This window comes from Balaenoptera physalus (genome assembly GCF_965194825.1).
Source record: "Balaenoptera physalus genome assembly, chromosome: 21".
Taxonomy (NCBI): Eukaryota; Metazoa; Chordata; class Mammalia; order Artiodactyla; family Balaenopteridae; genus Balaenoptera; species Balaenoptera physalus.
The window spans coordinates 22,815,993-23,353,050 of NC_138902.1; the positions used below are offsets into that span (position 1 = coordinate 22,815,993).

The following is a 537,058-nucleotide window of genomic DNA, read 5'->3' on the forward strand; positions in this document are numbered from 1 at the left end:
TTTTAAAATACATTCAAAGACAGAGTCTGGAGGAAGATCCCCCAGAGTATTAACATCTCTGAATGACAAAATTACTGGTGTTGTTATTTTCCCTGTGATGCTGTCCTGTGTTTTCCAATCTTTGTATGTGTTGTGTTTGTAAGTAAAAGAGTTATTTTTATTTTTAACATGATAATTGAGGGGTATGCATAAAAGTCCATAGAAAAGACTCAGAAGGTGGTGGAGTAAGAGATCAATCTTTGTTTTCTTTTTTATACTTTCTTTGCATTTTCTAATTGTTTTGCAATGAAACTGCATTCCATTTCCCATCAGAAAAAAAAAAAAAACAGTTTTTAAAATGCGTCCTCAATGGATTATGGAGAAATGTTTTGTTTTCACAGCTAAGATGAAACAGGGTGGGAGGGGGAGGGATTTTCTCAGTGATTTGTTAGCTCTGGTTCATTAGAGATCCACCTCAAGCCCAATGCTGTCAAAATTATTTAGTAAGCATTTATTAAATAGTTAGGACTGTGCAAGAGTTCATTTGCTTCATTCATTCATTCACAAATATTTTTATAACTATGTTTGTCTGTCCTGAAGAAACTTTCTGTCTTGCTGAGAATATAGACAAGTTAACAAACTATTACAGTCCTTCCTCAATATCCACGGGGGCTTAGTTCCAGGATCGCCCCCCTGCCCCATGCCATACCAAAATCTCAGGATGCTGAAGTGCCCTATATAAAATGGTGCAGGGACTTCCCTGGCAGTCCAGCGGTTAAGACTCTGTGCTTCCACTGCTGGGGCCATAGGTTCAATCCCTGGTTGGGGAACTAAGATCCTGCATGCCATGCAGCATGGCCGAAAAAGCAATTAAATAAACAAACAAACAAACAAACAAATAAATAACGGCGCAGCACAGTTTGTGCTCTGTATCTGAGGGTTCTGCATCCACAGATTTGGATCTGCAGTTGGTTGAATCTGAGGATGCAGAACTAGAGGATACAGAGAGCCAACTGTATAGTACAGCAGTGGTTCTTAAAATTTAACATGCATCAGGTTCATCTGGGGGTGCTTCTTAAACCATAGATTGCTGGGCTCTATCTTCAGACTTTCTGAGTCGGTCAGTCTGATCCCAGATGATATTCGTGCTGCTGACCTGGGCCTTCACCCTTGGAGGACCGCTGCATTATAAATGCTTGAAAGAGAGATAGTAGGTAGGGTGTTCTGGGAGCTCTGAGTTGCAACTCCATCAGATGGTGCGTCCCTACTGAAAGCTTTGAAAGAGGGGACGGGGGAAAAGGGAGAGGACAGGCTCACAAGGCAGGATTTGCAATCAGTCCATGGAATCCTTGAAGCCTTACCGGGTAGATCTCTAGCCCACCATGCTGCCTCTTTCTGGATCTGACAACAGCCATTAACTCCTTTCCTGCTACTCTCTGGGACAGAATTCTCCCAATTCCATTTCTCTCCTACCTCCTCCCAAATCATTTTCCAGGCTCCAATGAAATCAGATATTCTACCTCTTCCAAAAAGGATAGGCTTCCACCTGTATGTAGGTGGCTAAAAATTGGCCTCAAAATAAAAAGGATCCCAAAGTACTAAAACTGTGTTGAAGCCATGATGTAGGCTGAATGTTTGTGTCTCCCCAAAATACATGTGTTGAAACCTAACCCCAAATGTGATGGTATTAGGAGGTGGGGGCCAATGGGAATTGATTAGATCATAAGGGTAGAGCCCTCATGAATGGGATTAGTGCCCTTATAAAGAGTCCCCAGAGAGTGCCTTTGCTCCTTCTGCCACATGAGGACCCAGTGAGAAGATGACCTGGTCTATGAACCAGGAAGCCAACCATCATAAGACATGGAATCTACCAATACCTTGACCTTGGACTGCTAAGCCTCCAGAACTGTAAGAAATACATTTCTATTTTATATAAGCCACCCAGTCGATGGTATTTTGTTATAGCAGCCTGAACGGACTAAGGCACACCATTAGACACATGAAAGCATAAACTCGCCACTAGTGAGACAGATCACTAAAATTCAAGCCCTTTAAGAAGGAGGCTTTGATAATAATATGAGCGCAATTAGGGCCTGCAGAGACTCTTCTGGGCATGGGAGGAAGACAAGGACCGACACCCACAACACTGGAAATGCTAATAAAACTGACCATGTTGGGTAAAGCCTTTGCTGAGGATGCAGTGACCCTGTGTAGTGATTCTGTTTTATAAGTGCAAAATGTAGCCAATGGTTTATCCAAGCCTGTGATCATAAAATGTTACAAAGCCTTCCTATATTATTAAAATAGTAAGGCCACTTATAAAATACTTTATGGATGAAGGTCAAAAAGATGATTACAGTGTTCCCTGGGTAGAAGTTCAGCTATATACTGGCTAAAAGTCAAACAGAAATGTCACAAGCTTCATTTTCTGTACCCACGAACATTGTATTTTGTCAACTGGGACAGAGTTTAAATGTACCAGGACAGCTAACTCTTTAAAAGGATCCATAGAGCATACAGTTTTGCAGTAGTATACATACTCTCTAATTTATATCTTATATAAACTTGAAGTTTTACATATTGGGTGTCAGGGGTTATATCTGCAAAACGGAACGTCTGTAAGAGAGTCACTATGTCATTACCTCATTTTTTTTCTTGAACAAATGTGTGTTTAAGGACCAAAGATAAGAACAGCATAGAGAGGGGAAAATTTGGAGTCAAATTCATGCAGGTGAAATGATTTGTAGATCTCTCTTTTAACCTGGTGAATATTACTACCCACTTGTTCTTGTTGTTTCTTTCCCTTTCCTTGTCTTGCAGCTGATCTGATTTCTATTCCTCTATATCTTAGGATACTACTTAGGGCACTGAGAATACCATCCGTGAGAACGTTTTCCCCCAAATGCTTCATTTTACATTTTACCTCCAGATAGGTTACAGGTAGAGTTGATTTAAGCTCTTGTTTGTACATTAATTCAGGGCATCAGAGTTTCATGATCCTCTTTTAAAAGTGCTTATCTTGCATGTAAGAACTAGCCTGATGAGCAAAAGATGAGGTGGAAATTATTATACCTAGTTTACAGATAGGAAAACCAGGACAATATAAATAAAAATCTTTGTTTTGAAATGGCATTTGTTCTTTAGAAATACCACCAAAATGGTCCTGGAAATATGTTTTACTACTTGTCAGAAAAAAAAAAAAAAAAAAAGATTTTTTTTTTTTTTTAGTACACACCTAAATAAATTCCAAAGAGGAATAAGGAGGTTAAACGTAAAAACTAAAATTAAACAAACACTGGGAAAACAGTGAATATTTACTTGATTTCAGAATAGGGTTGGATTTTCTAAGAGCCATAAAGGAAATCACCACATTTGATTATTATGTATATCTTTTAAAAGTTCTGTCCATCTAAAAATACCATAGACAAAATAAGAAAGTGAAAGACAAATTTAAAGAAATATTTGCAACATACATGAAGAGATGGTATACAATGAAAAGAAATTGTAAAAATCAATTAAATTTAGCAAAATGATTGAACAACCTGGACAATTCACAAAAGGAGAAATGCCAATAGCAAATACACATATGAAAATGTTGGACTACATTATTTATGAAATGCACATTAGAACAATCTTATGATTGTGCATACCCAACTAGCAAAGATTTTTAAAGATGCAAAATTCCTGCTAATGAGTGTGGTGAAGTGGATATACACATATACAGCTGTCCCTTGGCATCCTCGGGGAATTGGTTCCAGTACCCCTGCCATACCAAAATCCGCAGATGCTCAAGTCCCTTATATAAAACGGTGCAGTATAGTCTGCTCTCCGTATCTGCAGATTCTGCATCCACAGATATGGAGGGCCAACTGTACTATATAAAGTATAAGACCTTGTGGGCAATTGGCAGTAAGTATTAAGTGCCTATTAACCTTTTTTTCCCCTGGTCCCCTTGGCCTTGTATCTTTTTGGTTTTACAATTTTATTGGGGTATGATTGATATACCATAAACTGCACATATTTTAAGTGAACAGTTTGAAAAGTTTGATACACATATACACCCATAAAACTATCATCACAATCAAGCAAATGACCCCCAAATGTTTCTTTGTGCCCCTTTATAATCTATTCCTCTTTCCATCTCCATCCCCAAGTAAATGCTGCTGTGCTTTCTGTCACCATAGATTAATTTACTTTTTTTAGAATTTCATATACATTAAATAATACAGTACATCCTTTTTCTGGTCGCTGCTTATTCACTCAACATAATGATTGTGAGATTTATCCATGTTGTTGCATGTATCTAATTAATTCCTTTTTTTTTGCTGAGTAATATTCTATTTATGGATATAACCATAATATATTCATTCACCTGTCAACTGGCATAAAATTGTCCATTATCTTTTTCTAGACATTTATTCTAAGGAAATAATAAGAGATTTGTTCAAAGATTTACATATAGGGATATATATTACAGCATTATTTACATTATCAAAAAAATTAGAGGCTATGTCCAACAATAAGAAATAAATCAAGCAATTATAATCAATCCATTCAAAGAAAATGCAGCATTTAAAAACCACATTTTCAAAGAATTTTTAATCAACACAGGAAAAGTCTTCATATGTAATGTTAACTTTTAAAAAAGGGATAAAAAATTCATTATCTTAATTTTGTAAACTTAAATCATTGAAGTACTATTAGAAAGCAGGGGTGAATTCTATTATAACATGTATATGAGGAATGTTTTCTAAGATTGAAAATCCAGAAGCAAAAAATAAAAAAGAAAAGAAAGAAAATGAAAAGATTGATAAAAATCGTTTGATAAAAATCTTTTGCCAAGGAAATGAATAAAATCAAAATACACCTGATAAACTGGGAGAAAGGGGACTTCCTGGCAGTCCAGTGGTTAAGACCCCACACTTTCACTGCAGGGGCGCTGGTTCAACCCCTGGTCAGGGAACTAAGATCCCACATGCCGTGTGGTGCAGCCAGAAAAAAACCCCAAAAAAACAAATGAAAAAACCTGAGAGAAAATATTTGCAATATTTATCACAGATAAATGGATAATGTCCCTAATACATAAAGAACTCTTTAAAATTAAGGGAAGGAAGACCAAAAACTATATAGAAAAGGATACTAACATAGTTAATAATAAAAAAAAAAATCTAAAAATAGCCTAAACATGTGAAAAATGTTCAACCCCACTCAATTAGGGAAATGCAAATTACAACTTCACTGAGATGCCATTTCTCACTTATCAGATTGGTGACAACTAAAAAGCATGGCAACACATTCTATTAAAGAAATTGTGGGAAATAGATATTCTCATACCTTGCTGGTGGGAATGGAAACTGGTACACCACCTTTGGAGGGGATTTTGGCAATATCTAATAATTGCACATCTATTTAAAACTACTTTTTGATGAAACAATTCCACTTCTAAGAATTTACCCTGAAGATAGAACTCCAGCAAAATGAAAATACATATGCATATATTTATCGCAGAATTGTTTGTAATTTCAAAGTATTGGAAATAACCTAAATGCCTGTACATAAGAAGTTGAATCAACTATGGTATATTTATACAGTGGAGTACCTTGCACCTGTGAAAAAGAATGAGGGTCTCTCTGAACTGAGAGTGTCCAAGACACACTGTTAAATAGGAAAAAAAAAAATCAGTGTGCAAATGAATATCATACATTATTTTTTGTGTAACAAAAAAGTGGGGGAAATAAGAAAATATACTCGTATCTGCTTATTTTTGCAAAAGGAATCCCAGAAGGATAGACTAGAAATAATTGAGATTGGTAACCTTCAGGGCAGATGGATGGGAACAGGGTAGAATGGATGAAGGAAGTGACACTTTTTAAAGTAAGCTTTTTGTACAGTTTTGATTTTTAGAACCACATTTGTTTCACATACTCAGTGAATAAGTAAACAAATGCATTAATTAATAATCAGAATCAATGAGGATATGGAATAAAAACTGCAAATAGAATTATGAAGAGAAGCAAATAATCCTAATAGTAATTAAAATAACCACCATACAGAAAGAGAGCTTGGGGAACCAATCAAGTAATTTTTGAACACAGTTGTCTGATTTTATACCCTTAGGCTAAAGACAAAAACTATAAACAATTATTGTAGTTAGTAAGTTTGTTTTTCACAGTGGTGTACGCTAGCAATTCTGAAATGACTTTATGTATATTCTTGGATTGAGCAAATAAAGGGATCCAGGTTTTCACTATCAGAGAAGGGAACTACAAATACACAAAGCGCGAGGCTAGGATGCGCCCTGTGGTGTTGAATTGGAATTGAAGCTGTTAGCATAAACATAAGGTTTTAAATATAGAAATATAGAAATCAATATGAACCTCAGGACACACACATATATCCCTGCTCTGTTTGCCGAGAATGTTGGAGAGCAATGACATCCCAGTAACAATGAATGCATTTAGTGCCCAGATCTGGTGTCTAATATCATCCTCCACTAAAAGGAACTACCTTCCTTGGAGAACTGGCTAGTTCCAGGGCTGGTGGAGCATCTTGCTATGCAAATAAGGGTGTGCTCAAAGGATGATGGGGACTTGTCAAAAGAGCTATATTGAAGGGGCTCCCCCTGACCACCTGTGGGACAATCCGGGCATCAAAATAAATCAAGACAGCAACAGATTATAAATCAGACTCAAATGAGAATCTATGAATATCTTATATCTTATAGTATTTATATCTTACACTGATATGAATAAGTGGATAAATAAATAAGTGGGGAGGAAAGAAAGTGATCCCTTATAGTAGAACACAAACTAACAATGAGGGATGGTGGAATTAGAAAATCGCTATTTGGTAACCATCATAATAATATTAGATTCAGGCAAGAATCATCAAGGATGGTAAAAAAAAAAAAAAAAAAAAAGTAGGTAAAAATTGGAAGATTAATAGGATTGTTACATAGTATTAAAGTTACCTCCCCACAAGATAGTTTTTAATTACAAAGGGCAAAATGGTATCATTTATGGTAGAGCATGTTGGTAGATACCACCTTAACTGACTGACCAAGGTTAACATCACCAGGATGTGTCAAAACCACAACATGTGCCCTTGACAAGATGCCTGGAGGAGAACTCCACCTTGCTTCCGTGTATTCCTGCCAAAGATATGTGGCATGAAACTAATCATGAGGAAGCATTGACAAACCCAAACCTCTCTCACAGAGTAACTGGCCTGTACTCTTCAAAGATGTCAAAGCCAGACAAGAAAAGCTGAAGAACCACCCAGATGAAAGGATGCCAAAGAGACTAAATGCTGTAAGTGATACGGGGTTGGATCCTGGATGAGAACTTTTTTTTTCTTTTGCTAAAAGAGCAATAAGGAGACAACTGGTGAAATGAAATAAATTCTGTAGATTGAATAATACAATAGTATCATTGCTAATTTTCTGATTCTGTTAAACCTAGTATGGGTATCTATAAGACTGGTCTTGTTTTTAGGGAATACATGCAGACACTTTTTAGGGGGCATTAGTTTGCACTGTGCCATTAGATGGTGCAAAAAATATATATATACATATGAGAGAGAGGGGAAGCAAATGTGATAAAATGTTAATATTTGGGGAATCTGGGTGAAGAGCATTTTGGAATTCTTTATACTATTTTTATAACTTTTCTGTAAACCTGAAACTATTTCAAAATAAATGGTAGAGATAGTGAGAAAAAAAAAGAAAAAATATCTTCTTTCTCAACCTCTCTCTCCCTCTCTCCTCTGTCTCTTTGTCTCTCTGACTCTATCTCTCCACAAACCCACACACAGAAACATGTCTGAAGGAAATGTAGCAAAACTGTTAATAGTGTTTATAACCAGATGGTGGGACATTATGTTTAGAATTAATCTTCTTGCAAAGGCAGCAAAGGCAAAAATAAACAAGCGGAACTATATCAATTAAAAAGCTTCTGCACAAAAGGAAACCAAATGAATGGGAAACAGTAAAATGAAAATATCACCTTATCAAATGGGAGAAAAAATTTACAAATCATATATCTGATAAGGGATTATCCAAAATGTCTAAAGAACTCATAAAACTCAATAGCAAAAAAAAATCTGATTAAAAATTGGGCAGAGGGTCTGAACAGACATTTTTTCAAAGACGACATACAGATGGCCAACAAGTATGTGAAAAGTGCTCAACATCGCTAATTACTAGAGAAATGCAAATCAAAATCACGAGATACCACCTCACACCTGTCAGAATGGCCATCATCAAAAAGATAAGAAATAACAAGTGTTGGCAAGACGTGGAGAAAGAGTAACCCTTGTGTACTGTTGGTGGGAATGTAAATTGGTGTAGCCTTTATGGAAAACAGTATGGAGGTTCCTCAAAAAATTAAAAACAGGGCTACTATATGATCCAGCAATTCCACTTGTGGGTATTTATCCAAAGAAAACAAAAACACTAACTGGAGAAGATACATGCACCCCTATGTTCACTGCAGCGTTATTTACAATAGCCAAGATATGGAAGCAACCTCACTGTTCACTGATGGATGGATGGATAAGAAAATGTGTTATACACACTTGTGTGTGTGTATATATATATATATATATATATATATATGCATGCAATAGAACACTATTTAGCCTTTAAAGAAGAAGGAAATCCTGCCATTTGTGACAACATGGATGGACCTTGAGGGCATTATACAAAGTGGAATAAGTCCCACAAAGAAAGAGACATACTGTATGTTCTCACTTAAATGTAGAATCTAAACAAACAAAAAAAAACCCCCAAAAATCAAACGTATAAAAACAGAGAGTAGGGGGGATTAACCAAGATGGCGGAGTAGAAGGACGTGCTCTCACTCCTTCTTGCGAGAGCACCAGAATCAAAACTGGCTGCTGGACAATCATTGACAGGAAGAACCTGGACTTCACCAAGGAGGATACCCCACATCCAAGGACAGAGGAGAAGCCACAGTGAGACGGTAGGAGGGGCGCAATCAGAGTAAAATCAAATCCCATAACTGCTGGGTGGGTGACTCACAGACTGGCGAACATTTATACCACAGAAGTCCACCCACTGGAGTGAAGGTTCTGAGCCCCACGTCAGGCTTCCCAACCTGGGGGTCCGGCTACGGGAGAAGGAATTCCTAGAGAATCAGACTTTGAAGCCTAGTGGGAATTGATTTCAGGACTTTGACAGGACTGGGGGAAACAGAGACCCCACTCTTGGAGGGCACACACAAAGTAATGTGTGCATCGGGACCCAGGGGAAGGAGCAGTGACCCTGGGGGAGACTGAACCAGACCTACCTGCTGGTGTTGGGGGGTCTCCTGCAGAGGCGAGTGGTGGCTCTGTTTCACCGGGGGGATAAGGACACTGGCAGCCGAGGTTCTGGGAAGTTCTCCTTGCCGTGAGCCCTCCCAGAGTCTGCCATTAACCCCACCAAAGAGCACGGGTAGGCTCCAGCGTTGGGTTGCCTCAGGCAAAACAACCAACAGGGAGGGAACCCAGCCCCACCCATCAACAGTCAAGTGGATTAAGGTTTTACTGAGCTCTGACCGCCACAGCAACAGTCAGCTCTACCCACCACCAGAGCCTCCCATCAAGCCTCTTAGATAGCCTCAACCACCAGAGGGCAGAGAGCAGAAGCAAGAAAAACTACAATCCTGCAGCCTGCGGACCAAAAACCACAGTTACAGAAAGATAGAGAAGATGAAAAGGCAGAGGGCTATATACCAGATGAAGGAACAAGAAAAAACCCCAGAAAAACAACTAACTGAAGTGGAGATAGGCAACCTTCCAGAGAAAGAATTCAGAATAATGATAGTGAAGACAATCCAGGACCTCGGAATAAGAATGGAGGCAAAGATTGAGAAGATGCAAGAAATGATTAACAAAGACCTAGAAGAATTAAAGAACAAACAAACAGAGATGACCAATACAATAACTGAAATGAAAACTACACTAGAAGGAATCAATAGCAGAATAACTGAGGCAGAAGAACGGATAAGTGACCTGGAAGACACAATGGTGGAATTCACTGCTGCGGAACAGACTAAAGAAAAAAGAATGAAAAGAAATGAAGACAGCCTAAGAGACCTCTGAGACAACATTAAACGCAACAACATTCGCATTATAGGGGTCTCAGAAGGAGAAGAGAGAGAGAAAGGATCAGAGAAAATATTTGAAGAGATTATAGTCGAAAACTTCCCTAACATGGGAAAGGAGATAGCCACCCAAGTCCAGGAAGCGCAGAGAGTCCCATACAGAATAAACCCAAGGAGAAACACGCCGAGACACATAGTAATCAAAGTGGCAAAAATTAAAGACAAAGAAAAATTATTGAAAGCAGCAAGGGAAAAACGACAAATAACATACAAGGGAACTCCCATAAGGTTAACAGCTGATTTCTCAGCAGAAACTCTGCAAGCCAGAAGGGAGTGGCATGATATACTTAAAGTGATGAAAGGGAAGAACCTACAACCAAGATTACTCTACCCGGCAAGGATCTCATTTAGATTTGATGGAGAAATCAAAAGCTTTACAGACAAGCAAAAGCTAAGAGAATTCAGCACCACCAAACCAGCTCTACAACAAATGCTAAAGGAACTTCTCTAAGTGGGAAACACAAGAGAAGAAAAGGACCTACAAAAACAAACCCAAAACAATTAAGAAAATGGTCATAGGAGCATACATATCGATAATTACCTTAAACGTGAATGGATTAAACGCCCCAACCAAAAGACATAGACTGGCTGAATGGATACAAAAACAGGACCCATATATATGCTGTCTACAAGAGACCCACTTTAGACCTAGGGACACATACAGACTGAAAGTTAGGGGATGGAAAAAGATATTCCATGCAAATGGAAATCAAAAGAAAGCTGGAGTAGCTATACTCATATCAGATAAAATAGACTTTAAAATAAAGAATGTTACAAGAGACAAGGAAGGACACTACATAATGATCCAGGGATCAATCCAAGAAGAAGATATAACAATTATAAATATATATGCACCCAACATAGGAGCACCTCAATACATAAGGCAACTGCTAACAGCTATAAAAGAGGAAATCGACAGTAACACAATAATAGTGGGGGACTTTAACACTTCACTTACACCAATGGACAGATCATCCAAAATGAAAATAAATAAGGAAACAGAAGCTTTAAATGACACAATAGACCAGATAGATTTAATTGATATATATAGGACATTCCATCCAAAAACAGCAGATTACACATTCTTCTCAAGTGCGCACGGAACATTCTCCAGGATAGATCACATCTTGGGTCACAAATCAAGCCTCAGTAAATTTAAGAAAATTGAAATCATACCAAGCATCTTTTCTGACCACAACACTATGAGATTAGAAATGAATTACAGGGAAAAAAACGTAAAAAAGACAAACACATGGAGGCTAAACAATACGTTACTAAATAACCAAAAGATCACTGAAGAAATCAAAGAGGAAATCAAAAAATACCTAGAGACAAATGACAATGAAAACACGACGACCCAAAACCTATGGGATGCAGCAAAAGCGGTTCTAAGAGGGAAGTTTATAGCTATACAAGCCTACCTAAAGAAACAAGAAAAATCTCAAGTAAACAATCTAACCTTACACCTAAAGAAACTAGAGAAAGAAGAACAAAGAAAACCCAAAGTTAGCAGAAGGAAAGAAATCATAAAGATCAGAGCAGAAATAAATGAGATAGAAACAAAGAAAACAATAGCAAAGATCAATAAAACTAAAAGTTGGTTCTTTGAGAAGATAAACAAAATTGATAAGCCATTAGCCAGACTCATCAAGAAAAAGAGGGAGAGGACTCAAATCAATAAAATCAGAAATGAAAAAGGAGAAGTTACAACAGACACTGCAGAAATACAAAACATCCTAAGAGACTACTATAAGCAACTTTATGCCAATAAAATGGACAACCTGGAAGAAATGGACAAATTCTTAGAAAGGTATAACCTTCCAAGACTGAATCAGGAAGAAACAGAAAATATGAACAGACCAATCACAAGTAATGAAATTGAAACTGTGATTAAAAATCTTCCAACAAACAAAAGTCCAGGACCAGATGGCTTCACAGGTGAATTCTATCAAACATTTAGAGAAGAGCTAACACCCATCCTTCTCAAACTCTTCCAAAAAATTGCAGAGGAAGGAACACTCCCAAACTCATTCTATGAGGCCACCATCACCCTGATACCAAAACCAGACAAAGACACTACAAAAAAAGAAAATTACAGACCAATATCACTGATGAATATAGATGCAAAAATCCTCAACAAAATACTAGCAAACAGAATCCAACAACACATTAAAAGGATCATACACCACGATCAAGTGGGATTTATCCCAGGGATGCAAGGATTCTTCAATATACGCAAATCAATCAATGTGATACACCATATTAACAAATTGAAGAATAAAAACCATATGATCATCTCAATAGATGCAGAAAAAGCTTTTGACAAAATTCAACACCCATTTCTGATAAAAACTCTCCAGAAAGTGGGCATAGAGGGAACCTACCTCAACATAATAAAGGCCATATATGACAAACCCAGAGCAAACATCATTCTCAATGGTGAAAAACTGAAAGCATTTCCTCTAAGATCAGGAACGAGACAAGGATGTCCACTCTCACCACTATTATTCAACATAGTTCTGGAAGTCCTAGCCACGGCAATCAGAGAAGAAAAAGAAATAAAAGGAATACAAATTGGAAAAGAGGAAGTAAAACTGTCACTGTTTGCGGATGACATGATACTATACATAGAGAATCCTAAAACTGCCACCAGAAAACTGCTAGAGCTAATTAATGAATATGGTAAAGTTGCAGGATACAAAATTAATGCACAGAAATCTCTTGCATTCCTATACACTAATGATGAAAAATCTGAAAGAGAAATTATGGAAACACTCCCATTTACCATTGCAACAAAAAGAATAAAATACCTAGGAATAAACCTACCTAGGGAGACAAAAGACCTGTATGCAGAAAACTATAAGACACTGATGAAAGAAATTAAAGATGATACCAACAGATGGAGAGATATACCATGTTCTTGGATTGGAAGAATCAACATTGTGAAAATGAGTATACTACCCAAAGCAATCTACAGATTCAATGCAATCCCTATCAAATTACCAATGGCATTTTTTATGGAGCTAGAACAAATCATCTTAAAATTTGTATGGAGACACAAAAGACCCCGAATAGCCAAAGCAGTCTTGACGCAAAAAAATGGAGCTGGAGGAATCAGACTCCCTGACTTCAGACTATACTACAAAGCTACAGTAATCAAGACAATATGGTACTGGCACAAAAACAGAAACATAGATCAATGGAACAAGATAGAAAGCCCAGAGATTAACCCACGCACCTATGGTCAACTAATCTATGACAAAGGAGGCAAAGATATACAATGGAGAAAAGACAGTCTCTTCAATAAGTGGTGCTGGGAAAACTGGACAGCTACATGTAAAAGAATGAAATTAGAATACTCCCTAACACCATACACAAAAATAAACTCAAAATGGATTAGAGACCTAAATATAAGACTGGACACTATAAAACTCTTAGAGGAAAACATAGGAAGAACACTCTTTGACATAAATCACAGCAAGATCTTTTTTGATCCACCTCCTAGAGTAATGGAAATAAAAACAAAAATAAACAAGTGGGACCTCATGAAACTTCAAAGCTTTTGCACAGCAAAGGAAACCATAAACAAGACGAAAAGACAACCCTCAGAATGGGAGAAAATATTTGCAAATGAATCAACGGACAAAGGATTAATTTCCAAAATATATAAACAGCTCATTCAGCTCAATATCAAAGAAACAAACACCCCAATCCAAAAATGGGCAGAAGACCTAAATAGACATTTCTCCAAAGAAGACATACAGACGGCCACGAAGCACATGAAAAGCTGCTCAACATCACTAATTATTAGAGAAATGCAAATCAAAACTACAATGAGGTATCACCTCACTCCTGTTAGAATGAGGATCATCAGAAAATCTACAAACAACAAATGCTGGAGAGGGTGTGGAGAAAAGGGAACCCTCTTGCACTGTTGGTGGGAATGTAAATTGATACAGCCACTCTGGAGAACAATATGGAGGTTCCTTAAAAAACTAAAAATAGAATTACCATATGACCCAGCAATCCCACTACTGGGCATATACCCAGAGAAAACCGTAATTCAAAAAGACACATGCACCCGAATGTTCATTGCAGCACTATTTACAATAGCCAGGTCATGGAAGCAACCTAAATGCCCATCAACAGACGAATGGATAAAGAAGTTGTGGTACATATATACAATGGAATATTACTCAGCCATAAAAAGGAATGAAATTGAGTCATTTGTTGAGACGTGGATGGATCTAGAGACTGTCATACAGAGTGAAGTAAGTCAGAAAGAGAAAAACAAATATCATATATTAATGCATGTATGTGGAACCTAGAAAAATGGTACAGATGAGCCAGTTTGCAGGGCAGAAGTTGAGACACAGATGTAGAGAATGGACATATGGACACCAAGGGGGGAAAACTGCGGTGAGGTGGGGATGGTGGTGTGCTGAATTGGGCGATTGGGATTGACATGTATACACTGATATGTATAAAATTGATGCCTAATAAGAAACTGCAGTATAAAAAAACAAACAAAACAACTAATACTAAACTTTCATTGGGTTATTTGTATGGAAATATGTTAATATAAATGTTTCAGACATTACATGAAATTCCTAAAAATCTTATATTTGTATTTGTATGGAAATATGTGTGGAAATATGTTAATATAAATGTTTCAGACATTACATGAAATTTCTAAAAATCTTATATTTGTATTTGTATGGAAATATGTATGGAAATATGTTAATATAAATGTTTCAGACATTACATGAAATTTCTAAAAATCTTATATGTTCTGGTATAATGTTATAAGTAATAATCCTAGTTATTACTTTAAAATGTATATCTCAGAAATAACTAATTTTCTTGTCAACTGCATTATTATGAACTTTCATCAAATCTTTTACCGTGGTCATTTTTAAGTCTTTTGTCATTTACAGACAGTTCTGGGTGTACTCTGATGATTTTGCAAATATGTTCCTATAAAAGGGTTTCATCTTCAAGAAATTCATGGAAAAGACTCTGACAAGTACAGGTTTCTGGTAACTGACTGTACTGCTGAACTGAATGAATAAGCATTTTCAGAACTCTGATGAAAAACTGATGAACTCATAAAAGTGCTAACAAAAGATCAAGATGAAAAAAAACAATTAATTACATGGGACTGAGTGAACTGATGAGGATGAGTATAATTTTTGTGACTTTCTGTCTGAATTAAAAAAAAAAAAAATCCCACAAGGACTCAGAGGCAAAGAATATACAAATCAATTTTCACTGCAAAGTAAAGGAGCTGTTACAGTGGAGGATTACTGGACTGAATGTCAATATTATGACATAGTATGAGTGTGTTTCATGTTTGGTAATTGCAATCATTGTTGTTTTTGTTGTGGTCATCCATGTACGATGCTTGGTGTCAGTCTATTTATCTCTTGTAAAAATAAAATACAGTGTGTGTGTGTGTGAAAAAAAAAAAAAAAAAAACAGAGAGTAAAAATAAAATACAGTGTGTGTGTGTGAAAAAAACCCAAAAAAACCAAAAAACAGAGAGTAGAATGGTGATTGCCAAGGGCTAAGGGGTGGGGGAGATGGGGAGATGTTGGTCAAAGGGTCTAAACTTCCGGTTATAAGGTGAATAAGTTCCAGGGATCTAATGTACAGCATGGTGATGATAATAAACAATACTGTATTGTATACTTGAAAGTTGTTAAGAGAATAGATCTTAAATGTTCTCACCATAATGACAACAACAAAAAGGTAATTATGTGAGGTGAAGGTCACTTAACTAACCTAATTGTGGTAAGCATTTTGCAATATATACTTGTATCAAATCATTATGTCATACACCTTAAACGTACACAACGTTCCATGTCAATTATATCTCAATACTGGGGCAATAAAAATAATAATAAAACAAAATTAATCTTTTTTATGCTTTTATGTTTACACATATTCAACCATTAGTATGTATTTATTCTCATAATATACATACATTTGCAATTTCAAAAAGCGTTAGCAAGGGCTATGGCCCTTGATCTGTCCTGATGGCACCTTGTCAGTGTCAGTTGTCTTGTCCATATCACTACTCTCCCAACTAGTGGTTACACCCATCTGGGCTCTGCCAGCAGCTGTAGCAGTGCCAAAATAGTCCTCAATGGGATCATGATAGTAAGACAGCTGTAGTCTCTAATGACTTGAAGTGTCACATGTTTTTCCCCTGAGGCCATGACTATACCATATGACAGAAGAAATTCTAAAAATGGCAACATGCATACTCTTTGGTGCAGAAACACTCTGTCACTTTCTGGTGGAAGAAGAGTTCCAGAGTGATGAACTTGTAGTTTGTCTGCACTGTTAACATGTCACTGATTGTTTTTTAAGCAAATTATTATTTATTACAGACTGATAGAACATGCCATCTCAATCTTTGGGTGCCTTGGAAAATCCAAATTCTTTCCCTGTTACAGTTGTAAAAATAATTTTTAAAACGGCACTTCTCACAGTGTTGGGCATACATAAAAGCAAAGAAATGTTCCTCAGATGAGTTAATCAAAAAATGAATCAAAAAGGTGTGAGTGACTGGTGTGATTCTGTAGTCCGGGTTTTAAAGTTTGGATTATGCAATAGGTTTGACAGTTTCTGACCAATTTATTTAACAGTTTTCCAGTTTCTGCCAGTTGGAGGTGACTTTAGTGGGTCACTGCGTTTTCCTCCAGCTTCAGGCAGGAAAGTGTCAACATGTCAGCATCTCAGAGGGTTAGGCTGTGCGCCAACATTCTGCAAAACTTCCAGAGGGAGCTTTCACAACTTTATGCCAAAAGACAGCCTAAATCTTATATCACTGAAAATTCAGTCCTAACAGATCAAACTCTTCATTTCACAAAGCTGGGTCTTTGATTTGTGATTTCAGAGAGAGTCATGTGTTCAGTTATTCTAGATTCTTCTCATTCCCTTCTGTCACTATGAGATCATTCTCTGAATTTATTCTCAAAGGCTGCCACCATTCAAATATGGAGACAAATCTTAACCCCTCATTAGAAGAATTAGACGTGGATTTTCTATTAACCCAATTTCTGAGCAACCTCTCAGTTTGACTCAACCCAAGATATATTCTTGTGTAAGATGGTGTGCTCTTCGGGAAAACCCAACTTATTTGCTGATTATTTACAAAATATTTAAGAAACCAAGACAGTCTTTAGAACGAAAACTTGGAAATTTCAAATTAACTTTCTAAATATTAAAAAGGAAATGTATGACAGTAAACATTTATTATTCTGTCTTGAAATCTGGCATTGTGTTTAGTCTCTTTCCAGGAAATAAATGTAAATCATGAGTGAAATGAAACGTAAAAACCTAACAAGATTGGAAAATGGCTTTAGGGTCTTCGAATTCAAATGTGTCTCTGCTCTTTGCATCAACATTCCTTCTCTCATGAGTATTCATAATCCCATTGCCTTTCAGCAAACATAACAGCCAGTACGTATTATAGAACTATTTAAGGTGACTTATATGTTTTGACTCATTTAATCCTTACGATAATCTTATGAAGAAGGTACTATTATATTCCTTTTACAGATAAATAGGCACTGAGAGTCAACTGCCTAAAGTATACAGCTAATCAATGGCAGAGCACAGATTCAAAGCCTTGATCCTGACTATAGAGTGTAAGTTTTCAGCTACTGCATTTTGTCATGTCTGAATTATTATTAGAGGCAAATTGTAATTCCAACTCCTCTCCCTTGCCTCCCGGCACAATATATGGGTGATTACCCCTTTTCTTATCCATTGGTATTTGGTAAATGTTTAACAACCAGCCCTCTGAAGAGCTGATGTGTAGCATTTACCAGTTTCCACGGCCAAGTTCCAAGTGGATAATTTCAAATTACCAAGAGATGCGTAATATAATCCCATTATACAGTATTTTTATTATAAAGATACAATATAACCTCAAAGAGCACAAAGATAGTAAAATGTCATAAAATAATTAGATAACAATGAGTTTTAGTATTTAATACCTCTGGGGTTTTTTAATTTATTTATTTATTTTATTTATTTACTTTTGTCTGTGTTGGGTCTTCGTTGCTGCGTGCGGGCTTTCTCTAGTTGCAGCGAGCGGGGGCTACTCTTTGTTGTTGTGTGCGGATTTCTCATTGTGGTGGCTTCTCTTGTTGCGGAGCACAGGCTTTAGGTGCGCGGACTCAGTAGTTGTGGCACACGGACTCAGTAGTTGTGGCTCTCGGGCTCTAGAGCACAGGCTCAGTAGCTGTGGTGCATGGGCTTAGTGGCTCCGCAGCATGTGGGATCTTCCAGGACCAGGGATTGAACCCCTGTCCCCTGCATTGGCAGGCGGATTCTTAACCACTGCACCACCAGGGAAGCCCTGTTACTTTTGTTTTACTATAATCTACTTAATTGTATATTTATATGATCTAATTCTAATTAAAAAAATATTTTTAATTCCTGAAAATTTAGCAATTGGCTCTCAAGAGCCAGTTCTATCTATCAGATAATATATTTTCTGGAAGTACTTTTTAGTGGAAAATTGGGAGAAGGGTGAAATTAAGGTATTGGGCTACAATCTCAACGGTGTCTTAACTCTAAGCCCTCCTCCAGATTTCTGGGGTTACCAAACTCTTCTTTGTGGAGAACAGCCCAAGGGGTAGGTTTGCCCTGGCCTGCTGAGAGTTTTGCGGTCTGCTGCGCCACCTGGTGGTTGCAGCTTGCAATTGCTGTATTCCCTGCGGCTGACTTCAGGGCACTTCTCAGATGGGGAACATTCTTTACCCTCTAGCATTTTCAGCTACTAAATTAGGCTTCCAGTGAGTAATTTGACTGTTTTAGTTTACAATCTCCTATTCTAAGACCTTTAAGATAAACTCCCAGGAGTGGGTCAAAGGCCACCTGACATTAGGAGGATTTTTGTTCTCCACTGGGACTACCACCCCAACTCCAGAGTAGCAGGGAGGGTCTCCAGCCTTGTCTTATAAATGTTAATCAGAATATCCAATGTCCTAACACATATCCCAAAGTTCTTGTCACTATTCTCTACCAGGCTTACAGGGTTCTCAACAAATAGATCTTTAAGCATTCCATCCTGATACCTCACAGTTCCCGAAACTGAAGGCGTAACCCTATCCTCTATCCCATAATCCCTGCTCTTGCCATCATGGACCCTATCTCATTACATAATTTTAAGATAATAAAAATACAGAGTGAGACAGAAACGATTTGAAGGCTACCTTGTAGTTGTGCTAATCCACATCACGAATCTCTTTAGTGTAATTGATTCTAATGTAACTGAGCCCTGACCCTACATGGGGGGCAGGTGTTGTCAACCATTCTTCCCATCTTCTTCACTTTTGTATCTCCTACTTGGGTACTAATTCATTCACACAACTAAGGTCTATCAGGCACAAGCATGTGCTGGTCCCTTGGCTGGGAGATGTGGACCAAAGAAGAGTAAGACCCAGACGCAGACCCTGCACTTGAGGGCTCCTCAGGGTTGTGGTGCCGGCAAAGGAATGTATTTGGAAGCCTCAGCCAAGCAGCATTCCGTGGGTGCCAGTGACCAGAGCAATCAAGCCGAAGCAGAAGGACTGGGGACAGCTTCCTGGAGGAGCACCTAAGCTGATCGTGAGGTGTGAGCAGACTTTGGACGGAGGGAGAAGACAGGGAAAGATGAGTCAAGGCATGAAATCACAGACTGGAGGATTTCCAGCAGAATCAGCAGGGCTCGTTGGCCAGAGGAGAGCATGTTCACGAGGCAGAAATAATGAGCGATGACTCTGGAAACCAGGCTGGGGACAGCTCTTAATGGTCTCAATTACCATGCGGGAAATGTGGACTTCATGCAATTGGCAATAAAATGTGAGCCTTTCAGTGTTTTTAAGCAAAGGAGAGAATCAGATCCACGATTCAAGAAGTTATCTGTCTGAACTTTGTTGGGCACATGTGCCAAATGTGGGTTTATTTTCTACCTGGGGACATGGGGCAATTCAAGCTCCTCGTCTAAAAATGGTAAGGACGTGGACATTTTTAGCAAGGGATAAAGAGTGTTGCTCGTTATACTAGTCACTTCTGGAAAGTCCTGTCCTGTGGAATGAACAGCTATTCACCAATAAAAGAGAAGGAAAAGGTGATGTGAGCAAAGGGAAAGCAAAAATACTAAAAAGAAAAATTATCCAAATTAAAAAGAAGGAGGAGATGGAGATAGAGGAAGAGATGAGGGGGAGGGGGAAGGGGAGGGAAGGGTAGCTGGGGAGCGGGACCTGGGGACAGGGAGGTTCTCCCCACAGCCAAGGTGGGAGACGACAGGGCTTGAACTTGGGCAGCAGGAATGGAAAAAGGGATCTGCAGAAGAACTGATGGGTTATACTGCTGTGGAGCTTGGGGAGCTGGAAAATTCAAAAAGATTCAGAGAGCATTCCTAGAAAGTGACTTGGTAAAATACCCACAAGAACAAGATTTAAATGTTCTTACCCATTGATCTTGTATCAATAATTTTACTTCTAGGAGTTTATCCCAAAATAATCACAAATGAGCATAAAATGTGTGTAAAAGATGCTTATCACAGTATTGGTATAGCAGAAAATAACTAGAAACAACCAGAGGAGATATATACATTTTGATACATCTAGAAAAGGGATAAATTTTTAAAATCATGTTTATCAAGGAAGTTTAATGACATGGTTAAATGCTTTTGATAGATACAATCATGTTAAGTAAAAAAAAATCTGGATTCACAGTGTATGGTATGATTCCAAATTTGTAAAGAAACTCCATATGTATAGAAAAAGAAAAGAAACGCAAGAAAATGTTAACTGTGGCTATCTCGGAATTGTAAGATTATGGACCAATTCTTCTTTATACTTTACCAAGCTTTCTACAGTTTTGTATAATTAACCTATATTATTCTAATAAACAAAAAATAATAACTGTCATAAAATATAAAAAGGAAATAACTGAACTTTCTGGCCTAAGTTACTTATAGAAAGTCTTGACAAAGATTTAGATTTGAATAGAGCTTGTTACAAAGGCACAGAGAATTACATTTTTACAAAATGAAGTAAAATTTCAGAATCAGTAAAAATGAGAATATCCTTCTTTTAATTATTAAGCTAAACATGGCTGTGATTAAACTTGACATTAACTTATGAGCTTCTGGCAGTTAGGGCACAGAGGAAAAACGGGACCAGCACAATTTTTATTGTGATAACTGGGTCTCATACCAGACCAGCAAGGGAAATACAATATTTCTAAGCACTGCTTTCTAAATTAAAATCTTTAACAGGCTTACAATAGGGGAAACTGAGTGATACAGACAACAACAAGAACTATGATATTTTAATAAATGGATACAATAGTGCCAGCAGATATCTGTTTGTGATGTTTATAAAATCCTAGGACGTAAGGTGAAACCTCAGTAAAGACAGTTATGGGCAAAATATGTAGCTAAGTACGTACCCTCCTGATACTTCAGCTAGATCCAAAAATATAGAAACTAGATTGCCTAGAGAGCATTTCTCAAACTTTACTGTGCTTAGGAAACACATACGTTGCTTGATAAACAAAGAGCTTCCTAGGTCCCTCTTCCTAAAGATTTCAGTTCAACTGGTTCAGAGCAGCGTCTAGGAATCTTCATACGAAATATATTAAATAAACACCCAGATCATATTTGACACAGGTGGTCCAGGAACCCCATTTAGAGAAACATCCACTTAGAGGTGGATAGTTTCCAAGTCCCTTTGGCATCTTGCCTAAATAGCCCTTTTCTTAGCAGGCTGTACTCTTAGCAAGAACCTGTAGTCCTGGAATTCAGAATCAATAGTTTTTACACTGGGGGAAGCAGAGCCTTGAGGTTACACATACACTTCGCAAGGTATCTTGTCAGAGGGTTCTCAGGGCATTTGTTTATAGGGGAGTACCCTTCCTTTGTACTTTTTTCTAAAATCCGTCTGCAGTGGTGGTGCGCGGCCACCAGGGGGCTTCTCTTCCCAACCAGCCTTCTCCACCCCGCCCCCAAGTCTACTCATTGCCTTGGAGTATAAAAACCTCTGGGAGGACCAGCAAAAGATCAGTTTTATATAAAGGACTCTAATGCCCGGGTAACAGATGCTTTTGCAAGTCAGGAGCAAAGTGAAAGAGGATCTAATTGATTTGTCAGCTGATAGATGATTGGAAATAACTTTTATGATATACCAAGAGCTACAGAGTGATCTATCACTCCAAAGGAATGGAAAGACTTGAATAACATTGCAGTAACAACATACCTTCTATTTCACTTATTTATATGAATAACGTTTCTCATCACTTAGATCTTCCATAAGAAAAAATAGGAAGAAGCTGGATGCTGAACCTGGACTAATTTGAACTAACTTTAATCTATGGATACATGAACTTAGCAATAAAAGCCACATTCATTTAATTAAATGATGTACTTGCAATGCAATTTCACTTATGTTTAATATTTATCATAATTTGAAAAATATTTAGATTATTTTGGTTAAAATTATGTACCACTAGCTATAATCAATCCAAAAGAGAAATTTTTAATACTTAGAGGTCTTTGACCATAGAAAACAAAAATTAAAATTTCTGTGTGGGTACATATATTTTTGTGGCCAAGAAATATGAAGCACAGTTGAAAGAAGACTTTTGAGCTTAAATCAAGATGGCACAGTAGAAGGAAGTGGAGTTCACCTCCTCCTACAAATACATCAAAAATACATCTCTGTGTGGAACAATTCTCACAGAACACCTACCGAACACTGGCAGAAGACCTCAGACTTCTGAAGGGGCAAGAAGGATCTCCATATAACCGGGTAGGACAAAAGGAAAAAAACAAAAAAAGAGAGAAAGGAATCGAGATGGGACCCTCGCCCTTGGGAGGGAGCTGCGAAAGAGCAAAGGTTCCTGCGCCCTGGGGAGCGCCCTCACCAGTGGGGAGATCAGCCAGGATGGAGGGGGAGCTTTGGAGCCACAGAGGAGAGCACGGCAACCGGTTTGCAGAGAGACCTGCACAGACAGTCTGTGCCACCACCCTGCACTCCTCAGAATGAGATGCGCATCCACCGGTGCAGGCAGGGGTCTGGGTGCTGAAGCTCCGGCTTTGGAGGTCAGACCTGGGGAGAGGGCTGGCACTGGCTGCACGGAGACAGCCTGGAGGGGCTGGAGTGTGGTGCGGCTGCAATCGAGGGGACATGCAGAGGGAACCCAGGCCTGCTGTGAGGAGAAGTGCCATTGCTGGAGGGCGTGTGAAGCGAGGGGTGGGGCCCTCCTTGCAGCCTCTTTCTCCACTCACATGATCTCAGCCAACAGGGCACTGCCTCCACAGGCTACTGCTGGTTCCGAGAGCGGAAGCAAGCAGCCGACTTCACCACCACTGTGGTTCCGGAGCGGGCACCAGCCTCCGCCATCTGCACGCCCCCTATCAAAGGGTAACGGCCAGCACACACTGAGGAGAGAGGCGACAGGCAACCATACCAAAAACAGCTCTCGCACCAAAAATATTAAACCCACACAAGCTACACAGGGACGTTCTCACTTAAAGACAGCCCTCCAAGACCACAGTAGATACTCATTTCTCCTAAACTCACAGAGTAAGAGAAATATAAGTAAAATGAAGAAGCAGGGGAATCACTCCCAGTTAAAAGACCAAGAGAATTCCCCTGAAAGAACAAACAATGAAAAAGACCTCTTCAGTCTAATAGACACCAAACTCAAAAAGGAGATAATGAAGATACTGAAGGAATTCAGAAAGGTTATTGACAGAAATGCAGATTACTGTAAAAAGGAACTAGAAATTATATGGAAGAGCCAAGAAGAATTAGAAAATTTATTTGCAGAGATGAAAGCTGAACTAAAGGCAATGATAGCAAAATGAATAATGCAGAAGAATGAATAAGTGACCTGGAAGATAGAATAATGGAAATCACCCAATTAGAACAGCAGACAGAAACCCAAATGAAAAAAAAAAGAAAGCAATATAAGAGACCTGTGGGATAATATAATGCAGGCCTACCTATGCATAGTAGGGATTCCAGAAGGGAATGAAAGAGGAAAAGGGATTGAAAACGTATTTGAAGAAATTATGGCTGAAAACTTCCCAAACAAGATGAAACCAAACAGACCTACACCAAGATGTATTATAATTAAAATGGCAAAAGTTAAAGAGAGGCTTCTAAAGGCAGCAAGAGAAAAACAAAGAGTTAATTACAAGGGAACTCCCATAATGCTATCAGTTGATTTCTCTACAGAAACACTGCAGGCCAGAAGGGAGTGGCAAGATATGTTCAAAGTCCTGAAAGGGGAAAACCTGCAACCTAGGATACTCTACTCAGCAAGATTATCATTTAGAATAGAAGGAGAGATAAAGAATTTCTCAGACAAGCAAAAACTGAAAGAATACAGCAATACTAAACCTATCCTAAAAGAAATACTGAAAGGTCTTCTCTAAATAGAAAGGAAGCAAGAAGCTATAGGAAAGAGAAAATCAATCAGAAAGAAAATCACTTAAATAAGCCAGTATACAGATTAAATTCTTTTAAAAAATTTTTTGTGAAAGCAATGAAAACCACAATGAACAGCAAAAGGATAAACATGAAGATGTAAAAGAGGACATCAAAATCATAAAATGTGGGGGAGGAGAGTTAAAAAAAAGTGTAGATTCATTTTTTTGTTTTAGAATGCATTGGAGCCTACATGACTATCAGTCTAAAGCAAGCAGATATAGGAAAGGGCTAACATATTTGAAAAACAGGGTAACCACAAGTCAAAAACACACAATGGATTCACAAAAACCAAAAAGAGAACACAAGCATAAAAGGAAATCATCAAACCACTAAAGGAAAAATAAAAAGAAAGGAACAAAGAAGAAATGCAGAATCAACTAGAACACAAGGTTTAAAATGGCAATAAATACTTATCTATCAATAATTACCTTATATGTCAATGGGCTAAATGCTCCAATCAAAAGACAGAGAGTGGCAGATTGGATTAAAAAACCAAGAGCCTACGATATACTGCCTACAAGAGACTCACTTTAGGGCAAAGGCCACACATAGATTGAAATTGAGAGGATTGAAAAAGATATTTCGTTCAAACAGAAATGACAAAATACTCACATCAGGGTCGCAACTCATATCAGACAAAATAGACTTTAAAACAAAAGCCATAAAGAAAGATAAAGAAGGACACTATATGATAAAAGGATCAATACAAGAAGAGGCTATTACTCTCCTCAACATATATGCACCTAATATAGAAGCACCCAAATACATGAAACAAAAACAAACAGACATAAATGGAGAAATTAATGGGAATACCATAATAGTAGGAGACTTTAAAACCCCACTCACATCAAAGGACAGATCTTCTAGACAGAAAATCAATAAGGCAACAGAGATCCTAAATGAGACAACAGAACAGTAGACTTGATATTTTCAGGACATCACATCCAAGAAAACCAGAATACATATTCTTTTCAAGTTCACAGGGAACATTCTCTAGGAATGACCACACACTAGGGCACAAAATGAGCCTCAACAAATTTAAGAGTACAGAAATTGTTTCAAGCATCTTTTCTGACCACAACAGCATGAAACTAGAAATTAACCACAGAAAAAGAAATGAGAAAAAAATGATTACATGGAGACTAAACAACATGCTACTAAAAAGCCAATAGGTAAAAGACAAAATCAAAGAGGAAGTTTAAAAAATACCTTGAGACAAATGACAATGAAAACACAACCATACAAAATCTATGGATGCAGAAAAAGCAGTTCTTACACAGAAATTCATAGCAATAGAGGTCTTCCTCAAAAAAACAGGAAAAATCTCAAATAAACAACCTAACCTACCACCTAAAAGAATTAGAAAAAGAACAAACAAACCCTAAAGTCAGCAAAAGGAAGGAAATAATAAAAATCAAAGAGGAAATAGATAAAATAGAGATTTTTAAAAATAGAAAAAAAATCAACAAAACCAAGAGCTGGTTCTTTGGAAGGGTAAACAAAGATGACAAACCCTGGGCCAGGCTCACGAAGAAGAAAAGAGACAGAACCCAAATAAACAAAATAAGAAATGAAAAAGGAGACTCTGTAACCAACATCTCAGAGACAAAAAAAAAAAAAAAAAAAAAGAATATTATGAACAATTATATGCCAAATTTGACAACCTAGAAGAAATGGACAAGCTTCTAGAAACATACAGCCCACCAAAACTGAATCAAGAAGAAATAGATAATTTGAACAGACTGATCACTAGAAGTGAAATAGAATCTGTAAAAAAAATAAAAAATAACAAAAAAAAAACTCCCTACAAACAGAAGTCCAGGACCAGATGGCTTCACAGGTGAATTCTACCAAACATATAAAGAAGAACTTATGTCAATCCTTCTCAAACTCTTCCAAAAGATTTAAGAGGAGGGAACACTCCCAAAGACATTCTATGAAGCCACCATCACCTTGAGACCAAAACCAGACGAAGACACAACCAAAAAAGAAAATTACAGGCCAACAACTTTGATGAATATAGATGCAAAAATCCTCAACAAAATATTAGCAAACCGAATCCAACAACACATAAAAAAAAATCATACACTACGAACAAGTTGGATTCATCCCAAGTTCACAAGGATGGTTCAGCATATGCAAATCAGTATGATAAACCACATCAAGAAAAGACAAAAACCACATGATCATCTCAATAGATGCAGAAAAATCATCTGATAAAATTCAACATCCATACATGATAAAAACTCTTACCACAGTGGGTATAGAGGGAACATATCTCAACATAATAAAAGCTATTTATGACAAACCCATAGCCAATATAATACTCAATGGTGAAAAGCTGAAAGCCTTCCCACTAAAATCTGGAGCAAGACAAGGATGACCACTCTCACCACTTCTATTCAACATAGTATTGGAAGTCCCAGCCACAGCATCAGACAAGAAAAAGAAATAAAGGTATCCAAATTGGAAAGGAAGAGGTAAAATTGTCATTATACACAGATGACATGGTACTATATATAGAAAACCCTAAAGACTCCACACAAAATTACTAGAACTGATAAACGAATTCAACAAGGTAGAAGGATACAAGATTAACATATAGAAATAGGTTGCATTTCTTTACACTAACAATGAAATACCAGAAAGGGAATGTAAAAAACATACCTTTTAAAATCACATAAAAAATCTTATGGATGAACCTGACCAAAGAGGTGAAAGACTTAAATGCTGAAAACTATAAAACATGAATAGAGGAAATCAAAGATGATTCAAACAAATGGAAAGATACCCATGCTCTTGGATTGAAAGAATATTGTTAAAATGTCCATACTACCCAAAGCAAACTACAGATTTAATGTGATCCTTGTCAAATTATCCATGACATGTGTCCAGAACTAGAACAAATAATCCTAAAACTTACATGGAACCATAAAAGACCCAGAATGGCCAAAGCAATCCTGAGGGAAAAGAACAAAGCACACGGCATAACTCTCCCAGACTCAGACAATATTACAAAGCTAGAGTAACCAAAACAGCATGATATTGGTACAAAAACAGACATATGGATCAATGGAACACAATAGAGAGACCAGAAATAAGCCCACACACCTACGGTCAATCAATCTTCAGCAAAGGAGGCAAGAATATACAATGGGAAAAAGACAGTCTCTTCTGCAAGGAGTGTTGGGAAAGTTGGACAGCCACATGTAAATCAATGAAGTGAGAACACACCCTCACACCATCCACAAAAATAAATTCAAAATGCCTTAAAGACTTAAACATAAGACATGACACTGGAAAAACACATTCACAGAAAGACAGACAAGATGAAAAGGCAGAGGTCTATGTACCAGATGAAGGAACTAGATAAAACCCCAGAAAAACAACTAAATGAAGTGGAGATACGCAACCTTCCAGAAAAAGAATTCAGAATAATGATAGTGAAGATGATCCAGGACCTCGGGAAAAGAACGGAGGCAAAGATGGAGAAGATACAAGAAATGTTTCACAAAGATCTAGAAGAATTAAAGAACAAACAAACAGAGATGAACAATACAATAACTGAAATGAAAAATAAACTAGAAGGAATCAATAGCAGAATAACTGAGGCAGAAGAACGGATAAGTGACCTGGAAGACAGAATGGTGGATTTAACTGCTGCGGAACAGAATAAAGAAAAAAGAATGAAAAGAAATGCAGACAGCCTAGAGACCTCTGAGACAACATTAAACGCAACAACATTCACATTATAGGGGTCTCAGAAGGAGAAGAGAGAGAGAAAGGACCAGAGAAAATATTTGAAGAGATTATAGTCGAAAACTTCCCTAACATGGGAAAGGAAATAGCCACCCAAGTCCAGGAAGCACAGAGAGTCCCATACAGGATAAACCCAAGGAGGAACATGCAGAGACACATAGTAATCAAATTGGCAAAAATTAAAGACAAAGAAAATTATTGAAAGCAGCAAGGGAAAAACGACAGATAACATACAAGGGAACTTCCATAAGGTTAACAGCTGATTTTTCAGCAGAAACTCTACAAGCCAGAAGGGAGTGGCATGACATATTTAAAGTGATGAAAGGGAAGGACCTACAGCCAAGATTACTCTACCCAGCAAGGATCTCATTCAAATTCGATGGAGAAATCAAAAGCTTTACAGAAAAGCAAAAGCTAAGACAATTCAGCACCACCAAACCAGCTCTACAACAAATGCTAAAGGAACTTCTCTAAGTGGGAAACACAAGAGAAGAAAAGGACCTACAAAAACAAACACAAAACAATTAAGAAAATGGTAACAGGAACATACATATCGATAATTACCTTAAACGTGAACGGATTAAATGCTCCAACCAAAAGACACAGGCTTGCTGAATGGATACAAAAACAAGACCCATATATATGCTGTCTACAAGAGACCCACTTCAGACCTAGGGACACATACAGACTGAAAGTGAGGGGATGGAAAAAGATATTCCAGGCAAATGGAAATCAGAACAAAGCTGGAGTAGCAATACTCATATCGGATAAAATAGACTTTAAAATATTTAACAAGAAACAAGGAAGGACACTACATAATGTTCAAGGGATCAATCCAAGAAGATATAACAATTATAAATATATATGCACCCGTCATAGGAGCACCTCAATACATAAGGCAACTGCTAACAGCTATAAAAGAGGAAATTGACAGTAACACAATTTATGTGTTATGACAGCAACACATAATAGTGGGGGACTTTAACACCTCACTTACACCAATGGACAGATCATCCAAAAAGAAAATTAATAAGGAAGCACAAGCTTTAAATGACACAATAGACCAGAGAGATTTAATTTATATTTATAGGACATTCCATCCAAAAACAGCAGATTACACTTTCTTCTCAAGTGCACACAGAACATTCTCCAGGATAGATCACAACTTGGGTCACAAATCAAGCCTTGGTAAATTTAAGAAAACTGAAATCATAACAAGCATCTTTTCTGACCACAACAGTATGAAATTAGAAATCAATTACAGAGAAAAAGACGTAAAAAACACAAACAAATGGAGGCTAAACAATATATTACTAAATAACCAAGAGACCACTGAAGAAATCAAAGAGGAAATCAAAAAATACCTAGACGCAAATGACAATGAACACACGATGATCCAAAACCTATGGGATGCAGCAAAAGCAGTTCTACGAGGGAAGTTTATAGCTATACAAGCCTACCTCAAGAAACAAGAAAAATCTCAAATAAACAATCTAACCTTACACCTAAAGGAACTAGAGAGAAGAACAAACAAAACTCAAAGTTAGCAGAAAGAAAGAAATCATAAAAATTAGAGCAGAAATAAATGAAATAGAAACAAAGAAAACAATAGCAAAGATCAATAAAACTAAAAGCTGGTTCTTTGAGAAGATAAAATTGATAAACCATTAGCCAGACTCATCAAGAAAATGAGGGAGAGGACTCAAATCAATAAAATTAGAAATGAAAAAGGAGAAGTTACAACAGAAACCGCAGAAATACAAAGCATCCTAAGAGACTACTACAAGCAACTTTATGCCAATAAAATGGACAACCTGGAAGAAATGGACAAATTCTTAGAAAGGTATAACCTTCCAAGACTGAACCAGGAAGAAATAGAAAATATGAACAGACCAATCACAAGTAATGAAATTGAAACTATGATTAAAAATCTTCCAACAAAGAAAAGTCCAGGACCAGATGGCTTCACAGGTGAATTCAATCAAACATTTAGAGAAGAGCTAACACCCATCCTTCTCAAACTCTTCCAAAAGACTGCAGAGGAAGGAACACTCCCAAACTCATTCTACGAGGCCACAATCACCCTGATACCAAAACCAGACAAAGATACTACAAAATAAGAAAATTACAGACCAATATCACTGATGAATATAGATGCAAAAATCCTCAACAAAATACTAGCAAACAGAATCCAACAACACATTAAAAGGATCATACACCATGATCAAGTGGGATTTATCCCAGTGGTGCAAGGATTCTTCAATATATGCAAATCAATGTGATACACCATATTAACAAATTGAAGAAAAAAACCATATGATCATCTCAATAGATGCAGAAAAAGCTTTTGAGAAAATTCAACATCGATTTATGATAAAAACTCTCCAGAAAGCGGGCATAGAGGGAACCTACCTCAACATAATAAAGGCCATACATGACAAACCCACAGCAAACATCATTCTCAATGGTGAAAAACTGAAAGCATGTCCTCTAAGATCAGGAACAAGACAAGGATGTCCACTCTCACCACTATTATTCAACATAGTTTTGGAAGTCCTAGCCACGGCAATCAGAGAAGAAAAACAAATAAAATGAATACAAATTGGAAAAGAAGAAATCAAATTGTAACTGTTTGCAGATGACATGATACTGTACATAGAGAATCCTAAAGATGCCACCAGAAAACTACTAGAGCTAATCAATGAATTTGGTAAAGTTGCAGGATACAAAATTAATGCACAGAAATCTCTTGCATTCCTATACGCTAATGACGAAAAATCTGAAAGAGAAATTACGGAAACACTCCCATTTACCATTGCAACAAAAAGAATAAAATACCTAGGAATAAACCTACCTAGGGACACAAAAGACCTGTATGCAGAAAACTATAAGACACTGATGAAAGAAATTAAAGATGATACCAACAGATGGAGAGATATACCATGTTCTTGGATTGGAAGAATCAACATTGTGAAAATGACTACACTACCCAAAGCAATCTACAGATTCAATGAAATCCCTATCAAATTACTAATGGCATTTTTTACGGAACTAGAACAAATCATCTTAAAATTTGTATGGAGACACAAAAGACCCTGAATAGCCAAAGCAGTCTTGAGGGAAAAAAACGGAGCTGGAGGAATCAGACTCCCTGACTTCAGACTATACTACAAAGCTACAGTAATCAAGACAATATGGTACTGGCACAAAAACAGAAACATAGATCAATGGAACAAGATAGAAAGCCCAGAGATAAACCCACGCACCTATGGTCAACTAATCTATGACAAAGGAGGCAAGGATACACAATGGAGAAAAGACAGTCTCTTCAATAAGTGGTGCTCGCAAGACTGGACAGCTACATGTAAAAGAATGAAATTAGAACACTCCCTAACACCATACACAAAAATAAACTCAAAATGGATTAGAAACTTAAATGTAAGACCGGACACTACAAAACTCTTAGAGGAAAACATAGGAAGAACACTCTTTGACATAAATCACAGCAAGATCTTTTTTGATCCACCTCCTAGAGTAGTGGAAATAAAAACAAAAATAAACAAATGGGACCTAATGAAACTTCAAAGCTTTTGCACAGCAAAGGAAACCATAAACAAGACGAAAAGACAACCCTGAGAATGGGAGAAAATATTTGCAAACGAATTGACGGACAAAGGATTAATCTCCAAAATATGTAAACAGCTCATGCAGCTCAATATTAAGAAAACAACCCAATCCAAAAATGGGCAGAAGACCTAAATAGACATTTCTCCAAAGAAAACATACAGATGGCAAGAAGCACATGAAAAGCTTCTCAACATCACTAATTATTAGAGAAATGCAAATCAAAACTACAATGAGGTATCACCTCACACCAGTTAGAATGGGCATCATCAGAAAATCTACAAACAACAAATGCTGGAGAGGGTGTGGAGCAAAGGGAACCCTCTTGCACTGTTGGTGGGAATGTAAATTGATACAGCCACTATGGAGAACAGTATGGAGGTTCCTTAAAAAACTAAAAATAGAATTACCATATGACCCAGCAATCCCACCACTGGGCATATACCCAGAGAAAGCCATAATTCAAAAAGACACATGCACCCCAATGTTCATTACAGCACTGTTTACAATAGCCAGGTCATGGAAGCAACCTAAATGCCCATCATTAGACGAAAGGAAAAGAAGATGTGGTACATATATACAATGGAATATTACTCAGCCATAAAAAGGAACGAAATTGGGTCATTTGCAGAGACGTGGATGGATCTAGAGACTGTCATACAGAGTGAAGTAAGTCAGAAAGAGAAAAACAAATATCGTATATTAACGCATATATGTGGAACTTAGAAAAATGGTACAGATGAACCGGTTTGCAGGGCAGAAACTGAGACACAGGTGTAGAGAACAAACGTATGGACACCAAGGGGGGAAAGCAGAGGGGGGTGGGGAGGGGGTGTGATGAATTGGGAGATTGAGGTTGACATGTATACACTGATGTGTATAACATGGATGACTAATAAGAACCTGCTGTATAAAAAAATAAAATTCAAAAATTTTAAAAAATAAATAAAAATGCAAAAAAAAAAAAAAAAAGACATGACACTATAAAACTCCTAGAAGAGAACATAGGAAAAACATTCTCTGACATAAATTATACCAATGTTTTCTTAGGTCCATCTCCCGAGGCTATAGAAATATCAATAAAAGCAAAGATAAACAAATGAGACTTAATCAAACTTACAACCTTTTGCACAGCAAAGGAAACCATAAACAAAACGAAAAGACAGCCTACAGACTGGGAGAAAATATTTGCATACATTTCCAAAATATACAAACAGCTCATACAACTCAACAACAAAGAAACAACCTAATCGAAAAATGGGCAGAAGAACTAAATAGACATTTCTTCAAGGAAGACATACAGATGGTCAACAAGCACATGAAAAGATGCTCAACATTGCTAATTATTAGAGAAATGCAAATCAAAACTACAATGAGGCACCACCTCACACCAGTCAGAATGGCCATCATTAAAAAGCCCACAAATAACAAATACTGGAGAGGGTGTGCAGAAAAGGGAACCCTCCTACAATGTTGGTGGGAATGTAAGTTGGTGCAACCCATATGGAGAACAGTATGGAGGTTCCTCAAAAAACTAAAAATAGAATTGCTGTGTGATCCAGCAATCCCACTCCTGGGCATATATCTGGGCAAAACTATAATTCAAAAAGATACATGCACCTGAATGTTCATAGCAACACTACAACAGCCAAGACATGGAAGCAACCTAAATGTCCCTCAACAGATGAGTGGATAATGAAGATGTGGTATGTACTTACAATGGAATACTACTCAGCCATAAAAAAGAATAAAATAATGCCATTTGCAGCAACATGGATAGAACTAAAGATAATCATATTAAGTGAAGTAAGTCAGAAAGAGATAGACAAATACCATATGAAATCACTTATATGTGGAATCTAAAATATGACACAAATGAACTACGTACAAAACAGAAATGGACTCACAGACAGAGAACAGACTTGTGGTTGCCAAGGGAGAAGGGGGTAGGGGAGGGATGGATTGGGAGTTTGGGGTTAGCGGATGTAAGCTATTATATAGAGAATGGATAGACAACAAGGTCCTACTCTATAGCACAGGGAACTATATTTAATACCTTGTGATAGACCATAATGGAAAAGAATATTTAAAAAAGAATATATATATATATATGTATAACTGAATCACTTTGCTGTATAGCAGAAATTAACACAACATTGTAAATCAACTATACTTCAATTTAAAAAAAGCATTACCAAAGGATAAAATTCTGGTAGAAATGAAACGATGTCAAGGAGAAAAGAAATAATGACAAATATCTTAGAGTTCACGTGTATATCTTTAAAATGGATGCTGATGGCTATTAAATCTCTATAGTATTTGGATTCTACTGAATAGATTAGAAATAAAACTATTACCAGTATTTTAATGTCAATATTTTCAAATACATCACAAATGACATCTTGTGTAGCTATTTAAATGTGATGAAAAATATTGATATCAACTTAACCAAGTGCAAGAAGTGTGTAGGTTGTACCCAATTCTATGAGTAAAAAAGTTTGAGGATCACTCTTTGATCAGTGCAGCTCTAGCATTTCTCTATGGGAGGGGCTTGGATACAGCCTTGAGGGTGGGGTAGGGGATGTGGCTGAAAACTGCATTTATTTGCATAAGAAATTTATTGTTTTTATATTGCATATTACAGATCACAAAAAACAGTAAAGTTTTCTGGTAGCTGCTTTTATTCTTTTAATTCACATCTTACAAAAGGCTGAAAAGGCATCACTTGTCCATATCCCAAGAATATCATTAATAATTTTATTGTGGATATGTGAGGACTGGAAGATGATTAAGTCTGTTTGAAAGGAGATTTACTAGGAGAATTTTTCTCATGAAGCTTCTACTGATTCATTCCAACAAATGAGCATAGGCTTGAGGGAGCGTGCAGCTTTCTCACTGAAACATGACATAGTTCTTTGTTGAAACACTTCTCACGTATCCGTAATCAGCTGCTCATCCTCCTAGAACTACCTCAGTAACCCTCCATAGATCAGCTGATTTGGAGCAGCAGAATTTCTCCAGCTACACAGTAGGAGGGATCAGCCACAAAATGTGCCCCTAAATCACTGAATAAGCTAATGCCCTGTATGGTTATTTGATAGATACTGATTGGTTTTAGAGAAATCTGTAGGGTGTTGGAAATGTGTGATTAGAATTTAAGGGAGAAGTTGTGGCTCGAGATTTCAGATTCATCCACAGAAAGATCACAGATAGTTGGACATTATATGTATCTGCTCTGCCTAAGGCATGCTGACTACAGAACCTTTAGCCAGTACTGAAAAAGCATTAAAGCAAAATAAAACAACACAAAATAAAAGGAACATCAATAATAAAAACTTACTGTAATCCCATCACTCAAAGGCAGCCACCATGAATATTTTATGATATTTTCTTCTATTTGTCTATATTTTTTAATATTTGAGATCATAGACTATCTGGGTTTGTGATGTGGTCTCAAACCAACACAGCTTGAGAACCACCCAAGAAACTGAGATGGAATCAGCGCAGGGGTGGACAGTGGGGAGACAGCAGAGAACAAGCACCCAGAGATATTACTCAGGGCTCCCTAGGCACTGCCTTGACCTTCTACATGGAAGAGGAGGGGGGCTTGTGGGCGGTAAGTCAGGTTCAAGAACAAGGAAAGATCAAATTTCGTAAGTATTTCTTCCAATGGAAGCACATAGATGATCAGTGTATGTTATTCTGGCTTGATGACACAAACCTGAGTATAAGAGGGCAGTGGTTCTGCAAGGATTTAGCTGTTTTCTCAACTCTGACGGCTCCCACGTGGACAGAGGGTGACACCAGCCCCTTCAGAACTTCTGGGAAGTCAAGGACCAGGACACACCTCTCACGGTCTAGCACCTGCTGGGAGCCACCTCGTTTCTGTTCATTTCTCTCTTTTTGGTGAATTAAATTGGGAAATATAGCAGGTGTGTGGGTGTGCCTGTATGTATGTGTGTAGGATGCCACTTCCTACCGACCTGAAATTCTCCATAAACACAGCAACATTATATCATGAACACTGTCCCAGGACAAAACAACCACCACCACCACTCAGTCTATTCATACACACAATATTCTGTTTCATGGATACGCCATACTTTTTCTCTAATGCAGTATTGTATATACTAAGTTTCTAAATATTATTACTGTTAAGTGCCCCATGATTCAACATTTAGAAAATCTTTCTACAAGTCTTATATATTCATTCAAAAACTATTTATTGATATCTACTAAGTGTAAGTCACTGGCCTGGGTACTTTAGCGGGTCCAAGGATGAAAACACGCCGCCCCAGAGTTTAGAACTTACATGGAAATTAGTACTCTATTGATGGAAGCTGTTTTATTTTACCTTAATGAGGACGCTGGGAGATGGGCTAGGTGGGTGTTACTTCTCCATTGTTTTTTTAGGTGGGAACACGGGGGTGCAGAGGTTATGACACTTGCCCAAGTAACAGAAACTGTCTTTAGTATAGGCTGACACTTGATGGGTAGTTTGGTTGGGTCTTAATTTCTGGGTTGAAAAAAAATCACTTTCAGAATTTTAAAGGCATTGTTCCATTGTTTTCTTGCTACTAGGGTTACCGTTCAGAAGTCTGATACCATTTGGATTCCTTTTTATTATCTGTGTCCTGGTTAATCTGGAAATGTTTAGATATTTCTTTTTATCTCCACCTCTGAAGTTTAGGAGGATGTGTCATGTGAACCTTTATTTATTGTCATGGGCAGGCAGTGGGTCCAGAATCTGTAGAACTATGTTTTTACTGTAGGGAAGTTTTCTTCTATCTTTGATAATTTCTTTGCACTGTTTTCTACACTTTTTTGCACTCTCTTCTTCATCCTCTCCTTTTGGAATTCTGATACTTTTGCTGTGGCATCTACTACAATGATCTAATTTACTTACCTTTCGTCTCCTGTTTTTTTTTAAATTTTATTTATTTTTTATACAGCAGGTTATTAGTTATCCGTTTTATACATAGTAGTGTATACATGTCAATCCCAATCTCCCAATTAATCCCACCACCACCCACTCCCCCTGCCACTTTCCCCCGTTGGTGTCCATACGTTTGTTCTCTACATCTGTGTCTCTATTTCTGCCCTGCAAATTGGTTCATCTGTACCATTTTTCTAGGTTCCACATACATGCATTAATATACGATATTTGTTTTTCTCTTTGACTTACTTCACTCTGTATGACAGTCTCTAGATCCATCCACGTCTCAACAAATAACCCAATTTTGTTCCTTTTTATGGCTGAGTAATATTCCATTGTATATATGTACCACATCTTCTTTATCTTTTCGTCTGTTGATGGGCATTTAGGTTGCTTCCATGACCTGGCAATTGTAAATAGTGCTGCAATGAACATTGGGGTGCATGTGTCTTTTTGAATTATGGCTTTCTCTGGGTATATGCCCAGTGGTGGGATTGCTGGGTCATATGGTAATTCTATTTTTAGTTTTTTAAGGAACCTCCATACTGTTCTCCTTAGTGGCTGTATCAATTTACATTCCCACCAACAGTGCAAGAGGGTTCCCTTTGCTCCACGCCCTCTCCAGCATTTGTTGTTTGTAGATTTTCTGATGATGCCCATTGTAACTGGTGTGAGGTGATACCTCATTGTAGTTTTGATTTGCATTTCTCTAATAATTAGTGATGTTGAGCAGCTTTTCATGTGCTTCTTGGCCATCTGTATGTTTTCTTTGGAGAAATGTCTATTTAGGTCTTCTGCCCGTTTTTGGATTGGGTTGTTTTCTTAATATTGAGCTGCATGATCTGTTTACATATTTTGGAGATTAATCCTTTGTCCGTCGATTCGTTTGCAAATATTTTCTCCCATTCTGAGGGTTGTCTTTTCGTCTTGTTTATGGTTTCCTTTGTTGTGCAAAAGCTTTGAAGTTTCATTAGGTCCCATTTGTTTATTTTTGTTTTTATTTCCACTACTCTAGGAGGTGGATCAAAAGATCTTGCTGTGATTTATGTCAAAGAGTGCTCTTCCTATGTTTTCCTCTAAGAGTTTTATAGTGTCTGGTCTGACATTTAGGTCTCTAATCCATTTTGAGTTTATTTTTGTGTATGGTGTTAGGGAGTGTTCTAATTTCATTCTTTTACATGTAGCTGTCCAGTTTCCCCAGCACCACTTATTGAAGAGACTGTCTTTTCTCCACTGTATATCCTTGCCTCCTTTGTCATAGATTAGTTGACCATAAGTGCGTGGGTTTATCTCTGGGCTTTCTGTCTTGTTCCATTGATCTATATTTCTGTTTTTGTGCCAGTACCATATTGTCTTGATTACTGTAGCTTTGTAGTGTAGTCTGAAGTCAGGGAGTCTGATTCCTCAAGCTCCATTTTTTTCCCACAAGACTGCTTTGGCTATTCAGGGTCTTTTGTGTCTCCATACAAATTTTAAGATTTTTTGTTCTACTTCCGTAAAAAATGCCATTGGTAATTTGACTGGGATTGGATTGAATCTGTAGATTGCTTTGGGTAGTGTAGTCATTTTCACAGTATTGATTCTTCCAATCCAAGAACATGGTATATCTCTCCATTTGTTGGTATCATCTTTAATTTCTTTCATCAGTGTCTTATAGTTTTCTGCATACAGGTCTTTTGTGTCCCTAGGTAGGTTTATTCCTAGGTATTTTATTCTTTTTGTTGCAATGGTGAATGGGACTGTTTCCTTAATTTCTCTTTCTGATCTTTTGTTGTAGGTGTATAGGAATGCAAGGGATTTCTGTGCATTAATTTTGTATCCTGCAACTTTACCAAATTCATTGATTAGCTCTAGTAGTTTTAAAAAAACATCTGGGAGGTTTTTTTTTTCAACTTTACTTTCAACACTTTCCCTGATTAAAAAAAATATATTGGCTATCAGATTTTTAACTTCCAAAGCTTTTCTTGTTCTGTTCTTTTAAAAGACATACTCTTCTTGTTTCACGTATGCATATTTGCTTATTTCTCTGAGCGTATTTGTTTCTATGGAATTTTCTTCTGCTCCCTGCGTTGTCTCTGTTTCTTCCAAACACATGGTTTCCATTTGTTCGTTTTGGTCTCTTTTACTTTACTTTTGTTTTAGACCATCTCCTCAAATATCTGTCAAGTTGTGCCTGGCCATTTATGAGTGAGGTGTATTTCTGAGCTGACTGTAAGTTGTGTGTCTTATGAGACTAGTGTCTGGCAGGCTTTACTGTAGCATGACTGGGAAGGGACCTCACTGGTTCACTGGGCAACATCTCAATGTTAATATCCCCCAGAGGAGGATGCATGTCCCCATTTCTTGCCAGAAGGGTGTACGTCTGGCTGTAGATGTATGGAGCTGGGCAGAGGAAAGGGCTGGGTGGGTGAGTTTTCATGGCTCCATTTATAGACCTTTCACATAGTTCTTCTACCTTTTGATCTGCCATTCTCATTCCACCCCCATTGGAGAGGTTTTGATAACTACCTCTAAAGAAACTTGTGGCTGTTCTTAGGGTTTCTTAATAACCTATTAAGATACCAACCTAAGCCTGTCTGCAGCACTGCCCTTTATTCCCTCATAATCCTGTGACTCAGAGGGAAAGCTGCTGATTCTGTGGCCACATATCAGGGAGCTAAGAGTTACAGCTCAATTAATATTTACACTCTGAGTTACTTAAATTTTAGTCATGATATACAAAAAAAAAAATCAGTAAAATGAACATCTTACCGACAACAGATCAAACACTTGTCCGTATAAACTGTCAACAGCAATTATTTATAACTGATAAAATAGAAAGTCTCATGTCACTAGAAAGACAAATTTGTGTAGAAATCTTTTTCAGTGACACTGTCAAGTATTGGCAAATACAACTAGCCTAGCATCTCCTGGCCATTGAAATGAAAGTTTGAAATGATGGTCATTTATGGCGTTTTACTGCATTTAGTTTCCTGAAACTGAGGCTCCAAGTGGTAAAATAATTTGATCATTCTCCCCAATTAAACCTTACAGACTTGACAATACAGATTATTTTTTAAGTTGGGCATCTCTGCAGCAATTACACCAGATCTCTTTGTGTTTTGAGGAATGGTTGCCTAAGTTGAATTTCCAGGCTGGGAAAATTGTGTGGTCCCAGGATTACTGACCCTGTGGTCATCTCAGAGCCTGGCAAAGGAAGATGTTCCTTCTGTGAGTTAATCATCCCACTGCTTTCCCCGACATGTACATATATGCCTGAAATTCCTAGAGGGAATACTCACCATATTCTTGGAGTCTTCATATTTGTATTCACTGTGCAATTTGCAACATATACCGTATTTAAGGGACCTTTTGGCAAGTCTGAAAAGTAGCATTTTTCTGGGCAAAGTGCTGTGCCCAGACTGGGCCTGCAGGTGGCAGCAGAAACTCAGGCATGGAAAAAAGCCAGCCCACAAAGGCTTCTCGGGAACTGTGGACCCTCTGTTTGCTTATAGTGACTTGCACAAAAGGACCTGGAAGCTTTAGCAGCTATAATTTTAGTGGATTTAACACACCATTTGAAGCCATCCTGTCTGTTCTTCAGCGTGAATGGAGATACCTGAGATCACTAGCACAAACTCCAAAGAATCATGTATTCATGGTTAAGTTAAAAAAAAAAAAACTCAGAATGTCCTTCTTAGCAATAGGGCGTTATTTAGGCTCAGTTGGACATTTAATGAGTGATAGCTTCCAAATTATGGCCTGTGACAGCCATTATTCATGTTACTTCTGCTGGAACACACTCTCCCCGTTTGACTGGGTTGCTAAGGAAACAACGCAGACACTCCAAGGGGTAGGCAAGAGACAGGGGGCATAAAATGACTCCTCATCACTTGTAAACCCATGGCTCTCCTACAGCCGATATCACAGTTGCTGCTGTTGTATCTCATTTCATCTGATATTATTTGGTTTGCATATGCCTGATTTATTTTTACCCATCCTTTAATTCTTAAAATTTCTGTTCGGCTTTACAGTTTGTGTCTTTTAAGGAATTTGCCTATTTTATCCAAGACATGTCTGGAGGTGGGGATGGTCTCTAGTGACCCCTTCCTCCCTTCACTCCCGATGTTGGTCATTTGTGTCCTCTCTTTTATTCTTGGTGAGTCTGGCTAGAGTTTTTATCATTTATTTGGTTGAGCTTTTCAAAGAACCAGCTTTGAGTTTCACTGATTTTTCTCTATTATTTTTTCTATTTTCCATTTAATTGATTTATGATCTTATCTTTATTATACATATAGCATATATATTGTTTGTGCTTTTTTGCATTATGCATTATAATTTCTTGCATTTGCATAATTTAAAATATACATTTTACAAGAATATATATGCTTGTCACAAACTTTTGTATTCTTAGTTTCTCTCCCCTCTCTCATTAGCTCTTAGATTTAATTTTTCCTTTTTTTTTTTTTTTTTTAGAGCATTGTGGATTTTCCGTAGTAATGAAACAAGGGTGGTCCATGTTCAAGAATTCAAAAGTGTAAAAATATCCTTTTTCTGCCCTCACATTTGAATATTATGCTTCTGGACAAGATTCACGGATCACAGTTCTTTTGTAATCAAAAGTCTGCAAATGGAAAGTTTGGTACTAGCCTATATTCTCTTCTTACGCAAGTACCTGTTTTTCCTATCTGAATGTTGTATTTTCTCCATCCTTGGGGTTTGGAAATTTAAGTGACGTATAGCCATGTATATCTGTTCCAATTAATTTTACTTGGGTATTGGTGAGCATTTGCTAATAGAAACAGTCTTTCTTCAGCTCAGAAAAATTTTCTTATATAGTTATGTGAACATTAATTTTTCTTCATCCAGTGCTTTTTCTCCCTCTAACACTCATTTTTCGTTTAATAAAATCCCAGGCCAGGTCCATCCCTATCTCTTTATTTGTATCTTCTATTTCCTTGTATTTTGTTCAACGTTCTATTTCTTCCATTTCTTCTCCCCAAATTCCAGTTCAGTTCTAGGCCAGGTCTACTGTGTGTCTCATGTCCTCTATGGAATTTCTAAATTTGTAAATCAGTTTTTGAATTTCTGAAAGCCTTCTTTTTGCTCCAGTGACATCTCCTGGGAGATCTTTTTATGCTTTTATTAAAGTTCTCTTGTCTTGTCTGCTAGCAGAACCTCAACAGAAACAAACCTATTCCCTTTAGCCAGCCTGCTCACCCCTCCTCACCAGCTGCCTCTTCCTGGGGGGTTCCCTCAGCCCCACAGAAATCAGGCTGTTGAAAAACCATGGCAAATGGTGAACTGGCAGGAAGTGGTGAATGAGACGGCAAGTTCGTTTTATGGTGGATGGGGGGTGTAGCTTATTGTTTATAGGATGGGAAGAGATGCAGGTTTGGGGGGAGGGGCTCAGGGGAGAGAGGGAAAGTCTCTGATGAGCACAGGCTGCAAACAATTCATCCCTCAATGTGATGCAGGGTCTTCATTCTCTTCAAAGAACATGGGCAGCAAACATCAAGAGTGCCAGAAATATCCTTTAGAGTCTTCAACTGGGCTCCCTCAGATGCCCCGGCATCAGCATCCTGTATCATCTGGAGTCTCAGTCGAAGAGGCAAATGTACCCCACTAGCCTGCACTTTCCGCTCTCCACCTAGCGAGCCCAACAGTGAGTCTCTGCACCTGTCCTTTCTCTGCAGCATTCAATTCTCAGATGCACCCAGGAATCCCTCTAGATACCTACGCACCAACCTTACTTGGGAGTTTAATGTAGAATCTCATGCCCCACCTCAGATCTACTGACAAGAAATGTTCATAATAACAAGATACCCACATAATGTGTCTGTACCTTAAAGCATAAAAAACATGCCCTGGGCCACTGCCCCCAGCCACAGACACTTGCTGGCATGTCACACTTATCCTGGCTGTTGAGTGGCCCTAGCAAGGAGGTGGTAGGATGCAGGGTCCAGAAACACATGCTTAACCTGACATTTTCTCAGAATCCTTTCGTTATAGATTTTCAAGTGTGTTTTTAGATGTTTGTAACAATATAGTTTTAGACTTATAGAATGCATAAGTTTAAAAAGACCTGAAAGAGGACCAGCTTCCACCATCTGACTGTGTAAATGAACACATAGGCTAAGAAGCTTAATAAATATCATAGAACTAATAAGCATCAGGGCAAGAAAAGAATTTCTAGAACACTGCTTTCTTTCTTCATTTCACTGCCCACATCTTACTGAGCAATAATTTTTGTAGTTGTTCTATAAACAAACAAGTACTAGTCTTCAAATATAACTGGGACAAAGCTAAACCAGAACCAAATCAAAACAACAAAAACCACCACAACAAAAAAAAAAAAGAAAGAAAGAAAGAAAGAAAAAGAAGGGAAGGGGAGGGGAGGGAGGAAGAAAAAACATCTGGTAAATGAAGTATGAAGCCACACTTTCAAAGTCAGATAGCTAATAAACTAATAAAATCAGATAGCTGTATCTTTCCCTTGGTCATGATCTGGCAGTATTTGGTAAAAAGCAGAGAAAGAAAATTGCTGAGTAAACCAAGATCTATCTTTCATTAGGTGAAAAGGTATATAAGAGTTCTTGTAGCCTTACCAGAGAGTAGCCTGCTGCAGAGAAATGAATGGCTCCCCAACACTTTGATCACAGACACTGAAGGTACACCCGTGGAGAAAGGCGTGTGGGAGGGACTGAGGGCAGAGCCTGGGTGGGACCAATGGGCGTAAGGAGGAGGGGCAGAGGTGAGAGACAGCAGGTACCACAGATGGGATTACAGCTCCTGGCGAACACCTGACCGAAGGAGCAAGGCAAAGGTTAGCACAGTACAGAGGAAAGTCACTAACTGCTGTCTTTCTTGTTAGAAACTTAATGTGTGAACAGAACACGCAGACATTGACCCCAATCCTTTGGCTGCGGCTCTGAAGTCTTTGTACCACTGGTGGTCCCTGCTGGTGATCCACGCTGACATTTGCCACTATTCTTTTTTAAGATGAAGAATAATAACACAATAAGTGAAACAACAGTGAGGTCCATACTATTTTTTCCTGCTCTTTGACTTCGAGATCTTCTACTCGGAATCTCAGGTTGAGTCCCTGGGGTACACTCTTTGGAGAAACAGCAAAAGGAGTTAGGACGACTCATTTTTAACAGTGACAACAACATTTTAAAGGCTATTTAGAAATGAAAAGTACATTTTAAATTGAAATCATAAGTGACACAAATTTGGGCAAGAAGTGAAATCAAATGGATGCATGGAATGGAGACTCCCCAAGAAACATGGTTAAATCAAGAAGCAGGGTGTCACTTAGGATGGGACAAGGATAGCAGTTTTAAAATGTTTCACGCCACACCAGAGTATATTAGCAATCTGTTAATCAGATGGCCCAGATGGACACCAGCAAGGGAGGCTTGGAAAAGGTGATTCTCTGGTATTTATACTCAAACAGATGGGTTCTTCCAAAGTAATTCAGTTTGCCACATTGCCAAATCAACAGCTATGAAAATTAACACAGATTGGACTTGCTGCATAAATGGTCCTCTGTAGCAGGCTTCTTTTTTCCTTCAAATTGCTGCTTAAATTTCACCTCTTTCTTGAAATCTTTTCAGGCTAATATCTCCTGGCATGTCATCATTTAACATTTCTTCCTTCTGGCTGTTTGATACGCAAATGGACACCCACACAATTCTCTGCTATCCAGCCCGACAGAGGATAAGGTGTTAGTGAATCAACTTGCTGATGGAGATTCACTATGCTTAAACATACATGAATTAGCAAATTCTATAGTTAGAAAATAAAATGTACCTAACACCAAATAAATCATTTTAGCATCAATTTTTAAAGTATTAAGCTTCATCACAATTTACCCTATCATTTTATTATTAATTGCACATTTTCGAACTTCTGCCAGCACCCAGCATTCACAATGGTCACAGTATTTATTAGATTACTGTTTATACGTATATACTGTGCTAACTACACACTCATGTTCTCATGAGTCAATGGGGGGGTATATTCCATTAACCACGCTATATTTCTTTAGTACAAATTTATATTTATGACCAAGTGGGATGGATTTATCCCGGGAATGCGAGGATGGTTGTAGTGTGAACGCCTGACAATTAGCTTTTTTTTTTATTGTACTATAAGCGCCTGACATTAAGCTTTTGATTGCCAAGCATCCACTTGGAAGGCTGCTATCTCGAATGAACATATTGCCAGATACATAACTACACAAAGAGCCAGGCTACTCCACGCACGCAGTTCCCCTTTTTAGAAAGCTCTAGGTGACTTAAATAACTGACCACTTGAGTGACTCTACTTTTCCGTTCCTGCGCTTTAATTCCTGCTCTTATATTTAAAATTCACCAATAAAGGATGAACCCTCAAGACCGTGGGCACCCCACTGTCAACCTCAATAAAGGCAGAACCCCAGATCCACATTCGCTGTCTCTACCACGACCTCGCTGTGCCTCCAGGACCCGTGCGTAATAAACCTTGTCTTCTCAAAGTTCTCTCTCTTGTGGTTGTTGCTGAGGTGCATCCTTCCATCGTAATAAACCCACAAGGGCCGTCCAGCCCCACACTGGCTCTGGTCCGGGAAACGCCTGCGGGGGCTGCCTCGGTAGTACAGCCCAGTGGGTGCCCCAGGCACGTCGAGCCCAGAGCACCACTATTAATAGGCTGAGACCGACCCAAAACATTGGTTTAACATCTGAAAGTAGATCAATATAATGCACCATATTAACAAAGGATCAAAATCACATGATCATCTCAACAGACGCAGAAAAAGCATTTAACAGAATCTAACTCCCCTTCACGATAAAAATACTGAACAAACTAAGCATAGAAGGAACTTGCTCCATCTGTTAAGGGGCGTCTTGGAAACCCCACAGTGAATACCTCATGTAATGGACAAAGACTGACTGCTTTCCCGCAAGATCAGGAATATTACTGGCTCCAAATTCCAAGTCCCACGGGGGACGGATCAGCCAAGCCTGGGTTACATGCCTGCTCCCTATTGGGCCGGGGAGCACAGAGGAATGCTCTGTCCATGGGCATTGGTGGGAGATGGGGACTGGCCCCCAGCAAGACACCCCACGACAGGGAGGAGGTAATTCTCCACGAGGAGATTCAGGTGCTCTTGGGAAGGGCCCAGATCCCAAACGGCTGAAAAAAAAAAACCCTAACAAAGTACTGTTTTATAGTACTATTTAGGTCTTCTCACTCCAACTGGCGTGTTCTTTGTTTGCCATTTCACAATATTTCAATATATCTTTGATAATTCAAAATATATTTTGAGGTCCTAATTATGAACATTAATGTTATTAAAGACTCTATGGCTAGTGGATTTTGAAATAAAAGTTGTTGCCGGTTCTTGCCTCCAGACCATTTCTTTCCTGGCAGATCCCGTTTATGGTGGCTCTACCCTTCTCCTGGGGTGAGAGGGAAGCCTGCAGTGTGTGTGGTTTTTTGTCTTCAGCTGCTGGACCACTGCCCCATCTAATTAGAACCCTAGCTATAATAACCCCAGCTGGGTCCCCTCTTTACCTCTTGACAGCTCAGCCTGGACCTAGTTGGGCTCTTTGTACGCCCACTTGGACGTGGCTTTAGAATGCCAGGTTATCAACTGGAATTGCTCTGCCTTGGCCACGCTGCAGCCCTCCTGATTCTCTCCTTTCTTCCTCCTCCCCTAGGCTCAGTTAGCGTCTCCTTCCCAAGATGCTATGGAAAAGACAGCCAAGGCGTCGTCTTTAAACCACTGCTCGTGGGAAGTTTTGAGGAGGCATCCAAGTAGTCCTCCTGGAAGGCTATGGATTTACTTTAATGATGTTTCCATAACATAAGGTGTTTATATTTTGTTTTTTGGACTCCGAAAATTTTCTGCAGGACCAATTTATAAGTCACGTAAGGAAAGAAATTCCACTATGTTATAACTATACCTTGAATACTAACTGTTCTTAGGAAAATGTGAATTTGATTAGGTCCCCTCCCTGCTAAGAATGGTCCCAAAGGTTCCCAAGAACTTTCCTTGGTTTGGCCCATCAGGTACTTCATGCCCTGGGTGGGATCTGCCCAGCTTCAATGCCGGCCATCACCCCATGAGAACCTTCACTCCAGTGATTCTGCACCGACAGCAAGTTCTCACAACATGCCTCCAGGCCTTGGTGTTTTTCTATTCTGTCTGCCTGGAATGTTCTTCATATGGATAACATATCTTTCAAAAATTGGCTCAATGTCATGCACTCTGTGAAGCCTGCCCAATCAGCCTATCCCAGGCCCATGTCTGCTTCCTCCTCTTTGCTTTCACAGAATGTCCGTACATCCCTCCGTCACATGTATCACACCGCACTGCAGTGATGCGGATGGGAAGTTGTAGGGCATGTATCTTAAATTATTTTGAATCTCCAGTGCTCAGTGCTCCATAAAGTTACGGAAGTGCCTACCGCATAGGGAGCAGAGTGGTGTACTTAACATTTTTTTCTTTAAATCAACAAGAGCTGAGAGTGAGTGCAGATTTATTATTACTCATGATGGTCATGAGACTTTGAAGAATTAGTTTCAAATCAACTGAATTCATAAAGCATCTTTTAGTTTTCATAACAACACTTATTTTCCAGATCTGATCAGAAAGTTTAGGCATTAAATTTAAAAGTCAGAATTAAGGGAAAAAACCTCAACAGCAGATCACTGACAGCAGTTCAACTCAATTTAACATCTGTTGTGTATATCCTATATGCAAGACACTGGTTACTAAGATATTGGTTCACTTTCACTAGACACTGAACTTCAGAAAAACAGTGAAATATAAATTTTCAGAATGAAAATACTTTAGGTTTTTCTGCATAAATAGATTCCCAACTCTAAGTGTCCAGCATTGCAAATTACATTACATAATTCTTCTGTCTTGTTTTGTTTATACAAGTTGAAATTTTGGGATATGACCAGAAATGCAAATGTATTGTTAGCATATGTACAAAAATAGGAGAACAAATATAAATTTTTTCTAGGCAGAATCCTGAACATGCCAAAAAAAAAAAAAAATTACCTACTAGAACTCTAGAGGCCCAGGGGCTGAAGTCTAGATTTTGGTTTTATACACAGTTCAAATTCAGAATGGCATCCATTCATCTTATGACACAGCTGTATTAGTCCAGGTTCTCCAGAGAAACAGACCCAACGGGATATATCCAGGCTTATAAGAGGTGATTTATTATAGGAGTTGGCTCACATGATTATGGGGGCCCAGATAAGCTATGATATGCCATCCACAAGCTGGAGAACCAGGAAAGCCAGTGGTATGATTCAGTCCAAGTATGAAGGCCTGAAAACTGGGGGCCTGCTGGTACAAGTGCTGGAGTCCAAATGCACAAGAACCAGGGGCTCTGGTTTTGGAGGGCAGGAGAAGATAGACATTCCTGCTCAAGGAGAGCAAGATCATTCACCCTTCCTCTGTCTTTTTGTTCTATGGGGGCCCTATATGGATTGCATTATGCCCACCCACATTGGTGATGACCGATCTTTACTCAATCTACTGACTCAAATGCAAATCTCTTCCGGAAACACGCTCGTGGACACACACAGAAATAATGTTTTCCCAGCTACCTGGGCATCCCTTAGCCCAGTCAAATGGACATATAAAATTAACCATCACAATTGGTTCAGGAAGCCCCAATAGCAGACTGCAAGATGCACCTTGTTGGGCCAAACCAAAGGTCAGTTAAGCGTTTGTACCAGCTTTTTTAGCTGTTACAGAAGGAAGCTGTCCTCAGCGGGAAGAGAACAGTTGGCTCCTCTGTTTAGAAGTCATTCACTCACACAACAACCATTGATTCTTTGTCTATCATATAGCAAAAATGTGCTAGATGCTGGAGCTCAAAGATTATTAAGACAAGGTTCTTGTCTTGAATCTCAAGGGTATTAGGGAACAGAAATGTAAAGAGATGAATACTGTACAATAACATCAGAAGCTGTGGTTAGCATGACCCCATAAAAACTGCCTGGCTGTTTAATAAAGTCTTCCAATGTTTTGAGTATATTGCTTATCAGGTAATCAAAGAAATGTTTACATAATTCAGGTCTTCATATCTCAAAACATATATATTTTATTAATATTTATAGAAATATATCTAATATATTACACTTAATATTAATAAAATCTGGTAAGATTTTGTAGTTTTAATATACATCATGTACCCTTTTTATTCTAAGTATTTTATAGGTTTTGTTATTTCTAAAAGTTTTTTGCTTTTCCATTTCAACTGCTTTTTTGCTAGCATAGAGAAAAAGATACTGTTATATTGTTTACAGGCATGTTAGCCAATTCCCTTATTTCTGTATAACTTAGTGTTTATTAAGTTTTTTGGATATAGTGACATAGAAAAGAAAGAAAATATTTTATTTATAAAATACATTTTATTATACACTGCTTATTTTGTTTCCTTGCCTTGCTGCATTAGCTAGGATCTCCAAGACAATGTAGAATAATTATGAAAGCAGTGTTTTAGCATTTCATTGTTTACCATGATGCTTGCTGTTGCTTTCATTTAGTTCTTAGACTATCTATGAAGATTTCTCTGTTCCTATTTTACTTATACTCGTAAAAAATTAGGAATGGCTGAATTTCACTGAAGGTTTTGAGCATATATTACAAATCATGTGGATAATGTAGTATTAATCCCTGAATTTTTAAGGTAACTAATTTTACTAATAAACTTCTTAATGTTGAATCAACTTTGCATTACCAGAATAAACCCTACTTGTTATTCAGTATTATATTTTTTTTAAGTATCTAATATAATTTACTTTAGACTTTTGTCTCCATTTTCATGTGTAATATTTGTCTACTATGAAGTACTAAAATTATGCTAATTTCATAAGACAAACTGGAGTTATTTTCAGTTTTTTCCTCTGAGCTGTAATAGTCTTAATAGCTTCCAAATTATTTATCCTTTAAAGGTGAGCTGGAACTCAGGTTAAAAAAAAAAAATCACCTGAGTCTAATACTTAAAAAAAAAAAAAAAAAAAAAGCATCTATTTAAGTATAGCTTACAATGCCCTCATTTTACATGAATAGTTCAATGAGTTTCAGCAAATCAACATGCAATCACCATTCCATGAAAGACGCAAAATATTTCCATCAACTCCAAAAGTTTCCTTGTATACTTTTTCAGTCAATCCCACCAGCCTCAGGCAACCACTGGTCTAAATTCTAAAACTATAGCTTAGTTTTGCCTGTTCTAGACCTTCATATAAATAGAATCATACAATATATACTCTTTTGTGTTTATCTTTTTTGCGTAACACAAATGTTTTTGAGATTCATCCACATTATTGGACCTATCAGTAGTCTGTTCTTTTTTATTGTTGAATAGTATTCTGTTGTATGGCTGTACCCCACACATTGTTGATCTACTCATCTTCTGATGAACATCTGTGTTATTACAGTTTGGGGCTAGAATGAGTAAAGCTGCTATAAAATTAGTGTAAACGTCTTTTATGGACACATTCATTTCTCTAGGTTAAATCTCTACAAGAGGGATTGCTAGGTCATATATTAAGTAGATGTCTAATTTTATAGGAAACAAACTTTTTTTCTAAACTTGTTGTTCTACTTCCCCTACTTATCAGCAATGGATGAGAGTTCCAGTTGCTTCACATCCTGCCTAACACTTCATACTATCAATTTTTTAAAAAACATTTTAGCTTTTCTAAGTGCTTGTAAGCTATATCTATCTGTGGTTCTAATTTGTAGTTCCCTGACAACTACAGATGCAGAAATCTCTTTATGTATTTTATTGCCCACCCATATCTACTTTTATGAAGTGGCTCTTCAAATCTTTAACCATTTTAAAAATGTGGTCATTTGGTTTCTTATTATTGAGTTGTAAGGTTTCTTTATATATTCAGGATATGAGAACTTTTTGAGATGGTCTATGGATACCAGTGAGTCCATAAGGTCAATTATTTTCAAAATAATACCAAACTATTATGCACCCTTTTTTTGTGTGTGCTGACATTTGCACTGATGGTAAAAAACAAACAAAAAAGTAAAGGCTGGTAAAACCACTGACTCCTTTGTGTGAATCAAGGTGGTGGCACCAACCTGTACTAGTGGTCATTTTACCCTTTACCGCCACACACTTGTAATTTTATTGGGTTGGCCAAAAAGTTCGTTCGGTTTTAAGTAAGAATGAGACATTTTTCATTTTCACCAAGAACTTTATCAAACATATGCATTAACTGAACGAACTTTTTGGCCAACCCAATAAAATATGCCTGTTTCACTTAAGAATGTATTTGATGATACAATCAAATAGTAAAAATTATTAATTTTATTAAATTTTAACCCTGAGGTGCATGGCTTTTTAATACTATCTGTTACTACATGGGAAGTTTGCATAAGCCCTTCTGCTGAATGCCAAAGTTTGAGGAGGAAAAAACTTGTGCAGTTGTCCAAGTTGCAAGCATACCTAGACACTCTTTTCCCAGAATATCATTTTTACTGGAAAGAATGACTGATAGACATCTGGTTATTCAGACTCTAGTGCTTGGCAGACATGTTCCTCAAAAATGAACAGTGTGTATGTATCATTTCAAGGAAAATGACTGTGTTTGTTCCCAATGATAGAATTTGAGCTTCCAAGGTAAAATTAGAATCCATCATCATGAGCTTGATAGCTTCCCAATAGTTAAAATCGTTTCTGATGACATTTGTAGTGACGTTAACAAGTACGATTTTTTAAACATTGTATAATAGAAGGTGTCAACATTTGGAATATCAGCATAACTTAATGAACCAATATTTTCCAGATGAGCCACACCTGAGGTTACAGTTTTGTATGGGCAGAAGATCCACTCAAAGTACAAGACAGGCCAACGGATTTTAATAAGGACAGCATGAAATGCTCATTGATATGGTTTCAGGTTCCACATTACAGCTAACCTTTAAGAAATTATCATTTCTTGGGCTTCCGTGGTGGCGCAGTGGTTAAGAATCCGCCTGCCAATGCAGGGGACGCGGGTTCGAGCCCCAGTCCGGGAAGATCCCACATGCCACGGAGCAACTAAGCCTGTGTGCCACAACTACTGAGCCTGCGCTCTAAAGCACGTGAGCCGCAACTACTGAAGCCCGTGCGCCTAGAGCCCGTGCTCCGCAACAAGAAAAGCCATCACAAGAGAAGCCATTGCAATGAGAAGTCTGTGCACCTCAACAAAGAGTAGCCCCTGCTCGCCACAACTAGAGAAAGCCTGCCCTCAGCAACAAAGATCCAACGCAGCCAAAAATAAATAAATAAAATAAATAATTTTTTTAAAAAAAAGGAAATTAGGCTTCCCTGGTGGCGCAGTGGTTGAGAGTCTGCCTGCTAATGCAGGGGACACGGGTTCGAGCCCTGGTCTGGGAGGATCCCACATGCTGCGGAGCAACTAGGCCCGTGAGCCACAACTACTGAGCCTGCACGTCTGGAGCCTGTGCTCCGCAACAAGAGAGGCCGCGATAGTGAGAGGCCCGCGCATCGCGATGAAGAGTGGCCCCCGCTTGCCTCAACTGGAGAAAGCCCTCGCACAGAAAACGAAGAAAACAAAAAAAAAAAAAAAAAAAAAAAAGGAAATTATCATTTCTTAAATGTTGGCATTGGTATCTGTATTAATTTCAAAGGGCTGACGTAAACAACCCACAAACTGGGTGGCTTAGAAGAACATAAATGTATTACGTCACAGTTCTGGAAGCCAGAAGTCTGAAATTAAGGTGTTAGCAGGTACATGCTCTCTCTGAAGGCTCTAGAGGAAGAATCCTTCCCTGCCTCTTCCAGCTTCTGGGGCCCCAGATGTTCCTTGGCTTGTGCAGCATGATTCCCATCTGTGCCTCCGACTTCACGTAACATTCTGCCTGTGTCTTTTTCTCTTCACGTGTTTTCCTTCTCTATATGTCTGTGTCCGAATTTCCCTCTTATAAGGACACCAGTCATACTGGATTAGGATCCACTCTAATGCCCTCATCTGAACTTGATTAAATCTGTGTAGAGCCTATTTCCAAGTAAGGTCAACTTTCTGAGGTCCTGGGAGTTAGAACTTCAACATATCCTTTTTGCGGGGAGCACTACTGAACGCATAACAGTATCAAAGAAAAATATTTACAGTGACCTGGAAAGGCTAGTGAGATACTTCCGTGGCCAACACATATCTGTGTGAGGCCAGTTTTTCTCCATATACTGCAATCGAAACAACATCGTAACAGATTGAATGCAAAACCACATGAGAATACAGCTGCCTTCTATTAATCTCATTAAAGAGATTTGCAAAAATGTAAAATACCGCCACCGTTCTCATTAACATTTTTGTATTTTGGAAAATGTGATTATTTTTCATAAAAATACATCATTTATGTTAACATGTATACATTTATTATTATATTGACTGAATTAAATCGTGTTTAAAATTCTGTTTTAATTTATGATATAGCAAATATTGATAGGTACAGGTAAATATTGATAAACAAAACCTCTTTGGTTGGGGGGGGTCCTTAATAATTTTATGAGAGTAGTCTTTACTAAAGGCTAGTGGCCTTGTAGGCATCTACAGAATGTTCCAGGTGTTCCATAACTGCTCCAAATGTCTTTGAACTCTGTCAAGGTCAGGAGTTGTTCTGCTTATAGCTAACTCTTCAGCAGTTATTCTTCATCTGTACCCGTGGAGTCTCACTCCGTACATGTCCAGCTTAGAATTCAGCAAATGAACCCCTCTGCAGAAACTCTTTTTCTGTGTAGCGCCCTGTTCTCCAGCACTCCGCCCCACACGACCCAGCTGCTTCAGGCTCCCTGGACTCTCATCTGTCCCTCTGTCCCCTGAGACCACTGTGTTCCCCCTCCCTTTCCAGGTTTGGTAAATGCCTCCAGGTAGAATGCTTTTTCAACCTAGGTGTTTGGAAGATAGAGCACAACGTAGATTACTTTCATCATTAGGCCTACTGTTCTGCTTTTTTGTCAAACTGCACATACCACTGCCCCCCTGAACCGTTACTGGAACGCAAGCTCTACGAGGGAACGTAGTTTCATTCGTTTTGCTCCCTGTGGTGTCCTCAGTGCCTCGAACAGTGCTTGGAACAGAGAAGGTGTTTTGATAATTTGCTAAATGAATTCAAGGAAGGTGTGAATTTTAATGCTTGTCATTATATGACCTGGATTAAAACATTTGACAAGGAGAATATAATAATTTAGAGATAAATAAAAATCTTATTTATATTACTTATTATTTCTATCACCTGTGTCTGGGGCTTCCTCAGATGGTATGCGTTGAGAGCTGATGCTGGCTGTTTATAACAACAATGAAGCTGCTAGTTCTGTGTCTATATGATCTTGTTTAGTTGAGATTTGAACACAGGTCTATGGTACTGCAGTCCCAGGTACCTTACCACTAGCTTCAATGCTTTCTTGAGGACCAGTGAGGAAAACTGGTCTATATTCTTATACCTCTGAGTTACTCTGTGTCACTGAACATCATTAAGCAGCTCAAACAGTCTGGTTCCAAAGCAGCAACATTTCAGCAGAAATCAATACATCTAGATTTCTGTTAAAAACAGAAGGGTCCTTTTAATTGGATTATGCAATCAGAGCATACAGTGACTTTAAAGAAAGTTCCAGAGCATATGGCATTCTGAAGTCTTCAAAGTGTGGTTTGATGGGACCAGCAGTGAACATGAAGAGGAGGTAAGATTTAAAAGAAAGCTGTTGGAGTACTGTGTTGCAAATAAAATCTAAGAAGGCACTTGGCAACTCACTTTTCTATTTTTTTCCTGCTGTTTTCTTGCTGCCTTTCATTCCCAGACACTATAAGTGTTCCTTGCCAGTTTCCATTCTAAATTCAAACTCCATCATGTTCTCTCCAAGAATCTGACACTTATTTCTCTTGGTAGACTGGAAAGAAGGAATGTCACAGCTTAGCTAAGTAAGGGAGTGAGAGGGTGGTCTGTGCCTCCCTGGAAGGTGTCACATGGTCTCATTTTTATCCACAGTCTAATCCCTAAATGGCAGCATGTGGGTAAAATGAGCTCTAAATTCTTCCAGTCCTGTAAGTCTACCATCCTACAGGGATTATGTTCGACTCTAATTCATACCCATTAAATCTGATACACGTCTATGTCCAATTGCTCATTAAGGCATTCCCCTCCTGGCTGTGACACAGGCTGAAAGGGGAAGAGTGTTGTTTAGGGCTTTTGTTACTCTGCATTTACAGCGTGCTCATCACCAGCCAACGAGGACTGCAATCTCAGTGCTGTCATTACAGACCCGGGGTCAAGACGGCCTATACTGCCCAAGTGGGAGCACAGGAGGCAGCGAGGGGTCCATCAGGACAGGAGCCCAGGGGTTTGAGTCACAGTGATGCCCTCAGTTTGGGGCTATCAAGCCCTTGCTTTTCAAAGCGAGGCAACAAAGGCTTCACCTAAGAGTCTGTTAGAATCTCAGGCTCCTCCCCACACCTGCGGGACCAGAGTCTGCATATTCAGGAGGTTTCCAGGTGTTTTGTGGACACACAAAAATCGCAACAACAACAACAAAAAAACTTAGGAATAAGCCTGAACAAGGAGGTGAAAGTCCTTATATGTTCACAACTATAAAACATTAATAAAGGAAACCAAAGGTGATCCAAATAAATGGAAAGATATCCCATGCGCTTGGCTCGAAAGAGTTAATATTGTTAAAATGGCCATACTAACTAAAGCAATCTACAGATTTAATGTGATCCCTATCAAATTACCCATGACGTTTTCACAGAACTAGGATAATCCTAAAACTTATATGAAACCATAAAGGACCCAGAATTGCCAAAGCAATCCTGAGGGAAAAGAACAAAGCAGAAGACAAACCCTCCCAGACTTCAGACAATACTACAAAGCTACAGTCATATAGAAAACAGTGTGGTATTGGCACAACAACAGGCATATGGATCAACGGAACGAAATAGGGAGCCCAGAAATGAACCCACATACCTACAGTCAATTAATCTTCGACAAAGGAGGTAAGAATATACAATGTGAAAAAGTCTCTTAAGCAAGGGGTGTTGGGAAAGTTGGACAGCCACACATAAATCAATGAAGTGAGAACACACCCTCACACCATGCACAAAAAGAAACTCAAAATGCCTTAAAGACTTAAACATAAGACATGACACCATAAAACTCCTAGGAGAGAACATAGGCAAAACATTCTCCGACATAAATTGACATAAATTTTATTAGGTCAGTCTCCCCAGGCAATAAAAATAAAAGCAAAGATAAACATTGGAACCTAATCAAACTTACAAGCTTTTGCATAGCAAAGGAAACCATAAACAAAATGAAAAGACAACATACAGACTGTGAGAAAATATGTGCAAACAATGGGACCAACAAGGGCTTAATTTCGAAAATATACAAGCAGATTATACAACTCAACAAAAACAACAAAAACCAAACAGCCTAATCGAAAAATGGGCAGAAGAACTAAATAGATATTTCTCCAAAGAAGACAAACAGATGGCCAACGGGCACATGAAAAGATGCTCAACATCCCTAATTATTAGAGAAATGCAAATCAAAACTACAATGAGGTATCACCTCACACCAGTCAGAATGGCCATCATTAAAAAGTCCACAAATAACAAATGCAGTGTGGAGAAAAGGTTACCCTCCTACACTGTCGGTGGGAACGTAAGTTGGTGCAGCCACTATGGAAAACAGTATGGAGGTTCCTCAAAGAACTAAAATAGAGTTGCCATATGATCCATCAATCCCACTCCTGAGCATATATCCTGATAAAACTACAATTCAAAAAGATACACGCAACCCCTACTATGTTCATAGCAGCACTATTCACAATAGCCAAGACATGGAAGCAACCTAAATGTCCATTGACAGATGAATGGATAAAGAAGATGAGGTACATACATACAATGGAATATTACTCAGCCATAAAAAACCAAAATAATGCCGTTTGTGTAACCCAGCAGGACCCTACGGGGCCTTTCCAGAACAAACCCCCACCCCATGTCCAGACTTTTGTCTGTAGAAAAATGTTAGTCAAAGAGCGTATTTAATCAGAGAAGTGAGAAAATGCAGAGAGAAAGGAAAACAGTCAAGTAAGACAAAATAATAATAGTTTAGCCATTAAACAAAGTCAAGTTCCTCCTCAAGGGCTATAGATCCTATTCTGAGCCACATCCTTTAAGTTGTTTTGCAGCTACTGAAACCCCCCGCCAGGTGGGAGAAGTTAACTGTATGCTGCCCACAAGCACTTAAACCCCAGACCAGTTGGAACCAGGTTGATGATGTTGATCCTGATTACCTCACCACCAACCAATCAGAAGAATGTCCAGGAGCTGATCGCACACCCCACAACGACCCTCCCTCATCCTGTCTTTAAAACTCTTTCCCTGAAAGCCTTCAGGGAGTTTGGGTCTTTTAAGCACTAGCTGCTCTTGACTCCTTGCTTGGCCCTGCAACAAACGCTTGGTCCTTCACCACAACCAGGTGTCAGTAAATAGTAGATGGGCTTTACTGCCCCCAGCTAGCAGACCCAAGTTTGGTTCAGTAACATTTGCAGCACTGTGGATGGAACTAGAGCTTATCACACTAAATGAAATAAATCAGAAAGACAAATACCATATGATATTACTTACATGTGGAATCTAAAATATCACACAAATGAACTTATCTAGGAAACAGAAACAGTCCCACATAGAGACTTGTGATTGCTAAGGTGGAGAGGGGTAAGGGAGGGATGGAGTGGGAGTTTGGGGTTAGCAGATGCAAACTATTATGTATAATGGATAACAACAAGGTCCTACTGTAGAGCACAGAGAACTATATTCAATATCCTCTGATAAACCATAATTGAAAAGGATATAAAAATGTATATATAACTGAATCACTTTGCTGTACAGCAGAAATCAACACAACACTGTAAATCAACTATGCTTCAATTTAAAAAACAAGTTTGAGAAGCTTTAAGTATTGTCGACCGTCCCTACCTTAAGTGTGGCAAGGGCTTTGAGTCAGCTGAGCGTCTGCTGTCCCACTGCAGGAGGGGCGCCAGGTCCCAGGCCCCAGGCACTCATGGCCGCTGAGCACCCCCAGAGGAGAGGCATGCGAGGCACCCCAGCTTCGTCTACAGCCCCGCTCCTTCCCGGCAGCTCTTCTCTGGAATCTGCAGAGGCCAACTCCCCGCGCAACCCGCCCACCGGCGCCGGCTTTCCCCGTGCGCGGCGGGAGCGCGACTTAAAGCCGCCCGGGCAGCCCGTGCGCTCCGCCCGCCCGCGGCGGCCTCGCGCAGCGCGCCTCGCGCCCGGGTCCCCGCGCTGTCTCCTCGCGGCCATGGGACTCCGGTCGCTCCTTCGGCTCCTGCCGCCCCTGCTGGCCGCGCTGGGCGGCCTCGGGGGCTTCGCGACAGGTGAGTGGGGCCCGCGGGTGGGGCGCCCCGGGAGGCACTGCATCCCGCTCTGCTGGCTGCGGGGCGCGGGGCTGCCCGGCTGCCGGGCGGGCGCGGAGGAGAGCTTGGGGCGCCCTCGCTGGGTGTGCGCGGCGTATCCCCCGTCCTGCGGTGACCTTTTGTCTGGGAGGGCGAAGCTAGAATGTCTGGAGGGGCCACCTGCTTCTCAGCCCTTTACTCCTTAACAAGCCTGCCTGGTGGGTGGGCTCAGCGGATGGATTGGATGTCTTTTCCTCTCTGGCCCTTAGGCCGGTGGGAAAGGAAGCTCGTTCCGCACCTGAGTGTAGGGCGCACGCTCCCTTCTAGGTTCTTCCTTTTCCCAACATCCAAGGGAGTGGAATTGGCTTTCTAGCCCTGGTCTCTGATGGGCCCGCCGCCCAGGTTTAACCAGGCAGCAAATTTAGCCTCTTGGAGGCCCGGGACCTTGGGAAGAGGTGCTTCCCTCCAGAAACAGCCCGGGGGGAAACGGAGCTTGGGCCCAGGTGCGGTTAGCAAGCAACTTCCAGCGGCGCTTGTTAATACCACTCAGGTGTAGGCGGACCCCAAGGCAGAGGAGAGCTGAGTCGGGGTTCCAGGGTGACTAAGACACCCTGAGTTCCCATAGGGTTGGTGGCTGGTGACCTGGGCAGGTGCAGGAGGTGCCCAGTGTTTGTCAAACGACCTGGCCTGCAGAATTGCCCGTCTCTCCTGACAGGTGCTCCCAATTGGCCCTCATGGATGGAGGCAGATTTTAAATCATTTTTTAACTTATGCAGACACTTGGTTGGTCAAGGCACTGTTAACTGGTTAGAAGGAGATGTCACTTAGTCTCTTGAGTTGTTTGCCCTCCAGGAGGGATTCTGAGCCTCAGGGATTTTGCCTAACCTGGTGGGGCGTCTCTGCAGCAGGAAGCCCTTGCCCTGGGTGGTCTGTTTGCTCCACCCCGGAAACAGGATTTAAAGTTACTTGCCTTTTTCACTAAGCAGTGTTCGCCCAGGCCTTCTGGTATGAAGACATCTTTGTGATGTCTGTTGTAGAACAGCCCATGATCTACTTTGTATATTGTACACAATATACTTTGTATATTGACAGACTATGAGAAAGCTACCATGAACTTAATATGTAAATAGATTAATAAGTACATTTTTTATTTATTCACAGCAAGCATCTACCTAAATTTGAAAAGTAATGTTTGAGACCCATCTACAGACGGTGTTCAGAATCCATGTGCACACTGGGTCTCCAGACTGAGAATCACCAGGGCAAATAGTGTTCCAGGTGGGACTCGCCTAGCAGTGTGAGTCTTTGAGGGTTGACTGCAGCCCTAACTGGGATCCTTCTGGAAGGATCTGCTAGAAGAGGTAGCAAAAGACCTAACACTTTGGGAGCATTTATTTGGTGGGTATTGTGCCCAATGACTTTGTACTCTTTTAATCCTTGCATTTTCCTCTTAGAACCACTTATTTACTAGCCTCACTTTACAGACAAGAAAAACTGAGGTCCAGAGGGAGGCAGTAACCCTCCCGAGGTGATGTTGTTAGTACGTGGTCTAACCAAAACTCCAACCTAGTAAGTAGCCTGACGACTGAGCCTGAGATCCCATCTTAGGGGTTGCTGACCTCACCTGCTCTCAATTGAATGGTTTTGGTCAAGTCAAGTGGGATTGCCCGGACGGTATGTGAGTAGCTGGCAAAGTTGTTAGCTATTCATTAATAACCAGTACCTCCTGCATCTTTCATTTATAATGCAATTTAGAAGCCAGCCTTTTAAAATCAAACATTGAGAAACTATGCTAAAAGCACTGTCTTAGAGGGATGCAAGTAAGACTGAGGTCTGGTTCCTTACCAAAGAAGGTGTAGTCTGTGCGGTGGGCTTCCACTGTCAACTCCCATCACATAGCTTTGCACACGACTTTCCATCCCATGTGCATACATTGTCCCTGGGGTAGGGTCTTCACTGCGTCTTACAGAGACTTCTGCCAAATGGGACATGTGGCTTATGTTTTCTTGGAACCAAGGATTGGCTTTTTCTCTTTGAAAGTTAGGACAAAATAGTAAACTAAGTACAACCAGGCCTTCTCTGAGCACCACATCCATAACAGGCTTATTTTTGACCATTAATCAATCAGGGTTGAGAAACACAAGTTCATGATTTGAATAAAACTGATAATATAAATCAGTGTCCTGCAAATAACTGAAAACTTAAATATTTTTAACCAGGCTATTAGAGGTATTCTTATAAAGATGGTATATAGGACCCCAAACGGTAACTTCATTTGAAGCTGTATCGACCCATGTCTAAAAGGAAACTAAAGTCAAGTGCTTTGAGCCTAGACCTCTAAACTTGCAACGCTTCATACTCTGAGTCTGTAAGACCGAATCAGGCCTGGAAGAATAGTTGTATCTTTGTAAGCACAAGTGTGAGTCTGAGCCATTCTGACAAGACAACGGGGAGGCGAATGGCAGCTCTCCAGCAGCAACTCCACAGCACCAGAATGGCCCCCGGGGTCGTCACTGGAGAACCTGCACGGGTTTTCAGGGTGCTGAAGCCCCTAGCGTTCTCCTCGATAATAGCTGAAGGAAGGTCTTCCAAAGAGAACAGTGACTGCAGCTTACATGAGAAGGTCTCCTGGACCCAAGGAATCCAGGAACTCTGATGGCTTTGCTTCTTGGTCCTTCATTGCAGATGAAATACAGTGTCAGATGACAAGGCAAGCGGCGTGTGGTGGGAGATGCATTCCTGTGGCCTGGCTCTGCAACGGAGAGCAGGAGTGCCCGGATGGGGCGGACGAGCAGTGTGGTGAGTGGTCTCACGGCTGTGTCCCGTTGTGTAGCATGCACTCACCCACACCTGGCCCTTATTGCCGTGTGCCTGGTTGACAGGTCTCACGGCTCCCACCCTCTCCGGGGGTGTTCGGAGATGCGGGGTGCTCTGCGTCGCCGCAGGCTTGCGGTGGGGAAGGCCGGCCGTGTTTCTTTAATTGTTGGCAGCACTGTCGTCCAAACAAGTGTGGAGGGCGAGTTGGGGTGGAAAAATCCAGCAAAAGTCTGGCTCCTCATCTTAAACTCAGACCTAAACATCTATGACGGTGTTACTCAAACTGGAATAACACAAGGATTCCTTTATAGGAAATCCCTGCAGCCCCCAGTGCACACAATTACTTTCATATACAATAAACTAGTTCAACTCTTATGTGCTTAGAGATTTTATACGACTGAAAAAAATAGCTTTCAAACTGGGGACAAAAACTATAAAGCCAACAGAAATCAGCCACTTGGTAAATATCTTCCTGAAATAAAGTTGTAGTAATTCTCTGTGCTAAGAGAGCTCAAAACCCCAGAAGGGAGGCCAGAGCACCTGTATGTGAGGAAGGCCTCTCACCAGGTGCCTTGCCTCCCTGCGCAGTGAACGTGGGCGGGAACGCTCCTCATTAAAAGAGGAGCCCCCCGCCCTTGGTGAGTGGTACCCCTCACGCACGTTCCTGGGGCGATCACTTACTGTGACTGCCTTAACGCGAAACCGTGGCTATCAAAATGTGTGCTGTTACAGGTGACAGTAAAATTTCAGACTTGCAGGAATGCCTTGTGCTCGGACCCCATACACTTCAGCCCAGCTCCCCAAGTTTACTAGCTTCAGCCAGTAGGCAGACTTCGGTGGAAATAACTGAACGTCTTATTAAACCCCAAACCCCAGTTCCCAGGTTGCCATAGATCTTAATCATCTCAAACACCAAAGGAATTCAGAGAAGTGAACTCATAAAACTGGACTAATACACGGGGGCCACTAGCCACACGTGAGGATTTAAATTTATTTAAATGAATACAATTTAAAAATTTAGTTTGTGTATCATACTAGCCACATTTCACGTGCTCAGTAGCCACGTGTGACTGGTGGCTGCCATTTGGGACAGCATAGATGTAAAAGGCTTCCCTTGTCACAGAAGGTCTTAGTGGACAACGGTGTTCTAGAATAATGGGAGGAGATGTTTATCGATATGCTAGGTGATTGGCCCTAAGGTAGGGGTACTGAGTGATATTGTCAGAAGTAATGTGAAAAGGACGGGCAAGTTTAGGGTTGACTCCAGCGGCAAATCAGGAATTAATTATTCTTTTGCTAATGAAAGTACTTAATATGACATCCAAATTTAAAAGCTGCTAGTGCCCTGACAAACACCTCTTCCTTTCTGCCTCTTCTTGGACACCGCCACTGCCCGCAGAGGAAGTATGTCACGGACACCCACAGGCCTGGCAGTGTGATGACGGGAGATGTATTTCCATTCGCTGGCTTTGTGATGGTGTCAGTGACTGCTTGGATGGCTCTGATGAGGTTAACTGTGGTACGTACGTACAACGTATTTTTACCTTCAGTGACACTCTCTGTTTATTAGCTGCTTTGACTAACATCAACAGTATTAAGTGAAACAAGCCCGTCACTAAATAGCCTTATGCCATACATGCTAAACCCAGACGTTAAATTGTCTCTGGTATTATGGGTAACTGTTTTCACTCACTTCTCCATTTTCCAAAACTACTTAAAATTAAGAAGATTATTAGCTTTATTGACTTAAACAAAACCTATTTGGGGTGAAACTTCAGAATACAAAGTTGTGGCCACCTCTCCGATGGCTCCCATCCTTTCTGTTCTTGGTTTTCTATGGATTAAATTCATGAGCAAACCACAAATCCCTAAATAAACAAGGCCGTGGTACAGGGGTTCTACCTCACCAAGCCAACTCCTGCCTTTTAGAGCGAATGACGGCGTGTCCAGACCCAAAAATCCAGTGTCCAGGAGAGCCTCAGTGCCGTGATGCCTGGGAACCCTGTGATGTAGAGGAGGACTGTGGAGGTGGGTTCGGGGAAGCGCACTGCCCCCGGCACCGGTGCCTGGCTGGGCAGTGGCAGTGCAGGAACGAGGTGTGTGTCCCGGACCGCTGGCGGTGTGACGGCTTCGACCACTGTGGGGACTCCTCAGACGAGGAGGGCTGTGGTGAGTCTTGCCCCTCGCCCCACCTTTTGTTAAAGGGAAGGTTGGACCATGTGGGCTGCTTTCTGCAAGTCGTGTTTTAATTCCTATGACTGAGACTGCCATCCTGTATCTAAACACGGGATGTTTCCTAGCAATAACCAAGATTGTCTTATCCATGGAAACGTAAAGCAGTGCTTAAATAGTAACTCTGCAATGGACACTCTACGCATTGGCTAGAATGTTTCCACTATTCAAGTCTGGCCAACGCACAGAACACCTGAGCACCAGTATCCGAAGGAAGTCTCCTAACAGATGCCTACATCCTTCTGTAGTGAATATGGAAGGGGAACATTCCTCACTAAAAAAAGAAAGCCCCCCCCCCAAAACTTGGTGAATGCTACATTCCTTTTTTTACCCTCAGTACACAATGTAGTGGAACCTCCAACTTTTTGGTGAACCACAATTCCATTCACTCTTTCTTCCCAGAGTTAAATTTGCAATATCAAATGTGTTCAGATTCTAACATTTTAATGATAATTTATAACCTGGTTTCTTAAGAGACTACTTCTATCAGGGCTAGTGTTATCGGACTTAAATACGATTTCAATTAGAACTATTTAATACTAGTTCAGTTCAATTTTAATACGATTTCAATCTAGTGCCCTGATGTCTTAACATAGTTGCTATCAAGTCTTAAGTCCCAGTTCCTGATTACTCTGCTTAAAAAGATAACTTCCTTTCCTACCTAGACTTGCCTTGGGTTATGGAAATATTGCTACCTTCCTGGCCCACTATAAGAGTTGTCTATTTTCACCACCACCCCAAGTATTAATGAAAGGAATGCTTAACTTCCCACACAGCTTCCTGTCCAGAAGGCATGGTTGGATGTGATGAGGGGAAATGCATCCTAGAATCCCTGATGTGCGATGGGGACGCGGACTGTACAGATGGTACCGATGAACCCACTACATGTGGTAAGAAATCAATTGCTTGGCTCAACATGGGAGAGGGAGAATAAATGAAATAACTCAGGGCCTTAGTTAACATGGGGGTCTACTCTCTGAAACAACACTTGGGCTCAAACTCCTCCAGAAGCAATTATCCTTCAGTGATGGGTCCCTTACATTTTGCAAGTTCCAGCCCTTGGCTTTGGTCTCCTGAATGTGAGCAAATATTACCTGAGCTGTAAAAACTGAGGGCCATTCTCATGTTGTAGCTTTACGGACATAGACTAGCTAAAGCCCTCAAACTCCATGGCTCCTAAAATTCTGGAATAAGGAACATAAACTTTGCCACAAAGAAGCAAATCATTTGTTCAAGACAAAAAGGTAGGTTCTCTAAGGATTTAACCGAAGAAGGACCGAGGAAGACCCTCCTGGTGAGGAGGAGGCCTCTGAGCGGGCAGCTCTGACTTCTAAACCCTTGCGCTTCTCACTGTGAAAGCCACTGTCGCTTCCAGCTGGGGCAGAGGGAGAGTGGGTATCTGTCCCCAGTCATCTGGTCGTCTGTCTCTTATTTCCCCCCAAATCTGGTCTTAGACATTATGATGAAAGCTCTTTAGTACTGTTAAAGGCCGCGAAAGAAGCTTTTCATGAAGGCGACACAGTAAGAGATACTAAAAGCATAAACAATGGGACACAAACTACAGGTTTCTGGTCCTGTATAGATAATTCATTGGGATTAGAAAATTATTATATCACTTCCTGAGCTAAGAGTACCAGCTGTCCATAAATTCTAGAGAAAATAGAAAAGAGGTCGCTGGTTCCTCCACGGGTGAACAATACACAAACACTTGAAATGGTCCAGACCGTTCTCCTTTCCCCTGCTCCAGGATTCCTAACTTTCCCTCTTCTCTGGTCTTCCCCCAAAGCCTCCAGTTTCCTAGGTAAGAGGGCAGGGTCAAAAGTTATCTTTAACCAGCCATCTACTCCTTACACAAGTGTGGAGGGTTGTAACAGTGTGGTTTATAAAACGTTTGCTCTTTACCATGTTCAACTGTAGTGACCACTGTCCTGTCTCTACCAGGGAAAAACTGCTCTCTGGCCAACGGGGGCTGTGAGGGGCAGTGCAGGGACACAGCCTGGGGTGTCCAGTGTTCATGTGGAACCGGATGGCGATTACAGCCGGATGGTTGGAGCTGTGGAGGTCAGAATTCATTAGGCTCATCTTTACAACTTTTTATTGCAGTAACATAAAATTTACCATTTTAATCATTTTTAAGCGTGCAATTTGATGTACATTCACAGTTTTGTGCAACCATCACACTATCTATTTCCAGAACTTTTTCATCATCCTCAACAAAAACTCTGTACTCATTAAGCACAATAACTCTGTCCCCCACTCCCTGGTGAACTTTATCAACTTTCTGCCTATGAATTTACCTGTTCTAGTACTGCATATAAGTGGAGTCATACAGTGTTTGTCATTTTGTGTCTGGCTAACTTCACTTGGCCTATCTTTAAGGTGCATTCGTTTTGTAGCATATATCAGAATTTCCTTCCTTTTTTAAGGCCAAATAATATTCCTTGTATGTATACAGTTTGCTCTTTGTATATGCAGGTTCCACATTGGCAGATTCAACCAACTGCAGATTGAAGATACTGGGGTGTGTGTGTGGGATTCTAGAAAGTTCCAAAAAGCAAAACTTGAATTTGCTGCATGCTAGCAACTATTGTATTTACATTGTATTAGGGATTCCAGGTAATCTAGAGATGATTGAAAGTATATGGGAGCATGTGCATAGGTTATATGCCAATACCACACCATTTTATATAAGGGACTTGAGCATCCATGGATTTTGGTATCCACAGGGGGTCCTGAAACCAATCCCCTGTGGATACCGAGGGATGACTGTAATCATATTCTGTTTATCCATGCATATGTTGATGCACACTTGGGTCGTTTCCACCCTTTGGCTATCGTGGACAATGCTGCTATGCGCACTGGTGTGCGAGTGTCTGTTTCAGCCCTGCTTTCAGTACTCTTGGGCATATACCAGAAGGGGAACTGCTATGTCACATGGTAAATTCTATGTGTAACTTTTTGAGAAACCATCACACTGTTTTCTGCAGCGGCTGTGCCATTTGACATTCCCACTAGCAATGCACACGGGTTCTGATTTCTCCACATCCTTGCCACTCATTCTGAATTAGGCTCTGGCTGGCTTGACAAGGGGCTTGTCCCCAAGAATGTTGCTAGGGTAACAGAAATAAGTATTCTGTAGCAGCCACACATCTAGGGTCCCTGTATTGACGGTTCTGCTGAAATACATTCGCGTTTGTGGGAATTCTACGGAGGCAGGGACTTTCTGTCCCAGCACCACACAGTGATCTCCACCTAATACATGTTCCATGAGTATCTGAAAAGTGGCCCAAAAGAACAAAAATACTTGAGATTGTTCCTTGTTCTTCCCTAATTTCCGACTGTCTATCATCAGATGTGGACGAGTGCTCTATGGCATACAGTCCCTGTGGCCAGCTGTGTCATAACACACCAGGGTCTTACTCCTGTGGGTGTATTCGAGGTTACCAGCTCCACAATGGCACCGACTGTCGAGTTACAGGTGAGTTTCAATACCAGAAGCAAAGCCTAGCTCCTGCTCTATTCTTAGCAGCATTTATAGGTACGAGTGATATAGATGATTCACTTCAAGGTCTGGTATTAGAGGTGATTCTACTCTTTCCATAAGGAAGCTGCTATCAATATTATAACATTAGTTGATCAGTTTTGAGTGTCAGTTCCTACTACGTGTCTTTAAAATGATTTAGTTTCTCTGCAGGATCTACAGCTAGGTGCTCCAGAGACCCAATCGATGATCTTAACTTGTCCTGTGCTGCTTTCACAATGGGACACTTAATTTGGCTGCTGTATACAAGGCATGCAGAGGACCTCTGTCTAGGGGAGAAGGGCTTAATCTGAAATCAGGCAGAAAAGTTCCAAAGATTCATTTCAGTGTGCTGGAGTTCAGAGGAGGAATTGAGGCTTCACGTGGCCAGCCAGGTCTCCTCTAGATCCACCTTAGTCCAGACCTCAGGGATAAGTAGGTTTTGGCATGGGCCATGAGCCAACATCTTTAGTTAAGGAGAATGGTGTGAAAGAAAGTTTCATAGCCACATGCCACTCCTTCTACTTCTATTGCAGATGATGCTATTAAAATTCTTATCGCAGGAGATAGAGAACTTGGTGTACTGGATCGAAGAACAGGCATCTATGAGACTCTGGTACCTATAAAATCAAGGCCTACTTCTGTTGCATATGATCTGGAGAGAAGTATGTACTTCTGGGTGGATGAAGTCTTAAATATGTTTGTTCTTGGGAAGCCGAACTCTGTTCCTCTCTATCCAGGTATCTTTCTGAATACTAAGAGCCCTAGCTTCTTCAAGCTACTTGAACATAATGTAAGAAGCATATGTGTTCATCTGGACATCTTCTGTGACTCACTTGTCATGAATCATGAGAGTACATAAAATCTTGATTTGAGATAAGTCTGTGTAGTTTGGTTCTACAGGAGCTTTGTGGAGCGTAACCTGAGATGAGATTGCTGTCAGGCAGTACTGGAAGTATGGGGGTGTGGGCTCTGGCCAAGGTTAGTCTCAGCCCCATAACTAGGTGTGTGACCCTGAGCAAGCTGTTAACTCCTTTGAGCCACCGTGTATAAGAGGAAGGTCATAGCACTTGTCTCACTGGGTTGGTGTGAGGATTATGTTGGACAGTGCAGGGGAAGCAGTGCTTCGCATAGTCCTGGGCACACAGAAATCCTCTGACAGCAGTTAAGAGGTAGCATTCATTAACAGTTCCCCGGAGACTTCTATAATGAATATTGTCCCAAACTGAGGTCACATTCTCCTGGATTTCTCGGTTGTGCTTCTACTGAGGTCTTTCTGTTTCCTTGCTGTCCACTGTATATTGGAAATACCTCACACAGCTGTGGCTCTCATTCATCCCTTGTGTTGCCTTATTGTATGGCCTGAAATCAGAAGATGTAGAAAAATTTTGTCTGAGTCTCTTTTTTCAAGGTAAGGTGGATATAGAGGAATAGAGAAACATAATATTGTCTCCTGTATCCCCAGAACTTAAAGCAATCAACAGTATCTCTTTGGACTGGTTCACGGGACAGTTGTATTGGGCTAGCAGCTTTGCCAGGGTCATCTGTGCTGGTTTAAGTGATGGCAGAGGCTACGTCAAAATCCTGGAAAAGGATCTTGTGCCAGAGCAGCTAATAGTGTTTCCTGCAAAGAAGTAAGTAGCGCTTCTTTTGGAATATATCCAAAATCATTGGTTATCTTAGATATTTAAATTGATAAGAGAGCACGTCAACCTTCTCAACCTAGGTCTCATTTGCTCCAAAAAATTCTTAATTTTGAAGTTTAAATTGAACACCATAGAGCCAAACTTTTCAAAGTCTACTGAGTCTGAGAGCAGCTTTCTTAGCAGTGCAATGATATGAGGTCTGTGCAAGAGACCAGGGGAGCCTGGCTGGTCAGAGTCGTATATACACTCCTGAGGGGATTCTCTAACACTTGTGCCTTTGCCTTTCTCAGGTACCTGTACTGGGTAAATAGAGGAGGGAAAGGCCTGAGGACTATTGAAACGGCAGGGATGGATGGCTCTGATAGGAAGGTGCTGGCAGTGGTGAACATGGAGGAACCCTCAGGGCTGACACTAGACCACGTGGCTGGCAGGCTCTACTGGATCAGTGCATATAAAGAGGTACTGCGATGGGTCAGGAAAAGGTAAACCCATTTAGTAGGGGCTTGGTATGACTGTGGGTAAGTACAGAGTTCTCTTATGTCTTGCATCGTCTTAGTAAAATATCTCTGGCCATGAAAACCGAGAAGAGCACAGAATCTTCAAGTAGAACCAGACTGTATCAACGTAGGTTGGGAGACTTAGTGTGACTTTCTTAAACTCTCTACAGTCAAACTCAGCACCGGAATTTCCTGGTAGTCTAGGTCATGTTCTGTGTGGTACCTGGGATACAAAACATTTTACGATGGCAGACCTCGTCCTTGCAAGTATGCAGTTACTTAAGTACTTCAGTGTCTTGTACTCACATTTCTAGGCCTTCATATTACAGTTCATGCTTTCTCATTTTTGGAACCATCAAACTAAAAGACCAGTAGGACATGGGGGCTGAAAGCATAGGTTTGGAAGTTGTAGTTTTAAGCCTATTTCTTCCAGCTGTGGTTTCTGGCTACTTAGGGTACCTCTTTGAGCTCCCATTGCCCTCTCTGAAAAGAGAGAATGCCTACCTCAGAAGATGGTTGGGGAATGTAGTGGAGGGATTTGGTACACTGTCTGGATGCAGACACTAAGTTATAGTAGCTACTTGTACAACATACGTGACTCCAGTTTATATAAGAAACAGCCCAATCCATTGGCTTTGACGTTAGCCTCTGTGGATCCCAAGATAAGTTCATCTCTATCAAGTTGATATCAGATTAAGATGTTTAATCAGTGTCCAAGAAACTGAGGTGCGCTAAGGTGGTCAGCCGCTCTTGCTAACACTGCCCTGCCCTCATAAGACCCTCTCACCCTTCAGTCCATAGAGACGGTGAACGTGGATGGAGCTGGGAGGCACACCTTCCCCAAGGTCTTCTTGGAAGGTGAAGATCCAGTGGGACTGGCTGTATTTGAGAACTCTTTCTTCTGGACAAATAAACTACAGCTGTTTCATGCTTCACCCCACAACCCAAAGGAGAGGGTGGTGCTGCTAAATGCTTCCATATCTGCCTTCTCGGTGTTCCACAAATCCCAGCAGCCTAAGAGTAAGTTATTGCTTGCTTTCAAAATGCTCATGAACCAGAATGCATACTGAACGGAAACCCCCTAATTTACTCCCTCCGTCTGTTGGAACTTGCTATTTGGGGGGAAATGTTCTGGGTATCATTCCAGACCTATCCAGGACTTCTGAGTAAGATGAACGGAATGAAAATATCTGCTGGGAAACTCATTCCAGGCATGTACCTGGCTCTTGTCTAATGTAGCAACCAGAATTTTAATACACAAAACTTCTGAGATACATAAAACGGGGAATATGCTGTTCACAGAAGGGCTAGAATAGCTTCCTCACTGACACGTCAATTGATAACAGAAGATGGAACCAAGCCCAACATCCTGTTTATAGGAGGAAGTCAAATGTTCATTGATTAGGAGTTAAAAGCTTGTTAATCTGAAATTGTATGTCAGCTTCAGCTCAGATAATGCTTCTTCAGTGGGTCCAAGAAACTAACCAAAGTGGAGAGCCTAGAACCACTATTTACTTCCTATCAGCAAATTAGACAGTCATTTTGTCTTAACTCCAAGGGGGAAGGTGCTGTTGGTTGAAGCTTTCTTGGCCCAAGCTTCATATAGAGATGTCATTGTCACTGTCTGAAAGACACGGGGTCCCAGGAGTTCAAGGTCAGCCTGCCTAACCTAGAGGGTAACAAGTATATTGGGATCCTCTTAAAGCAAAAATGCCTTAACTCCCCTTGAGTCTTAGGTTTTGAACTAGTTTGGATAAATACATCTGAAATTGTATCCAACCTAATTGTATCTGTTTTTATTTTAAAACAGACAGATACCCAGCATGTGTTCCAGGTTCTTGCAGCCACTTATGTCTCCTGTCCCCCGTCCATCCCAAGGGCTATAAGTGTGTTTGTCCAGAGGGGATGTTTCTTTTACCTTCGGGCACATGTAGTGGTAAGTACGCTGGGTGAAATGGGTTTGGCTTAAGAAGGCACATTCCATGGTAGGTCTGGAAATAATGTAGCTTCTGTTTTTGGATCAATCGCTTTTGACCTGACAACCTACTTTGATAATGACAGTTTTGTTATCAAAAGATCTTGATTAGTTTTTTATTGTGCTAAAATATACATGACAAAAGGTACCATTTTAACTATTTTTCAGTGTAGTGTTCAGTGGCATTAAGTATGTTCACATTTTTGTGCGACCATCACCAGACCTTTTTCATCTTCCCAAACTGAAATTCTATTCCTGTTAAACAATAACCCCTCATTCCCCTCTCCCCCCAGGCCCTGGCAACCACCGTTCTACTTCCTGTCTCTATGAATTTGACTGCCCTAGGGACCTCATATAAGTAAAATGGTACAATATTTGTCCTTTTGCGACTGGCTTATTTCACTTTGCATAATGTCTTCAAAGTTCATCCATGTTGTAACATGTATCAGAATTTCCTTTTTAAGGTGGATTCCATTGTGTGTAGATACTACAGTCTGTTTATCCATTCATCCATCAATGGATATTTGGGTTTTGTTAGCTTTAAAAGAAGAAAAAATAGCTTATACCACTCAGTTTTACATGAAAGATTAATGACTTAGTATAAGAAAGAAACCCTCTACAGTCTTACGACTGTTGTGTATTCTGACTCATGTTTGTAGGCAGAGCGTCTGCATTAACGTAATTCCTCATGCTGCTGTTCCGTCTTTTGAAGTGGTAAAGCCTGCATAATCCGTTGAATATCACTGTCCAAATGTCTTGACTTCTTTTCTATAGAACATTGAGGTTTTAAGAAGAATAAATGCTGTGAATGTGTTCATGTTCTAACCACCTTTGAAGAATGCAATTCACAGTGGGTAGCCATGAAACGTGATTATGGTGTAATAAGCCATTGTGCCAAACTCAAGACTTAGCTTAAAATGTTAACATGATATATACAGTTAAATTCCCAGGTAACTTTTCTTTACATCGGCAGTAGAGTTTAAAATTCTTCGTATTGAGACTTGTGTGCTACAGGCAAGAATTTGATGACATTACTGAATTAAATGGTGCAGCCGTGCAGCCCTAATCCTCAGGATTCTGTGTTAACCTTTCAGCAGAAATTTAAAAGACTTGGTGCCTTGGGAAAGCTGAACAATGCTTTCATTTGCCCAAATGACTCCCTTCTCTAAGGAAGCCAGGGCATTCATGGTGAATACCTGCTTCAGAAGCAAACTCTGTAAGATCCCTTTCTAGGGGAACCTCAGCTTGAGAGAGGGGCATTGCTCCAGAGGGGAGTATGGGGCTTCTCTGACAAATGGTCAAACAGGACATCTCTCCTTTTTCCTTGGTAGAGTTAAAACTAGTGTTTTCCTCTGGCAAACGTCTCTACTTGTTGAAAGTTGGTTTTATGGGAACTGCTATAGAGAGAAGCCTAGTGCAAGAGCATCCAAGGAACATCTATTTACTGGATATTGACTGGAAAAGAAACCTCGTCTACTGGACAAATACCCAGGGCCATCTGTTCTGCTCAACTGGCTATTCAGGGGAAAAGCAAGAGATTTGGACAGAGCGTACAGGTAAGTTGGGGTGGCTATTATTTTGGATTTTTTTCCTTTATTTTCTGGCTCTAAATTTAAGTAGGGCCAAGCCCCCCGCACCAGAAGACCCTACCTGTCCCTGATCTGAATCAACCTTAATACCAAAGAGTGGTTTTTAACTGATTTAAATATTAAGTGTCTCTGATTTACCCTTGTTCTTATGAAGGGTATGCAGACTCTTAAAAGGCTTCCATGATTTGGAAAATCCTAGGTTTTTAAAATTCTATTTTTCTGGCATTAAGTCTAGATAGGATGGAAACGGACCTTAAATACTTCAACTTTGCATTGCAGATTTTTCTTACACTAATTTAGAAGCAATTTGCAATGCAGATTTCAGAGAGAACTAGCAAGATATTTTCTTAATATGATAATATATACTTTCTCTCCCCTCCCACACTCCTACATGGCATACCCCACCCTTAGCTCCCTGTACTCAGTCTAAATGCAAATATCTATTTTATAAAAGAAAACTGAGACTTGAGTTCCAGGGTGAGTAATCTGATTTCTGAATGCCTGTGCCATGGGTGCTTTACTACAGGAAGTGCTGTATTGGAATCCATGTTCCCGAGACATCCTTCAGAGCAGCAGACTCTACCCAGAGCCCTGTGGGCAAGAGCAAAGCCTGGCACATAGGAGCTTTCAGTACCTGACTGAAAGAACTTTTGGGAGAAACTGAAATGGGCAGTGATCTTGCAGTACATCTGATGGCTGTCTAGGAAACCCTGATCATGGATTTCCTCCTGTTTAATTCAAATGCTACCTACCCCCACTGGCTAATCTTTGATAATTGGTTTCTATGTTATAATTATACCAAGGATTTGTAAGAGACTGACAATTTCATTTAAGCTGGCTCCGTGGTGAATATTGAGTCTCTGTAGTAGGTGACCCTGAAATAACAGAAAAAAATATAGATTTTGCTCTCTGTCCCTGGTTACAGGCACAGAGCTTCTAAGACCTTTGTAATTTCCTAAGCGATGGGAGCATCTGACACAGAGTTCCTAAATCCATTAGAATTTCCTAGGTGATAGGAACAGCTTTTGTTTTAATGAGACAACTCTTGATGGGTTTTGCAATGCAATGCAAAATTGAATTTTAAGTCCACTTCTATCTTACTCAGATTCAAGGCCAGAAAAAATTTTAAAACCTTATCACTGCCTCTAGGAGGTTGGTCACCAGAAAGACCAAGCCGTGATGAGAAGCTAAGAAATTTCAGCCCCACTCCTTACTCTCTAGAGAGGGGAGAGGGGCTGAAAATGGACTTAATAATCAATCATGCCTATGTGATGAAGTCTCCAAAAAATCCCCAAAGTATGGAGTTCAGAGAGCTTCAATACATCTGTGTGTATTGAACCCCAACTCCACAGGGACAGAAGTTCCTGCACTTGGGACCCTTTGGACATTGCCCTATGTATTTCTTCATCTGGTTGTTCATCTGTATCCTTTATACAATAAACCTGTAAACGTGTTTCCCTGAGTTTTTGAGTCATTCTAGCAAATTATTGAACTCAAGGAGGGGGTTGTGGGAACCCTGATTTAGAGCCAGTGGGTCAGAGTACAGGTGACAACCTGGGACTTGTGACTGGTGTGTGAAGTGGGGGCAGTGCTGTGGGACTGAGCCCTTAGCCTGTGGGACCTGATGCTAACTCCAGGTCGACAGTGTCTGAACTGAACTGAATTGTAGGTGTCGACTTGAAAAAAAATGCACAATGTTAAGAGCTATGAGTCCAGTTTATTCAGTGTCTTACTGAAGACTATAGCCCAGGAGACAGCCTCTCAGTAGCTCTGAGAAACTGTTCCAAAGAGCTAAGGGAGGAGCCAGGATACATATGAATTTTTTGGCTGGAAAAACATGTAGTCAAGCATCAGAAGATTACTACTAATCACGAAGGGCAGCTACCTCATGTTAATGATTTTAGTGTTTTTCTGTGCATGGGAAGATGCAGGAATCTGGGGTCCTTCGAAATTTTTCCTTAAATAATGCATCTTAACTACCTAGGGGCCAGTATCCAAAGCACAGAATGCTTCCTATTTTTCTCCAACCTGAATTCCTCTAGGGGAGCACTGCTGGTGGGCGACTGTTGTGGCTGATGGCTTGATCCTTGCAGAACTGGAATGGCAGCAGGCAGCATGTTTTATTTTCCTTACATAGGACATCCCACTTGTGTTGCAGAATTGCTTGGTGTGGGGGGAAAAACACGCATCTGGTGTCACAAGTACTGACGTATAGTAAAGGAGACACAGGAGTGCTTGTCCTATACAGTTGGCTGGAAAGCTTGACAAAGCTAGGCAGGCCTTTTCTAGGTAGTAATCAGCTTGACCTCTGCTATCAAGACCTGTTTGCACATCTCACAGCCTCCTTACAACTCCTGGGCCTGCAGCTTTCAGCTTATTCTTATATCAAAGTGCACTGACATCTGTGGTTTTTTCTCTTGGATGTGTTAATCTTGTTCTCATATTGAAAATTGAGGACTTCCCTGGTGGCGCAGTGGTTAAGGACCCGCCCACCAATGCAGGGGACACGGGTTCGATCCCTGGTCCGGGAAGATCCCACATGCCGCGGAGCAACTAAGCCCGTGCGCCACAACTACTGAGCCTGTGAGCCACAACTACTGAGCCCACATGCTGCAACTACTGAAGCCCATGTGCTCTAGGGCCCATGTGCCGCCACTACTGAAGCCCGCGCGCCTAGAGCCCGTGCTCCGCAACAAGAGAAGCCACCGCAATGAGAAGCCCGCACACCGCAACGAGGAGTAGCCCCCGCTCGCCGCAACTAGAGAAAGCCCGCGCGCAGCAATGAAGACCCAACGCAGCCAAAAAAAATTTCTTAATAAACAAATAAATTAATAAATAATAAAAACATTTACATAGATCTCAAAAAAAAAAAAGAAAAAAGAAAATTGAGGCTGGAAAATACTGATGAAATTCTGAATCGAAAATGATTGGGCCTCAAATTCTGTTTTAGGAAAGAGTGCATGTTTTTAAGAACCTTTGTGGAATCATTCTAAGAACATTCTGTGATGCTGGCATGCTGGGCTGGCCATGGTTGAATCTGACTCCAGAGGAGACCACGTGTTTCCTACAGAGGGCAGAGCCCAACGAGGATGAGAGAAACAGAACCCAGTGGAGCCAGTGTGTTCTTAGGAACTTGCCAGTCTTTCACTTAGCTACTAACTTATAAAATGCAGTGCATATCTACCTTGCCAGGGGTTGTCAAGGATCAGATGAGCTCATAGGACAGACAAGGTGCTGGAACCAGAGTAGGCATTATGGGACCATCGTGCGAACAAGGTGTGTAGGCTTGTAGGGACTGATCTTTGCATCCCCCCAATTGTCTCCCTTCTATCCTTGACCCAAAGTTTAAGACAGTATGTGAATGCATTTGAGTGTCCTTTCTAATGGGAGCAACTTGTCCTCACAGTCTGTTCAGCAAATGTGGACATTCCGACTGGGAACTTGTACTGGCTGCCCTGTGACACAAGTGCTATTCAGAGGACTAGAATCGCTGGCCCAGACACCCATACCCTGTATAGAACAGGCAGTGTTATACTGCATCTCCTTCTCGATTGGCCGAAGAGGCTGCTGTACTGGGTGGAGAGTGGGGAACACTTGCAAAGCATGACCCTTGATGGCAAAAGCAGATGGGCAGTCTGGAGAGGCACCTGGACGGCGGACACCCATGTGACCTTAGACCTTGGCTCGTCTAGCATCCTCTGGACCACCAAAGGGTTAGGTAAGCACTGCACAACGAGTGAGGTTGGAAGAAGCTTGAGGGGATGAGTGAGGGTCTTGTTTTTAGTATAATGATTCCATTTTTAGAACTAGTTAGACATAGGCTCAAACTCTGATTTTCATAGTTAAAGCTTGGGCACAAGTCACTGACCTCAAACTCTGTTCTCATAAGTCTAGATTTATGATTGAAGAGAGAGAAAACTTCAGAAATAACATAATTTTGAACACTGCAAAAAGCTATTTGTTTCTACTTCCGTAAGTAGAAGTAATGGAACCAAACTTCCATTGCAAATGAAGTACAGATGCTCCAGTTATAACTTGCAGCAGGTACCAATTATACCTTTGTAGCAGAATGTGATAGTCTTTTCACCCAGAAGTCATCCTTGAGACCTGGCAGCTGTGTGCTGATGACCGGGGGTTGTAGGACTGTACATGGAAGGTGGTCAAGTCATATCTGATGTTTCCATGCAGCAGACCTCAGTTTTCTGGAGCTTTAAATGCTTCCTTGGATTATCTTTAACTATAAAACTAAAACCTACAAAACTCAATAGAAGAATCTGTGCTTATTTTACCTTTCAATCCAATGGTGGCCTTGCCTCCTTGCTGTCACAGGTTACTTGTTCTGTATCAGCTTATAAGAACCTGACTCTTCCTTAGGGTTGCAAAGTCTGAGTCTCCGAAAAAACAGAACCTACACTTTGAACAAGACCTGGAGTGATGGGATGATCGTGGCCCACGAGCCCTACCTGGTGACTCTGAACAGAACAGCTCTCATGCTGTGGAACAGGAGGATGCCGGAGCCCTTCTCAGTGTCGACAGAGCCCTACATACAGAAGATGATCATCCTGGCAGAGAACCTGGAGGTTCCAGGTGAGTCTTTCCCTGGGAGGTTATTCTTGGGGTTCCACTTTACCCGGGTCCCCTCAGTGTGTTTTTCTAGGAGAAAATCCTGAGTATCTTCTAGTTCGTGTTGGCAGTGGTCCCAACCCACAGTTCAGCAGGCCTTCTCCCTGACGTGTCCTTGTCCTGGAGGAGTGAGAATCTAACACGGTTCTCAAAGTTGCTAAATGACACCAGTTCCCGAGTAATACCCCAAGCAGGGTGCACACCGTAGCCCCTTTTGGGAATCATCTTTCACCTTAGCATATTAAAGCTCTTAGTCTGGCAGTAAAGAGATCCATTTAACTTGCTCTAAACCAGTTTCCCAAGCTGGTTTTTTTACCAAGGAACCCCTTTTCTCATAGCAGTGACATCTTGCAGGGGACCCTCTGCTCTGGGTCCTGGTTACCAGGAGAAGCAACTCTTCTGTTGAAGCTGCACCTTGGTCATTCACGTTAATCTGCTTAATGCTGGTTTAACTCTTTTCTTTTCATATAAGCCTTTGGCATGGCACCAAAAACTCTGATTCTGGATCTTGAGGCAGAAGAAGAAGAAATCCTATCACAGGATTCAGGGGGCTTTCTTGCCAGAAGCAGCTGGAAATCCCAAGGAAGAGTAGAAACAAAGATGGACAGAACTGTTCCTCCTCCTATATACCTGCTCCCTAGAGGTCTCTAAACTCCCCCTGCTGTCTAAACTACCTTAATTTTTGATTCACTGGTTTAACCTGATTTGGGGGGCTAAGAAGCGTTAGGCATATGAACATAGTTCTTAGGTGGTAAAGTATGCTAATAAAAAGTTAACTGTTTGGTAAAAAATCCAATTTTGATTATTCTACTAACAAATCTATTACGTTACTGCAACAGTTGCTGAAGAGTACTAAATGGTAACTTTTGGTAGTGTAACTTAGACATCTCAGCATCTCTAGGCCCCTGTCCTAGACCATCAGATGCTACAGCAAGAACCAGACAGAACAAGTCCCTGTCTTCAGAAACTTACTTTATTTTGCATGCCTAGAATATAGTACCAGGCAGTGAAAAAATTAAGGTTAAAGTTCATAGGCCTGAAAGGAGAAAACAATTTGCCCAAATTCAAAGCCATGAGATGATGGGCCAACACACCACACACGTAGTCAAAAGATCAAGGGTCCTTATTCTTTCTTCCTATGAGATAGAAAAACGTAGCTACCCAGCCATGACATGGGTTTTCGGGGAGGGGGGCAGTAGAAGCACATCTCCATTGCTGAAACCAAATGGACTGACCTGCTGACACACTGTTTATTCTAGATCCTGAGGTCAAAGGAGCTGCCACACCCACCCCTCCTCCACCCCCTCCGCCACCCCCTCTCCTCTGCACCCGATCTTCTGTGCCGTGTCGGGACGGGCGGGAGTGCATCTCCCGGGGGTACCTCTGCGATGGCAAGCAGGACTGCGGGGATGGTTCAGACGAAGAGAACTGTTCCCACTTCTGCAACAGAGCAGGTGGGTCACCATCTCCTGTTCTCAGTCTCTTGTTCCAGGTATGCTGATTCAGCCTTGGGTGCACGATATGAATTGCCAGAGTGTTTATTATAATCACACTTGCTTTCCCTATAAATTCTCATAGATAAAAGTCCCAGTCTGTCAGAACATGGATCCTATGATTGCCCATTTTATGACATTTAAGTCCACAGTGTTTTGCCAGGTATAATTTGACTGTTGCTTCCTTGCTCCCTCAAATTTGCCTAAGTATTCCAATATCTGCCTTTATACTGGCACAGAGTGCCCTAAATGGACCACTTATAACCGACTTAGTAGTGTTTTAACAAGTTGTTAAAGTAACCAAACAAATATGAGGCCTTAGTATTTCAAGAACCTAGTTCAGCTTAATTAACCTTAGTACTTTATTAAAGCTCACTTATGGATCAATTAAGATATAGAACTCAAACAAATAAGGTCAGCCTACTTACCCCTCAAACTCCAGAATGAGTGTGAGTTAATCTAATTATAAATCTTCAGTATGATGAGCATATGATGCTAGCTTTTGACCCTTTCTATTGAAGGGGTCTTCCAGTGTCTGGATGGAAACAAGTGCATTGAGGAGAAGTACCACTGTGATGGGGCCCGGCAGTGCATGGATGGCTCGGACGAGTTGGGTTGCTGGAAGCCTGCTGAAGACTGCTCTCTGCGTTGTGACAACAAGACCCGCTGTATCCCCAAGAGCTGGCTGTGTGATGGCAACCCTGACTGTTCTGACAGAAAAGATGAACAAGGATGTAGTAAGTTCCATGGGAGTTCCTTGGAGTACTTCCAACTGCATTACAGTCGATTCTCCTTATTCACGTTAGTTATATTCTACATAACTATATATTCTATAAAGTTGCCATGAACATTGAATTCAAGGATATTGAATCATTGCTCCTAGATAAAATACAGTGTGGGTTTCTTTGAGTCTCTGGTCACAACATTTTTGTCAACCAATCAGTATATAACCTTATTTTATGTGTGTTTCTGTTGAAAGACGACGTAACATATAGTGTTTGCTCATTAACAGCAAACTGTAACTCACGCTGAACAAAGCTTATCTAATGCACGTATTTTCTCCATAAGACACACCGTAGACTTCTTACCCTTAGAAGCACCAGACAGCAGTTGAGCACTATGCTTGGGGCCATTTTAAACAGCAAAATCACCAAAAAGTACAAAAATGTGAAAACCACCGTCCGAAATGGGTACTTTTTTATATGAGTATGAGAACAGAAAAAAGAAGGCAGAACGGTGCCTTTTTCAGCCTCAACTGGAAAGATGTGCGTTGGGCAACTCACATTTCTGCTGCTTTGTGTTATATCTTCACATGACCATGGAAGTGTGGGAGTGTTGATTCGGGGGGGTTACAAATTTTAGCAAGTAGGTGAATGAGCAAATACTGAATCCAAAAATAATGAGGATCGACTGTACTTAACTACTTAGTTAAGACTAAGATGAAGGTTTCTGAGTTAGAGGGACCTTGGTGATCATGCTGTAACATTCCCCTTTCCATGACAAGAAGAAAGAAGAATTCTATTAGTGGACAACCAGTCTGCATATCAAAATAAATTATTATTTCTCATTGGGCAAAAAGTTACCTCCTTGAAGATTTTGATTTTGGTCCTGGGTCTTCTCATGGGATGGACCACCTCATTATAGATGTCATTGCTTTGCCCTCATTTTTGTGGGATGCACATCTTTACCTTTATTCTTCTGAAAGACATGTTTCAAAGACCTTAATCATGTTGTGGGATTAGGGTAGAAGAGGGAATTTGGAGAATTGAAGTGAAAAGAAGAGGAGGCCGGGTAAGGCACCATGATGGATTTGGATGTGAAGGTGGCTGAGTGGGTAACCAGAGGATGTGACTGCACTTGGGCTTTAAGAGAAGAACATCAGGAGGCAAGAGGTACAGGAAGGAAGTAGGCAGAAACCCAAGGTATAATTTACTTTTCAATTCATATGTATAGTTTTGCCTAGGGCCTGACTCTTTTTCTTGAATCAAGCCAATCAACTTCTGTCTGGAGGAACTGAGTCCAAGAACATAAGTTGTAGGGTCCGTTGGGTATTATGGGAGAATCTCTTTTTTCATGCATGACATTAGGGTTTCAGAGGGGAATCCCACTACCCTGCCTATCCCAGCATCCTTCTACAGTCCTCCCATCCCTGTCCCTCAGCCCTCGTTCTCCAGGACGAAGAGGATTTTCTGGGCTAGCTTAGTAGGCCTTTTCTGCCCTAACACTCTAGTTGAATCACCTTCCTGCCCTAATACCTGCTGGGGCTTAGTTCCCAAGGTGACAGCAGAAGACTGGGAGTCTTCAAGTCATTTTATCTGCCATCAAATTGCTTCTCCATCTGGCTGAGTTCTTACCTAGAGCTTTGTTTTTCAGTTCATGAAAAATGCAGTGCATCTGAATTTAAATGTGAGAATGGCCAATGTATATCTTCTTCCCTGCGTTGCGATGGGAACCGGGACTGCCTGGACCACTCGGATGAAGAGGGCTGTTCTGCCTGGCCCCTGCCATGCCCGTCAGGGGAGGTGAAGTGCCCGAGGAGTGGAGAGTGTGTGTTGGCAGACTGGATATGTGACCACGACTTAGACTGCAAAGATGGAACTGATGAGAAGGTAGCCCACTCTCTTTCAGAAAAACACAGTACACTTCTAACTGTAACAGTAACACGTGCCTCCTCATAGAAAACTTGGGAAAACACAAGAACAGAGAAGTCTCCCACAATTCCTGCCCAGAAAGCCACTCATAACTACATCAAAGTGTCCAAAGTGTTAAGATCCTCTTGTTGAAAGTCAAACCTGTAAGAGGTCTTTATGGGAGGTTTGCAAGTGTTAGGTCTTGATGGTCGTGGCTTAAATGTCCTGCTTAGAGAGATGCTTTGAAGCTCCACCTAACAGTCATCGAGACGTACAATGGTGCTCCTGCATCGTATGCAATGCAGCCCGGGTTTGAACCTAGTGCTTGCATTTGACCTTAAGAAAGCACTTATACCCTGATGCTCTATTTCCTCATCAGTAAAATGAGTAGTGTCTGAGGGGCTGAGACTGTACCTCAAGGTGCTGGGGTATAGCAGATGCACAGATCTGAGATATCCTTCCCTCCTCTACCAGATATCCTGCACCAGATCTGAGAATCCAAGTCAGATTAGGTGCAAAATGCTGGAGTGTGCATTAGAAATGGTGGGAATTCTAGAGAAGAGTTTCTACAGCAGACTTTTTTTGCTTATGCTTCTTAAATGAAATTAAGACTTCCTGGATGGTCAGTTTGCAAAACAAGAGATTTCTTCCCACTTTCCCACCCATGTTGGTATCACCTATGGTTCCTTGCCTAGACTCCAGCTGCGGAACGAGTTTCTTATAATCCATGTCACCCGAGTTTTCAGGCTCTGGTCTCATTGCAGAAGGGACTTGAGGGTTGTCTTGTAACCCAGGCTTCCTCGTCCTCTGAGGACCCTTCTGGGCTCTGAATGCAGGTGGTGTTGACCAAGTCGCTCGCTGTCTCCTCAGGACTGTGACCCCGAGGAGCTTCGCTGTGGCTCGAGGCAGTGGCCCTGTGCCAGTGGAGACCAGTGCGTGCCTGAGCCCTGGCACTGTGACGGGCAGGGTGACTGCAGGGATGGCAGTGATGAGGCCGGGTGTAAGTGCAGGGGGAGAAGGCAGATGGCTTCAGAGGGGCGCCTGCCGCTTGCTGCGTCTGGGTGTGGGAACCCAGCTCAGCGAGCAAATGCTGCAGGACCTGAAATCCATCCCTTTGCCAGGATGGAGGCGTCCTGATTGTATGCACGGGAGAGAGCCTTGCTGTGGGAGGGATGTTTGGCGGGGAGCGGGGTGTGGGGGGGTGGTTTGACTGTAAAGGTAGAAATTCATCCTCTCCAGGCCCCCCGGAGAACTGCGGGAGTTCCGAGTTCCAGTGCCGCTCCTCTGCCTGCCTGGACCTCAGCCTGGTGTGTGATGGGAAGGAGGACTGTGCCGACGGCTCCGATGAAGGCGAGCAGTGCTCGTCGTCCGCGTGCAGCCAAAGACAGTGTTTCCACACCTGCTACCCATCCCCACGTGGGCCTGTGAGTTGCTTCAGTTCCTGTGCTCTGGCAGCTAGAGACTCGGTGTAGGGAAAGGGGCGCTGTCCTCATTCAGGATGTCTGCTCCCTACGCTCTGAGTCTCACACGGCAGAGCCGTGCTGACCCATCCACCCGCGTCCCTGTGCTTGAGCCTTTCTGCTGAGTCCTGTCTAGCGCCTTTCCTATCTCATGTCTTCTGGAACCCTACTACCCGGCTCCAGAAACTCTCCTATGGTGGTCCTTCCCATGCCACCTATGAGCGCCAGGTGACATTTAGGGGGAAGCAACAAGTTTTGGGGGTATTGTCCCAAGAGCCAAGCAACTCCCCACCATGTTGCAGCTCAGGAAATTGAGTACATACCCATGTGGAAGTCCTTTCCGTGTGGGCATTTAGAATATGACTTGCCCTTCAATGGAGGACTGTCCGTGTTCTGGCCTGGCATTATTGGGTGGCTAGACACGGTGAACTTGATTCTGATGGGCAAGTGGAAGAAAACTGTGCTGATGTCTGGTCCTAGTAACATCTCTATTGGCAGAAAACCAGTTCAGTGAAGTCTACGAGTCTCCTCACTTACGGATTCTGCTGGGGTCTGGGCGTCCTGGGATGAACTGGGCACCTTTGTTAACTTGGGGCCCCTGGTGGTGGCAGGGGTGTGGGGTGTGCGCAGGAGATGGAGAGAGTGACTGCATTCGAGATGAAGTCGGTTCCAGGAACAGTTTGAGTTGCTGACATCGATTGTATCGCCATGTGCTTTTTATATCAAGGCTGAGGTCCTTTTATCAGTATTGTACTTGTCTTCAGAAAGTCTTCATGTTTTCCAACCTCTCTCAGGTATGTGCTTGTGAGCGAGGCTTTGAGCTGAAAAGCAGTGGCCGAATCTGCGAGGATGTGGATGAATGCCAGAGACTGGGTGGTCAGCCTTGCAGTCAGACCTGTATCAACACCAAGGGCTCCTATAGCTGCACCTGTCATCCTGGCTACTCACTGGAGCCTGATGGCCATACCTGTAAAGCAACAGGTAAACTGGAGCTGGGAGTATCTCCGAAGCTGTGGGTCGAGAGTTTGGAGGTCCTAAATCGTCCAGGAAAACCAATGCACATCTCTCTTTCTTAGGTCGTAAGTGCTCCTACCTGCTTTATCTGTCTTCAGAACAAGACTTGCACAACCCAAAGCTCCCTTTTTATACCTCATATTTCAGACTGAATTCAAGTCTGAAAGTATCTACCAATAAGGCATTATTACAAGAAAATCATAACTTGAACCTCTGTATGCATGGGTCAGCCTTACCAGAAGTTAGAATAAATATCCAAAGCCCTGAAAAGCACTTCTTTCCTACCCAACTACCCCCAAATATTTAGTTGTAAATGTGGTTTTCAGTTTAAGCTAATTATGCCTTTATTCTGAGTATCTTCAAACCATGGGTATTAGCTTAACCATTACATGAAGGAAAGAACTACTTAGATGCCAGCTAGATGGTTTCACAGCCTTGGCAATGAGAAGGCAAAAACTACTTTGTCCTCTGATTCCTTAGCAGTGCTGGGTTCACTGTTCAAACTCCTTAAGAAAGCAGTTCTTTTTTGACAGGTACTGAACCGATCCTGCTTGTGGCAATTCAGTTTAAGCTACTCCTCTATGGATTGAGGAGCTTAAAAGAAGATATTCTGGCAACTATAGACAAGAACCTGATTATTTTCTCTATTGACTATGACTTAGTGGATCAGAAAGTCTTCTGGACCGATACCAGTGCGGAAAGTATTAGATGGATAAGCATGGACACGACGAAGAAAGGGACTGTGGTGAAAGGTATGCCCCCTTATAGAGACTCTCATCTTGCCCTTACTAAATACATGTAGCATGAAAAATAAGATGAGTGTCCATGAACTTTCTAAACATTGGTTTATACCTCCTTAACAAAAAGGGATCAAGCCTTGCTAGTTGCTTAGAAATGAGAAGATGCGTCTCAATAGATATGGAGTCCAACGATAAGTCAGTGATCATTACTCGTAATGGTCATCTTCCTCTACAAATAGTACTTTGGGAACATTTAAATGAAGACTGCTCTGATGGAGATGCATCTACCAGTTGGAAAATGAATTAACATGGCATGCAAGTCTGATGCCTGTGAGCTTCAAGCTTGTAAAAACCTATAATTTAACCTAAGTACACATGTTGAATGGTTTCCTTTCTTCAGGAATAAAGTCAGACTATATAGCGGTTGACTGGATTGGGAGGAATCTCTACTGGACAGATGGGACAGCTGGTCAGATTTTGGCAATTCAGTTGACTGCTGTTTGGAGAGGAAAATCTGAGTACACGATTGTCCTGGACGATGACTTGACCCAACCACGGTCTTTGGCTTTAGATCCCCTGAATGGGTGAGTCCAGGTGTCACAACGCCGGGTCAAGTCTGTTAAGTTTGTTGTTCTTCTTTAGTTCTACTTTGGTTGTGTTCCCTCAACACAGAACGAGTGAATAGAAACCTTATCTGACTTTATTTTAGATCTTATGACGATGTGAGTCAACCATACATAGTCGCTTTGAAAGCTCCTGGAAAAAGTCCTTTACTTCAGGAAAGTGAGATGTACGTGTGCTCACTTCGTGGCTCATCTATACTTTCTTTTGCTAAAATAAACAAATATACCTCAGAGTGGAAAATTATTACGGCTTTAAAATGGCAGGAGGAGGGAGAATGAAACTAAGGACTGTGTTTAATTTACAGTAATGTGATTGGTGGTGGTGATGGGGGCAGAGTAATTGGGTGTGTGGGTGGAGCCTGGGTTCTTTTGTCTAGAGCCCTTCCCTCTGCAAGGGCCAGGAACTTGTAGACAGCATTTCCAACTTGTCTGAGCTAAGCCCTGATTGGGATGGCCATGTGTATCAAATGTAAGAACAAGACAGAGCAAAACTCGGGATCCAGAGGTGACCCAGATCAGCTACCTTCCCTCTGCTTTTCTCACCTTTTCAATACCTCCAACCAGGAATCTGGTAACGTAGTTCTCAGGAAATTGGCAGGAGTTTCCTGATGCATCTAATGACTTGTGGCCAAGAATGAGTTCTGAGGCACACATCTGCACGTGGAACTAGCCTGCTTGCTAGCCCAGAAAAGATTGGCAGGTTCCCAAAAGATTGGCTAGCCCAGAAAAGACTGATATTTTCCAGGCTAGGGACTAATATATTTCTTAGACTTTTTGTACAGCTGGCATTATAGATATTTTATCCCTAAATGATAAACAATCACCATAAAATTTCAAGGAAAACATTTTACCACCTTACAAATTATGCTTAAGGCACAGACCAAGTTTAATTTTGAGGGAAAGAAATAATTAGGCTGTAAATCAGTGTTTTAAGGAATGAACTGATGTTATTTTCCATGAGGTAATACTTTATCTCAAGGCTGACTTATCCACATAGGTTAATGTACTGGTCTGAAATTGGAGGAGAACCTCAAATAGAACAAGCTGGAATGGATGGGAGCAGCAGAAAAATACTCCTCAATCAAGGTCTTGGCTGGCCAACTAGCATAGCTCTCGACAAGTTGAGTTGGAAGATATTCTGGTCTGATGACAAATTTCACTGCATTGGCTCTGTCAATCTAGACGGTACTGGTATTAGTGTAAGTGTTCCTTTTGGTATTAGGCTTGTGTGAGATGTCATGTGCCTTGTGTAAAACTCACCCCGGGAACGTCACCATCACCATTTTAGATGTTGCAGCTAACACAAATCAAGAGCCCCTTTTTGGTTGCTGTGTTTGAAGATGAAGTCTTCTGGTCTGAAATGAAGACGAGAACAGTACAGCGCATGAAAAAGACGACGGGCAAGGACAGGGCTGTCCTCATCAAGCGTTTGGAACAGCCGTACGGACTTAAGGTCTATAGTTTACGTTTTAAAATATCCCCCTGATCCTCCCTGGAAAGGCTATGTGTATGAGCTGCCCAAGGACAAAACTGTAGTGACATCCATCTATAATGACTAAAAGGCAAGATTGAGCCACTTGCCATTTTGAAGGATTCAGCAATGCATAGTGACATTTAGCTGTTTTCTTCCAGATAATACACGAAGTGCTACAGCCCAGGTCTTCGAATCCTTGTCTGGACACTGGATGTTCTCACTTGTGCCTTCTGAGCCCGCAATCCAAGGGAAGCTGTCGTTGCCCAGTTGGACTCCTGCTTGCAGATGATGGCATCAACTGTGTTCCACTCAAGGAGTCTGCGTTTCTGTTCCTTGGGTTGCCCACAGTTATCATGCAGGTACTGTCCTATCCTGTCACATGTCTGTGCTTGGGCCTCAGTCTGTTTCAGACTTTGAGTAACTTGAATTCTCTTGAATTCAAGAGAATTCCCCTTGGAATATTCTTCAAATGCAATTTAAATTTGAATAGTCAGTGTGTGCTGGGAGCTATGATGACCAAAATAAGGTAGCTATGAAATGAAGACCACTTCTACTCAAATTCCTTAAGAAATGCTTAGTACCTCAGAACACAATGAGGTTAGGAATCTGACAGTGTGCTTAACTAGGTTGAGTTGTCCAAGCACCTAGCTGATGATGTAGAGTAATTCCAAATACAAGCAGCTTGGCTGGGTTCTAGCCTAGGGGGCAAGTACATTTTGTGAGGGAACTTTTCTTAAATAATAGGAGGATTAAAGGTACTAACAAGCAATTTACCCCTGCCTTCTACCATCCAGAGGACTTGTCGACTTTGGCATTTTAAAATGACAAAACATATTTTGGGGTTGGAAGACCGACTTCAGTTTCAGTAAGATCTTAAAAGTGGAATCTCATTTAAAGAGGAGGGTCTTTAACATGTGAGTGTATCAAATCCACACGTTGTACACTGTAAACTTATGCAATGTTATATGTCAATTTTATCTCAATAAAAATTTTAAAAATTAAGGGGAGGGCCTTTCACAGAGGAGTAAATCTTCAAAGCACATGGATTCAAGGAATTTTAAGTGCTTGAAGCTCCAGGAAGGGAGAGAAATATGATCTGCTTTTAGACAATAGACTATATGAAAATCTGAATTTAAGTATCTTAACAGCAAGATCAAGATGAAGAATTAAATTAGACTCAACTGATGCCATCCACTTAATTTTTTTCCCATAGATTTATCTGAAAAATCTAGAAGCTTCAGGAGGACAAGCAACTTTACCAGAACATAGGCTTCTTCCCTTTACCAATGTGAACCAGCTTGCATCAATGGACTACCTTGTCCAGGAGAAGGTACTCTACCTGTCTGAGTTGAATAAGGGTGATATCTGGCTACTGAGGCTCAAAGAATCTGGAAAGCTCTCTTGGAGGAAAATCATATCCGTGGAGGGCACAGTGATTGACCTTGCTGTGGACTGGTTGAGTGGACACATATACTGGATTGGCAGTGAGAATCCTTACATCAACGTAGCTTCCTCCAAAGGCCAGTATGCCACGGTCTTGCTCAGTGAAAGTCTTTACCGCCCAACCTCTGTCGTGCTCCACCCCCCCACTGCAGTCATGTGCTTTGTGGACCTGGGTCCCCAGGATGATGGTAGGCGTGGCTCCAGCATTGAATGTGCCTCCATGGATGGCAGCAAGAGGAAGGTGCTCTGGCAGAAACCCCAGGTCCCTGTGGGCCTGACCTTTTCTGATGCAGGGACCCGATTGTACTGGGCTGATCCTGGTAAGCAGTTATCTTCTACACCCTAAATCTGAGTGTGAGGGACCCTGCCAGAGAAAGAGATGTTCTGCTTTCTGGTCTTCAGCTATAACTTCAAATAGCTTTTAGGTCTGAGTTTACATTTTCTGCACCACCTTCTAAACAAATACAATCATTCCCCATCCTGAGCAGCATATGGTAGCCCAGAGAGTCTTGCTGTTGCCTTTTGGTGAAGGAATGGAATCAAGAACTTAACAAATATGCATGAGCAAATCTTTGTGTATTACTGTTAGAGTAGAATAAATAAGAACTGGCCTTCAAAAAATGCATGGCAGACAGTGATCTCCTGGAGGGGAGGCAGGACAAGACATAAAGAGCTACAGGATGGAGCACAGCTGTCTGGGCTCCGAGAAATTAACTGAACCTCTCCTTCTAGGGAGAGGACTCATAGAAAGCATTCAGCGGGATGGCTCTAGACACAGACTAGACCAAAGAGGAATTCAGGGCCTTAACCTCTTTACGTACGGCCAAGGCATGATGTTCTGGAGCACGGTGGACGGTGGTAGGTCTTAATTCTACAACTGATTGTCTTTGTGAGCTGAATTAACTACTGGGTGTCTAAAGCAAAGCTGCTACTGCTTAGCACTGAACTTTGGCAGTGTCTTTCTTTTGGAAGAATAGCTAAGCAACTTCCCTAATTTAACATGTATATGTTAACAGTGATTCTGTGATTTAGAGGAGCTTTTACTTATTTGGTTATTCTTTATATATGAATATGCTTAATCCTGTTCTGCCTGAGATTTCTGGCTGTCATCTGAGGCTCCTGGCTTTGGAGGACACCGGGGTATGGTACAGACAGAACTGGGTCAGGAATTGGAAACAGGTGGTATAACTGCTTTGTCAGTTAGTAGCTGTAACACCTTACCTATAACATGAAGGACGTGTACCTGTCTCAGTTGACTAAGTACACATCAAAGTACTAGATCAACTGTAGAGCATTCTATACTTGCAAGGTATTTCTAGTATTCAAAGAGACTGTCTAAACCACAGTACTCTAGTATATTATTTCTGACTAGTCTAGATTTGGTAAAACTGGAAAATGCTGCTTAAAGTAAATCTGTCTCTTTATATTTCCCAATATTGGTCCATTGACCAGTTGGGCTGGTCTCGTGAAAATTGCAAAAATAAGTTGTCAGATCCTACCCCAAAGATGCTAAATTATTAGGTATGTGGTGAGACCTTTGCCATTTATTTTAAGATCCCCTGGTGACTCTTGTTGCAGACAAGCCATTTTCAGAAATATTGTTCTGGAGCAATGTTTAAAATCATTATCCATCAATTGCACGAGCCGCATTTAGGTGTCTCGTATCCTAATTTTCTGTCTTTATATTTGGATGTATATCAATGTGCTGGACGTAACTTCCACCGGACTTTATTTTCAGCAAAGCCATAGAACTGTTTTTTATTGATCTTGAAGATTCTTCCCAGAAACAAGATTTAGAAAAATGCATGTCTCTTCTTAAAACTCTTGTTATTCACCTGGAAATTTTGCAGATGAGTGACAGTTTTCATACTGAGCAATGGTCTTTGCCTAGGAAATGGTCATAAGATAAAATTTCACTTCTGTTAATGATTGTTCACTGGCTTTTGTTTCAGCCCAAATCAATAAAGTTTGGTACAGCAAAGCAGAACTTTCAGAAAACCAGTGGTTCCAAGTAGACCAGAAGATTGTGGATTTAAAAGTTTATAGTAAACTTAGCCAACAGGGTAAGCAACCTTGCAGTGATTATAACAATACTGAAGTCTACTGAATTTCCCCATGAAGGGATTGTTCCAGCCTGCAATATCTCCTTGGAATATCTTTGTGTTTCCCATTAAAATATTTCTCTGGCACATTCCTGTAGATCTGCATAACTCTCTTATCTTTATGCATTATGTATGGTCTGGTTCTGGTATATAGCTAGTCCCGCTACGGAGCTAGTAGACACAATGGTGGTAAGGATGTTGGGCTGGGGTTTGGTATACTTGGGTTCTAGTTTAAGTTCTCTTACTGTAGACTGAATTACAGCTGTGATATAATCAAAATACCCTTTTAGTTCCAAAGTGAAACTGGTCTTCATTCTACTCATTGTCACTTGTATCTACTTGTGATGTTAACTTTGAAGTATCAACTCCAGGTGCTCAGATGTGTTTCTCCACCTTTCTTATAGACACAAATGCCTAACTGAGTGTGTGAGGAGGGTGATGCTGGGCTTAACATAGTAATAGATGAAATCTGTTCCTAGTTGAGATAAACACCAACAATAATTAGTGTTAAATAGTTAACCATACCTATCACTACCACATATGATGGGTGTATTAGTCTTAAGGGAGTGCTGCTCCACTGGTTGGTTTTTGAAAGCTAAACTTTATAAACCAGTACGAGTCATGCTTAAACTCCTTAAGTCTTGGCTTTGTGGGGAGAACCTTTTTAGAATTCTTCAGTGTAATAAATGGTCATCCAAGTGATGATGATCTGTCACTTACTTCTGAGAACCAGAAGGAGGGTCCCTGTCACCTCTGAAGTACATTTTATCTTCAATATATCCATAATCTATTCCAGAATTCCTGGAATATGTCAAGAGGTAAAACCTCACTAGAAGTCAAGGCTTGAGCTAGAAGCCTTAGATACAAATGGCTGACTTAATCAGACTCCTGTCCCCGACCCCCCACCCCCCATCCCTAGCAACCACCAATCTGTTCTCTGTATCTATGACTCTTAGAGGGATGAGAGAGACCACATCCTCCATGTTCTCATCTAAAGAGAGCTTTATCTCTAAGGCCCTTCTAGTTCTGATGTTGGCTACGTGGTGCAAAGGGAAAAGAGAACTTACAGTGGATCTTGGATGGGCCAGAGTTCACCTCAATTTTTCTTAAGCTGGTCCTTTGTCTGAACTCCTGGCCTTCTAAAACCATCCTTTTCCATGAAGAAGAATCACCAATCACTTGGTACTTAGTTGGCTAAAACGAATTAAATTGAAAAGCTATCTACTCTGGGAAAAAACATCTGGGTCCTCTAACTCTGATAGTCTATTTGTAAGCTTGCAGAAGACCCTTCTGAAATAGTCTAAATCAATATTTTTTTTGGGGGGGGGGTGGGGATCCACAGGTAGTAACCGTTGCTCAAAAGACAATGGAGGATGCAGCCATATCTGTTTACCAAACCCGGAAGGACAGACTTGTAAATGTCCCAGTGGGTACTACTTGGCTGACATAAAGAAATGTATTGAAGCTGTCCGATGCTCTGCGCCGTCACAATCCTGTAAGGATGGTCAGAAATGCATTTCTGTGGCGCAGGTTTGTGATGGTCGTGCTGACTGTCTGGATGGATCTGATGAAATGGACTGTGAGTAACTCCTACCCAGGACCCACCATTGGTCACCATGGTGATTTACCTTTAGTAATATCTAATTCCACAGTGTCCCTCAAGATTTTATCCTTTAAACTGTTACTTCCTTCTCACTGTGTGCTCTTGAAACTGAACAATATGAAACGTCTAACTGTGGGCAATTGCATATAGATTATGTGGACTCTTTGGGAAAAGCTTATGTCCCTGATGATTCGGTGTTAGAGTAGGCTGTATGAGAGTGAGCTCCGCAGAGCTCCGCAGCGTATTTTGTCTGAAAGAGCGCTCATCTAACCCAGATCTGATTCAGGCCATGGAAACTGATCACAATAGTGAGCATCTCCTGGGGGTAAGCAGTTGGGCAAACTATTTGACTTGTCTTGGTTCCCCCTTTTTAATGTGGAAATAGCACTTTCTATCTCATAGAGTTGTTAAGGAATCCAAGAGAATGTGTAGAAAGCTGTCATATTAGTATATAATATGTATAATTATATTATACATATTATATATGTATAATATTATATATTAGTATATAATATTAGTATATAACACCGTCATGTTAGTACTTAAATGCTAGCCTCAGATGGTTGTTACAGAAATATTGTTCCAGATCGTATCTTCATGGGAAGCTGTCACCGTGGCCAGTCAACTGAGTGACCATAATACCTAATTCTGCTGGAACCACCAGCTATATAGCTCCATTGGTATCAAAGTCCCCTTCGCTGTAGAGTCAAAGAGACAGTGGACTTGGCACCGAAACTGGTCATAACCAGTAAAGGAAGAGATTTGGAAAAGGAGCCCTACAGTGAAGAGTTCTCCTTGACTTCTCAACTTAAATTCTTGTTTCCCTAAAACCTGAGTAACTGGAAGACCACTTATTACCTCTAAACACTTCATCTTAAATAGGAAAGATAAGGGATTTTGATTCCCAGAGTTGATTCTATTTTTTAGCAAATAAGGGTGGTTTTGTTGAAAGTCCTGTGTTGGCAGTGACTCAGGATTGGGGGTAAATGAGTGAGAAATTTATCACCTTTACCCTTTAGGTTAGGTTAGGTTTCTGGTTTAAAATGAAACCAGAAACCTAACCTAACCTAGCCTTCTCTTGCTCTTCCATTCTTGATGACCCGGGCCCAAGTATTGACTCCGCTTCTTAATGATTTCACCCTGACTTTTACATAAAGCTTTTTTGGGGGAAATGGCACTGGGTGTGTAAAATTAGGCTGACTTCCTCTGGATGTACCCTACCATCAAGGACCCTAAATGCCCAGGAGTGGAAATCCTCCTGTGATGCCAGCTTAGGGCAGAGGCAAGAAGTAGTTTTTTTTGCTAATTCTGCTGTTTTCACTCCTGGTACTTCTGTCTTCCATGTGAGGAATAATACTTGTGCCAACAATGATGGAGAATATGGTGAAATGCCTTAAACACAAACTTAACTCTTGGATTCCTCTTTGGTTAGAACCCTGTTGCCTACTCCCTGCTTTATGAGTGCCCCTCCCACACTGCCACCAAATCTGGTTCAATATTTGCAACTTGTACATCTTGATAAACCTAGTTTACTTGGACTCAAAAAATTTGAAATATTTACCAATAAACTTAATCCTTTTAGTCTGGATATTTACTACTTCGATCTACTACACTCATCCTTATAGAGTAAAACATTTTTGTAACTGGTGGGACCTACCTTGGCTAAAATTCTGCATACCATCATTTGAAGACAGATTGTTATGATAGACTACACTGGTCCTGAAACCAAGTATTTTAAGTGCCTTAAGATATGTAGTTTTTTATCAGCTTTTAATAGTTTTTTGTTTAGCCAAAAGTAATGGTAGTGATCATGATTTCATAAATTCAAACTTATCTGGTTAAGTTCACTACAATTCTTGTTCTTCTGAAATAGTTCTTAATTGACAATGACAAACTTGTGTATATACTCACACCCACACCTACTGTTTTTGTAGGTACCTATCCACATAAAACCCATTCGACACCAACACCTAAAATGTCAGAGGCTGGAAAAAGACTGACACCAAAAGCTGCCCAACCTCTCCAGGGTACCAAGTCTACCAAGGCTAAATCCCCAGGTCCAGAGGCGATGAATTATCCTGTCAGAAAAACGCTAACCCCTCTCATGCCTGCTGTAGAGAGCAAGACTCCAGAAACCAAGGAAGGAGTTCAGCCCACGGACTCACAGAAGGGAAAACTTCTGCTCTGTAGCAGTGATTTCTGTAATGGGAGGGGAATCTGTACAGTGGAAGGAGAGCTGAGAAAATGCAGCTGTCTGATGGGATACGGCGGAGAGTTCTGTGAAGAAGCAGCACGTAGACCTGCCCCTGGCCACATGGCCCTCAGCTTAACCATAGCCCTGTCAGCTGTTCTGGTCATTCTGGGAGCATTTGTATATTTCAGAAGAGAACACCAATTAAAACGGTGAGCAGCTACTAATGTCCTCATGGGAGAATTTTATTCCAAAGAAGGCTTATTAAATAAAATTAAAACAAGATTAACGAGGTTGGAGATATGAATCCACTCTAGAAATCTGCCCTCTGAGAAGAGATCTGGGCAACAAAGCAGCCTGGATGCTGACCTGGAAAAATCACACTTGGGACCATCTCTTTGAGTGAGACCTGGGACAAACAATGTTGTAAGGGGTACGTGGCATTTATGCAGATAAAATCTGCCTCAACAGCAGTCAGTGACACAGTCTCAGGGATGACGTGAGGAGAGTCCCCTCCAACGAGGCAGAGTTAGGGCCAGTGACCATTTGGAGGAAAAACTTGTTAGGTGTGTTAGTTTGCTAGGGCTGCTTAAACAAGTACCACAGACTGTGTGTCTTAGACAACAGAAATTTATTTTCTCACAGTTCTGGAAGCTGGAAGTTTGAAATCAATGTGTCAGTGGGGTTTGTTTCTTCTGAGGCTGAGGTCTGCTTTTCTCCTTGGATTGTAGATGCAGACTTCCCCCTGTGTCTTCACGTGGTCTTCTCTCTGTACATGTTCATGTCCTAATCTCTTCTCCTTATAAGGACACCAGTCCTATTGGATTAGGGCCCACCCTAATGACCTCCTTTTCACATAATTACTGCTTTGATGACCCTATCCCCAAATATGGTCACATTCTGAGGTACTAGGGATTAAGACTGCAACAGATGAATTTTAGGGGGACACAACATAGCCCTTGACAGGAGGTGAAATAAACTCATGAGAGATTTAAGGCAAAAGCATAAAGTTTTGTCTAAGAGCAAGAGTCATTGGGTTAAAGAAACAAACAAGAATAACTCAAAAATGATTGAGTAAGAATGATGACAATATAAGCTTTAGGAAGATACACTAACTGAAGAAATTGATTAGATAAACATACTGGCAAAGGACATTAAGCAGCCTACGTACGGAGAGATGTTACAGAGATGACCGAAATCCTTAAAAGTTACATTTCCTCTGTCCAGCCTTCACTTTGCAGACTGAAGAAAGGGCCAGGAGAAATGATATATCTTTGCCTAAAGTAACACTGGTCAATAGCCAACTGGTTAATGTTAAGATGAACTGAGGTGCTTCCCGTGGGCTTCTGACTGTCAGTCAGGCCTGTCTTCTACGTTAACCTGCTTTCTTAACTCACCTGTGTCCAGTTGCTACTTACCTGTTTTTGGATTCAGTTCTCACTGACTCCAATTTCCTAGTTTCCTCTCAATTGAGAAGATGTATCATTTTGGAGGTTAAGTGAATGCCTAGTAACAAATCATAACTGACTCAAGTACTGGCCATTCTAGGCCAGTTCTTTGTTAAAGGGACAATTAAAATAGGGCATAGTTCCCATAACAACTTTTGATAGGGGACGAGTTGGCCATTTCTAACCATGTCGCATTCCCAGCTTCTACCTTAAGGAACAACTCTTTTGACTTTCTCTGATTTCTAGAAACAGTACAGCATCATCAAGGAATTTGACCTGCCATAAAGAAAATGACCAAGAAGAGGAGAATCTAATGAATAGTGAGACTTTTGTCAATGAAGCTTATGATGAAGAGTTATGCCTGGGAACTGTCTTTGAGGAAAACAGGTGGTGAGATCCAGTCACAAAATGCCCCTTCCAAAAAATCCTAGCAGGGTGAAAGTAGGCAGTGTTAACTTAAAGAGCTTTTTGTTATTGGCGAATGATGTTATCATGTAGACCAAATGAATGCTCAGTAACTTTTTTGATTTCAGATTCTGTTCAGTCTCTAGTTGTTCAAACCAAAGTGAAACATACATGAAATAGTAATCAAGAAATCTGGCTTTTGGTGGACTTCCAAAAGGAGTTCAATACTATTGTGGGGTGGAGTGAGGTGTATTCAGGGTTAGTTAACATTACCCTTAAAATTTATGTCCCTCCCATCCCGTGATCTCTGCTGACTTCCACATAGCTCAACCACCTCTATGTTTTTGCTTTGTTTTAATATAATGCGTATTCTCTAATTTCAAGTCTCTTTTTCTACAGGAATTGTTAACCTCTTTACAAACTGACTAACCTGACAAAAAAGGAGCTGAAACATCTCAATAAAAACTGTTTATATATTTCACTGTGTACTGTTTTAACTTCTGTAACAGTTTGTGGTAAATGGTAACTTCATATTAAAATAACTGCTTTTTATTTTTTTAATTTATTTTATTGAAGTATGGTTGATTTACAATGTTGTGTTAATTTCTGCTATACAGCAAAGTGTTTCAGTTATACATTTACATACATTCTTTTTCATATTCTTTTCCATTCTGGTTTATCACAGGATACTGAATATAGTTCCCCGTGCTACACCGTAGGACCTTGTTGTCCATTCATTCTCTATATAATGGTTTGCATCTGCTGACCCCAGACCCCCAATCCCTCCCTCCCCCACCGCCCACCTTGGCAACCATAAGTCTGTTCTCTATGTCTGTGAGTCTGTTTCCATTTCATAGATAAGTTCATTTGTGTCATATTTTAGATTCCACATATAAGTGATATCATATGGTATTTGTCTTTCTGACTTACTTTACTTAGTATGATAATCTCTGGGTCCATCCATGTTGCTGCAAATGGCATTATTTCATTCATTTTTTATGGCTGAGTAATACTCCATTGTATATATGTACCACATCTTCTTTATCCATTCAGCTGTCAAAAGACATTTAGATTGCTTCCATGTCTTGGCTATTGTGAATAGTGCTGCTATGAGCATAGGGGTGCATGTATCTTTTTGAATTGTAGTTTTGTCCAGATATATGCCCAGGAGTGAGATTGTTACCAAAAGTGGGGTCCAGCTGCTCACTGCTCACTGCTCAAAAGCCAATAAAGAGGCAAGGTTGGTGGAAAGTTTGCTTTATTTCTCAAGCCGGCAACTGAGGGGGAGGGTGGACTCCTGTCCAAAGGCCAACTCCCCTCGTGACAATCAGTGGACAAGAGCTTCTACAGGTGAAGGGAGGGGGCTACATGCAGAAAGAGCACAGTCATCTTGAAATTGGTCAGGCTGTGGTCTGATCAGCATCATCTTGACTTTTGTAAGTACAGTAATCTTCAGTTCCAGGGTCAGTTTGTTCCCATTTCTTTGAGGCCAGCTCTCGGAATTGTGGCAGCTTATGTCATGGCTACAGTCTGGTCATCAGGTAGTTAACTTCTTCCACCTGGTGGGGGTTTTAGTATCTATAATACTAAATACGAATACATTTTTCCTTAATGGTTAAAGCAGATGTACAATGTATGTTTAATAGGCCACAAACAGGCTGTTTTGGTTAACCTAAAGTGCAAATTAAATCATGTATAAGCCAGAAGGACTTCCCCATACCTCAATATGTGAAAATTCCTTCTATCATTTTCCCCTTTTAATTGCAAATCTTTTCATAGAAAGCATTGATAATCAATGTATTTTTCCAGCATTGCCAGACTGACTCAGTTGCCTGCTCTGGGTCCATTCATGTCCCTTGGTGCTAGGCCTACTTTTTGTTTATCTTTTGGCCTAGTTATTCACGTTGGATTCTAAAACTAGACACACAGAGGTATTGGCACAAAGGGGCTTTGGACCAGAAATCATCTCAACCAGCTCATGTCTGCTAGGGAAACATGTAAACGCTACTTAGATCCCAAAGCCCCTTTGTGCCAATACCTCTGTGTGTCTTCCTGGATCACTACTTTATTCATACCCACATAAGGAATCAAGGGCATTGAATCTGTGATGGGACACAGATAACAAAGCAGGAGTATGGTCTAAAGTTCAACAGCAGCAACCTTGGGCAAATCACTTAATCATAGAACTGTTACCCCAATGATAAAAATAGAATTAACAGAACCTACATCAGGCCATTTGGGTATCGAATTAAAACACAAAAACGCCTGCTTAGCCTAGTACCTGAGGCTGATAACATGAGACTAAATTTTCATAAACACAATGATTTGGAACACTTCTTGCTTGGAGCTTTTCCAGACTATTCATATTTAGTTTCTTGCAGAATAAATTTGTATAGGATGCCAAGGATAAACAGAAGTCCTAGGCTTATTACTGGGGGTGTAGTGCATAAAACAAATTGTGCTTTGCAGTCAAGTATAAATATTCCCAAGTACAGATCAACCTGACCTGAAGAACATACGTAGGGGGCTCACCTTCCTTGAGGCTGGGAGACATGTGGAACATCATCAAATTGCCTCTGGGGCTCAGCTGTATTTGAGAGAACCTATCTCAGCCTCACAGTACCCTAGACCCCTCTCATCCACAGGGTGAATCTCACATTTCTCTTGCCATCTCGCCCAAGAGCCATCCTCACTGCCAGGTCTGCCCTTGGCAAGGCTCTGCCTCTGTCTGCAAAAATGCATACCAATGACACAAAAGCATCCAGATTGAAAGCCTGTATGGAAGATATACAACAGAATTATCACTTTCTGGACATGCTTAAGCTGCTGTCTTGGCTCCTTAGACCCTAACCCTCCACCAGGCTTGCAGGGCTGGTGTCCTGGCTGGCTCAGTCCACTTGTGTGGGCTCTGCTGGAATGGCACTCTCAGCCCTCCCTTCTGCTCTGCAGACCCATTTCCTGTCTGGGCCCCAGAAACACCCCCTGTCTGCTCTTCCTGGGGAAAAGGGAGCTTACTGCAGCCAAATTGTCACATATGCACTCCTTCCACCCTGCCTACTCTTATTTATATCTTTCCTATTTTTGGTCCTTTATGAATGTGTGCCTAGGTGTTATCCCATCTGAAGTTACTTAACACATCCTGTTACGCTTTCTCTATTCAAGAATTCACAAAATATCTCAATGTCCTTTTCACCAGAAAGGCTTAATTTTATGAAAGAACACAAGATTTTATACTTAATTCCTAACAATCCCATCCCCAAAATTGATTGTAATATGTCAATTTCATGACCTTATCTATTTGGAGCAACGGGCATGTTATGAAGCATAAAAGCTTTCTAGTGTGATAATCTCTACATTAATTTCTTAATTTCTCTACAGCTAATAATCGTAGCAGTAAGCCTGTAGAAGACAGAAAATTTGAACTTCTTTATAGAAACTGAACTTCTGTAACCTGGTAAATAGGTTTGAGTTTTCTTCTGGAAGAAAAAGACCTTTGGAAAAGTTAATTGTTTTATGCTTTAGGCTCAAAGATCCCTACACAAAACTTGACCTTTTGTGTCTATTGCTAGCCATTAAGAGTTAAATTAGGCATTTTATACTGTTGTCCCTTGGTATGCGTGAGGGATTGGTTCCAGGATCCTCGTGGATACCAAAATCCACAGATGCTCAAGGCCCTTACAGCCAGCCCTCCGTATCCATGGGTTGTGCATTGAAAATATTCCATTTGCATTTGGCTGAATCCACGGATGCAGAACCCGCAGACACGGAAAATGGACTGTGCTTATTCTCTTTAGGAGACAAATTAGGGGAGGGGTCATGGAGGATGGGTGGGCTGTACTAAGTTCCAACTGTTTTAACTGCTGGGTGGCTTAGGAAATTCAGGAAAAATGAGAACTAGAATCTGGAGTTTGTTGCGCTCAGGCCAGTTACTAATTTTATGGGTCAATCAGCTTCCCCAACGTTCACTGTTCAAATTTCACATCTCTTCTCTCAGCCTCCTCTAGTTCTTTTTTTTTTTTTTTTTTAAATAAATTTATTTATTTATTTTTGGTTGTGTTGGGTCTTCGTTTCTGTGCGAGGGCTTTCTCTAGTTGCGGCAAGCGGGGGCCACTCTTCATCGCGGTGCGCGGGCCTCTCACTGCTGCAGCCTCTCTTGTTGCGGAGCACAGGCTCCAGACGCGCAGGCTCAGTAGTTGTGGCTCACGGGCCCAGTTGCCCCGCGGCATGTGGATCTTCCCAGACCAGGGCTCGAACCCGTGTCCCCTGCATTGGCAGGCAGATTCTTAACCACTGCGCCACCAGGGAAGCCCCCCTCCTCTAGTTCTTAACCCTCACTCTCAGAATATTAAATTCAGGAAGGCCCTCTGATAACACTGAATCCAGTCTTCCCAGTTACACAGCTGAAGAAACTGAAATCCAGCAAGAGCAGGGCTTAGGCTATAATTAGGGAATATATTGTTACCCACATTCTAGAAAAATTGCAGTGACTTTTCCAGTTTCTTCAGCCCTGTGGTGAGTGGCAGTTCTTTTGGCGGCAACCATGGTGGTGGGGGAGGGTTGGCAGACCATCTGTCACATGGATGACCAAGGTGCTTGGTCACTGAACAAGAATGCGGTAGAGTTGTACTTAAGCCGCTCTCTCCCCTTGCCCCACTGGAGAATCAAGCCCTCTGGTCAGTACTGTCTCCCCCCTACCCCCAGCCTTGTCTACATTTTCCTTTATTTGTGCAAATTAAACCTTGTTTTCCTGTGTTCAGTCCTGCTTCATAAAGATTTGCTGGAGGAGGTCATTTTATTGTCTTTAGTGAAAAAAGAACAGAATGTGGGCAGAATTTGTTGGGAAGATGGGGTGAGAATTTCACATAAGTTTTTACTTGAAATATTAAGGGAATTCCCTGGCGGTCCAGTGGTTAGGACTCCATGCTTTCACTGCTGAGGGCGCGGGTTCAATCCCTGGTCGGGGAACTAAGATCCCTCAAGCCTCGTGGTGTGGCCAAATTAAAAAAAAAAAAAAAAGAAGAAGAAATATTGATTGAGTTCCTTATTTTCCTCCCTTCCCAAAGGGAGAAAGATCTCATCTGTAATGTCTTGGGAATAGAGGAGGCATGAGTTGTGCTCTACTGGTCTTTGTAAGCCAATCGTAACCCAATTGACAAAGCTGCTCCCGTGGCCTCCTCCCCACCAGTGCTGGTGAGCCCTTGCCCCTGGGTTTCGAGCCAGTGGCCTCAGGCCACAAATTACTTTCCAAGTACCTGATAAGCTGTGCATAAGGTGAGGAAGTACTTGGGTACAGAAATGGCTTTTAGAGGCAACTTTAATTTATTAAATTTCTAACAGGCTCTGAAGAAGTGTTATAACTGTTCTAGGATTACAAAAATAAATAGAAGCCGTCCATGCCCCTACCTTAAATTTCGAGGTAAAATGAGAAAGCACACTAAGAAAAGTACACAGGTGAACATTTAGATGATACGTTCAAAGACGACACCTGTAAGCTGCCGGGGGAAGCAGTGTAGGGTGTGTGTGCAGGAGAAAGCGGCGAGGGCGAAACACCTGAGCCTTGGCCACATCACGAATGGAATTTAAGCTAAGAGTGAATGATAGGTAAGGAAGATCCTGAGAGTTTTGAAGATGAATTAGTCCTTCATTTTAGGAAGGTCAGAGTGAAGATGTGAGGTGAGTGTGGGGAGAGAGATTCTGGTTATTAAACTTTCCCATCACTTTGCGGATGTGATGAGGCTCTGAAGTTGAAAGATCTTTCTCTGCCTACCGTGCTGTGAGGCTGTCTATACGTTGGCAGAATAGAATGTCCTTCACCTGCTATTCTTATATCAAATTGTTTATATTTGACTCTGAAAACATTCTATACAACAGACTGAATCCAGACTGTATTCCCTCCTAAAAAAGCTATTAGACCAGAAGAGGTCCTCAATTCACTCAGTTGTACCCCCGGCTTCTTCCTGTCCTTGCCACCCCTGTCTAGAGTGAAGGAGAAGCAAAGCAAGCCAGTACCAAGACCACTATGGAAACCTGTTTTCACTAATATCTCTTTACTGGGAAATTGGAGTTTGCTGTTCTCTCTGATGTCCAATCTTTTCTTTCAGTTCTCTGCGCAAGCCCCCTCTCCTTCCCGACCACCTTTCTTAAACTACTGCCTTTTGGGGCTTCCCTGGTGGCGCAGTGGTTGAGAATCTGCCTGCCAATGCAGGGGACACGGATTCAAGCCCTGGTCTGGGAGGATCCCGCGTGCCGCGGAGCAACTAGGCCCGTGAGCCACAGCTGCTGAGCCTGCGCGTCTGGAGCCTGTGCTCCGCAACGGGAGAGGCCGCGATGGTGAGAGGCCCGCGCAGCACGATGAAGAGTGGCCCCGGCCCGCCGCAGCTGGAGAAAGCCCTCGCACAGAAACGAAGACCCAACACAGCCATAAATAAATAAATTAATTAATTAATTTTTTTTTAAAAACTGCCTTTTTTCTCCAGTCCTTGACCCTGGTTTATTATTCTTCATTTTCCTTGTACATCTTTCTCATGCTAGAGTATGCAAGTTCTACAAACTTGGGCCTGGAATAAATTTGCTTTCCAAGGCATCCAAAGGTGTCCTGACAGGATGACAGGTGCCCCCAAACTTACAAATGATCTAGGCCATGAAGAGGAGGGTGGCTGCTGAAGCATCTTTGACAGCACCTCCACAAGAGATCAACAGCCTGTGTGCCAAAAACCTTACTTCTCCTTAGTGAGGGTGGGCGTCTAGATCACAGCCCGATTGGCAGATGCGCAGAGCAGAAGCTGTGTTAATGCAGGGTCTGCTCTACTTTCACAGATTCCTCACTCCTCCAGGCAGAGCTTGAGTAATCTTGAAAAGACTTCACCCATTAATGGGGACACATACTCTGTCAGTAGGATTATTAAGAGTGAGCCCTCACAACACTGTAAATCAACTATACTTCAATTAAAAAAAGAGTCTAACAAGAAAAAAAGTGAGTCGTGATGTGCGTCAGAGGGGTGAAGGGCTTGAGGCCAGGAGGCAGTACTATTTCATGTTAGAGTCTCACTGGGGTGTAGCTGCTTGCCTAGTTGGGTATTAGATTTAGGATAAGTGCTCACCGACGACAGCAACTCCAGAGGCTCCAGCCTCCTCCAGCATCTTGAATCTCAAGCCCATTGTCATTTTTTTCTGCTGTAGCACAGAAAGACTCTCAGGTCAAACCCAGATCCTGCCTGATGCAGGAGTCTCATGCCATCTTGAATATTTTTATAGCAAAAAAGTTTAGTTTTCTTAAAGGGATTTTTGGTTTTATTTCTGTGGATGAGGCAAAAATGTAGTTCTAACTCAGAGCAAATCTTAATCACCAAAGAGGAAGTGTTTTGGATATAAGCCAGTGGACGGTAACTGGGCAGGGAGAAGTAAAAACATACAAAGCACCAGTATTGACTGTTTTTACCACAGATTCCCTAGAAACAATGGAATTATGATGCAGGCAAGATTCAGTAGATTCGGTACTTGCCAGAAACCCAAAATCTTTATGTTGTCTGCCAGGTCCTGACTTCTCAGGTGCCCAATTCCTGCCTTTTGAGGTCTCAGCTGAAAAAAGCAGGGTTGCCTTTTCTCCATTCTGGCTCTGTTCCCTAAATCAAGTCCCCTAACTCATCTAGGCAATAGCTCCCACAGGTCTGATTACGTGCTGCCAGTTGGGGTTGAAATCTGAGTGCGGCACAGTCCCAGTGAAAGCCATGCAGCCCCAGCAGGTGTCTGTGAAGCAGCAGCGTTGGCATCTCCTGGGAGCTAGTTAGGAAATCAGTTTCAGGTCTCACTCCAGACCTACTGAATCAGAATTTGAATTTGAAAAAGATCCCTGAGTGATATGCCAGCACATTGAAGCTTGGATGCAAAAAGAAATAGGTGATTCCAGTACAAAATGGTAAGGGAAGTGAATCTATAATATCCCTTCCACTGCTAACAAGCAGTGTGTGCTGTTTAGTTAGTTCTACTATAGCTGTGTTGTCAGTAATTACTGCACTGAATGTTCCTACCTCTGAATTGGCTACCTACAGCAGGTGTGGGGTTTTTTTGTTTTTTAATTTTTTATTTTAATTTTATTTATTTTTTGGCTGCATTGGGTCTTCGTTGTTGTCCGTGGGCTTTCTCTAGTTGCCACTAGCAGGGGCTACTCTTCGTGGTGGTGCACGGGCTTCTCATTGCTGTGGCTTCTCTTGTTGTGGAGCACGTGCTCTAGGCGCACAGGCTTCAGTAGTTGTGGCATGCGGGCTTAGTAGTTGTCGCTCGCGGGCTCTAGAGCGCAGGCTCAGTAGTTGTAGCGCACAGGCTTAGTTGCTCCGCAGCACGTGGGATCTTCCCGGACCAGGGCTCGAACCCGTGTCCCCTGCATTGGCAGGCAGATTCTTAACCACTGCACCACCAGGGAAGTCCCTCGACAGCAGGTTTTAAAGATGAGATTCAGTTCAGTTCAAGACGCCCTTAAAACCAACTAATTGGAATTGGAGCCGGTCCTGCTAGAGATTTAGTCTGGAGCATGGAACACACAGCTGCCTACCTGTGATTTTAGGCAGCACTGTTACACGAGGAAAAGATTTCTAGTCTCACCTCATGTGGAAACTGGTGCTTCTAGTTTTTTCAACAATAGACTTGGCTTTGCACAGAAAACAGCATGAACCTGAAAATAAAACAATCAGGGATTGAAGTGGGGCCCACTGGCTACTTTTAGTAATCTTATGCTAAGAGGTGCAAAGATCTGAGTGCTAGACTTCAGAAACAGTGTATAGGCAGCCAGAAAATTGTTAGTAATGAATGCTTAAACTCCTAAAGATTATACTGGAGACAAAAAAAAACTTTTGTGAGTTGAGTAAAACTCTTGCTTTCAAATTTTATTTATAAATAAGAGATATATATACATGTAGGGTAGCCTAATGTGATTAACAGGTTCCATTGTGTTCTAAATATTTAATATATAGTCTTTTATGTCCAGGGTGAGGTAGCCAAGAAATAGAACAATACAGCATCAGTCCCTTCATTCTCCTTCTGGCTTCTAGAAGAGAAACTCTGGAGTGACCTCAACTGTCACACCAAAAATAAGTGATAAAAATGATAGATCCTATTTATACATGAAGAAATGTAAATATGAGTTAATCAGGTTATTTCATTCCATAAAAGCCACTAAAGCTGCTGGTATTTGCATGGCTCTACGTTTATTTTAAGAGCCCCGTTCAAATATAACCAGAAAGGTACCGGTCTCTTGAGAGTTTGTGTGAAAATGAATTATGCAGCAGAAAATAAATTAATAATAATTATATTGATGCAAGGTTCATCAGCATTTCAGAATGTTGTTTGGAGGTGTTAAATCGGTTTTGAGCCTCTATTTGCTGATTTTGACATTGTTATTATCAGCAGGATGCAAAGTCACCCTTTCTATGTCTCCAGCTAAAAGTATGAAAAGGCTGTCGTCCAGAAGTGGGCCCTGATCCCTCGGGGGAGAAACACTAAACTCCATAAAAAGAAAACCAAACCCAACCTGAACTAATCGTCCAAGGAGTCGAGTTTGGCCAGAAAAGGAAGATCGCCCTCCAAACCAGTTACAGGAATGTGTCCGGGGGTCCGACTCCGAGCCAGGTGTTTCCAGCTGAAAGGTAACAGCCAAGTTCAAGGTTGGACCGTGGTGGGGCGAGTCCTTCATCCAGACAGGGCCCGGCCAGAGCAGGCTGGGGGCGCCGCCTACAGGTCGGAGTCGCAGGGCAGCGCGCTGCCGAAGGACCAGGTGCTGCGGGAGGACCCGCCGTGGTGGGAGTCGGGAGCGTTCTCCCCATCGAGCACGTCCACCGGGTTGCTGTAGGCCTTGGGCGGCGGCCGGGGCATCGGGAAGCCGACCTTGCGCTGGCTGGCGGCGCCGAGCTGGACGGGCCGCGGCCGGTGCTGGCCGTCGCTGTAGTACTTGATGGCCGGCGTGAGCGCGGGCTCCGGCCAGTCGACGTACACGGTGCTGATGCTGCTGCGGCGCGCCCTGCCTGGGGGCGCCTTCCGGCAGCTGCGACAGCGCTCGGCGCACCAAGGCGCGAAGCTGAGCGCCAGCGAGAAGCCGCCCAGCAGCAGCAGGCAGCTGCCCAGATAGCCCAGCACCAGGCTGTAGCCGACCTGCACGGTGACCGGGCTGGACTCGGCGGGCAGGACGGCGCGATCCGCCAAGAAATGGTTGTACCAGGAGACCGGGATGAGGCTCAAGAGGCCCGCGGAAAAGAGCACGACGCCGGAGAGGCCGGCCAGCGCGAAGTGGGGCTCGTCCTGCCAGCAGCGCACGCCGAGCGTCGCCAGCAGTAGCCCCAGGGCCGTGGCGGCCAGCGACGTGATCGTGAGTCCCCGCGCCACCCGCACGGGCTCGGCGGCGAAGTAACCCAAGTCGTCTGGCTGACCGCACTGGCGCTCTCGGCTGCTCTGCTCGCGGCACATGTCCCACAGGCCCTGGTACAGCACCACGTCCACCGGCTGGTCGAGGAAGCCCTTCACCAGCCTCCAGCCGGGCGTCAGCGTGCCGGTCAAGGTGAGTAGCAGCCCGCAGGGTGCGAGCACCATGCCGAGAGTCATCACCACCGGCGTCCTCATCCTGGACGGCGCACCTGCCCACTCCTCCGCCTCCGCCTCCGCCTCCGCCGCCGGCTTGCGATCTCGAGCCCTTGCGCCTCCGGAGAGCGCTCCGGACTCCGGCTCCCTGAAGTCCGCACGCTCGTCGCCGCCACGCCCGGAGTCCTGCGCCCGGCTCTCCTCCGGCCGCTCTTTGTCTCCGGAGCGGGGCCGGGCCGTGTGCGCTCCGCTGCCAGTCCCTAGTTCGCTCCCCGCGTCCCGGCCGCTCCGCCCTACCTCCCGCCCAGCCGCCTAATCGAAACCTGCTCGCGGGCGAGTCTGATCGAAACCGCGGCCCGAGATGCGGGTGCGCAGAGGTGGCGGCCGCCGCGGCCAAACCCCTCCGGTTGGGAGGGGCGGGAGTGGCGAGCAGGAAGCGGCGCGGCCCTGCGGGACTCGGACCGAGCAAAGGTCGCCCCGCCCCTGCACCTCTGCGCGGCTCCCCGGGGCCAGGTCGGCCTGGGGCGGGGAAGGAAAGGGGAGGCGCCGCCCGAACGGCCGCACCTGGCCCGGGCACTGCGCAGGTCCCTGCTTCTCAGCAGATCTCGGTAACTAAAGTTTTTCTCCGGTCCCTGCCCGTCGACCCTGCACCTGTAGCCTGTCCTCCCTCCACCCCCAGCGGGGATCCGATGGCCCCTCGAAATTTTGCGCTGTTAGCTTGCAGCCACCCACGGCCGAGTGGGCGGAACCGCCCGAGATGCGCTGGGCAGGTGTGCACCGAGGGTCCTCCCGGTCGAGAAGCGTGTCCCAGAGTGTTGCACTTGTGTATTTTGTTTAATTTGCTTAGTAAAGACGCCATACTCCGGATTAACCTTGATGGAAAAGAATCAAAGCGACTGTGTTTCTGGGATGAGGAATTACTGAGGATTTTATTTTCTTTGTTCGGCCTCTTGAAAGATTTTGAAACTGACGAAAAAATAAAGGGTGTGTGTGTGTGTGTGTGTGTGTGTGTGTGTGTGTCCTGTCTAGCACACTTTTCAGGTTTGTCTACCTCTAGGGTCCTGAGACTTTCATTGTCTTTGAGCTGTTTACAACTCTGTAAATTACAGAAAACCTGTAGCGTCACAAGTGATTTTTGTCCATAGTAACGCAAATGAGTTTGTCAGTAGAATGTTAATGATTATTGCCCGATGGATACAGACTGCTTTGGCATTGATTTGTAAATTCACTTTAGCAGGCCTGTTTGCCTGTATATGTGTGTCCTTTGCATTGTCCTTTAAATCGGTTGTAACATACTGGTTCCCTTAATAAATAAAATCTTTGACACGCGTTCATTTTACATTTGTGTGAGAATCATGATTTTACAGCTTCCTAAAAATTATCCTTTAACAATATTTTCCTCATTTTATGTATTTCATACCATGGAAGTGTGTTAACCTTTATAATTGATTAAAATTTTAATTATTTCTAAAACTCAAAGTTAATTAAGCATTGGTTTGAAGTAATTTTGAACATTCTAGAGTAGACAATATCAAGGATGGGTCTTTTGTTTTTTGAAAATTTTTAAATTAAAAAAATTGTGGTAAAATATACATAAACATAGAATTTACCATCTTAACCATTAAGTGTACAGTTCATTGAAATTAAGTATATTCACAGTGTTGCACTACCATCACCATCATCCATCTCCAGACTTTGTCATTTTCCCAAACTGAAACTCTACTCATTTATCAATAACTCCCCATTCCACCAACACCCCTCCTACCCGCCAGCCCCTGGCAACCACCATTTTACTTTCTGTCTTTATGAATTTGAGGCCTCTAGATGTTTCATTCAAGTGGAATCATGCAGTATTTATGACTGGCTTATTTCACTTAGCATAATGTCTTCAAGGTTCATCCATGTTCATAGTGTGTCAGAATTTCCTTCTTTTTTAAGGCTGAATAATATTCCATCACATGTATATACCACATTTTATTTATCCATTCATCCTTTGATGCACACTTTGGTTGCTTCCACCATTTGGCTCCTGCAAATAATCCTGCTACAAACAAGGGTACAGTACTATCTCTTGGAGTCCCTGCTTTCAGTTCTCCAGAAGTGGAACTGCTGGATCATATGGTAACTCTGTTTTCAATTTTTTGAAGAAATGCGCTACCGTTCTCCATAGCAGCTGCATCATTTTCCATTCCCACCAACAGTACACAAGGGTTACAATTTCTCCAATTACCCCGCCACCTCCTCACCCCACAACTCAGGAAAACTGGATTTTTTTCCTCATTGTTTCCGAAGCGTTGTGCTCCCTTTTGCCTCTAGACTTTGGCATATGCTCTTTTCTTTCCCTAGAGTCCTGCCTGCCACTTCCCAAACCCAGTGCATCCTTCAGATCTTCGCTTAAATGCCATTTTCTCTGGGAGGTTTCTCAATCCCATAGATTAACTTTTCCTATTGGACTTCTATACACACCCTCTTCTGTTGTAACACTTGCCACAATTCCTTATTACTTGAATCATTTAGTTGTCTAGGGCAAGGATAAATTCTTTGAGGGTAGGGATAGTGTTGTCTGGTTCTGCCCTGAAATCCATCTTGATGGCCTGGCCCATAGTAGCCACTCAACAAATCCATTTTATCTCTTTCCACCATGTATCATTTCACATAGTATCCACAGAATTCTCTTACAGATGACTGTCTGGTCAAAATATACTGTTAATGCATTTTAGTAAAGTTGTTGGTTGTTTGAATGTTATTTTTTTTCCAGCATAGAAAACAATGAGATATAGGGTAGTTCCAATATTTATGACAAAAGAAGTGTAGCCCTGTGGGGGTAACTTTCTACGGTAATAAAAGATGATTGCACTAAGTGTGGCATCTGATTCTAGATCTGGGCTCTTTGTTCCATGGGCCTCTGAGTTTATCACAAGGCTGAGTGAGAAACAAAGCATGAATCACAATGTGGCAGGAATGAATTATTGCTGAGATTAGTACCCGTCTGTGTAAGCTGATCCTCAGGCCCTAGAATAGCTTTCTTTTCTGCAGAGCGGCCCTATGGTAAGGCAGAAATCTATTTACAGTGCCCTACGTTTCCAGATAATAGGGGGCTCCCAGCGACTAATGCTAGAGGGACTAATGCCGGGGCCCCTGTTAGCCTACATACCATCAAGTTGCAAACTTTGGGGAGCAAAGATCAGTGTGCTGTTACGGGGTGTCCTCAGAGTCCCTATATCAGGTCTTTATATTTTACTCTCTCCACATAAGGCCCTAAACATTGTTGTTAGTCTTCCAGTGGCAAATCCAGTTCAGTAGGTTACAGAATAAAAATTAAACCATGAAAAGAAATTAAACTATGATCATTCTCTTTTTAAATAGCATTAAAACAGCCTGAAGTGAACAAAGACCGTCCACATGTCATTAGCTTTCCTTGTTGACCTATAGCCTGACAACTGGTTTCAAGATTTGTGTGCCCAATATTGTAGACAATAAATAGATAACCTTTGACATCCAATTTAAAGTAGCCCCCAATTAGCTCAGTATCACATCACCCTAATTTATTTTCTATATAGAACTTATCACTACCAAATGTTTTCTTATTGTGTATTGACCTATTTATATTCTGTCTCTCCCACTGCATTGTTAAGCTCCAAACTCTAGGGACCTTGCTGGTCTTGTTTGTGGCTATATCTCAGCACCTGGAATAGTGCCTAGCTCGTAGGAGGTACTCAATAAATATTCTTAGTTTGTTAAGTAAGTGAAAGAAATTTTGTAAAATTCCTATACAGTAAAAGGAAGATACAGCATACATCATTTAAAAAAATCATAGTAAAATACACAGAACATGTAATGTATCATCTTAACCATTTAAGTGTACAGTTCAGTAGTGTTAAGGGCATTCACATTGTTGACTCTACATAAATGTTTTCATCTTGCAATACTGAAATTCTTTACCCATTTAACAACTCTCTGTTCTCTTGTCCTCCCAGGCCCTGGCAACTACTGTTCTACTTTCTGTCTCTGTGACTTTGACTACTGTATGCAAGTTATGTAAGTGGAATTACACAATATTTATCCTTTAGTAACTGACTTATTTCTTTTAGCACAATGTCCTTAAGGTTCATCCATGCTGTAGCATGTGTCAGAATTTTCTTCCTTTTTAAAGATGAACAATATTCCATTGTATGTATAGACCACATTCATTCATTCATCAATGGACATGGGTTGTTTCCACCTTTTGTCTATTGTGAATAATGATGCCATATTAGTAAATCTATTTATTTATTTATTTATTTATTCGGCCTCATGGCATGTGGGATCTTAGTTACCTGACCAGGGATCAAACCCGCGCCCCCTGCAGTGGAAGCACGGAGTCTTAACCACTGGACCACCAGGAAAGTCCCCAGTAAATCAATTTAAATTTATTCTATTTCATTTCTGTGTGGTGATTGACTATCTAAAGCAAGAATCTACTTGCCATCCCTCTTGTACATATCAGAAGGTACCACAGGATATCATGCCACTTAAAAAGAAAAAAAAATTGCTTAAGTTTGATCTTCTAGAGGCTTCTAACCCTTCTTGGCCTAGCATCAAGGCTGCCTCCTTTACAAAGGTGGGGATGCATGGTGGAGGTAGGGCTGGTCCCAGGAATCAGTAGCTGTGCTTACATAGCCTGCTTCTCTTCAACCCTGTCCATTTCCATCTACTGCAGGGAAAGAAGATTTACCAGGCCACAGACTAGGTTCATTTAGGTCATTATTTTATATTATGAAAACATTACCTCTCTCTTTGATTACTTTCTCACAGTACCTGAACAAACAGTTGAAAATTAGTAGGCATATTACAATGAGGATAATAATCAAAATGCATCTTTGTATTATTCTCGGAATGTGTTTTCTTCTCTTAATGGTTAAAGCAGATATACAATGTATGTTTAATAGGCCACAGACAGGCTGTTTTGGTTAGCCTAAAGTTCAAATTAAATCATGTATAAGCCAGAATGACTTCCCCATACCTCACTATGTGAAAATTTCTTCCATCATTTTCCCCCTTTTAATTGCAAATCTTTCCATAGAAAGTATTGATAATCAATATATTTTTCCAGCTTTGCCAGAGTGGCTCAGTTGCCTGCTCTGGGTCCATTCATGTCCCTCAGTGCTAGGTCTACTTTTTGTTTATATATTGGCCTAGTTACCCACATTGGGGGAAAACTAATCAGACATAACAAACAAGTACAGAGGTATGCTGATGGAGAAATATTTTATAGGCTATATGTTTTATCACTTATACCCAATTGTCACACAAGCATTGTACATGTGCATTTAGCAGTAAACTTAAAGCCAGCAGTGATACATATCATGAGTAGTTATACGCTGTGACAGTTTCACTAGACAGTTTTTTCCATCCTGAACATTGGGGTCAAAAATATGATTTGAAGCAAAACAATAGCTTTCCATTAGAATTCTTTAAATCTCTTACCCAGTTCAGCAGTGCGAACTGAAAGTTATCAAATGTTTTCCATATAATTTAACATACCAAATAACCATAGTTACTTTAATGTTTCTTCTAAGATGCTTAGGGGCCCTTTGGAATACTCAAAGTTAGTTAGAGAAAGAAACTTATAATCTTTTATCAAAAGCAGCTCAGTATTCCAGGAAAATTTTGTTCTCTTAACAGGGAGAAAGAAAACCAAATTCCTGTCTTGTACCAATTTACTATTAATAACAAAGTTCAGTGATCTAATTAAATCCAATCTAATTCTAATCGCTCCTGACAATGTACAAAATTCTTTTCTCAAAGTTCCATTTTTTCCATAACCCTTTTATCACTTTTTGTATCCATGTGCTTTGTTCCTTATTTTTCCCCATCCTGAAACAACCAGTGCTAGGAAAAAATTATCATCATCATTTTTCCTCAACAAAAATACCTCCATTCTTTGTACCTTCTCTCACCAACAACACATATCCTACTTGCTTTACACACTGAAATGCCTCCCTTGTCATTTTTAGTAGCTTTAATTACATATGACAATTTTTAACCCTTAAAAGCCTTAACAAAACCAAGAAACAAGTAATTGAACTGTTATACCAGCATTTACTGATTGGCAAACTTAAGAACATATTTCATAACCTCTAAAAACTTACATTTTTCTCATAGCATCATTTCTCTTTAATGTGGTATAAGATGCATGTTTAATAAACCCAAACATCTTTTGAAGTTCTACTAATTAACCCAAGGCTGAACTCTCAGGTAAAGTGGGATGGGCTTGTATTTCAAGGACATGATAAGAGTTAACTTTAAGCTTTCTAAAAGGCATATTTTTGTTCTCTCAGGGTCAGAATTCTGAAAACAGTATTTTTATCAAGCTAGCTTTCTCTAACTGCATATGCAAAAAGAACCAGTTTTGGAATTTCAAAAGTTTCATCTTAACTGATTTTCTCTGCAGTTTTAAGAATACTGTTGCCATACATTGTTTAAAAAAAACCATCAGGCTTCCCTGGTGGCGCAGTGGTTAAGAATCCTCCTGCCAATGCAGGGGACACGGGTTCGAGCCCTGGTCCAGGAAGATCCCACATGCCACGGAGCAACTAAGCCCGTGCGCCACAACTACTGAGCCTGCACTCTAGAGCCCGTGAGCCACAACTACTGAAGCCCGCGCGCCTAGAGCCCATGCTCCACAACAAGAGAAGCCACCGCAATGAGAAGCCCGCGCACCGCAACGAAGAGTAGCCCCCACTGGCCGCAACTAGAGAAAGCCTGCGCGCAGCAACAAAGACCCACCGCAGCCAAAAATAAATAAATAAAATAAATAAATTTTTTAAAAATCATCTTTCTTTTTCTTTGGTCAAAATTTCATATCTAAAATTTTTCTAATGAATTGAACCTGAATTTCCCATTTTACAAAAGACAACAAAGGTAGCAATCACACAAATGGAATATACATTCACACAGGGAAGACAGAACTGTCAGAAATCCGCCAAGAGAATGACCAATACGGAGTCCCAGACAACACTTCCCCAACACAAACGGTCCTTAATGTCAGACACACATCAGAACCAACTGGCAAAAATGACCAATAGCACTTTGTACTCACAAACTGTCCTCGAAGTCAAACACAAGTCAGAACCAATTGGCAAAAATGCCCAAGTAACACTTCGTGCTCACAAACGGTCCTCAACAGTAGACACACCTCAGAACCAACTGGCAAAAATGACCAATATCACTTCGTGCTCAAAAGAGAAGTTTGCCGGGGTGCACCCCGGTGGACTTACTCAGCCTTGGAGCTCGTCAGCTCGTCCAGATGCTTGTTTCCCTTCCACCAAGGAAAAGCATACATTGCCACCCAATGCCAAGCAGGGGAGAAACAGGGAGGATCCCAGAAACACACGGTTTCGGCAGCTGCTAGCAACGTCCCCCAAAATCCCCCTCTTGGGGCCAGCGAGCCTTGAGCAGCGGGCTCCTCCCGGCCATCCTGGCGCGCCGTCATGGCTGCGGCTCTGCTTAGGGAAAGCCCCGGGAGCCAGATGTCGCGAGAGCACAGCCTCACGTTGGTAGCCCAAGAAACTGTTAGCAAAAGTGGGGATCTCGCTGCTCGCTCCTCTAAGGTCAATAAAGAGGCAAGGTTGGTGGAAAGGAAAGTCTGCTTTGTTTCAGAGGCGGCAACCTGGGAGGGGAGGGCGGACTCCCGTCCAAAGACGGATTCCCCCCGCCTCCCCCACCGACTGACAATCAGCGGGCAAGAGCTTTCACAGACGGAGGGAGGGGACTGTATGCAGAAACAGCAGAGTCGGCTCTGACCGTCATCTTCAAATGGTCATGCAGTGGTCTGAACAGTGTCATCTTGATTGTTTAAGTACAGTTAATCTTCAGTTCCAGGGTCAATTTGTTCCCGTTACTTTGAGGCCAGTTCTCAGAATTGTGGCAGCTTATGTGATGCTACAGCCTGGTCATCATGTAGTTAATTTCTTCCACCTGGTGGGGATTTCGGCATCTATAAGACAGCTCACAGGATACGGCTCAGAATATGATCTACAGCCCTTGAGGAGGGACTAAAGGTCCTTGACTTTGCTTAATGACTAAACTAGTATTATTTAGTCTTATTGGACTGTTTTCCTTTGTTTCTGCATTTTCTCACTTCTCTGATTAAACTTATTCTTTAGCTAAATTTTTCTATAGACAAAAGGCAGGTTGAGGACATGAGGGGCAAGGACTATAGGGTCCTACTCTGTTTCATTAGGACAAATCTTTTTCATTTTTGTGGCAGAAAAGAGGTTAATATTTCATATCTCTCTGGTAAATCAATAAGAACACAATATCACAACAAAAAATGGGCAAAGAAAATGCACAATCACAGAAGAGAATAAACACCTAATAAGCATATTCAAAGGTGATCAACTAAATGACCCTTTTACTCACATAAATGCAAAATAAAACGTGGGGGAACCATTTTTTCTCCTTTTAAATTGGACAAGTTAAGGGGAAAAAATGTTACCAATTTTGGCTAGATTTGGGGAAAAGTCACTGGAGGAGGTAGAGTAAGTGTTCTATTTCACAAGAGACGTTGCAGTTTGTTTTGAAAGCCTTAAATATGTGCCTTCTCTTTGATTTCTCAATTAACCTTCCAGATATTTTCTCCAAGGAAATAAACAGAGTATGTGGAAAGATTTAGCTATAAGGATATTCACCGTAGTGCCCTTTATAATAAGCAGATTATAAAATAGTACTGCAGCATGAAACCAATTAAGTTAAAAAAAATTGTGTATAGAAAAATACTAGAAGCAGATATACCAAAATGTTAGCTGTTCTTGGAGTGATGGGATTCACAACCGATCTTTATTTTCTTTGAGCTTTTATACATTTTCAAAATTTCCTTTTTCTAGATTGTTTTAAATTTGAAAAAGATTACTTTAAAAAGTTCATGGCGGGGCTTCCCTCGTGGCGCAGTGGTTGGGAGTCTGCCTGCTAATGCAGGGGACACGGGTTTGTGCCCTGGTCTGGGAAGATCCCACATGCCGCGGAGCAACTAGGCCCGTGAGCCACAACTACTGAGCCTGCGCGTCTGGAGCCTGTGCTCCGCAACAAGAGAGGCCACGATAGTGAGAGGCCCGCGCACCGCGATGAAGAGTGGCCCCCGCTTGCCGCAACTACAGAAAGCCCTCGCACAGAAACGAAGACCCAACATAGCAATCAATCAATCAATCAATCAATAAATAGATCTTTAAAAAATAAAAAAGTTCATGGTCAACTAAGTTTCTCAATTTCTCTAACTTTGAAGTCAAGTCCCATATTCTTATGACACTAATTTTTCTTCCATAATTGTGAATGTACAGTCTTTTATGGCTATAACTAGGCCTGGTCTTATGTGAAAAGTGGAAGAGCTGAATTCTCTTTTGATGTCACATCAAGTCATTCACAGAAATGTACACACAATAAACAATATGCACATATACCAGAAAGAAAAACTGGGTGGTATTTTTCTGTATTTCCAAGTATTTTTCATGTTTACGCATGATACAGAAACACTCTTTACCTAGCAACAAATAGTAAGGGCAAAATTCAACATATAAATCAGTCATGAGCCTCACAATTCACATTTGGCATTGACTTTGAACTTCAAGAATATATTTGGCAACTATGTTGTAGACTGGTAAACAGAGTACCCATACAACAAATTTTCTCATTTTTACATTATTTCTTCTTTCGGAAGGTCATTTTTATTAATGTCTTGTTCATAGTAGTGGTGAGTACTGTATACTTAGAAATAGTTAGAAACATATTTTCTTTTTTTCTTCCTGGAACTCTGAATACACTTTCCTGTGGTAGCTAAGCAGATAGGACAATCCTATGAATGACCTAATGTTATGTTTACAATGTCATGCTATGTGAATTCTAAATACATGTGAGAAATGCATTGAACCTAGTAACACAGGCAAAGACCATATACTTTTAGTCTATAAACTTCAGTTAGGAAGTTTAGATTTAAGAGGAAATTTTAGCTTAAAAATATCGAACAGAACTATAGTGGCTTTATGGGGAACTATTGCTCCACCCCATAAGATTTAATTATTTTGGATGAAGTAAAAGTGAATAAATTTAACAAGCAGTTGTTTTGACTGAAGGGTCCTCTGGACTTGGGAATGAAAAAGGAATATAAAAAAGGGTCTCCCTCCTGATTTGAGGATAATCCCCTTGCCTGGACACTTGCAGAACATACTTGTTTTCTGACACTCCTTGATGAGTAGAAAACAGTGTAGAATTGTTCTGGAAAGTTCTTTGTCCTGTCTTGCTCCTGTGCACAGCTATGTTTCACATCAGCAGACAGAAATGGGGTGAATTTCACTGAAACAACTAAAATATGAGAGATAAAGGAGTTATACATCACTAACATCTAGATGGCTATCGAAACATGCAGAAATGCATATTACTCACTTTATGGTTGGCATGAGATTTGTTTAGTGGCTAGGAAGCAAACGTTGAAAAATCGAGACTTTCTAAGCATAAGCTTTTGAGAAAGACCATTTTCTCCTCAGTTCAGCATTCCTCTCCACCTCAATCTTGTAGAAGCAATTCAGAACAGAACCTGTTAAACTTGCAAAACTTGTCAGTGTGAAGCTTGATGCCATCAGTCAGGCATTTTATCAGTTTTTCAGTTCACCTGGATCAATAACAACACATAATGTTTACAATCAGACAGGCATACTTCAGTTCATGACCCAGTTACCCGTCAGAAAGACGTGGACAAAACCCAGCAATGGAGAAATGGGCAAACCCACCATGGTATGTGCAAATAAGCTAACGTTGGGGCTGGAAGGACCAAGAGAGCAGGGACTCTAATCTCCTTATTTTCCTGATGTGAATTCAGAGGTGCAGAGAGGAGAGGCGACTTCGGAGTGATGGAGTGAAGGTAACTGGCACCAGCTTTGACACAGAGCAGACCTTCTGTGTCAACTGGCTCTGCTGTGCATTGCTTACCGTTGGGCCCGTCTGAGCTCTCAGAAGCTTAACTTTTGTCTTCAAGTTAAAATGGAGCAGTTAGTTTCTACTCAACAGGATTGGTATAAGGATGAATGAGATAACCTTTATAAAATAGGTAACATAAAGTAGGCACTTAAAATAACATTTTATTAACATTAATGAAACTGAATTAATCTGTATTTGAGTGATATCAGCTTAAACCTCATTATACTCTTTATATAGTGTTTCTAAAATTTATAATAAAAATGGGAACCTAGCAGTCTTAAGAGCATAGCGGAGAGCAGTGTGTTCATATGGTGATGTGCTAGTGACTTGAAATAAAAGGTAATATTTAGGTGCATCTAGTTTTCCGTAGCTACAGGATATATGATAAAGAGGCAACATATGAGGTAGTGGCATTAGAACAAGGGTGTTCAGTCTGCAAACCAGTGAGAGCATGAACCCTAGGCTCATACTCCTTTTGTCTTTAGACCTGAGGTATTCATTCTGTAAGTCAAATTCAAGTGTTGAAAACCTAAAGGCTTTTAAAATTGAGTTCGTTTTGCAGAAGGAATTATATAAAAATGTTAGAAGTTGATTCTGGCCAATTTTTTTTTTTTGGCCATGGTTTGCTGCTTGCAGGATCTTAGTTGCCCAACTGGGGATTGAACCCGGGGCCACAGCAGTGAAAGCATCCAGTCCTAACCACTGGACCACCAGGGAATTCCCAATATCTGGCCAGTATTGATACAGAAGTCTAAAGCTTATTAAAATATTTTTTCTCAGTCATTGAAAATGTAATGGAGCATTTCTGAAAGTAGAATGTACATATATAATTGGACAATGCAAATGCAAAATTCCAAATTGGAATAATACTTTGTTAAGGGGATGCAAAATACAGCCACAGCCGGTATAATGAGGAAGACGGAATCAAAAGAAAGTGAACACATTGGGATTGGAATCTCTCTTCAAGAAACCTGGAGGATGGTCAGTCGATAGATACCCTCTTCTGTTATCAGACCCCAGCCACATGGTATTTGATTTGAATATGTTTTAAATTTCGTGGACAATTGATTTCATTAGAGTACAATTCATGAACAATTCTGATCATGATGTTACTGGGCTGCTGGCCAAGTTAGCTGGTCGCTCTGCTCTAAATAACAGATTTAATTAATTGAAAGATGCGTGCTCCCTCTTTTGCCTGGGGAACACCTGCTGATCCCATGGGGAGGAGACTGGCTTTAGAGGATTAGTCAGCTGGAAGGCTCCCTGGAGAAGTAATGACCTAATTCAGAAGTGCTAAATCGTTCGTCACACCACCTATGAAAAGTTACTTATTGTTGGGGCAATAAAACCTACCTCATGGAGGCGAGAGTGTTTATCTATAAATGGTTAGGAGAGAAGGAAGTTTCTTGAGAGAAACCTAAAAGGAATGTACGTTTTGAACCGCGTGATAAGGCAGGTGAAAGTAAAAGAGAGAACATTGGTAAGAAATGACATACTGGTGAAGATTTAGCTAGTTTAAAATCCATTTGTAAGAGACTTGAGGTAATTTGGCAGTGTGTTTTACATTTATATATAATTAAAGTGAATTATGACCAGTCCTCACTACACAGATAGCGTGATATCTCAAAGACTGAAAACACTGAATCGGTTGGCCTTTGCTGCATAAAAATTATACCAACATTTCATGGCTTGAAACAATAATATTTTATTATTTCTTTTGATCCTACGGCTTGGCTGGGTGATGCTTCTGCTGGTCTTGTCTGGGCTTAGTCACGCGTCTGTGGTATCCGGGCTGGGGGCTGGGCTATGCTGGGACAGCTGGGTTGCCTAGCACAGCATGGCCTTTCTCGGTAGGGTCATCCTGCAGGAGGCTGCCTAGGGCTGCTTCACCTGTGGCTTCAGGGTTCTAGCAGCAATAGAGGGCAGCTCTGATGCACAGGCACTCTTCAAGCCTCTGCTCACATTTGCTAAGTCACATGGACAAGCTCAGAGTGAGTGGGGAAGGGATTTTCTGGGGTCTGGATAGTGTGATGAGAGCAAATCCGGGCCATTACTGCCACCGTCTATCACAGGTTATGTTTAACCATCTTCGAATAGGAATGTCAAACTATCTCAGGAATGTTTACAACCAAAGAGTAGAATTCAGCTAGATGTGCTGTCCAATACAGATATATGTCGTTAGGTATGTACATACGTATTTATCTATGTAAAAGTAATTTAAAATGTTCTAGTGGCCGCATTAAAAAAATAAAAAAGAAACAAGCAAAATTAATTTTAATACTATACTTATATTGAACCTAGTATATCCAAAGTAGTAGTATTTCAACATGTCCTCATTATAAAAATTCCAAATGAAGGATTTTACTATTTTTTGTACTAAGCCTTCAAATCTAATATGTATTTTACACTCATGGCACACCTGAGTTCATACTTGGTCCATACCAAGTGCTTAACAGCTTCCTGCGGCTGGTCACCGTTGCACTGGTCGGCACAGATGGAGATGTTAACAGATAGGGCAAGCGGGAGAAGGGGGATTGGAAGACTGGGATTAATGGACAGTCTGTATTCAGGGCAGTCGGCCCCCTCCCAACCATGCACACAAACCTGGCAGCAGAGGGTGGGAGGTGGGGGAGGGAGGCTTTGTTTAAGAAATGGAATGAATGCCCATAATATAATCCATCATATTAATAAATCAAAAGAAAACAAATAATCATACAAAAAGATTCTTTTTTGTTAAAACTCAACATGAATTACTAATTAAGACAAATCAACGACAACAACAAAAACCCTAGTGAAATAAAAGAGGGAGAGAGAATTCCCTCGGTGGTAAAGAATATCTACTTTAATCAGCAGCCAACATTATAAGTGGTGAAATAGCAGAAGCTTTCCTGATAAGTTCAGAACTAGTTTTCAACAATGACCTGGAAGGGCTAACCAATGAAATTGGATAAGAACCTAAATTGAAGGGTAGAAATATTGGAAGGAAGAAGTAAAACAGAAAAAAAAAAAAAAAAAGGTCCATTCACAACAGCGACAATGATACAATTAACTTAATAGGATTTCTATGACGTAGAGGATTTAAAATGACTACATATTCTTTGCCACTTTGTCTATCAAATGGTAGAGTCTAATTAAGTTCCCTCCCTCGTTGGCTGGGGTTGGCCATGTGACTTGCCTTGGCCAACAAGAACACCATGTATAACTAAACAGAGGCTTGATAAACGCTTGTGTAATGGAGCCTGTCCAAGTAAGTAAGCTGGTCTAGTGGATGGATGGAGGATGAGCGGAATCTTGGAAGACAATCAAGGCACCCAGCTGAAAGCTAGCACCAAGTCCCCCTGACGTGCGAGTCCATCTTGGACCTTCCATTTCAGCCAGCTGAATGCAGCTGGCTGAGTGAGCCCAGACCAGACCAGAGGAAAAAGCACTCATCAAAGTCTAGAGAAATAATAAATAGTAAACCATCAAGTCTTGGAGTAGTTTGTAATACAGAATAATTAACTGATAAAGAACACTGCCATAGAATCCTAGAGTTGTAATTATTTTAAAAACCATTGAATTGCATTCCCTTATAACAAAGGGATTCTAGAAACTAGGATTAGAGAGTTTAAATGAGGGATGACATTGACAGGCTTGGTCCCGAAATCTAGTTTCCATCAATGCATTAATTTATTCATGATTCCACCAAGCATTCATTGCGTGCTCACACTGAGCCTGGTGCTGGCAACAGAAAGATCAAACTGGCTCCGTTCAGAAGACAAGATAGAATTATAAGTAAACAGCCATGATGCAGAGATGGACACTACAAGAAAGGTATGTACAAAGTGCTATTTCCGGGAACTCAGGGTCAGGGTGGGAAGGTCACAGAAGTGACTTTTGCACTGGGTCATAAAGGATTAGTAAGATGTTGTGAGTCAGAGAAGGTTGGGAAAGGACAGTCCAGGCAGAGACAGAGGGAGCGAAGGCCCAGAAATGTCTAAGTGAAGCCTGGTCTGGGGAAACATGAGCACTCTGCAGCCTGGTGACGGGAGGACTTGATTTGCCCTTTGCCCTTTGTGGACCTAGTTCTTCAATCCATTTTGGATTACCCTCCCCCAGAGAATCCTAATTTCAGCTAACTCTTCACCAACCTTTTTGCAAAAAGTTCCCGCCAGGGTCTGTAAATTTAAAAGGACGCATCTTGCAATATTTTGCTAGAGGGTTCAGAATTTATACTTTGTCTCCTCTCTGCTGTTCTGCCTTTACTATGACATACGTTTCGCTGCTGATTAATTTTATCCTAATAGACAGGTGAACATAATTCCCAGCATGACTCTTAGAGATAATCTGCACTTGTAAAATGAACTGATTTATTTCCTTCCGGGCAGAAGATGGAAGAGGAGAAAACCCTGCTAATTCACACCCACTCTGCTTCACCACGTCTCCCTGTGTCGTCAAAACGTGCCCTTTAGCTTCCGTGCTGTGAATCTGAATATCATTTATTGGAATTTGGCCCAGTGTTCCTCATTGTCCACAGACATAACTAGAGAAATGTGTTTTCTGGGAGTTTTAGAATTCCAGTCTAAAGTCTAGCTTATCTTTTTATCCCTGTAGATAAATAGGAAAAAATGTATCAAACATTGTTTTTATTTTTACTAGCCCACATCCTCATTCAGAGGTTGTGCTGTTGACAGTAATAAGGAAAGCAGGTTCTTTTCTAAACACCTGACAAACTACTTGTTCCTGGTGAATATAGAAATAAATAGCTCTTATTTTAAGGCTGGATTATACTATTCCAGTGCTTAAAGTAAAACTGGATAGAATATCATACCAAACCACTTGAAAATAAAGAAGGACGTGATATCATCTTGTCTCCTTATTTTGTGGGTTGAAAGTATGTACACATTGCCACACATGCTTCATTCTCATTTCAATGACATTTTAATTAATTAATTTATTTTTGGCTGCATTGGGTCTTCGTTGCTGCACGTTGCAGTGAGCAGGGGCTACTCTTCATTGCGGTGTGAGGGCTTCTCATTGCGGTGGCTTCTCTTGTTGTGGAGCACGGGCTCTAGGTGCGCGGGCTTCAGTAATCGTGGCACACGGGCTCAGTAGTTGTGGCTCACGGGATTAGTTGCTCCGCGGCATGTGGGATCTTCCCAGACCAGAGATCGCACCTGTGTCCCCTGCATTGGCAGGTGGATTCTTAACCACTGCGCCACCAGGGAAGTCCCTCGATGACATTTTAAATTCATTTAGTTTGCTTCCATGTTTGTCATTTAAAAAAATATGTCCTCTTGTTTCTTTGATTTTGTTGAGTAGCATAATCCACCCCCAGCCCCTGCCATTCTAGACGCACACAATTATTCTGTCAGGTACTGTGCTGGATTCTCTTTTTTTTTTTTTTAAATAAATTATTTTATTTTTTATTTATTTATTTTTGGCTGTGTTTGGTCTTCGTTGCTGCGCATGGGCTTTCTCTAGTTGCGGCGAGTGGGGGCTGCTCTTCATTGTGGTGCGCAGGCTTCTCATTGCAGTGGCTTCTTGTTGCGGAGCACGGGCTCTAGGCGCGGGGGCTTCAGTAGTTGTGGCGCACGGGCTTAGTTGCTCCGCGGCATGGAGGATCTTCCCAGACCGGGGCACGAACCCGTGTCCCCCAGCATTGGCAGACGGATTCTTAACCACTGCGCCACCAGGGAAGCCCTGTGCTGGATTCTTAGGAAGAAGAATATCTAACTATCACAGGATGTGGTGAGCCCTCTTCCTGGAACACAGGGAGCAAGAGACGCCTTGCAGAAAGCTGCAGAGGGGATACAGGTGAGCTGGTGCTTGAAAGATGAGACTTCATCAGGCAGATAAAGGATGCAGGCAGAGGAAACAGTAGGAGCAAAAGCACAGAGGAGTGATTCTTGAGAGTCATCCCATGTGTATTTGTATAAGCATGTGCGTGTGTGTGTGTGTGTGTGTGTGTGTGTGTGTGATCTCATCATCATCATCGCTATGAGACTGCTAAGGTCGGTTCCAAAACAACTCGCATGCCATGCTGAGGTGTGTGGTTTTCATTCTGCAGGGAACAGAAGTATTAGAGGTTTTAAAGAAAGGCAATGCCATGTTCTGATTTGGGTTTTTTTTTTGGTTTTTTTTTTTTAGTTATTTCTGAGATATACATTTTAAAATAATAACTAGAATTATGACTTATAACATTATACCAGAACATATAAGATTTTTAGGAATTTCATGTAATGTCTGAAACATTTATATTAACATATTTCCATACAAATAACCCAAAGAAAGTTTAGTATTAGTTTTTTTTTTAATTTTTTAATTTAATTTTTTTTTTTATACAACAGGTTCTTATTAGTCATCAGTTTTATACACATCAGTGTATACTTGTCAATCCCAATCGCCCAATTCATCAAACCACCATCCCCACCCCTCCACACTTTTCCCCCTTGGTGTCCATACGTTTGTTCTCTACATCTGTGTCTCAACTTCTGATCTGCAAACCGGTTCATCTGTACCATTTTTCTAGGTTCCACACACATGCGTTAATATACAGTATTTGTTTTTCTATTTCTGACTTACTTCACTCTGTATGACAGTCTCTAGATCCATCCACGTCTCAACAAATGACCCAATTTCGTTGCTTTTTATGGCTGAGTAATATTCCATTGTATATATGTACCACATCTTCTTTATCCATTCGTCTGTCGATGGGCACTTAGGTTGCTTCCATGACCTGGCTATTGTAAATAGGGCTGCAATGAACATTGGGGTGCATGTGTCTTTTTGAATTATGGTTTTCTCTGGGTATATGCCCTGTAGTGGGATTGCTGGATCATATGGTAATTCTATTTTTAGTTTTTTAAGGAACCTCCAAACTGTTCTCCATAGTGGCTGTATCAATTTACATTCCCACCAACAATGCAAGAGGGTTCCCTTTTCTCCACACCCTCTCCAGCATTTGTTGTTTGTAGATTTTCTGATGATGCCCATTCTAACTGGTGGGAGGTGATACCTCATTGTACTTTTGATTTGCATTTCTCTAATAATTAGTGATGTTGAGCAGCTTTTCATGTGCTTCTTGGCCATCTGTATGTCTTCTTTGGAGAAATGTCTATTTAGGTCTTCTGCCCATTTTTGGATTGGGTTGTTTGTTTCTTTAATATTGAGCTGCATGAGCTGTTTATATATTTTGGAGATTAATCCTTTGTACGTTGATTCGTTTGCAAATATTTTCTCCCATCCTGAGGGTTGTCTTTTCATCTTGTTTATGGTTTCCTTTGCTGTGCAAAAGCTTTGAAGTTCCATTAGGTACCATTTGTTTATTTTTGTTTTTATTTCCACTACTCTAGGAGATGGATCAAAAAGATCTTGCTGTGATTTATGTCAAAGAGTGTTCTTCCTATGTTTTCCTCTAAGAGTTTTATAGTGTCTGGTCTTACGTTTAGGTCTCTAATCCATTTTGAGTTTATTTTTGTGTATGGTGTTAGGGAGTGTTCTAATTTCATTCTTTTACATGTAGCTGTCCAGTCTTGCCAGCACCATTTATTGAAGAGACTGTCTTTTCTCCATTGTATATCCTTGCCTCCTTTGTCATAGATTAGTTGACCATAAGTGCGTGGGTTTAGCTCTGGGCTTTCTATCTTGTTCCATTGATCTATATTTCTGTTTTTGTGCCAGTACCATATTGTCTTGATTACTGTAGCTTTGTAGTATAGCCTGAAGTCAGGGAGTCTGATTCCTCAAGCTCCATTTTTTTCCCACAAGACTGCTTTGGCTATTCAGGGTCTTTTGTGTCTCCATACAAATTTTAAGATTTTTTGTTCTACTTCCGTAAAAAATGCCATTGGTAATTTGACTGGGATTGGATTGAATCTGTAGATTGCTTTGGGTAGTGTAGTCATTTTCACAGTATTGATTCTTCCAATCCAAGAACATGGTATATCTCTCCATTTGTTGGTATCATCTTTAATTTCTTTTATCAGTGTCTTATAGTTTTCTGCATACAGGTCTTTTGTCTCCCTAGGTAGGTTTATTCCTAGGTATTTTATTCTTTTTGTTGCAATGGTAAATGGGAGTGTTTCCTTAATTTCTCTTTCAGATTTTTCATCATTAGTGTATAGGAATGCAAGAGATTTCTGTGCATTAATTTTGTATCCTGCAATTTTACCAAATTCATTGATTAGCTCTAGTAGTTTTCTGGTGGCATCTTTAGGATTCTCTATGTATAGTATCATGTCATCTGCAAACAGTGACAGTTTTACTTCTTCTTTTCCAATTTGTATTCTTTTTATTTCTTTTTCTTCTCTGATTGCCGTAGCTAGGACTTCCAAAGCTATGTTGAATAACGGTGGTGAGATTTGTTTTTGAGCTATCACTCTGGAGCAGAATAGAGAACTGGCAGAAGAGAAGCAGGCTTAGGAGGCTATTGTAATGCTTCAGGTGACACATTTTAGACTTAGAGGCAATTATTCAGCATTTTTATTCCCATAATGAAAAACCACTTTCTAAAAAAAGTTATTATTCAGAGAGTGGAATTTCAGATTATAGGTACAGTTGAAGATTTTGGTGAATTTTAGCAACTATTCTGCCTACTATATAATTGAGATTATTTATCTTCCATAAAGAAACAACAGTGGCTGCCATTCCCTGGTGCCTACTGTGTACCAGGCAAGGTGCAAAATATTTAGCTCACATCAACTCATTTTATCCTTTTGTAACAGGCTGTGAAATGTGACTTTTCCTGTGTTCTCTGTGTGTTTGGCCGATGTTTCAAAGCTAGAGAACAATAGAAGCCAGACTATCTCTGCAGAACCAGTTCTGCCACCATCACCCATCAACCACCTCCAAGCTACACAAGAGAAAGTGGAAAAGTCCACTAAAAATGTCTAGGGAGAGAGCATTCCTTTAGAGAGAGCACTGCTCTGTTGCCTGCTCCCCTTCTCCCCACCCACCTCCCAAAGCCCCCCATCCAAGCTGGACTCTGCACGGAAAGAGCAGAAGCCAACTCCACTCTGTCTCAACACTGCATCATTACCCTTTTCTATAGAGTTGTTCTTCCCTGCCCCTGGATGGATAACCAAGCCATAGCATTTCTTGTCCCTTTTGGATATGAAACAGTCCAATAGCAAAATGCCAACCACACACTGACCTCACACTGTGAGTTATCACAGCATTTCCCCTCCTCAGGTCCATCCTGGCTGAGGCTGGGAAACCTGCAGGGTGGCCAGGAGAGGGTTAGCACCATTCTATTCCCTCACCTGGCCTCTCTACTCGGTGTCCCCTACTTACTGTTCTCCTTTGGGATTCAAGGGAAGAGAGAGAGAAGAGCTGAGGGGCCGCAAATGTTGGATCAGACCCGGACAGTTATAATCTGCCCACTTACGTGTGGCAGATGGCCAAATAAGGGCTCATTATCTCCTGGGGGCATTTTGTGGGGATCTTGGAGACCCCCATTGGACTCAGCCAACTACCATCCCCTGCCAGGCCCCTCTGACTCCTACTTATTCTGACTCCCTGTAAGTCAGGATTGCTGCCATCTGCCCTCTTCATCCCAGGCGATCTTCTCAGGCGGAGCCTTCCTCTCTTTCAGCATCGATTAAGGTAGGCTCTCTCTCCAGGGTGCTCCTTTGGCCCACCATCACTCCTAGGATGCCTTTCAAAATGTTTATAGCTTATACTCCATTTAAAGTTGTAATAGAATATTGGCTGTATTCCCTGGGCTGTACAATATATCCTTGTAGCTTGTTTATTTTATACATAATAGTTTGTATCTCTTAATCCCCTACCCCTATCTTGCCCCTCCCGCCTTCGCTTTCCCCACTGGTTACCACTAGTTTCTTCTCTATATCTGTAGAGTCTGCTTCTATTTTTTTATATTCACTCATTTGTTTTATTTTTAGATTCCACATATAGTGATACGGTATTTGTCTTTCTCTGTCTGACTTATTTCACTAAACATAATACCTCTAGGTCCATCCACATTGTTCCAAATGGCACAATTTCATTCTTTTTTATGGCTGAGTAATAGTCCATTGTATGTATATACTGCATCTTCTTAATCCATTCATCTGTTGATGGGCACTGAGGTTGCTTCTATATCTTGGCAATTGTAAATAATGCTGCTATGAACATTAGGGTGCATGTATCTTTTGAATTAGTGTTTTAATTTTATTTTTGGATATATTCCCAGGAGTGGAATTGCTGGATCATACAGTACAACATGAAGCTTCTGAGGACTTAAAAACTTATGTCATATCCTATGAAGATTTGAGAGGTAAACCCCAAAAGAGGACTGCCAGCTTGGAAACCAAACTCAGACTTGATAAAGGAAAACACGGAATAGTGATTAAAATGTCACAAAAACTTTCTGTATTTAATGAAAGATTCTAAGTCAATAAATAAATGAAGTTAAAAATAAGGTCATTTACACTTATATGTTTGGCATTACACTGTGTCATTGTGTGGTACAGGAAAAAAAATACTTAATCTATGCTTTTTGTACTTTAGCAGCAAGTGTCAGGGTCAGGAGGAAATAATTTAGGTTTTGTATAATATTAGCACTTGCTGTTTGTTAATTTTTAAAAATTTTGATGAGTGGAAAATTAACTTTTCTGTTTCCAGTTTTCGGAGGTGTAAAATGAGGACAATGATATCTGTATCACAGGGCGAAAAGAATCGAGATGACAAATTTGTCCTTTGATCCCACAGCCCTTCATTTTTTTAAAAAAAATTGAAGTATAATTGATTTACAATGTCATGTTAGTTTCAGGAGTACAGCAAAGTGATTCAGTTATACATATGTATAAAAATATTCTTTTTCAGATTCTTTTCCATTGTAGGTTATTATAAGATATTGAGTATACTTCCCTGTGCTATACAGTAGGACCTTGTTGTTTATCTATTTTATATATTAGTAGTGTGTGTCTGTTAATCTCAAGCTCCTGATTTATTCTTCCCCCCACCGCCTTTCCCTTTGATAACCATAAGATTGTTTCCTATGTCTGTGTGTTTGTATCTGTTTTGTAAATAAGTTCATTTGTATCATTTTTTAGATTCTACCTATAAGTGATATCATATATTTGTCTTTCTCTGACTTACTTCACTAAGTATGATAATCTGAGTCCATCCATCTTGCTGCAAATGGCATTATTTCACTCTTTTTTATGGCTGAGTAATATTCTACTGTATAAATATACCACATCTTCTTTATCCATTCATCTGTCGATGGACATTTAGGTGCTTCCGTGTTTTGACTATCATAAATAGTGCCGCTGTGAACACTGGGGTGCATGTATCTTTTAGAGTTAGAGTTTTCATCTTATCCCACATCCCCTTCCAGATACTGCCCCAGGACTCGGCTTCTCCCCAAAGTAAGTCTCAAAAGAGTTGCCCTCATGCCTACGTTCTCACTCACTCTTTTCTCCTCAACCCCCTCCAGTCAGTTCTCTGTCCCTCACATTCCATGGACATGGCTCCCATCAAGTTCACCCATGACTTCTATCTGTCATCTCGCAGTCAATTTTCTGTCCTTAGAGTAGCATTTTCACAGCTGAACACTCTGTCCTTCTGGAAACACATTTTTCTCCAGGCTTCCAAGACTTCACTGTTGTCTGGAATTCCTCCAACTGCACAGTTCTTTTTCTGTCTCTCTGGTTCCCTGGTGGATTTCTAAACATGCAAGTGTCCAGGACTGTCCTGGAACCCTTGTCCAGGAGTGAAAGCCCTAGTGTGGGCAGGAGACGCATAAGAGCAGAAACAGTAGAAGTGAGATGGAGGTTTGTGAAATGTAAGGGATGTGCCTTTCCCAATGTGCTACCTTGTGTTTACTCGCCTCTCTGAATTTCAGTTTCTAGAGCTCTGAAGTGGGAATAATGATACCACTTAGTGATCTTAAGAGAATTAGATGAGATCATGTATGTAAGCACTCAGCATGGTACTTGGTGCATGTAAATGCCCAATGAATGGTAGCTATTATGATCATTACTATTATTATTGGGATCAAGTGACATATGAAAATGCCTGTAATATAGCAGGCACTCACTAGACGGCTTTTGTTTGTTTGGTTGGTTGGGTTTTTGTCAGCAGGGTTGACGGAGAAGTAGCATCTGTGAGGTGGAACATTTTGGTGTTTTGATACCCTGATTTTCCAGTTTTAGGCCTGAGATTGGAGAAAGAATGACTCGGTGAGGGCAACCAGGAGGGAGGCAAGGTGTGGGAGGTCCGAGGTCTCATCTATACATAGTGAGGTGGTTTTGGTAGATTGTTATGAATAAAAGGATGGCTGATGTGAGGGGAAGATGAATGAGGTGGATTGATATGGGCTCCCAACTACCTTGTTCACTGATCCCAACAAATATAATGCTTGGCAAGTGCTGGAAAAAAACTGGAAGACACTTGTCAAGGCCCAGGATGGCAGACCTGCAATATACTTCAGCTGACTTTGGGTTCCATCTAATGGAAGGAAGTGGTACTTCCTTCTCTGAAAAGTCTGGATCTTATGGTCATCTTTAGACCTAACTGTTATCAGTAAAAGGGATGGCGTTTTTTTGTGTGCGTTTATGTTTATATTTGTTATAAATCTACACATACCTTGTATCAATAAGAGCTTATTTAGCATAACTCTAGAATGTGTCCCATCTGAGTGCTATAGGAAAGCAGAGGCACGGACGTGTGGTAATTTCCTCGGGTTACTCCAGTGAGTTTTATGACTTTCGTTGTTAGAAATTAATGCTCATTACACGTTGCCCAGAACCCAGAACATCCAATGCCTCGCGTCAGACCACCCACAGGGCAATAGGTGTTTATGTGGCACGACTGGGGGTCCTGTGGTTCTACTCACCTGGCCAGAGACCTGGAGGCTGCTCGTACCTCTTACCTTCGTCGTCTTCTCCTGGGTGATGGTTACCTTGGCCTCCTCGCTTGGCAGGGCAGTACGACAGCCTTTTTTACAAAACTTCTTTAACCACTGTTATCCTTCCACTTGTCAGCAGGTGTCAGCAAATCTCAGGGAGTAAAATACACTGTCCCTAGATGTGGTCTTTTGTCACTAAATTGGGGGTGGGGGAGAGGGATGAAGAAAAAGGATAGTGATTTACAAACAGTGTCTATTTCAGAGTTTGCTAAGGTTTCCTTGAAAGAGGTAGAGTGTCATTCTTCAAAAGTTCCTTGACCTTGGGGTCTAAATACCAGGAGAGTCTTTCGAGGGCTCTGTCACTTTTGGTTCTTAGGTGGCTTAAACTCTCTGGGCCACCGCTTACTCAGCTGTGAAAATGAGAACAAAGCCCTACCTGCCTTTCAGGATGAAGTGCCACAGAATGTGTGAGGCTCCTTTTTAAAGTTAACTGTAGGGAATTCCCTGGCGGTCCAGTGGTTAGGACTCTGTGCTTCCACTGCAAGAGCCTGGGTTCGATCCTGGGTTGGAGAACTAAGATCCCACAAGCCGCAAGGAGCAGCCAAACAAATAAATAGATAAATAAGTAAACTATAGCACCCTCTAGAAGTAGAGTATTAGTAAAACATTTTTGGTGAGAAACATGACTGCCTTCCCTCATTGCTTCTTCTGCCGGCACTAACTCAATTTATACTAAAAACTTGATTGACAGCCTCTGCACAGATAGAATTGGTGATTTGAGGGTAGGAGAAGGTGCAGAGATGGAACACTTCTTGGTTTGCAGGAAGGTTCCTGGTACATCTGAGCACTGGGTCTTCTGGAGCATCCTGGGACATACACTTTGTTGCAGCTGCATGAAATGCAGCTCTTCTCTTTGACATTCTGTTTTCCCAGGTGGAGGAAGCAGGAGAACCAAGTAGAGATCTGTTCCTTCCAATTTGCAACTTGCCTGGGGCTGGGGAGTTCTTGTGAAGGTGTCTGGGTCTACTGGACTCTGAGTGAAAGGAGGGTTTATTAGTTTCTTGTAGCTGCTGTAACAACTGACCACGGAAATTTATTCTCTCACAGTCTGGAATCTGGAAGTCTGAAATATTTTCCATCTGGAAACTCAGGGAGAATTCGTTCCTTGCTTCTTCCTGATTTGGGGGGGTTATGGTAGAGCCTGAGATTCTGCATTTCTAACAAACTCTCAGGTGATGCTGTTGGTCCATGGACCACATTTTGAGTAGCAGGTGTAAAGCACTTGGGTTTTTGTTTTTGTTTTTTTGCAAGAGATAATGGAATTACAATCATTTCTCTTCTAATGAATATTCAGTTCACAAATAACAAATTTATGCCCCGCTGCTCTGTCTCCCTGCCTTTCTGAATACACTGTAAGTTTTCTTTTCAATACTGAATCATGGTATAATCTTTCTGAAGACATCTTACACGGCAATTAAACCTGGCACATGTAGTACCAACAATGCGCATAATCTCGCTGAAGTGATGACAACAGCAACAGCTGTGAACAAGTTTGCACATGCTGACAATGACAACGAGGTCACGTTGATGCCTGGAGGCCAGCGATTGTAAGATGCTTGGGATTATAAGATATGTTTCAATTTCAGAGAGTTCAGACATGTCAAAATGTGAAAAAAATGTGCATCTTAGAATCAATGCAAAATGGAAAGTAATTTATTCTTTTTGTTTCTTACATTTCCCTCTTTCCTACTTCTTTGCTCTTGAAATTTCCATCAGCGATTGATTTAACTTAATGTCTGCTGTCAACTGGCTTTGCTTTTGAGTGGGTGAGTTCTCTACCCTATCCAGACCCATCCAAGGTTCTGCACAAGTGGTCAGGGCAGTGCCACCCCATGACCTTGTTTGAGGGTCTCTGTACTGGAGACGACTGTCACCTTCCAGCCCGGCCACCCATCCTCTTCCTCAGAAGCCTCCGGGGGTCCGTGAGTCACCATACCTCCTGGATACCTTCTTTGGCGTGGCCACACCTTCTGTGAGCTTGAAAGACCAGTGTGCTGCTGGCAGGCTAGTAATGCACTGAGCCTAACACAAGGTAGGTGCTTAGAAAATGTCTGCTGAATGCCTTAGAGCGATAAGCCGAGCCTGATCCGCGATGCCTGAACTTCTTAAGTTACGGTGGATGCATTTTATCTCAGCGGACTGTGGACTGCAGCAGTGCTTCATGTCACCTCGAGGTGGGGTCGAGGTGGCAATTTCCATTTGTGAGCAGTTACGCTGGGAATTCTTCTCACAAATTCACTTATCAACCCCTGACCTGGAGTGAAATATCATCATAAAGAAGGGATAGGATAAATAAACACATGATGAATTTAATCTCTAGACCCACATTTCCCTCAAATATTTTCCATGCAAAAACATTTGCGTTTCCAGGGATTAATAGGTGTGCCAAAGAAATGACCCCTCCGACCATGTGAAGTAAACACACACCTCCACTTACCTCCCACTGAACTCAACTATAAAACTTGGACAGAATACATATCAAATAGGTTTGGGAAATTCTGGGATAAACCAAGTTAAATAGGTTTATTTTCTGCACAAAACTGGATCGTCTTTTTTTTTTTTTTTTTTTTAATATTAGGAAAACTAGAGTCTAATAGGTATTTGAGGGGGAAAGAGGAATACTTCATACTGATAAATGATCCACTAGGTCAGTATAACAGTCATGATTTCTATACATCTTGAAACCTGGGTCATTTTTATTAAAGGTTGTGAAACTCTAAAAGGGGTCGATTTGTATTTAGTGTTTTGCAAACAATTTGATTATCATTTTTTTTTTCTCAAGGAATATCCCAAGAGATAGGCTGCTTGTTTCCATGGGTCCTTTGGTCCCCCATGTGCATTAGGTGGATATGACACCACACATATATCACCTGGAAATCACACTTTTTTTGACAACTGTCATATTTCAGGGAAAACAACCTGTCAATTCATGGTGACTTTAACTTGGCCTATCAGATGCGGGGTTACAAATGGTCACTTCTTTTAGTTTCTCATTATACCAGGCTTGCTATTTTTCCCTATTGAGTGATTCATGTAGCAATAATTAATGTAATTACATAATAGGATTAACTTTTCTTCCCTATAACTCAGTAAGCTTGATGGACCAAGAGGACAAGGGAAATAAAAGTAATGAAGCAGCTTATAATTGTACAGAGATGAATAGCTACATTTAGCACTGCTGGAGAGTTGATGTTGAGCAGCTTGGTAACTTTGAGATATTTCTTTAATACTGTATTGGGGATGCAGAAGAAGGAAAACCAACAAAGAGCTTTGTTAGAAAACAGGTTGAGAAAAAAAATCAACACTTTCAAGATAACATTTGCTCAGACATAGACTTTGTTTTAAACACTGTTTCATGTAGGATTAAGTGTATTAGATTTTTTTCAGTGTTACAAATTATCACACAGAGGTTGCTAAAATATAGTGTATATAGTGTGTAGTATATAGTATATAGCTCTAACTTATCACTGTCTTCCTGTAAGTGATAATTTACGACTTCATGTATAGTATAAGTACCTTAAAATAGAATATTTCCATTTCCTCCTTCCTGGTTGTTATGCTGTTGTTGTCATGTTTTGCTTATATATATATATATATATATATTATAAACTCCACAATACAATGTCATTATTTTTGATTAAACAGTCAATTATCGGGACTTCCCTGGTGGTGCAGTGGTTAAGACTCTGCCTGCCAGTGCAGGGGATGCAGGTTCGATCCCTGGTCTGGGAAGATCCCACATGCCGCGGAGCAACTAAGCCCGTGTGCCACAACTACTGAGCCTGCGCTCTAGAGCCCACGAGTCACAACCACTGAGCCCACGCACCACAACTACTGAGCCTGTGCTCTAGAGCCTGTGCTCCACAACAAGAGAAGCCACCGCAATGAGAAGACCACACACCACAACGAAGAGTAGCCCCCGCCCGCCGCAACTAGAGAAAGCCCACATGCAGCAACGAAGACCCAACGCAGCCAAAAATAAATAAAATAAAATAAATAAATTTATTAAAAAAACAAAAGAAAGTCAATTATCTTATAAAGAGATTTAATTAAAAATCACGTATACTTACCATTTCCAGTGCTTTTTGTATAGATCCATATTTTCATCTGGTATCATTTTCCTTCTGCCTGAAAGACTATTTAAAATTTCCTGTCGTGTGGGTTTGCTGGTGAATTCTTCCAGTTTTTGTGTGTCTGAAAACGTCTTTATTTTACCTTTGTTTTTGAAAGATATCCTTGCTGGTTGTAAAATTCTAGCTTGACAGTTTTTGTCTTTTAGTATTTTAAAGAGATTGTCCTGCTAACATTGTTTCTGGTGAAAAATCTGCTCTCATCTTTAGCTTTGTGTCTCTTTGTGTAACATCTCATCTTCTTCTCTGGCTGCTATAAATTTTCTCTCTATCACTGGTTTCTTTAGCAATTTGATTAAGATAGGCCTTGATGTAATTCTCTTCATGCTTATTTTGCTTGGGGGTTTGTTGAGCTTCTTGGATCTGTGGGTTTCCAGTTTTAATTAAATTTGGAATATTTTCAGCCATTATTTCTTCAAATATTATTTCCATGACCTCTCTCTCTCCTCTCCTTGGGTGATTCTAATTACACACGTATTAGGCCACTTGACTTGATACCCTTCATTAAAAAGAACTTTTTTTTCTCTTTGTGTTGTATTTTGGGTATTTTCTAGTGCCATGTTTTCAAGTTTACAAATGTATTCTTGTCTTCTCATTTTGTTTATCTTACTGTGTTTGGGGTCTCCTTTTCACAGGCTGCAGGTTCGTAGTTCCCGTTGTTTTTGGTATCTGTCCCCAGTGGCTAAGGTTGGTTCAGTGGGTTGTGTAGGCTTCCTGGTGGAGGGGACTAGTGCCTGTGTTCTGGTGGATGAGGTTGGATCTTGTCTTTCTGGTGGGCATGTTCACATCTGGTGGTGTGTTTTGGGGTGTCTGTGGCCTTATTATATTTTTAGGCAGCCTCTCTGCTAATGGATGGGGCTGTGTTCCTGTCTTGCTAGTTGTTTGGCATAGGGTGTCCAGCACTGTAGCTTGCTGGTCGTTGAGTGAAGCTGGGTCTTGATGTTGAGATGGAGATCTCTGAGAGATTTTCGCCATTTGGTATTACGTGGAGCTGGGAGGTCTCTTCTAGACCAGTGTCCTGAAGTTGGCTCTCCCACCTCAGAGGCACAGCCCTGATGCCTGGCTGGAGCACCAAGAGCCTTTCATCCACACAGCTTTTGGGAGGTCTGATGTCTTCTGCCAGTGTTCAGTAGGTGTTCTGTAGGAGCAGTTCCACGTGTAGATGTATTTCTACTGTATCTGTGGGAAGGAAGGTGATCTCCGCGTCTTACTCTTCCGCCATCTTGCCCCTACTCCTCACAAATGTATTCTTATGACTGTCTAATCCACTATTAATCCCATCAGTTTATTTTTCATTTCAGATACTGCAGTTTTCATCTGTAGAAGTTCAATCTGGGTATTTTTGTTTTTTTAAAAAAACTTTCTTTACATCTGTACTTAACTTTTTGAATATCTGGATTATAGTTATAATAACTGTTTTAACGTCCTTGTTTACCAATTCAGTTCTGATTGATTGATTCTTTTCCTCATTATGGGTTATGTGTTCCTTATACTTTGAATGTCTGGTAATCATTGATTGGATGCCAGCCATTGTGATTATTACTTTCTTTGGATGCTGGATATTTTCTTTTCCTATAGTCATTCTTGAGCTTTGCTCTGGGATGCAATTAAGTTACTTGAAAGTCGTTTGAACTCTTCGGGTCAATGTTCTAATTTGCGAAGTGGATCTGGTACAGTATTTGGTAGGGGTCTAAATTTTTCCCACTACTGAGGCATAGCATTCCTGAGTATTCTGCCCAGCGTCCCAAAAAGTTTGATTTTTTTTTCTAGGCTGACTAGTGGGAACAGGCTACTTTCTTGGCCCTTTGTGAGAATTGGGTGCTTTTTCTTTAATCCTGTCAGGTTGCTTTTTCCTCTGGCAAGGGGTAGTATCCTCACATGCATATAGTGATCAGAACTCTGCTGTATACACCAGGGGACATCTTCCACATCTCCAGGGTTCCCTCTCCATGCAGCTGTTTCCTCTCTGGCACTCTGTTTGGTACTCGAGCTGCCTTGGGCTCCCTGGACTCTCATCCCCATCTCCCTACTGCAGAGAGTCCACCAGGCTCTGCCCAGGTCTCGCCCTTCCTATGCCACAGAGCAGAAACTCTCAAGGCAGTAAGCTGGGACAATAGTAGGGCTCACCTAATTTGTTTCCTATTCTTCACGAGACAGGTCTGGGACCTGGGACCCTTTGCTGCAGTGCTGCAAAGCTTGTACCTGGACACACCTCTCCTGGAGCTACAAAATACGAAGAAACTATAAGGGACTAAAAGTAACTGTGTGCATGCAGCAGTTGGGGCAAATTCTGGACCAAAAGACACAAAAAGACAAGAAACCCAACTGCCATTTCTGAAGAGCCGGGAGCAAAAACTGGGTGTAGGGAGCAAAAGCAGGGCACTGTGCATGCCACACTGCCCTCAGCACCACAGAGGGGTGGACACACCACCTAAGCCACCCCTCTAGCCCGACCCCTGGACACGCCCTTACCCTCACCCCATATAAGGAGCGAGCAGGGGAACCTGCTACTTGTTCTCACTCTGTCCTGCAGCCGGCGCAGGGGCCCCAGTAAAGCCTTGCCTGAATTTCTTGTCTGGCCTCGAGTCAATTTCTCTTGATTGGGGAAGGCCAAGAACCCTGGTCGGTATCATTCAGGGATCACTGTCCTCCACTGCCTGATAAGCAGTGTCTCAAAAACTGTTGTGTCATGTATTTTGCTGTTTTTGTGTTTCAGGCAGTAGGCAAATCTGATCTTGTTTCTCCTTTAAGTAGAAGCAAAATTCTTCAACCAGTGCACCTTTAACATGAATACTGAATAATCACACAACGTTTTACTGATGAGGAAAGTGAGACACTACGAGGTTAAAGGTTACAGAGCCAGTCCACGCCCTAATCATGATGCCCCCTCCAGGTGGAGGAGCATGTGCTTTTCTTCACCAAAGAAATTTTAGTGAAAACTTCCTAACATAGCCCAATACTTGGCTCTAATCATATTTATAAATGCTAATAGGAGTTACAATCACAATTATGCTAATCTCTGTGTCACATGCCTACTGTCACAAGCAATTATGGTCAATGGGCTCAATTCGCAAGCTGGAAGTTATTCTATCTAGCCACTTAAATACACCTTGGTTAGAGGAGACTGCCTCTAACATCTTTGACTAAAACTATTTACTTAAAAATGTCCTAATAAGATATAAAAAGGCTTTTCATCTTTATTTTCCTTTGATAGAACAGAAAAGGAAAACATGCCTGGAGTCAGATTTTTGGCCTATCTATTAGATAACAAGGATTCTGTGAAGCTCTTCAAAAATATTTCAAAGAATGTTTTCTGAAGACACATGCCCAGCTCCAGCTCAGAGGAGTAAAGGAACTGTAGAGGCGATGAGTGAGAGGAAACTTATATCCTGGACAGCAGCAAACAAGAGAGTTGGCAGCACAGGTAGTCGGAAGACAATTAGGGCAGAAAATTAAACATAGGTAAGATCTCTTTATATTTACTTTTCATACCTTTATTTGGACATCCATAAAATGCAGATATGTTAAGTGGATTTAGAACTAGCTTTAGGCAAGATTCTGAAGTGTAAATTATTCTCGTTGGTAAAACGAGAGGTGTAACTGAGAAGGTCTTGAAGGCATTTGCTTTTTCCGAAAGTTTATGGCTCTCTGGTCCCCAGGTCCAGCCCTCTGAGGCTCAGGCCCTCATGCTGGTCTGGGTTCCCAGAACCTACCTTATGGTGCCTTGCAACACTCACCACAGACGAGGCTGGCTTCGGCCCGTGTTCCATCCTCTCTCCCAGGGTCAACATTTACCTTTTCTCTGGCCCATTTCCTTCAGGCATGATTTCCCCTGGCTAATCTGATCAACTAACATCAGGAAGTTAGCCCTTGTATTAGGGGTGCCCCATGGGGTGCAAGCAGGAGGTGCATCAGAGATTCACTGGGAGGAGGGAAAAATGATAGAACGCTTATTTATATCTATTTTTACTTCATCCTTTTGTTATTTATATTGTGTTTTATAATGTGCATAATGTACTAATTATAATAGTACACATATGCAATATATACATATAATAGTACATATAGTATAGTACATATATATAGTCTAAACTTTCCCTAATTGTGTAAATTTCCTCTCTAATCAGTATATTCTGTGAATTCATCTTCTTAGGCTTTCCCTTGGCCATCATCTTGGGACTTGCTATTGCTTCTCTCTTCAGTGGTTCATCTGTTTCCTGGATCTCTTGTTTCCCTTTTTCTGCGTATATTTCTGGCGTATCTAGCTTCCAAGAGCTTCCAGTAGCTTGCTGAGAAAAGGAAGAAAGGTAAGTCTCTAAAGGCCTTGTATCTCTGAAAATAAGTTTAGTGTATCTTCACAATTAATTGATAATTGGCTGGATATACAAATCATTCTTCCTCAGAAATTTGAAGGCATTGCTTCATTATCTTGTAGTTTCCAGATGCTATTGAGAAATTTAATGCCATTCTGATTCGTGATCCTTTGCGTAAAGCCTATTTTATTTTTATTTTCATATTGGAAACTTGTAAGATTTTCTCCACTCCTTCCCTTTAAAAAGTAACTACCATGCTGACTTCTAACACTGTAGCCTTTATTGTGAACATTTTCTAGGTGGAATCACAGAATATGTGTTTTGTATCTGGCTTCTTTTACTCAACATCGTGTTTGAGATCCATCACAACACACAGCGATAATTATTCGGTCTCATTGATGTATGAAATTCTACTGTGTGAATAAAATACCATTTATGTGTTCCAAATGTTCATTTTGTATATCATCTATTTTTGCTTTACGGATCCAGTATATTGTCTTATCTCCATATTAATATTAAATACTTGTTTTTCTTACACCCATATAGTCTTTGTATTTTACTTTATAGGATTTCCTCACATAGTCTGGTGATCCTTGGCTTCCTGCTCATATTTATGTATGAAGGGCTAAAAGGCTGACGGCTAGAGCTCTGTGCCCATGGGTGGTCTTCACTGTAGGGGGATCTTGCTGCACTATTTTCTTGGGGAGATCCCTAATGTGGTACCTTTAGTTTCCCTCTCCCTCTCTTGAGCTGGTCATGTTATTTTTATCATTCATCAGAGAATAAACTTCTAAGCCAGAATCTAACCTTGACTCCCAGCACTTTGGGAGCCACCCTGGGGGAGAAGGCTGGAGCAGCTCTACGTTGATTGGTAGGTGACCCCATTTTCAGTATGGTTCCCACCCTCAATGGGCCTGGCATCTCCTGTCCATGACCTTCTGTTTTTCCCCGTCTAGAGAACACGCCTCAAGTCTTCTCCTGGTGAGGGAGGGAGAATTTGCCTGGTGCTTGGATTTGGGGAGGCCACCTGGGGGTCTAACTCTTTTCTCAACTAACTAACAACTGATTTTGTCTTTACCTCCGTCTTTACCTCCACTTTCAGAAATATCTGGTACTATCAGCTCCTGAGCTTTTGGAGGGCTCTGCAAAGTAAGACAGGATTTTCATGGCTGTGAATTTTCATTTGCTCTCTGGCTTCCAAGTTTTTTGTTCTTCTCTCCTCTCCTGTTGTCCTTTGCATTTGTCTTTGAAAGTCCTTGTACTTTTACTTTGTGCGGCTTTAGGAAGGAGAAGGGGCAAGTAGGTGTGTTCAGTGCTCAGTTTTCATCCAGAAGGTCTGGTTTGATAATTTTTTGAACTCAACTGTCTAGCACTTTGATTCTGAATAAGCCTCCAAGATTCAAAGAAGAAGTGATACTTGTGCCAATGTTTATAACTGTTTACTTTTGTTAATAGTTATACGCTTATTTACCCTTTCTTCTACATTGGCCTAATAAATTTTGTTTCTTGTGCTTATAGGCTAGGATTAACATACTGAGTTTTAAAAATATTTCCAAGTTACAGGTATCATTTGCTGAATTATATTCTAGATTCCTTAGGAATCTATTACTATGGGAGGAAATGTAGGAAAAACATGTTTTTGATGCTACTCCAAATCCACTCACCATATTAGTCATTTGTGACAACATGGATGGAACGTGAGGGCATTATGCTGAGTGAGATAAGTCAGAGAGAAAGACAAATACTGTGTGATATCACGTATAAGTGGAATCTAAAAAAGCTGAACTCGTAAAAACAGAGAATAGAACGGTGGTTACCAGGGGCTGGGAGGTGGGGGAATTAGGGAGATGTCATTTAAGGCTACAAACTTGCAACCAATAAATAAGTATTAGAGATCTACTGCACAGCATAGAGATTATAATCAATAGAACTGTATTATAAACTTCAAAGTTGCTAAGAGAATAGATCTTAATTGTTCCCACCACAAAAAAGAATGTTAATTACGTGACGTGGTAGAGGTGTAGTTAATACTATGGTGGTAATCATTCTACAATATGTAAATGTATCAAATCAATGTGTTGTACACCTTAAAGTTGCACTTTATACCAATTATATCTGTGTAATAACACTAAAAGGAAAAAAGATTAGGACAGAGACAATCTGGGCATGCAGATAATAACTCTCTCCAGTCTTCCAATATTGGGAATAGTCAATGAGATGTGTTGATTTTTTTTTTTTTTTTGCCATCTAGGTGGCCAAAAATGAGTACAACTGAAGGATCACTCCAGCTGGCAGCACTAAAGGAACCTATCATCAGAGCCTTCCCGTGAGAACATCATAAGGAAATGTGAAGGTTACGACTTTGACCACATAAAATTAGAAATGTCTGGGCAGCATGAGATGCATCTGTATTCCTACAGTCACCTTAACAAATGCAACAAATCAGGGTTCCCGTTTCCAAAGGCCAGGAGCCTGCCATTTCTGTCTGGAAGGTTGTCCCTTCAGGTGTGAAATCCTCTGGTCTTTTTACAGAGCAAGCGACATTTCAGAACTTGAAAGGTTCTGACACCTTTTAGGGTCAACCAGACACACCCAGCTGATGCGCATTCCAGAAGACTGTAGTCCAGTTGTCCTTTTGCCTGAGCACAACCAAAAGAACAATTCCTGGCAACCAAAGACACAATGAATGTGACCCAGCTCTCCTTTTCTCCTTGGAGAAAAAAAAGAAAAGAACCGAATCTAGGCCAGTTAGTAACACAGTCCACTGGTTTGTGCCCAAGACGTTGAATCTGAGAGTAGCAGCCATTTCCAAAAGATGATCTGTGCCTGGAGGAAACGCGTAAACTTTCTCCCAGTTTGTCTTTTAAGGTTCGATTACCTTGGAATGACCTCTTTATACCAGCAGCAACGCCCCAAATTAGTCTCCATTCACAAAGTATCTCTGATGCAGCCTCCCTGGGAAAATTTAAAAGCCTATTTAACTAAAGAAGAACTTGCTGCCAAGAAGTTGGCCTGGGAGAATGGCAGTAATTAAATGATGATAATATTTAGGACCCTGCAGGTATGACAAAGGCCCCTTTCTTTGTCTCAGGTGGGGACAAGTTAACACATTGCCTCTGTCTGGGAAAGGATGTAGGCCAAAGAGGGGGGGGGAGTGTGAGAAAGAGGAACTGGGGAGAGCGGCGCGGCAGGGGAGGGGAGGCTGACTCCTGAGCCTGGAGGAGAGACTGATGCTGGGAGGGAGAGGAGTTTAATCTTAATATTCATCAGAGGTGGGCCCTGTGGCGTTTCAGCCTAAGATCTATGAGAACAGGTGAGACATGAAACAAAGCTGTGCTTTTTGTTCATTGGTTGATTGTCTGTGGGAGGGAGGGCAGGGAGGGAGGTGGGGTTGGGGAGGAGCTAAAGGAAAGAAGAGGATAAAGAATTACCATCGCTGGAAAGGTTTGCTTGGATGAGTCTCGCACTGTACACTTGGCTGGAGAGGTGAAGATGCTAAAGGTCTCAGCAGAGCCGTACGTCACAGTCTCACAGCGGTGGGAAGATGGAAATTTAAGTCCTAATAACCAGCCTTTCCTCGCTCCAGTTGTGTGATCTCCTGCACATCGCTGAACAATCAACTCTAGCTCCCCGCCCACCAGCCAGGCACACTGACAGAGGGACGCCTGCCCACCCAGTCTGCCTGGAGCCGGAGCGCCTGTCACTGTCTGTGAGCTCCAGGGAGGACTTGTCTCCTGAATCGGGTGGTCCAGAGGTCGGTCTGATGGATGCATCCTGCTAATCTAATACATAAGTAACTTTGTGCCACTTCCTTCAGCTAAAGCAGTTTCACCTGTTCAGCCCACAAAGACGATAAATAAAATGCACAGCTCAGGGCTCAGGGCCAGGGTTCCAAACCTGTGGGAAGGGGCCTGAGTGTTTCATTCATCTCTGCCCGAAGTGGACAGATTCCATCCAGGAAGCCTGAATTAGCCTGAATTCAGATCCACCTATTCCTCTCCCCTCCTCTCTCCCCTGCTCCACCCCCTGCTCTCTCCTGGGATTTAACTCTGGCTCAGCAATCTGAACCTTAAAGGGCCAGGGTGCAAAGACCAGGTTGCTGTTTGCAGTGTTTGTCAAGATGCCCTGTACTGGAGTTAGCAGGAAGGGCAGTGAGAGGAAAAAAGAGGAGAGGAATTTAGCCAGAGGGTCTTCTCTTATTGTATCCAAGCGAATCTGACCTGGGATCCTGCATTGTTTACTTCTTAAATGAACACAGGAAAAAGAAACCTGAAATTCCCCCAGGGGAGGACGAGGGGCGGGTTGGGAAGGTATAAGGGAAAGAACTAGGCATGGATTCTTCCTTATGCTTCCACTACTGTTGTTTTTTCTGTTTGTAAATATAATACATATTCATTATAGAAAGCTTAGAAAACACAGAAGAATCTAAAAAAGGAAATTAAAACACTCACAATACTAAAATTCAAGGGTAAACACCATTAACCTTTTGGAGAATTTTATCATTTTAGTATAGTCTTACAGCCTACTTTTTTCTTTTAATAATCATTTTGTGGGCATTTTCCAAAGACATTGCAAAAATCTCCAAAAATATGTTTTTAAATCAGTTGATTCATAATTCATTGTATGGATAAAATATAAGGTTTTTTTTTTAAAGTGTTTCATAATGTTAGCCCTTAAGTTTTTATTTTTCTTATTATAAAAGAAAAGCTCCAGTGAACACACAAACACACACACATATAATAGCATATTACAGAATGTATGGATACATGAATAGAATAAAATGGAGTTATTTTCTAGCAGTATGCTCACAGGAGTACAACTATCACATTAACCCTTGATGTTCTTTTACACCCCAGCAGGCAGAAGCTTTGTGGAGACCAGTCTCAGCATTACACACAGGGGGCTCCAACACCTCAGCTTTGCAAGAGACGGAAGCGCATATACCAAAGGTCTTCGGCTTACTTGAGTACAAAGGTGTGTGTGTGTGTCTGTCTGTGTGTGTGTGCACATGAGTGCGTGTGCATGTGTGTGAGAATGCTAGGAGGGGAGAGGGTGCACCTGAACTGTATCCTTGTTTCAGCTGGACTCCTAATTCAATGTGACTGGTGTCCTTATAAACACCATGCGAAGAGATCAACACACACACACACGCACACACACACATGCAAACATACACAGAACTCCCTGTGAAGACTGCAGTTGTGTTGCCACAAGCCAAGAAACTACCAGAAGCCAGGGGAGAGGCCTGGAACAGATCCTTCCCTAGTACTTTCAGAGGGAGCGTGGCCCTGCTGATACCTTGATCTTGGATATCTAGCCTCCAGAACTGTGACAGCCACTCAGTTTGTGGCTTAAACTGTTATTTAAGCCACTCAGTTTGTGGTCCTCTGTTAACGGCAGCCCTAGGACTCTAATGCACTCACTTTTACCCAGGAGCTCAGAAGCCTGCTAACCTTGGAAGGACTCTTGGCCTCTTCACAACTCAGCTTTGTACAGAAAGACCAACCAGAGTCAGGCCTGATGTATAGATGGTGAGACGATGTCCCAGAGAGATGAAATGATTCATTTGAAATCGCTTTCTGGGACTTCCCTGGTGGCGCAGTGGTTAAGAATCCTCCTGCCGATGCAGGGGACACGGGTTCGAGCCCTGGTCTGGGAAGATCCCGCATGCCATGGAGCAACTAAGCCATGCGCCACAACTACTGAGCCTGCGCTCTAGAGCCCGCGAGCCACAACTACTGAAGCCCACACGCCTAGAGCCCGTGCTCCGCAACAAGAGAAGCTACCGCAATGAGAAGCCCGTGCACCGCAACAAAGAGTAGCCTCCGCTCATCGCAACTAGAGAAAGCCCGCGCGCAGCAACGAAGACCCAAGCAGCCAAAAATAAATAAATAAATCTATTAAAAAAAGAAATTGCTTTCTTACACAATTCTTTAAAAGAACAAAGCCAAGAGAAGTTAATTCTGCCAACGTGCTAATTGTCTGCCAGCCACTTACCTCACATCCAATGCTCCTGACCCACCTTAAGGTTGGCCTTTGGGGGATGCCCTATTCTCAGGGGTGGAGTGGCCACAAACGAGTAGCAGATTGGGGGTGTCGAAGAGTAACACCAAGCCAAGTCTCACTAGAATGTTGAAGGACCCATTTGTGTCAGTGAAACCTGCCAATAGAGAAGGGTGTGTGCACCTAAAGTATTTATTTTCATGCCATAAAATGCCAAAGGATGCTTTGAATTAAAAAAAAAAAAGTATTTTTCACCCTGAAGGTGGAACTTCCTGGGTTCCCAAATTCTTGGGCAAACATCTGGATCAGAATTATGTTTTAAGTGCCCAGTCGTGAGGGATTAAACATACAAGATTCTAAAAACGAGGTGCAAGGAAAGGAGGACCAAGCGGGGCTCTGGAGTCAAGAGATGCAGTTGGAGTTCCAGCTCCACTCTCACTAGGGGGCCGATGTCAGGCACGACGCTCTAACACCCCTGAGTCTCATCTGTAAATGGCATGACCAACCACACCAAGTTCCAGAGGGTCCCAATGGAATGATGTATGTGTAAGTGATTTATAAAGGGCAAAGTTGCTAAGTAGCACAAGCAGTTAGTTGGGTCTTAGGTGTGCAAACAGGACAGTTCAGAATTCCAAGGCAGCACTGCACCTGGGAGTATCCTGGCGCTGACCGCTGAGTTCACGTTGATCTCTGAGGTGGATTTCTGACTTGGAGAAGTGACCTATGGAAAGGATTTGAGGAGAGCCAAAACTGAAATTTTTTTTGCAAAAATATAACGTGCATGTTCATTTTCTGGGGAGAGAACCCATGGGTATAAAGGGTATGTGACCACTTCATCCTTCCTCCCAAAGGTTTCCTCCATCCTTCTTTAGAAAGGGTGTGCGGGCATTCAGGTAGAATGGTAGGGAGGAAAGGAGCTGGGGCACCTTGAAAAAGTGCAAACAACAAGCCTTGAGATCTGTATTCATCAAATTATCAATAATCCCCTCTTCTAGGCTTCTCCACTTTCCTTAACACCCTACCATACCTACCCTTCCCTCTAGCAGGCCACCTTTCTGTGACTCCTTTTTATCCCCTGAAGGCTTTGCCTGTGTTCTTCCGGGAGGAAGGGGAGGTGACAGTAATGTCAGGTGATTCTGCAGTGTCATTTGCTCCTATGTACCCTCCGCTCCTGGAGCTGGGTGTTCTCTGTATAAGAGGCTGTGGTGTCAGAGTGACACTGTGAGGGAGTCAGGCTGCCACTGCCTCATCCCATTCCCTGAGGAAGATGTGCGAGAAGGAGCCTGAACACAAAGGGTTGATCCGGCCAAGCTTTGGGTGTTTGTCAGAAGGATGCAGGCTGGAGGTGAAGTGAGTGGGGGAAGGAGGGGAAGGAAGGTGAGAGGGCTGTGACTCACTATGAAAGAATTGTGGTTTCTCAGGGGCTGGGAAAGCAAACACAAATGACCTCAAATTTAGCTAATAGAGAACACTGATTTCCTTTGTGCAGCACAGCCAAACGCATTTAGCTTCTACTTAAATATTGCCAGCAAGAATTTTTCAGTTCTTATATTCAAACCCCATTTTTAGGTCACCTTTAAAATTTCCTAGCTGTCCCTTTGAGGTGCTGCATTCAGTGATGATGTCTCAATCCAGCAAGACATCTGACTGTTAATTATACTGCCAATATGCATTTATTCCTGCCTTTTTCAAAGGGTAGAGAGAAAAAGACAGACATCCATTCTTCTAGAGCTATTTTATCGTGTTGTGCTTATAGCACTACTGTATATACATGATCCCATCTCTGGCAGTCTGCCTCTAGGCTTACCTGTCCGACAACTACCCAGCCAAGCCCAAGGATGGTATTTATCAGTAGCAGGAAAGCAGCAGCTTAATAACAGCCACAAAACTAGCAAGAAGAAAGTGTATTCTTTTTTGTTAGCTCCCGTGGCTGCACTACATCATAATTATCTTTTTATACTGTCTCTATATTCCTTTAATATGACTTTAGGTGACAGTCCTAAAGCAAATGATGCTTTTACTTTCATATGCCTTAATGTTAAAATGTATACAGAATTTGTGAACTGACAATTATTAGGAGCTAAAGACTATTTTACTGTCTAAATTATCATTGTCATATGTAGTCTCACGATAGGAAAAATCTGACATCCCTCCTCCATGCAAGCTGTCTAGGAAACACATCTTAACAATCTGAAAAAGTCTCATGCCATGGGTGTTCTTGGCTTCCTGCTATTTTCTCCCTCCTGCTCCCCTCCACCCCCACCCTAATGAATATTTAGCCTGCATCCATCAACCAGGAATTTGAATAGGATGCTTCCTGTTTTTCCTATTAAAGATTAACTGTTGTCCAGGGGAAAGGGGATTGTTTGGTAAGACCTTGCAGCTGGGAATTCCTGTTTATTTTTCATTCTGACCCTGGTTCTGGGGACAACATATATCCCGTAGTTTCAAATAATGTCCAGTGCTCTGTTAGCCCTGACTCTAACTATAACCTGCCTACCTCTTTCATCTCACTGTGAGAAATTCAAAGTCAGGGACCAAGTCTTATTTAACTTCTCTTTTCTGGTGCCCAACATGGTGCCCAGAACAGAGCAGAAGGTCAGTAAAATTTGTTGAATGGATGAAAAGCATAGTGATTATAAGTTCCAGGGAGAAGTGGTCATAATCATCCATCCATTGTCCTTAGGCCAGAAAAGGATAAAGAGAGATGAAGATTCATTTGTGCCCACTGTGTGTACTTTTTGGCAAAGTGGTGATTACCTAGGTGTGTTGCAGGATGACCCAGTGGGTCCTGGAATTGGGTTTTATTCTTCTGTCTTTTCCAACAGTGGAGTTTTCCACATTTCTCCCAAGTGCTTAGTAGCTGCCGCAGCTTTACCTGGTTACAGGGGCCCCGTGGATCATGGATACTGTTCCTGCTTTGTTGCGTGTACTTCAGAAGTCAATCGCCAAGGATGTTCTGTGAGCCCTCCGTGGTTGTTACTTGGGTAAACTGAGATGTTCTGGAAGAATTAATTCACAGGAAGGTAATGGTTTTGTCACTTGCCAGAGAATTATGAGCAAAAACATGTTTGAAAGCATGATTATACCAAAGCCGTTTATAAATGTGTGGATATTTGCCATTTAAATCTTATAGATTCTTGATCTGTGATTTGGACTGCGTGGGATGAGGAAATGCGCCATGAGGAAATGTCTGGGAACCTCTTCACAATTAAAAGGAGATCCATGAGTTCCTTTCCTGAAGACCTTATGGATGACGTTTTGCATTTGCCATCTGGGGGAAAAGATAGAAACAACTTAGTTTTTCCTTCATACTCATTTTTAAAGGCTGCAAATGTACTTTACAAACATCGTTTCATAAATCCTTAAACCAAACCTGGGAAATAGTAGATACGCTTAACATTTGCTAAAATCTTTCAATAGCTTCCTTTCGCCCCAGGGATAAATTCCTCCACAGCGGCGTCTGCTTCCACTCTCTGAGCTCTTTCTCAAGCACTGACCTCCAGTTACACTAAACTTCTAGCCTCACTTGCATTTTCTTGCTTTCAGTCCTTTGTGTCAACTGTTCCTTCTTTCAGGAATACTCCTCCCTCCTCTCCCCTCCCCCACTCTTAGTCCTTCAAGTTGAGAAATTTGAATGTTGCCTCCTGGAGATGATTCCTGCACTAGGTTAGGTTCCTTTATGTTTGTTTCCTCACAGAGGGAGCGCCAAAGAGAAATTAAGAGCGTACAGTGCCTACATTTTCGGAGTAATCACAGCTTTTTAGAAGTTATTTTAGATGTACATAGGAAATATTTGAGCTCAGGATTGTCCTCTTTGTGATAATCCATGTCCTCCTATTTGTGTATTTGAAACGATGTCCTGTCAAAAGTTGCTGCCAAAATTGCATTTTAGAAGAGCCAGGAAGAGCCTGTCAAGCATCTTGACTTGTAGTTTGGAGGGTTTCGTTTTGTCAGATTACCTTAGCCGTCCAAGGAAAAAGTAAATGACACCTCAGTCCTTGACTTCTTCCTCTGGATAGTTTAACATATTATTAGTAGTTGGACCATAATTCAGATTCCATTATTAGGAATGTCCAAGGAGTATATGACTTTTCTAATTATATTAGGACATGCTTTTATTACTTAAAATAAGTAGTTAGTATGCAGATGCTTAGAAGCCCTGGGGTTATATAAACTGCTTTGTGATAGTATTATTTTAATCACATTAGGTATTTATTATTCTTAACAATGTACAGAGCAGCAGAAGGGTCAAAAGAGCAGATTCTGAAGAAAACAATGCCACTTGTGATACATAATATCTCTGTGGCTCAGTTCCCTCATCTATGCAATGGAAATGACAATGGTACCTACCTCATGGGATTACTATGGGGGTTAAATGAAATAATGCATGTAAAGTGTTTAGGATTATATACAGCACAAGGTAAGCTCTCAATAAGTACTACCTATTTTATTATATAAAATATGTAGGTGCTCCTTTTTATTTCCTGATGATGGAATTAGCCATTTCCCTTCTCAAATTGATCATCTCCTGTAGGTGCTGCAAAAGTTATAGCCGTTATGGGACAGTGAGTTTTAGACTTAGATCTAGTTTTCCCTTCCTGTGGTGCTAGGAAGCTGACCTAGACTCTCTCGGGTCACATAAGGCCCATGAGCTCTTTGAGGATCAGAAGTACTGCTTCCTCCTTTTGAACCCCTGTGGTCCGTAGCTTGGTGTGGGACAGACTGTCTCAGCCACTTGCCTCCAGGATGGCATCTTTGATCTCTTCTCCCATCAGTATCTGGATGGCCAGCTCTCTCCCCCACGGGGCCATCACCCAATTGATCTAATATCATTAGGCCAGCTGTGTCTTGCCCATAGATTCTCAATAAATGTTTGTCATGAGGGGCATGCATATGACAAACAACCCTTTCCAACGTGAACAGATGAGAAGACAACTGCCTTATTTCAATCTCAATTTACTTTTCTTCATTTTACTGTCTTGGTGAAAAGTCTGAGGAGGATTGACCATAATTTTCTTAACTAACTAACTAACTAACCAACCAACCAACTAACAAATACCTCAGGATCTTCACAGGCCTGGTTTCTGTTTCAAGGGACAGCTTGAGTCCTGAGAACATTATTTTATTGATGCGTTACTGGTTAACAAATGTATAAGCCTAGTATTCAAGATAGGGCTACCAAATGGAATTATAAAAGGAAAGAAGTTTTAAAAGTTCTATTAGGATTTCTCAAATAGATTTTATTGGACATCTTTGGTTTTTATTGATTAGAGGCATAGTGGACATATTTTTAAAGAATCTCCTGCATGTAAAGGTGAAAGAAAAGGCCCTCACTGATGCACATAGGTTTTATTATTTTCTATCCCTTCTTCAAGAGCACACATCCTGTAAAAAACAAACAAGATCAGCACTCTTTTTTTTTTTTGCCACTTGCCCATCAAACATGGCTTCTGCTTCTGATTGGATAACTGATTCCAAGCTCTTCCCAGACCCAAGTCTGAATGAAGTCTCCACGCTCCTTCCCATCATCTGTCTTTCAGCAGTTATTGTTGTATCACAGAAGGACATTGCTCTGGGAGTAACACATTCTAATTCTCCTCTGTCATTTATTATTTTGTGAAGAGAATCATGGAGGAAGCAAAGTTGGTCAGCTATTCATTCTATAGCAGCCTGACTCCTGCAATCCTGGGTCTCAATTTTCCATCTGTCTGTTGAAGAACCTGCACTTCGTTGGAGGAGGCTTAAGCACCCTGAAGAGCTGTACTATTTTTTATTTACCTGCAGGAAAAACTGGAGGAGGTATCCAGGATTTGTAATAGTCCATTGTTAAAGGCATTCTATTTCTTAAAAATTCCATTCTGCAACGACTATTAAAATCCATCCCATAGAAATACTTGACTTGAATACCATTATCTATTTAGATGGTAAAGTTTTGTGGCTGTTATAATTTATAATACGATAGCTAATTCCTTTGCTAAGCTCTGTGTTTGTTTATTAAACCCTGGAAACCATTATAATAAAGTTAATGGGAAGAAGGAGGTCCCTGAACTTAGTGTGCTTGGCAGTTCCTGAAAACAGCCCAGAGTTAGTAACTGGATGGCCCCCTGGTAAAATCCATGCAAACAGGAGGTGAGAAAGCCTGTGGAATGCTTACTCCTCCTCCTTCACTTTATTATTTATGTTCAAGTCACTTCCTTGGGTCCATGTCCTTTTAAGATGGATCATTGTAAGAATATTTTTATTACAGCATGTTTGAGGGCAGATTGTTTTACAAATATATAAAGGTACAATTAATATGCCCCTAGCCTAAGGTATGTTATATTTGCTGTGTATAAGTGCTAACTAAAAGTTAGTGGATTCTGATAATTTGAGAAGAACCCATAATGTGTAAACAGAAGATTCGAGCCAACTTGCAACTTAATCACTTGTTTAGAAACTGCTTCACCCTTTACAGTATGTCTGATTTTGTTTCCTTATGAAAATAGTTAACATAAATAAAGTTTTCACAATTAGTCATTGGTAAAATGAGGATTAGAAGATTTTTCTGCCTTGTAGCATTGGTATATAGTTGATGGAGGTAATCTGTATAAAGAATTTTGAAGAGTGCCTGGCATACAGATGGTTCTTTAAAAATCTTAGGTAGCATTATTGTCATCATTAATAATTGAGCTTGAATCTATGATCAGTCTAGATATATTTAGTAGTCAGTACAAATTTAGGTCTCAAAAAGTCACAACTGTCCACTGTACTCTAATGTTTTAAATCTGCAGGAATACTACCTTCCATATTTTCTTTCTCTCCTAGCCCTTAATTTAAGGAAACCATTTGGTTTAAATATCTGACAGGAGCCTGGCAGCAAGATCTAAAGTCACGGTTTTCTATCATTATGGAGACAGGTTTCTCGGGGCCATTTTTATTTTCAAAAAAACCATGTGTTTTATAAGCATTTAAGAATATGCAATGAAACTTAGAGGATTGCTAGGAGAGAACCAAGGATTGTAAAAAAGCATGTTGTTGGTAAAATGGCATGTGCAAATACAAAAAATAATAATAATAATTATATATATATATATATATATTAGAAAATGGAAAATTTCTCAAATGTCTGCATTGGGAGACTTGGAAGGTGGAGAAAGCCCATTTCCTGACCAAAGGTTTCTGAAGAAGGAGTCAGGCCATTTGTCTCGTAGCCTTGACCTGAGTCTCAGACTGGCCTTCCCTCCCTCCCTCCCTCCAACCAGGTGGAGCAGACAACAGGGGCCTTTGCTTTAATTCTATAGTTTTAGCTCAATCGTTAGCCCTTCCCATTACCCACATTTCTGACCTGGATGTAATCACCCCTCCTTTGTGCCCCCACAAATGTCTGTCAGCAGCCAGAACACTACTGTCCTTATCTGATTAAGGTTGTTGACCTAAAACAAATAGACTGCCAGCTATTTCTCCAGCAAAAATGGGTTTAACTGGCATCAACAAAAGATTGCAATTCAGGGTTTATAACCATGGTGAGCCATGTGCAAGACCACATACAACAAAGGAACACTTAAAGAGGGGAAAAAGGATTTGGGAGGGCCACAGTAAACAAAGAATCCATTGGAGGAATTGAGAGTTCCAAGCAGAGTGGCTTTCATTGGCTAAGTCGTGACAGTCTCTCATTGGCTGAGCTCTTGCTAGGCAGGAAGAGGAAGTTTTTCTTCTTCTTGGTGAGCTCAGCTATCCTCTCAGGGAGTGACAGCTCCCCTGTCTGGCTCCCTGATTCTATTTTAATTGAGATTTCTGCTTATTAATTTTTAAAAGGTCTAATCTCCTTACAATTTTCTTCACGGTAAAGACTCTTTGTTATCCATCTTTATATTCCTATGTTTAAAACAGTGCCTTGCATTTAGTTAGTGCTCAAAATATGTATCAAATGAATGAATAAAATAAAGTTTAAATGAAATAGTTGTAAGTGCCCGACAGTATGCTTTTTATTGCCAAGGCAGCCATTTTGAAGACATTCATCTCAAATAAACATATTGCCAGCTGCATGACACAGATATTATCAAAACATCTAGACAAGAAACCAGGCTGCCCCCACCCGTGCAGGTCCCTATTCAGGAAGCCCTGAGTAACATAGAAAACTGATCACTGGAGTGACCCCACTTCTCCCTACCCATGCCCTCATTCCAGCTCTGAGCTTTAAATTCACCAATAAAGAGTGAATTCTCAAAATGCTAGATACCCAACCTTTGGACCCTAATAAAGGCAGAGCTCCTGGTCTGCATTCCCTTCCACTGTGACCTCACTGTGTGGCTCTTGGGCATGCCATGTACCCTCCAGGACCTGTAAATAGTAAATCTTGTCCTTCAAAGTTCCCTGATGGTTGTTGCTGAGGTGTGTGCTGCAATCATGATAAAAAAAAACAAGGGCTGGTCCAGCCACAACACTGCTTCAAGTTGGGGAAATGTCTAGGGGGCTGCCATAAGTAGCAGGGCCCAGGCGAGTGTCTCAGGCATTCCTAACCGATAGCATCACATTAATAGGCTGAGACCCACACAACAATCAAATAAAATGTTATCTTGTAAATTGACATAATTTAGCTACTCAGTAAAGGGTAGCTGTGATCATGATGATAAATACTATTTTACTGCCATGCATGACATTTCTCAAAAAATGTAGTTTAGCCTTATAGACCATATTTTTTTAAAAGTTATCACACTAAGAAGGCTTAAATATTCAGTTGAATTCCTCTGTTATCTCCAGAATATGCTCCTGAACATATTTCTTTTACAAAATAAATTTTGTTTTTCTTGTTATGAAAAGGTTAGGTGTTAATTATAATTATAAAGTATAGAAAAATATTACGCCTAGGTTTGTCATCCAGAGATAACCATATCCATATATAAAAAATGTTTCAGCCTCTTTTTCTATGCAAGTCTTTTCTTTTTAATATAGTTGTGATTCATTCCTTGGTTCATTTAACAAATATTTATAAAACGCTTACTATCTGCCAGGATACGTATACTGTGATTATACAGATAACTTTGCGTCCAACCTTTCAGTTAATAGAAAAAACAAACATTTGCCAATATTATTAAAAACCCTGTGTAAATGTAATTATGCTTTGTTTAACTATACCTTCTTGTTGGACACTTGGGTCCTTTGCAATATTATAATGCTGCAGTAATGTTTTGGATGTTTAGGATGCTTTGTTTAGGAAAGAATCCCGGGTCTGGGTTTACTGGGGGGAAAGCTGTGAACACTCTGAGATTTTCGATACAGTTACCAACTTGCTTTCCAAAATGAGGTACAAATGAACTGAATGGAGAGTCCACTGATATACAGAAATATAGAAAAAAATATAGAAACATATAGAAAACACATTTTCTATATAGGGAATATAAAAAAATATAGTTAAAAAAGTATACCTCAATTTTAAGGTTTAAGTGACAAAACAGCGAGGAGGTGGCATTCAACCAACTTCACTTTTCAAATACTTGACATTCATTTGAAGTTGCCAGCTTGTCAGGAGGTTGTGCCCATGCTCGGAAAGAGCAGGAGGAGTCTGGTTGAGGGGTCTCGTTCCTAACCCAGTGTCTCCTAAAAGCACAGAACCTCGGTAATTTAACCGAGATGTCTCTTTGGTATGCCTAGAAGTGCCTAAAACTACGACAAAGCTGGGACAAATATAGCTGACTCTATGCAACCAAGAGTTTCGTATAACAAGTAAAACCAAGATTTCTTTAAAGGCTTAGAATTTCTTTCTTGTTAAATATACTTATTTATTTTTAGATAAGAGGAGCTCTGGGCCAAAGCAAGCAGTGTAATATATTCTTTGTGTTGTCTTGAAGGAAATTAGCCAGGAATTTGACTCATTTTTAGCCATGACATTCCAGGAAGTCTTTAAGCTGACTATAGGGAACTAATACTTTCTGAAAGTAATTTTGGCCAAAAGAGACACAGACTTCTGAGGCAGAAGATGTAGACACTGTACGCATATTTCAATTCAATTACATTTTCTTTCCTTTCTCTCCCCTACCCTGTGTCTTCTCTCTGATGTATGATACACACCTTTAGGAAATGTAGGTGACTTCAATGATATTTCAAGATTTTCCTTACTACTAGTAAGTGAGTATACAGCTTAGAAATTTGGTTGTGAGTAAAAAGAGTATTTACCTGTCTAGCTATTAAAGCCCTTTCCCAAGGCATTCATGTAAAGGCTGAATGTTTAGCTAACTCCTATAAATGCAAAGATTTGTCATCTCTTCACTGGTTACAAGTATTATAAGCATGAGGTCATGATTTCAATCCTCACATGACACTGTTAATTGTATTCTGTTTCATAATCAGACTACCCCATCCTCCACTGAATTGGTGTGTGGTGTTTACGGAGAGTGGGAGGAGACAGACCCTGGGAAGGAAGAAGCATGGAGGCAGAAGCTTCTTCTATTGATCCACTAGTGTGTGCCATTCATTTTACAAGGAAGCCCAGATAAAAGAGTAACGGTAGATCACTCACTACAGATTCATCACCAGCATGGGAGGAGACTGCATTAATGGTGGAGTAGCAGCATATTTATGTGTATGAAGGATAGTTCATCTCAAACTCTAATATATAAAAGCACTATTTACAAATAAAGACATATTATCATTAACCACTATCAGCGTAGGTCCCTTATTTTCTTATCTAGCTTATTCACTCATTCATTCAATAAATACTTATGAAGGGCTCACATGTGCCAAAGTTCATATGTGAAAGGTTAATTCTTTTTATTTAGAGAGGATGTGTCATATGACATAACCTTTAGCAAATCATAAAACCAACCTAAACCCTCGTAAATCATCTGAACTAGGAGTGACTATGTGACTTGCGCATGTCAATATATGGGGAGCAACTACATTGGTATAGAAGCAATCTACACAAGGTAATTGACTTCCTGGTAATAGATAAGGCCGACTAAAATCAGACAGAGTGAAAAGGAAAGAGGGCTAGGTATGGGAATGTAGAGTAACTAACATTCCGGGGACTCTGGAGGGAAAACCATTAAAGACGATTTAGATTGATGATGGAAGGGGGACCACTTTTTCTCTTTAAATCAAACCAAGATTTTGCCATCTTAGAGATGGAGGAAGGCGGGAATTCCTTAGTGGCGCAGTGGTTAAAGAATCCTCCTGCCAATGCAGGGGACTCGGTTTCGATTCCTGGTCTGGGAAGATCCCACATGCCTCAGAGCAATTAAGTCTGTGCACCACAACTGCTAAGCCTGCACTCTAGAGCCCGCGAGCCACAACTACTGAGCCCGTGTGCTGCAACTATTGAAGCCTGCTTGCTCTAGGGCCCGTGCTCCACAATAAGAGAAGCCACCGCAGCGAGAAGCCCACGCACCGCAACAAAGAGTAGCCCCCGCTCGCTGCAACTAGAGAAAGCCCGCGTGCAGCAACAAAGACCCAATGCAGCCAAAAAAAAATAAAAAGAAAATGAAAAAAAAGAAAAGCTGGCTAATTAAAAAAAAAAAAATGGAGGGAGGAGCTTCTGGGAAAGAGCAGCTTAACCAAATCAGGGATTCACCTTTCCCTGAGGACTCTGTCTCTGGAAACCAGTGTCTCTTCTGCTGTCTTAGGGAGACTTTTCTCCTCCTATAGGACTTTGGTTCAGATGTGGACATCTTATGCATTAGGTCCCATAGCATGGTTGAGACAAGGCTACTATATTTCCATACGACATTTCTATTCAAGGGCAGCTTCTCTCAACCTCTCCCTCCATCTATAGTAATAAACACGGTTCCTCTCCTGTAACTCAATCCACTGCATGTGAAGGAGGCACCTAGCCTTCTTCGTGTCACTCGGTGGGATTTGAGACTTGAAGAATCAGTGCAAGAAAATGCTAATGCTCTAGCTACTGCTGTTGCTGTAATAAAGTTCTTTGTCTCTGACCCAGGAGTCTCATATCTCATGTCAACATCCCTGATCATAGGTTAACTTGTTAGTTTGCAAGTAGAGTAAAATCTCAGACCTCTTGCAGTTCTTGACAGTTTTGTTGACATGGATGGGATGCCAACTGAGACATGGCTTTCTGGAACAGGATGAGGGCCTCCAGGGCTAACGAATGGGATTTGAGGAAAGTCCATGGGAATCAGTAGGTAACATATTTGACTGCATTTTTTTTTTTTTTAACTAATGCCTATTTCCAACCAGCTTTTAGTTTATTTAGTTGTTTCTTTTTCTTAAAAAACCTTTTAAATTATTTATTTATTTGGCTGTACTGGGTCTTAGTTGTGGTATGCAGGCCCTTAGTTGCCGCATGTGGGATCTAGTTCCCTGACCAGGGATCGAACCCAGGCCCTTTGCATTGGGAGCATGGAGTCTTAACCGCTGGACCACCAGGAAAGTCCCCTAGCTTCTTCTGTTCTAGATTCTTGAGTGGAATTCAGAGTTAGTCACTGTCAATGTTTTTAAATCATGAAAGCACTGACTATAGCAGTTTTTTCTCCAAACTGAAAGAGCAGCATCTGCTCACTGGGAATGGCCATGGAAGTCCCTGCAACTGGCCCAACAGGGAGGATGGAAGGAAAATGGCTGGAGTTAAATAGCTAGAGGCTGCCTGAATGTAGGGGTCTCCCTACATTCTGCTGGCTCATGGGGAAGCATCATAAACCTCCAGAAAAGTTCAAGGGATTCAAGACAAAAGGGACCATTACTTGGTTTACTGGATTTAGCTGGGGACTCTGGAAGCGTTTGTGTGCAATGGATGGGCAATGCCAGAGGTGTGGTGAGTAGGTAGGTGGGCCTGAAAGTACAACGTGGGACAGGTGAGGGTCCTGTCTTCCAGAATGAGGTTGAGCATGGAAGTTGCAGTAGGGTCTAGTTGAGGAGAATGCAGAGCAGATGCAACATGAGACCAGAAACTGTGGTGGGACCACAGACGTCATCAGCATCTGGCACATCAGGATGATGCCCCTGACCAGGTGCTTTCACCCGCCCTGCAGTGGAGACAAGGTGCCAGGACAGCAGACAGACCTCTGGGAAACTCAGGTCCCTCCTGGGGAAGAGGGAAGAAGAGCGAGGAGGACAATCTTTAATATTCAACTGCCTGAGTTTAAATCTTGAATTGACTCTAATTTAAACGAAAAGTGACACAGGTACTGCTTTGAAATTGGGCTGAAGAGCTAATTTAGGTTCCATTACAGAAAAGGAGATAAAGTTACATGTTTAAACACCTGAGGTGTAAGTTTTGACCTGCTGTATAAACACGTTCTGAATCCCCATTGCCTGTTTGAGGACAATCTTTTGTTCCCTTTCTTTCTGGAAATCTCTATCTACTCGCTGCTCTGCATTAGTCATGCTTCTGTGACTCATTGCTCTGCTCAACAAAAAAAAATCCTTTCCTTGACCTGTCATGCCCTTTAAGCTACATCTGCATTTCTTATCTTTCTTACCTAAGTTTCCTATAAACATTTTCACTGTCTTTACTTATTCAATTCCCGTTAATTTCTTAAAGCCACTCTTATTTGGCTTCAATCGCCATTATTCTACTGCCATTGAGCTTATAAAGTTCACAAAAATTAATTGCTTCCTTTCAGGTAGCCCCCGGTCCCCATTCTCCCATCTCTCTGTGATATTTATCAATGTTGACCAAGCTCTCACTTTCCTTTTTCCCTTATAAAATTCTTTTTAATTCTACTTTATCTTAAGTTAAAATTTTCCTGGTTCTAACTTTTTTCAGGTCTGGTTAATTTATTCCAGACACTGAAGCTCCCTTTATGGGTTTATTTATTCAAGTCGCACATTATACTGAATTGTGTCTGTTTATTTTCAAAAGGTAAAGAAAAATTACTGTGGCGAAATCTAGTCGGTGACCCAGGTACACGGCCACCAAACTAAAGAGCTGGTGTCTGGAACTCTTTCTGTGCAGAGTGGGAAAGCACTAAATCACCCCAGCGATTTGTGCTATCTGGCAGACACAATCTGATTTATGTCGCACACATTTGCATAAATTAGTCTCACTTTCCTTATTCCTGTTTAACTCTCTCAAAAGGAAGACCTCCCAGCCTTTGGGAAGATGGGAGCCAGAAGGCTGAGCTGTGGTGACCATCTGACATTGCGGAATGTTGGCCTGTAATTAGCCATCGTAATGACTGCAGGGGGATGAACTGAGCTATTGACACAGAGAAGGCTAGACCCTTGTTTGCTCCTCAGAGAGAACATATTTTGGGGTTTTCGCTCATTTTTGCAGGGATAGCACATATTTGGGGATGCTGAAAGCTTAATCAACTGTAGACCTCTGCTCTCTGATTTGGAAAGGGCATTATATATAGTGTTGTTTGTTTGCTTTTGTTTTTAACTACAGTTTATATTCAAATAGAATCAAAGGTATATGCTCTCTGAAATGACTTCAGATGATGTTTTCTTGAAATATTGCTGTTGAAACTTGAGGATGCCACATAGAAACGTGGCTTATCAAATGCAAGCACACGGGGTTAGGGGACCAAACCCCTGCAAAGTATATTTCCTTGGTGGACTCAAATACTTCTTTCTGTCCATCTCTGAGTATTTTAAAATCAGACATTCTTCCCAGGCCCTTTTGTGGTTTCTGCAAATCCCCAAATCAACTCAAGTTGTAGTGTTTTCCTTTTGATAAGTGAAAGACAAAGAACCTGTTGAAGAACTCTACTGAGAGAAAGATTTCATTTGTAGAGGATTCGATAGGATCTCAGACCTGTTCTCTCTTAGTTACTATTTCCTCTGTCTCTTTTGGTTTGGTTTTGTTATAAGAAGTAGTTGGTGGGACTTCCCTGGCGGTCCAGTGGCTAAGACTTTGCCTTCTAATGCAGAGGGTGTGGGTTCAATCCCTGGTCGGGGAGCTAGGATCCCATATGCCTTGGGGCCAAAAAACCAAAACATAAAACAGAAGCAATATTGTAATAAATTCAATAAAGACTTTAAAAATGGTCTACATCAAAAAAATAAAAACTAAAAAAAAAAAAACCCCAAAAAACAAAAACAAAAAAAAGAAGTAGTTGGTGACAGTATCAGTTAGTTATCACCATGGAACAAACCACACAAAATCTCATTGACCTTGAACAAGAAGTATTCATCATTGTTCTTGACTTTATGGGCCAACTGGGCAGTTCTGTGGATCTGCACTGGGCTGCCCCATAATCTGTATTCAGTGGGTAGGGTGGCAGGGGCTGGATTAGCTAGAATGGCTTCACGGGATTAGCCTGTGTGGCTGTTAGGTGCCTGTGAGCTGGGGCAATGAGGTGATGGAACCGCTTGATTCCCATGATCGGGCAGGCTAGGCTAGGCTTGTTTTCACTGTGGCTGGACAGGATTTCAAGAATGAGAGCAGGGACTTCCCTGGTGGCACAGTGGTTAAGAATTCGCCTGCCAATGCAGGGGACATGGGTTCGAGCCCTGGTCCGGGAAGATCCCACATGCTACGGAGCCACTAAGCCCATGCGCCACAACTACTGAGCCTGTGCTCTAGAGCCCACGAGCCACAACTACTGAGCCCACGGGCCACAACTACTGAAGCCCATGTGCTCTAGGGCCCGTGCTCTGCAACAAGAGAAGCCACCGCAATGAGAAGCATGCGCACCACAACGAAGAGGAGCCACTGCTCGCTGCAACTCGAGAGGGACCGCGTGCAGCAATGAAGACCCAACTCAGCCAAAAATAAATAAATAAATTAATTAATTAAATAAATTTATTTTTAAAAAAAAGAATGAGAGCAGAGGGACTTCCCTGGTGGTCCAGGGGGTAAGACTCTGCGCTCCCAATGCAGCGGGCCCTTGTGCTCGCCTCGGCAGCACATATACGAATGCAGCGGGCCCAGGTTCGATCCCTGGTTGGGAAACTAGATACCACATGTTGCAACTAAAAGACCCTGCATGCTTCAACTAAGAGCCGGCACAGCCAAAATATAAATAAATAAGTAAATAAATAAATATTTAAAAAAAGAATGAGAGCAGAAATGAGGCTCAGAACTGGCCCAACACATCCTTACCTTATTCTATTGATCAAAGCCAATCAGCAGGCCAGCCCAGACTCAGGGATGGAACAAGAGCCTCCACTTTTTGATGGGAGGAGCCACCGAATCACATTGCCAAAGGAGCTGGGGTGGATATACAGAAGGGAGAAGAAATTAAGGAAAATTTTGCAATCCATGTACTACAGGGATATTTCTTATAGATTATTATTTTTAAACACTTTGCCAACAGACTTACCCAAGCACTTACACCAAAGAGTATGCTGAGATAAGGGGATAAAGAATCTGGTAACTACAAGAATCTGGTAATGTGACCAAGACAAAATCTTCACAGTGTTTCAGAATATTGCATGAATCTGACTTACATGTTAAACCAAAGGGTCTTTCTGGAAGGAAGTGAACATCACAGTGAGCCTTTTGAAAATAAGTATTGATGAAAGTTCCTTTACTTTAAATAGCTTCTCCTTTATGCAGATTAAACTTCGGTGGTTTTTCACATCAACATGGCCTGTGACCTGGGAGGTAATCTAGAGGTTATTTAGTCTAATGGTTTTCAAACCTACTCAGTTCTGTGGACCGTGGGGTTTGCATGGAGGTGTCCCAGAGGCCCCCTCCTGTTGGGAGGAGGCACAGGACAAACAGAAAGGACAGAGTTGGCATGTGAAGCCCTTGGGTGGGTCTAGGTCAGAGCTCTAGGCCCTCCACATGAATCTTCCTATTTTGTATATTGGGCTTTGATATACAATTTCATTAAAGGTAGGAGTTTCCACAGCTTTTTAAAAGGTTGGAACTCAACAAAAAACCTGACAACCCAATTAAAATATGGGCAAAGGACTTGAATAGACATTTCTCCAAAGAAAATATACAAATGGCCAATAGGCACATGAACAGATGCTCAACATCATTAATCATTAGGGAAATGCAAATCAAAACCAGAATGAGATACCACTTCACACCCATTAGGATGGCTGTTAAAAAAAAAGAAAAAAAGAAAGAAAAAAACCAGAAAATAACCACTATGGGCAAGGACAGGGAGAAACTGGTACCCAGTGTACTGTTGGTGAGAATGTAAAATGGTGCAGCCACTATGGAAAACAGTATGGAGGTTCCTCAAAAGATTAAAAATAGAATTACTATATGATCCAGCATTTCCACTCTTGGAATATAACCAAAACAGTTGAAAGGAAGAACTTGAAGAAATATTTGTATGCTTAGGCTCATAACAGCATCATTCACAATAGCTAAGAGGTGGAAGCAACCCAAAGCCTCCATCGACAGATGACTAGAGAAACAAAATATGGTCCATTCATACAATGGAATATTGTGCAGCCTTAAAAAGGAATGAAATTCTGACACATGCTACAACATGGATGAACCTGAAGACATTATGCTGAGTGAAATAAGCCAGTCACAAAGGAACAAATACTGCATGATCCTACTTATATGAGGTACTTAGAGTAGTCAGATTTATAGAGATGGAAAGTAGAATGGCGGTTGCCAGGGGCTGCAAGGGGTGGGGGAGGAATGGGAGGTTAATGTTTAATGGGTACAAAGTTTTAGTTTGGGGAGATGAAACAGTTCTGGAGATGGATAGCAGTGATGGTTGCACAACAATGTGAATATACTTAGTACCACTGAACTATACACTTGAAATGGTTAAAATGGTCAATTTTATGTTATATATGTTTTACCATAATTTGTTTTAAAAAGGTTGGAAAGCCTCTGATCAAATCTAACCCCTCATTTTATATTTGAGAAATACTTTGCTTTTCTCACCCACCAATACAACTTGAAGATCTTTATACATCAGTCCTGCAGGTCTGCCCAGAACTGTTTGAACCACTGCTCGCTATTCTGCAATATAGATGCACCAAAAGTTATTTAACCAGTTCCCCGATGATAGGCAGTGAGGTTCAGTCTTTTGCCATCCTATCTATCTTTTTACTCCTGCCACCCCTTCTGAACTGTGAGCACCTTCCAGGGGCGTAGATTGCATCTCATTCGTTGTTCTCTCTCTAGAACCCTGCACAGTGCTCCAACCTTGATAGTTTTACTGATTAAAGAAATGAATGAATGTAGGCAATATAAGGTCCAGCTAATATATATTCTGGTCCGGATTCACTATGAATGGACTCTCTGACCTTGGCCAAGTCCCATAACCTTTCCAGGCTTCAGTTTCCCTACTGGTATGAGTACGTGAAAGGAGAGGTGCTTCCAGCTCTGAAACCCCATGATCCCAGTATTAGATTGACCCAGTATCTGACCCGATTTTCAGCCTCAGGAACAGAGGAGGCAGGGAAGAGTCCTTCTCCTGCTGTTGGGTAGAGCCTCCCCTTTCCTGGGCCACCACTGACAGCTCAGCCTGTTCAAAGCCTGACCATTTTCACCTGGGAGTAGACACATCTGGCATCAATGCTTTTGGCTCTACAATAAGATGAAAATCCTTCTGTAAGGGGCATTTGCCTGGGTTAGAGACTGACAGAGCAGTTTCACACGGTTAACTGCTATTTGCATAAAATGTCCCCACAATGCAGGGCACTGTGCCTTTTCTGCAAAGAAAAAAACCGGCACTAACAAAAGGCCTCACAATGTTGGGAAAATGAATGTTAACATTTCTGCCTGACTGATAATCTCTGATGTTACCCTTGGGAAGCCCCAGCTTTCAGAATGATTTATTTGTCAGGGTTTGGAGGTTTTTACTCCTATAATGGGCAGCAGAGGGAAGCTCAGTGCTTGAAGCAAACTGAGGAGGGGTTTATATGTTTTCTGGGGATTTCATTTGTTTTTGATTTCCGAAGTGAAATTTCCATTTCGAACAAAGAAGGAACAAAAAGGGACAAAGAACCAGTTGGCCAGTTTTGTTTGGTTTGTTTTTCTTTACATGACATTTTCCTTTTTTCAGTGCCAAACTCTGAAACTGAATGTTTGGCCCTCAGGGGTGAAGTAGAGGGTGACTTTTTTCTGACTTTTCCTAGGATATCTTGGGTTTTATATTTCTTTGGTGTACAGAAGCCTTGTAGAGCCTTGTAGAGACATTATAAGAGAACTCATGGGAAGAGATCATGCCAAGGGGCCAGAGCAAAATCTGCTTCGTAGCACACGGCAGGCATCGTGAGTGGGAGGGATGACAAAAGGCCAGAACCCCAGGGCTCCTTTCCAAGGGAGGACACAGGACACTGTCTATGTCCGTCCTCTGCTTTCCCTTCGCACTTGCATTTGACAATCATCTAACCTTGGTTAAGGTCCTGTGTGCTTCTCTATAATGTCCATGGGTAAAATAGCTTTCTTTCCACTTGCTTCCCAAAAATGCCCCATTATTTTGAGGAAAATATCAAAGTTAACACCTGGAATTTGAATCCAGGATTCAAATCAATACCTTTAAGAAATAATAGACTTGAGGTCTATCCTGGGTTCTTGGCATTGTAAATGAAAAACGTTGCCTGCCATATCAGTAAACAAAGGATGTTGCAGCCATCAAGCAATCACAATACAGCCGCCCGGACGGTGGGCCTTGAGGGAACTCAGGATGGAAACAGGATGCCCACCATCAAGCCATCAGCCACTGCAGCACTCCCGCACCCAAAGGTGCACCCTGAGGAGACTCAGGATGAGAAAATACAGGATGCTGGCCCCAGATAGCTGAGGTGCATATCAAAGGAATGACTTCAGTGAGCCCAGACTTTTGCATCTTCCCATACAGAACAGGGCTAAATTCCTTGACTTGAGATGTCTGGTTTTCTTTAATGAACAGTAACCTTTTGATGTTCTGACTACCTGGTTTTTGTCGCAAAAACTCCTAGATATCCCGCTCCTCCCTACCTCTTCGGAGCAGTCCCTCAGAGCTATCTGAGATGCTGTGTCCTGGGCTTGAGTCCTCAGTTTTGTCTGCCAAATAAAACATAATTCCCAACTTTTAGGTTGTACATTTTTTTTTCAGTCAATAGTATGGAGTCCTAGGTGTGTAGATGAAGGTCCACTTAACTATTCAACAGATATGTATTACAGCCAGCATTGAAATAGGTGCTCTGGGGTAGAACACATGGTTTCTTCTCTCACTGGATTAACAACGTGAGAGAAATAAGAAACATTAACAGATATCACAGATATAAGAGATATCACAAGGCTGCTTTTGATTAAGTACCAAGGGAGTGGAAGAAGTAGTAATGGATGCTAAGTGTGATGTCTAAGAAAATCTGAATTGAGGGGAATCAAAACTTCATGGTTATGTCTGTAGAGCATCCTTACCTCCATAATCTCAAAAAGGTGATGTCACCTGGTAGACAGCTCAGAGTTTGGACTTTAGTAACTCCACTGATAACAGTCCCCGACCATGAACTTGTCTCGCACATGAAACGTTTTCACTCCAGTAGGAAAGGAAAATGACTAAGATGACCTCCATCAGTGGGATGTAACGTGTAATTCATTAATTAAAGGAAAATTCTTCAGGGAGCCTTACACATTCCTCGTGATAGCAATTGCTGCAACCTCCCTTCTGATTTACCATGGAACAGTATTTGGGGACAAGGCTTTGGCATAGAAAATAAGATTAGAATCTCTCTTGCAAGACGTGTAATTACAGGGGGATTTAAATTGACAGTGGCTGACAAGATTTCCACCTGCACGTTAGAAAATCAATGGCAAACACACTTTTCAACATCAGGCAGTTGTGATGGCTGCCCCTTAATTGACAGCCAGGGAGAAACGTGTAACTACCTGTGGTTTACCTAATATTGGCTTCTATATTTCTCTACAGGCTAATAACATGGTTTCCAACCTCCCTCTGCCTTTCCTCGGTCAACTCTCTGTAGGGGAGATTAAATTTAATTTTCTTCATTATCACTCCATCCTGACGGGGAATTCAAATGCATCACTTTGAGATCTAAAAAAAAGTCTCGACTCAAGAGTAGATAAATGAAAGAAGACGTAAAATATGGTTCATAAAATTGTTCCCCTGTAATAGTTAAGTCTCTCTGCTAATTAGAGAGGAATGTGCTTTTACAGTTTCTTCCGACATACTTTAAAAAGAATTAGAAAGACTTGTACTCAGAAAAGAAAGACTTGTACTCAGAAAACTATAGAACACTGATGAAAGAAATCAAAGATGACATAAACTGATGGAGAAATATACCATGTTCTTGGATAGGAAGAATCAATATTGTGAAAATGACTATACTGTCCAAAGCAATCTACAGATTCAATGCAATCCCTATCAAACTACCAATGGCATTCTTCACAGAATTAGAACAAAAAAATCTTACAATTCATATGGAAACACAAAAGACCCCGAAAAGACAAAGCAATCTTGAGAAAGAAAAACGGAGTTGGAGGAATCAGGCTTCCCGACTTCAAACTGTACCAAAAAGCTACAGTAATCAAGACAGTATGGTACTGGCACAAAAACAGAAATAGAGATCAATGGTACAGGATAGAATACTCAGAGATAAACCCACACACATATGGGCACCTAATTTACAACAAAGGAGGCAAGAACATACAATGGAGAAAAGACAGCCTCTTCATTAAGTGGTGCTAGGAAAACTGGACAGCTACATGTAAAAGAATGAAATTAGAACACTAACACCATACCCCAAAATAAACTCAAAATGGATTAAAGACTTAAATTTAAGACCAGATACTATAAAACTTTTAGAGGAAAACATAGGAAAAACACTCTTTGACATAAACCACAGTAAGATCTTTTTTGACCCACCTCCTAGAGTAACAGAAATAAAAACAAAAATAAACAAATGGGACTTAATTAAACTTAAAAGCTTTTGCACAGCAAAGGAAACCATAAACAAGACAAAAAGACAACCCTCAGAATGGGAGAAAATATTTGCAAATGAAACAACAGACAAAGGATTAATCTCCAAAATATACAAATAGCTCATGGAGCTCAATATCAAAAAAACAAACAATCCAGTTAAAAAATGGGCAGAAGACCTAAACAGACATTTCACCAAGGAAGATATACAGATGGCCTAGAGACACATGAAAAGATGCTCAACATCACTAATTATTAAAGAAATGCAAATCAAAACTACAATGAGGTATCACCTCACACCGGTCAGAATGGCCATTATCAAAAAAATCTAGAAACAATAAATGCTGGAAAGGGTGTGGTGAAAAGGGAACCCTCCTACACTGTTGGTGGGAATGTAAATTGATACAACCACTATAGAAAACAGTATGAAGGTTCCTTAAAAAACTAAAAATAGAACTACCATATGACCCAGCAATCCCACTACTGGGCATATACCCTGAGAAAACCATAATTCAAAAAGAGATATGCACCACAATGTTCATTGTAGCACTATTTACAATAGCCAGGACATGGAACCAACCTAAATGTCCATCAACAGATGAATGGATAAAGAAGATGTGGCACATATGTACAATGGAATATTACTCAGCCATAAAAAGAAAGGAAATTGAGTTATTTGTAGTGAGGTAGATGGACATAGAGTCTGTCATACAGAGTGAAGTAAGTCAGAAAAAGAAAAACAAATACCGTATGCATATATATGGAATCTAAAAAAAAAAAAAAGTGGTACTGATGAACCTAGATGCAGGGCAGGAATAAAGAGGTAGACATAGAGAATGGAGTTGATGACATGGGGTGGGAGGGTGAAGCTGGGGCGAAGTGTGAGTAGCATCGACATATATACACTACTGAATGTAAAATAGATAGCCAATGGGAAGCAGCAGCATAGCACAGGGAGATCAGCTTGGTGCTTTGTGATGACCTAGAGGGGTGGGATAGGGAGGGTGGGATAGGGAGGGTGGGAGAGAGGCTCAAGACGGAGGGGATATGGGGGCATGTGTATGCATATGGCTGATTTGCTTTGTTGTGCAACAGAAACTAACACGGTATTGTGAAGCAATTATACTCCAATAAAGACGTAAAATAAAAATTAATAGCAGGGTTCAGTCACATGTGTGTGTCTGTGTGTGTGTGTTTACTGAGGTGGGCGGGGGGAACTCCTAAATAAAAACAAGAATTTAAAATTGGCCTTACAATTTTTTACAAGTGTTTTCTAGTCGCCCAGTTGGTTTGTAGAATAAAACTCATGACACTAGTTTGTTCTTTGGTTGGACACTATGAAATCACCATTTTGTGGGGCAAAAACTACTGAATATTGGCAATTTCATAAGTGTCAACCTAATAAGTCAGCTAAAAGCCTGGTGACTGCGTGTGCAGTGTGATTTCAGGAGTTCTACAAAGGACCTATAACCTTAAAATTAGATCAAGCTTCCTGTTTCATGAGTAAATAAGGTAATAATTATATAATAATAAGTAGTAAACAATACACATCATAATTTGAAATAAAGTACAAATGAGCAACATCAGAGTCTTTCCTTTGAGCTAAACGAGACCAGCAAGCAGCAGAACCCACGTGCCTAAAATGGGGCATGGAAAGGAGTGGGCTGTCCTCTAGAGTCTCTGTGACAACTTTACCAACCCTCTGGTGCTACCCTTTCTGGAAGGCCATCTTTCCAGTCTCACTCAGAGTATTGGCTGAGGAGGCGTGTTCCCAGATCCATGCAGATCCACTGGATCCTCACTAATCTCCGCTGTGGGGAGGCTGGATTATTCCTCATCCAAACTCATAGCCACTAAGGTATGACTGGTCCTGCTGTGTGGCCTTTTGGGTTGAGATTGAGAGACTGAACATACAAAGGGACAATGACCAGGCTGTAGGTAAAACTAGGCTCTGACCCACCACCTGCAGCAACTGCCCAGGAAATCACCTCCTTATCTACCATAACGAGCCCAGGAAGCCAGCCTGCTATAAGTGAGATGTACAGAAGTTCCGATTGCTATCTCTAGTGACAATCCAGGAACCCAAACAATAACTTCCATAATAATCAGCCCCAAATGGACAGAACTTGGGTGATAACGGACAGAACTTGGGTGATACCTGACAGCTTCCCTATCTGTCTCTGCATCCAACTTAGGACCAACCAGAGAAAGCCAAACATCCACCGTTAGCCAATCACATTGGATGCCCTACTAGTTAGCCTGCCTACAGCTTCCTCACGCCAGCAGCCTCCAACCAGGGCACACCTGAAGCTTTCCCTTTTTTCCATTATAAAACTTCCCCATTCCTCTGCCTTAATGTACCAAAACACAGAGTGGGTGTACCACTCAAGGTTCATGGTTGCAAATAAGAGAAACCAACTCTGGTCCACTTAAGCAGAAAGGGAATTGACTACATGCATTCATTCATGTGGGAGTGACCTTACCCGGAAAACAGGTGAATGTTGTTTTTGGCAGAGCAAACAAAAACTTAGATAATACAGTGGTCTGTAGTCCTCCAAAGGGCCATTGTATTCAAACAGATATACTGAATATTATCTATGGTAGTAACATTTCATGGCCAAAGGGGTGGGAGAGGGGGTGGGGGCAGGGAGATGATCAGGAAACAAAAGTCTAAAAAGGCACCGTAGAGGTGCAGTGGGGGGTTGGGAGGTGAAAAGTTTATAAGAAGGAAGCAGGCAACTCTTAGAAGCTATGTGTCTATACACAGGCCAGATCCCCAGGTCAGAGGAGAGGACAGCTGGCAGCCAGAAGCTCAGCAGAGCCAAACTACAGAAAGAGACTGGTTAAGATGGGCCATTACTGCCGCTGGTCACGGGATGCCCGCACACTGGGGCAGGAAACAAATTCCTGTTGCTTTGTTTCACTTGCTCCAACCTCAGAATCCTAGGCTCTCTGGTCCTCCCAAGACTCATCCATCAGTAGATCTCCCACGGATATTCAGATGGCAGGCAGGCAGGCAAAAATGACGGTGCCCACATGTAGGACACTGTCATCGCTGTGATTTCAGGCTATGCTTGAGCCCCAGGACGGCACTAGCTTTTGAAGCTGCTTGTTTAATGTTGCATGCTCTTTGATTTGGGTTCCCATCGGTCCTAGCTCACTGTTGCTCGGGCTAGTGTTTGCCCATCAGGCAAGTGTATTTTCTATCTTCTGATCTTTGACTTATCCTTCTGGGGCAAGGGGAGAGGCCACTCATTCCTTTTATGCTTTCTCTTTCCCTCCAGGGGCATGGAGGGAAAGAGAATCCTGGAATCCTAAGCCCTTTCTATCCTGGAATCCTAAGCCCTTTCTAACTTCTGACCAGTCTGTGGAATTTTCTTAACTCATTCATTTGTACTCAACTTTCTTATTATTCACAGGGCTTCCCTTCATCAGCTGTGCCCAGGTTCCCTACTGGGGAAGACTATGATTTTTTTTGCATAATTAGTGCAATCATTTATTTTGTGCAATGCTTTACTGTTTAGAATTTCACATACATTCTCTTATATAACAGTAACAACACTGTGATGAGACCCTTATTACGATATCTGTTTTCTAACAGGATATGCATACACAGGAAGTGTATACTATCCGGATTTAAATATTTAAAAGGAGAGAGCTAGGAAAAACCCAATCTTATTGCACATTCTGTGCCTAATCAAGATCCTCTCTGATTTCAGCCCCACAGATAATTGGGTATCTCTGTCTTTCCTCAGTTGAATGTTCTATAGCTGCAGAGATACTCCAGACATTTCTCCCCTCTGTCTTCAACGCGGTTTATATTTGTAAAATCTCGCAGCAGAAACGCCACTGTCCCCGCAGTCACATCAATCTCTGCTCTTTCTGTGTGCTACCACTGAACTGTACACAGGCTGGCTTGCTTAGTGTATGCCTGGTACTGGGCTAAGTGGCTTTACATGGAAGATTTCATTGAGTCTGCACAACTCTGATGTAGGTACCACGCTCATCCAGATTTTACAGATGTGGAAACTGAGGATGTAAATAACTTAAGATCATACAGCTAAGAAAGTGGCAGGGCTGGAATTCAAATATCCATCTCTAAACAGGAAAGTTAAGAGAATAATCCTAAGAATTCTTATCAGGAGAAATGTTTTCCCCTTTTTTCTTTTCTTCTTTCTTTTCTTTTTTACTATATCTACTTGAAAAGATGGATGTTAGCTGAACCTATTGTGGTCATCATTTCACAATATATGTAAATCTTGCTGTATGCCTTAAACTTATACAGTGATGTGTGTCAATTATTTCTCAATAAAACTGGAAGCCCCCCCTCCACACACACAAATATCTACCTGTCTGACTCTTGCGCCTGAGTTCTTCATCTCTATATGCCGCTGCCTTTTTGTCCATAAGCTGGCTTCCCCCAAAGGCTTCTAGACTCTTGAGGACAAGTGCCATGACTTCTATATTTTGCACCTAAGACTAGTGCCTGGAATATAAGGGGCCCTCAATAGATACTTGTTGAATGAATGGATAGATGAATGAATGAGTATGCTCTGGGGCATTTTCGAAAATGTAATTTTCAGGTATCAAGTGAATATCATTGCTTGAGATGCCCAATGGGCTGAACAGTATGTTGGCTCAGAACTGTGAACTCTCCTCTAGTTTCCTGAGAGATGAGGTTGTTTTCGGCAGCCTGGGTGTGGTCGTTTCCCAACCAATGTCTTGTTTTTCTTCCTGTTGAGTGAGAACAGATATACTAGCCACCTGTATCATGAGGACATTATGAAAAAAAATGGGGGAATCCTAGGAATAAAAAGTTTTAAACAAACTAAAGGTATTTAAAATATGTATCACATGTGGATTGACTTGTAGAAAAGGAGTTTTCTTTTTTCTTTCTCTTTTTTTTTTTTTGCAAGCAGTCATAATCATAATAATTGGGGAATCATTAGATACTTGAAAATATGGATGAAAAACTGTGATGACTATCATGTTTTATATTTCTTTAAACTCTTCCTCATCTCAATTTTGCTTTTAAAATAACATGGTTTCAGTTGTTTTAGCCAACTTTGGAGAAAAAAAGGCTTTTCTCTTTTTCATGGTTCTTCTATTTGAAATCCCTGTCTCACGGTGCTGTCAGCTCCCTGGGTACCTGTAAAGGTTGCAATTATTTAATTACCTGGATAATTAGTTGGATTTTTGTCTTAACCTGTTTGCACCTTCTTGAAGAAAAAAATCATTCATTTCTTCCAAAATGGTTCAAAGAATAGGTCTGTAAGGTACAGAAATGAAAGGTAAAACTCTGAATGAATTTATGATATAATTCCAACTCAGAGAAATCAAGGAAAAACTTAATCCTCTAGCTTCCCTACAGATTTTCCTCCACTGGTGTTTGACCTCTTAGTTTCCAGAAATGGTGTCTTCTATGTGAAAACAGGCTTCTGAGAGAATTATTTCCAGCCAATTCTCAGGTTAATATCGAAGGCAAAGAAAATGCCCGGACTTAAACATGTTGGCAGCATAGCTTGGAACCAGATTTATGAGGCTCTTCCCCAACTTCTACAGCTTCCTAGTGAGTGGTTCTCAGCTGCATCTGAATCACCCGGGGATCTTTAAATTTTCTGACCCCCAGCCCCCTGCCGAGATTCTGATTTAGTTTTACTAATGTGTGATGTGGGAATCAAATTTTTAAAAAGCTTCTCAGGGGATTATAGTGTAGAGCCAAGATAGGGAGTCTCTATACAGGAATTTCATGATAACAGAACAATTTGCCAATGAAGAAACAAAGGGGTGGGAGTTGTCACTGACTGTCACTGACCGTCACTATAGAAAAGCAACATATGAAACGAGAATCAAGTGGAGTGTCTGTCCCAACCCACCTCATGCTGGTCGCCCAGGTCCCACCACTTCAAGTCTGGCCTGGGCCAGCAGCAACAGCATCACCCGGAAGTCTGCTAGAAACGCAAAACCTCCACCCCCATCCCGGATCTATCGAAGCAGAGTCTGCATTTCATCAAGATCCCCAAGTGATTCATCCGCACCTTGAAGTTTGAGAAGCCTGACCTAGAAAGCCATGGCGGGGAACAGAACAACGACCGTGGAGAAACATCTATTGGGGTCATACAAAGGCCAAGTGAGGCTCTTGTCCAGCTGGCACATCTTCATAATGACTCTTGATTCCCAATATTCTCCCAGAAAGTCTCCTGACCCCAAGGAACTTTCCATGAATGGTGCTTTTCCTGCCACCCATCTTACTTTTCCTTAAAATGGTGGTTGCAACATGTTTGCTGGTGGTGATGGTGGTTGGTTCGATTAGGCTCACCCTCACCATACCTGATTTCTAACTGTGTATTATATATATTTATATAACTATTCTCTACCACCTTGACACTGGAACTGGCAATTTTAGAACAAACAGGGTAGACTCATCATAAGCAATGCATTTTTTTCAAGAGGGAGGACACATAGGAAAAAAATGAATTCCCAAAGTGATGGGAGGTATTTATGAATCACACCTCCAGAGGAAATGGCTAACATGAAAAAGGGGTAAAATGTGCAACTTTTACCCTGGTAAACGTTAATAATCCATGAATTGTTACAAAAGAAATTGGTACTTCTAAAGAAATTATAAAACCTGTAAAGAAATTTAGAAATAACATATGCCCACCCTGTACTTCATTTTACATCAACATTGATTCTAAAATACACCATAAATTCAAAAGTGGGGTGGGGCAGAAGAGAAAATCTCTAAATCACATGTAGAAACTGATTAAAGGCCAAATTGATTAAAGGCAGTATAGATTAAGGCAAACTGATTTATAAAATGCTAACTTTTTTAAAAGTATGCTTTAGAATTAAGTACCAAGTAAGCTTTAAATGTGATGGATCACTGCTTAACTTATATCTGTTTTTCTTTACTAGGACGCAGTAGAAGGCTCACTCAGAATCATTTTAATAGGGTCAAAATCTTTTGGAAACTTTTTTTTCCAACTATTGCTTTGTTTATATTGACTTTGACTTCAGTATTAGGGGGCTTTAGAGTGGTTCTAGAATAAAAGCCTGTGACCCTCAACTTCAAGTGAGATGGTATGACTTGAGTCAAATGGTATGTGACACTTTGGGATGGAGGGAGGGACTCTATTCAGAGGCTGTAACTGTCCTGTCTTCACTTTAAAAAATTAATAGCTAATATTTATTGAGCCCTTATCATGTGCCAGCACAAGCATCTTCCTATTTAATCTTCACAGTAAACTAATGAGTTAGGTTCTATTATTTTTTTCACATTACAGCTGAATAAATGAGGCTCAGAGAGTTTAATTAAATCACCCAAATATGTTTTACAAGGCCACAAGTGAAAACAAATACATAAACAAAAACCAGTCCTTTTTTTCCCAACTATCCTGTCAGTCTTGGTCACGTTCACGTGTACCTTGAATTCGCTAGCCAGTATTGCCAGTTTCTGAAGACAATCAAGATTCATTCCACTTTCCTAAACTAGGCAATGTCTATCTTTTCATAGCACTAGGTACTCTAAAGTAATGCTAATTAAAATTAAGCCAGAGGGCTTCCCCGGTAGCGCAGTGGTTAAGAATCCGCCTGCCAATGCAGGGGACACGGGTTCGATCCCTGGCCCGGGAAGATCCCACATGCCGCGGAGCAACTAAGCCTGTGTGCCACAAACTGAGCCTGCGCTCTAGAGCCCACGTGCCACAACTACTGAGCCCGCATGTCACAACTACTGAAGCCCACATGCCTAGAGACCATTTTCCGCAATAAGAGAAGCCACTGCGATGAGAAGCCCACGCACCACAACGAAGAGTAGCTCCCACTCACCGCAACTAGAGAAAAGCCCGCACGCAGCAACGAAGACCCAACACAGCCAAAAAAAAAAAAAAATTAAGCCAGAAGTTCCAGCTTCAATAATGATAATGTGTCTTATTTCATAATTAAACTTAGGATGCAAATATTTGGACAATTAACTCTTCCCAAGTGTAAAATAGCAACTATTTTAAAACACTAATTTCTACACAGTTGGTCTTACTTTCCCCAGGATGTGGTACACATGTCGGAGGGCCCTGCATCAAGCCTAACTTTTGAGAAGATACATTTGACTTAGATTTCTAAAGATTGATTTTTTTCCCTCAACTCACAGGTCAGTTGACAAGGAAACAGTTAAATCATTTATAGTTTAACACTAAATTACCCTCGTTATATTAAGAGAATAAAGTGATGGCATCAGCTTGTGTAGATAAAAGAGAGGATATATTGGGACTAAATTCTTGTGGACATCGTCCGGCCACAGTGTAGAAAGGAAGGAGTAGATCACGTATCTGATTGACCCACACGGAAGCAGAACAGAGTCTGATCCCCTAGGGAACATGATAAACCAGGACCAAGCCACGTAAGTGCTAAACTTGGCTTCTCACCTAAGAATAATAGCATTGTGGTGATGAAGGCTGATGAAATAATTCAACATAATAGAAGCACATATTAATCAGATATTTTCGTAGAGATCCCAGGATTTCTGCCTTGAAGCCAAAATGATCACGTTAGAGTGATTTCCCCCATGCTTTGTTTGTTTATGGCTTATTTACTTAAACAAATAAATTAACTTTAGTAATTAACTTTAGGAAACTTCCAGTTTCCTTAGGAAATCACTAGAAACCTCATCTCTTCTAAAAAGCAAGCCCAGAGATTCAGATTTTATAGCAAAATTTATTTTTAAACCTTAGAGATTGACATTATTATCTATATTCTGAGCTGAGTCTAAAATTGTCAAGGAATGAGATTAAAAATGGCTACTAAATATAAAGTAACAGAACCATTGAACACACTTCATTCACGGACTTGAGATCACAAATAAGGCAGAATGGGAGGATACTCATTTTCCGCCTTGTTCTGTTTCCTTTTTTTGACAGTATTCAATTAGCTGAGCAGTTCTATTAATAGAGGAAAGTGGCACCATTTTAGGAAATACAATAGAAATGAACATAGGAACAATAGGGGACAGGTGCCAGATGGGGACACACAGGCAGTCCTGTGCGTCTTCCATCAAGTATTCATGAAGGTCTGGGATCCCAAGGACACATCTAACAGTAACAGTCACATGGTTCAGAGCTAACGAGGAGGTGTCCTAGAGGAATGATTGTCTACAAGAAACTGCCAACGCCTAAGTATAAATTAAATATAATCCCGACCAAGCAAGCGTTCCCTGTCATTAATCATTGTGCAACGTCATATCCATGACCTCCGGGCTGCATTAAACTCCAGGAAACATTCCTGGCCCTGTTCTAAAGGCCTTGTGTCTGGGCCAGGAGGCTGTGGGAAATAATCAGATTCTGCCCAGAGGACTCGAGCAGGTCTGCTATTCCCCCACCGTGGCCCCTTCAAGCCCCAGGAAGTGAGACATTTCCATGAGTTCTGGATCTGAAGATGCCTAAGTCATTTGACTGGTTTGCCATGCCGTCTCTGTGTTCTCAGTTTACAAGCAGTGCACGAACATTGCAGAGAGAATTTCCTGTGAAAATGAGACTCAGGCATGCTGCTTGAAGAACCAGAGTCTGAAGAATCCCAAAATACCATGTAGAAATCATAATATTGGCTGCTTCTGGAATAGTATTCCACCCACAGCTTTAGCTTACAAAGTGTTTGCAGATCATTATCAGAGACCTTCAAGAATCCATAATCACACGTTGCGGCACGATCATAACATTTACATCAGGGAAAAAATGGTGCCAAAGTCCCAGCCCAGGAGTCTTCTATCTCAAGCTCACTGAGTGACTTCATGTTCTCTTTTCTTTTAATTAAGCAAAAACAGACTCACAAATACAGAGAACAAACCAATGGTTACCAGTGGGGGAAGGAGTGGGGGGAGAGGAAAAATAGGTGAAGGGGCTTAAGAGGTACAAATTACTAGGTATAAAATAAATAGGCTACAAGGATGTAATGTACAGCACAGGGAATATAGTCAATATTTTATAACAACTTTGTATGGAGTATAATCTATAAAAATATTCAACTACGATGTTGTACACCTGAAACTAATATAATATTATAAGTCAACTATACTTCAATTAAAAAATAAAAACTAAGGTTATTCTCCAGTCAGAGCTGTTGCTTGGGTTCCTACTTCACCATGCTTCTGGCTCTGAGTTTTCACATAATGACATTGTCCACCAATATAAAACTGAATCAGCCATGACTTGAACTCAAGACCTGAATTCTGGTTCTCACCTCAGGCTCTGATTAGCATTCCACTTGGCACCTGGCTAGTTGTCCTGACCCCTGGCACACAATATTATTTTCATGTGCTCTGTTCTCAGGCTGGCTTTGATGTTTGGCTGCTGCCACACCTGATAGTGACCTAGGGCAGGTTTTCACTGAGTTCCACTCTATAGCTGGTGCCGGAGGAAGCATAAATTCATTGTACGTAGTTCAGAATGCTTAGTGAAGGATTAAACATATCCTACAGTGCACTCCTGCAGATGCCAGTGCAGACTGTCTAATCATATTCCTCACCCACCAATGAGGGCTGGATGTTGGCCAGTAAAGTGGTCAGAATTCCTGGGACCAAAGACTGTAGTGGATGGTCCTCAGTGAAGGGAAGGAGTTCACAGAAACCGAGGAGTGAGCAAAGCAGGGAAACTTTGCAAATGCGCTAAATCCTAAGTAGCTGAGCAGCACTTGAAGTGGCATCCACTCCAAGGTCAGAGGTGATGTTTCAGAGCCAGTAAGGTAGGACCAGACAATGGCAAAAGCCAGTTTTAGGAGTAAAAATAGAAACACATATAAAGTGTTTCAGGAAAATTCTTAGTCTGTAAGCACTCAAAATGGTAGCTGTGAGCTGAATGGTTAAAGTAATGAGTCCTAGACAGTTCCTCTACCTGTATCCCTGTAGCCACGATCCTATGAAAAGCTTATTATTTTTTTCTGCCTGTCTGCTTTCCTTGCCAGGACATGGGTAGCTGAACATCAAGATTAAAAACAAACGTTTGAGGGTCAGATTGCCTAGATTTGAATCTCAGCCCTGCCATTCGCCAGCTGCCTGCCTTGGGCAAGGTAACCTGTCTGAGTCTTACCTTCCCGGGGTAGTAAAACGCAACTCATAGGGATGTTGTCAAGGTTCAATGAGACACTTTGTGACAAGTCTCCATCACAGTGCCATATCAAAACAGGAAATTGACATTGCTACAGTGTGCTGTGTGAGTTCTATGCCACTTTTTATCCCAAGTGTACATTCCTGTAACCACCTTCACAATCAAGTTACAGAATTATTGCATCACCACAAAGATCCCCCTCAGGCACACCCTTCGCCTCCCCCACTCCATCGCTAACCCTTGGCAACCACTAATTTGTTCTCCATCTTTATACATTTTTCGTGTTGACAATGCTATATAAATCAAATTATACAGTATGTGACCTTTTGAAATTGGATTTTTTTTTTTTTTACTCAGCATAATGTCCTTGAAATCCATTCAAGTTGTTACGTGCATCAATAGTTCATCCTCAGTAATACTTCATGGTATGGATGTACCACAGTTTAACCTATTAAAGGACATTTTGGTTGTTTCCAGTTTTTAGCCATATAGAGAAAGCTGCTATCAACATACATGTACAGATTATTGTGTGGCCATACGTAGTCATGTCTCCTGAATAAATGCCCAGAGTGTGATTGCTGGGTTGAATGATAAGTGGTATATTTAGTTTTTAAGGAAACAGCCAAACTGATTTCCAAAGTGACTGCACCATTTTACATTCCCACTAACAATATATGAGAAATCCAATTTCTTCTCATCCTCACTAGCATTTGATATCATCACTATTCCCAAGGTCCAAGGAAGAGGGACAGTAATCGAGGGCAGTTCTGAAGCAGGAAATGTTCACGACACAGACCTGCACTGACTTGGATCTGCCCAGGAGGCTATTTTCTCTGCTGTAATCGCAAAAATAAGAGGTCCCGAATGCCTGACCATCTGCTGCCCTGCTTGTCACTGGGAATAGGAAGGAGCTCTGGAGGACAATTTTTCTGTGTAATATTGGCACTGGGATTGATTTTCCAGATCAGAGATTTTGGAGAGAGCTTGTCTATAATCTGAAGTATCTCGTGCGCCACTCTGTTCTCTGCTTGGACACTTACTTTAAGGATTCTATTTGCAAAGTTAGATTTCTGCTCAGCGGATATGTTTTTGTAAGAGATTCTGAATCAACGACTCCTTTAATGTACTTTGATTACCTAATCTCTAGGCTGTATTTCACCTTTTTCATCAGTTAGGGGATCCTTGGAGCTGAACTGAGAGAATCAGATCTCCCGAGAGCCTCAAACCTGGTCTATAGATGGATAGGCTATTTGGGAACTAACAAGAGCAAGTACGCATTACAGCTTCCCTCCCTACAAGGAAGACACCTGATGGGTGTTTGAACACTGAATAGAATGAAAAAGAGAAAAGCAAAGGGATCAGCTGTCTCAGAACTCTGTTCCTTTTACGAGGTCTTCCTCAGCTTGCTTCATTTGGTTGCTTTTTATAGTTTTGATACTCCAAGGTCAAGGTTGATGGCTACACCACCCTCCCAGCCTCTTGGGCTGGACACCTTGGAGTCATTTTGCTCCTCACTCTTCCTTGCCCTCCACATACAATGATGCTGCCACTCGTGGGCTCTCACACCATCCTTTCTCGTGCCCAGTAACACCTCCCTTGTTTAGACCTCTATTTCTCCTCACCTAGAATGTTACAGTTGACCTTAACTGATTTCCCTGCCTCCATCCCATCTATCCCATATATTTACGCTCAATTATTTCACCTAATGTACGACTCAAATCACTGCATCCCCACGCTCAAAAATCTTCAGCAGTTTACTGTCACTTATGGAATTAAGCACAAACTTTACTCTGAATCTGCTTTCCAGCTTCTTCTTTGATTAATCTCCCATATGGGCTCCATGGCCTGACTACTGCCATGCTTGTTGAACTCTGGGCCTTGGCTAATAATATTCCCATTTTTGGAGAACCATTCATTTCTGTTCACTTCATCTGTCAATGCCCATTCCAATGCTAACTCTTAAGAAGTCCTCCCTCAGTTTCCAGTTAAATGTATTCTCTTCCTCCTATAAGCCACCTTAGCACACTAAAAACTATTTTTATGGTCCTTACTTTCTGTTTGATATTATAGTGGAGCCTATACTTGTCCTATTCCCATTATTAGACTGTAAACTTCTTGAAGGACAAAGCCAAGTTTTACTTATCTTTGTTAGCCTTTCTATATTTTATATACTATTTAGCCCATAGTGGTTATTAAATAAATATTTGTTGACTTGAATTCAATTCCAACTATTTAAAAACTGTACTCATACTATTTGAGGTTAGGATTGGTTACTACAGTTAAGCCTGGACTGAGGTTTTTAAAAGTATCAACTGACCTCTTTCAGATACCTGGGCTCTACCTTCAGGTTGTATAACACATGAGAAGTGAGGAGAAAGGCAGGGAGGTAGAACAGATGTTCTTTAATACTCTTCAGACTATTATACTCTTATCATGGCTTCAGTTAAAGAGACGTTGTACTTCCCTAGGGAACAGAATATAGAAACTAAGAGAACTGGGGACTTTAGAAATTGGGAGGCTGCTGGCAGGAGCAGAGGGAGGAGGCTTCTGCAGGATGACTCCAGAGCCATCCTGCATCTGTGGCTGAGTAGCTATCATGGCCTCACTAACCCACTTTGGAGTCATGACTGCTTTTTCTCTGGTGAACTTTCCATAAAATACTTTTTTTTTGCTGTGTGCAAATATTTAGTAGTTGTTCTTGTCCAATGTCAGGCTGTCTAGACTTTATTGAGAGAACCAAGGAAAGGGCATTTTTGCGTAAGTCTGAACTAGGGGTTTAGCAGAAGAGCTGGGTTTTATGATAGTGGGAGGGACTGAAATTCTTAAGGGAAAAAATTAACTTCTGTAGGCGGAGGGGTAGGGACAGTAGGGTACATCTCCCTCTGTTTACTTGGAGATTTCCTTTTGGAGTTCTTCTCTGATGACACTATGGAGTGTTACATGACTGTTTTAAACAAGAAAGCTGGTTCTTGTCCAAGATGTTCAATAAATATTCACTGATTGATTGCTGATAAACGTCCTTGACTATTCCAAATGGATGAGTTCTGCTTGAAGTGCGAGCCATATGGAACTTTCATCCAAGATGACTACTGGCCCTCCTGCCGCCCGGAGACAATCCTAAATCACAGTTGTTCTTTTTGTTTTGATAAACCATGGGCTTCCAACATCTTTGAAGTCAAGGCCTGCCTTCCTTGACTGCACATTAAACACTTCATTTAAATGTGGGGGCATTCTAAACCTGATGAGAAAGGCTGCATCAATTTTCATGTTTCCACAGACCTCCAATGATGCATCCTTCCTTTATCCACAATTGTTGTCCAGTTTTCCCACTATGCTTGGCTTCCTCTCCTTCCATTGTGAAGAGAAGATTCTGAGGTAGGAGGGCACTTAAACCAAGATGTTCATTGGAGACTCTGAGGAACAGGGGATTTTACTGAGTCCTCAGTGGGAAACTGCAGTCCTAGGGGAGAGAGCAGGAGGAGGACCCAGGCCAGAGAGGTTACCTCTCCTCACTCTTTTCGGACAGGCCTGGAGGTGGCAGTCTTTTGGTTTTAGGAATCAAGTCTGGGCTCTAATGAGGACAGTGGTGTTGGGACAACTTGTTTTTAAGACAAGATTTTTCATGCTTCTTTGGGAAGAAGCCAATGAAGAGGAATCACCTTCAGTTGGGTTTCTCTTCTCTGATTTCAGATTGTAATGAACTTTTTGAAACTAAACACAAACATAGTAAAAAGGCTAGAATATACTGATAAACATTTTAAAGATAAAACTTGCAATCTCACCATGCACAGATAGATGCCATATTTATATTTGCTTGGGGAAAATATCGAGAAGGATATTTTATATATATTATATGTAAATATCCTTCTCGATATTTTCCCCAAGCAAATATAAACATACATGTATTTTTAAAAAAGATTCACACTAATTGCTCTGCCATCTGGGTTTTGGTTTGGTTTTCTTTTCTCAATGCTAACTAGTGTAGTTCTTCCCTGTCAATAAATATAGATACACATAAACATTTGTAATGACTTCATGTTCTTGATTTTAGGGATGTTTTATATTATGTATGTGTCATGGTTTCAGTACTGGATGTGAACAAAGTTGTCATCACTAATATTAATTATTTTGCCTTATTTTAGGTTGAAATTAGAACTGCCGTTTTCTTGGGTACAATAAATATATTAACATTTTGGACAAAGAGTTCTGACTTTGGGCCTGAAATATTTCTTATTTCTTAATGTAACCCAGACACTATTCCATGGCCCTCGGGACCACCTTGCTGCTCATGGATTTAGGTCAAGCCGGACTCTAACTCTTCTTCTCGGGTTGGAGCAGTTGCTACATCTTCCTTTTGCTTTCCTCTGTTTCTATTTCTGAGCCCACAAATTCTTCCTGGTGCCACATTGAGTCAAATTCGGACATAAAGCTGAACATAGATTCTTTTCTCTATTTCCCACAAGCACTATGATCCCTCTCTGTGTGCTGTGATGTTTAACTGAAGATTTGAAGTGTTGCTGAGAATCCCATCGTGGACCACACAGTCTACCCACAAGCCCCTCTGCCCCTCCCAAAGCCTATTCGCCTGATGAACCCCCTTCCCCGCTCGTGTTGACCCTGCCAGGACTGCTGACACCCTGCCCTCAATTCCCACACTTCCTCTAGGTGGGGAGCAATGCCATGTGGTCAGGCTGTCCAGTGAAGTCCCCAGCACTTTGGAGGATAAAACAGCACAGACCTAAATATCCTTACTCATTTTGGTCGATGGGAATGGAACTGGCTACATTTTGATACACCATTCAAATAGACTTTTTCACTTAACATAGACTTATGGACTTCGGGAGCAAGAAACAGCTTCAAAGGATGGTGTTCAGCTCCCTCACTTTGCAATGTGAGAAACTGGGGTCTCCAGGGCCAGTGTTCAGCACCTTAGCACCAGAGCCTTGCCCAGAATTCCAGGTTCCTGCCTTCTGATCCCACTGCTTCACGGCGTTGTTAGAAAAAAAAAATTAGGAGGACTTTTCCCACTTCAGAGAGAGCAGGAAGCCCCCTCCATCCTCTGCCCCAATCCTTCTAGGTCCGAAGGATCCAGGACTAGAGATGTAGGTGGAAGAGAGAGTTTAGGCTTAAAACAAAAAGGCAAAAATAAAAGATGAGTTTTTAAATACCAGAGAAAAGGGTAACTATTAGCTTTCAAACCAAGAAGTCTAATATTGTTGTTGTAACTTTTCTTCTGATTATCTCATAAATCTGCCTAAGCTTTTATGACCTGAAAGATGGTCCCAATTTGGTGGACCCTGGCCTGGGATCCAAGATTCTGAAGATTTGTTCCAGGAGTTGCCCTGTGACTTTCTGTACAATCCTTGGGAATTACCTTAACCTTTCTGTGACCTTATCCTCTCTGTAAAGAGAGATAATATTACTTGCCTTAATACAATACTTTAAAAAAAAAAAAAAATCTATGAGATTCCCAGAGGAAAGTGGTGCTTTTTGTCTAGAGGGAAAAATGATACTTTGCTCCTGCAGCAACGTTTAGATAATTATCTGAGATAAACAATTCAATTAAATTTATTTTTGTGTGTGTTCAGCACTTTTCAGTTGAACAACATGTAATTGCCCCAAGAATGCTTTTACCTTTAACTTTGTTTCATCCTGGAACATTACAGATCGTGCCTCACAGGAAGAACTTCCCTTGGAGAAGGAAATTTGAAATAATAATAATATAATAATAATTTAACCATCTCCTTTGCAACAGTTCTCAAGTGTGCCTGGACCCTCTCTCTCCTCCGTGTGTGTATAACAGAATGAACAGGTGTGCTGGCTCCTGATACCTAGTCCTGCGAGCTAGTTAGGGTGTCATTAGCTTATTTACAAGTCAATATGCAAGTACCAATGACTCCAAATTCCACACCTCAGTTCTGACCTCTCCAGTGAGTTTTTTTGCTTGAGTTCTAACTGCCCTCTGGGTCTTCATCTGAGTATTACACAGCCACCTCCACCTCAATATGTCCTAAATGAGGCTCATTATTATCTTCTTTCCCCCCCCACCCCGCTCCATACCCGGTCACCCTCTGCCCCAGTTATTCATCCAAGCCTGACATTCATTCCAGATCATTCCATTTCTCTCGCCCAGCATTTTCAATCAATCAGGAAGCCTTATCAATGTCTCTAAAGTCTGTCTCTTCTTCCCCACATCGCTGTCGTGGTGAAGTCCTTCATCAGCTCTCATTTGAACTATTGCTGGTTATTGATCCAACAAGTATTTGTTGGCCAGGCACTAGTCTAGGACTTGGGATACAATTAGCAAACAAAATTTACAGAGACCCCCACCCTTGAAGAGTTCATATTCTAGCAGTGGTGATGGGGAGAAGATGGGTAATAAGAACATAATAAATGGATAATTACATAGCAAATTTTAAAAATAATAATTACTATTAAAAAATTAGAGCAGGGAGTGTTGGGAAGAATTTTTGGCAGGAAGGCTGCAGTGCCATTTTAAGTAGCGTGATTAGCGTGAGTCTCTTTGAGAAGATAACATTTGAGCAAAGATGTGAAGGAGGTAAGCCATGTAAGTAGTTGCCTGGGGGAAGCATTCCAGGCAGAGGGAAAAGACCCTAACATGGGAGTGTGGCTGGTATGTTCAAGAAGCAGCAAGAACATCAGCCCAGCTGGAGTGGAGGAAGCAAGGGGAGGCGGTCAGAAAACAGGTCAGAGCTCACTATATGAAGTTCAGCCTTTTCTGAGTGGGAGCAGGAGTCACTGCTAGGTTTTGAGCAGAGGAATGATAAAATCTGACATATGCTGTCAAATGATCACTTGAGCTGTCACCTTGAGAAGAGACTTAGGGAAACCAGGATCGAAACGGAGACCACGTAGGAGGCTGTAGCAATAATGCAGGCGAGAGAGGCGGGTGGCTGGGACAGGGTGGTAGCAGTGGACGTGGTGAGAAAAGGAAGATTCTGGAAATATTTTGAAAGTAAAGCCAATGAAATTTCTGGAAGAACTACTGGGTTATGGTGAGAGAAGTATAGGAGTCAGGCACAGGAAGATAAGAGACTTGAGTGGTTTACCTGCTGGGTGCTCTCTGTCCAGGACCCCCTCCTCAAAATCCATCCTCCTTCCAGAGTAACGTTTCTAAACTGCAAACCTGATCCTGTCACTCCTCACTGAAAGCCTTCGGCAGTTCCCCTGGACCTACATCCCCTTCATTTACTACAGGAGGCCTTTTGTGATATGGCCCTGCCTTTATTTTCTGACATAATTTCAAGCTGCTCTACCTTACAACTATTCCAAACTACCCTACCTACAGGCACTTGCACTCTCCATGCTGGGTCGTGATTCTGGGTCTTAGATAATGCTGTTTCATATTTTCTCACTCTGCTTCTGAAACCCCCTTCTCCGCTGATTTGCCTGATTGATGGGAACTCAATTTCTAGTGCAACCTCAGACAGCATCTCTTTTAGAAGGGGAGCTGAGTGCCCGCCTGCGTGTACCCAGGGTTCCCTGTACACGTCCCCTTGGAACAATCATCATCTGTTGCTGAAATGTGTCTGCCTCTTTTGTAACTGAGTATAATCTCCTTTCTCCTCCTCTGCAAGTACTCAGCACATTACCAGGCACGCAAAGCAATAAGGGTTCCTTATGTGTTTGCTGCTCTGATTTGAAAGCTCAAAGGCTGGGTTTGCATAAACAAAATTCCACCCCAGTCCATAGGTCTCCTGGCCATATCTCAGGAGACAGCATTGCCTTTCATCACTGAAAAACCAAAGAGGTCACATGAAGTGAGTGCATCAAGTAGCTAATGACTTTCTCCCTTTCTCTCTCTGCATCACCTCAGCCAACCTGGGCCCTGAGCGGTCCCACCAGCATCCTGGAGGTTCTGTGATGAGTCATACACCTTTTACAGTATTTGTCTCCTGAACGTAAGAAAACAAAGGCACAAACAACATTTTCTCTGGGTGGTGCCGGTGACTGCCCTGTGCAAGGTTAGCAGACAGCAGTGAAAACCACAGCCCAAGGGGAGAAGCAAAGGGACATATCCTGGCTGACGGAGGCCCAGGTTGCCTTTGTGGACAAAATCTGAGAGAAGCAGATGGGGCCATTTTGTAAGCTTTCTATTCAAAGAAAATCAGGAGCAGAATAAAAAGAGGTTTTGGACACAAAAGCTAAATGGAACAGAGCAGATGCAGGAAGCATCAAGCTGGGCCTTTCGGGAGGGGAAGAAATGAAACAGAACCCAAACAAGGCATCTCCCTGCAGCAGAATAAAGACGCCAGCGCTGCCTTACACTGTCTGTGCAGCTTTCACTCTGGGGGTTCCGGGAGCCCAGCCAGGTTCATGGGGCCACAGCCTGGGCCGCTGAATGATGCCAAGACCATTTGCTGAAAGACAACGGTGCCCCAGCCCGTTACCCAGACAGCCCAGCAAAAGCCTGGGAGAGGGGAGCCTGCGAGTGGCTACATCAGTGACAGCTTGGCAACCTCACGTTCTCGGGGAGGATGGAAGGGTTGGGGGGAGAGTAGTGGGCAGGTGTTGGCAAGGGCGGGGGATTGGGGCTTTAAAAAATCTCGGATGCCTCGTGACTCTCTAAGTCTTTGGTAAATTACCTTTTATTAGCTTTGTTAAGCCTCCGCGGCCAGGAATTGTCTCCTCAAAACTCAGCCATCTGTTCCCTTCCTGTCTGTAATTCTGACCACACACACCAAAAAAAGAGTTTCATTTTAGCAAAAGATGATTCTTCCATTTAAAAAAATGGAAAGGGGGATGAAGAGGCGGGAATGAATGAGGACTGAAATTTGCAGAGAGAGTTACATAAAACAGTGGCTATTTCTGAAACAGGATCAATCCTGACAAAGTGCATTATTAATTTCTTGGTAATCCGAGTCAGGATAATTAGCCCATCGGTCAGCACACTGTTGAACAATAAATAAATAAGCTACTTTTAAAGGCAAGAGACTGGGCTAGAGGCTGTGAAAGAAAAAAAGACTTTTCAGGAAGAGTCACTGCACCCAAAAGAAGAGTAAAAATTTAAATCGCAATTTTCGAGAAATGCTGCAAGAAATCAGCTCAAGAAATGCTGCAAGACAGACGTATGGCACAGGCTAGAAGTTCCGTGTTTGCTGGGATGAGGGTGCAAGCGCTGAAAAGTTTCAAGGGAGGGAAAGGGAAGTTAGGGAGATAGAAAAGACCCACAGAAGCACCATGTTCATCTTCCTACCCAGATAGTAATCCTTTTCTCACTAATCAGCCCATTTTGCATGAGGATATTCTTTTTTCTAGAAAATTCTCTTCAACACAGAGCTGAGATCTAGTCTTTTTTCCTTCAGACAAAAGAGTCCCTTCCAACCCCTCTTCAGACCTGACGACAACCAGCAGCAGCCCAACATCCTCTCCTCTCCAGACCAACCGTCCTCCCCGCTTCCCCCCATGACTCAGGATCCAGCAACCCTCTGGCCCCATTTCCTACCCAGGGAAGGCTCCTGCCAAAGGCGGTGCCCAGCCCGGAGCCTGGCACTCCAGATGTACTGGGGTCAAAGATCTCGCAACTGTAATTTATCATCCTCTGAACGTGATTCATCTAGTAAAACAGCTTAACGTTGCCTGAGACTTCAGCCACCACGCTGCATTGCGGGTAAGTAGCAAACCTGTGATCCAACAAAAAACCCTTTTGTCTTTTCCACCGAAACTTGCCGCTAAGCCAGGTGTCCCCTGTTTGGGCTGAAAGTCAAGGATGGGCGATTTGGAGAGGAGGAGAAGGCATTCTGGTTGAGGGGAGAGGCTCAGGCAATCAGGGTGTTCAGGGAACACTGAGTGGCTACCAGACATAAAAATGGACTTTGATGCTACAGTAAATAAAACAGTTTTATACCAGCATGGATATAGCACCAAATACAGAATGGAGAGACAGAGCCATGGAAATTAAGTATATGTTAAAATTTCCCTTCATGTAAGTGGGGCAATATGGACTATTCATACTCAGAAAATTTGGCTATCCATTTGTCTGAAAGGATGATTCAATGCATTCTTAGCTATCATATATCCAAATTAATTTCAAATACATTAAATATACACATGTTATAGAAGTAAAAGTATTATATTACATAAACATCATATATATTTAAAAAGGCAGCTTTTTAATTATGCAGAAAATCTTCCTAAAAAAAGATATAAGACCCAAAGATGTTTTTTAAAATGCTCTATACAACAGAAGATGCTAGTTTATCTACGTGTTAAGTGATGCAGCCTCCTCAGTACTCACCAGGATGGATAATGGATTTTGGCTTGTGAGAGGGCTGGGCTGTAAAAAGAGAGGACGACTTTCTTAGGAGAAAAAAATAGGTAACGTTGTATAAAGTATTATGAATACATAAAATATTATTTTGATTTAAACTTTCCAGATCGCAAGTCTTTTTTTAACTGTGCTACTAGGAATATATATACACATATGTAAATATAAATATGTGATGTCTGTACATATGTAGCTCTACATATATAAAATATATGTGTGTGTATAATTATACATATGACAGGAAAGCATCAGAGACCTCCAAAGTTTCTGTGTCCTATCACATTTACATATAATACCCACTTTCTCTAAACCCTATCCAAATATTTTTTTACAGGAAAGCTGCCACCTGGCTCAGTAAAGCTGATGAACTTGAGAGAGTCTTCGATGGAGAGAAAAAAACTAGATACAAAAGAGGGTGAGACCGGTTTTCTGAGGAGTGGAAGGAAGGATTCCAGGAATGTGGTAGGAGCTCTGAAAAAAGGTTATTGTATGAACAAATGAACGAAGGGCCAGTAGTTGAAGGGCTTATCAAGCTTTTGGCCTAAGAAGATGAATAAGTACCTATCACAAGCCCTTGAGAAAAACCTGCCATCACAGCCTCAATCCCACACGGCATGTGACAAGATGGATATTTTGCTTCTTTTACTGTCACTTAATTTTCCGTCCAGCTCTCACCTGTGACTATGTAGTCTGTGCTACCTGTAACTCACCTAAGAAGAGTCACAGAAGCCTAATATTGAAAATGACCCTAATTTCAAACACAGAGGCAATTGCTAATGAAACTTATAAATTGAACAAGAAAAAATCATGGGATATACTTACATAAATAACATAATTTTGTCTCCTAGTACCCCATTATAACCCTGCCCTTGGCAAGGTGGGGGTCCTTGACTACTTTTCTGACTTATTTTGGTCACTCTTAGGGAAATGAAAGTCTTTCGATCACTGTAAGACCCACAGCATAATTTCAATAATTTAACATGTCTAGTCCCAGGTAATAAACTTCAAATTGGAGTTATGGTTACACCTTGCCCCCCGCCCCTGCCCCACCCCCAGCTGGGACCCACTGTGAGCCGCCTGGCTGCTGGAGTGTGGCATCAAGAAAAGGCTCTCCTCCTCTTTTTTCCTGCCCAGACCCCTTGCCCCAGCTTGCCAACCGAGATCCAGGAGGAAGAAGACCAGGAGGAAAGGGGTGCTGGAAAGTCCTTGCCCCTCTGGTGCTGGTCTGAGATGGCTCACCCTCTCTGGACCTGTAGACATTGGGTGGGTTATTTGGAGCTTCCCTTGCTTTGTGCCTCTGCCCGCAGTTCCTGCACTTTGGGCAATGATGCTTCATCCGCTGCCTCCTCCTTGCTCAGCTCTTGTTTTTTTCTTGGTTCAGGCCATGCAGAATCTCTGCTGGTCTCCTCCTCCTTCAGGTAGACCTCTACCTGGATGTTAAATGGATCCAGGATAATTCCTTCTTCCCCAGAACCTCCTCTGTTCTGGAGGTTCAGGGCAATCCCAAGCTTGTACTCCTCGTCACAAAGTGCCCAAGAGCACGCCCGCACATCTCCTTGACTTCCAGATTTCCTGGGCAGGCAGACATCTACCCATTTTGCCCTCCAGCCGCAGAGTACATATTTCAACCTCTCAAAACAGTCCCATTAAAGTGCCTCTCACTTGTCTCCCTTAGCTGGGACGCATAGCAATAAATTACTCTCTCCAACAAACCCTCCTCACCTATTCTTTCCAGCATGCCCCTCTCCTGACCTTTCTATACACCTCATCTGTGGGAACAGCCCTTGGGTGAGAAGCCCAAGACTTGTGTAACCAGTTTTCAGCTATTTCCTTCGCAAAACTGATGCTTGCTTGTCTCACAACTCATCTTAGTATTGGATACTTTTCTGCCTGCCTTGGTCAAATATTTCAATTTAACATATTTTTAAACTAGTGGATTGACAGTTACTTTTTGTCCCAGGTTGATGGCTCTGATTCTATGGCTAGCTGGAGTTACATGGGGGAAACTGGCTCATTAATCTTAATATGAAGGTATTAAAAAGCCACAGGACGAGGATTTTGGAAAGATTCATCCTTTTGTTTTCTGTGGTCGCCAGCCTCCAGAATGGCTTCCAGTGGTCCCTGCCTCCTGGTACATACACCTTTGAGTAGTGCCACTGTATCAGGGTTGGTCTCTGTGACCAACAGAACACAGAGAAGGGATGGAATATTACTTCCAAGATTAGGTTGTAAAGCACTTCGGCTTCTGTCTTGCTTGCTCTCATTCTCATGGAGATACTGATGTTGATACTCCCTCTGGGGGAAGCCATGTTGTGAGCGGGCCCCATAAAGAGTCTCACATAGAAAGGAAGCCTCTTGCCAGTGGCTGCGGAAGTGAACTTGGAAATGGATCCTCCAGCCCCCGCTAAGCTTTCAAAGACTACAACCCCAGTTGACATCTTGATTGCAACTCAGTGAGAGACCCTGAACCAGAACCACCCAGCTAAGAATCTCGACCCTCGGAAACTATGAAATAGAATGTTTGTTGTTTTAACTTGCTAGGTTTTGGGGTCATTTGTTATGCAGCAATAAATAACTACTATATTGTCTCAACAGTTGCAGTGATAGTTTTTTACATTTGCAAAATAGTTTCACACTGATTATTAGATTTAACAACATAACTAAATCCGTCTTTATATTCTAAAGTCCATCGTGAAAATAAAATGCAAATTAGAGAGTGCTTCGTTTGTCAAAGTATTTATTACAGGAATTTTTTGAAAAGCAGGCTAATTAGGTATAACTAAAATATGATTTAATCTATAAAATCAACTTCCAGACAATTTTTTAGAAATATTTGTATTGTGTAAACAAGATACATCTATAAAATCATAGTTTAAAGATTCAGACAGGACTCAAGGTGTCATCTGAGTTATCATGTTTGTTCTGGGCAGCTCTGAACTCTAACGCTTCCACACATATCACAGCTATTTCTTGTTTAACAATCTCTAGAAAAGGAAATGGGTCTAGGGTGAGGAGCTTTGGGGAAAAGAATCAGCATTTTGCCATCTTTGCAGTTAGAAAGTCCTTAATAAGTAACTAAATTATATCACATTCAAAATGTTCTTTGCTCTTCTTAAATTTCATTATGTTCTCCTGAGAATAAGTGAGGTAAACAACCATTTAACATCTGGAGAACCGAGGCAGAGACTAGAGAAAGAGCCTTTCCAGAGATGGTGTAACTGAAGTGGGAAGGAAGAAAGACAGCCAACTAGACCTCACCCAACAAGCAGACCGTGGGTGGGTTTTGTTCTGAACACAAGCCCTGAAAGCTTGATAATGTTATTGACTCTCCATAATTATGAACATGTTTAATCAATACTAAAGCAGCTGGAAATATCAATCGTAAAAAATAAAGTGTGAGGGGGTGGGGCTAATTTGAATACACCATTTCATCAGCAGCAAAGAGAAACATACTAGGCGTTATGTGGGAAACCTCACATGGCATTAGACCAAAAATATGTTCCCAATGACTTAGGATAAAGTTCAATCTAGGTACATGACTTTAAAAGTCTCCACTCACTTGTCCAGTTTCATCATTCACCTTTTCCTATTTATTCTCTAAGCTCAAGACCATACTGGATTTCTTTCAGTTCCCCAAATTTGCTGTGCTATCTCTGACCTCTGGGCTTCTATTCATTCCATTCCTTCTGCCTAGAACATTCTTCCACACCTTCTGCCCCTTATCTGCTCATCTGGTCTCAGGTAGTGTTCCCAGACTGCTCTAGACTGGGTTATATGCCCCTCCTATGTGCTCTGTTGTACTGGACACTTCCACGGTCACAGAAAATGCTCACACTGCATTAGACATTGGTTATCTCTCTTCTTGCAGGACTCAGGTCACCAGGTCAGGAGCCAAGTCTGCACTGCTCATTACTGTACAGCAGGGACCTACAACGGTGGCTAGCACATAGTAGGTCTTAAATAAACATTTGCTCAAAAATAACTAGTCATCAGGAAATACCACCAGGTAAACTGCTCCCCCTGGTGTGGATGGGAAATCATCTTGTTGTCTCCATGTATACTACCGGGCAAGCTATCCCAGAAGTCATGGAACAGAAAGGCTCACAACCAGATTACAATGCTAAAATCTCATGGTTTATGGAATCAATTTAAAACAAACAGTGAGAAACAAGGGAAAAGAGATGAGTTGGTTTATAGCCTTAGGATAAAGTGCAAGAAGGATGGACCACACCACCTGAATCCCGGTTACACAATATTCGAAGATTTTCTCTCTCTCCCTCCGTGCTTCTCTCCCTCAGCACCCTCACCCTCTCCTTCTGTGCATTGTACCTTTTCCTGCTGACCAGAGGCGAGGTTTGAGGAAACGGGACCAACAGATGGAGACACCTGGGGCCAAGCCAGACTCATTATCTCAGGCAGATGCAGGACAATTACACCTGGCCCCAGCCAGAACTCACCAGTGACCTGCTGAGCAGCCCAGGTTTTTGTTTGCATATTTTGGACAGTGGATATATGGAGCCAGAATGAGTGTCACCAATGACCCGCCATTGACCCCATGAGTACTGATTGTCTAATGTGCCTCATGTATATTTAGAGGTTCATGAATATTGGTGCCTCTTGGGCCTTCCATCCATTTCCATCTGTGTTCAGCATGTAATGCTTGACTTTATCTGTGTCTAATCTGTCTCACAGAAATTTATGCTCTCACATTTCTGGAGGCCGGAAGTCTGAAATCAAGGTTTCAGCAGGGTTGGTTCCTTTTGTGGGCTCTGAGGGAGAAGCAGTTTCATGCCCCTCTTCTAGCTTCTGGTGGTTGCTGGCCATCCTTGGTGATGCTTGGCCTGTAGATACGTGACTCTAATCTCCCCCTTGGTCTGCATATGGCCTTCTTCTGTCTCATGTTTCACATGGCTTTCTTATAAGGATACCAGCTGTTGTTCTTAGGGCCCACCCTAATCTGGTATGACCACATCTTGACTAACTACATCTGCAAATACCCTATTTCCAAATAAGATCACATTCATCAGTACCAGGCAAACATGAGTTTTGGGGGTGGGCATCATTCAACCCAGGACAACACCTAACACAGCCGATGAGTTTTATCCATCCTGTATGTATGCTTACTGTCTATAGTAGAATTGAATATCCTCAAATAATATAATAAACACATCTTCTACCTTGAGACAAAACAAAAAACCAATCTGTTATGCATGGTGATCCTACTTCTTTCACTTGAAAGCATCTCCTGGCTACAGTCCATCAGCTGCTGATTCCTGACAGGGGAAGAGCAAGCTCAGGGGTTTTTCGTTTCCCTCTTTTAGGCCCAGCTCCTGTGGGTTCCCCTGTAACTGGTGGTCAGCAATGCATCCCTGTGTGGCTCAGGGCTCACCTTCACATGTGTCAGCCTGGGATGACCCCAGGAGCCGCCCCATGACAGGGCCTTCTCTCTACAGTGAGGGCACAAGCCTACAGCTGGGGAGCCCATTCACATCCCAGAGCTCATAGCACCTGTGGGACCCACCAGGTACTCCCAGGGCCCAAGCTATTCCTGGTCAAGGTCCAGAGAGGAGAGAGGGATACTTCAAGGGAAGCAGAGAAAAATTTCCCTAAGTGATATTTTACCTGTGATGTCAATGAATTGGTCATTTGTCAGAGTCTACTAAAATTGGAATAAAGAAAAGAGCTTATTTCTAGATGTCTGAAAGTAGTGCTACTTAACTCTACAGAGGTAGACGGTAAATTACATAAAATCATCATAATTTTTAAAAACCTCTCACATGCTATCACTCATTCCTATGACACCACCATGCCAGGTATATCCTTTCCCAGTAGCATTTATTATGTTAATTGCAGAGACTACAGGCTCTTGAGATTGGGCATATTTCTTACTTGTCTTTACTCAGCAGCTTGGCTGGTATTTGTAGAGTGTCAGTAACTGTTTGTTGGATAACTGACCAACTGAATTCATTAATGAATTTTTCAGACTTGTAAATGAACCTATCTGATCATCTACATAATTTACCCAAATGAGGGGCTACTATTCTCATTTATGCATTAATGTTAAGTGTTCGTTTTTGTTTTCTCCTGTCTAGTGATGGATGTGGTCTTTCTTCACTTATTTTCCCAGTAACCTCGGGGTCACCCTAACTGAGACCTGACCTATCTGGCACTTTATCTGGTCAAAATTCTTTGCATGGTTATCATTCCTATCTCTCTCAACTCACAGTTGGATCAACTGACACAGTAGGTATTTAATCCCTGAAATCAATCTCTCCAGATTCTAATTATTTGACTTCACTGGGTCTGACTTCCTTCCAGCTCCACGTTACAAGCCTTTGTAACTGGACCCCGACCTCTGCCGCCCAGGGGAGAGTTTCATGGACGGAGAGGTGTAAGCGTCTTCAGCCCTGATGAGGTCCTGTATGTGTTTCTGGTGTGGACTCGTGTCACTTGGAGCCAAACAAAGGAGAGTTGTAAACTCAATGTATTTCCATGGAATCTTTTCATCTGCACACAGTGCCCACCCTTTCAGAGATAATTATGGGAAGAAATGCAATGCCCATTAGTTCCCATTTAACTGCCCCACGGCGTGTAATTTGAAGCCAGGCTCAGCATATCAGTGAGAGGAAAATACCTGAAAGGCAGAAATGCCAAAGGGAAAACAGGCCAATAAGGGCACATCTCCCCAGTATGAAATGTAGGCCATCACCTTAAAAGGTCCTACAGGTCACCTGAGTGCAAAGCAAATAGAGTCAGGCTTTTCCTTGGCTTGAAATTTCTGCCCAGCCAAAAGTTAGATCTTCTGGGAAGGAAATTAACTCTTTCGGCCATTTAACGTAATCTACTCACCCCTGTGACCATCAGTGGCATCACTACTGTCATTGGCATGGCCAGAGGTAAAGAAAGTAGGTGTCCCTGCCAGCATTGCTCAGCTGCCTGGGTGATACTTAAACTGAGTACGTCCCAGGTGTCAGGCACTGGGCTAAATACTACGTGTAATCTCTCATCGAATACGTCTAACGGTGCTATGATGTAGATGATTATAATTTTTTCAGATGAAGAAACTGAGATTTTAAGAATATATTCTCAAGACCATACAGCTATTAAGCAACAGAGTGAGGACTTAAAGCCAGCCCCGTCTACCAGCAGCTCCCAAGAACCAGGAAGGTGATGGCAGGAGGTGGGCTCCTCCCAGCTCCGACCTCTGCGGCTTCAGCAACAGTGACTGTTCTGGCCTTAAAACTATAACTTCGGAAGCAACTCTTCAATCTTACTTTAAGCTCTTCCAAAGGGCAAAAACTGGTATTCTCACATATTTTTCTTTTGCCTTCTCACAAATACTTATTATTGAACACTTGAAAGTATATTTTCAAAGAGTTCAAAGCAAGACATTCATATACACATAGAATAAACGTGTCAAAATGTATTTCACTTATTGAGGGAACTGGCATGATAGTAAAGTTGGTTCCAAAAGCATTTTGAAAACTGGATACTTATAGGCATTTCAGAAAACAGGAATTCTAGAATAAAATGCCTAGATTAGATACAAAGGTAGTTAATGTCCTACAGGACAATCAAATCATGACCTTGAAGTTATCTCCTCCACCCACTAGAAATCTATAAAGTAACACGTAACCTCACAGCAGTGTTTGGCTCTGATCAAAAGTTAATGTCAAAGCCAAACACAAGTATGTTTTGTTAGATCAGTGGGTTCCCAAACTTTGCTGCATGTTAGAATCACTTGCGGAGATTTAAAAAATCCTAAAGCCCAACGTCCCACCTGTGTTAGCTTCTTATTGTAACAAATTACTGCAGACGTAGTGACTTAAAGCAACACAACTTTTTTCTCTTACAGTTCTGAAGATCAGAAGTCTAAAATGTGTTCACAGGGCTGTGCTCCTTCTGGAGGCTCAGGGGGAGAATCCATTCCTTGCCTTTCCCAGCTTCTAGAGGCTGCCTGCATTCCTTGGCCACTTCCTCCATCTTCAAAGCCAGTAGCACGTATCTGCTCTCTCTCCTCTGACCTCTGCTTCCACCTTCTCTCTCTGACGCTGATCGTCCTGCCCCCTTTTATGAGGGTCATTGTAACTACATTCCCCCCTCCCCCATGAGGTAAAACAGGATAATCTCCCCATCTCAAGATCCTTAACTTGACCACATCTGCAAGATCTCTTTTATCACATAAGATAACATATTCACAGGTTCTGAGGACTGGGTTGAGGACCTCCCTGGGAGGCCATTAATTAGCCCATCACATCACCCCATGCCATTAAATTAAAATGTCTAGGAGTAGGAGCCAGGCATCTGTATTTGAAGGTCCCCAGGTACTTCCAACATGAAGCTAAGTTTAAAACCCACTGCTCTAAATAATGAAAGAATCTCTGAGCGACCCTGTTAAATGGTGCTCCAGTACAACATTCTGAGGACACGTCCTTGACTCTGCTTTATTTCTAAGTTTGGGATAATTTTCTTAACAAACTAAAAAAATATATATATCAAACACTTCTCAAATTAACAAAGCTCTACTTTGATTCACATCTGCATCGTTTCTTTGTTCTGTCTGATTCTGAAGTGGATACTGCTGTCACCACTCTGTAAACTGGGTGGGTCACTCTCACCTTTCAGCCGTCTGCAAAATGGAGCACGTGTAACTCATTTCTGTAAGGATGACTTAGGGTAAGCTAAGTGATTGAAATGCCATCTGTAAATACGACGGCTGCACATGCCCATTGGCTGCTGGAGGGCCAGCCAGTGTCAGGTTTCCACAGCCAAGAATCATGCTCTGTGGACCACAAAGCCTGAAGCTTGTAAATGCTGTTCAAATAACTAAAATGAAAATAACATCCATGCTCACACACCCACCCATCCATCCTTCAATTATGTCTAACAGCTGAAAGCACACAGAGGGGAACTGTGAAAGCAGTTAATGGCACAGACCTGGGAACCTTGGTGAAGCTCCAAAAACATAAAATCTCCTGCAGTAAACCTATCATCAGTCTGAGTTTACTGCATTTCACCCAGTGCTGATCCCAGAGCCTCAGGGTAAACTTTTCACAAGAAGAAGAAACTGGTGCTGATTTCCGACACAAACATCTAAATTCTTGTCTTTTAATTGAAACAGAATATTCCCGAGGTTTGCAACAATCTGCAGGATATACCAGGAGACTCTGAAAGGTCTGAATAATGCTTCTCAGGCTTATGAAAGGGGAAGGTTAGACTCTTAGGGTCCACCATCTAGGCATTTTGGAAAAAAAGGAATTCTAGAATAAGATTTCGTAGATTGGATACGAAACTGGCTAATGTCCTTCAGGACAATAAAATCATGACCTTGAGGTTATCTTCTCTACCAAGCAGAAATTTATAAAGTAACATGTAACCTCCCCACTTCGCGTAACATCCCCACTTCTGGACTCTTCTCTCTGTTCTGTTCATGTGGGCAAACCTCGCTCTCTTTGGATATTAAGACTCAACCTGGTTGACAAGTTTCATCAGTTCCCTGTTACTAGACAAGACTGATAATCACAACTGGAATGAACCATGGATCAGGTTTTCCAAAGCAATGGTTTCCCAATCTCCTTTTTTTTTTTAAAATTTATTTATTTATTTTTGGCTGCGTTGGGTCTTCGTTGCTGCGCGCAGGCGGGCTTTCTCTAGTTGTGGTGAGCAGGGGCTACTCTTCCTTGTGGCGTGCGGGCTTCTCATTGCTGTGGCTTCTCTTGCTGCTGAGCACGGGCTTCAGTAATTGTGGCACGTGGGCTCAGTAGTTGTGGCTCGCGGGCTCTAGAGCACAGGCTCTGTAGTTGTGGCGTATGGGCTTAGCTGCTCTGCGGCATGTGGGATCTTCCCAGGGAAGTCCCTCCAAATCTCCTTTAAACAGGAGAACCAATTTTTCAAATGAAATCCTACGCTAATATGTAAGTGAGGGACTTCCCTGGTGGTGCAGTGGTTGGGAATCTGCCTGCCAATGCAGGGGACACGGGTTCAAGCCCTGGTCCAGGAGGATCCCACATGCCACAGAACAACTGGGTCCGGGTGCCACAGCTGCTGGGCCTGTGCTCTGGAGCCCGTGAGCCATGGCTGCTGAGGCCTGCGTGCCTGGAGCCCGTGCTCCACAGCAGGAGAAGCCACCGCAGTGAGAAGCCTGCGCACCGCAGCGAGGAGTGGCCCCCGCTCGCCGCAAAGGGAAAAGGCCCGTGAGCAGCAGCGAAGACCCAGCACAGCCAAAAATAAAATAAATTAATTAATTTTAAAATATATATATATAAGTGACAAAATGGAAAACCGTTATCTGAACAGTTGGCACCATTATGCTTCTTAGAAAAGGACATACAGTTGATCCTATTTGCCAATTCCATATTTTTAAATTTACCTACTTGCTAAAACTTGTCACCCTCCAATCAATACTTGCAGTGCTTTCGCAGTTATTCATAGACATCTGCAGAGCAGCAAAAAATGAATTCACCTAATGTACATGTTCCCAGCTGAGACTGAACAAGGCAGTGCTCTGTCTTCTTCCTTTGGCTCTTGTACTGTCAACAAGCGTCCTTTTGGAGGCCTATTTAGGGCCACCGTTTTTTGTTTTTTGTTTTTTTTTCATTTTTGTGCTTTTAGTTGGTAATTTTGCTGTTTAAACGGCCCCCAAGCACAGTACTGAAGTTCTGCCCATTGTTCCTAAGCACAGAAGTGCCTTACAGAGAAAATAGATAAGCTTCATCCCGGCATGCGTTACAGTGCTGTTGACCACAAGTTCAGTCATTAATGAATCATTACTGAATCAGCAACATCTCTTAAATAAGGTGTCTTTAAATAGAAAAACACATAAAACGAAGTTATGTATTGACTGATTGACAAAAAAGTTGCGATCAGAGCCTCATGGGAACCTAACCCTAAGTTATTTCTCCTAGGAGTGTTCCCTACTTCAGTGTTTGCCATGATTTGATAGCTCACGACTATGGTGAATAACAAGAATCAAATGCATCTTTGGAAAAATATCTGGACAATGGCTTAAGTTAGATGGTGAGACTCCAGGGGCCTGGGCAGAAATTAGTTGGTTCCTATAGGGATGGAATAGAGACAGGAAAAGGAGAGGAAAGCGAAAGGAAGGGAGAGGTAGGAGAGAGGAGTCATTGGTAGGAAGGGACTTATTTAGCTCTGGTTCAGTAAAGGGCCAAGAGAGCAGACCCCAGCCACTGGGAGGCTGCAACAGTATTAGAGAACAGGAACGTCTAATACAGACCCTTTAGGGTTTCTTGCCATTTGGGATATACTATGACCCTCTCCTTGTGGCTTCCAGCCCTCTCTCAAAGTCTGTTGTGCTCACATGTGCCTCTCATGCCTGAGGCTTTTGGGTTTTGTTTTGTTTATTTTTGTTCCCATGGGAAATCAGAGATGTGACTTAGTTTCCTGTGTGCAGCAGAGAGATGCAGAACTTTGTAAGGAGGCAGGATTTCACTCTGCCGAGAGAACCATGATGCTGTCAGCCCTCCAGGGAGAATCTTGGGGAGGACCTTGCAGAGTCAGAGGTTTTGGAATTGAACACTCCTTGCCCAAGCAATTTACCTGGCTGTGGAAGGCTGAGAGGGCCCAGGGGACATCTGGGACGCTGGCAGAGCTATTCTGTTTGAGGCAGGGCAGGGTGCAGAGTCCTGTCTAAATGTCCTTCCCCTTGTCACCCGTCTACTCTGCAGAACAGAGGATGCAAAGCATGGACCTAAAATACAACAGACTAACAAGCACAGCTCTCTCTTGGACATGTGCCCAGTACATTCCCTGACTATGGATTTAGCTTAACCCACGTATTCTTACTTGGCTTTTCACGAGGACCACAGGACTGTGCCCAGAGCACAGCCAGAGAACCCAGGACTGAGCTGGGGCGGGAAAGGTCGGGCTCCCCTTGGTTGAACGCAGCTGTGTATTTGGTAGCAGCAGAGCCGAGCCCTTCACTTGTCTTCCTGCTTCCCTGTGGAATTCTGCTGGCAATAAGGCTCCCCACTGACCTGGCTTCTTTCCTGGAGGATGGAGCTTTTAATCATATGAAACCAGCCTCTTGAACATTCCAGCAAAGCTTGAGCAGGCGGTGATTTCCTCTGGCTCCACGCACGTGCCAGCAATGCTCCTGCCACCTGAGCCCCTGGATCTCTCAGTGGTGGGCTGCGGAGGGGGCTGCTGGGGAGGAGAACTTGCTCCGTGGACACAGGATTCCTCCAGACCCTCCTCAGTGGGGAAGGGGGCGGAGAAACAGACAGAGGGGGCTGCTGCTCCTGTGGCACCTGCTTGTGCAGGAGCTCAGGCTTTGCAGAGCAGCTCTTAGCCCTCCTGTGTCACCTGGTCTCTTTGCTTTTGCTCTGGCGTCAGGGATCCAATGACCCAGGACCTCCTTGTTCTGTTTCCTGAGCCCAGAGTGTTCGCTGGCCGTAATTATACAGCCACATCGCAAACATCTTTTAATTCCCTTTATCTCATGTTTTTTCCTTTCCTAACTTTGTCAAGACTGATACCTATATTCTCCTTTTGGGCTTATGGAGCAACTAATCAGAGGTTATAAAGCTCTGTAACAAGGAAAATTTACTTGCTCCACATAAATGTGTTGGATGTAGGTGGTAACAGATAAAAAAAGATTATTATTCAAAATGTGGTGCTAAGATGCCAGGTGCTGTAAGTCTTCCTACAGATTTTGAGGAAGTTAAAGTGCTGGTGTCTTTTAATAGCATGAACTGAAGAGACAGAACAGTCAACTGTTTGGTCAGTTCTGTAAAATATCTATTAGGCCATTTGTTTGACTCAGAAGACTATTTAAATCAGGCAAGATAGTCTGACCAGTAGGCTGAATGAACACAGACTGGAAGAGACCCAGGTTCTTAATATCTACGTGTAGTCTAGTTACAAAATTTTACGTAAGATATGAATGTCTCTTTCTCCTTCCATCCCTACCCCATCCAGCTGTGTGCATGTCCTGCAGCCCAGCAGCCTGCTGACAGGTGCAATCAGCTTCTCATCTGGAGGGAACCAGTAGGTTGGAGGGCCAGGTTCTGTGGGGCCAGGTGCGGGGACCATCAGCCTGTCATCCTGCTTTGAAGGAGACTCAGTTTTCACAGATCTCAGCCACTATCTGGTTGAGTAGGTACAGGACAAGGTAGATGAAGGTCCCCGTGGGATTCTTCCCTGTCTTCTGTCAAACACACTTTGTCTGTAATCAGAACAGCTCATCTAACAAAGACTCCGTGTGGTCCAGAGTGGCCTGTCCGCTGCCGGATCAGGCTCGCTCGGCTGCCTGCCAGTGTATCCACCGGGCCAGGTTCATTGAAGAGAGCAGGTCTTTGGTATCCTGGTCTGAAGCAAAGTCACGTCTTCTGGGACTTGGTTGTGACACCACAGCTGCTTCCTAACAAGGAAGAAGAATCCTCCTCTCTCCCTGTCTGTGACTCATCAGGAATGCAGACCTTGGATCATCAACCCTTTATTCGACTTCAGGTCTCTTTTCATCACAAATGCGATTTCCAGCCTTCCTGCCACCCACCTCCAATGCAGCCTACACGCCACTGTCAGATTCCTCTTCCTGAACCATGGCTTTGATCAGCATTCCTCCCCTGCTCTAAAAGCTTCAAGTGGTTCCCCCTGCCTGCAGAGCAAGGATGGCACTGCTTAGCCTGTCACTACAGCCCTCCACAGTATGGCCTTAGCCTGCTTTCTGGAAACCCATCTCCTACGTCTTTCCTAAAGGAACCTTCCTTTTCCATCAGTTCTCCGCGGGATGCCCAGAGCATCCTTGTACACACTTTCCCTGGTGTCTTTGTTTATAAACGGCTCCTCCAAACACTGGGATGCCTCTCACACTCTGCTCTCACTCCATAAAAGTTCTTCAAGAACTAGTTCTTTCTCTAATTAATTCTTAATTAATTCAGCCCACAGTGACATCTTTGTTTTGTCTTCACTAAGTCTGTTATATGCATTCATTTGGTGCTCCTGGTTCTTTTCAAACTTATCGCATCAATAAGAAATCGGTGAGTGCGTGCTGGCAACTGTAGGGCCATGGCAATGGAATGCTCTTGGGGCTGGTCCCCTTCTCCTTTTTAAAGGGCGGGCATGATCTGAAGTAGGGAGCAGAGGAGGAGTAGGAAAGTTCTCAAGGGAAGAAATACCTGGCATTTATCCTATTACAAAGGAAGTTTCCTAATTGGCAAGGCTGCTTTATTTAATAAATAGAATTCTTCACTGGTTTCTGTCAAATATGCATTCTTTTCTAAAGTAAAGGGTCTAATATTACCTCCTCTGTATGTAAAGCTGATGTAAAGCTCTGGGAGGGTGCTTCTGCCCCGCATTCTGAGCAGTGGTCATGGACCTCACGGAGCCATTCACACATGCTTGCCCAGGTGTCCCCAGCAGGGTCCCATTTTTACAGCACAGCCAGCCAACCTCTGGACACTGTGCTGTGGAACATGAGCCAGATTGACTGCTCATTCCTAATTCAAGCCTATGACCTTGGCTTCATCAATACACTAGCCTATATAAATGAGCCAGGCAGCAGCAGAGCATTGTGGCATTGATATAGGAGAAAGCCTTCACATATAATGAAGAGAGATTCTGTTCTTCCTAACACCAAGGCATGAGAAAGCCCTTGAGCTGAATTCCAAGAAGCTGCCAGCTATGATAAAAGGGGCTCTTGACTACAAATTCGAATGCCTGCTCTCTGATCCTCTTGATATGACTGGGAAAAGTGCTTTGATCTTGGTGGTGGTTTCCTCGTCAGTAACTAAAGGTTTGTTTTGTTTTGTTTTTTCTGATAATCTCTTGGGCCTCTTTAAGCTCTACAATTCTGTGTATCTGAATCATCTTTGTGCCCAAGACTGAACTAAAAGAACTCCTAAGATGTTTTCCAATATTGACTTGCTGTAATCACTACTGCAGAAAGAAGAACACACATTTGTGGAAATCTATACCAACAGTTTCACTGCTTCGAAACAGTGCTCACAGTTTGTCTCTGCTTAAAGTTTAAGGCTTGTTTGTTTGTTTAATCTGAAATGACAAAATTGTTGGCTCTATTGGTATCAGTCAAGATTCTTGACCGCAAGCAACAGAAATCAAGTCTGGTTAACTTAATATGAAAAGGAATCCATTGGAAGATTCTTTGAGATCTCAGATTCAGCTCTGAGAACTGAGAACCAGGAGGACAAAAAGGACGTGTAATGAAGAGGCTGTTTTTTATGTCTGACCACTGCAGACTCCCACCCTTCTTCCCTGCTTGCTCTACATGTGGGCAACCAAGTTAAGAAGACCCAAGGGTGCTGTAAGCCTCTGCTGGCAGCCAGGAATCTCAAATTGTGCAGTCTCTAGCCCAGTACACGGCCCCAACCCCTCCACTCCCTACCCACAGTAAAGCCCCATCTTGGTTGCCTTCTCATCAGACCCAGAATAAGCCTTTCCCTTTTTTCATACCTGGGAGGCTATGACTCAGTGTTGACTTCTAACAGTACTGTGAAAACTGCATGCCAATAACCTTTACATATTAATCCAATCTTCATGATGCTGACTCATAAATTTAAGAACTGTTTTAATTTGTAAAAGCAAAAATGTAACTGAAAAGTTAATTGTGCCGACCTAGCTTTTGAAGCCTAGTCCACAGTTGTAGGGAACATTGAACGAGGCTCTGGCTGTAGCAGCCTTTGTTTTAGAAAAAGAACTTAACCCCGCAAAGAACTCCTCCGCTTCTTCCTGCTTAGTTGGGTCCAAGCACGCTGTGCTCCTCTGCGTCGTGGCAACCTTGTATTTTCTTTCTTACCCTGAGCCACAAGTAGAGCGCAGATACTGTTGCACTTAGGGTGCATCTTGAATGTGTGACAGGGAGCCAGCCAAATTGTCACACGAGGGGGGAATAAGCCATATTATTCTCGGTTGGTTCATAGCGAATTTGGTTGGGGTGGGAGTCTGCAAATGGAGACGAGAAATGGTAATGTAATGGAAAACATATTTGCATAAATGCTTGTAGTTTCCCAAATCTCTATGGGAGTGAAGAAAATACATATACTCTGTTGAGATCTCTGGTGCTCTCTGGAGCCCCTCTTCTCCTTCCTTTGCTCTTGAACAAACCTCATAAAACATCTCATCATGCCAGTATCTCCAGAGACTTAGGGGGTGGCGGGGGGTGGGGGGAAGGCTGGAAGAGACCCTAGTGCCTAGAGTCACACAGGGGAGAGCCTGGCCTGAGCTGGAACCTCTTGCTGTGCCAATCCAGCAGGCAAGGCCTTGGAGGAACTCTGGGCGTTCTGTGAGGGGAGAAAAAATTGCCAACTCCTTTGCTTGGTGTAGGTTTTCCTTTCTAAGTTTTATCAAGAGGTACTAAGACCATCTGGCCTTTGGCTGCCTGTGGGCAGTTCAGACCTTAACTGTTTCCCACTTCTCTAAACCCCAGCGGCCTGACCTGGTAAAGGAGTCCCACCAAAACAGGCCCTTGACCTTCCCAGTAACCCACTCGCTCTGCCCTGCCCGGCAAACCAGGGCCCCTTGGCCAGATATCTCCAGACACCTGGGTTGGAGATAAAAGTTTATTAGAACACTGCCACGCCCCATCATCTATGGTGCTTTCATCCTACAGCAACAGAGCTGAGTACTGTAGGGCCACAAAGCCAGAAATATTTACTATCTGGCCCTTTACAGAGCTAATATGCCGACCCATGGACCCACGCTCTGCTCCCATCAACCTGCTTGCCTTTCCCTGCAGAGATAAGGCTCTACTCCTTCCTAGGTTTCCCTAAGAGAGGTTTCCCTAGGTTTGTCCACGTGGCTAACTCTTCCTTCTCCTTTAAGGCTCAGTGCAGGCATCAGTTGCTCCAGGAAGGTTCCTGTGGATTCCAGAGTGAACTAAATGCCTTTGAGGGGTAAGGATTACATATGTTTACTTAATGCTCTCAGGGCCTTAACACACTGCCTGATACAAAACAGGTGCTCAATAAAGTGTGCTGGATTTGTGCACTAGATATGCAATGTTCCATCATGCTGCCCTCAGGAGCACGAGAGTAATGGCCAGTGGTGTAGAAGTGGTTTGCTGAGAATTTTAATGGCAAATGCACTTGGGCTTCAAGACTGTATAACCTGCTGTCAAGCAAAATGAACTTCCAGGCCTGTCTCAGACCCCATCCTAGGGAGTTTAGCCAAGGAAGCCACAGTTCCGATTCTTGTTTTAACTGTCACAACCCCACAATGATAGGCCATGATACAAAGGCCCTAGGACTGTTGACAGAAATGTGCCGTGCTCCCTCTTTGAGAATGCCAAGGGCAAGTTCTCCCTCGGGTTTTTCCAGAACAGTTCTAATTCTGAGATCCTATTAGATGTCACTTGCCCTAAGCTCTGCAAAGCAACCTTCTATTTTGGGTTGGATTGTCAGAAATACAGCTAATGTGGAAAATTGCTTTCATGAACCATTCACCAGGGAAATGTCTAGGTATGGATTTCTTGGTGTAAAACGACTGAACATTTCCATATAAATATGCATGAGTCCAATTTACCAGAGTGCTAAGTGATTAGAAAGATGGCTCTTAGCTAAACTGTACCTCACACTACAGTGTACAACGGCAGGCAGTTAGTTCATCTTTATCTTAAAACCAGGTTAAATGATGGTCTAGAAAAGGACAATAAAAGAGATGAGAATTCATGGGTTAATATAGAAAATGATCCTGGAAGAAGTTAGACTAAGTAATTCCGTTTGTGACTGACTTGTGATCCAATCCGGATTATACCTTGGGATGCTTGCATATGACTAATTCAAATTTAGCTTTTAAGGGAATTGTTGTATTTGATATATAATATGATGCTGTCCTAGTAAGGAAGTAAATGCCCTCACTCCAGGTTAAAATGATTCCAGCAGGCAGGGTTTGATTTCTCTGGTCCTGCTGACTGCCAACTACACAGGCATTAAATATCTGTAATGTAACCATATCTTGGCCCTTTTGTTCCCCTCCTCCTCCTCCTCCTTCTTTGCCACTTCAGACACAATGAATGCTAAAACTAGAAGACAATGTATAGTTTGTCTAACCCAATGCTTTCATTTTACAGATGAAGGAAGGAAAAAAGATTCAGAGGTGAAGTGCCTTGTCAGAGCTCCCTAGTACATTTCAAGGATAAGACTTGGACCCATATGCCCTGGCTTCTGAACTGATATCTTCTTTATGACATCATGCCCCTGCCAAAAAGTGGATCGAAGAGTTAAGCAGATGAAAACTACATCAGTCAGAATTACTGATTTGAAGCAATGGGAAAATATGTGATTGGCCGGGAGATAGATTAATTCATTGACAGTACCTCTTGATTACCTCAAGGATAAAAGAGAGTTGGAAAAAATGTGGATTTTAATTATCCATGAAGACTAGATGATAGTCATTTAGCTCAGATGTGTCCCTTAACATTTGCTGGTGCTGAGTAAGCAGGCGCCATCTCTGAAATGAAAGGCATTCCATGAAAAAGCATGACCCCTGATAATTAAGATAATGGGACATTTTTATATACTGATTTGAAGCTCATGGATTTCTGAACCCTTTAAAAAATGAAAGAAGCCCAACGTAATTCGTCTTACTGTATTTCAACACAGTGCAGTATCAGAGGAACCCACTAACTTCCATTGCTGCTTATGCTTTTTTTTATTAGTGGAAAACTTTAATTTAAAAAATTGTTAGCTATACACCTTCTCAAGAGGATTCCACAGAAAGAAGCACTACACTGAACCCATGGTGGCAGGAGTTAATGGGGCATCCTAGCAGGGATACATGTTTTTTGAGGGAGTGAATTTTTATCCATTGTTAAATAACCCTTTGGCACCAACAAGGCTCTGTATGTCCTACTGGTAATGGTCCTTTTTTCTTCTTGTAATGCTACAGAACATTCTCAGTGTAATTTATAACAAAGAGAGATACAGATAATGGCTCATATAAGCTTTGTAATATTTAAATCATGGCAATAAAACTTGACAGACAGAAAGGTCAGAAGTTTGTCTTGACAATGACCATAGCCATCTAGGTACCTTCTTCCCAGAATAAAGCTTCCTTCATTAATATTCTTTTGGGTTTCAACAGATTTAACATTTCAAAGTGTACCTAAGCCTGGGGCAACTCTTCTCTTCTTCATCTTTGTCCCCATCATTCTTTTTTATTTTTTAACATCTTTATTGGAATATAATTGCTTTACAATGGTGTGTTAGTTTCTGCTTTATAACAAAGTGAATCAGCTATACATATACATATACCCCCTTATCTCCTCCCTCTTGCGTCTCCCTCCCACCCTCCCTATCCCACCCCTCTAGGTGGACACAAAGCACAAAGCTGATCTCCCTGTGCTATGCGGCTGCTTCCCACTAGCTATCTATTTTACATTTGGTAGTGTATATATGTCCATGCCACTCTCACTTCGTTCCCATCATTCTTAATTACTAAGAGTTTTAATATCTTGTTTCAAAGTCACATCACTGTTATTTTTATTGCTCACTGATCTGCTGCAGGGGCCTACAGACAGTCTTACACAAAGCATTTGTGCTAATTTCTAGTTTGGTTCTCCCATTTATTATGTGCCTCATTTCGGGTAGGTCATTCTACCCCTCTGAGCCTCCCAATGGAAAAGTGAGGGGGTTGGATTAGATTATCTCTAAATTCTCTTCTAGTAGTCATAATCTCGAGTATTCACTGGTGTGTTGTATGGTTCTATTATAATTCTATATTACAGGTAAACTATTTTAAGGGGATTTTTTTTGGGGGGAGGGGGATAAAATTCATTGCAAAAAGATAAAGCAAAATGACAAAATCCATGGTGGAGATCTGAATTTGGGAGGAGAACAAAATGGAATTTTCTATATCAGTCAGCATTTGGAAGAGGTATTTGGAGATGCTCCAGGAAGGACTGGAGTTGCCAGTAGCACACAATGCAAGCAGCTGCTTCTCAGTTGAAGGCCTGTCCCGGTCCCCCTTCCTCTTTCCTCTTTCCCTGTTTTTCTCCCAAGTTTAAACAGGTGAAAGAATGTGAGAGGAAATAAAGGCATGGTAATAAATTGGGGGCAGGAGAGGCTACGGTGAAGCAAGATGGGAGTAAAACCATCCCCCACCCCCACAGTTCTATGCAGAAAGAGGAAATACCGTAACGGAAGGCCCTGGCCCTGAGAGCTATTTCAGGACTTTGGCAGCTGACCCATAGGAAGGGTGGTCTGGTTTCCACAGATTCCACACAACGACAATCTTGTCTAAATATTTCATATGGTTCCTGTCTGTGTAAGAGTCACTGCCTTGATGACAGAGTTTGATTGGGTGCTTTTTCTAACACAGGCAGGTAAGGAAGAGAGAGCTGTAAGAGTCTTTGCCCTTTATCACATAGAAGCTTCACCTAACCCCCCTCACATCCCCACCTCAAACATCCAAGCCAGCTGAACAAATCCATCCCAACTCCCACACGACCTACCCAAACAACATAAAACAGAACATCCAAGACCATGTCAAAGAAAATATCATCCCATGGCACCTCTCTTTCCCCACTTTGTAAATTCAACACACTTTCACAGCAAGATGTGAGCTCTCTTTCCCCCCTAGCACCAGTAGGCTTCAAATGGAATTCCTGGTCACAAAGGCATTTTAATAAAATGTTATTAAATAAACAATCTAGATATCCCATGTATTTTTAGCCATAACCGGTTGCAAAATGCAGGATAGTGCCTAATTCTGATCTACCTCTAGAAAGAAGAAAACCAGGAACATTTGACTTAATTTGTGGCAGAATGATTTTGATTATACATGACAAGAATTTCCTGTCCAAATGATTAATTAGAAACTGAAATAGCTCACTGAAGATTGTCAGTCCTTGTTCTTTCCCTGGAGATGTTTCAGCGAAGAATAATCACCCACCCACTTCTCTGCTTGAAAGCAAGAGTCATTCTGCTGGAATCTGTGGATTAGCAGCTATGTTGCCATCCCCATAGTCCTCCCCACAGTAGGCACTGTGGTTGACCACCACGGGATCACATAACCACACACTGGGTCTGTACCTGGACCCTGCCGGGGCCACTGGCAGAGACTTCATCTTTCAGGAAACTGTAGGGAAAAAAGAGTGGGACATGGGAGATACTTTTTTTCTGGAGGCTTACTTACCTTAGAGAGAAAATCCACGGAGCAAGACCATATTTATTTGTATTAATTGATCAGTCAACAAAATATGCAATATACAAGGCATGGTAAACAAAGGCAACAAAAAATATGACATGGTTCCTCCCTGTCTTCAAAGATCTGGTTCCTCCCTGCCTTCAAAGATCGTACACATTTGTAAAACTATGACCAATAGTAAAAAGTAGCATATGCTAGGGGACAAAGGATTAGAACTAAACTGAGGGAAAGTGCTTTACAGGTGATGGGAGTCACTCCTCTTTGACGCATGCTTCAGGAGGACCACGCCATCGACAATGGTTCTCCCAGGCCTTTCCCCTCTTGCCTTTGGCTCTGGCTGTAGCAAAATGCTTAATTTTCCAAACAGAAAAATGATGGCTAAATTGTTTGCATCTTTGGATCCAAAATGTATGGTCAACTTGCTCTCTGTCTCTCTTTCTGTCTCTGTCTCTCTCCTCTCTCTCTCTCTTCAAATCAGAATAATTACAGCTAAGAGTTTTGTGAATTTTCCAGGCTCCTTAAGGGCCATGGACTGGCAAGAATTCCAGTAGAGGTGATGTTCAAAATAGTTAACGTTTGGTACGTGAGCCTCAACCAATCGGAACAGACTTTCACCAGGATACTGTCCAATCAGAATTGAAGCCAGTCATGAGCATACTTGGTTGTGAACAAATCTTGATCTTCTGCTCCTGGATCTTCATGTTAGATATCTCTGTGATGAGGTCTTGACAGATTCTGCTTTTCTTTAACACCTAAGTTTGCACTGTATGTGTTATTTAACGAGGTTAATTAGGTTGATTGACTCCCTCATTAAAGAGAGAGGCACACCAATCAGAAAGTTGATTGTGAAGTCCTCTATCCCGCTGCCCTCCCCCGGACCCTACCCCATCATTGAGGCTTCCAGGCTTCAGGAAAGTTGACTGAGGGGGTCGCTTTAACAAGACCTTCCATTTTATTTCCCACAAACAAAAGAATCTGACTTCTTCAGACCCCATCTCCACAAGCTCCTCCCAAGTGAGCATATAACTAAAGGACTCCGGGAGGCTTTGGCCATTTGGTATAATCAGATTCCCCCATGCGAAGAGGGCCCCATCTCCTTAACTATCCCCTCTCCGTGTAAATTCTGTAAATGAACTGTGCAGAAGTGTAGAACTGGTCTGCCAAAGCATTTGCATGGTCCCAGACAGGCTGCATTAATGAGGGGTGCTGTGGTCTGTTCTGCTCTATGGGGATTCTCTCTCTGCATGGACGTGCTGCCTGCTGGAAGGAAAGCCCTGGAAGGTAGGTAACTTGTCTCTTTTATAACTATAACCAGCAGGGAAGCTTTGAGGCAACCCTTGTGATTTGGGTGCCTTGAGCAATGAATGACACAGTTTCTTCCTCTCTCTCTCTCTCTCTGTAGCATAATAATAAAGTGCAAGCTTATTAGTAATGATTATGTATCTCTACTCTTTATCGGCACACTTTCGAAAAGAGACATGCAGTTCGTGCTTGCCACATCTCATTCACAAACAGCCTGCAACTGATTTCATGTATAATCTGGGTTAAGTGGAATGTCTTACTATATTGTTTATTTAATAACCTTTCTGTACTTTGCAAACTTAGTCAACCACAGCTAATTCCTACCTAAGAGCAGCTTCCCTAAAGTACCCATTGCTATGCATACACTACATACATAATGTGACTTTATTCAATTGAATATAATACATGCACACTTTCATTTGTGCCAATCTAATCTCCACGTGGCTTTTAAAATCTGACCTTGCCACTCACTCTTTGTGTGAAATTATAGTCATATTTATTCTATTTGGTATTGGAGCTAAGGATTGTGACTCTTTATTCTGGGGCTGGAAGAAAGAGGTATTTGATAATAGAAAACAAAATTATACTCTTAAAGTTCACTGTGATAACTAAACTCAAAACAATATCTTAAAGGTCAAAGCAATTGTATTTTGGAGACTTAAAATAACAACCAACTAAGCTTCAAAAAATTTAGCTAACCTATAAAGACAGTTTTTAAAAAAGAATGACAGTAGTTATGCAAAATTTCCAATATATTTTATACTCTTATAGTCTTACAGTCTTTAAATTTAAATGAAGTTAAAAGAATACACTTCTTTAATATTAGATACCTAGCAACAAAATACCATTGTGACTTATAAAAATGCTTATTATAATTTGTTTATAAATGCATTGACGACAACTTTTAAAATGTATCAAATGATTCCCTTTTTTCTTTTAGTAGTTTAAGCATCCTATTTGGGTACTCTGGGATGTCCTATTTCTTGTATCTCACCAGAACTTTTCACAAGAGGTCATAAAGAATTTTGCAACAATATTTGGTGGCAAATAGGATCAAGTCAAATGTTCAAATGTGAAGGTAAATCAGTTATTTTTCCAAAGGTGCTGGGAATGGCAGAGCTAGAAGCAGTAAGATTTTTCATTACACAGTTTAAGTGCCCGATGGGTTGATTGCCTTCCAATCAATTTTGTTTCTATTGTAATGATGATTCAGTATTATTTTTCATAACAAAAATAATAAAAACAAAATAAAAGAAAAACCTCATTTCTATTTTGTGTCATCCATCCCATCACCAAATCTTTTCTGCCTCTTAAATATTTCTTGACAGTATAAATACTCAGCACTATGTGAAAAGGAGGAAGAAGTAGCCTCATTTGGCTCCAAGAGTCCATTTTTTCCACGTTCTTCCAAACCTGCTACTTAGCTTATAAAACTAACACAGATTTTACAAGGGAGGATGCTATTTTACAATCAAAACTTATGATCATAATATTGTATATGATAAATATTGCCATATTCCAAGCAAGACGATGGTCATTGGGTTATAATGGACAATACCAGCCTTTAACTGTAAATACATGTATGAAGATACGAGTCAAGGTCATGTGAAAAAAAAAAAACAGTGACCACTGGAAATCTTCCTCACCTCCCACCTCCTCTTATGGCTCAATTCACCTAGGCAGACTGGATGAGATGATGAAGAAAACTGGTGAGTGGGAAAACGTGGCACTCGTATGTACCTTATAATTTTCTTCTAATCTGTATAAATTGTTGTTCCATCAATAGAATATGACTGCACGTGACACTTCACAAAATAATGGAGAGGGTATTTTATGCTAATTACTGGTTCTAATTCTTTAAAGAATTAACCCATAATGACCTAACAGTTATATTACTAATTTATAGAACTTTTCTATTAAATAGATGTAAAGGTTTAGGCATTAAGTAAAAAATATTTTACTAGAAAGTGAGTCTAAATTAGAGCAGTCAGTGTGAGACAATGAGAGCCTGAACTAGGAACCAAGCAGTAGAAAATTAAGGGGTTGATGGTAGAGATGTTTTAGAGGAGTCTCCTAGACTTGGTGACTGAGAGGTCTTGGCAGGGAAGGAGAAATAAGGGGGAAGGAAGGATATAACATGAGTCCCAAGTTTTAAAGTCTGCACGACTGTCATTGGCAAAAGAAAAGCCCAAAGTTCATGTAGTTTTTGTGAGGAAAATCTATGAGTGTGGTTTAGACGTAGTGAATTTCACGTAATGGGATGAAAGGAACACACTTATAGGCTGGTGGAATTGCATATAAAATCAGGCATCAGATATTTACTAGATATGAAGTACTGTAAGTCATTTCTTGCTGGAATTGGCCTCAGAGGACATCAGCACCTGGAATGTGCCTACATCAAACCCTCAGTGGAGGGCAGACACCACAAGGGCCCCCTCCTCCACACACACACACACACACACACACACACACACACGCATGCATGCACACACACACACTTTTGTTCTGAACACTAAACAGCTATTATACTCACTATGCTGGGTTCTGTCCCCGTTCAAGACAGCATGGTACAGTACTTGGTGACATTCCTGGCAATTTGAGAATTCCTCACGGCTTCCACGGGGCCATTAGAAGTCATCCCACTGCCCTCTGTAACCTCCAGTTGTTTCCACCTTCCAGGAAGTCTTTGAAGTTTCCTCTGCTGGATTTATTTTTAGGTTCCTATACTGGTATCCAATGATGTCTGAACTTGAACAAACTCAATTTTAAAAGGCCCCTCATTGTAGACTTTGACCTGATGGGAGTGGGGAGCTGTGTGGCTGTCTGCTCCAGGCCAGCTCCTCTGAATTCAGCTTTGAGAAGGAACGCCTGGGGATGGGAATGTGGGCAAAGGAGTAGTCTTACTAAAGACCTTGATGGGGGTGACACATCTTCATTGGTAGCGCTTAGAGGGATCTCTAATTACTCTGACACATGCAAAAATGTCTTCCCCTGCCTGTGCCTGTGAGATAATAGAACTATCTACTAAGGTCAAAGAGAGCCCAGGAAGCACAGTCCAGCTGGTGCAGCCTTAGAGCAAAGAAGGCAGTGCTGATGTCTGTGACCTGCAGAATCTGAGGGAGAAAAGGCCTTCAGAATAGCTCTGGGAACCCTTGAAAGCCTGAAAAGAGGATACTATTTTTTTTCTTAGTCTAGCCAAATTGCAATGAGTCTTCTTTTGTGACTTCTCAACAGTCAAATGAATATATCAGTTCTGCTGTTCTCAAGGTACAGCAGGAGTACTGCTGCTGGAGTACTATCATTTTCCTTTCTTTAATGCCATTTGGGTTGACCATTTCCTCTCCTTTACTGTTATTGGCACACGGGAGTTTAAACTTTCTCCCTCTCCCTCATTTAACAAATTACACTGTGTATCAGGAGTAACAGGAATAAATGAGAAGTAGAGAGTCTCAAAAGATAGCTTTAAGGACTGTTACGGTATCTATCAATCAAGAAGGGCTGTTCCTTTATACCTTAATTTGGGTAGTATATTTCCATTGGGGTCAGAAAGAATAAAAAATTTTTGTTAATATAAAATATAATCAGAGATCTTTCTTTTCCCCTTCCCCTTTCCTTCTATTCTTGAACAATTCAATCCTAAAGCCATTAGGTAGGTATCCATATGCAGAGGAGAAAGAGGGGCCACAGTAGCCTAGAGTGGGGTGTCAAAGCTCATAAAGGGAGAGGGGCAAGATGGTAAGGTGGTGGAGTCCACGAGGGTGAGGAGGGCAATCAGGTAGGGAGATGGGTGGCCCAGCACCAGAAGTCAGAGCATAAATAGGGTGAGAAGGGCATCCCCAAGGGCAAGGGGAACCTGGTATAGGGTGTCAGAGCCCAAGAAGAGAGAGGAAGCTATCTTCAGTGATGGGAATTAACAGCAGTGATGGAAATTGTGTACATACGGGGAGATTGATCATATATATTATTGTTAAGAGTAATGGGAGCCTGGCTTCTCACTGTCAGAGAAGGGCATTACAGATATGAAAAGGAAGGGGAAAAAATGCACCCAGTGGTGTTGGACTGGAATTAGAGGCATCAGGATGAATTCATAGCTTTCAATGTATAAGACAGCTATAGAAATTACCATAGTGATAATTAATACGTGTGTATGTATGTTCTCTAGCTCTGTCCACTGGGAGGACCTAAGAACATGATACCTCTATAGCAATGAGCCACCCTAGTGCCCAGATCTTGGCTTCTAGATACCATTTAAAAACAAGTAAGAGCTGATTCCAGTCAAAGCAAGCACAAATGGAGTCTTCAATAACTTGTTGTGCCAGTAAGCAAGGAAATGTTGAGACAACAACAGGGTGTGAAAAGAACACAAAGGCCAGCTTCAAGAGGCTTCCACTGGCCACATCAGAGACAATTTGAGCATCAAAATAAATAATGATATAACAGGTTATAACAACTTGAATAAAGTAAGAAACAAGTTCATACTGAAGTAAATGAATAAATACACTGAAACCTGGAGGAAGAACAGAATATTCACATGGTTTCAAAATCCTTGCCCCTAAATACTAATTACAAAGGGGAAGAGAGTAACTCTACAGTGGAGAATCCTGGCAGATTCAGAGAAGGTTGGGCCTATTTTAAGCTCTTTTGGTAATTTTATATCCATGAGTCCTCTTCTGGGTGAGTAATTGCAGAAGAAGACAGTTCTTGAAGGGAAAAAAAAAAAAACAAACCTGGGAATTCTTGATGTTAAGCATCCTATTTTCCCAAGGCCAGGCTGACACAAGACAGAGGTGTAGGGTGTAAAATTCAAGGAGGCCTTACTCTCAGAGCCACCCTGTGCTTGCACGACCCTGAGAGTGACAGAGAATCCGGGCCCTGAACAAGGAGGCCGACTCCGGGCTCAGGAGGGGTGGCTGGATGAACAGAGGTTCACCCCAGCTCACCAGAAGCAGAAAGAACCAGTTTAAAACCGAAGGTTGAAAAGAAACCAACAAAACAAAACAAAACGAAGCTTGGGGGACATGGCAAAGGGTTCAAGCAGAGGAACCAAATCCGTCATCCCTTGGAAGAGGTGAGCAAGTGTCTGGGAAATGCAAGGCCCAGCCACAGAGTGAGAGCAATGTTGAAATGGAAGGAAGGCAGAAAGGGAAGAGCCAAGAGGGCATGGGCCGCACTGGCCCAGGGATGTCCTGTCGAGCTGGACTGAGACACCAGGCACTTCTCTTTATGGGACTTGGTGACATTTGTGTGGCGGCTTAGGCCTGATCAATGCAACAAAAAAGAGCAAAGAGACTCTTTAAGCCTCAATTTCCTCATATGTAAAATACAAATAATATCTTCCTTATCTGACTGTTAGAATTAAAAAGGGTTATTGTTTCCAGCTTCTCCATTTTACAAGGTTCCCACCGTCATGGTCCAGGGAAGCGGGAGGGTGTGGGTCATGCAGGGGTGGGAGCCACTTCTGTCCTTTTAAAATTTTCACCCAATATCAGTGAGGAGGTCCTCAACCTCAGACAGAGGAATCAGATGTGTGTGTGTGCATGCGTGTGCGTGTGCGCACTTCTGTTTAAATCTTAGCCCAATTAAATGCATGTTTTGATGCCACTGGTTAAGGTTGAGAGAGGCTCTCCCTCCCTTTGGAATGTCCCCTCTTCCCTTCTCTCCCCTCTAAAACTGTGAGCTGCTTCAGCACAGGACTGCCTTCCCCCCCAGCACCTGCCACAGTGCATGACAAAGAGAAAAGCCTATTAATCACTTACAGAATAAATGAGGAGGAGAAATTCAGGGTCCATAAAGAAACCCATTCAAAAGCCTAATATTAAAAAAAAAAAAAGGATTTTCCTAATGTAATCATAATTTTTAAATAGGATTCACATTTTAATGCCTCCTGAGGTTGTTTTTTCCACTTGCTCTTCTCTTGTCTTTTAGAAAGCTGTCATCTCCTTTCCCTAAATAAGTTTAGAACTCTCAAGTTGGGTCACTAAATTAGAATTTTGCTGGGGTGTCTGAGACCTGTTACACACCTGTGAGAATAACACGCCAGTGGAGACAGCCAGGCTTTAGAGTTTGAATCCTAGACCTGCCATTTACCACCTGTGAGACTCCGAATGAATCACTTAATCCAGCTGCACCTCCATTTCCTCACCTCTAAAGCGGGAATAACATTTGCCTCATCATGTGGTTAAAGTCAAAGTGGACTCTACAGTAAGCTTCTGTGATCACTCCATTTAAAATCCCAAAACTCTTCCCCACCCCAGTCCCTTTCCCTATTTTATTCTTCCTCACTGCACTATCACCTTCTGACATACTACATAATTGACTTACTCATTTTGTTCATTGGCTGTCTCTCCTCACTAAGATGTAAATTCCATGAGGACAGAAAAGGATGTAATCTGAGAAGAGGAAGTCTCTTGGGACCAAAGCTGATGGGAATTCTGCTCAGATCCTGAGTCTCAGGCCTCCAACCTGCCCCTGGGTGACTGGGTCACATCGGATTGCAGGCCCCGAGGAAGAAACAGCCTTGACACACTCCAGGACCTCATCCAGTTCTTCCAGGATAGAGGTTCTCCAAGTATAGTCCATAGACACCCTTGGAATCCCCAAGACCATGTCAGTGGGTTCACAACATCTAACCAGTAGTCATAATAATAATACTGAGGTTTTATTTGCCTTTTTACTGTATTGACATTTGTACTGACAGGGCAAAAGCAACAACAGGTAAAACTGCTAGTGCCTCACTATGAATCAAGACTGTGTAACAAACTGAACTAATCATTATTTTCATTATAGTAAAACTGAAAGGAAATAAAATAAAATTCCAGTTTCACTTAAGAATGTCCCTGGGACGAAAAGACAACCCTCAGAATGGGAGAAAATATTTGCAAAAGAAGCAACTGACAAAGGATTAATCTCCAAAATTCACAAGCAGCTCATGCAGCTCAATGTTTAAAAAAAACAAACAACCCAATCCAAAAATGGGCAGAAGACCTAAATAGACATTTCTCCAAAGAACATATAGAGATTGCCAACAAACACATGAAAGAATGCTCAACATCATTAATCATTAGAGAAATGCAAATCAAAACTACAGTGAGATATCATCTCACACCGGTCAGAATGGCCATCATCAAAAAATCTACAAACAATAAATGCTGCAGAGGGTGTAGAGAAAAGGGAACCCTCTTGCACTGCTGGTGGGAATGTAAATTGATACAGCCACTATGGAGAGCAGTATGGAGGTTCCTTAAAAAACTAAAAATAGAACTACCATACGACCCAGCCATCCCACTACTGGGCATATACCCTGAGAAAACCATAATTCAAAAAGAGTCATGTACCAAAATGTTCATTGCAGCTCTATTTACAATAGCCAGGACATGGAAGCAACCTAAGTGTCCATCGACAGACGAGTGGATAAAGAAGATGTGGCACATATATACAATGGAATATTACTCAGCCATAAAAAGAAATGAAATTGAGTTATTTGTAGTGAGGTGGATGGACCTAGAGTCTCCCATACAGAGTGAAGTAAGTCAGAAAGAGAAAAACAAATACCGTATGCTAACACATATATATGGAATCTAAAAAAAAAAAAAAAAAGGTCATGAAGAACCTAGGGGCAGGATGGCAATAAAGACTCAGACCTACTAGAGAATGGACTTGAGGATATGGGGAGGGGGAAGGGTAAGCTGGGACAAAGTGAGAGAGTGGTATGGACATATATACACTACCAAATGTAAAACCGATAGCTAGTGGGAAGCAGCCACATAGCACAGGGAGATCAGCTCAGTGCTTTGTGACCACCTAGAGGGGTGGGATAGGGAGGGTGGGAGGGAGGGAGACGCAAGAGGGAAGAGATATGGGGATATATGTATATGTATAGCTGATTCACTTTGTTATAAAGCAGAAACTAACACACCATTGTAAAGCAATTATACTCCAATAAAGATGTTAAAAAAAAAAAAAGAATGTCCTTGGTAAAGCCACAAAAATCATTCATTTTGAAGAGCTTGACTTGGCTGCAATGTATTTTTAATATTGTGTGTGGCACAATAGAAGTACACGTAAAGGGGGAGCACCTTCTGCCGCATTACCTAAGGGTGATGGTTGTTTTGAGGAAAAGCACCTGTATGATTGAGTTGTGAGTTGAATTGGATGCTTTTTTTGTGGAACATCATTTTTTACTTGGAAAAAATGACTGACAGGCAAATGACAGTTATTCAGACTTGGAGACCTGGCATGTTCTCAAAAATGAAAGAAGTGAAACTGTCACTTCAAGAATAACTGACAGTGTTTGTTGCCAGTGATAAAATTTGACCTTTCAAGTGAAAATTGAACTTTGGAAAACTTGTATCTGGCACCTTGAGCTTCACAGCATCCCAATTCTTAACAACTTTTCTGAAGAGATCAAAGTTGATATTAATCATTGTGACTTTCAGGTCGTGGGTAATAGTGTGCTGACATTGGCGTCGGTTAGTAAACCAGTATTTTCAGATGACTACGAAGTCATGCATGGGTCAGAGATTCATTCAAAGTGCAAGAGAGACTTTTTTTTAAAGATTTTAAAATATTTTAAAAAGAGATCAAAAAGAAGTTTTAATGTAACAGAGTATGGAACCTTCATGGATATGGTGTCAGAGTCCACATTGCAACATTCATCAAGAAAAATACCCCAAATTCTCTGAAAAGAATACTCTTTCCTTTTCAACTACACGTCTGCATGAAGATGAATTTTCTTCATATGCTTCAATCTGAACAACATATCACAGCAGAATGAATGCAGAAGCAGTTATTAAATTTCAGCTACCTTTCCTTAAACCAGACATTAAAAAGACCTGCAAAAATGCATAATGTTACTCTTTTATTTTTGCTTAAGAAAATATAATCATTTTTCATAAAAATATTTGTTAACATGTAATGGCTTTATTATTTTAAGTGAATATGTTTAAAATTCCCTGTTTTAATTTCTAATATTAATCTTTATATAACCTTCATAAACAAAAGCTTTTCTGGGTCCTCAGTGAGTTCTAAAAATGTAAATGAGTCCTGAGACCATGCTGCTTGAAACCACTGTTCCAGAAGATGTAGAAACATGGCAGGAAAGAAAGAGCATGACCTTTGGAACACAGTGCTGCTTTTTGATTCTGGAATTTCCACTTACTAGCTGTTGATTTTTGCCTACTTATTTAAACTCTCTAATCCTTGGCTTCATCTTGTGTTGAAGTAGGGATAAGAATACTTACTTTCCGTTTCCTAAAGATAAGAATTTACGAGGAAATTCTTGAGAAGAAACGTGAAATGTAGTAAGCAATTTAAAGGTTGAACTCCTTTCTCCTTTTTCTTCTTTAGACCCAAATAGAAAGGTCAAGATCACTCAGTAAGTCCTTTCTGCACGTGTCAATAGACCTGGAGGTTTAAGAATAGTTGGCTCCACTAAGAGTGAGCCAAAAGCAATCAAACTAGAAAACAAAACCAAAAAATTCATGGAGGACCCCAAACCATGGGCACATCTGTTCCCTAGAGCACTCACAGATGGTCTCCAAGATCAGCTGAGTGACTTGCCCCCAGCCTGGTCTTTCCAGTCTGAGCCTGCCTTCTGATTGGGATGGCATCTTGTCCTTGAGTCTCTGTCTCAAATTGACCGGGTCTTCCACAAGCCCCAGCTTGCCTTCTGGACATGACCCTTGATCTGATCACTCCAACTTTCAGTAGCTCTGTCCACAGGTCCCCACTACGCTGGACCTACCAGTAATGGAATATCTCATCCCTGCTGGATCCCAGGTTAGCACCACTTCAAACAGGACCCTCTCCTAAAAGTCCCCTAGGCTGAGAGCTCAAACCTCTATCTTCCAGTCTTTTGTTTCAAAATAGAATTTTAGTGCTGAGGAAGTTGAACTTATGCTGTGTCTTTGCAGCTGCTCATCCACAGGAATAAAACCAAGAGACTTCCAGGCAAGACTTGAGGCTCCGTTCAGAAAATCCACCAAGATCCCATTAATGATGGGATCATGTGCATAATTATGAGTATATCTTGTAGAAAGCTTGATCATTTGGTGAGGATGTTCTGGCTGCTCTTTGCTCCCTGGGGAATGAGATTATTTCCATTTTCATAATCCAGAGGAATGCTCAAATGCATTAGCTTTTAGACTAATGGTCAGGGTTTCCTGGAAATTCTTTTCCATAGCTGCAAGGCTAGTCTGGATTCCAGACATTTTACATCTGATCAAATGGAGTGAATCGCTACCCTGGGAATATTTTAATGTGCCTGCTTATTCACCATGGAAGTAAATGAGCTTTAATCTTCAAAATGCAGAGGGCATGAGTATAGGAATAAAAGCAGTGATGAAGAAGAGTGAGAAGTTGTGGAAGAGGGAAGGACAGAAAAGGCCAGAGGGAAGGGATGTCTATCAATCCAGAGTAAGGAACATAGTCAAGAGTTGTATGGGGCTCTTAAAGTGTCACTCTGTTGACGAATTTTTGGCTATCACATATTCACTACTATATAGAAGCTCTCAGTAATGCAAGTTTACATGACCAGTGTAGCCTGCCTTTTTTGCATCATTCCAAATTTGACAATATCCAGGGCAAATTTGACTGAAAGGATGTCTCTGAGATGAGAAGCCAACTTTCTAGCCACAGACTCTTACCATGGTCTGCCATCAACCCCCATGATCATTTGATTTCTCATGCCCTGGTTGTCTCATCTATGAAACTGGAGTGTTTAACCTACCCTCTGCTGTCAACCCTGCTAGTCACGGTCATCAAAAATCAACGACCGCCGTTTTGAAGTTAAAAGTTTCAGGGTGATGGTTTAGAAAACCATGTTGTTCAGTTTCAGCACAAGAAACTGTCAGGGCCCAGACAGGATAACAAGTCTTATCCCTGCCTCCTGAGTTCCTCTCTCTTGTCTCCTGCACAGGCTGGTAGCTTAGGTTAGTAGCTGTCAAATCTAAAAGAATTTCCTCTCTTGAAAAAATAGATTCTTTACTCTTGGCATCTGAAAAAATAATCCCCACATTTTTCTTAACAAGAGCCATCTCTGGAAACTGCTTCCCAAGACTGCCCCACCTCAGTGATGACATCTTAATCCAACCCTTTTGCAATATCAGAAACCGGGGTGTCATCCTGGACCCTTAGAACTCTCTCATCTCCCAGCACCTAGCATTGTGTCAGCACATAGGAAGCTCACCTGTTCTCTGTCTCTTTTTTTTCTCTCCATATGCACACACACACACACACCCTTAAATTCTATCTTCCTCAAGACTTTTGCCTGACCTTACTATCTTCCTCCGCACTTTGTTGCATGTTTCTACTCTTTCTGTCCTAACTGGAAAATAAAACTATATTTTTATATCCAATACCACTTTTCTCTGAATGTGTTGTTCTTTTTCCAAAGCCAGCTATCTCTCGAGTACTGGTCCTGGGTTCGTGTGCAGTCTCTGAAGATGTCTTATCCACAGAAAACAAACTCTTCTGCTTTTGAACAAACCTAATTCTCAGAAACACGGTGTTGTGTGGGTAAGATTTTTTTAATTCCTCATTAGCTCTTGGAGTTGTGCTAATTCCTTGAATTTTTCCTCAACCTCCACCTAAGAAAAATGCTTAATTCCCCATTTAAGAGAGACACCCATTTAAAATATCTGCTCATTGATTAAATGCCTCAAGGCTTCTATGGTAAAAATCCTGATTCCAACCCTTTGATCAGGGTTTACTTATATTTCACTGAGAATCCTAGGCCAGCAGCCTAGGGAAGGGGAGGAGGCCTTTGAACAGCTCACACTAGCAGTAGAGACCACAGTGGATCCATCTTTTGTATATTCATCCCGTATATTCCTACTGTTCAGTCTAGTATAAGAAATTGACTTATCTTAGGTATTCAACTGGTAAAGCTCATGGTCAGGTGCCTTTGAGAATCTGTGGATAAAGCACAAGAATCCTAAAAACTCACTCTTGCTGCTTCTCCCTTGTTGGTTCCAGATGCCAGTTATTGTGTCAGATTGCCCTTTTTAGAGGGACAGGGGTAATCTTCCTAAACAGCACTTTGATCCCTCCCTACTAGCTGAGAAATGCAGAAATAGGAAGGAGAAACAGGACAGTGATTTCAAATAATTTAATTAAAAATCTGGTTCTGATACTTGCAGCAGGATTTTGGGCAAATTGCTTAATTTCTCTGTGTCTCAGTTTCTCCATAAGGGATTAAGGACATCCTTCTCATAGAAGAAGCAGTAATTCATGCTTACTATTATTAATATTATTACCAACATTAACAACAGTAATAACTGCAGCAATACCCTGAAGTAGCCAATGTCATTGTGTGACATTAGCAATCTACACCAAAATCAAGAGCCTCTGCTAATGCTGCAGTATCACTCTCTCCATATAGTACAAAGTCCAGGGAAAACGTAGATACTCTTGCCTTTATCATTGGAGACTCTCCATTGAGCTAGTGTTCCATTACCAGCCCAAGTACTACCTACCCAAATGTTATCAAGCATGACAGATGGCAGGGTTTGTAATTAATGTGCCCATATACAATCAAGATTAGATTCCTGAGAGATGCAATGCAAGACATAGTCAATCAGATATCTGCATTTTATCCTGGCTAAGATTTTGTCCCAGAACTTTGCTGGTTTTTGTAGACTGCTGAGTTGGGCTGGGCCCGAAGAAACCTCGAGGCCCTTTTTCCCCTCCTCTCTTGTGTTTTAGGCCAGAGTCAGCCCAAACTCCAGTTTTCATTCTCTGGATGTCACTCCTCCTAGTAGTCATCCAGAGCAAAGGCACATGTACTTACCCTTGAACTAGGAACAGCAAAGAGAAGAAATTATGAGACAATCAGGGAAATTTAAATATTGACTGAGTAATGGGTGATATGAAGGAATTATTGTTAATTTGGAGGGACATTATGAAAGTGGTAATGTGTTTACTTATTTTTAAAGAATTCTTATCTTTTAGCAATGCTTACTGAAATAAGGCTAAAATGATATGATATTGAGATTTCTTCAAAATAAACCTGAGGGTGAGGAGGATATGGTTGATGTGGGTAAATTTTTTTATAGTTACTCTTACTCTAATTTTGCATGTCTGAAAGTTTCCATACTAAAAAATTAATAAGGTTGATATATAAAAGTCAATAGTTTTCCTATTTGCCAGTGATGAATAAATAGAATTTGAAATTAAGAACACAATACCATTTACATTAGCACCCCCCAAAATGAAATACTTACGTAAAGTCTAACAAAGTATGTACAAGATCTATATGAGGAAAACTACAAAACCCTGATGAACAATATCAAAGAAGAACTAAGTAAATGAGGAGGTATTCCACATTCATGGATAGGAAGACTCAATACTGTCAAGATGTTAGTTCTTTCTAACTTTATCTATAATTTCAGTGCAATCCCAATCAAAATCCCAACAAGTAATTGCAGATATTGACAAACTGATTCTAAACTTTATACAGAAAGGCAAAAAACTCAGCATAGTCAACGCAACACTGAAGGAGAAGAACAAAGTTGGAGGACTGACACTACCTGACTTCAAGACTTACTATAAAGCTACAATAATCAAGATAGTGTGGTACTGGTGAAAGTATAGACAAATAGATCAATGGAACAGAATAGAGAGCCCAGAAATTGACCCATAAAAATACAGTCAACTGATCTTTGACAAAGGAGCAAACGCAACACAATGGAGCAAAGCTAGTCTCTTCAACAAGTGGTGCTGGAACAGCGGGACATCCACATGCAAAAAAATGAATCCAGATACAGACCTTCCATCCACCCATTACAAAAATCAATTCAAGATGGATCACAGATCAAAATGGAAACACAAAACTATAAAACTCCTACAAGGTAACATAGGAGAAAATCTAGATGAGCTTAGGTTTGGCAATTAATGTTTAAATACAACACCAAAGTCAAAATTCATGAAAGAAATAATCAATAAACTGAACTTTATTAAAAATTAAACACCCACTCTGCAAAAGACAATGTCAAGGGAATGAGAAGACTGGGAGAAAATATTTGCAAAAGACCCATCTGTTTTTAGACTGTTATCCAAAATATATTAAAAAACTCTTGAAATTCAACAATATGAAAAAAACAACCCTATTAAAAAATGGGCCGAAGACTTTAACAGACACCTCACCAAAGAAGATATACACATGGGAAATAAGCATATAAAAAGATGTTCCACATCATATGTCATCAAAGAAATGCAAATCAAAACAACAGTGATAGACTGTTAGAATGACCAAAATCTGGAACACTGTCACTGGAACACTGACAACATCAAATGCTGGCAAGGAGCAAGAGGAACACTCATTCATGGCTAGTGGGAATGCATAATGGTGTGAAGAAACTGTTGGAAGACAGTTTGATGGTTCCTTAGAAAACTAAATGTACTCTTGCCATATGATCCAGCAATGGCACTCTTTGGATCCTTGGTTTTTACCCCAAGGAGCTGAACATGTGTCCACTCAAAAACTTGCACATGGATGTTTATAGCAGCTTTATTCATAACTTCCAGAACTTGGAAGCAACCAAGATGTCCTTCAGTAGGTGACTGGATAAACTGTGGTACATCCAGACAATGAAGTATTATTCAAGGCTAAAAAGAAATGAGCTCTCATGTCATGAAAAAACATGGAGGAAACTTAAACGCATTTTACTAAGTGAAAGAAGCCAATCTGAATAGGCTACACACTGTATGACTCCAAATATATGATATTCTGAAAAAGGCAAAACTATGGAGACAGTAAAAAGATCAGTGGTTGCCAGGGATTAAGGGGTGATGACACATAGGCAGAGCCCAGAGGATTTTAGGGCAGTGAAAATACTCTGTGTGATACCATAATGATGGGTACATGTCATCATACGTTTGTGCAGGGTCATAGAATGTACAACATCAAGAGTGAATCATAATGTAAACTATGGACTTTGGGTGATTATGATGTAACAAATGTAACACTGGTGGAGATGTTCATAATGGGAGAGGCAGGGGCTATATGTGAAATTGCTATACTTTTCTCTTAGTGTCGCTGTGAATCTTAAACCGCTCTAAAAAAAGTCTGAATTTTTTAAAAAAATCAAGTTAATAAGGACTAAATAAGTGAAAATAGTTGTATGGACTTATTTTCCCATTATAAGAATGCTAAATATTCATTGAAAACTTTTTCAAATATTTCAGTATAAAAAATACTGTAGTAAAAACACCTTGAAAACTTACAGAGATAAATATTATCAACTCATGTTTTCCTACTGAAATGGCACAAATGCTGCTGAGTTGATGAGCCGTGCTTCTTTTCCAAGCTTAGCTTCCAGATCTCATAGAATTGGGGGAGGGAGAGATGCTTGTAACATGCAATGAAGATGAGGATTTGATGTCCAGTTATTCTAGAATAGGCTAAAAATTATACAGCTAACCTTGTTCAATGGGAAATTAATCCAGTTGTAGTTTTCCAAAGTAGGACATTTTGGGTTTATTTTCTTGGGAGGGAAGAGTTGGCATTTCATTCATGCAGGACCAAAAAAAAAGGAACACTACTGTATATATCAATTTGAATAAAAACCAGTCCAATGTAGATAAGTCATAGTTATGAGGACAGGAATAGGCAACTGTTATCTTAAAAGTCCAGCTTCAAAAATCTCCTGGAATGCTCAGAAAATGTCAGCACAAATTAAGTATCAACATCAGGAGTATGTTACGTTAAGCCCTTAGAATTAGCAAATATTTAATTAGTTCCTGAAGAGCTTCACATTTCTTCCTAACCTGTACCACAAACAAAAGTGAGAACTAGTTCAAGTTAAACAGAGATTTGGATTATTATCAGATTACACCACTCTGGATAAATTAACCTATTTAATTTCATGTTCTTTAAATGAGTAGAATCAAAGACTTGCTTTGATCAAAAGAAGGGTGGCATTTAAGGGGTAGCTGAGAGACTTAAAAGGAGATAGAGGACCCACACTAAATACTGACTTCTATAATCTGTCCCCTCTCATTTTAAAATTTGATTACTGACCACTTTGCCTAGAAAATGAGCTCACTATCCTTTATAGTTTGTGCTAAAGCAAAAAGGAGAACTAAGATTTTTGCTCTTCCTTTCTTCTTATTCTTTTCCTACTCCCCTCCCTGTGGCTGCTTTTTTTTTTTTTTTTTTGATCATCAGAGAACAGAATCTATTTTTATTAAGTTTTTTTTTAAATTAATTAATTAATTTATTTTCTTTTTGGCTGCGTTGGGTCTTCGTTGCTGCACGCAGGCTTTCTCTAGTTGTGGTGAGCGGGGGCTACTCTTCGTTGCAGTGCATGGGCTTCTCATTGCGGTGGCTTCTCTTGTTGCAGAGCACGGGCTCTAGGTGCGCGGGCTTCCGTAATTGTGACACGCAGGCTCAATAGTTGTGGTTCGCGGGCTTAGTTGCTCCACGGCATGTGGGATCTTCCCAGACCAGGGATCAAACCCGTGTCCCCTGCATTGGCAGGCAGATTCTCAACCACTGTGCCACCAGGGAAGCCTTATTTTTATTGTTTTAAAACATACTTCCTACCTACTCTCTGGATAATTTTTTTTTTTTTGGCCCATTTTGAGCTGGCTAGACACAAGGTTTTGTTCCCCTACCTTCGTAAGGATTTTAAAATCAATATTGAAATCTGAGGGGGAAAAAGCAAGGTAAAACAGTTGCCAAACTTTTGTTCAGAGAATACAATCATCCAGTCAAAGCATAATTTTCAAAGGGTTGAAAAAGATGACTTTCATACAACTATAAAATGAAGACGTGCAAAAGATTTTATTCAACTTATTGACTAATGAGGGAACCAGTAACATGTTAAAACTGGTTAAATCCTAGCACTGTTAACTCCTAGCAGTGCTAGGATTGGCTTTCTATTGACTGATCTAATTTATATCTTTGTAAGGACAGAGATCAACTTGTAAATTTTGGCTGAGTAGAGATGTAAATAATTTCTCCCTAGTGGAATAGATAACCCCAAACATTACATTTAAACTTAACTGAACATTAACCAGCTTTATAGCTAACCCAGCAATTTATTAAATCGCCTATGTATACGCAGCTTTCCAAATGCCCTTTGGACCGGTTTTAACATCTTGACCGGTTGACATTTTGTTTCTTATGTATCAGCACGTCACATTCAGACTAGCATCTAGGGAAGAATAATCATTCTTAAGTAGTCTACCAGTAACTGTATTTTTTTTTTTTAACTTGGTTATGCTACCTTTCAAATACAAGTAGAGGAGGATAATAATATTTGCTATTATGATCACTGCAATATGCTGTAGTGATCGAGAGCATCGGTTCTGGAGTCCAATCCACCTATACTATTTAGTAGCCATAGGATCCTGAACAAAAATTACTTAACTTCTTTGGGCCTCATTTACTGTATCAATAAAATGGGGCCTGTAATAATACCATCGCATAGGGTTATTGCAAATATTAGGGGAGATTATAATGTAAAATGCCTAGAACAATACTTAGCATATAGTAAGCACTCAATAAATGTTAGCTATTATTATTATCATACTCACTAGTGAAGCTGTCTTGAAGCTAGATTCTAGTTACTAGAAATTATTTTACATACAATGGCTCCATGGGAGAACTCAGTCACCACCCAGAAAGAAGATGCTTATTGTTCATGTTGCCTGGAGCCAGAGCCTCTGCTGTCACAGACTTTGGTCAGAAACAGGCCTCCTGTCTGTTTCATGGATTGGCTTTGAATCTTTGCCAGGACTTTCAGGAAAACAGAAAACGGATTTGTAGCATTTATGAAACTAAAGCCTTATCTGAGTTCCCAGGGCTGGTTTGTCACATGGAAATGAGCTGTTCCGTTGCTTTATTCCCCTTGATTTCGCCTCCAAGGATCTGGTTTAGGGCATTGCTGTTTCCACATATTAAAACTTGGTGAGGATTCTCTGGTGTCTTTGTTTTCTTTGTAACTCGGGGTGACATACTTGTTTGCCAGCACTTCCAAGCACTGCATTGTCATTCCATCTTAGTGGCAAGAACAGTGAGCTTGGCAAAACATTCTGAAAGCTAAACTTTGAAAATCATTTGTTTGTCAGGTAAATGGGTGGGTTTCTTTTTGTCTCCTGGATTTGTTTTTTGTTTCATTTGTTTTGTTTCTCCATTTGGAACCAAATTAAGGTCCAAGATGGAAACAAAGAATTGGAAAACGTCTCCATGTAGGACTATGGGATTGACTGAGAGTGAAAGGAAGAGATTGTGCTCTTATTCCTAATGTGACCATGGAAGAGAAATCTCACTGTACCTCAATGTTTGCTCCTCTTTAAATCCAGTGTTCATCACTCTTACTATTTTACTCCCCTCCCACCCCCTGAGCCCCCGTCAAAGTCTCCAAAGGGAGGAACGAGATGACACATGGGAGAATGCCTTGCAGTCCTCCTCTGGCACACACGTGGATCGTAAATGTGAGACGGCAGACTGTAGAAAGCACAAGGATAAGGCTCATATCTGAAGTACCACTTTGAGGAAGAAAAAATTCACCAAGTGAACTGGGAGTATCCTGTGTGAAAGTCAGATTTATCCCGTGATGACAACATACCCAGCAAGGACAAACACTCCTGAGCGCACATAACACTGATCCAGACTAGCTCAGCTTATATGTTGTAGACTGTGGTTTTGTGGCTGCTGCAGCTTCAGATTCTGCCCTTCGTCTCTCTCGTCACCTGGCACAAGCAGCATCAGTAGCTTCTGTGGCAAAATGATCAACATGCTTCATGTTTGGACCACTAGAAAGGCTTTGTAATTTTTTCAATCTGTTTTGACTTCAAAGCAACATCTCAAGTTAGCCTGTTCTTATCAGACCTGAAAAAATTTCATTTCAACGGCATTTATTTCACACCCAAGTAATCACAGACTTTTAAAATTGCTATGTGTTGTCACCTGTATGATTTTTATGCCAATTTTATTATTTTAACCCTGTTAATACATAGGACAATCTACCTTATGACAATCTCAGGAGTGCATTTGAGCAAAAAGGAGAGACGGCTTTCACTAGGTTTGTGTTATGAATGATACACTTGTATGACTGAAATATATGGTGATTTCTCTGAATACAGTGTAGAATGGAAATCCACACAACCAGCGCTCGGTAGTGGATCATCCAAATTCTGAAATGGTGCTTTTTTATTTTTTAAGGTGGTAAAATGGTTTGAACTAGTAACCGATTTTTGCTCCCCTGGCATTTCCTTCTTCCTCTTGGCCCGTCCCTGTCCAGTCAGCTTGGCATTTCTACACACATGGCCTCAGGGCAGGTGTGAGAAAGCAGAGAGCAGAGAACAGAGAAAAGAGGAGTCACCTGAGGGCTTTTGAGTCACAACAGCCAAGGCCTTCAGGGAGCCAGAAAGGACAGATGTGCACAAGCAATGGATTTGGAAGAATATTGTTGAGGGAGTGCCTCAGCCTGGAAACTGGACAGGCACTCCCTGGGCTACAGGAAGGAGGGAAGTTGGAGCAGATGTAATGAGAGCTTAGGTGCTTCTATACCTCTTGTGCTCTGCCCCTGGCAAACCAAGCCTCCCGTAGGTGGGTTGTGAGGGGCAGGGATGAAAATCTCAGATAAGTTTGGGATGATACTGGGAATTAGTAAAGGCCTGTGCCCTTTCCTGGGTAGAACCCTAGAGAGGAGGCAAGTCCAAGAGAATGTGATGTACCTGGACCAATGAGGCCAGAGCATCTCACCAAGTTCCCAGCATGGAGGTAAAGTCAATGTGAAGGACCCGGCATGGGTGACTCAGTATTGACCCGCAGGAACTGATGAGATGATGGATGATGTTGAAGATCTGTCTCAGCATGACTTGCCATCGGCCAGGCCTCGGCACTCCACCGTTGCCATGGAACTCAAGCCTTATTCCAGGAAATGAAGGGAACGCTGAATTTATTGTGACGCTTTTCTGATACCCCAGCAGAATGAAATCTTTAAAAAGTTACATGGAATTCTATAAAATAAACATATTTCTTGAACACTGAGATGGTACACTGACCTCTGTAACTGGCCCAATTATATTTTCATCCTTTCCTCAACTGTACTGCCTTCCCTCCCCCAAGTACCAAATACCCTCATAGTCTCTCCTGTTAAAATTTTTATATTAGAGGAGGAAGTGCTAGATCCTTACACCAAGATAAAAGTGAATTATAAAATTTAAAGTATTACCTCACCCAGAGATGTTTTCACTTTGGCAAGGATTCAAAATTTAGGTCACAGGAGAAAATCCATAATTGTGGAATGCCAGCTTTCCATTAAATGGCAGGAAGATGGTTTCCTAGGAGGATCTATCTCTTTCCAGGGTTCCAAGGTCACCCTGAAGCTTGACTCTCACCTGTTAAACTCTTCTTAGAGAGCAAAAGCAGTGTTTCTCAACTTTTTTTTTTTCATTATCACTCCTCCTAAGGAGCCATTTTAGACACTTTTTTCTAATTTCTTCCTTGAAATTTTCACACTGCAGAAACATTATTAAGAGCTATTCTTAATGTAGTTTATGAATACCTGTGCTTTATATATAAAAAGGCTAAGAGGTTTTTTTGCTCTCCCACAAATCAATTTTTGCTCTATTGGGGGACATACAGGCTTCATGGAAAATTCACGCTGAGTCAGTGCAAGGCTAGGTCCATAGAACGATGAGCAATGAAAGGGGCCTACTGCCCTCCTCACTGCCCCCACCTCCACCCTCATTCTCCAGCTTTGAAATGACTCAGGCTGCACATAAGAAAGACGGAGAACTTTCTCATGCTATGAGCACTCACTGCCTCAGGAGATGCAATGAATATATTCCTGGGAAGTTGAGGAAGAGCTGGTTTTTATTCTTTGAACTTGTTAAAAATTAATCCATGTTCGAGGCTGGGCCAATGGAATTTGAAGCACCTGACTCACACCAAAGTGTTCCTATAAACAGTGAGCCAACCCAAATCCTTTTAAAATGGTATCCTCTGGCCTTGGTGAACGCTTCCAACAACTGTCTTTTGTGGCAGTAGCCTGATAGGGTGCGTTGTTTGAGGAGCACTCACAATGAGCTGTGTATACGCGCGGGGTAACTATAAGGAGCATAATAATATCTCACGTTTATATTGCTTGCTTTCATCTTAGTGAATCCCAAAGCATTTTACACATTATATCATTATTAATAAAATAGATAAATACGTTAATGAAAGCATTCCTCTTTCTAAATGTATGTACTATATAATAGACTTCAGAAGTCTATTACTATGAAAAATGTGAGCAATCTGATTAGCACTTGTAAAAGAGTTGAACTTTCCCGTAGTCAGTATGGTACCCGCACTGGCGCAATCTAACATGCTTTTGACAGTCTACTCCTCCATCTGCTTCCATCTGGTGGTGGCCAAGCCCAACAGTGGTGAATTCTTTAATTCATTTGTTAGTTCATTCATTCATCCATGCATTCACTGAATGTCTGTCCCAGGTGAGCTTCTGTCTTGTACCAATGACTATAGAAGGTGCTGGTTTTCCTTGGCAAGAGGTAGCGAGTCAGGGATGATCTTAAGGCAAAGAAGCTGCAGGGCATGGAAAATGTGAAGCTTCCTTCCTGGCACTCACTTTGGGGTGTGACACACATGCCTGAAGTTTAAAGCTTTTGTGTCTCCATTAAATTAAACCAAAGTCACAGCGTTTTCTCATCCTGCTTGACACCCCAAAGAATCCTGCAGCCCCCTGACAAAAACAGGCATCTGCTCAGCGTCTCAGCAACCATGCCAGAGGCCGCTTTTCCTCTGAGAATCATATGTTGCTCCCACAGAGGAAGAGGTGGCCTGAATTGCCTGGCAGCCCCTAGTCAAGCTCCAGCTCTCTCTTTCCAGGGACATGTACTGGCTTGTTTCGTTCACACCTGCTGGTCTTATTCAGCTGAGTCTGGGTGTGTCCAAGGAGTTCCAGGCAAGTCTTCGGAGGAGATAGGCTGGTGTTGGTGCTGTCTCTGCAGGCAGGTACGCCCGGGAATGTGGGCAGCGGCGGGCTGCCTCTGCAGCAGGATTGAGGCCAGAAGACATCTGGAGCCAGAGATGTGTTTTCCACCAACCTGCAAATGCCTGAAGTTCACCATAACGGGCTCCACTGAGTCTTTAAAGAAACTCAAATGCCCTCAAGAAAGGGCCTGAGCCTCTTACCTCCCAATGTCTTGCTGAGGGTCAGAGAGGAGCCACACAATGGAGGGAGACCATCAAGTGAGCAAAGGCAAAACTGCCAACACTTGCTAGAGGTGAACTCTGCCAGTCTCACTGGTCACTGGGGAATTCCTTCTGGCAGCCACCATGTATGCAGTGCCCACGTGCTTGCTTGCCTGGATGGTCCCAGCCGAAAACATTCAGGCTGCTTCGGGATGCGCTGGCTTTGCACAAGAAACCTGGAGAGAGTACTGTCTGTCCTTTCCTTGAGAAACGTTTTGTCCTGGTGGAAGCATGGCTCTAATACCCTAATGTTACTGCCTTTTTTTTTTGTTTTTTTTGAGACAGTGGTAATTTTACCTTCGCTGAGCCTCAGAAAACAACTTGAAAATGAAAAGAGAATATATAACTTCTCTCAAATGAGAGGCTGGACAAATGAGGGTCTTTCTTGCTCTAAAATCTTAGGTAGTGTGGTTGCCTAAATCCTGTTTACAAACACTCTCACCCATGTCCTCACGATGCTGAGAGCAGGGCCACCTTCACGGGCATTCGACGTGTGCAGTCACATGGGGGCCTGTGCTCAGAAAGGCCTCACACTCGGTTTCATATTCTGCAGTCGCCATCTTGGAATTCTTATTTTTTGAACAAGGGACCCCACATTTCCATTTTGCACTGGGCCCTGCAAATTACGTAACCGATTCTGCCTGAGAGGATACACCTGAGACATTCTTTCCTCTGGGAAGCCTTTACTGGGCCCCCAAGAGAGAGTTGGCTGCTCCTCTGGGCCCGTTAGAAACCTGAGTTTTCCCTCTAATGAGACTTCCCAGGCCACTGGCCAGTCGCCTCGTAGACTGTCAGTCCTCTGAGGCTTCCCTCTCCTGGCATCTATAACACCTAGCACAGTACCTGGCGCTATGCGCACAACAGATTTCGGTAGGTATTTCTGGAATGAATTGCAGCCTCTTGAATGTACAATGTATTTCTAACAAGTGCTAATGTAGTTGTTAAATACATTTATGAATTTTACAGATATTTGTTAACCCTTTACCACGTGTTGGGCTCTGGGGAGGTAACTGGAATAGTAGAGAGAGCAACAAACAAAGCCCCTGACATGGAACCTGCCCTCAAATGTGGAGACAGGCCATTACTAAGAATCTGAAAAATACACAACTACACGTTGTGCTGATTTCTCTAAAGGAAGAAAAAAAACTGAGTAGCGTCAAAGAGAACAATGGCTTCTCTCTAAGAGCTGGAAGCTAAGTAAGGCCTGAGGGAGTGGGTTATGGTGCCTCAAGTAGCCAGAGCATCCAGAAAGGGAACAATCTATGATGAGACCCTGAGGTTAGAGAGAACTCACACCCCCTGGTTCAGGAACAGAAAGAAGGCCAGTGCGGAGCGAGCTTGCTGGGCACAGGGATACTGGCGAGAGACGAAGAGACAGGCAGGGCCCGGATCTTACGGGTTCTTGTAGGAATTTGGATTTTATTCAAAATGCCGTGAGGAGCCTTTGAAGAGTTTTATGCGTTAGAGTAACATAACCCAATTGGTCTTTTCAAGAGGATTTCTTCAGCGGCACAGAGTAAATAACTTGGATGTGAAATAATAATAATAACAATGATAAAAGAATGGATGTAGAGCGAGCTAAGAGGGGGCTACTGCAGTAATACAGGGAAAGATAATAACAGCTTGGGCTAGGGGGCTGTGGAGGTAAGAAGAGGGAGTGTTTGTGAGATATTTTGAAGTATAACTTGGTTATTGATGAATATGGGGAATGAGGGTGAGAGAGATGATCTGAATGACACCCGGGTTTCAGGCTTGAGTAACCGGATGGTTGGAGGGCTGTTTGTTGAGACGGTCGATATGGAGAAAAGAACATATCTGAGGTCAGAGTAGAGGGTGGGAGTCAGGCATTCAGATTTGAGTAGTTGGAAGACAGAACGGTGTCAGAGTTACAGGGGTGCCATGAGTAGTTTTCTGGTATGACAGACATAAAAACTGGGAAATCTGATTGTTCCACATATACAGGGCTGTTTCTCCCAGAACCAGAATAAGTCTGGGAACCAGGGTGGGGAGTGGGAATGATGCCCCTCACTAGGACACGTAATGACCCACTTCAAATACTTCACTCCTATTCTTGGTAGCTACACCCTTCTCTGAGAAGGAAGGCCTCCCAGGAGGTTCCACTGGATTCAGAGTGGACACTGCCATCTGTTCCTGTTGTTTACTGCTAAGAAACCAGTGGACAGTGGTCTGGAAGCAGCCAGCTCAAGAAGGAAATCGGAGCTCTCCCTCCACTCTGCAGGAAAGGGGGCTGGGAGGGGAAATGTCCTCCACGTGGATTGGCCACCAGAGGAAGAGGTTTTTGCAGAGCCCACGGAGGCAGTCTGGTTTCTGAGAAGGCCAAGACTGAAGGGCAAGCTCAGCGATGTGACTGAAGGTGTCGCGGAGTTTCCTGGACTTCAGGGGGTACGTGGATGGCTTGGAGGGGAGGGCTGGGGTGGAGTTTTGGTTCAGAATGGGGGACAGTGTGGGGATGAGGGCTGAGCTGATAATGACTGCAGGGATGCCGGGCTTGGATGTACAGCAGTGATTAAATTAAAGAGGAATGTGAAGCACGGTGTCCTTGAGGAAATGGATAGGCAGTCGGTGTTTGTTGTGACCCCAAATATGTCACTGAGTGGTATGGAAATTCCAGAACCTCTGCTCCCTCGGGCAGTGATAGAGTTGGAATGCAGAGCTAACAGTCCTGGGTTGGGGCTGGTCTCAAATTGCGGGCTGGTCTTGAGCCCATGTGAACTTATCTGGGGAATTCTGACCCATCTGGATTTATATTTCTAACGTCAGGAAACCTTGGATGCAATAACATTCTGGGATTAGCTGGGATTGATACGTGATATGTTATTTGTGTCACTTGACAACCTCTGCTCCAGTCTCCCATATAAACTAAAACTCATGACAATGCCTCCTATGAGAGTTGCTGTCTCCACCCAGGGTGGACACCAAGGCTGTCTATCTTGTGTTCTTATAAGTTGTTGTTGGCAGGGAAGTGACCCTATTGTCCCCCTTTTAAATGACCTTTCTGTATTAAAGGCTATGTGGTGAATAGCGGACAATCCAGTGCTACCAAACAATTACAACTTCCACCTCGTATTTGAGGTTGGAGAGAGAACAGAACATATTTTAAGATTCACTTCCAAGTAGATGAAAATGGTTCCTCCATTGCTCCCTTTCTTTTCTTTTTCTTTCTTCTATTCTTTCCAATGGTCAAAATGTCCTTTGATGAGATGTGGTGGCCTGGATGAGAGATTCATTCACACATTCCCTATTTTATCTCTTCATCACACAATTTAGTCTGCTGGGACTGTGCATTTGGAAATATGGAAACTGTGAATTCCCTTGTTTTTCCTATGAGATCATAAAAGGTGGGGAGGAGGGAACTAAACATTAAAAGTGGGCCCACTTTTATTGTTTAGAAAAATAACAGTGGAATGGTTTCCACTTATATTTGACAGATCTATTATCTACTAGGCATTGGAAGTACAATGACAAGTCAGATAAACCTTCCCTCTAAGAGTCTACTGTACAGCTGGATATAAGAGAGTTATTACACATTATGGCAGCACCCAGGTGGGACACCTAGCCTAGTCTTTGGGGTCCAAAACAATAACATCTAAACTGAGTACTACATGTTGAACAGAAGCTGACCAGGTAAGGTTGGTAGGAAGAAGAGAACATCCCAGGAGAAGCAACAATGTGTATAAAGGCCTGGGAAAGAGACCAGAATGGGTGTTCAGGAAGTGGGATTTGTCCCTTAAAGCTGGGATGTAGAGTACAGTGAGGATGTCGGAGGGAAAGGAGTTTGGAGAAGGAAACCAGATCCTGCAGCCCTAAGATGGGTGGATGAGATACGACTTTCCTGAGGGAACTGGGAAACCATCAGGTCATGTGACAACAGTCAGATGACAAGCAGAGGGAATTAAGAGACTCAGGCCTGACAGAGGCAGACCACTGAGAGGCTGTGCCTGTGAGCTAGGTCCCTGGCTAGCTCAAAATTTTAGTCATGCACCCTTGTCTAAAAGTTTTTGAGCATGGACTCCAAAATATGACTACTTACCTATAAGTGATAGAGAAGCAAGTGTATATTTTAACCATATAAAATAAATGATATGTATATTTCAAACATATGTATGTATATTTAAACATATGTGTATCTTGAACATATGTAATAAATACTACTTCAGACAATGAGATGAAATATATAAAAATAGAAGTTCTAATCATTTTCACTCCTCCTGCAGTGCATTCTCTACTGCATCCCCTGTGTCCCTCTAGCCCACTGTGGAGACCACTGGCTGAGGCCAGTCCGAGCCTGAGATTCTGATGCTAAGGCTGCAGTAGAACTTGGCACTGTGCTGACGCACACCCAGGGCCCTGGACTAGACCACAGTTTCGGAGTATCTGAGTTCTATTCCCAAAAATTCTGACGCAAATGTTTCCATTCCTTGGGAAAAGTCAACACTTAGGCTACTTTCAGCACTGAGAAAGATGCAAACAGCACCACCTCTTACCAAAGCAAAGATAATTTTCACAAAATTTTAATTTTTTCTTCTTTTTAAAAGTAACATTTTTATGTTACTGATTAAAATATAACCGTGGAGGACTGTGGGGGAGGGGGGAGATCTCTCCTTGGCTTAGTTGAATTTCTAACAAGTCTTGCTAATTTTGACTTGATGGTCTGTTAGGCTGCTGATGGCAGAAGGCTTGTATTCACCTAACTTAAATCCTTGGATTATGAAGGTGGTGCTCGATGGGGCAGGACCTGTGCCGGCATGGTGACGTGGGTGGTCTCTGGGAAGGCTCTAGCAATACCCAGGGGGATACATGTGTAAAGAAACCGTGTTTGAACACAGATATTGCTGCGGGGATGGTTCCCTAGAAAGTAACTCTCAGAGCAGAGCGCATCTAAGAAGTCAGCAAATAAATACATATGAAGCACTTCACGCGGGCTCTGGGGGAGCAGAGCTGTTCTCTCCTTGAACTTTACCTGCCTCTTTCTTTGTCAGAGCGGCCTCCTCCTGCTCTCGCTGCGTCTCCTCATGGTCTTACTCAGCTGCCGAGACAAAAGTTTGCTCCTTGAGCAGGGATGCTGGGCAGGAAGTGACAAAAAGTTCATCGTGACTTTCGCTTGTTTAGGGAAATCATTTGGAGAATTTTTCCTTCCACAAGACAGATGCTCTCTCCCCAACCAAATCCCCAAAGCTAACAGATGCATATTTATGAGGAAATGTAACTATGGCATCTGTGAAGGCACATTTCCATATCTAAATATTTATTGGGACAGAGGGATGTGGTGGAAACAGCAGAGTGAAAGGAACAATTAAATGTTACAGGAATTACAATTTTTTAAAAAATCACTCTTCCTGATTGTATTATATGTCAGCAACTTTCAGGTCTTGACTTTTATAGATAGAGATTTTTATAGAGACACATGGGACATTTCCATGTTTGAGACGCACGTTCTAGAAATTGTAGGAAGACACAGGCAGTTTTATGGGAGGCGTGGAGGCACTAAAGTCAACACCTACAGAGATCAAGAGGAGATAAAGCTACACAACAACTCGGCAAATGCAACCAAGGAAATCAAATAATGAGAAGGCTCTAAAGCCTAGTCATAAAATAATAATTTATCTTGAAAATAAAAGAGTGGTTTCTCTAGACAAGTACCGCATTTCTTTTGTCTCCTTCATGCCGACATGTTTCTATTCTATTTACTCTGAGAAAAATAAATTTTGAAAAATGCTCTCCCCAGATCATTTACTCTCTCTTTTTCACTATTTGGTTTTTTGTTTTTTTTTTTCTTTTTAAAAAGATTAGACACTAGAAATCAAAGTTACTATTTTTTTTTTTTTTTTTGGCCAGACAGATAAAGGGCTAAGCTAAAGGGTATCCTCATCACTAGGGCTGGGAAGGCTCCAGGGGGTGGTGAGAGGGTGGGGATGGAGGACAGTGTCTTGATCCAGAAGGAGGTTCCAGGTGGAGCGGAAGCAAGACTGATGTGCTGGCGGGAGCTGCCTGCATGGAACTAATTTGTTTAACGGGCGCTGAGAAGCCACCTCACACGCTCACGTGAAGGGAAGAGAAGGTGAGACCCTCACGAGGAGCCCGCTTCATCCTCTCACACACTCACTCACTCGACAAAAATTTACCTAGCACCATCGTACGCAAGGTGCTCTTCCTGGGGCTGGGGATGCAGCAGTGAAAGAAGCCCCTGTACTCGAGGGCTTCACAGCCTACAGAGGAAGATAGATAATACATCATCAGGTAAGTGCCGAAGTGAAAAGTAGAGTTGACAGGAGGGAAAGGGAGAGAGGCCTGAAGGGAGTGAGGATGCGCCCTTCCCTCCGGGTGAGGAGCCCAGCCTGGCTTCTATATCCAGAGGTGCAAAGGACGCAGGGGATGCTGAGTATGACCACCATGCCTGAAGCTCCAGAGGCAAAGGCCCCTGATTCCGGAAGGAGGCTGTAGTCTGACATTGTCCCAGAAAGGAGCTAGATACCCTCTCACTGCTTCTCTGTCCGCAATAAAATGCAGAAGCTGAGAGGGACCAGGAGAAGGTATAGGTTATGGCATTTCAACCTGAAATGAAGTATTTCCCATTATCTTGACAAAGTCAGGATGTACAATGCCTAGTCACTTGTTTGTTTGTGTTTATTCAGTAAATGTTTATATTTACAGCTCCTATGCACCAGTTTTTCAAAAGAACTTAACTCTTTTCTAAATGAACTAAGTGCAGACATAAAAATATTATATTTACAAACTGATTACCATTAGAGCAAATGCTAAAGAAATACAAGCACCTAGGACCACTTTGTTACCCTTAGCAACAATTCTTAACCTGTTAAAAATCATTGTTTAATCCAATCCTGGTCATACTCAGGCCCCAGGTAAAACTAGTTTACTGACTGTCTTTGACTTCTTTTCAGCTCAAAAATCTTTCTTTGAAGTCTTCTATATTTTGGCATTTTGGTCAGAGTTTTTTTTTTTTTTTTTCAGCAACACCAGCATCATCAGGGAACTTGTTAGAAATGCAGAGACTCAGGTCTGCTCCAGAGCACATTTTAACAAGATCCCCGAGTGATTCGTGCACGTACTAAAATTTAAGAAGCACTGCTATAGACTATATCTAGTCCTGCTCTAACAGGAAAGCCTCTCTCTGAACCTTGCAAGATAGGCCACATTTGTCCTTTGGAACTTCCACCTGAAAGACTCACCACCTCTATTCCCTGAAGACCTAACCTCTGCTAGAGTCCCTCTCTCTGTCCTGTCCCAGGGGCTCAGAGGTCTTCATGGCAAGCCCTGCCCCTCTCTGAGTGTCAGCACACACTTTCCAACTCTAGATTCCCCACACCCAGCAAGGAGTGGGGTAGAAGGTGGCTAACCTCCATGCTCAGGTCACGATGGTGGCACTATTGTGACAATGGAGTGGACTCCTTATGTTATGAGGTCCCACCTCCAGCCTGTTCCTTTCCTCTTGACTCAAATCCCTAGAATCTCATGTATTCCAGGCACCTCTCTCTCCGCTTGGTTGGGAACTCCTTGGCTCCATTTGGACTCCACCCACTGTCTACCTCCCTGAATTGCTGCCGAATCAATGTCTAGGGCCTTTGGCCCATTTACAAATGCAATCGTGGCAGAGAAACTGGCGGTGGTGAAGCAGTCAGGCTGAAGTAACTGCAGCAGATCCCTTCCGGAAATTTGCTAATCTCATGATCTTGAATCCTTGCCAAGCAGCCCCTGGCCAGCTCCCTCCTCCAAGATCCTCCTCCTTGCTACCCAAGGCTATTCTTATACTCAGCATCAACAGTCCCTGTGGTAAAAAAAAAAAAAAACCTAAGAAGAAGCATATTATAGACATAGGATCACACACGTTATCTGGCGCATGCCCAGCTTCCTTCCCCAGGTCAGCTGAGATCATTTTTTTCCTCTCTTATCAGGCATTCCGCCTCACTGTACTCGCAGATTACCTGTTTGTGCATTAAAATGTTTTTCTTCTTAACAACCTGATTAGATTTCTAAAAGTTGTTCATATGTTTAAAGGGGAGAAAAAAAAGAAAGAAACTAAGAGCTCCAATCCAAAGACTGGGATTTAAAAAAAATGTTTAAAGGGACCACACGTTTCCCCCACTGAATATCTTAAAGCGCTTCAAGCAGATAGAAAATTATTTCCTCAGTCTCCCTGATAGGATCCTACCTGAGTTATGGGATGTGGCTTGGGTAGTGAACTCATCATATTTGCAGTGAATCTACTGGGTAGGGACCCATGAGAAAAAATACTGATGTGTCTTGCAGATGACGCATATAATGGTTATCTCAACATGGCTATGTACTTAGGTGGTATAAACTTGGCATGTAACTAGTCCTTCACACGTGAAAGCCATGTAAACTTGCAGCCTTGGAGTCAAAACTCCTCTTATGTGGAGATTAAGCTACTGAGTGGTGACTGGCAAGGGCACCTTGGGTCTGGTTGGCTGTTTTTGTGAAAATGTAAATAAAAATTCTATAGTATCCTTTTCAGATCACATTACATGAAAAAATGGCAACATTCGTATGTCACACTGATGTCACCCAGAGGTAATCTGGAACCCAAACAAGACTGCTTCCAATGGAGATGACCAGCTGTGGGTCTCTAGCCACCCAGGCATGCTTGGTCACCTGGCAATGGGGGCTGCTCTCTATCTCGGGACACACTCTTGGGAAGCACTTGTATCTACAGCACAAATGCTACCAAGTGCCACCTGAGGGCAACTTACTACCCTGCCACTACTGTATTCAGTGCTATCTCTCCATCCAGCTTTCGGATACTGTGCAGTTCCTCTGCCTGTCGTTCCTTCCTCTTCTCCCCATGGCCATTGCTTATGCCTAGTTATGGGAAGATCTCGGAGTAACAGTGTTGTTCCTACCTTTGAAGGCTGGAACACACTCACAGATGATGACCAGGCATGTGCCTGGAGGGCACCCAGTGGCAACACTTGCTGTTCAAGGGGCCGGACAAGTTCTTAATTAGGAAGCTCAGCAGTAATAACCTCCTCTGAGGTCACACACAAGTTAGAGCCTATCGCAGTCATGGTCACTTTGCCCAACATTTTTGCGTGCTGAAGAGACTTTCCAGTCCTGCCACGCTAGTTCAGTGGATACTTCCAGGACAAACATATTTTATAAAACACAGGATGCCCCATTAAATTTGAATTTCAGAAATACAAATAACTGTTCAGTACAAGTATGTCCCATGCAAATTCCAAATCTGATGGAGTCCTGTGGTTTTATTTGCTATCCTGCAGCCCTACTTTCATGGTTATTGTGAGGATTCTCTGGGATAGCACACGTGAAAACCTTAACACAGGGCCCGCCATGCACCATAGCTGCACGATTGAGATCAGCCAGTCTGTCCCAAGAGAGGATAGGGAGGAAGGGCTGGTCCTCCTGTTGGACACCCATCTGCTCTCTGCTTTGTTTGGGTACCAATCCCCAGGTGGGAGATAACAATCTTTAACAAGCTCTAAGTTTGAGCTACAGCTGGTAGTTACCTCCTGCAGGTTTCCAGATCTAGCTGAAGAGTTATACAGTGTTTGGGCAGCCTTTGTTTCTCATAACAAAGATAATTCTGGCTTCTTAAACATCGAAAGCCCTGGCAGCTCTGAGCCCGCACTCCCACCTGGCACCAATCAGGGGAGCTGAGCAGCAGCTGCTCCCTTTCATTAGGCATGCACTTGCCAGCTTGCCATCTGGTCCATCCACAAGCTCCTATCACCCGCCTGGACCCAGGGCAGGAGGATCTGGGTTGCCACCCTTGTGCCTCCCCTGCAGCCCTCTCCCTGTGCTGGCTCTTTGACCCCAGAAAATGCTGGACCCAAAGTGGGGCAGGGACTGGAGAGAAGAGTTAGGTAGGAGGAAAAGAGGATGGATGCTTCCAAAGCCAGCATCTTTATCGGCCCCAATTCAAGAAACTGTGAATTGAGTTAGGTCCTGATGCAGGATAAAAGGGGGAAAAAGCCTAAGTACAAACAAAAATGAAAACAACAAAAAACAGGAAGGGCAGCGTGTGTGTGAGTCTGGCGGGGGTTGAAGAGGCTCAGGAAGACAGTGGAGAAGCAGGTAAGAAAGATGAGTGACTGAAAACTTAAGAGGCACGAGGGTCAGCTAGTCAGGAGAAAAAGACAAGGGCAGCCATGGAGTGACTATTAATGACTATTACAAACAAACTTTTTTCCCAGTGGATTAGAGTCTCCACAAAGTATAATTCCAGGCTGTTGAAGAGTTGCTGAGGACTTCTTACCTAAATGCAAACAGAGCCCTGCTCCTTTTCTTCCGCTCCAGATGACATCCTTTCTACCAACAGTGGGGTCAGTGCTAGAATTGGGATTGGGACCTGAAGGATAGCAGTTGGGACTTAAGGTCCATAGGATGGCTGATGCTTTGCATTTTGGTGTTTCCTTCCACTGAGTGTGCCCTGCAGAGTTGACAGAGAGTGACTGAGAAGCCCAGGAATGGTCTTGACCGGGTCACATAGGGCTCCGAGGGGTAACTAAGGGTCCTTGCCCTCCTCCCTCCCCTACTCTTCACTGATCTTCAGAAATAGCTGAAGGGTGAAGGGTGACAAGGAGCAGAATAGAGAATTATTTTGTCCCTGAAAGCAGCTTCTGGGACTCCCCGTTTCCCCCAAATGGGCATGCAATTGTTGGAAAGCAGAAAATCTGAGAAAGGGAATTTTGCCACATAAGACCTGCCTCGAGAAATGCAGGGAAAAAAGGGAAGAATTTTGCTTTCTGGGGGAGAACAAAGCAGCTTGATACGGAAAAGATGTAACATACTGAACAAGAACCTGCCCGAAGAACCCGCCCCACCTGTCCTACAGCAGAGGCCCCGGGAAGCAGAAGGCATCCCCGGGCCTCAGGTTCCCTGGGCTGAGGACCATCCCTCAGCCTAGGATGTAACTTCCTCATCTGTGGGCGGCTAATCTTAGAAGCACAGAGGTTAAAGGGGAGATGATGGAAATTCCCCTTCTCCTACAGGACCTTGGACTACCTCTGCTTATTCGGCTCTCAGTACATGGCTTTCTGGAAATGTTACAGATTTTTCCATTTAGGTCTTGCATAGCTCTAGCTGGGACATTACTAAGCATTTTATCTTTTGTTTCTGTTGAAAATAGGAGTTTTTCATTGAAATGCTTAATGGTTATTATCAGTGAATATAATGTTATCTACATTTATATGGAAATCTTGAATCTATGTATCTTGTGGAACTTTCGTATTAAATACAGGAGTCTATTTGTAGATATTTTATTTAGAGTTTTTGCACCTTTGTTTATATGTGAGATTTGCATACCATTTCCTCATACTTTCTTTGCCTAGTTTTGCCATCAGAATTATGCCAAAATCATAAAACGAATTGGGAGGTATTGCATACTTTTCTAAGCTCTGGAACAGTTTATACAATATTGGAGGTATCTTTTCTTGAAAGCTTAGTAGACTGTACTTGTCAAAATTCCAAACCTAGTGGCATTTATTAGGAATATATCTTTCACTGCCCTTTTCAGGTTGTGTGTGTGTGTGGTGGGGAGGGTGATTTTCCCATGTCAGGTGTATTTCTTAAGTCAAATTTTGATTAATTTTATCTTCATAGGAAATCATCTCTTTCACTTATATTTTCTATGATATTTAAAACAAAGTCATAAAAAGTATTCTTTTACAGTTTTAGAAATCCATGTCCTGAGTTCTGTTCTTTCTCAATCCTAATTTTGCTTATGTTTGTTTCCACCCTAGTTCTTGATCAGATTTGCCAAAGATTTGTCTATTTTGTAAAGCAGTTTTTTTATTCATAAATTCCACTACTTTTTCATCTTTTTATAACATTTTGCTTAATTAGTTGTTTTTTTTTTTTTTTTACTCTCAGGGTTTACATTATCTTTTTAACTCTTGAGTACAACCTTAGTTTATTTTTAATCTTTCCTATAGAATTAGATTTTATTCCTACACATCCCTACTTAGTATTTCTGTTTTGAGTGGGGCACACCAACTTCTCATTCAAAGTGATCACATTGGAGTAAGTCCGAGGACTCTTGCCTCTTGCCAAAAAAGGCACTCTTCCTCTTGGGGTTGCTGAACTGAGAGTATATATGCCAGGCCCTGCAGTTGACCATTATTTTGCAGTCATATGGGGAGAGTTTACCTGAGAATAAAGGCAACACTGAGGAAACAGGAATTGATGATTTTTTTAAGCACCTGGATCTAACCATGCCTGAAGTCTACCCTGGACTTTTTAATTACATAAACCAATATGTTTTTCCATTTGCTTAAGCCAGTTTGGTTAGGTTTCAGACCTTCATAAATTAAGGAATCCAACACTGTCTTCCAATAAAAGCACTGAATTCTTATATTTTCCTCTGAGCACTGCCTGTTCATGCTTCAGGTTTTGATATATTTTTCTTATAGTAGTTCATTTCTGAATAACTAGCAATTTCTATTTAAATTTTTCCTTTAACTTGAAAGGATTTAGAGTTTTTAAAATCAAGTTGGATTGTTTTTAGATTTGTTTTTTGTTTCTATTTCATGTTGATCGTATTGCATTATGATCAATGAGTGTGGTCTGTCTAATGTTTGCTTGATTAGGAATTTCAGAATTTGTGAAGATTTTCTTTGTGTTAATACATGGACAGTTTTAGGAATGTTCCATGTATGTTTTAAAAGTATGTGTATGTATTTTATATCTACACACATAAAATTTGGGGGTTTTTTTGTAAATATTTTTAAACCAGTCATATATGTATACTGAATTAAGTTTATTATGTCATTTGAATCCCATGTATCTGTATCTATCTGACCATTTTATTGGGAAATATTTTAAAATCTCCCTTTAGCATTGTCAATATTATTTTTCTTTGTACTTATCCCAGTTCTTGCTTTATGTAACTCAGGCAATTTGTTGGCTACATTAGGATTTATGTTATAATTTCCTGGATAACTGCACCTCTTCAAAATATGACATATACCTTCTTTGTTTCTTTTGATTTTTTTTTTTTTTTGCTTCGAATTCTGTTTTGTCTAATATAATGTTATCACAAGGATTTTTTGTTACCATCTGTTTTTTTTTTTAAATATTTTTACTAATTTTTGGCCATGGTATTCTATTTATTTATTTATTTGTTTATTTATTTTTGGCTGTGTTCGGTCTTCGTTTCTGTGCGAGGGCTTTCTCTAGTTGTGGCAAGCGGGGATCACTCTTCATCGCGGTGCGCGGGCCTCTCACTATCGCGGCCTCTCTTGCTGCGGAGCACAGGCTCCAGACGCGCAGGCTCAGTAATTGTGGCTCACGGGCCCAGCTGCTCCGCGGCATGTGGGATCTTCCCAGACCAGGGCTCAAACCCGTGTCCCCTGCATTAGCAGGCAGATTCTCAACCACTGCGCCACCAGGGAAGCCCCTACCATCTGTTTTGTAAATCTTTTTCAAAGATTTTTTTTTCCCCAAAGATTTGTTTCTGTGCCATGTTTGTATCTCTTGTAAGCAGCATATAGTTGAATTATCTTGGTTTTGTTTTTTACCCATTCTGAGAGTATTTAGCAGGTGAATTATTTTATGGTAACTGCTGATATAGTTAATTTCTGAGAGTAGAAATAAAATCTAACCAATTGGTATTATAGTTCCACCCAGGGAAATATTCCTGTACTGTTTTTAGACGATTTTCTTTCCTTTCTTCTTTCTATTCTCTTCCTTAAGATAGATGTTATAATTTTTGGAGATGTTCTCTAAGCCTTTCAATTCCATTTTCCCATTTTTCATCTTTTTGTTCTTTTGAACTATCTTCTCAATTTCTTAGCTCCACTCTCTACAGTGTTACTTTTAAGCTTTGTCTTTCACTATCCATCATTCTATTGAAATGGTTCTTTCAGTAATGGTGATTTTTATTTTCAGTTTCCCTGATGATTGTTCATATAACCTGATTTTGTTTTACGGATGTGTAATCTCTGTTATTTCCTCTGAAGATATTATTCATAATAACATTTCTTTTAATGCCTGCATCTCTTTCCTCTCTCAACTCTTGTTTTCATTTATTTCAGTTCTTTTGTTTATAAGTTTTAGTGTCTCACCAGGTTGTTTATTTATCTAACATGTTAGGTAACTCTGGTGTGGACTCACATTTGCATTTGAGACCCTCTCTTGCCTATTCGTGAATACTGTGCTTTCTTAACAAGGCTTGTCTCCAGTGATGTAGGGGAAAGCAGAGTGTACTCTCAACGTGCTGTGTTCATTAATAAATGGTCTTCTGGGCCTGGCATCCCATGTTCCCCCAGCTATATATGAGCTGCTCCCTGGGGCCAGAGTGCCCATGTTCACGGCTCCTACATGGGACTGAAGGAAGCAGTCCCACGTGCCACGCTGTAGTATCCCAACCTCTCATTCTATTGTTCCCTGCATCCCCTGGGAGCTGGGACCACCCCAGATCTACACCCGCCAGGGACAACAGACCTCTTCTCTCTGTCCTTGGACTACATTTATTTTAGCCCAAGTTTATTATGACTATCAAAAATTTTAATACTGATATTATTATTTCATATTCTGCTGGATCAGAATCCTTCACAACCTCCTACTCATTCCCGGAGTCATTTAATAGAACTGAGTGCTTTCATAACCTAAGTTTCAGAAAGTCTCAACTTTTTATTGCATCCATTAAAATATTTACACCTTGAATTTGCCTAAGGCTGTCTCTTTAAAAAGAAAAAACAAAACAAAAAATTTCCAGTTTAGAATGAGATGTTTCTCAGAATTATACTACACATTTCAATGTGTTCTACAGGGTTTATAATTAATAGTCAAAGCAGCACCTGCTCTAAATCTTAACTGCTTTCTTCCCCATGAAAACTCCATGTTGGAGGTGTTGGTGAATTGATTTGTACCACATAAGATGGTTGCAGACATAGCTTGGCTAACACGATACAGAAAGCTGAACATGGTATTGAAATTTTTCCCAAGGAAAAGCTTAATTATAACTGCAGGCATTCAAGTCAAGTACCTGCTAATGAACATGATGGTGATAGTACTATTATTTACCACTTGATGTCACACAGATGTCTGGACATCCAAAGACACTGAAGAGGTGGCATAATTTATCTGATAACAATAGAAACACTCTAGAGTCCAGTAACTCAGTTTAGCATAAACTGTCTTTTACATTCAACCTTGCTGTTCTTTTTATTTGTGTCCCTCTCAGTAAAGGATCCCTAGGTTGTGAGTCCACCTGTTCTAGTCACATCTGTCCCTGTGGGTACATAGCTCACCTTCCCTGGACCTCAGCTTTCTTGTCCCACAAAAAGGCTGCAGAGTCAGGCAAGGCAAAGCACAGCTGCTAACCACAAGTGGAGCTGGCACCAGCTCTAACACTCGAATAATTTACTTCAAAAGGTGTGCATGGAAATGCCACTTTTGTAAATTAAACTGTGTTTCTAAAATAATTTTTATTATTTTTCCTTCTAAACAAGAAATATGTGTTTATTTCAGAAAAAAATATAAAAAAGAGAAACAAAGGAAGAAAATTTCTTGCACTGTTTAATCAATTGCATTTTAAATGTCCTAGGGAAACATAAAAACTTTAAAAAATAAATTAAAAAAAAAACTTTAAAAGCATACAGATAAATTTTGTGTAATGTGGATGCTTGATTTATTAGCTTGATTTTTCATGTAATAAATTTACTCTGAAACAGGATTCAGGGGTATTTCTTGATACATACTCACCCATCCATGCAATCAGCATTTCTAGAGTTCTTCTGCTTTAGGACCATGCCTTATCCCTGCTGCTGTGTGCGCTACGTCTAGAGTCAGTGCTGCTCTTTCTGTGCATAACCACAACTGTTTTTTGGGGTTTTTTTGTGGTGGCGAGGAGGGGGCAGGTGGAGTTGTTTTTCTTTCTTTCTCTCTTTCTTTTTTTTTCAGCAAACCAAACCCAACAACACATTAAAAGGATCATATACCATGATCAAGTGGGATTTATTTCAAGGATGCAAGGATTTTTCAATATCCACAGAGCAATCAAAGTGATACACCACATAACAAACTGCAATTGTTTTTGTTTCAACTTCGCACTGCGGGGCAGGAGGCCCCCTGTCCTGTGATTGACTCACCATCCACTTGGATAATGGACGCTCTCATGGTCAGGGGCAGATCATGAGGTACCAGTCCAATACCAAACTGAGCTTTCCTGCCATCGTGCTATAAATCCATTCTCCAAAAGAAATACTTTAAAAATGTGGTTTACTTTTGGAGGTAACTTTATCACTTTTCCCCCCGTCACTTGTGTCGCGTACAGTAGCTCCCGTGGAGGGGCTGAAAGCATACCTCAGCAGAAAGGGTCACTCTGACCATGTATCTTATTAAACCCTTAGCAGCTTGCTACAAAACTGAAAAGTGTAGAGGCCACTTCCCATCTCATGTCTTATTATAACTGTTGTTCTGACATTCCCTATCTGGAGCTGAACAAGGAGGCCCATTATTAGCATGCCCTGAAGGAACTATCATCACAAAGGAAGCCAGGCTTATTAATTCAGTCACAGTCTTGTGGAATCCCAATTCAGCTTCTCGTGTTAATGAAACATGCATAGTACTTGACAGTTGCTGTTGAAATTCACTGTCATATCTATGGTTTACCAGAGCCTTCTCTTCTGAGATTTCTAACAAAGTGAAAGGGATTTCCCAGCGGTCTAGTACTTTATTTTTCTGGGTTTATTTGAGATGTCAGTAAATGCAAGATATGAGGGGAAAATGTGTGTTTTTACAAAGAACGTTTATTTGATGCTTCAAAAATGTCTTGCATAAAAAGAAAGTTATTCATGCATTGTCTTATTATTATTCTTAAGCATATCATTTCAATATATATTGATTAGCACAAACAAATGAATAATACTCAAACACAAACAGCCCTCACAAGTTATGGAATAGATTCACAGTGTATATGTAGGCACATAAATCACAAAAATATATATATGTTTTATGTAATTATTTTAGGTCTGCACATAGATACATTTTGGAAGCCATTTTATTTGCTTTGTCTTTATTCACAAAATATATATGGAGGAAAAGATGTTATCTGTGTTTATAATTTCCAACAAATTTTAGACAATTTCAGCTCTGGAGTATTAACTTACTGTTGGAAGTAACTTTATAAAACAATAGGAACTCTGGGGCCATTTGAATTTACCTAGAGTGACTTTGTAAGGGCTTAATCAATTACCAATATTTATTAAGAGCCTACCCGGCATTGTGCTCGTAAAATAAGCCACAATCTCTAGGCTTTGAGGAGATTATGCTTCTGGAGAGGAAGAGTATGTTTGAGAAAAAGAGGGGAGAGGGGCAGTAAACTGCTTCAGGTGCTGACAAGAGATTGACACCTGAGCCAAGCACGGTGGGGCCACAGAGGTGACTGTGGCTTAGTCTACACGAAGGTGAGAGAGGGAGCTCAACTCTCATGCTGTGTCCATGGGTGAATCTCCCACTGATCTCACAAGGTGACATTCTGATCCACAATTGTCAGGGCAACACATCCATGGAGCCTATTTAATGGTGACTCTAGGAGTAAAATGAGTGAAGTTGGTTCCAACAGCTACCCTGACTCTCTTTCCATCATTGTGTCTCACCCTAAGAATTGCCAGCTGTGACTGACTCACGTTAACTTATTCCACAACAAAAGTCACAAATAAAATTCACAGCACTTTGTACAGAGCTAAGCTCTGCCTTGTTATCATTCTTGTATTTAAGTGAAAGGAGTGATCTGTTTTCAGTTAGAAATTGGAGGTCATTTTCCTTCCTTGGGTGGGTTTTTAAAAAATAATGGCAATGGCTTCTATCTGCTGATTAGATGTTTCTCAGCAATTTGTGTTTTTCTTAGTAGTGTGTGGTTCGTTGGGTTAGAATAGTGGTTCTCAGCTGCGGGTGATTTCGTCTCCAAAAAAGGTACTCGGTAGTTCTGGAGACACTTTTGGTTGTCCTGGGCCGGGGTGGGGGGGGGGGGGGCGGTGCTACCAGCGTGAGAGAGGCCAGGCGTGTGGACAAACATCCTGCAGTGCACAGTCCTGCCCCCTGTTCAGAGAGTTATCCAGCCCAAAATGTCAGTAGTGTCGAGGTGGAGGACTCCTGTGTTGGATGACAATATGATTTTTATAAAGCAGTGCCTAGAGGGGAAAATTGGAATGATGGTCTGTGTGGAAGGAGTGAATATTTTTTCAGAAGTTCATCTCTTGGTTGAGAAAGCTTAAGGGCATGCCCACTTCTAGACGCCTCTACCAAAATCTATGGAAGGAGGCAGCAGTAGCTCTCTGACCTGTCTGAAATGGGTGTCACTGAATGTCTGCTCTGTGGGCAATTCCTTCCCCCTTCTAATCCGTTCACCGTCTACACACGCACGCACCCTCCCTTCTCTCCCAACACAGTGTATCTTCTACTCTTCATTGTCTGTATTTTTCCCATCCCAAGTTGCATATCAGTTCTTAAATGCTGTTTTATATCACCAAGAAATCCCACCCACAAAATATGCAACCCGAGAGTCTGCAACCTAATTTCAGATAGCTGAATACTTCTTTAAATTAAAGAATGTTGATGGCAGGAACTGATAACAGCTATGCACTTTTTTTTTTTTCTGGCATTTACAGATAGACATGTATTTCAAAAGGCTGCCTCTTCTTTCCAGGATACCATTAGAGGAAAAATAAAGCAATTTACCCTTTGAAGTCTTTTTATTCCAAAAAAGGCGGGGGCGGGTGGTGGTGGTGGTGAGGGTGAGAGATAGAATGAAAAAAGGAACTTTCCTCAAAGGAAATATTCTAGACAGATGACTTGATTTAGAGCTCCTACATGCACTTAGCTTTTTAACAGTCTGAATAACTCAGCAAATCTGAAACAAAGAAGGTTTTAAAAAAAGCATCCCGTGGCTGGGACTGTGGGTAATGAAATTTGCTTTGAACAATATGATCACTGTGTGTGAGTGTTTCGGATGATGACCAGAACATACACACAAAAATCTTTGTTCTGTTGGTGCTGTTCTAATTTTAGAACCAGATTAGACCTTGTGCTCTTGCCACTGTGGAATTTTGCTTCCCATGGAAATAGCCACTCCTTCCTTAGAAGTAGGCAGAAGACACTATTTCAAACAGTTAGAGAAGTCCTGAGGCGGAAGTGGCAAAGGTGTGGCATTTGCCTGGCACAACAGCTGGTCCCCACTTCCTCTTCCTTTCCCATGGCCAACACGTGAAAGGAGTAACCAAGGCCTCTTTCTGATTGAGCCCAAACAAGGTCCCTGAATTCTCATGCAGAATTCCTTTCTATCTGAGCCCCTGAAGTGGTCTCACTGTAGAGCAGATCTCCTGGTCAGAGGTTTTAACAGTTTTTCCTCTTTTCACCCGTACCACACAGCCCAACACACTGCTGTTTATGAAATGCAACCAACAAAACCCACTGCTCTCACTGGACTGAAAGTACCTGTAACTCCTGAATGATCAAGTGAGTTACTGTCCCTCTAGCTAATATTCCCATATTATTATTAATATAAATACTAACTTACATTATTACTAATAATGAAGCCCTCAGAAAGAGTACCTGGCACAAGTAGTGCTCGTTAAGTGTTAGATATTATTGTTATTAATGTTATTATTATTATTATTAGACCATCAAAATCCCCAAAGAGTGTTGATTTGTAAGAAGAAGGCTTTGCTAGTATCACTGTTGAAGATATGATTCATGATATAACTAAGCTCAACTCCTTGATGTGGCTAATTTTGAGGGTCATTTGGGCTAATTTTGGTTCTTGGTACTGGATTTCATGATGGCAGACAGACCATTCTGAGGAAACAGGCTGCTCCCTTTCTGTTCAGGTAATACTTGACAGGTCCTTGCAAAATCTTTTCCTGTCTAACTTTCTCCTGTGATCCATGGAGCTGTCCAAGCTCAGTTTCTGTACCGTGACCCTCTTCACATTCAGGGGAAAGAACAGTAAAAGCTGGGAGACACCTAACTCTTACTTTTACCTCCACACAATACACTTCAATTTTTCTTTCCATTTATTTTTAAATGTCTTCTGTGTTACCATTACGTAATCATTCGAGCTATTGGGAAGGTAACTGTATTCATGACTTGAACAATTATATCTAAAATCTCTCTGGCATTTTCAAATACTTGTAAACCATAGCCAAAGATCTCCCTCCAAGGTGTCACTTCATTTGCACCCCTCTGAATGCCTTCACTCTCTAGGTGTGGTCACCCTGGCTCCCGTACACATGGTTGTTGATAAATCCCTAGGAGCACAGGTCTGTGAGAGAGGAGGTCTGCCTTGTAGAGTGCTCATCTGGATTATTTGCGACAAGTTTTCACAACTGGGGCAGGTGTCTATGTGGGCAGCTATGCACAGATAATGGGTTTGGGGATGCCCAAAAGGCTTATTTGGCTTATTAATGACTGATGCTCTGCAAAAGGAAAGCTTAAAACAGTTCAAACGCAAATGATGCTGGTAATGTTGATGTGTGAAGCCACCCTAGTGACTCACCTCCATGTGATGAGTTCGTCTGGTACTTTCCTGAGAGCACATTTAGATGGGGAACATGGAGGAGAAGGATGAAGGCAGAGCTCAGCTAGGGGAAGGGGATGCCAGTTAGATGGGTATTTACCCTCTGCAGTAATAGTCCTAGAACCAACCCTGCTCGCAGGGAGAAGGGTAACAGTTGCTGTTTCCATCTCAGAAATGGGTTAGAGTGATTAAGTGATATTCTCAAGGCTATAAAATGCAGTCATAGAATGGCCCAAAGTTTTAAAATCAAAACTCTTGATTCTTTTTTTCCACTGTACATACTAAGAAAGGAATAAATGGCAGCATCTGTTTTCATTAAATTTCAAATTTCACTCAGTTTTTTTTTTTTTTAAAGGAAGAATTATTTGGATTAGTACATTATTTTCTTTTAATAAATCTGTTGTTTTTTTTTTAAGTTATGCAATTTTTATTTATTTATTTATTTATGGCTGTGTTGGGTCTTCGTTTCTGTGCGAGGGCTTCCTCCAGTTGCGGCAAGTGGGGGCCACTCTTCATCGCAGTGCGCGGGCCTTTCATTATTGCGGCCTCTCTTGTTGCGGAGCACAGGCTCCAGACGCGCAGGCTCAGCAATTGTGGCTCACGGGCCTAGTTGCTCCGCGGCATGTGGGATCTTCCCAGGCCAGGGCTCGAACCCGTGTCCCCTGCATTGGCAGGCAGATTCTCAACCACTGCGCCACCAGGGAAGCCCTTCACTCAGTTTTAATAAAATTTAAATTCAAGTTTCTTTTAGTTTGTAAAACTGGAAGAGACTTTGATAGGCCATATTACCCATTCACCTGCCTCTGAAAATAATAGCTAACACGCATAAGCACTTGCCATGGTCTAAGGATTGTTCTAGATGTATAGTGAATATTAACATATTTAATCCTCACAGCTGCCCCATGGGATAGGTACGATTAACTATCTCCATTTTACAGATGAGGAAACAGAGGCACACACTGTAAGTAACTTGCTTAAGGTTTTACAGTTAAGTGACAAAGCCAGGATTTGAATCTAAACAGATTGGTTAAATTCATGTTTTAACCTTTTCAGTAGTATATCTCCTTATATAATAAATAAGTAAAACAATTTTGGAGAAAGTAGATTCCTAATATACTGATGAAATGATTTGGTGTCTGGGACTGCTTCAAGGCAGTTATGAAGCTGAGGACAACAGTGGGGGGGGATATGAAACAACATTGGCTGTAGATTGATGACTTAAGATTGGACAATGTGTGTACAGGACTTTGTTTTACTAATCTCTCTACTTTTTGAAAAATTTCAGCTTTATTGAGGTATAATTGACATACGAAATTGTAAAATATTTACAGTATACATTGTGGTGACTTGATATATGTACACATTGTGAACGATTTCCCCCATCTACTTAATTAACACATCTATCACCTCACATATTTATCTTTGTGTGTGTGTGGTGGAGGGGGGCAGAATTAAGGTTCTATTCTCTTAGCAAATTTAATTATGCAATATAGTGTTATCAACTATAGTCACCATGTTTTACTCTTGATCCTCAGAACTTATTCATCTTTTTTCTTTTTTTTCTCTTTAGATTTTTATTGGAGTCAATTACGATCTAGTCTGGTTTTTATTTTGGTATCTGCCACCTAAACTTAAACCAACAGCAACAAAGAAAATGTACACATAATTTTCCAAGAGAGAGTCTTGGAGGACTTGTGTGATCATTTTCATCAATATTGAAGAAGCACAGTGTGATCTTTGAGTCCATTTTCAGACCTATTTTCCTGCCGTGCACAGTCACGTCCCCAGAGTCTAGAAATGGCCTGAGATAAGCTACAAGAAGAACTTATTCATCTTATAGCTGAAAGTTTGTACCTGTTTGCCAATCTCTGTTTCCCTCACCCACCAGCCACTTTTCTACTTTGTTTCTATGAGTTTGACTTTTTTTTTTTTTTAATATTCTACATGTAAGTGAGATCATTTTTGTCTTTCTCTATCTGGCTTATTTCACTTAGCATAACGCCCTCAAGGTCCATCCATGTTTTTTTTTGCAAATGGCAGGATTTTCTTCTTCCTCATAGCCAAATAATATACCTCTGTATATATTGATATACGCCACATCTTTATCAGTTCATCTGTTGATGGACACTTAGGTTGTTTCTGTGTCTTGGCTATTTGTGAATAATGCTGCAATGAATATGAGAGTGCAGATATTTCTTCAATATTCTGATTTTGTTTCTTTTGGATAAATACCCAGAAGTGAGATTGCTTGATCATATGGTAGTTCTACTTTTAATTTTTTTGAGGAAACTACATGCTGTTTTCCATAGTGACTGCATCAATTTACATTCCCACAAGACAATGTACTTTACTGGTTCAGAACATTTGCCTTTAGTAACCACTTCCTATGACTTATTCTCATATCTTTCCACAGTCATTTGCATCAATTCTTCATCTGGTAGTCCATGGCAATGAGAAAAGGGCCCATGATCCCTCACTCACCTGTTCTGTAAATATTTATTAAGGAACTACTAGGGACAGTGAAGAAGACAGAGAATGTCCCTCTTCTCTCGTGGAATTGATATTTTACTGGGAAAAATAGAGTACAGACAAAGAAATAAACAAGAAAAGGAACAGATGATACGTGTTATGCCTGAGAACTTTTGTAAAGGTGACTTCATAAAGAATAATAGAGGGGTTATCCATCAGTCCAATTAGATGGTCAGAGGAGGTACCATTTAAGCTGAGATCTAAATGGAGGTAACATTTAAGCTGAGATCTAAAATCAAAAGGCAGCCCGCCATCAAAGGTTAGCTGGAAGAACATTCCAGGCAGAAAGACCAGGCAGTACAAAGGCCCTAAGGCTGCACAAGCATGGTGGTGTTTAAAAACCAGAAAGACGGCTGTGATGACTGGAGTTTGGGGGGCAAAGGAGATGAGGCTCAAGATGAAAGCAGAGCAAGAGAAACAGAGGCAGAGGACCATTCAAGACAGACTTGGAAATCCAGGGTAGGATGCTTGACTTTTATTCCAAGTGTGTGAGAAAAGCATTAGGAGGGTTCACCACAGGCAAGTGGTGTGATCTGGCCGAAGATTTAAAACAACACTCTGTTGCTGTGGGACAATGAACGTGGGGCAGGAGTGAACGCAGGCAGACCCATCTGGGAGCTCTTGTTTCAGTCCTGACCAGAGAAGGTGGTGGTTTAGTCCAGGGCTGCAGCAGTGAGATGGTGAGAAGGGATCAGATTCAGGATATTTAGGGAGTGGAGCTGACAAGTTTTGCTGCTGGCCTGGATGGAGGTAGGGGGCTGGCGAGGGAAAGAGAACAATTTTTAGGCTTGGAACTTGAACAACGGGGGTGTATGGACATGCTGTTTTCAGAAATGGGAAGACTGAAAGGAAACTAGACTTTTTTGGCATTTGAGTGGGTCGAGGGAGTGGGCGTAGAAATCATCTGCATGCTCTAAGTGGTTAATACTAAGGAACTAACCACGGTTTTGTCACCAAACGTGGGTAGAAGCTTCTTTCATTGACATTATATTTGGATGCATAAAAACAATCACTTTTGTTATTTATTTATTTATGGCTGTGTTGGGTCTTCGTTTCTGTGTGAGGGCTTTCTCTAGTTGCGGCAAGTGGGGGCCACTCTTCATCGCGGTGCGTGGGCCTCTCATTATCGCGGCCTGTCTTGTTGCGGAGCACAGGCTCCAGAAGCGCAGGCTCAGTAATTGTGGCTCACGAGCCCAGTTGCTCCGCGGCATGTGGGATCTTCCCAGACCAGGGCTCGAACCCGTGTCCCCTGCATTAGCAGGCAGATTCTCAACCACTGCGCCACCAGGGAAACCCGAACAATCACTTTTGGAATAGCCTTCTGAACATGGCCAAGACTAAAATTGCTTCTTAACTAAGTTAGTAGAATCAGACATTTGGTTGAGTTTTCCTTCCTCTGTACAGCCTATGTGCAACAAAGCCCTAAATGAATGTCCTTTCATGATGGCAATGATGATAACTCACAAGCTGACTTTTATTTTCCAGACCACATCAGAATAATTGTGCAATTACTGGTTTAATGGCTGTCTCCATCACCAGAATGTACACTTCTCAGAGGCGGGGGCCTTGCTTGGTACATTGTGGATGCTCAATAAATATTTGTTAAATAAATAAATGAATAAAAGCTTAAAGAATCTTTGAAAGAAGTATTCTGGTTTTGGCTATTAAAAAAGGCAGCAACATGGATGGACCTAGAGATTATCATACTAAGTGAAGTAAGTCAGACAGAGAAAGATATATATCATATGATATCACTTATATGTGGAATCTAAAAAAATGATACAAATGAACTTATCTACAAAGCAGAAATAGACTTATAGACATAGAAAACAAAATGATTACCAAAGGAGGATGGGTTAGAGGGATAAGTTAGGAGTTTGGGATTAAAATACTACTATATATAAAATAGATAACCAGCAAGGACCTACTGTATAGCACAGGAACTATACTCAGTATCTTGTCATAACCTATAATGGAAAATAATCTAAATATATACATATATAAAACTATATATACATATATATGAAACTATATATATATAAAACTGAATCACTTTGATGTACACCTGAAACTAGCACAACATTGTAAATTAACTATATTTCAATAACAATTTTAAAAAACCTTTGTAAAAATAAGGTAGCACAGAGAATTCCACTTCCAAGGATATGAAATAAAGGTCTCTTCCTTATTCTTCCTACTCAGTGCAACTAAAACAAGCATAGAAGACTCTAAAGGTGGGGAAAGGAAGGCAGAGAAGCTAGCGGAACCCAGGGCCTAAGGAACAACACAGTGGTGAGTCCTCTCAGTTTTCTTTTGTCCTCATATATCTCTGACTAGAAGCTGAAGAAGCCAGTAACCTAGAAATGCCCAAGAGTGTAGACAAAAGAAACTCAACGAAAGCCTACTCTCTCTAGCCAAAGGACTAGGAAAGGAGAAAACCTGTAAGAGAGAAAACTTGCAAGACAGAAAACTTGCATACAATAACCTCTCTTCTCCAGCCAAATAACTCAGAAAGAGCTGTGGTCCCATCTTTACCGATGCCAATATAGTTCAGTGGAGAGCCTGGACTTCCACCCATGCAAGGCTGTCCCAAGGCGCCCCAATACCCCCTTTGGAAGCCAAATAGAAAGCCTGCAGTGAGGTCCCCCTGTGGCATCAGGTGGAGACCACACAGGGAGCCTGGTCCTTCTTCCTCACCCACAGTAATCAGGCATCTATCCCTTTACTGTGTGGGGTGGTGCCAGGGAAGCCAGGGGCGGAGATGAGGACTTTCAAGGTCTACCAGCATTAATGAGGCGCACAAAGGGAGCAAGACTCCCACTCCCAGCCAGCGTAACAGGAGCCCCCACCACTCCTGCCGCGGGTGTCCATGGGAGATGAGTGGAGAGCCCGGCCTTCAGACTCCACCTCAATTTCAACAGCCCTACAACCGTCAAGTAAATTGAATTCATAATGTTAAAAAGTTCCAAAAAAGAAATATCAAGGTCCTGACAACTTCACTTGAAGAATTATATCAAATGTTTATAAAATTAACATCAATTCTATGCAAGCTCTTACAGAAAATAGAAGAGGAATAAACATGTCACGATTCATTGTATGAAGTTAATATTACCCTGATTTCAAAATCAGTACCAAAAAGAAAAAAAAACCTACAGACCAATATCCCTCATCTCGCCTTACTGTTTTTGGAACCCTTCATGCTTGTATGAATTCACCATACATACTGTCAACAAAAATTAATCAATAGTCTATGAAAGAAGTGGGAAATTTTATTCGAACCAAATTTGAAGATTATAACCCAGGAACAGCATCTCAGAAAGCTCTGACAACTGTTCTGTTAGAAGTCAAGGCACAGTTACATATAAATTTTTTTAGACAGAGGGCTGTATATTATATGTATTACTGACAGTTTACACAATCCAGATCTAAGCATTATCATCGCCCCTTATAAGATCAAGGAGGAATGTTATCTTTAAGGAGTTGTCTTGCTGGTGCTAGGAGAGTGTTGTTCCTTATGGTTGAGCAGGTATTTCTGCCAATGGGAGAGGTCTGATCTATGCAGATACACAATGCACAGTAGAGAGGAGAGAGGAGGCCAAAGGGCAGAGAAAATTTTTTTGTTTCAATTTTTCTTGTCATAAAATATGAATTTTATTTCACAATACATAATAAATTTGATTATCTCCTGCTAATATCTGCCTTGTCATTTTAATTTCCAGCCAAAAAAAGAAAGGGGAAAAAGGGGAATATTCCCCTCTGCCACAATATATGAGTTTCATGGCCGAACATTTAAAGTTACTACTATTAGTAACACTAAAAATACATATCTTGGGGCTTCCGTGGTAACACAGTGGTTAAGAATCCGCCTGCCAATGCAGGGGACACGGGTTCGAGCCCTGGTCCGGGAAGATCCCACATGCCACAGAGCCACTAAGCCCATGAGCCACAACTACTGAGCCTGCGCTCTAGAGCCCGAGAGCCACAACTACTGAAGCCCGCGAGCCTAGACCCTGTGCTTCACAACAAGAGAAGCCACCGCAATGAGAAGCCCGTGTCCCACAACCAAGAGTAGCCCCCGCTCTCCGCAACTAGAGAAAAACCCATGTGCAGCAATGAAGACCCAATGCAGCCAAAAATAAATAAAAAAATAAATTTATTAAAAAAAGAGGTACAAACTATTAAAAAATACATATCTTAAAGTCTATCATCTTATTATGAATTAATAAATTAACATAATTTTGTACCTTCCAGGTCAGATGTTTATCAAATAAAATGTCTCACATTAACATGTCTGCAATAATAAGCCAAATATAGAATTTTTTTTTTTGGCTTACAGTGGTATTTAAAATTTGATCATATTAAAATAGAATCTGTACAGATTGTCTTATTTTTGTATTTTATTCTTATTTGTATCAATGTAATATTTGCTTATAGTATAAAAATAAAATAATACTGAAAGTTTCATTAAAAAAAAAAAGAAAGAAAAAGAACTCAGAAAAATATGAAAAGAATTATGCAGTATGACCTAGCGGGATTTATTCCAAGGATACAAGGCTGGTTCACTATTTGAAAATCAACCAATATAATATATGTTTCTCCAATATACAGACATTTCTCCAATAATATACCACATTAACAGGCTAAAGAAGAAAAATTACATTGATTATATTAATCAATGCAAAAGAAGCATTTCACATAATTCAACATCCATTCATGATAAAAACTCTCAGAAAAAAGAACAATGCAGGGGAACTGCCTCAACCTGATAAAGATTATCTAACATATACCTAATGGTGAAAGGCTGAATGTTTTTCTCCTAAGATCAAGAACAAGGCAAAGATGTCTGATCACCACTCTAATTCAACATAGTGCTGGCAGTTCTAACCAATTAAAAAAGGAAATAGAAGGCATACAGACGGGAAAGGAAGAAATAAAATTATTCCTGTTTGCAAATAACATAATTGTCTATGTAGAAAATCCCAAGAATCGCCAAAATCTCCTAGAATAAGTGAGTTCTGCAAGGACACAGGATACAAAATAAATATATACAAATTAATGTATTTCCATATGCTAGCAATCAACACGTAGACACTGAAATTAGAAATACCATTTGCATTCTCTTAAAAAATAATTAAATACTTACTGCCTTGTCAAACAAATACAGTAGAGAACCCAGAAATAGACCCACAGAGATATGTCTAACTGACTTCTGACACGAGGGTGCAAAAACAGTTCAAATGGCCCTGGAGCTATTGGACATCAATAGACAAAATATATACCTCAAAGCTGACATCTTACATAAAAATTAACTCAAAGTGGACCACAGACTTAATGTAAAACATAGAACTATAAAGCTTTTAGGAAAAAAATAGGAGAAAATCTTCTGATTCTAGGGCTAAGTAAAGGATTCTTATACTTGACAGCAAAAGCACAATCTCTACAAAGAAAAATTGATAAATTGGACTTCATCAAAATTTAAAACTTTGGGGCTTCCCTGGTGGCGCAGTGGTTGAGAATCTGCCTGCCAATGCAGGGGACACGGGTTTGAACCCTGGTCTGGGAAGATCCCACATGCCACGGAGCAACTGGGTCCATGAGCCACAACTACTGAGCCTGCGCATCTGGAGCCTGTGCTCTGCAACAAGAGAGGCTGCGATAGTGAGAGGCCCGCGCACCGCGATGAAGAGTGGCCCCCGCTCGCCGCAACTGGAGAAAGCCCTCGCACAGAAACGAAGACCCAACACAGCCAAAATAAATAAATAAATAAATTTATTTAAAAAAAAAATTAAAACTTTGTCCTGTGAAAGTCAAGCCACAAACTGGGAGAAAATATTTGCAAGCCACATATCTGACAAAGGACTAGTGTCTAGACTATATAATCTACTCTTAGGGTTCAACATAAAAAAGAACAACAAAAACAATCCAATTAGAAAATGGGCAAAATATGTGAACAGACATTTCTCCAAAGAGAATATACATATAGTAAATAAGCACATGAAAAGATATTCATCAGCACTAGCCATTCAGGAAATGCAAATTAAAACCACAGTGAGATACCACTTCACACCTATCAGAATGGTTAAAATAAAAGTAAATAGTGACACTAAAAATACAATTACCATATGACCCAGCAATCCCACTACTTGGCATATACCCAGAGAAAACCATAATTCAAAAAGACACATGCAAAAAAAAAAAAAAAAAAGACACATGCACCTCAATGTTCATCGCAGCACTATTTATAATAGCCAGGTCATGGAAGCAACCTAAATGCCCATCGACAGACGAATGGATAAAGAATATGTGGTACATATATACAATGGAATATTACTCAGCCATAAAAAGGAACAAAATTGGGTCATTTGTAGAGACGTGGATGGACCTAGAGACTGTCATACGGAGTGAAGTAAGTCAGAAAGAGAAAAACAAATATCGTATATTAACGCATATATGTGGAATCTAGAAAAATGGTACAGATGAACTGGTTTGCAAGGCAGAAATAGAGACACAGATGTAGAGAACAAACGTATGGACACCAAGGGGGGAAGGGGGGGGTAAATTGGGAGATTGGGATTGACATATATACACTAATATGTATAAAATAGATAATAAGAACCTGCTGCATAAGTAATAAATAAATAAAATTAAATTTAAAAAAATAGTGACAACATCAAATACTGGCAAGGATGTGAAGAAACTGGGTCACTCATACATTGCTGATAGGAATGTAAAATGGTCCAGCTACTCTGGAAAACAGTTTGGCAGTTTCTTAAAACCATAAACATGCAATTACCATACCATTCAGCAATTATACTCCTGGGCATGTATCCCAGAGATATAAAGATTTATGTTCACATAAAAGCCTATATGTGGATGTTCTATAGCTGTTTTATTAGAAATCAAAAACTGGAAACACTCAGATGTCCTTCAACAGGTGAATGGTTAAATAAACTGCCCTGCAAACTATAGTACATTCACACTATAGACTACTACACAGCAATAAAAAGAATGAAATACTGATACAGGCAACAACCTGGATGAATCTCCAGCGAATCATGCTCAGTGAAAAAGGAACCAAAAGGTTACTTACTGTATGATTCTATTTACATAACTCCTGAAGTGGCAAAATTATTAAAGTGGAAAACAGATTAGTGGTTCCCAGGGGTTAAACAGGTAATGGGGTGGGAGGAAAGTGAGTATGGCTATGAGGGATGCTTGCAGTGATGGAAATGTTTCCTATCTTGCCTGTATCCATATCAATATCCAGGTTGTAACAATGTACTACAGTTTTCAAGATGCTATCATCGGGGGAAACTGGGTAACAGAAATATGTGATGTCTCTGTATTATTTATTACAACTGCATGTGAATCTATAATTATTTTAAAATAACAAGTTTAACTTTAAAAATGAATTATAAATATTTTTAAAACCACAACAAGCGAAATGAAAGTATAGAAGCTAAGGGCTGGAAGGGCTTTTACTGGTTTTCTTCTAGCCCAAAATACCATATACCAGACAAAACTCATTTAATCATTTTAATTTAAATTAATAGTTTCATTTATAAATATGTTAGGATACGTGATTATATGAAGAAAATTCATTCAGAGGCTGTTTAGTCCAGGCTTAATTGATTCACGACTTGCAAAATATTATCCAGAGCTTCCAGTCCTATAGGAATGGGCTAAAATAGTCCTCTATGGCTGTGAAGGAGCTTTCAGTGTGAGCTGAGGTCTAGCTGTATTTAACAAAGAAGTGGTCTGGTAGAAAGTGAGGCCACCTACTTTCGTGAAACCTTCTCATACTTCACGAGCAATTTACTTCGAGGAGAGTCCTAGCTTCCTTCTTTGGGAATGTGGACACACATCCTTCTGGTTTCTAACACAAGGACTGACACATGGTAGATCTTTAATAAATGTTGATTTGGCGCTGACAGTTCTTGCTTTACCCACTATGTTTGTTTATTGCCTTTTAAACTGCAGAAGTGTGCAGCAGACCACTGAATGGAGCAATGAAGGACCAGAGGACCCATCAAGCAAGTATGGGTGATAAAACTTCTCAGTACCCAGTTAAAAGGGTAAGAGATATCTCACATGTCCTTTCTGTATTCCTTTGCCTGTTGGTGAAGCCATCTACCAAGAAATCCACCAAAGGTACCATTAGAGTGTTTTATTTCTAAAGACCTCAGGTTCTTACAGATATTTTTCTAACATACTATGCTAGATTATGTCACTGGTCACTCTCCTCTGATGATGTCTTTGATGGCAATGACTTAACCATCTCACTGAATGTTCTTTATCCAACATTTCTCCTGAATTCTGTTGCTAGCATAGGAAATAGGAGGCAGTAGAATCAGAGCTCCGGAAGCTGGAAGGGAGGTTGAGAAGGCATGTAATTACCTTCCTCACTTTTTAGGTAGAACACTGGCATCCAGAGTTCCCTTTGACCATGACAGGGACAGGATGCAAATTTCTACATTCCAAACTGCTGTTTTCCCTCGCTTACATTTCCCCCTCAACATTTGACGTCTCATCTCAGGAGAAGAAAGATTGCACTGTGTTTTTGTCTTTGGTTTATATGAGAAATATTAGATCATAAGTCCCTGGAAGGTAAAAATTCTGCTTTTTTGTACATTATGTGTACCATCTAGCTCGCTGCTGTGTGTAGTCACTTAATATGCCCAATTTTTGAACTGATAATTTGAGCATTCGTCCCTTCCTTCTTTTTTTTTTAAATTTTTATTTATTTATTTATGGCTCTGTTGGGTCTTCGTTTCTGTGCGAGGGCTTTCTCTAGTTGCGGCAAGCGGGGGCCACTCTTCATCGCGGTGCGCGGGCCTCTTACTATTGCGGCCTCTCTTGTTGCGGAGCACAGGCTCCAGCCGCGCAGGCTCAGTAGTTGTGGCTCACGGGCTTAGTTGCTCCGCGGCATGTGGGATCTTCCCAGACCAGGGCTCGAACCCGTGTCCCCTGCATTAGCAGGCAGACTCTCAACCACTGCGCCACCAGGGAAGCCCCCGCCCCTTCCTTCTTAACATGAGCGCTGGTAAATTTTCTTGAGGCTGAAGGCTTGTGTGGCTCTTGCATCTCTCAGAAGGGAGTGGTTCCAAGGAGAGAACTGCCAAGCTGTTGTCAGAGCAGCCCTGGCCTACGCTCTGGGCAGGTTTGCTTTCTCACTATCTGCTAATCGGACCTCCTTGCTGGCATGGTCCTTATAACTAAGCGGGTGGCCCCAAACTGCAGCACAAGACATACTTCTCCTTACTGCCCACTTTTTAACACATTGATTCAGGTCCCAACCAATTTGCAATGTAGTAACAAGCAAAAAAGAAAAAAAAAAATACAGTCACACTCATGTCCACATTTTACAAATGTGCTAAGGAAATAGTTTCAATCAGATTTCTACTTGGGCATCCAACTGAGAACCTTTTGGGTATTTTGACATCTACTGGTACAATTGCTAATTATCTACTTGTGCTTGAGTCCTTTTTAATTCCCTCAAAGCTATCAGATCAGGCAACTTTTTTGTCAGGCAACTCTGAAACATATTATCATCCAGGTGTGTGGAACACCTGAGTTCAAAAGGAGGTCACTGGCCTCGTGAAAACAAATGTGTGAATAGTTCCTGAAGCAAAACCCCATCCTGCTTTCCAGGTTATCAGGAATGAAAGGATAAGAAATCTGAAGATGATTCATAGTAATCGGTGTTAGATTCTGAAAGGCCAGCTATGGCTATCAGAGGGCTGAGCCTCTTCACCCTCTCTAACTGGGAGCATAAACTGACAAGAGATAGGAAACACAAATGTGAAACAGTAATTATGCTGATGATTGCCACACATCCAGCCTTGTTACACAACAGCCAAAAACGCCAGAGAACAAATCCCTTAGCCCAAGAAAAGCATTACAATCAGGAGTAGCTCACTGGTTGGGGAATATGCTCCCCTGTCACAAAAACCAACTGCTGTCTGCATCCTGAACTCTGGTCGGTCACCCAACCACTGTGGTTGCTTCCTCCCTGGGAAGTCGGTTAAGGGAGAGAACACCGTGAGCATCAATCTTCTACCTCATGAGCCAGCCAGGGTCAGTGGACTTCCTTTTCTACATGAAAAGCAACCTGCTCCATCTTTTAACCTCTAGAGCTACCGTTGCTAACGAGAGAAGTACAGTCGTCCCTTGGTATCCTCGGGGGATTTGTTCCAGGACCTACCGCGGACACCCAACTCTGTGGAAGCTCAGGCGCGGTAGTCCACCTCCGCGGTTCCGCAATCGCGGAGCCAAGCAACCATGGATCGTGTAGTACTGTATTTACCACTGAAAAAAAAATCCGCCTATAAGTGAACATGTGTAGTTCCAACCCGTGTTGTTCAAGGGTCAACTGTATGTATATGGAAAAGAGCTCCATCTGGGACCATAGTTCAGAGTTTATGGTCACAGATGATTGCAAGGTGTTCCTTTTCCAAGCTCCTGGATGATGGATGAGTTGGTGTAACAGAGGAAGATGAGGTCAGCGGATTGGTGTCTGGACAGAAAATCTCATAGACGTAAGATTGCCCTTTGCCAAGGCTCTGTGACCATTGAGTTGCCTGGAACCTTGGATGGTAGTTGGTTTTACAGTTAGATCCTTTGATGTGGTACATAACTGTTTCTTTGAAACAATCATCGTGCATTCCATTTTTAAAGAGGAACACAGCAGAAGGCATGGCAAGTCCATACCCATCCCTTCTTACCAGAGGTAACATTAAGCTGGTGAATATTTCTGCAGCCCTTCTAGCTATTACTCCTTTGACTTCTGCACAGGACTAAACAAGTGAGAACAAAATCCCCAAAGAAAGCTGGTGCACACACAGATCTTGTCTTCTAAGTCAGAAAGGAGAGAAATCAAGGAGTAGAATAATGCAAAAGCAGTCATTAACTTTTTTTGTTTAATTCTGTAGATTTATTTTTTATTGAACTACAATTTACTAATGGTATAGTATATAAATCACAAGTGTATAAGAGCATTTTGACAAATGCACACACAGATACAACAATCACTCAGTTATTCACTTTTTTTAAGTACTCAGATTTCTAAAAGTAATATTAACAAGCTAATCTTGTTTCTCCTCTGTTTTCAAGTAAACCTGCAATTTCTTTTCTTTTAAAGGCCAGATCTTGGGGAAGTTGATAAACAGAGAAGGTTAAGAACTTGCTTCTCCCTAGGCCAAAGTGTTTGAGGAGGTTGAGCTAGGTTAGAATTCACTCTTCAGAAAGAAATAAGATCTCTGGGTAAGCTGAATTTTCTTTAACTTTTGGTATTATGGAAATCTTGAAGCAACTCATTTTAAAAAATACTCTTTCCAATTTTTAATTGAGTTTCCAATAATCTTTATTGGACCCATTTTCCCCCCACCATCCTATTAAGAAAACAAAAAACAAACAAACAAAAAAGAGATGGCCTTAAAAAAAAGTCTGAAGAACTAGAAATGCTACAAATTTCACAAATATTATTTTTGATGTGTAATTTTTATTCAAGGTGGTACTGAATTTTAGATAGTGCTTTCCAAATCCTAAAACATCAGACTTACTTGAGGTACCTACTAAAAATGTAGCCCTCACCTCACACCAGTTCAATCAGAATCTCTGACACTCTGCATTACACAAATGGTTCTGAAGACAGGAGTCCTGGAACACACTTTGAGAAACCCAACTTTAAGGGAACCCAGGCAACAGGCATAATGAATATCTAGTAGTGCCTACCAACTGTACAGAATTATTCATTTTTTTCCCTTTTTAAGTCTACCAGCATCCCTCTGGTGGGCAAGTTCTAGGCTGGGTCAGCTCTGCAGTCCACAGATAAGTTTGCAGTCCCTAAAGAGCAGCATGGTTATCTGGTTAACTGTGCAGCCAAATATACTAGGTTTAAGTCCAGATTTTGACACTTACTAGCTGTGTCACTTGTCCTCTCTGTGACTCAGTTTTTTCATCTGTTATAATGGGAATGACAGTTTTAGCATTTGCTGATAACTTTTTCTAAAGGTCATCAGGATTGGCAAAGGGCAATGATTGTGCCTACCTCATATTTTTGTTGTGAGGATTAGACACGTTAATACAGTTCATCCTCACTATTCAAGAATTTGCCAACTTGCTAAATTTATTTGTAACCCCCCAAATCAATACTCATGGCACTTTCGTGGTCATTCTGGGACATGCGAGGTGGTGAAGAATTTGAGTCACCCCACGTGCACGTTTCCAGGTGGGGTGGAGCAAGACGACACTCTGCCTTCTTGTTTCAGCTTCAGACTGTAAACAAGTGTCATTTTTGAAGTCTATTTAGGGCCACGTTTTTGCATTTTTGTGCTTTTTATTAATGATTCTGCTGTATATAGTGGCCCCTAAGCAGAGCACTGAAAAGTGCCAACTGGTGTTTATAGGTACAGAAAGCTGTGGAAGGATCTTTCAGAGAAAATACATGTGTTAGATAAGCTTTATCCAGGCACGCCTGAGAGTGCTGTTGGCTATAAGCTCGATGTTAATGGGTCCACAATATCTATTAAACAAGGTGTCTTTAAACAGAAACCCAGATAAAACAAGTTATGTACTGATCAGCTGATGAAAATGTTGCAGTTAGAGGCTTGAAGGAACGTAACCCTGAATCTTCCCAGGAACACGGATAGTACAGTATTCGCTAATTCAGTGTTCACTGTGACTTTAAAGACACAATTACTGCAAAAATGAGACTCGATCGCATATGTAAAGGATTAAAGCACACCAGGCACAGAGTTACTGCTATAGAGGTGTTTGTGAAATGAAGAAATCCCTGACTGAGTTTACAGAGAGGCCAGATCCCATCTTTAGGGAGGCAATAAGAGGGACCCAGTAGGAAGCAGGTCGACCAGACGTCAGCAAAGTCCCCCCAAGGAAAGTTAGGGATCTGGGATAAAGGGAATTATAACAGGTCAAGGCAGATTTGGTGATGGAATTCACCCAGGTGCAAGGCCCATTACAAGTACAAGCGCTGCTTTAAGCGGCGGTCAGAGGTGCTGCTGGGAAGGGCAGTGTGGTGCAGTGGTCTGGTGCCTGATGTTGCTGAGCATCAGAATTACCAGGAGGGCCTCAAAACATCTGCGGAGGCAGATTCCCCAGCCTCACCTCAGAATTTCTGATTCTAGAGATGAGACCGGACATGTGTAGCCTTAAACAGCTCCCCAACACCAGTCTAACATTTGGGAGCCACTCAGGTGATAGCAAGAACTCCTCCCTTGGACTAGGACAGGCTTGGGTTTGAATCCAGCTACATGGCCTTGGAAAGATGATTGAAATCAGTGAGCCTGGGTTTCTTCATCTGTAAAGTGAAGATGTAATCGCAACCTTAAAGCATCACTGCTGAGAATAAGCCAGAGAATGCATGTAAATTTCCAGATCCAGTGTCTGGGATGTTGTAGATATTCAATACCGGGTAGGCTGACCTTCCTTCTTGTTGGTTCATCCCCAATTGCTGTGTCCATGTTCTCTTTTTATATGTGAAAGTGACACTCCCCCAGGAAGCATGGGGTTATTCTCCAGCAGGGTCAAGGATTTGAGGCAACCCCCGGCCCTATCCTCCTCCTCCCACTGGCTGGGAACAAACAGATGCTAGGGCACCCAGGTGAGAACTGGGAACACTCAGCCCAGGCTCACTTTCCTCACAGTTTCTGCAACACAGGGAAGCCTGCCACAGGCTGCATGGTTGGTTAGAATGTGCACCAGAAAGGAAGCACTCCTTCCTTGGGTCTGATGTCAGCCTTCCTTAGGAACGTGATCTGGAGCCCCTGGGGCTTTGCAGCTATAATTGGCAGACTGAGTAAATGCAGATGGGCCAGGTGGGGAGCGAGGGCGCCAGAGCACAGGTGGCCACTGGCCCCAGCTGCATCTGCCACCAGCTGAATCTCCCCCAGAGTCATCTGCAGGCCCTCCAGGCCCCATCTGTTTGCCACCGTCCAAGATGCAGGCTCCTGGGGCCCTGAGCACCGACTCTAATATTGCAAGATGGGCTTCCGTACTGAGCAGACCCATGCAGCCTCCTTCACCTCCTCCCCTCCCATCCCTGACATTTTGCCCAAGCCTGTCTCCCTTCCTGTTCCTTTCTGCCCTCTCCCCCAACTCCTACCCCATCTCCAAAATTAAATTTCCTCTCCGGTCTGCTTTGGAACACTCCCAGCCTTTGTCATTCATGTTCTTGCTGGATCTTGGCTAAGGGACTGGCAAGGAGGGAAAACTTTCTAGTGGCAAAGGCATAACCCTCCAACAAAAGCAATTTCCCTCCGACTCTCTGGTTGTTAACTTGTGAAGAGAAGTCCATTCCCTGGCAGAGTGAGATGAAGCCCCACATGGCTTCCCTTCTGTTCCCCTTGACTGGGTTTCACTCCAGTCAGTGTCCAGGGTTTGCTGAAGCTCAGTCCTGCCCAACAGAAGGCAGGAATTACATGATCATTCATCATAGTGCTTTGAAGTCGAGTAGAATTTTCCTAAACTTTCAAGTGTGTTCCATTGACACCGTCCACCCTGATCGAAGAATGAGGACCGTATGTAGGACAGTGGAGAGTCGAAGGGCAATTCATAAACACATAAATTCTATCACCTGGCAGTTCTTGAGTGCTAACTGTGTCAGGCACTGCTGTGAATGAATGAGCTCATTTAATCTTTTCTATACTCAAAGAGTTAGGAACTATTAGAATTAGGTACTATCCTGATTTTACTGATGAGGATATTGGAACACAGAAGGATTAGGTAATTTGAACAAGAGCCCAACCCTTGGAAGCAGCAATGTCAGGATTAGAAACCAAGCAGAATGTCTTCAGAGTCAGAACATGTGGCCTCTGCCCTAAGCTGGGCTCTTAAATAGCATTTTTCAAGCTGAGAAACCATTGAGTCTTAGGGTTCCTAAGACTGGGGACTGTCGGGGGGTGGGAGGTACCTAGCTTATGGTGCACCCAGTTTCTCAGTCTCCACCCTTCTTCCCACCCCACCTGCCCTCCTTCTGCTTTTCTTTGTTATATACAGTGGACTTCCATGGAAGTCAGCTTGAAAGGAGTATGTAGCTCACCAGGCTGAGTCCTATTAGTCTGGGACAGTTTGGCTGGTGTCCAGCACCTGGCAGGAGATTTGGCTTGTGGTAGCTGCCCAACAACTGTTTGTTGAATGAGCAAATGACCCTCCCCAATCCCGCCTTCCCTTCATCCTTGGAGATGAGGAAATGAGCACAGGGAGGGGAACTGTGTGACCCAGTGGCAGGGTGCCACAAGGCTAGCCTGGGAGTAACACTGACTTTGCCACTCACCGGGACACTCAGCAGGCCTTGGGGGCCTCATCTGAAAACTCTAGGAGCTGGACTATACAATTTCAGGTTCCTAAGTTTCTATGAGTCAACAGTAAGGATGCCAGAACTGGGAGCTGGTCATGCATCAGAGATGTCAATCACATCTCTTATCTCCAGCAAGGCAATCCTCCTCCCTCCGCAGGGAGTGCACTGGGCATGTTGTTCCGTGTTCCCCCTGGGAGCTCCCCTGGGGAAAAATTAATACTAAACCTCTCAAGGAAAGAAACAGATGTGTATATAGACAGTGATTTTCAAGCATAAATGGGTCAAGAATGCTGCCTGAGAATGGGACAGTTAAGAAGGTTCTATCTACAGAGATTATGTCAAAGAAAGAATGACAGGCCAGAAAGTGACAAAGCACCTGTGGGGTGGTGCCCCTGCCCCTCGGTCAGAGGCAATAACAAATGCGGAGACATCCCCGGTCCAACCATGTCCCTCAGGCTGATCCATATGCATTAAAAGTCAAATATATCAACACAACCAGCAAGAGTGATAAGCAGTCCCTTTCAGAGGCACTGGGATAATTTTAAAATTTATTTCTTTTACAATATAATTTAAAATGGGATTCTTCCCATTTTACTTCTGGCTGACAGTCCTGTGTTAGTTTCCTGGGGCTGCTGTAACAAATCACCCCAAACTGGGCGGCTTAAACAACATTTACTCTCTCCAAGTTCTGGAGGCCAGACATCCCAAATCAGTATCACTGGGCTGAAATCAAGGCCAAGGCCACACCACGTCAGGAGGCGCTAGGGGAGGATAGGGTCCTTGCCTCTTCCAGCTCCCGGGGGTCGCTGGCATTCCTTGGCTTGTGCCTGCAGCTCTGTTACCTGTACCTCCACGATTACACTGCCTCCTAACCCTATGTGTCCAATCTCCCTCCGCCTCCCTTGTAGAAGAGTGCTTATGATTGCATGAAGAGCCCACCCAGATAATCCAGGATAATACCATCTCAGGATCCTTAGTTTAACCCTCTCTTTTGCCATGTAAGGTAACAGTCTCAGGTTGTGGGGCTTAGGACTGAATATCTTTGGGGAACGTTCTTCAGCTGTGACAGCTCCCACAGGCCAAGAACAAATCACTAGGTGCCAGGCCAATGTAGCACGCAAAAAGCATCCAAAAAGGTTACAAAAGAAGTCAGATACCATCACCCACCTAGATATCCAGAGGTGGATACTAGAGAGGCCAGAGAGGGTCACCAGGATGCCACTCACTTCCTCCCACCCCCACGGAGGAGAGAGGACCTTCCCCTCTTCCAGGCCATGTAAGGCGCTGACCGGAACAGAATGCAGCATGGTGACAGAGTTTTTAATGTGACTGCACCTCCCTGGAGTGTGCAGAACACAGACACTGGCACCTCATTCCTGCCTGGGAAACCTTAGGGCAGAAGCTATGACCATAGGCTTGGGCAGGAAGAGCTGAGGGAAAGGGAGGTGGGCCTGGGCTGAGTGGGGAAGCACAGCTCACAGGCCGTGAAAGACCCCCTCCACACCCAACAGGGCTTTCTGGAGGGGCACTGCCTTCCAACAGAGGGACCGCCATGCAGAGACCCCAAGACTGAGGGGGAGTCATCGTAAGGACCAGCCAGCAGAACAGCTCTGTCCTCACCACGCGGTCCACAGTCAGAAAGGGCCCCCATGAGAGAGAAGCAGACAGTCACCTAAGATCATGTGCGATCCACTGTCTGATTATATCTGGGTCCTTCAGGAAAGACCTCTTGGTCTCCCTCCACACCTCCCTTGCCCCAGCTCCAGCTCCAGGGAAGCCAGGAGCAGTGTCAGGAAGAAGAAATTGGAGGAAAAATCCCAATGTCAGATCTTGAGCCCATGGCAGACACAGAGCAGGAGAAAAGCTTTAACTTTGGATGAAGTTTCGAGTTTTGATGCATACATTTAATTACTGAAATGCCTAATTTCTGAAATGAGACTTATCTTGAGATCTAAAGGACCCAGAGACTTTTTATTACTGGCATTGACAAAGTCAGTGGACCTGCCTGAGTTTTCCCCCAGCAATGGGAATGAACTTGCCTACAGAATTACAGAAGGGATTCAACTGCACTAGAGAGAGACAAAACAATGCAGTTTTCTGCGTGCACCTTATCAAGTCTAGCCCATTCACCATAATGTTGGATTTCTTTTCACTGTTTGGTCCTCTTTTATTTTTTAGGCCATGGAGCTGGATTTTGCCAGTGATCCTAAGCTTCAGGAGAAGGCCAACATAGCCATGTGCATTAGCTAGAGCTGCCCAGGTCTTCCTGTTTTCAAAGATCAACTGCACACATCGCCTTCACAGTGTATGTCCTTAGCCATGGATGACAAGGATTTCTGGGTCAGTGGGGAATCCCCACGTTTCCACAATTAGCTGAGCCACTGACCTCACTGCTTAAAGAGCTGCAGTTCATTTGGCTTCCAAATGTCATCCCAAGGGCCAATTTCAGTTTTGGTACAGCATTTTTCTTCAGCCTGGGAACAAAGTTTACTGTTTTACTCATTCTTCCAGTCCTGGGAAGCCCCATGCCTTTTTAGCATCCTTTGTAGCTCCTCCAAATGTAGTCATCTCTGCATTTATCTGCTCCTAAATGTTAAGCAGCCTGAACAGTTGATGCAGATAAAGGAAGCCCAGAATGGAATAAAAGAGCTGTATACCACAGTTCCCTCTTCTATTTCTCTTCTTTGTAGACTCAGGCAGTGAACCTGAAATTTGAATCATGGTTTCCCAGGATCACTGGTGGATCCGAGAGCATCATGCTTCCTAGTGGCAGACGGTCTCCTCAGTATAGGCCAGGACACAGTTGTGAAAATGCAGAAACGGCATTGGAAAGAAGTCAGAGGGCATGTGGTGCGGTCCTGGCACAGTCCCTTACTGTTTCCATGTCATCCTTCATCTGTGCTATGGGCATATGACAGCCTCATGACCTGTTTAACTAGGCTGAGAAAAGCCAATGAAACAAAAATCATGACGGTGCTGATACACGCATTCAGGAGCGTGAAGATAGCTCATCGTCTATCATTCCAAGGGAGGTGGTGATTGAGGGCTCTGACCCCTCCATAAGGAGGATGATTGGACACACTCATTTAACTCCACTCCTGTCTGTATTCCCAACAAAATAAGGATTCGGAATAAAGTTACTAGGACAAAGAGACTGGGGCAGAAGATAAAAAAACAAATACATGCACACATATCTGTGTGTGTGTGTGATGTTTGTTAAAAGCAGAAGGACAAATGATAACTGGCTCAGAATTTCTAGGCAGAATCACTCTAAGTTAGCAGGCGGGAAGCTGAGAAACAACTCAGTTAGCATCCAGAACCTTCAGAAGCCTCAGGAATTGGTAGCACAGGTGCTTTTAGAAGTGAGGGTAAACAAGGGGCAGAAAAGGAGACAGTTGGTTAAAAGTCTATTTACAAAGCAGTAAGGTGCACAGATCCCCTCCTCAACTCTGCACGGATGGGTGAGTGTCCCTCCCTGCCACCCCCCTCCCCAGAAGATTGGAGTCTTATTCTCTAAGGAGGACAAAACAAAGATCTACAGACACCAGACCAGTTGAGTACTCAGGCCAGAGCGCTTGGTTGAAAACAGGATTAACTGAAAATCCCCAGCCTCCCTCCCTGACTCTACTCCTAAAATGCTGGCATCCAGGGTAACACTCTTCAGACAGGAGACTGGAAGATCTCCTCTGGGAAACACGATCGGCCTGAGATTCAAATGCCCAGTGACGTACCATAAATGCCCTTGTGCACATGGTTCCCAGTCTGATTTTTAGCCCCCCTCTAACATCTGGAAACAAACAGCCAAGGATCACAGAACATCTGAGGCAAGTCTCAGATATGAAAGGCAAACTCCAGAACAGACAAATAGAAAAAAGTAACTTGAAGTAAACAGAAACTGTGCAAGGACATGAAAATTACTCCCCACCCTTGTCAAAAACAAACAGAAAACTGCCACTGTTACTTTCAGAGAGGTAACAACAGAGATTACAGCTTAAAACGAGAATAGAATTGTTTCAGGAAGGAAGAAATAACCACGTAGGGAGCGTACCATATAGCTCAGCCGTAAACAGGATTTACACAATCCAAATGATGTAATCTGCTATGATATCATCAAAGTATGATGCAGCTATACTAGGAGAAGTGAGCAGTGATGGGCAGTAAAACTCTGCCTTAATCTTCCACATGGGAAGGTAAGAGCTAATGCTTAAAACTGAAAAAAGAAAAAGATCACATGATGAACAGTAATAGCGAGAGACACGTATGTAAATATGAAAAGAAAAAGTAAAATAACAGAAAGTGATAGCCTTGAGAATGAGGAAGTAGGACAGCTGGGTGTGGTGCTACGGGATTGATAGGCTGATATTTTTAGTAATGAACTTTGAGAACTGTCTGGCTCTTGAAACTACGTGTACTGAATTTTTATAAAAAATAAAAACCAAATTATAAAGGAGTTTAGGCTCTGTCATCAGATTGCCTGGATTAGTAACTGGTTCTCATCACTGGCTCCTTGTAAGATGTTGGGCCATCTACTTAAGCTCTATGTGACTCGATTTATTTCCTCATATGTTTAGAGGGAATCATAGCAGTACTGCCTGATAGAATTGTTGTTAGGATGAAATGAGGTAATGCGTGTGAAGCCATGTAGCACGGAACCCGGCACGTGGTGTGTGCTCAATAAATGTTACCTACTATTGTTTTCATTATTGTTGCTTTCTCACCCCTAAAGATCTGATTTAATTGGTCTGGGGTGTAGCCTAGGTATAGAGAGTTTGAAAAGTTACCCAGATGACACTAACACTCAGCAAAGGGAAACCAGTGGTCCACAGCCTAGAGGAAGCCAGCTAGGTGAGCAACATAACTATTGCTAAAAAAAGATGATCCCTGGATGCTTCCTTGTCAGTCATCTCCCTCCAGCCCTATACCGTCCAGAGGATAAAAAGATGGAGTGTTAACCCCACAGTGTCTCTCATTTTACTAAAGAGTAGTTACCCACCTGGAAAGCTGACTATACACCGAAGTTTTCTAAATTGAACCCATTTGCTCACTGAATTAGATTTGATTTCAGACATAGGAGAATGCTGACCCTAAAATATACTAAGGCTTAAGCTTAAGAATGTAGTAAAAATTTTAAGAGCACACTATTTAAGCATAAGAAACATTATGAAAAATATTAATAACCTCTAAGCTTTGGCGGGAGGTGGCTCAACAAGTGGTATCTATAGAGCACTTAGGTTGAACCAACATCAAAAGCTTGGGGAAAAATTCACTTATGTCAGCTTTAGTGATGTACAGGTCTCCCCCAAATCTCCTGGTTAAAAATTTCCAACACAACTCAAAACTAACTTAAGTAAAATAAAGGGAATATGTAGGCTCAGGAGGCAGGAAGGGATCAGGGATAGGATGAAGGCAAGAGCAGAGGGAACCAGCGCTGGAAGGCCTTGGAGGCCAGCACTGGAATTTGTGGTGCTCGTTGTGTTCCAGGGTCCCCCCGGGACGTGCGGGACACAGCAATGAAAGCAACAATAAAAACCAGAGAGGTAAATATATAGTGCACAAAAATTAAAACACAGCCATGTCAGAGGAATTGTTCAGGAGCTGAGGAGGCTGATGAGCTCCAAGGAGGAAGGGACAGAGGTTGTAGGGAAAACCACGGTAAGACTTTGGCTTTCCTCTGGGTGAGACGAGAATCCTTTGAAGGGTTTGAGCAGAGCAGTGACAAGGTGTAATTAACGTTTCAAAACACTGTACAGGCAGACAACTAAATGACCTCTTTGCTGCATGGAAAATGGACTGCATCAAGGCAAAGCAGGAGCAGGAGGACAAGGAAAAGGCTACTGTCATTTTCCAGGGGAGACACAATGAAGGTTGAACCTAAAGTTGTTATGATGGAGATAAGACCCTGTCACATTATCAGGATCAGGTTCCAGTTCAAAGGTGGAGATGAAAGGACATGCTGACGGATCCCACCTGGGCTGCTACGAGCGTCATGTTTGATGCCTTGCTACCAGGACTCTCTCTCTCCCCAGCCATCCTCAAGCATGTATCCATCCATCTTCCATCTCTGCCTGTCTCTTGGCTTCACTCTAATTTTCCATGTGGCAGGTGATAATATGATGTCCAAGAGCCCCAAATCCACACCCTCCCATTTAGCGGCCATGGAAGCTTACTTCCTATTTATATATCAGACCTCAGCAAAGCCCTGTCTGAGTCAAGGATCCAACCCTTGTACCAGTCACTGTTGTCAGGAAGATGGGATATAATGATTGCCCAGGCCTGGGATACACACTTATCTCCATGGCCAGGGCAGCAGGGCAAGTTACTGAAATCGGGAGTTAGGAAAAGCATTCCAGACAAGCAAATACCAACTGTTACCACCATCTAAGCACCCCTCCCCTGCAACTGAAACCCAAATTATTTTCCCTTTGAGTTTTATCCAACTCCTATGGACCCTGAAGACTCTGCCTTTTCCCTAAACTCAGAGCAGCTTTCAATTTGGGGCACCTACCTCAAAAGAAATATTTTTCTTTCGCTATCAAACAGTAAGTACTCAAATTAAAAGTCACAGTGATTTTAAATCTGGCCTCGGTATCCGACTTAGTTTGTCATTCAAAAGCAGGTGGATTGGGGAGGGGGAAGAGAGAAAGTTCATCTCGAATTGCCAGAAAGATCTTTGATTCCAATTCCCCCTCCGCCCCCGCCGCCCAGGTTAATTATTGAAAGAGATTTTCTCTCAAATGTTTTCGCAAAGAGCTGCGCGAAGAAGCATTTCCAGTTGGTTCTCTGAGCATCCCAAGATGTTTTAGAGCAAGGCCGGCCTGCATTTTTATCTTCCCTGGGCCTTTCTGCACTCTTGGTCAGTTAAGGATTCTTGGCCCCAAACCAGCTCCACCACTAACGTTTGTGTGCTTTGGAAAAACTCTGCTCAAGAATTGAGGAAACAATTCATGATCTGAAAGAATTTACACATTGTGGTAATGCAGGATCTTGAAAAGCGAGTTTTACAAATGGCAGGGGCACCTGCGCCCTGTCCACATTAACATCCAGGGACTTCCGTGCAATCAGGGCCTGATCACGGAACCCACCACAGCTGCCATGCTCATCCTTCCCCTGGAACACCTGCTCCCACACTCGCTGAGAAAGAACTGATTTCTGTTGACAGTTTCTCACCCCAAACAACCCTGGGCTGTTTATAGTAAATATCATACACTAGTGAGGTTTTCTTGTTCTCTTTTTTCCCAGACGCCCCTCCAGCTCCTCCTTGCCTGCTTTCATTCTTGCCGGTCTGCCACCTGGAAGCAGCAAATGCAGCCGCCCCTCTTTCTCTTCTGCATACCAGAGGCAACCATAATATTTACTGTGGCAGTGAGAGGCCTTCCTGCTGTCCTCACAGCTCAGATCGTTGTGAGAGCCAGGGAGAGCCAACGCGGAACCAGGGCTCTTTCCCAGAGAAGCGTTCCGCTCTGACCCAAACTCCTGGTGTGACCCTGTACAGAAGCCCCCCTCCTTGGCCACCTGGGACACAGTAACCAGGGAACTCCTAGAAGTTTCCCAAAAATGGAACGGTGTCCCTCTAGGTGTTCAAGAAAAAGATTGTTTTTTTGGAAGAGAGTTACAGAAGAGATGAAAACATCTGGTTGAATTTGATGAGTTGTCTTAAAAATAGATTTCATGTACCCCAGAGACAACAAAGATAATATGTTAGAGGACAGGAAGAAAATAATATAACTTGTATTTATTTATTTGTAAATATAATGTTTGTGTATGTTTTAAAATAAATATGTTAGTACAGAAGGCTAAGTATGTCATTTAAAAATGAATGAATACGCTTAAATTGAAACTACATGCTCAAATTGTTTTCTATTGCTGAGGGTAGATGATCAAAAGAGTTTGGAAATGATTAAATTAGGAGATACTTACACTCTTTTCTCACTGAAATTCTGTGGTTCTGTGGTTTTATGTCCTAGGACAAAGTCTGCCATGGTAGACCCGATAAAAGGAGGTGAAGGCAGACGACTGTTTGTCCAGGGGTTGCCAGATTCCAGTGGCCTTTCTGCCGTCTGAGCCTCTGGGCCCTGTCCCCACTCCTGGAGGGAGCGAGAGTGGGAGCAGCTCTCGGGGAGGAGGTGAGGGAGGTTTCAGGCCCAGGGCACACGATGGGCCTTGCTGCTGCCCCATGGTGCCATCTGGGGGCTCCCTCCCTTGTGCAGGTTCAATGTCACCAGGCTTCTGGTCTTTACAGACTGTGCCACCAAATGGCACCATCCTCTCCTAGTTCTGTTTAGGTGGTTTTCTGTCCGATGCAGACCACGTCGTCCAGCTTTAGACTGGAAAACTCTGTCTCTTGATCATCTGCTCCAAGTCTGACCACTTTGTTGTTCTTTGTTTAGGATTTAATATATGATTTTTTTAACCTTTTTACTTTTCTTTACTCCTTTCCCATTCAACTTTTCTCATGCACTTGTTCATCATTTTCCTTCTTTCTGTTATTCAATTTCACCTTTGTCTTCTAAGGATCTGTGGCCAAATCCCTTCAGGCAATTCAGATTGCCAGTGCCCCATGCCGTTCGGTAATCATTTTTTAAAGATTGTATATGGAGTCCAAACCTTCACTTCAATTCTTCCCCATTCCCTTCAGTGTCTCTAACCTCTCCTGCTAGAAAACCCCCCTCCCTAGAAAATTCCGATTTATTTTTTTTTAAACACAGTTTAGATGTCATCTCTTCCAAAAGCCCTCCCTGTTCCTTATATACCATTCAAACAAGCTAATCAGTCCCTTCACTGTATTTTCTACACACACTTCTTTTTTATAATTGAGATATAATTGACATATATTACATTAGTTTCAGGTATACAGCATAATGATTTGATATTTGCATATATTGTGAAATGATCACCACAATAAGTCTAGTTAACATCCATCACCACACAAAGTTACAAATTTTTTTTTCATGTGATGAGAACTTTTTTTTTTTTTTTTTTGCTGCATTGGGCTGCTGCGCTTGGGCTTTCTCTAGTTGCAGCAAGTGGGGGCTACTCTTCTTTGCAGTGTGCGGGCTTCTCATCGTGGTGGCTTCTCTTGTTGCGGAGCATGCGCCCTAGGCACGTGGGCTTCAGTAGTTGTGGCACGTGGCCTCAGTAGTCGTGGCACGTGGGCTCAGTAGTCATGGCACATGGGCTCAGTAGTTGTGGCTTGCAGGCTCTAGAGCGCAGGCTCACTAGTTGTGGCGCAGGACTTAGTTGCTCCGCGGCATGTGGGATCTTCCCAGACCAGGGCTCGAACCCATGTCCCCTGCATTGGCAGGTGGATTCTTAATCACCGAGCCACCAGGGAAGCCCTGTGATGAGAACTTTTAAGATCTGCTCTCTTAGCAACTTTCAAATACACAATACAAATTACTAACTATAGTCACCATGCTGTACATCACACCCCATGAAATTTATTTTATAACTGGAAGTTTGTACCTTTTGAGCACCTTCTGCACACACTCCTTTCATGGCACCAATGACACTTGTCTCCCTCCCTCTGCTAGTCTGTAAACTCATCCAAGGTCAAGGCTGGAGCCCTGCCCGGCAGCTTCTAGCACAGTGCCTGGTACAAAGCAGGCTCTTAAGAAATGGAGTGAATGAAGGGAGAATATCTGAAGCCAACTCCTCTTGGCCTCCCTGTTGATCCACCAGAATGTGGCCAATTGCAGAGGAAACAACATCAAAGCTAATACTTAGTCCATGTGCTTTCAGTGGGAAACCAATGACATATAACTGGCTGAGTGGAGACCACCAGACCAGTTAATCATCCACTCTGTTCACGAAGAAGCAGCCCCTTCTCCTACACATGTTGATGAGTATATTCCAGGCTAAATGACGGCATCTTACTTGCCAGGCTCTAATTGTTAGATTGTTTCTTAAGTTCATTTTCTGTCTTTTAATCACAGTTTATGCATGACTGTTCCTGGACTTTGAGGATTCAGACTTTGCACCAGGAACACTGCCATTTTCTTGTTCCTGGAAATTCACTGGAAATTTTCCAGTCGCCAAAAGGTTGAATCTAACTGAAACACAACTTTCCACGAATACAATTTTCTTCTGTTTTCTTCTCCAACAAAAAAATATCATTTTTTAAAAAAAATCACCAAATTGAAAAAAAGAATGCAGTTTACTAACTTTGATGACTAACTTCATCATCTGACCCATCATCCACAGTCAGGAAAAATCACATACTTTTTCTTTTATATCTTTTATATCTGAATTCCACCTGGCTTTCCCCCCGCCCCCCCCCACACTCACACACACATGCGCACACACACACACACACACACACACACACACACACACAGCCCAGACAGTGGAGCTTTCATTCCCAGGCCATGAAATATTTTGCACCTGTGAGCACTCCTCCCCGTGTTAAAACCAGGTCTCAGCCCTCTCCACCCAAAGCTCCCTATTAGCAGCTGCCCAGAAACCGACAGAACCCGAGAACCTCCCAGGCCACCCCAGCTCTGCCAAAGCATCCCTGCCCCCCCAGTCCCCACTCCCACACCGATACACCCATCCCAACAACATATCCGTGAAGAAAACTCCTCCCTCGAGGCAGGGCAAGCCCGTACTGTCCTCTAACTTCCCTCTCTGGTTGATGTTATCACAGTCTTAGAAAACTAAAAACTGAACTTAAAGGCACGTATCCGAGTTCTAAGATCCTCAGCTACCTGAAAACTATGAGACCTTGGATAGGTCACTGAGTCTCTGTGGGTCACAATGAAATTGAGCAAACTTGCATGTTCCCCCGGGTCTTTTTCCTTCTTTTTGTCTGATCTGTCCACTCTCCGATCTCTCTGCTTCTATATAAGGTCATCGTAAGGACAGACAAGACAATGTTTGTGAAATGCCTTAAATTTCTACGAAGGAGGTTTATAAATTCAAAATATTATTGCTTTTGGAGATGCTATTTTTAGTGCTGTGTGAACACTGTTAACATATCTTTATAGATAAATAGAGTTCCTAGTTGGATGGTGGTGATGGTGGCACAACGATATGAATGTACTTAATGCCCCTGAAATGAACTCTTTACAGTGGTTAAGATGGTAAATTTTATGTTATGAGTATTTGACCACAATTTTTAAAATAAATACATAGTCAACAACAACAAAATCTTTGTATTATTTGATTGTTTAGAAAGCAGGTTTCCTGGCATCCACCTGCTCTGTGTCCCCTTTTGCTTACTTGCGTCTCCTTGCCCTCTGATCTGTGATGGAATCTCACATAGCATGGGAGGGGACTTGAAGATCGGTGGTCCTTCTCACCCCTTCATCCTACATTACAGATGAGAAATGAGGCCCATTTGAACAAAAAAATCAACTCTAATTTAAAGTTCCTCTCTCCTACACTGTTGGTGGGAATATAAGTTGGTGCAGCCACTATGGAAAACAGTACGAGGTTCCTCAGAAAACTAAAAATTGAGTTGCCATATGATCCAGCAATCCCACTCCTGGGCGTACATCTGGACAAAACTATAATTCAAAAAGATACATGCACCCCTATGTTCATAGCAGCACTATTCACAATAGCCAGGACATGGAAACAACCTAAATGTCCATCGACAGATGTGAATGGATAAAGAAGATGTGGTACTATATACAATGGAATACTACTGAGCCATAAAAAAGAATGAAATAATGCCATTTGCAGCAATATGGATGCAATTAGAGATTATCATACTAAGTGAAGTAAGTCAGAAAGAGAAAAACAGGGCTTCCCTGGTGGCGCAGTGGTTGAGAATCTGCCTGCCAATGCAGGGGACACAGGTTCGAGCCCTGGTCTGGGAAGATCCCACATGCCGCGGAGCAACTGGGCCTGTGAGCCACAACTACTGAGCCTGCGCATCTGGAGCCTGTGCTCCGCAACAAGAGAGGCCGCGACAGTGAGAGGCCCAGGCACCGTGATGAAGAGTGGCCCCCACTCGCCGCAACTAGAGAAAGCCCTCGCACAGAAACGAAGACCCAACACAGCCAAAAATTAATTAATTAATTAATTTTAAAAAAAAACAAAAAAAAACCCCCAGACATTTAAAAAAAAAAAAAACAAGAGAAAGACAAATACCATATGATATCACTCATATGTGGAATCTAAAATATGACACAAATGAACCTATCTACAAAACAGAAACAGAATCACAGACATAGAGAACAGACTTGTGGTTGCCAAGGGGCAGTGGGCTGGGGGAGGGATGGAGTGGTAGGCTGGGGTTAGCAGATGTAAGCTATTACATGTGGAATGGATAAACAACAATGTCCTACTGTACAGAACAGAGAACTATATTCAGTATCCTATGATAAACCATAATGGAAAAGAATATAAAAAAGAATGTGTGTGTGTATATATATATATATAAAACTGAATATATATATGTGTAACTGAATCACTTTGCTGTACAGCAGAAATTAATCCAACATTGTATATCAACTATAATTCAATAAAAAAATATATGAAAGAACAATTTAAGGTTCCTAATTTCAGCTCAGATTTTGTGTACCTGGGGGAAAGTAGCACATCAGTCTATAACCATAATATTAGTAACTATCATAATAAAAAGCTGTAAGGACAACCTCCTTCCGCACACCCGCCCCCTGGGGCCCTGGGAGAAAGGCTACAGAAAGCGGAGCCCAGCGCACATCTCTCTGGCCTCCCTCTGGGCAGGGGACACCCCCGAGGCCACTGCTCCAGGACCGACAGGCAAGGGGACACGCACTGGAGTGTGTCTGATTCCTGTCCTCCTCCCCCTCAGGTTTTAGGTGACCAGCTTTCGATCTAGTACCGACTCAGACAACTGAACGTCAAGTTTCACCAGAGAATGGACATTTTACAAGTGGGTTATAAACTGTCATTAGGGAGCTCTCAGACAAACATAACCTCCCGCTACCTTGGCTGAGTGGCACTGCAGTAACTCAACCTGGGTCTTTGGAAGATGCTCTCCCTGGATACAGGTCTGCTGAACATATGATGTGATCACCAGGCAGGGCAGAGTCCCAGGAAAGGAAGCACAATTGCGTTAGTCACAGAGACACTGTGAGAAAGTAAGAGTGGGAGGGACCTTAGCCATCTGGTCAAACCCCTCATTTCATAGATAAAGATCTGAGGACAGAGGCACTAGGGGCGGGGCCAGCAACCTATCCAAGGCTGTCCACTCAGCGGTGTCTGGGAGTGGAGGCCAGACCATTTACCAGCTGGGATCCAGTGCTCTTTCTGCCACCCTAGTCCATCTGTGCCAGGGAGGCAGAAGGGTAGGGGGAAAAGCATGGACTTTGGAGCCAGGCCCAGCCACACATCCCATCTCTCCTTTAATGGCCCTAAGGCTTTGGGCAAGTCATACTCTCTGAGCCTCAGTTTCCTCATCTATAAAATGGGCATAATAATTCTCATCTTTGAAGCTTGACATGAAGGTTAAGTTAAATGATGTGTATGAAGTGCCAGCACAGTTCCTGGCAGAATAAATGCCCTCCTAAACAGTAGCTGTGATTTATTACTATTCTTTGGGCCACCACGGTTCTCTGAGCACAATGGGGCAGGATTCCAAATGCACTGTGGGTCCTGCTTGTTGGATGAGGGCAGGCCTAGAGCACAGAGGGAGGGCTCCAAGGTGGAATGGAGGGGTACACAGGAGGAAGGGTGCCCCGGCTAGCTGGCGTGCCAGGAGGTCTGAGGGACTCCATGGAGCTGGCTGGCGCATGCCCAGGACACTGTGTTCCTTGGGATTACCAGACACCCACAAATAATTAGATGGCTTTCCCCAAAATCAACAAGATCAGCAAAGAATAAAGCCCTTACATTTCCAGGCTAGAAAAAAAAAGAGGCTGCTTCCCATCGGCTGGCTTGAGAGAGTGGGGCAAATTAATTCGGATGTGCCCTCCAAGCACACATAAATGAGGGTTCACAGAGCTCTCAGGGGTACACAAGGAATGTTGAATGGCTTAGTTGTCTCCGGACGTAGTAAAATCCACCGAAGCCAGTGGTCCTCAAAGCGTGGTCCTTGGCCCTTTGAAATGCAGCATCTCTAGCCACCACCCTGACCTACTAAATCCTCTGAAGATGGGCTCCAGGAGATTCTACCAAGCCCTCCAGGCCATTCTTAGGCACGTACAATTTGAGAACCGCTGGCCTGTGCCATTTCTCCTGATTTCTTGACTGACAGCACAGTAGCGGCTATCAATCTTGGCTGCACAGAAGCAGTCCGCTGCCAAGGTTACAACCCAGAGCAATTAAATCAGAATCTCCGGGATTGGACCCCAGCACCAGGTTTTTTAAGGCTCCCCAGGTAATTTCACTGTGCAGCCAAGCCTGAGACCCACTGATTTGGAGCAAGAATTTGAATGAAGCAGTAAGTCATTCACAGCATTTGTGTGTGAGCGTATCAATCAACTCAGAATGCTGGGAGTTACCACCTTTTCCTTTGCTCAGAGTTTTTGTGTTTGTTTTTCCCACCACTACTTCCTCGATCATCCTCTGCAGGTTCTGCACCTCCAAGAGAAGTTCTGAAGACACTTGTCCCCCCACCCATTCACCCACCGCTACCACCATCCAATTGTTAACGTTACTGAAATCACTGACTCAAGCTAAGATCTAAGAAAAGGCTCCATTCATTCCAGGTCCTTAGGATCCAGTGTGAATCTGCAAATTGAAGACAATTATGTTTCTGTTATATGTGTGTTTCTTCTGTGTCGGATTTATCTACAGTGTTCCTATTATGTTCATACATTTTATTCAGCTTTTGGTCCAGATCAGCACCAAAGCAGGCTAATAAGGCCTGGTTTATGTTTTGTTTAGCCTTTGAAACATGCAAGCATCTCACCTGCTAATTGGAGACAGTGGATGGGCCCCAGCACAGTGTTTCCTCAGCTGGGGGAGGGTGGAGAGGAAAAAAAAAAATCAATTCTTTCCCCTAGTATCCTGTGAACTGTACTGCAAGAAAGCTGGTGAGTCGCTTTAAATGACACTTCCAGGTTCTAATAAAAATATGTTTTAAAATGGAGCAATAGGATAGTTTACCTAAGATGTCATCATAAAGGCTAGGCTTACACTTTTAGCTGCAGATCAATTACTTGGAAGTTTTAGAAATCTTCAAGAAGCCCAATTTAAAAATGTGTTCATTTCCTGGAGTTAACAATCTTACTCTGCTGATATAACTCAAATGTTCTTTCTCAGGGGCTCCCTAGGGTGCCATCTTCCACAAAGTCTCCAGGAGTTCGGAAACCACTCTATTTAAAGAGAAATGGATATTTAATATACTTGTTCATGTTTCTCTGCACATATTAGGCTGACCAAACATCCTGATCACTCTGGAACTTTCCCGTTTTAGCACTAAAAGTCCCATATTCACCTTCCATCCTGGGCAACTGGGACAATTGGTCTCCCTATATTCTGCCCAGATCTCCTTGCTCACCATCACTTTATAAATCCTCTCCTTCCGTCTGACTCATGCACTGCCTCATCTCAAACCATCAGCACTTGTGCTTAGAACACACACACACCTGGTTCCTTCCTCACAATGCGAATGCAGATACATTCATTTATTTTTCGAGAATTTCTACTTCCCATTTTTCCCATGGCCATCACCACCCTCTCTCTCCACAGGGATGATTCCAGAAACATCTTGTTCTTTTTAACCACACCACAACAGCAAATGCAAAGAAGAAAGGAAAGTGATTCCTGTGTTTCAGAGCTGAAACTAGATGAAAGAGTACATCATAAAAGTTAATGAGTGCCTTTTTTTCAGTGGGTAAATCTTTATTGCATCTCCCTTAATTGCTGGATACTGTCCTGCACCAAGTCCACAGTAAGCAAGCTAGTAAGTGAGACAAATGTGCTCTCTTCACTCAGTAAGACTCCCTGGCATCCTAGATTTCCTTGTTCCTTGACTTTCCATTGAATTGGGCAAATGCATCTTTGGTTTTTGCTATTCCTTATCTTGGGCTGCTAGTAGCAATTGACTGAATCCACTGCCAATTTGTTCTTTCTAACTTCAGTGCTGCTCCAAAATTATTATAATAAACTCAGTTAATTTCTCATAGTGGTTCTAAATTCTGTCCACAATGAAGTTCTTTCACCCACCCACCATGTAGTGCATGACTCTGTCATCTACCTTCCTGGGTTCAACATCATGGGATGGAGTTCCAGCTACCGTTCACCTCCTACCTTAAATTCTCCCAGGCTCATCGTGGTCATTTTCTCTTGCCCTGTTGTCTTAAATAAGGAAATGTATTTTATTCTCTCTGAGACTTCTTCCTTTACCCTCTATCACTTTCTCTTTTAACATGCTTCTTCCATCAGTACCCATCAGATGTATTTTTCTGCCTTTTGATTTCTCTTTAACATGCAAATATGCTTAAATCACAATTACTCTCAAGAAAAAAAGAGGTGATCTGACTCCACTGAAACTGTGGAATTCCCAAACCTTTCCCTCTTTTGACCACACCCCCCCATCCATTTCTCCCACCCATTTCTCAACCCTGTACTGTCTGTGTTTTGCTCCTGCTAAACTGAAATTTTCTTTCAAGTGGTACCAATAAACTACCTGTTAAAATGTGATGCCTCTTCTGAGTTCTCACCCATCCAAGCCTCTTGGCATCATTTGAGGGTGTTGTTGGGATTATCCTCTTTGATGTCTCTCATGTTATATACCCTGACTCTCCTGTCCTCTCACTGGACCACATCACCTCCCATTGCCTGTTCTTCTTCCTGTGCCCCTTCCAGTCTCACTCTGGACCCCATCCAGTGTCATGGGTTTCAGCTATAGCTCCATTCTGTTGACCACACATCTATATCCCCACCTCTGAACTCTCTCCTGAGTTTTCTATCCTTATTTCCAAAAACCTAACGGGCAGTTCCACATGGCAAAATCCAAAGATCCTCAAACTCAATATGTCCAAAGTTAAGTTCATAATCATCCCTCAAACCTGTCTCCCTGCGTTTTCTGTCTTAGTCTCTGAGTCTATCTTACTAGCAACTCCTGCATCAATCTTTACTTTTTTCTAGTCCACACTTCCAAGCATTTGCTAAATAACATCATGTTATGTTCATCATCAGAACTTTTTATTACAAATGGCAGAATCAAAACTCAAATTAAACGAGAAAAAGAAATGTATTAGCTCATGGAACCAAACCATAAAAAAGGATGGATTAATGGGAATGGTACCAGATTTCTCTCTCCACCTCTCATCTCAGCTTTTGTTTTTGTTTGCCCTCACTCTTCCAGGCTCCTTCATGTGGAAGGGGCCATGGCCACTAGCAGCCCCGAAGGCACATCCCATTAACAATAATGAGAAGAGACACTTAATCTATATCAGGCACAATTCTAGGCACTTCAGAGCCCGTGAGGCAAGAAAGAGAAAACATACTCTCCACATCAAATGTAGAAGATCCATAGATAAGCTCTAAATTGGGCCAGCTTGGGTCACGTACCCACCTGCTGGAGCAACCACTGGGTCTAGAACCATGAAGTAGAGTAACAAGCAGGGTTTGGATCATCCATCAGCCCCTGACCTTGAGTGTTTCAAGTAGGAGGGGTCCAATGAACCACAGCAGGTGGGAAAACATGCAGGGTTAGACTTTGGGGCGAGAAATGGAAATGCAGAAACTCAACAGTGCTAATTCACGTTCACGGGTCTTTGCATCACCTTATGAAAGCTAAGAAGCCCATCAGGAATTGTATCTGAATAGACGCCCTACCCTCCAAAAAAAAAAAAGTACAGAAGAAAATTAAGACATTCCTCAGAAAACAGTTTTAAGAATACACTAGGGCTTCCCTGGTGGCGCAGTGGTTAAGAATCCGCCTGCTAATGCAGGGGATGTGGGTTCGAGCCCTGGTCTGGGAAGATCCCATATGCTGCGGAGCAACTAAACCCGTGTGCCACAACTACTGAGCCTGCGCTCTAAAGCCTGCGTGCCACAACTACTGAAGCCCATGCACCTAGAGCCCATGCTCCGCAACAAGAGAAGCCACTGCAATGAGAAGCCCGCGCACCGCAATGAAAAGCAGACCCCGCTCGCCGCAACTAGAGAAAGCCCACGCACAGCAACGAAGACCCAATGCAGCCAAACTATAAATAAATAAAAAATAAAAAAAGAATACACTAAAAACACAAAGAATGGGTCATCAAAGCTCAAAAATGTATGCTGAGAGTACTTAGCCTCTGCAAGCATAGAATATCTTTTTTTTAAAAAAGTCTCAAACTTCTAAATAATAGTGGTTGTAATGATAAAAAGCATAATGATGAGACAGGATGGCACGCCTTTGCATTACGTTACCTGTTCAGCCTGCAGGTGCTGTTTCATCTCTTGCACTGACTTTGAGGCCCCAGGGACGTCTGCAGTCATGGGTGACATTTAGCTCTTCTTTCTCATAGAACTTCAGAAGGAGTTCTCCCTGGAAAATTTCCAGAGGGGGTATTGAAATTGAAGCCATAAGAATCTCTATAATGTACCTGTAGTTTAACTTTCCAGTGTCCCTTTTTAAGATAAATAGTTGGAAAATATACCCTGAAGTAACTGCGCAAGTGAATTTGACATTGTTTTAGACCCCATAACAACTGCATCTACAGGCTGGCACTTACTGTCATGGATGGTGAACTCTATTTTTTTTGTTTCTACATCTACAGTTCCTCGGTTTATTGATTTCTCATTCATCAGAAGATCTGTAAACATAATGAAGCCTAAATGGAGCACACATGAATATGAATTTTGTGGTGTGTATAAATTAAGCCTCCTGCTGCAACATTTGGGGGAGATATTTCTCCTAGGAATGAATGTTGCCACCCGACAGGTGTGTAATAAGATGCTATTTTCATCCTCCCTCATCTAAGGTTTTTAATGTAACTGGAAACATTCTTGGAGGCAGGGGGAGGGAGATGCCCTGAGTCATTGTGAAAATCATTATTCTGCATCATGCTCAGCTGGACGTGGGAATGAATTAAAACAAATGTTCAAGAATGTTCTATTTCAATATGAAGCTATTTCATCTGTTATCTTTTTCTCTTGCACTTAAATGTGACCAAAAGATCTTCCAAAATGAAATGCAGCCTTGTATGAAATCAAATTGATTTCTCTTATTTGTAATTTACCAGAGAATATTTGTCCTGAGTATTATTAGGCAGCAAAGCTATTCTATTTATTGAAAAAAGAAAGAAAAAGGAAAAACACATTTGGAGTTGATGTTAAAAAGAGAAAACTATACAGTGTGTTCTACATTTGAAATTCCACAAACTGTTAATAAACTGGATTTTTCCTGTAAAGAGATGCATGCATCCTTTTGCCTCATTTCACCAGGTTCAGTGTTCACTTTTACCATCTCCAGCACCCCTTGTTCAGTCAAATGTATATGAAGTCCAAAGCCATGTAAGAAATGCCCTGCTCCAGCCAGGATCAAACAGAATGCTTCTGGAATGGAACATCAGCAGAGCTGCTCCCTTTGTTCACTTTTTTCCCTTCACGTTTTTTATTGTTAGCAGTGACTACATTTCAGAAACAAAGCCACCTGCTTTCAAACACAAATGAGGGAAGGCTGAGTCTGTGTGCTTGTACGTGTGTGTGCATATGCACTGGGATGGGGGGCACGGATGTGTGTGTGTGTGTGTTCCCTCGCAAAAGGAGTTATTTATGTGTCTAACCTGTCTTCGGGGGCTTACAAAATATTCAGCAGGCTGGAATGAACCTCTCCGGAGGGTGCTGAGCCCCAGATGGACATGTTAGGGAGTAAGGCTCAGGAGTAATGCCGGGAAGGCACTCGTGCTGAGATGCTCCTAGCCTGGCAGAGCCAGCATTCACCTGAGGGGCCAGGAGAGCCTTGACTCCTTATCTGTGAAAATCAGGGCACCTGACGTTGCCTTTGGGAGCCTTGGTTTTCTTATCTGTAAAATGAAAAGTCTGAACTATGTTGGGGGTCTCCATTCTTGGCTGCACAGTAGCCTCGCTTGATTTTCTTGTTTTTAATAATGATGCAAGGGCCTTACCCCAGACCACTTGAATTAAACCCCCAGGGATGGAATCCAGAAACGAATATTTTTTTAAGCTCCCAGGTGCGTCTAGGTGCAGCCAGGGTGGTGAACTGCGGCTGGGTGATCGCCAAAATCTCTCCAGCGCGGGTTCTGCAGGACTTGCTCCCGTCAGATCAGGTGTCTGTTGGGTCAGCTCTGTGTCCTCAGCAGTCCACCCTGCCCGGTCGTTCTCCATCCCATGGAACGTTCCAGATGCATAAGTCATCAGGGCTGAAGCTCCAACAGGATCTGTGGAAACAGTCAACATCATTAACTGGACTACCCAAACTAAAGAGTGAGGATTTGGGGGGGTGGGGGGAGGGAAGGATTGTTTAAAGGGAAACGTAGTGGTTCCTAAGAAACCTGTGCGACAGCATCAAAGCTGCTGGGAACTCTGCACAGTGAGCTCATTTCCCTGTTCACACCCAGTTACGATGTCTCTTTTGCAGCCCCGCGCTGTGCTGCAAAGATAAACGAATTTAATCAATAGCAAGAGCTGCATTTTTTTTTTTTTTTTTTGACTTGGACCAATTTTGAAGTCTTTATTGAATTTGTTACAATATTGCTTCTGTTTTATGTTCTGGTTCTTTGGCCATGGGGCATGTGGGATCTGAGCTCCCTGACCAGGGATCGAACCCGCCCTCCCGAATGCTTTTGATCTTGCAGTCAAGTCACATAGTTTCCTTTTCCAGGAGAGTGCCACACTTCCCTCTGCCCTGTTTTCTTGTCTCTCCGAGCTTTTCCCTTCTTACTCCTGTTTAACCCATCCATCCCCTCGCCCAGTCATCCACAGATCTGCTCCCCACCCCACCTTGGGCCGCCCCCGCCAACCCTCCGCATGATTTTATTTTTTTTTCTCATTTCCCATTCACCCTACTTTGTATGCTCTCACCCTCCCTTCCCACATCTCCCTTTCCCAACCAAGATCACTGGGCCACCGATGGCTGTGAGGATGTGAAAATCTGAGCCACAGGCATGAATAATGAATTGGAAGAGGCAGACTGAAGCCAGTCGGAACTGAGACAGTATTTCCGAAATGCAGCCAAATGACTTAGCAAGAGGCGGGATGGAGTTACTGCAATCCCTGGAAGCCCCGGACACACTGGTAATTATGAAAATGCAGTTGTGATAAAGTATGAATCTGCAATTGTCCTAAGGCTGACGGAAGTGTCATACCCTGCTCTGGGCTGAAACTGGGAGTTCTGGAAGGTGCGGGGACATTTGCCGACCCCGTTGAGCTGAGGGACTAGTGCAGTCACTGGCGAGATGGCCTGCTTCCTCATTCCAAGAATAGCACCTCCACCCTGGGTTGGGTGCAGCTAGACAAGGATGGCTAGAGGGTGTGGTACTGGAAGCTCCCACCCGGCAGCAAGGTCAGGGGAGTGGGGGCTCTGGATCTTGAGGTTGCCGGAGGGGGAACAGGCAGGAGTCTGGACGCCAAGGAGAGTTGTCTGCTGCTCTTCTAACTCATCAGAAACCAGCCTAAGTACCAGCCCTCAGCTCTCAGGTGTCTGCTCCTGCACTGTTCCCAGTTAGTTGGAAACCTCCTTTGGACCTTCTTTTACAAGCAAGACTTGCGAGACTTGGTGATGGGTCTGTGGAGCCAGTGGTCCAATCTGGGGACCTGCTGGAGCTGGTTGGTGAATGAGGGCCTGCAGACAATCTTTAACATTCTGGCCACCCCTCGAGTTCTCTCCCATTTGCCCCAGACACGTCTTTGTGAAATATAAACCTGGCTATAGCGCCGTCTGCCCAGAAACCTGTCAACAGCTACTCATTGGCTCCAGAACTGAGGCTAAACTCCTGATAATAACCTCCAAGGCCCTCTGTGACTTGGCCCAAACTTCCATCTCCGACTTCGCGTCTCCACTCGGTGACTCGACCCGACAGTGCAGAGATGCCGAATGCTCTGTGCTCCGTGCCCTCTGCCGCTCCTTCCCTGCGCACCTGCGACGCGGCTGTGTCCCCTGCATCTCCGTCTCCTTCATGAACACCCGTTTATCCTCCCAAGACCCAGCGTAGGAGCCCTGTTTGCTAGGAATTGCTCTGGAGCTCTCAGATTGGACGAACTCCCCCTCCCCAGCTTGTGCTCCCACCTTACCTACTGTCGACTTAACGTGGAAAGGTCTTTGTGAGCCCGGAATGTGTTACCCAGCCCAAGCGCGCTCTGCTCGCTGCACGACAGGCCAATAAGTCGGGAGACAAGTTGTTGAGGCAAAGGAGTAATGACTTTAACGGGAAAGCTAGCAGACTGAGAAAATAGCAGGCTAGTGTCTCAAAAAACCATCTTCCCTCAGTCCAAATTCGGGTTTCTTTTACACAGAGAAAGGGGAGGGGGAGGAGCTCACTGCGATGCCAACCAATGGCTGAGCAGGACTGCTAAGGCTCGCTCACTAACTAACGGTTACTCGCTACGGGTCCTTCCCTAATGGTAGCTCACTAACGGTGAGTGGGACCGCTAACGGTGGCTCCTTGACACTTGCTCGCTAAGGGTCGCTCACTTGGGGGGAGGGGCCCCCTGCGAGGCCGACCAGCGGCAGAGCAGGACTGTTAACGGTCACTCCCTAACGGTTGGTCCCTAAGGGTCTCTCACTAACGGTCAGTTGCTTGGGGGAGGGGCCCACTGCGAGGCCGACCAGCGGCGGAGCAGGACTGCTAACGGTCACTCCCTAGCGGTTGGTCCCTAAGAGTCTCTCACTAACGGTCAGTTGCTTGGGGGAGGGGCCCCCTGCGAGGCCGACCAATGGCCGAGCAGGACTGCTAACGGTCACTCCCTAGCGGTTGGTCCCTAAGGGTCTCTCACTAACGGTCAGTTGCTTGGGGGAGGGGCCCCCTGCGAGGCCGACCAATGGCCGAGCAGGACTGCTAACGGTCACTCCCTAGCGGTTGGTCCCTAAGGGTCTCTCACTAACGGTCAGTTGCTTGGGGGAGGGGCCCCCTGCGAGGCCGACCAATGGCTGAGCAGGACTGTTAACGGTCACTCCCTAGCGGTTGGTCCCTAAGGGTCTCTCACTAACGGTCAGTTGCTTGGGGGAGGGGCCCCCTGCGAGGCCGACCAATGGCCGAGCAGGACTGCTAACGGTCACTCCCTAACGGTTGGTCCCTAAGGGTCTCTCACTAACGGTCAGTTGCTTGGGGGAGGAGCCCCCTGCGAGGCCGACCAATGGCCGAGCAGGACTGTTAACGGTCACTCCCTAGCGGTTGGTCCCTAAGGGTCTCTCACTAACGGTCAGTTGCTTGGGGGAGGGGCCCCCTGCGAGGCCGACCAATGGCTGAGCGGGACCACTACCGGTGGCTCGCTAACAGCCATGTGCCTGCCCCGCCCCTATTATAAATGGACACTCTGGGCGCAGAGACCCCCTCTCATTCACCCAGGAATGTTCCCTGCATCCAACACAATGCCTGGAACAGAGTAGACATCCATTAATGCTTGTGTAGAGAATCCTGGCTGGAACAGAACAGGAAGCCAGGATTACAGTACTCCCATCTTACGCGTATGCATGTTCCCACAGTCCCTGCCTCGGATAGAGGTCCAGCCCCCGGAGCAATGCTCCCCTTCCCCGTCCCTCCCAGTGGAGAGCGCCCAGCCACCTGCTCATCTGTCACCCCCTCCCCCAGCCTGACGTGTTGTGACTGTGATCTCAGGGGTCCACCGCTCCCCAGTTCCCTGTCTCTTCTCAGTGTTGTGCAGCCTTGACGGGCAGAGGAGATGCACCCTGCTGACTCGGATATTGAACTAAATCTTTCAAGCCAAAACTTAGTTCACTCTCCCCGAATGAGGACAATGACTGAGTCACAAAGGAACAGGTAGAGCAGGTATGAGTCTCTGTCTGCAAATTCGAATGTGCTAAAAAGGAATCTTGAATTTTTCACAACTCGATTTAATTTTTATTTCAAGTTCCATTTTTTTCCTGAGATGGCGGGGTGAGTCTCCCCTCCGTTTTCCCGAGGCTGGCATCTGAGCACCAGGGGGTTAATGTGGTGTCGGGGTGAGGGCGGACCTGGTCTTCATCCTCAGTGTCGTCTATTCATCCTGGTTCCTGCTGGGAAGCAGCACCTCATGTCACACCCTGTCCGCCCTGGGGGTCGCTGAGGCTGCCTCATTCCCGTACTCTCTGCCACGCTTGGGGGCCAAGAAATCATGTTGGGGTCATGACGAGGCCAGGAGAACTCTGTAAGGCCACATCTGCCAAGTCACAGTATAGAGTCATTGTCACTTCCCCAGAACATTAAAGAAATAGGACGTGGGCTCACTCTGTTCTCTTTTTGTTGGGTTGGTTTTAGGTTCCAGCATCCCTCACACTTGACGTGGAACCAGGGCTCATGGCCTCCTTTCTTGGGGACCTCCCAGCATCTAAGCTCTCATAACTCCCCGATCCAATTCACCCTCCTTCCAGTCTGTGGCATCCTTTTCTAGCCAGTGTGTACGTGAGGGTGAAGCGAGGGCCCTTCCGACGACTCGTCTGAGACTGACAGTCTGTTACCTCTGTCCTCTTTCCATTTCCTCAAAGCCCATTGTTCTGAAACTCAAAGGCCGCGAGGAGACTTCTTCCTCTGATCTTTCTTTTCACATTGCTTTCCTAAGACAGTGATCACCTACCACCATCTAGTTACTGAATGGAGAGCAGGGGTAGGGTCTAGAGGGATTGGAGGCGGAGGTATTATTAAGAGTGTGAGCAAACACTAAGGTAGCATTTATAATCAATCAGGCACTGTTCTAAGGTCTTCACATACATTAGCTCATCAAATCATTGCCACCCAACGAGGCAGATACTGTTATTATTCCCAGTTTGCAGATGAGGAAACTGAGATTAAGTAGTGACAAATTGGAGGAGCTGGGACTTGAACCCAGGCAGCCTGGCTCCAGGGTCTGTGCCCTTAACCACTAAAATGACAGCTTCTCACTAATCAACAAACACCCTGCCACACACGTTATTTTTTGTTATTGATCTGTCTTCCTTGAAGATGTATAGGAAAAGAAAAGTTTAAAAATATTATGATGGAACCTTCTCCTTCTACTCAAAGTGCTTATGCTGGGATTTAACAAATTTTGATCTTGAAGAGAAATCTATCCGTCATCCATGTGAATGTCAAAAAAAAAGATAAAAGCCTAGAAGTCCTTAAAAAACAGAATCTCCCACCACCATCGCCACCACCAACGCCACCAGCTCAATCTGCCTGGAAGCGTTTTATCAGGCCCCTCAGCAGCAGGGTAAGAGTTAGAGGACCTGACCTCTGAAAAGGTGTTGCCAACTCTATATATCTCCCTCTGTGTGCCCTGGATGCTTCTATCTAATTCTAAGAACTAACATCCCTTTTGAATGAAAAGATGCCCAAGAAAAAGCATTTGTGTAGAACAACCATTCTTAACATTTTGGGGGGGTCACAGACCTTTTTGCAATCTATGAAGTACATCCCCAGAAAAAACAAATGCTTGTATCCAAATGCACACATAATTTGGCATAAAATTTTAGGCAAATTACTGAGCCCTGTACTACGTGTGAACTCTTCCTGGAAGGGAAACTGCATTATGTGTTTCTGTACCTTCAACACCTAGCAGAGAATAAACTCATTGAGTTAGACCCACCCTGCCTCCACGCTGGTCCCGGGCATGCACACTGACTCTCTGTGTATCATGAGACATGGAAAATCTTCCCCTCCCCTTTATCCAGCCCAGATTCTCTGCAAATGCCTGGTGCCAACAAGGACATTTGTTCTTTGTGCATGGATGCCTGTGTTTTTGCCTCCGAGAGACAAACACTGACTGGGATCTGAGTAGAAGCGGCCGCTCTGATTTTCAGGCAATTTGGGGGCTGCACATAAAACTCTACGTCCTTGTGGGGGCCAGGTAGGAAATGACCGAAGCTCTGGGCCTCTTTATAACCCCATAGAGGACTCCTTCTCACCCATTACTGCAGGGTAGCCAATCCCCTGACTGGTCTTTCCCTTTTCAGAAGGGAATCCAACACATCAAGTTTTAAAATACCTTCTCGAAGAAAACAATTTAATGCGTTTTCCTGCACCTCAAGAGTACTGGTGAAGTGCAGTTAATTCTGCTTTTCAATTCTCGAATCAGTCAGCAGAGAGGATGTTTGGGTCAAGGCCAAACGTTATTCTTTCTATGAAGGAAACACAGAGATGGTTCAGGATAAACTCTGTGAGCAACTCAGAGCCCTCTGCAAGAAATCATGGTACTCTGTGAGGGCAAACACTTACATGATTATCACTTGTGGTTAGCTGGAGTCACGCCACCAATGGGATTATTAAGAATCAGTAGGGCAGGACTTCCCTGGTGGCGCAGTGGTTAAGAATCTGCCTGCCAATGCAGGGGACACGGGTTACAGCCCTGGTCCAGGAAGATCCCACATGCCGCGGAGCAACTAAGCCCGTGCGTCACAACTACTGAGCCTGAGCTCTAGAGCCCGTGAGCCACAACTACTGAGCCCATGTGCCACAACTACTGAAGCCCACGCGCCTAGAGCCCGTGCTCCGCAACAAGAGAAGCCACTGCAATGAGAAGCCCACACACCACAACGAAGAGCAGCCCCCACTCACTGCAACTAGAGAAAGCCCACGTGTAGCAAAGACCCAACGCAGCCAAAAATTAATTAATTAATTTTTTAAAAAAGAGAAAAATCTTTAACAACAACAATGAAAGAATCAGTAGGGCAAACACAGCAGAGACAGCTAAAAGCTACTGGGAAATAATAACAATACTTTCTTCATTCTCATTTTTCTTTTCCTTTCCTCCTGGGTTGGGGTGGCATGGTTTATCCTTCTCATTCCTTCTATCAACAGTCTCTACTTCTCCGATGATTTTTTCTTGTGATCTATTCTTATTATCGAGTTTTATATCTTAACTGTGTTCATGGATTCCTATACCTTGAAAAGGGCCATCTTCTTTCCTTGCAAGTGATCCCTGAGCCTTTGTGATTCCCTACCCCTCAGTAATTATTCTAGACACGTTCCTTGTTATGAGTACATTTATGATTATATAAACTACATACATGTATAAGTGTAGTAAAATACTTTCCATATATATAACAAACACAAAAATAAATTGTAAAATGATAAGATGAAATAATTATAAATAGGGCTCTAATATTTTATCCTTTCTCCTAATGCACTGTCCACCCCTTTGAGATTTAAACACCCTGCTTTGAAACACAGGCCTAGTGTATCACCAAGCAGGTAAACATCAGAGCAAAGTCCTCCAAGGGCTAAAACTGGCTGTCACTGCCTCAGATTGTAACCTGTAATAGTCCCCTAACACCCGACATTCATATAGGTGAGGTCATTCACAAACTGAATGTTTGTGTCCCCCCCCCCCAAAATTCATATGCTGAAGCCCTAACCCCCCAGAGTGGCTGTATTTGGAGTTGGGTCTCTAAGGAAGTAATTAAGGTTAAATGAGGTCATAACTGTGGATCCCTAATCCAATTGGATTAGATAGGTTTGGTGCCCTTATAAGAAGAGACAGAAGAGAGCCCTCTCTCTCTCTCCCTCAGTCTCCCCCTCTCCATCTCTCTCTTCCCCCAAGCCTGCACCTCAGAAAGACCATGTGAGCACACAGCAAGATGACATCCATCTGCAAGCCGGGAAGAGAGTTCTCACCAGGAACCAGCCCTGCCAGACCTTGATCTGGGACTTCCAGCCTCCAGAACCACAAGAAAATAAATTTTTGTTGTTCAAGCCACCCGGTCTGTGGCATTTTGTTATGGCAACCGGAGCAGACAAATCCACTCTTGGAAAACTCACCAGATTATTCCTGTAACCCCAGCGCTATAAACACAGGTAGATATAGTCATTCAACTTGAGATTAATACTTTCTTCTAAGTTGGTCATACAATTAGTATCAGGTGAGAAACTTTGGTGGTGCCAGAAATGTTTGGAGGTAAGAGGAACTCACACAACATCCCCCTGACCTGCGCGAGCAGAGGAATGTAGGGCCAGTGCAGTCCTGCTGCTACAGCAGAGGTGAAAGCCCTCACTTTTCCATCAGAAAGGCACCAGCATCCCCACTGCACTGCACTGTAACTGCCCCCATTATCGTGATCTTAGTGTATGCCTCAGAGAGACAAGAATTGAAGTGTCTGTGGGAAGTAACTGAAGCTCAGCTCTTGAGAATTTTATGGGCTGCTGTTTCTTGACATACTTTTAGAGAGATAACCTGATCTGCTCTTCCACTGAAAACAACAAAGATAGATGCTGCTTTTATTTAAAAAAATAAACCTCTTTAAAATGCACTCATGAACAAGGGAGAAAAGAAAATCAATGGAGGGTAAAAGTTAATTAAAAGGAGAAATATATATAGGTAACTAAGCACTGAATCTGGCTTTTGCTCTGGGGAAATCTTTTAAATCATGATTATTTTGAGCTCCTGTTTTTGACAACTGTGCAAACTGTGAGGCATAAGACAAATCCTCATGCGCAACCAAAGGGGGGAGTCTGAAAGGAAAACCCATGAGTAATCTAGGAACAGCAGACAAACCTAAGAACCCACAGAAGGGACCATTAAAAAGTGCTTGTGTCTCTCAACCTTGGAGCTGGGTTGAAGGGAAAAATCTCTCTCCTGAGAATTCATAACCATAATCTAGTTTTCATGGGAATTTTCAGTCCAAATTCACACTACTTCAAATCTAGAACTGATTTTAAAATAGCCCCTGGTGGGTAGTGCCCTGCTGTGCAAGGTAGAAGTAAATGCATATTATCTTTGAAGGAAATTACTTTCAACTAAGGCTTCAAAGACTGCTACAGATAAAGTTCCAAGGAACATGAGTCCATAGTCAGCACTACAACAAACACATAAACAGGAGTCACGAATGAGAGATTATAAAATCAATCAAGAAAATTCAAAAAGAATCCAAAAGAATGTCTAAAAACAAAAATATAGTGATTGAAAGTCAAAGCTCAATTTTCAGGCTACACAACAGGCACAGTTTAAGACTGATTCACTGAAATGGAAAATGGTTCAGCAGAAATTACACTAACGCAGCAGAGAGAGAAAATGAAGTGCTGAAAATTAGAAAGATATTAAGAATCTTGTAGCATAGAGTGAGTTTCAGAATCCCAAAATCACAATCAGATTTTCAGAGGGATGTAATAAAGAGAATGGAGAAGAGGCAATATTCAAAATGAAAATGGCTAAGAATTTTCTGTTACTGTCAAAAGATTCAAATTCTCATATTTGAAAGATGAATCTTTCAAAGAAGATTAAGTTTTTTAAGATCCACAACTATACACATCATAATCAAACTGCAGAAAAAACATAACAAGAGGATCTTAAAAGCAGCCAGAAAAGAAGAATCATCTGCAAAGGAGTAACAATTATACTGGCAGCTGACTTCTTAGCAGCAATAATGAAAATCAGAAGATAGTGGAATAATATTTTCAATATGCTGAGAAAAAGATAACTCAAAAACTAAAATTTTATACCCACAAATCTATCATTCAAATATGAGGATGAAATAAAGATATTCTATGGTAAATAAAAACTAACAGAGGTTCCAACTAACAGACCCTGGCTTTAAGAACTTCCAAATAAGCATTTCACATAGAAAGAAACTAATCCTAGACAAAAGGTCTGGGATGAAAGAAAGAATGGTGAGTAAAGAAATACGTAAAATTGTGGGTATACATAAACAAACTTTTAATGTGGAAAACAACAATAATAATATATTTTCAGAGTTAAACAAAAAAGATAAAACTAAAATACAGCAATGGTATAGAAGTAAGGAGGAGGTGATTGGAGTTAAAGTGTTTATACATTGGATTGTTTGGGTGGGTGGTAAAGGTATTCATTAACTTTAGACTTTACATTCATATTAAAAATTTCCAAGGTAACCATTAAAGGAATACAATGCATATATTCCACAATCCTACTTCTAGAAATTTTTGAAACAGCAACAAACTGGAAACTTTATAAATGAATATTAGTAGAGATTTAGTTAAAATAATTGTGGATAATAGAATACTATGAACACAATTAAGATAATACAATACTCTGCAGCCATTTTTAAAGTGCAATAACTATATATGTATTTCTTGGAAATAATCTCCAAGGTAAAAGCAAAAATGGTGCATATCATGTGCTAATATTTATTGCTTTTTAAAAAGGAGGGATCAGAAAAGAATATGTACATACATTATGCTTATATTTTCATAGGATATCTCTAAAAGATATATAGGAAACTGACAATAGTAATTGCCTCTAGGTTAACTTTTTAATATTCTAGTGCATATGTACTCTTTTAATAACCTATAAAATAAAAGCCAGAGCCAAAACATACAGAAATAAATACTCAGAGGAAGGCAGACACACACACACACACACACACACAAATACAGCAAAGAATCCATGGCAAAAGATACCATCTTTAAAAAGTATACCTTTGTGAAAGTAAAACAGCTTAAAAGAAGCACTCAGGGGCTTCCCTGGTGGCGCAGTGGTTGAGAGTCTGCCTGCCAATGCAGGGGACACGGGTTCGAGCCCTGGTCTGGGAGGATCCCACGTGCCGCGGAGCAACTGGGCCCACGAGCCACAATTACTGAGCCTGCGCGTCTGGAGCCTGTGCTCTGCAACGAGAGAGGCCGCGACAGTGACAGGCCTGCGCACCGCGATGAGGAGTGGCCCCAGCTCGCCACAACTGGAGAAAGCCCGCGCACAGAAACGAAAACCCAACACAGCCAAAAATAAATAAATAAATAAATTTATTAAAAAAAAAAAAAAGGAGCACTCAGACCTTCCCTTCTCTCATATATAACGACAGAGCTCTAATCCTTGCATTTGCTACAGAGTCTTATATGAGCATTACTCCTCTCCTTTACACTCTGTTCAATCGTACATTCCTTGAAGGCCTGAATCAATGTATTATCCCCTTTGTAGTTCTCACAAAATATATAGAATGGAGCGTTGTATATAACAGATGCTTAATAAATTAACATTTGTGAGTTACTATGTACTGTATTTTTATGGATTTGAAGTTTTTACCCTACCAAACTTATCTGAATCATAGTAATAAGTTTTCATAACATGTGAAACTCAATGGTATATTATATGAGTTAAAATTTGGAAGTTTTAGTTCCACTACTTCCTTTCATCTTCTAGATTTCTTGCTAAATTTGACACAATAAGAAAGACTTACTTCCGGTATTTAGGACAGCAAAAACCACAAAATTGTCTTACAAGCAACCATATTAACATGTTCTTAATGTCTTCATTCTGTGTGACCCAAAAGCCAGCATATGGAATGCATTCTGTGATCATGTTTGTATATGTCACATTCTTAAACTTTGCAATGAGGAGCTCTTGGGCTGAAGGCCAAATCTGAGAAGTGGACGGGGGAGTAGGGTCCTGGATGTGCAATGGTGGCCGACCATTAATCCCAGACACCCTGGCCCAACACTCCTGGGAGTCTCCCGAATCCTACAGATCAGTTGCAGCTGGAGATGCAGAACTGGGTCCTTGCGGTATGAAGTAAGTGGCTTTCTATATCCTGAAGTTTTCTGGACAAAATCACTTTCTTATGCATTCATTTGTATTCTAACTAGAAAGAAATCATCCGTGAAAATAAGCATGAGAAGGTCTTTTTCAGATGTTTACACTGGAATAGTTATTTCTAACTTTTTAAATTTTTTGGCCACAGTAGTGTTTCTTCCCATATGTAAAGTAGACGAATGTGGAATGGGGATGGGGGCAGCCCAGAACCCCAATTTCCAGCTCCTAAATCTATGGACAGTCGGCAGTGGTTCTGAAGCTTTTGCGTGTGTTTAAGAGCCACCTGGGAGTCCACAAGAAATGCAGGTTATTGGGTTTAACCCCTGAGGAGTCTGATCAGAAGATGTGGGTGGAGTCTGAGAGTCTAAATCTTAACAAGCACCCCAGGGGATGTAGAGGATGTGACCCTGCCCTACCAACTCACAACCTGTCATCCTTTACAGTGCTGCTCAGCAGAGTCCAGTGTGAAAATTACCCGGCAAGCTGGTCCCAATTGAGGCTCCTTCTTTGACTTACTCGCATAGTGATAGAGGCCCAAGATTCTCAACTCGCTTTAGCTGATTTTTCCCATAATTTCCTAAGGCACTCAAACCTGAAGCGGCAACTACGTTTTTTCCGGTTGGTGGAAAGAATTCTAAGAACTTGTTTATTTTAAAGCAGCAGTAATGATAGATACAGAGATTGAAATTCCATCTAACACTCATTTCCCAAATTATCTCAACAGAAGGAAGTGGAGCAACTTCTAGATCATGTGGAACTGGTAAGGACACCAGCTGAAACCCTAAAAATAGCTGCATCATGTTCCAAGCCCAATCAGGGAATTCCTTCCCGACAAATGACTTCAGTGGATTCCCATGAATGCACAGCTGCCTGGGGGGATGCAAGACTGCCACACGGGGCTGAAACAAAGGGTCTTAGATTTCAGAAACACTGATCACTAGTGAACCTACACTGGACCAGCTATTTTCTTGTCTAAGAAATTGGACATTGGTGAAACCTGTACGTCCAGAATAGGGGAGTTGTGCTGAGCAGGAAATATATTGCTCTTTCCGTTTGGGATGTGTGGTAACACGTCACACCTGGGTGCCCATCCTGCCTCTCAGATTAGACAGTAGAGAAACTACAGAGTAGGAGCCAGCATATGTGCCTTTCTTTATCCAGATTCTATCACAATGTTTTTTATGGTGATTGATAACACCAGCTGATTCCATCTGAGCAGGAAAAGCCTGCAAAGGGGGTTCCGAGATCCACTTTCCTTCGGAAGAAATCATGAGCTCACTTAGATATGTCAACAGAAGTTACAGAATAGCAGTCTTATAACCATAGCACCTGGGACCATATATTGGCTAAAAACACCAACAATAAAAAAACAACTAAACTGTGGTAAATTACATTTGGTATTTCTCTGGCACCTGAAATTTCAGAGAACCTGAGAACCTATATACATCATATAACTTGCTATTTTTTCATAAGGAGTGTGGAAGATTGTAGTCTAAAATCTGCAAAGCCCTTCAACTCCTGGGGGAGACAGCTGGATAAGAAAGATGACTATCAAGTATTAATATAATTTTTTAAGTGAGTATACTAGAACTTTAATATTAAAATGGGCATTAACCTTCAAAACAGTCGCCCTAAGAAGACTATACCTCTATTTCATTGCAGAGGCCATTTCTCAAAATATTTCTGGAGTCTTATTTTGTGAATTGCTTTTAAAATCAAGTTAGAAGCTACACGAGAAAAAAAGTCTTCTTACAACGATGTTTTTTAACCTTTCATACATCTTTTTGACATGTGAAAAAAAAATTTAAAGACCGTCAGCTATCCTCTGTCCTAAACCCCACCACAATTATCATGCCATCCAAGAAAGTTTAAACTTAAGTTGAAATTTTTTTACTGTTTATTTAATGAAATCAAGGATTTTCTTTTTCAATCTGCCATCTCAGAATGCATTTTCAAAATAACCAACACATACACCATCCCCAGAATTTTTACTTACCCACTCAGAATCACTGTATTACATTTTAGTAAAAGCTTGTTTTTAACCAAAAAATAAAGTTTCATACTCAGTTTGATTAATCCCTTTACTCAACAGCCTGCCTCTGAATGAGGCCTTTTTCAAAACTGAAATCCATTTTGAATAGGGAGAGTTTACCATCATAAAATAAGAGATGTCATAGACTTTGAGAACAGTTTCAGATGGATTCTTAATAGATTTTATACTGATATCTAGAAAAGGACAATATCTGTTTGTGTGCTCAAAATCTAATTGGTTGATTAAGAAAATTAATCTTAGTCATATCTACTTGTTACAGTTTTTAAACATAGGGATTGTGCTCATAACACAGGTCACTATAGATTAGAAACTACGCTGTGCAGAGAGCAAAGTCTGATCTCCAGTTTATTAGTCATACAGTGTGTTAATCTAGGGCCTCGAAAGACAAGTAGTGAGAGAGACATTTGTATTTGTATAACATAAATTCATAAGGAAGAGCTAAATGTTATTATAGAATCACGTGAGTGTGTGTGTGTGTGTGAGTGTGTGAGTGTGTGTGTGTGAGCGAGTGTGTGTGTGTGTGCGCGCATGTTTTCGGAGGTGTGGGGGGTAAGTCAGAAAAAGTGTATATTCAAACTTACTTCAAAGACATTTTTGAAAGTTGACCACTTCTATATAAATGGTGAGAAGAATCTGACTGATCAAAAAGCGTTTGTGGGCTTCCCTGGTGGCGCAGTGGTTGAGAGTCTGCCTGCCAATGCAGGGGACACGGGTTCGAGCCCTGCTCTGGGAAGATCCCACATGCCACGGAGCAACTAGGCCCGTGAGCCACAACTACTGAGCCTGCGCATCTGGAGCCTGTGCTCCGCAACAAGAGAGGCCGCGATAATGAGAGGCCCGCGCACCGCGATGAAGAGTGGCCCCCACTTGCCACAACTAGAGAAAGCCCTCGCACAGAAACGAAGACCCAACACAGCCATAAATAAATAAATAAATAAATTAAATAAACCCAAAAGTTAAAAAAAAAAAAAAGAGTAGTTTAAAAAAAAAAAAAAGCGTTTGTAAACTACCTCTGCCATTAATGTGGCTTAGTTCTTTGTTTTTACTTACTAAAACTCTGTATCCTGTCAAAACCATGTTTCAATGTTTGAAGTCTGAATAGGCTTGGATAGTGATGGGACATAACTTTTTAGTGAAAGGGAAGTCATAAATGTGACATCCACATAAGGAAGAGAAATCGACCCCTTCTGTCTTGTCCCAAGAAAACCTAATGCTGATGGTGATGGTGGTGGTGGTTGTCTTACTGGTGGTAGGGTAGTGGTGATGATTATGCTGTTGGTTTTGCTGCTGGTGGTGGAATTATTGTTAGCGGGAGTGATCCTTCTAATTTTTATCATGCCTTTTCCCCAGCTGGTTCCACTGAAGTGAACAATGTGGTTTCCTGAAGTTTCATATTATCTCATAAGCAAAAACACAGATAATGAGTTGCTTATGTTTTGAAAGAGTAAAAGAAAATGAGCAAAAGTCAGAGACCACCTATTTTATCAGAATTAATATTTTTAGTCCATAGTGAACCTGGGACCAGAGACTTAATTTCCAGATGTAGCACTTCAGCCACTCACTGTGACATTCGGTGGTGTATTTATGCTTTGTTTTTCTCACATAAAGATTACAAAAATGTTCATTTTGAAGTGCCACTGTGGGTTTCTCATGAAATACATTTTTTATCAGCACCAGTATTAATAAGAATGTTCCAGAAGTTAAACAGATAAAACAGTAGACAACATGGTATCACGGAATTAAAATCTGAGGAATTCGGTTCAAATCCCAGCTTTTACACTCTCAGGCTGTGTGGAGTTAGGCAAGTTAATCTCTCTGAGCCTCTATAAACCATTTTTACTCATAACAGTTGTGATATCCAAGTGTGGGTTTTCCAACACCAAGCAATTCTCCAAGTCTCTGGACACCAACTGTGTCCTGCAATTTAACTCAGTTATGACACTAGCTTCCCAGAGTTAGCATCGGATCCCACAAGCTGAGGGTTCAGTCCCACAAAACTTCAGACACCAAGTGTAAGCTCTGGACCTCCCATACTTCTGACCCACTGGCTATAAATCGGGGATTCCCACCATCCTCTCCTCGGGTTTGGTAATTTGCTAGATCAGCTCACAGAACTCAGGAAGAAGCTTTACTTATTATTACCAGCTTCTTATAAAGGATACAACTTAGAACCGTCAATGGATGAGATGCACAGGACAAGGTATGTGGGCACACCACCCTTCCGGCACCTCAATCGGTTTACCAACCAGGAACTCTTTAAATCACCCCAAACCCCCGCCCCCAAGCAGTTTAGGGCTTTTTATGGAGGTTTCATTACATAGGCATGATTGATTACATCACAGCCACTGCTGATTACCTCAGTCTCCAGCTCCTCCCCTCCACCCGGAAGTCAGAGGGTGGGGATGAAAGTTCCGATCCTCTCATTGTGGTCTTTCCAGTGACCAGCCCCCATCCTGAGGCTCTTTAGAGGACCCCAGCCACCGGTCATCTCATTAGCATACAGAATGACATTCCTATCACTCCAGAGATCCCAAAAGCTTAGAAGCCCTTGTGTCAGGAACTGAGGACTACAACAAATATGATAACAAAATATGCTCTTTATCACCCCTATTGCTCAGGAAATTACAAGGATTGTAGGATCTCTGTGCCAGGAACCGAGGACAAAGACCAAATATATATTTCTTATTATATCACATTATCACAGCCTCAGTTTCTTCACCTGTGAAATAGGATTATAATCAATACATCATCACATGGTAGTTAAGAGAATTCAATCTGTCACTTGTTAGCAAAGGCTTGGGACTGAGGGAGTGTTCCTTTGGTGGCAATTACCTTATTTTTTCCTGTTCAACAACGATACCCACTCCCTTTGTGCCAGTCTCTGAGCGGGGTACTCCAAGGGATGCTGGAAAAAAAAACAAGCAGACAGGTCACAGTCTACCAGGAACCTCAGCAGAGCTGTGTGGGCCCCTTAAGGGGATAATTCTTCTCCAGAGTAGAAACTTAGTTTGCAGAGCGGCTGGGCATTTTTTGTTTAAGTGTGTCAAGTAGCAAAGTGTCTCGAATGTCAATGATTAGCTTACTTCCACTCAGAGTTTAGAGACCCACTTCATGTATTGTTTAGAGATCAAGGATGTGATACCAAAAAAGGAAACTGAACATGGTTTTCCTGTGTGCTGAATCTAGAAACCTAGTGGGGGCTCATGTCTGCCCAGTCTTTAAAAATGAGCTGTTGCTTAAACATAAATAAATAAATAAATAGAAATAAATAAATAATAAAATAAAATAAAATGGAAAGAAACCTACACAGCTACGCTGGCAAGAAAGTGTTATTCCAATGAGATCAACTTTTTTTTTTTAACATCTTTATTGGAGTATAATTGCTTTACAATGGTGTGTTAGTTTATGCTTTATAACGAAGTGAATCAGTTATACATATACATATGTTCCCATATCTCTTCCCTCTTGCATCTCCCTCCCTCCCGCCCTCCCTATCCGACACCTCTAGGTGGTCACAAAGCACAGAGCTGATCTCCTTGTGCTATGCGGTTGCTTCCCACTAGCTATCTATTTTACGTTTGGTAGTGTACATATGTCCATGCCACTCTCTTTGTCACATCTTACCCTTCCCCTTTGAAGTGCATTATGAATGGCACAGTACTCTACAAATGTCTGGCAAGCTTCCACATTTTATTACCTTTGTTATGCTAGCGTGGGTTATAATCGAAGGTTTTAGGATTGTAAAGAACATAAGTCCTCCACTTGTGCTAAGGATGTTTGAGAGAGAAGAGTGAACTTGTGTGCACAAGAAAGCACATACATCGGGGTTATGGGAAGAAGAGAAAGGGGGCAATGTGACTCCTATGTGCTGCCGTCAGCTTAAAATGTTTGAAATATTGTTCTATTTTTAAATAACTGCTTTTTCAAATTAGCCACTGAATTTGTTTCTGATGTGCAGTAGCATTCCTTTCATGGGATAAAATTCATAGAAACATGCTTAGGAGCTGAAGAAAACTAAGTGGGACTTCTGTGTCCTTCACATTTCCTTGAACTGAAATTAGGTTCCCATCTTTGCCCTCCCAAGACATTACTGCATGAGCCCCTCCTGATTTAGTTACTCAGATGTAGCCCCCGCTCCCCGACACCCACATACACCCTCACCCCATGCCTCCCAGCTAATCTGAGGTTTCTCAAGGTGCCATCACATATGTTCTCAGGGGTAAGTTTTGGGGGGTTGCTTTTTTCATGCTTCTTGGCCTGCAGCCTTCTGCTGCTGCTTCTTATATAAGAGTGCAACTCTACTGGGCCATGCATCTCTGTCCTCATACCATCCTTTTCTCCCGCCTCCAAGAGGGCGTCTGATTCTCCTTAACCCCCTGCAATACATCTATACATAGTACATCTGAGATCAGGTTTTTCATAAAACTTTACAGAAGACTTGGTCATAAGCTCGGCGAAATTCACAACTGCTTGTAGAGTTGGATACTGACAGGATTTCAGGCTCAGACCCAACCTCTGCACCACGGTCTAGGTTCCATGGGCCTCCCCTGGTACCGTCCCCACCTCCGCAGTTCACAGTCCAAGCCCAACTCGGTTCCCAGAAAAAAGAGAAGAATCTTCCCAGCCTGGTCCAAACCCAGCCTCCTCTTCCTCTGGGATAAGAGATCATTGTTTCTTCCCTTTGGGTGAAATCCCACCCTCGTCTTAAGCAGGTAGAGTCTGACCCTCAGAGCTCGGGCATGGCGATCATGGGAGTCCTGAGAACCCTCCCAATGTCAGGCACATTTCACCTGAAATCACCACTCGTGGGGGCCGTGACAACAGTCCAGGCTGCATGACCCAGCCCAGCCACTCCTTTTCTCAGCCCTTCCTGCAGCCTAAAGTGAACAGAAGTTCAGGTAAGCTTGTCCTTCCTAAGCTGGTTTTTCCTCCCAGTTGTTCAAAACCAAGTGTTTGGATGACAAAGTATGCTTACCTTCCGTGAACAAAAATAATATTCTGGAAAGTTTGGGGGAAACCTTTTTCTATCTCTTCAGACGTGGAGTTCTGTTATTATACCCAATCAACATTGCTAAGCGCCAAAGGACATCTCAACCTGAAGCATCTGCTTCTGGATTCCTTCTCTGGGTTCCAAGTTTCTCACTGCACAACAGGTGGCTGTTTGATCTATAACTAACATGCAGAAAACTCCCACCCAGCAGTCCCTCCTACCACAGGGGAGGTTCCACCCCCAGGGATGCTTGCAATCTCTCAGTGGGGCAGTATTCTGCACATCAAAAGATACAGTCCGGGGGGCTTCCCTGGTGGCGCAGTGGTTGAGAATCTGCCTGCCAATGCAGGGGACACGGGTTCGAGCCCTGGTCTGGGAAGATCCCACATGCCGTGGAGCAACTAGGCCCGTGAGCCACAACTACAGAGCCTGCGCGTCTGGAGCTTGTGCTCCGCAACAAGAGAGGCCGCGATAGTGAGAGGCCCGCGCACCGTGATGAAGAGTGGCCCCCGCTTGCCGCAACTAGAGAAAGCCCTCACACAGAAACGAAGACCCAACACAGCCAAAAATAAATAAATAAATAATTTTTTAAAAAAAAGATACAGTCCGGCAAGAGGGAAGAGATATGGGAACATATGTATATGTATAACTGATCCACTTTGTTATAAAGCAGAAACTAACACACCATTGTAAAGCAATTATACTCCAATAAAGATGTTAAAAAAAATAGTAGCTTAAACAAACAAACAAACAACAAGATACAGTCCAGTGCCTTACTACATAAGTGTTACGATTTTAAGTATATTTTTCTTAAACTTTTCAGCTCAATCATACAACTCCAGAGCATCACTCCTCCCAAGTCCTCAACCTGTCATGGCAGCATTAGAAATAAATATTCCCCACTGGGGACAACCTTATACCTTCATGTGGTGGATGATCACCCTGGGAGTTAGGTAAAATGAAGTTGGAAAGATTTACAAAGCATGAATGTCCTTCAGGACGACAATTTATTTGTTAATGTGCTAATTCCAGCCAGTCCTATCCCTCACCCCCACCCAACAATAACAGCAATGCACAACCATTGCCTTTCCTTCCTTAATTGGCATAATTTTGCACATGCTGTTTGGATAATGTGGTTGGTGCAACAAATAAAGCCCATAAAAAAACAATATAGCAGATCGCTTGTGAGTGCAGAGCAACTTAATTGTTGTTTTCAGCAAACCCAGATTGACAAAGGGGATTATAATTTAAGTTGCGCTGATGGCATTTGTTCTAGACAAAAGCTAGTATTGACTTCAGTACTTATTATTCTCCCCTGCAGTTTAAATTACTTTCTTCCTAGGAGCAAAAGAGCAGCAAGAAAAAAAATTCTAACTTTATGTAAATGCAGTTCTCCAAATAGATCATGTTTTGCAGATTCTGGAACCGCTAAGAGAAATGTAGTTACACAAATCTAAGGAATCCTAGAATTTTAGAGATATGGCCATAAATATCACAAGGCAGTTTCCGTAGTCCGTGCTTCCTAGACTGGGGTGCCTGGGCCTTGATTATTCAGGGACACATCAGGGCTGTTCCGAGGAGACTACAAGATAAAGCCCCACAGAATGACATTGTTATAGGGCCTGACACAAGGTAGGCCATAGTTTATCAGTTTTGCTAGATGTTAGGTAATTTAAAACATTATTTTAATACTAAAGCATGAACCTCAATGTATGCAAATTCAAAAAAATCATCTGGAGATTGGGGATCCCAGAGATGGAATGCAGAATGTGAGGAAACAAGTTAACTATATTGTAAATGTGTAAAACAACCTATCAAGGGGTTTCGGGCTTGGGGGAAATTGGTGTTGACCCTAGTAACTTTGGAAGTAAGTGGAGTCTGTAAGACCAAAGGCAAAAGAAACTGAAAGCAAGCTTTGTGCTTGAGTTGATAAAGTTGTTTCCCACAGGGGTACAGATGAACAATTCAGATTTGCTACACCTGCATGCTAGAAATTGACAATTAAGTAAATGAATGACCAACAGTGGAGTCAGATTTGTCATTGTTGGCATGAGAGTTTACAGAGAAGCAAAGGGAGAAGGCTAGAATGATCCTTGTGTTAATGGATCCACATTGGAAACATGTATGTTTAGCTGAATAGAGGTATAGATGTGTCTGTATGGCTACATATACAAATATTTATAGACATGCATATAAATACAAGTTAATACACACACATGAATTTCCTTTCTCTGTCAGCTGAGAGGACCTAGAAGCAACGACACCAAGAATACCTAGACCTAAGAGAAAAACAAATACAGTATGCTAACACATATATATGGAATCTAAGAAAAAAAAAAAAAGGTCATGAAGAACCTAGTGGCAAGATGGGAATAAAGACACAGACCTACTAAAGAATGGACTTGAGGATAGGGGGAGGGGGAGGGGCGAGATGTGACAGGGTGAGAGAGTGTCATGGACATATATACACTACCAAATGTAAAATAGATAGCTAGTGGGAAGCAGCCACATAGCACAGGAAGATCAGCTCGGTGCTTTGTGACCGCCTGGGGGGGTGGGATGGGGAGGGTGGGAGAGACGGAGATGCGGGAGGGAGGAGATATGGGAACGTGTGTATATGTGTAGCTGATTCACTTTGTTATAAAGCAGAAACCAACACACCATTGTGAAGCAATTATACTTCAATAAAGATGTTTAAAAAAAAAAAAAAAGAATACCTAGACCTCAAACCTTGGTTTCTTATAGCATCCTCCAGTAAAAGGAACTAGGACTCCTTGGAGACATGGCTGATTCTAGGACTGGGGCAGGAAACACCAAAGATGAGTCTGAAGTATCTTACTGTGCCAGAAGGTTTTTTTAAAAACTGATAAGAAAACCCCATAATGATAGACATATGTCAAAGGGACACAGAAGCCAACTAAAAGAGCTCCTAATGGCCAAAATTGGAACAATTTGAGCAAGAAAATAAAGTAGAATTGGATTACAACCAAAAGTAAAAATAAATATCCATAATGTGTATATAAATAAATAAATAAATGGAGAAGAGACAAATTGGCTGTGCAGAAAAATTCCAAATAATATCTGTACTCTGCCCTCCAAGAGGTGGAAGATAACCGTCCACTTCTTAAGTGTGGGTTGTGCCTAGTGACTTCCTTCCAAAGAGGACAGTTTGGAACCAGGAGAAAAAGAGTTAACTCTGCAATGGAGAAAACTGACAGATACTACCTCAGCCAGGAGCTCAAGGTCAACATCAACAGTGATAGGTCACATTGGTAGTATGTTCTCTTGATGTGATGTATTGAGAGGTGCCCTTCATCTGGGGCCTTCCTGACAAAAACCTGTAATCTAATCATGAGAAAAACATCCCAACTGAGGGACATTCTACAAAATACCTAAGCACTAGTCCTCAAAACTGTCAAGTTCGTCAAAGACAAGGCAAGTCTGAGTAACTGTTACAGCCAAGGGGAGCCCAAGAAAATTTGACAGCAAAAGGAAAGGTGGTACCCAGGACAGGATCCTGGAACAGAAAAAGAATATTAGGCTAAAACTAAGGAAATCTGAGTAAACTATGGCTTTTGTTAATAAGAATGTGTAAATACTGGTTCATTAATTGTAACAAATGTAACTTACTAATGTAAGATGCTAATAATAGGGGAAATTGGGTACAGAGTGTATGGGAACTCTCTGTACTATTGTTGTGATTTTTCTATAAATGTAAAACTGTTCTGGGGGACTTCCCTGGTGGTCCAGTGGTTAAGAATCCACCTTCCAATGCAGTAGACACGGGTTCGATCCCTGGTCAGGGAACTGAGATCCCACATGCCACAGGGCAACTAAGCCCGTGCGCTCTGGAGCCAGCACACCACAACTAGAGAGCAGCCCATGCACTGCAACTAAGACCTGATGCAACCAAATAAATAAATAAATATTTTTTAAAAAAAAATAAATAAGTAAAACTAGTCTAAGATAAAAAAAGTATATTTTAAAGAAAAGCTGGATAGGTCACGGGTGAAACGCCAAGTATGATGACTCTTTAAAGAAACAGGTTGAAGGCAGGCTAAGTAAGGACTAACCTAGAATGCTGAGTGTCCTTTGATCCTTCTCTGCTTTAGGGGACTTTGGTGGTGAGATTTATGGTTTATGGAACACTACCTTAAACTTTGGACTTTACCTAAGATAACTCCAAGGAAACTTCAAGGATTTACAATCTTCTGGTTGTTTAAGAAGTGGAACAAAGAAGAAGACTGGGAGTTCTCCAATGATTAACCAACATATTTACATTATCCAGGTTTTAAAAAAATAACTTTATTTACAAAGAATTAAATCAACCACTTATCAGTAAGACTTACTAAAATATTTTGGTTTAATACATAAAGACAATAAGCAAAGCTGCTTTCTTTTAGCAATTCCTTTTTATTCCTTTGGAAGTTTATATTGTGTTTTTAAATTCCTTTGGAAGTTTATAGTGACTGTACATATTTATGCAAATAATCCCCCTGACTTCATTTCAGCAATTTCCCTCTTTTTGCCTTTTGCACTTTCCAAAGCTAATATCCCAGGTAATTCTTAAGGTTGAAAAATCTCATCCGTTTAGTTTATACTTGAGACTTGAAAGCCTTTTAAAATGTATTGCACTTATTTTTCATTATGTCAGGCCCAGAGTACCCATTAAATTATAACTTGTATTTGAATCTTAAATAAATCATACTTCGTTATTAATCAAATGACTCATCAAACTAAGTACATGTTCTACTTTGTTGAATATCTTTGTAAACATTATATGTAAGCTTTTGCCTCTTCCTCCCTTCCTTCCTCTCTCCCTTCCTCTCTCCCTTCCTTCCTCTCTCCCTCATTTCCTCTCTTCCTTCCTATCTTCCTTCCTTCCTTCCAAAATGCTCATTGAACATCTACTCTACCCAGGATTTAGGAAAACAGTATAAAGAACACATGCTTGGTATCAAGGAGCTCATAGTCTAGTAGAAACAAATGAATGGAATGGGCAGATCATGAAACCTCATGATATGAATATCAGACTAGGGATGTGCAAAAGACATTTGTGATGGGAGCACAGAACATCTGTTACTCATATGGGGGAAGGAGAAGTCCTCTCTGTGCAATCCCCTCCCTCACCCAGCACTGGGCTATCACTTTCAGGAGATTGCTTCCTCTGTCCTAGGTAGTTCTGAAATCTGATAATTTCAATCAATTGAAAAATGCATCAGATATAATCGAATCAACCAAGCCTTTCTTATCATATCCCAACTTCCCTTTATAATATTCCCCAGAAGTAAAAAACAAGGTATTTGTGATTAAATCCTAGAAGGAGCAGTGAAATTCTTTCTATCCCCTGGCCCTCTCCACATTAAATACATAAAACAGAAGGGAATTTAAAAAGTGATCAGGGCTTCCCTGGTGGCACAGTGGTTGAGAATCTGCCTGCCAATGCAGGGGACACGGGTTCGAGCCCTGGTCTGGGAAGATCCTACATGCCGCGGAGCAACTAGGCCTGTGAGCCACAACTACTGAGCCTGCGCATCTGGAGCTTGTGCTCCGCAACAAGAGAGGCCGCGATGGTGAGAGGCCCACGCACCGCGATGAAGAGTGGCCCCCGCTCACTGCAACTAGAGAAAGCCCACGCACAGAAACGAAGACCCAACACAGCCAAAAATAAATAAATAAATAAATTTTAAAAAAAGAAAAAACAAACGTAGAAAGTGATCAAATTTAACAGCTTCATGTATTATTTAAATATTTGCAATGGAAAGCCAGATTTCTTTAAGGGTTTAGAAAATTTGTGAAATAATGTTTAAAATATTTCTTTAAAACTTTCTTCTCTGATAACATTGTGGCCTTTTTAAGTTGTGAGTGATTAGGGATGCCTGCTTTTTACATCAACCCAAAGTGATAAATAGCTATCAAGCCATAATCTGATAGTGCTGGTCTCAATGACTATCTTGGAAAAAGAATGTCCCCATTGTAATGCTGAACAGGGCAAAGTAGAAGCCTGTCAGAAGGGTCTTAGTGTCATGCTTTTGCTCCAAAATTGTGCTGAATATCAAGGATCGTGTCATATTACTGTGTAAGGCAGTGCTCACATCCCTACACAAAACCGTATTATGTAGGCGAGATGAGAGGACCACCAGCAAATATCAACACTGACGTACCAGTTCCATCTTCCAACCATCAAAGTTACCAGTAGACTTTCTAAAGTTTTTATTCAGGGAGTGCTTTATTAAAATTCTTACTTACTATTTAATTCAAGAAAGAGATATGTCTAAGTTTGTGAACAGTAGAGGAAAAAATTCAGGAAAGAATTAAACATGTAAATTATACATGTAAATTACATGTACATGTAAACTACACATGCCCCACTGTGTTTTATCGCACGTTTAAATCAGATCCTGCAGACACTTGGCTAACAATGAATATTAATGGAAGATGTTTATGAAACCACCAGACTGACATCTGAGCCCATGGCTTCTGACAAGAAAGAAAGTGTTACTTACACAATGTGCTTAGCGTTATTAATTACCTGGCTTGAATAAACTGTGGGTGTGAGTCTGCATGCAGTTTTGGTTTGTCAACAATAGTTTCAATAACTAAGGAAAGTCCTGAAGGCAGTTCTTTGGTTAAACAGCACCACTGGCAGATCAAGCCTCTCATCTAATCCAGATAAAGAGTGTTCTGTGGAAGAGCTACACCCCGCCCCACCCAGGGCGAGCCTGCCACGCAAGGCGCCCCGTGGAGGAATGAACTGACGGTGGTGCTTCCTACCTCAAGACGCTGTTACAGAGGAAGAAACAGAAGTTAGAGTTTCACAGAGACCAGAGGTCAGAAGGCACTTCCTCAATTACGGGGTTGACTTGATTCATCTTCCCCTGGAAACATCCAGGGTGGCAGTGGGCAGTAGGGGGAGGCAGGAACTTAAACAGGGGGAAGCGATGCAGAACCGATGACCAGTGAGTACCTGTTAGGGACTTCTGACCATTTGCACCCTTCGACTCAAACTCGTCCCTTCCCTTCCCTGCTGTTCCTCTTCACTTTCTTGGCAATAGCCATTACTCACCCTTTAAGATTCTAATCAGATAACGCATCTGCCAGGAAGTATCCCTTGTGTCAGGATAAATAGTCTTCCCCATCCCCACCACCCTGTTCCCATCACAGCTTGTGCAGGTACCCCCCTTGGGTGGATGGGCACCCCCTGAATCTTCCTTATGATGTCATTCCCCATCGTGAGTCATTCTCCCAGTCACTGCTTGGACATTTGCCCAGCAAACAAACTTAAAGACAAGTGAGAATGGTGATAAAGGGGTGATGGGAAATTGTTGCTGAGGAGGACTTGCAAGGCTGAATGCAACCTATTCTGAGATCACCACTGTGGTCACCAATGTAGTCAGTCTAGGACTATAAGAGTCACAGAATGAAGACAGGGCTGTCTCTGTCTCTTGGAAGCAATAGAAAAATTATAACAAAATAAATCTCAGCAGGAAGAAGACTGGTGTGCCTGAAATGCGTACATGTGAGTGTGTGTATCTGTGACATATGTGTGGATGCATATCTATGCCTACAGCATATACATCGTTTAGTAAATATCAGCCACCCTAGACATGTTTCCTTTTGCTCTTAAGAGAAATGTTCTTGGCATGCCTCGACTGGCACTAATTCAAATGAGATAATCCCAACAAAATCCCCTACCTTGTCACTCCCAAACCCAGAAAATGTTCCAAGTTTTAAAGTAATTATTTCTGTCCTTTTCTCAAAGGTGGTTAGGCCAAATTACTAACTCCCAAACTAATCAAAAACAAGATCTTTGAGAAGTCTGTTACACATGATGTTGGCAATTTTAATAGATTCAGAAGGAGCCTACTCAAGAAAACATAAGGATGACTAATTTCTGCTCAAACATGATAAACTGCGTCACAGAGACTTAGCAAGATTGTTTGATGCCTCTAAAATTTTTTAAAGTTTAATACAAAGAGACCAACTTCAAGATAGATTTGCAAGAACGTGGCTTCTGATTAAAAAGAACATTATCTTGTCAAATTACTTGTGAAGTATTACTGTCAGATTTTCCCATACCATAGTTCAGAGGTCAGCAAACTTTTTCAAGCATGGGCCAGATAGTGAATATTTTCAGCTTTGCCGGTCTTACTCAATTCTGCCATTGTAGTGTGAAAGCAGACCTAGAAAACAGGTGCCACTAGGACTCAGATATTAATTATAACGGTAACTGCAGCTGGGTTTCCAGGGCCCTTACTCCTTCACATTTTCATAAGGTAGGTAGAATTGCTCCCCAGATAAGGAGACTGAGCAAACAGCTGATGATTGGCAGAACCTTAATTTGAAGGCGGTTCATTGGCTCCAGGGCCTTTACCATTAACCACTGGACTCTCCTGTCTCCATCCAGATGGCTGTTCTCCTTCTGCCACTGACTTGCTGTGTGAATTAGTCAAGGTTCTCTGGAGAAACAGAACCAAGAGGATATGTGTGTGTATCTATCTATATCTATATCTATCTATAACTATTTTAAAATTTTAAGAAATTGGTTCATGTAATTACGGACACTTGATAAGTCCAAAATCTGCAGGATAGGCTGGCAGGCTGGAGACCCAACGAAGAACTGCAATTCAAGTCCCAAGGCAGTGGGCTGGCAGAATTCCCTCTTGTTCCAGAGCTCAAGTTTTTGTTCTATGCAGGCCTTCAACTGACTAGATGAGGCCCACTCCCATTACGGAAATAATCTGTTTTACTCAAATTCACCAATTTAAATGTTCATCTCCACCAAAAAACACTTTCACAGAAACATCCAGAATAAGGTTGGACCAAATATCTGGGCACCCCACAGCCCAGCCAGTCGACACATAAAATTCACCACTGCGCTGTGTTTCCCTACAAAAACCCATTCCAGTTCCTGCCTGGTTTCCCCCATCCTGACAGTCAAGTAGTGTCAAGTGAGTTGATTTTGAAAACAACTTTTGAGATTCTAACATCAAAGGTGCTATATAATTACCCAGGGTTTCTATTTCCTTCTTCTCCACTCCTTACCCCCTTTTCCTTCCTTCATCTTCTCCTCCGCGCCCCCCCCCCGCCCTTTTTCTGGGAAAAGAAGGATGTTAGAGAGAGAGAGAGAAGTTTCAACAGCCATAGCTTTGCAATGTGATACTGCAGCACGCTGCAGCACTGTGATGCCAGAGGCAAATGAATCTAAAAGACAAATTCCAGTTTCAGTGAATACACTAAGTAATAAATCAGCACTCACCTATTTTAGAACTTTGATGTCTTTATATGCCCTTTTCTTCTTCCCAGATAGGTAATTTTCAAAACGCAACAGTCTGAAGAACTAAAGTTCGGCTTCCAATTTCCCATGAGTAAAGTTGAAAACCCATTCACGTACGATTATTTATATCACAGCCTTATTGCAAAGGGCGACTACTGGATCTCAGGCAGCTACAGCCACTACCTTCTGAATCCCTTCCTCGAGCAGAATATTTGCCTGTTCAGATACGGAGAAGAAGTGACATTCTATTCTCCACGAGGAAAGTCGCAGGCCTGGAAGGACAAGTACAGGAAGAAGGCTACCCATTGGAGCATCTATGCTAAGTTCCCATGACCAGCCTGCCCTAGTTACCATAATATTTCAGAACGAATGCTTCAGTTGAAAAGGCAAAAGATAATTCCTTAGTATCAAATCAAACTAAAAGTACTAATTGCTAATTGCTACATGAGTAAGTTATGGTAAGTTGCTAAAAAACAAGGTTGACAACTTTCAAAAAAAAAAAAAAAACCCTTTCAAAATGAATTTTTATTCAAAATCACCAAAACCCAGAAAGAAATGAAATGTCCGTCAATTGATGAGTGGGTAAACAAATGTGGTATATCCATATAATGGAATACTATTCAGCATTAAAAAAAACATACTACTACATGGAACAACATGGATGAATATCAAAAGCATTATGCTAAGTGAAAGAAGCCAGACTCAAAATGTGACATACTGTATGATTCTACTAATATGATTTTCTGGAAAAGGCAACACTATAAGGACAGAAACTAGATCAGTGATTGCCAGGGGCCAGAAATGGCAGGATGGGGTTGACCACAAAGGGGCACGAGGGAACTTTGAGGGGGTGATAGAACTACTATATCTTGAAAGGTTAAGAAAATCTCTCATAAGGAAGAGAAAATACATTTACAATACTGTACTGTATTTACTGATATTTCTAGGCTACACGGTTCATCTCCAAGTTTTTTCAAGTTGTTGCACATCTCCAAAAATTTTTCCAATATATTTATTGAAAAAAGTTCACATATAAGTGGACCAGTGTTGTTCCAACCTGTATCATTCAAGGGTCAACTGTATACTCCTCACAATGGCTAAAACTTACCATGTCCACACTGTGTTAGGTGCTTTCCATGTATTATTTCATTTACTATTAAAAACAGCCCTATGAGGAAGGTACTGTTAGCACTCCCATTTTTCAGATAAGGATAGAGACCTACACAAGTTATTGAACTTGCTGAAGGGCACTCAGCGATTTAGAGGGAAGAGTTGTTATTCAGACCCATGCTAGTGCATTGCCAAAGCTGGAGTTCCCACCCACTAAGCAAATACTCCTCCATCCTTGTAAAGCCAAGTCATGTCTTTCAGAAGTAACAGGCTTCTCTAAACATTGCCTTCCATTTTTCAAAAATATGCAGGATATATGATTAGAGCCATGGGATTCTGTGAAAGGGCTGTGGCATCATATAGGCCCAGATTCAAAGACTAGCTCAGCAGCATTATGGTCATGTGAACTTGAATAAGTTGCTTGCCGTCCCCAACTCCATCAACTGTAAAATTGGAATAAAAATGCATACCTTGTAGAATTATCTTAGATATTGAATGTGATATATGTACGAAAGCAACTCAGTAAAAGGTACTTTTTCTCCAAAGAATAATTCCCCAAAAGCCTAATTATTTGGTACTCCTAGTCATTGTAAATTGACATGAAAAAGCAACCAAACATTATTTTTCAAACTTTCAAAGGTTTTAGAATGCCTGAAATCCTGGTGTACTTATAGTCGAAATTCAATCCAAGATTGGTTGAATTCGCAGATGCGGAACCCGCAGATATAGAGAGCTGATGGTACTACCGGGTTTTATATAAGAGACTTGAGCATCTGTGGACTTTGGTATCCGTGGGGGTCCTGGAACCAATCCCCCACGAATAGTAAGGGGTGACTGTACTGAGTTGTGTACTGGTTGTGAAGGAGGGAACAAAATTAGTATTGCCTTGTGACTGACCACTGCTGTTTTCAAGATAGACCTACTAGAACAAAACCATCAAGATTAATATTGGACAAACCTTCCCCCTGCCCATTCCCCCCTCCCAATCCTGCCCTTGCATAAAGTCTTTTCATCCATACGAAATCTAGAGTCTTACTTGTTTCAGGTGCTCCATCCCTTGAAAGACATAAATGAATTGGAAACCATCACAGATTCAAAGAAGGCTGGAGTTAGAGCTGATTTGCATCTCTTTAGTTTCATGTAATGCAGGCATCTCTTCCATAATATCTTGATTAACCACTGAACGCAAGTCCTTACATCTGACTAGTGTTAGGAGCGTGCTCACCAGTTACAACGCAATCCCTTCCATTTTTAAACTTATGGAGCCTCCCTATAATTTAACCTCACTAGTCCTAGCTTTCATACGAACAAGGTCCCACTTCCACATTACCTCCCAACCCGTATAGATAAAAAGGGAATCCTGTTGCTCGCTCTCATCCTCTTTTCTGGGTGATACAGCTTCCAGCCTTTTAAACTGTTTCTTATCAACAGTGTCCAGACTCTTGGCTCTGCTAGAACGTCAGCTCTGCCCAGGATGCCATCACCCAAAGCTGCAATGAGTCTAAGATTGTACTGACTTTTTTTGGTAACACATCACCTTGTTGTTGGCTTAACCCTGAGCTTGTGATGATAGAAACTACATAAGGAAAAGATGAGGTCCCTGGCTCAGAAAAGCGGTGATGAGAACCAAGTAAGCATGGTGGGTTTGACCAGGGCAGCGAATGCTGACCTTATTAGTACCCTGAAGGTCAATCATGCTGCCTGTGGCAGGACAAGCCTGTGAGGTTGTACAGTATATAAAATCCAGAAGGCCAGTGAGTTAATTCAGAATGAGCAATGACTGCTTCAGGATCCAGATATGCTCAGATTCAGCACAATTTATTTCCCTTCTCTTACCCAAAGATACCATAAAATTTTCAGTCAAACACCTCCATGAAGTCTGTAGATGCTCTAAAGACTGCAGAGTCTTCATCTGTCAGCATGATAACCCACTGAATCCCCTTCCTGCTGCTTCATATTGAGATAACCAGCTTCCACGGTCATAATAGGTGTGTCCTTGTGTGTATAGATGCAACAAAAGCGATCCAGGTGGGGAATAAACTTAGCAAGAGGACAGACTAAATATTTTCTTGACAAAGACTGCCAGGGAAAAACCATTAAAGACTCTAAAATACAGTGTATGGCTCTTCCTAGATGCAAAGCGCCCTCCTACAGAACAAGTCTAAATTGGGATATCTGGCCTTTGGTCTCTCACTGTCAAAGCAAGAGCAAGAGAGAAAACTCTAAAATGGTTAAGAACAATGAAAGGAGGCTTGGAGGTGGCATGAAGGGGACCAGTTGAAATGGTAGAGTAGTTTGGAGTTTGGAGTGGATTGGATTAAGAGGGAAAGGACATGGTGGGGGGAGTGGGGGGAAGGACCTAAAGATGAACTTTGGAGAATGAACAGAATTTAGATTGGGGAGGGTGGTATGAAACAACTTTATGGGTAGAACAATTAGAACTGATTAGAATAGAAAATATGGAAGGAAAAACTCATTGGTAGGGTAAACGCATTCCATCAATGATGACAGATTTAAGGGGACATGTCTAGGACGAACTTGTGTACTGAAACTTGGGTGAGACCAAGAGAGATTTTTAAAAAAAGCTTGCAGGGACTTCCCTGCTGGCGCAGTGGTTAAGAATCCGCCTGCCAGGGGCTTCCCTGGTGGCGCAGTGGTTAAGAATCCGACTGCCAATGCAGGGGACACGGGTTCAAGCCCTGGCCCAGGAAGATCCCACATGCCGCAGAGCAATTAAGCCCACGCGCCACAACTACTGAGCCTGCGCTCTAGAGTCCAAGTGCCACAACTACTGGGCCCACGTGCCGCAACTACCGAAGCCTGCGTGCCTAGAGCCTGTGCTCTGCAACAAGAGAAGCCACCGCAATGAGAAGCCCGCGCACCACAACAAAGAGTAGCCCCTGCTCACCACAACTAGAGAAAGCCCGCGAGCAGCAACGAAGACCCAACGCAGCCAAAAATAAAATAATTTTTAAAAAATTTTTAAATAAATTAATTTTTAAAAAAAGCTTGCAGAAGTAGTGAAAGAATATGAACAGCTTCCCTGGAGCCCATAGGGGATGTAGGATCACCTTTTGGAGATAGAAAATGAGAGCATTTGGAGAAAGTAAAATAAAGTATTACTTTGCAAAGTAGTTGGAAACCTTATAGAACTTGATAACCTTGAAAGATACAGACTAAATGTATATACATTCAAAACTGTGAATACGAACTCAGAGTTTATACACACATCATAGGTCATTAAGAGGAACTAGGGATGTGTCTGTATCCTGAACAGGGGGCTAGCATCACAAAGGGCAATAATGTCTTTTCTTAAAACACAATATTGGGCTTCCCTGGTGGCTCAGTGGTTGGGAGTCTGCCTGCCAATGCAGGGGACACGGGCTCGAGCCCTGGTCTGGGAAGATCCCACATGCCGCAGGGCGACTGGGCCGTGAGCCACAACTCTGAGCCTTCGCGTCTGGAGGCTGTACTCTGCAACGGGAGAGGCCGTGACAGTGAGAGGCCCGCGCACTGCGATGAGGAGTGGCCCCCGCTTGCCGCAAATGGAGAAAGCCCTCGCGCAGAAACGAAGACCCAATGCAGCCGTAAATAAATTAATTAATTAATAATAAAAAAAAAAACCATACAATATCTTGGGACGTCCCTGGTGGTCCAGTGGTTAAGACTCTGTGCTTCCAATGCAGCGGGTGTGGGTTCAATCCCTGGTTGGGAAACTAAAATCCCACATGCTGCGAGGCCAAAAATAAAACATCTTTTCTAAAGTAACGTAGGTTACTCTCCAATGACATGACCCACTGTAGCCAGTCTTGAGTTAAATCTTAGACTGGGGATTCCATGACACACAGATGACATTTCTGAACAGAACCATCTTCTGATGGCCTAGACCCCAAAAGACAGTCCCTTGCTCCTTAAAAGATGTCCAGTTTCCTTTGAAGTAGTTTGTGTGTCAGGAAGAACTGACCTTATTTTCTCTCTTGACTCTCTTGTACTTTCTGGTCTGTACATTTCTAGATATTCCTCCAGCCCTTGGAAATACTTAAATAGTGGAATTTGGGATAACTGTTGAGAAGATCCTTCTGTTTTACTGTAACTTTGGTTAAAAATGAGAGTGCTATTAATACGCTGTTTTTAGAGACAATTTATTTTTGTATGTATTATATCACGTCAGAATATCTCAATTTTAGTCATTAACTTGCTTTTTCTACACCACAGAGAGCCGGGGAGCTGTTGCTATGTATTACTAACAACAAATTTCAATGTCACTCCTGAGTTTCTATTCCACAGAAAAAAATAGATCCAACTTTTTTAAACACTTGTTTTATAAAATGAGGGGTTTTGGTGAGGAGGAGATAGGTGTCTCTTACCAACATTTTGTTTAAAAACATATTTAAATTCCATTAGAACCACAAAGCACAATTTTTATCATGATTCTTTTCTTCTAATAGAGAAACAGAAATAAACAACTTGGCCTTTGATATTGTGTTTAACTGGCAACACATTTAAAGTTTTTACAAAAGCATAAACTGAAAAATTGTGTGTGTGTGACAGGGGAGGGCAGTGAAGCAGACATTGGCGTGAAGAACAGTGTCTGGTCGCCGTGGCTTAGTGAAAAAGGAAATGTCCAAAAGGTTTTGAGGAGAAGCAAATTTGCCTTATACCTGGAGTAGCCAAAAGGAGATTTGGTGTAAAAAATAAAAGGACAAGGCACTGCCTACATTCGAGACCCTAATTTTGGCCAGGTGACTTAACTTGTTGTCTGCCCTGGGTGCAAAGTAAATTGTTTCTTTGCCTGGTGTTATGTCTCATTTCTGAATCTACAGGCTCAACACAATAGCATGGACGAGGTTAAGGCAATGAAGCTCAGCAGAAACCTCCAGCTGGGCCGCTTTTGGAGCTGTGAGGATATTGGAGCTAATGACTCAGAACCGTGTTGAACTCTCTCAGGGGTTCGTGTCTCCATGGCTTGCCCTGTGTTTGGCACATATAATCAAGCATTGGCTGGAATAAACATTATGATAATATGGCAGGGAAGTCTCACATCTATCCTAGTGAATGCCCTGACGGTGGGCTTGAGACAGAACACTCAGCTGGCAAGCGCTCTGATGTGGATTTTAACGGCTCTATAAATGATTAAGTTGGACATATTCCAAAGTAGAAAAATCATAGATAAAATGTAAGATGTTTTTCTTTTCTCTTTTCCTTTCTCTCTCTTTTTCTTTTTTCTTTGTCTGTCTGTCTCTGTGGGTCTTCATCTCGTTTCTCTTTCTTTCTTTCTTTTTCTTTCTTTCCTCCCTTCCTTCCATTCTTCCTTCCCTCCTTCCTTCCATCCTTATTGACCTTACCTTTCCTCCTTTTCTTTCTTTTTCTTTACTATTGAGGAAGCACCATGGGGATCATTCGTAATATTGAACTTTAAACCTGGAAGGGACCTCAGCGATTATTTTCTCAAATTCTTCCATTTGTGGTATAGTCAAGAGACCTGGAATAAAAAGGCCTGGATTTTAGTCTAAGTTTTACCACCTATCAGGTGTATATCCTGGGTAAATACACAATCAGGTGTATATCCTGGGTAAATACACAATCTTCTTGAAGCCCAGTTTTCTCATCTGTAAACTACAACTGCTAGCTGGGGACAAGATCTAACTCTCCTGCCTCTCAGCCCGGTGTTCCTTGTGTTAACTCCACGATCCTATTGGCTCCTTCCTATTTGCCAGCCAGGTGTCTCCTGGCTCCTAAACCATCTCCCTTGCATTGTCTGTGTTCCCTTCATACACATCCCTGTGATACCAGAGGATAGCAACTCATGCCAGAAAAGGCACTGGAGGAATTTAGTCTTCTAAGTTCACATCAGTAAATCTCCTGATCCTCCAACAGTATGAAATTAAACCACAACAGAACAGATACCCTTTCTCACATCCTGCTTCTGTCTCATGTCCCACCCTCCACGTCAACCCTTATCCTTGCAAACTTGGCAACAAAGTCCATTCAAAAGGAAGACTTCTTTGACTCCCTAGATGATGGAGTTCTCCTGCACTGTGACCTTACAAAGCACTGTCCGTTCAGAGCACCTGTCACAATTTGTCATCAAAAGTGCATGGTCCTGTTTGGCTCTGTCATTGCCTACCCCTCTCCCCTCCATTATACTGTCCGATTCAGAAAGTCAGAAAGCATATCTGTTTGGCTGATTGCTGTTATCATCAGGGGCTTGCTTAGCGCCTAGTACAAGGTGTGTCCTCAAAAAAAAAAAAAAAAAAGCGTGCCAAATGAGTAAATGAATGGATTTAGCTTTCTGATGCATGCTCTAACAATGCCCATCAATTATTGAGAGTGCATGCCAGGTGCTATAGATTGATTGTTTGGGTCTCCCCAAAATTCATGTATTGAAACCCCAAGGTGATAGTACCAGGAGATGGGGGGTCTTTGGGGATGATTAGGTCATGAAGGTGGAGCCCTCATGAATGGGATTAGTGCCTTTATAGAAGAGACCCCAGAGAGCTCCCTCACCCCTTCCACCATGTGAGGACACAGCAAAAAGACAGCCTTCTATGACCCAGGAAGTGAGCTCTCACCAGACTCTGAAACTGCCAGTGTCTTGATCTCAAACTTCCCAGATTCCAGAACGGTGAGAAATGTTTTCTGCTTATAAGTCACTGGTCTATGGTACTTTGTTATAGCAGCCTGAATGGACTGAGACACCAGGTTCTGAACTAGGCATTTTACATAACTTAGCTTACTTAATTTTCAAAACAACTTCCCGAGGAAGGTATCACTAATTATGTTTTACAGACAAGGAAATTGAAGCCAGTGAAAATGCGAAGAAGGGATATCCAACTCAGCTTCCACAGTCAGAAAAGCTTTTCCAAAGGTGACAGTGATGACACCTCACTTAATTCCTTCCAAGTCCTGCTAAAACCAAATTTAAGTGATGACCTTATTTGGTGACTTACCATTTCAATAGGGAGCGAGAGATAGATAGATTGATAGACCGAAAGATGAATTAATATCTCACAATATGATCACACAATTGATATTCATCAAGGCTCTATTAGCTATGGAAAATGTCAATAAATTTGAGAAACAACCATCTAGAATACATCTGGGCTAAGCTGGTTGAACATGGAAGGTATGAGGATTTTTTCTTTTGCTTCTCCCCCCTCCCCCAAGTATAGCCCCTTGGAAACCAAGGACTGTCCCCTTCTGGCTCTCTTAAGATACTGATTCCAATTTGTCAAGCACAGGTTTAGCTGAATTTCAGCCCCAAAGATGTGGATCTCTGTATTATCTCCTCTGTCATACAAGAGCATTGTAACGCCTGTTCTTTAATTGAATTACAAACAAAGCACCACTGTGCCCTGATAGGAAAAGTCACATTTATTTTCATCCTGGACACTTGCTCTGTGGGATCACGCCAGTGAATGCTGCTGTCATCCCCACTCAGACTTAGTCAGCTGAGTTGGAAGAGATTTTGTGTTTGTTTTATTTTATTTTTTTTTAAGAAAAGAGATTAGTGAATACATGTCTGTTTGAAAGCAAATTCCTTTTTGAGCAAAACACCAGCTTGGAGCCCTGGTAATGAGTCCTCTCTCTCGTCATCTGGTGAGCCCTGACCTACGGGTGAGAGTATTAGATAGTAAAAGGTTTATTTAAAGGAGAATCAGAGATAAAACTCTACAATTCCCTCATCTCACAAATGCACAGTTTTCTTTTCCTTTTATGCTCTTGTGTTACATCTTTTGGGAAGCTGTTTTCTCATTCAAACCACCCCTACTGGGCAGGCATGTCTGGAAGAGCTGCAGGTGTCCCCTGGCCAATGCTCACAAAGCCTACTTGTTAATCAGCCCTGTCACGTGTCTTTTGACCCCTTTCCTACCCTGCTCTCTCCACATCTTTCCCAGCCAACCACCACTGCTGCTTCTAAAAGAGAAAAAACAGAACGGCCAGTCAAAAGAGCTATTATCATAAAGATTCCTTAACAAGGCCTGGGGCTTTCCACTAAATTAGCTCAAGCTTTTGCTCTGCTCTCTCTTCTAGCTATGATGCCCCCCTTTCCCCATTCACTGGTCACTACAAAGCTTGTTGAATCTGCTACATTCTGCGGTCACTGGATATACGCCACCAAGTGTCCCGCCAGGAGCCTCTCGGCCACCATTATTACATGCCAGCACCAGTCAGGACTGTGCTGATCATCACGACTCCACAAAAGTGCAGCACTGGTGACACTGCATGCGACACTATCTGGGAGTTTTATACAGAGGATCTGGAAGACCAAGTTAATCGTGTTTTTTTCCCTCCAATCTTCTACACTTGATTATTAACTGGTCTGCCTAGGCAAGTCCTCCCCCTACTACTTGACAGAGAGGCAAAATGAGAATGTTAATTCTGTGACCTTATGACTCGGGAAGAGGTAATTTACTAATAAGAGTCAGTGTTTGTAGAAGGTGCAGGGGTTGGCATAGATAGATACTCTGTGTCAATTATGTACTGTGGACCTGAAATTGAAGGAGGCTATACAGGTACCTGCAGGTCCTACAGGGGAGGTTTATTTGCTCCCCCATGTCACCCCACACCACCCCATGCAGGAATCAAGCAACCTATGTCTCTGGACTGAGTGCATGCACTCAGAAACCTGAAAGGAGGAAGCAAGTTAAAGTCTTTTTTTGGTTTCACCATGTGGTGTACCGCGGAGAGAAATAAGACCTCGCTCCAGCGTCCCTTGTGCTGTATTAAAATGGGATTTTACTCCTGCAAAGGGCCAAGGCTGTTTATTGGTAAAATGCTCTGTGTCCAAAAATTGTCTTGAGATCCTTTTGTGGTATATTTTCTATGAAAAGCTAAGGAAAAAAAAAAAAAGAAGAAGAAGGGAAAGAGAAAAGGCCACCTCACTTCAAGGGTGACTAAGCAAAGGAAACAGTTTTTCAACAGGTTTAGACAACTTTACAACAGATGGCAAATGACATGTTCTTTTTAGATAAATAGAAACCTTTTATTCTACCATTGAAAAAATCCTCAGGAAAACCTGATTTAGAGTACCGGCTTACCTTTGTAAGTGAAAACCTCTAAGATATGGTCCATGGAATGACATCCTTATGGCTGGGTTTTGGCAACTGATAACTAGGTCTCAGAGGTAAGGTTACGCAGAAGGCTTCCTGTCAAAGTCAACAACAACACAGAGGTCAGGACACTCGGAAGCCTACTGACCTAGTAAAACCGAAACCGAAGCTGCCTTGGGGAAGACAAGGGGGAAGCAACTGTTGAACCACAGTAAAGCATGTGATGTTTTCTCAACCCTGACCTGATTTATCAGGCAGCAATCAGCCTGGAGTTTCTGTGATGTTAGAGAATTACGGATCCATCTATCTGCTACAGGAGTCTAAACCCTATGGCCTCCTGAATGACTAAGGTTCATTGACCTAAAGATACGTGAGATTTCTCAGACCTGCTTCATCTTTCACACACAGGCAGTTCTCTCACAGAGACATGGGTGATCTCTCTAATTGTGATAAAATATATGTAACATAAAATTTACCGTTTTAACTTTTTTTAAGTGTGCGATTCCATGGCATTAAGGACATTCACATTGTTGTACAACCATCACCACCATCCATCTCCAGAACTTCATCTTCCCAAACTGAAACTGTATCCATTATACAATAATTCCCCACTCCCCCTTCCCAAGAGCCCTGGCAACCACCATTCTCCTTTCTGTCCCTATGACTTTGACTACTCTAGGTACCTAGGTGAAATCATACAGCAATTGTCTTCTTGGCTTACTTCATTCGGCATAATGCCCTCGAGGTTTATCCGTGTTGTAGCATGTGTCAGAATTTCCTTCCTTTTTAAGGCTGAATATTATTCCATCTTTCTCTTTTTATAAACAACTTTATTGAGGTATAATTTATATACGATAAAGTTCAACAATTTTTAGCGTGCTATTCAATAATTTTTAGTAAACTTGTCAAGTTGTTCAATCATCATCACAATCTGGTTTTAGAACATTTTCATCATCTCAATAAGATCCCCCCATGGCCATTTACAGTTCATCCTCACTCCCCAACCCCTTTCCCACCTCCAGCCCTAGGCAACAACTGATCTACCTTCTGTCTCTGAAAAGTTGCCTTTTTTGGATATTTCTTTTTTTTTTCTTTTTTTATTTTTGGCTGCATTGGGTCTTTGTTGCTGCGTGCAGGCTTTCTCTAGTTGCGGCGAGGAGGGGCCACTCCTCGTTGCGGTGCGCAGGCTTCTCATTGCGGTGGCTTCTCTTGTTGCAGAGCACGGGCTCTAGGTGTGCAGGCTTCAGTAGCTGTGACATGTGGGCTCAGTAGTTGTGGCTCGCAGGCTCTAGAGCGCAGGCTCAGTAGTTGTGGTGCATGGGCTTGGTTGCTCCATGTGGGACCTGCGGCACGTGGGATCTTCCCAGACCAGGGCTCGAACCCATGTCCTCTGCATTGGCAGGCGGATTCTTAACCACTGCACCACCAAGGAAGCCCCTGGATATTTCACAGAACTGGAATCATACATTAAGTTGTCTTTTGAGTCTGGCTTCTTTCACTTGGTACTTAGCATGATGTTTTTGAGGTCCATCTGTGTTGCCACATGTATCACTATTTCATTCTTTTTTATTACTGAATAGTATTATGTTATACAGATATATCACATATTGTTTATCCATTGACCAGTTGATGGACATTTGGGTTGTTTCCCTCTTTAACTATTATGAATAATGTTGTATGAACATTGGTATGCAAGTTGTTGTGTGGACATATTTTCATTTCTCTTGGGTAGACATCTGGGGGTGGAATTACTGGGCCGTATGACAAGTTTACAGTTAACTTTTAAAGAAACTGTCAAACTGTCTTCCAAAGTGGCTGTGCCATCAGGAGGTTTGCTTGAGGGTAAGTAAACACATCTTTCAAATGGGTTTGTTTTTCCTTTGTGACCTTCCCAATGTAAAATGTTCTGCTGCTTTTCAACTCTGACCCCAGCTCAGTCAGAAAGCCAAGCAGTGGGCGTGATGAATTAATTCTTCAAATAGTTCTCATTTTCACATCCTTAACTCACAGCTGAGTTCACATTAAAATCAAACAACCTTGAAAGCTCAGAAGAAGTGTTATGAAATGTTCTATGAGACCTTGGGCAAGTCACATTGGTCATCTAGGGCCTCAGGGCCCCCATGTGTCAGTGAAGGATTAGACCAAGATGACTTCTAATGTCCATTAAGGGCATCTCTGGAACTGTCTGTGGACCCAGAACAATCCCTTGATGGGCTTCGAGATACTTAATTCACACTGCCTGGGTGTGGAGGTAAAGAGTTTCTCAACCATGCAAATACAAACTCAATTAAGGAACTGGGACTTTCCCCTAACCATGGACCTTAAAACTGGAGAAAGAGGGAGCTACAGATGAAAGAATGACCTTTTTCTTCCTCGGGCAGGTTGAATGAAGGGACAGTCTGACTTTCCTATTCCAGTGAACTGTCTGGCATTACATTCATGGTGGGCATTAATTAACATGCCTCTGTAGGTCATGTTCTCTTGAGTTGATTTGTGAAAAATATTGATCATCTGTCTAGAAGCAGTAGTGTATATCACTCATTGGAACATTTTTATTTTAGGAACTATATTAGTTTCCTAGGGCTGCTCTAACAAAGTACAGTCGTCCCTAGGTATCCACGGGGGATTGGTTCCAGGAGTGCCCCGCATACCCAAATCCACAGATGCTCAAGTCCCTTATATAAAATGACGTAGTTCAATGAATACAGTCAGCCTCCTGTATCCTTGGGTTTCACATCCTTGGAGTCAACCAACTGTGGATCTAAAGCCTTAGAAACAGAGGGCTGGCTATACCAAAAACTGGGTGGCTCAAAACAACAGAAATTTATTGTCTCACAGTGCTGGAGGCTAGAGGTCCCAAATCAAGGTGTCGCAGGGGCCAAGCTCTCTTTGACAGCTTCAGGGAAGAATCCTTCCTTGTGTCTTTCAGCTCCTGGTGTGCACTGGCAATCCATGGCCTTCCTTGGCTAGTAGATGCATCACTTTACCCACATGGCCTTTCTCTCATCACGTCTTTACACTGTCCTCCCTCTGTGTGCCTGTCTCTGGGTCAAAATTTCCCCCTTTTATAAGGACACCAGTCATATTGGGTTAGGACTCACCCTAATGACCTTATTTAGACTTGGTTACATCTGTAAAGACCCTACTTCCAAATAAGGTCACATCTGACCTTATTGAGGGTACTGGGGTTTCAGACTTCAATATATCTTTTTTGGGGGGGGGTGGTAGGGGAACACAAGTCAATCCATAACAGTAACATTTTGGAAAAAAATGAGGTTTGCAATAAGGTATCTGTCACTGAATGCACATCTAACTGAAATTATACTATAAAAGGGGAAAAAAGTGTTTTCCTTCTTCAACACCTGACATCTGAGTTCTATGGCACTTGGGCACAAAGAAACATAACAATCCTGAACCCTCGGCTTTCAGTCCCATGTGAGTTGAGATTCTGACATCTGCAGTTATTTAAATAATAGCTTTCAGTTTGGAGGGGGGAATCTATTCAGTGCTTGGGATAAAATACTGTAAATTATTTAACATGGCTTATCCTGGGTAGCACTGCCTGGGACTAAAGACAGAGAAGAACGGGATGTTGGGAATGGTTTAAAAAAAAAAGTTGGGACACAAGGATGTGATGCCATAACCACAGGACCAGGATTAACTGATCAGATTACTTGAGTTTCCACACCTTCGAGAAGGAAGAGAGAATTGAGGGTTGGCAACTTAAAGAGCTGATTATCACTTGGAAGGAAAAAGAAAGAGGACTGGGGCCATGTATGCCTAGGAACCTTTACTGGCTGGCTGAGAATACCATCTTCTCGCAGGACAGAGGGAACCCAGAAGGGCTCCTCACAGCAAATTTTCAGAAGACCTTTTTCCTTCTCTTCTTACCCTGGTAATCCCCTCCATGATGACTCTGGGACTCCAGATGCCACCAAGGCAGGCCCGGCACACACCCATGGCTTCCAGGAGTTTCATCCTCTCTCACCTGCCGTCACCCTCCTCCCCTTGCTAAATCTGCCTTTTCCCGACTTGCAACCCTATCAAGCCCACCTTTCCCATCCCATCTGTGCTCCCATTTGATCTACTTCTTCCGTGGGGTCTGCTGGAAACACCTGCTGATATAAGCAAAGTAACTAAGAGGTTAAGCTGGTGTTGAACACACCCCACCTCATGCAATGAGCAGAAACCTGGAATTCCCTTGACAATGCTTCCTCCATCCTCTCCAAGAGACCTCTCTTCACACTGCTCCAGATTACACAAGGTCTGGAAGAGAGCTCCTCTGTTTCATGGCCTTCTAGATCACCATGTCTCTCTTCGCCTCATCTTTGCTCCTTCCTCACCTACCCCTCCAAGCTCTTTCATTTTTCCTCTGGCTCCAGACACCACTCTGGCAGGAGAACTTCATTCACCAGATGGCTCCATACACTTCAGACTCCAGACACCACAAACGAAATCCTCTGACTTCCTTATTTGTACTAATGACATCATCTTTCTACCAGTCTCTTGAAGCGGAAGTTCTGTTGGTTATCTTTGATTCCCTCCTCTCCCTCAGCAACAGCACTGACCTCAGAGCTCCTGTGCAGTTTAAGTGAGAGAAAGTACGTAAACCATTTAGCACACAGGGCCTGACACAGAGGAAGCACCCCGTCCTGTAAGCCATGATTAGTTAAGGTCTTACTGCTCATAGTGATCAGGAAGCATCCGGTTCCCACATCTCCCTCTTGATGTCTTTCAAAACCATCCCTCCAACATCCATCCTTTCCATTCCCCCTGCTATGTCCCTTATCAAGCCCTGACCTCCCATCTGGACCAGGGTTAGAAACTCTAAGCCAGTCTCCTTGTCTCCAATTTCTTCTCCCACTTCCTAATCTGCCTGAGATATAAGATCCAGATAGAGCAAATGAAAAACTAACTTGGAGAGCATTGTTCAGCTGATCAGAAATGTCAATCCTCTCCCATTGGCTCACTTAGAAAGCAAGCCTTTCCTGTCCAGTGCCCCACGCCATTTCCAGGCTTGTCTCCAATAATCATGCTCCAGCCAGACTGGATAAGAAATCTCTCAAAAAGTCTTCTGCCTCGCCCACGTCCATTCCTTTGCGGATACCACTCTCTCCGTCTGGAAAGTCCCCACTGTCCGCAAATTATAATCCTTCTCATCCTACAAAGCCCCTTCCTCCCTGAAACCACTTCTTGTGTTTTTGTCTTTTCCTCCTTTGAATCCTCACTGCTCCTAGCTTATCTTCCTCTCATAGAGCTTCTATTCTGTCTTTTTTTCATCTTTCTTTTTCCCCCTATATTCCCTCATCCTGTGCTTCATAAGAAGAAGGCACTAGATAAATGTTTGTTGACTAAAATTGAACACCTCTCTATCATTTGAGGTCTCTTCTCCAGCTAGGGAGATACAGGCTTGGATTACTTTGGTCCAATCTTCATGCTAACTCCTCAAGTACCCCAGCTAGCATTATTTTCTCTGTATAATTTAATCCTACCTTTTTGCCTTTTTAATTCCTAATTACTTTACCCTATTTACCTCAAAGCACCACCTGCCCCAGACTTTGTCTTAATTTCCCCAAATTTAACTGCTCTCTTGTACAGAATGGTGCTCCAGGACCAAAACCCTAAAGGGAATCACTCTTCTTCGAGGTCTGATCTGTATCGGGGAAGCCAAGCCCTGCAGTTAAAAATGTCGTGAAAATGAACTGATAAGTGGGTAGACGCAGAATGCTGTGTATACACAAATTGCACATGCATTGCAGGGTGAATTTTGGAAGTTCAAGCAAGAATTGTTTATTAAAATGCATGAGCTTACTGTAGCTTCACCGAGGAGATAACATACTTAACAGTCACTGGTGGAGCACTGCATAAGAGAATGGGTATTTTGTGTGGATCTAAGCAACTCTTTTGAAGTCTTTTTTTATTCTTTTCATTAGGCAAGATGAAGCCAGTTTTAAGGCCATGTCGCTGGCATTAAAAGATGCACTTTGTATGTCAGCAACTACAGTATAATGCATTTACTTTGTGTGAGCCCAGCAAAACGCTTGAAAACACAGTTTATTTTGCAGAAGGACTGAATTAACCATTCAACTGCTGTACCATGCCACAGAACCGCCTTTGCTTCTTATAATTACGTTCTTTAGCCTGTTAATATATTAAAGACAAATTAAGTAAAGAGAAGGAAAAATGTGGGAACGTGAGTGCCTCCTGTATGCTCCATTCTGCGGGGTGGGTGTCCCCACCAGGCTTTACAGAGGAAGAACGGAAATATCCCACCTGAATCATTGGAACTAGGAACTTGTCAAACACCTGGGTTTGCCCTCTTCCATTGTAACTGAATTGCATGCACCTCCTGACGTCATTTTTGTATTTCTCCAGCGACAACCACCTTGTCCCTACCTGCTTATCAACACCTTCCCCTCCTGGTCTCTCTGTAAATGAGTGGGATTGACCCTTCAGTTTTGTTGGATGATGATGGAGCCTAAACAGAGTTTTCCTTCCATGTTTGTTCAAATGGTTTCCCTTCACTTCGAGAAGAAAGAAAAATAGAGCTGGACAACCAGTACTAGCGGAGGGCAGAATGGAACTGCCCATCAGAGGAGTCAGACAGCTCTTGGTTCCAACCCCAGGACCACGACTTTTCAGCCCATGGGCCCTGGCAAATTATGTGGCCCTCTGAGCCCTGGTCTTCTTCTCTGTGAAATGGGGATGATGTCCCTCTCATGGGGTTGTTTGGCACAGGGTAGGTATTTAACCTACTTTCCTCTCTCTAAACCTTCTCCCCAGTTCTATTCATACTCAGGAGAAATCAGTGACATTGGAGCACAAGAAGTATTTTTTTTTTATATCCTTTCTAACTTTCTCCTTTTCTCACACAGAAACCAAACCTCAAATACATGTCTTCTCCCCACCCTCATCCCAGCCCCTACTCCTGCTCTGTCACCACCAGATCACTAAGAGAACGCAGGAATCTCAAGGAGAACCAGCCTTCCTGCTCGGAGCTGGGCAGAGGCTCACAGGCGCATCGTGGTGGGCTGCCTGGCAGAGGACTCCCGCTGGAGTTACTATACACTGCCTCTCTGGGGAGGAGGAAGGAGCAGAGAGAAGGCCACAGGTGTTTTTCTGGGGTCTTCGCGAATTCCCCCAAACCAGGCCGGTGCCAGGTGGTGACCTTGGTGCGGGCTCCTTGAGGAAACACCCAGGTCAAGGTGCAAGCCTGCTGCAGGCAGCAGGAGAAAGGGAGGGGACTGACTGGGTCATAGGCTGTCATACTCTTGGTTAAAAGATTTTTAGCCCGAGGACTATCTGGAACTCATTCTATCTCAGTGAATGAGTCACTTACTGGAAACGGTGTAAACACAGGTGTAATACTGGCCTGCGGAAGCCCTCATTGTCCCAGCGTGGAGGAAGACCAGCTCTTTCCACTCCAACCGTTGTATTCCTCTTTCAGAAAACTAAAGTTCAAGGGGGTTAAGCCATTTGCCTGAGGCCTCAGTCGAGGGACTGAGCAGGACCCAGAACGCGCTGTCAGGACTCCCAGTCCGGCTGGGTCGTGCGTCAGCCTCCTCCTACCTGCAACAGTCATGACAATCTCGGTGCCCACGCAGCTTTCGGAACGCGTCTCGGTCCTGACCTCATCATTCCCCTCCGGACCCCTCTCTTTCCTTCCCCCCGCTCCAGCTCTGGGGCTGTACCCTCCACGCCTCTCTGGTCCTCTCAGGGTCTCGCAGAGCAGGCAGGATGAAGGAACGCAAGACAACTACATACCTATGCGCACATCATGGGAAAAGGAAGGCTTTAGACACCGAAACTCGCCCCTGCAGAACCCCGCGGGCCCTCCTTGGAGAGGGGTGCAAACAGGCGCTCGCTCAGGGGTCGGACGCCTCCAAGTCTCGGGCTGGGGGCGGAGCCTCCGTCGGGAGCGTGAGGGAGGGGCGGGGCGTGGATCTCCGGGAGGAATCAGGGGCCAGGGAGCGCGCCCGCCGGCGGGGGGCGTGGAGCGGCGGCAAAGACTCCGGAGGTGCGGCTGGGGCTGGGCGGGCGGTGCCACCGGAGGCGGAGGGGGCGGAGTCGCGCTCGCAGCTGCCACCCGGCCGCCGGGCCCAGGCAGACGACACCGCCCGCGGCCGGGCACGCACCGCGCGCACACACTCTCCAAACAATGCTCCGAGGCGCCCGGCGGGGCGGCTGGCGGCTCGGAGACCAGCGGCGAGGCCGGGGGAGCGCGGCCCCGAGGTGAGCCCGCGGCGCCTTCTCCAAAGCCTGCCTCTTTTTGTTTGGCAAACGTGGCCGCAGAGGGAAGCTCCGGGGGAGCGCGGCGGTTACCGAGCGGGCGACCCCAGTCGGCGTCCCCCGGGGTGACAGGCGGCCGCTGGGGGAGGGTGGAGCGTCCGGACCGCGTGCGCCCCGGGTTGCGCCCGAGGTGGAGGCGCCGATCCCGGAGGACCGGGGAGCTGGAGGGGTGTTTTCGATTCATTCGAGAATCGCGCTCTTTCGAACGGGGAAACTTTCCTCCGAGTTCCGGCAAGGGAACCGACTGTTCTGCCGGTCTCACTGGTCTGGCTGCTGGGTTTGGGGCAGGAGACCGGAGCGCTTTGGGGATTGCTATTGTGGAGACTGCTTTTCCGCGGCCGCAGGATTGTCAAAGGAGCAGAGAGGGAGAGACCGCCCGCGCGCCTCGGACCAGGCCCCCGGGGGTGATGCTTTGGGGCCCCAAGTTAGTAGTTGCCTCTTAGGCAGCCCCGAGTTGGATGCCAGCCTGGGGGTCTTCAAGGGGAACGAGACGATGCCTTCTTCTTGAGCCGTGGCAGAGCCCTCTGAAAGGCTACTGTGGGCACGTTGTTAACCTTTGCTTGTGCTGCCGCTTCCCCAGCCATACACACACACACACACACACACACACACACACACACACACACTTAGAACACACACACACACACACACACACACACACACACACACTTAGAAAATAGAACCTCTCCACTGAGAATGGAGGCAGGGCCGGCTCTGTATATTTCTCTCAGGTGAAGCTCAGCCAGCAAGCACATGGCTTTGCAGAGCCGATAGCAAAGCCCAAAGGTCTAGGAGGGAGGAGTTTTGCAAGGTGTCCAGCCCAGAGTCAGGTTGGGAAGGCCCTATAGATCATTGGCCTGAACTGTCCTTAACAACCCCTTCCCTTTTTGAGCCGGAAATTTGACAGGAAGCACTGGGAAATTGTGCGGTTATTTCGCTATCATCATGGGGTCTTGTGGAACGCGGGTATCGTCCTTACTGGTTTAGACTAATGGGTCTAACCCACAGAAACCACATTCCTACTGCTAAGATTAGATTACACTGCACTGGAGAAGGAAAAAAGAAAATTAAAAGTTGAGTGAATATCATGACTTACCCTCTGTGTGTGTGGGGGGAGGGGGGAGGTAAGGCTGTCACTTTCTCCTTTCTGCCGGAGCAACCTCTGTCAATGGAGTGTTGAAATCCAGACAAACACTTTCATAAATAGTTCTCTTTTCCGGTGTTGCATTCATTTAATTGTAATATAGATAATTTTTTTAGATGAATATTTTCTGGAATTCTGTCACTTCAGGGTAAGGTGTGAGCAACTTTCGATGCAAGTATGAGGGGCATTTGGAGCCCAAAGATTTCATTTTATGGATCTCGTCACCATTCTTCGGATTCTTTTTCCAGTGGGGTGGGTGTGTGTCTGACAGCTTCGGTCTTGCACATTTTAGCCACAAATCTGGTGCAGAAGTTTGCAGAGGCAAAGATATTTTATCATGACTTGGATCAGAAAGAATGCTGAGATCTTTTTCTAATCTTACACCGCTGCCTCCCACTGAAATGGAGGAATTTGCATAATTCTGGGGGCTACCTCCCCTCGGAGGCAAGGAATGTGGGCTGGAAAGGTGCCATTCCCAGGCTGTGGAGAGCTGGCACCGGCAGGCAGGCAGGGCTCCTGCTTTGTGAGTGCCACTTGAGTTTTCCACGATCTTTTACTTAAAACAAATTGGATATAATTCCAAGCACAGAACCTCTCTAGACAGAGAGAATCCTTTCTGGCTTGATGTAGTGATAGATTCTGTTTGCTGTGACTGAGAAACCAGTTTTAACAGGATGTGTAGTGAGTCAGCGATGGTGAGGAGCCCAGGGCTTTATTCTGTTCTCGTCTTCATTCTTTTTTCCTGAAAAACCTCTCCAGTCTCTGAGCAGTTGTGTGGTAGAAGTTGTACTCACCGTCAGAGAATTTCAGAGCTGAGGATGGGAGCAAGGAGAGTGCTCATGAACTGGTGAGGGGTTCTGGAAGCTTCCCGAACGTTGGTAATCCAGAGCCTACCAAAAGTCCCAGGGCTGGAGTGGGCCATCTGTGGCACAGGAGGGGAACCTCCGGCACCAAGCAACCATGACAAGTGTGGGTCATTTGCCTGTTGAGCAGGAAATGAGGCGTGGCTACCCCAAGCGGCTTCTTTGCGACTCTGTAGGATGCCCCCCGGGCTCAGATAGCCCAGCCCTGTGAGGAGCTGCAGGAAGGAGACGAGCCCACACAGAACCGATTCCCAAGCTCTCTCCCTCCATCCCACCTGGGGCGTGGGAGCCTCTGCCTGCAGTAGAAGAGGGGGGCCAGGAACGGACCTTGTCCTCACCTCGGGGCAGGGGTATGGAAATTTGCCTTACTGAACACCAAAACACCTCCTCCACTTTTTCCCCTTTCCACCATCTAGCAGCAGAGCCTAGAGCTCTCCGTGGCCTGGGATTGTAGGAGAAAGAAAAATCCTTGCTCTCCTCTGCTTGTTGAAGCTTAGTGACCTCTTCTGGGAACTTGGCAGGGAATGAACCTGCTACTTGGGTGTAGCAGGAGGAGGAGAACCCAACTTGCAATCATCTTGATGCATAAATCCTAACAACGGTCACAAACTAAAAGACAAATACTTGTCTTTTATTTCAGAGAGTTCATTTAGCTTAAAGATGATGCAGTGGGCTTCCTGGTTAACTTTGGAGGAAAAGGGGCTAATTTAGCTTCAGCTCTTGTTGAATAAGCACCCCTCTCTGTGAGTGTGGGAGACCAGAAAGAGAGCTCTTCCCACAGAGATTCTGGAATGATCTTTGGGGCTCCTGGCTCATTCCACCTGGTTAGTCCTGTTGACGGTATGGAGAGCATCAACCTCAGAGCCAGCTCTCACAGGAGGAAAGTGGAAAGCAGATCCCAGGGCCAAACCCTCCCTGTTTAATGAGAGCACGTTCACTGTAGAGTCTTCAGGACGATTTTCTCCTGAACGCTCTCCTTTTGAGGAAGTCAGTTCATTTAAATGAGGAAAGAAGAGCAAAAGCAGCAAACAGATAATGGCGAGCAACTCAGTGTAATGAATGCGGTGATGAGTGAGGTGATAATGAGGCGCTGCCAGCAAAGTTAGCTTCTTTTTCTAGAACCCCCGAACTCTCTGTGTCTGTGGCCAGGTCTTAGTTGATGTCGCTACCGTTCTTTTCCCATCTGTAAAATGGGGATGACAGCTACCTGATGGATGTTATTCAGGTTAACTGGTTAAAATCTGCAACCCTTCGAGTTCCCCCTCAATGGTGAATTTACTGAGTGAATTCTATGGTGCAAACTCTCAGCCTTCAGTTCTTAGTGTCAGAGGCAACAAACTCTTTCAGCAAGCTCACTGCCTCCCCTTCAGGGACCTCGTAGGGAAAATAACTGTGATCATCTCTTCCTTCTGTTGTAGCCTAACCAGCCCTAGACCACAGGGCTGCTGTGACCATGAATCTCTCTTGCGGTTCCCCCTGGCCCTGCAGCTCTGGCTGTATTGATCTCACTGAGCCCTGGATTGAATGAGGCATACTGAGAAAGGGGGGCCGGGGAGGGCGAATTCCCAAGATGCCAGACCTCCCGACAAAGGTCCCTGGAGGTCAGGCCAGCACCCCACCTCCCCCCTTGCTCACCACTTCTGTCTCCATATCCTCATAAGTATGGGTTACAGTGCTGATTTCAGAGCCCGGGCCTGCCTTCCCACACACATCGTTCTTGGTTAAAAATTGTGGCTTATCTTCCAGAAGCCACGATTTTTATCTGCTGTCCTACTTGGTAGTTCTTGTTTCTCTGGGGCAGAGTCCCATGCTCGAGACCCCTAGCAGCAGGGGAGGCATGGGTCAGCCACAAGGTTCTCATCACCAGCCCTGTGTGATTTCTTCCCGTTAACTGCCCCCAAACCTCCAAGCGCTCAGGAGTTTAGGGGGCTGAAGTGTCTTTTACACTCTCTACTCATGCAACAGAGCTGTGTTTAGCTTTTACGGTTTTTCTAAGGCCACACCACTAGAAAGGGATTAAGAGCCTCATGACAAATGGGTGAGGGCCTCAGAATAAATAGAATATTCATCTTTACCTCTTTCTCCTCCTTTCCCCCTGCTCCCCCCTCTGCTCCCCAGTCACATCGTCAGACTCAAATTGATCATGCCCCCGTCCTCTGGCAGGGGAGAGCTCTGATGAGGCAAGTGTTCTGCCTTTCCAGGAAGCCGCCCTGTGAGCCCCATCTGCCTACCCTGAGACCACGCCAGGGAGCCAGGCGCAAGATGAACCAGCACCCCGCCTGCTGCTCAAGATGCACCAGACCATCCCAGTGAACCCCGAGCGCCCGAAAATGTCTGCGTGCAGCGACTTTGTGGAGCACATCTGGAAGCCCGGGTCCTGCAAAAACTGCTTCTGCCTGCGCACCGACCACCAGCTGGCACCTGGCCGCCCCCAGCCCCGAGCCGGCAGCCTGCCCCCTCCGCCTCGCCTGCCCCCCAGGCCCGAGAGCGGCCGCCCGGAAGATGAAGGCCTGAGCAGCTCACCCTACTCCAAGCCCACCATTGCCGTGAAGCCCACCATGATGAGCTCCGAAGCCTCCGATGGGTGGACAGAGGCTGGCGTGAGTGCCGACGTCGCGCAGGTGAGGCTGACTCAGCCCCGTGGTATTTTTACGAGGCTGCTCCTGTTGTAACACCGGTGACTGGCGGGCAGCCAAGGAGGGCTGTCCCAGCAGGACTCCTGCAGGGTGGCTTCCTGTTGGCTCGCCCCAAAACCGCTCCTTCCCGACTACCGCCCTCTCTTTTCTCTCTGCCCTCCTTTCTCTCTGTCCCTTTAGGCTGAGAACCATCAATGCAGTCCCCCCAAGTTCGTTTGAAGACTGTATCAGGGCACACCAGAATGAAGCTTTTTCTAAAAAGTTAAAAAAAAAATTTTTTATTTAATGGATCATTTTAAATATATACAAAAGTAGTAAGAATTGCTTAACGAATCCCATGCATCCACCACCCTGCCGCATGAGCTTGAACAATCATCAACTCATGACCAATCTTGTTCCGTCTCTACCCCTGCCCCGACCCTCCCTTCCCCACATGGGGTTTTAAAGCAAACCCCACATACTGCATCACATCAGTACCTCTTTAAAAAATAAAGTCTTTATACAAAATATCATTATCACACTTAAAAATGTCAGCAGTAATTCCATATTGTCATCCAATTCCCAGCCAGTGTTCATATTTCCAGTTTGGAAGCTTGTGTTTTTCCAGCTTTGATCTAGGATTACTAAAGACAATTACATCCTTAGAGATTAGACCTTTCCGCTCATCCCCCAGGTGACCCTGACCAAGGTGGAATTATTTAAAGGGCACATGGAGCCTGCTACCTCTAGACATGTCTTCTGCATTTCTAGGGCGTATTCTAAGAACTGCTTGTGACCTGTTTGACCTCTTTGCCCGTTCTAGTTTTCCTTAAACTATCATAGTGAGTGGGTCAGGAAGGGTGTGTGAGCTTGTGTGAAATCAGAGGTCAGTTTTAAATCAAGGGAGGCTTGACTGAGGTGAGCCATCTCCTGGAGCTGCATTCAGCTTTCTGTCCCCTTCAAAGCCGCTCCATTTTGCAGAAGCTGGTTACACCCATTCCCCAGGCCTTTCTCGATACCTTTGACCTTCACAGATGTAAACCAGGGACTCTTTCTGTTCTGAATCATCTTGGATGGGAGCAAGAGGCAGACCCTGCCTTGAGGCTGCTTTAAAAGTGGGGATAAGGGAGACTAGAGGGGAAGGAGGAGGGGACAGTGATTTCAGTGATGGGAATGGCCACCCCACGTCGCTCTCTCTAGCTGGACTAGTCCAGCCACTTAGGCAGCCTCGGCTGAGGTCACTGCCTGTAACTGGGAGAAAGAGCACGGCTCACAGCGAAGCAAGGGAGCTGGGACCCAGCTCGGAAGCCGCCCCTCACCCTGCTGCCCTCTGACCCCACCACCCGCCCAAAGTATTTTTAAAAGCTTTATCACTTTGTTTTCTTTGTGCTATGACACTGTTATCAAAAGACTAATGAACACAAAGCAAAAATTAAACAAAACCCCAAACTCTATTTCAAAGCCCTTGGGAGAACTTACCTCCTTCAGCAGTTTTTGAGGGAGAAGGCAAAACGTTCTTCTTTAGCGTTTTTTTCCCCCTGCCTCATGGACCTAAGCCAAAAGAATTACAGACAGGGGTGAGGGTGCAGTGTATGGGAAGCCCAGTGGCTCCACGGGGCCCCAGCGATGACGAGAAGGCTGTGGGGAGGTCAGAGGGTAGGCGCGCTGCCCGCCTGCTTCACGGTGGCTCGGAAGACAGTTTACAGTGTCATGGCCCTGCCCTCTCACCTTCTCTCTCTTCCTTTTTTCTCTGACAAGGTCTAATATAAGTCTTTTAACCTTGGGGCTGTGTAGGTCATCTGGAGACGAGCCCCCGGCAAGCTCCCCCTCCCGAAGCAGGAAGATGTGCCATTAGTTTACCTGGGCAGCTTCCGAGGCGTCCAGAAGCCTGCTGGGCCCTTGGCCCCGGCAGACGGGGGGCACCCTCGCTGCCCCCCTGCCTACGCCATGGTCGGCCTGCACAGCCTAGAGCCCCGGGGGGAACGGAGTGTCGCCTTCCACCCAGTGAGCTTCCCCGATGAGAAGCTTGGACGGGAAGATAAACCCATGATTCCCTACCAAGAGCTGACCTCCCCTCAGGAGAGCTTCCGCCAGAAACTGGCTGCCTTTGCTGAGATGACATCTGGCTGCCACAAGGGCCCCAGGCCCTACCCCTCTGCACTGCCCCTGCGGGAATCCCTGCCCTCGGAGGATGACAGCGATCAAAGGTGCTCGCCCTCAGGGGACAGCGAAGGGGGAGAATACTGCTCCCTCCTGGACTGCTGCCCTGGGGGCCCAGGGGGTCAGGACGCCTCACAGGCCGAGGACCCCGGGCGCAGACAGGGCTGCGGGGACTGCTCGCCGGCCTGCTGGGAGCAGGGGGTGTGCGCGAAGCCAACCGAGGAGGAGAGGCGGGCTTTGAGCGTCCCCAGGGAGTGCCGCAGCCAGGGCCCAACAGAGAACCCACCCCGCCTGGGCCCCAAGAAGCAGTCCCTCACCTCAGAGGCCGCCAGCTCCTCGGATGGCCTCTCCTGCGGGAGTGCCAGTAGCCGCGCCAGCAGCCCCTTGGTCCCCCAGCACGAGAGCGATTACTGCTCCCTCATGAAGGCACCTGGGCCGGGGAAGCCTCAGGACTCTGGCTGCCACGGGGTGGCCTCCAGCAGGTGCCTGGGGCTGACTGGGGAGCCCCAGGCCCCAGCCCACCCCGGGGAGACTGCACAGCCTGAACCCATCTATGCTGAGAGCACCAAGAGGAAGAAGGCTGTTCCAGTGCCTTCCAGGCCACAGGCCAAGGCAGAACAGGCGGCAGCTGCCCAGGGCCAGGGCCAGGTGAGGATGGCTAACACCTGGGCTCAGAAAACAGCGTCTGGCTGGGGCCAGGACAAGGAAGGCCCAGAGGTGGCCCCCCAGGTGGCGGCCACCATCACAGTCATGGCGGCCCACCCAGAAGAAGACCACCGGACAATCTACCTGAGCAGCCCCGACTCCTCGGTGGGGGTGCAGTGGCCTCGCGGGCCCCTGAGCCAGGCCCCTGAGGCAGGCGAAGGGGAGCCTTCGGCTGGGCAGGGGCTCAGCTCTAGGGAGAGCCGCCATCACGGTGCCAGTGAGAGCACTCCCAAGGGGAGGCCTGCCATCCCTCCCAAGCTGTCCAAGAGTAGCCCCGGAGGGTCCCCGGTGTCCCCATCGGCCTCCCCCAAGTCCAACCTCAGCGAAGGCAACTCGGGTGTCACTGGGCCCCAGCCTCCATCCAGGGGCCCCGCTGACCCTGCTTCCTCCTGCCGGGCCAACGGTGTCCCTGCTAGCGACTCTGCCAGGGGCCCTCCGCCTGCCACTGCCGCGTCAGCCTTGGACCAGAGGCGGCCCCGGTACCAGACCGGCGCCTGGAGCCGCCAGTGCCGGATAGAGGAAGAGGAGGAGGTGGAGCAGGACTTGCTGAGTCAAAGCTGGGGGAGGGAGGCGGACAATGGCCCCGCGGACCCATGCAGCTCCTCCACCTGGCACCGCCTCCGCCCCACAGACGGCTCCTCTGGGCAGAAGAGCAAAGCCGGGACCGGGATGAGCAAATCGGCCTCGTTTGCCTTTGAGTTCCCCAAGGACAAAAGTGGGATCGAGGCATTCTCGCCTCCCCCGCCGCCTCCAAAGTCACGGTGAGTACAGTTGTGTGTGTGTGCGCGACTCCGGGGCTCATCTGGCAGGACCGAGGCCTCTTCCAGAAACCTTGGTCTTTGCCACCTGTACCGAAGCCATCAGGCCCAGGCTCAGTCCTAACTCCAGGCACCAGTGTCGGCCCAAAGGCCCTTGTGCCTTTGTGGGAATTTCTGTGACTTGGTGCTCAGCACACAAACCTACAAGCAGTGCCCTGCTTGGGATTGGCTATTCGGAAGGCATCTTTCCAAGAAGCACTGCCAAGCTGTCGCTCTTTCCTGGTGCCCGTCCTCTTATAATCTGGTACTCTTTTTTCTCTCCATCCCTCTGGAGTGTTTTCAGCAGGCTTTTCCCCCCAAATCCTGAAATTCCCCATTTATTTAAACATGGAAAAGAAGGCTCCAGGAGGCTTTGCTACAGAATCTCAAGAGGCAAAGAGATGGGTGGGCCAAGGAGCAAGGGCTCCTAAACTGTGACCATGATGGCGATTAGGCTTTGGAGCCAAAAGCAAAATAGTAGGAGGTGCTGCACATGGTTTGGAACCCTCAGATGTGGGTTTTTAAAGAAGAAAAAAAAAATATATATATATATATATATATATAGTGTCATGGTAGCATGCTGAAACTCACAGCTTTCTCCACTGCTTCACTGCTCTCAAAGGCCCGAGTTTAAAGTCCAGTTTAAAGTCCCTCTCAAAGGCCTGAGAAAAATAAATGCCTTTTTTAAGGTATTGAGTTGTGCATGGAATTCAAATTCTGGGGGGTAAAAATGGCCCTCTATTAGAGCAAAACTGATTCCTATCAGGGAAAGGAACAACCTGCTCTTTTTCAAAAGCTGACAGCCTTTCCGAACAGACTTTTCTTCAGTCGGGTCATCTCTGTTGGTTCTGTTTCAGCTCATGTGCCTCCAGGTTTATGTCAGAAGCAGGGAACTGACCGCAGGGGGAAGCGGCTGTGACACTTGACTTTGAACATCAAAGCGTCACGGGCTGTGATGCGTTCTAACATGGGCTTTTTCTGGGACCACTACTTTGTTCTGGTATTGAGTTGGGCGCCTGCTATGCGGAGTAGACAGCCATCCTCCAGATCCTCGGGTGACCGCAGACTCTTGGGCTACAATTTTCACTCCCTAAATGAATGAGGCAGCTCAGAAGAGCTCCCATTTATGTGGCACTTACTATGGGGCCAGGCAGGGAGCTAAGAGACTTAGACATATTAACTCATTTGTTGCTCAGAACGGCTCTAGGAAGTAGGAATCACCATTTACAGATGACGAAACAGAGATAGGAAGAGCTGAGTAACCTGCCAAGGTCACACGGCCATACTTGGCAGTCTGCTTCCAAAGTCTGTGCTTCCAAACACCTAGGGCGCATCAGCCGGCTTAGGGAGTATGCAGGGCATGCGAGTAAAACGTGGGCATTGTATCTGTCTGCCTCAGGCCTGGGAAGGTTGGTGGAAAGCACAGGCTTTGGAGTCAGAAAATCGAGTTCATGCTGTGGCTGTCTCACCTACAGGTTAAGTGATCTTGCGCGAGCCACTCGCTGTGAACGAGCCTCCAAGTTATTGTCCTAAATGGGCTAATAATAACACATTTGTAGCACCCTGTTGTTGAAAGGCTTAAGTGAGATGAGCAGAATCCAATGCAGAGATTAGTTATGTAGGCAAAAGCCGCCCCAAGCTGTCGACAGTGGCAGGGACACACCCTGTAGGAACGGGCCTGGCCCGATCCCAGGAACACCACCTGAGCCTTGGAGAAGGAACTAAAACTTTCTTGGGTGAGAATCATAGGGTTTGGAGAAACCCCAGTCACCCACTGTAACAATGTGACTCAGGTAGAATGTTCGTTAGCATCTGGGTTGATTGAGATCAAGTTTGGGGGCCAGTTTGTTATGACAAAACCATTGGATAATATACAACTTAAACCAGGTGGGAATCTCAGAGGTTCTAGGTGCCAGCTCTTAAAAAAAAGTTTTTATTTTCAGAACTTTGGGGAGAAAAATCTAGGAAATAAAATTAGCGTAAGGGAATACAGAAAAAAGAAAAGAGCATCTGGTACCATTTAAAATAAATCAAACTAGTATATATATATTCATTTGAGGAAGATTTTTCAAGCATTACCAACATTCTCTTTTGAATCATCACATCTCTCCCATGAGGAGATAAGAGGGCAGGCTCAGGACCATAAATTGACTTTTATTTCTGGAACTCGGTACTGTACGTACTGAATTCCTTTGAGGAGGGTGTCAGGAACCCACAACCTTCAAACCTAGCCACGTGATGGCACATCAGAGTATTGATGAGAATGCAGCCCACAGTTGATCCAGTACCGATACCAGCACCACATTGGTGACTATTGCAGGCTGATGTCAGTTTTCCAAGATGGAAAAATGCTGGAAGGTCTTGGAGCGACATCCCAGGTTAACTTAATTTCTTCACATGGGTCATCTGTTCAGTGGGTCCTGTTTCTAAGGATCAACCTCACCTGTGAACAAAGATAACAGCTGTCACGATGTGTATTACGTACACTCACAGCTCTAGAGAAGGGGGCTGCTGCATGCAAGGTGGTGTTACTTTTTACTAACACTTACTTAAGCAGATCCACCTGCTTTCTTGGGCCATTATGGAAGGACAAAGAATCATTTGCTGGCTTTCCTACGGTCCTGTTTTACAAAACTGACTCACTTGGAGGGAAGAAAAAAGTAGATGTTGAGAGTGGCTTGGCTTTCCTGTGGTCTTGTTTTGAATGGTTGGCAGTAGCTTATCTGTCTGTTTGAGATATCATCCTCTGTAAACTCCCATTAGGGTTCCTGAGAAAACTCTTGCTGTAATGCCATGTAGGACGAAGGCTCTCAATACTCATTTAATGCCTGAAATCCATTTAGAGGTGTTTAAGTATATGCCCAGCCCTCCTCCCGGGCAGGTAAGGGTCCTGGGTCCTTCTTTACCTGCTGCTGCCAAGGCAACCTCCTACCTGTACAAGCTCACACCTACTCAGACTGACTGACCCCACTGAGTCTCTGGGTCACCCCTGCTCCAATTTAGAGCAGAGTTGGAAGGTGAGGGTCAACAAATACTGCTGGTTAGAAAACGAAAACCTGCAGGAAAGAAGTGTGGACTTCTTAGTTTAAATGTCACGTTCAAGACTTAAGGCAGTTTAATGAGAGCAGCCAGTGCCTGGGGGAGTAATTAAGATGTGAAAAAATCAAATTTATTTCTGCCTTTTATTTCCTTGTGGATGCAAACTGCGTTTTAAATGACTTATGGCTTTTGAACGACAAGGTCAGTTGAGGGAAAATCATCTGATTAGTGCAGAACAGGCATTTCACAAAGAAACCCCAAATTAGGCTGGTAGACCTGAACTCAGAGGTGGAATTAGAGGACGACAGGTGACTGAGATATAAGACAGGTTTATAGGGTTTTAGTTTCCAAATGCTCTGGCCCCAGGTGAGACTAATCAAAAGAAAGAAATGTTTCCCCAAGAAAGCGAGGGACGACTTTGTTTTAAAGCTATCACTCATGCTTATTGTAATTTTAACCCAATACTACTAAGTTCTTCTCCTCCTCTGCAGGGATTCTGGGGGCAGAGACTGAGTCTGTCCTGGACTTCCATTCATTCCTTATTCCCCTCCCTCCCTCCCTCCCTCCCACGTGGCTTCTCAGCAGACAGGTGGTGATGGTGTCAAAGATGGAGGTCTTTTCGGCACACAGAAGTGGCCACGTTGCTATCCAGAGGAACCAAAACGACTTCATTGTGTGGTCTCTCAATCACATGATCTCTTAGCATGACCTTGAGGATGGCAGTCAGATGAGTGAGATGGGTCATTGTCTCCAGACCCCATATCCAATCTGATGAAACCTCCAAATGCTTTATTCTTGAAGCACTTTCTACTGTAGTGGATTACAATGGGATGGCAACAATTTACTAAGAAATCCCACAGTCTTCATGTACAACGGGTTTTTCTGGGTGGCATTCTGAAGATCACAGTTTGTATTAGAAAGCACTGTATGTGCTTCAAGAATCTTCTCCATGTTTAGCCTTTTTGACAAAACTGAAATAAGTCAGCTGGAGGTCGAGTCGGTCCAGGGGAGACTGAATACTGGGCATACTTCAGGGGGAGAAATTGCCCTCCACACTGCCCCCCCCCCAAACACACACAAAGTTTGGCAAACAGAACAAAGCACATGTATCAACGATACAAGTTTATATCCTGCTCCATGCCAGGGGGAAATTACTAGTTGGCCTCTTCCCATGAGTTTGTGGGTAGAACCTGACATGGGACATCTAGTGATGCTGAAGCAGGGAGAAATCAAATTGATTCCTATCTTCCTATTCTGTAATTTTTAAAAAAATCACTGATTTTCATATATATGAAATATTTACAATATTCTCTCCATTTTTGAGCAGGCATCCGTGGTGAAGGTTAGGGATTAGAGATTCTTTATTTTATTCATCAGATATCTACTAATTGCCTACTTTCTGTTACACTTTGTGCAAGGTGCTAAAAAGCCAGTGACTGGGGTTCTGCCCCTTAAGGCCCCTGAGGGTTGAGTTGGTGTGAATTAAATCAGCAGATGTGCAAAATGACCACGAAAGGTTCACTCCTGCTTTGGTTGCTTTTGATGAGACTGTTTACCATAGCAGCTGGATTCTCACCACATTCCTTGTTCTAGTCAGTACGGCCAAGGTAAGCTCGGCTTGGTGTCCAGGAGTAGTGAAAAAATAGTCCTTCCTTTAAGGTCTTTTGACCTGATACAAGATCACACATAGTACAGCATATACTAACCGTTTATTTAAAAAAAAAAAAAAAATCCAAATGCTCCTTGAAGGTGAAAAGCATGCTTAACCATATGTAATTCCAAAATACCCTGTTTGATGCCTGGCACGTGTAGATGCTCAAGAAATTTTTATTCAATAGACAGTAGTAGGCAGAGGCCATACCCTGTTTATTTCATTATGGCCAAAAGCACCTAACTCTATGTTTTGCACATGAAGAAATATTGAAAAAGGAACAAGTAGCATCATTAAATACTTGTATCAAAGTATCTTTCTGATACCCAGGTTTCGGATTGCCCCAGTGCTCTTTTCTTAACTCTGTTTTGGCAGTAAACACAGTGTCTTGAACTAAACTGGATTCATATTCGTATCTCTCTGAAAGCTTGTAAACTCTTGGGAGTACAGGAACCATGTTTTATACATTTTTCTTTGACTTTCCCATAGGATACCTTGGGACATAGTAGGTATTCAATAAAGAATTATTGAATTAGGGGGAAAAAAGGCCAGAGGGAACTACAGATCTTGGCCTTATTTTTCACTGGACACCCCATTATAATTCTGTGGCCAGCCTTGCTCAATAGAACATTGTCGCCTTGAGTTAAAGAAACTGAAGTTAATAATTATTAATGCTTCAAGGTGGGCAAACACCATGAGGGCACAATGCATCCTTTCATGGATTAATTACTCTCCAACGATTGTACATTTGCTCTTTTTTTTTTTTTTTTTTTTAAAGCTGAGCAGGTGTGTGGAGCCCAGCCCTCTCTTGCCACAAGAATGTTCCTTTCAGGCAGTAATCACCTAAGGACTTTTTTTTCCCCACCCGTGAATTGCAAGGAATTCTAGGGTGTGGTTTAATTTCTCTGAGAATAGATTTTCCATGCTTTCGGAGGTGGGTTGGGAAACACAAGCATGGGCCATATGATCAAGCCCCCTCTGCCCATCAAGTGATCAAAGGCACTTTGTTCTTAGAATAGCCAGCCTACCTTTGAGGTGTGAAACTCACCAACTGGTGAGAAATTTTCTCTATTTGTAGTGCAAGAAATTTGTTGTTTGGCGATCATGAAAAGACTTGCGTTTCCCTCTATCAGGGTAGATAGACCAACTACAAAGAATCCTCAGCGGCCATTTCTGCAGCTAATACTTTTCAGAGTTTAAGATCAGAGTCTTCATCCTCTGTGCTAAAATCACTCATTATTTCTTTCTATTGGCTTTTGGGCAGATCCCTAAAAATGCTGGGTATTAAGGGTGTTCGTGCAGTTCCCATACAGCTCTGTAAAATGCCCTGCTTCCACTAGCTTTTGTCTGATGCCCTGGACAGTTTATTCTCTGTACTTTGTTAACAGGCAGACTTATATAAACAAGTGTTCTCCATTGGTGGCAAAGGGGAAGTTCCAGATTAAAGACTACTTTAAAAAAATCCTTCCCTTTTTACTCAGATATTTTACTCTCCAGTTAATTTTAGTATCTGTCACTATCAAATGATCCCCCTGACCTCCTGCCAGTTTGGTTTTTAGCCATTTCGTGCCCATTTATGCACATGCTATAAAAATTTTTCCTAGAGTTTAAAACTTGCGTTTTAGGCACGTAATTGGCGGTGTGTGCACCGTATGTCCCTGAGTTGTAGAAACCCTCCAGAATGGCTCCTGACTTCAGGAGCTCTGTAGACAGTCAAAATGAATGAAAAGCCAGCCACCTTGGATAAAAACAAGAATAGTTGAGATAAATTGACACATTAATTAGTAATAAGACCTTGAAGATCAGGAAGAAAGGGAAGAAGAGTCCTTGGAATTTTAAAATCAGTCGTAGTGAGGAGGTCACTTAAAATAATCCTTATGAATGTGTGCAGATCAAAAGGAGGGTTTTGTGACTGCATATTCTTGCACCACAAGTTATGTTGCATCCTCCACACCAACTGCGATCAATTGGAGTACCAGTCTGGAGCTCCTCATGGAAAACAGTGAGGCCACGTGCCCACCCTGCAGGAGAGCTTGCCATCATCCATCAGTACTGTCTGCAGGTTATACGAGGGGGGAGTGCAGACATGTGTGCCAGCTGCTTGCCAATCCAGCTTCAGAATCTAAAATTTACCATCGGTGATGCAAAATCATTGGTGGTCAATAACTGTTTCGTATACTAATTTAAAAGTTCGTACCTGGGAGGGGTGTGTGGTCTGTCCAGCCCACATGGCCCAAAGCAAAGAGTTTGCAGAAGATGGTCTTCCTCTCTGATTACAGCCTCAATTTCAGACTGTTGTGCCAAAATGTTTGGTTTTCTCTTAATGAGTGACTGTGAATATTCTGTGACGTTTAATGAGTGATTATGAATATTCCATGCATTTTGGGAACTCTATTTTAGTAAACAACAGTTACCGTTAAGTCTAGTATCCAATATTTAAAGTATTATTTCTCCTTATAGACCTTAAATTTACATTTTCAGTCCTTAAATCTCGTTAAACAATGAATTTTCACTTAGCCTCACCCTCTTTGACTTATAGCACTGACTTTCTGTGTCCCAGATTGAGGGGTAAGGGGGTCGGGGTAGGAGGTATGTCAGAATCTTTTGGAGGAATAGTTTGAAATTGGAAATTAAATACTATAATATAAATTTAAATTTTGGAAATTGAAAACAAATTATTGTTTTCATAATTAATGTTACATATAATTTTTCCAAGTCTTTTTGACTGGTGGTAAGTTAGGCCATCTTTTTTTTTTTTTAATAAATTTATTTCTTTTATTTATTCCTTTTTGGCTGCGTTGGGTCTTCGTTGCTGTGCGCGGGCTTCTCCCTAGTTGCAGCGAGTGGGGGCTACTCTTCATTGCGGTGGCTTCTCTTGTTGCGGAGCACAGGCTCTAGGTGCATGGGCTTCAGTAGTTGTGGCATGCCGGCTCAGTAGCTGTGGCTCGCGGGCTCTAGAGCACAGCCTCAGTAGTTGTGGCGCATGGGCTTAGTTGCTCTGCGGCATGTGGGGTCTTCCCGGACCAGGGGTCGAACCCGTGTCCCTGCATTAGCAGGCGGATTCTTAACCACTGCACCACCAAGGAAGCCCAAGGCCATCTTTTTAATAAAAATGTTCAACGTGAGGACAAAACTCATCTCCCTAGGTAAGAAAGTAGAAGAAAACCGGGACAGGAATATTCGCTGATCTGTTATGTTTACTTGGTGACCTCCCTTCAAATCTCTCAAAATGCCTTCTCTATATTTGTGTTCTCTTGAAACAGGGAATTGTCTGTGCAGTAAATCCTAAATCCAGCCCTTTGATCCAGCTTCTTGGCCTACCTTAAATACTGGTCTGCACTTCCTGTGAAAGCAGGGAAAGCTAATGAAAGAGACTCTTCCAACAGTGCAGAGTCTGAGACTTTCTTGATGTTGATAGTCATTTAATCACCAAGTATTGAGGACTTGGTGTAAGTGGAGCTAAAACGAATTACCCAGGACAATTAAGTATGAGAACACACTGTGTCCCCACGGTCTTTATTCCTGAGCGATGCCTTAGGGTAACACACACAGACCAATTAGGGGCATATACAATGAAGATCTTTACAACATTGCTTATAGTAGCAGGGAATTGGAGCAAACCCAGGTATTCATCTCTAGAGAAACAGAGAAGTAAAATGTGTGTGCGATGAAATACTTAATAGCAGTCTTGCTTTGGAGAATGGGAGGTCCAGTGAAAGGGTGCCAGGGAGCCGCAAGAGCTAGCTGGTCAGGACGCATGCGTTAATTATGGTCCCAGTCTGCACGGTTGTGTGCTTTCCTAGAGAAGCACTGGGCTGCCTAGTGGAGAGTGAGGATGTTTGGAGTTACCTAGTGTGATATTTTGATTTATAATAAGAAATCTACATTTGGTCTTTCTCCCCATTGCTGGCATAGAGCTCCTAAAACCCTTGGAATTTCCTAAGTGCTGAAAGACATAAAGGTGTCTTTTATTATGTTAATGAGCTGACTTTTGGACCCCACCTAAGGATGAAGCTGGTTGCCAGGGGAACCAACCACTGATTAGGGTTGGTATTTCAGTCGCACCCCCCTCCCCACCTCCAGGGAGGGGAGAGGGACTGGTGGTCGAATCTGTCTCCAGTGGCCGATGATTTAAATTACTTAATCAGTCATGCATACGTAATGTAATGAAGCCTCCATAAAAACCCAAAAGGACAGGCTTCAGAGAGCTTCCAGGTTGGTGAAGCAAGTGGCACATGTTGGCCTGTGGGGCACTGGGAGAGGGCATGGCAGCTCCCCGCCCTTTCCCTATACCTTGCCCGAGGCATCTCTTCCATCTGGCTGTTCCTGAGTGATGTCCTTTTAAGTAAAATGTTTCTCTGTGTTCTGTGAGCTTCTGCAGCCAATTTGGAACCTCCAACCTGTCTAACCCTAGCCAGTCGTCTGCAACAGAGGGCGGTCTTGTGGGACTGAGCCCTTAACCTGTGGAATCTGATGCTGTCTCTGGGTAGATAGTGTCAGAATTGAGTTGAATGGTAGAACACCCAGCTGGTGTCCAAGAATTGATGGCGTGGGGAGCACACCATCCCATGTTGGAATCAGGTGACCAGAACCCTTACCTGCGGTGGGGAGGGTTCAGCTAAGTCTGTGGACAGGAGATGAAGCTGTTGGGGAGCAGGTAAGAGGGTGCTGACGAACTGACCCGGGAGTAGGAGGGGAACCTTATCCTTATTAGGCAACAGGCTGGACCAGAGTGGAGAGTAGAGAAGTAGATCATCCTAGGAGCTTAGTTACAAATAGCCTGAATCTCCCAAGTCAGGAGGGTAGGAATGAAATCTAACATAAATACACAAGAGATTTCTTAAGCCCAATAGCTGGGCTCAGAAGCTGGGTCAACAAAGCGGACTTGAAGCATTTGCTGAGTCAAGAGAAGGAGGGAAAGATCATTCTAAAAGCGGGGTTGCCAAAATCAGTAGTCTAGAAACAAAAAGATTCTGGCCAGGCAGAGATCATTATGGTGGATGGATTCCAACAGGAATAGGTCAGGACTAGAACAGCAGTGATTCCCAGGTTGGTGAGCAACAACTCAGTACTGTTTTAGTTCAGTCCATCACTGGAGTCTTCTGTGTGCTAGAGGGTGGGTAGGTGGTGTGAAGCGGGAAGGAATCATGGGAGGTTCTTTTTTTACAGTGGGGAGGCAGGCTAATATAATAAAAGAGGTTCTTCTGTTTCTAAATTTTTGTGTAATGGAGCTAAGCTACCTGGTCATCTGAAGACTATGTCAGCCCCTGAACCTGGGGCTACACTACAGTTTATCAAGCTCTTGAATATGTAGATTCAAACTGAGGTCTGGTTGACGGACAAGTCAACTCTTCCTAGTTATTTTAGAATAATGCATGTCCTCAAAGAATCACCCTGATGAACTTTCTTTTTTGGGTCTCTTCAAAGTACCAAAAGAGTGAAATCTCTAGCCCATCTACTTTCTGCTTCTATCCAGATAGCAGAAAGAATTACTGGGTTTGCTGGAGGCTGCTAAAGTCTTCTCTCTGTCTCTCTCCCCATCCATCCATCCACCCATCCACCCATCTTTCTGTATAACCAGTACCTTCTATGTACCTGGTGCTGTTTTTAGCGCTTTTTAAATATTAACTCATTGAATCTTCCTAACCACTCTCCTCCCCCCACAGTGAGGTAAGTAGTGTTGTTATCTCCATTTTATGGATGGGAAGCTATAGCACAGAGAGATTAAGTGTCTTTTCCAAGGCACGCAGCCAGTAAGCAGTGGAGCAAGGACCCCAAACCCAGGCAGCGGGGCCCCAGTGTTCATGCTCTTAACTACATCGGTGGCCTTCCTGGGTGACTCTGAAATCCATCTGGGAAGCTATTCAAATGCTTACATTGCTGTTGTTCCCAAAGGCTCCAGAGGGTCCTTCAACGTTGTGCTGGCCTGTGGGCAGGGCAGCTGGTGGGAGGGGCCCCTCTGTGGATTGCAGTTGTTCAGTCTTCACTTCCAGTGGTTATTCATCGTCTTCTTTCCCATCTGCCCCTGTGTGAACAGTTGTAAGAGCTTCCACCTTGGCTTAACAGGCCAGGAGTTGAAGACTTATTGTTCTCAGGTGATGGGATTGGAGGTGCAAGTGTAGTGGACCAGGTGATGGGATCCAGCCGCTGTGTTCTTCCACACTCTCTTACTTGCTCTCAACAGCTGGTCTCCCCATCCTCAGCCTTAGCTGAAACCTCCCCACGCTTGGTAGTTACAAACATCTGCCCTTCTCACTCCTGCACCAGAACCTCCTTGGGGAAAGACACAGCCACGCAGACTTGCGGCCACAAATAAGAGACTGATTTTCCAAGACAGGAAAGGTCATCTTTTAAAACCATTTGTGTCTCTCAGCGCGAAAGTATATCTGTGTATAGTCAGGGCAAATGGCTCCAAACTTCCATTTGACCAATTTAAGCCTTTTTATCCATTTTTATACTAGCTAACTAGTAACCTAAAGATGTGTGTGTAGGTGCAGGCGTGCGTGCGTGCACAGGCTCGCTTACCACTATCTTTAAAAATAAGCATGGCTTTATTTCTATTTTTAAATGGTTTCCAGTGAATGCAAAGCACATTTGTTTTTGGGTTGAACCAAAGGCTTTTTCAGCTTGAAGAGCCCCAGCAGTCACCAGTGCATTAACTGCAAATGCAAATTAACAAGTCTGCACCGTGGGGACCATAAAGGTCATCTGACCCAAAATGAAACTGATTTCCTATCTTTATACATGCTAATAAATCAGCGGGGAAACCTGCCCCAGAGCAGACTGGATCCTTTAGTTCCTTCATTTGGCACTTAGACACCTGCAAAATAACTCCCATAGCATCTTCTTCAAAGAGCACTAAAGATAAAAACAGTAAGAACCTTTCTGGTGTAGCTATCTGCCTTTCTCATCCCATCTCTTGAAAAAAAAATTTTTTTAACTACAAGATTGTGTAAATTCAGGATATTTTGGGACTGTTGTATTGTAGATATGAGAAAGGTTCACCTATTGAGTCCAGCTTTGCTGAGGGCTGTTATTTACTCAGTGTTCCTGCCTTTTGCAAGTTTTGCCCCTTTTGCAAGTTTTGCTGGGCAAGTGTAATTCTTTTCTAAAAGGAAACATTTATCCTCCTAGATGCCTCCCAGTTATTGAAACAGAGGCAGATAAACTTAATCAAGAAGTATTTAATAATTACTCTGTGTTCCAGCATGTCCTGACTGACACAGCTCCTCAAACAGTTTATAATTGTGGTGGCAACAAGCCTGTTTCACATGAAACAGAGTAATCTAACCAGGATTATAACCAAATGCTCAGTGATGTGAATCAGACTGTTTGGTGTGAGTTCCAGAGGGGAGAGACCAGTCAGAGAAGATTGAGATGGCTTAGGAAGGGTTTTTAGGTAAGTGATCCTGCTGCTAGGTCTTGGGGATGGAAAAGGTTTGAAGGGGAGAGAGAATGTTTTCCTCTGTGCCAAGGTGGGGAAAGGACTGGAATGCAGGGTGCTTTGGGGACAATGGGAGACTAGCCCCATTAGAGCAAAGTATATATAAGCATAAGTAATAGGTATTGATTAACCAAAATGGTGATAATTTTTTTCCAAACAAAAAACTAGGCATATGTTCTAATGTACAGACCGTGTGGGGAAATATTTGAAATAGGGAGTGTCAAAGAAAATCCGGGGTGTGTGTTTCTGTCACCGTAGAGGACCAGAGCTGATCTAGTATGGCTGCCGAGGTCAAGAATACTTACAAGAGCTCTGTGTAGGGCTCTTCAGGGTTGGTCATCATTATGAGAGTAGAATTTTGGAAAGATTTTGAGTCAGGATGATCTGCCCCAAGGCTGCAGATCTTTTCGGAAGATGTGGCTTGAACCCTGTATATACTTTTTTAAAGGAGATGATTGATCAGTATTTATCTACCAGGTTGTAGATAAATATGTTTTTTAATTAATTAATTTATTTATTTTGGGCTGCATTGGGTGTTCGTTGCTGCGCGCGGGCTTTTCTCTGGTTGTAGTGAGCAGGGGCTACTCTTCGTTGTGGTACATGGGCTTCTCTTGTTGCGGAGCACGGTCTCTAGGCGCGCGGGCTCAGTAGTTGTGGCGCGCGGGCTCAGTAGTTGTGGCGCGCGGGCTCAGTAGTTGTGGCGCGCAGGCTCAGTAGTTGTGGCACATGGGCTTATTTGCTCCGCGGCATGTGGGATCTTCCCGGACCAGAGCTCGAGCCCGTGTCCCCTGCGTTGGCAGGCGGATTCTTAACCACTGCGCCACCAGGGAAGGGTTGTTGAAGCAGAGACGGTGTCACCTCTACTCACTATCATATGCACAAGACCTGACACAGTGCCCAGCATGCAGCAGGCAGTCAATATTTATTCGTTGGAAAATCTGAGAGTCAGAAGAGACAGGATGGGGGATGCACTGCAGGTCCTACAGGCATAAGATAAATAAAAACGGGGTGCTCTTATTCACCAAGCAAACCCCGTGTTTTAGCTCAAATCATTGAATGATTTTGACTTTAGGATGTGGCCAAATAGTAGAGAATGAATGGGGTGAAACCGAGTGTATTTGAGAGAGTATTTGAATTGCTTCTAATGATGCAGCCCAACAGGACAATTGGAGATTGAAAGCTGCAGGTCACAGAGGCAAAGCCGTCCCTATTTTCCTGTGCTTTTGCAGGAAGTGCATTTTATAGAAAAGTCAGAGAGGAACTGAGGGGAAACGGAGAGCTCTGAGCTGGTGAATTCACAGCAGGCTGACAGGGCACTCTCAGCCGCCTCTGAAGCTGGCCCTTCATCCTCAGGGCTGCTCCACGGGACCCCGCGGTCACTGGCACAGCCCATCCCCAGGCTCTGGGGGGCCATGCGGATGATCACAGCACCGCAGGCTGGAGTCCGGGATGGTAAGAGGCTCTCATTCTTTGATTTAGGCATGACTTGATTTATTCGCATCTAAACCAGTCTGTTTTCACTTCTTGGTAATGTAAACAAGGTATATAGAGTTTTCTAACATGTTTGTGCTTTCAGAGCTACCTGCAAGGGCTTCTCCAAAAGACTAAACTTAGCAGTGAACTTGACCAATCCAAAGACGGGGTGGTGTGATTGTGTACCAGGGTCTGGAGAGCTAGTCTAAGACTGCATGCTGGCATTATGTGACTTTTCATATCTTCTGCTCCAGAGGCAAAAAGTTTTCAACCAAATGGATGTGAACTAAACCAAAGTCGGCCGTGAGAATGAAAATTTGCCTCTGTCACACTTTAAGTTGTGCTGCCGTATGAGGATTCTAGCAGCCATGTGAAGTTTGAGATACAATCTCTGCCCAACACTGGGGTCCAGTATCCGTTAAAAATTTCGGACATTCTGAAAACTCAGGGGGTATTTTTAGACTCGGCTTTTTTCCTACAAATGAGGAAGTCTGGCAGATGGCTCTTCCGGCTGGATTATTATTATTTTTTGCAGCTTTCTACTAATACAGTATGGAGAAAACTCTGGCAAGGCTTCTTTCTCTAAGGACAATGGGGGGAAAAGCCATTCTGCAAACACCGGGCAGCAGCTGCAGGGCTCAGATCTCTAAGGACGCTGTGCCACCGGCTGTGTATTTCACGCTGCTCTCCTGTGACTGTGTCTAATCAACGTGGGGAGGCAGGGAAGGAAGTCTGAGCAAGAGCAAGTCATTTATCACAGTGCGGAGCAAAGACATCTGTGCGGGCCGGGCTCTCGCTGCAGCTGATAAGAGTGTTATTTGCCACCCAGAGAGGAAAGACTAGAGTATGTGGTTTTGGCCCCATGAAACCACTTCCTTAAATTACATGACATCAGAGTTCATCTTATAGATGGTTTGCACTGGTTTTATGAAAGGCAAATCAAACTATCATTAATGAGGGAAAAGTGCCTTTAAAAAAGTAAGTATAGTCTTGTTATGCGTTGCTGAGTACATTCGGATTGGCCTTGGCCTTGCATCTGACAGAACAATCCATTAGGGCTCAGAAAAGTCACCTTCGGAATATTAAGCCTTTTGCAGGGATTCTTAAGATATCTATTGCACACACAGACTGGAGATACAAAAACAATGTGATTGTCAGTCTGCTTTGATGGCCAGCTTCCCCTTTCATTTTCAAATCTGGTGTGTTTTTGTTCATTCAGTAATTAAAGTGGCAATTCTCTAAGATAGCAGATCATACAGGTTTCCAAGGTGGAAGATATTTGATGCAGTTCATATGACAGATTTAAGAGAAGGGGTCACCCCTTTCCTCCTTATTTACATCTAAGCATCCCAACTGCCTATTGGGTTTTAGTTAGTGGGTGGAAACCTGGGCTTCTTGAGCTTTTTTGGTAGAGAAACAGTAGTAATATCCCCAGAAGCCATGGAAACATGAAAATTCCACTTGTGGCTTGGACTAAGATTGACCAAAGTCTGCATTTGGAGGCTTCCCACTTCCCTACACATACACACACACACACACACACACACACACACACACATACGAGAAATAACTTTTTCCATCCATGAGGCTATCCTGTGGTGGAACCAATCCTCGTAGAGCCTGTCTGTCCCAGGGGGACTGATGGAAATCTCACTGGGTCATCTCTGTGTTCCTTGCCTTTCAGAGGCTCAGCAACAGGTCAACAGGAATGGCCAACCTGGACTCACTTAGGCCCTAGTGATTTTCTTTCCTTCTTTCTAGAAATGAACATTTCTATGTTCATTTTCAACTTATCAAGTATTTCAGGCATACAATGAAGTTCAAAGAATAATTTAACTCACTTTCATGTGTCCCCCTAAGATTTTTCAAATATTAACATTTTGTTACCTGTTTTGGATTTTTTAAAATAAAATATTGCAGGTACAGTGGAAGATCCCTCTCCATCCAATTTCCATTTCAATTTCCCCTTGCTACCCAGAGTCATCACTATCTTGAAGTTGATGAAGTTATTTCCATTTTACCACATATAAGTAATATATAAAAAATACATAGCATCATTATGTGTTTTAAAATTGTATATAAATGGTATCACACTTTACATGAGCCTTTTGCAATCTACTTTTAATATTCAGCATTTTAAGAATAATTTTCATACCTTAAAATCAAGTTTATTTATTTTTGAATGCTATGTGGTATTCCATTACAAGACTATACCACAGTGTATCCGTTCCTTTATTGATGGACATTGGACTGTTTATGATTTTGTTTTTGCTGTTAGTAACACTGTGAACAGTCTTGTCTGTGCATGAATTTCTCTAGATCTGCACTGTACAGTGCAGCAGCCACTAGTTAAAATGTGGTGAGCCTGAATTGCAATGTGCTGTAAATATAAAATACACACCAGATTTTGAAGACTTAGAATGAAAAAAATATACAAAATATCTCATTAATAATGTTATATTCATTACATGTTGAAATGACAATATTTTTATGCATTTTGTGAAATAAAATACATTAAAATTAATTTCATCTATAATTTGGCTACTAAAATTTTTTAATTTTATATATATACATGTATAGATACATGACTTGCATTATATTTCTATTGAATAAGGCTGTTCTATCAATAGATCAGGAGTCAGTAATCCACCACCCACAGGCCAGCCATCTATGTCTGTGAATAAAGTATTGCTAGAAAACATACCCATTTGTTTACATATAATGGCTGCTTTCCTGCTACAACAGCAGAGTTGATACTTGCAACAGAGACTATATGATCTGTGAGCCTAAAATATTTACCATCTGGCCTTTAAGGAAAAGTTTGTCTATCCCTATTTAACCTTTTTTGAACCAGGTTTTTAAAATATATTTTAAGTAAGTATATTTAATATTGTGATCCAACACACATACACACACGAAACAAAAATTCCACAAAACAAAGTTTCACAAATCCTTACTCTATGTTTTCATTTTTTTTTCTGGTCTGTTCTTGTTAAAATGAACTGCTAGTTGGTAAACTGCCTTGACTCATGAAATTGACCTGGCCATTCATTCACTACTATTCATTTGAAAATATTGTTCCCTTTGCATCTGGCACCTGCGCATTTTTCTTTCTTTTAATGCTTCACTGTTATACTAAATAATTGTGTGTGTGTGCACATATGTGTATCTGTATGTATTCATACATACACACATTTATGTATTTCTTAGTTTCATCTATTTATATACATTTCATCTAATGTTTTTCTGCACCAGCTCAGCAGCTATGGTGCTAGAGTTTCTCCCTTGGCAGCTTTCTGAGCCTGAAAACCAAGAGACTCCAGGGGCCACTTTGAAGAGGGCAGCGTAGTTGGATTGCCATAGATCTGGCTTTTTTCCTAGACTGAGGACTTGTCGTTATTCACAACTTCATATCTTGGCTTCATCTGCAAAAGCCATTATTGATGGATCTGATGAGGATAAAAATATTTTATGAAACTTTCTATGATTATATTTTGCCAGAGGGTAAAATAAAGATAATATACTGCCATAGCACTTCCAAAAGATTTGATATCCCCACGGTCCCTACAGTGACGTTGAAATATAAAGAATGCTATTGGGGCTTCCCTGGTGGCGCAGTGGTTGAGAATCTGCCTGCCAATGCAGGGGACACGGGTTTGAGCCCTGGTCTGGGAAGATCCCACATGCCGCGGAGCAACTGGGCCCGTGAGCCGCAATTACTGAGCCTGCGCGTCTGGAGCCTGTGCTCCGCAACAAGAGAGGCCACGATAGAGAGAGGCCCGCGCACCGCGATGAAGGGTGGGTCCTGCTCGCCACAACTAGAGAAAGCCCTCGCACAGAAACGAAGACCCAACACAGCCATAAATAAATAAATAAATAATTACTTTTTAAAAAAAAAGAATACTATTAGTTGTAACATTGCCATCACTGTCACACCTAGGTGTAACAGCTTTAAAACGTTTTTTTAATCTGGTTCTAAGAGTTGGAGGTGGGGAGACAGACATGTTTCTAGAGAGCACGTTTCATGGGAGTGAACTTTCTCTAAACTTTTCTGTTAATGAACAAGGGATTCCAGTGCCTGTGAGGACCAGTACAGGGCTGCGCAGTATTGAACACAAAGAACGATCGGTACATTCTTGGCTGTAAGGTCATATGCATTAAATGAGGCAGTTCTGATGCCAAATCAATACTGTACTGTGTATTTCCTACAGCAGATATTGAGATATAGATCTGCCGTAGTGGGAGCAGGCATGTAATCAGGAAATATCAGTTCAGACAAATCTGGGTTACCACCAACAGCGAAAGGGCTGGATTGATTGTGGTCTGTCCCACTGCGTGGGGAAAATGTCAGGTCAGAGTGAATATTCATGTAGTCCTTGGAAAGAGGGAAAGAGAAATCAATAAGCTAAACCTTCTACTTAATAATGCAACTGTTTTCTCCAAGGCGAGTTCTTTTTTCTTGAACTTGGTATTCCTGCCCCTGATATATCGGTCATGCTGTCTTAGAGATGCAACCAAAGATTTCATAGAAAGCCTAAGGGCAGATTCATTCCATAGTTCTGGAATAAGGGTTACGTTAACATGGTTCCATCTAAATATTGCACTAGATGTCTGGTTAAAATTGACCTTAAGTCCAAGGAATAAGCTAGGCCCTTTGAAGCTATGTCAAGAGAGTGCCAGGCACAAAAGAAATCTCTTGTTTTTGGTCTGAATTTGCAATTCCCTTGTCCTGTGATCTTGCAAAACCTACCCAATGTCTGTATATCTCTATACATTGGCTTGTATGATAACGTTCAATTTTTCTTTGTAGAGATGTTACATAGGATATAGTAGATGACATAAATGTTTTGGCAGACGGGGCCAGAATATGAAGGCAGTTCCTCCCAAATCATGATTTTGGTGCTTTTCTAAATTTAATAGACTCACTTCTCCTTAACCATGCTTGAGAAATCTCCTGCCATTCATGTGCATAAGGTTTCAGAAGAGTCCCTGTTCTCTCTTCCCCAAATCGTTTTTTTAAAACTTACTGGCACTGATCAGGCTTCAGGAGCATAGTAGGTTCATAATCCATCAGCTGGTTTTTGAATAGAAACCTAATTAATTACTTCTATCATTTGTTTCTACATTTTCCAGGCACCTGTTAAAAATGAACAAGAGCAGCTCTGATTTGGAGAAGGTGAGCCAGGGCTCTGCTGAGAGCCTCAGCCCATCCTTCAGGGGCGTCCACGTCAGCTTCACCACGGGCTCCACGGACAGCCTGGCCTCCGACTCTAGGACCTGCAGTGACGGAGGTAACAGACTTGACCTTGATGGAGAGGCTTAGATTCCCTGAGTCTGGAAGGCCAGCCTGGGTTCATTGCCTAGATTCGGAAGGGCCGAGCTAGACCTACTGTCTTGGTCCCACTTTCCCTGTGAAGTAGACTCTACCAAGGAGCAGTTGACATTTATTCCCTATTGAATTTATGACAAGGTGCCTCATCCCATATCTCCCTCTCCAGTTATACACAGCGCATCCGCATGGCAGCAAGGTGGGAGGAGGCTGAAGTCGGAAGCATATCGAAAGACTCCTGATTCCTTGGGTAATGAGACATCTGTGTATAGGTCTGCGTTCCATTTCTGTCCTCAGGGTTAGTTTACAGGGGATTGGGTGCGTGCCAACCACAAATTCCCCCTCCCCCACCCTCTGTCTCTCTCATTCTTTCATGGGCACACACACATACACACACATATATATGCACACACTTACTTGGACACACAACAGGTGTTTACATAAGTGTGTGTTGAATTAAAGCATGCAGGCTTCATTAGACCACCATCCATCCCACTTTCTGGATTAAGCTCTAAGGCATAATATGTGGCTAAGTCCTGACTGGGTATTCAGTCGGCCCTTGGTATTCTCGGGTTCTGAATTAGCGGATTCAAAGAATTTCCAACCACTGTTGGTTAAATCCGCGGATGCAGAGCCCACGGATACAGAGGGCCGACAGTACTCCGCCATTTTATATAAGGGACTTGAGCATCCACAGATTTTGGTATCTGAGGTGATTCCTGGAACCAATTCCCCGCGGATAATGAGAGACGACTGTATTCCTAAAAAAGGAACTTTTGCTTTCCTGTAGTTGTGATGGGTAGTATTAAAACCTTCACCCTCTAACATTTGTGTGTGTGTGTGTCCTCTCCTGCATTTCTCATTGATTTGCCCTAGCATGTTAGGTTTGGACATGTGTTAGCATGACTCTCTTTCTCAGTCCTAAGGAAGTATTTCTTCTCAATAGGCATTTTTGGAGTAGAGGGTTCCACTGTGAATTTACTGTCACCAACATTTTTCTATCTAAAAGATTAGCGCTGCTAAGACAAAAGCATATGTTGTACGTCAGCCTGTGGTGTGTTCTGATGGGAAACTTCTGACAGCTCTGACTTCAAAACAGGAAATATCTTAGCCTTGATTTGGGTGGGACGTGGCAAAAGAGGATTTTCTTTCTCTGCAGATTTTCCTGGGTTTCTGTCTTTTTCCTTTTCCCATTCCATTGTGCAGAAATTCTACAAGGCACATTATTCCATCGAAGGCTGGGTTGGGCACGTGAACCATTAGTCCCTGTGCTGGTCAGCCCTGACCTGCTCTCTTGGGATTGTGAGCAATTCTGAGGGAGGGGTCTTTCATCCTCCACTCGCCAGCTGGTGTTGGTGAGAACTGGACTCAATTGCTCCAGCACTTTGCTTCTCAGAACCAGCAGATCATGATGTTTGCTCTCAGGGCCCTTACGGTCTAGCCAGGAAGGTAAGATTAAAATACCTGACATGTGGGTGGATAGGTTAAGCTAGGAAATTGGGCTGCTCAGAACAGGAGTGCTTATTAAAGCTTCCAGAGAGAGAGAAATCAATGAGCGCTGATGTAGGGTTCAGGGAAGGCTTTTTTTTTTTTCTTTTGGGCCACACCTGAGGCATGCGGGATCTTAGTTCCCTGACCAGGGATGGAACCCGCGCCCCCTGCAGTGGAAGCGTGGAGTCTTAACCACTCCACTGCCAAGCAAGTCCCAGAGAAGGCTTTTTGAGGAGATGGGACTTCAGCTCTTGTCTCCAGAGTGGTTAAAATTGAGAAGGTAGAGGGAGGAGGAGGGGTCTTTGCAGGTTAAGGAAACAATTCAAGAGGAGAGAAGGCCCAGGGTTAGCGGTGCACATGGGGAAAGGGTCAGACCAGCCCGACACGCTTCAGTGGAAGCAAATGAGGGGCATTGGGACATGAGGTGGTGGGAGGCTGAGGGCTGGATTGTACGAAGCTCTCAAAACCAGTTTGTGGAGTTTGGAAATGGGGAGCCACTTGAGGGTTTATGAGTACAATGGTGACACTTAACTCAGTCATTTTCGAATTAAAATGAATATATTTTCTTGTACACCTGACACTGAGATAACATTGTAAATCAACTGTACTTAAATTTTTAAAAAAGAATATATTTTCATGGTTAGTCCTTTATCACGAATGAGTTATTCAGTGGAAATGCACCTCGAAATTTAGATTCCTAGATCAACAAAAAGGTATATAACTTCTTACCAGACTCTGACTCCTCAGAGCAAACCAATTTCTATCTGCTGCTCCTACTTATGGCTCTGTACCCAGAACCATGCTTTGAAACTGGCAAGAGACCACAGGCATTCTCTCTCTCTCTTTTTTTCCTTTTTTTATGTCTCTTAAACATTAAGCTGGAGAATATCCAGAACCGCAGGTCATGAAATGTAAGAAACCCTTCAATCAGCCGCTCATCATTAGCCAAGACAGCTGGCTTTAATCTATTACTGAACAATTAGCTTTCCATCCTGTGAATCCTTATTCACTTTTACCTCGTAGCTGAAATATTGACCCATTGTGCCTTTTGTTACTATTTGGCATCTAGCGCCAAAGCTGAGAGAGGGAATCCAAATAGGAGAGGTAGAGTTAGTTCAAGAATGTAGCGTCCACCTCTTTAATATTATATATTAAGTCAAAAGAGACCATTCAACTATACATTGATTTTTGTCAGTAAGAATTCAGTAATGGAAACAATGCATTTCGTGGACTTTGTGCGTCTGTGGTATGGGTGGGCCTGGGTGAGTTGAGGACAAAGTCATTCCAGGGCATAGCATAGTAGTAGTTTGTGTTAACTTCTTGGAAGCTCATCAGAGTTAATGGTGAAAATTAGTTTTCTACCGTTCAGGTTTTGTGGTCTCCCAAAATATAGTTTTAAATTTTCTAAGTAAAATAAACATAATCGAAAGCTATAACTTGGTTGCATTTTAAAAACGAGTGTGTCTAAACTTTACGTTGACAAAATATTTTTGTATCAATGTTAATGTCAGCTCTTTGTGCTTGTATCGCATTCCATACTCCTCCAAGCACATCTGTTATCCCATTTGTCCATGTGGGCAGTTCCATTGAACAGTGGGTCAACTCGGTGAAAGGAAATATCCATCTAAGCAGTTGTCGGGTTTATGCTTGGTTGGGGAGGGACAAACTGCATGTATTAGGACAGATCCATGAATGCTGCCAAGGGAAAGGTCATCTGTCGTGGATGGATGGATGGGCATGGGGGGAATGATCAGCAGAAATGGTCACCAGAAGACTCTTGTGCTTTTAAATGGTTACTTTTAAATATGCAGACCTCATAATTGCATTAAGATCATTTTCCCTTTTGATTTAGGATAACATTACAACTCAGTTCCACAGTTAAACAAAGATCATAGATGCCAGGTTCCCCTCTTCCCAAAGGAGATGAGTGCTGTGTTGAACTGAAAATATGGGCAGAAGTGATAGATGAGAGGTCTAAATAACTATACAGTAGTGAATATACTTATAAACTCCCATGAAGCTATGCACCAAGGCAGTGTTTGTGTTCTGATTTTTGTAACTGGCAAACCAGAAACACAGAAAGTTAATTAAATATCTTGACAGTAGTCAGCTTGTGTTTCTCAACAATAATGCCAAGAAGATTTTTGAAATATAGACATTAATTCAATCATTGGTTTGATAGATATTTGTTGAATACAAACTATGGACTGGATACAGTTTTAGATGCTGAAGATACAGCAGTAACAAAGAAATGCCCTGTCCCATCCTTTCATGGAGCTCACATTCCAGTGGGGAGAGATGGGCAATGAGGAAGATAAGGGTCTAAAGTAGCCAGTGTGTCAGATGGCAGTAAGTGCTATGGGGAAAAGTCAGCCAGGAAGGGGCCACGGAAAGGTGGGAGCACCTGTCAAGGGGAGACAGTAAGTCCACAAAGACGTCAGTCAGAATGAGTGACAGCCTGACCCTCACTGAGCCCTTGCTCACCTACTCAGGCTGTTACCTGAGACTCTAAGAAGAAATAGTATTTTTTAAAGAGTCATGTACCACAATGTTCACTGCAGCTGTATTTACAATAGCCAGGACATGGAAGCAACCTAAGTGTCCATCGACAGATGAATGGATAAAGAAGATGTGGCACATATATACAGTGGAATATTACTCAGCCATGAAAAGAAACGAAATTGAGTTATTTGTAGTGAGGTGGTAGATGGACCTAGAGTCTGTCATACAGAGTAAAGTAAGTCAGAAAAAGAAAAACAAATACCATATGCTAACACATATATATGGAATCTAAAAAAAAAAAAAAAGGTTCTGAAGAACCTAAGGGCAGGACAGGAATAAGACACAGATGTAGTGAATGGACTTGAGGACACGGGGAGGGGGGAGGGTAAGCTGGGACGAAGTGAGAGAGTGGCATGGACTTATGTACACTACCAAATGTAAAATAGATAGCTAATGGGAAGCAGCCACATAGCACAGGGAGATCAGCTCGGTGCTTTGTGACCACCTAGAGGGGTGGGATAGGGAGGTTGGGAGGGAGAACACAAGAGGGAGGAGATATGGGGATATAGGTATATGTATAGCTGATTCACTTTGTTATAAAGCAGAAACTGACACACCATTGTAAAGCAATTATACTCCAGTATAGTGGATTAGGATTCCAGGCTTTAAAGCCGTGGCCCAGGTTCAATCCCTGGTCAGGGGACTGAGATCCCACAAGCCACACGTCGCAGCCAAAAAAGAAAAAGGAAAGGTGGTCCTGAAAAAGGCATCTAGGGCTTTCCTAGTGGCGCAGTGGTTAAGAATCCGCCTGCCAATGCAGGGCACACGGGTTCGAGCCCTGGTCTGGGAAGATCCCACATGCTGCGAAGCCTGTGCGCCACAACTACTGAAGCCCACGTGCCACAACTACTGAGCCTGTGCTCTAGAGCCCGCGAGCCACAACTACTGAGCCCACGTGCCATAACTACTGAAGCCCGCGTGCCTAGAGCCCGTGCTCCGCAACAAGAAAAGCCACCGCAATGAGAAGCCCGCGCACCACAACAAAGAGTAGCCCCTGCTCACCACAACTAGAGAGAGAAAGCCCGCGTGCAGCAACTAAGACCCAAAGCAGCCAAAAATAAATAAATAAATTTATTAAAAAAAACATGCATCTAAAACTCTAGCCAAAAATAGTGTGCTTTCTGACAATTAAGCAGGCTTGTTAGAGCGCTTGATCCTAAATTGATGGGTTCAGTCTAATATATTACATTGATGTTTTGCTCTAATACAGTATACCCTCCCATCCCCCACGGAGACAGAGTCACTGGTTCTATTCTGGGAGATGTGTTACTGAAGGAAGGAGAAGTTATCCTAAAGGAAAAAATACTCATTTTTAAGATTGTCTGTGGCCTGAGCCCTCACAATATCACTGAAGTGAAGCTTCATTTTAGTTTGAGCTATTCCCTTTAAACTAAATTTTTTTTAATATATTATTACTTCAATAAAGTCAATACATGTCTATGATAAAAATCCAAACAATGGAGAAAGATATAAAGTGAAAAGTCAGAGTCTTCAGACTCCCAGCTCCCCCTCAACTTGGAACATTTTTTTCTATATCATCCCAGAAATTCTTATCCATATTTTAAATATCATAAACTTCAGTTCTACACATTTTTGTACTTACTGTATCTTGAAGTCCTTCAAATCAGAACCTCTAGGTCTACCTCATTTTTTTTCATGCTGCATATTTTTTTCATTGTATAAATTGGTTAAACCCTTCTGTTGTCAATGCATGTTTAGGTTACTTTCATTACAAGTCTGCAGGAAAATCCTGTGACGTACACTAAGATAATTTGGTGAGCATATCTATAAGATAAATTCTTAGAAGTAGAATGGATATGTCAAAATGTATATGCATTTTTAAACAGATGTTACCAAATTAACCTCTAAAAATGTCAGTTTATGCTTCTGTCAACAGCATGTGAAAGTGCCTTGAACTAACTTTTAATTTTACTGTTAATTTGGAAGAAAACCCGTAATGGTTTTGTTATAACAGGGGAAAGATCGTGATTCTGGAACCACACATGGGCTGTAGACATGGAATATTTTCCACGAGCCTGTTTTCCAAACTGAGACAGTGCTTCTCCTTTTTTGCATGTCAATTGCCTACCCATCTGGATCACTGTTTCTTGGGATGATTAAGTGGTCTGGAGAGACTTCTCACAAATGCCACATTTTCCATCCAATTGTAAAATGCTAATACTATGCTTCCATTTTCAGACCACGTTTACCTTCTTGAAAAAGCAAGGGTTCCTCTTGAAGGAATGCTATGTGCCTTCCTTTAAAAAAAAAAATTAGAGTTTAGTCTATTCTGACCAGATTTTCCTTTGGAGGAAAAAATTACTCCGTGAGGCTAGAACATCCCCTCTGCCGCCACTCTTCACGTCTTCTGGGGGTGGGAAGAGGGGTTTTGGCCAAAATCAGTAAGACTGCCACTTCCTGTGTGACCCTGGCCTACACAGATGGCTTTAGTTTTCTCACCTTGAACATGAAGGGATTGAACCAGGCCACAGGGTGTGGGCGAGGTTTTCTCCATCTGCTTTGTTCCCTCTGCCTTGCATTTTGTAGGTGCTCAAGATATACTGAGTGAATGAATGGATTAATCTATACAGCCGTTTCCAGGCAAATCTCTTATCCTCATTTTTAAAGATCATCCACAGAACACTAAGTGTTTTGAACAAAAGAAAATTCAGTTTGCTTTCCTTTACTTTAAGTTGGAGAATCGTCAGACACCAAAGCTGAAGTTTGGAGCTGGGGGACTCTTAGCTGGGACCCTGCCCTTTGTCCCCACATTTGTTCTGGCCCAGCTGCCGTCAGGAGGCAGAGCCGGGCGCCAAGCAAGCCACACGGGCTCATTTATACGGTTCAAAACTGGACTGACCACTTCCTCCTGAAGCCCAGCTCTCATTTTGGCTACAGAGAGCAGTGAAAGTACCTATTAAAACCCAGCCAGAAGAGAGGACTGTATAATCAGGAAACCTCACAGTGCTGGGTTTGAACTTTTCGCCTGCATTTCTGCATAGGAGTTAAGCTTTTGTTCCCCCACCATTGAAATCCTGATTTCTCTTCTCTGCTTTATAAATATAATGGCACCAAACTAGTATACTTTCCTCTCCATCTTTTTAAGATCCCACCCAGTGCACCGTATGTGATGTGTAGTTTTTTCCTAGAAACACTTTCTCTTCTCTGAAGCACAGGCACTAAGGAGATGCAGAGGTGTTCTGCTCTATAGCAGGCTGCGGGCTTGATATGCAGAATTGGAAATTGGAAGGAAAACTTAGGAAATGGGATTTGTAGCTCTCTGGCCCAATTAGGACTCAAAGTCATTTTAAAAAAAACTACCGATGATGTAACTATGATGTAGGCAGACTTCCCAGCAAAGTATTTTCCATTCATATACTTTTTACACCCTTAATTGTAAGCCAGAATTTGGAAACAGGGTGATCTAACACCGGCATAGAACCGGGATATATTTGACTTCGTCTCATGCACCCTTGGATCTGAGTCCTGAGAACATGGGCTGTTGGCCAGAGTTTTTCACGATTTTTTTTAGGCACGTTTTTCTGAACCAGTGGTTTGCCTGTGAATTTCGAGACTGTTTTAGGTGTCAAGGCATATTTGTTCCCTCTTCTTTCTGGCTCTTCTAAATGCAGAGCGTGGCAGCTGCTGCAAACAGTAAGAATCTAGCCTCTGTGGGGCCCACGGCTGTGTTTGTGAGGAGGTGCCCCATGCACGAGCCAAGAAAACGACAGAACCAGAGCGGGTCTTCTGGGGTGCTCTGTGATCCCGCAGAACACAGCTAACTGCTTGTCTCATGCTGGAGAAATCAGTTTCATCGAGAAGGGCTACACGTAGACATCGCCCTCCAAATATTAACAGCCAAGAATATTAACAGCTGAGAGGTTATACGGTCCTGGGGTGCCTGGGGGTGATCAGAGTGAATTATGGTCTTTTTGCCTGGTGCGGGTCCACACCTGGAGAATGGTCAGAAGATGGTGTACCTGTTACCCAAGTAGGCGATTTTTTTTTTAATGCAAAAAATCACAATATGTGTATGTAATGCCCAGTTATACAGAGAAAGTGCACATTTCAGATGAGCCTCACTTCACCGGATGAGGTCTGTGTAATGCAGTCCTTTACAACCTCTGGGGAAGTGCATGGCTAGGAGCCTTCCTACGCAGTGCCATCCTCTTGATTACTGTGTGCTTTAGGCAGTGATTGTTGGGTGAGAAACACCTAACATCTAAGAAATAAAGAAAAATGAACCAGCCCACATGCTAATCCCTGAAGCCGCGCCTCCTTCTAATACCCAGTACTCCTGCCCCAACTTAGCTAAGTGGTTATGGGATATAGATCTGATCAAAGCCACGCACTCACAGTTCCCACAAGAAAGCAAGAGAACACACACAGGGCAAAGGAGAAAATCACTTCCTTCCAACTCCCTGAACACACACGTTATTTTCTGTGCTAAAGCACAACCTCTTGGTTTTCTTTGGTAATCTAGGGAATAAGAAGTGTTACCGATTTTTTTTTTTTTTTTTTAAGATTCCTGCTATCCTTAAAGATTGAAAAGTTTTCCAGCGGCAGCTTGTGGGAACTAGAGATAGAGGAACAGTGGAAGCAAGATAACCATCTGCCTAGAGGTATTTTATTTCAGGGGCAGCTTTGAGACAAAATGCACATGAGGAGCTGTTGCAAATGGAGAGAATGGCTGAAATTATAGACTATTAGTGCTGGAAGGAGCCTTCGCAGGGATGCAATCCAGTCAGTTTTTAAATGAGGAAATACAGCCGAGTAAGATTGACAGCTTACATCAGGGTTCATCCCACTGTGCGCCCTCAGATCAGACCGGAGGCAGAAAGGGGTGTGTTGAAAGCGTCAAGGAGAGCTGTAGGGGTTTGCCAGGAAGGCAAACCAAATAAGGGGGTGGGAATAAGCATAAGGCTTAAGGAGGGGACTAACCATGAAACTGATTTGTCAAAAACCTCCCCGGCGGGTTGGACGTGGGACCAGGAGTCCTGACCATAGGCAGGCTGTCCCTGTCTGGACAGGGAGACTGGAGGCGCTGAGTAAAGCGTTGACCGGGATTCTGACCACGCTCTGCCCCCTCCCCAACCCTTATCTTCTGCGTGGTGATAATGCATCTCTTTGCACAAACCTGGTTCCCAGCTCCTGTGTTCAACTAGCTGCGTTTACCAACTCTGTCCTCCTGGGGGCTTTGCGCTGGAGCTTGTCCTGTGCAGGAGGCCCCTGCTGTCACTTACTGATGCTGGTCAATGGGGCTGAGGCACGGACATCGGCACCTGAGGACATGGTCATCCACCTGGCTCCCTCCTGCCTGTGGACCACCCCAAGTAAGGAGGCCCCCGTGTTGATGGGAGAGGCTTGGTGCCAGCCCATTCTGTCCCCCTTTGGCTGGAGAAAGCAGAGAGGGACTCAGGCAGATTCAGAAGCAGCCCTGCAAAGGCCATGTGCCTCTGAGTGAAGTGACACAAAACTAACAAGACAGTTTGCTTCCTTTGGGGCCTTTCTCCACTTGCCTCCGGCCTCTGTGTTTGTTGTGCGTCCTGCATCTTGGTCGTCCTGCTAAGGTGGGAGGGGGTCCAGAGAGGCACTATGTGCCCCGCCCTTAGGCCACATGCACAGTCAACTAAATGAGGGGCACACATCATAACTGCCTATTTCCTTGAATCTGACACCCATGTTTCTTTCGCATTTTAACCTTCAGGATAATAGGATGTATTTTACAATGTATGGATACGGTTAATGTTTCTTTTTTTTCATCCCCTTAAAAGCTGTTATTAAAATATTGGGTACATCTTTGAGTCAGTTCTTAGAATGAAAGAAATGAGTATTATTTTCAATTGGCCCCTTCTCGTCTCTGATGTCAGTACCTTTTCTTATATATTTTTTACCTGAACTCTTGTTTCATTGTGAACTCTCCATTTCATACATTGATATAAAGAGCGAGTCCAATCTTCGCTCTTGTCTCACCGTCTGTGACATTTCTAAAGGTCCCCATGCTCTGCGGAGGCCTGAGGCAGTGATGGAACTTTCCCCAAATCACATCAATATCCACCTGCACCTCTGGGAACTGTGGGGCCTGGGAACCACTCTCTTTCCCTTGAGATCTGTTTCTTCCTATGAAATCACATTCTCTGCCTTCTGAAATGTCTGTGGGCCTGCCCTGTCCCCCAGGCCATCAGGGCGTTTGTCAAAACTCAGAGAATTACACACTAAAAAGAAGGAATTATACTGTAGCTAAATTGTACCCTCTATAAACTGACTTTTTGAAAAAATCCAGCCAAGCCACACATGTTCAAGTTTGTTGGTGCAGTTGCAACATTGTTTGCAAAATGTTAGAAGCAACCTAAGTGTCCATCCATGGGGGACCAGTTAAATAAATTATGGTACTTGCATATGATGATACAGTATGGGATAGCTTTTAAAAAGAATTAGATAGACCTGAACATCATCTGATGTGGAATATCTCCAAGCCATAGTGTCAAGTGAAGAAAAGGAATACTGCAATCAGTGGACACTGTTTGCTCTCCTTTGTGTAAATGCGTGCGTGTGTGTGTGTGTTTGGGTTGTTTGGCAGATCTCCAGAAGGATGCGTGGGAAATTGCCAGCCATGTTTCCTCTGAAGAGAGGGTCTGGGCGCTAAGGAACAGGGTAGGAGGGAGACTTCATTGGCATTGTATACCTTTTTTGCATTTTGAATTGTGTTCATTGTGCATATGTTGTCTCTTCAAGAAATAGATAAAAACAAAATAAAATAAATTGCTTTGACGGAAAGAAAAAAAAAAAAGGCCCACGGGACCCTGGAACTGAGTGGCATGGGCCCCCAGTCTGATGGTTTCTGTTTCTCTTTTTCAGGTCCATCATCTGAGCCGACTCACTCGCCCACCAGCAGTGGGAAGGAGCTCTTCAGCCCTGTCCCCTTCCCTTCGGGCTCCACTGAGGATGTGTCCCCCGGTGGCCCCCTGCAGCCCCCGCCTCTCCCCCAGAAGAAGCTAGTGAGCCGGGCGGCCTCTTCCCCGGATGGCTTCTTCTGGACCCAAGGCTCCCCCAAGCCAAGAACGGCAGGTCCCAAGCCGAACCTCAGCCACTCGGAAACCAACGTCTGTGTCCATGACGAGTCCCACTTCAGCTACTCCTCAGGCCCCGGCAGCCGCCACCAGCACATCTTCTCTGCTTCCGAGCCTCTGGAGAAAACGTTCAAAGACAGTGGCCCCTGGGGCCCAGCGCCAGGGCTGGCGGGCAGCCAGAGCCTGCAGGGCAAAGGGGTGTCCTCGGCCGCGGCCTCCCAGCTCAGCGTGTCCAGTCAGTCCTCAGCGGGCAGCGCCCAGCTGCAGCTCCACAGCCTCCTGAGCAGCATCGGCAGCAAGGAGGGCACCTACACCAAGCTGGGAGGGCTCTACGCCCAGTCCCTGGTCCGCCTCGTGGCCAGGTGCGAGGACCTCTTCATGGGCAGCCAGAAAAAGGGGCTGCACTTCAGCGAGAATAACTGGTCCCTGTTCAAGCTGGCCTGTAACAAGCCCTGCTGCGACTCGGGGGATGCCATTTATTACTGTGCCACCTGCTCCGAGGACCCCGGCAGCACCTACGCTGTGAAAGTAGGTACCACCCCCTCCTCCCATTCCACGGTGCCACCAGCTGGGCACTGTGGTCCTGTCTCGGGGGGCAGCGCTATGGCTGGGGAAGTCATTTCCCCTCAGCCGGCTCCCGGAGGAGGCTAGTTTCCTAGAAATGCTCGGTGATCTCACTCTGCCTGGCCCAGGACGTGGTGCAATGTGATTTGTACAATGAATAGAAGGTTCATTCTGTGCTTTCAGGAACGAACCTACATGATCGAGTTGGATTAAGACAGTTGCCTCTTAATGTAACGGAGAGTTCATTCATTTATTCAGCAGGTTTCTATTGAATGCCTACTATGAGCCAGGTATTTTGTAAAGATCTGAGTATATAGAGGTGAACATATGGTTCCTGTGGAGCTTATAATCTAATTCGGGAGATAGGCAATTAAGATATAGTTCTGAAAATAGAGCCGGAAGGAGAGTTAGACCCAAGCATCATCTTGAACAATAAGAGTAATATTATTGATAGAGCAGTCAGTATACAACTAGACTCTTGGATGGGTGTGTTAACTACACGACCTCAAATCCTCACAGGGTAGGTAGGTGTTACAGGTGGGGAATCTGAGGCTCAAAATGATTAAATGATCTGCCCACAGCTGGCAGGTGGCTAAGATGGATTTGAACTCTTCTTTGTCTTGTCTCAAAGCCTATGCTACCACCCTGTCAGTTAAGAAAAATGAAGTTCAGGGAAGTTAAGTGACGAGTCCGAAGTAACACAGCTCTTTAATCGCTGGCCCTGGACCAGGGCTGTTGCTAGCACACCCCATTGCTCTTTTGGGGCACAGCTCTGAGTAAGCTGGTGGAGCTGTCTGTATCCATCTGGCCCCTCCGGTGGCCCCTTTTCTCATCTTCTTTTGGTGTCCCTTGAGTACCTGGTGGTCTGTGGTCCTTCTATAAATGCAGGCTTTTGTGAGGAGTGAGAAGGGAACCCTGAACTCTTTTCTGCCATCACCTGCCCCAAGACATTCTTTTATTTCTAATTAGAAAAAATGCAAACAGTGAACTAACATGAAATGGTCTTGGCGGGGTAGCTTCCTTCTTACCAGTAAGATTTTTTTTAATACTATGATTATTAGCCAAGGAAAATTGCAGTGAATTTTACTTTGAGATTTTTCTTTTAAAAAATTGGTGACACTACCATAAAATATAGATTGGGAACCCCTGATTTATTTGTTCAAGGGGCTCTGTATAATTACTCGCTGCCTTCTTGCAAAAAAACTAGGCAGGAAGGTAGCTATTAGGAGGATCCAGTTCGTTGTCAGAAATCAAGGCCCCAAAAGACTAGATAGATTTCTTGAACTTCATTGCCTCTTTATATCTGAACTCAGCAGCTGCTCTCTTGTTGAGCTACCCTTCCTGGTCACCCCCCACAACCACAATTAAAAGAAAAAGAAACAACCCCAGCGTTTCCCTTCCTATTAGGAGGGTGCTGTATCCAGTAAAGCAAGAGTGAGTAGACCCTCCAGAGAGTTGGACGTGGTCAGCCTGGTCATCCCTGGTGGCCCAGAGCCAGGGGTCTGTATCCATGCAATGAAAGGGATGTAAATTTGAGCTCCTTGAAAGTCAAGGGGATGGAGGTGCCTTTAGGAAGATCTTTGCTTCTGCCAACCTAGTGGACCTGAGAAAGGGATCTGTGAATAATGTCTCTGCTTCCACCCTGAACATTTCCTGTGTTCAAGTGCGTGTGTTACTCTCCCCCGTCTCCTTGGGCTGGACCTGGGCGGCTCCTTCACTGTCAAGAGACAGCTGACTTCTCCATTTTGAGGAGGAAAGAGCCTGGTGGGACAGGCTTAATCCCTCTTGCCCATGGGGTAGAAAGTGATATGGCCCAGGGGCCACCTGGTGCAAGATCTGCCGCTGGATCAGAACCTCCGGGCAGAGGGGTTTGGTTTTTATATCCGTGATGGTGATGTGCACGTTGGATTCTAGGACCTCCTGTAACAATGTAGAATTAGCCAGTTCTCACAAGAACAGTGCAGAAAATTCAGCATTTCCAGAGGATGTTAAAAGGCAGCATCGTTCATTCCATTTGAAATCTAAACCATAAGGAAGCCAGCGATAGACCTTGGTCCTCTTAAGGAAGAGAGTCCCAGGGGTCTCCTCTTTGATTTTGCTGGAGCCTTGGCAGCTCAGGGACTATCTCTGTAATGTGTGAAAAGGAAATCTGGAGAAGAGCTTCCAGTATTCAGAGTCTGGGGAACAACAATATCAATTTGCAAATGTGCCTGGCCTTGGGGGGAGGGGTGGGGGGCGGGGCACGGAGCATCCTTCCACTCTGCTGTTCCACTTCATTAGTGCTGGTCCTAGATGGAATACAGTCATCTGCATCGGCTGAATCCCCAGGAGTGGGGAGCAGGGCTCCTTCCCGCACCGCCTGGCTGTGGCTGAGCTCGCTTCATCCGTGCCTGGGAAGCAGGAGCTTCGGTTGCAGGCTCGCACCTGCTCGGGCTGACGCTGGTCCCTCCGTTTGTGGGCTTGGCACCCTGTAGCCGCGAGGAGGTGAAGCCAGCTCCTGTAGCCCAGCTCCACGAGTATGAGGAGGGAAAAAAAGCCTTAATTGTGTGTGCTTTCGAAGCTGTTTCATGCCTCAGTCAGCCAGAACTCCGGTAATTAGGGACCCGTGCTAAGCGGGCTGGGCCTTTTTTATTTAACAGACGTGACTTAGCCCAGATTTTCAACCACGAATCAGGCCGTGGCACCAAAGTTTAAAGTGAGACTTGGCCCAGTGAAACGTTTGAAATTTGAGCTGAACCAAAGGTCTGTGTGAAGGTCTTGAGCCAGAACTCAAGCACAGACTCCCTGAAAATGAACTTGGGGGGCGGTGAGGGGAGATGGGGTGGAAAAGAAGCCGTCCCCTCCCTCCGCCCCCTCCTCTCCCCTCACCCCTAATTAGACACTGTAGAATGATCTTGGGGGCCCCGCCCAGGGCTGCCCCTCTGGATAACTGCACTCTGTCTTTTGTTCGAGGCAGTGAGGAAGCTGCAGGTCTTGCCAGAGGGACCAGCTCACTGATTCTGAAATGCATCCAGGCCACTTGTCATTTACTCTGCTCTTTCATTCACATCTCTGTGCGAAGTGCCTGGAGCTCCCGAGGAGAGCGTTTGCCGGGCCGGGCCTTTGACACCCTGGAGAAAGGGGAACCTTGGCAACACAGCCCAGGCCCCGGCAGCTGCGCCCTCTGGGTTTGTACAGCCAGCCAGCTCTGGATTGCCCAGCACCACCGCCGGGCTACAGCCAGACCCGCAAGGGCAGTCACCATAGCAACCTCTCCCGGTGGGTGCTCGCCTGGGCATTGTGTTGAAAGCCACACCTGTGTTGTGTCCTTTAATGCTCCCAGTGGCCCTGTGAAGAGGGACACTGCCCCTGAGATAACAGAGGAGAAACACACTTGGAGATAAATACCATTGATCTTCAGTATTCGTGGATTCTGCGTTTGTGAATTCGATGCTGAAACTTACTTGTAACCCCACATCAATACTTGGAGGGCTTTGGGGTTCATTACTGAACTGGCACACAGTGGGCGGGGGCAGAAATCCAGGTCATCCGACTTGCAAATCTTCAGCTGAGGTGGCACAAGGGGACCCTCCGCCTTCTTGTCTCAGCTCTCATACTGTACACAGGTGTACTTTTTGTGTCTATTTAGTGCCTCATCATCACACTTTTGTGCTTTTTGTTGGTGATTTCGCTCTTTAAAATGGCCACGCTGAGTGCTGAAGTCCTGTCTCGTGTTCCTAAGGTCAGGAAGGCTGTGATGCACCTTTGAGAGGGCGTTAGATCAGCTTAGTTCAGGCATGAGTTACACTGCTGTTGGCTGTGAGTCAGTGTTAGTGCATCAGCAGTATCTATGAATAAGGCGTCTTTAAACAGAAACACACACACAATATACAACAAGGTTACGTATTGATCAGTTGGTGAACATCTTGTGACCGGAGGCTTGCAAGAACTTCACATTGTATTTGCCCAGGAGCAGTCGTTCAGCATTCATGCATTCAGTGTTTGTGGCTACTTAATAGAACATAACGACCACAAATAACAAGAATCAAGGGAAAGTTGCCAATGTTTGCAGAGTTTATATTTAAACTAAGGTCCTTTTCACTCCAAAGCCCATACTTTTCACCTCCGGAACACTTCTTAGCTGTATAATCTAGGGCAAATAATTTAACCTCTTGAAGTCTCAGTTTCCTCCTCTGTAGTAGCATCTACCTCATGGAGTTGTTCAATGAGATTTAACGAGACACTACATGAAAAAATGCTTTGTAGGCATGGTGCAAGATCGGTAGGTATATGTTGTAGTTGAGAAGCCCTCACTGGAGGGGATGACATCAGTACCCATGGATGGCACAGCAGACGGGTCCATACACAGTGGTCGGTATTTATATGCAAGACTATTTTTTGAGGACCCCTCCCAAATTTCCTTTAGTGTAATAGTGTTCCAGAAGACTGCCATTTACAAACTGAATACAGGGCTTCCCCGGTGGCGCAGTGGTTAAGAACCCACCTGCCAATGCAGGGGACACGGGTTCGATCCCTGGCCCGGGAAGATCCCACATGCTGTGGAGCAGCTAAGCCCGTGCGCCACAACTACTGAGCCTGCGCTCTGGAGCCTGTGCTCTGCAACAAGAGAGGCCACAACAATGAGAGGCCCGCGCACCGCAACGAAGAGTAGCCCCTGCTTGCCTCAACTAGAGAGAGCCCATGCGCAGCAATGGGGACCCAACACAGCCAAAAATAAAAACTGAATACAGCTGGGTGTGTTCGGATAAGAAAGAGCCTGCAGCAGTGCCTTTTAGGCATGCATTCTGAAATCACTTTTGTTAGTGTAATAGGAGGCACTGTCTGGGATAAAATGTACTTCCCTTTTATTTCTATTCTACTTCTCTAATAGAGGGATCAATAAATTAATGTGTTCTCTCCCCCCAGCCCTCCAATTATCTTTTAAAAAGTTTTCTCAGAAGCTGAGCTCTTTTATGCCAGGTTTTATGCTGAGCTTTGTAGAGCTGCAATATAAATAAATCTCTTTGAAAAGGTACTTGCAACAGAACTTCTGAAAACGTCACCTGTAAGCATTGTGGTGCCCCATGAACACTGCTGTACTCATTTGAGTGCAGCCACGCAGCACCCCAAAGGGTTATTTTGGGATTCTTTGCAGGATGATATTTTATAGACGGAGGCGAAATGCCTTTCTTCTCAGGATTACGCACTGATCCTTACCTTTCTACAAAGTACGGCTGGGGTTGCATCATCTCCTTTTGAGAGGGGCACTCACAGACCATCTACCGTCCCTTTCAGTGTAATTAGAGGGAAATTGAGGCCTGACAGGGGGCCATTGTGTCTGGCTCAAGGCTCTTCAGTTGTGTGGCCACCAGATGAGGGTTCCTGTTGCTCAGGATCCTTAGGTGGCAGTTGCTGTCGTTAGTACAAGAAGATGTAGAAGTGGTGGGAAAGACACTGGGAATTCCCCAAAGGAGCTTGAGATCATCCATCTGTTTATTCCCACCTTTGGTTCAGAGGGTGCCTTTGGGCCCTCTGGGTTCCCTATTCTCTGGAGAGCTTTCTGTTTTCTTTCAGCTGCTCTGACTCACCCTTGGAGGAAAAGCTCGTGGCTTCCACTTAGCGGCTCCACTGAAATCAGCCCCGCAGGTTGTGCCAGCTGGTAGGCATGGCATTATGTACCTGGATCTAGAAACTAGGGCAGCCTAAGAGAATTTGACCAAGTCCTAGAGGTTTAGGGCCTGCATCTGCCCCCGAGATTCCCCAAGAAGGGAACATCCCAGGGGTCGAACACATCTATTATAAGGTAGCTGCCAATTCAGGTGCGAGGGCTGGGGAGTGAGGCTGACTGTCTGTGTAAGCTCTTATCTGGCTTCCTGAGAATTTGTCCAGCCTACGCTGTGGGCATGGGGACGTCTTCCTACCAAGGGAACTCACTCTTGCTGGGTTGTATGATAATTTTAAGTTTAACTTGTTAAGAAATTGCCAAACTCTATTCCAAAGTGGTGGTACCATTTTACATTCCACCAGCTATAAATGAGAGTTCCCATTTCTCCACATCCTCATAGACACTTGCTATTATCACTTTATTAGAGCCATTCTGGTGGGCCTCACCTGGTCTCTCATTGTGGTTTTGACTTGCATTTCCCTTATGACTCATGATGTTGAACATCTTTTCATGTGTTTATGGCCAATTCTATATTTCTTTGGTGAAATGCCTGTTAATATCTTTTGCCCACTTTTTGATTGGGTAATTTATCTTATTACTGCGTTGCAAGAGTTTTTGGTAAATTCTGGATAGAAATCATTTTACTGGATATGTGTTTTGCAAATATTTCCTCCCACTCCATTACTTGTCTTTGCATTTTCTTAGTATCTTTTGAAGCATACAAGTTTTGAATTTCGGTAAGGTCAAGTTTGTCCATTTTTTTCTCTTATGGACCATGCTTTTGGTGTGGTATCTGAGAAATCCTTGCTCAACCTAAGGTCTCAAAGATTCTGTCCTGTGTTTTCTTCAAAAGTGTGTATGTTTTGGCTCTCACATCTAAGTCTCTCCATTCTGACCTAGGTCTCTGGGATCCATTTTGAGTTAAATTGTGTGTACGGTGTGAGATATGGGTTTAAGTTCACCGTTTTGCCTGTGGATATCTAAGTGTCCCAACACCAGTTGCTGAACCGAATGATGGCTCTGGCTCTTTGACCTCACTGCCCCTTTCCCCCACAGATCTGCAAAACCCCTGAGCCCAAAGCAGCCTCATACTGCAGCCCTTCCGTGCCCGTGCACTTCAACATCCAGCAGGACTGCGGCCACTTTGTCGCCTCGGTGCCCTCCAGCATGCTCACCTCTCCCGATGCGCCCAAGGACCCCCTGTCTGCCCTGCCTTCACATCCCCCCGCCCAGGAGCAGGACTGCGTGGTGGTCATCACCCGAGAGGTACCCCACCAGACCGCCTCGGACTTCGTGCAAGACTCAGCCGCCAGCCACCAGTCTGAGCCCGAGGTTTACGAGCGGCGCGTGTGCTTCCTGCTTCTGCAGCTCTGCAACGGGCTGGAGCACCTGAAGGAGCACGGGATCATCCACCGGGACCTGTGCCTGGAGAACCTGCTGCTGGTGCACTGCGCCCCGCAGGCCTCCCCGGACCCCTCCTCAGCCACCTCCTGGGCCCCTCCCACCACCATACCCCCTGCCCCTGCCGCTACCCCCTCCTTTTGCCCCTCTGCCGCCCTCCCAGCTGGCGTCACCCCGACCCCTCCGGCTGGCCCCGCCTGTCAGGGAGGGCCTGGCGAGAAGCACTTGCCCCGACTCATCATCAGCAACTTCCTGAAGGCCAAGCAGAAGCCGGGCGGTACCACCAACCTGCAGCAGAAAAAGAGCCAGGCCCGCCTGGCCCCAGAGATCGTGTCTGCCTCCCAGTACCGCAAGTTCGACGAGTTCCAGACGGGCATCCTCATTTACGAGCTGCTCCACCAGCCCAACCCGTTCGAGGTGCGGGCCCAGCTGCGGGAGCAGGACTACCGGCAGGAGGACCTGCCCCCGCTGCCCGCGCTGTCCCTCTACTCGCCGGGCCTGCAGCGGCTCGCGCACCTGCTGCTGCAGGCCGACCCCATCAAGCGCATCCGCATCGGCGAGGCCAAGCGCGTGCTGCAGTGCCTCCTGTGGGGACCCCGGCGCGAGCTGGTGGAGCAGCCGGGCCCCTCGGAGGAGGTGCTGTGCGCCACGCTCAGCAACTGGATCGACATGAAGCGGGCCCTGATGATGATGAAGTTCGCCGAGAAGGCGGTGGACCGCCGGCGCGGCGTGGAGCTAGAGGACTGGCTCTGCTGCCAGTATCTGGCGTCGGCGGAGCCCGGAGCTCTCTTACAATCGCTGAAGCTCCTGCAGCTTCTGTGAGGCGGCCCCCGGCCCCGTCCTGCCTTGCCTTGGAAACATCTGTGTCTCCTGGGAAATGGTACAAATGACTGTTGTACTTGGATGTAATATATATATATTATGTGTTATATATATACGTAAGATATAAATACAAAAGACTGAGGATGTCACTGCCCACCCTGGTCTGGCCTCCTCTCCTCCCCTAGTCTTAAAGTTTTCCCCTGCAATTATGTACATTTCTAGCTTATTGCAAGGTCCTGAGGACAGTGTGGCCAGCAGAGTGAAGCCTGGACTCTGGTCTCACTACCCCATTATGGGATCTCTTTACCCTCTTGTCAAGTGGCTATTTAAAAAAAAAAAAAAAAACCTTCCATTTTTAATTAAAATTTTCGGTTGACTCATAAGTAAAGCTCTTTTATCCTCAAGTGCCCAAGTGCGTTAATACCTTTGGTGGGTAAAATTGTTTTTAAGCCCCTGAAGCAGTGGCTTCAAGACCACTTGAACTGTCCTCTATCTTACCCTTCTCCTAAGATAGAGCAACAGGCCGCAAGGGCCCCAGGCATGCGGAGACCAGTTAATCTTCCCTGCTTTCTCCCCACCTAACAAGTCTCTTAGGAAGAATCCAGGCGCAGCTCTGGTGTGATCCCAGAATTTCAGAATTGAATCCCACTGCTTGAAGCCCATTTCCAGTTTGCTAAAGCTGGTTGTCATTTGTATCAGAAGCCTGGCTCAAAGCAGAAGCCACCCCAGATGGTTCAAATGACAAGACCTTAACAGGGGACCGCCTAGAGAGTTGTGGGCAGGGTTAAGAGAAAAACAAAGGATGATGAGGCAAAAGCAAGGGCAGGAATGGGGAGGATTCACTCAACCTGTTTCCCACCTGTCATCCCTAGGCCAAGACCAGTGAGATGCCAGACAGCAAGGGGGCCTGGGTGATACCGTCTGCAGGACTGGCCTCCCTGGGCAGGGTCGAGAAGAATGGATGGAGGGCTAGGTGGAAAACAGCCCACTGTTACTGCTGTCCTAGATAAGGACAGGGCAAGAATAGAACTCCGGTGTTCCCACTTTCAGACCGCTAGGCCCCCTGCTGTTCTAAGCTCCTTTGGGTTTCCATTTTCAAAAACTCATTCAAAATACTTTAAAAATACTCAAAGAAAATTAGGAAGCAGCAGATCTTTCCTCCTCAAAACTAGACTCACAAGAAGTCACTAAGTACTCATTTGAAGGGAAACAGCCCAAGACCCTTGTATTTCTACCTAAAGAGTAATCTTCCAACTTGTGAACTAATTTCTCAAACCTTGTTAATAGCTATGGACAATTTTAAAACAAATGCAAAGATCTTAATGAATATCCTAGAAATCTAGGAATGTGGCTAGCAACCAGGATGGGGAAATCTCCCAGGTCACCTTCTGCATATTAATTTCACTCCTTTTACAAGCCTTCCAGCCTGGGACTCCAGGTAAACACACCTACACTTCCAAGCATCTGAGGTGAAACCTGGGGCTTCAGGGCACATTTGTCATTCAACTGTTGCTTGAGCATTGAGGGAAGAAGTGGCTAAAACCAACTTCCAACTATGTTTGTACAAGAGAAAGAGTTTTGAACATGGAAATCATAATTCTCCATAGGACCTGTCTGTTTCAGGGTGTATTATTTTGTCAGTTGTTTCTTCCTGGGAATTTTCCAGGCAAACCCTCTGAATTCGATTTGCTGTCTTTTGCTTTCTTGTTCTTTCTCACTTCAAATAAATAAACAATGGAGAGGGAGGAAACAAATATTCTGCCAGGGGAATGCAGTGCTATTTGGAAATAAACGTCTCAAGAGGCACATTTTAAACCTCTGAATTAACTGCACCTTTTTTATATGCCACCCACTTCAGGAAAAAAAAAAAAAAAAACAACTGAGATGGTAGAAAAGGTTTTAGGAACCAAAATGAACCCAAAAATAAAGGTGGAAAGAAAAGGAACTATAGCAATAAATTCTAATTGAGAAGAATGATAGCGATCAAACATAAAACTTACTTCTGAGCTGTCCACCAACCTAGAAAAGTAGAAAACAACCGGTTGCAGAATTTGTGTAATTTTAGGAAACTGTTCATCGGGAGGAACAAACATTTTCCTGGTGCTTGGTTTTGAAGGGACTTTGCCAAGGATTTCCTTGTTTGAAGGCGTCGAATAATGTTCCCAATAGCACATATACAAAATAACATTTTTCTAGATAGGGCAATTTCTTCTATCCACAGTTGGTGAAATCCAAGTGTGGAGTGTTCAGGCCTCTTTTCATCGAGGTAGTTCTGCAGGGCACTGGCCACCCACTCATCCCCATGGATCCACCTCTTCTGTGAACAGTAAGTCACGTGGCTACAAATATTAGCTTTGGCAAACAGCTTCATTCACACAAAATTCAGGGGCTCGATATAACTGGTTTTTTGTTACCCCAAAATACACCTGGAATGCATGGCTTTACCTCACAGAAAGTTCAAGCACCGAATGGATTAAGTCCAGAAACAAAAGTTTCTTCTACGGACTGAGGTTCAGAAATAAGCAGGGACCTTTATATGATGACAGTCTCGTAACATCTGGCTATTTCATAGTTCTGTTATCTGTGAGTTCATCTCCTTTTTTTCTTGGCTTTAGACCCAACTACTGGTATTTAAATCTCCAGGGTTTTTTCCCTCCAACTCTGAGTCAAGTCGTCCCCATATCCTTTCCACATTGTAATTTGGGTTGTTAACGGCCTTTCCCTTTCTCATGCCAAGATGTGGAATCGTTCTCTTTCCTGTAGGCGTTAGGAAGCAGGCATCTAAATTATTATATCCTTGCCAGAAGCAAGATAAGCACTTCAGGGATGATTTATTTATCAAAACACATGGCTCAGATCTAAAAAGACAGGGCTCTGGGGAGCTGTAGTTATCACTGTGTGACATGTCCTGGTTTTCAAAGGCTTGGGGCTGGAAAAAGCTCTTTTGTGATGCACACATGTACACAAAACAGTTATGAAGATTTTGAAGAGGGAAGACACACGTTACTTTAATGACTTCTCTGAAATGTGTTCTTTAAATATACAGCCAATAAAGGAAGCAGCCCTTTCCCACTCTGATGAATGTCTATAAATCTTTGAAGATCTAAGGATAAGCTCATTAAATCTCATTAAAATAGTAGATTTATAACATAAAATCTGCTTGGCATATTTAATAGAGGGTGAGGTAAATGGAATTGATTTATTAGAAACCAAAATTTAAACCAACTGCTGTCATTGCTAAAAATAAAAGACAAGAATAAAACATCTGGGGTAAGGTCTATGGGACAAAAGTCTTGACAAATTACTCTTTCCTTCTCTTTTCCAATGCTAATTATGTGGTTAATGACAGTCAAGGAAACCTACTCCAGGCAAGAGATGTCTTCGGAGGACCTGTGCCCTGGAAAGGAGGTCATCTTAAGGAAAGGAGTCCAAATTAACCCGAACACAATATCATTGATTGAGCGGGAACTGGGGATGGGCCAGAACTTCCATGGTCAGTTTGGAACCTTACTGGGTCCTGGGTATTCAGTCTTCTCCGATCTGCATGTTTCCTCCTGGGACTTGACTACATCCATCCCAACTTTCTGGAGTGGCGGAAGCAAAGTCAAGTTTACTTGGGGTTTTTCCGCATGCCAGCAAGCCAACTTGGTATTGGGCTATCCCAGTAGGACTTGAACATGTACACTTATCACATATTCTGAATGCTGGATTCAAATCTTCCCAGATCTTTTACCAGAAGTGATTACAGCTGTTTCCTACAAAAACACTGTCCTGAACACCAGATGTGCTTAGACTACCAAAACATTTATGTATGGTATTAGGACCTAAAGGTCATTCTTCAGGCTCCTGACTTGATGCCCTATCAGGGCTAATCAGGCACGGAGACAGGTTAAGGGAACTGAGCATGGCAACTGAACTCTTCATCTAAGAGTGGAAGAGAAGGCAGGAAATGAGAAGACAAGATTCAGAGACAAACCACCTATTTTATCACTTGCCTGGATCCAGCCCTGAGGACTTCCCACAACCCCCAAAAAGGTATTCTTATGTCTTAGTCCAGTAGGGCTGCTATAACAAAATGCCATAAAGGGTGGCTTATGACAACAGAAATTTATTTCTCATAGTTCTAGAAGCTGGTAAGTCCAAGATCAAGGTGCCAGCAGATTCAGTTCTGGTAATACCACACTCCTGAGTCCATAGACGGCCATATTTTCACTGTATCGTCATGTGGCAGAAAGGGCAAGGGAGGTCTCTGGGGTCTCTTTTATAAGACCACTAATGCCATTCATGAAGGCCCCAACCTCATGATGTTATTACCACCCAAAGGCCCCCCAACCTAATACCGTCACACGGGGAATTGAGTTTCAATGTATGAATTTTGGGGGGGGGGCACACAAACATTCAGTCCACAGCATCACTCTTGTCAAGACCTTCACTGGGATCATATGGACACTATTCTGTTCTCAAAGAGCTCCAGCCATGTGGAAACTATAGAACTCTAGATTGCGTAGATTTCAATTTCCAAGTTTATAGCAGTTTCCTTTAAAAGTTAGAAAGACTTGGGACTTCTCTGGTGGCGCAGTGGTTAAGAATCCGCCTGCCAATGCAGGGGACATGGGTTCCATCCCTGCTCTGGGAAGATCCCACATGCCGCGGAGCAACTAAGTCCGTGTACCACAACTACTGAGCCTGCGCTCTACTGCCCGCAAGCCACAACTACTGAGCCCATGTGCTGTATCTACTGAAGCCCGCACGCTCTAGAGCCTGTGCTCCACAACAAGAGAAGCCCGCGCACCGCAATGAAGAGTAGACCCTGCTCGCCGCAACTAGAGAAAGCCTGCGCACAGCAATGAAGACCCAACACAGCCAAAAATAATAAATAAATATAAATAAATAAATAAAATTTTAAAAAGTGTGCCCTTTATTTATGTCCTTTCTTTACTGACCATTCCTATCACCATGATGATGGAAACAATTTTTGGTTTTCCTAAAGGAGTGACAGAGATCGCCTCTCCCCTACCCCTCAGTCTTATTGGCTTTATTTATTTTGAGAATGTAAAACATAACATGGCACTAAAAGCCCAAACTATTCCAAAAAATTATACTCAGAGAAGTATTACCCCCCCCCATCTCCTGTCACCATCCCTCCATCCTTTCCACCTTGCTCCCACCCATCCTCACTGATTTCTTCTTTATCCCTCCTGTGTGCCATGAACCAAATGAGCAGAGGCAAATATATTTCTTTTGTCTCACACAAAGGTTAGTAGACTGGAGATGCAAGAGCACTTTGCTTTTCTCTCTTAGCGGTGTGTCAACAGAAGCTTTCTTAAATCGAGGAGGCAACTTGATTTCTCACTTGATTCAGAGAATTGACAGGGTTTCATCGCCTTCGACCCAGGTATTAAAAACATCATTTGCACAGCTTGAAGAGTATTCATCCACCAAAGTTTTAAAGATCCCTTAGTGCTATAGCTCCTCAGTTCTTAGGACAACCCATTTCATTGCCATGGAGAGGTATGGACTGTTTTTCCTCCCAGATAGAAATCCTGAGGTTTGCCCCAAACCGCAGTCAGCATTGACAGAAGACCCCTAAGTTTAATGATGAATTTTATCCTTGACCCTTACTCCTCTCTGGAGTGGCACTGCTGGTTCTTGCACTTGGAACCCAGCACTTCTTTGATAAGCTCTGCATTGAGCCCGTACCGCAAACTCGACCTGCTGACCATGGCCACTTCGCAGAGGAAAATGTTTCCACAATGATCTTCCAGAAAGAGCGTTCAAGGAGGGAAAAGATTGTGCTACTCTGCGGCTTGGCTTTTCTGTGGCTTTTCCCTGACTGTAGACAGTGCCATGTAAGCAACAAGAACTCCACTAATGGAAATTGTTTATGGAACTTAGAGTTAACTCTTCAACAAAAGGAGCCTGATGCTGTTGGTCTTGGCCGAGTTCGGCATGAGTCATGCGCTGTTTCAAGTCCCTGATTGACTACGGACAGAATGAAGGGGCTCGCTGGCTGTTCTGCCCAGTGGAACAGCTCCACATGGAAACAGGGACTGGGGGAGAGAAGTGGGGTGAGTGTGCGGGCTATGCTTCCAGCGCAGAAGGCACACAAGGGCACAGAGCAGAGAGAGCCTTCTCAGCCAGTGCCGACTATATCCCTGCAGCTGGAGCTGGCAGCCTCCTCCCAGCTATGAATCACACATTTGATTGCAGCCCTCAGCCTGCAGACAGCCCCGAGCCAGCTGCTGGGCCCTGCCTGATCGTTGGGCAGCCCCCTTTGTTTCAACTCTGGAAAGGCAGCAGCCCATCGGAGAAAGCATTGGAATGAAGAAAACCAAGGGCATTGTGACATGGGGATTGATGTCCTTTGGGTAGGATAACCGTTGCTGAACAATGCCCAGCTCACAAGTGCTCCTACAAAGGAGCTTTCTCTGGGAGCTCCTCTCTAGGAGCAGTTTGCTGAAGAGTCAGGATTATCACCTTCCAGGGCACAAGCCCTGGAAGGTCTGGAACTTCTCCTCTGTGGTACCTCTAACGTTACCATGAAGGGAAAGAAAGGCTGTCGGAGAGAGACACTTAATATCCCTGGAATGATTCGGTTAAGAGCATGTCACAAGCCCTGGGAATGCTACCGCGGGACTCTGTTTGCTGTCAGTGTGTCTGTAAGCGGACACCCCGATGTTTAGTGAACAGAAACCGGCCATGTAATCCAGGTTCTTTGTCCAGCTTTCACTCACACACCCCTGTGGTCTGAGCACCGAGAAAGGAATGCCTTCATCTGGGCAGCGTTTCATTCGTGAACTCCCTGGGTTGTATAAACAGAAGTTTCTAGTTTGGTGTCTAATGAAAATATTGGAAAACTATGAATGACATAATAATAGTCTCCTTGTTTACCTGATTTCTCTGTTCCAAAAGACTTCAAGTCCTGTGTTTGAAATATCATTTTACCTCCGTAGAACATTTCTCTGTTGTATGTAGGAATCAAGACAGGAAATCTACATTTTAGGCGGATTGGCTGCGTTGGGTCTTTGTTGCTGCGCGCGGGCTTGCTCTAGTTGCGGCAAGCAGGGGCTACTCTTTGTTGCAGTGCGTGGGCTTCTCATTGTGGTGGCTTCTCTTACTGCGGAGCACAGGCTCTAGGTTCCCAGGCTTCAGTAGTTGTGGCATGCAGGCTCAGTAGTGGCTCAGGGGCTCTAGAGCACAGGCTCAGTAGTTGTGGCGCACGGGCTTAGTTGCTCCACGGCATGTGAGATCTTCCCGGACCAGGGCTTGAACCCGTGTTCCCTGCATTGGCAGGCGGATTCTGAACCACTGCACCACCAGGGAAGTCCCTCCTGGGTCACTCTTGACCAGGTACTCTTGACTCACTCCTGGCTCACTCATGGAGAGGCGAGTCCTGTTTTTTTATCTCATTGTAATAAGAGTGGCGATGGAGTATATTCTTTCTCACTAAGTAGACCATGAGCTCCTTTAGGGCAGTGACCATGTCTGAAACGACCCCAGCCCCTTATATTGTATATAGTGGGTGCTTAATAAATGTGTTGATGGAATTGATTATGATGCACAGTTTACAGTGGATGATTGGGACCACTGCTTAGGAAAAATGATGCCCCGCTCATCATCCAGGGCCGTACAGTTGCAAAGCACTTTCACATGTCTTATCTCACACCAGCCCTCCAAGGAGGTACAACTTCCCCAAGGACAGTGCACACAGTGAACCTCAGAGAGAGGAAGTGACCTGCCGGAGAGTCCTTATGGCTGGTGAGTGACAGGACCCAGACTGGAACCACGTCTTCTGTGGTCAAACCCATCGGTCTTGCCTCCACATTTCTGAAGAAAGACTCACTTCTGTTCACACAGGGACCATCCCCACCGAAAAGCCTCTGTCTTTTACACCTAAGCTGCTTTCTGTTTTTCCATTCCAATAGTGACTACATTGAGCTCCATGACTAATATCAAAAGTTAAATTCGGGGCTTCCCTGGTGGCGCAGTGGTTAAGAATCCGCCTGCCAATGCAGGGGACACGGGTTCAAGCCCTGGTCCGGGAAGATCCCACATGCCGCGGAGCAACTAAGCCCGTGCGCCACAACTACTGAGCCTGTGCTCTAGAGCCCCTGAGCCACAACTACTGAGCCCATGTGCCACAACTACTGAGCCTGTGCTCTAGAGCCCACGTGCCACAACTACTGAGCCCATGTGCCACAACTACTGAGCCTGCGCACCTAGAGCCCGTGCTCCGCAGCCAGAGAAGCCACTGCAATGAGAAGCCCGCACAGAAACCCCCGCTCACCGCAACTAGAGAAAACCCGCGCGCAGCAACGAAGACCCAACGCAGCCAAAAATAAATAAATAAAACAAATTTAAAAGTTAAATTCAAAGGAACATTTTACAACTTCTCTGGCACGTCATGCCAACACTATCTGTCCCTCTAAAATGTGTAGGAATGAGGTGGATAGTAACAGATGCACACAAGTTTTATTAGCGCCATTTTCAATTGAATTACCTTATTTGCATTCCCAGAGTGATCATGCCCCCCTCCGTGGTACCCAGAGGAGGACATTCTCTTTCCTCAGACCCTCTGCTCAGCCCTGACTGGTTGCCAAGCTGCCGCCCCCCTGTGCTGAGGCCTCGGGGGGTGAGGGGCCTGTGACGGGCACGTAGGGGATGTCCCAGGCAGGTACTCACACTGAAACTGCTGTGACTCCACAGTCACTCTCCTGAGGTGTCTCCCTACTTCGGGCTTGTCACCCTGGCGCCCAGCTCCAGGCAGGACAGCTGGACAGAGAGAGCAGTGTGGTTTCTTTGCCAGATGGATCCAACCACCAGATTCCATTTTCTGCCCCGAACTGAGGCTCCCTGGGCAGAAAGGGAGCAAGAGTTTTCACACTTCTCAAGCTGCTTATTTTTCACTCTGCATTAGGAGATTTTTCTCCTTAAGGCTGAGTCTGAGTGTCATTGAGACACCAGCTTGGTGGCCCATAGGGTTTCTAATGAGGCTGTCCCAATATCCCCAGCACTGAACCTCTGAAATGGGGCTCAGGGCTGAAAGGCTGGATACGCATCATCTTAGTTACTTGCAATAGAGAATTTCATGTGACTTCCTCTATATGAGGTGCATTTTTCTTCAATGCTTAGGTAAAATGTAGGATGAAATTTAATGAGAATCACCTGAATTCGTAAGTGTGCATAAGTTTACAAATCATTTAAATGTTTATCAGTGATTTTTAAGGAATACTGTTGAGAAAAATTTCCATTATGTAGTGCTCTGTTTGGGTTTCCTGAAATTCGGACCAGCTTTAAGACACAATTCTATTTCCTGGCAATGGCCCAACGGTGCCTTCCCTTTGCGCTGCTTCTCAGTGTGATGTTCTTACAGCAGGAATTCAGTTTTCCAAAATAATTTCTCAGTCTTTCTGGCATAAAGGCTCCATGAACCTAGCCCAGTGTCCCTGACAGCCACACTTGGTGGAGTTCAGACCTATGCCTGGTTTCTGTCCGTTTCTGGCCAGAAAGATCTGTGAGCTCAATCCTCAGCAGATTATTTCATCAGCCTTAATAAAGGCATGTCAGGGCTCTGGCAGGAAGAATCTGGTTTCAGAAGCAACTTTCCTTTGAAAGTGCCAGGGTAACCGCTTCTACCCAAACCCATGAGGATCGCATTGCAGGAAGCAAAAATATGATAGCACGGCATCTTGGCAGACAAGCTTCTTTCCTCTCCCCCCCAAAGCCTCCAAACAAATAGCTCTCTGGGGGAGTGGTGTCTACATCAAAAGCTGCTTGTCGCTCAGTGGGCCTCCCAGATGGGGAAGTGTTTGCTTTAGCTGAGAATGACTATATTCTTTGCATCCGGAGTCAGGGGTGACTGCAACGGACTCTTTCTGGCTGTAGCCGGGTGGATTTGTGGGTGCTATGCCTTTCCCCGAGCTCCCATCATCCAGAAAGGGCAGAGGAAGTTAAGACAATACAAGGGCCCTGACAAGAACTGAAAGTCTCCAAAGTGGGCAGAGGCTGCCGCGTGCGCCATAAAGATCATAAAACCTTTTTTAAGCTTCTATTTGAGTTGATAATATCCAGCTCTTGGTAAAATCTGGGATCTTGCAGGATGCTGAAATTAGATTTTTTTTTTTTAAGAACACATGAGAGGTACAAACATTTCCAACTCCTATTTAACTCACTCTTGCATCCATAGATCTCCTCAGGAAATTTGTCTGCATTAAAAAAGGTTGGGCTTCCCTGGTGGCGCAGTGGTTGAGAATCTGCCTGCCAATGCAGGGGACACGGGTTCGAGCCCTGGTCTGGGAAGATCCCACATGCCACGGAGCAACTGGGCCCGTGAGCCACAATTACTGAGCCTGCGCGTCTGGAGCCTGTGCTCCGCAACGGGAGAGGCCGCGACAGTGAGAGGCCCGCGCACCGCGATGAAGAGTGGCCCCCGCTTGCCGCAACTGGAGAAAGCCCTCGCACAGAAACGAAGACCCAACACAGCCAAAAATAAATAAATAAATTTATAAAAAAAAAAAAAAAGGTCAATGAGGGAATTCCCTGGAGGTCCAGTGGTTAGGACTCCGTGCTCCCACTGCAGGGGGCATGGGTTTGATCCCTGGTTGGGGAACTAAGATCCCCTGGCTGGAGAACTAAGATCCTGCGTTGTTTTTTGGCTCAGCCAAAAAAAAAAAGTCAATGAAACATGTGACATGCCACAATCCTAGGGTGAGAAGTCATGTTTTCTCTCTGTCAATCACTGAGCTGTAATGCAATCACTGTTGGATGCCCCAAGCCCTAAGTAATGTCCTCAAGTCATTGCTTTTTTGACTGACAGAAATGTGTAGCACTATTCAGCAACTAAGAGCTATGCTAATCTCAGAAAGTTTCCCTAAGTCGCTTTTACACTCAGGTGAGAACCCCCCACTCACTTGTCCAGCATCCTACCCTGTAAGGAACAGGGTAGCCATATGGGAAAAAAACAGAGATCAATGACATGACCATGTCCTGTGACTTTTATGCATGAGACTCACAGACGTGAAGAAAGGATTATGGGCTTAGGATGGGGATAGTCAGGGCTTGAAAAAAGTTATGTTCATTTTCTCAGAGCGTTCTAAGGGCTGGAATTTGGATAATTTTCACAAAATTGTACAGCACTTAAAGTTTGCACACACGCACACCTCTTTTCAAACACATCTTTTTTTTTTTTCTTAAATTTTTTTAAATTTTTTTAATGCTATTCTTGTCTGCTTACATTCTTTTTATGTATGTATGTATGTATGTATGTATGTATGTATGGCTGTGTTGGGTCTTCGTTTCTGTGCGAGGGCTTCCTCCAGTTGTGGCAAGCGGGGGCCACTCCTCATCGCGGCGCGCGGGCCTCTCACTATCGCGGCCTCTCGTTGCCGAGCACAGGCTCCAGATGCGCACGCTCAGTAGTTGTGGCGCACGGGCCCAGCCGCTCCGCGGCACGTGGGATCCTCCCAGCCCAGGGCTCGAACCCGTGTCCCCTGCACCGGCAGGCAGACTCCCAACCACTGCGCCACCAGGGAAGCCCAAACACATCTTTTTTAATCAGTAGTTTCTGGGCACCTTGTCTCACCAATTTTTGTTCAAATTCTTCAGGGAAAATGACTTTATCCTTTACATCTTTGACATCCTTCAAAACGTGACCCATGAGCCAGCAGCATCTGTATCCCTGGGAATTTGCTAGAAATGTAGAACCTCAGGGTCTACCCAGGCCCTACTGAATCAGAAGCTGCATTTTAACAAGATCCCCATGTGATTTGTTTGCACATTAAAGTTTGGGAAGTGCTGCTGTACTCCTTTTAGTTCTCTGGATCCCCAGGCTATAAGCGAAATACTCAATTATCATACAAATGCTTTCCTTTTTAAAAGCTTTATTGAGATATAATTCACATACTATACAATTCACCCGTTTATAGTGTACAGTTCAATAGCCTTTAGTAAATTCAGAATTTTGCATCCATCACCACAATCAATTTTAGAACATTTTTATTATTCCATAAAGACACTGCCACATTAGCCATCCCTTCTCAAGCGCCCATTCCTCCCAGGCCCGGACAACTCCGAAGCTACTTTCTGTCTTTATACTTGGAGTTTCTTAAAGCCTGGTTAAAACTACAGCTTTTCTTTTTCCGTCTCTCAAACACGACCTCACTATTAGTAATCACTTATAAATATGTTTATTTTTTATAATCAGTCCATTTAAAATCTTTTGGGGAAAAATTTAGCCCAGGGGTTACCTTAGAAGATAATCTGTGATGTCTTTTCCAGTTTTGTGGTTCTCCAGAGGCTATTTCCCCTTAAATAAACAAATGATGACTGCGTCTGTTTTGTAAGCAGTGAAGGTTTCCGCCCTTTCACAGATGTCAGGAACTTTATTATTAATGCAGGCCCAGCATGGTACCTGGACATTTAGCCTAGGAATTCAGGGATTTATTTTTCCTGTCAAGTTTTAACTGTGATCCTTCATTTAGACAGTCTGGCAGTATGTTGGGGTTTGTCTCCTTGGACAATCGGCTCACTCCAACCGGAAAGGGGACTGAACATGACTGTTGTCTTTAAACACCAGCCAGACCCAGCTGAGGACCGTGTACAAAGGACAAGCCATCCTGGCTCACTGGGCAACTCTAATCAGAGGGACACTGATGACAATTAGAATTAGAATCTGGCTGTTTTGACTGGAGCCCTCTCTGTGGTCCGTGGTCCTAGGGTGGCATCTGGGTCGGTCTTTTCTGTGCTTTGTAAGTGCTCGGAGGGCCTTGTTTTGGGGCAAAATGAGGAGGTACGTGATAAGCTGTTAATAGATACAACTATTCTTTTAACTTATGATTAAAGCTATTAAAATATATGAATGGTTAAGATCTTCTACTGCCACTATTAGCAATTACGGTCACTAAAGCAGAGCCTCTATCCTGTTCTCTTTCTAACCATCATTCCTTTGGAGTATTTATCCGCAGTCTTTGTGTTTAGCTGAAGCACTTCTCCAAGAGGTTAAGGCTTTCTCAAGGTGGCTGAATGGCTTGCTGTAGCAGAGACTCTGGAATGTTAACATTCATTTTCTCCTGACACTGAGTCCCTCTACACTACCCATTGGTTCTTTCTTCTTTCCTCGTCTCACATGATCTTTCTCTCTCACCCTCTTTGGCTTTTTCTTGATTTCCACCTTCCATTAGTGGGGAGACATTGCCACTTGTTAAAATACTGCCCCGAGAGTTCCCCCATCCATAAGAATTTCCCAGCTGACCCACCCACCCTGTCTAGGTGGTCAGCCCTCAGGGGACACCATTCATTTCCCTTCTGAGTCTGTGCACCTTCTCAGGCAGAGCTCAGACCCGAAACCCTAACCCTATAGTTAAAGCTCAGAGAGGAATTTCTCCACCTGGTCTCCGCAAGTGGTCTCTCCCAGGCGCTCCAAGTCCTGCTTTGGGGTGACTGAACACTAGTGATTTTTTTTTTACTATAATGTCCCACCGTCTAAGTGCTTATGCTCCTTCTGTGTCTTTTGGGGGATGGCAAGACATACAATTAACTCCATTTCAAAAAAGAAGGGAGCTGGAGGGCATCAAAGTCACCACATCATCTGGTTAAACAGGACTCAGTGAAGGCGTAAACCTTTAGCTTTCTTTGGAAGTTTCATCTGAATCAGGAGATCTCATTATGTCCTTTGGGCCAATCTACATTTTTCCATGGCCCCTCTGAGGGCTCCGTTTTCATGCCTGAACTGGAATTTTCCACACCGACTCCTGAAGATGGAGAAGAAACACCCCCAGGCGGCTCCCCACCCCCGTTTCCACACGGCCAGCTTTGCCTCCCGGTGTCCTTCCCGGCCTGGCTGAAGGGAAGGGTCCCTTGGCAGCCTCTCTGCACCACACGGGTGCCTGCGACCGAGAAGATGTCCTCTTGTTCCACAGATGATCCCTGTGGAGTGGAAGCCCTGAGGCCCAGCTTGGGATTTCTCCCCTCCCTGGTCCGGGGACGCTCAGAGAAAGCTCGGTCTCGCGGCTCTGCACAAAATCTCCCTCCGTGTGGATGGGCCAAGTCCTCTGGGAAGGCGTAACCTGCCCGGTTCCCGGGAAAGTGGGCTCCTCGCAGAAGGAGGGGGTGAAGGGGTGACAGGCCGCTCAGGAAGTAGCGCCCTGGGCGCCCTGGCAGTGGGCGAGGCCGGGGCTGCCGCTGAGTTCAGGCCGATGGAATGCTCTGGAAACACCCTCCCAGTCAGAGCAAGAGGTGAATCAGAGGGATCCCGACGCCGAGACTTGGAGGCGAGCAAGACTGCACACCGAGCGCCAAGGAAAGGAGGAAGCCGGGCGGCCCTCCTCCCCCGCCAGGTCCCTTGCTCTGCTCTGGGCCCCGGGGTGTGGGCAGGGGACTCAGTACAGGTTTCTTCCACCGAGTCCCACACATCCTCTTCTTGGAACAAACTGAACGTTTGGTTGCTCCTTGGATGGGTTTGCTCTTCTGGGCTCCTTGGGAGCGAGTGGGAGGAAGCCGCTTGCCTCTACCAGCCACCTCCACGGGGAGGGAAGACGCCGTTCTGGTGAGGACAAGGCGAGGCTGTGCCTTGCCCCCCGCACACAGTAGGCCATCAATGACGTTCACTCCCTGGGCTGAGAAGTGGGAGGTCTGCTCTTGCACCACTTTCCAGAAGCGTCCCCCATCAAACACTTGCAGGGGCCCATTTTCTCAACAAAATGGATTGGAACTAAGACAATTAACTCACTGACTCAGAAATGGTACCCATGGGCTCAGCACTTCCAAAGATGGGATCTAGCAGCTGAGAGAGGACGGCAGAGGCCTGATTGTGGAACATGGCCTGTGACTTTAAAACAAGTAGTTTTCACAGAGATGCCACAGGCCTGACTGAGACGTGACCGCGCCTTGAACTTGAGACCTCGGACCAGGGTGAGGCTGGGGGGCCCGAAGCCTGGAGCTGAAGCAAGTAGGCTGCTTACAGCACTGAGCTGGGGGCCCCCAGTTCTGAAGGGCTCTAAAGTCACCGCTGTGAAGGACGTGAAGGACAGCGCCCAGAGGCAGGGAAAGAAGCCGGCACATGGCTGGCGAGATCAGCTGGTTCCCTGGCTCTTCATGCACACAGCACTTTACATGCTCCATTCTCAGGATCCCTCACCCTCCTGGGAGTGGCCAATTGCATAGTCAGGAAGGGGTGAATGTGGAGCCGTGAACTTGACCTCAGTCATGTCTAGCCCTGGGGGTGAGATGTAGCAGCCCCAGCTGAACTAGCCAGGTAGACAGAGGTTCGCAGGGTACAGCTGGGTCAAGTGCCTCATTCACAGAAGGAAAGATATTGAATTCTTCCTAACAATTTCTTGTTCCCAGTGTTCTCCCTTACTTATTACAATCTGGCAATATTTTACTATCCTGTACTTACAGGGAGTTTTCGGACAATCTCACCTCTTACCAACTTTTCTCTTCTCTCCTCCCTCTGCTGTCATTTAGTCTGTCATGTAATCACCATTGGTTTGGTTTGGTTACCAGGTGCCAGGCCCTTTAGCAGGCCTGTAGATAAAAAGTCCCAGCCTTCCAAGGGCTCACTTTCAGATTGGAGAAATAAGCCCGGTTCATCATGAAGACCCCAGTAAGTTCTGTGCTGGTGGCAACAGGAAGGAAGAGTTGGGACAAATAGTCAGGGCCCCTGTCAGGGAGATGGGGGGAGGGGAAGGCTTCTCAGAGGCTAGTTAGGACCACACTGTGAGCTGGGTCTTGAGAGGTGGAGGATGGTTTTCCCAAAGAAGGAAATGGTGCTCATTCTGGGAAGAAGGCAGGGGTGCACACAGGCCTGGGATTTGAGAGGCATGTCACGTTTGATGAGTGATAGCAGCTGAGGGCACCGTGAGCTGGCTGAAGTGATGGGGGACCGGGTGAGTGGGGGCAGGAGGGACTTCCATTTCTTGATTCTCCATCAAGCCTTGAAAGGCTCATACAGTCCCTGAATTGGGAGGAGGCTGTGGGGAGCAAGGGACACCTTCCTCTCATCCCCCCTCATCCTCTCCGCCTCTGGGATAATTTATTCATACATCCCCCTCTTCTGGATCCTGCCTCACTTGTCACAAATCTGGCTTATCCTTGATTTGACTCTTAAGCACCACCTACCCTTCCATTTTTGCCTAGGAAGGGATGGAAAAGCTGAATGAGATTAGCCAGTAAATGAATGAGAAATCAACCACATCAGGAATCCTAGCAAAAGCACTAAACAAAAGCAGGAAGGATATTTCAAAGGAAAATCCTCACATCGGAAGTAGGGAGACAAAAATAAAAAAGAGAAAGGGAAAAACAAACTTAGGTCACCTGTGAAAACCATTCAGTTAGCTAATGAAATACAGGATATGACAAAATGAATTACAATAAGCTAGGAAAATAATCACAGCCAACACTTAAATAGCAGTCACTCTATAAGCCCTTTCTTAAGCATGAAACATTTATTAACTCATTTAAACCTCACGGAAACCCTATAAGATGAATACTATTATTATCCCAACTTTACAGATGGGGAGACTGAAGCACAGAGAAGTAAAGGAACTGAAGAAGTAAAGAACGGCTACATGCAATGGATAAGAATTAACAGTCTACATATATTATAACAGAAGTTCACAATGAGTAAGCTTACTTAAGGGGTTTGGGAAAATTCTCCCCTCACTCTCTTCCTGTTCTTACTGGGGAGGTTACATTATACAGAGTGTATGCCAGCTTAAGCCTGAAGTACAGTCCTCCCTCAGTATCCTTCGTACCCACGGGGGGATTGGTTCCAGAATGCCTCTCGGATACCAAAATCCATGGATGCTCAAGTCCCTTTTATAAAATGATGTAGTATTTGCATATAACCTACACATATCCTCCCATATACTTTAAATCATCTCTCCATTACTTATAATACCTAATACAACGTAAATGCTATGTAAATAGTTGCCATGAGGTATGCAGAGCTTGCGGATACAGAGGGCCAACTATACACCCAGCTTTGGGTGTCTGGGGGGTAAACGCGAACAGTGGGAAACAATGGTGCCAGGAGGATGGCCGAGACCATAGCACTGGCAGCTCAGCAGGAGTGTGGTTGCGCACCCCGTGCACAAAGCATGCTGCCTAGTAGAGGCAGCAGGTCCCGACCAGAACCCTGGTACCAAACCTGCTGTGGTACCTGGAAGCGATGGTGGGACCTGGCAGTTACTGAAGCACCCAGCAGAGCTATGTCCAAACAGAAGAAATGGGAAAAAGAGAAATAATCTTATTCATGAATAAATATAAGAAAAAACTCCAAAGAATCCCTGAAAAAAAAAACTGTGGCAAGAGCAATAAATACAAGTGATTACTGAACATGTAACCTCTAATTAAAAAAAAAAAAAAATTCAACTAGCCTTACAGAGAAGTATTTGCATTGCTTTAACTTAGAATTTAGGCAAAATCTGTGTTTTAACAAAAAAAATGTTCATGAATAATTTTCCTGAAATGAAAGAACATATATTAGGTTATCACAATATTAACCCAAAGGAGAGTTAGTGTTTAAAAAATCTGTTTTTTTAGGAATGTTTGTTGACTTTTGTTTCCTTAAAGTTTTGCTAAATAGTGATGAATCTTTTCTACTTCCTATTGTTTGAATAATATTAGTGTTTCTATGGATAAAATCCAAGCCTCAAGAATACAAAAAGAAAGTTCATGGCATTTAGGTCAAGATTTGTTCCTCACCTCTTCCCCCCACCCCTGCCCCCGCAATTTTGATTCATTGTGGTAGTGGAGGCATGACCTTGTCTATTAATCTGAATGACATTCTGGTTTCTGAAAGGGCGATCCTCCAAATGGCAAATAATAAGATAAAAGCATTTAATCCGTTTAGTCCACATGTGTACCTGGGTCTCTTTATTTTAGCAGCTATGCGGGCAGACAGTACTCAACTAACCCTCAGAGTAATCACCCTGGTTATACCTAATGCAACAAATACTATTCAACTTTAACAAAATAAGAGTTTTATATTGTCTGGCTTGTTCTTAATTCTTCCCTAAGGGCCTATTTGGTTTAGCATCAAATATAAGCTTAAGAGATTCTAAATGTTAGCTAAACAGTCACTCAAGGGATTTAGAGATGATCTCTTTACACAATGGAGGGTTAGCATACGTCTGACATCCCCTGTAGACAGCACATCTTTATACATATCCTATACCTCTGATTCCTAATATTGATTATTTGAAAGCCAAATGAAAAACAATATTACTATACCCTCAAAAAATCAACTTCCGTTGTGTAAAAGTTTTGGCAAGACAAGTCTTTATCAATTTATACCGAATAAAGCAAAAAAAGAGAATGAAGTTTGCAGTGATTACATGATCAAATAAAAATATGTGTGTATATCTGCGTATGTGTGTGCATACATATGTATATTTGCATATATCTTAAATTTGCATAGCACAAATGAAATTAGGAAGTCAGACCTAGTAGGAGCTCAACAGGAATCCCAAATTTGGTCTTCTAAGACCCATTCTAGTGCTCTTTGCAGTACCCTGTGTTGTACCCAAATGGTGATAGAAACTTGTGGGCAGAGGAGAAAAAAAATACAGAGTAATATTTCTCTGTCTCAGTCCCACCAGTTGGCTAACGATTAAATATTTTTGCATAAGTCGTGAACCATAAGATACATTTTTCTCATGTATTTAGACTTAATAAAATCGTTTTAACAGTTTTAAAGAGACAGCAAGGTTAGAGAAACAGGGAAGGAGAAAGAAATCTATGGTAATAAAGACAAAAGGAATGAAGGGGAATAACTCTGTCTCTCTTTCTCTGTAATGGAGCAAACGGGGTCACTGCCCGTTGCACAACGGAAAGACCAGGTACCGAAGGAATGGTCTTTTTCAGAGAGAGAAAAGGTTTTATTGCAGGGCAGTCGAGCAAAGAGATGGGGGCAATGCTCAGATCTGTCTCCCCAGTCAGCTTTTGAGTGGGGTATTTATCGTGATCAGGTTTTGAGTGGGGTATTTACCATGGATGTAGGGAGTGAGATGGGGAGGGGGCTCAGAAATGACTGGTGGGGAAGTGTAAGTTTCAAGAGTTCTATGCACAGGTGCGGCTGCCTTCATGCCTCTTCTTGGGTCGTGTGTGCAATTTTGGGGGCGAGGGTGTTCCATGTGTTCCACGCGGTGGCTTTTCAGCCTGTGACAGCCAAAGCTTCCTGTCCTTATCCTAGTCCCTCAATGCTCCTGTGCCATGCCCAGTCGAATGCGCCCTTAGCAAGTTGTTTCCACTCCTGCTCTTTCCCTGGTACTTTTGGAGGCAAGCCTGTCGGGGGTGGGGGGGGTCTCAGTTAATCATTTTGTTTCTACCTAATAATGGGCCTTGTAAGTTACAGAGTATGGTTTCATCTCTCTCTTTAGAGGAGCTTTTCTCCCAAGAGGTCATAAAACCATAAAAAGAGCTGCAAGATTCCAAAATGTATCCCTATGAAGTTACAAACTGAAGAAGGTTTAGAAACAGGGTGGGGAATGGAAGAGTGTAATAGGGAAGGTGCAGGAAGGAAGAGGTGCATCAAGCAACAGTAGGCTAGTTGACCAGACCTGGCCGAGCTGGAAAGGTTTTCATGTCACTGTGCACCAGCAGAGGCAAAGTCACTCTCCCAGTTTATTTCCCTGTGAGAGGATATGTATTCTTTAATATTTGACTGTATTGCTTTCGCAGGGTAAATGCAAATATGTGTATACATAAACACATTTAAATGTGTTTAGTTACATTTTCTAAAATTAATTATTTCCATCTTCATAAGGCTTGGGTTCATATCAAATTGTTGGGTGGAGAGAGAGCACAGAGGTTGTATACACCCCTTTATTTACAGAGGAGGGAATGGATTTGGATATCACATATACTTTGCATATGCATGGCTTATGTAACATTGTATTTTTAAATATGAGAGCATAACTAAGCCTTTAAAAATGATTTAGACTGTGCTGGGGTTTGTTTTTTTTGGTTGCCTGGGATGTTTTTTGTTTGTTTGTTTTTTGCTTCTCCCAAGTCCTAACTTTTCTGCAAATGGAATGAAAGTAGTTACCTTGGTTGCAACTTTATTTCCCCACAAATGTGTCAGCTCTTCCGCTAGGCAGACCTCTTGTCCTTGTAAGAAATGCTAATGATAGGGCAACAGCAACCAAATAAAAGATTAGGTACTGTTGGGGAAAGACTATTACTCATAACTCGGTATACATCCTGTCAATTATCCTGCCCTGATGCATAGTGCGTGACAGGAAGCCGGGAAGTGATAAGAGACCTACCAACCCCATCTCCTTGAAGGGGAAGGTGGGGCGTTGAGCGATTGCTCACCAGGTGCCTTGCCACGCACACCACAGCACGGGTCTGGGTCCAGTCATCACTAACAGCTGTAGACAGCCTCGGCTCTGTTATAAAGTGTAGGTATCAAAGTGTTTGACATTCAGATCTAAGTAGGTAAGCCAAGAGTATAAAGAGTCCAAAATGAATGCCTTGTCCCAAACCAAAATATTAGTTAAGAGGGGAGAAAAATAATCACGTAAACCAAAAAGATAGCTTTGCTTAGAGAACACATCTTTTGTCCATGCTCTTTTTCTAGTTTATAAATCGCATGATCTAAACAATGTACCATGATTGAAAAAACTCTTTTCATATCTCTAAGTGTGTCGATGTTAATTAAGTAAGTAACTTAATTTCAGAATAGCAGACCCAGAATTGCAGGTATCCTGGTGGCCTTGACGTCTAAGTTCTCACCCAATGAAGAGACTCTTTCTATAACAGCCTGGGAATGACCCGGTTCCAGTTACTCCTTGAATATTGCCAGTATTATGGGCAAATCATGACCTAACCAGGCACGTCTTTCTACTTTCAAACAGTTCTACTTATTGGAAAGTCCTTATGTGATAGGATGGGCTGGGTTTTGGACCCAGAGACCAACTGGAGCCAGCAGGGATCCTTTCCTGAGTTCTCCACAGAGCTGGCTCTGCAGCGACCCCTTGAGGACAGACAGCTTAGGGAGCACTGGGCAAGGTCACCTTTGCACTGACCTTGGGCCTTATTTGTGATTCCATCAGCTGTAGCAAGAAGGTGGCTCCTTCAAGTACCTTTGTAAGCAGCAGATATGGAAAAGGAAAAAACAAGAGGAGGAGATGAGGAATATGGCAGATGTCTTGGGGGTTCTGATGTGAACAGTCTGGTTATTTGGGAAGTCCCAGAAACATATTGGTTAGGAGGAAGGGAGACAGGAGGTGTTCATGCCCGGAACTGCCCATGTGTAGAAGGCGAGAAGAATAAATTCTCTGGGTACCAATGTTAACGGATAGCCAAGCTGGTGAACCATAACAACATTGGTGCCACAGTGATGTAGGATCCCAGTCGTTGCTTCGTGTGCAACAGAGGCTAATTAAATTACTCCTATTTCTGGAACCATGAGGATCCAATGTGTGACTAACTCTCTGAACAGTTGTTTTTTTTAAGTCCCAGATTGATTTTGTCAATGGAAATAACTGACTTCTATTTTTTCATAGTATAAAACATACTTTAATCTTCAGCAACACGAGCAGCGAGAAGCGCTGCAATAAAGTTAAAAGCTGTCACTCAAAGTGACCAGATAATGTATCATGCAAATCAGGACACTTTTGAAAGTGAAAGAGGGTGTAATAACACCCTCTTATTATGCTGGGACAACAGACAATAAGAGGGACTGCTCTGGGTAATCCGGCCATAGGGTTACCCTACCTAAGGGTGGTCTGTCATTGGTAAGACAGACACGGGCACTAAAATCAGGTGGCAATACTTGTATTTATCCACCAACCCGGAATGCAGCCTGAATATAGCTGGACCATCTTGAAGCATAATTCTGCCTGCTGATGCCAACCTTCCCCACCAACAATAACAAAGAAAAGGGTGGGGGGGGAAAGCAGACTCTTCCAGAAACCTCAAAGAGTAATATAGATATTTCTTACGGCTTTTCTTAGAAGGAGGGTTCAGTGCTTTAAATGGGTGCATCACACACACAGCCAAGCATCCTAAAATCCTTCCTCCCCATCCATCACCCCAGGGTCTCCTCCCTGTCCCCGGCTCCAAGCGATTCCTCACTCTCTCTTCCTCCTCATTCTCCCCTCAAATCTGTCCTCTTCCTTCTTGGCAGCTCCTCCCCACTGTTTCACGAGTGCAGTGAAAGAAAAAGGGAGATTGTGAACATGCATGTGTTAACTTGCTGTGTGTGTTCATCACAACTTTTAGAGTTTCATCACAAAAAAATTAAAATTTATGTGAGAGAGCTAGATGACCCCAGTTTGAGACATGCTGGAGAACTGGAACTCAGATAGAGGGAAGAGAAACACGGGGACTGAATCACTGGGCACAGTCAGGGGATGGTGCTTTATTCACACAATGTGAAACTGGCATCTCCTGTCTCAGTTTATCTGAGGCATGAAGACAGTAGATGCCGTGTTCCAGGTGCTTTGTGAGACTGACTCTCCCATGGAAATGGGAAAGCTTGTCAGATGATTCATCTACACTAAGGGTCAAGGAGGTCGCTTTGTTGGAGATGGAAGGGGTTTGTGGAGATCACTTATTTGGAGATGGCTATCAGCATGTTACAAGTTCTACCTATGCTTCTTACCTCAAGCAGAGAGGGTGGGCAGGGGGTCTTTGAAGGATCACTCAGAACACTTGTGCCCTACATCTAGATAGACAGAGTGGACTTGGATTTGACTTGTGCCCGAGGAATCTAAGGTCCAGAACTGCCTGGCCAGCTGTTTTGATGGCAGAGTGAAGTAGATTGCCAGGTTGAGGGTTGGCTGCTCAGTTTTGGGGGGATTGGGGGATGATTTGTAAGTGTTTCCCATGGGCCTGATCTGGTGAGCCTACGACCAAGAGAAGGAATGAAGATTTGCCTTAGGACCTGTTTGGGTGGCCTTCAGGAAAGCACCAGGCTTCAGGAGAGGAGAAGGTGACGGGCTCTGCTCTTCCCAAAGGCCTGAAAGGGGCGTGAACAGCCACAAAATAAAGTCCATTTGCCCAGGTCAAAGGCACTTCAGTGGGAGCTTCCCAGGGTTGCAGAGGTCAGGGACTGGCAAACTAAGGCCCGCAGGCCGCTGCCTGTTTTGTATAGGTTTACGGAACACAGGATACCCATTCTTTGACATGTTGTCTATGGCGTTATAATGGCAGAGTTGAGTTGCAACAGAGACCGTAGGGCCTGCAAAGCCTCATACATTTACTACCTGGCCTTTTACAGAACATGTTTGCTGACCGCTGGGAAAGAGTCTCAGAAACTCTCAGAAGTGCCTCAGGAGGGAGAGAGTGGACTCAGAGCACGAAACCACCTTAAGACATTACCATTCAAGTAAAAACTCCCTATCGCCTTTTACTTCTTGCTCTCCCTGCATCAACCTAATCAGGTCTAAACAACTCTGATCATCAGTTCCAACAGGGGATGGGGTGAGTTCCACACCAACAGGCAATTCTCCATCGCCAGCTGGGTGTCCTACCATTCAACTTAGTTCCGACACTATCCCCCCGGAGACAGTGTCAGATCACACAGGCCGAGGGCTCAGTCCTACAAGACTGCCACCCACCTCCCCAGACGCCAGCAGCAAGTCCGGTTTGCTCCCTGTGCTTCTGATTCCCCGGCTGTAGATCTGAGGTTCCAACAATCCCTTCCTTGGGTTCAATTAATTTGCTAGAATGGCTCGCAAAACTCAGAGGAACAGTTTACTTACTAGATTACCTGTTTCTTATAAAAGGATTTAACTCAGGAACAGCCAGATGGAAGAGATGCACGGGCCCAGGTATGAAGAAAGGGCTCGGAGCATCCATGCCCTCCCCAGTTGCATCATTCTCCCCAAATTTCCACGTGTTCACCAACCCTGAAGCTCTCTGAACCCCATCCTTTTGGGGTTTTATGGAAGCTTCATGACATAGGCATGGTTGATTAAGTCACTGGCCTTTGACAATTGACTCAATCTCTAGCCCCTCTCCCCTTTTTGGGGTAGGGAAAATGGGGGGGGCCAAAAGTGCCAATCCTCAAACCACATGGTTGGTTCCCTGGCAACCAGCCCCCATCCTTAGATGCACCCAAAAGTTATGTGATCAATGTTACAAAAGACACATTTGTCGGGACTTCCCTGGTGGCGCAGTGGTTAAGAATCCACCTGCCAATGCAGGGGACACGGGTTCAGTCCCTGGTCTGGGGAGATCCCACATGCCGCAGAGCAACTAAGCCCGTGAGCCACAACTAGTGAGCCCACATGCCACAACTACAGAAGCCTGCACACCTAGAGCCTGTGCTCCACCACAAAGAGAAGCCACCGCAATGAGAAGCCTGTGCACCGCAACGAAGAGTAGCCCCCGCTCACCACAACTAGAGAAAGCCCACGCACAGCAACAAAGACCCAATGCAGCCAAAGATAAAATAAATAAATAAATAAGTAAAAGACACATTTGTCACTCTCATCATTTAGGAGATGATTTCAAGGGTTTTAGGAGCTCTGTGTCAGAACCAGGGATGAAGACGAAATATATGTTTTTTATTATAAACCACAACATCACAGGGACAGACACTGTTGCTGGAGGAGGAGAAAAGAGAGGGTATGACCCCTCCCTCCTTTCCCATTTGAGGGGGTCCGTCCTCAGCAGGTCCAGCTTGGGTGTATGAGCAGAAGGAAGGACAGCGTGAGATGTTTCCTCTAAGTTGGATTGAAATTTTGCTCATTATGTAGGTCTGAACACTGTAAATTACTACATCAAGAACCTGCTGATTAACAGTAGATGTATTTTTCCTTCAGAGGTAAGGGAAGAACTTCCACTGCAGAGCAAATATACCAGAACAGTGGGAGACAAAAAATAAACTCAGCTCTAAGATAACATCCCAAGAGTCCTTCCTGTTCAATGTATTTGCTTGTTTTCTTCAGTGAGGAAAGCCGGGCTCCAGATGTGACTCTCCCCTTATTTATATTGTGCAGGGCAGTGCTCATCGGTTTTGGAACTCAGGGCTCTTATCTGCGAAATAAGGGTGGGACCAGCCCTAGATGAATCCTTTCAGCACTGGTAATCTGTAAATCTTTCAAGAAGGGTCATGTTTCTTTGTGAATCTTTGGCAGTGTTGCACAGGATTAACTGCTACCGCCTGGGGGTGACTTGTATATAAATGCAGTGGAAATGATTCAGTGTATCCCCGCCCTCCCCTCTAAGAGATTCCCCGGGTGCTTCCTCACTATCCATGCCTCTCTTTTACCCTTAGAAGGAGCTGACGTAGAGAGGCTATGCGTGAGGTTTTACATTTATCTGGCTAGGAGTTAGGCTGTTTACTGTTTCCTATAGCTGCGTTGTCCAAGGCTAAAATGTCCTCTAGTGCGGTTGTTTTTGTCTCCCCTATTGTCTTTGGGTTTCCCCAAAGACTCCTTAAATAGGGTCTTGAGGCTTGCAGTTCTTAATCCGTATTCCCCTGTTACGGCCCAGGAGCTCTGTCACGTGGTGGTGAGGTGTGGGGAGGGGAGGCATTTACAGTCCTATGATTAGGTCTCAGCCTTTTACTGAGCCTGTCTCGGGCGCTTCCCATTCCCCAAGTTGAGGACTAGAAGGGGCTAGAGTTGGTACTTCTCTTCAGCCTGGTCGTTGAGCCTTGGGTAGAATAGTTTCCCTTGAGGGTGGTTCTTGCTAAGGAGAACAGGATGCTCTGGGTATATTTCACAATGTTTGTTTGCCCCTCCACCCGCCAGAAAGACAAGGGGATTTTTCTCCCATCTTCACAGGAGAACTTGGCAGAGCTCCTGGAGGTAAAACTCATGAAAGTGGTGGTGGTGGGGGGTCTCCCTGAGGCTGGGATGCCAGGAGGTTCTAACCCTCAAGGCACCCACACTAAGCCTCCAGCAACTTGTCAATTACCCCTTCAAGTGTTCGTATCCATATTGACTGCACCTTTCTGCTCCTGGGCTTCTGTTCCCAGGAAGATGTGACCCACTGTCTCCACCTGTCTGTCTTTCCAGGTTTAGGGGCAATAGCTGGCCTGTGACCTCAGTTCTCGGGTGGATCTAAGAAGAGTTGTGACTCTTCACTTTGCTCAGCCTTTTTCTTGTTGTGAAGACAGGAATGAGGACTTTCACACTCTTCACACGTCTGACCAGAAACCAGAAGCCCCCTCACTTATTTGGGTAAATAAACTACATGAAATCATTGACAGTCGACAATTTTTGTCCCACAAAATGGCAGTTTCATAGTTTCAACCAAACTCGAACACATGAAGAAAATGAAGTGCAGCGAAATTGCCAAACTTGAGATTCAGAGTGCATTGCTATAGGCAACCCTGAAATTATTTTAAAGATTTTTTGGGTGATGTTTTGTATTAAAATTCAGTTTTGTAAATCTCTAAAGGAACTTTTCAATTTTTTTTCCTCAAATTTTCAATACTGCTTCACAGGGATTCTCACTCCAAGTCCTTTAAGCAATACCTGACACCTATTTTATTTAGTAATTATAATCGCTTCCAGCACTTTCTACTTTGCACAGATTTCCACATATATTTTCTCAAAGGTGGGTAGAATCAACATGGTCTGCAGGTATCTTAGTCTCAAGAATCAAAACTCTGTCATGGCAGTGGGGCCAGTACAGTGCTGCTATCCTGTGATAGATATTTGTGGAGGACGTGCGTTTGCAAACCTTAATCCATGTATGTATCCAAGAAATGTAACTGTTTTCTTACTTCAGCTTAATTCTGATTTGGGATTTCCATTCGGAGGGGACCAGCAGAAAGTTCCATTTCTACCATTACAAATGTCCGCCTCCCCTCTCTGAAACAAATAGTACTGAGAATGGTACTCAGAAGGGAGAAGGATTCACATGTGCTTCTCAGTGCATCCCGGCTGCCCCGTGACATAATTCTCCGAGCCCGTGGTCCCTAAAAGTGAGCTGCTCCTCACTCTCAGCCCAAGAAGACCACCTTCCTCTTTTGCCATGAAGCCTGGTGTGTCTAGTTACATCACGTGGATTCCTCTAGTGGTGCTGGGGTGTGGGTCTCCAGGACACTTGGAATGATCTCACTACAGAAAGACAGGGAAGGAAGGAAGGAAGGAAGGAAGGAAGGAAGGAAAGAAGGGAGGGAGGGAGGGAGGGAGGAGAAAACAATAAGAACAACAGAAAGTGTCTCTTTCTTCCCTCCCTGGGACACAGGACACATTGCCTTCAGTGATCGCCAACCCGTGTGAAGGGAAGGTAGCGACCTTGTCCTCCATCAGCTTCTGCTTTCTGCAGAAGTGCAAAGTGCCTGAGGCAAGGTCAGCACCCAGCAGCTAGGAACACCAGCAGGAAACCGAAAGAAGAAACCCATTGTATTTTTTAATATTTTTTTAACATCTTTATTGGAGTATAATTGCTTTACAATTTGTGTTAGTTTCTGCTGTATAACAAAGTGAATCAGCTATACCTATACATATATCCCCATATCCTCTCCCTCTTGCGTTTCCCTCCCACCCGCCCTATCCCACCCCTCTAGGTGGTCACAAAGCATGGAGCTGATCTCCCTGTGCTATGCAGCTGCTTCCCACCAGCTATCTATTTTACATTTGGTAGTGTATATATGTCCATGCCACTCTCTTACTTCGTCCCAGCTTACCCTTCCCCCTCCCCGTGTCCTCAAGTCCATTCTCTATGTCTGCATCTTTATTCCTGTCCTGCCCCTAGGTTCTTCAGAACCATTTTTTTTTAGATTCCATATATATGTGTTAGCATATGGTATTTGTTTTTCTCTTTCTGACTTACTTCACTCTGTATGACAGACTCTAGGTCCATCCACCTCACTACAAATAACTCAATTTTGTTTCTTTTTATGGCTGAGTAATATTCCATTGTATGTATGTGCCACATCTTCTTTATCCACTCATCTGTCTATGGACACTTAGGAGAAACCCGTTTTAAATGCTTCAGTGAATGACCCTGCCACACATCCAATACGTCCGCTAGGAAACAAAAACCTACCCATGATAATGTCTTCATTTGATTTGAGGCAATTTAATTCCTGGAAATTCTTTCCTTAATTTACTAGATTTGAGTATCAATCATAGAAGGCATGCGATGAATGACGCAACACAAATGAATCAGCAGAATGATACTGAAAGTTCAGCATCTTTGGGGGAAAAAAGTCATCTGAAGACAAGCACATTACAACACGTGATTCAAGAAAGTGGGGAAAATGTAATAAATATTGCCTTGAAATTAAGACAGAGCTGTACACATAGAATTATCATTCTTTTAAGTAGATGGCACAATTCGGATAAAAAGAAGACTCTGAGGTGGCTTCAGACAGAAAGTGACTGTGAACATGAGAGCACTGAGAACAAACAGTAAGGAAATGAAATAAGAAATTAAGAATGAAGCCTTCAGTGTAACTCAAACAATTACTTTATCGAACAGACTATAGATATTATGCTGGAATTGCTATTGAGTGTGAGTCTGTAGGGGTTGAAAGATGTTTCCTTAATCCAGACAGGAGCTGCTTTCCACTATTTCAAGTTTACATCAAACGACCTTAGCTTGAGTGTAATTTTAAAGTTATCTAATACCAATCATGATCAGTCATCAATGATCAGTATCCCAGTGTCCCACAAGACCTAGGGATTTCTTTCTTTTTTTTTTTTTTTCAGTTACTGACATGTACCTACCTCTTCTTTTCATGCCTTTATTTCTGTATTTGGCAGGCATTTATTAGTTAGCATAATTATGAAATTATTCAGTAGCCCAGAAATCCACTGAAGCATGTGATTCTTATCTTACATTTCCACCGGAAAACAACCTTTGAATTCTTGCTACCAGATATGACAAAAGTCCAGTCAAAGCAAAAATCTGTCTTAGAATGCTTTCAGGGTAGCCGGATAGGGTAGAAGAGAGGCTCTGAGGCTGAGGCAGCCCAGCTGAGACACTGAAGTCATTCATGCAGTAAGGTAAGGCCCTGTGAAGGTTTAGATTTCCTGGAGCAAAAAAGCCGACACATACACACACTCGCGCACACACACACACGCACACACAGACCAGTTCCATTTCTGGTAATATGGCAGACGGGATATTCAGATATACCTTTTTAAGTACAACTCACCTAAAAATGCTAGATGTATATTTATATAAGCATAGATGTGTATATAGATAGATGATTGCTAGATGTATATAACATTTGGTCTTTGGAAAGGTCCTTTTCTCAATTACTTACCTAAGACGGGAAACTCAGTGATTTATTCTCTGAATTAGTCCATGTCCTCAATATCTTTCTTTCAACCTAACAGGTAAACAACTGAAATGCCTGATATAGGATTCTTGGGAGTTTCTTTCACTAGCCTAAATGTACGAATCCACAGACCTCTAGCTTCTGGTGTTGCAGGCAAGAAGTCCAATAGCAGTCAAAAAAGGGAAATCCTGGAAACTTGTTTTACCAGGTTATGCCTAAGCGTGCGTTTGTCTCCTCAATCCAGCCAAGAATTCTGAGCCTTCTTACTCTGAAAACTCAGGTCTTTCTTTGGCTTAGGAAAATCTTCTCCTAAGTTATTTAAAATTATTTCTTCTACTTCTTCTGTTCTTCTTCTTTTAGAATGTATATTATTCAGATGATAGGAATCCTGCATCCATTTTCCAAATCTTTCTCCTTTTCCCTCGTGATTTCCATCTCTTTGCATGTTTTGCTCTGGGATTTGTGATGTTGATGGTCCTCGACCTTCTAGGCCACGAATAGGATCCTCATTAGCTACCATCTACCCGCTTGATTCATATGCTGAATTGGTAAGGTTTTTTAAAGCTCTAGGAAGTCTTTTTAAATTTTGTTGTCCTATAGTTTTGTTCTTAAGTGCTCTTTTTAATTTTAGTTTTTAGGAACCCATTTGTCTGCTCCAGTAGGTCTGTTCCATTGGGTGTAAGATCTGAATGTTGTTTCTATGTGTCTTCTTTGGCTTCTGGACACCTTTAGATCCAAGCTTCTTCTAGATCCCCTCCCTGTGGTCCTGGTATAGAAACTGACAGTCCCCCTCTAAGACATCGAGAGGAAGCATCCTTGATCTCTCATCATCCTGGGCTCTCCCAGCACCCATGGCAGGGAGGGCTTGTCCAAACCTCTATGTCCCTTTAGGGAACCCTGGCACACTCAAGTAGGAAAGAATAGATGCTAGGGTTCTGCACATCTTGATTGACAAGCTCTGTTCCCTTCTCCAAGCTCACCCCGCTCAGCACCACTTCTTTTGCAAAGAAGCGGGGGTGGGGAGTGACCCATATGGAGAGCCCAAGCCCTCACGTACTCCCACTGTAGGTCCTGGCTCTCAAGAGGAAAGTCTCTCGGATTTGGGAGCAGAGGGAAAGGGAATCTCACTTGGATCACATTCTGAAAATCCCCTGCCCAAGGGTTTCTTTCTGTAAAATGAGAAAATTTAGACTAGTGTTAGATCATATTTAAGGGCTCTTTCAACTCCCCAAATCTATAAATCAGAGATTAGATAAAACATATTCACGACTATGATAACTTATGGGATTAGAATGTGTCATGAAAGGAACACTTTAGGGCGACCGTTTTTGAGAAAAAATGTTTTTGAGCTGTAATGCTTTTATGAAAAACCAACAAATCAGAAGATAGGAGATTGAGCATGGAACCGGATGGCGAGATCCTCCAAGCTTTCTGATCTCTTAATTCTGATCATATATTGAATATCAAATGTTTTCTTCCCATAACCTAGGATAGTGCTTCTCAAACTTTACGTACGAATCACCTACGGTGTAGGTTCTGATTCAGTAGTTCTGGGGGAGGGCTGGAGATGCTGTATTTCTTACCAGCAGGGATGCCCACCCTGCTTGTCCGTGGCTCACATTTCAGTAGCAAGGCCTGGAGGATTTGCAGTGGTGAGTAGACCTCTGGCGGCCATCAGTAGAAATGTACAATCATTTTGTCATACAGCTGTAACTTCTTTTTCTGGGAATGTTAAAAAACACAGTCCCCCAAAAGCCAGCAACTGATCTATCTCTAACTGACATTATAAAGGCAAAGCCAAGATAGTTTATTAATTTGGACTCTATTAATCTAGAATTTTGTGTCATTCCAGAGAGGCCACATTGCTAGCAATAATCAAAGAAGGGGTGTGTGTGTTTAGTCCATTAAGTGCTAAAGCAAATGCATTAAAACAGAAGAAGAAGAAACCAAGGAGTTACAAATGATTAGTCTTTATTTTATTAAGACAATTTTTAAAATTTTCTCAAGGCTTTAAATTTGATTCTCCTATCCTTGTCAAGGGCTGCCATAAATTACATTTTTTAGGAAGTCCTCACTGATTCAGGCTCTTTTCTGAATCAGACTAGCCCACTCTTTTTTTTTTCTTTCTTTATATATTTATTTATTTATTTATTTATTTTTGGCTGCATTGGGTCTTCGTTGCTGCACGTGGGCTTTCTCTAGTTGCAGCGAGCCGGGGCTACTCTTCGTTGTGGTGCACGGGCTTCTCACTGCAGTGGCTTCTCTTGTTGCGGAGCACACGCTCTAGGCACGCGGGCTTCAGTATTTGTGTCACACAGGCTCAGTAGTTGTGGCTGATGGGCTCTAGAGCACAGGCTCAGTAGTTGTGGCGCATGGGTTTAGTTGCTCCGCAGCATGTAGGATCTTCCCGGACCAGGGCTTGAACCCATGTCCCCTGCATTGGCAGGCAGATTCTTAACCATTGCGCCACCAGGGAATCCCCTAGTTTACTCTTTAATTAGGAAAAATGAGGGCAGTTTTATAGTAGTTTTCAATTTCTCAGTCTTTTGGCTCCTTTCTGTCTATGCTTCTCAAACAGAAAATAAAAAGTGCAATGTTGTTTGACTAACTATTGTCAGTGGCTCAAATTAAACAAAAATCTACAAATGTTTGAAAGGTATCCAATTTTGGAAACTATTTTTTCTATTTTTTTTTTTTTTTTGAACTACAAGTGTATTTCTTATTTTGAATGTCAATAGACACATTTCCTGGCTTTGCCATGGTAAACAGATAAATGTTCCAGAAATTATCCTTTTTTTTCAGATAACAAAAGTAATATCCCTCTAGGAAGGAAGATAAACATCCTACACCACCATGTGCTTATTCTCACAGTTGAAGCTCATCTAACTGAAACAAACTTGCAAGTTGATATTAATACCAACTTGATATTGATATAAACCTCTGGCCTCATATACAACTCAGTATCACTAGTCCTGAGCTGTTACTAGAAAATTGTCCATTGGCTCACGGAAATTTTCCGAGTTTAGTCATGTTCCAGTGACCTTGCATTTGGATACCAAATGAAACCCCAAAGCAGGTCTTTTCCTTTGCTGGCTTCCATAGCATAATCACATCCATTTATGTTATAAGAATTATACAGATCTTATATACTGTAGGAAGTTATATATGATTATTTAAGGCTTTTATTAATCAGCTTTATAAAACCATCTAGAATTATTACAACTAATGACCTGGACTTGACAGTTATCGAGAGAACTCTGTGCAGATCATTTCAAAGACTCCTGTTCTGGGGTTTAGAGGTTGGGCAGGCTTTCTCAGTAAAGTTTTCATGGGAAATGCAGGTAATGGTTAATTACAAATATTTCCATATCCTTAGCGTTTCCAAAACTACACAAAATTTCATATGCATCTCTGACTCAGGGATCCACATGTGGTTTGTATATATAACCAGACATTACCTGGTAAAGTCCCTGATGACTTTAATTCACTAAATGAGAGAAAAAACTCTATTCCTCTACTCACAACACTTTTGACACCAGACGTGTAGGGTTTTTTCCCACATCGACCAACTCTCTGACGCCAGGTAGGTGACCTACAATTCAATTTCAGGTCTGACACTGTCTACCTGGAGTCAGCATCAGAGCCACAGGTTAAGGGATCCGTCTCCCAAGATAGACCCCACTTCCGATGCCAGTCCTAAGTAGTAGGTCCCTAGGTCAGTCACACTTCTGTCCAACTTGGCTACAAATTGGGGGTTCCAAGACTCCCTCCTCAGGTTCAATAATTTGTTATAACATCTCACAGGACTCAGGGAAACACTCACATTTACCAGTTTATTATCTAATAAAGGATATGATAAAGGATACAAATGAACAGCCAGAGGAAGAGATACACAGGGCGAGATCCAGAAGGGCCCCAAGCTCAGGAGCTCCTGTCCCTGTGGGTTTAGGGTGCGTCACCCTCCTAGCACGTGGATGTGTAGAAGCTCTTTTACACTGTAGTTTAGGGATTTTTATAGAGGCTTCATCATGAAAACGTGATTGGTTATTAACTCAGTTTCTGGCTCCTCTCCCTTCCCTGGTGGATGAGGAGTGCAGATGAAAATTCCAAGCTTCTAACCATCGCTTGGTCTTCCTGGTGACCAGCCCCAGCCTCTGGAGGAAGCCACTAAGAGTCGCCTTATTAGGACAAAAGACACTCCTATCACCCAGGAAATTCCAAGGGATTTAGGAGCTCTGCGTCAGGAACTGGGGTCAGAGGCCAAATATGAGGATAAAAGATGCCCCTAGGGACTTCCCTGGTGGTCCAGTGGTTAAGAATCTGCTTTCCAGTGCAGGGGATGCAGTTTCGATCCCTGGTCGGGGAACTAAGATCCCGCATGCCGCGGGGCAACTGAGCTAGAGCACTGCAACTACTGAGCCCGCGTGCTCTGGAGCCCGTACATCACAACTAGAGAGAAGCCCATGCGCTGCAACAAAGATCCCATGTGCCAGCGACTAAGACCTGATGCAGCCAAATTAATTAATTAATCAATTAAAAAAAAAAGATGCTCCTAGCACATTTATCACTTAGGACATTACAAAGGTTTGGGGAGCTCTGGCCAGGAGCCCAGGACAAAGACCAAAATATATGTTTATTATCATATCACAGTGTTGCACTAACCTCATTAGTTAGACTACTTTAGAAATATCTGCCCTAATGTTAGCCCGGCCAGCAGCAGATTTTGTTTACCAGCAGTTCATAACACTTCTTTGTAACAAGGTATAAGGAAGGAATAGAACCTTACTTGATATCTACTAAAATTCAAGACACCAGTTATCTTTTTTTTTTTTCCTATTTATTTATTTATTTATTTATGGCTGTGTTGGGTGTTTGTTGCTGCGCGCGGGCTTTTCTCTAGTTGCTGCGAGCAGGGGCTGCTCATCGTTGAGGTGCGTGGGCTTCTCATTGCGGTGGCTTCTCTTGCTGCAGAGCACGGGCTCTAGGCACGCGGGCTTCAGTAGCTGTGGCACGCGGGCTCAGTAGTTGTGGCCAATGGGCTCTAGAGCACAGGCTCAGTATTTGTGGTGCACGGGCTTAGTTGCTCCGTGGCATGTGGGGTCTTCCCGGACCAGGGCTCGAACCCATGTCCCCTGCATTGGCAGGCGGATTCTTAACCACTGCGCCACCAGGGAAGCCCCAGTTAGCTTACTTTTTAAAACCTAATTTATTGCTTTTTTAAAGGTAAGTCAAATATATCCCCTTCTTGTCTTTCAATCTGTGGAGCTCTTCCATTGAGTGGGGACAGAAAACCCAAAGGTAATCATTGGAGCCACTGTTCAAGGTGGAATTGGAAGCAGACAGTTCCATATGCCAGCACCCAAAGGAAAAAGGAAAGAATCAAATATAAAACAAGTATATGATTTGCCACCAAAACACCCAAATCACACACAAAAAACAAAGTATGTATACTCTCCCGTATCTGTGTACCCACTGTGACAGCCATAGCAGTCATTTGAAAAATGGAAGTATCTATGGGATCTATGATTTCAGACTTGGAATAGGGAGAGATAAAAATAAGATGCAGCTGATGGCAGCCTCGGGGCGATTCCACCTCCAGGAGGAAGGGGCTGACACCAGCCTGAGGCTCTTTGTACCCCAAATATTGAGTACTTCACTTTGTTTCATGACATTTATTTACTTCTAAAAACCAGAAATACATCTAAGATGTAAGCTTGACGGTTAAATGGGTATTAATAATTCACACAGGAGGTGGAATCAATTCAATCAGGTCCCTTTCCCCTCCCTCTCCAGAGCCCTGCAGGACCAGTGGTGTGCACAGGGTACAAGGAGAGCAGGTAAATTCTCCACCAGAATCCTCTTCGGTAATCACCTTCCTGGGTCAGGCGGGGCTGGCAAAGGGCCCCACTTGGTGCAGGGGTTGGGATGGGGCAGAGGAATGAGGGTTTTCTGTCCCTGGAAGTTCTGATGCAATCACAGACAGGTAAACACTGAAAGTCAAGTCCCCAAGGAATGCAAGTCAGAGCCAAAATCAACATTCTAAGCTAGGTCAGCAAGCCTGGGGGCCAAGTAACAAGTGGGAGCTAAGGTAAGGCGCCAAATGGATTAGCAAAACAAGAGAGAACAGCTGAATGGGAGTATCAGGCAGGGCCCAAGGAGGCAGCGATTTGAGGTCAGGCTGACTGCACTGAGAAGCACTCAAATGGTTCAGAATGAAACCCCCCCCCCCGCCCCCCAGGCTTTCTCCTGCGGGGCCTCCCTAGATTTGCCTGGTGGAAGGCTCTGGAGAAGTCTGGAGCTTGCATTTCTAAGGTGGCAGGAGGTTCCCATGGTCACAGTGGATTAGCTACCGGAGCCCTTATGGGAATCGAGTGTTCAAGGTCAGCTGTTTGTGGCAGGCTGGGGGCAGCAGGGATCTGTGGAGCATGGTCGGGATGGAAGCTGAGGACAGGAGGCCGTGGGGTGAAGCTTCAAGGGCCCGAGTGGGCCTCTGGTTTCTGATGCGTTCGGTCTGGAAGATTCTGAAGGAGACCCAGGCATCTTCCACTGAGATGTCCTCTTTTAGGGATGGACAGCTATCCGTTTATGACTTATTTTGACCCTCAGCATACTAAAGGGTTTTCCAGAGGTCTTTCCGGGCGTCACAGCTCCTCCTGCCCCCCCGCCCCGAGTACCTGCCCTCGGCCAGGCTTATTCTTATGGAGTGGGGTACTCCTGGGGAACGAGTACAGTGGATTTTTATACCAAATGCCACTGAGTTGAGTTGAATGCACTGGTTCTTTCTGTTTCTCTAGAACTACAGAAGCTAACCCCACTGCCCTTTCACCAAGTTAATATTGATTAATTATTGGTAGAAGTCAAACCCAGGAATAAACACTTTACGTGTGATTCTCACTGAATCCGTCCATGCTCTAGAGCAGACCCTCCCAAGCATCCAGGACCCCTTTCTTCGTCTCCAGAACCCTGAGCCTGTCAGGTCCTGCAGAGCGACGGAGCCATTGCGGACAACCACACAGCCCTTTACCACCTACTTGGAGTCTTGTGTCTTGTTTAAGAAAATGTTATTTTGAGTTTTCCATCACTCACAGCCAAACCTAATCCATACCGACTAGCCAGGTCAGCAGGACTAGGCTGTGAAAACTCTAAAAAGATCAGACAGTGAGAATAATCGAGCCTATGAGAATGCAGGAAAAATAACATTCCACTAGCCTACCACTCTTGAAAATTTGTAGTTATTTTTATGACTTCGTAGAGAAAATTCCTACATTCTACTTTGTATAGGCAGACAAGGGGTTGGCCCTGAAGAACTGGGTACACTGCTGGACCTCAATTGTCCTGTGTCACGGGCGGTGGCGGTGGGGTAGTCTGTGTACCTTGAGGGAGGCGCCTGGGTGCCTGGTCCACATGCTCATCTGGCTTATCTCATTAGATCTCTTTGACTGAAACTCTCACAAATTCTCAAATCGAAGCCAAAAATCACCTCTTAACCCAAAAGAGTGATTAGCATCATAAATGAGATTTGGGGGCAGATTCCAAGGGCTGCTTAATATAAGGAATTATTCAAGTGAGGGAATTATATGATGGGTAGTTATATGTAATACAGATATGAGTAATGCACTGTGACCCATCCCACCAACATTAGCCTTTTTCTACATAAAATATTCTTGCAGTCACTTTATTTGAGAAAAAGTTTATAAAGCATCTGTGAAATTATTTTGTGAATTGTCTATCCCTTGACCATATTATCAATTGGGGTTTTCCTGTGTGTTATAGCCTTTTGTGGGAGTTCCTTCTAAATCAAGGATTGTAGCAGAATTAATTCTGATGCATTTTAATGCCACTCTTCATTGTTAGTCATTGTCAGAAAATTACAAATATTCTACGTTGGGTACTGTCAAATGTTACGCATCATAGTTCTACATGAATAATCTTTTGCTGATAATTACTAGTGAGGCTTGGTTTACTTGCTGGGGTTCATGGAGCTTTATTGACTTGGAGCTAATTAAATTGTTGCCTGCTGCTTTTGAGATTCGGCCACAGAAACATGCCCATGATTAGTGCAGCCTTTGTGCAGGAGGCCCGAGTTGGACTGAGACCAACTTAGTGCTTGCTTAGTGCCTATGTGTTTGCTGGGGGTGGAGGTGGGGAAGTAAGATGGCTGCACAGGGGTGAACGTTGTATACATTCAAAAACTTAAACATAATAAAAGGCATCCAAATCTGAAGGGAAGGGGTAAAACTGTCATTATATGCAGATGACATGATACTATATATAGAACCCTTAACACTCCACACAAAAACTACTAGAACTGATAAACGAATTCAACAAAGTAGCAAGATACAAGATTAACATACAGAAATAGGTTGTATTTCTTTACACCAACAATGAAACATCAGAAAGGCAAAGTAAAAAAAGAAAAAAAATCCATTTCAAAATAACATTAAAAAAATACTTAGGAACAAACCTAGGAGGTGAAAGACATATGCTGAGAACTATGAGACATTAATAAAGGAAACTGAAGATGATTCAAAGAAATGGAGGGACTTCCCTGGCAGTCCAGTGGTTAAGACTCTGAGCTTCCACTGCAGGGGGCACGGGTTTGATCCCTGGTTGGGGAAGTAAGATCCCGCATGCCACCCAGCATGGCCAAAAAAAAACAACAAACAAAACAAAACAAAACAACAACAACAAAGAAATGGAAAGCTAGCCAATGTTCTTGTCTTGTACTGAAAGAATTAATATTGTTAAAATGGCCATACTACCCAAAGCAATCTACAGATTTAATGTGATCCCCATCAAATTAGCCATGACATTTTTCACAGAACTAGAACAAATAATCCTAAAATTTATATGGAACCATAAAGGACTCAGAATTGCCAAAGCAATCCTGAGGGAAAAGAACAAAGCAGGTGGCATAATGCTCCCAGACTTCAGACAATACTACAAAGGTACAGTAATCAAAACGGCATGGTATTGGCACAAAAACAGATATATGGATCAATGGAACAGAATAGACAGCCCAGAAATAAACCCACACACCTACGGTCAATTAATCTTTGACAAAGGAGGCAAGAATATACAATGGGAAAAAGTCTCTTCAGCAAGGGTTGTTGGGAAAGTTGGACAGCCACACGTAAATCAATGAAGTTAGAACACTTTCACACCACACATAACAATAAACTCTTTAAATGGCTTAAAGACTTAAACATAAGACATGACACCATAAAACTCCTATGAGAGAACGTAGGCAAAACATTCTCTGACATAAATCGTACTGTTGTTCTCTTAGGTCAGTCTTCCAAGGCAGTAGAAATAAAAGCAAAAATAAACAAATGGGACCTAATCAAACTTAAAAGCTTTTGCACAGCAAAGGAAACCATAAGTAAAACAAAAAGACAGCCTACGGAATGGGAGAAAATATTTGCAAATGATGTGAGAAAATATTTCCAAATGATGCGACCGACAAGGGCTTAATTTCCAAAATATACAAACAGCTCATACAACTCAACAACAACAACAAAAAACCCAAACAGCCTAATTGAAAAATGGGCAGAAGAACTAAATAGACATTTCTCCAAAGAAGAAATACAAATGGCCAACAGGCACATGAAAAGATGCTCAACATTGCTAATTATTAGAGAAATGCAAATCAAAACTACAATGAGGTACCACCTCACAACGGTCAGAATGGCCATTATTAAAAAGTCCACAAATAACAAATGCTGGAGAGGGTGTGGAGAAAAGGGCACCTTCCTACAGTGTCAGTGGGAATGTAAGTTGGTGCAGCCATTATAGAAAACAGTATGAAGGTCCCTCAAAAAGGCAAAAATAGAGTTCCATATGACCCAGCAATCCCACTCCTGGGCATATATCTGGGCAAAACTCTAATTCAAAAAGACACATTCACCTCAATGTTCATAGCAGCACTATTCACAATAGCCAAGACATGGAAACAACCTAAATGTCCATTGACAGATGAATGGATAAAGAAGATGAGGTACATACATACAATGGAATACTACTCAGCCATAAAAAAAGAAAATAATGCCGTTTGTGTAACTGAGCAGGACCCTTTGGGGCCTTCCCAGAACAGCCCCCCACCCCATGTCCTCTGCCTGCCTTTTGTCTGTAGAAAAACTTTAGTCAAAGAGTAAATTTAATCAGAGAAATGAAAAAAATGCAGAAAGGAAAACAGTCAAGCAAGACAAAATAATAACAGTTTAGCCATTAAACAAAGTCAAGTTCCTCCTCAAGGGCTATAGATCCTATTCTGAGCCACACTGTTTAAGTTGTTTTGCAGCTACTGAAACCCCTGCCAGGTGGGAGAAGTTAACTGTATGCTACCCACAAGCACTTAGACCCCAGACCAGTTGGAACCAGGTTGATGATGTTGATCCTGATTACCTCACCACCAACCAATCAGAAGAATGTCCAGGAGCTGATCACACACCCCACAACGACCCTCCCTCATCCTGTCTTTAAAACCCTTTCCCTGAAAGCCTTCAGGGAGTTTGGGTATTTTAAGCACTAGCTGCCCTGGACTCCTTGCTTGGCCCTGCAACGAACGCTTTCCTTCACCACTTGGCTTTACTGCCCATGTGCAAGCAGACCCAAGTTTGGTAACATCTGCAGCAACATGGATGGAACTAGAGATTATCATACTAAGTGAAGTAAGTCAGAAAAAGAAAGACAAATACCATAAGATACCATACAGTACTGTACCATATGATATCACTTAAAATATGGCGCAAATGAACTTATCTACAAATCCGAAACAGACTCACATAGAGAACAGACTTGTGGTTGCCAAAGGGGGCGGGCAGGGAAAGGGATGGACGGGGAGTTCGGTGTTGGTAGATGCAAACTATTACATTTAGAACAGATAAACAACACGGTCCTACTGTATAGCATGGGAAAGTATATCCAATCCCCTGGGATAAACCATAATGGAAAAGAATATTAAAAAAGAATGTCTCTGTGTATAACTGAGTCACTTTGCTGTACAGCAGAGACTGGCACAACATTGTAAATCAACTATACTTCAATTAAAATTTAAAAAGTTTAAGAAGCCTTAAGTATGGCTGACCAACCTTAACTTGATCTTGAGTGTGACAGGGGCCCTGAATCGGCTGAGCGTCTGCTGTCCCACTGCAGGAGGGGCGCGGGGTCCCAGGCGCTAGTACCCAGTGAGAACCCCGAGGGAGAGAGATGCGAGGCACCACGACCTGGTCTGCAGCCCCTCTCGCTCCCGGCGGCTCTTCCCCGTGATTGGGCGGTGCCAACTCCCAGTGTACCCCGCCCACCCCGCCCACCGGCGCCGGCGTTCCTCGTGCGCGGCGGGAGCGCGAGTTAAAGCCGCCTGGGCGCTCCACCTGCCTGTGGCGTCCTGGCGCAGCGCGCCTCGCTCCCGGGTCCCCGCGCTGTCTCCTCGCGCCCGTGGGACGCCAGGCGCTCCTTCTGCTCCTGCCGCCTCTGCTGGCCGCGCTGGGCGGCCTCGGGGGCTCCGCGACAGGTGAGTGGGGCCCGCAGGTGGGGCGCCCCGGGAGGGACCACATCCCGCTCTGCAGGCTGCGGGGCGCGTGGCTGCCCGGCTGCCGGGCGGGGGCGGAGGAGAGCTTGGGGCGCCCTCGCTGGGTGTGCGCGGCGTGTCCCCCGTCCTGCGGTGACCTTTTGTCTGGGAGGGCGAGGCTAGACTGTCTGGAGGGGCCACCTGCTTCTCAGCCCTTTACTCCTTAACAAGCCTGCCTGGTGGGTGGGCTCAGCGGATGGTTTGGATGTCTTTTCCTCTCTGGCCCTCAGGCCGGTGGGAAAGGAAGCTCGTTCCGCACTACGCTCCCTTCTAGGTTCTTCCTTTTCCCAACATCCAAGGGAGTGGAATTGGCTTTCTAGCCTTGGTCTCTGATGGGCCCGCCGCCCAGGTTTAACCAGGCAGCAAATTTAGCCTCTTGGAGGCCCGGGACCTTGGGAAGAGGTGCTTCCCTCCAGAAACAGCCCGGGGGGAAACAGAGCTTGGGCCCAGGTGCGGTTAGCAAGCAACTTCCAGCGGCGTTTGTTAATACCACCCAGGTGTAGGCGGACCCCCAAGGCAGAGGAGAGCTGAGTCGGGGTCCCAGGGTGACTTAAGACACCCTGAGTTCCCGTAGGGTTGGTGGCTGGTGACCTGGGCAGGTGCAGGAGGTGCCCAGTGTTTGTCAAACGACCTGGCCTGCAGGATTGCCCGTCTCTCCTGACAGGTGCTCCCAATTGGCCCTCATGGATGGAGGCAGATTTTAACTCATTTTTTAACTTATGCAGACACTTTGTTGGTCAAGGTAGTGTTAACTGGTTAGGAGGAGATGTCACTTAGTCTCTGAGCTGTTTGCCCTCCAGGAGGGATTCTGACCCTCAGGGTTTTTGCCTAACCTGGTGGGGCATCTCTGCGGCAGGAATCCCAAACAGTGGTCTGTTTGCTCCACTCCGGAAACAGGATTTAGTTACTTGCCTTTTTCACTAAGCAGTGTTCGCCCAGGTCTTCTGGTGTGAAGACATGTTTGTGATGTCTGTTGTAGAACAGCCCATGATCATTGTACTTTGTATATTGACAGACTATGAGAAAGCTACCATGAACTATAGTAAATAGATTAATAAGTACATTTTTTATTTATTCACAGCAAGCATCTACCTAAATTTGAAAAGTAATGTTTGAGACCCATGTACAGATGGTGTTCAGAATCCACGTGCACACTGGGTCTCCAGACTGAGAATCACCAGGGCAAATAGTGTTCCAGGTGGGACTCGCCTAGCAGTGTGAGTCTTTGAGGGTTGACTGCAGCCCTAACTGGGATCCTTCTGGAAGGATCTGCTAGAAGAGGTAGCAAAAGAGCTAACACTTTGGGAGCATTTATTTGGTGGGTATTGTGCCCAATGACTTTGTACTCTTTTAATCCTTGCATTTTCCTCTTGGAACCACTTATTTACTAGCCTCACTTTACAGACAAGAAAAACTGAGGTCCAGAGGGAGGCAGTAACCCTCCCGAGGTGATGTTGTTAGTACGTGGTCTAACCAAAACTCCAACCTAGTCAGTAGCCTGACGACTGAGCCTGGTATCCCATCTTAGGGGTTGCTGACCTCACCTGCTCTCAATTGAATGGTTTTGGTCAAGTCAAGTGGGATTGCCCGGATGGTATGTGAGTAGCTGGCAAAGTTGTTAGCTATTCATTAATAACCAGTACTTCCTGAGTCTTTCATTTAGAATGCAATTTATAAGCCAGCCTTTTAAAAATCAAACATTGAGTAACTATGCTAAAAGCACTGTCTTAGAGGGATGCAAGTAAGACTGAGGTCTGGTTCCTTACCAAAGAAGGTGTAGTCTGCGCGGTGGGCTTCCATTGTCAACTCCCATCACATAGCTTTGCACACGACTTTCCATCCCATGTGCATACATTGTCCCTGGGGTAGGATTGCTGGGTCTTCACTGCATCTTACAGAGACTTCTACCAAATGGGACATGTGGCTTATGTTTTCTCGGAACCAAGGATTGGCTTTTTCTCTTTGAAAGTTAGGACAAAATAGTAAACTAAGTACAACCAGGCCTTCTCTGAGCACCACATCCATAACAGGCTTATTTTTGACCATTAATCAATCAGGGTTGAGAAACACAAGTTCATGATTTGAATAAAACTGATAATATAAATCAGTGTCCTGCAAATAACTGAAAACTTAAATATTTTTAACCAGGCTATTAGAGGTATTCTTATAAAGATGGTATATAGGACCCCAAACGGTAACTTCATTTGAAGCTGTATCGACCCATGTCTAAAAGGAAACTAAAGTCAAGTGCTTTGAGCCTAGACCTCTAAACTTGCAACGCTTCATACTCTGAGTCTGTAAGACCGAATCAGGCCTGGAAGAATAGTTGTATCTTTGTAAGCACAAGTGTGAGTCTGAGCCATTCTGACAAGACGACGGGGAGGCGAATGGCAGCTCTCCAGCAGCAACTCCACAGCACCAGAAAGAATGGCCCCCAGGGGTCGTCACTGGAGAACCTGCACGGGTTTTCAGGGTGCTGAACCCCCCTAGCGTTCTCCTCGGTAATAGCTGAAGGAAGGTCTTCCAAAGAGAACAGTGACTGCAGCTTACATGAGAAGGTCTCCTGGACCCAAGGAATCCAAGAACTCTGATGGCTTTGCTTCTTGGTCCTTCATTGCAGATGAAATACAGTGTCAGATGACAAGGCAAGCGGCATGTGGTGGGAGATGCATTCCTGTGGCCTGGCTCTGCAACGGAGAGCAGGAGTGCCCGGATGGGGCGGACGAGCAGTGTGGTGAGTGGTCTCACGGCTGTGTCCTGTTGTGTATCATGCACTCACCCACACCTGGCCATTATTGCCGTGTGCCTGGTTGACAGTCAGTTCTCATGGTTTTCACCCTCTTAGGGGGTGTTCGGAAATGTTGGTAGTTCTGGGTGTCTTGGTAGTGTAATTCCAGTGTCAGAAGTAGCCTAACCTTTGAAATCAGAGTAAAACTGGCTTAAATCTACTCCACGTGCAGTGGGGTCTCAGAGTTCCCCCCCAGTTCGCAGCAGGTTTGTGCAGAGGAGCCTGGTTTACAGCGTTTTGGGGTCACCTCTGGAGCACCCTCCAGTTTTGCTGAAGTGTTGAGCTTGTGGGTGTCTGCACTGCATGTGTCCACCGCTGCAGCAAACACATTGCACTGCTCTCCACCTTCAAATTCCTGCTCATTCCTTTTGGAGCAGTTCAGCCCTCTCCTGCCAAGTTCTGCCTTAGGAATTTCACCATAAGTTCTAAGCTATTTCTCAAGGTATTTTTCTCAGGTTAAAAAAAAAAGTTCCATCCCTAAGGGAAATTCTGGTGCTGTTAAAATAATTTATTATTTCACCTTGCTGCACTAGTTAAGACTCATTTGATTATGAGTCACAGAATCCAAATGAAGCTAAGGTAAGCTGGCTTAGGAATTTATTGTAAGGATACTATGGTTTCTAATGGAACTCAAAGAAGACTACCTGGGCCTTGAGACAGTGTCTCATAGTAAAAACACGTATCTCTGAGAATCAAAGACAATTGCCCCAGAAGGGGAAATCCACACAAGTTGGCCAGACACCCTCAGAAATGTCTATAAGATGACCTACTGAGCCCACAGGATCTGAGTCCATTTCCTCAAAGAGGTAAGAGTTCAGGTGGGTCATTGACTATAGGATATATCACATACACAGACCACTTTTATGTATAATCATTTTCAAATTTTTAAAAAGTCATTGCTTTACAAAAACAAACAAACTTTTTTAAAATTTTATTTTTTTAATTTTTATTTTACTTTGGAGTACAGTTGGTTTACAATGTTGTATTAGTTTCAGGTGTACAGCAAAGTGATTCAGTTATACATATACATATATCTATTCTTTTTCAAATTCTTTTCTGGTTTAGGATATTACAGAATATTGAGTAGAGTTCCCTGTGCTATACAGTAGGTCCTTGTTGGTTATCTAATTTAAATATAGTAGTGTGTATATGTCAATCCCAAACTCCCAATATATCCCTTCCCCTGCCACCTTTCCCCTTTGGTAATCATAAGTTTGTTTTCTAAGTCTGTGATTCTGTTTCTGTTTTGTAAGTAAGTTCATTTGTATCATTTTTTTTATTGAAGTATAATTTACTTACAATATTTTATTAATTTCAAGTGTATAACATAGTGATTCGATATTTTTACACATTATAAAATGATCACCATAATAAGTCTAGTTATGATTTGCCACAATACAAAGATATTACATAGTTATTGACTATATTCCCCACACGGTACATTTTATACCTGTGACTCATTTATTTTGTAACTGGAAGTTTGTACCTCTTAACCTCCCTCACCTATTTTCCTAATCCCCCCCTACCCACCTCCCTCTGGCGACCACCAGTTTGTTCTCTGTATTTATGAGCTTGTTTCTGTTTTGTTATGTTTGTTCATTTTTAAAAAAATTTTTATTGGAGTATAGTTGATTTATAGTGTTGTGTTAGTTTCAAGTGTACAGCAAAGTGAATCAGTTGTACATATACATGTATCCACTCTTTTTTAGATTCTTTTCCCCAGTAGGCCATTACAGAGTATTGAGTCCCTGTGCTATACAGTAGGTCCTTATTAGTTACCTATTTTATATATAGTAGTGTGTATATGTCAATCCCAATCTTCTAATTTATCCCTCCCCCCTCCCTTACCCCCTGGTAACCATAAGTTTATTTTCTACATCTGTAACTCTATTTCTGTTTGGTACGTAAGTTCATTTGTACCCTTTTTTTTAGGTTCCAAGTACAAGCGATATCATATGATATGTGTCTTTCTCTGTCTGACTTACTTCACTCAGTATGACAATCTGTAGGTCCATCCATGTTGCTGCAAATGGCATTATTTCATTCCTTTTTATGGCTGACTCATAGTCCATTGTATATATGTACTACATCTTCTTTTATTTATTTGTTTGTTTATTTTTGGCTGCATTGGGTCTTCGTTGCTGAGCAGGGGCTCCTCTTTGTTGCGGTGCCTGGGCTTCTCATTGTGGTGGCTTGTCTTGTTGCAGAGCACGGTCTCTAGGTGCACGGGCTTCAGTAGTTGTGTCACGCGGGCTCAGTAGTTGTGGCACGCGGGCTTAGCTGCTCCGCGGCATGTGGGATCTTCCCAGACCAGGGCTCGAACCAGTGTCTCCTGCATTGGCAGGAGGATTCTTAACCACCACGCCACCAGGGAAGCCACATCTTCTTTATCCATTCCTCTGTCGATGGACATTTACGTTGCTTCCATGTCCTGGCTATTGTAAATGGTGCTGCAGTGAATATTGGGGTGCATGTATCTTTTCAAATTATGGTTTTCTCCAGATATATGCCCAGAAGTGGGATTGCTGTATCATATGGTAATTCTATTTTTAGTTTTTTAAGGAACCTTCATACTGTTTTCCATAGTGGCTGTACCAATTTACATTCCTGCCAACAGTGTAAGAGGGTTCCCTTTTCTCCACACCCTCTCCAGCATTTATTGTTTGTAGATTTTTTGATGATGGCCATTCTGACCGGTGTGAGGTGGTACCTCATTGTAGTTTTGATTTGCATTTCTCTAATAATTAGTGATATTGAGCATCTTTTCATGAGCTTTTTGGCCATCTGTATGTCTTCTTTGGAGAAACATCTGTTGAGATCTTCTGCCCATTTTTTGACTGGGTTGTTTGTTTTTATGATATTCAGCTGCATGAGCTGTTTGTATATTTTGGAGATTAATCCCTTGTTGGTTGCTTCTTTTGCAAATATTTTCTCCCACTTTAAGGGTTGTCTTTTCATTTTGTTTATGGTTTCCTTTGCTGTGCAAGAGCTTTTAAGCTGAATTAGGTTTCATTTGTTTATTTTTGTTTTTATTTTCATTACTCTAGGAGGTGGATCCAAAAAGATGTTTGCTGTGATTTATGTCAAAGAGTGTTCTTCCTATGTTTTCCTCTAAGGGTTTTATAGTATCTGGCCTTACATTTAGGTCTTTAATCTGTTTTGAGTTTGTTTTTGTATATGGTGTTAGAGAATGTTTTATTTTCATTCTTTTACATGTAGCTGTCTGGTTTTCCCATTTATTGAAGAGCCTATTTTTTCTCCATTGTATATTCTTGCCTCCTTTGTTGTAGATTAATTGACAATAGGTGTGGGGTTTATTTCTGGGCTTTCTATCCTGTTTCATTGAGCTATATTTCTGGTTTTATGCCAGTATCATACTGTTTTGATGACTGTAGCTTTGTAGTATAGTGTGAAGTCAGGGAGTCTGATTCCTCCAGCTCCGTGTTTCTTTCTCAAGATTGCTTTGGCAATTTGGGGTCTCTTGTGTTTCCATACAAATTAAAAATTTTTTTGTTCTAGTTCTGTGAAAAATGCCATTGGTGATTTGATAGGGATTGCATTGAATCCGTAGATTGCCTTGGGTAGTATAGTCATTTTGACATTATTGCTTCTTCCAAGCCAAGAACATGGTATATCTTTCCATCTGTTTGTGTCATCTTTGATTTCTTTCATCAGTATCTTATAGTTTTCCGAGTACAGGTCTCTTGCCTCCTTAGGTAGGTTTATTTCTAGGTATTTTATTCTTTTTGACGTGATGGTAAATGGAATTGTTTCTTTAATTTCTCTTTCTGATCTTTCATTTTTACTGTGTAGGAATGCAAAAGCTTTTCTGTGTATTAATTTTGTATCCTGCAACTTTACTGAATTCATTGAGCTCTAGTAGTTTTCTGGTAGCATCTTTAGGATTTTTTATGTGTAGTATCATGTGCTCTGCAAACAGTGACAGTTTTACTTCTTCTTTTCCAATTTGGATTCCTTTTATTTCTTTTTCTTCTCTGATTGCTGTGGCTAGGACTTCCAAACCTATGTTGAACAGAAGTGGCGATGATCTCAGGTGACCTCAGCCTGCAGTGGCTTGAAGCAGGATCTCAGGTCCCAGACCAGAGATTGAAGCCAGCCCGTGGCAGTGAGAATGCCGAATCCTGGCCACTAGACCTCTAGGGCCAGTGGCCAGTTCCAAGGCCCTGGGTCATCTGCTTTGTGGAAAAGAATTTTAACAAAGAGACAGAAGGTAGTGAAACAAGTAAAGTGTTTATTAGGAGGAAAAAAAAGTACGTGTGGATAGACAGACACAAGCAGGCTCAGAGAGAGTTGCACCCTTGGGGTAGTTCACATTACTTAAATGGGGCAGTTCTTCCCGGTTCCCTCTGGCCAGTCATCCTGCTTTGCCTGGCTCTGAGTCCATATTTGGTCTAACTCAGGGCCCTCCCCTGTGTGCGTGTGCATCTTTTAGCCAAGATGGATTCCAGTGCAGGGGTTTCTGGGAAGAAGAACATATTATGATCTGGCGCCCCCTCCCTCTTCTGACCTCTGGGGAACCTTTCTGTTGCCTGTGCAGTCGGGAAGGTGTCCTTGACCTCAAGAATGAGAGATATGTGGTTTCTTTATCTTCTCTCCAAGCAGGACTCAGCTCCCCTTGTTCCTGCCGTTATGTTTATCCTGGAGTATCTGTCCACAGGGGACAGATTCCAGCTCCTCAGCCTGGGACCCATCCATCTCCTGCCTCAAATTCCCCCTGAGAGACGTGGACCCCACGAAATCTTTACTGGGAAGATGAAGGCCGAAGGTCTATCTTCTGTAGCTTCTTCAGGCTGGCATGGGGCTTACAGACCCTACCTAATTGGAGCCATGCAATTCTTGCCATATCTTGTTGAGGGACCCCAGGGTGACTTCTGCTGTTATTCTGGCAGGGTCTTTTTCAGGGAGCAGCTGGAATCCATGCATCACCATTATCCTGTTGTGCCCTCGAGGAAACAAGCTGAATAGGTAGATTAGAGGATCAGGGGCTAAAGACTAGTGAAAGACAGTTATAATCCGAGACTCAAGCAGGGGTAAGAATCTGGTTATACATGGTCAACATATTTTTGTTAATCTCAGGGTTAAAATTTAGCATGTTTCTCCGTTTCTAAAATGGAAGTTCTGAATCTGTTGGTCCCAGCCCTCCTACTTGGGCTGAAAGGTCTTAGTTATAGATTTATAACAGTATGGAAGACAACAAAGCACTAGGCGAAATATAACATAAATCAGTATGACTGAAAAGAGGAGGGGTATAAGAAAATGGAAACCTGTCCAAAAGTTTTTAATACCTTGTGGGATCCGAGAGAACAAACTAGAGAACCAGTTTTCAGTTTTCCCGCCCATATTGAATAACGAGGATTGATGGTTAATTGTCTGCTGAAGCCAGGTGGCTTATTGTTGAATTTTTTCAGTGTTGGTTTCTAGCTGGGAAGAGGTGTTACCGCACGTGCGACAGGAAGCATTGGCAGTTGCACATACTCCTCCTTGTTCTGCCAGTAGATACTCCAGGGCCAGTTGGTTGTCAAGTACCACCTTGGCCAGGGAATCTAGAGACTCTGTAAATTAATAAGAGACTTAGCAGTCTCACTGGCTGTGGTGGTAAGAGCGCGAGGCAAGTTTTGAAGGACGTATTGGTGGGCAGCTGTCCCCCCACCATGGTAACAGTGCATACCCAACGAAATAGGCATCTCCATCTGGGATATTCCCGGGTAAGTTTCGAGTCAATCCAGTGAATGGTTTTAATGAACTGACCCAGTGCTTGGATTCATTTGAGGAGTGGATTGAGAAAGGGGAAATCAAGGTTCCCAGCCTACACTGCGTGGGTGTGGAATGATTGCATAGGCAGTTAGTAGCCCACGGTTGTTTATCTACGTGGCATCCAAAGACGTATCCTGTTGGGGCACAATAGACTAACTGGCCTAAGGTTTTAAAGCTTAGCCATCCAATCCTGTCGTTGTGGAAATATTTTCCAACCATATACCCAGTGCACTCCATCCATTCCGTTCTGTCAATTGCTCCACCAGTATGGATCCTTCTTCCATCAGGTAGTGGGTTAGGGTTTGAGCACAAACGGGCAACTGGACCCCTGGCTTGGGCGAGGGGCATCATAAAACACTGGGGTGTCTTAATGCCAGTTTTTCATTCCCCAGTTTTGACCTCATGTTCTGCTGCTGCTGCTAAGGAAGAGGTAGGCAAGAGACATGAGAATTTTTTCTGTGGGAAGATGAACAATTTGACTCTGTACATCACAGCACTGAGTCTTGGGTCTTTGAAAGTCCATTTTCCCTCAGGAACTTGGCTAAAATTCTTTATGGGACGGACAAAGGGGTCGCTATGGTCGATGACGGACTTAGCTCGCGGGGTAAGCACATCCAGCATTCTGTCAACTGAGGGGAGGAAGCGAGAGTTTGCAAGATGTGAACCAGGGAGTTGTCTGTCTGTCCTGTGGACAAGGGAAAGAGGTAGAGAAAATCTAAAGTAATTAATACCTTCATAGTTGCACCAATCAGAGTTGGTTTTTTTTTTTTTTTTCTTTTCAATCAGAGTTTTGATCTTGAAAAATGACTGGAAAGCACGAGCATTAAAAGAAGTGTTGTAGTGAGTTGAAACCCAGTGGTTAAGTATGGGTCCTGAGGTTTCAGGTGAGTCACATTAAACCACCCAGCATGGGTAGAGGAGTTCTGTCTCGGGCATAGGTGCAGGGCTACAGCGGCACTCGTAATAAATTCCGAAAGCAAACGTGAGAGCACGGAGGACAGTGATTATCTAACTCTACCAGAGCATGTCAGTTATTTTGTAAGTGAACTAGAGTTCTGGAAGGCAAAAAGGAAGATAGTGGCTGCGGGTACTTAGCCTTGGGTCTAAGAAGTCTCTTTGTCCTTCCTGAATAGAGCTTTAGGTCTTGGAGAGGCTTCCTCGTCCACCTGGATTTTTCAGGCTGTCCAAGGTCCTCCGTGTCCTATGGAGACTTGCGGGAAGGGGTGGATTCATAGGAATGGCTGGAATGTGGGTCTTCGGGTTCCTGTAACATATCAGTGGAGGCAGGTTTAATCCTGGACAGACGGACCCAACTCGTGACTCCCTGGAGCTTAACTGCTGTAGGGGTGCTCAGCAGGACTTGTTAAGGACCCTTCCACTTGGGAGTAGCTGGGTGCGGGGGGACTCATTTTTCCAGGTCTCTAAGAGTCCCCAGTCCCCAGGATTTACAATGGAGTGACTGGGGCTCTTACCTGGGGCGGGCTAGGTATGTATGTATGTATGTATGTATTCATTCATTCATTCATTATCAGTCATCAGTTTTATACACATCACTTTATACATGTCGATCCCAATCGCCCAATTCAGCACACCACCATCCCCACCCCACCGCAATTTTCCCCCCTTGGTGTCCATACGTTTGTTCTCTATATCTGTGTCTCAACTTCTGCTCTGCAACCCGGTTCATTTGTACCATTTTTTTAGGTTCCACATACATGCGTTAATATATGATATTTGTTTTTCTCTTTCTGACTTACTTCACTCTGTATGACAGTCTCTAGATCCATCCACGTCTCAACAAATGACTCAATTTCATTCCTTTTTATGGCTGAGTAATATTCCATTGTATATATGTACCACAACTTCTTTATCCATTGGTCTGTTGATTGGCATTTAGGTTGCTTCCATGACCTGGCTATTGTAAATAGTGCTGCAGTGAACATTGGGGTGCATATGTCTTTTTGAATTATGGTTTTCTCTGGGTATATGCCCAGTAGTGGGATTGCTGGGTCATATGGTAATTCTATTTTTAGTTTTTTAAGGAATCTCCATATTGTTCTCCATAGTGGCTGTATCAATTTACATTCCCACCAACAGTGCAAGAGGGTTCCCTTTTCTCCACACCCTCTCCAGCATTCGTTGTTTGTAGATTTTCTGATGATGCCCATTCTAACTGGTGTGAGGTGATACCTCATTGTAGTTTTGATTTGCATTTCTCTAATAATTAGTGATGTTGAGCATCTTTTCATGTGCTTTGTGGCCGTCTGTATGTCTTCTTTGGAGAAATGTCTATTTAGGTCTTCTGCCCATTTTTGGATTGGGGTGTTTGTTTCTTTAATATTGAGCTGCATGAGCTGCCTGTAAATTTTGGAGATTAATCCTTTGTCCATTGATTCGTTTGCAAATATTTTCTCCCATTCTGAGGGTTGTCTTTTCGTCTTGTTTATGGTTTCCTTTGCTGTGCAGAAGCTTTGAAGTTTCATTAGGTCCCATTTGTTTATTTTTGTTTTTATTTCCATTACTCTAGGAGGTGGATCAAAAAAGATCTTGCTGTGATTTATGTCAAAGAGTGTTCTTCCTGTGTTTTCCTCTAAGAGTTGTATAGTGTCCAGTCTTACATTTAGGTCTCTAATCCATTTTGAGTTTATTTTTGTGTATGGTGTTAGGGATTATTCTAATTTCATTCTTTTGCATGTAGCTGTCCAGTTTTCCCAGCACCACTTATTGAAGAGACTGTCTTTTCTCCATTGTATATCTTTGCCTCCTTTGTCATAGATTAGTTGACAATAGGTGCGTGGGTTTATCTCTGGGCTTTCTATCTTGTTCCATTGATCTACGTTTCTGTTTTTGTGCCAGTACCGTATTGTCTTGATTACTGTAGCTTTGTAGTATAGTCTGAAGTCAGGGAGTCTGATTCCTCCAGCTCCGTTTTTTTTCCCTCAGGACTGCTTTGGCTATTCGGGGTCTTTTGTGTCTCCATACAAATTTTAAGATGATTTGTTCTAGTTCCGTAAAAAATGCCATTGGTAATTTGATAGGGATTGCATTGAATCTGTAGATTGCTTTGGGTAGTATAGTCATTTTCACAATGTTGATTCTTCCAATCCAAGAACATGGTATATCTCTCCATCTGTTGGTATCATCTTTAATTTCTTTCATCAGTGTCTTATAGTTTTCTGCATACAGGTCTTTTGTCTCCCTAGGTAGGTTTATTCCTAGGTATTTTATTTTTTTTGTTGCAATGGTAAATGGGGGTGTTTCCATAATTTCTCTTTCAGATTTTTCATCATTAGTGTATAGGAATGCAAGAGATTTCTGTGCATTAATTTTGTATCCTGCAACTTTACCAAATTCATTAATTAGCTCTAGCAGTTTTCTGGTGGCATTTTTAGGATTCTCTATGTATAGTATCATGTCATCTGCAAACAGTACAGTTTTACTTCTTCTTTTCCAATTTGTATTCCTTTTATTTCTTTTTCTTCTGTGATTGCCATGGCTAGGACTTCCAGAACTATGTTGAATAATAGTGGTGAGAGTGGACATCCTTGTCTTGTTCCTGATCTTAGAGGAAATGCTTTCAGTTTTTCACCATTGAGAATGATGTTGGCTGTGGGTTTGTCATATATGGCCTTTATTATGTTGAGGTAGGTTCCCTCTATGCCCACTTTCTGGAGAGTTTTTATCATAAATGGGTGTTGAATTTTGTCAAAAGGTTTTTCTGCATCTATTGAGATGGTTTTTATTCTTCAATTTGTTAATATGGTTTATCACATTGATTTGCGTATATTGAAGAATCCTTGCATCCCTGGGATAAATCCCACTTGATCGTGGTGTATGATACTTTTAATGTGTTGTTGGATTCTGTTTGCTAGTATTTTGTTGAGGATTTTTGCATCTATATTCATCAGTGATATTGGTCTGTAATTTTCTTTTTTTGTAGTGTCTTTGTCTGGTTTTGGTATCAGGGTGATGGTGGCCTCATAGAATGAGTTTGGGAGTGTTCCTTCCTCCACAGTTTTTTGGAAGAGTTTGAGAAGGATGGGTGTTAGCTCTTCTCTAAATGTTTGATAGAATTCACCTGTGAAGCCATCTGGTCCTGGACTTTTGTTTGTTGGAAGATTTTTTTTTTTTTTTTTTTTTTGTATTTTTGGCTGTGTTGGGTCTTCGTTTCTGTGCGAGGGCTTTCTCCAGTTGCGGCAAGTGGGGGCCACTCTTCATCACAGTGCGCGGGCCTCTCACTATCGCGGCCTCTCTTGTTGCGGAGCACAGGCTCCAGACGCGCAGGCTCAGCAGTTGTGGCTCACGGGCCCAGTTGCTCCGCGGCATGTGGGATCTTCCCAGACCAGGGCTCGAACCCGTGTCCCCTGCACTGGCAGGCGGATTCTCAACCACTGCACCACCAGGGAAGCCCTGTTGGAAGATTTTTAATCAGAGTTTCAATTTCATTACTTGTGATTGGTCTGTTCATATTTTCTGTTTCTTCCTGGTTCAGTCTTGGAAGGTTATACCTTTCTAAGAATTTGTCCATTTCTTCCAGCTTGTCCATTTTATTGGCATAGGGTTGCTTGTAGTAGTCTCTTAGGATGCTTTGTATTTCTGCGGTGTCTGTTGTAACTTCTCCTTTTTCATTTCTGACTTTATTGATTTGAGTCCTCTCCCTCCTTTTCTTGATGAGTCTGGCTAATGGCTTATCAATTTTGTTTATCTTCTCAAAGAACCAGCTTTTAGTTTTATTGATCTTTGCTATTGTTTTCTTTGCTTCTATTTCATTTATGTCTGCTCTGATCTTTATGATTTCTTTCCTTCTGCTAACTTTGGGTTTTGTTTGTTCTTCTTTCTCTAGTTTCTTTAGGTGTAAGATTAGATTGTTTACTTGAGATTTTTCTTGTTTCTTTAGGTAGGCTTGTATAGCTATAAACTTCCCTCTTAGAACTGCTTTTGCTGCATCCCATAGGTTTTGGGTCGTCGTGTTTTCATTGTCATTTTTCTCTAGGTATTTTTTGATTTCTTCAGTGATCTCTTGGTTATTTAGTAACGTATTGTTTACCCTCCATGTGTTTGTGTTTTTTACGTTTTTTTCCCTGTAATTCATTTCTAATCTCATAGCTTTGTGGTCAGAAAAGATGCTTGATATGATTTCAGTTTTCTTAAATTTACTGAGGCTGGATTTGTGACCCAAGATGTGATCTATCCTGGAGAATGTTCCGTGAGCACTTGAGAAGAAAGTGTAATCTGCTGTTTTGGATGGAATGTCCTATAAATATCAGTTAAATCTGTCTGGTCTATTGTGTCATTTAAAGCTTCTGTTTCCTTATTTATTTTCATTTTGGATGATCTGTCCATTGGTGTAAGTGAGGTGTTAAAGTTCCCCACTATTACTGTGTTACTGTCGATTTCCTCTTTTATAGCTGTTAGCAGTTGCCTTATGTATTGAGATGCTCCTATGTTGGGTGCATATATATTTATAATTGTTATATCTTCTTCTTGGATTGATCCCTTGATCATTAGGTAGTGTCCTTCCTTGTCTCTTGTAACATTCTTTATTTTAAAGTCTATTTTATCTGATATGAGTATAGCTACTCCAGCTTTCTTTTGATTTCCATTTGCATGGAATATCTTTTTCCATCCCCTCACTTTCAGTCTGTATGTGTCCCTAGGTCTGAAGTGGGTCTCTTGTAGACAGCATATATATGGGTCTTGTTTTTGTATCCATTCAGCCAGTCTGTGTCTTTTGGTTGGAGCATTTAATCCATTTACGTTTAAGGTAATTATCGATGTGTATGTTCCTATGACCATTTTCTTAATTGTTTTGTGTTTGTTTTTGTAGGTCCTTTTCTTCTCTTGTGTTTCCCACTTAGAGAAGTTCCTTTAGCATTTGTTGTAGAGCTGGTTTGGTGGTGCTGAATTCTCTTAGCTTTTGCTTGTCTGTAAAGCTTTTGATTTCTCCATCAAATCTAAATGAGATCCTTGCCGGGTAGAGTAATCTTGGTTATAGGTTCTTCCCTTTCATCACTTTAAGTATATCCTGCCACTCCCTTCTGGCTTGTAGAGTTTTTGCTGAGAAATCAGCTGTTAACCTTATGGGAGTTCCCTTGTATGTTACTTGTCATTTTTCCCTTGCTGCTTTCAATAATTTTTCTTTGTCTTTAAGTTTTGCCAGTTTGATTACTATGTGTCTCGGTGTGTTTCTCCTTGGGTTTATCCTGTATGGGACTCTGCGCTTCCTGGACTTGGGTGCCTATTTCCTTTCCCATGTTAGGGAAGTTTTCGACTATAATCTCTTCAAATATTTTCTCGGGTCCTTTCTCTCTCTCTTCTCCTTCTGGGAGCCCTATAATGCGAATGTTGTTACGTTTAATGTTGTCCCAGAGGTCTCTTAGGCTGTCTTCATTTCTTTTCATTCTTTTTTCTTTATTCTGTTCCGCAGCAGTGAATTCCACCATTTTGTCTTCCAGGTCACTTATCCGTTCTTCTGTCTCAGTTATTCTGCTATTGATTCCTTCTAGTGTAGTTTTCATTTCAGTTATTGTATTGGTCATCTCTGTTTGTTTGTTCTTTAATTCTTCTAGGTCTTTGTTAAACATTTCTTGCATCTTCTCGATCTTTGCCTCCATTCTTTTTCCGAGGTCCTGGATCATCTTCACTATCATTATTCTGAATTCTTTTTCTGGAAGGTTGCCTATCTTCACTTCATTTAGTTGTTTTTCTAGGGATTTTTCTTGTTCCTTCATCTGGTATATAGCCCTCTGCCTTTTCATCTTGTCTGTCTTTCTGTGAATGTGGTTTTTGTTCCACAGGCTGCAGGATTGTAGTTTTTCTTGCTTCTGCTGTCTGCCCTCTGGTGGTTGAGGCTATCTAAGAGGCTTGATGGGAGGCTCTGGTGGTGGGTACAGCTGACTGTTGCTGTGGTGGTCAGAGCTCCGTAAAACTTTAATCCACTTGACTGTTGATGCGTGGGGCTGGGTTCCCTCCCTGTTGGTTGTTTTGCCTGAGGCAACCCAACACTGGAGCCTACCTGGGCTCTTTGGTGGGGCTAATGGCAGACTCTGGGAGGGCTCACGCCAAAGAGTACTTCCCAGAACATCCGCTGCCAGTGTCCTTGTCCCCACGGTGAAATAGAGCCAGCCCCCGCCTCTGCAGGAGACCCTCCAACACTAGCAGGTAGGTCTGGTTCAGTCTCCCCCAGGGTCACTGCTCCTTCCCCCGGGTCCCGATGTGCACACTATTCCGTGTGCGCCCTCCAAGAGTGGGGTCTCTGTTTCCCCCAGTCCTGTCGAAGTCCTGCAGTCAGTTCCCACTAAGCTTCAAAGTCTGATTCTCTATGATTTCCTCCTCCCGTTGCCGGACCCCCAGGTTGGGAAGCCTGACGTGGGGCTCAGAACCTTCACTCCAGTGGGTGGACTTCTGTGGTATAAGTGTTCGCCAGTCTGTGAGTCACCCACCCAGCAGTTATGGGATTTGATTTTACTCTGATTGCGCCCCTCCTGCCGTCTCACTGTGGCTTCTCCTCTGTCCTTGGACGTGGGGTATCCTCCTTGGTGAAGTCCAGTGTCTTCCTGTCGATGATTGTCCAGCAGCCAGTTGTGATTCTGGTGTTCTCTCAAGAGGAAGTGAGAGCACGTCCTTCTACTCCGCCATCTTGGTTAATCTCCACTCGTGGTCTGGGTTCTGTTGCCGTATTCTTGTATAGCCCTCTGGACCTGACCTAGGTTTATAATGTATTTAAGATGGGCTTGGGTTTCTGGGCCAGTTAGCATGTCCAGGGTAAGGAGTGGCCTTCCATGTGTCATTTCAAAGGGGCTTAACTTTGTGGTTGTTTTAGGGTCCGCCCTGACCCTTAAGGGAGCTATTGGCAGCAGGCGGTACCACGGTTCTGGTTTCCTGACAGTTTGCCCACGGTTTTCTTTAGGGTATGATTAGCCTGTTCTACTTTTCATGAGGACGGAGGTCTCCAGGACGAATGCGGGTGGTATCTGATTCCTAAGCCCTGCGAGAGCTGTTGGGTAACCCTGGCTTTGAATGAGGGTCCACTGTCACTCTGGAGGTGGCGGGGTAACATGAACCTAAGAGTGATTTCTTTTATTGATAGAAGTGCTCTAGCCACTTCGGTTGCCTTTTCTGTCCTACTGGGGAAGGCCTCTGCCCATCCAGTGAAAGTGTCTTTAAATACTAATAAATATCTGAAGCCTTGGAAAGAGGGCACCTGACTGAAACCCATTTGCTAGTCCTCTCCTGGGTAAGTCCCACGTCACTGGGCTGGGCTAACGAGAGGGGGAGGGGGTGCGGCTTGAGGCTGCCTCCGGATTATGGGTGGTGCAGAGGGCGCAGGCTCGAGTAACCCTTCTGAGTGTCTCTGGGAGCCCTTTCCTGTAAAAAGCTGGAAAACCACAGCAGGCATGGAGTGGTTTTCTCTCTCATTCTCTCTCCCCCAGATGGAGGAATCATGTGGCCCTTTAGTAATTTTCCATTGGTCAGAAAGAGGTTTGAGCAATTTTTGATCTATGTGCCACCAGCCATCTATTCCCTTAGTTCCCCCTTGGTCTCGTGGCCAGGTCTCTTCAGAAGTTGAGTATCTGGGTACAATGCTAGAAGGGGCAAGGGATGGGATCAATGCCATTTCTGTTGCGGGTATCAGGGCTGCTCTCTTGGCTTCCTGATCTGCCCTGTTGTTCCCTTGGGTAATTTGAGAAGTTCCCTTTTGGTGCCCGCAGCAGTGAATGAGTGCTACCTGTTTTGGTTTTTGAACCACTTCTATGAGATGTAAAATCTCAGCCTCATTTTTTAGGGGAATTTCTTGTATTTAAAAATTCTCTTCTTTTTCCAGATAGCTATGTGGGCATGTGAAACAGGGAAGGCATATTTTGAGTCTGTGTATATATTTACAATTTTTCCTTCCCCTAGGGTTAAGGCTCAGGTTAGAACTATCACTTCAGTCTTCTGGGCTGAAGTGTTGGGCGGCAAAGGTTTCACTTCTGTGACATTATGAGCGCTCATGATAGCATACCCTGCCCTCCTGACCCCGTCCTTAATAAAGCTACTGCTGTCAGTAAACCATTCTTCCTCAGGGTTTTCTATGGCTTGATCTGTTAGATTAGGCCTAGAGGCATAGACCTGGTCAAGGGTTTCGAGGCAGGAACGTATTAGTTCTGGGCTGTCAGCAGGCATCCGTGTAGCTGGGTTGAGGGTGCAGCAAGTTTTAAGGGTTACCTCTGGGGAGTCGAGGAACAAAGCCTGGTACTTAGTAAGGTGACCTCCAGTTAGCCCATGGTGGCCTTTGATCTCCAGGATCCCTTGTACTTGATGGGAGGTCTGGACTTCCAGTGGCTGTCCAAAGGTAAGCTTGTTAGCTTTTTCCACTAATTAAAGTGGTGGCAGCTACGACACGAAGGCAGCCAGGCCAGCCTTGGGCCATGAGTCTAGTTGTTTGGAAAAATAGCCTATAGTCTGAGGAACTTGCCCTAGCTTCTGTACTAGGACCCCCCCGAGCTGTCCCTTGCTTTTCAGTCACATATAAGATGAATGGCTTTTTCAGACTGGGGAGACCCAGAGCAGGGGCTCTGGTGAGGGCCTGCTTGATATTATTAAAAGCCTTTTCCTGTTCCCCAGTCCAAAGTAATGGTTTTGTATCTGGGCCTTTAGTGGCTTCATACAGGGGCTTAAGCCATTATCCCAAATCCTGGAATCCAAATTCTGCAAAATCCTGCCATGCCCAAAAAAAGTGTTTGTCCTTAGAGTGCTTAGGCCTACTATAGCCTGTTTTCTGTCTGGAGATAACTGTCTACTTCCGAGGTTTATAATATAGTGCAGATATTTAACTTGTTGCTTTGAGATTTGTGCCTTTGTCCGAGAGACTCTAACCTCGGGGCCCCAAGGAAATTAAGGACTTCAATTGTATTCTGATTTGAGGCCTCCATGGAGGGACTACATATTAATATATCAATATCTACATACTGTAGAATAGCCCCTTTTAGGTGTTATCTCCCTTAGTTCTTTTCCTAGGGCCTTGGCGAACAAGTGTGGGCTGTCCCGAAACCCCTGAGGCAGTACTGTCCAGGTGTATTGTTGCATTTGGCCTGAGAGGGCATTAGTCCACTCGAAGGCAGACAGATACTATGAGGAGGGATGAACTGGGATGCAAAAAAAGGCATCCTTGAAGTTGAGCGCAGTAAACCATTTAGCATCGTCAGGGATTTGGGCTAATGTGTTATAAGGATTGGCCATGAGGGGGTGAATAGAGACCACAGCATCATTTACTGCTTTAAGATCTTGTACCATTCTATAGTCCCCATTTGGTTTAACATCTGGAAAAATAGTATTGCATGGAGACTGGCAGGACACCAAGAGGCCATGTTTTAAGAATTTATCTACAAGGGGTTGTAAACCCTTCTTTGCTTCCAACTTTATGGGGTATTGTCTCTTGTTAGGGTAGGCAGCTTCTGGCTTAAAGCTAATTTTACAGGTTGGGCGTTTATGGCCCTCCTAGGGACTCCTTTGTCCCAAACTGCAGGGTTCGCTGGTTGGAGAATACGGCTGGGAACAGGCCCTTGATCTACCTTAGTCAGGGTCAAGATAAGGGGCTGCTTTCCTCCTAACTGTAATATGGCCCCGAGGGAGCCCAGAAGGTCTCTCACCAGTAGTGGGGTAAGACACTCAGGGACAACTAAAAAGGTATGTGAAATCAAACGCTGCTCAAATTGGCAAGTGAGAGGCCCAGTAAAGTAATGGGGGCGAGGCTTTCCTTGGACACCAGTCACAGTACAGCTTTCGGAGGAAAGAGGCCCAGCATGAGAAATCAGGACAGAGTAAGTGGCTCCCGTGTCAGTTAAAAAAATCGATCTTCTTACCTGCCATATCATGGACCACCCGGGGCTCCTTGATGGGGATAGACATCTCATGGGGGGATTTGTCCAGCGTGGCAATCTCAGGAGTGGAGGCCCCCCTTCGCCTTTGGGACCGAGGGCAGTCCCACTTCCAATGACCTGTTTGCAGGCTGGGCACGGCCTAGGGGCATTCTTGGGCCCAGTGGCCTGTTGACTTGCACTTGGAGCATTCCTCCTTGTTGGTCTTACTTCCAGACAGATCTTACTTCTTGGCCCCCTTGGGTTGTCTTGAGGTTGCAAGGCATGGCTGACAGCAACGGCTGTCAGTTTTGCATGAGCCCTGTCCTGTCTTTTCTCATGTTTGGTTCTTTCTTCCTCCTCAGCTTGATCTCGGTTATTAAATACTCCAAAGGCCACCTCTAGGAGTTGGGGCATGGAGGCTTGTGGTCCTAATTGTAACTTTTGGAGTTTCTACCTAATATCAGGGGCAGACTGGCTGATAAAGGGTTGTCCCAGCAGGGATTGACCTTCGGGAGTGTAGGGATCAATGTTAGTATATTTTCTAAAACCCTCCACAAGCCGTCCATAAAAGAGGGCTGGATTTTCTTTTTCTTCTTGGGTCACTCCTTTAACCCTTTAATAGTTCACTGACTTTTTGATACACTTTCTTATCCCTTCTAATACACATTGGGTCATGTGCTTCCTGGCTTCTGTCCCCTCCCAGGAATCATAATTCCAGCAGAGCTCCTGATTTGGGACTGCGACTCCACCCATAACAGAATGTTCGGGTTGCTCCCTGGCCAGCAGGTCAGCGTGCCCCTGGGCTGCTCCCCAATTCTCTGTTTCTCCTCAGGGGTACAGCAAGTAGATAGGACTACTTGGACATCCTTCCAAATTAAATCAAAGGCCAGAGTTAGGGCCTGAAACCCTTCAGCAAACTAGGCTCTTCAGCAAATCAGCCCAGTGTTTGTTTGCATTGGGCTAAATCAATTAAAGAGAAGGGCACATATATTCCGATTGTCCCTTTGCTATTCGCCACTTCCCTAAGAGGGGATAATTTCCCTGATCCTGGGTGACAGGAGGTTCCACTGCGAGTTACCCTGGAGGGACTAGTCTCTCTTTCTTGGGGTATCGGAGGGTATAGAGGGGCATAGGGAGGTGGAGTTTGGGGTCGGTCAGAGAGCTCTGGGGAGGTAGGTGACACCAGAGAAGTGGGTGGCTCTGAAGAAGTAGGGGTACTGTCAGGAGTAGGGGGAGCTCGGTTTCCCCCCTGAGAGTTTGGGGGAGTTAGGAGGGGATCATCTAAAATGTCGCGAGGGTTTTCTAGTTCCCCAGGCTTTTGATTACAAGAGCCGCCTAGGGTGGGATTTTGGTAAAGGACCATGAAGGCTTGAACACAGGGAACCTCAGTCCACTTTCCTATCTTGCGGCAATAAAGATCCAATTGCAGAATGGTATTATAATTTACAGACCCATTTTCAGGCCATTTTTCTCCATCCCGGAACTTAAACAAAGGCCAGGCAGTGTTACAGTAGAATTTGTTTTTCCTTTCTTAACCCGTCTATTTTAAAAAGTTTCTAGTTCTTAAGGATACACTCCAGAGGTGTTTCTTCTGGCTTGGGAGGGGATCCTGCCATGTTGGGTAACCTGCAACCGAGAACAAAAGAGCTCTCCTGGAAATGGAATTTGGTGTCCCAGAAACAGTGCAAGCAGGCGCTTGAAGGAGATTCAGAGCATCCTCTAAATTTCCTTCAGTCTTATTGCTGATGGGGTTTGGAGCAACGTCTACTTCCCCATCGACTCCTAAACAGATGTTTCCAGTCATCCTTGGTACCTTGTGCAAGGTGTCCCCCATGTGGCCAGGGGAGGACATCTGAACCAGTGCAGACCGGTTGCCAGGATTCCCCTTGGGGAGGGATCTGTGGTCTGTAGAGCTTATGCCCTATGTCAGGTCTTCCTATGCTGGGGTGTATTCCTCGTGATTAAGCATCTACAAAGTTTATAATGCAGGCTTCTGTGTAGTGGCCAGCCCAATAGGCTGTCCGTAGCAGTGTGTAGGCTGCCAAGGCCTGGAGTAAGGGAGTCTGGTAGATGCAAAGAGGAACCCTTGGAGAAATCGGAGTTGGGCGCTATGGAAGATGGCACAGGTTCAAGACCCAAGGGGCTGGGAGGTAGAGAAATTCTCATAGTAGATTTTTGGACATTGAGTGATGTGAAAGACTAGACAACAGAAGAACCCAAAATCTGTTACCCTATCTATCTGGAGGCTAAGATAAAATCATCATGCACTTCCCAATTTTATCTGACACAGGCGACAGTGAGTTTGGTAGCGGCAGGGACGCAGTTTAGGAATGAGGTCCAGAAAATCCTTCCGTGAAACGGTGCAGAGATACGAAGTGAGAAAGAGACCTTGCTGTACGAGCGAGGTGGGAAAGAAAAGCATAGAGGAGGGTTCCACATGGGACAGGGAGAGAGAGAGAGAGAGACAGAGACAGAGAGAGAGACAGAGAGAGAGAGAGACAGAGACAGAGAGAGAGAGGGAGGGAGGGAGGGAGGGGGAGAGGGAGAGAGAGAGAGAGACAGAGAGAGAGAGAGACAGAGAGAGAGAGAGAGAGAGAGGGAGGGAGGGAGGGAGAGAGGGAGAGGAAGGGAGAGAGGGAGAGAGAGAGGCAGGCACCCCTTGGACTCCTTCTCGGTCAGAAATCACGTTTCCACCAGGTCCCAGAGGACAGCGGCAGCAGTCACCCCAGTGTTAGCTGGATCTGCACGGCCTGGGGGGTATCCGCTGCCACCCTCACCTGGGGGAGCCATAACGCAGTGAGTGGACCGAGATTAGGCCCCGTGGGTCTTGAAAAGAAAGCGAAGCAGAGAGCGAGAGAAACAGGGCAAGAGCGAAAGTCAGGGGCCTCAAGCAGCAGCCGGGCAAAGCCCACTGTTTACGTTGAATTCCCAGGTTTGGGCATGAAAAATGATCTCGGGTGGCCTCGCCCTGCAGTGGCTTGAAGCAGGATCTCAGTTCCCCGACCAGAGATTGAAGTCAGGCCGCGGCAGTGAGAACACCAAATCCTAGCCACTAGGTCTCCAGGGCCAGTGGCTAGTTACAAGGCCCTGGGTTGTCTGCTTTGGAGAAAGGAATTTCAACAAAGAGAAGGAAGGTAGGGAAACAAGTAGTGTTTTTGAGGAGGAAAAGAAAGTACATGTGGATAGACACCCACGGGTAGGCCCAGAGAAAGAGTCGCACCCTTGGGGCAGTTCAGATCACTTCTATGGGGCAGTTCTTCCCGGTTCCCTCTGGCCAGTCATCCTGCTTTGCCTGGCTCTGAGTCCATATTTGGTCTAACTCAGGGCCCTCCCCTGCGTGCACGTGCATCTTTTAGCCAAGATGGATTCCAGTGCAAGGGTTTCTGGGAAGAAGAACGTATTATGGTCTGACACCCCTCCCTTCGCTGACCTCTGATGGTGGCCTCATTGAATGAGTTTGGGAATGTTCCTTCCTCTGCAATTTTTTGGAGGAGTTTCAGAAGCATAGGTGTTAGCTCTTCTCTAAATGTTTGATAGAACTCGCCTGTGAAGCCATCTGGTCCCGGACTTTTTGTCTGTTGGGAGTTTTTCAATCACAGTTTCAATTTCAGTACTTGTGATTGGTCTGTTCATATTTTCTATTTCTTCCTGGTTTGTAAATTGACTTTTGAAGTGATCAAAAGCCTAATGTTTATTCTAACAGTGTTGCCATTCTTAGCATTTTTTTGTGTACCCACCCTATGCCCCTGTGAGATATGTAATGAATATTTAACTCCTACACAATATGAGATATAGTTATTATTCTCATCATTTTATAGATGAGAGAAGTGAGGCTTGGAAAAGGTAAGTGAACTCATCGAAGATTTCACATCTAGGGAATATTAGTAAAAATATTCATTTATCATTCAGGCTTCAAAGATTATGGATAAAAAAGTGTGCCCCTGCTAATATGGAGGATATTCTTCTAAAACAGAAAAAAAAACTTTAAAAGCACAATGGCCTTATGTAAGAGCATATGTTTCGTCCAAATGAGAGAAAAATCCTTAAGAACAGGGATCCAATTCCCTCTGAAGCTGAGGTGACTGGCCCCATTTCATCTTCAGATGTGGCAACACCACCTAGTGGCAAAGAAAGACATAGCCCTAGTGAATGGTTTTCTTCTTTGGACAACTAACCCCGTTTTTAAGAGTGACAGATTCATTTGGGGCTTCCAATTCAAAATCAGATGACCAAATATGTTTATCTCCTTTGCCTGGAAAAATTTCTCAACAAATACTAAGAAGACAGAAAGAGGACAGAAGGTGATGACTGAACAGAACAGAGAAAGTTCAGGCCAACGGCCTTCGTGAGAGGATAACTGATAACCGAAGGTGGCCCGAGGGGCCCAGAACTTAGAGGCAGTCTGATCTGTGAAGAGGGCTGGAAAAGTGGGGAGGGGGTGCGAATTAATCTGTTCACCTGCTGCCCATGCTCAGGAGGTTTACACTCAAGAGGATTTGATCCGAAGGTGCTGATCTCAGGGACATCAGGCCTGCATTAGACCAGGAGGATAAAGAGGCAGGAACTGAAGAAAAATCTGCACCCTGAATGGTGGGTCCTCAACCTCCTTCCCACACGCGACACCTGCATTCCGTTCTGGAGAAACTGAAGAACACTGGAGAAAAATACAGCCACAGAAGTCCCTCAGGGAGAAGGCTGTTTCTCTGCTGTCCTTTGTGACGGCAATGTTGGCCTGAAACAAATGCACAGCTATGTCTCCAGCAAAGATGGGTTTATTCAGGATCAGCAGAGAAATGCAGTTCGGGGGCTGCAACCGTGATGGGCAGCACGTGAGCTTCCCACATGGCAAGGGAAGAAGAGCGCTTTTACGGGGGGAAAAGGAAGCTGGGAGGGTTATAGCAACCTTAGCTGAGTCCTTGCCAGGAAAGAAGAGGCATCTTTCTTCTTCCTCTTGGGCTCTGCTGTGGTCATAGGGCCTGAGAGCTCCCCCTGCTGGTCTCCAGATTCTGTTTAATTGAGGTTTCTGTTCATTAATTTTTTACACCAGCCTTTAACAAACCCAGCCCTACCTGTGTGAGTCTCTCTAAAATATGAATGGATGGCCAGAAGTCATCACACTTTCAAGGAAAATCTCTGACATGAAAAATGAAGACCAAAACCAGCAAATGGGGAAAAGAGGCTGAGTGGAAACAGAAGATGCAGGAAGGGGACAAAAGCTACACTTAATAGTATCAGAAGAGAATGTTAAAAAAAAAAAAGAGAAAACAGAAAAAGTAATTCTTTGCAGTTTATAAAAATGGTAACTGAAATAACAATTCACGATAAGTTTTGAAGGCTAATGCTGAGGAAATTCCAGGAATGCTGCACATTAAGAAAAAAGGTAGATAGAGATTGGAGACAAAAGAAAACTAGAAGTTGAGAAAAATCTAAGTGGGGAAAATCTGTCTAATGGAATTTTCAGAAAGAGAGAAAAGAGGAAGGAGGTGTTGTGTGATCCTTCAGTGATGTACCGTGGCAGGGCGCTTCCCGTTTATTACGGTGGGTCCTCAGTAGGTCTTTCAATAAAGTTATGGGTTATCATTCTAGCAAATATTCTGGCAGAGCTTTCCATGTCAGCAGAAACGGAGCTTATTCTTTTTAAATGCTTCATAATACTCTGTTATCTACAACTAAATAGCATATTTAACTACCCATTTTTCCATTGGTGAGCGTTTAGGTGTTTTTCTGTGTCTTGGCATTACAAACAGTGCTGCTATAAACACCCTGTAATCCTTCTCCTTGCAGATGTTTGAGTATTTCCCTTAGAAGTATACCTCAAGAAAAGATTTCTAGATCACAGGATATGAGTATTTTTAAGTTAAAATCCAAAGGTTGCCCCTTCCTCATGACACCAATTTATGCTGTTACCAGCTGAGCTCGGGGTGCCGTCTCCCCATACCCAAGACTGGATGCTAATAATCTACTAAACTGTTTTCCAGCCTATTAGATTAAAAAATGACATCTCATTATCTTAATTTGCATTTTCCTGACTATTAATCAAGGTTGAACAGTTTTATTTACTAATCATTTGTATTTCTTCTGTGAACTGGCCATTTGCATCCTTTGAACATTTATATTGGATTATTTGTCTTTTTCTTACTGATTTATAGGAACTATTTATATATTCTGGACAGAGGCTTCTATCTTAGAAGTTATCAATGTTTTATTCTAATCAGTTTTGTCTTTTAACTTTGTTAAAAATCCCTGTTATAATGAGACATCCCTGAAGGCAGGGAATTGGTGTTCCTCATTTTTGTTGCCAAGCATCTGGCAGGACATACTAGACACTCATTTTGTGAATGAAAACAGACATGACCTTGGCTTCATGACCGCCCTGAAAGAACATTTACAGGTGCTTGTAGCCAGAGCTCTCCTGGGTCTCGGTGACTTCTCAGATTGCAGGGGGGAAGGACTGGCTTGGATTTAAGATGTTAAGTGGATCACAGGAATGCCAGTGACATACACTCCCAATCGTTAAGAGTCATGAAGGACCATAATAGGGTATAGATCATTGAGGGAGTATCCTCTGGTTATCTTCCTGAGCCTAAAACCAGGATCTAGTCAATAGGTTAATGTAATAAAAGGAGAGATGTGTGTGGTTGGACTAGCTTACAGAGATGCTTATGTCTTTAGGACCAGAGAACTGTTAAAAAGTTTGATTTGACGATGGACTATGACTTTTCATATTTTAACACAAGTGGCAAGAAAGTCTCAACCAAATGGGAGATAAACTAGTAAAAGATTGTGGTGAGGGTGAAAATTCACTACATGTAGTCTTTAAGTGGTATTGTTTTAATAGACAGCATGAAGTTTGAGATTTGGTATTTATTCATATGTTAGTGTCAATTGTTACAATTTTTGGATCTTTGAAAGCTCATGGGTGGAATTTTTAGTTTTCTTTTTTTTAAATAGATCTTTATTGGAGTATAATTGCTTCACAACAGTGTGTTAGTTTCTGTTGTACAACAAAGTGAATCAGCCATATGCATACACATGTCCCCATATCCCCTCCCTCTTGAGCCTCCCTCCCACCCTCCCTATCCCACCTCTCTGGGTCATCGCAAAGCACAGAGCTGATCTCCCTGTGCTATGCTGCTGCTTCCCATTGGCTATCTACTTTACATTCAGTAGTGTATATATGTCGATGCTACTCTCACTTCGCCCCAGCTTCCCCCTCCCACCCTGTGTCCTCAGGTTCATTCTCTATGTCTGCATCTTTACTCCTGCCCTGCAACTAGGTTCATCAGTACCATTATTATTATTATTTTTTTTAGATTCCGTATATATGCGTTAGAATACGGTATTTGTTTTTCTCTTTCTGACTTACTTCACTCTGTATGACAGACCCTAGGTCCATCCACCTCACTACAAATAACTCAGTTTCGTTTCTTTTTATGGCTGAGTAATTTTCCATTGTATATATGTACCACATCTTCTTTATCCATTCATTTGTTGATGGACAATTAGATTGGTTCCATGTCCTGGCTATTGTAAATAGTGCTGCAGTGAACATTGTGGTACATGTCTCTTTTTGAATTTTGGTTTTCTCAGGGTATATGCCCAGTGGTGGGATTGCTGGATCATATGGTAGTTCTATTTTTAGTTTTTTAAAGAACCTCCATACTGTTCTCCATAGTGGTTGTACCAATTTACATTCCCACCAACAGTGCAGGAGGGTTCCCTTTTCACCACACCCTTTCCAGCATTTATTGTTTCTAGCTTTTTGATAATGGCCATTCTGACCAGCGTGAGGTGATACCTCGTTGTAGTTTTGATTTACATTTCTCTAATAATTAGTGATGTTGAGCATCTTTTCATGTGCCTCTTGGCCATCTGTATGTCTTCCTTAGTGAAATGTCTATTTAGGTCTTCCGCCCATTTTTTAATTGGATTGTTTGGTTTTTTTTGATACTGAGCTCCATGAGCTGTTTGTATATTTTGGAGATTAATCCTTTGTCTGTTGTTTCATTTGCAAATATTTTCTCCCATTCTGAGGTTGTCTTTTTGTCTTGTTTATGGTTTCATTTGCTGTGCAAAAGCTTTTAAGTTTAATTAAGTCCCATTTGTTTATTTTTGTTCTTATTTCCGTTACTGTAGGAGATGGGTCAAAAAAGATCTTGCTGTGGTTTTTGTCAAAGAGTGTTCTTCCTATGTTTTCCTCTAAGAGTTTTATAGTGTCTCGTCTTACATTTAAGTCTTTAGCCATTTGCAGTCTATTTTTGTGCATGGTGTTAACACGGGAGTGTTCTAATTTCATTCTTTTACATGTAGCTGTCCAGTTTTCCCAGCACCACTTATTGAAGAGGCTGTCTTTTCTCCACTGTATGTTCTTGCCTCCTTTGTCGTAAATTAGGTGCCCATATGTGCATGGGTTTATCTCTGGGCTTTCTATCCTGTTCCATTGATCTATATTTCTGTTTTTGTGCCAGTACCATACTGTCTTGATGACTGTAGCTTTGTGGTATAGTTTGAATTCAGGGAGCCTGATCCCTCCAGCTCCATTTTTCTTTCTCAAGATTGCTTTGGCTATTCAGGGTCTTTTGTGTTTCCATACAAATTGTGAAATTTTTTGTTCTAGTTCTGTGAAAAATGCCATTTGTTGTTTTGTAGGGATTGCATTAATCTGTAGATTGCTTTGGGTAGTATAGTCATTTTCACAATATTGATTCTTCCAATCCTAGAACATGGTGTATTTCTCCATCTGTTTATGTCATCTTTGATTTCTTTCATCAGTGTTTTATAGTTTTCTGAGTACAAGTCTTTCACCTCCTTAGGCAGGTTTATTCCTAGGTATTTTATTCTTTTTGTTGGGATGGTAAATGGGATTGTTTCCTTAATTTCTCTTTCTAATTTTTCATTGTTGGTGTATAAGAATGCCAGAGATTTCTTTGCATTAATTTTGTATCCTGCAACCTTACCAAATTCATTGATTAGTTCTAGTAGTTTTCTGGTGGCATCTTTAGGGTTTTCTATGTATAGTATCATGTCTTCCACAGACAGTGACAGTTTTACTTCTTCTTCTCCAATTTGTATTCCTTTTATTTTATTTTTCTTCTCTGATTGCCATGGCTAGGACTTTCAAAACTATGTTGAATAAGAGTGGCGAGAGTGGACATCCTTGTCTTGTTGCTGATCTTAGTGGAAGTGCTTTCAGTTTTTCACCATTGAGTATGATGTTTGCTGTGGGTTTGTCATATATGGCCTTTATTATGTTGAGGTAGATTCGCTCTGTGCCCATTTTCTGGAGAGTTTCTATCATAAATTGGTGTTGAATTTTTGTCGGAAGCTTTTTCTGCATCTATTGAGATGATCATATGGTTTTTATTCCTTAATTTGTTAATGTGGTGTATCACATTGATTGATTTGCATATATTGAAGAATCCTTGCATCCCTGGGATAAATCGCACTTGCCCATGGTGTATGATCCCTTTAATGGGTTGTTGGATTCTGTTTGCTAGTATTTTGTTGAGGATTTTTGCATCTATGTTCATCAGTGATATTGGTCTATAATTTTCTTTTTTTGTGATATCTTTTTCTGGTTTTGGTATCAGGGTGATGGTGGCTTTGTAGAATGAATTTGGGAGTGTTTCTCCCTCTGCAGTTTTTTGGAAGAGTTTGAGAAGGATGGGTGTTAGCTCTTCTCTAAATGTTTGATAGAATTCACCTGTGAAGCCATCTGGTCCTGGACTTTTGTTTGCTGGAAGATTTTTAATTACGGTTTCAATTTCATTACTTGTGATAGGTCTGTTTATATTTTCTAATTCTTCCTGGTTCAGTATTGGAAAATTGTACCTTTCCAAGAATTTGTCCATTTCTTCATGGTTGTCCATTTTATTGGCATATAGTTGTTTGTAGTAGTCTCTTATAACTCTTTCTATTTCTGCAGTGTCGGCTCTGATTTCTCCTTTTTCATTTCTAATTTTATTGATTTGCGTCCTCTCCCTTTTTTTCTTGATGAGTCTGGCTAAGGGTTTATCAATTTTCTTTACCTTCTCAAGGAACCAGCTTTTAGTTTTATTGATCCTTGCTATTGTTTTCTTTGTTTCTATTTCATTTATTTTTGCTCTGATCTTTATGATTTCTTTCCTTCTACTGACTTTGGGTTTTCTTTGTTCTTTTTTCTCTAGCTGTTTTAAGTGTAGGGTTAGATTGTTTGAGATTTTTCTTGTTTCTTGAGGTGAGATTGTATTGCTATAAACTTCCCTGTTAGAACTGCTTTTGCTGCATCCCATCAGTTTTGGGTTGTCGTGTTTTCATTTTCATTTGTTTCTGTGAATTTTTTAATATCTTCTTTAATTTCTTCATTGATCTCTCAGTTATTTAGTAGCACACTGTTTAGCCTCCATGTATTTGTGTTTTTTACAGTTTTTTTCCTGTAATTGATTTCCAATCTCATAGTGTTGTGGTCAGAAAAGATGCTTGGTATGATTTCAATTTTCTTAAATTTTCTGAGGCTTGATTTGTGACCCAAGATGTGATCTATCCTGGAGAATGTTCTGTGTGCACTTGAGAAGAAAGTGCATTCTGCCACTTTTGAGTGGAATGTTCTATAAATATCAATTAAATCTATCTGGTCCGTTGTATCATTTAAAGCTTATGTTTCCCTATTTATTTTCTGTTTGGATGATCTGTCCATTGGTGTAAGTGGCATGTTAAAGTCCCCTACTTTTATTGTGTTACTGTCAATTTCTCCTTTCATGGTTGTTAGCATTTGCCTTACGTATTGAGGTGCTCCTGTGTTGGGTGTGTAAACATTTATAATTGTTATATCTTCTCCTTGGATTGATCCTGTGATCTTTATGTAGTGTCCCTCCTTATCTCCTGTAACAGTCTTTATTTTAAGGTCTATTTTATCAGATACGAGTATTGCTACTCCAGATTTCTTTTGCTGTCCATTTCTATGGAATATCTTTTTCCATCCCTTCACCTTCACTCTGTATGTGTCCCTAGGTTTGAAGTGTGTCTCTTGTAGACAGCATATAAGTGGGTCTTGTTTTTATATCCATTCAGCCAGTCTGTGTCTTTTGGTTGCGGCATTTAATCCATTTACATTCAAGGTTATTATCGATATGTATGTTCCTGTTACTATTTTCTTAATTGTTTTGGGTTTGTTTTTGTGGGTCTTTTTCTTCTCTTGTGTTTCCCGCCTAGAGAAGTTTCTTTAGCATTTGTTGTAAAGCTGGTTTGGTGGTGCTGAATTCTCTTAGCTTTTGCTTGTCTGTAAAGGTTTTAATTTCTCTGTCGAATCTGAATGAGATCCTTGCTGGGTAGAGTAATCTTGGTTGTAGGTTTTTCTCTTTCACCACTTTAAGTATATCCTGCCACTCCTTTCTGGCCTGCAGAATTCCCTCCGAAAAATCAGCTGATAACCTTATGGGGACTCCTTTGTATGTTATTTTTTGTTTTTCCCTTGCTGCTTTTAATATTTTTTCTCTAAATTTGATTTTCGTTAGTTTGATTAATATGTGTCTTGTTGTGTTTCTCCTAGGGTTTATCCTGTATGGGACTCTCTGTGCTCCCTGGACTTGGATGACTATTTCCTTTCCCATATTAGGAAAGTTTTCAACTCTAATTTCTTCAAATATTTTCTCAGACCCTTTCTTTTTCTCTTCTTCTTCTGGGACCCCTATAATTCGAATGTTGGTGCATTTAGTGTTGTCCCAGAGGTCTCTGAGATTGTCTTCAATTCTTTTCATTCTTTTTTCTTTATTCTGGTCCTTGGCAGTTATTTCCACCATTTCGTCTTCCAGCTCACTTATTCGTTCTTCTGCCTCAGTTATTCTGTTATTGATTTCTTCTAGTGTATTTTTCATTGCAGTTATTGTGTTGTTCATCTCTGTTTGTTTTTACTTTAGTTCTTCTAGATCTTTGTTAAACATTTCTTGTATTTTCTCAATCCGTGCCTCCATTCTATTTCCAAGATTCTGGATCATCTTTACTATCATTACTCTGAATTCTTTTTCAGGTAGATTGCCTATTTCCTCTTCATTTATTTGGTCTTGTAAGTTTTTACCTTGCTCCTTCATCTGTGACATATATGCTGTCTTATTTATTTATTTAATTGTGTTCCTGTCTTACTGGTTGTTTGGCCTGAGGCTTCCAACACTGGAGCGTGTTGGCTGTTGGGTAGAGCTGGGTCTTCGTGCTGAGATGAGGACCTCTGTGAGACCTCAATCCGATGAATATTCCCTGGGGTCTGAGGTCCTCTGTTAGTCCAGTGGTTTCGGCACAGAGCTCCTACCACAGGAGCTTCGGCCCGACCCCTGGCTCATGAACCAAGATCCCACAAGCTGCATGGGGTGGCAAAAAAAACCCCCACAAAAACAGAGAACAATAACAAAGTAAAAAGTGAAGTTAGACTAGGAAAATAACAGATAAAAAATAAAAATATAGATGAATCAACAACTGGAAGGTACAACAGTACCACAATAGTAAAAAAGAGGAGGAGGGAAAAGAGAAAGGAAAACAAAGAGGGGGGGAAGGCCTTGGCTGTGGAGGGCGGGGCCTAAGCAAGGGTGAGGTTTGGGTGGTGGGTGGGGCCTATGTTCAGGACCCACAGGGCTGGAAAAGGCCTTGGGGGCTGTGGGGGTGGGGCTTAGGCTCAAGGAACAGAAGGGGCCCAGGCGTGGCCCCACCCCTGGTCTCAGAGGGCGGGGGACCTCACCTGGGAGCCCAGCAGGCTTTCCTGAGCTCGAGTGGGCAGGGCAAACGCCCTCCACTCCTCTGTTGCTCCTCCGGTCCCACAGGGCCCCTCCCACCTGCCTCTCCTGTTCTCCCCTCAGCCTCCCTCCTATGCCCCCAAGGACCCACACGGCCTGGAGGGGTCTTTGGAGAGCAGGGAACCGGCCTGGGAGCTCAGCAGGCTCCCTGTACGCGAGTGGGCGGGGCAGTCACTCTCTGCTCCTCCCGCCTACTTCTCCTGATCTCCCTGGCTTCAGGGGTGCCAATCCTGTCCGGCCTCCAGTTCTCCTCCCTCCTCTTCCCCGCATGTCCTACTGGTTCACTTGGGGGTTCTCTCCCGTCTCCTTGGGCATCAGGGTCCCCCACCAGCAGCCAGCAGGTGCCCTAGTTGTGGGAAGACCTGCATCTTCCCACACCGCCATCTTGACTCCTCCCCCTAGATTTCTTAATTGAGACATTTCTACAACTGAGGAAATGTGGCAGATGGAGCTTCCTGCTACATTGGTTTTTTTCCCCCAACTTTCTACTAATTTAGTATGAAGAAACCTCCAGAAAGCCTTTTCTATCTAAAAACATGTCCAAACAGTGATCAGAGCCCATATGGTTGGAAAACGGGAATGCTAGGAAGGAAGGGTGAGGAAATTTTACTTGTTGCTTATTATATGTCTGTATTACTTAATTTTCTTATAAAAATGTGTTATATATGTGTAATTACATTAAAACAAGCCATCAAAGCAATCATCTAAATCACCATGTGGTGAGCAGTCAGCCTAACCCTCGTTTTCTAGGTTTGGGCAATACTCTTTACTACATTTTCAAGTCTTTCTGGTAACCAGTGTGAGGCAGGAAAGGAGGTGTGAGCCTTGATATTTACTAGCAAGTGCCCCTATTTCCTCCATCCCCCCACGGGACTGTGCAGGAAAATAGGCTAGAATGAGACTTTATTAAAAGCATGACATCTCAGACTAGAGTTGATCTTCCTGGCCACCAGGTGACGCTTGTGTGTCTCTGCAGGGAAAGAGATTTGAGTAACAATCTAGACAGTAATTTTTAGAAATTCAGGATATTTAACAAATCACCAGATTATCTCATGCAGAAATGGAGTATAGGTGTTTCTTGACACGTTTTTATAAACAGATCAGAAAATTTTACCTTGGTAAGAAATTCTACTTTCTCAATTAAGAAAAGATGACATTCTGATTTCTATCTGAAGATCCCCATATCTAAATTCTAAAGTTATAGTTAAGATTGTAGGCATTAGGTTAACAATCAAAAAGTGCATAGTGGGACTTCCCTGGTAGTGCAGTGGTTAAGAATCCACCTGCCAATGCAAGGGACACGGGTTCGAGCCCTGGTCCGGGAAGATCCCACATGCCGCGGAGCAACTAAGCCCATGCACCATAATTACTGAGCCTGTGCTCTAGAGCCCGTGTGCCACAACTACTGAGCCCGTGTGCCACAACTACTGAAACCCGCACGCCTAGAGCCCATGCTCCATAACAAGAGAAGCCACCGCAATGAGAAGCCCACACACTGCAATGAAGAGTAGCCCCTGCTCACCGCAACTAGAGAAAGCCTGTGCACAGCAACAAAGACCCAATGCAGCCAAAAACAAACAAACAAACAAATAAATAAATAAATAACATTCATAGTGTATGCATATTCGCCTCACTCCAAATTGTAGGTTGACCCCATGCAGGTGAACAGTCAAGACATCTCAGACTTTCCCTCCCCTGCAGGATAACTGAAAAACATTTGATTCCTTCCTAACTCTGGGTTACATTGCAAAACAATATTCTATCAATTTAATACATCATAATGACACAAAATTCAGGGCCAACCAATTCTTGGCTTTTCACAGCACTTGAGAGTGATTCCAGCACACTTAGCCTCACACCCTTTTTTAACCTCCTTAATGTGTGTCTGTGTCTTAAGACACATACACAAATGTATGAATCATAATAGCAAAAAAACTGGAAATAATTCACATCTATCAACAGTAGAAGAAATTTAAAAATTGTGGTAAGCTCATAAAATAGAATACTATACAACAAAGCAAACGAATAAGATATAATAATACTGATTGAAATAAGACAAGCACAAAATATATATCATGTGATTCCATTTATATAAATTGAAAAACAGGCAGAATTAATCAACGGTTTTAGAAGTCAAGGTAGTAGTTACATTTGGGGAGGAGGTGAGGGTAGTAATTTGGAAGGAGAATGAAGGGGTTTCTGGGTACTAGTTGTGTTCTATTGCTTTACCCAGATATCTTCATTTTATGATAGTTCATTAAAGCTGTACATTTATGCTTTGTACACTTCTCTTTTTCTGTTTTTATTTTATATTGGAGTATAGTTGATTTACAATGTTGTGTTAGTTTCAGGTGTACAGCTAAGTGATTCATTTATACATATACATATATCCATTCTTTTTCAGATTCTTTTTCCATATAGGTTATTGCAGAGTATCAAGTAGAGTTCCCTGTGCTGTACAGTAGGTCCTTGTTGATTGTCTTACTTTATACATAGTAGTGTGTATATATGTTAATCGCAAATTCCTAATTTATTCCTACCCACCCCCAACCTTTCCCCTTTGGTAACCATAAATTTGTTTTTGAAGTCTATGAGTCTGTTTCTGTTTTGTAAGTAAGTTCATTTGTATCTTTTTCTTTTTAGATTCCACATATAAGTGATGTCATATGATATTTGTCTTTCTCCATCCATGTTGCTACAAATGGCATTATTTCATTCTTCTTTATGGCTGAGAAATATCCCATTGTATATATGTACCACATCTTCTTTATCCATTTCTCTGTCGATGGAAATTTAGGTTGCTTCCATGTCTTGGCTATTGTAAATAGTGCTGCAGTGGACACTTGGGTGCCTGTATCTTTTTTTTTAAATTTTTATTGGAGTATAGTTGATTTACACTGTTGTGTTAGTTTCAGGTGTACAGCAAAGTGAATCAGTTACACATATACATATATCCACTATTTTTTAGATTCTTTTCCCATATAGGCCATTACAGAGTATTGAGTAGAGTTCCCTGTGCTATACAGTATGTCCTTATTATTTACCTATTTTATATATAGTAGTGTTTATATGTCAGTCCCAGTCTCCCAATTTATCCTTCCCCCCTTTCCCCTCGGTAACAATAAGTTTATTTTCTACATCTGTAACTTTATTTCTGTTTTGTAGATAAGTTCATTTGTACCCTTTTTTTTTTTTTAGATTCCATGTATAAGTGATACCATGATATTTGTCTTTCTCTGACTTCACTCAGTATAACAATCTCTAGATCCATCCATGTTGCTGCAAATGGCATTATTTTGTTCTTTTTTATGGCTGAGTAATATTCCATTGTATATATGTACCATATCTTCTTTATCCATTCCTCTGTTGATGGACATTTACGTTGCTTCCACGTCCTGGCTATTGTAAATAGTGCTGCAGTGAACATTGAGGTGCATGTATCTTTTTGAATTCTGGTTTTCTCCGAATATATGCCCATGAGTGGGATTGCTGGATCATATGGTAGCTCTATTTTTAGTTTTTTAAGGAACCTGCATACTGTTCTCCATAGTGGCTGTATCAATTTACATTCCCACCAACAGTGTAGGAGGGTTCCCTTTTCTCCACACCATCTCCAGCGTTTATTGTTTGTAGATTTTTTGATGAGGCCGTTCTGACTGGTGTGAGATGATACCTCATTGTAGTTTTGATTTGCATTTCTCTAATAATTATTGATTTTGAGCATCTTTTCATGTGTTTTTTGGTCATTTGCATGTCTTCTTTGGAGAAACGTCTATTGAGATCTGCCCATTTTTTGATTGGGTCATTTGTTGTTTTGATATTGAGCTGCATGAGCTGTTTGTATATTTTGGAGATTAATCCCTTGTCAGTTACTTCATTTGCAAATATTTTCTCCCACTCTAAGTGTTGTCTTTTCGTTTTGTTTATGGTTTTCTTTGCTGAGCAAAAGCTTTTAAGTTTAATTAGGTCCCATTTGTTTATTTTTGTTTTTATCTTCATTACTCGAGGAGGTGGATCCAAAAAGATACTGCTGAGATTTATGTCAAAGATTGTTCTTTCTGTGTTTTCTTCTAAGAGTTTTATAGTATCCGGACTTACATTTACGTCTTTAATCCATTTTGAGTTTATTTTTGTGTATGGTATTAGAGAATGTTCTAATTTCATTCTTTTACATGTAGCTGTCCAGTTTTCCCAGCACCACTTATTGAAGAGACTGTCTTTTCTCCATTGTGTAGTCTTGTCTCCTTTGTTGTAGATTAGTTGACCATAAGTGTGTGGTTTTATTTCTGGGCTTTCTGTCCTGTTCCATTGATCTATATTTCTGTTTTAGCTCCAGTACCATACTGTTTTGATTACTGTAGCTTTGTAGTATAATCTGAAGTCAGGGAATTGATTCCTCTGGCTCCGTTTTTCTTTCTCAGGATTGCTTTAGCTATTCGGGGCCTTTTGTGTTTCCATACAGATTGTAAAAATGTTTTGTTTTAATTCTGTGAAAAATGCCATTGGCAATTTTATAGGAATTGCATTGACTCTGTAGATTGCTTTGGGTAGTAGAGTCATTTTGATAATATTGATTCTTCCAGTCCAGTAACACAGTATATGTCTCCATCTGTTTGTGTCATCTTTTATTTCTTTCATCAGTGTCTTATAGTCTTCTGACTACAGGTATTTTGCCTCCTTAGGTAGGTTTTTTCCCAGGTATTTTATTCTTTTTGATGGGATGCTAAATGTGATTGTTTCCTTAATTTCTCTTTCTGATCTTTTGTTGTTAGTGTATAGGAATGCAAGAGATTTCTGTGTATTAATTTTGTATCCTCCAACTTTACTATGGCTCATCAATGAATTCGGTAGTTTTCTGATAGCATCTTCAGGATTTTCTATGTATAGTATCATGTGACCTGCAAACAGTGACAGTTTTACTGCTTCTTTTCCAATTTGGATTCCTTTTATTCTTTTTCTTCTCTGATTGCCGTGGCTAGGACTTCCAAAACTATGTTGAATAAAAGTGGTGAGAGTGGACATCCTTGTCTCATTCCTGATCTTAGAGGAAATGCTTTCAGTTTTTCACAATTGAGAATGATGTTTGCTGTGGGTTTGTCGTATATGGCCCTTATTATGTTGAGGTAGGTTCCCTCTGTGCCCACTTTGTGGAGAGTTTTTAACGTAAGTGGTTGTTGAATTTTGTCAGAAGCTTTTTCTGCATCTTTTGAGATGATCATGTGGTTTTTGTCTTTTGTTGATGTGGTGTATCACACTGATTGATTTGTGGATATTGAAGAATCCTTGCATCCCTGGGACAAATCCCACTTGATCATGGTGTATGATCCTTTTAATTTATTGTTGGGTTCAGTTTGCTTGTATTGTGTGCCAGCTGTCTGTCCCAGCTGATGTCTCTGCTGGTGAGGGAGGCTTTCCCCGGGTGTGGGAATCTCATCTGTTCTTCAGCTCCCCACCAGGGGTGCAGGTCCTGTCCCACGCTACCCGGTTGTGTGGGGATTTTTCTTGTCCTTTTAGGTTTCCAAGGTCTTCTGCTAGTGTTCAGCAGGTGGTCTGTGAGAATTGTTCCATTTGTAGATGTATTCTTGGTGTACTTGTGGGGAGAGGTGAACTCCATGTCCTCCTTTTCCACCATCTTGACTCCTCCCCCTGTTAAACATTTCTTGTATCTTCTCTGTCTGTGCCTCCATACTTTTTCTGAGATCTTGGATTCTCTTTACTGTCATTACTCTGAATTCTTTTTTGGGTAGATTGCCTATCTCCACTTCATTTAGTTGTTGTTCTGGGTTTTCATCTTGTTTCTTCATCTGGAACAAGACAGCAGATACTTTTCTGCTGTCTCATTTTGTCTGACTTTCCATGTTTGTGGTCTCCTTTTCACAGGGTGCAGGATTGTACTTCCTCTTGCTTCTGGTGTCTGCCCCCTTGTGGGTGAGGTTGGTCCAGGGCCTTGTGCAGGCTTCCTAGTGAAAGGGACTGGTGCCTGCCCACTGGTGGGTGGAGTTGGGCCTGTCCATCTGGTGGGCAGGACCATGTCAAGGAGTGTGTTTAGAGGTGGCTGTGAGCTCAGGAAGACGTGAGGCAGCCTGTCTGCTGATGGGTGGGGCTGTTTTCTCCCCCGACCCCCGCTGGTTGTTTGGCCTGAGGTGTCCCAGCACTGGAGTCTGCAGGCCGTTGGGTGAGGCCAGGTCTCGGTGCCAAAATGGTGACCTCTGGGAGACCTCACACAGAGCAGTGTTCCCTAGGGCCTGTACCACCAGTGCCCTTGCCTCCACAGTGAGCCATAGCGAACCCTCACCTCCCCAGCAGAGTCTCCAAGACCCGCATGTAGATCTAGCCCAGGCTTCTGTGGAGTCACTGCTCTGTGCTGGGTCCCAGTGCATGTGAAACCCTGTGTGTGCCCTCCAAGGGTGGAATCTGTTCCCCAGTCCCGTGGTGCTCCTGCATTCAAGCCTCGCCGGCCTTCAAAGTCAAGTGCTCTGGGGGCACCCTCTCCCAATGCCAGACCCTCAGTCTGGGGAGCCTGGTGTTCGGCTCAGAACGCTCACTCCTGTGGGAGAACTTCTGCAATATAATTATTTTCCAGTTTGTGGGTCGCCCACCTGGTGGGTATGGGATTTGTTTATACTGTGAAAGTGCTGCTCCTACCATTTTGTTGTGGCTTCTTCTTTGTCTTTGGATGTGAAATATCTTTTTTGGTGGGTTCCAGTCTTTTTTATCGGTGGTTGTTCAGCAGTTAGTTGTGATTTTGGTGTTTTTGTGAGAGGAGGTGAGCTCAAGTCCTTCTACTCGGCCATCTTGTCCAGAATCCTGTACGCTCTTCTATATGTGCGTTATACTTTGAATTTAAAAGTCTAAAATATATAAATAATTGTTTCCTAATGCCTATGAACCACCCAGAGATTTAAAATCAACAGGCATAAGATTTTAGTATTTATATGTTATATACATAGTAAAAGTTCAACAAATAGCATATTGATTGATTTCATCTGCTAATTAAAGCTATTTTGATATCAGACTAACTGTGAATTTTTTTTTCTGGCCATGGATATTTTGTTGTAAACTTTTGAGCGCAGGAATAACATTGGTTAGGTCTAAAGTGAGGCAGCCTTTTGTGATCTGTCATGTATGAAAAAATCTGGATGAAGTGAGTGTTTGATAAGGGATGCTTTCCATTGGAATAAAGTCCTAGCTCTTTCTAGTGCCTTTGTGATTTGACACCCACCTACCACCTCAGCCTCATCTAGACCTATTTCTCCCCTTACCCACTTTCCTTCTGGGCACACCATAAGCAATACAAAATTCTGTGTGGTTCTCTGATCCCATGTTGATCACTCTACCTGGACCACTGCCCACACCCATTTTTTTCACCGGTCCAATCCTGGTCTATATCAATTCTCCATTTAGTTTCCATTCTTCGTTGACGTCACAGTGGCCGTGTACTCCCCAGTCAGCACAGCCTACCCTGGAACACTGATCATGCACATAACACATTTGCGACGTATCTGTCTTTTCTACCAAACCGTAAGTTTAAAAGGAGTCGATACAAGTATTCCAAATACCTGTAACGGATCTGGGCACATGGTAGACGCTAATAAGTATTGTTGGAACCAAAGATCTAACTGTGAAAATAGTACTCTCTCATTCTCCACACGGCAGGGGGCCACCGGGAGCATATGCCTCCCTTGCTTTAAACTCTACAACAGCTTCCCAAACCAGCTCAAAGAAAATCCAAAGTGTCCTTACTGTGGTCTATAAAATATTACGTAATCTGGTCTCTGCCTAATTCTCTGTTCTTTGCTTCTGCTATTCTCTTTAATCCCTAAACTCTGGCCTCATTGGCCTCCTTTTCATACCTGCACACACCAATCTCATTCTCCTCTTAGGGTTTTGTACTTACTCCTTCCTCTGTCTGCAGTGGTGCCCTCACAGTGTCATCCTGGCTGCTGTGGTGGCGGCCCTGAAGGGCCTCCAGGAATGCTGTGCAAGGGCATCTGGACCTGTCTGGTCCAGCAGCAGCAGGGAGGCGGCCCCGCCCTGGCACCACTACCCACAGGAAGCACAACCTCTCATCTACTGCTCAGACACTGGCTGGGCCATGGGGGCCAGGGAGTCTGACTTTTAAGACTGAGCCAGCCGCTTCCCAGTGCAACGTTGATAGAGGACCTCGTGACCAGGGAGAAGGAGGCTGAGATGGCGCAGCTGCTGGACCATGAGCCCTGGTAGCTCTCGCAGCCTGGACGGAGCAGGCAGGACTATGGACCCAAAGGCAACTTTCAGAAACAGAAGCTAAGGACTGCTGGCTTCAGAGGCCTCCCCAGCTTCGGCCGGCAGGTGGTGCGGAGAACCGGCCTCTTCCCCATCTGGGAGGACTTCTGGCGCGTCTAGCAGTGGACGCTGGACCACTGCCACGAGTGGAGTTCAGCCACAGACCCCACCTGGACCACGCCTGGCGTGGGGAGGACCGGTGAGCCTCCTCGTCCTAGCCCCATCCAGCTTCTCCGCGGCCTTGGTGGAAGGTGCGATGGCCCCAGTAGGTCTGTACTGGGCCAGCAGGTGGAGGCGGCTGTCCCCTAACCCCGTTGGTCTCTGCTGGGCACCCAAGAGCCGCACGGACCTGGACCCAGGGCGGCACGCCCTCTGCCGCGGTCACACGGGGCCGCGTGTGCGCCACCTTCAGGGAGCCATGGGCGTGTCTGTCCTGGCCAGAGACTTCAAGGACTAGAGTAGGATCCAGGAAGCCTGCAGATCTCCCTCCTTCCTTCAAAGGAAGCCCAGGTCTTCAGAGAAGACCGCTCGGTATCCTCAGACCCTGGGATGTGAGCCTTGCGTGAGAGCTGGTTGCGATGGACTGTGTGCTGGATCAGTGCCCTTTGACCTGCCCTGTGGCCACTCTTTGGACTATTTAATCTAGTCTCTCCCCCCCAGTCTAGTGTTTGAAGCTTATTGAGGGCACAGACCTTACTTTATTCCACAGAGTCCCTTGTCGCTGTGAGAGCACCTGGCACAAAGTAGGCTCTTGCTCACAGGAAACATCCTGACACATCCTGTGAACGGGTGCAGGAAGGAAGGAATTAACACATCTCCTTGGAAGTGTGACGGGACCCAGGACTTTACCCCCTCCTGTTTTAGTATAAATGAAGCCTGAGTTCTGCCTCCAGGAAGGTGGTTCTTTGGGATGCTAGTCTGCTGTCTTCTCAGCCTTCGGGCTTTCCAAATAAAGTCGCTATTCCTTGCCCAACAACAGTAAAACAGTGCTGTCTCACTTAGATCTAGATTTTCTAACCATCTGACATTCTTAACCTTCATATATTGTCAACAATATGGTGCAGAAGTAGCATAAGACTCTGTAAAATTAAGAATGAAAGTAACTTGACTTCATGAAATTTCTGTTTCCCCAGAGACCCCATTGATCTCTCAGTTTTGAAAATCAAACCAACTTAGTAGTAACATGAAATCACTTGTTCATATTTATATCCAGATAGGCAGTCATTCTAGAGGTATTTATTGAGTAACTAGTATACATATGATGTGCTAGAATCATTCAGATATGTTGACTTGGGATGGGAGGATGATTTAAAAATTTTTTTTATTGAAGTATAGTTGATTTACAGTGTTGTGTTAATTTCTGCTGTACAGCAAAGTGATTCAGTTATACATATATAGACATTGTTTTTTTATATTCTTTTCCATTATGGTTTATCACAGGATATTGCGTGTAGTTCTCTGTGCTACACGGTAGGACCTTGTTGCTTATCCATGCTATATATGAAAGCTTACATCTGCTCACCCCAGCCTCCCACTCCATCCCTCCCCCAACCCCCTCCCCTTTGGCAACCCAACCACCAGTCTGTTCTCTATGTCCATGATTCTGTTTCGTAGATAGGTTCGTTTGTGTCATAATTTAAATTCCACATAAGTGATATCATATGGTCTTGTTCTTTCTGACTTACTTCACTTAGTATGATAATCTCTAGTTTCATTCATGTTGCTGCAAATGGCATTATTTCATTCTTTTTTATGGCTGAGTAATATTCCATTGTATATATGTACCACATCTTCTTTATCCATTCATCTGTCGATGGACATTTAGGTTGTTTCCATGTCTTGGCTATTGTGAATAGTGCTGCTAAGAACATAGGGGTGCATGTATCTTTTGGGATTAGAGTTTTATCTGGATATATGCCCAGAAGTGGGATTGTTGGATCATATGGTAGTTCTATTTTTGGTTTTTTAAGGAACCTCCATACTGTTCTCCATGGTGGCTGCACCAACTTACATTCCCACCAACAGTGTAGGAGGGTTCCCTTTTCACCACATCAGGAGGATGATTTTCTTGTCTACAATGTCTCATATTTGACAGCTAGTCTGAATGGGTTTGTGAATAGATGTTTCTGGAGTCACGGCATAATTATTTTGAGTCTCATCTGTTGATTTGTCTTGCATTCCCTACCTTTCTTCATTATTGTCAACTTTACCTACAAATTTCCCAACTCCAGTTACTAGAATCAATTATATCTGAAAAAGGAAGTTTTCAACCACTTTCAGACCCACTTCCACATGGCCTTTGCATCATAATCCTTGTTGTCAGCCTGAATTGAATGCTGTATTAGGTCCTGAGGTTGCGGTGTACCACAAACCGAGTGGCTTTCAACAGTAGGAACCTATTCTCTACATACAAAACCGGCAGAGCCATCTTCAAAGTTCATGCTGGAGTGGAGTGTCTCCAACTGAGGGGGGCCCATGATAAGAGAGAAACCCCCTTATTTACCAGGCAAGTAAGCACTGAAAAATTATAAACTGCCGTGAGGCACAGGCAGCAGGAAAAGCATAAAACTGAGTATAAAACACCAGCATAAAACTGAGTATAAAACACCAACATAAAGAAAAATCCTCAGGCAAACTGTTGTGATTTTGTTAAATTAACATTTGTTAAGTAGAACCTTGGTACTGAGTCCAGTGATGAGCCACAGTTTAACAAAGACTGAAAGGGAAAGGGAAATAGAGAAGATTATTATTACTCAGAGGTCCTGGCGGAGGTCCATGGCAGCCTCGAGGGGCCACATGGAGAGGTTAAGGCAGGATGCAGGCAGAGTGGGACCAGCAGGACCTGGGGCACTTGGCTTTATTAGGGTCCACAGGTGCAGTGCTTTGCGGGTCCCAGGTTAAGCCTGGATATCAGTTAATTCAAACCATAAAGGGCAGGGTTTAAGCTCACTCCAGGGGGCTCTTATGCACAAGTGGAGAAGGCTAGGAGGCAGGAGAGACTGTTTATCAGCAGGGGTGTTGGAGAAGTCACATCAGGAACTTGTGACTCTGAGGCTTCCATGGAGGGCACGCACCCATGGGAGGGCTAGTGTCAGTTCAAGGCCCCCACTGGGCACTTGGCTGCACAAGTTGATGCCCAGGCAGCAGTATTATGGAGTAATTTAGTGAACCCCTCAACACAAACCAATGCCCACACTCCAAGATAGATCGAAGAAAAATTATCTAAACTGAAACACAAAGAGCAAAGAAAGGGAAAATAGAGCATCAGAGAGCTATGAAAGAATATCAAATGGGCTAACATACATGTAATGGTAAAGAAGAAGAGAAAAAGAAAAATGTATATTTGGAGATATGTATGTGTGTATATATGTATGTGCATCTGTGGCATAGTTCAATACATTTACAGTGAAATACCAAGTCCAAAACACTGAATAAATTCAACTATTACTTCATGCTGAGAGAGAACAGGGAAGTTATTTAAAAATTGGGGTGCCAGGGAAGAACCTAGATCACTTAAAAGAACAAAAGTCAGGTTTGCATTAGACTTTCAGCAGCAACATACATGTATGTACGTGCCTAGTATGGGGTCTGGAACTTAAGAGGAGCTCAATCGAAGGCCACTGCTCCACACCAAGAGACCTGGTTATTGCACATCTGTTTTTACTTGCCACTTAACATCCTGTCTTGGGCTTGGACATTTGAGTACGAGAGGTAATTCCTAAGTCTGGTAATTCCTAAGTCTGTTCTAACTCCACAGATGTGGAAATGTCCTTGGAACTAAAGGTATGTTTTTCTTTCCCTCCCTGGCTTGCACAAGGAGTTCTTACAGCCTTTCACCTTGCCATTTTGTTTTCTTTGCTGTCCTTGCTTAGATGTGTTCTAGCATGTTAGGCTGTTCAACAGTGATCTGTATGTTGCTACATCGTTATTTCTCTAGCTTCATATTCAATTTGTTGATGATAAGAAAATTCATTTCAGGAATCTCCTATACACTCCTTCCTCCCTCCTTTCCTTTACTTTTTTGGAAGAGTTTGTTGACTGTCTTGACTAATTCCAGTGATACTGGTTTACAGTTAAATCAAGTGGATTAAGATTTGAGAATCATTGAGTACACAGCAACAAAGGCATTTCAAAGAATGCAGAAGGTATTATAAGCATGGGGTATATAAGCATATGAGATTTTCCCAATTTCAATGTTATATACCATTGTTCTGTTGTGGGTTTTTGTTTTAATTTGGGTCTCTGCGACTTGAAACATGGGGGATAAGAAGACGCCACAGTTATGAGCTTGGGTTGAAGATTATGAACATTTTAATGATCCTTGATACATAACTGCAATATTACTTTCTAAAAAGGTTGTTAGCAATTTACACTGCTCCCAAAAATATAGGGCTGAGCCCAATTTGGCCATCTCATCATCTTGGTGAGGTGCTTAAAAATAAGTCCTAATGTTATCGCTCTAAAATGCACCCCTCCCCCAAGTGTAAAGCCTACTAAGTCAGGGAGTCACGTCAGTCACTTCCAGACCCTTCACATATCGACCTTCTTAGATGCCTTAGAACTTGGGTGGTGGTAAGGTTGAGCCAGACTGCCCGGGTTCGGTCAGTTCCACCACACATTAGCTGTGTAATCCTTTGACAAATTACTTAACTACTTAGTGTTTCCATTTCCTCATCCTTACAAGGACACCACCTACTTCACAGGACTTTTCTGAGGATTAAATGTGCGTGTTTACCACATTTTGAAACGAAGTCTGTGCGCTTTTCAATATCCTACTGTGACCTGCCCCCCCACCAAAAAAAAGTCCTTAAGGATACTTTTAAATTTTGGTGAACAGCCAAAAGCTATGTGAAGGCAGGTCTGTAAGAGAGCTCATTTATTAAGCCGCGTCATAAATGTCCTATCTGTAAAAAATGTTGGCATTTAAGTGTTGGCTTAGGAAGAAAATTCATCTCATTGAGTCAGTCATCTCCCTGTGGATCGATGAGCCAGACAGTTGAGTTATTGCTGTTTTGTCTGTCCTCGGTCATCTAAGTTTGCCTTATTGTCCTATTTAAATGGATCAACTTGGTACCTAAGAAAGCACATAAATTATTACTCTTGAGCTAATTACTTGCATTATTTGTTTCTTCCCTACTCTTAAGAAACTTCTCTCAGATGAATGTTAAAACTTTGAATCTCTCCTCCACGTCTCGATATTTCCCTCCTACTCTGCCTCTGCTGATTTCTGCATTGTGTTCTGGAAAGGACCCCAACTCAACGCTCTGCCTCATTCCTTCATCCTTTGTCTGAATTCATTCTTCTATTTAACTCGTCTGCTTAGTTTATTTGTATGATTCATTCACTGACCCCAGAAACTTTTATTGAATGTTTCTGTGGTGCCAGGGACTGTCTGAGGAACGTATTTTAGATCTCCAGATAATTTTTGGAATTGCACATCCTCAAATCGAAGGGCACTGGATTTGTTGTATTGTTTAGAATGTTTTCCCTCAAATTTGTAGGACTTAACTGTCTACTCATCTTTGTCATGTGGGAGCTCTATTCCTTCCTGTGGGTGCTGGTGTGGTTCTGGGTGGCCTGCCTCTGCTGATTGTGGGGAACGCTGGAACGCACGCCGTGTGAGCGAGGTCGGCAGCCTGCTGTCTGTGCATGAGAGCCCTCCATCCCATGTGGCTAATAAAGGTTTCATGGCCTTCTCTGGCCCAACGCCCACATTTGGTGCTTTGGCCTGAGAACAGCTGCTGTTGCTGCCTGCTGCCCTGGCCAAGTGGGGAGAGGCCAAACAATCCAGCCGTGTCGAGTACAGCCTCCCCAAGGAATCCGCCCGAGTTTTCCAAGACCCTCTACCAGTCTGGGGCTCCCCTGCAGTCCTCCATTTCTGTAAAGCTATGCTCTCCTCTCATCTTCTATATTAGATCCCGTTTCCATATCTCAAAAATTCCTCAAAAAGCACTGACTTTGGTTTTGCAATGCCATTAGATTTCGTTGTCTTTACTGTCATTGTTTTGAACTTGGGGAGGAAGGTAAGACGAGGTATTTGCTCAGTCTAACCATCTTTATTCAACTTCCCTTCTTAACTGGCATTTATTTCAACTCTGTTCAGTGGTCAGCCTATGTCTTGGAGATTAAATCTGTCTAAACTGCTAGACACTGGTCTTGATACTCAGGAGAGGGTTTATGTATTTAATTCAGATATCCCCCATAAGTGCTACAAGCAAAGTACAAGGAAAGTGCTATGGATTCAGGGTGTTAGCTGAGTGAAGGCATTCAAGTTGACCTCAAGGAACAGGAAGAACTGGACATGTAGAGACAGGTGTGTAAGGAAAGAAGATCAACAACCAGGTACCTTGGCTTGAAATATGGACTTCATGGCAGAACTTAGTTACTTAAAGTGATAAGGGAAAAAAAAAAGTCAGATTCTCCCCCCACCCCTTCTTTTTCTGATAATCTGAATGGAAAGTGCAGTAGGAAAAAGATTTCCAGAGATTAAAAAAAAAAAAATCTATAGACAGAATAACTATCAGAGATCACTTACCACAAAACTAGGGTCAAATGATAAATAAAACCCATGAATTTCCATCAGTATGTGTGTGTATATATAGAGAGACCATTTAATGCTGCTTTGTGCGTGTGTATGTGTGGACACACGCAAGTACATACCACGGATGTAGATTCAGCACCAGGTAACTCCTACTGCCGTCTGATACATATTTTGAGAACTATACAGAACTGTATAGGTAAACTCTTCATTTATACCACCCAGACACTATTTAAGCTATTTAACAGGCATTTGATAGTTTTTATTACAAGAAAGTTCAATCTAACACTGCAGAAACTATTGATAAGGTACTTTTGGGGAATGGCCCATTCTTTAGACATTTTCTGTAGAACTATTCACGATTCGTGACTAGCATAATTGTGAGGGCAAAGGGTGGCTCTCTATCTAGGCAGTCATTTCTGCCTTTTTAATTAAAACATTCAATATTAAAAGATGATTTATTTATATTTTAGAACTCCTAGCTGGGAAATCAGGGACTGAAAGAATCAAGGCTGTTTAGCCAAGAGGTGTCCCCAGTGGGGGTAACTAAGAGCCTTATCTTTATCCTAAAGGGAAATGGATTTTTCAGAGGTTGAAAAATGTGCCTTAGAGCAGCGGTCCCAAACTTTTTGGCCCCAGGGACCAGTTTCATGGATGACACTTTTTCCACGGACTGGGGTGGGGTAGGGGGTAGTTCAGGCGGTAATGCGAGTGATGGGGAGCGACAGATGAAGCTTCGCTCGCCTGCAGCTCACCTCCTGCTGTGCGGCCTGGTCCCTAACAGGCCACGGACTGGTACCAGTCCGGGGGTTGGGGGACCCCTGCTTTAGAGGATGGTTCTAGGCCTAAACTTTCCTTAAGACACTTCATTGTTTGGTCAAAAGATGACCAAAAAAAAAAAAAGTATTTTGAAAGCTATAGCTTACATCTCACAGCACAAAACAGTAGGCAAAACTCATCTGTTCTCTACTCTGTGTAGCTTGATTCCTCCGCTGATCTTTTTTTGACATTAACCTAATCATTAAGGAAAAAAAAGTATTACGAATTTAGCTTTTATTCAAAATTAAATAAGCAAAAGCAAAATTTTTAAGAAACTTTTACAAATTACTTACATAAAAGAAAGTTAAGAGGGACAGTCACAAGTCTGCAACAAATAATTACAAAAGTATCTAGGGCAGCATGAATACAGACCATGTCACAGCATGGTGATCTAACTGTGATATGAATAAGGCATAACTAACATTTGCACCAAGACGAAAATTTAAAAAAAAAAAAAAAACCAACATACTTTAAAAGCTTAGTTCTACATTAAGCTTCTCTTCCCTTAGATCCTTAATGGGTTTATACTATGTAATTTTTTTAAACAAACATATCATGTCAAACTATAAATTACATAGATGGGCAGTTAATGTGAAAAGCGCCCCCTAAAATGTACAAACTAACTGGTACTGAACTGAGTTCTCCATTTACCTTTATGTACAGTTAAGTGTAAACCATATTTTCACAGTTTTAAGTGTTTTATGAATAGATGCACAGTACCAAGTCAGGTTTGCAATTGTTCCTGAAAACTGGCTCTAGGTTCTGCATCCGATGCCTGTTGGCTATTGGGATGCAAGTATTTACATAAATAAGAAACTGTGTCCTAGTCAATGGTCAAGACAGTTCAGCAAGAGCGGTATTTCCGACAAAGAGTGATACTCAATACCATAGCTTACGTACTTGTGCAAATTAAGCATCAGGACAGAGAAATCTGAGGCAAATTCAATTTGCAAAAACTTGTATCACTACTGTTGTAAACTTGGGCAATAAATGACCCTCGGCAAGTTCTGCTCTCTATGGCTTTTTTTTTTTCTTTTAAAATTTTAAAGCCAGAGAAAATGCACCCATACTACCCACACGGGCACGCACGCACGCACACACGCACCCACACACACACACACACACGCACACACACAGAGTTCTCATTTCGAGTATGGTACATAGTGCAACTTCATCACAATGTAGAGGTTTAACACACATTTAGTGTGTGTTTTTCTGTGCAAGTTCTTAGTGGTCTAAATCCTAGTTGAAGGTATTTGTTTGCAGAACCACACGATTCAGGAGGTTGAAGGAAAAAGAAAAAAAAAAGAACAGTTTCATTACATTTCTCAAACCAGCACTGGATGTGCAAAGGCAGCGGACAATCTGGCCATCACCACAGCCAGATTAGGGTAATTTTAGAGGAAGATCCAAGCAGTTGGTTACTTAGATTGGTCTCTAGAAAAATAAGTCAGTATATGCTGTATCTTTGTCAACCGTTCTTTCAAAGACTTCATTGACAAAACCGACAGCTGATAGCGAGGGTCAACGGGAAGGACGGCAAGAAGCCACCAACACCAGGCGGGTCCATTAGGGATTGCCTAAAAAGAATCCACATTGTATAGTGTTAATAAAACAAATATTTATGTAATTACAGCAGTAAAAAACCACCACCAAGCTAATCTGTATTGAGCACTTTATGGTGTTAGATTCTTTTTCCAACTTAAAAAAATTTTAATTGAAGTATAGTTGACTTACAATACTGTTAGTTTCAGGTGTGCAACATAGTGATTTAGTATTTTTATAGATTATCCTCCATATAAAGTTATTATAAAATGTTGACTGTATTCCCTGTGCTGCACTTTACGTCCTTGTAACTTACCTATTTTATACCTAGTAGTTTGTACCTTTTAATCCCCTTTACCCCTCTGCCTCCTTCACTTCCCTCTGGTAACCACCATTTGTTTTCTGTATCTGTGAGTCTGTTTCGGTTTTGTTATGTTTGTTCATTTGTTTTATTTTTTTATACTCCACATAGAAGTGAAAACATACAGTATTTGTCTTTCTGACTTATTTCACTTATTATGATAATCTCCAGGTCTATCCATGTTGTCACAAATGGCAAAATTTCATTCTTTTTTATGGCTGAGTAGAGTTCCATTGTAGATACACACACACACACACACACACACACACACACACACACACACACCACATCTTTATTCATTCTTCTGTTGATGGGCTTAGGTTGTTTCCATATCTTGGCAATTGTAAATAATGCTGCTATGAACACTGGGGTGCATGTATCTTTTCAAATTAGTGTTTTCATTTTCCTTGGATATATACTCAGGAGTGGCATTGCTGGATCTCATGATAGTACAATTTTTAATTTTTTTGAGGAACTTCCATACTGTTTTCCACAGTGGCTGCACCAATTTACACTCCCACCAACAGTGCACGAGTGTTTCCTTTTCTCTCCACATCCTCACTAATACTTGTTATTCTTGTCTTCTTGACAATATCCATTCTGACAGGTATGAGGTGATATCTCAACATCACTAATCATCAGGGAAATGCAAATCAAAACCACAGTGAGCTATCATCTCACACCTGTCAGAATGGCTATCTCAAATCCTTTATCCATCATGTAAGGAGGGCACTATTATGCCCATATAAAATGGGGAAACTGAAGCTCATAAATATAATGCAAATTGTCCAAGATATCTCAGCTCATATGTGGCAGAGCCAAGATTCAAATAATCCAGACCTGCCTCATAGCACTCTTTCCTCTTCCCTGACCTAAACAGGGTATCTCAGTCTCAGGCTACTGGCTTCTGGGGCTGGACAATTCTGTGCTATGGGGACTGTCCTGTGCATTGTAGCATGTTTAGCACATCTCTGACCTCTGTCTACTAGCTGCCAGTAAGTAGCACCTCCCCCAGTTCTGATGGTCAGATTGTCTCCAGATATTGCCAAATGTCCCACAGGGGCAAAACTGTCCCCAGTTGAGAACTGCTTTCTTAAAATATATATTTAAAACACTAAGGGACTTCCCTGGTGGTCCAGTGGTTAAGGCGCTGTGCTTCCAATGCAGGGGGCATGGGTTCAATCCCTGGTCGGGTAACTAAGGTCCTGCATGCCACACGGCATGGCCAAAAAAAATAAATAAATAAAATATTAAGACAAGTTAATTGATATTTTTAAATGTCTTCAAAGAATTGTGGAATCCTAGGAAGGAATCCTAGAAAGGATATAGGAAAAGTCTCAGCTTCCAGTTTCATTTGAGAAATAAACATATCTCCAGCAAAGAACTTCATCTGATGCTGCAGGGGCTGACTACTGGCTATGGAATGAATTAGGAACTTATATACAAGAACGTTTAAGTCACCTTTACTACACACTGAATTGATTTTTACTGAACCTAAAACATGAAGTTTCAGAATGACAAAAGGAGCTATGACATGAATTGATATCAATAAGCTCCTCCTAGAATCAAACTGGACTTATCTGTGTCCTGCCTGTTGTCAACTCAGCATCACTGCCACCTTCCATACTTTAGAGACATCAGAAACTACTACATTTCCCAGGATTCCCTCCCCCCTCCATGTGGGGGGGTGGTTCCAGGTTAAACATGACCAATGAGAGGCACTCTTTCAAGATTTGGAAGTTGGGAGAGGAAGCCATTGTTCTCTGGAGGCTGTTGCCAAGTGTGGGCAGATGTGAGATTTGCAGAAGCTTTCCAGAGCATTCTTGAAAACCACCTGCTCCACTACTGCAAACTGAGATACTGGTGGGGACTGCCCTGGGATTCCCAGGGATGACAGCAGCTTCCCCTGAAGTCCTGAGCCCGTGCTCCACTGTGTCAGGAAGAGAGTCCCTGAGCTCCGCTGACGATGGCCTGATCTGATCCTCCCTCCTCCAGCTCTCCCAATGGGGGTGTCAACTTTAATTCCGACAATAAACCCTTCACTCCCGGGATATATAGAGTGGCTGCTTTTGTTTTCCTGACTGAATCCTGACTCATACAGTATGACTAACTGAAAGCAGTGGAAGAGGACTGCATAATAAAAGTGAGGGTGGTGGAGGTGATTGGAAAGTAATGTTGAAATTTTCTACAAGTTGGTTTGTTAACATTTAAAATGTACTTATTCAATTCTGTGCTCATCAAAAGCTGTTTCTATCAAGTTCAATCAGATTCAGGTAGCCAGGATAAAACGAACACGTGGCAACTGATATTATGCTGGACACAGAATGAGAACTCAATTTGGAGATGATGTGATGTTGAAATTTCAAGTTCCGGTGAAGGATTCAATTGAGATTCAGACAGATGTAGGCCGACCTTTGAAAACTGGACTGAGAGACAGTGTCCATCACAGGGGGATCAATTCTCTGTCCATCTGATATTCATTTACAGCCATTCCTTTATGTAATCTATTCCCATCTGACCACAATCACTGTATCCAACTCAATTCAAAAATGCTTATGCCTAATGCTTTGGTGGGTCTATTACCAGATTTTCCAGGATAGGAACTCTTCTTTATGCCTCTTGCAGTGCTCTGCTTGACCAGAAAGCACCTGCTATATGCTAATTAGATTAAACTTAAATGTAAACCCTAAATTCCAGATCAAGACCATAAGAACAATAGTTTCAGGAGGAGTGAAGTATAAACATGAAGAGACAAAAATGAATTAAAGTGGCAGGAAAAAGCTGGGGATAACAGAAGAGGTGACAAGATTTTTTAGAAGTATAGAAAATGATACAACTATCAAAAGAATAACAGCAAAGCTAAGAGGCTCGAAGACATAGCTGTCTTATAGGCACAATTTACTAGATGGTACCATGTCCCCTTTTTTTTTCTTAAGTATAGTTGATTTACAATGTTGTGTTAATTTCTGCTGTAAAGCAAAGTGACTCAATTATACACATATATACATTCTTTTTTTATATTCTTTTCCATTATGGTTTATCCCAGGAGATTGGATATAGTTCCCTGTGCCATACAGTAGGACCTTGTTTATCCATTCTACATGTAATAGTTTGCATCTACCAACCCCACACTCCCAGTCCATCCCTCTCCCTCCCCACCTCCCCCTTGGCAACAATGAGTCTGTTCTCTATGTCTGCTAGTCCATTTCTGTTTTGTTGATAGGTTCATTTGTGCCATATTTTAGATTCCACATATAAGTGATATCATACAGTATTTATCTTTCTCTTTCTGATTTACTTCATTTAGTATGATAATCCCTCTAGTTGCATTCATGTTGCTGCAAATAGCATTATTTTGTCCTGGCTGAGCAGTATTTCATTGTATATATATATGTACCACATCTTCTTTATCCATTCTTCTGTTGATGGACATTTAGGTTGTTTCCATGTCTTGTGACATGTGCTATTGTGAATAGTGCTGCTATGAACATAGGGATGTATGTATCTTTTTGAATTAAAGTTTTGTCTGGATATGTGCCCAGGAGTGGGATTGCTGGATCATACGGCAACTCTACTTTTAGCTTTTTGAGGAACCTCCATACTGTTTTCCATAGTGGCTGCACCAACTTTCATTCCCACCTTCAGTGTAGGAAAGTTCCCTTTTCTCCACACCCTCTCTAGCATTTGTTATTTGGGGCTTTTTTTTTTAAAAAAACATTATTTATTTGGCTGCATGGGGTCAGTTGCGGCATGTGGGATCTTCACTGCGGCATGTGGGATCTTTCGTTTTGGTGCATGGGCTTCTCTCTAGTTATGGCGTGCGGGCTCAGTACTTGTGGTGCACGGGCTCAGCAGGTGCAGCATGCAGGTTCTCTAGTTGTGGGGCACGGGCTCTAGAGCACATGGGCTTAGTTGCCCTGTGGCATGTGGGATTTTAGTTCCCCTACCAGGGATCAAACCTGTGTCCCCTGCATTGGAAGGCAGATTCTTAACCACTGGCAGAGCAGAGCCCTGTGGCCTTTATAATAGTGGCCATTCTGACCTGTGTGAGGTAGTACCCCATTGTAGTTTTGATTTGCATTTTTCTATTAGCTATGTTGAACATCTTTTCATGTGCCTATTGGTCATCTGTATTTCTTCTTTGGAGAAATGTCTATTTAGGTCTTCTGCCCATTTTTTGATTGCATTGTTTGTTTTTTTTTTGTTGAGTTGTATGAGCTGCTTACACATTTTGGAAATTAGCCTGTGTCAGTCACATCATTTGCAAATATTTTCTCTAATTTTGTAGTTTGTCTTTTTCGTTTTGTTTATGGTTTCCTTTGCTGTGCAAAAGCTTGTAAGTTTGATTAGGTCCCATCTGTTTATTTTTGCTTTTGTTTCTATTGCCTTGGGAGGCTGACCTAAGAAAACACTGGTACAAATTGTGTTAGGGAATGTTTTGCCTATATGCTCTTCTAGTTTTATGGTGTCGTCTTAAGTCTTTAAGCCATTTTCAGTTTATTTTTGTGCACGCTGTGAGGGTGTGTTCTAACTTCACTGATTTACACACAGCTGTACAACTTTCCCAGAACCCCTTGCTGAAGAGACCATCTTTTTCCCATTTTATATTCTTGCCTCCTTTATTGAAGATGAATTGACTGTAGGTGTATGGGTTTATTTCTTTATTCTGTTCCTTTGATCTGTATGTCTGTTTCTGTACCAATACCACACTGTTCTGATGATTGTAGCTTTGTAGTATTGTCTGAAGTCTGGGAGAGTTTTGCCTCCTGCTTTGTTTTTTTTCCTCAGGATTGCTCTGGCAATTCTGGGTCTTTTACGGGTCTATATAAATTTTTGGATTATTTGTTCTACTTCTGTGAAAAATTTCATGGGTGATTTGATAGGGATCACATTAAATCTGTAGATTGCTTTAGGTAATATTGCCATTTTAACAATATTAATCCTTCCAATCCAAGAGTATGGGATATCTTTCCATTTCTTTGAATTCTCTTTAGTCCTTTATTTTATTTTTTGGTGCAATTTTAAAAGGTATTGATTTTTACATTCCCTTTCTGATATTTCATTGTTAGTGTAAAGAAATGTAACTGAATTCTGTATGTTAATCTTGTATTTTGCTACTTTGCTGAATTCATTTATTAGATCTAGTAGCTTTTGTGTGGAGTCTTTAGGGTTTTTTATATATAGTATCATGTCATCTGCATATAGTGACTATTGTACCTCTTCCTTTCCAATTTGGATACCTTTTATTTCTTGTCTGATTGCTGTGGCTAGGACTTCCAATACTATGTTGAATAGAAGAGGTGAGAGCAGGCATCCTTGTCTTGTTCCAGATTTTAGCAGGAAGGCTTTCAGCTTTTCACCATTTAGTATTACACTGGCTGTGGGTTTGTCATAAATAGCTTTTATTATATGGAGATATGTTCCCTCTATACCCACTTTGGTAAGAGTTTTTATCATGAATGGATGGTGAATATTGACAAATGCTTTTTTGCATCTATTGAGATGATCATGTGGTTTTTGTCTTTTCTTGATGTGGTGTATCCCACTGATTGATTTGCATATGTTGAACCATCCTTGTGAACTTGGGATAACTCCCCCTTGGTTGTGGTGTATGATCTTTTTTATGTGTTGTTGGATTCAGTTTGCTAATATTTTGTTGAGAATTTCTGCATCTATATTCATCAAAGATATTGGCCTGTAATTTTTTTTTTTTTTTTTTGGTGGTGTCTTTATCTGGTTTGGTACCAGGGTGACGGTGGCTTCATAGAATGTCCTTGGGAGTGTTCCCTCCTCCTCAGTCTTTGGAAGAGTTTGAGAATTGGAATAAGTTCTTCTTTGGATGTTTGGTAGAATTCACCTGTGAAGCCATCTGGCCCTGGATTTTTCTTTGTAGGGAGTTTCTTTTTTTGTTTTTTTTTTTTTTAAATTACAGATTCTATTTCACTTCTGGTGATCAGTCTGTTCAAATTATCTATTTCTTCTTGATTCAGTTTTGGTGGGTTGTATGTAGAAACTTGTCCATTTCATCTAGGTTGTCAAATTTGTCAAAGTTGTTGGCATATTGGTTGAGATTTCTTTTTCATTTCTTATTTTATTTGGGTTCTCTTTTCTTGGTGAGCCTGGCCAGAGGTTTGAAAATCTTGTTTATCCTTTCAAAGAACCAGCTATTGGTTTTATTGATTTTTTTCTATATTTTTTAACCTCTATTTTATTTCCTCCCTGATCTTTATTATTTCCTTCCTTCTGCTGGCTTTAGGTTTTGTTGTTCTTCTGATTCTTTTAGGTGATAGGTTAGGTTGTTTGAGATTTTTCTTGTTTTTTGAGGAAGGCCTGTATTGCTATGAACTTTGTTCTAAGAACTGCTTTTGCTGCATCCCATAGATTTTGTACGGCTGTGTTTTCATTGTTGTTTGTCTCAAGGTATTTTTTAATTTACTGTTTGATTTCCTCGTTGACCCATTGGTTTTTTTTAGTAGCATGTTGTTTAGTAGTCTCCATGTAATTGTTTCTCATTTCTTTTCCTGTGGTTGATTTCTAGTTTCATGCTGTTGTGGTCAGAGAAAACGCTTGAAATAATTTCTATACTCTTAAATTTTTTGAGGTTAGTTTTGTGCTCTAGTATGTGCACTTGAAAAGAATGTGTATTCTGGGTTTTTTTGGATATAATGTCCTGAAAATATCAATTAAGTCTCACTGTTGTATCATTTAGGATCTCTGTGCCTTATTGATTTTCTATCTAGAAGATGTGTCCATTTATTGTGAGTGGGGTGTTAAAGTCTCCTACTATTATTGTATTCCCATCAATTTCTCCCTTTATCTGTTAGTATTTGCTTTATGTATTTAGGTGCATATATGTTGACAAGCGCATAATCGTCTTCTTATATTGATCCTTTTATCATTATATAGTGTCCTTCTTTGCCTTTTTTTATGGCCTTCGTTTTAAAGTCTATTTTGTCTGATACGAGTATTGCAACTGCTGCTTTCTTGTCATTTCCATTTGTATGAAATACCTTTTTTTCCATCCCCTCACTTTCAGTCTATGTGTGTCCTTTGCCCTAAGGTGGCTCTCTTGTAGGCAGCATATTATAGACTCTTGTTTTTTAATCTAATCTGCCACTCTGTCTTTTGATTGGAACATTCAGTCTATTGACATTTAAGGTAATTATTGATACATGTGTATTTATTGCCATTTTAAACCTTGCTTTCCAGTTGATTCTTTGTTTCTTTTATCCTTTTTTCTTTTTGTGGTTTGATGATTTCCTTTTATTTTATGCTTGTGTTCTCTTTTTGGGTTTTGTGAATCTATTGTATGCTTTTGATTTGTGGTTGCCCTGTTTTTCAAGTACCCCTGTTTTTAACCCCTTCCTAGATGTGCTTGCTTTAGACTGATAGTCATGTAGGCTCAAACACATTCTTAAAGAATCTACATTTTCTTACTTTACTTCTCTACATTTTATGGTTTTGATGTCCTTTTTTACATCTTAATGTTTATCCTTTTGCTATTCCTTGTGTTTATTGTTGCTTTCACAAATAGGGGTTTTTAATTTTTTTTCTTTTTGATGTGTATACTGGCTAGTTTATTTTCCAATTGTGATTTCCTCCTTCCTATATCTTCTTGCTGCTTTTTTATTTAGAGAAGACCTTTCAATAATTTTTTAAGATAAGTTTAGTATTGCTGTATTCTTTTAGTTTTTGCTTGTCTGAGAAATTCTTTATCTCTCCTTCTATGCTAACTGATAATCTTGCTGGGTACAGTACCCTAGGTTGCAGGTTTTCCCCTTTCAGGACTCTGAATATATCTTGCCACTCCCTTCTGGCCTGCAATGTTTCTGTAGAGAAATCAGCTGATAAGAATTATAGGAGTTCCCTTGTAATTAACTCTGTTTTTGCTGCCTTTAGAAGCCTCTCTCTAACTTTTGCCATTTTAATTATAATATGTCTTAGTGTGGGTCTGTTTGGGTTCCTCTTGTTTGGACCCTCTGTGCTTCCTGTAGCTGGATATGTTTCCTTCTTTAGGTGTGGGAAGTTTTCAGCCATAATTTCTTCAAATACATTTTCAATCCCTTTTTCTCTTTCTTCCCTCTCTGGAATCCCTACTATGCATAGATTGGCCAGCTTTATATTATCCCACAGATCTCTTACATTGCTTTTTTTTTTCTTTTTTGTTTTTTTCATTTGGTTTCCTGTCTGTTGTTTTGATTGGATAATTTCTATTATTCTATATTGCAGATCACTTATTCTTTCTTCATTATTCATTCTGCTATCATTGCCTTTAGCTCAGCTTCCATCTCTGCAAATGAATTTTCTAATTTTTCTTGGCTCTTCTTTCTAGTTTCTTTTTACAGTAATCTGCATTGCTGTCGATGGCCTTTCTTAATTCCTTCAGTATTTTCATTACCTCCTTTTTTGAACTCGGTATCTATTAGACTGAAGAGGTCTGTTTCATTGTTCCTTCAGGGGAATTCTCTTGGTCTTTTAACTGGGAGTGGTCTCTCTGTGTCTTCATTTTACTTGTATTTCTCTTACTCTGTCAGTTTAGGAGAAACAATTATGTACTGTAGTCTTGGAGGGCTATTTATATGCAGGAGCATCCCTACGTAGCTTGTGTGGGTTTAATAATTTTCTGGCATGAGGGCTGTTCTTGGTTTGGATGCCTGTTGCCCCTTTGCTCAGCATGTGCTGGCCGTTGTCCCCTGGATCGGGGTGTGCAGGTGCGTGGCTTATGTACGCTGCCAGGGAGGAGGGGGCAGCGGTTGGCACACGGTCGTGGGACCCTCAGCAGCAGCGGTCTGCACCTGCCTCTGGAGTCCGAGATGGCAGCTGCAGCTTGCACCCGCCCCTGGAGCTCATGTAGGCAGTGCCCTGTTGCCTGAGAGTGCGTGCTCAGAGAAGGAAGCTCCTATGGCAGTCCTGACCCTCTCCTTGCACACCCCCCCAACAATGGCACCTTGCCTCTCTGGCAGTCCCAGGTTTCTTCCCATATTCCCTCGGTCGTGGGGCCCTACACCCTAGCCCCATCAGGCTGTCTCCACACAGCCAACCACAGTCCTCTCCCCAGGGTCTGACCTCCGAAGCCTGAGCCTCAGCACCCATCCCCCTCCTGCCCCAGTGGACAAGTGTCTCAGGTTGGTGAGTGCTCGGGGGCACCGACCATCTGGGCAGGTCTCTCTCTGCTTTGCCCTCTGCACACTGGTGGTTGTGCTCTCCTCCGTGTCTCTGACGCTCCCCCTCTGTCCCAGCTTATCTCCCCACCAGTGACGGGACTTCCCAGTGTCCGGAAACCTTTCCTCTTCCAAAGCTCACTCCCAGGGGTGCAGGTCCCATCCCAGTTCCTCTCTTTCTTTTGTCCTACCCAGTTATGTGTAGATTTTCTTACCCTTTTGGAAGTCTGAGGTCTTCTGCCAGCATTCAGTAGATGTTCTGTGAGAATCATTCCACATGTACATGTAATTGTGATGTATTCGTGGGAGAAGGTGAGCTCCATGTCCTACTCCTCTGCCATCTTGATCCTATCTATCTCCCATGTCCCATTTTTAATTCCTTATCCCTCCCTTCTGGAAAATCCTCAGCTGGGGGCTTTCTCCTTGTGCACCTGCTCCTATACACATCTCACCTGACACTGTTTCCATCCTCTTCCTATATAAGATGCAGTGGATACCCCTGTGCTAGAGAATATGGTCATGAATCTAAAGACAGGACAAAGGAGATGTGCAAAACTGAAGATGAAGAAACTTAAAAATCTACCAATTTCAGGACTTCCCTGGTGGCACAGTAGTTAAGAATCCGCCTGCCAATGCAGGGGACACGGGTTCAAGCCCTGGTCCGGGAAGATCCCACAGGCTGCGGAGCAACTAAGCCCGTGCGCCACAACTACTGAAGCCTGCACGCCTAGAGCCTGTGCCCCGCAACAAGAGAAGCCACCGCAATGAGAAGCCCGCGCACCTCAACGAAGAGTAGCCCCCACTCCCAGCAGCTAGAGAAAGCCTGCGCACAGCAACAAAGACCCAACTCAGCCAAAAATAAATAAATAAATAAATTTATAACAGAAAAAAAAATATCTACCAATTTGGGTTTACACAAAAAAGTGAGACTTTTGGAAACAATATCAAAGCCATCATACCTGGAGGTTTTCCTCCCTCCCGGGCATTGATCCAAAGTGCTGAAGAATTTGGCTTCGAAATCTGTCTCTTAAATTCTGAAACCAGCTGCAGGCTTGAGAGTAGACCAAATTGTGAAGCTGTCGGAGGTTCTCTATCTCATCTTCATTCTCAACCTAGAAATACAACAGTCAGTAAGGTGTCTGTGTCTAATCTTCCCATCCATCCCTATAGAAATGGAAAAAAACCCCATAAAAAATAGGGAATACCTATTTCAGTGCTGGATCAGAGTATTATTCTTATGCAGTAAACACCATACGTTTCTGCCTCACAGAGTGCCAATGGGCCAGACTAAGAAAGACAGCAAGCCTTGACCTCTGAGCGTAGCTGACCTAGCCTTGCTGAGTTAGCAGTGCAGCACTGCAGAAGCCAACTAACAGCCCCTAACTGGGAGGGGTAAGATGGAGAGTTAGTTCTCAGACAAAGGTCTACAGGGACTGGGAATTCATCTTTATGGATCAACGGCCTTTGAAAGCAGTGGAACAAAAAAACCAGAGGAATACAGTTGCTACAATGAAAGGAAAGATTGGGGGAGGTTTAAGGTGCAGGTGCCATAGCAAAAGCAGTAATAGGACAGAGGAAAAGCATAATTACACCTTTTACGAGGGAACTGGGTCAAAAAAAAAAAAAACTGCAACAAATAACTTAGCATATAAAGCCAGAATATCAAAAGAGAGAGAATACATTATACAATCATTATACAATGATGAACTGCTGCTGCTGTCAAGGCCCAAGGCTGTGGCTACCTCCATCCCCTGTGTATGCCCTTTGGACTACTGGTTCATCAAACTGCAAATATAAAATTAAATGCATCAGCCTTCCAGCCTAAGATCCAGAAGACTAGTCTCATAAAACACAGGTGGGAAGATGGAACATTAACTCATCCATCTCATATTGATTTCTTTAACACTCATATCCCACTCAGTCCATGCCAGGGAGCACTATATTTCACATACATTAATGCATCTGAACAAATACCAGGCCTGAGTCAGCCTTTCCTACTTCAAGAATGACTCAATAAAAAACAACAATGGGACTCTGAAAATATCCTGACGTATAAAAGGTAACACTATAGCACACAAGAGACAGAAGAACATACTTTTTATTTTTGAAGGATTTGAAATGAAAAATAAAACCAAAGTTGAAAAAGCATCTGCTTTTTCACAATAATGTGAATGTGCTTAATGCCACTGAACTGCGTATGTAAAAATGGTTAAAATGGTAAATTTTACGTCATGTATATTTTACCACATGAAAAAATTTTAAAGAAAGGTAGAAGAGCCATATGATTCAAGAATTCTGGTCTTGGAATTGGCTATACAAGATTCAGTCCTCTGCTAACACACATTGGTCTTGATATGAGCAAGAAATAAACTTGTGCGGCTGGTGAAGCAGTAGGATGTGAAGCTCACCTTCTCCCTCAAATACATCAAAAATGTACATGTGGAATGAGTACACGTGGAATGATTCTCCCAGAATATCTACTGAACACTGGCAGAAGACCTCAGACTGCTGAAAGGGCAAGAAAATCACCATGTAACCAGGTAGGAAAAAAAGAAGACAGAAAAAAAAGAAAATGAGAAAGGACTCAGGACAGGACCCGTGCCCCTGGGAGGGAGCTGGGAAAGAGGAAGAGTTCCTAGACCCTGGGAAGCCCCTTCACTGGCAAGGAGATTGGCCAGGACAGTAGGGAGCTTCAGAACCTTGGAGAACACAGCAGCTGGTTTGTGGCAGCCAGAGTGGAGAGAGGACAGATGGTCAGTGCTGCCACTGTGGGCTCCCCAGCCTGAGATGCGTGTCAGCCGGGGCTGGGTGCTGGTACTCGGGCTGCAGAGATCAGACCCAGCGAGAGGACTGGGGTTGGCTGTGTGGAAACAGCCTGGGGGTGGTAGCTAGAAATCTGGTGCAGCCGCAACTGAGTGTGTATGAGGAGGAAGCCTGGGTCGCCTTAGAGGCCAGGTGCCATTGTAGCCTTCTTCCCGTGTGTGCGCTCGCAGAGGGCAGGATACCGCCGGCATGTGCTTGAGACTCTGTCACAAGCTGCCACTGCCTCCCTCCCAGACTCCAGGAGCAGGAGTGGGTGCAAGCCACCTCCCGCCTCCCCTCCCAGGGCCAGGCACCAGTGACTGCATCTGCACAACCCCTAACAAGGGGATAACAGCCGGCACACACTGAGGAAAGAGGCGACAGGCATATAACAACCCTTGCACCAAATATATTAAACCCACACACGCTACACAGGGACGCCCAACATATAAATAGACCTCCCAGACCACAGTAGATAATTGTTTCTCCTAAACTCACAAAGTAAGAGAAATATAAGTAAATTAAGAAGCAGAGGAACCACACTCCCAGTTAAAAGACCAAGAGAATTCCCCTGAAAGAACAATGAAGTTGACTTCTTCAGTCTAACAGACACGGAGTCAGAAAGGAGGTAATGAAAATATGGAAGGAATTAAGAAAGGCTATTGAGAGAAATGCAGATTACTGTAAAAAGGAGCTAGAAACTATAAGAGAGAAACAAAGAAATTAGAAAACTCATTTGCAGAGACAAAAGCTGAGCTAAAGACAATGAATAGCAGAATGAATAATGAAGAAAGAATAAGTGATTTGCAAGATAGAATAATGGAAATTATCTAATCAGAACAGCAGACAGGAAGCCAAATGAAAAAAAAAAAGAAAGCAATATAAGAGACCTGTGGGATGATGTAAAGACAGTGTGGTACTGGCACTGGAACAGAGTAGAGCCCAGAAATAAACCCACACACCTACAGTCAATTAATCTTCAATAAAGGAAGCAAGAACATACAGTTGGAAAAAACAATCTCTTCAGCAAGGGGTGTTGGGAAAGCTAGACAGCTGCATGTAAATCAGTGAAGTTAGAACACACCCTCACACCATGCACAAAAATAAACTCAAAATGGCTTAAAGATTTAAACATAAGACATGACACCATAAAGCTCCTAGAAGAGAACATAGGTAAAACATTCTCTGACACAAGTTGTACCGATGTTTTCTTACCAAGGCAACAGAAATAAAAGCAAAAATAAACAGATGGGACCTAATTAAACTTGTAAGGTTTTGCAGAGCAAAGGAAACCATAAACAAAACAAAAAGACAACCTACAGAATGGGAGAAAATATTTGCAAACAATGTGACCAACACAGGCTTAATTTCCAAAATATATAAGCAGCTCATACAACTCAACAACAAGAAAACAAGTAACCCTATTGAAAAATGGGAGAAGACCTAATTAGACATTTCTCCAAAGAAGAAATACAGATGGCGAAGAGGCACGTGAAAAGTTACTCAACATCACTAATTATTAGAGAAATGCAAATCAAAACTACAATGAGGTACCACCTCACACAGGTTAGAATGGCCCGTGTAGACCATTAAAAAGTCTACAAATAACAAATGCTGGGCAGGATGTGGAGAAAAGGGAACCCTCCTGTACTGCTGGAGGGAGTGTAAGTTGGTGCAGCCATATGGAAAACCAGTATGGAGGTTCCTCAGAAAACTAAAAATAGAATACCATATGATCCAGCAATCCCACTCCTGGGCATATATCCAGAGAACACCATAATTTGAAAAGATACATGCAACCCCTATGTTCTTAGCAACACTATTCACAGTAGCCAAGACGTGCAAACAAATGTCCGTGGACAGAGGAATATGGATAAAGAAGATGTGGTACATATACACAATGGAATAATACTCAGCCATAAAAAAGAATGAAATAACCGCAACTTAGATGCAACTAGAGATTATCATACTAAGTGAAGTAAGTCAGAAAGAAAAAGACCATATGATATCACTTATGTGGAATCTAAAATATGACACAAATGAACCTATCTACAAAACAGAAACACAATCACAGACTGGTGGTTGGGTTGCCAAGGGGGAAGGGGCTGGGAGAGGGATGGAGTGGGAAGTTGGGGTTAGCAGATGTAAGCTTTTATATATATAGCATGGATAAACAACAAGGCCCTACTGTATAGCACAGAGAACTATACTCAATATCCTATGATAAACCATAATGGAAAAGAATATAAAAAAACAATGTCTACATATGTATAACTGAATCAATTTGCTGTACAGCAGAAATTAACACAACACTGTAAATCAACTATACTTCAATAAAAAAAATTTGATCCAAAAAAAAAAAACCCCAGAAAATAAACTTGTGACTTGTTAAAAACTAGTACCAAAAAAAAGTATCTGCTTTCTACCTTTACAAAATTCAAGGGACCAAACCATGAACTCTAGTAAACAGGGAATGATAAAAATAAAAGTCTGAGTTAGAAAAAGGAGCTAAGAAGTAGGCAGAAGTTTTAAAGGCAAGCTTTTAAAGTTAAGGAATTTCATTGCAATAACAGAATTTAAAATGTCATCAAAGGTCACAGAAATTAGAATTACTACACCAAGGGAAAAAACAACCGATATAAAAAACAAATTTGAGAAACTTTTCCAGGATTAACAAGAAATCATTATATAGATGAAGAAAAATTATGAGACATTTCTAAGACCACAATGACATAGAGAATTCAGTTTCCTAAACATCAAATCCATAATACTCTCAATATGCTAATTTACTGTCATATATTTATATATAGTCATAAGATTAGCCACATACTCAAGGAATTTTATCAGCAAATCCAATATATGAAGATGTGAATTTACATAAAAGTAAAATAAGGTTATTAGTTTTACAAAGAATATCACCTTTTAGCAAATAATTCCATTAACCAAATATTCCTAAGGCACAGACTGTATCAGTCAACTCAAAATTCCAACTCATACAATACTTTTGGCTCACTGCACAAAGCAGACTTTCCCCATAACATCTTTATAATAAGATAGGACAGGTAATATCCGATTAATCAAGTTTATCAGCAGAGAAGCAATATGATATAATGATAAAACATAGCACTTGGAGCCAGAGAGCTGGTTTTAAATTATTTTTTTACACTACCTATAGGATCTTTGGCAAATTAATACTCCTCAGTTCTTTCCTCATCTGCTAGCTATCTCATAGCGTTTTGAAATTTTAATGAGCCACTGTTTGTAGAAATGCCTAATGCCAACATTGAATAAGTGCTGACTGAGATGAAGGGCTCAAACAGATCAATGAACAAGTGAGAGTGTAAGATCTATGTTTTTCTAATGCCCTTCCAAAGAAAATTGCCTTTCATTTGATATTTACAGTATCACAAATCATTTTTCTGGTACCTAAACTAATTGCAGATGGTAGAGTAAGTACTGGAAATACCAAAAGGGCAGCATTAACCCTATTAGCATTAACCCTAAGAAAATTTTCACAATAACCCTCCACAGGTAAGATATCACCAACAATTATACGGACAGTGCTTTTATCTGTGATGCCCTAGAGTTAGACACAGTTGGGTGCTGTGTTCAGTTTTAGGTTATCTTAGGCATATCTAAATATAGAACAATTCTTCCAGGATTTTATGTGTTTACCTTTACATCAAAGTTCAATCTACTGATGATTACATCAGCTTTGACTACTAATAAATTCAGTTTAAAAGGGTAGGAATTAGCAGGTTTCATAACTTACATGGATTGGAAGTTCAATTGAATCCACTGCTATTGTTAAGCAATTACCATGTGAACACACACATACATTCTAGGCACTGTGCTGGCTGTCAAGCCAGTAGAAATGAACAATATATCTAGGTGCTGGTCTCCCAAGTTCTCTTGGAACTCACGATGGTTAAGAGCAAGATGAGGAAAAGGTAACTTGGAGCTAATCTGTTTAAGTATTGAGGGTCTCTGACAGGAAGAACTGGTTAATGTTCCTATCAGCCTTTATGCGTGTACAATGCCTAGGACACAGTATACCAGAGCATGCTGAAAAAGAATAGTTTTTAATACCTTAACATCTTCCAGATATTCAATGTCTGCAGTGCAGTATCCATCTTTCATCCCTCTTTTTAAAACCCTAAACCGCTTTCCTCCAACTGTGTCAACCACAGACCTCCCATCAGGCAAGAAATGTACATTTCTAATTTGTAACATACAACCATAATCTGCAAAACTAAAGGAAAAACTCCAATTAATATCAAAGTTCAAGCAACAAGCATGCAAGTTCTCAGCAATATTCAAAGAAAATTCCAGAATCAATAAAAATATTTACATAAAAAGCATACCCATTTTGTGTATCGCTGACACACATCCCAAACCGTTTAGTTCCAGTCTGTATACTTCTTCGAATCATCAATCTGTATCTTGGCTCAAATACATGAAGAGGGCAAGGCACAGTGGGGTAGGCCATAGTGCAAACAAATATTGGAACATTCTTGGTCAAGCTGAAGAAGAAAAAAGTTTCATTATTATATATCAGGACATACAACAAAAATGAGTGAAGCTTGCAACAGTAATAAATAATAGGCAAATTCACTCTAAAATCAGGTGATTTTTATTTTTGCTAAGAAAAGGAATCAGCATCCTTTTCATTTAAGCTCATACTGATACAATATTAATCCTAAAAATCTGTTGGTGATCCTCTTACTAGTAAATTTGAATTTGATATACAAAGTTATCATATAGAGCTAAGTATCTTTATGAATCACAAAGCAATTGATTATAATTACTATTTTATATTAAAATCTGTTTAAAATATTTCTAACATGACAGAGTTAGTGTACTCTTACTCTTAGATAACAATAAGAAAACGTGAGGTCCCACAAAAGACAAAAAGCAAATCATTCAAAATTTCTAGGCATTAAAATATTTTCATATTAACAAAAACAGGTAATTCAATGAGATAACATTTTTTCCAGATAATTAAAATGACAACACTGTTATTGCCATATTGGCAAGAAATGTGAAGGATAAAGGCAGTGCGCAGCTTTGGCGAGGGTGTGGGAAAACTGGCAGTGTGAATAGCACAACCATGCTGGAGAAGAATCTGGCCGTATGCATCAAACGCTCTCAAAAAGATTCATATCCTTTGAACCAAAAGGCTCACTTTTTTCCTGCAAGTACTGTAAGAATGTTCAACGTAGCACTGTGTATAGTAGCCAAAACTTAGAAGCAAAAAGAGAAGGCCAGTAAAATAAATTATGATGTAACCATAAAATACTACGTTTAAATGTTCAGATTAATGAGAAAAGGAAGTTACACAAATGATAGGATTAAAATGATCCCATCTTTATTTAAAATGTATTTATATACATTAAAATTGGGAAGGATATATGCCAAAATGCCAATGATGATTACGTTTGGGTTACAGATTATGGCTCCCCCCCCACTAATATTTTCTAGTCTTTCTTCAAAAAGACCACAAATTACTTAAGTAAAGGCAATATTTAATACACACGTTTAACATACCAGTCCTAGTTCCTCTACTTTTAAAACTGTATATTCTGCCTTCATTGAGCACTCTTATGAACATAAAAACTGGGGGCGGGGGGAAGCCAGTATACCTCTTAATTAGCAAAACTTGTAAGTACCAGGGGATGAGCTACCCCTTAAAATAACAGCCCTGTTAGTACACAGCAAGATTCCCTGAAGCCTTTCCATCACACTCAGCTTCCCTCACATCACTACTCTTTCTGTCATCCATGGATTTCCACTCTTCTGTGAGGGGTCTGGTCCTGTCACTATGTTTTAGTATTTCAAAAATATATCTGAAGCATTCTTATATCCTAGCTTTTTGCAGTGTTGGTCAAAAAGGCTTATAATCCTCACATCAGAATATTTTCTATCATAAAATCACCCAATAAAATATCAGTTCCATGAGGAGACAAATCAATATCAACTTCTATAAAGAAAAGATTAGAAACCTTTCTTCTATTGAAGGCCACTGGCCCAATGAAGACATTTGGTAGACACATATTGAAAAGGAAAATCTGCAAGCACAATTATTTTTTTCTTAGAAAGTTAGAAATATAAAATGTTTAATCTGTATTTTTAAAAAATAGAAACAGCATATAAAAATGACCATTTTGTTCTTTAGTGTCCAGTTAAAAGTAAGAAATTAGAAACCCATGAAAGAAACTTGGACACTCAAGAAGAGACTGGTGAAAAGACAGGGGAAGAGAAAGGAAAAAGAAAGGTAGAAGAAAGCTATACAGAGCAACAAAACCATGTCCAACCTACCCAGCCCCAATTAGCTTTTATGTGCTCTTACTAGTGGTACCACTGAATCCCAAAGTTAACCACCAGGTTTTTCACCTTGCTGATACTAAGTCATTTCTGCTAACAGTCAATATCTTCATTAATTGAGAATTTAGCCCCTAAGTCACCCCTTCCAATTTCAGTCTCAGGCCTCAAGGTCCCACCCCCCTTCAAACCTCTGATTGGCTAACCCTCCTGCCAATCCAGGCCATTTATCCTCCACCTTCCCCCTGCACCACCATGATTGATGCCTGAGGGATGCAGTTCCCAGCAACCACCTCACTGCTCTCCATTCCCGATTGATTCCAGGGCCTGATGTCACTGAAGGAAAACCCTCCTCCACCTAAAACACTGCTTCAGGGCAGAGAGCTGAGTCAGTCACTCCCAACAGAACATCTAGAAGTTACCAAATGAACTCTTAAAAACTTCCGTCTGTTGAGGACAGGGGAAGCTGGCCAATATTTGTTTAAAATATGCCTTTGACTACACTGGGTTGAACTAAAGACAGAACGTAGCTTGCTGTGAGGCTTCTTACTATTTCAAAGGGTAGTAGTTCGTAATTTGATTGTTAATTTTTATGAGAAGAAACTTACTGTGAGAGTTCAGCAGTTTCTTCATCATATATTTTTTTTCTCTCAGACAGTTCATCAGGCAGATACTTCACTATTAAATCTTCCAACAGCTGTGTGACACAGTACCTCCTATCTGCTAGATACTGAAAAACAATATTATTTTACATTCCAGTGCTTTTTTTCCTACAGTATAAAACAGGCAAAACAGTTTAACTTGATATAGTAAAGTCTTTATTACATATTTATACAGTCAGTTCTGAATTAATTAGTGAGGGGGACCATTACAATGGATGGTGCTAAACAGGTAAACCTGCCTGAGGCTTAGCTCAAGAGCATTAAAGACACATACTTGCAACCTGAACCAAGTTCTGTATATAAGACCCTTGTCTTGCTATGATCATACATCTTTATTAGCAGCAGTCAGCGCTGCCCTGCCATCTCCCACACCAAAGGCCAAGTTCCATCTCACAGTGCATGAGTATCTGAAACTAGCATTTGAATTGAGAAACAAAAATAAGATAAGGAATGAAGAAAATGATGCATTTGCCTTATTTAAGAAAAGCAAAACTACTCCCCTTTTTTTGTCCCCCATTTCAGTGGCAGAGTTTCCAGGTAATTTTTCTTTCAGATTTTCCTTCCATTGTCATCCCACTATGACTAATGATCCCCTTATTAAGAGGCTGCTTTTCCTATGTGAGCCACCCTCTGTATAAAATGGTCCATTTGTGCCACTCCCTTAATACTCTGAACACTGCCACCCTCATGCATTTTTGTGTTATTCTCTCTTCCAACTGCCAAAAGCCATCTGACTATCCTTCAGGGTCTGGCTCCAATTTTACCTTTTGCATAAAGTGTTAATTATTTTTTTGTCTCCCAAGAATCCCTTACTTAACCCTTTACCATATAAAAGGCAGTTACCACCTTTACCATATAAAAGGCAGTTACCATACCCCGCACTATATTACATGGACAGGGATACATTATATCTCTGTAACTAAACTAAGAACTGCATAGGCCCAGGGACCAGGTCAGTGTGTGTGCAGGATTTTGGACCAAAAAAAAAAAAAAAAAGCCCAATACCAATTATTTAATAAAAGTAATGAGGAAAAACTCTTGGGAGACAATCACAAGATAAAGAGAAGCCACCTTCTTCTCTGTAGATCCAGCAAAAAAGTTTTGTCATTATCCAATGAAGTACAGAGTAGGAAATATGAATGGTGGGGAAATGGGTTATAGTAGTGGTTTTTAAGGTTTAGCATGAACCAGGGCTTGTTAAAATGCAGATTGCTGAGCCCCACCCCAGGGTTTCTGATTTAGTGGCTCTGGGGTAGGGTCTGAGAATCTGTATTTCTAAGAAGTTCCCAGGGGATACAGATGCTGCTGGTCAGGGGAACATACTTTGAGAACCATTGGGCTGTAGACTGGAGAGACGTACTCTTGAGCAGATAATATGTACACACATAACTGAAGAGTTTATTATAAAATTAATCAAATGACAGATACTATAAAAGCAGTTTCATTACCGTTTTCTATTAAATTAAGATGTTTTAAAATTTAAGACTCATGTATTAAATTTGGGAAGTACAGCCTCTCTTACAGTACTGGTAAGAATCTATTTTTTGTACATTACTCGGAACCTAGGCAATTTGGCAATTGGTTTTAGTAAGAGTCTTATAAATATACATCCTTTGATCCAGTAATTCTCCTCCCAGGAATTTACCCTAAGAGTCAAAGACACAAACCACAGTGTCAAAAGACACAAACCACAGTATACTAAAACAAAACAAAACAACTTACATACCCAACAATAGGAAAATGGTACATCACTGGACTAGTATACTGCTACAAAAAATGTTACATCACTGGACTAGTATACTGCTACTGCTTTAAAATGTATTCAAATGAAAAAATGAGCAAAATGAAATGACAAGTAGGAGAAGTAGAAAACTGTAGAGCACGTCAATTTTATCCTTGTAAATATATATTTAGACTTTACCAATTATATTATACAGGGTGTCTTCAGGTCAGGACAAAGGATAAAGTTATTTTTAAACAGTATGTTATGTTTTAAAATAATATCCTTATTTTATTTTCCTTGAAAGTCCAGACATTTTTTCAGGTGAGAGAACTCTAAATTTAAAGCAATGTATCTAAATGTTAATCTGAAAAAAGCATAATAAATATATGAGCGTATCTAAAAACTCTGGAAAACCAGGAAAGACAGCATGTTTAGAGTACTTCACCTGAAAACATTGAGTATACTAGTTGAAATAACTAACAAACTCTTTAAGAAGGAAGTTTTTTTATCTTATGTTTCCTGACTTTGTGAACATTCTTTATGTGGTTTTCTGTTTCACTACATATAGGCTGGTTATGCTGTAACAATACATACATGCCATAGGAGATCTGTACAGAGCTATGTTTCATGTATAGGAAATTACTGTGTTTTCAATAGCAAAATGGTTTTATCAATTTTTAAATTATTTGGAAGACACTTCTTTTCTTCAAACAATCCAGGGACAGAAGCACTCTCCCTGATCAATGCTACCACTGCAACTGGAACTCAGAATTCAAAGGCTTTGGCCTCACCTTTGGGGACTTCAAGTCACTCAAGCACGACTGAGAGGGTGTTGCTCTCCCACTGGTTATGGAAGATACCCACCTGAGATGCAGCTGTTTGCTAATGCAGGTGATTAGTGCTTTTCAGTTACTAGACAAGGAGGGAAGTGGGAAGCTGTGCCTCCCTCTCTTCTCGCCAGGCCACCGCTTTCTAGAGCTGTGCTGTCCAATGCGGTAGCCACTACTCACATGTGCCTACTGAAATGTAAATTAATTAAGATTAAACAAAATTTTAAATACAGTTCCTTCTACACATGTGGCTGGTAGCTACCATGTTGGACAGCATAGATACAGAGCAGTTCCATCAATGCAGAAAGTTCTACTGGACACAGTTGCTCCAGATGTTAAGGGGATTGGACTAGACCTGAAATCTAGCCTAAAAATGGTGGTGGGAGGCAGGGCAGTTGGGCTTCCCCAGTACTGTCATCATTAAAATTCAATAGATTCCTGACCAGGTACTTGACCACACCTCCTTTGTTTAAAAAATTAAGTAAGGGGTCTTGGCCTTCAGACCCTCCCTGCTTTCTCCTCCCCTCTCCCAACTCACTTTTCTCTAACACTAGCATACGGGTAACGAAACAGAATCCCTTTTGGTCATTCAGCATATACAGTGTAATTTATTCTGAACCTATTAATCATTGCCATGGCTGAATAAAATCAAACCATGTTGCTACACTTAAGACCAATAAACAGATAAGCATAAAAATGTTTACCTCTTTTAAGCTTTCTTTACAAAGGGGACAGTATGGTGTGTGATCTAAACAACGCTCAAGACAATTCTTACAGAATGAATGTCCACAAGGGGTTGTTACTGGCTCGAAAAACAACCTGAAATCAACCAAAATACATGTTAGTTTTCACGATAAACTATCCATTGGAAAAACTGAACGAACTAATAATGGAACCATAACACTAATCTCTCTTTAGAGTAGAGGAGGAAGAAGGAGGGTCTCTCTGGTGGGCAGGAGAGGAGAGAAGGGGCAGTGGTAAATACAAGTATATCCTCCTGAAGCGTTTAAAAGTTCACCATCCACAGAGGTACCCTGCACTGGGGGCCTGGAGCTGTACTAACATAACCGCCACTCACATGTGGCTATGGCGCCCTTGAAATGGGGCTGGTCCAAACTGAGATGTGCAGTGCATCTAAAATACACACCAGATTTCAAAGACTTAGTGCAAAATTAATGATGTAAACTATATCATTAATAATTACTCATTTGTTTTTGTACAGATTCTTTTATCATCACTTTAAAATTGGTTTTCTTAATAAGCTTATAAAAGCCTTACTATATGAAATTCACAAAATAATCCACTAAATTATTACCATTGAATCCTAAAGAAATAGGAGGCTTAATATTCAAACAATATGGAAAAACTAATTTTTCTTACATTATAATTATTTCCTGAAACATGATACTTTGGAAGTTCCTAGAAGTACTGTTAGATGTATAGGTACTTCAGAAATCATCTGGGACTAATCCCCTCGCCTCACAGATGAAGAAGCCAAGACTCAGAATTAAGGGACTTGCTCAGAAATACCTCTCGTCACCCCCGGCCTGGTGTGGACAGTGCCGGGTGCTTTACACCGTTCCCTTGCCTTCAGCACAGTTTATGTACCTGGAAAATGTTCTTTTTAAACTATCAGTCTTAGAATTACAAGCATTCTACATAACGGAAATCCTTATCCAATGTTACTTAAAAAAAGATCTTAGAGTTAAGATATATAAACAAGATAGAATCACATACACACAATACATCATTGTATTCTTACCCAAATCTAAAACCATGGAGTCTCAATAATAACATGTAGAGCTTTTATAGTACTTTACAATTCCCCAGATACTTTTTATATTTTAGTCATCTGATTCTTACAGGACTTCAATATAGGCTATGCAAACCCTGACCCCACTTTCTAAGTAAGGAAAAGCTCAGTAAGGTTCAGAGATTACATTATTTGCCTAAGATGTGAAAGGGAAACCTAGGACTAAAATTCGTATCTTTTGATTTTTAATCCACTGTTCTGTTACTTCACATTGCCTGTTATTAGAGTAGATTACCTTTATCTACTCTGTACTTTATTTACATTAATATAAAATATTCATCTTTTATAAAATTGTACATACTTACCTCATGCAGAGAGAACACTCAAAATCTGAGACATCTATTAATTCTTCTGGGATGTCACCGTAAGTTAATGAAAACGTACAGACTTCATTGGGAGTTTCTATTAAAACAGAGATGGGGTTATCTTCTTTAGGAAGAAGTTTGAAGGCCATTCTAAATAAATCAATGTGTTTTATATGAGTGTAGTGAAATTTTTACCTCCCTGTCTTTTCAGCTTATTTCTTCCATCTTCATTTACAATCACATCCTGGTCTAAGAGAGACAGCTTTCTTTTCAGCAGAACACCTTTCTCTTGAACAGAGAGTGAAGGTTCTGAGGACACTCTTTTTAAACAATCCTCTCTGGCAGGCATGTCTGTTGAATTTATAGCCTGTGCTGACCGAGCATGGTTTAGGCTTCCTTTGACAGTCTCTGAAGTGACCTCTGCTATTTCTTCATTCTACAAAAAATACAACAAATAAGGGTAACTAACTGTATTTCTTTACTATCCTTATTCTCGCCAGAACCAAACTGAAATTTTGATGTCTTAAAATGTTCATTTTATTGTTCATTTAAACAGCACCAACTTTTAATTCTAAAACCCTGGCAAGTAAGTGATTTTTGCCAGTACTTAGATAGCCCTGGACATCAAGCTGGCTTACATCATAATAAGGTTAAAGCAGTTATGCTAATATAGTTCCTACTCCAAGGAAACTGAAATAAACACAATGTTCTATATTTTCCAAGAGACTGAAAGTTTTCTGACATTGAATGACCTAAATTTGTGATTAATGAGCATATACTTCACATAAAAGTTTTCAGTATAAAATAAAAGGCCACAGATGAAATTCTATTAAGACAACGCTTACTAGGTTGAAAGTACCTAAACAGATTTTAGTACTTGAAACTAGAAAGTGAAGATCTTATCTTGTAAAGAGATGGATACACTAGGCCCATGATTGTCTTTACTCACCCCCTTACCTGCTCTGGGCTAAGCTCACTGGCACAATGAGACTCTTCTATTACTGAAGGAAAACCAAAAGGTTTGTTTTTAATACATGGTAATGAACTCCAGGAAGAGTCCTTCAGGCCTTCTTTTAAGTTTTCAGGTGATAATAAATCACATAAAATCTGTAAGAGAAATATTATAAAAAGTAATGAAAAATAGAAAATATTTGGTTGAGGATAATTTAATATAAAGTTACCTAAGATTTAAGAATTTGGGGGAAATTTGTAGCAAATAACTTCATATGGAGTATAATCTACAAAATACTATATCATACACCTAGAACTAATATAATATTCCGAGTCAGCTATTCATCAATTTAAAAGAAAAAGAAAGAAAACTTGTAGCCAACTTTATTTTTAATAAGCAGGGAAGGAAAAGGTTAAGTAAAAAGAAGAACTTCCATGTTGATTAAAAAGTCTTGCAAAACCAAGGTGTGCCTCAATGGGGTCAAATCACCTCAAATACATGATTCAAAAGGAAGGCACGGGGTGATGAGTTTAGTAGCCTGAGAAGGTACCCAAGGTAAAGGTTGACGTTTTATTTATTTATTTATTTTGGCCGCACCCCGAGGCATGTGGGATCTTATTAGTTCCCCAACCAGGGATCAAACCCATGCCCCCTGCATTGGAAGCACGGACTCTTAACCACTGGACTGGCAGGGAAGTCCAAGGTTGACGTTTTAATATGAGGTTTGTAGAAAGAAGAGATCTTAAGAGAAGTGGAAAATATTTACCTTTGAACATCAGTGAGTCCTATCCTGTCAAAATAGTTCATGGTTCATCCCAATGTATATTTTAAGGTGGACTTAAGAGTGTTTATGTGAACTTGGACCTTTAACTACAAAACTCTAAAATTCCATGTGTTTACACTGAATTTAGTTTCTCCCTGAACAAGCGACCTGCACAGTCAGTCACCACTGCCCAGCATTAATTGTGGCACCAAATTGCAGCTGTCCGATATGAGAGGCAGCTGCAGTATCAAAATCTTGGGTGCTTCTCTCAGGAATATGTCTAAAACTCTCAAAGAAGCAGGGTGGTTAAGACAGAGGAAGAACCTGGCTACAAGGAAATGAGAGGGATTCAAATTTGTTTGCTTGTCAAATAGGCTGTGTGTATATGTACAGCAGACGATTTCTTAAAGCCTCAATTTGGAGGTTTGGTTTTTCAGCTGTACTGTCTCTCAATACACAAAAATCAGAATTTTTCATGAGTCTTTACAATGTAATTAAAAAGGAAATATATATACAATGTAAACAAAAGTGTGTGTATCTGTATATGCTCAAGCAATACCCCATCTATAATGAACAAACATTTTAAAATTTGGGTATGTTTTTACATTTCCCGATTTTAAAAAAAGGTATTAAACACACACCCATCCTAGAACACAGCAACTCCACTCCTAGGTATTTACTGAAGAGATATAAAAACGTATGTCCACAAAATGACTTGTATAAGAATGTCCATAGCATCAACTGGAAACAATCGAAATGAAAATCGCCACTAACTGTGAATATCACAAACTGTGGTGTGTTCATACAATGGGATACTTGGTAAACAATAAAAAAGAAAAAAATTACTGGATGTATCTTAAAAATATTATGTTGAGCAAAAAAAGCCAGACACAAAAGAGTATGTAGACACAGAAGAGTATATGCTGTATGATTCCATGTATACGAAGTTGTAGAATAGCAAAACTATTCTATGGTGATAGAAATCTGAACGGTAGTTGCCTCTGGAAGCAGGGAGATCGGGGATTTGCTGGAAAGGAGATGAGGGAACTTTCTAGGATGATGGAATATTCTATTGATTGGGGTGCTGTTACGTGACTGTATAATTTCTCAAAACTCACTGAACTGTAAAATTCATGCATTTTATTATAGGTAAATTATACCACAATTTACAAAAAAAAATACTGAAGAAAAATAAATATTTCAAGGCAGTAGGTTATTTTGCATTCACCTGACCTTATTAACGAACAAACAAATATTTACAGAAGTATAAGGATATCCAGCAGCATGGAAAATGCAAAATCATAAACCCTTAAAAAGTCTGCAATCTCACCAGGGCGATCACTCTAGCAAAGAGAGAACAGTCAGAAAACACACAACAGTAAACCATTTTTTGTTAAATCAGTGGGCTAGAACATGTATGCAAACAAACCTTATAGAGGATATAGCAATGTTAGCTGTATTCATAAGGCATTTGGAATCTGAGAAAAATTTCAAAATTCTCATACTTCAAGGTACATAAGAATCTCCCAAGGTGCTTGTTAAACTAAACTATGCCCCAATTCCAGAGATTGTAATTCCAAAGGTCTGTGGTAGGGCCCAGGAATCTCTGTGTTTACCATGCACCCGAGATGATTCTGAAAAAAAGCCACACTCTGAGAAACACTACGAAGGTAATAAATAATGTGGCATCTTTGGGGGACATCGAGGGGAGCATCATGACAGGGCACTGAAATTATATTAGGGTAGATTTTCCCAAAACATTTTTCAAAGACTCTAGTCATCCCAGATGCTCTGTGGGTAAATCTGGCAAAAGCTGAATGCTGTTGTCATGCTAGCAAAGCAAAAACTCTTGACAAAATCTGAAGAAATCGGTTTGGTTCGACCCAATGTTTTCCAAAGTCATTTGATCAGAGAACCCCCTTCCCTTTTTCCGCTTAATTAACACCTACTGACACATCACTGTACAAACTTTGGAAAGGGATGTATGCAGTACTGAGAATATTAAGGCAAAACAAATTGAGTGGGGCAATACTACTGGCAACCATGGAAAGCAAGCAAAGTTGAGACCTGAAATGAGAGGCAAAGGAAGCCAATAAAAATTCCTGAGCAGGAACATCATGACAACAATGTTTAATTAAGGATGATTAGTCTGGCTCCCATGGAACAAACTATTAGAGAACATCTAAATTTAACTAGGCAAAAATAATGCATTTAACTATCTCTGAATGAAATGTTTTGATTTCGGTAAGAATTCAGTATGCTAATAAGTATATAAGCCTGAAAACTACTTGGCAAACTGCTACTGAATTTGACTTATGGACACTCCTTATGTTCTTACCCCAAGATTCTAATTGGCATTTGTAAAAAGACCTGTGTCGTAGCCCTACCTTGTAGTATTATAGTTGGTAAACTGATTACCTTTTCTACTTCTAGCTTTGCAGGTGCGAAATCTTCATCAAGCGCTAAGCACTGAAGAAACAGTTGTAAGGCATCACCTAAAAAACCAGCATCATGGAGGACTTTTCCTTTCCTGAAGTAGACCTTCAATAAAAGCACATATACACGACTTTTACGGATGGAATTGTTTTTAAAAAAAAAATCAGTTTCAAGGGGAATACAATAAAAGTCTGCTTGGAAATACTCATTTTGAAACTCTGAATGACTCTGAGGAGGCCCAAGCATTCTTAAGGCATATTTACACCCTACCCTGGAGAGGCACCTATGGGGGAACTGAGGCCCAGAAAATGACTTCAAAACCACATTTCTAATTATATCCCTTCAATGATAAGTCCAGAGGGTTCTTTCTTTTTAACAGTTGTAAAGCTGTCCGTACGATCATTTTCCCTCTTAACATTCATTGGACTTGTACTAACCAGTCATGCCATCATGGGATTTTGAATCATTTTCCTTATTAATTTATAACTTTTAGAGCATCCTTACTATACTGTCCTCAAAGGCACAGCTTTGAATGGAGGAAAAAGTCACATAAAAAAATGACTTCTAGCTTAAAGAATATATATGGGGGATGAACTAATTTGCCTTGGCAGTTTGATAAAAAGGAGAATTAGTAAACTGATTATATATTAGATACATGCTGCAAGTCTTTTTTTAAAACAGCATGGGCAAGGCAACCTCCTTTGACCCCATCTACCACAGTAAACCACAGCCTAATCATCCAGTTCCCATCACAATCCTCAGTCAACTGTTCAGCCACAAGGACCTCTTCTCTTTCCGTTGATAAAACCTCCTCCATTGATAACCAGTTTGGATCCAGCTCTGCAATAGTTGTATCTCTTTGAGGAAATGCTGTATATTAAAGTCTGTTTTTTTCTGTGCCTTGAATTCAGGTTGTTCTTTGGTTAGGAGACAAAGGTTTCTTATAGTTTAAAAAACTGTCATGATATTCATCCACTCAAAATATTGACCTTAGATTTCTAGAACTCTATATTGTATTTAAAGAATCACCCAATCCATTCCATTATAATTTATAACCATAACTGAATGCATAGTCCCTGCAGTTGAAATTTGTAAATGTATGCAAATGTAAGACAGTAATTTTACCTCAGGCCAATTTGGCAGTTGAAAGAGAACTGCATTTAAATCTTCTATGGCTGCTTTAAACTCTCGCAGACCAGCATATGATTCAGCTCTGTAAATTTTCAGAGTCAAGTCGCTGGGCTCTGAAATAAATATACTATGAAGGTTTGATTATTTTTAAAAGATTATTGTATAACCCACAAAATACATCACACTAGATTAAGAACTGATTTAGTCAGTAACCACCAAAGCAAAGGCAGTGAACCAAGCACTGGACAGGTGCAACCCACTAGCATGTTACAATTTATAATTTATATCAAATCCTTATGAGTAGATTATTTTAGTGGAGGAAATTAATGCTTTTTAGAAAAACTGAAAATATTTTTATAATATGAATAATCATCCCTAAGAAAATGTTTTCTTAAAATAGGTCATTCTGTTAAAATTTAAAAGACTCATGTCTTAGATGTTTAGAAGATTTGCCTTTTTGTGGTAAATCTTACTTTTTTATACCAATTTTGAAATCCTATTTATAAATGACCATATGTGTAACCACTGCACATGGGATCCCATAGTTACAAAGACTGACCAAGGTACGGTCTTAGGAGAGTACACAGTGATCCTGCTTCTGGAGGAAATGGGTTGATAAGAGTCAGCTTTTTTAAGAGGGAAAAAATTTTAATTCCTGCCATTAGCAAAAATAGTATTGGACAGTCCCCAGACAGATTTAATTTAAAATATTTGAGGGAAAAAAGCTTTGTTGATAATTTCACTATGTTCTCCATCACTACTTGAGAAACTAAACTAGTATCCAATTGCACTCAAAATTTCAGACACTTACTTGGTTCATTTATGATACTACAATCAACTACTACAGGTACATATATTCTAAAACTGAAGTCTAGGCCAGAAACTAATTTTCAGTACATCTACAGATGACATAACTTGACTCTTCTTTTAAAGCTATTCATCTTTGGAGGCTTCCAAAATGTATGCTTATAAAACAAAGCATTCATTGTGGGAAGGGTGTAAAGACACGTAATGCCTCATCCAAAAAAAAACTATAATAAAACAAAACTCGTTAATAGCTCCCTGATTTACTCGTTTTTTTTTTTTTTAATAAATTTATTTATTTTTGGTTGCACTGGGTCTTTGTTGCTGCGCGTGGGCTTTCTCTAGTTGCAGTGAGTGGGGGCTACTCTTCCTTGCGATGCGTGGGCTTCTCATTGTGGTGGCTTCTCTTGTTGCGGAGCACAGGCTCTAGGCACGTTGGCTTCAGTAGCTGTGGCTCGCGGGCTCTAGCGTGCAGGCTCAGTAGTTGTGGCGCACGGGTTTAGTTGCTCTGCAGCATGTGGGATCTTCCCGGACCAGGCCTCAAACCTGTGTCCCCTGCATTGGCAGGCGGATTCTTAACCACTGCACCACTAGGGAAGTCCCTACTCTAGTTTTTAAATGATTGCTTTTCTACAGATAAATCTAGATTTAACAATTAAATTAGACAGGCCTTTTTCAGTTGCTGGTACTTGAGAACCCGAATTATATTGTTCCCCTCAGATTTATACCAATGAAAAATTTTCAAGAATAAAATTAATATTTCATGAAAATATTTCTTACTTCCTCAGTAGAAAAAGACACGTCTGGCATATTCCATCTTTTGTTTCTTAAAGCAATATAATTGTAAATCATTATCTTTGAACAAAAACGCATAGAAACTGAAAGCTCCATGTGATTAATCAATCAAGAATGAAGAGTCCTAGCACCAAGCTAGACCCTGCGGGGGTTTAAAAGATTTTACTTTATCCCTGTCTTCGAAGAGCTTACAGTCTCATTAGAAAATTCTATTTTCTTGTGAAATGGCACCATGTGATCCTGATTTCACAAGCAAAACTGGAGTTTGGGAAACAGAGAGCAACGTGTGCCAGACCAGTCCAAGGAGTAAGCAGTCACTACAGCAGCACCCAAACCCTTGAGCTGGAGAGGACGGTGACCAGGACGTGCACAGCTGGGGTGCTTCCAACAGCATCCTTGGGACCCCGCCTGTGCTCCAGCACCTCCAGAGACAGGGGGTTCACGGTCACAACAAGCAGCCCACTCCACACACGGATCCCTCACTGGGCTTTTTATCTTCTCACATGTTGTTTTTTACAGCAAGTCCCCATGGCATGACACTTGACGCAGTACACATTCGGACCTCATGAGTAACGCACCCTCTGATCAAGGCCTCGCTGCTCAGTGGTGCCCTTTACGCAGCTTCTCTAGGGCAGCACTGAGGGAAGGGGCAGAGGAGACCTCCGCCTTTAAAGCACCCAGTCAATCTACAATGCTTCTCCCCTCTGAGAGAAGCAAGAAAGGACTGTGCCCCTCTCATCTCAACACAGAAGCACTCGGGCTATCCAGACTCCCTGGAAAGCTCGTGTCTACTGGGATTAGAAAAGAGGTGGACCCCATGAAGAGATGAGAAGAGGATCATATTTTAAAACTCTTGCTCCCCAAATCCTCATAGGTCATGTTTTTATTGAGAACTTCAAATGTCAATGGACTACATTTGAATGACTCTGGGGGGGAAAAAACCCACCTCATCAGTTGAGTTCACACTCTCCAATATGTTTTAAAAGAGATTAGGACCACCCCGCTTATTTCCTGCAGATCCTTAATTCAAAAAAAGAGCCAAATGCACTAACTGAGGCCCTTCGAATAGCCTAAGGATACAGAATGTCTGCCCTCCGTGTCCACTTTTGCGAAAGGCAACTGAAAAAAAACACCATCAGCCTGGCGTGTGTGTGATTAACTCAGGTGTGAAACGGGCAACAAACATTTACTGTCTGCTCCCTACCTGGCCCTGTGGACGCTGGAATGAACTAGTCACCTCACTGCACAGGCCACTGGGAGGGCCTGCCTCTCAGTCCACAGCTGCAGGTATGCAGTGCCTGGCACATTACAGACTCAATTTGTTGGAAAAATGAAGAAGTATAAAGATGGGGTTTGGGCTAAGTGTACTTAGCGTGATTTAAATCCCACATCTGATTTTCTCATTCTACCTCCAGGTGCATCAAATTTCCAACAGCCTGCTGTGTTTTTCCTCAAGTTCAGTACACTTCTCACACCCCACCCCCCAAAAAAGGTGTCTGGTCACTATATTCTGTTAGTAACATTGACGTCCCAAATCAGACTCAACCGTGGTCAATTTTACCTCCTCTAATATTTCCCAAATCCATCCCTGGTCTCTTCCAATCCTACTGCTAATTGCCTTAGTTTTGGCTTCCAAAATATCATTAAGACTATTGTAGCAGCTTGCTCACTGCACCCCCTGCCTCCAGTTTTACCTATATCCTCACCATCCACAGATAAATAGGCATTTGGCACAACATCCAAGTTTCTCCCTGCTTGGGTCCTGCCCATCTCTCCAGCCTTATTTCCCATCGTTATGAGCCTCCCACTTGACTCCAACAAGACCTAGCTACTCACTCAGCCCCATGCATGCCATTCTACTTCACGTCTCCTCCTTTTTTCACAGAGCTTCCTCCTTAGCATTCTTTGTGAGACCACCTCAAACCAACTCCCCTCGGTCTGGATAACTTTTTCTAATCCAGTAAGACTCAGCTCACCAGTCTCTTCTCCAAGACGCTTTCCTTTGCGTCTACTGCCACTCAGCATTCCATAAGGATTCAGAGCATGAGCCTGGAAGCCAGACTGCCTGGGTTCAACTTCTGGCTCCTCCACTCACTCTCTGTGAACTGGGGCAAATTGGCAAACCCCTCTGTACCTCAGTTTCCTCAGCTATAAACTGAGTTTTTGTCCACCTATGGTCAATTAATCTACGACAAAGGAGGCAAGACTATACAATGGAGAAAAGACGGTCTCTTCAATAAATGGTGCTGGGAAAACTGGACAGCTACATGTAGAAGAATGAAATTAGAACATTCTCTAACACCATACACAAAAATGAACTCAAAATGGATGAAAGACCTAAATGTAAGACTGGACACTATGAAACTCTTAGAGGAAAACATAGGCAGAACACTCTGACATAAATTGCCGCAATATCTTTTTAGATCCGCCTCGTAATGGAAATAAAAACAAAAACAAGCAAATGGGACCTAATTAAACTCATAAACTTTTGCACAGCAAAGGAAACCATAAACAAAATGAAAAGACAACCCACAGAATGGAAGAAAGTATTTGCAAATGAAGCAACTGACAAGGGATTAATCTCCAAAATCTAGGAACAGCTCATACAGCTCAATATCAAAAAAACAAGCAACCCTATCAAAAAATGGGCAGAAGATCTCAATAGATGTTTCTCCAGAGGAGACATACAGATGCCCAGAGGCACATGAAAAGATGTTCAACAAGGCTTATTATTAGAGAAATGCAGATGAAAACTACAATGAGATATCACCTCACACCAATCAGAATGGCCATCATCAAAAATCTACAAACAATAAATGCTGGAGAGGATGTGGAGAAAAGGGAACCCTCCTACACCGTTGGTGGGAATGTAAATTGGTACAACCACTATGAAGAACAGTATGGAGGTTCCTCAGAAAACTAAAAATAGAATTACCATACCATCCAGCAATCCCACTCCTGGGCATATATTCAGAGATAACGGTAATTCGAAAAGATACATACACCCTAGTGTTCACTGCAGCACTATTTACAACAGCTGGGACAGGGAAGTAACCTAAATGTCCACTGACAGATGAATGAATAAAGAAGATGTGGTACATACATACAATGGAATACTACTCAGCTATAAAAAAGAATGAAATAGTGCCATTTGCAGCAACATGGATTGACCTAGAGATTATCATACTAAGTGAAGGAAGTCAGAGAAAGACAAATACCATATGATATCGCTTATATGTGGAATCTAAAAAAAATGATACAAATGAACTTATTTACAAAATATAAACTTAGAAATCACAGACTTAGAAAGCAAACTTATGGTTACCAAAGGGGAAAGGTGGGGGGAGGGATAAATTGGGAGTTTGGGATTGACGTATACACACTACTATATTTAAACTAGATAACCAACAAGGACCTACTGTATAGCACAGGGAACTCTACTCAATATTCTGTAATACCCTAAATGGGAAAAGAATTTGAAAAAGAGTAGATATATGTATAACTGAATCAATTTGCTATACACCTGAAACGAACACATTGTTAATCAACTGTACTCCAATATAAAATAAAAAATTAAACAAAATCTACCCCAAAGGGAAGAACTGAACTAATTTTAGGCAGACTTTTTTTTTTTTTAAACATCTTTATTGGAGTATGATTGCTTTACAATGTTGTATTAGTTTCTGCTGTATAACAAAGTGAATCAGCTATATGTATATGTATATCCCCATATCCCCTCCCTCTCGCGTCTCCCTCCCACCCTCCCCATCCCACCCCTCTAGGTGGACACAAAGCACTGAGCTGATCTCCCCGTGTGATGCACTAAGCAGACTTCTTTAATGCAAAAATATCCACAAAAAAGCAAAGGGCAAGAATTTAAGTTACATGAGATGCTTTTTTTTCAGCTAATACAGTTATTTGGTAACAACAAACTATGTACTGTTCTAAATAATTTACAACCTTCAGAACAATCCTATGTGGGTATAACATTGTCCACATTTTTATAGATAAAGAAACTGAGTACAGAGAGTTTAAGTAATTTGCCCAAGATTAAACAGCTCGTTAAGTGGTGGATTCTAGATGCTACCTCCAGCTGCCTGGCTCCAGAGTTCTTGCTGTTCGCCTCTATGGTAATAACGGGGGGGGGGGGGGGGGGGGGGGGGGAGAGAGAGAGAGGGAGGGAGGGGGAGAGGGAGGGAGGGAGAGAGGGAGCGAGAGGGGGAGGGAGGGAGAGAGAGGGGGAGGGAGGGAGAGAGGGAGCGAGAGAGGGGGAGGGAGGGAGAGGGAGGGAGAGAGGGAGGGAGAGGGAGGGAGAGAGGGAGAGAGGGAGAGTGTTAATGTGTGCAAAGTACTTAGAACAGGGCTTGGTATATTTTAAGCACTATTTTAAGTGTTTGCTATTATGATTGTGTTCCTTTACTGTATTTGAGCAGCATTTATTTAATTTTAAAAATCTGTTTTTGAGCTCCCTCCATTATTTACTGTCTCTGTATCCTCAAATCCTGGCTTTGATAAATGTTTGCTGAACCAGGGGAAATTCATTAAAATCTGTCCCCTTGAGCTTCTCAATTCATGCCCTCATTTTCTCTTCTCTTCAACCCAGTAATACTGTGAGTCATAGGCAAATAAAAAGACTGAAATAAAATTCTGCTACAATGAGGAAACTAGTTTTAAGTTGTCCAAGGCCCCACATGGGCTGTGGAGGGAGAATTCTCCAGAGTGGTGATTCCTCATCTGTTTTCCAGTACGTGATGGGTAGTAATAGGAGTGTACACATCATTTATTTCATCTTCAAGAAACTTGTTTTGAATAACAAAAGTTATAAAATATTTAAACTTTGAAAAATACAGAAAATTAAGAATTAAAAATGCTTTTCCCACCACAAAGAAATTCATTAAAATCTGTCCCCTAAAGTTCCTCAATTCATGCTCTCATGAATTGAGAAATAACCAGTATTGGCATATAACCTGTACTTTTTATGTTTGTGTAGATTACATTTTTAATGTACAGTTTTATAAAATACACCATATATACTGTGTATAATCTGCTTTTTCTGTCAATGTAATTATATCCACAAGATTTTTAATGGTTACAAACTATTCCACTACGTATACCATCTATTTTAAAATTCCCTATTACTTCTAATTTTTGCTAATATAAAAATTCATTACTATATATTCATTGCTATACTGCAATGAACATATATCTATAAGCTTTTACATATCAGTTTATTTCCTTAGTTATTTTCTATAAAGTTGAGTGACTGTGTAGAAAGTTATATAGGTATACAGTCCTCAATACATTCTGCTCACCCTTCTTTTATAAAACTTTATTTTACACTCCCAGAAGCTGTGTATTTGTTTCCTAGGAAAACACAAATGAAAATAGCATCATTATTTTAATGTGCATTTTTTCAGTGAGTTTGACCTTTAAAACTATTTATTGGCTATTTGGATTGTTCATGTGTAAGTATTCCTCTTGAGGGTCTTTTTTCTTAGATATTCATATGCTGAGCTGTTTCAGGAATTCCAAGGGCTAACTGAAATACCAAATTTCTTTGCTTCTATTTCTTTGTCACGTTCAGTATGGTGGAACTTGGTTATCACAGTTAAACTAAGAGCTGCCACTTGACAAGTTGTTAGTGATTGATTAATAAAGTCCAGGAATAGTAGTCTGGCATACTAATTAAAATCATAACCATTGGATTCAGAAGATCTGGCTTCGGATCCACTTTGGACAGTTTACCTAACTCTTTGAACCTCAGTCTCCTCACCGATAAAATGCTGGCGATACCTACATCTTAAGACTGTTTTGTGGACTAAATAAGATAGTGCATGTTAACGGTTAACATAGTGCCTGGCACAAGAGTGTTCAATAAATAACAGTTACTGTTAACATTACAAAATATTTGAAAACAAGTTGATAAAGAAATGAGATTAACTCTTGATACAAGGTATTAGAAGAGTATTTTCTACCTCTTTTACCCAAATAAACCTTAGCTGGATGAGAAATATCTTTAGCGATCAGTAATGCAGGTTGGACAAAAGGAGGGGAAGCAAAAAAGAAAAAAGAAAAGAATGATCTTATCTTACCAAAGAAAAAGAAAAAAACTGAACAGAAACTTCTGCCTTGCATTTTAGAGTTCTCTTAAGTCATTCACCTTCTACAGTAAAACATAACAATTTTGAAAAGTATCTTTACAATGTAAGAGGCAGAATACTATACAAATTTGTTTAAAATTACACTTGAATATATCTAAGCCTCTTAGAAATATTCCACTAAATAGAAAAACAATTCTGAATAAGCCAAAGGTTAATATAAAAATAATGAGAAATCTATGATAACTGAGTTTTGATAAATTTTTCATCATTTGATGAATTAAAAAAAGTAAAAACATGGAAATTATTTAAAACACAGCACTTAAGAGTTATTTATATACCCCCCCCTTTTCATCTGTAACAATAAGAATATGCTGTTATTACTGATCTTTATAGTAACCCTGAGGCACTGCAAAAATCCTTCAAGTGACTTCTGAATTAAAGGAAAGATGAATCACAGATATACTGGATATAGGCTCAGTTTGTTAGAAATCAGTTAAGCAATAAGCCCCTTTTCTGGTGATTTTCAATACTGTAAATGCCAATTTGTTGCAATTTTAAAAGAAACAAGAAATACAAACTTTATAAGGACAGGGACTTGATTTTGCTCACCTCTGTATTTCCAGCACCTAAAACAATGCCTAGTATACAGTAAGCACTGAATAAATACTTGTTAAATGAATAGCAAGAACACCTAAGATTTATGTTTTATATGCTAATTTTAAAAATCAACTTCAGTCTTAGAAGCAATATTCACATGCCCAATTTCTGCTTTCAGTTGCAACTCAGTTGCTTGCTTGCCTTTAAAAAGTCACTTAAAATTCTTGGAGCTCTTTTCTTCAGTTCTAATTTGGTTACTTATTTGCCTTAAAAAAAGTCACTTAAAATTCTTGGAGCTCTTTAATCTGTGAATTAGGGGTACTAATACATGCTCTCCTACCTCACATGATCTTTTGTAAGAATCAGTTAAGATAATGGAAGTGAAAATACTCAGTGAAGTATAAAGCACCATATAAATGTAAATGTTTACTGTTTCATGTACTTTGCAGAATAAGTTAGGGCATATATAAGTTTACTGATGAATTAAATTCAAATCTCTTCATGTTAACCTAGTTGACTAAGATATTAAAAACCCTTTACATTTTCTTTAAATGTATTCAGTATCTACCTATAATTTGACTTACCTTTTTATAACGAAAGCCTTGCAATGTCTATATTTTATTGATGTATGCTAAAATGTTACTACTAATTAACATATGCAGGTGAGAATCAGGATTTAACCCTCACTCTGGTAATATTGATGTGGTAGAAAAGAGCAGGACTTGACATTATAAGATTTAGATTTCAATTTTAGCTAAATCGCCTTGTTGCTGGAGCACAAATTTGACATTTTAAAAATATTTTAATTAATATTTACTGAGTATTTATCCATCAGGCACCATTCAAAGCACTTCACATGTTTTGACTCTTAATTCTCACAACAGCCCTAGGCTGTTGTTATGGTTGCTATCTTTCTATGAGGTAGACACTATTCTCACTTTTCAGATAAGGAAAGCAAAACAGGGAGGTCAGACACAGGCCCAAGGCCACAGAGCAGGTGGAGGCCGAGCTGGGATTCAAACCCAGGTCGTCAGACACCAGCATGCACAGCTCTAACTACTAGGCTGTACTGCATTCTCTAACCCTAGGTGCCTCAATTTCCCTCTGAGGATAATGGTACTCCACAGGATTCTTTATGACAATGAAATGACAAAGAATTTTAAAATACTTGGTAATAGTCAAGGACTACATAATTAATATTCAAAACAAAACTTTCCTTCTCCAAGTATTTCAAACAAAATATTCTCCTCCTTATGACCTTTATTTTTTTTTAACCAGTTCAAACTGTAAATTATACTGTTCTGTTGGTCTTCTTTCCGGGGGGAGAGTGGCAAGTCAGTGTAAAAATTCATTAAAAATAAAAGGAAGAGGGACTCCCTGGTGGCACAGTGGTTAAGAATCCACCTGCCAATGCAGGGGACACGGGTTTGATCCCTGGTCCAGGAAGATCCCACATGCCGTGGAGCAACTAAGCCCATGAGCCACAAGTACTGAGCCCACGTGCCACAACTACTGAAGCCCGCACGCCTAGAGCCAATGCTCCGCAAGAGAAGCAATTGCAATGAGAAGCCGGTGCACCGCAATGAAGAGTTAGCCTCTGTTTGCCGCAACTAGAGAAAGCCTGCGCGCAGCAACAAAGACCCAACACAGCCAAAAATAAATTAATTAAAAACAAGAAGTGAAAAAATCTTTATTGAAAAAAAATCAAAGAGAGCACAGCAAAGTTGCATTATTTCAAGACTCTTAAGTATAAAGGTTCAATGCAGAAAAGACTTTTACATAATATCCTTGAATACTAAAAAGACAAAGTTATGAAACATCTGAGAGTTAATACCAAAAGATCAATGGATTAAATGTTATCTAAATATATTTCAGTTCAACAGAAACTTATGTAATCTCAATGGGAACGTTCTGATTTTGGCAAAGGTTTTCTAACTTTCCTTTCTTGTTGACAGGGATTAAATTTGGATGTGTGTGGGCTAACTGTAGACTAGATTATTTTTTCTAGTTAATAGTATTTACTTGTTTCATTGTAAGAATTATATGAAGAAATTATAGTGAAGGTCGTTTTCCATTGTTAACAATAATTAAAGTATCTTAAGTAACTACAGCTGTATAATTATATAAATACATTTCAAATGCCTAACATAACTGGCTCTCAAAAATTTAAAGCTTAACTGTACAAATACATTTATAACTCTACTAAAGCTTTTTTATTTATGCCCATAAACTGTTAAACACATAATATCTGTACTTTACCAACTATAATTTGTTAGCTCTAAGATTTTTTCCCTACTTTGCACTAAAAATTCAAAGGATGAAAAAAGTTATCCTCGTTAGTACCATTCAGACACATTTTTGAGTATGGAATTAATGATTTTTGAAAGACCTAAAAATGAGGGGAAAACAGACTGATGAGGTGAAAGTCAGGAGACTTGGGTTCTAGTCCTGCAAAAGTAGAATTAAGCAGCTGAGTGGACAGAATTCCCACGTGCAGTCTATGCAAACTGAAAAAAGGAGAAAGAATAGATCTTTCAGTCTTTTTCTGTTAAAAATAATACCCTCAACCCCAGGCCCCAAATCTTCTTTAATTAAAAGATTATTGGTCATAAAACATTAAGCTAAATCTTAATTAGTAAATGTACTCCATGTTCTTCCATGGATTAGGACCTGAATTCTTTCGAAATGCCTAATTTAAGAGGTCAAACCACTAAATCAGTGGGTGTTAATACTGAATAGGGCTGTCAGTAAGTTTCATCCTTTATTTTTACACTAGTGACAAAAAACTTCCTTGGAAATTTATGTTAAACATTTTCATTGGATGAGTTATACCGGTAGGATGAACCCTGGTCCAACATTTAGGAGAAATGGAGGACATGGTGTTGCCTCCACAATCAGCTGGCTGTGTGTGACTGTGGGCAAGTAATTTCACTGCTGCAGCTTCTGCTTCATTTTAAAAACGAGGACCGGGCTTCCTTGGTGGCGCAGTGGTTAAGAATCCGCCTGCCAATGCAGGGGACACGGGTTCGAGCCCTGGTCCGGGAAGATCCCACATGCCGCGGAGCAACTAAGCCCGTGCGCCACAACTACTGAGCCTGCGCTCCAGAGCCCGCGAGCCACAACTACTGAGCCCACGTGCCACAACTACTGAAGCCCGCGTGCCTAGAGCCGGTGCTCTGCAACAGGAGAAGCCACCGCAGTGAGAAGCCCGCGCACCGCAGCGAGGAGTGGACCCCGCTAGCCGCAACCAGAGAAATACCGCGCGCAGCAACAAAGACCCAGTGCAGCCAAAAATTAATTAATTAATTAATTTTTTAAAAATGAGGACCATGTCCTAGATGGTCTGTACTTCACCATTCATACTCTATTCACCCAGAGAGGCTGAGTTGTATTGGAATTTTGTATTCCAAATAGTTCTCTTTTGTTTTGGATCTATCATTCTATTTTATAACTGCTACTCCCCATAAAGATACTGAAAACATGAAAATATGCCAAGTTTGTGCTTTGAACTCTAAAGGTATTAAACAGCTCAACACAGTTACTAGCTCGAAGTGACTGGGCACTTGGTGTAAAAGACCTACAACAAGATACTTTCAGTTACAGTTTATAAATGCACCTCATACTTAGCATCAGTTTATATTTTGGAAGTCTGTTTTCTTGGGGATTATTTCCCCAAGTGTTATTCCATGCCTGTATAGACCTTAGTCTTGAAATATGCTTACTTAACACAAGGCTTAACAGTGACAAAATTGACATTTGGGGCCTGATCTTTATGTGGGAGCCTGTCCCGTGCATCACAGGGTGTTGAGCAGCATCCCCGGCCTCTACCCACTAGCTGTACCAGCACCACTCCCACATGGGGTGGCAACCAAAAATCTCTCTAGATATTGCCCCAGATAATGTCCCCTGGGGGTGGGGTGGAGGGCAGTAAAATCCCCCTGGTAGAAAACCACCGAATTAAAGAACAACTCTTCATTTTACATAGCGAACTAACTCCGGCAATGTCCCTTTCCACAGCCCAAAAAGAAAAGTGCTAGCCTAAGTTAGGAGGCCGAAACTGCTTCTTGGAGGTGAAGAAACAGACAAAAGATCTTCAAGGCCTTTTCCCCACAGCTTGATCAAGAGTGGAAAGGGAAACAAGTGTGGCAACGAACTCGATCAGAGACTGCCTCTTTATCTTTACCGTGAACTAGGTGTTTTCGAAAGTAAGCACACGTGTGCTTCTGAAATAAGCACGCTCGGACACGGACAGGGGGAAATCATCAAGAGGAACCAGGTCGGCAGGCGTTTTCAGCTAAGACTGGAACAACCCGGAGCAGCTCCGCAGCCCGGCGGCCCACGGGGCCTCCGGGTGCGGGGTGCGGGCGCCGAGCTCCTGCCACGCCCACCGGACGTCACCCGTTACACAACGCCCCCCCGCCCCCCGCTTATGCAATTCTGCCTCCAGCGGTTTCCAATTGCCCCGGTGACTTCTGTGGGAGACCAAGGTATACGTTGCACACCCAGCCTCGTCTGGGGATCCTCTCCCCGCCCCGGCTGGCGTCTCCCCGTGGCGGACCCGGCCCGGCCCGAGCGGCCAATTACCGGAAAGAGCGCGGCAGGAAGAGAGCAGCCGCTCAGGCTCGCCCAACTCCCTCCCCATCCCGCGCTCGGTCGGCCTCGCCCGGCCACCCGCACCGCGCCGCTCCGCTCCGCTCCGTTCCGTTCCGGGCGCGCCCGCCACAGCGCCAGGCCGCGGCGGAGGGAACCCCGCGCCGCGTCACAGTCGGCTCGAGGGCGATCCCCACTGTGACCGAAGCACCCCGGGGCGCCGCCCCCTCCCACACCCTCCGGGACCCCGAGACCCGACCCGCGAGCGGCAGCCGGCCTCGGGAAGCCTCCCGGGGGCGTAGACGAGTTCGTGGCCGCCCGCCCGTCGGGGAAAGGAGGGTGGGGTCGCGGGGCCCGCGCGGTCACCTGTTCGCAGCTCCTCGCAGGCGGCGGCCAGGGCCTCCCGGTAGCGCCCCTGGTGCAGCAGCTCCCCGAGACGCCCGGCCGCCCGGGCTCTCTCCCGCTCGCCCGGGAACCACTTTTCGGCCAGGTGGTTGAGAACGACGCTGGTCCTGAAGCCCGAGGCAGCGATGGCGGCGGCCAGAGGCGGCGGCCGCGGGGAGGTCCCCTCAGCATCAGCGGCCGCGGCGGGCGGCAGCCGGTCACGGCAGAGGCGGCAGCGGGCGCGGAGCTCTCTCCGCAGGCAGCGGCGGCAGTAGCTGTGGCCACAGGCCACGGTCACCGGCTCGCTCAGGAAGCCCCGGCAGCCCAGGCAGCTGAGCAGCCCGCCGGCGCCGGGGTGGGCGCCCTCCGCCGGGGTCGCGCTCCAGCCCAGCCCGTGGCGGAGCCGGTAGTTGAACACCAGGCAGTCCACCAGGGTACCGAGGCACTCGGGCCTGACTGGGGCTCCGCGGCGCAGCGCCGCCGCGTACGCCTCCAGCGCTCCCTTCAGGTGGCCGCCCAGCGCCAGCAGCTCGCCCCGGCGGAGCAGCAGCTCCCAGCGCTCCGACTCCGCGGCCGCGCGCTCCAGCCGGTCGCCGCCGCCGCCCACTTCCCAGAACCGGCCCCGGCTCCGCGGCCGGGTGTCCGCCTCCTGGCTCTCTCCCTGGGAGCTCCTCGCTACGGCCGGAGAAGACATGGCCCGCAAAGGGTTGCTCCGCCGCCGCCGCCGCCCGCCGCCACGGTCCCGGAGCCTCCGGGGCGCGCGGCTCCGCACGCGGCCCGCGAGCAGGGGGGCGTGGCGCGCGGACACGGCGGGGCGGCGCGCGCCCGGGAAGCCCCGGGGGCGGGGCCTGACGGGCGCGGGCGGGGCTGGGCTGCGCGGAGGCGCCCGGGACTCCCCCGCACTCTCCCCCGACCCCCCAACCCCCGCCCCGCGACCGGGTTCCCGAGGAGCCTACCGCCTGCCCAGCCCCTCCCGAAGCCCCTCCTGGCGGGAGACGCGAGGTCAGATGATCCCCCAGCGGGGATCTAATTGGCTTCTCCGGAATAAGGGCCTGGCTTGTAACCGAACAAAGCCCGAAGGAGCCCAGACCTTCCTCGCCCCAGTGGTTTCTCCGCCGGACGACCCCGCACCTGCCGCGAACTCTCCCCTAATCCCTGCTTCGTGGGTGCTCGCCTGCCGGGCGGCCGGCTTCGCGGGACTGAGGCCCAAATTGCCTACCCTTCCCTGACATAAACGCTCACATGAGTGGGGACCCGCCCCCTCTTCCTGGCCCCTGGGAGCCTCCCGGTGTAGTGTAGGTGCTCATCTGCGTTTTCTCTAGTTTATGCCCAAGTTACAGATGGACACATAGAGGCAGAGGGCTTAGGAACGCGCAAAGTCAGTCTGATGACTTTGTGACTCCCCAAGTCTAGAGTAGGTCAACTTTAGGAACAAAATAACTCCACTCACCTACCTGACGCGACTCCCTCCACAGTGTAAGACAATTTTCCGTGGTGCCAAATTACTAATGCTTTTCTGGTTTAACCCCGCCCCCCCCATCGCGAGGGAGGAGGCCCACAGGTTCCTCTCCACATCTCATTTACTGCCCAACAGCTGGCTAAGGCCTATATTTGGCATTTTTAAAGAGAAAACACCAGGTGAATGTTTTTCACAGGAAAGTCATATCACTGCAACCCAAGCAAGGTCTGCAGTTTTGCCCACAGAAGAGAAGGAAAATGATCTGGTTTTTGTATAATGGGTTATATTTCCTTTAAACTTGGTGGCAGCGGGTTTAAAGCTCTCCGTTGAAAATATTTATAGATTTGATTATAAGGTACTAGATTGTTAATGCTGTCCTTTTTCAAATAGTTAGAAACAATGGCCCAGAGAGGGAAAGTTATTTGCCCAAAATCACACAGCTAATAATATACAAACGTTTTAAGATCACTTTACTCACATTCCACTATTATTAGATCTTAGATAAAAATATTTCACATGAGATTTTCAAAATGGAGCTAAAAGGACTCTTAACCTGAGCATGCTATGTCTGAAACTGGCTAACGTTTAATCAACATCCCTCTTTACAGAGAACAGGCAGTTAGGCTCAAAACTGCTTTGAGTTACATGTGTTTCTACTACACAATTAGCAAATCTCACGACTTCAGAGACGTAGATACACTGCCCCCAAGACAACATCCACATTGAACCTGAAACAGATTGCCAGCTGAGACCCAAGGAGCAGCTCCTAATCATCTGAAGTGTGGTGTATTGGGATTGATTCACAAGCACAACCTTGAATCTAATTCTAGACCCCTGAATTACTGCCTTCCCTCAATAAACAGAAGAATGACATTAGTCAGATGCCCACATACTCATCTGAAACTTGAAACCATAAGTAGTAAAACAAATATCCTTATGCCCATGGACATTTACTTTTGTGATGTATTCCTATCCTTAAGAGCCGCTTGCAAAATGTACAATAGTAATGAATACATGTGTTCATGATTACACAAAAAAAGTATAAGTTAATAAACACGCTTATGTTTCTTATCAAGTATAGTTCAAATCAGGTTTTATTAGGGAATTTCCCCCAAAAGTAAAATATATGGTTCAGAAAATAATATGAAGCATCATTTGTCCTTTGGAATTTCTTCCCCCAATAAATGTGACAAATAGCCACATCTGATTCTGGTGTGAAATAAAATAGTACAATTATGATAATGTGAGGGGGGGGAAATGGGACTGTAGGAGGAATCTTGCCGTGTTCTCCTTGGCATTTGTGAATGATTATAATTCCTGTTTGCTCGTTTATACATTTACGTAACTGGTTCTCATTTATGTAACTTATTTATGTAAGAGGTTGTACTGCCTCTGTGGCCTTTGTGTGCAGCACAATTTCCCTCTGAATCAGGAAGTCTGGGGCAAAACGATCACTGGCTCTAAGACCGGTCACTTGCCTGTCATGCTATGCCACCAAAAGAGGATATGCACTTTGATGCGACTGCTTTTTAAATTCAGAGGAGAGAAAAATTAGTATCTTTCTTCATTCATTTTCTAAAATTTGGACTTTGGTCTCTGACTCACCCAGCAGGCTGCCATGGAGGAGAGGGAATCCTGTGGAAAAAAAAAAAACAAAAAAGTCCTCTGGGCCAAGAGGAATAGGATGGGGTGAAACTCTCCTCTCTTTCCCTTCCAGCGTTACTTGTGTCTTTGCTAACAAAGTAGTAAAATCATGAGATTTGTATTTCATTTCAGTTTTTTTGTGTTGTCTTCTAAAATAGATCAGTTATGTAAGAGAGTAAGAAGAAAAGCATATCTATTTCCTAATTTGGAAAATGCTTATCACCATCATTCCCTGCGTATCCCTGCCCTCCCCCGCCCCACTGCAACAGAAGGAGACTTTTCCTGATATAGTTAGATAAACTATTTAAGAATCACGTAACATAGTGCTTTTCCTGTGCACAAGTCAGCTGAAGATGTGTATTTGAACCCCTTCTTCTTTCTTTCTTTCTTTTTTTTTTTTTTACTGTGGGTGAATTTACCATTTGTTTCCTCACATTCTTACCATTAAAAAAACAGAAACTGAATTTAAGCTTTAAAGAGCCAAGCAAAATTATGTCCTCTTCCTGATTCATTTCAGTTGGTAACATTCTAGTCAATGCACTGAGAACAGTGAATTCTAAAATGAAACAATCAGTACATACCCAATAGCGTATCAGTACGTAACGCACAGATGGAAGGGACTTTAGAGCCACCTTGCATACCCCTCGTTTTACATACACGGGGACTCTTAGACCTGAGAAGCTGCTGCTTTAATAGAAGTCATACTAGAAAGGGAATCCAGAGACCTGGTCTTGACCGCATCTATGCCTCTATATCCGGGAGGAAATCCCCTGGCCTTGCTGAGCCTCGTTTGCCATGTGAAAAATGCTAGAACTGGAACTCTCTTTCAGGTGCCTTCTGCCTCTGGAGCTGAGTCCTAGGGGTTGGTTTGAACACAGTGAGAGGAGGCAGAGAGCCTCCCAGACACAGGAGCACAGCAATGTGACACCTGATGAAAATATAACAGCAGAAGGTGAAGGCTGAGAAGAAGGATGAGAAGCACACTTGTTCGGTGCATGCCCAGCCCTGTCCGGAGGAGGGAGAACCATCTCTGGGACATGAACATCTGCAGTCACTGGACAGGGATCCCCCCATACACCCCTCCTCGCCCCTCATATAAATCTGTGAGAGGCTGGAGGAAAGCCTGGGTGGGGGGAGGGTAGCTGGTTATATAACGGGCATTTGTGGGGAAATTTATATAAGATGCTAAAAATACAGTATATGATTGCTATAATGGTGTTCTAAGTGAAGAGCCCTAATGAGGACAAACTGAGTAGGTTAAATAGAGGTGACGGTAAGTAGATGTCTAAACCCAGTTGCCTGCAATGACTACTGTCTGACCAAGTATACTACCCAGTATTAAAGTATTCTGTTATCCCCTTGGGGAACACTGTCGAAGTGCTCAAGGGCACCATTCTTAATTCTTTTCTAATACTCTGAAGAACCTAGAAATACTATGTAACCCATATTCTATTTTATTGGTAGTCAAATTGATAAAATGAATGCAGTTCCCAGTATCAAGCTGTTAAATAGAAATAGACATAGGGAAAAAATCCCATACATTATTTAACAAGTTCTAAGAATTAACTACATATAAACTCTCCTGGATTGTCTATCCTCCTTTCTTGTCCCCCGACCCCTCACCTTAGCACTTACTGTCACCTGACATCATATATATATATATAAGTGTCTCTGTCCTCTAAAATGTAAGCTCCTTGAGAACTGGGATTTCTGCCCATCTTGTTCACTGAGGTGTCTCCAGCACTGAGGGCACTAGATAATCGTTGTTGAATGAGTCACACACAAAGTAATGATATCACCTAATATTCTTCATTCTCATCGGGGATAAAAAGACATTTACCATTAACACACTAGGACAATTTATATTCTTCATTTCTCCTTTCTCTCATATGTCCCATCGGGCCTGCCAGAGAATCCTTTTAGTTCTGCTTTCAGGATATATACAGACTCTGACCCTTTCTCACTGTTTCCTCTGCTCCCAAACCCCTGCCAGCCCCACCATCACCCTGGCTCAAGCTATCAGCATCTCTCCTAAAATAACACAATGCGTCTTGGTATTCTTTAGGTAAGAGAAAAAATTTTGCAAGTGGAAACAGATATAGAGAAAAATTATAAGCAGCAAATATATATATGTGCACATGTATAAATAAATCAAGAAAACAAAGAAATAAACAGCCTAACATAGCAAATAAAGTTTTAATAATTTGAAAATTATAAAGCACTATTCGTTTGGATAAGATCTAGCATTATTATTACTATTATTATTTAGAAATGCTTACTAAACTCCTGGGAAAATCAGAAAGTCTTGGAACATCTGAGAAGACCCGGTAGGATGCCTACATAGGTCAAAAAAATCTTGGAGTCATCCTCAACTCCTCTCTTTCTCTCACACTTTACATATGGTGGGCCAGAAAATCCTTTTGGTTCTACCTTCAGAGTGTATCCAGACTCTGACTGATACAACTCACTCCTCTCCTGCCACCACCCTGGTCCCAGCCACTAGCAGCATCTCTCACCTAGATTGCTGCCACTGGCCTCTGCTTTTGTCATGACGCCCTTTCATTCTGTTATCAGCACAGCAGCCAGAGTAATCTCCTTAAAACATAAACACCATGCTCCTCGAAACACAGCATCTATTTCTCATTTTAACTCAGAAGAAAATCCAAAGTCCCAACCATGGCTCAGAAGTCAGTACTTGGTCTATACTACCCTCCAGCTCTTTTGCTCTCTCTTTTCTCACACTTCTCTCGACACAACGGCCTCGCAGGACCTTGGTCCTTTCTGTTCTCCTGGCCGGGGATGCTCTTCTGCTTGAGATCCTCCAGGCTGCCTTTCTCGCTTCCTTTAGACTTCGAGCAAATGGCACCTGTGATGTCTTGCCTGGTCTCCCTATCTCTTTTTCCTGTTTTTTACCTTTAGCATTTATCCCTAATATACTGCATGTTTTCTTTTTCTTGTTTATTGTCTCCCCCAAAAATACAAATTGTACAGGGAAAACTTTATATAATAAACTGCTTTATTCTCTGTTGGATTTTCAGTGTCTAGAACACGTAATAGGTCCTCAATAAAAAAAGCTATTGAATGAAAGAATAAGGAAGGGACTCTCGTGCTCCATACAGACGGTACACAGAGCTTACACACACGTGTGCTTTGATGCTCAGCTTCTGCTTGTGATGGCTTTGGCCATTTGTGCCACAGCTACAGGGGAGAGTGAAGTCTATGGATTTAATGATGCGGAATGGACCTATAACATGATTTCCTAGGAAAGGACTGGACAAAATAATAATTAAATTTGAGAAAGAGAAGTTGTAATATCACCTTACTTGAAAAGGAACAACACCAAGTGAATTTACTCCTTGAAAGTTCATGTATGTGCTGGGAATCTGGTAAACTGGTAAATCCCCAGTCAACGCCCCACACCCATCGAATACAGAGGAGCCCCTGCTCCTATCCCCCACCCACGTGGTTTTGTTTCATTTGTACATTCCCAGGATTGTACAGCTTGACTGGGCTGTCACCTGGTTTAGAGGATAAAGGCATGCAGTGTACCTTTGCTTGGCTCATTTTCAGCTCCTTTGTGACATTTTTAGAATCTGAGTTATTAGACAAATCATAAGGATTCAAGTTTGCAATTCATAAAATAATGAGTGACTTGGACAAAGTGAATATTTGTAGAATTTCATCTGAAAGACTGAAGTATGTTGATTGTATGGGGAGGGCGTTGGAACTGGTGGAGGAAATCATGCATGTTAGGTAGGAAAACACCAGTGACTAGGTTAGGTCAGATGATCTGTGTCCCAAGACAGTCTACAAGGTCAGTGTCAAAAAAAGGAGAGATGATGGAAGAGTTCATAACCAGCAGGTGAACACGTATAGATCAGAGAGTCAAAATAAGGACATAATGGTAGAATAAGCAACCAGGTTAGTCGTTGAGAAAGTTAAGAGAAAGAAGCGGAGGAGGAAGATATGGAACACAGACTGATACGCATTATAGGTATCTTTATTCAGCGTCCAGTGCATGCTGTAGGCCAGGCTGGTTTAGGGCCTTGCTCCAGAGAGAAGGATCTCTTTTCCATTTCTTTTCCAGCTGTGACATAGCTAGATGAAGCGACAGTCTTTCAAACTTAAGTAAGAACGGACATTCTTTCAAACTTAAGTGAAATAAATAAACAACACGAAGAACTCTTTCATCCAGCATGGAATACTAGTTATCACAAAAATAAACAAAATGCATTATTAAAGAGTTTTGAACAAGTTTAAGAATTGGTACATTAAAATACTACTAAAGGAAGTCAGACTCTACCGAAATTTAATTTAGTCAGGGAAGACAATGCTTTCCTATGATCCATCCTTTGGTATTTCTGTCGATAAGAGAATACTGGGCTGAATGGTCCAGGGATCTAACCCAGTAGGATAGATCTCATATTCTTATGTCTCTACTTAGTTAGTTTAATCACATCAACTCCCTTAGGAAACCAAATCAAAAACACGTGATAAATTTGAATAAAATGCCTTGTAATCAGAAATGCCTTGACCAGAGCTCTAAGTAAAATGTGAAGTATAGGAACATGTTTCAGTATACAAGTGTCAGTTTTGATGACCCTTCCCACTGCTAGCTGATTAACTCATATGAACCCCCAGAATTCTGGCCACTAATTTAACCTGATCCTGACTCTGGTTTTGTCTGTGAAAATTCAGGACCTGAAATCTCTGACTCATGTCTAAGGTGACAATACTTCTCATCCAGCGTGGAGGGAACCAAAGCTTCCCACATGCACATTTATTACCAGGGTAATTTTTCTACAAGTGCCTTTGGCCTTAGAAGATTTATTAATCCAGTTATCAAGATATCATTGTCCCCTATTACATCAACTCTGGTCTAAAAAAATTAAGGCCTGTCCCACAGGCAGGCTTCTCTAGATTTGGATCAAATCTTTCTGACCAGAAGGGGTACTTTGAGTAACAAAACAGCTCATTTTTGTTTCCCTTAAATTTGATGTGGCCAAGTTATCTGGCTCCAAATATAACTAAATAACTCAAATGCAGCCAGCAAGAGCTGAGTTTATGAAGCTTTCATCTATATCTGTTTACATAAACAACTTGCTTCAAGAATGTCTTGGAATTGTTTATATGATAAATCAAAGTTGTTTTGTGTTTATCTGGGGAAAAAAAATAGAGCCACTTCAACACATAAGAAAAGTTTGCAACGGCCGAGACGGTGTGAGTTAAAAGACACTGTTGCGTGCCGTAAGGCCAAAACCCCTTTTACCCAGAGGGTAAACCACCTGGATTCTGTACACCCATGGTCAAAGTTTCTCCAATTCTGTGTACGATGAGGGGGTTGTGACACATAATTTCTGAAGTCCCTTCCAGCTCAGAGAGGCTGTCATTTTTGAACAAACAGACCCCTGCCTTTTCATACTTTTCCAGTGTAAAACCAAGCAGTTTGGGCCCACATGTGAAATTTTTCATTTTGTAATTAAGAAACCCCCCCTTGGGTCTGCCCCCAGAGGGGTGGGCCGTTCCCTATGGAGGCAGAGTCGACACAAGCGCACCGCGCTTCCACCCAGGGTGTCAGCGCAGTTGCGGGGTTTGGGGGCGGAGGGCGGTGTCCCTACCCGGAGGGGTGGGGACAAAAGGTAAAGGGCGGTGTGGCGGCTCCAGGTGACAACGGCAGCAGAGGCTTAAAGGTGGCCCCACAGGGTGGTTCAGGCGGAGGCTCAGAAGAAGGCGAGAAGCTGAGCATCTCGGCTCAGGTCAAGGGATGCGAAGGTGCCCGGGCCTGTCCGCGAGGCTACGCGAGTCCCCTCCCGAGTGCGCCACCACATCTGGCTCGGTGCCCTCGGATGGGCGCAGTCTGGATCCAGACCCCAGGTTCGTCCCCAGCTGGCTGCAAAGGGCCGAAGGGAGGGTAATCTGCGCCCCCTTCCCTTCTGAGCGCCCCCTACCCCGGGGGCTCTGGAGCAGAAGTGGGGCCTGCGCAGACTGCGGCTCAGCCCCCTGCCGGCCAGGCCTGCGGAACACAGGAGGCCCGCGAGATGCGGAGCCATGCAGAGCTGTCTTGATAAATGATGGCCGTGAGCTGCGCATCCGCGCGTCTGCATTACCTTCTTACCCAGGGGAAAGCAGCGTGCAGTGAGCGTGCTTACTACCTGCACAAGGGAGCGTGTGGTAATTCAAGTTCGCAGCGATCTTTCAGAGCGACTTTACCCAGACCAGCAAAGAGAAGTGATCCACGGACACGCCAAGCGCAAATGGCGACGGGGATCCACCAGCCCCAGCCTCTCATTACCTGATGCGATGCTCCTGGCCCAGCCAGCTGTAAGCGGCGCGCCAGGTGTGGCGAGACACCCGGGAAAGAGGCCGGGGCCTACAAAGACCTTGGAGCTAACCAGGCAGCTTCCCTTGAAGTTTGTAAAGATAGCCATCCACAGTCAAGACACACAACAGCGCCACCTGAAACTAGACACTGTCCACTCTTTTCACCTTCAGCTGTGTCCCCTTCAGTTGCAAGAGATGTCTCTGCTCACTGGAAAAACCTTCTTTAGCCCCCAAGACCATCAATGGAGGCTTACAGTTGAACCCAGGCCAACCCAGCTGAGGAACATAAGGGATTTACCTGTGTTTCAGGCCAAGCCCAGAGGCCACGGAGCTCCAGGGAGAAGGGGATCAACCCTAGGGCAGCATCAGGAGCCTTCCCATGGTGTTTGGGGCTACCTCCTCTGTTATGCTGAAGGCAAAGGAATCCAATATGCCTCCTGCACGTCCTGTGTTCATGGAAGCACACTCTCTCTCCCAATCACAACACCCGCAGTGCCTGACAAAGGGGCAGCGGTGTTAATGACGTCAAATCCAAGGTGGTAGAGGCGAGCAGGTGGAGGCCACTCCTTTATTCTTATCCTTCTGATAATTACCATTGCAAAGTACAGAGCATGCACTGACTTTCCAAGGCTTTATAATGTTGTCCAAAATATAGATATTAATAATATAAACATAAATTAGTGTGCCATGAAATATGTAAGAAAAGAAAATCGTTTTCCAACAATGGGTGGGAGAGAGGTTGTGAAGCAGTGGCTACAGAGTACATAAGAAAATTACGAATCATTCTGTTGTTTTGAGAGAGGATCTAAATTGGGAAACAGATAAACTTATCTCCCTCCCCTCTTAATCAATGACTGGAAACTAGGTGGTAGGAGTAGAACGGTATACATATTTCAGGAAAGGAAATAAAATGTCTTATTGCCTGAAGATACCATATAATTGCTTCTTTCTCACAGTATTGCCTTGTCCTAGCCTTGGGTAGTTTGTAGGGGAAAAAGTCTTTTCACCTGCTCTGGTTTTATACACCAAGAGAATGAAAGGTTCACGAGGTTCACGTCTGGTGTCAGATCTAAAATTAAGGCCCGATATTCTCTGTTGCCTTGATATGTGGTGAGATTGGGAGGGCCCTGAATATCCTAATAGGAAGTTCCCCTCCCCACTCCGCTCCCATGGATGAAGTCCCAGCCAAATAAGCCTCCAAATCAAGGAAACCAAAGGCAGATCCTACTTAACCTGCAGTAGTGAGTTTCAGTTCCCTGCCAGCTAGTAGAATTATTCAAACAAGCCAATCACATCCTCCAAAGGAACCAGATGTCACCTCACTCTCTTAATACTACAGGTTCACTTTGTTCCTGGGTGGCCCTGCATGGCATGCAGCGTCCTCTCCTGGGCTGTGATGCACTGCTGTGGATCTCACCTGTCCAGTGTTGGTGTCATGTTTGGCTATCCCAGTAACCCTTGGGCAGGAATCCCTCCCTCTCCAATGGGATGAACAGGAGTCGATTAAACTATGTTTTATCCACTGAAATAGAATCTTTGTTAAAATAAAAATCTGTATGTTTAAATAAAATAAGGCTGTGTGTGATTTTAGAAAGCACAGACAGCAAGTATTTTTCACCAATAACTGGACAGCTAGAAAAAGTGATCTCCCTGGATATTTTCTTTTTATCATAGCCTGTCCTTGTGAGAGACTGGCAGTAAAAGTATAAGTGGTTGGCCAGCCATACAATGTCGTGGGCAGCACAGATTATCATGACAGCAGTGACTCCGGAAATTAGTTTGTGCTGGATAAAGGAGAGAGCCATTGTTTCCCAGGAAGCAAACTAGACAAATACAAGAAACAAGGCCTCCTACCAATTTATTTATGTGTGGGTTAGGAGTGTGATTAACACCCATTGTTTACCTGATCAAATATAAGAGCTAAGCTCCCAGGGATCCTGCAGGACAGCAGACATGAGGGCTCTAGGAGAAAGGTATGAGTGAGAAAGAAGGGGAAAGAGGGGAGGTATTATCATCAAGTTAGTTCTGACCCATTGCACATGCCAATCAGGGGCACAGGGACCCTCCATGCTTCCTACCCAGGGATGATTTCCTCCCCTAGTGTCAGGGGGCCAAGGCAGTGAAGGCCGGTGCAGGCTGCATAAAGAAAAATTAAAAAATTAAAAATAGAACTACTATATGATCCAGCAATTCCATTTCTGGGTATTTATCTGAAGAAAATGAAAACACTAATTCGAAAAGACACATGCACCCCAATGTTCATAGCAGCATTATTTACGATAGCCAAGATATGGAAGCAACCTAAGTGTCCGTCCACAGATGAATGGATGAAGAAGATGTGGTATGTGTATACAATGGCCTATTACTCAGCCACAAAAAAGAGTGAAATTTTGCCATTTGCAACCACATGGATGGACCTGGACCTCAGCAAAATAAGTTAGACAGAGAAAGACACTTATATGAGGAATCTAAAAAATAAAACAAATGAATGAATATAACAAAACAGAAACAGACTCACAGATACAGAGAACAAATCAGTGGTTTGAGAGGGGAGAGGGATGGGGGCGGGGCAAGAGGTACAAACTATTAGGTATAAAAGAAGATACAAGGATGTAATGTACAGCACAGGGAATATAGCCAATATTTTATAATAACTTTAAACAGAGTATAATCTATAAAAATACCAAATCACTAAGTTGTATACCTGAAACTAATATAATATTATAAATCAACATACCTCAATAAATAAAAAAGATGATGTTACACACTAATGTAATCCTGGCAAGTAGCAGAGAGGTGTGGTGTGCTCCAAGGACAAAGAACAGGTGAACTCAAAGGGCCAATACTGCCAGAACAAAGAGTTACAGGACTCCTATCACTCTGTCACAGTGTGACCACTGCAATGTCCCAGAGCCCCTCCCAAGCAGCATGCCCTGTCCCTTTCCCATCCCATATAAGGAAAGACATTTGCCGTGTTTTTCTCCCGCTCAGCACACTGAAAGTATACATACTCTGCCCAGTCAGCAGATGACTTACAGGTTCCCTGGCTATAAAAACAGGCAAGCAACCCATGCTCACTGTCGACTTTCCCTGGCTACCAGGAAGTTGGCCCGCTGTTCTTGCAGTGACCCTTCTCTTTAATAAACTCTATCTTCCTTACATTCTGCCTTGTGTCTGGAAATTCTTTTCCAACCCGCGCTCGGACCACGACATTTTGGTGGCCCCCGTACGGGGACATCTCCGGGGGGATCTCCTCCCCCACCTCCTCTCCTCATTCTGTGGGACCCTCTGTGAACAGGCAAGCTGCCGGGGAAGCAACAGAGGACTCTGGCCAGGGCCACACCCCGGTGTGTTCCGAAGGCTCCACGGCTCACTTCGCCCCAGTAGCTGCCGCCCAGAACGGGTGAGGGTCCCTCTGTCTTCCTCCTGACTGCGGACTGGGCCGATTGGTATCGTGCGGGCACAGGTCAGGCATTTAAAAGCCATCAGGGCACCTGCCGCTTGAAGACTCCCGTGAAAGGATAAGGGGGTCACGGAACGGACCAGGCTGTTAGAGCATCTGCCCCCAGCAAGACAACTTCCGTGCACCGTGAGGCACACACTGGTTCAAGCAGAACACTGAGCGCCCTCCCCTGGGCCGCCGCCTTCCCGCAGGACTACGAGGCCGATTCCTCGGCCTGTCTTCTCTGTCGCTTTCACCTTCTTCTCGGTCCGGATTGACTTACAGGAGCCTAGGCGTTGCCTCTGAGCCATCCCAGGAGTGCCTTTCACGTTTCAGGGAATCGCCAAATGGTGAGTCACCCGGTGGGTCCCGGGAATCTCTCTCTCTTTTCTTTCTTTCCCTGCCCGAGTCGCATGGTACCTCAGTCGTACAGTTGGTGCCTCAGTCGCACGCTCAGGGGTCACTTCTCACGGTCAGATGCGATTGTTGGGACAGTCGGCCCATTTTGTGCCTTAGTCGCACGGAGAAGTCACCGGGACAAAGGGGGCACCTTTCTGTCAGCCGGGGGCTCTCAGGACCCCCGTTCTACGGCATACAGGCTAAGAATGGGTTCTGGTACGTCTCGGGAGCCTCCCTCAGACTCACCCCTCTGCTGTATCCTCAGGAAGTGGAAAAAATTTGACCCTGAAAATCTCAAAAAGAAGAGGCTCATTTTCTTTTGTAACACGGCTTGGCCCCAGTATAAACTGGGGGACCAAGAACAATGGCCTCTTAATGGCACACTAAATTATAACACGATCTTCCAACTTGAACTCTTTTGCCGGAAACAAGGAAAGGACTCAGAGGTTCCTTATGTCCAGACCTTTATGGCCCTTAGTCAGGATCTGGATCTGAGGGACTCATGCCGCATGTGTCTTTCTGTTGCCGCCTTATCCCCCTGACCCCCTCTGTCTCCCTCTCCATCAGATCTCCTAGACGACCCTCTACTCGACCTTCCCTGTCCCCCACCACATCAACCCCCTTTGCTTCAGCCCCATCTCCACCTCAACCCACAGCTCCCCATCAGCCACCCCCTTATCAGGGCGAAAGCCCCCCTCCCCTCCCCACACAAGATCGAGGACTGCCCAACGCCAGGAAACAGATTCTAATACACTTCCCTTGAGGGAAGTAGCAGATGGAGACATGGGCACTATTACAGTCCATGTTCCCTTCCCCGTGTCTGACATTTCCCAAATTCAAAACAAGTTAGGTTCCTTCAGTCCGGATCCCACGACTTTTATTAAGGAATTTCAGGCCCTCACTATAGCCTTTGACCTGACCTGGCGAGACATTCACGTAGTCCTGACCACTTGTACTCATGAAGAGAAGAACAGGATATGGGCATTAGCCCAAGCTTGGGCAAGACGAGGCACAGCTCTGTCTCCAAAACCCGGATGGTTGGGGACCCATTTGGGGCTGGCTTAATGACTCTCTTTGTAACTACACCCTCAATTTTAATCAGACTAGCCTGGAGCGGAATCCCTGGTCAGAGGAAAATAAATATAATGCACATGAAGGTAATTTCACTTTGTGTTGGGGAAATTCAAGGAAAGATGCGACTAAGAAATATATTAACGAAGACCATATCCCCACAAACAGCTCGGCCCCGGGAACTAAATACATGGGCATCAGTGTGAGCACGGGACACTTACTTAGTTTAACCTCCCGGCAAGATTCTCCTCCAAAATATAACATAATTCAGCTATATTCAGAAACTTGTTATGCCAATCCCCCCATCACACTCATAATCAGTCAGAGCCTGGATTCTCCCCTTTATGTATAGATGATTACTTCCTCGGAGTTCGGCCTTCCCAGTATAATCCTAGGCCACGGGACCCCAGTCTATTTCCAGAGGAAAACTCCCAAAAGGTCAGGGCTTGGCTCTGGGCACCCAAAGCAGGGGTATCCTTGAGGGGCACCGGATTTTCATCTCTATGTGGTAACGGGGTCTATCTGGATCTTCCCACACTTTGGAGGGGCTCCTGCACAATTATTGCTGCAGTCCCAGAGGCTACCATTATGACTACAAAGGATTTAGCTTCCTCAGGAGGCATTCCCAACCTTGCGTCCTTCCTCGAGGAGGCCTTAAGACCTGTCTGGGAGAGACAAAAACAAACCACTGATTGCGGGGGACATGCTTATGATCACCCAATTCTTGATCGCCCCGAAATAATACGTAGCATCTTTAGAGGCCTCTCCTGGTTTGCAGGCGTACCCCTTAGAGAGGGGCGTTCTCCATCCCACCGTCATGTCCAGGAACCTTAGAATCTGGAAGGTTGGAACCTTGGAACCTTGGAAGGCTGCGGTAGCAGCCACCGAGGAATAGCAGTCAGCCCTAGGTTCTCTGGCCAAGGTGGTTTTACAAAATAGGAGGGCCCTTAGTGTTATAACAGCTGAAGCGGGCGGTGTCTGTGCCCTACTAAATGAGACAGGCTGCTTCTATATTAATACCTCCGGCCACATTGAAGAAGACCTTCAGATTCTAAAGAAAAACATCAAATTAATAGAAGATTTAAAAGAGAGAGCAGGACAGGGCCCCAGCTGGCTTTCCAGCCTCGTCTCCTCTATGGGGATCCAGATACGGGCATGGCTATTGCCCTTGTTGGGACCATTAATCCTGATAGACTTTGTTTTGTTGTTTGACCCCTGCATTATTAACACATTATCTAAGTTCATCTCCTGACAGGTTCAAAAGATTTAATTCCAGATGGTGCTACAACAAGGGTACCAGCCAGTTGGCACATGGACCACATTGGAACAAGCCGCCTTATCATTCTGTGGGCTCTCATCCCCTCCGTAAATAGACCCTGACAGAGAATGGGCATTGGGACCCAGGGCCCCTACGACACCCCTGCCCAGCAGGAAGCAGCCAGAGAGATTGTCACCCCTTCTCCTTACAAAAAGGGTTCCTGAATGCCTGAGAAGGAGCTAGGCAGGTAGGTAGACATGAGCAGCGTATGCAATAGGGCCAAAGAATTGGCCCTGTAAATAGAGGGGGGAATGTGGTGTGCTCCAAGGACAAAGAACAAGATAAACTCAAAGGGCCAATACTGCCAGAACAAAGAGTTACAGGACTCCTATCACTCTGTCACACTGTGACCACTGCAATGTCCCAGAGCCCCTCCCAAGCAGCATGCCCTGTCCCTTTCCCATCCCATATAAGGAAAGACATTTGCCGTGTTTTTCTCCCGCTCAGCACGCTGAAAGTATACATACTCTGCCCAGTCAGCAGATGACTTACAGGTTCCCTGGCTATAAAAATAGACAAGCAACCCATGCTCATTGTCGACTTTCCCTGGCTACCAGGAAGTTGGCCCGCTGTTCTTGCAGTGACCCTTCTCTTTAATAAACTCTATCTCCCTTACTTTGTGCCTTGTGTCGGGAAATTCTTTTCCAACCCGTGCTCGGACCACGACAGGAGGCCTTTGACCTCCTGAAGGCAGCACTGTGGTTGGGTGGCTGCCGCTGCTCGTGTTTGTCACAGGCACCTTCAGAGTGCTCCCCTAAGCGGACCACACAGCCTTGCTTGCACATCATCAAATGCAATTGGGCGGTCCATTGCCATAGTAGCTGCCATTTATTAGCTACTATGTGCCACACACTTGTGCATTATCTCCTTTCATTTGCTTAACAGTTTTTTTGAGATAGGCACTATTATCCACATTTTACCAATGAGAAAACTGCATTAAGTAACTTATTCAAAGTTGCACAGCTAACAAGAGGTACAGACTAGATTCAAACCCGGAGCCAAGGTTCGTAATAGCGACCAGGATGTGTCTGGACATTTCTGGGGAGAAGAGACTAGAGAAGGGGGCTACTTAGGACAATCAGCTCCAACTGTGATGCTAATAAAGAGAAGTCACGGCTTTCATACAAACACAGATAATTTTGTTTTAGAGGAAAAAAAAAAAAATCAAACAGGTGTCCCATTAGCATACACCATTAGCGCCTAGTTGGAACACAGATGGATCCCTGTAATAGGAAGTGACGAGCCAGTTAAAGAAGATGAAATAAATGCATATCCATATTGTGTATTTTGATGCTGCTCCCCAAAGAGCTTGCAACTTATTGCACAAATTTATTGAAGTAGGATTTTGTGTTGTATATAAAGCACAATCCAAAACATGCATACTCTGAAGGGCACTAATAGCCAGAGCTGCATCGGTTGTGTGTTTATTTCTCCTTTCCTTACATAAGCGTGTTTACACAACATCAATACGCAGAGCAGCAGCCAAATGATGCTGTGCTGCTGGGAACAGACAAGTTCTGCCGAGCTCAGCACTTCAGGACAGCGCTGCCTTCTGAAGGTACCTTGTCATGAGAAATGCTCACCTTGAGAACACACCTCCTAGAGATGTATAGTCGGTTCATTTACTTTTAGTGCTTCTTTTGGGTTGAGAGTAGCTTGTCTTTAATTTCCATTTATGGTTAGGTTTTGATTTAAGGAATTGTAAATCCTTCAAAGGCTAAAAAACTGACCTGGCTGAATACCTGGTCACCTTCCTAAAGGTCTCTTGTAAGAATTCTTTGTTAGGAAGTATTTCAGATATAATGATTTATAATGGCATTTACAGAGCTTAATGTTAGTTCTGAAGGATTCACTTGTAACTTGTGTAGATTTGAGTTACATTCATGCTAATTGTCTTAGTTCAGAAAAGTGTTTATATAGACATTAAATCACTGTGTTTTGGGAGACAATGTCTTCCATTAGACCTGCCTGTGGTTAGACAACATTACTTCAGTCTCCCTCAGCTCTTATTTTAATTAGTGATTATGTACACCCCATAAGTATATAATTATCTGTACATATCTGCTCTACAGCCTCTAATTTGCTTTGACTCCTTTTTTTTATTACATTGAAAATCTTCTTTTTAGGATAGATATATGTCTTCCTCCTCCATAAGCCCCAAAACTCCTAGCAGAATACTCTGAACACACACACACACACACACACACACACACACACACACACCCCAGGATTTTGTCTGACAACAAGAGTTCCAAGTCAATTAGTGAGTTTTAAGTCACGTAGCTTTGGAAGTACCTCATAGGAATCAAACCTAAATGATTCCTCCCAGATACAAGCCATCTCTTGGGTGGTTTCTTGTCTTCCAATTACTTTTTTATGTAATCAAATGGCCACACACTCCTCTGAGAGCCCACGTTAGAAGGAAATTCACCATCTACACGAGCATTCATCTGTAAAAGATCTTACTGTATCCAGAGGCTAAAGATAGTTTAAATGTACATCCTATTTCTGTGTTATTTACCTCCTTTCTTATTCACTTTTTTTCAGCCTTTTCACTTAGATCTATCGGTAATATTCAATACTTCATTTTCCCAAGCCCATGTCTTCAAGTATTTCTAGAGCTCTTTTGTGTCCATCACTTACCTTATTTATAAAAATCAAATATTTTAAAGTCTGAACTTCTCTAATGGTTAAATTGGGAGACAGATTATTTTCCATGGCAAAGGATTCTTCACTTTACAAACGGGACCAAGGACCTCTAATCTCTTCTTTGTATAAACATTATTGAGCACATCTGCAAGATGAAAAGAGTTCTGTGGATGGACGGTGGTGATGATAATACAATAATGTGAATGTACTTAAATGCCACTCGACTGTACACTGAAAAGTGGTGAAGATGGTAAGGGTTACGTTAGGTGTATTTTACCACAATTGAAAAACGTATATTATTGAGCACCTACTGTGGGTCTGCACTGTGCTCGATGCTGTGGCCATGGCACTGAGCGAGACAGATACTGTCACTGCCCACACATCCTGGTCTAGTGGGACAGTATAGTCTACTGACCAGGTAATGCTTCCCATGTGGCACGGTGCTGTGTAAGATGTGTAAGATATGTCACTGTAACTGAAAATCTGGCAGTGGGCACCTAATTTACCTACAGGAGCTCACAGAAAGCCTAACATCGAGAGGTGATGTTAACATGAGATGGGTTTGGTCATTTTAAGTCGGCAGAGAAGGGCTTCAGTGTTGAGGGATCAGCCTGGGCAAAGGGTTATGAGGTCAGAAATAATTCAGTGTGTTTGAGCAACTGAAGGAAGGCCTGGTGTGGCTGAAAAAACTTCTTGGGAGCACAGGAAAGTGTGGAATGACAAGAAGTTGGAGAGGAGCCAGCATCCTGATCATTCAGATAAAAAAGATTTGGATTTTACTTCAGGTCAAAGGAAAGCCACTGAGAGGTTTTAAGCAGGGGATTGACCTGGTCTTACCTGATTGACCTTGAAGGGGAAGGAGTAGAAGCGGAGAGAATACATAAGAAACTCTTTGAGCACTTCCCACTACTGCATCTAAAAATGTAATTAAACCTAAAAATACAACAGAAATTATATTTTTTCAGGGGTAACTTTTAGGTGGACTAAATGCAAAATACATCTATTAGTATTGGTTTCTTTTGTTATAGGAATCTAAATTTTTTCTTTGACTTTTTTCTAGGCCAGGACACTTTAATTTGCTTTTCCTTGTATTTTTGCTGAATATACAGTGAATGACTTTTGACTAATGACATAATTTACAATAAAGCTATTTGTAATCTGTCCAACATTACTCATAAGTAATGTATTACTATTGCTGTTATTTAAATATCAGATGATAAAGATAATCTAAACAACATTTCACTTGCTGAAAAGATATTCCTAAATTATTGATTGTTGTCTTACCCTCAGAGGTTGATATTGTCGTTTGATATTTGATCCATCTTATTTGAACCATCCAGTTCTTCCCCGGCTGATGGACCCTGGAGTCCAAAGAGGAGGGTCCTGGGGAAGGAGCACATCTCTGGAGTGGGCCACATACTTCAAGAGATGTCTTGTTTCAACACTAAAAAATTAAAACTCTTGAATCACCAAAAACCAAGGATTGGCAGAAAACACACACGGAATGAGGGAAGAGTTCCCATTACCAACAGTGAAGATAAAGTCACATTGATAAAATGTACCAAGGCATTCCTGGCCACATTGCATCCTCAGTATTCACTTCATGAAGCAGAAGCCCTCTAAAGTACCTGGCACATAGTAAGTGCTCAGTAAATGGAGGTCATTATTTTCTTATTACTCCAAGAGTTTTATATATGTGTGTGTGTGTATATATTTATGTATTTTTTGATACTTAAAGAAGATACATCACAACTGTGCCTACTGCATTGCTCAAAACCTTCACGGGCTGTTCAAACTAGAAAACAGGACTTTGTGTCCCTACCCTCGGGGTGGTGATTTGAGAGGTCGTCTAAGCACCATCATCCTACCTGCAGAATTCCCACACACTTTTCCATGGCTCGCCGTCCTCATCCTCTGCTCCGTGTCACTCTATGTCTATCCAGATCCAGCAACTATATCCAGAAAATATATCTAGAAATAATTGAGAAGCAAGGGTGTAGAAGGAGGAAAGTGTATATTGGTTCAAGGGTATTAACTGCTGAAGCAAATAAACCCTAACATTTCAGTTAACGTAATGGAAGTTTTTTCTTTCCTCACACAATAGTCTAAATTGAGTCGGAAGATAGTGATGAGGAGGTGGGGCCGGGTCTGCTCCACACAGTCATTCG

The 537,058-nt window shown here is 42.6% G+C and overlaps 4 protein-coding genes and 3 long non-coding RNA genes across 18 annotated transcripts; 4 read left to right on the forward strand and 3 right to left on the reverse strand.

Moving 5' to 3' along the window:
* Positions 1-58,047: 58,047 nt before the first annotated feature.
* Positions 58,048-96,400, forward strand: LOC309651692 (low-density lipoprotein receptor-related protein 2-like; the record flags this gene model as incomplete). Of its 2 annotated transcripts, none has more annotated exons than XM_082444575.1 (33): positions 58,048-58,381; positions 61,085-61,198; positions 62,616-62,735; positions 63,146-63,385; positions 64,225-64,338; positions 65,390-65,509; positions 66,801-66,926; positions 67,505-67,708; positions 68,434-68,602; positions 68,905-69,073; positions 69,906-70,131; positions 70,922-71,047; positions 72,418-72,642; positions 76,082-76,393; positions 77,050-77,262; positions 78,558-78,752; positions 79,313-79,528; positions 81,165-81,400; positions 82,292-82,421; positions 82,661-82,845; positions 83,676-83,862; positions 84,429-84,647; positions 85,036-85,219; positions 86,256-86,457; positions 86,547-86,711; positions 86,891-87,091; positions 87,946-88,495; positions 88,908-89,033; positions 90,128-90,238; positions 91,620-91,856; positions 93,815-94,283; positions 95,766-95,909; positions 96,324-96,400. In XM_082444575.1, the coding sequence occupies 33 exons, from the start codon at positions 58,048-58,050 to the stop codon at positions 96,331-96,333; spliced, it is 6,579 nt and encodes a 2,192-aa protein (XP_082300701.1). In that variant the 3' UTR covers positions 96,334-96,400. The 2 variants fall into 2 exon arrangements, with proteins under 2 accessions (XP_082300701.1, XP_082300702.1); XM_082444576.1 differs by having other exon boundaries at positions 95,766-95,906.
* A 9,150-nt stretch (positions 96,401-105,550) lies between these two features.
* Positions 105,551-106,641, reverse strand: CLDN23 (claudin 23). Its single transcript, XM_082444684.1, has one exon. The coding sequence runs from the start codon at positions 106,527-106,529 to the stop codon at positions 105,648-105,650; it is 882 nt and encodes a 293-aa protein (XP_082300810.1). The 5' UTR covers positions 106,530-106,641; the 3' UTR covers positions 105,551-105,647.
* A 25,286-nt stretch (positions 106,642-131,927) lies between these two features.
* On the reverse strand, positions 131,928-336,859 carry LOC309651741. Of its 5 annotated transcripts, none has more exons than XR_014258346.1 (6): positions 336,660-336,859; positions 328,884-328,991; positions 307,298-307,370; positions 289,192-291,164; positions 160,761-160,868; positions 131,928-148,049 (listed from the first exon to the last, which is right to left on the reverse strand). It is a non-coding gene; the product is annotated as an uncharacterized lncRNA (long non-coding RNA). The 5 variants fall into 5 exon arrangements; XR_014258347.1 differs by having other exon boundaries at positions 328,884-333,473; XR_014258345.1 differs by lacking the exon at positions 328,884-328,991.
* Positions 336,860-336,978: 119 nt separating this feature from the next.
* Positions 336,979-387,036, forward strand: PRAG1 (PEAK1 related, kinase-activating pseudokinase 1). 2 transcript variants are annotated; one of them, XM_082444600.1, is made up of 6 exons: positions 336,979-337,127; positions 341,393-341,812; positions 343,601-345,432; positions 364,209-364,366; positions 375,316-376,055; positions 382,792-387,036. In XM_082444600.1, exons 2-6 carry the CDS (start codon positions 341,483-341,485, stop codon positions 383,956-383,958), a joined length of 4,227 nt encoding a protein of 1,408 aa, XP_082300726.1. In that variant the 5' UTR covers positions 336,979-337,127; positions 341,393-341,482; the 3' UTR covers positions 383,959-387,036. The 2 variants fall into 2 exon arrangements, with proteins under 2 accessions (XP_082300726.1, XP_082300725.1); XM_082444599.1 differs by having other exon boundaries at positions 336,994-337,127; positions 341,310-341,812.
* LOC309651768 lies at positions 345,439-362,972 on the forward strand. The gene is made up of 2 exons (XR_014258379.1): positions 345,439-353,056; positions 353,117-362,972. It is a non-coding gene; the product is annotated as an uncharacterized lncRNA (long non-coding RNA).
* Positions 387,037-424,477: 37,441 nt separating the features above from the next.
* On the forward strand, positions 424,478-502,315 carry LOC309651742. The gene is made up of 4 exons (XR_014258350.1): positions 424,478-424,670; positions 427,348-427,461; positions 495,806-495,977; positions 502,183-502,315. It is a non-coding gene; the product is annotated as an uncharacterized lncRNA (long non-coding RNA).
* Positions 472,729-517,415, reverse strand: LONRF1 (LON peptidase N-terminal domain and ring finger 1). Of its 6 annotated transcripts, XM_082444619.1 has the most exons (12): positions 516,570-517,406; positions 503,311-503,429; positions 502,168-502,290; positions 498,992-499,141; positions 498,230-498,470; positions 498,035-498,131; positions 496,621-496,735; positions 493,310-493,431; positions 490,745-490,903; positions 490,470-490,632; positions 484,538-484,690; positions 472,729-474,091 (listed from the first exon to the last, which is right to left on the reverse strand). In XM_082444619.1, the coding sequence occupies exons 1-12, from the start codon at positions 517,279-517,281 to the stop codon at positions 473,933-473,935; spliced, it is 2,313 nt and encodes a 770-aa protein (XP_082300745.1). In that variant the 5' UTR covers positions 517,282-517,406; the 3' UTR covers positions 472,729-473,932. The 6 variants fall into 6 exon arrangements, with proteins under 6 accessions (XP_082300745.1, XP_082300742.1, XP_082300741.1 ...); XM_082444616.1 differs by lacking the exon at positions 484,538-484,690 and having other exon boundaries at positions 516,570-517,412; XM_082444615.1 differs by lacking the exon at positions 498,992-499,141.
* Positions 517,416-537,058: the final 19,643 nt, after the last annotated feature.

Excerpts from the sequence above, each read along its gene's own strand:
- CLDN23 (XM_082444684.1), bottom strand. The coding sequence starts at position 106,529 with ATGAGGACGCCGGTGGTGATGACTCTCGGCATGGTGCTCGCACCCTGC.
- PRAG1 (XM_082444600.1), top strand. The coding sequence starts at position 341,483 with ATGCACCAGACCATCCCAGTGAACCCCGAGCGCCCGAAAATGTCTGCG. Across the intron at positions 341,813-343,600 it reads TGAGTGCCGACGTCGCGCAG|GTCATCTGGAGACGAGCCCC; the intron begins GTGAGGCTGACT and ends GGGGCTGTGTAG. Across the intron at positions 364,367-375,315 it reads TAGGACCTGCAGTGACGGAG|GTCCATCATCTGAGCCGACT; the intron begins GTAACAGACTTG and ends TCTCTTTTTCAG.
- LONRF1 (XM_082444619.1), bottom strand. The coding sequence starts at position 517,281 with ATGTCTTCTCCGGCCGTAGCGAGGAGCTCCCAGGGAGAGAGCCAGGAG. Across the intron at positions 498,471-498,991 it reads GTGAGCTTAGCCCAGAGCAG|AATGAAGAAATAGCAGAGGT; the intron begins GTAAGGGGGTGA and ends TATTTTTTGTAG. Across the intron at positions 496,736-498,034 it reads GAGTGTTCTCTCTGCATGAG|GTTGTTTTTCGAGCCAGTAA; the intron begins GTAAGTATGTAC and ends GGTTGATTTCAG.